This window comes from Cricetulus griseus, chromosome 2, assembly GCF_003668045.3.
Source record: "Cricetulus griseus strain 17A/GY chromosome 2, alternate assembly CriGri-PICRH-1.0, whole genome shotgun sequence".
NCBI lineage: Eukaryota > Metazoa > Chordata > Mammalia > Rodentia > Cricetidae > Cricetulus > Cricetulus griseus.
The window spans coordinates 213,268,777-213,840,554 of NC_048595.1; the positions used below are offsets into that span (position 1 = coordinate 213,268,777).

At 40.3% G+C, this 571,778-nt stretch overlaps 2 protein-coding genes across 6 annotated transcripts; both read right to left on the minus strand.

Moving 5' to 3' along the window:
- Positions 1-1,132: 1,132 nt before the first annotated feature.
- Mapre2 (microtubule associated protein RP/EB family member 2) lies at positions 1,133-89,437 on the minus strand. The gene is made up of 7 exons (XM_027400564.2): positions 89,190-89,437; positions 58,881-59,008; positions 38,881-39,026; positions 35,279-35,492; positions 15,206-15,345; positions 9,689-9,847; positions 1,133-3,087 (listed from the first exon to the last, which is right to left on the minus strand). Exons 1-7 carry the CDS (start codon positions 89,306-89,308, stop codon positions 3,013-3,015), a joined length of 981 nt encoding a protein of 326 aa, XP_027256365.1. The 5' UTR covers positions 89,309-89,437; the 3' UTR covers positions 1,133-3,012.
- Positions 89,438-207,527: 118,090 nt separating this feature from the next.
- On the minus strand, positions 207,528-460,044 carry Dtna (dystrobrevin alpha). 5 transcript variants are annotated; one of them, XM_035440254.1, is made up of 22 exons: positions 369,799-370,049; positions 329,046-329,113; positions 322,532-322,612; positions 299,631-299,844; positions 285,750-285,835; positions 278,927-279,081; positions 275,759-275,864; positions 273,426-273,592; positions 271,636-271,760; positions 266,649-266,732; positions 258,090-258,167; positions 257,468-257,560; positions 248,411-248,498; positions 247,826-247,923; positions 241,840-241,953; positions 235,410-235,506; positions 224,194-224,353; positions 221,059-221,148; positions 220,303-220,468; positions 216,315-216,447; positions 213,818-213,866; positions 208,517-211,406 (listed from the first exon to the last, which is right to left on the minus strand). In XM_035440254.1, exons 2-21 carry the CDS (start codon positions 329,110-329,112, stop codon positions 213,849-213,851), a joined length of 2,220 nt encoding a protein of 739 aa, XP_035296145.1. In that variant the 5' UTR covers position 329,113; positions 369,799-370,049; the 3' UTR covers positions 208,517-211,406; positions 213,818-213,848. The 5 variants fall into 5 exon arrangements, with proteins under 5 accessions (XP_027256356.1, XP_035296142.1, XP_035296145.1 ...); XM_027400555.2 differs by lacking the exons at positions 213,818-213,866; positions 257,468-257,560; positions 258,090-258,167; positions 369,799-370,049 and adding exons at positions 388,919-389,045; positions 459,832-460,044 and having other exon boundaries at positions 207,528-208,657; XM_035440252.1 differs by lacking the exons at positions 257,468-257,560; positions 258,090-258,167.
- Between the last annotated feature and the right edge of the window lie 111,734 nt (positions 460,045-571,778).

The window sequence follows — 571,778 nt, forward strand, 5'->3', positions numbered from 1 at the left end:
TTAAGGATAAGAGTGTAAGAATCTGTAAGCCCAGGCAGGTTTTAACATATATTTTTTTTATTAAATATGTAAAAAGATCAACGCAAGTCAAGTTATTCACATATTCAGAGACAAAAAGCTATCCTACCATGCGACAATAGGTGGGCAATGTAAAATGAATGTGATGCATCTGAATAAGACCTTTTCATCTATTATGTCATTACTTATCGATATTTATAATTAACAATACATATGTTTACATTCCTTTCAGTTTACATTTAATATATAACAAAAGCTTTATGGTGTACTATTTAGTAAAAGTAATCTGAATGCATATTAAACCTTAACGGAATAATGGAGACACTCACCAGGGAAGGGAGGGAATCGTGGTTCCCTTCTGGAGTTTCCTTCTCTCAGTTCAACAGTCCTGCTTTCCTACTTAGAATGAACATGAGCTTTCTCTTTGTCCCCTGCTTCGATCACTTCCAATCTAACAGCGGTGATGGAAGTGCTATAAGCAGACACCAGTGGGTGTGGGATGACCAAAAAATAAAAATAAAATAAAAATCAGACTTCCTGAGAGGGAGAAGCAGGGCACACATGCTGGGATGCTTCTTAACTCAGTGTGATGTCATGTGGCCGGGATGGGGCTTAGAAGAATGTGTGCCCTGAATGCCAAGAGGACAAATGTGTCCCACCATCCATCAGTGGTGGGTGCCCAGAGGCAGGGGTTCCAGCCTAGGAGTAACTTGGAAACAGCTGTGAAGGATTTCCCCCCAAGCATCCATGGCATCATCTGGGACACAACACTTGAGAAGATATTTAAGATGGGAATGGGAAGAGGAGGTACAGCTTTTCTCTAAATGGATGAATGGTCTGGCCTGAGCCACTGGGAAGGAGAATGGTCATACCAGCTGGGGAACACTCTTTTCAGGCTAAGACACATGGCCAGTAGGTCTCTAGCTAAGCTGTCCAGCAAAGTGGAGAGGAACAGAGTGCTTCCAGCGAGAGGCATTGGGGAGATTTATGCAAGAGGCCTGGGAGAAGACAAGATCCTGACTCCCTGGTACCCATTCACAGAAGTGTGGCCATGAATCACCCAGCCCTAGGTATTACTGAGATCTCCTGGGCAGGTAAATCAACCACTCAGGTATCCATGAGAAGCTGTTTATTGTACCTCTTTATAATAGATATAAAACAAACAAAAACAAAGTAAGTGAATAAAAAGGCTCAGAAGAGCAACAAACCAGTAAGCCTGATGCTGTGTATAGCACAGCCACTACCACAACCAGGCGTGGGAGGATGTCACTGCAAGGAGCAAGGCTTTCCAGCCTCAGAGAGATGAGCTACTGCTGTAGGGCTGAGTGAGCAGGAGAGAGAAGAAAGGGGAACCAAACACCATGGAACATCTGTCCGCTTCTGCACAGTGTGTTGTGATCATCTCAAAAATGCAAGCCATCTTCCCATAAAGACCTCAGTACATACAGCTGCTGTAAAGGGTTATTTCGGAAAGCCTTCTCTTGATGCAAAGCTTCAATGCTAGAATTTAAAAGTTAGGATCTCATCAATTAATAAAGAAATTTCAAAGCTTTATGATGCATAATTCAGAAATTTATTTTGAGATTTTTAAGTGGAAGTGGGGGGGGCACATTTGTTTCTTGTTTTTCTGCACTTGCTGGCCAAATGACCAGTGACAGTAAACCTAAAGTTAGGAAAACCAAATGAAAGGAGGGAGCTAGGAGGGACACCATCTGTCAAAAGGGGAAGACAGGCAACGGCCAGGAAAGACACTAAGAAAATGTGCAAATATTAGTTAAAGACAAGGAATGCTTTCAATTCATTAATGTTTCCTATGTTATAAATTGCCATGGTTTAGCAAATGTCAATGACAAGGAAGGCCCCTGTATTGCAGAGGTGGGGAGAGTCCTTACTCCATAGGGTACTGGGAGTCACTGGTGTTTCTGTGTAGAGCTACACTTCTTCCTTGAAGTCATGCTACCAGTCAAGTCTTCACTTCCAACCTTGCAGCCAGGCCAACCCAATGCAGAAGGCTGGCATGTTGGGTACATCCTCAAGTTACCCTTTAATATAGATCCCCTAATGTGAATTGTAGGGCTTGTGTTGAAGCCCTTACAAGGAAGAAGAGGGATGAGGCAGGAAGCCTTCTGAGACACCCCCTGCCTTTGCAACTGCAGACTGCCAATGACAACATCTTGCGGGGAATGGACCCCCACCAAAGAGGACCCTGAGAAAAGAAAATAACACGAGAGCCTGGGAAGTGGGGAGGGAGGGCAGGGCACACGGAGCAAAGGCAAAGCTGAGATGGTGTTGTCTGTGAATGAATGTCTGAAAACTAACAACTGTGGTTGTCTAATATGCTGCTCTATCAACACTGCTGGGCCCTGAAATCCTAGTTTTGAATCCATTTTTTTTCCCTTTAGTGTTGTGAGTAGAGGGAGAAACTGTGTTTTCCCATGACACAAGCTACTGTCATATGGCTTTCATATCAAGTATCTGTTTCCCTTTGTTCCAATTACTTATCTGACCAAATTTATGATAGGAGGTTAGACTCGCAAACATTAAAGCACCACAAATGCATGTGACATCTAGTGACACTGGGTTGAGAAATGCCAATATAAATACCATATACCAAATTACCATTGTTTCACACCAGGATAAAAAGGGGTGGTGGTGGTGGTGGTGGTGGTGATGGTGGTGGTGGTGGGGTGGGAAAAGAGTTGTTCTGGAAAGAAATGAGGAAGAGTAGAACCAATTTCAAGCAGCCAACTGGTGAAGTTGAAGGTATGTGACCCTATGACCTCGCAGGCAGGTGACCAGAATGGCCTTCTGCGAATGCATCTTGGCAAAGGAAATGGGACCAAGTGCAATGGCTGGCAGATGCGATTTCGCTGTGGATGGTAACGGCAGGTTGGGAACAGCTGGTTTCTACCGAGCTCCAGGCCACACATGTTCCAATTCTCCAGAAGAAAAGTCCCCACACACGATGGAAGTGTCAAGAGCTGCTGAGATGGTTCAGTACTCTTCTTGCTGCTGGGGCTGTTGGTCGTGGGCTTGCTCTTCTGCTTCTGGCTCTTCTGTTTGGCCCTCCTGTGGTGGAGGGGAGAAGTTTCAGCCAAACTGATTGACTTTCAGGTCCTGTGAGGTGTCAGGGCCTAATCACCACAACCACCAGGCTCTGGAGCACGCCAGGCTCAGGCACACAACACACAAATGTTCCTAACTTCTGGGTGTCAAGGCTAGATATCGGGACACCTTCACTTCCCCTTCACTTCCCCGTGCTACCCAAGGAGGGCCATTCTGCAAAGCACAACCATCAGGTGTTAGGGACCCATCTTCTCTTACCCGCTTTATAGGAGATCTTCACAGGACACAGTGTGTACTTTCCTACCCTCAGCAAGAGTTGATATGTCAGCACAGTGACTCAATGGCCTCATAATTGTGAAGGAGCCTAAAACAAGACCCCAGGCCTCTGCAGGGCCCATGATGCATTGCTCCTGACCTACTTCCTGTTCCCTCTGATGCTGCCATTCTTCATGCCTGGGAGTGTGTGCCTGAAGCAGATCCTTCCTGTCATCTAATGCCAATATGAGGTGGACTTACGACACCAGAGAAGCCACTTGTTAGTTCCCGAGGGGAAGGAGAAGGGTGACAGCCCATCTCATAGGCTGCCATAGGCAAAGAGGCCTACAAGAGCTGGTCTCGAACTCACAGAGATCCGCCTGCCTCTGCCTGCTGGATGTTTTTCATAGTCAATATTTTAAGTGTCAGCTGTGATTATAATTTCTTAGCGGGAGAACACTTTAGAATACAATTTCAGATGTGCATACAATTAATAGAAAGTTACCCTTTTTACAGCAGCCAAAAGTGCAAAGTGACATCAAATTGAAGACCCGAGGCTGATTCTAGCACTTGTCCTTTATTGTCTCTGGGTCAATGGCCACATAATTTGGTAAATGTCAGCTCTGACTATGCCCATGACCACACTGTTGTCACCTCCTAGAACCATCCCATCTTTAGAAGGTGAAGACAGATATCTTGCTCTCTCTTCTCTTTTTCTAACTCTCTCTCACACTCCAGGCCCCAGGGCTTTGCCATGGCTGCACATTTGGCAGCAGCCTGTGCCAGTCACTTTGTCTACTGCTTGACATGTATGGTAGTAACCCTCTCAGCTTAAGGAATTAGAGCTTTGGCTGACAGTGGCACTATCAGGACCAACTGGCAATGTTAATAGACACAGATCAGACAGCAGGTGCTGGCCTTGGTCAGAGCAGGTGGCTCTCTGCTCTAGGGGATATGTGGGAGGGTACAGGGTCCATTCCCCACATGAAAACATACTTCTAGAAGCTTCTTTCCCTACCCCTACTCCCATATTAATGCTCTTGTGGCTAAGCTTCCATCTCTCATTCTCCCTTCTCTGTGTATTCTACTGGGAAACTGCCCAGCTTCCACTGCAGCCAGGCTCTAGCATCTACCACACTGGGGATGTTGACTTACTCATTACCCTAAGTCTCCAGTCTGATGTGCTGCTGTTTTTCATACTGTAGCTAACCCTCAGCTGCACACTTTTCTAACATAATTGTTTCTGTGTGCGGTCTCAGACATGAGGCATGCTTTGCATTTTATAGACAATCTTTTCACCATTGGGAGTGAACTCTCGGATAACAGGACTGAAAGCAGGGAGCCTGGGCTCCAGTTAGCACAGAGCCAGGGACAAGCTGCAGGTCCTGATTCTTGGCCACGAGTCCAGGTCCTTCTCCTCAGATCCAGGTCAAGCAAGGAGGTGGCTCTGCGGCCTACAGCTGGAGAAGACAGTTCCCCACATGCACCAGGCAGAAGTGCCAGCCATGGGAAACCACTGGTGATGCTACATATCCATGGGGACTACCAATCTTCAGGACACGCTTATTGGGCAATGCTGGTATGAACAACAAACATGTCCATTTAGCTGCTTTGCTAATGCTTGGGCACAAGCTAACTCAGGATCCTCAAATGCTGCCATAGACTCCCTATAGGTGGCTAGGCAAAACCTATGCTGAACATGGGACTGATATCCTTGTGATTCACCAGGAGGGTACCAACGTTTCCATGGCAATCCATTGCACTTCTCTAAATGCTTAATTGTGAGTGATGTTACTATTGTCTACTTTTACTAGAACTATCAGAGTTAGACAGAGGGGCAGGTAGGGAGACAGTTTGGTTGATGGAAAATGAGGTCAAAGATCACCAGAAGCTGATGTCCCTGCTCCCTAAATGGGAGACACTTAGCCTTATCCCCCACTGTGTGCCAGCCACAGCTGGCTGCTCTTCTTTCTCCATCTTGGCTCTATAACTGCTGATGTCCTAGTCACAGTTCAGCCTCCAACACAAACACCATCTTCATAGTGACATCTGCTGGGTTCTCTAGGCTGTGTGTGCTCCACACAAGTTATTTATGTCTCTGTTATCACATATATCATGATCTGTCACATTTCCAAGTAGGCCTTGTCCCTGGCTGTCTCCCTCCTTAGGTCTGTGAGTTCTGAGGCAGTGGCTGCATTTATCTGTGGATACCTAGCGTTTCAAGTCCAGTGGAGGGCACAAATTCCTCAGTAACAGAAACAGACTGTTTCTAAAAAGTGCTGAGGAGAAAGAAAGTCTTTAGTTCATTTAAACAGTGGCTTCCATGACAGTTAGTACCTCAGGATATGAGCACCTGTTTTTCAGCTGGTATACTCTGCTGACAGGATCCACAGGCAGCAGGCAGCCAGTGATTAAGCTAAGACACCTGTGGCCCATGTTACATAGGAAGGGAAAACGTAATAAGAATGATAAAGAAGCACTGTATACCTGGCTGGCAATCTGTTCTGGAACCTTCTGGCAGGCTGCCACACTTCAAAACTGAATAACCTCCTGGCTCTAAGCTAGTTTTACATTTTCTAAGCATCATGTTCTGGGACTGCTTGACTCTCAGAGCCAGAGACCAGTCACTGGCAAAAGAAGACTTGAAGATCGCTCATAGGAAGAGATCACCCAGTATGGTGATTTGAAAGAAAATGGCCTCCAAAGGGAGGCACTGTTAGGAGGTATGGCCTTGTTGGAGGAAGTGTGTCACTGAGGGGGTAGGCTTTGAGGTCTCTTTTGTTCAAGCTTCCCTCAGTGTGACAGGCACTCAACTTCCTGTTGCCTGCAAGACTCTCAGCTTCAGTACCATGTCTGCCTGCACACCACCATTGTCCCCTTCATGATTGTAATGGATTGAACCTCTGAAACTGTAAGTGAGCCAACCACAATGAAATGTTTTCTTTATAGGAGCTGCCATGGTCAGGGTGTCTCTTCACAACAATTAAAAACCCTAAGACACACAGCAAATCCTCGCTCTGGGAAGTCAGGCCATGCTCACACCGTTTAGCCAAGAGCACTCCCAACAATCCAGCCTTTGATTCCTCAGCCCATCTTCCATCCACCTCTAGGAAAGCTAGGCAGCCACCTCAGGTAGTTATATACTCATGCTGAGAGACTCAAACAAAATAACAAATATTTCTTCCTGGATTCCATACACATCAGACCCACACAGGAGCACAGACCTACTCATCACCTAGGTGTGGGAATGGCCTGGAAACAGGATGTAGCATCAGGGCAAGCACAGTGGAACAAAAGGAAGATCTGGGGGTTGTGGGTGGTACTGTATAATGACCTGGAGCATGAATTTCCAAAGTGATGCCCTTCAAGGGTAGGTATCCACTTTCTTAGACCCATTCCTCTCTAGTGCTCTATGTGCTTCAGGGAGGCTGCCACAGAAGCCTGAGGAGACCCGTGCTCCTCAGAGAGGAAGAGAGGAAGGAGGATGCTTCAAGCCTCTGAGGTTTCTTGGATGACTCCTTGAGCCTCCAACAAGGAAACAGAACAGAGCCTCTGCACAGAGCGTTCTCTCTCTCTCTCTCTCTCTCTCTCTCTCTCTCTCTCTCTCTCTGTCTCTCTCTCTCTCTCCCTCTCTCTCTGTCTCTCTCTCTGTATGTATGTATACTTGTGCACAGCATATTATATACCCACCCAGCATGGTGCTTGTACATAATCTTTCCTTTTCTTGCTTGGTTTCCAGTCTTGTCACACTCTAAGCATGGAATCCTGGCATACTGTGGACCAAATGCCTTATTCCTTGTGGGAATCTCACTGTAGCCTGATGCCTCTTGGGAATTTTCCAGACAGAGGTGCAATGTGATATATCCTGAACTAGAAACACTAAGCCAGGGGCTGCATGCAAAGACACTGCTGCCACACACAGGGATGAAGTCTACTTCCCTTCAGGACAATGTCTGCTTCCTCTCACAGTCTTCCTGGCTTTGGGTTAGTTCAGTGGGTATGCTCATGTCTTGGTCTCTCTTAGCACATTTCTCTTCACTTGATGATAATCCAAGGCTAAGGTGCTGATCAGTGGTAGAGCATGTGCCTGGCACACACAAGACTGAGTTTAATACCCAGTACCAAACACCCCATGAAAAAGCAAACCCCTATCCACTCAAATAGAGATGGGAGAGCATGGGCTCAGGATTCAGATTCTAGTTGTTTACAAAGTATGGAAGCTGTTTGCTGACTTCATCTATAAAACAGGATAATATGTACTCAATAAGATTCTCAAGAGAACTAAAAGACCTAATAAAGTACTATACGCAAAGTGCAAAGGCCCCACTCCAGGTGTTTGCGGAAGGACCTAATAAACCCATTCAGCCTGACTCAGCAAAGGAGCTTTCAGCATGAGTGCTCTGTAACCACGTCCATAGTATAACAACTGTTCTGTGGTTCTAGTAGGTGGCAAGGGACACTAGTGTGTGTTGGGGACTGCAGTGGCAGAATAAAACTGAGTATGGACATCCAGGCAGGACCTCCTCACATCACACCTGGAGTTCTTGCCTTAGGCTCACCTGCCTGTCCTCAGCCAGGAAGTCAGTGGCCACACTCCAGCACTAGGTCTCCCTCCTGGGACCAGTTCTGGCTTTGAATAGGGTTTCCTTCCTGCTACGAGGGCACAGATGGGAAGATCGAAGCATGCATGCTGGCCTTGCTCCCGCTAGCACCCATGGCCCGAGATGGCAGCCCCATGCACTCAGCCTTCCAGGATTTGCAGTGCTCATCTAGCGTCATCTCACGCAGCTACTGTAATTGATGTGTGCCTGCCAGACCACATTATGTATGTCCTCAGTGGTCACAGGCACACTGCAAACCAGCCTCCATGCTGAGAGCCACTTTCTGTGACATCATCATGGCCTCAGGGACTTAACTAGGTGGAGTTCCAAGGCTTCAAAATCCACACTTTGAGCTACTGGTCAGAGAAAGAAGTTACAAAAAAAAAAAAAAAAATTGAGAGAAACGAAAGCCATGCTGGGGCGTTCCCAAACCTGGCACAGTTCCCTGTAGCCGGTGGAAGTTCCAGTGCTAGGATTTTACGCCATATGTGGAGGAAACATCTGCCTTTGGCTGGAACAAGACAACATGAGCTTTCTGGTGGCTCGCTATGGTCTATGGAAATGCTAACACATGTGACCCCACCCCCACCCCAGTTCCCTCAGAGCACCCACGGACCTCCAGGTCAGAGGGCCAAACACTTCAGCAGCTTTGGCCTAGGGTAAGGAGAAGCTCAAAGCCAGGCCCTGGCCTCTTGCCTCCCACAGCTGAGCTCTGTAGAAGGGGGAAACTCCAATCAGCCTCTGACTTCTCCTCGGGGGCCCAGCTTTGCCCTCTTGGCAGATACAGGCTGTGCTGACTCACTGAGGTTTCTGTAGTTTATCCCTCCTGTCAACTGTTTCGTCCGGAATGTCCTTCCCTAACCCCCAGCATCTATTCTCCCCTCTCCTCAATTCCTTTCTCTTTCCCCCTTTTCCCTCTTCCTTTCCCTTCTCTTCTCTTTTCTTTTTTTGAGACAGGGTCTCACTGTGTAACCCTGGCTGGCCTGGAACTTGCTGTATTGATAAGGCTTGCCTCAAACTCACGGAGATCCACTGGCCTCAGCCTCCCGAGTACTGGGATTAAAGGCATGTGTCACGATAACTGGCTTCCATGTTTGTTTGTTTGTTTGTTTTTAAACAGGTCTCATGCAGCCCAGGATAGCCCTGGATTCACTATGTATTCCTGACACTCCTGTCTCCATCTTTCAAATGCTAGGATGACAGGTGTGCTCCACATGCCCAGCACATCTTTTCATGGCCTTCACAAAGCCACATTCCTGGTCTTCCCCGGCACGCTTGCTCAGTGGCAGGTCATCCCTACAAAGAAGTATTTTCCATAAGGTCTGCCCCACAGTCTGGTCTGTCCTAGCAATGAGAAACAAAGTCAACCAGCTATGTAATCAAAATGGACAACAGTAATCAAAATGGAGCTCAAAGGGATGGGAAAAGTTGTTTTCTCACTTAACAGTTCTCAGAAAGCAGACCTTCACACAACCCTTTCCTGTCCATTTGCTCAAAGCTGAGAACCTCCTGGGGTCTGGCTGTCCCCACCTCTGCCTGACTCCTCCCACATTAACTTATGGCTGCACATCTCACAGGCATGGGAGAACAGAGATCGTGATGGCAAGCATACTTATTTCTCTTGGACCATCATGGACGCCAGCTAAGTTGTAACCTCATCAAGACCCCAGGGAAGTGTGTAAGATGCATGGGTGTGCTGCACTTTGAACAGGAGTTGTTTTAGACCCAGGGGCAGGTAGCACACTCACCTGTTCGTCTGAAGCATAGAGCACTTCCATTAGTCGCTGTATGAGGTCATCGTTTTCCTGCCCACGTTCTTGGCACAGCAGATCGATCTCTCTCAACTTCCCGAAGTAGAAATCCCTCTCTTTCTCCACACCTTCTAGGGCAAGTTTCAATGAATGTACCTGCAGAAGAGTGGGGTGGGGAAGAAAACCCCAAAACAGAATCAGAAATGTGACCTGCTATGTCTGTGCAAAACACACGGAGTGAGACACAGAAATGAACGGAAGCACACGTGTAAGGGAGAGGAAACAGCCCGGAGTCCAATCCCAGGGGCATGCTGGCCACTTCTCGCTACTGTATTTATTAGCCAGTCAGGGTGTCCCAGTCACTAGCACGGCTGTACCTGAACTTACACAGCCTTTCTTTTCTTGGCAACATGGACTGAACCACATCTTGTTGCTATGATCCAGGATGTCTGTGTCTCCCCCAATTCTTATAATGGGAACCCTACAATGTGATGGTATCAGGAAGCAGGGCCTTTAGGAGGTGAATGAGACTTGAGTACGAAAGGAGCCTAAGGGATCCTTCCACCTTCTCAACACCAGAAGACTACCAGGAATGGGTCTTGGCTAAACAACTGATCTGCTGACATTTTGATATGGTAACAAATAAAATCCTGTTGTTTACAAGCCACCAGCTTAACCTTTAGTTACAACATCCCAAACAGACTCAAAACACTCGTTCATAGTCTACTGGGAAGGGAGGTAAGAGAGTTGTGTTTTTTTAATGACTCTCTCTTCAGATCACTGATACTAAAAGCCACTCCTCAGACGTCGAGTCAGAGCAGACACATGCTGTCCTTTGAGAGAGCAGAACTTGGTGCACACAGAACATTGTGCAGGAGTGGAAGGCTGGCTGCGGCCATCTGCCTCCATTTGTCCAGTTCTGCTTTGTGTGTATCGCTGGAAGGGCAGGGTGTAGAGGAACTGCAGAAACCCCTCCCCCACCCCAGGTGGGTTTAGGGACCTTCTGGAAATGTGATGTTTCTAACTTTTAGGTCAGTGCAAGTCATGGGCTAGAGCTAACAACCAAGACAGGACCATAACACTGACATTCAGGGTGTTGTCAGTACTGAAAAGGAGGCCTGTTGACTTTTAATTCTTAGGATGCAACTCTCTGACATGTGTTAACAGTCACACACATGTCCAAACTATTCCCTGTTCCTGGTCCCGGAGAGCCTCCTCTTTTGTAATACTTTATTTATTTACATTTACATATGTAGAGCAAAGATTCTAATTGGTGGAGCATGACCCTGCACTGGGTTGTGTAACTGAATGTAAGGGGGACAGGGGTTACAAAAAATATTTGGCAACAGTAGAAGTTGGTGGTGTTTAACAATTAGAGATTAATTAGAAACCAAATGCTCAATGGACTTGAGGTGTTCCTGCAACAGCTCTCCTGTCATCTCGGGACTTCACTGTAGCTTTGCTTAGGAACAACCGACACTTTGCACCGTGCATACTGTCACACCACACACCGCCAACATATGCTGCCTGAGGCGTCTCAACTCAGATGGAGTGTTTCAAGTCTTGAATTGTAGTGCTTTCACTGCACACATTGTTCTTAAAGAAACATGATGGTCTAATTACAGAAAACAAACACCAACACTTTCCACTATTACTCCTTAGCAAGCAAGTAGCAAATTAGTTTGCTTGTATGGTACTGCAAGACAAAGAAACACCACTTCATTAGTAGGCAAATTTGTCTTCTCGCTCTCTGTGTCTCTCTATCTCTGTCTCTGTCTCTCTCTCTCCAGTCCTGTCTGGCCTGGAACCACCAAGATCTACCTACCTGCCTCTGCCTTCTCAGTGAGCCCCCGAGATTAAAGGTTTATGCCACTTTGCTGGTTCCAAAAAAACCCTATTTTTAAATAAAATTTCTTTATGACTTATAGCCAGCTCATTTGTTTTGTTTTTCCCTTTTATAGTCCTACAAAGCTGGTGTCACATGAAATTTCTGGAGTGAAAAGGGGTTGTGGGTGCAGAAGGCTGAAGAAACCCTGGCATAGCAAACATTGGGGAATGAATGAAGTTTGCTTTTAGATATATTAAAACAAAACAAAACAGTACATTACTTTTAGTATTACCTTTGAGGTGCAAAATCTCCTTTTTTTTTTTTTTAGTAAGTTGGGCCTTTGGTACATGATCCCTGGAATTACTGACATTCAAACACACACTGGTCCATGCAGCCATTCCTTTATCCCATCTGACAAACAGATCTATGCTGGGATGGGGCCCTTAGTGTTGATCTCACAGATGTTCCCATGGAAGCACCAGCAAATGTGTGTGGGTTCAGTTAGGTAACCTTGAACTTTTAGTCCTGTTAAGACTACACATCTGCAAAAACACAAGGTGACCAGCATGTACTTCAGATGGAGGAAAACTTCCCTGACTCTAGATCCCATCTCTGAACTCGGCCATTGACTCCCTCCCAGCCCTGCACTGCAGCAGCAGAGTCATCACAACCTGTGGCACCCCTAAACCAAGCGGGGGCATTACTTTAGCTCCTTTCCACAGATGCAACTCAAGGGAGGGTCTATTGTGACCCACAGCTTGGGGGGTCAGAGGGCATCATGTCACAGATGGCATAGCCGGGGGCATGGTTTATGGCACCAGGAGCCAGTAGCAGCTGCTTGTTACTCGGTGCTGGACAGGAAGTATTGATCCAGATGAGAAGTGGGATTAAGCTATACCCTTCACGGCCTACCACGTTCAGCACCCCAGTTTTTCCCAAGGGGCTGCAACTTCTAGTTTCCACAACCTCTCCTAAGAGCACTGTGGCTGGGAACCAAGTGTTATAACACATAGTTGGGGATGGGGATGGTATTTACATTCAAGTCACAGCAGACACAGTTAACCTACAAAATCCAGGATGAGCCTCTGGATAAGGGTCTACATAGCACAACGAGCCTTTTGTGGAAATATTCAGACTGATCTGGGTCAGTCTGGCATTCCTGATATGTTAGTGAAGAGGAATGGACCTGTCAAGAGGCAGGAGAATCGCTGTGAGCTCAAAACCAGTTTGGGCTATAAATCAAAAAAAAAAAAAAAAAAAAAAAAAAAAAAAAAAAAAAAAAAAAATCCTGGCAGTGGCTACTTTTAAATGATCAAAGATCAGTAGGGAAATACAATTCCATTTGAATGGTGCCACTAAGAGACAAACCACCAGCCCTAGCCTCATTCCTCACAGGTCATAGCAGACAACTAAGTGATGGAGGCTGAGAAAGTCAAGTTCAAAGGCCCCAGGGGGAAGTTTGTTGTCATAACTTCCCAGCAGTGACTACAGCCTATGGGTCCTCCCAGAGGCCCTGTGACAGCAGTGACTCCAATCCATTTCCTGCTGGCTAACCCACTGTCCTGAAAGAGTCTCTAACCATTTCATTTACACCTCTTCCTCCCTTTGCTTCTGACTCATTGCTACCACTGGAATTGTGTAGCACAGTGTACTTTTGTTGCATATCATGGAGACTGCCTGAACAGAGGGACAGGACCAAGTAAATGAAAAGTTTTTAAGTTTATGGCAGCTGTCACCTTCTCTTACAAACACAACTCATGCTTCTGCTTCTGTATTTCCATTTTGTTTCTTCTTGTCCGTGGGTTCTTAATTCCAATACTGGGACACTTGTGTGAGTACCCATTAGCCTCGGGTCTTGCTCCTGAAGGCTTCAAGGGTAGGCACTCAGGTCACCAGGGAAAGGAACTTGGGTGAGAGCTTGGTAAATGTTTGTCCAGTTTAGGTGGTGTCTCTTCCGTCCTCTGAAGGACAGACTGTAAGAGGTATGCCCCTCTCAATGTCAAGGTGTTGAGGACAAGAAGGGGAGCAAGGCCTCTCTCTGAAGTAGACTATTCCCCTATCCTGCCCCTTCTGTCCTCTCTTGAGTGGCATTAGGGATCACATAGGCATTTTGGCACTTGCCCTCTGCATGTGATTTGAGAGACAAAGGAAACCTAGAGCCAGCCACAAGGAGAGGAGGCCATCAAGGACTAGGGACAAATAAGGAACTGGAGTTTTCCATGTGGTCAGAATTTAGGCCACTGAGTTGGAAACTATGTTGGGGTAGAAGGAGAAGGTGACGGGGTGTGTTGGGGGCATCAGTAATGATAAAGAAAAATGTGAACTGCTTGGGGGAGTATGATGAACTCAGGCTCCATTTTCACCAGACCCACTCAGGCCTATGTGACATCTCAAGCTTGTGGCTTAGGCTCATTACTGCATTTTTTTTTTTTTTTTAAATCTGTGCAGAAGTCATTACTGCAAACCTTCTGGCCTCCAATGAAAGACCAGCAGGTAACTAGAACATTCCATGGTTACACAATCAGAGTCCTGAGAGGGCTTAAGATTTTACCTGAAGTGCTAATGTGGTCAACTCAAAGCCCCTCATTAAGCCTGTCTGACTTTGTACTGGATTCCTGAGTGAAAAAAAAAAAACAAAAACAAAACCCAAAAAATCAAAAAACAAACCAAAACCAAAACCAAAACCAAACCAAACCACTGTTTTCAGACTCTTGCCTTATCAAGCAGAAGATTAAGGACTAGGACAGGCTCAGCCAGTAGCTGGGCACAGCCTAAGGATCTGTAGTCATAGGATCCTTCAAAATGGCAGGGCCCTGGTACGGGAAGCAGGTGGCTTCTGCAGTGAGCATCACACTCTCCAGTGTCTTATTAATCTTAAGCTGTATTACTGTAGGCAAAATTAGGTATTATGACTTAGAAAACATTTTGGATCAAACCCGGGGCCTCTTGCATGCTAGACTGGTATTCTCCCACAAAGCTACACTCCACACCTATACTAAAGGTTTCATATTGGAAATGTCAGTTGATGTAGTTAGGTTTACTATTATTGTGATTATACAGCTGTTGTCTTTCAGGGCTCCTAGGCACCCCACTTCTGCCACTGTAGAGAGGGCTGGTTTTTTGTTTTGTTTTTTTGTTTTGTCCGTCTGTTTGTTTAATTTTAGTACTAACGTCTGATGTCAGTAGGCTTTGAGTGAGGGGACAGTGTCATCCATCTTGTTATCATTATGCCTCCAGGATTAAGCACAGTGTCTGTCACATAAAGTAGGCTAAACCACTAGCTGCTGAAAAGGAAGGAATGGCCAGGGAGCAGGCTGAACTCTGATATAGCTGTAACACTTTTTAGACTGGCCAGGAGTGGGCAGGCCAGGCCTGGAGTTCAGGATGGGTACCGTGGAATAGCAGGGACGGTGGCCTATATCTTGTGCCATCTTCTACATCTCACGCTTGGCGTCAAGCTCTGTGACTGACGCTGCTCCTCATCAGCTGCTGAGTTTCCCTTCTTGAAGGGCCCTCCTAGTTTCTCACTGGCTCTGTCTCACCTTCTCTCCCTTGCCCCAGGCCTGTGGGTGTGACCTCCTCACCACACACACACACACACACACACACACACACACACACACACACACACACACACGAGCGCGGGCGTCACTGTTCCCAGAGACAGGGTGGGGACAATGTGTTACCTGCTCGTTGAGCTGTATGACCTGTGTTTCCAAATCTTTGTCGGATCTGGATGCGGAGCCACTGGATGAAGCCCTTTTGGCAGATGAGGGACGAGAAGATGTGGATCCCGGCTTAGCTGCTGAGCTTGATTTGGCCGCACCTAGGAGCAAGCAGAGTACACTGTGAGTGCAGCCGACATTAACAGAGGTTTTCAGGTATATGGCAAACGCATGATATAAAATGAGCTCCTAAAAGCTACAAGCAATGTGCCAATCCCTCCTTGATACAGTCAGAACAAACCTGAGCCATACCACCAACCCCCTGTTTTCCACCAACAATGCACTGAACCTTTAAAGAGGAGGTTAACTCTTTCCCCTCCAGGCCTAAAATCACAGCTACAATGAACCTGAGTAAGAGGAAAGACTTTGGGGGCTGGGAGAAGGCTCAGTGAGTCAGTGCTTACTGTACAACAAGCCTGTGGAGTTCAGATCCTTAGAAGCCCTGTAAAGCCAGGTATGCTAGCCCAGGGATCCTACTGTGAGATGGGAGGTGGAGACAGGAGGATTTCTGGAGGCTCACTCAGTGACAAACATTGAAGGCACGCTCTTAGACAAGAGTGAACGTGAGGCCCAAAACAAGTTATACTCTGTCCTCTATCACATGCATGCATGTTCCCCGACACACATGAACATGTGTACACATATCACATAAATCATTAAAAATGAATGATAGGAAATCTTCTTCAGTCATCGTACATTATTACTGTACACGTGTTTCTAAGGGCAAAGACCCCATGACAGGTTCATACTTTAGAAGAAACACTGGTGTGAGGTATGTGCTTTCTTTTTTAGTACACTCTGCAGCTCCAGTGACAGAAGAACAGGAGCAGTGACATCTCCATAGCAGTGAGCACCCTGATGTCTGATCTTCTTTCCTTCCTTCCTTCCTTCCTTCCTTCCTTCCTTCCTTCCTTTCTTTCTTTCTTTCTTTCTCTCTTTCTCTTTCTTTCTTTCTTTTTTTTTTTTTTTGAGACAGGGTTTCTCTGTGTGGCTTTGGAGCCTATCCTGGCACTCGCTCTGGAGACCAGGCTGGCCTGGAACTCACAGAGATCCGGCTACCTCTGCCTCTCGAGTGCTGGGATTAAAGGTGTGCGCCACCAACGCCCGGGCCTGATCTTGGTTTCTAAATGTCATTCTTCAACAAAAGTGCTTCTCAAGAAGCTGCTGGTGCCAGGGATGGTGCAGAATTGGAATGATAAACTCAGGACAGTTTGGGGCAAGAAGCAAAGACACACTCAAGGCAAGTGGCCCAAGGATCAGCTTTGGGGAGCAGTCTGCCTAGCACTAAGAATAATGGCTGTAGCTTAGGAAATGCCTTGGGTACATGAAGTCTATCAGTCCATGATGAGGGGAGGGAGAGGAGGGGTGTACAGGGTATAGAAACTGAGCATCAGGGGATGCTGAGGAAATGCCAGAAGAAACACAGATCTGTAGTACCCCTAATGAAGAGGAAACCCCTAAACTGCTCCTTAATAGGTGCGGAGGCATTAGATGGGAGATTTGACATGTGAAGGCAGAAACCTTCATGGTGGGGAGTTGTGGGGTCAGCACAGTAACCACAGGATTACCGAGTTTCTAATCACAGCACACTGTTATTTCAGGTGAGCCCTCACGCACTTGGCACTCAACCCACAGTGGACTTACTGTCTAGGACACAACACAGACTCTTGGAAATGGCTTCTGGATCCAAAACAGAAGCAACGAGGTATACAGAGACGTTCATGTGTTACTGAGTAAGAACTGAGCCACTCCTGGGACCCACCCCTTTGCTTTTGTTTAGAACACAGAGTCAGACAGGCAACAGCTCTGGTTTCCTGTCTGTATGTGTCTCCCGTGTGTTCCCTCCACCCAATTAAAATTTCCACCACAATCTTTCATCCTCTCCCCCTCTAGAAGGTTCTTAGAGGGCAAGGAACAGTCTTATTCATGTCAGCAACCCCAGTGCCTTGTAAAATGTTAGGCTAAACACGTCTGGTAAAGGAACAACTTTAGATAAATAGATAAACAGGCAATTAAAACTGGGTTATGTGGTTTCCAACTTCAGTTTCCAGTTTGTCTGACAGAAGCAAGGGATTATAAAGACAGGCATGTAACAGCAGCTGCAGGTTTCAACCAATACCCTAATTACAATGTAGCCAACAGGAAGGCTGTAAAATTTATATGGTGTGTCTTCAGGTGCCTGGAGACATTGGTTACAGATGGGAGTCTTACTCACCTCTGAGAAATCTTGACAGTGTCCTGGCCTTTAAATAACATGCCCCTTTGTTACGGGTGTGTGGGGGAGAATCTTCTTTAAAAACACAGGGAAAAGGCAGAGACTTGAAATGGTTAGACTGCGAATGACTTAGTCTGTGTGGAAAGGTCAATCAGCAGGGCACAGAAACCTCGCCTGTGCACAGAGCCAACCAGGGGTGCTAGGGAGCTGTGGTTTGCTTGGAACTGGCAAACTGCTGTAAGAACCTTCCTCTCTGTTGATGCCCGCACAGGTTTCTTCTAGAACTTGATTTCTCAGTCCTACCACTCAGCTTCTTTAGCTATAAAGAGACTATGAAGGAGCAGGCAGGGAACACAATGACTTTCTCCAGACAGCTACCAGCCTAGGAGCAGGGAAGGCCACTTTTTCAACTATCAAGCCCTTTCGGTTTTTTTCTTTTAAACAAAACAAAACAAACAAACAAACAAACAAAAACAAACAAACCACAAGACTGACATTTTAATAGACAGGAAGTCTAATGGAAAGGGTACAAAGAGCAGAGCTTCTAATCTAAAAACCCACATTAAGGGTCCACACAGCCATGAACAGGGGCTGCTAAAGTGATAGAGATGCAGTCTCTCCCAGACTGACAGTCACCCAAGACTGCCCAGACATGGTGCCCTCTTGGCCTTCTTGGGAACAGGCTAGTGTTCTGGGATGCCATGCCTGCCAAGAGCGTATGTGGGAAGGTATTTCCACCATATGCAGCATTCTCCTTTCCCTTTTCGTCATCCCTGTTCCCTTTAGTAACTAGGACTTCCAGCCTTCAGGTCTCAGCTTGTGCTGTCACATCCCCTGGAGGCCACAGTGCCCTGAGCATTTCCTCAGAGGCTGTACCAGCTACACTGGCATGGTGACGCTAGATGCTTCTTGCACCGGACATAACTTCAGGATGCCGGAGCTGCATCTATTTTGTTTGCCACTGATAAGTGCAGCAAGGGCAGCAAACAGAGCAAGTGTAGGACCTGACCTGAACAAATTCTGCGCATTGTCAGACGTTGCTAAGCAGCCAGCAGAGGTGGTAAATTGGCGATGACACCCAGGGAAATTTGAGGCACTGATGCCAACGTCAAAGTCACTGGCTGCAAGGGCCAACATGAAAGAAACCATTTGGGTGTCAGCCTCCCAGCTTCCTATGTTTCCTTTCCAGGTCCCCTTTGTAAGTTATGATGTGGGGCTCCTTCCACGTGGAATCTGGCCAGTGCACTGATGGAGTGAGTGTAGTCAGCTGATGTCTGGATGCATTAAGAGCCAGGTGGTTGGTGCTGGGCTGTGCACATCTCTGCCACTGGCCTCTTTTCACAGGAAGAGAACCACAGACATGCCTTCCTAAAGAGTGCATATATACACTCATACCAGGCAGTTCTTCCTAAGTAGGTCACCAAAAGATGTGGCAGGTGACAGTAACTAAGCTCAGGTCACCAGATAGTCATGTCCTCATAGTCTAACATCAGTTCAACAATAAACGGACAAAGAAGAGGCAAAGGGTTCTAAGAGCTTGTCAACACAGAGCTACCACTAATTATGATTGCAGGATATTAGCAAATGCAATAGAAACAAATGAACTGTTACAGAGGAGCGTGGGCATGGTCAGCTGATCGGCAGGAGATGGAGGCTGGGGTGATATGCTTTAATGGCTCATGGGGGACAGGCCAGAGCTGGTGGCTTCACAGTCACACAGCCTTTCAGCAAAACTGTCTTTTCCTTTTGGAAACACATCCTTGCTGTGGACAGAGCTCAGCAGATCTCTCTGAGGGTCTGATTCTCCAAGCCCATGGTCTCACTCCTAAACTAACATTGCTTTCTTGGGTCCTGTAAAGGTCAGTTGGAACCCAGGAACCAGGTCTTTCATGCTGGCCTACATGAGCATCCCTCAGGGGTCCCTGAGATGGGAATGGAGGAAAACATAAGAATCAGACTTGGGTTGTCAGCTGTTTTGACACACAAACACACACACACACACAAACACACACACACAGAGAGAGAGAGGAAGGTGCTCTGCTAAAGTCTCTCTCTCTCTCTCTCTCTCTCTCTCTCTCTCTCTCACACACACACACACAGAGAGAGGAAGGTGCTCTGCTAAAGTCTCTCTCTCTCTCTCTCTCTCTCTCTCTCTCTCTCTCTCACACACACACCAGAGAGAGGAAGGTGTCTCTGCTAAAGTCTCTCTCTCTCTCTCTCTCTCTCTCTCTCTCTCTCTCTCACACACACACACACACACACACAGTGGTGGAAGCACAGCTCTCACACAGGGGAGACGGAGTGGAGCACACATTTGAAAAATGTAACAGGTCAAAAGTACTTTGCGTTTGATGTTTCCAGGATGGATCGCAAATCAGGTTCTGTGATTCTGATTAGGTTGTTTGGAGAGAAGCAGATAGATGGAAATCAATGACAAGTGAGGACGTTAGTTCCAAAGGAACAAGCAGGGAGAAAGTAAAGAACGAGGACATCTCATCATCTTCTCACATGTCAGACACCACGCTGAAAGCTCCTCCTCGCTGAAAGCTCCTCCTCGCTGAAAGCTCCTCCTCAGGAGGATGTGAAGGGAGCTCATTAAAACCTAAAGTGCTATGCTGTAACTGCAACCGTTGGCTTCCACATTCGCTGGCCGTCTTCTTTCTTTTCAGAGTATGTATAGTCAACTCTTCAAGCCTCGAGCATCCCTTGTCAGCTCAGAACAGTTTCTGTTTCTTTATCAGACAAGTCTTTTTTTCTTTTTTCTTTTCTTCTTCCTCGAAACAACTATACTCTAAAGTGTATCTAGCCTCTGGGGTCAGTTTTTTTCTTCTTCTCATTTACTGGGACCAACCATCTTAAATATGTTATCAAGAAAATATAGTTACCAATATCTGTAAAGTTAGTGTTGGTATAATACATTTATGTAAACTGCTAATTGTGACCCAGGTCATGTCTAGTGTCCAATCCTGACTTGTGAGATAAAAGTCCTCAATGGTTGCCTGCTTAGCAGCCCAAATGCTCAACTCCACCAATGACTCTGTTCTGTCTTCCCAGATCTCTGCTTCAAGGATGAGCATGGAAAACACTGGCATCATGGCTTTTAAAGGCAATGCAGTCACTCTGGCTACAATTCAGATATAGAGGGGTTTTTTTTTTTCCTTACAGCTATCAAACACTTCAGTTCCTTTCAAGCTGCATTTGATGATGTCCTGAGACCATAATTAGCAGTAGCCCTGTTTTATACGCAATTGTTCTGCCTTTAAGCTTTTCTCCTCCCTCTTAATTTTCCCTTTCAAAATAAAAAGGGGTTTCAGAAGAAGAGGAAAATGGACATAAACTCTGCCGAAGTCCCTGTAATTCTCAGAAATGTCCCCACTGGAGATGGACATGATTCACAATGGCTGTCTTTGAGCAGTCCCATCTTAATTAATGCTTTTAGGGTCTGAGGCATAACTATGACTTTAAGATATTTAACCGTGGTTGTAAAAAGGAGTGAGTGGTCTGAATCAGTGCCTCGCTGGAGTCAGGGCATCGCCGTGTCTAATGTCTGTAATTAGCAGCTTGCTTGAGGTGCATGGAAAACGCTGCATTTTGGAGCGAGACGGCTGAATAGGTTCAGAAGGGGGAAGCAAACGAAAGCAGTGTAGTCTCAGCCCATCCCGCCAGGAATCGACTCCAGAAACTTCTCATAATTTACTGAACTCCTTTTGTCAAAATCAGAAACAGAGGGGAGCTAACTACGCAACATCAGTACTCTTGACAAGGACCACGCGTGTGTTAACACAAGCGGATGGATAACCCCACCCCTCTTCTCTCCACACAAAGCTTCCTCACTTTGAGAGACTGGTCCTCTCCCGCCCCACCCCCACAGCCTGCATTCATTAAAACCCCACAGGACAACTGAAACTCAGGCAGACAACACACTACAAATGCACTGATTAGTCATTTCTGGATGAAGCCGACATCACTTCCTCATCCCCTTCACCTTGGCAAACACAATGTGTCTTTTAATCGTGATAATGCAATCAAACAAAAGTCCACCTCTGGTGGAAAGTAGCTGGGCTGGACTGATGAGGGGAGAAGCTAATGGGCACAGGAGCTTCCTCTGTGATTGACACCAGAGCTATCAACTGCAAGGAGACAGGCCACTGCTGTACCATACTGATTTACACAAATCTAAGCACTAAGGACTGTCTTTTCCTTCAAAAATGGTGCCATCCCTTCACTTTGTAGGCAGCCATTATTTTACTCTGACAGGGGGAAAATCATCATTTCAGTGGTGACCAGGGTTCAGTTCCAAGGGGGCTTTAACAGGGTTACAGGGACCCTGGCTCATAAGCCCATTGTCAGGCTGGCTTTTTATTTTGCAAGCAGCAACTTAGAGCCATTCTGGCTCCGTCCTTACCAGCAGGCTGTGGCAAAGCCTGGCTGCTGCTCCCTACAGCCGGACACCAGCCTATAATGGGGCAGCTCCTCTTGGAGCAGCTCACAGAGCATGAACCACACTGATCCTGAGGGAATGAAGACCTAGCATGGGCACTGGGCAGCCCACAGCTCATCTTGGGGTGACAGTGGGAGATGGCATTTACTAGCAGTCTTGTGGCCCCATGGGTTCTAAGAACCTTGGACCTGATGCTTGCTAAGTGGCATGACTGGCTGCCACCTTAGACAGGAAGACCAGTATACTTCCCAGAGTTGGGAGGAGGACTCGAGAAAAACCCAGAACACTTGGTCATGGAGAGAGCTGGCTCAGAGGTTAGGATAGGAGTGCTTGCTGCTCCTGCACAGGACCAGGCTCCCAGGGAAACTTTTTTTTTCTTTTTTTTCTTTTCAAGAAAGGGCTTCTCTGTGTAGCTCTGGCTGTCCCGGAACTCACTCTGTAGATCAGGGTAGTCTAGAAATCACAGTCACTCATCTCTGTTTCTCAGGTGCTGAGATTAAGTGTGTGTGCCATGACACCTGGCTTAAAACATAGGAAACTAACTCCAAAGGCTGGTCCACAGTGCCCACTCTGTTATTACTGCCATTTCTCAGCAAATGAGGCCTGACTTAACAAAGCATTCAAACATACTGGATTCCTATTCCAGACACGAGCAAACCAAAGCAGCAGTGTGGAAAAAGGAGGCTTATTTCTACCCAAATCTCCATAACTCACCCATGATATCAAGGCCTACGATGCCTCCTCTATTTGGTCTATAACTACACTGAAAATCAGGGTGCTACATTGCAAGCCTGTTATTAAATTACATCTATCTATCTATCTATCCATCCATCCATCCATCCATCCATCCATCCATCCACCCACCCACCTATCCACATAACAAATATTTATTGAACTCCTACCATGTAGCTGGCAACCTAAATAGATACTAGCATCAAATAGTGAACGAAACACAAAAGATGCATGTGTGGAGTTTATGTTCTATCCTGGAGCACAGCACTGAAGAGTAACACAATAAGATGGCAAGTAACAGAGCCGACATCACTGCTCTGGGAGAAAGAAGAGCAGGATGGATAAGGAAGCCCAGTTGCATGTGTGAGGAGGCTTAGACTTAGGTACAGGCCTTGGAACTGTGTGGCTAAGTGATTTTACATAGGCCCTTGGTCTTCTCCAGTTTCAACTCTTCTCTTAGACTTTCAGGATTTCCACAGGCCATGGGAGCTGAGTCTTCTCAGGACACCGATGGAAAGGGACTCTGTGCACCAGCAGGGCAGCAAAAGCCATCAGCCAGGTGCATGTGTGTGCATGTGTGTGCATGTGTGTGGGCATGCATGTGTGGGTGTGTGTGTGAGTGTGTTGGAAGGGGGAAGGAGTCACCTTGTATTCAAAGTTTCACTCCCATAAGGGTATGTGCTTAGTCTTACTTCATCTTGTTATGTCATGTTCAGTTGATACCACGGGAGGTCTTTACAGAAGAGATACAGAGGAATGATCCAGGCAAGAGGAGATGTTGGGGGTGGGGGCGCATGGGAAAAGTGGAGGGAAGGAAAACTGCTGTTGGGATGTAATATATGAGAGAAGAATTAAAAAAAAAAATAGCTTCACTCCTTACAGAGTTAGGCTAATGGCTCTTAGAACTTTCCATTTCCAGCATCCAGTATCCCTGCAGAGGACACAGAACAGACAGGAGTCACCCTGTGATCCTCAAGACTAACAAGAGGGTACGATTTAAACCAAGACGTGATGGAAGCAAGGAATGCGGCCATCTGGCCAGGTAGGGAGAGAACAGGCTGTGTGGGCTAATGTGTGGGCTCTGCCTCACCAGCTCAGGGGCTAGATCGGTTGCTGTGGTAGAGGATGCGCCAGGCAGAGAGAGATACAGAGACACACTGCAAGGGCAGGTGCCCAGCTCCTCCCAGGCTCCTGTCAGGATCTAGTCCTGGGCAGAGGGGCATGTCCTAATGCTGCCTTTCAAAAGTCGCCTTTCTGCTCTCAGAACAGACTATGAGGGCAGACCCACAAAGGGCCATGAGGAAGCCATTGCAGTCATTTCTCTGAGACCATGCACCACAGATTTTGTTTTGGGCAGTGTTTGAGATGCTGTAGTTTAAAAACCTTATTCTACACCATTTACCACAGTCACCAGACGCCCATTTTTATACAACCTATATTTTGTGTAATGAAAAAAAAAGAAAGGAACTGTTCTTAGATGGGTAGCATGTGCTATTGATTCCGGCGGGGGGGGGGGGGAGAGCTGAAGGGTAGCCAGGCAGAAGCAGAGCTGGGAGTCAGCCACTCCCAGTCACTGCTCTGGGGTCATTATACAACATGACAAACAGCTCTGCCCTGGGAGAACCTACCATAGAGGCTTGAGGCAGGCATCCTCATTGCTGAGGGTGTGGCTGCCATGAAGAGTAAGCACTGGCTGAGGATCCCTCAGGACTCCCCTTCCCCGGCTGGCCGGCCAGCCTGCACAAAGGCAGCCCCTGGGATGGATAGAGGGCTGAGCTCCTGGAGCATGCCCAAGTGGGAGCATTTACATACTGTCACTGCTGCCCTGCTCACTGTCCCTGCTGGAGACACTGTGTTTTATTTTTAGGTATCATGTGATTCTCCAGTATTTTCCAGGCTCTGTCTGAGTCACTTTGGTTTCAGAGAATTTCTCATAAGAGGAAAAAGAAAAAAAAAAAAACCCCACAAGAAAGTGCTTCATGTCTTGAAGTGGCTCAGGTTTTAAAAATCGTAACTTTTAAATAGCTGTTTCAACGTGGAATGCATATTTTGCAATAAACTGCTGACTTTTCATGCTTCTCACACCTTGGTAGAAGATGACTACTCCAGCTTTCAAACATATTACATGCCAAATCCAATCACCATCTTTGTTTAAACTTGTAGTTTTCAATTGCCCCCGGAGAAATAAAAACCGTGGGGATCCTTTTGCTCCAATAAATGGTCCCCACATCCCATCCCAACACTAATGGACAGCAATAGCCCCTTGCCTGTTTTCTACGGTACGGGGGAGGGGGGCTCGGGGAGTGGCTGATGAAGCCAGCAGACTGAGCCAGCCCATAGAGAATAAAGACACACAGGCGTTGCCATGACGACACCATCGTGGGTGCCACTGTACTTCTGGCATGCAGTACTCATTTAAGAAGGAAGCTTATGAAGTAAGATGGCTGTTTCTGGGGTACCCCATAGTTAGTTACTTTAGATGTGATACCCTTTAGTTTTAGTCTGAGTCCCTGTTGGCACGCAGCATCCATTTTTCTGATGATGGCAAGCCTGTTGTGTTCCAGTAACACAATCTTATCGGGACTTCCCAGAAAAGAGTCAGAGCTCAGGAAGTGAGATGAGGGGCAGAGCACACTTCAGCTACTCAGTCTCCTTTATTCACCGCATCTGGTTTCTGTACCAGGGTTTGCTGCTTCCACCAACCCACTTTCAAGCCAATCACGAGTGTGCATTAACAGTTGCCCACACTTCCTTTACCCTTCACTTCCCATAGCCCACTAATCATTGCACTGTGTTGACTATACTTCCCTGATGTATTGATAGCACACAGTGCAACCACCTTCTCGTGCTGCTATTTTCTCTTCTCCACAGTTAGCTAGTGTTGAGGTTGTAAGCTGTATGTAAGCATGTATATGCCCTCACAAGGCAGGGCAAATACTGTGTTAGTCTCCCAATGGCTTCCAACAGGCCACATTATTAATTAGGAGCTCTGTAAACCTCTGTGACAAACAGTCTTGAACATGACACCCATTCCAATGATCCCTGTCTGCTGGTTCTGACACATCGGTATCATTCTAGAACATGCAGGGGTAGTGACCCAGAGACTGGGTCTGGTGATGGGAAGGAGCTACCACCATGATGTCACTATATTTAGGACTCTTGCTAGCAGACACACTAGACAGACTTTCCTCCTGCTCATGAAGAAGTGGCCGCTGCAGATTAAGTATTTTGTTGGAAAGGCCCACATGGAGTGGTGCAAGTGACTTCCAACCAGAGTGGCCTACGGAAGGAAGCCAGAGAGACTTAGCTCTATTAATGCAAGAAACAATTACAAGTGGCTCATTCTCCAGGGAGCCTCTGATGAGATCCTAGCTCTGTGGATATTGGGTTGCTGTCTGCAGGTTCCATATCAGAGAATCCTGCTGAGCTGTGCGGCACTGTAAGACAACACAAATGATGTTCCAAGTGGCCAACTTTGTCATCCCCCCCCCTAAAAGCAGTAACAAGGGACCTGTTTACCTCTGCAGCTTTATGACTCAAAACATCTAAACAAAACAAACTGCATTTCACTGAACTGAACACATTTTCTTGGGACCTCAGCATTCTATTCTGTCTGGAATGTTCTCGGTCATGCCTCTCTCATCTGGCTAACCTCTCTTCATCCTTAAGTCTCAGCTGAGGTTTTCTTTTCCCAGGAAACCTTTGTAGAGGCTGCAAGGCCAGTTCAGATGGACTTTCTCAGAACATTCCCTGTGTATGCTGTCCTCATACTCCCAATGGCAGATTTCCTCACAAGACAGCAACTTTCTCCCAAAACATGGGTCTTGTTCAGATCACTGTTCACTCTCAGAATCCCTTACAATGCCTCAGCAATACCTCAAGACCACGTGAGTGAATATGATTCAAGAAGTCTGCCACAAAAAAAAAAAACAAAAAAACAAACAAAAAAAAACATAAGGGACCAAAGCAATAGGAACTGTTCATTGTTCTAGTATTTTCTGAGCTTCTATGTAGACACTCTGTTGTTTTCCCTGTTACAGTGAGGTACATGGCAGGCGACGGAAACAGCTGGACAGACAGTGAAATGTGCCTCATCTTCCCTCAGCTAAATGAATACTGCAATGACTCAAGTTCAACAGACAGATAAGCATCTCTGTGTCAGATAGTGGGAAACAAAACAAGGACTAAAAGGCAGAACTGGCTTGTAGTTCAGATTATTCCTTCAAAAGAGACTATATAAAGTGCTACAAACTGCTTTTTACAGATAGGAAGCTGGATCAGTGGGTAAAAGTGCTGGCTGTACAAGCCTGATGACCCTAATTCATGATAAGCCATGCAAGGAGCCAGGTACAGCGTGTGCATCTGTAATCCCAGTGTTCCTGCAGTAAGATGGACAACAAGAGAACTGCCTGGAAGCTCACGGGACAGGTAGCCTGGAATAGAGTGGCAGACACAGTAAGACCCTAACTCATACAAGGTGGTTAGTGAGAACCCCTAAAAGTTCTTCTCTCTTTGTAATGCTGTGGCACACATGTACACACACACACACACACACACACACACACACACACACACACACACCCTGATTTCACTTTGCCCCAAAAGACACTTAGAATAAAAACAGGCTCATAGGCGCACTGTGGTATCCTGCTTATGGAATTACAAGAGTAACTCCAAGAGTGACTGTGACATCATTTTCTTTTGAGAATTGAGGAGGTTTGCTGTCAAGCTGAAAAGCAAAATTTCACCTTGCAGTATACATATAGACCCAAGGGACAGCCCATGAAGAAGAATACATGCTTTAACAAATACAGGGAATGTCTATGTGAGAACAACCCATACTTGTTGTAAGAGGACCTGATTCTTTGGAAACAGCCAAGATGGCTGCAGGAGGGGCCACACCAACCCTCTTGGGCAGAACTGTATGCCAGTTTTATTTATGGGGCTTATTCTTTACTTCAATACCCCTCACATGACTTGTTCAGAGATGTATTTGAATGGGAAAAAATGGAAACCAGAGAAAAATACCCAGGAACAAGTGACTTAATATTTCCTGCATTTCTTAATATGGTAAAATAGAGTGCCTCTTCTCACACAGAATGACTGAAGTGAATTGGGGATGCTTTAGCCTTAAAAAAATGTGAGTGCCACTCCAACGGAGTGGAGCCCCAGGAGAATATAAAGCCCATGGCTATGTCTGTGAACCCAAGAGAGGAGGTCCAGTGAGGAGCAAGGGTTCTGGAATCAGGGTCATACCTCATGTCCCTCACTTTGCCTAAGCATTGATGGCAAGTTGCAACTCTGGTTCCAGTGTCCTAGATGGCACAATGAGGCTGATATTAACACCTGTCTGTTAGGGCTGATGATGAACTCAATGGAATGCTTAGACTAGAGGGTGATCCTGTGCAACTAACTGCACAGTACCCAAGGATGTGCATGTCCCTTCTGTGTTTTAAATACTTCCCTAAAGTTCAAGGAACAGTTCGATTTGTGGTAAGTTGAGATTTGAAGAGTTATAGGACAACAGTTATAGGACAACAGCTTCTGGTTTCCAGGCTTTCCAAAAGTCTAGTTTTAAAGTAAACTATGTACATGAATTTGGTTCAAGAAAGCCAGATAACTAAAAAAAACAAAAATTGAATGAATTTATATCATGTATCAAAAATGCCATCCCAGCAAGCAAACAAACTGACATAGGAAAGACTGTTACTGCTAGAGGCTCCTGTTTGACACTTCTGTGTTCTTCATGCTTCATATATCTGATCGTCTAAACTCACAGACGTGCTGAAAGTGGGGTCTGACAGAGTTTTACTCATATTTTGTGTGACCACTATAGGAAGGTGCCATGTTGTAAAACCGTGTTTCCATCCCCACACCCCCATATGTCTAAACTCACCCTCAGTGTGACAGACAGTCCTAAGAGCTCAGGCCTTTCAGGTGTGAAGTCAGGAGGGTGGAGGCCAAAGCAACGGAAGCAGTATTCTCAGAAAAAAGGCTCCGGTGGGTTTGCCTTGAGAACCACCACCTCATCTCAGGACACAGTGGGAGGTGTCATCTATGAAGAATGCTTGTGGGAAGCAAGTCCTATCAGACACCAACCCTCCTAGCCCTTTGCTTTTGGACTTGGCGGTCCTTCTGTTCGCAAGAACTACATTTCTGTTGTTTATAAGCTGAGTGTATGTTACTTAGCTATAGAAGCAAACACAAATAGTAGAAAAATGCAGCCCTTATTGGTTTTTAAGAAGAATCCTGATGCCTAGTGGTATGTCTTATTCATCTCTAATGTGACATATGTATAATGGAAATCACACTGGTAATACCCCCTTTCTAATACAGAGTAGGGAGTTCCCTCTAGGAATTTAATTAGCTGAGCCATTGGAGTGTTTCTTTCTATTTTCTCCAGCCTTTACAGAGCTAAGGAACAACCATGTGCAGCTTAGCAATGCAAGTGTCTTAATATGAGAAGGCCAATGGAACAGAATAGCAGCAAGGGGCGGGAGTTGAGGAAAACAAAAACACTGTTCTATACATAACGAGGACTGGTAACACCTATATGACAAGATGTTTAGGTTGCTTTCCTGACTTAGTCAGGTGACTAATTAAAATGTTCAGAAATGAAGAAATTGAATATGCTAAAATATAAAAACTAAACTTCTTAGTAACAGAGGAAAAAACAGGAAACTAATAATTATTTGGTAGATCTAAATCAAGAAAAGCCAATAGTTACACTAAATATAAATGGACTACTCACTCTAAAAGGCAGAGATTACCAAAATGAATCAAAAGGCAAGGCCCAATCATATCATGGTAAAAGACACACTTTACACATAAAGACACAGATAGGTGGGTATGTACCTTATTTAAAAGAAAGACACAGCATTCAAACCATAAATATAAGAAAGTAGTAGTGGCAATATTATCATTATCATCTTTAAGACCGAATAATTTCAAAAAATAAGTTCAGTCCATAGGATGATTTAATCATAGACACATATATATACTAGTAGAAGAGCCTTCAAAAACAGAAATCAAAGCCAGAAACAATTAAAGGGAGTAACAGACAATTTCACAATCAATGTAGAAAGACTAAAAATCATTTTGCAGAAATTATTTGAGATAGACAAGCCCCTCCTCTTAAATCACATATAATCTGAAGCACACTGTCAAAATTCGTGGCTTTACATATTTGCAAAAGCACTGTTCAAATGAAGAGCATACAATGAGTATACATTCTTTCCAAAGGCATGTGATACTTTAAACAAAAGGGACACTATAACTGTTGCAGTTCACTCCCTTCCTTCCTTCCTTGTTTTTTTTTTTTTTTTCCAAGACAGGGTTTTTCTGTGTAATAGCCCTGACTGTCCTGGAACTAGCTCTGTAGACCAGGCTGGCCTGGAACTCACAGAGATCTGCCTGTCTCTGCCTCCCAAGTGCTGAGATTAAGGGTGTGTGCCACCACTGCCCACTCACTACCTTTCTTAAGAAACAAAACTAACATAAAACACAATGAAGTAAAAGCAACTTTTCTTTCCCCAAAGGTGAGAAGTGGTGTCTATCTAGATTTTAGATGCTCAACCAATGCTCGTACATTGCTTAGCAAATAAATGGAGATAACACAGTCACATTTTAAGATTGCACCAACAGCCTGAAGTAACCAATCAGGAGTATTCAATGTTCAATACAGACTTTTTAAAATACTATTAGGATTTACTAAAATCTTCATCTATGGATTTAATGAGGATTATTTGGATACCTCGTTGTCAATGCCTAGGTACTTTCTGTTTTGGAATCACTTTTCTAGCATTTCTCCTAACCTGATTTTAAGGCTAAAACACATGTCTCTAAGGAAGAGAGAAAGCTCAATTCCCATAGCAACTCTAAATCTATCGTGCTATATTTATATTTGAGAGTCTGATTTAAATACATTAGCGTATGTGAATCTGCAATGTGTCTGAGTCGCTATGGAAACCATAATGTTGAATTTCCTTTTAAGTTTTGTAAGTCTTTACACATAAAGCCTACCTCCCAAGACAGCTATCAGACTGTAGGTAGGATCAGGGCAATTACACTTAGAAACATGTTTCTTGAGGATGTACATGCTTAACAGACAGCTGTCAATGAGACATGTGCATTTGAACACATGGCTGTGGGTGATAGGGCAAAATCAATTGAAAACACAGCTCCTCCAAACGTAGTCAGAATTGATATTACCTGGCAGCTACACACCCTGCATAAAACCTGTTTATGTTAATGTTGATTATAGTGAAGATACATTGCCCACTTATACAGATAGCAATCAACTTTATGCTTCGAGTCCTTAGGAGAAAAGTTTCCTAACTGCATTGAAATGGCAGAGAAATCTAGCATGCTCTCAGAAAGAATACACCAAATGTGTGGAGAGCATCTATTTTTATAAAGGAAACCATCTCTGGTGCGCAGCTACACACAGCACGGATGCTGTAAAAGCAGAATTTTCTTTCCTTGCTAGCATAGACAGTGTCCTCTCAATTACCATTACATGGCATTACATTCCACATCACTTCCTCCCACTGTAATGTGGTTCTCTGTCATACAAGATGCTTTGAAGCTGCCAGACATGCAAATTAAATCAGCCTAAGGCATATCTGTGGGAGAGATCCATCTACTGCAAAATTAACCAAGTATTCCAAAGTGCCAGCCCCCATCCTGTTTTTAACTATTCAAGGCATTACTTGTTTCCAAGGATACAGATAATTAAGAAGAGATCAAGGTTTCAATATGAAAAAGAATAGTGGCTGTAACATACTGATCTAGCTCCAGACAGGTCACTGCCCACTTCATCAAACACTTCGATTCATCCCCAGTCTTCAGCAAAAAAGTCAGACTTGTGGTCTTAGGCGAAGGACAACCTTCCTATGCTTTGAGATTACATACAGAGGTTATGGGTCAGTGTTCTGAAGAGAGAATTCTAAGTAAACCCAAGACCTACTACCTCACACTCACCCACACACGTGGAACTCATGCAACAGCTACATTTGAAGCACATATCCAGGCTACCCTGCTCTGGTAAACTTCCCAACTTAAGACTTGGAGCTCTCACTGCTGTTTGTGCTGTGTATCCTGTCCTACCGGGTCATGTGCCGGGAACTGATATCCTCATGTTCTACTACATGTCCATCGATGATGAAAAGGCACAGACTCTGGAAAAGCCCTAAAAACCTGGACTAAAGTGCATGAATTCTATAAACAGCCTTTCTAGCCCCTCTCCTGACTTTCCAGAAACATTTGAATTATTTTTTTGGCCACGGTCCCAATATCTGGATGCAGGACTTCAAGAAAGTCAGAGCCTTCTGCATTTCTAGGGGCCATTCTCCCATTGTGGTCTTTAAAAACTATATTCTGCATGTGATGTGTGTCTTGGGATAATCTTTCTCTAGTAAAATTTTACTGCCCCACAATGTCTAATATTCAGGACACATTTGATTAAAGGGGGGGTGATTAATTTGCCTCCTGAAAAATCCCATTCCTCTCTAAATAAGACCAGCAAAAGAAACACCATCAATGCATGGGAGCAATATCAGAAATCTCTTCCTTCTGGAGTATCAAAACAATCAAATTTATTAACTGTTGACTTTCATATATTTCCCTAGCTTTGTCACCTAAGAGGTTAAACTCTGGAAAACATAGGTTTCTCTTTCAGGCTTATGGCATTCTATCAAAACAGCAAAAGTTCCTCTGTGGCTTCTCACAGAAGCCACAGAGCCTAGTAGCCTAGTTCTGGGTGGAAAAGTAGAAGTGTTAACAGGTGTTAAAAGGGTTAAAAAATAAGATAAAGATGCATTATGACTGTGGGAGAAAAGTATTCTGAGGCATACTATTAGAATTTCAAAAAATGCAGTTGAGTTTCAAAGCCTATCTGTCCACCAGTAATAGCTACAAAAAGGACACCAAGAAGGGAAATAACAGCATGCCTTGGGTTTGAACCTGAGTCCTGTCACTTCACATGCCTCCCAAATCCCAGTCCTAGTATCGGCTCTACTCCGACTCTTAGACTGATCAAGGCTGCTGACAAAAGCAGGTGACCAGTTTGAACTACATCAAATTTTGCCTCCCAATCTTCTTGTGGCTTAATTTTCATCCAACCTCTGCCTTCGCTTCTGCTCCAGAACAATACATCTTCCCTTTCCCATTAACTCCCGGGGAGCCCTTGACCTCATCTTCTTCTTCAGGTTCAGGGTCATGGTCCTCTAATCTCTCCTCTTTCTCTGCCCCTTGGCTCCTCAGATTGTTCCCCAACCTTACAAATCTGATAATTTTGTGTTGTCCTTAAAGCACACAATTAGAGCACCATTTTTATCCCTCCTCAAGCTTCCCTCACCCTGACAACAACCAACTGCTTCTTTGTATCCTTGACAAAGTTCCCCACTTCCACACCCCACCTGGCCTTTCTCAATTGCTGCAACCCAGACTCCAGTGCCCAACTTCTCAGGGGACCCGTTCTCCAAAGGATTATTAATCATGCCCTGGGAGTCAGCTTTCTACATACTATTTTCAAGTTTCACTGTACATCATATTTCCACAATTAATATTCATGACCCTCTTTCTAGAAACGTCCTACTGTTTCTTCTGTGAGACACAGATGAGGGAATTCTTAGATAATGAGGACAAGGCAACATACTGCAGTTCTGTTTAAAAGAGAAGTGCTGGAGCTGAGGCCAAAAAAAATTAAGGTCACAGTACGACTGTAGAAGAAAGAAAAATATTCTAGGTCTGTGTGGTTTCATACACTACTAATGATTTGAGTTCTCCTGACTTTCTTGTCTGTACTCATCCTTTAAAAAGGCTTCTTCCCTTTACTTGTATCTAACTGTGCTCAGTGCTCTTCATCTACATGCTCATTCATTCCAACACTAAACTTGGACAGTCACTTGGTATCTTTTATCCAACTCATTCCTTAATGCAGTCCTTGCCTCATCCTTTCATGAATGATTTTCCAGTTGAGCAATCCAACAAACCCTTCCAGGCTTCACTTTAGTTGACTCCTTGCAAAGTCAGAAACTGTCAATCATTCCAGCTCATTCTTCTGCTTCCCTGAAATCCACTCTTTAGTTTCTTCCAATCTTTTGGCATCTTCTCTGCATTCCGGGAAAGTTTCTTCTCTTCTACTCACCCATAATTGTTAGGAATTCCTGAAGGCAGCCCCTCCTTAGCATTCTGTATTCACTTCCAGCTTCAAGATATGGAACACTCACAAATGTTTATTTATGTACTGCCCACACTTTTGAACAACACACACACACACACACACACACACACACACACACACACACACACACGTTATTTGGATAGTCTCTTGGATGTTGCAAAGAAATCTGAAACTCAGAATGTTAAGATAAATACAATTTCTTCTCAAATCCAGCTCTCTCAGCACTTCCTGAATGATAACCTCCATCCTTCCAAGTGTGGGAGACACAGCAAGAAGTCACACTTGGCAGCTGGCTTGCTCACTCCAGAATCCACCCACTACCAAAGCCCAGTCCCGTTACTTCCTGAATATCTCCTAGAGGTATGTACTATTTTTCTTCTACTATGTTATTCCACATGAAGAAGACCCCATCTACAAGACTGTTAAGTATACAAGCTGATCTTATTATCTTTAACAATTATTTTCATTTATTTATTTGGGTTTTCGAGATAGGGTTTCTCTGTGGCTTTGGAACCTGTCCTAGAAATTGCTCTGTAGACCAGGCTGGCCTCGAACTCACAGAGATCCACCTGCTTCTGCCTCCTGAGTGCTGGGATTAAAGGTGTGCACCACCACTGCTCAGCCAACTTTTTTTTTTTCAAACAAATATTTCAAAAATTTTTGAAGATGTCAGATTTCCAAGGGACAAAGATTGCCTGGGATATAGCTGAGAACTCAGATAGAAAAGCTGGAAAAGGTTTCTAAGTAGTGAGGAAAAGTATGATTGATTATAAAGCTACCTGTATTTAGTATTAATCATGTCTAATCCATACTAACTATATAGTAGAATGGGCAGAAATTAAAAAAAAAAATCCTTTGTATTGTAATAGGTCTGAACAATGGGCTCCACATTTGGGATGGAAAAAAGTTTCTGAGAGTTTCACTGTTAATGGTGTAGCACACAACTGGCGTTTATAATAATGTCCCCATTTCACCAGTGCATACCTTATCTGGCTGTTCTAGGTATGTATCCTCAATGATTTCCCTTTTTAGGACAAGAATGTATAATAAATGAAGGGTCCACCTTAACATACAAAAATGATCACTAGTTTCCTTTGAGTGCCTATGGAAAATGGCTCACACTTAGTGGCACAAGTCAGCTTGTATTATGGTCTTGCAGTAAAAATATTTTAATCAAAATCTAAGTAGACTACTAAAAGTTTTTTTAGAAAAAATTAGAGAGAAAAAGAAACCTATCTCCAGGGTATTATCTTAACAGCCAGGGACACAGCATGCGTGGCTTTGCCTTTCTGATATCTGAAATCAAAATCATTAGATTCATGACAAATGGGTCACAGAAAAATCAGTGTGAAAACAGACAATACTGAAAACCATTCAAAGGCATGAAAATACTGTCAGTTACAAGCACAGACTGGAGCACAGGAGAGTGGGAGCCATTCCCTGCATGGAGAGAGGACATACCTGCTGTGGGGGAGTTTGCATGGTGAGACTTCTTGGGCAGGTTGAAGATCTGTTCGCCAGGGTCAGGGGGAGGAATTGCATCTTGTCCTTGTCGTGCCTCGACAGGATCGTACTCCTTCCCATCATAATTAGCATCATAGAATTTCTTAAACCACTGAATAAAATCCAGGTTGTCTTGGAAACGCCCTTTCACCAGCTTCTCCACTGGAATTACCTGCAATGTCAGGTCACTACATGAGTCACAAATCTCAGGTTTCTTTAGAGTATTATGTAAATATGTCCTAAGAATTGCTTGCCTGCAATTCTTTTATGAACAAAATTTAAAATTTTTATTTATGTGCATGTGTGTTGCCGGCTTGTCTGTATGTGCACCATGAGTGTACAGTGCCTGCTGAGGCCAGAAGAGGGTGCTGGATCCCCTGTAACTGAAGTTACAGATGGCTGTAAGCCACCAGGTGTTGGGGATCCAAACTGAACCAGAGTCCTCTGTAGGAACAGCAGGTGCTTTTAACCACTGAGCTATCTCTTGGGCCCCATTCCCTACAGCTCTTGACCACTGACTGTTTCCCTACCTGTTTCCTCAGCACTATTCTAGAATTAACACAATTTTAACTATTTAAAGAACCGATTAAAAAACAAAAAACAAAACAGAGTGGATTGTCATGGAAAATGTTTTACTTCCTGAATAACTAAAAAAGGAATATCCTTAGCTGTCAAGATGGGGCCATCTGCTAGGTCTGGTGGTAGCATATGCCTGTAATTCCAGCCCCTGAGGGAACAAGGCAGGATTAGGAGTTTGAGAACAAACTGGGCTACACAGTGAGGCCTCATCCCAGAAAAGCCAACATACAAAACCAGAAAACAAAATAGGGGACTTCTCTCGTGTATAGGCTATTTATAGTTTAACAGTCTCCCCACAAAAATATACAGACCTGGGATGTCACTGCTGTTTCAAAAGTGAAATGCTTTCCTGTTTCTCTGTAAACCCTTCGCCCAGCTGTAGCGAGATAAACTATTATAAGGATTATAGCTACCACATGAACCAGGGGCAGGTCAGTGAAAATGAGTACTGAGTCAATGGGTCACCAGGAATGGAGCTCATTAAAATGCAGAGCAACAAGTATAGGTGCCACTAGGGTTATCGTGTCATTCCGGTGTTGGTTGCCTCCCTCCTTTGGAACATGCATGGGACTTCTTGGTACAAAGAACAACAATTAATGAAAAAAGAAGCCATGAATTTGAAAGAGAGCAAGGAGGGGTGAGTATAGGAGGGTATGGAGGGAAGAAAGGAAAGGGGAAAATGATATAATTATATTAGAAAGCCCTTAAGTATCAATCATAACTTGGAAGAAAAAAATAAGAGGAGCACCTTAGGCTACATGCTCAGCTAAGTCATCAGTGATACATTTCCAAAAATATTAAGTGCAGCTGCAATAGAAACCGATATAGGTGCAGAACAAAATAACGAGAAGTTTCTGGAAGGGGCATTTTCTTCAAGCTGCTTCTGGTCCTGGAGGCTCAGGTGCTGCCATGCCCCGCCTCTCACCTCCTTTGAACTCTTGCTGAATTCCTGCCCTGTTTGCACTTCGTTGACTTCACTAGATGTTTTATTACAAGCTGATGTCTTCTGAGTTTTACTGCTTGCTTTCTGAGAGATTGACAGACAACTGATAAGTGACTTGGAGCACAAGGTCCCTCATGAACAACTGAAGCAATGTGTCTACTGCCTATGTGTGAGAATTTTACATGGTTGTGGTACACGGCAGCTACAGGGCAGCTTTTACTTTTGTTGACTTAATTTTGCATTCCTGGTTACAGGGACATAAGCTTCAAGTGAGCCCTCTAACTAATTGGGCATGACAGACACGATGGGTACATGACACTGTGTCTCTCTAAGGATTTGGGTAATCACAACACTCAGGTGTTCCTTGGCTGATAGGCTGGTGAGGCCAAGGGCAGTCTCCTGCCATTACAAACTTGGTTTTCAACATTTTTAGCTCTGCCATTTTCTGTGTGTTCACTTATAGAAAGATGCATAGAGCTCTCTGATTTGATTCATTGCAAGTTCCAGCCAGAAACCTAGGGAAGGGTGTTTCTTCCTTTTAATGTACAAGCATGGGCTTAAAAGTGAAAGATAAAAGACTCCAATTCTGAAAAGTAAGGAGAGCCTGCACAACTGGGTGTACGGGGAAAGAGCTATCTGGAGATTAGCCACAGCAAAAGGAATAAAAGTGAAGATTTTACAGAGAAAAATATTATCTGTTTCTTTTTTATTTGAGAGGGGGTCTTGCATGTATTGTCCAGGATGTTCTCAAATTCCCAGGCTTGAGCAATCCTCCTGCCTCAGCCTTAGGAGTAGTTGGGACTAGCACCAACATGCCTGGCTAAGACCATATAATTTAAAATCAGCATTCCTAGAAGAGAGGAAGCCAGATTTTCTTTGCTTCTAATCTAGGGAAGCGATGATCTGTGCTGAATTACTACACTTTTCTTTAACCTTTATCTCTTATAACCTAGTCTCTATGTTTTTATCCTGTAGACCATTTATTCTTTTTATTAATACTATTTTTAAGAGTTGTTTCTCATCTGCTGCTCTGTCTTCTTTCCCCTTTGTTTGAAATTCACATCTTGTCATGCTTATTCATTCTAAGAGAAACATCTTAAGTAACGAACACAGATGAGTAAGCAAACATTTCAGTAGCAGTCAGCACACACTGAGAGAGACCAGCGGGTCTTAGTCCCTGAGTCCCTTATTGGGAGGAGAAAGGACAGGAGGACCAAGACTTCCATTTGTGTCACTCTAGGGCAAAACTATGCTTCAAAGGAGAAAAGCAACATTCATGGATGTTGGAATCTGAGGGATGCATTATGCTGGATACTTTTACAGGCACCTCCACATTACCAAGTTATAACCACGAGGAAGGAAGACCCTAGTTCTCTTTCACAGAGAGGCCAGTTTAGACACCTAGAAAACACATATCACTTGTGACAGTCGTGGAACTGAGACTCAAACCCAGGGTGGTTCCCCTTAACAAGCTTTTTTTTACAAACGGACAAAATACCCAAAGAACCCTGGAGGCCTCTGGTAAACACTAAAGCTTCCATTTTCAACATGGAGAAGCTAAAGAGCTAGGGCTGTAACATTCAGGATTCCTGCTAAGAGGTTTCGGTCTGATGCCTGTGGGGTTAAGAATTTCTTAAAACTAAAACCTCACAGTCTTGGGGCAGGGAGTGGGGGATCTCAGGGCTGCTGTTTATGTATGTACAGGCCTCTACATTATGAAATATCTAAGTATATCCTCATGGATATGTTCTCAGACTTTTTCATTTTTGGTTACTACTACAAGGGTGCTGGATAGATGGCTAAGATATCTGCAGTGCTCTTCCAGAGGACCGGAGGTCAATTCCCAGTGCTCACATTGGGTAGCTCTCAGTCACCTGTAACTCTGACTCCTGGGTAATCCCACACCATCGTACAGCCTTTGCAGATACTGCACTTGCAAGTACAAACCCACATACACATAATTTAAAACACAGTAAAATACTAAAAGCAATTTTGGAGAAAAGAGTGCATTTGACAGGGGTACTAACAAGCTTCTTACCTTATCAACATTCATCCGCTTAAATGATGCTTGCAGAAGTTTAAAATTGTGAATATACTCATGCTCCAACTTTGCTTGAAATTTTACCTTCTTCAAACTAATGCAGCCCGGAAAGAGCATGTCCATGAACTGGCAATAGGCTGCTCCTAAAAAAAGAGACAATGAGAGGCAGGCATGAGTCTCGCTGCATCCAGATGTGATGGAGGTCATGATTGCAGACACCAGGACACACAGCAGAGACTCCTATGTGTCCCTTTACCCATTGCACTTATACCTCCTCAACAGCAGGGGCTGGGGACCAGAGGGACAAGAGCACGCCTCAGCAGTACAGCACCTGTCAGAGCTACTGTGTATTCAGTTCTCAGGACCAACTTGTGGAATCCTCCACTGATGCCAAAGAAGCCATGGTAAGAATCTTGCTGTTGTCGGGTGGTGGTGTCCCATGTCTTTAATCCCAGCACTCGGGAGGCAGAGGCAGGCAGATCTCTGTGAGTTTGGGACCAGCCTGGTCTACAAGAGCTAGTTCCAGGACAGCCTCCAAAGCCACAGAGAAACCCTGTCTTGAAAAACTAATTAAAAAAAAAAAATCTTGCAGCTTCTCTCAGAGAAAAGGACACATCCTTGCTCTTCTATCTAGCTAGTGTCCTGCTCCCTGTCAACAAAAGTCAATTTAAGAAGAAAAAGAGCAGAACATGTAACCACGAGAGAGTTACACAGGTTCTCATGGGATATGTGGCCCAAAGACATATGCGCATGCTGTTTTACAGCCTTCTTGTGAAGTGACTGGGCTGGAAACTGTTATCACTAAGCCTTCTAATACCAGAAGCAGCTGAGTGCCAATCTCAGTTCAGCCCAAGAGCAACAGGCTTCCCTCATTATCATAAAGACGGAAGCCAGGGATCACCTGAAAAACTCGGTGCTCAGAGTCATACTGTTTATAACTAGGAAAAAAGTACCTGGCAATGTCCACTAGGACCCCCCCCCCCACCCGGGAACAAGAGAGATGGTCTTAGCAAAAAGGTTTTTAAATGGAAGGAAGAACTACTGAACTACTGAAACACGCTAATCTCAGCTAGAAAACCCCCAGCAAGACAGCATTCACTTGGCTCCTACCTGAACGGTAAAGACTAAGGGCACTTAACATGAGAAACTGTCACAGTTGAATCCTGTCTCAGAAGAGGAGCAACCGAGTGCCAAGAGCGGGACAAGTGGTGTGACACTTAAAAACCTTTCTTTCTTCGCTGTCTCCAGATAGCTTGCTCTGTTTCCACGACATGTATATTGGTAGTCTGTCTGAACCATGAAGGGCCTCCCTCATTTATCATCAAAGCTTCTGGGAGGCCTTGTCTTCCAAGTGGGAGACTCCCCTTTGGCTAGGACACTGCTGTGTCTTATGCCAAATCCTCTATTAAGAAGAGGAGACAAAATGCTGGGAATCTAAAGGCTGTGGAAACTGGAAATGCTGCACTAACTCATTCTTTGTAGGTATAGCAAAGAAAGATGAAACAGAGGCATCTGGCTTTCCCTTAGATGCCAACACTGTGAATTAAGTTTCTTTCTAAGCATATGGATTCTCTTAAAAACAAGACAAGGCATAGCAAACCCAAACCCAAAACACTGGGGAGGTAAGAGCAAACATCAGGGTTGTGTGTGTGTGTGTGGGGGGGGGGGGCACTCTATTATCCAGTCCTTTTACAAGTGTCACCAGATGGAGCAGACTCCTGCAACATAATCACACAGGCGGACGTGTGGAAGTGCCCCTGACCTGCTCTGCAAAGCTAGCCTAATGTTTCTGGAGTTTAGTATTAAATTTGCCTCTGAAGACCCAGATGTTCTATATTCTCATGAACTAACTATCCAAATAATCTGATTTTCAAATTTAAAAATAAGTAACCCTGGGGGGGAGGTCAGTACAGTGAGGAAAGTCAGAAAAAAAACATCGCTAATGTCTATCACCAAAGTGGTAGCTAACCTCTGCTTATTTTTACTAAAATGCAACAATACTTTTAAAATTCGATTATTTCTATTCTTATGTACACTTGTTTCTGTGGTGCTGGGAATCAAACTCGGGGCCTTTACAGGCTATGCAAGCAATCTACCACACCTCAGGTCCTTTGGGTCATTTCATATGCTCTCTTGATGTTTTGATGACATGGGTCATTTCATATGCTCTCTTGATGTTTTAATGACATTCTGGTATTTACATCATGCTTAGCAACTTCCCTCAACCAAGATCCCATAAATATTCATGCATAGTTTCTGTAAGTGCTTTTATGATCTCCAGTTTTACATTCAAATTCTGGATCCATGTGGGATTTATTTTGGTTTGTGATAGAAAGTATGGTTCTAATTTTAGTCATTCCAAATGTTAGTGGAAATCTGTCATTTTTGACTCCTCTCATTTGGGTACCTTCTTACCTAGGGAGAAGTGGTGGTGGTGATGCACACCCTTAATCCCAGAGGTAGAGATAGGTGGATCTCTGAGTTTAAGGTCAGTCTGGTCTACAGAGCAAGTTCCAGGATGGCCTGGTCTACACAAAGAAACCCTGCCTTGAAAAAGCAAAAGCCAACCAACCAACCAAACAACAACTTCCTTTCTCTCAAAAATTTAAAAAATGTAATATCGTTATATCATTCATTTACCTTTCTGGTGTAGTTTTGAATTTAAAAGGCACACAGGAAATAGCCTTTTAAAACCATTCATATGTAACTCACATATGAAGCCTTTTAAAGTGTGTGATTCAGGCAGTGGGTTTAGGTATATTCACAGGACTGTAAATCCAACAGCAGTTATCCGATTCCAGAAGACTTTTATCACCACACACAGACCTCATGTCCACTCTCTGCCTCTGCACTGGCAACTGTTACTCTTCTAACTTTCTGTCTATTTGCATTTTCCCAGATTTCACGGAAAGGGGATCACTGTTTTTGACCACTGAGACAAACCTTTCAAGGTCCTTTGAAACCCTAATCCTTTTCAAAGATAATATTTCATTCTATAAATCACCATATTTTATCAATCCATCCATCAGTCAGTGGGCATCTGGGCCATTTGGGGACTCTTGAGCAAAGAACATTTGTAAGTTCTCAAGTGACATATGTTTTCATTGGAGTAAGGTGGAGTCTCTGCTGAGTCATGTGGTGTCTCCCTGATACACATCTTGAATAATTGCCTGTCTGTTTTCCAAAGCAGGCACACCATCTTAGTTTCCACCAGCAGCAATGGACTTCAATGTCACACTTACTATTGTCTGTTATTTTGATCCTCGCTGTCCTAGTGGGTGCAATTGGTGCCTCATAGTGGGTTTAGGTGGACTTTACTAATCACTATTGGCACTGAATATCTTCCTAAAGTGCTCTTGGGCCAGTTGTATACGGTCTTTGGAGGAATCTTTGCAAATCCTTTACCTGTTTTTAAAATGAGCTATACTTCTATTGAGTTGTAGGAATTCTATGTTCTCAATATAGTTCCTTTAGCAGACACTTGATGTGCAAATACTCCCTACTCCCCTTGTTCTGTGGATTTTTCCTGACAGTATCACAAGAAGTACATGCTTTAAATTTTGAACTAACCCAATTTAACCTTAAATTGCATATGCTTTTGGTGTAATGGTTAAGAAAGGTGTTAAGGATCTACAACTACATGCCTACTCTAAGGTAGTAGAGATCCACACCTACACTGTCTAACCTAAGGTAATGGAGATTCATACCCACACTGTCTAACCCCCAAGCCTGTTACTGGCCACAATTGTTTAGTAGTAAGGAAATACTCTTACATTTTACTAGTAATTAAGTTCCATTGAATTTTATCAACTGCTTTTTTTCACAGAGACAAAAATCTTTCTCCTTAATTTGCTATGACCAATACTATCCATTGATTTTTCTAGTTCTGAATTCTTCACATTTCTGGAATAATTCCCACTTGCTGAGCCTTCCCTGCAGTCTAGCTTATATCACAAATACTCAGGAGCTGATGTGCATATTTACAAGTGAGCTGTCTGCAGTGTTGTTTACTACCTTCTTACCACGCTTCCTTATACTGGAAAGATAAGTTGAGAAGCATTTCACATTTTTGAAAAGCTAGAGACTGAAGCTAAAAATAAATGGTTAGGTTGGAATCATAACAGTAATTTAGTGCCTGTGTGGCCGAGCTTTTCACGCCTTCCTATGCATTTCAGAGCCATATGAGCATTGGAGCAGAAGGGTAACTACTCTGTAGGAACTGATGCAGAAGGAGCATGTCACCTGAGCACCTTCAGCTAGGACATGCTATGTGGATGTTTCAGCGTCATGACATATGTCAGCTTTTCTAGAGTAGGAGGAGATCCTGAGCTGACTTGGGGAGCTGTGCAGAAGTCATGTTGCCATCACAGCTGAGTGTGTGCACTTGGTCACTTTCAGGTCTTGGTTGCCTGCATCTTTTAAGGGGCATGGCAATAATACATCATGAAAGGATATCTTGAAGTCAGCTGAGGCCATTGAGAGCATCTCAGGGACAGGAACTGTACCATGGCATAACCCAAACAGGGCCATTTGATGGTAACCTTGTGCTCTGGGTCACACCTCATCTTGCCTTCTCACTGAGTGACTCCTGCAACAACCACCCTCCCTTGCCATGTAAGTTCTCCTCAGAAAATGTAAATATGAGCTCAAAGCTATCAAATGGGAGAGTGTTGCGTCCATGGAGAGGCTGACTGTAAGGTGCCTCCCTCAGAACCCATCAGCTCAATATGCTCCTGGAGTTAGGAAAGCCAAGAGTCTGGAAATCACTAGAAATAAAGGAAACTACCCTGCTTTTCCCATAATGCTAGGCTACATCCAAAGCTGAAGCCTTCAGAATGGGCTCAGCTGTTCCTATCAAATGTGACATAGGACTAACAGGTTTGGGGACAGGGATTCAAAAGGAACAGTTACAGGCACAAGATTTGGGAATTTATGATTGACTGTTCATCTGTGAGATGACAAGACACATGACAACCTCTTGGTCACCAGATCCTGTACTTCAAGAGCAGAACAAGAGACAGAGCAAATGGGCAATAGACAGAAATTTTCAGACAAGAGAAAATAGCATTTAACAACAAAGCTATGGACCATATTATACCAGGAATATAAGATATAATACCATGTTTATATAAAATCTGTTAGTGATTGCACATGGATTTTCATCATCTCACAGAACCTCATGACATGTTTATATGGTTATGCTAGCTTATCAACTTGGGGACAAGCCTTATCAGCCAATCAACAACAGAGCTAAATTTAAACTCTGACCTGAACTAGGAATTTTTTTGCCATTGTTCTAAGTTTTATCTGTCTATCTCTCTCTCTCTCTCTCTCTCTCTCTCTCTCTCTCTCTCTCTCTCTCTCTCTCTCTCTCTCCTCTCCCCCCTCTCTCTCTCTCTCTCTCTCTCTCTCCTCTCTCCCCTCTCTCTCTCTCTCTCTCTCTCTCTCTCTCTCTCTCTCTGTGTGTGTGTGTGTGTGTGTGTGTGTGTGTAGAGCTTCTTAGAGATATCACTTTCAAGCGAAACTCAAAGGTTCAAAGAATTCGGAAGTTTTTCTAAGTTAGGATTCTAAGAGGGAATACATAAGAACAAAAGGGCTTCTTTAAGACAAGGTCTTACTGTGGGGGCCAAGCTGGTATGGATACCGATCCTCCTGTCTCCACGTGCTGAGATTACAGGGCACACACCACAACATACAGCAGAGCCTCTCAAGCTGGTGTTGGGACATCAGTTATACCATCTGTGCTGGTTAGTTTTCTGTCAACTTGGCACAAACTGGAATTCTGAGAAGAGGGACCCCTGACTGAGAAAATGCCACATAAGATTGCTGTAGGTAAGACTGTGGAGGCATTTTCTTAATTGACAATTAATGTGAAAGGGCCCGGCCCACTTTGGGTGATACTACCCTTGCCAGTTGGTCCTGGGTGTCTAAGAAAGCAAACTGACCAAGCCATAGGGAGCAAACCAGTAAGCAGCATTCCTTCATGGTCTCTTCTTCCATCACTGTCTCTGGGTTCCCACTGGAGTTCCTGCTCTGGCTTCCCTCAATGATGGACTGTGACATGGAAATGTAAGTCAAATAAACTCTTCCCTCTCCAAGTTGCTTTTGAGCATGGTTTTTAATTACAGCAAAAGAAAGTAAACTAAAGCATCTGCTTACTACACAGCAGAAAATTACACTGGACATACTGCAAATTTACTTCAATGTTATAGACTCATAAGCGTAAGTATATACAGTGTGCATATATGATAAAATAAACAACTCATCTCTATATATTCCTATTGTTCTCATATCTCTTCTCCTCTTCCCCTCCCCTCTACTGCCGAAAACAAACAAACCTCACACCATATTTCCCGAAATGCAACATGATCTGTAGAGACGGCATCAAGCCATACTGGGTTCTGACACAAGCAGCTACCCAAATTGCCCATCTAACTCTCCCACAGGGCAGGGAACTGTTAGGCAGTGGTACCTAGTCACTGAGGGATTGAGCTACAGTTTTCCATTCACCTTACTGCTGATGAGGGGAAAGAATTGTAGCCTTCACTGAATGGACACACTGATGTGATCACATCTTACATTATAGGAATCAGAACAGGTAGAGGGATTATTAAAACAACACCACATTTTCTTAGGCTTCCATCCCTGAGGATGAAGGTAAGGGAGGAGGAGAAGTGGTGTGCTGGCCCTTGGCTCCGAAGCCTTCCCCATCCTGAATAGGTTGGGCCATGTCACCATCCACTTCTGAGCCAACAATAATCTCATCTGCCAAACGTCAGGGTTGGGTAAAGCGTTCAGCTCTAAAATTAGATGACTATCTAATTCTCAGGCTGTCATCAACTTCTCTTTTAAAGGAGACTTCAAGTTTCTGCTAATTAGAAGACAGTGACATTTCACCTTCACATGTCACAGACACTTGCCAACACTCTTGCTTCTGGCCTCCCCATCTTTTGCTGTAGTTTATGTCAGAGAGGTCCCTTGTGCACTGCTTGCTCCCAGGGTCACTGGCTCCTCTCATCTCTGGTGACTTCTTTTCACACACTCCTCTTTGAGCTCCTGACATTTTCATACTTAACAATATAACTATTTTCTTTTTCTGCCATCTCAACAGCCACATTATTGGCAATTAAAATAGTGTTCATAACAAAGCAAGACAGATTCTGAGACTGTTTGTATACTGTAATGGCAGAGGCCTGCTATCTTTTTGTGTTGGCCTGGTCACTCTTGAAACTGATGCTCTTACAGGATTGCATCTGCCATCAAAGACCAAACCTCCTATTGGAGGATGTATCCCTGTGGGAAATCAGGGCTCACTAAAGAGGAAAGTGACACTGCAAAATATAGGGTTCTATTTCCAGCAGGTCAGCAGAAACCTTTCCATATACACAAACCCAAGGTTTTCAGAGTTCAGTGGTGAAGCCAGGAAGACAGCTCAGTTGGTAAAGTGCCAATCACAAGACCCAGAGTTTGACTCCTGGAACCCATGTAAAAACCAGGTACTGTGGCATGAGATTGCAATCCCAGTGCTGGGGAGGCAGTGACAGGCAGATCCCTGGGTCTCACTGCCTAGCCAGCCTAGCTGAATTGGTGAGTTCCAGTACCAGTGAGAGACCCTAAGTCAAAAAGGAAAGTGGATAAAACTCACTGGCTACCCAGCCTCGCCAATCAGTGAGTTCCAGGTTCAATAAGAGATGCTGCCTCCAAAAACAGCATTAGGAACAAATACGGGAAGTCATTCAGTGCTGACCTCTGACCTGCACGGGCACATACACAGAAATGTGCATCCCTGTGTATGCTTGCACAGTTCCACACAAACACATACATACATGCCCACTCATTCTTCCCCAACACAACGAGACTCAAAGAACACCACTAACAGCTAGCCAGGCTAGGGAGAATCTGGTGACAAGTGACAACCAGTGGGAATTCTGAGTGGAGTAAAGTACTGCCTATGTTATGGAAGACGAACATATCCTCTTCCATTTCTATCTTCCAAATGGAAATTTCAGGGTAGCAGAAATCAAACTCGAAACAGTCCTTGTCTGAGATGTAGGATAAATATTTTTATTAAAAGGTAAACTATAGAGAAACACCTAGAGCATACAACAGCTGCAGACTTAGAGTGTGGACAAGGGCTACTGTTTAAGTGTTACTTGGAAAAAACAACTTTCACAGACACTCACTATTAAAACTGCAATGAAAGCTAGAGCGTTCATTCATGCCAGACACCCTAATCCTAGCCCTAGTGTTATTTGTCTACTTGTAGTGGCTTATCCAACTACCTACCATATTACCCCACAACTCCTGTGTTTAAACTTGTGTCTTAATGTTTTAGGGAAAAATACAGGGCTTCAACCTTGTCTAATGACACAGGAAGATGACAGTTGAAGGGACAAGGACAGGGTAGCAGAAGAGTAAGCCCATTGGTTTGAAACACTGGCACAATTTTTACCTGCTAAGGATTGAGCCAGTCCTAGGTACTTAGTTTCACACCATTCCCAACATGTGATTTCTGTTCAAGTCAACATGCTCATCAGATTTTACTTAACACATCCTGCCTCATGCAGACACACTTGGCTTCCACAGCCAAGTCCAGAAAGGGGAGTGGGGGTGGGGCTCAGTACAAAATGTCACTGGCTTCCACGGAGCTCGGTACTGAAAGTAGAAGCAGAGGTTTGAGTCTGAGACCTGAGCTAAAGTTAGAACCTAGCATTCTAGATAGAGGGGGAAGGGAGAGTTAAAACAAGTCTTTATCACACACAGACACACATAGACACACACAGACACACACACAACAACAACAACAACAACAACAACAAACAACAACAAAACAAGTTAGCGAGGTATATATGAAACCCATTGGGAAGAGATTCCATTTTCTCTCAGTGGGGTCATGAAGAAAGAAGGTTCTAGAAGGCTATGATATTGGGGGAATTGTTTTCCCACATGAAGTAGGAAGGGTTTCACACATGTGTTTCCAGTATTGCTTCTATACTTTCCCAGACAAGGTTTTGTTGTGCCTATTTGCTGATTTTTGTTTGTTTGCTTTTAGACTATAAGACAAACTGAAATGAATGACTTAGAGGGGAGAATCGAAAAGATCTGAGTGTCTATATCTAACGTTTGTGGTGACAGGTCACCTCTAAACAAATGCCTATCTCTATAGGTGGCACATGGAGACGCCCCTTAGCTTAATGGTGAATGAAAAACTAGTAAACTTCTGGGTGTGGTAGTGCATGTCTTTAATCCAAGCTCTGGGGGGGGGAGGGGCAGAGGCAGGCGGATCTCTGTGAGTTTGAGGCCAGCCTGATCTACACAATGAGTTCTAGGATAAAACATTCTTCCTAAAGAAAATGACCTCATTTAAAGGGCCCAGTAACCGAGTTTTGAAAGACCAGAAAAATACTGTAATACAGTATTATACAATTCATAAAAACAGAGAAATACAACAGAAAACCCAGCAAAACCACAAAGCCACTCCAAGTGTAAAATAAATATAGTGCCACAGACATACTAAGGGAATTGGGGCAAAAGTAAAGAGAAATCAGCCATCACCTCCCAGATGGGGTCAAGTGAAACTCTTAGCATGGCTTTTCAGCCCTCAAGGAACTTTGCTGATGGTGGTCAGGAAGCAGGAAGGAAGGGGGTATGTGGGAGTCCTCAGAGGACATTTTAGTGAAGCTTGGGATGAGTGAAGGGTATGTATGGATGAGTGTCAGTTACAGGCATGTAAGCAGGAGGCTTTAAACACCACAAAGAGTGTCAGCGTGCCTTAACGAGGAAGGCTGCAGGGGACCAAAACTGATTTCTGGCTTTTAGCATTCCCCGAGAAGGGTGCCTACAAGATGCTGTTCTAAAGCTCTGATTTTCAGAATGTGTCTATTTTTTGGAGCACATTAAATTGAGTTTAAGAATCCTATTTCCTCAGAGAATTTCTCCTGAAACTACTAGCATTATTCTAGGGACAGGGTGAAATCAGATGTGGTACTCCACGGAGAGGATTTATGCACATGCAAAATGGATGGCCTACAGTTCACTTCTGCAGAGCACAGCTTTGCAAGTGGCTCTTCTGGTGAAAGAAGTTCCTGTCCCCTGGACTAGATGCCTTGTCATCCCTCTTCAGGTGGAAACTCTTCTGCCCTTTGCTCTCAGGTCAGGGTTCCTCACTCTGGCCCTTCCTCTCACTCAAGCTCACCAGCGGTCACACACACTGATAGCGTCCTTAGCAGCTACTTTCTGGGGAAGGGTGTGCCTTCCACAATAGCTCCCCAAGAGGGGGGCTAAAGGCTGGAGATAGTTCAGCAGATACAGCTTGGCATGGAATGTCACCAGCAGCCACAGAGAACTCGGGAGGGAGCAGCTCCCACGAAGCATCCATGCACACTGCACTATGTAACAGAAAACTGTTGTATAATGAACAGATTTATTGACATTTCCCAGGTTTGTCCCAGGACACTTTGTTATCTAAGCACAATTCCAGTATTAGAGAGAGCTCAAGTTAATGTGAAGACTGCACAGTATTTACTTCAGGGATTTTAGTCAGCTGACCAAAGCAGAAATGACAGAAGAGTTCAAGAGGGGGTGGGGTTAGGAAGAGGCAGGGAATTACTTCTTTTTTTGTAATGGTGGGTTCTGACATATTTAAAGTTGACATATGTCCTTTCTCTAAAACTTGCATCATTTATTTTTCTAAAGTTCTTCCATGAATTGCCATAAAATGTCATCTAGAAGAGACAGAAGCAGAGGCCAACACCCTGACAGTGACTCAAGAGAAACTTCAGGAAATGATGCTGGGGTTAATGTCATATCTATATGCCTCTCATGGTCACAGCACATGGCCATAAAAACTTATGTGGGTTAAAACCCAAGGAAGAACCACACCCCTAAAAAGGAGGTGACAGAGAGAAGTCACGTGCTGTCTGCCACAACTACATAACAGTTTCAGGGTAGAAAGAAACTCTACCCTGAAGAGCGATGGTTGTTTTAAGCAATTCAATTATTCTGTTCCCAGCATGCCATTCTAAAAGGCCCGAACATTTAGCTGTGATTTCTGACATCTCTTTTCTTTTTCTTATGTCACACCTGAAAGACTATAAGTTAAAAATACAATTCAGAGACAATGAACTGAAGAAATGCATTCTGATGGGTAGTAGGGTATGGAACCATCTGACTTGATCATTACAATGTGCAGAAACTGGGAGTGGACTAGCACTTCCGATGTAACTAGGTCGCCCTGCTCATCGGTGCTGGAGGCTGTTGGACAGTATGAAAGGCCAGGCGCCTCGTGTTGGCCAGGGCCTTGCTCTCTGTTTGCTTTGTCTGTGGATGAGCTGACAACTAGGACTTGAGAGCTCTGGATAGAAATGTGACAAGAGAAGCAATGGGCCCTCGCTGGTATGATCTGTGTTGACTTTGCTGGGTCCTCAGACACCGGCCACACTGCAAGTACTCAGTCAACCCCTGCAGACTCCAGGGATAAGTAAGAGTGGAGAACTCAGAAATGGAACCTTTACTGAAAGCCACCACCTTCCTCTTCTCAGCTTGAGTCCTACCCATGTTAGCAACCTCATCAGAATGGAAGGATTCCAATTCCACTTTTTAATATCTACTGGCCAGTCACCAAATCTGCATGGCCACTTGGCCAAGGACCCAAACAAGGTGAAGATAAATCTTTCTTTTCCTTGAATATACACTGCTTGCTCCCTGAAGCACTACTGTGCACGTTGCCTCAAGTCCTAACACACTTCAGAGATCACTTAACCACACTCACTTCCCACCTCAAACTTTTTTTTTAATCCTAAAATGTCCCTTTTTAACATTAGACACAGATACTTCTCATTCTTCAAAGATTAGTCCAATGTCACCTTTCTGGAAGCTTTTTCTGTCCTCAGGGTAGGTAAAATTGGTAAAATTGGATGGTAAGAGGGTAATTCTCTTACCACACTGAATCACTGCACTGGCCAAGTGCCCCACGACAGATTGATGTGCAGGCTACCAAGTTATTGCCCCTGGATGACATGTGAACAGTCTTTAAGACTGACACTATCTTTTGGATCGTGACTGTCTCTGAATGACACTCGTGTTAAAGGCTCAGTCTCCATGGTGGGAAATGGGTCCTGTGGGAGGTCCTTGGGTCACCAGGGACATACCCCTGGTGGGATATGGGACCCTGGGCCTTTCCTTTTCCAGTTTTGCTTCTTGGCCAAGAGCTGAATGTATCTGCTAGAACACGTACTCTTCCATGGTATGTTATCTCCCCACAGGCCCACAGAAACGAGTCAACCAATCACACACTAGCATCATCAGAACTGTGAGCTAGAATAATCCTTCTTAAAAAATAATATGATTATTTTCATGTATTCTGTTACAGCGATGGGAGGTTGATTTACACAACTGGGAATGATGTCTGATTCACTGCTCTACTGTGCTAGCAATGGCTGGCATCTCTGCAATCCCTATATGGAAATGGCTTAGATCCTACAGCCTGGGTGGAGCTTACAAACACTTGGAAATGAAATGGTAAAATTGGATGGTAAGAGGGTAATTCTCTTACCACACTGAATCAACAGGTTCTTTTATACACAATTAAGAAAACATCAACTTTTCATGTTCATGAAGGGGCCAGAGGGTGTTGAGGGAGCCTCAGAATGGCCATTCAATACAGGTGTTCTGGACTCGATCAAACACAAGGAGATAGGCATGCACCAGTGAGTAAGTCCTTTGGTATAGATGTATGTGTATGCATGTGCATGTGTGCATGTATATATGTATGTGTGTACATGTGCACATGTATGTGCCTATGTGTGTGAATGCAGTGTGTAATATGTATGTGCATGTGTGTATGTGTGTGCATGTGTGGGACCAAGTTGGAAGAACTGGTGTCTCTGAGTTCTTACCCTCATATATAAAACAGGAACAAAAATCTCTTACTCTTTCTTGGTCCTTACATGGTGGCCATAGGAATGAAAAGAAATAGCTCCTCTACAAAATGCACTGAATGGTAAAGAGAAAGAGACAAGAGCTGCAGAATATGTCACAGTCCTGATGTCTGAAAGCCTGTGCTGTCAACCTGGTTAAAACAGGCAGAGCTCTAAAAATGAATGGGTTTGAGCTGGACTAGTTCCGACATGGAACATGACAATGAGGTTTAGATGCAAGTGACAGAATGAGATCTGTGGCCCCTGGCATGCACAGAACCGGTATGCACACATTCCTAAAGCACTCTGGGTCATCTGCTGGGAAGCATCTCCAGGCCTCAGGTCTTTTCCCAGAAAAACACACAGGTGCTTATGGCATAGTAAATGCTCTCATAAAAAGAGCATTCTTTCTCTCCAAATCTACATTCTTCCTATAAGTCTTCAGAGGTTTTAAACTGAGAGGAGGGAAGGAAAAGAAAAAAAATGAAAACATGAATTCAAAATAATGCTTTATAAGGAACATATTCATCATGTCACATAACTGAAGTCTTGAGAAAAAAAATGCAAAGTAACTTTCAGTATGTTGGAAGGACATTGTTTTCTATAGACCCTGGTGAATGATTTCAGAACAGGCAATGTCCTCATGTGCTTCAGAGGCAAGTAAACATTGTAAGCCAAGCTTGGTGGCTCACACAATTCCAGCATTTAGGAGGCAGAGATGGGAGGATTAAAAGCTCTCAACAAAGCTGGGCGTTGGTGGTGCATGCCTTTAATCCCAGCACTCGGGAGGCAGAGGCAGCTGGATCTCTGTGAGTTCGAGACCAGCCTGGTCTACAAGAGCTAGTTTCAGGACAGCCTCCAAAAGCTAGAGAAACCCTGTCTTGAAAAACCAAAAAAACCAAAAAAAAAAAAAAAAACAAAAAAGAAAAAAAAAAAACCTCTCAACAAAACTACACAAAAACAGCAACAACAACAAACCCCAAACAGACAAAAAAAAAAGTCAAAACCCAACCAAAAGACAAACAAAACAAGAAAAAAAAAAGTATTTGGGGCCATGGGTGGTGCTATAGGACCAATCCAAGGATTTGGAGATCACTAACTACTAACCACTAGATCACCAGGGACACACCTGGAAAGATGAGGCAGAGGACTGCAAGTTAAATAGGGAGACAGTCTCAAAACAAAACAAGTACAAGTAAGCATGTTACAAAGCAGAAAAGTCTAAGGGTGGCCATGATCATGATTACCATTAATATACTCAGCAAGTCTTAAAATCCACAGGTACCTGGCTCCACCAAGGCTTCCCACACCCCTTTAAGAAGCTGCCTAAGCCCTGGAGTCACAGCCCCAGGCCAAAAAGTGAACAGTGTTTATGCCAGGGCTCCAGTTAGCTCCAGAGCCCACACTGTTCTTTTGATGCGCATGCCCCTTTTATTGAGGCACACTCACAGTTAGTGGCTTAGGAACAAGCGGGGCCCTCCATGGACACAGGACAGTTGTGAATCTGCAAGACATTCCACCCAAATTGTGAACGTTATACACTGACCACAGGTGGCAATTTCCCCAGGTAACAGAAAATACTGAGATCAAAATACAGGGTACGGCTAAGGACATTGCTTTGTATAAATTCCTCAAGTTATTTTTGTGACCTTATTAAAAATTCACAATTTATTAGTTTAGGTTTCTAATGATGTGTCATCATTCTTACTTTATTCTGTTTAGCTATGTGATGTTATTAAGTTCAATGTGGATGTGTGTCCTTTGACTTTTCATGTTATAAATATATGCACCCCCCCACACACACACAGAGACAGCTTTCAATAAAACACACATACATCGTAGACCATCTATTTTCACCTAGCTGTTTGTTTTGAATTTGTCTTTATTTGCCGTGTTTATCGTCATGCTGAAGGGACTCCAGCAGAGGCTGAAAATGAGATACAGGCATAGATATCAAAGCTAACAATCATTTGACACTTGTCCTGTTTTCTGGGACTTCGATGTGAATTCTGTGGTTCCCTGAGATATCTCATACACGCACAGTGGCTTCAAACCTGTGTTCACACACTCCTGTATTTCACGAATCCAAGGACTGGGCATGATTAATGTGCATTCCTGAAGGCAGGGACACAGGCTACCCTTGTGTGGGGAGGCTGTCTACTGAAGAAACTCAGCACCCTACATGGGCTCCTACACACTGAAGGAGGACAGCCTTTCTGTCACTCAGGAGCAGCCTGCCACACCCAAAGAGAGTGGGTGTCTTTTCTGCTGACTCTTTGTCCTCACCTCCCTTGACTTAACATTCTCCTTTGTCCATTTCCATCTCCCTCCAGCCGCATTTACCACGGTGGTCTCATCTTTTGTAGGGCAGGAGTCGGCTATACAGAGCCCTTTTGAAGCCTTTAAGGACAAGGATCTTGCCCTATTTATCTCAGGGCTCAAAACATGTTTGCCGAATAAAGTCACACTTTTGGTGGGAGCAAGGAGATAGGTGAGGGTGTGGCAACTGATCCCAGGATCAAACGTGCAAGTTTGGAAAACAAATCAGAAATTTCAGGTAGCAGTTTGGTAAGTCAAGGTGAATAATACTCCATCCTGCACTGGCATCTGGCCTTACAAAGGCAGGTAAACACACAAAAATTCCAGGGCAAAACCCCAAACTAAACCAAATACCCACCCTCCAATCCCACCAATTTAGATTTATCTTCAATAATGATGTATAAAGAGAATAGAAATACACAAAATTATAAGGGAGGAAAACCCCTCTTATATTCATGTATTCTACATTCTCAACAAAAAAAAAGAAAGAAAGAAAAAGAAAAAGAAAAAAGAGCCATATTTAGTCAGTGAATCAGTGGAGACTTGAATATGTTATTTACTATAGTAATTCACCCTCTGCTGGACCACACCTAGACATGGCCCATTTCACTTGTTACCCCTCTCTTCTGCAATTAGTTGGTATGCTTGAAACCAAGTAAATGGATTTTGAAATTAGCTGGTCAAATAAAATTAGGGAGAAAAAATATCTAGCCTAGACAAAATCTCTACAAAATGCCTCTAAGCACAGATAATATTCCATTAGCACACAATGACCTAACCACAGTCCCATTCTGAACCGGCTTGCTGTCTTAGAGAAAACAATAAGCCTCTGATGTTATAAAGCTAAGCAACTCCTGGGCCTGCAGACACTGACGGAATATCCTTACTTGGTTTCAGTAAGAGAGTCAGAAAGATCAGCCCTACTAAATTTAGTCTCTGAGCTGATTTCATCACTAACCCGTCGTCTCTGCTGACACAAGAGAGAGAAGCACAGGGGACACAGTGCTAGGCTGGGACCAACCTATTTAACAAGCACAGATCTGTAGCCAAAAATGGTCACAAAGAACTTGCTACCTTGCACAGGAATAACTACCATCAGGGTATAGCCCAGAGGGCTCATCCTCCAAGTTCCAAGAATGCCTGATGGCCACACCTGTGAGAAGGCCAGTGCCATACTACAAACCGTATCCCCTTCTATCGGTTCATATATCCATATTTGTAAATGCAACTATGATTTCATCAGCCAAATTGAGAAGTTTTCCCAGAATAAGAAAACAACAACAACAAAACAAAAAGGAAAAGGTAGAAACTTGATCCAACACAAAGCTTGAACAAATCTGGAGAAACACATACTGAATTCGCATAAAAAACCCTGATTGTTTTTCTACCTTTAAAAAAAGTCAATCAAGAAAAATACTCAGAATTTTCAAAAATGCTTTCATCCACATGACATTTTACTTAAATACTCAGATGCTCAGGAAAATAACTGAGCCTTCCACCACCACAGTGCCAATATTGGGCTGATACTGGCAGTGGTCCCTGGCAGTGTGGAATGCCTGCTGGGATCTGCTGTCAGTGCTTGCTGTCCTGTGAGGCCCTTGAGAAGGAGATGGGAAAATGCACAGACTTTAGAAAAGGGCCAGCTGGGAAAAGGGGCTTTGCAGTTACACCCAGCCTAGGAGAGACGATCCCGGCACAGCAATGGAGGTGGTGGTGGTGGTGGTGGTGGTGGTGGTGGTGGTGGTGGTGGTGGTGGTGGTGGTATGTGTGTGTGTGTGTGTGTGTGTGTGTGTGTGTGTGTACATTAAATTTCAAAGGAGGCATAGGGCAGGGTCAAAGGTGAGGAAGAGAAGTAATCCTTTGCCTCCTGTCAAACTTCCTGTTCCTTTTTCTGCCTCCTTTGCACACAGCCCATTTCTTTTTTGTCACCTCAAATAAAGCACCTCTAATTGAGGAAGCTGCTTTAGTAACTTGTAGCACCATACTGATGTTTCCCCCTTTTCAGTACCTTGGAAAACATCTACTAAACAGGTTTGAGCTAGCACTCAAATAAAAACAGGCTATTTTCCCCCTGATGACACCCCCTTGAAAGCCTTATATATTTTACAATGCAAATGAATGAAAACAGAAAGATATTTCTGAGCTGAACCAGTGTAATGGGGCTCATGGTTCAACCTCCCATCCCACAGGGGAAATCGACATGACTAGATTTCTAAGCAGATTTGGATGGCCAGCAGTACAAAATGGAACAGCCCTCTGCTTTCCTGGAAACAGATTGCTTTTTGCAAGAAATAAATGCAATCCAAATATGCATACAGATCTGTGACCCAGATTTAATGTTCAAAGAAAGTGGTTATAAAGTTACATCTCTGACAAAAAATATCAAGAAATAGGAGCAAACAATTTTCATTATTTTGAAATATATTACAATGTATTTCCATGTAATTTACTTATTGTGGTGCTGGGAATTGAACCCAGAGTCTTGTACACATAAGACAAGTGCTCTACCACTGAGCTATGAACACTACTCTTACTTTAAAGAACATTTAAAAATGTTTATGGGGAAGAAAGAGATGTTAAATTAAGGCAAAAAATACAGAAGCAAACAACACCACAGTTGTATTTCCCCCTTTTTGCCAACTAAAGAAAAGCTAATGTTTATTTTTTCCACCTTGCTTTATATTTTTTTAAAAAACATTATTAAAACTTTACTGTAAAGAGCTTCCACATCAAACACACACACACACACACACACACACACACACACACTAGCCAGTCCAAAGTCTATACATCTCAATGAACTTCTGCAGTTAGAATTCCATACATTCTCATTGATGTTTGTTTTAACATTGGCTTTGAGAGAGATCTGTTAGCTGGAAATAAGAGAGTGACGTCATAGGGGAGAAAGGCAGAAGGGGAACTGCCTTCATAGGGGTGGGGTGTCAGGAAAATACACTCTGCAGAAACGTGTGCACATTTCTTCCCAAAGCACATTACTAAAATCAAATACCACACAATAAGCTACAAGGAACCAAAACAAATACACAAGATACATTATAGTATAGTATAATCTTGCAAGATGCCACTACGTTATACTCCACAAATCTGAGCATTTCTAAGCATGAAAGGACAAATCACTTAGGTCACCAGTATTTGGATTTTTTCTTGTCTGGGAGGCACTGTCCTACCTGATGTCAAAGTCTTCTAGCACGAGAATAGAGCAATGAATTCATAAATAAATACACAGAAAGACCACTTCTTCCTGCCAAATACCATTGCTGAAGACAAAATTAAACTAGGATGGAAGTGGTGCCAGACAGGTTTGGGAGGCCTACGTTTCACTGTTAGTGGTGTGAGGTTTCTCACATAAGCATTGAGAGCTGCAGAGTGAACCAGTGCCTGTCTTTCCACAGCAGGGACTCACACTTGCCTCCCAGTCAGAAATGTGTCTCAAAGCAGAAAGGAAACTTTATTACTGGGGACTTGGCGAATTCTGACCATAATGCATGAAATCATTTTACATATGACCCTCTGGAAAGAGGGTTCACAGTCCAATACCAACGAGTGGGCTAAAACTCAGAACTCCTCCACATCTAAATGCCTTCGCACAAACACATTTCAGTAATGCTCTATTTTCCTAACACCATGTTCACCTTGGGGCCACAGGCAGAGAAGACATCTCTTTGTCTATTAGTTTACAAGAAAACATTTACTTTGCAAAGGAGAATACATTATTTTAATTTAAGCAGCTTAAGACAGATTACTTTAACATACTCAGAGTTTATTTTTGAAATTGCATCTTTTTTAAAACAGGTTTAACCCAATATTCATTCCTACAGAACTCAGTATCAGGTACAGTGGAGCACTGGGCATTAGACAAACTACAGACCTCTTCTTAAGAATCCTGGTGAATGCTGGGATTGGGAGTCCGATGTTATACACAGCATGACAGGTGTTATCCTGGATAAGGGGTGGGGTTTGGGGGAAACTACAAGCCTGGGAAGTCTTCCCAGAGCTGACAGTAGGTGAGGCAGATTGAACTGTGAACAGGATGTTACTACATACACAAAGAGGAGGAAAACTACAGGGTGCCAAAGGGAAGGAGGCTGTAGAGAACCCAGAGTGTTTGTTCCGCTAAGGCTCCTGGGATCGGTGTACAATGGACCTGAGAACAGCAATATGAAGCCCTGATGATCCACTATGGGTTCTGTTGTTTGTTTGTTTATTTGTTCCTATAGACAAGTACTCTAAGCTCTAGCCCCAGCTGCTTTTTATTTTGGAACAAGGTCCCACTAGGTTACTCAGGCTGGCCTTGAACTGGTTGTGTGGTCCATGCAGGCCTTGTAGTTGTGATACCCTGTTTCAGCCTCCTGAGTAGCTGGGATTCTGGCCCTGCACCACCTTGCCAAGTTCTATTGTCATAGTGACAACAGGATGATGGAACGGAGGCTGGGAGCCAGCATTACAGAGAGGCGTGGCCGACAGCAAGCCAGAAGCTGCTCATATGCCCATCTGGATGGCTGTGCGCTCTCAGATGTTCTCAAACACCCGCCCCCATATGTTTTTCAGTTACAGCCAAGTTTCCCCTTTTAATTATGTAGCTATAATATATATATGTATATATATATATATATATATATATATATATATATATATATATATTTCATCTTACCCCAAATATGTCATGTGCAGTTCATAAAAATCACATTCAATTGCCAGTAAACACATTGGGTAAATACTAAAAAAAAGACAATCTCTTACCTGAACAGAGCTGTTCCACTTTTGTGTAGTTTAGAGACACGATGTCATTAACCCATGCAATGATGTCATGCCTGCTCATAGTCTCCTGGGTTATCGAGGTAGAATACACATTGACCGCCATTCCCCAACTAGGATAAAACAAATAAGTTTATTTACTCACAAGAAAAATTACCTTAGAAATAGAAAAGACAGGTAATCACGGAGGGCATTACTGGTGGAGCTTTGCCACAAAGTTCCTTCATGTGATCCTGACCCCACACGGGAGGTAAAAAGGCACAGGGAGGTGGTGAAAAGTCTGGCAACCATAAATGGTTTCTGAATGTGCCACAACCAACAATTAGTTCACAATCAGATGTGTAATAGATCTGCAGTGAGTGTGCCACAGCCAACAATTAGTTCATAATCAGATGTGTAATAAGATCTGCAATGAGTGTGCCACAGCCAACAATTAGTTCACAATCAGATGTGTACTGGATCCACAGCGTTCCTGGCAGCACTTGACCATGCTGTATCAGGAGTTGTCACTGCAGCCTTCACTCTGAACACATACGTGTGTATGTCCCATGTGTGTGTCCCACTGCATGCTGTGACACCTTGGAATGCCAACGAGCACTGCCTAAAACCCCCTGGCTCAGATTTTGTGTTTTGCTAAGTGCAGTTATTTTTGATGTACATACAAAACTTTCTACTCTTGCAGAAACATGCTGGCTTAATTATAGAAAACAAGGCTTTTAATATTTTCCTGCTTGTGAGTATCAAAACAATGCATTTCTGGGTTGTGTTGTGCTCCGACCAACAAGCACATTCATCTCTAGTATGCAAATTTGTTTTCATCTTTTTTTTTCTTTCTTTTCTTTTTTGAGACAGGATCTTACTATCTATCTCTGACTGGCCTGGAACTCACTATGTAGAGCAGGCTGGCCTTGAACCCTCAGTGAACTTCTGCCTCTGTTTGCCATTGCTAAGATCAGAGGTGTGAGCCATTGTGCCCAGCTTCGTGGTAAAATCACATGCATCCCAAAGGGCTGTCTTAAAGTTCTTTATGATTTACTGTCATAAATGTCTGATTCTTGTACCTACTTTACTTACCTACCTAGCTGAGCTCAGGTAAAAATTCCTCAGGTGAAAAGGGGTTTGGACTGGGAAGTTCCAACAGCCATGCTCTAGAGGGAGCAGCAGGCCAAACCCATTTGCTGCTCTTTCTCCCCTTCTGTACCAGTCTTATTTGGAACAGATTTCACGTAATTTTTTCCTGTGGTACCACTTCACATTTCTCCCATCTAGACTCTAAAGTTCTTCTGACTCTGAGACAGAATTATAACAGAATTTAGAGTCTCACTTTTGACCCTAAGTCTATATGGGACATTAAGTTATCAGGCTTACAACACTGTGCACCACTGCAATCTTGTTTCTTTTTCAAAAAGATTTATTCTGCAGTGTGGTGGTGGCACATGCCTTTAATCCCAGCACTCAGGAGGCGGAAGCAGGTGGTTCTCTGTGAGTTCAAGGCCAGCCTGGGCCACAGAGTGAGTTCTAGAACATCAAGGACTACACTGAGAAACTTTGTCTTGAAAAAACAAAAAAAGACTTTTTTTAATTGTGTGTGTAAGTGTATGTATACATGTGTGTGCATGTGTACATGTAGTGTTCATTGAGGGCAGAAAAGGCTGCTGGAGCAGGCATTACAGGTGGGTGTGAGTGGCTCAGTGGGGGTGCTGGAAACCAAACTAGATCCTCTGCAAAAGCAGCCAGTGCTCCTGACCACTGAGCATTCCCTCCAGCCTGCAATCTTGTAGTTTTTCACATTATATCATAGAACCGTTATTACAAGTCCTTGAAGTGCCAGTGGCTGCCCCTTCTAACAGCTGTGTACAAAGGATTCTTTGTAATGTTTAAAAACAGGTAAACACTTTGCAATTTTAACTTTGCATTCAATTTAATAGAGTGTTTATATACATATATGATAGACATATTAAATTTTATTTCAACAACAATCTAATATATACAAAAAAAGAAATGAAGCAGAATAACAAACCCGTTGTGTCTATGTGGTGGTTTGAAAGAAAATGGCCCCCAAGGGAGTGGCACTAATAGGAGGTGTGGCCTTGTTGAAGAAAGGGGGTCACTGTGGAGGCAGACTTTGAGATCTCATATATGCTCAAGCTACACTCAGTGAGAAAGTCACTTCCAGTTGCCTTTGGATCAAGACATAGAATTCCCCAGCACCATGTTTATCTGCATGCTGCCCTACTCACAGCCACCATGCTTCTGCCATGATGATAATGGCCTAAACCTTTGAAACTGTAAGCCAGCTCCAGTTAAATGTTTTCCTTTATAAGATTTGCCGCCATCATGGTGTCTCTTCACAGCAACAGAAACCTAACTAAGACCATCTACGTCATGGATTTAGTGACAATCAATTCTCCACCAAGCTCGCTTTACTTATAGTTCCATCAACTGCCTTGGCTAATCCCATTTCTGGCCCCACAGGCCATATTATTTTACAGTAAATGCCAAGCATTGAGTCATTTCAGTTAAAGATATTTCACTGTGTTTTGCAAAGATAGAGACAATAAAAACACTAAGTAACAAATACAGTAGTATTACACACTAAAATGGCTATTGTTTTTAATATGGAAGTGTTTTGATGGCTGGTCAATTTGTCTTAGTCTGAATATGAATTCACATACTGAGTAGACACTGTACTTCCTTGGTGGGCTTATTCCTTTCCTGTTAACTGTAGGCTTGTCTTCATTTCTAGTCTTCATATAGACTTGTAATTGCTATCAAAAGAAATATGGTCTTTGACAGAATTTCCAAATCTGGATGTGTCCACTCTGCCACAATGGTGTGTTTGATCCTGCTCTTGTCTTGTTTTCCTATACCCTATGATATGATCTACAGGCTATGTCTAATCTAGGAAGTGAGGTGAAAAATTCCTTCATGTAGTATCTTAAATTTCCCTAGAAATCAGAGACTGCCTGACTTGTTTTGTAGACATTGTGATATTTGCCCAGATCCAATAGTTGATTCATGACGCCTAAGTTATTGTCTGTTGGTCATTCTTATCATGTGCAGTGACCCCAGAAAGAGGAATCCCCTTCTGAGAGAGCCTGAGGTCAGATCACTGACACAACACAAAGCAAGTCCTGATTGTTTCTGTACTCTGTACTTACACGTTATGAGGCATCCTGAATATTCTCTGGCCAACATGATTTTTATTTTTACTTAGGAAGTATAGCCACGAAGTCACAGAGTCTTAGCAAACTTGATATACTTCAGTCCATTGTAGCTTATATCTTGACTTATAAAAGATGAGTATGCAAGTGCCTGTGCTTATTTGGGCTGGCTTTCAAGTTCTTTTGATAAAGTCCTTCCTTATTTTCTGTTGTGACAAAATGTTCCAGGCTCAACTGGTAACTTTCCTACCTCTGACCTAAAACGAGTCCTTTCTCTTAGGGCCCCAAACTCCTTTCTGAAACTGACAGTACTTGGTGATACAGAAGTAAATGTTTTTAAACATGACTAGATGGAATACCAATATTTAAAGTTTACAGGCTCTATACAGATGTTCTATATGTTTATTAAACAATTGTGCCAACCTGCTTCCTGCTTCAAAGTATTAAATGAAGTCTATAGACATGAAAACAGCATCTACACATCTCTAGATTCTCTCTCTCTGAAGACCTGAGAACAATCTGCCAGTATTGAATCCCGGATAATGTGACTGTGAATATAACTTTTTCCATACTTCTATTAAAAGTTCTTCTGGTTTTCAGTCAATAGCTTTCACCATTTTCTTTAATGACCACTTGAAACCATTTACTTTTATAATGTGAGCTCCTTTCACCACCTTTAATAAATTATATAAAACTTTAGTAAGGATAAATAATTCAAAATTTAAAGTATTTTGGACTGTTTGATGTGATTTTTATATACTGACATAACTTTTGGCAGTCAATGTACTTTCCTAATGATTTTTTCATGTGGTAATAAAAGGCCTTCACATTTCCGAACAATGGACAGATGCAAGGTGAAGTGTCAAGGCCCAGAACTAGAGATAAAAATTTTGCTCCATGTATTTAAAAACAAAACTAAACACAAAGCAGGGAAAGGTATAAACGGACCTGTGTTTGACAAGCATATCCCATTGAGTAAAAAATGTAGTTACATAAGGTGAAGAATACCAAGTACAGTGGGTAGATGAGATTTAAGGAAAAACTGGGAGAACAACAGAGTGGACAGCTGTAGCCCAGCCATGAAGCACTTCCCTCCAGATCTGAGGTGATAACATTCTCCCAAGGCCAGCTGTCCTTTCATAACCCAACCATTCATTCAGCCACAAGTAAGGCACTACCTGCTGTCAAAGAGCTCATGAAGACAAGGGGCAGACAATGAAAGCAGCACCGGGCTTGTGCTTTAGAAACCTCTGGTTAACTAATTGTCAGCCCACCCTCTAACTTCTACTGTGATCGGTCTCCAATCAACACCCCTGGAAATGCTGCATGATAGGCCCTCGTGGGACAACTAGGTAAAGTGATGGAACAAGAGGAAGGATAACCCAATGAAAGGGAGGGGCACTCTAGCATTTACTAAAAGAAAACATGGCTGACACATTCAATACATTTCAATAGGTATATCTGAATTAACAGCAATAGGGTCACTGTAAATGTCTATGAGCTATCTATGCTGACTGGAGCATTCTTATAATTTATGTTCATCCAAACTTCAGAAAGACACTACATAAAACTACCATATAAAGTATTAGGTTTTGCTATAGTATTTTCAAGCAAAATTTATTTCTGTTGCTTCTTCTACCCCCTCTTCTGCCCAACTCCCTGCCATCCCCGTTGTCCTTTTACCCACAGTGGCCTCCTCTCTGTTTTCATGTCATGTGTTCTGTTGCCATCTTCAATACTTCTATTGGCCCTCCTGATGGTCCTCTGTCTGGTTTCACGGCCTACACTCACACCCACATGTATACATAGGCATGTAAACACTGAAAGGTAGGGTCTACATAAGAGAGAACATTTGTCTGTGCTAGTCTGTTACAACCTTCTTAATAGAATGTATTCCAGATGTATCCATTTCCCTGAAAGTGTGTGTGTGTGTGTGTGTGTGTGTGTGTGTGTGTGTGTGTATTATATCACATTTTCATTATCCCATCATCTGATGACGGGCATCTAGGTTGCTTCCATTATCTTGTTTCTATGAGTAGAGCAGCAGTAAAAATGGATGAACACATGTCTCTGTGATAGGAGATTTTAATTCTTTGAGAAGCCTCCACACTAATCTCCATTTCATGCCAGTTTACACTCCAACCATTAGTAAACACTGCCCTCTACTCCATGCTAATGGTCCCTGTCCTCCATCTTCTGACTAGGGTGACATGGGATCTCTGAGTCTCTCTTTCAGCAAGACACCTCTGTGTTCACTTGACTTTGTGGTGTCTTTTGTTAGCTGCCCAGTCATAGGTGCCAGCTTTCTGATTTTAGGCCTGACAGCTTTGGCTTGGCATGCCCTCCTCCAAGGGGGATGTGCCCTTGTGAACTTTCAGCAAGTCCCAGTGTCTGTGCCCTTCCCCCATGTGTGTGATGTGTGCGTGCATGCCTCTCACTGTGTGTGTCTGCGTACATCTCTTGAGATGTGTGATTCTTTTTTTTTTTTTAACAGATCCACATGGAGTTTCTTGAAGGGGGGGTGGAAATGAGGGTGGATTGGCAGCCAACCCAAGAGAAGAGAGAAGAGCCAGTATGTGTGATTCTACTCCCATACTGATGTCATCTTTTCTCTCCCCAATCTCACTTTTTTCTACAGACACATTTTAATATATTGAATCTGAAACTATCCAGGTGACTAAAACAAACAAACAAAAAAATCTTCTCGTATTTTCTAAACATTAGCCTCAGATAAGAATTAAATAATCTATGCTTTGCACAGATACATTCTGAAATTCTAAGGTTTTATTATAAGTTTTTGCTTCTTAACCTACATGACAATTTAAATGCTGCTCCTGGGAGGAAAGCAGGGCAGGAGTCATCATCCTCCCTCACAAATGAGAATGTTACATGCCACCTGAAGGGTCACTGTATCAGATCACCAGGAGACACAAACTTTGGCCCAGTGTGCCTGGCTTTGGACTGTCATGAAACAAGTGAACATTCCAACTAAGATAGAATATAAGAATTCAAAATGTCAATGTCAATTGTGTGTGTGTGTGTGTGTGTGTGTGTGTGTGTGTGTGTGTGTGTGTGTGTGTGTTTGCTTGCCTGCAGGTATGTCTGTGAACCAGGTACATGCTTGATGCCCTCAAAGGTTAGGAGAGAACACTGAAGTCCCTGGAACTGGAGTTAGGAATGGTGTGAGCCACCATGTGGATGCTGGAACTGAACCTGAATTGCAAGAGCTACAGATGCCCTTAACTGCCTAGTCATCTCTTCAGCCCCAAGATAGCACTTTTTAAACTAATTTCTTAGATTTTTATCAAGATAAAAGTCAACCTATGAGAAGCAAGGTCATACTGAATGCCACGGAACAAAGAATGCCACACAGGGCTGGTGCTTGGCTTTGGACCTTCAGTGGGTCTTTTAGATGGAAATGTCAGTCAATTATCAGATGACTTAACAAGTGGCCCCTGGGACAGAATTAGGTTTCTTTGCCAGCCTTACACACAAAGGGTCAAAGTACTATGCCCACATTGTGACTTCAAGACCTAGTTAAACTCAATAGTATAGAAAGCAGATAAGGAAGTCTGGAGAGATGGCTTGATTAGTACAGTGCTTGCTGTGCAAACATGGGATCCTGAATTAGATCTCAAAACCCACATAAAAAGCCAGGTGCTATGGCCAACCTAATCCCAGCTGCCCTGAGGAGGTGGGGACAGGGAGATCCCTTGGCTACTGAAGAGGAGGGATTTATATGTTGCCTTTATGGATGTTCTTTTAAGAAGGTGGGAATTTCCTCTTCTAAAAACATGAAAGATCCTCCCCTCCAATAAAACCAACCAAACAACACCCCCTCCCCCAAATTGCTTCCTATTCACAGAAAGCAGTGTTTTAATTCTGGCCTCTCTATGGACAGGGACTGCAGAGAAAGGACAGTCCCAGCCAGAGGCCCAGTGCCCTGCTAATCCATTCAGTTTCCCTTGTATTTGACATTTGCTGGTGGGGCTGGGTGGAGAGGCACAGCAAACTTATGCTTTGCAGCAATTATTGAACCACATAAAATTAGTCACTGCATTTCTGCCTACTAAAACAAATGGAATTTTCTGTGAGTCGATGAGACAAACTAGCTTGAATTAAGCCTTGGCAAGTCCCAAACACTGAAAAAAAATCAAAATATGAATTCTACAATTTTACCAGTCATGAGCCCCCAAACCCAAGTACAAAATAATATGTAGGTTTGTCAAAGAATCAATTTGCAAGGTTTATGAATTATTTGGGGGCATTCTTCAAAATTAAACAAATATATAAAATGTCCGTGTCAGCACTGTATGCTAACTGAAATGGTTTCTTAGGTCTGTCATTCTGTCTCTCTGCCCTACCCAAACCCACCTGATGTGGGAGATCCTTCTCTATGCTGTGATATGTGTTGCTTTTATTGGTTGATAAATAAAGCTGTTTTGGCCTATGGCAGAGCAGAATATAGCTAGGTGGGAAATTCAAACAAAGATATGGAGAGAAAGAAGGCAGAGTCAGGGAGATACCATATATCTGCAGAAGGAATAAGATGCCAGAACATTATCGGTAAGCCAGGGCCACATGGTGATACACAGATTAGCAAAAATGGGTTAATTTAATTGTGAGAGCTAGTCAGTAATATGCCCGAGCCATTGGCCAAACAATTATAATTAATATTAAGCCTTTGAATGTTTATTTGGGAACTGGCAGGCAAGAGAGAAACCTCCATTTACACTAACCAAATGCACCACCACAGCCAAACTGCCCTGTTTTCTCCTTCACACTCACAGTCAACCTTATAGGGATGCCCCATTGTTTCACAGCTCCCACAAAGTGGGCTTCATGATAGATCAGATGTTCCAGGATCCTAACTCTGGTCTTGCTTTGTGGTTGTCCACATAAGAATGATTTAAGAAATTACTATAAGGCATGTGGAATTTACTTTCTCTTTTAACAACTAATGTTTGGGTTCACAGAAGAAGAGCCCTCAGTATGCAGTGGACTCTCATCTGCTGTTCTGTGAGGAGGCCCTATTTGGGTTACATTCTCCCCAAGTCCATGTTAAAGCTAAATCTTTAAAAGTCTTTAAGGGGGTTGGAAAGATGGTTCACTATTAAGAGTGCCGATCACTGTTGCAGTGGATTCATAACCCCCTCTAACTCCAGTTCCGGGGATCTGACACCCTCTTCTGGACTCCAAAGGCGCCTGTATGCACATGGTGCACATAAACTCACACAGGCATACACATAAACGCAGAAACAAACAAAATCCTTTTTAAAGGCACCAAGGGCTTCAGTTACCTTCTTAGGTCATTTCCTTAAGGGGGTCTACACTAAGTTGGAATCTCTGTGCCTCTGTGTCTGCCATAAAATGTTCAGAAATTTTAGCCAGCTGCACCATTATATTTCATTCCCATATTTTGTGCTGACAGTGTCTGTACCTGTGACTGTTTTTCTTCTCTCAAAACAATCTCTGTTTTCAGCAATTTTCTCATCACTGGGAGAAGTAATCCACCACACCAAGAGTCTAAGAAAAAAATACATTTTCTCCATTTTGCATAAATGAAACAAAGAACAGACTGGGAAAGATATATAAGGTAATGTTATTTTTCTTTCATGTGAGCAACATATATATTTGATTTTATGTATAGAATGATTTGCAAGGGCCTTATAAAGATCTGTAACAATTCAACTACAGCTTAAAAATAGCAGTTCTTCACTGAAGGCTAATTAGGGAGAGGAGGCACTGGAGCCTATTTGAAGTGTCCCATATGTGATGGGGAGAGAAGCACCTATGGTCCCTAAGCACACCTTTTCTCTCTCAACCACTGGACTCACAGCTGGCAACACTGGCAGATCCCACATCATAGGCTACGCTTTGGTTATCGCTTTTAGAATTGTCAAAGACAGAGCACTCCACAGATGAGGTAGGAGGAGAGGGGCTGAGTTTCAAATTTGCAACACAACTCTTTATTCAGAAAGATCTCTTTAGGATTATTCTAATAAAAGTAGCCCTTTTATGAACACTTCTGGCATCCACAAATATGTTTAAAAGAGACTTATCAAGTTGATACAATAATGACAATATGCTTATCAGTTATAGTTTGTAGAATAATGCTAAACATAAATATTTTAAATGGAAGAAAATGTATATCTATGCCCACAGATGAAGGTACTTAGTCACCTGGGTATGGTGGCACATGCCATTAAGCTCAGCACTTGGAAGCAGAGGTAGTGGATCTATTGAGTTCTAGGAAAACCTGGTCTACAATAGCATGTTTCAGACCAACCAGGCTACACAGTAAGACCTGTCTCAAAAACAAAAACCTTCAACAACAATAGCAGAGAGAGAGAGAGAGAGAGAGAGAGAGAGAGAGAGAGAGAGAGAGAGAGAGAGAGAGAGATGAGGTAAGGGAAGAAACCCCCAAAGATGAGTCCCACCTTATAGTCTATTACCTGAAGGTAATGGAAAGCCCTGTAACAGCACACACAGGTCCAGCACCCCCAAAACAAATCCTCCAGAAGATCTATCATGATGAACTTGAGTTTCCATAGGGAGCAAGGGTGTATATGTGTGCCCTGAACCAGAAATTCCCCTGCTTTTCATCTGTGTATAATGCATTCTCCAAATGAGGAGCTGTAGGAGGCGGGACTGAGGAGCTTCACCAAGAAAAGAATATCTCTAGATCATGCTCCATTCATCATTCATTCATTCATCACTTTCTCTTCATTCATTCATTCATTCATTCATTCATTCATTCATCTCTTTCTCTTCATTCATGACCCACACAGCAAGGGAAGAAGGATTTGTCCCCAGGACTAAGCAGAGGAGGTCCAGAAAGGGAGGTCATAAAAAGAAAAACCTTGACATGACATAGTCATTCCCAAGAAGGGTTCTAAAAACTGGGAAGTTTCATTAAAGATTCTGTATGCCTTCTGATATATGATGAGGGAGGAAATTAAAGACATCACACCATTTCCATGAAGTAAATACACAGCTTTGGGCAGATTCAAGTATTTTTTTTTCCTGGGTTTTATGGTCCTGTCATGGGATGGGATAGATGAGGCAAGTCAAACTCCTTGGGAAGAAGGAGGTGGCAGAGGTCTGAGCCCAGGGCTCCGGTCACACAAGGATTAAAGTGTCAGACACGATGCACAATACTAGACCACAGACACTGAAACACAACATTTCTCTCTCAAATTAGGCAACTGTGGTTCAAAACTAGCAAAGAAAGTCAGTGAAAGGGCTTCCACATAAAGGAGCATTGAGGACAAATGTTAAGAGGAAACTGAATTTCAGAAGAGGACTTGGTTGCCTGCCGTAAGCAAGGCTTTTCTGGCTGATGTGTTATCATCTACTGCTCGAGCATAAAGATCTGTTCAGCTTGGCCACTGTAACTAGCAACTCCTGCTAATAGGTGCCACTCCCTGGAGAGATAACTTAAGGGTGACTACCTCTTTGATAGTTACAACTTTTAACTTTTAACTTTTTAATGTGCGTGTGTGTGTGTGTGAGTGTGTGTGTGTGTGTGTGTGTGTGTGTGTGTGTGTGTGTGTGTGTGAGTGTGTTTATGAACATGTGTATGTACCCATAAGCACATGAAAGCCAGAGGACATCAGGCACCCTGCTCTACACTTTATTCCCTCGGCACAGATCTCTTATTGAACATGGATCAGCTGGCAGCCAGCAAGCTCCAGTGATTCTCCTGACTCCATCTCCTACAAAGCCTGGCTTTTTACATAGGTACTTGGGATTTGAACTCAGGTCTTTGTGCTTGTGAAGCAAGCACTTTTACCTGCTAAAACATCTCTCTAGCCCTGCCCTTTAAAACAGAGTATGACTAAAATGTATAGATTTCTGCAACTGTCTGAAAAATGAGGCCTCCTAACTTGCCTTGAATACACACTCTCTACCTTTAGGAGCTTGCTGCTACTTGAAGCTTTTATCAGGTGTCGCCTGTACATGTCCTCTGTTTAGTTACTGACCAAGAAGAATGAAACCTTCGGATGCCAGATACTGGTAAGACATTTTTGTTGTGTGGATTTTTAACTCTGAATTAAGTTGATATCTACAACACTGAAATGAATCAGAAACTTGACTCTTATCCAAGAAATAAGAAAATTTTAGAATTCTTTAAAAGCCTTTTGTCCAGGGATATGAATGGAAGCTGACTTCACATAGTGAGCAAGTAGCTAAGGTTTCTCACACAATACACTGTGCACACATTCATGCACACACCGCGGACACATGTCTCTTCATATGGTCAGAAATGCTGCAGAGTACATTTGCCTAAATATCCATCTGTTCCAAGCAGTGGGTGGCTTTGTCCATGTTCTGAAAATAATTCCAATAACCCAGGGCTTGTTCCCATGCCACAGGACTTGGCTGGTTTCCTCAGGGCACCAACTTTTGCCCAGCAGCCCCGCCTACCCCTCTTGGCTCCCTCTACATCCACATCTTCTCCTCCATATGCCTACTGTTTACTTTCCCAGCCCTGCTTGGCCTTGTTCCCTGTGGCTCTGACCTTTGCTCTCTCCCAGGATCCTAAGTAATTTTAAGTCAAGGCCCAAGCTGCCCCCACCCAGCATGGCCCCTGGTTAACCTTTCAGGACATGGGCACACTGGGTACCACTGGCTAGCCATGCTCAGCTGTTCAGTCACACTGCAGAAGAGGGTATGGCAATGCAGCGGGGCTCAGGTGCTGTAGCTTCTCCTGTGTCAGCATCTTCAGCTTGCATTCTCTAAAGCTTGTGAGAAACAAGTGATGGACGGACGGCAGCTCCCAGCTAATCCTTAAGGGACAACTGGGGCACAGGCTTAGGCAAAGTAGGGAAGATCTTTCCAGAGCTTGACACCATCACCTGCATTGCATGCTTCAGGTCCAAGTTCAATGTCAATTCTTCAGCAAGTCCTCGTTGCCCACCCGCTGAAGGGGCCTCTCCAGTTATTCTGACATCACCCTGTCCTCTGTTCTTGGACATTACACAATCTGTGATTAGCTCCCTTGTTTACTGTCTTCTCATCACCTCCTGCCTCTCGATACAAGCTCTATGATGGCAGGAACTTTACAGTGTATGTCTTATTTACTGCTGTATCTCCAGGGCATGCAAAAAATTTTAAGTCCATACTAAACAAATGAATGTTTGGAAGAGTTTTGTGGGGAAGGGAAAGCCACAGGATGCTCAAAATCATACCATGCAGGCAACTGTTCTGACATACCCGTGTTATGAGGCAGCTTGCAGGGAACAACTAAAGGACTTGGTCTTTTGGAAAAACAGAAAAGAAAAACGTGGGTAATATGCTTTCTTCATGCCAACTAGGAAATGTTCTGAAGGGTTCTGGCCTAGGCGCCAAAGGCACCAGCTTCTAGACCCATAGCCGATACCAGCTGGTTGGCTAACTTTGTCACCTTGGTGCCTCCACAAGAGACTTCCTTTTATTACATGGAGAAGCATGGGGACTGGATGAGATACTATACAAGAGTACTGGCAATTAATTACCCATGCCTACTGAAAGAGTAAATCATCAACATAGATTTTGTCTTCTTAACTACCAAGCAGCAGAGCTGGGATGTGGAGCAGGGGTGATGGCTGCTCTCAATACAAGCCAGTTCCCCATCCCTCCCCACCAGGAGGAGTCCAGGAGAGGGAGGGAAGACAAAGAACTGCGAGTGAAGAGACCGTTGTGGCCTCTAGAGAAGCTGTAATTGTATCACATCTTCAATTTGTACAGGGGATCAAAGCCAGGGCCTAGACTATGACAGTTCTACACCACTGAGCTATATCCCCAGCCTTTTACTTTTATTTGGGGTCTGGAGCTCAGCCACATTCCTCAGGACATCCTTGAACTCCTTCTGTAGCCCAGGCAGGCACTAAACCCAGTTTCTCATTCTGGACTAAAAACCCAATGGTTTTTAAACATATGTTTCCATGAAGAAAGGCCTGAACAGCAGAGCCAGGGGTGAGATTTCCTCAGTTTATTGCTGGGAACACTCTCTGGCGAGAGCACCTGGCAGCTGGAACACATAAGCCACGCTAGTATTTTAGGAACTGCCACATTTTACATTTCTAGTCACTATGTATTTTGGAGCCAAGGCTCTCAATTTACTTTTTGTGGTAGATTAGTAAAAATGGACATTACCGCTTATAATTTTTTCAAAGCGAATAAAAGACTTAAAATTGGTATCTTGACTATGTGTTTACAATAACATATCCTTAAAAAAATCTAGACTGGTTGGTGCCTATCCAAATGGCTTCACCTTCACTGTGGTAAAAATGACTTTTAAGCACATGGGAACATTTTGAAATGGAAATGAAAATGAAGTAGCAATAAAACTGAGACTATTAATGAGATGGTAAAGTGCAGGCTAACATTTAAAGAAATTCTGGCAAATTTAAGTCCAAATTGGGTAACAGACTCTCATCCCCTGAGTCCTTCCTGGGCTCATCCTCTCTTAATTGTTTCCAAAGTAGGCTGAATCAAAAAGGAAAACCTCAAACAAGGCATCAGAATACTATCAGCTTTTTAGCTCCACCCCAGAGTGAGAAAGCATCCCCTTGGCCTCCTGAGTTACCCTGTCATCTATGAAGTTTAGGATCGATAACTGTGCAATCAAGTTACCCCCCCCAAAAAAAAATCCCATAATGTTTTAAGTAAGGTTGCAATTTTTCGATAGGCTACATTCTAGCTGTCCTGGGCCACGTGTCACCAGCAAGCAGCAGGTTGAATATCCTTGCATGGTAATCTATATCAAACCCACAACCCCAGAGACCACGGTCCATATATATATATGAACAAAGAGATCTCTCCTGAACATGCCGACAAATGGACACTGTAGTCAATGAGGTAGCTGAGCTAAAGGAAGTGGTTTCAGTAGCTGTGTGGATGAGAACCCAAGCCAGGGGTGCTATTGCACTGCCTGCTCACCACAGCGTCCTTCCCCAAACACGGGACTTTGCTGTGAAGACACTGCAGTCAAGAAACAGACATGTAGGCCCACTGGTGCTCAGCTGAGTCCTCCCTACCCACTTTGAATTCAGTCTGGGACTCCGGCCCAGTGACGGTTCCGTCTACATTCAAGGTAGGTCTTCCCTCTTCAGATAAACTACTCTGGAAGCACCCCCACTGACTTACCCAGAGGTGTGGTTCCTTAGTAATTCTAACTCTAGCCAAGTTGACAATGAAGAGAAACCAACAGAATACTTTCCTGTTCCTTCTGCAGTTCAAACCAAAGGCCCTGTACATGCCAGACAAGGGCTCTACTACTAAGCTACATCTCAGCTAAGCTTCTTAGTATTCTTGTTTAGGACATCAAATACCATTTTGTATTTCAGAAAAGTTGTTTCTTTTAAGGCAAATGCATTTACCATTACTAGAATGAAGAGATTAACACTCTTTCTATACCAGAATTTTCTATAAACACCAATTCACCCACACCAGAGGCGAGGAGAGGGAGGAAGAAAGGGAGGGAGAGATTGGCAGTATTTCTTTGTTCTCCTCTCTTCAGTCTTGATATAGGTCAAAATTTACACACTCTTGCACAAGTAAAACACACATACACACACACACACACACACACACACACACACACACACACACACCTTGCAGTATTTCTTTGTTCTCCACTCTTGTTTTAGTTATAGATCAGAATTACAACATTCCCAGCAAGGGTGTACTAGCATTAACATTTTTAAAAGGAGGAGCTAAAATTGAGTACTTGGGTGGGTAGGAGCTAGGCACTTCAGACTGGGTCAGATACAAAAATAACAGACACATGGTAAGATCCTTGGCTTGGGGAAGAGTGGAAGCAGAGTGGCTTGAACAACAATAACAAAAAAATCTAACAGAGGCAGTATTTTAATGTGGATAATTCATGGTCTCTACTGAACTTAAAAGTGTCTCACTTGCAGCGCTATATCTGGTGTTTTTATAAGGGTACAGGGTTTCTAACTTAGGGCCTTACACAAGTGCTCTCACCCACTACACCTTCTCTACAGCCTCAAGACCTAGGATCCTTAAAGACAGACTAACAGCTGATTAACTACTGACTGGCCCATCTAAAGACAGCAGTGAGGATGAACTCAGGTTTAGAGCAAGGCTACATGTGCTGTTACTCAACTTTGGAGCCAACATGAACTGATGAAACACATCAGCCTGGAAGTATTCACATACTGTCCCCATGGCTAATTTCTATATTCCCAGGATTCATTTGGCTTATAAATCCTAAAACATGTTTTCAAAATTAGTTTTGAATTCAACCATTAACTAATAAACCTAACTATTTTGACTTCCAAATTTGATCCAAAGACCTGACGTCACAGAGGTTGCAGCAAGGTCTCAATGACTATATTATTTTTCACTATTCAGCCTTAGCTACTGTTATAGTTAATACAATATTAAGCACAATAAATACCCAATTAATTAAAACACCAATAGATTTACTCATGTGTTTATGTGTGCACATGTTCACTAAGAAGATTAAGTTATTAAATAGGTTCAAATAGTTAATCATTTAATAAAGCAAAGGAAAATGACTTTTTAAATGTCAAAGTGCTTTAAAAAAGATTTTAGTGTTAAAAATCTTGTACATTTTTGCACTGTAGAAAAAGCAGAAAATATAGAAAACGTAAGATTTAAAAGTTTTATATATCCATTATTCTGGGTGGGGATTAGCTTGGCATCTACTACACACAAGGTTGAAAGTTTCATTTCCAACATGAAAAAAAGAGCCATTATTTCCTCACTCAGTCTTAGTTTCTAATGTGCCTAAGTTTCTCTTCAGTAGCCAGGCAGGGTAGTGCAAGCCTGTCATCCCAGTACTTGGGAGGTAGAGTCAGGATTATCAGAAGTTCAAGGCCATCTTCGCTACACTGTCAGCTCAGAGTGAACCTGAACAACAGGAGACCTTGTCTCAAAAAAAACAAAAACAAAAAAACAAAAAAAACAAAAAAATTCTTTGTATGTATAGTAGAACATATGTATGCATTTTCACATATACAACACTTTAAAAAGGGTTCACACATATAATCAATGCATACATATAGCCCTCTACACATAACTACCTAATGAATGCATACATATAAGTCTTCTACACATAAGTAATCAATACATACATATAGCCTTCTGCTCACACAGAGTTGGAGAATGTGTCCCTTCTTCTACTCTCCCGTGTATCTGGACTCTCAAAACATGACCTTATTTGCAAATAAGATCTTTACAAATGAATCCATTAAGATGAAGATAGTGGATCAGAGTGGGCCTACTGACTGGTATTTTTAAGAAGTAGCCAAGAAAAATACAGAGATGAAGGAGGCAGGATAACTAGAGGTAGAGACTGGGACTTGAAACTATATACCACAGAACCCATGGGGCCACCAGAATGGGAAGGGACAGGAAAGACAAACCTGGAGCCTGAGGAGGCAGTATGGCTGCGATGGCTAGAGTACAGATCTTGCCTACCAGTGGAAGAAAATAAAGGTTAAAGTACCCAGCCTATAGCAGCCTGTTGTGGAAGCCCTCAGAACATGAGAAGACATGTGACACCCAGTCTGTCCCTGCTGCCACCTTGTGAAGTTATTTTAGATCTTCACAGGTCATTCTTATAGTATGCTCAAGTGTGCAGGTACATGAACCTACACTACGTAGTCAATAGACCCAATTCTGGAACTGTACATTAATATATTTAAAGAACTTCTCTGTTCATTTCCCATGTTGTTAATTATTTCAAGGCAACAGAAACGGTAGACAGTTAAATTGTCACTAGTTCATGAAAAAAGCCAGTGTTTTCTATCTGCAAGTCCAGCAGTGAGTTTCTGGGAGTGTGCTGTTTGTTAGAGTCTCAAAGTGAAAGAGAAATCATCACACCAGGCTACTTAACAGAAAGGAAGGAAGCTGGAGGCCATCCTAGTATTTCAATAAAAGCCTCTCCACACGTAGTAAACCAGGGGATCACAGGATGTCCTGTCTGATAGCACGAAGCTTCCTCTCATAGAATAGCCCCAATTAAAGCAAACGGATAGCTCAATTCTCCACTCACTGTTTAGTGACTGTGGCCAGCTCAGTCCCAACTAAAACAAAGAGAAAGACCTTCTGCACACTGGGGAGTGAGAGATTGCTGTCCTCAAGGAAAACTGCCGAAAATTAGCCTTAAAGGTTTGGAAGCAAAATGAAAAATGACTAAGAAAATAAGTTATAATCACAAAGTCGACTTAGCGCTTTGGCATCTGTGAAGTCATGGTGAACTTCGGTGGTACAGTAGCTTTGGACTTGGAGACAGATGTGGGCATGTAACTGGGTGTGAGCAGATCCTGGGGGCAAGCTTGCTCGCCCTCTCAAAACAGCACCTGCAGATAATCTCTCGGCTTTGTCTCCAGAGTCAACTAAAGAAGTTTCCCTCAGGGGCTTAGAGCTAAGTGAAGAGCCAAACAGGCAACAACAAAGCTGCCTATAGTTCGAACCACTCAAGAGCCTAATGCAGGAGAGTCCCAAGTTCAAGGCCAGTCCTGGCAACTTACTGAGCACTTGTCTCAAAAACTACAAATACCGAGCCTGAGTATTTACCCTAAAGACTCTAAGGCAACAACATCTTGGAGACAGCTGCTTATCAGGGAATCAGCAGCACGATTCACAGTGGCTAAATGATGGAACCAACCTGGGTGTCTGGCAACAAAAGATCAGATAAGGAAAATGTCTATACATACAACAGAATTATCTCCAGCCATAAAGAAGAATGAAGTTACATTGTTTGCAAGAAAATGGATGTAACAACAGATTTTCATATTAAGTGAATTAAGTCAGTCTTAGACAAAAATCCTGAGTACAGATGACATGAAAATAAAAGTCAAACTGTCTAGGGGGTAAAGGGAGACTACCAGGATGGGGAGGGTAGGAAGGGAAGGGCAGCAGCAAAGGGAGAGGCTATGTTTCAAGAACATTGTAAATGTGCATGGAAACAGCTCACAAAGCAAGCAATCTTTGTCAGATGAGAATGAAAACGGAGTAAGGGGTGGATGTCTGCCACCAAATTTTAAATGAGGGAGCATCAACTGTTTAGTTCTCCAGGAAAGATTTTGAAAACAGGCAAATGTGTCTAGTTGATTTAAAGGAAATAGAAATGGTTTCTACACACATTTTACTCTTAATCTTAATAGCAGAACCTTTGATCTAGCACAAGAGGACCCATAACACAAAGAAAAGATTGTCTACATAATTACAGTGTGCTCTACAGAAATAAAAGAGCACTTCATGTTTATCAAGACAGTAAAGAAAACCCAGCTCCCAAACTGAACACCTTCACATGACATTTCAAAAGTGGATTTGGTAGTTTTCTAAACTATCATAATTATTCTGATATAGTCCCATTGAATGAGCACAGCCTGAGCATCCCCAATCCTCAAATCTGAAATCCAAATGCTTCACAAGCAGACATCTTGGGGCACTGATAGATGTCAGAGAGTCTCAGACCAGGGATGCTCCTAGTAGTGCACTCTGGAGGCATCCCCAGGTCTGAACACATCGGAAACAGGAAACAGCTCTGGTTCCAGGCATTCTGCACGAGGTCATTTTAACCTGCACTATGAACATTACTGCAGATCTGAGGATGGGGCCAGAAAAAGCATCCTTTTCTCCTGAAGCATTTATGTGTAGCTTGAACAGATAAGATCCATACACATTAAAATCTAAGTTGAGACTACATTAAAGTGTTGAAAACATCCTTTTTTTGTTTTGTTTTGTTTTGAAGACAGGGTTTCTCTGTGTAGCCTTGGCTGTCTTAGAACTTCCTTTGTAGACCAGGCTGGCCTGGAACTCAGAGACCCAACTACCTCTGCCTCCTGAGTACTGCTCCTCTGTGACTCGGGGTGCTCTAACGTAAGAACAGTGCTTACACAGCTGGTGTGATAGCTCAGTTGGGGAAGCACTTGCTGTGCAAACCTGGCAACCTCAATTCAATCCCTCTTGTATTAATAATTTTTAATAATGGGCTAAAGAGTTGGACATGCCATTAAAGAATGTATTCAGTCAATATGCACATGGAAAGATTCTCAATTGCAATTTGCAATCTTTAGAAGACACTGCTATATGCCCATAAAGGATGTCCAAAATCTGAGAGCCATAGTACACATTTGTAAGGACTCTAATAAGAGCAGGAGATGGTACAACCACTCTGAGGAACTCTTTCAGGTTCTTCCAAGTTAAGCACTGGGGGCTGGGAGCTCAGTTGGTAAAGACAGCTTGCTGTACAAGAATGAGCACCAGTGTTTGCAACATCCACATGGAGAGTCAGGCATGGTGGTATGGAATGAAGAAGTGGAGACAGGTGGATCCCTGGGGCTCACTGGGGTCAGCCAGAAGAGCCTACTGGGTGAGTTTTAGGATAGTGACTCTGTCTTAGAAAACAAGTTTTGTAAAGTACCCAAAGAACACTTGGGGTTGTTCTCAGGCACACACTTTCTCCTTTACCACCCCATCCCTCGACACATACACAGTTAAACACAATCATTTCACTGCTAAGCATTTACCCCAGAGAAATGCAAGCATGTCCCCACCAAGATTTGCACATGAATATTCACAGATGCTTTATCTAACCACCCCAGACTGAAAATGCTAATGTTTAGCAACTGGTGAGTGGATAAACAAAACATGGTATGCCATATGATGGAATAGTACTCAGCAGTAAAGAGTAAGGTAGAGAACTATACCACAGTGGATACAGCCAATATGGATGGATCTCAAATGCATGACATTGAGTCAAAACAGCCAGATGCTGAGCAGTGCATTCCATCTGATATCATTTCATACCAATTGTTGTGACAGAAAGTGACTCAGTGGTTCCTGGGGCTGTGGGTAGAAAAAAAATGTGTGCTGTAAAAGGCACAAGAAATTTGGGGTCACTGATGGACGTGTTCAGGGCTGACCCTACCCAAATCCACTGAACTATACTCTTCAAATAGATTCAGTTTATTGTTTCTCAAGTCGATGAGGGTTTTTTTTTTTAAAGAACATCTGCTATGAGTCAGGCACTGTGCCAGGTATTTAGGACACGAAGATCACAGATAATAAAGGCAAGTAAAAAGTCACAGACACAAGCTAGGTGCTAGCATTCTATGCTGGACTGACTTTGCCCCAGGCAACAGTGTGTGTTCTTCATGTTCCTAGCTCATTCAGTCCACATAACAACCCTGTGGGGTTGGTGCTGTTATCTCTTCAGGTACAGCAGGAAAATGATGCTCAAGGGGCAGAAAGAATCTGTCCTGTCATACAGTTTGGGGTGAGGCTGAGACAGAGAATATGTCTTATGCCAGAGGCAAGCTTTGCCCACTGCAGTCCAAGAAGATCTCTGGTTGGGCATTCTGAACATCCCAGCAGCAGACCCCAATATGCGGTAGGAAGAAGGTGCCAGAACTAGATAGAAAATGCACAGGAACTGAGGAAGTAGGAGCAGTCAGTGCTGCTCGTGGGTCATCTTGAAGTCACTGCCATGGCAATGCTATGTGCCTTTTGGAAATCCCAGGGAGAGGGAATCAATTCCCCAAGTACTTGCAGATTTATCATGAGTTCCAGGCCCTAGTAAGGGATCTGGAGGAGGCCCACTTGGTCCCCACTGCCTGGGGTCACAGCCAGCCTAGGTTCACTCAGTGCTCATCATTTGCTACTGTAGAATTGCTGGAGGAGCAGATTTACCCTGCCCAGAGTGAAAGAAAGACAGCTAGAGGTGAGGAAAGCCTGACACACTCACCCCAGAAACCCTCATCCTTCTCCACACTCCGCACGCATCTGCCTCTGAGAACCCTGTCCTCCTGGGACCCCTGCTTCTGCTTCCTCCTTTTCTAGCACAGTCCTTCTTGTTACACGCCCCAAGGACTGTTTATTTCAAGGCTACAGACAGTGAAGTTATTGCACGCAAAGCTGTCCTTTGTTTCTTCTTAACTGGCAGTGTCCCTCGGGTGCTCTCAGGCTTCATCCATCCTGCTGGGTGAGGAGGCTGCCTGTGCAGGAAGGCGTGCTCAGTGTGGATGGCTGGCTGCCTGGCCAACATCACGGGATGTAGGGGTTACTTTAAGGGCAGATACTGATATTCTCTGTTTCTCTCTGTGTGTGTCTCTCTCTGTGTCTGTGTCTGTGTCTGTGTCTGTGTCTCTCTCTCTCTCTCTCTCTCTCTCTCTCTCTCTCTCTCTCTCTCTGTGTGTGTGTGTGTGTGTTTAACTGCCCTAAAGTGGAGGTTAGGTGTGTCAGAGATCAGAGGATGGTAGTCAGAGTGACTGAAAAATGGCAGTTACTTGTCTCTGTACAATATTAGAACCCCACACAGCACCTGACAAACAGCAGGTGCTCAATAAACAGGAAGAAAATGAATCCACAAAGAGGATTCTGAAAAATAATCCTCACTGAGGATTACTGCGCAGTTAGGCTAAGATTCACTGAGCATACTAAGCAGGCTGGACACCACCAAACCCAGTGCAGCATACACTGGAGAAAGCCAAACAGAGTGAGGACGATGGGTGGCTCCCTGAGTGCCAAACCTCAAGGCAGACGCTAGAAGAGCAATGCTCCTCTGTGACTCGGGGTGCTCTAATGTAAGAACAGTGCTTACACAGCTGGTGTATGGCTCAGTTGGGGAAGCACTTGCTGTGCAAACCTGGCAACTTAAGTTCAATCTCTGGAATCTGTGTAAAGGTGAAGGTGAGAACAGACTATAAAATTGTCCTCTGCCTTCCACAAGTGTGCATGTATACATACACACACACACACACACACACACACACACACACACACACACACACAAAATGAACACATAATTACAAATAAAATTTAAGCTGGGCAGTGATGGTGCATGCCTTTAATCCCAGCACTTGGGAGGCAGAGGTAGGCAGATCTCTGGATTCAAGGCCAGCCTGGTCTACATAGAGAATTCCAGGACAGCCAAGGCTTCACAGAGAAACCCTGTCTCAAAAAAATCCAAGTCAAACCAACCAACCAAACAACCAAACAAAAACAAAGTAATACTTGTATCTGGTCCTGAATGGAACATGCTTTTAACTCCAGTACTGAGGAAATAGGACAAGGAATTCAAGACCAGCCTTGGATATATGGCGAATTTCAGGCCAACCCCGGCTACATAAGACTCTGTTTCAAAATGGGGGGAGGGGAGAGGCAAAGAGACAGCTCAGTAGGTAAAGTGATTGCCACATAAGGATAAAAATCCAAGTTTGATCCCCAGCACCCACAAAAAGTAGGGTGTGGCCATGTGTGCCTATACTTTTAGTGCTGAGGACTCATGGAGACAGGAAGACCCCTGGGACTTGTTGGCCAGGTCTGGTTGCATCTAATGAGCCAATGCCAGTCATACCCAGAATAAAACAGACACATAGGTCATCTTGGGACATGTGGGAATCTCTCCATTTGGGGTCCCTCCACAGGACTTTCTCTTTGCTGCTGCCTAGGTTTCTGTCCTCTCTCTTTCAGTGAGGTGCTGGCATTATTTACCCTTGTATTCTAAGGGCCCCATGAGCAGATTGGCAATAGAAAGAAGTTTGTTTGCTAAAGGAAAAATTTGAGTTTAAATATTAACATAATGGCAACCATGTAAAATTTGATGATGACAACATAAAGTATTTCACTATTTCCAGGCTGAAAACATGTTTGAGCACCCTAGAATGACAAGACAAGGGACACGGCACTGGAGGAGCCCACTTCAGTAGTGCCACTTTATTGTGATTTGTGTGGCACCAAGTGAAAACTTTGCAGTCATCATGGCGGTCTCATAAGTAACAGGCACCACTATTCATATTCAGAGTGAACAGTGAACATAAGACAATCTTCCAGAGATGTCAATGCCTCTGCCATCTCTGACAAATTACCTCTCAGAGCATTGCCAGGGCAGGCTGGCACTAAACAAAGAACAAGGAATTAATGTCTTGAAAGTAAAGCAAAGCAAAATAAGTGTTAGAGCCGTTCAAGGCGCCTCTCAGGAGAGGCACTGTCACCTGGGCTCATGCAACAGGAAGCATCAACTGGAATCCTTAAGGTCAATTCTGTGCATAATCTTTTGTTTAAAGTTCTTGCTATGTTGCCCAGGCTGGCCTTTCTCAAGATCCTTAGTGCCAAGATTATAGGGAATACTTCCACACAAGGCACCTGTGCACAATTTAGATTTATTCCCACAAGTTCTAGCCCATAGAATGCTATAGATGCCAAAATGACTAAGAAACAATAGTGTTGGCACTGAAAATGCAGACTTTTGCCAATGTGCATGTGCACATATGTGCAACTACATGTCCATATTGTGCACATATGCATACAAATTATCTCCCTCCTTAAATACCTCGCCCGCATCCTTTTCTATTCCAAAGTCCTGACCCAAGTCAGATTTTTGTGTCATAGTCATTAACCTGATGGAACCAAGCTAAATTCAGACACACCACAAAGCCCAAATTTTTTTCAACATTTTTTAATTTGAATTAGAAACAGGATTGTTTTACATGACAATCCCAGTTCTCTTCTCCCACCTGTCCTCCCCTACCACTCCCTGCCCCAACTAAAACCTTATCTATCACATATCCTTTCTGCTCCCCCTGGATGGTGAGGCCTTCCATAGGGTGTCATCAGTGTCTATCGTATCCTTTGGGATAGGGCCTAGGCCCACCCCCGTGTGTCTTGGCTCAGGGAGTATTCCTCTAATATGGAATGGGCTCCCAAACTCCACACCTATGCTAGGGATAATTACTGAATTTCTACAGGAGGTCCCGTAGATTTCCAAGGTTTCCTCACAGAAACCCATGTTCCTGGGGTCTGGATCAGTCCTGTGCTGGTATTTCAGCTATCAGTCTGGGGAGCAAGAGTTCTGGGATGTTCAGGTCAGCTGTTTCTGTGTGTTTCACCAGCCTGGTCTGGATCCCTGTGCTCTTCATCGTCCTTCTCTGCATCTGGGTTCCAGCCTATAATCCACACTGCCAAAGAAGCTAATAAACAAGGAGGACCCTAAGAGAGACATACATGGTCCCCTGGAGAAGGGGAAAGGGTCAAGATCTGCTGAGAAAATTGGGAGCACGAGAAGAGGGGGAAGGAGCTAGAAGAATGAGAAGGGGAGAAGAGGAGGGATGCGAAGGACATGAGGGTGCAGAAAGGTTGAGTCAGGGGAAGAATAGAAGATAACAAGAATGGAGACACCATAATAGAGGGAGACATTTTAGGTTTACAGAGAAATCAGGCACTAGGGGAATGTCTGGAGATCTACAAAGATGATACCAGCTAACAATCTAAGCAACAGGAGAGGCTACCTTAAATGCCCTCCCCTGATAATGAGATTGATGACTAACGAATTTGACTAACTATTCTCTTAACTAGCTAAGCACTGAGGGACACTACTACTAAGAGCTGCCACCAACCCCTCCTCCTTCAGAAGGAAGGAAAGACTTTTAAAGGACATCTAACCTGGTTCAAGTGAGTAAAATCCTAATTAACATGGGGTGATTTGGTATGGAAAGTAAATACTGTATCTTTTTGATAGTTTATTAAGAAATTACTTTGCACAGGTCTATAAAAGTCTGCTCAGCCTTACTTTACTGATTGGTTTCATTAAAATAAACAGTCCATCTTTGGAGAGGCAATTAACAAAAAATTTGATTCATTAAGCAAAAGTTACATAACATTTACTTCTTCATTGCATGTGTTAATTGAGAGTTTCCACTTGGGAAGAATTCTCTCAAAACAGTAATAAATACCACGGGCCAAAGATACTAAGATAAATAGTCAGACCCTTAAGATGAGCTGGGAAGTAGGCTCAGAGAGCACAGGTGGGATATGCCTGCAGTGTCGTATGAGACAGGGATCTGAACGGTGCATACGATACTGGCTGAATAATATAATATAGCCAGTTCAGTATCAGTATTACATAATCACACAACTAGGAGAGTCTGAAACCACTGTCTTCTGTTTCTACGTTGACACAGGGGCTCACAGAGTGTAGGCCAGCCTTTAACTCTTGATCCCCCTGGTTCCAGCGCTGGGATGACATGCATGTGCCACCACATCTAATTTTTGAAAGTATTCTAACATAATCCATTATGGAAAATGTTACTCTTCAAAAATAAAAGGGTTGCAAATCTATTTGTCCTTGAAAGTGAAATCAACAAAATTTAAAACATGATTGGATGAGCCATGGTAAATTTTCAGGTCACTTTTGGAACTTCAGTCAAGATGATGACTCTGGGACTGTTTAAAGTACTTTCCTGGGCCACACCCTATTCTACTGCATCCCTCACACTGATGGACCAGGTACTCTGTTCTGAGCTTTTGAGGATTGAGACAGTACAAAGGCTCTACTAGCCCCTGCATCAGACTGTTAGCTAGGAAGATGACCCCAGTGCCTGTCCCTTTATGCAGTAGGCTGTGTCCATTGCTTCTCCACCAGGAGAGATGCCCTGAGCCTGGAAACGGCCATCTCCCTTGTCCTGATCTCTGCTGATTATGAGTCTTGACTTTTATCCTGGCAAATTGAGGCTATCTTTTCTTACTTCGAGTCACTGTGGGCTCAGGAAATACAAACCACAACTTCTGGCCGACTAAGCAAGATATTGACAGCAATGAAAATCTGTTACAGGATGTGCTGTTCTTAATCCTGACTTTGTTAGCACTCCAGATCCTAAAGAGGCATCCAGCACAGATGCTGGCCAGAGAAGACAATCAAATATTTATTGATTTTCCCCCTCCAAATGGAATATTTATATCCCTCCCAATAGTTGCCTCTCCTTGAATCTGAGAGATTACTCGTTTTGCTTCACATGGTCCCTAAGAACAGCAAATGCTGCATCCGGAAAGTGAACCTGAATCTAGAGGGTGGGCTCACACTGCTTCCATCCTGTACCACAAATGGACACCACAGAGCAGGCCAGCCTCTCCTGGAAGTCACAAGCATCCACACCTCTTTCATAGAGGCTCTGAGGAAGATCCCCAAAAGAAGTCTCAAAGTTGAGTACCTAGCACAGCATTAAGTAACCTTCTGGGTTTTATCAGCCCTAAGTCAAATACTAAAGACAAAACCAGTATTTGCAAAACTCTCCTTTGACATTAATGGACAGATAATGGAGATAGGCTAGACCTTCAGTGTGTGTAACTGCCGTTCTAGGAAGGTATCATCTGAAATCTACACACTGATAATAGCTTCTACTGATTGGAACACACTTCACAATCCAGGATATTTTTCTATGGTCCTAACCAACAGTTCACCTAAAAACAAAAAACAAAAAACAAAACAAAAACTAGCAAAAGCTGGGTGTTCTAGGTGAATATTTGGGGCTTATTACTTTGCTTTTGCTTTTCTTTATAGTTCATTTCCTCGGGCCAAGTAATTTTTTCTTAAAATATTCAGACACATGAGCGACTGAGATACATTCTGGAATACCCATTCTGAGAAAAGTCCTCTCTATATGCTCATTCTCAAAGCCCAGAATATGCAAACAAAGATGCAGTGGGCAGAAGGCCAGTTAATAAATCTCATTTCCGACCGGCATCTGTGTAGAACAGAGCTGTAGGGAGTAGCCTCTCCAGGGAGGTCCAGGCCACGACTCATTCGCTCTTTGAATTAAAGAGTGTCACCTCGGATGGCCCTCACCACATTTGTTTTTTAAGCAGCTCTTAAAATATATGGATTCCTAACTGCAGTGGGGGAAGCTGGGGCTGAGACACTGTCTCGTGCAGTGAGTGTAGAAATGTGTACAAACGGTTTTTACTGGGTCATTTTGATACTTGATTGCTTCAAGTGCAATTTCCAACACAGAGGGTTTTTTCAGGGAAGCTTGCTGTTCTAATTAAAGTGCACAGGGCTTTTGATAATGATTTGTTACCTATTTGACTTCAGAAAAAGTGAACCCTGCTGTAAAAGCGGACCGTGTTTATATGCATTGATGTTTGACTTAGGATGTCTGGGCCAGGACCACATCTCAGTTTTAGTGTGAACAACCTGGTTGGTACTCAGCCCAGGGGATGGCTAGCAGGTAAAGGTGCTAGCCTCCAAACCCAGTGACCTGAGTTTGATTCCCAGAAGCCACATGGTGGAAGGAGAGAACACATTCCAGCAAGTGTCACCTGTGGTATGTGCACCCACCTACCCTAAATAAATAACAGCATTAACTAAAAGGAAACAGAGTGACTGCTTGCACATTAGTAGTCCTTGAGGAATGCCATTGTCCTTTTTAGGTGTTCCTGCCTTCTCTTGACTGAAATGCCAGCAAGGTGAGGAATACTCCAGTCTAAGCTCCTGAAAATGTCCCTCTTTAGTAACAAAGCATTCTTCCTGTTTACATACCTGCATGTATGGTCAGCTGGGGATGGAACCCAGTGCCTTAGGCATTAACCTCACATCTCTTTAAGAGTAAAATTACAGGGACTAAGGAGATGGCTCAGAAGAGCACTGGCTGCTCTCACAGAGGACCTGGGTTCATTTCCTCAAACTTACATGGCAGCTCATAACTGTTTATAACTCCAGGAATATGATGCCTTCATCTAGCCTTGGAGGATACTATAGAACATGATGCATAGAGATATCACAAGCAAAATAGACATAAAATGAAAAACCAAAATTACAAAGACTAGGACTATATATCCTTCAATGTAAGAAGCAATGTCAGGAAATAGAGGCTGAGATAAAGGCTGCTAGAGTCTACCTAGGAATCAGTGAAACAGCCAGGAACAGAACTGCTTCTGGTGTTGCCAGGGCCCTAAGTACCTTCCGGCTCCCTCAGTGACTGCACAGAAAACTTCCAGGCATATCTCACAGTTGAAAGCTACCTCTAGCCTACAGCCAAGGTCAAACTTCCACTTGGTTAAATCTCTATTGTGGCTTTCAAATTGCCTTCCAAGTTTCCTCAGCAATCAGATGGCTACATTATTCCAGTCTGAGGATGCCAAAATAAGGATGGAATGCTTCCTGGATAGAAAAATGTGTCACATTTTTTCCCTTCTCTTAGGTCTCTCCAAAAAAGAAAAAAGAAAAGAAAAGAAAAGAAAAGAAAAGAAAAGAAAAGAAAAGGAAAATGCAGTAGTTATATTGTATTGCTCATTCACTTTGAAAGAAAGCAGACCAAGGGGACCATCCAGTGTGTCTGTTTCCAAGTGTGTCTTGCACATCAGACAGCATAAAGGAAACCATGAAGGCAGCTTTCTTCACTGAACCAATGGCCTCTCTCACTACAGCACCCAGAAATCCTATTCTATAAAATACAAACACAATGATGCTTCCAATGAAGCCACTTGTGTAGTCAGATCTCTACCCAAATTCAGGTTTTTCTTTTTTTAAATTTCATATCCTTTAAGGCTCCACCATACGATATCAAAAAAGCAAAGCATAAATTACTTAATAACTGGAGGAATAACACAAATACAATTTCATTTTAAAGCAATACTCGCCCCCCCATACACAAAAGGGGCCCCTTTGACCTTTCTGTCAAACAGGTTTTCATTACCACTTTGAGTTGGTTCACATGAGTAATAAAACCAAACTAGGCAACTTCCTCTGGCCCACGTGGTAAAATGTGTACTCCATCCTAGGAGCAGCAGCTACTGACATAGCAGGGATTAAATCACTTAGGAAATAAGGGCTTCAAATTTACTGCCTACAAGAACAGTTCAAATAAGCGAGCTTTCAAAGTGACTTGATTTTGTTCATTTTTACATTCTCATTTAGGCTCACCCAGAGGAGAAGGGTGAAAAAGAGATGGACTTTCAAACAGCAGAATCCCCAAAAGGCAAGCCTCAGAAGCTGGGGATCAACTATGGCTTGCCTGAAATCTGTAAGGCTGCCGTGCCAATTCTATTCATTGGAACCATAAGATTCGAGACTTGGTGATCTCACGGGTACAGCCAAAATTAATTTCAAGTATTTATGTAACTGTCAGAGATGTAACAGGGCAAGGGTTGCTTTCAACCCCCCTCCTTTTGAGTCAACAGTCTCGGCTCAGAAAGGAAGGAAGTGGGGTGCTTTGGAGTCTACTTTAGATGTGCACATAGAATCCGAACACAGAACATTCTGCCCACAATACAATTTGAGAATTCAGATGGCAGCTTACTTTTAAAAAAGAGTTATTTCCTGTTGCTCACTGTCTGGGAGGGTGCCTCTTACAGGTATGTGTGCTCTACTTTAAAGCAAAAGCATCTTTGGTGGTTATGAAGGTTACGTTTAAAAATAACCACCTCAGTACAAAAGAACTTCGGAGGAAATACAACCTAAGCTATCCATATCCCTGTACGTCTGGCCTTGAGCTGCCTAAGATCCAAGCTACGTTCTGCATCACATTGTTATCCTTATCAAACAATGCAAACAATTTTAATGAGCTTATCTATGGGAACATATTGCCAGATATGTTAATGCAAAAATGATGCTAACCACACAGGCAACTCATTAATCAAAAGGCTCACAATACAATGACCGACAGCATTCCCATCCTCAAATTAGACCTCAGCAAAATACAAGGAATCACCTTTCTATTGTAAATAAGAAGGATGGGCTCCTCCACCCATGCAGAGGCCATAAAACTCTTCAGAAAATGCGTAGCCGCGCCGGGTTTTGGTGGGTTTTTTGTTGTTGTTTTCTGGGTTTTTTTTTTAACCCCCAGGTCTGAAACAGTCCAGCCTCTTTCTAATCACCCTAGGCTTTCATGGAGAGATTTTGGTGAATGTCTGACACTGTGACCTCTGCTGTCAATCCTTGCACCAATCAGCGTGCAGAATTCTTACAAAGCTCCATCAATCTGGCGGTTTAACATCACACACTGCAGCTTCATCTAGAGGATTCCATCTTTTCCTGCATGCTCTCCAGGTTAAGCGCAAGCGCGCTCCTCACCATCCTCCCTTTTTCGCCATTCTCCCGTTTGTTTGCTCCTTTAGTGCCCGCCACCTAATGGTTCCTTTAAATGCTAAAAAGGAAGGAGGAGAGGAAGTGCAGAGCTTATGTCCCTTTGGGGATGCGGAAAGATGGCATGCGGGGAAGAGATGGAGAGAGACCTCTTCCAGGCAACAAACCTATTCACCCGCGGAAGCCTCTAGGCTCACCCCACCGACACAGGACCCTGCAACCAAGCAATCCTGGCCTCCGCGTTACGTAACGGGACGGACCGTCTACAGCCACCCGTGCCAGTACCTGTAGGACCGCTCCCCGCGCACAGTGTGCTTCCGGAAAGGAATGATGGCCCCGTTATCCTGGATGATGTCGTTGTTGTTCTCGCCATTTGGGGACAAGGTTTGGGTCGGCCCGGGCATTGGCGCTCTCCCGACAGAGGGAACACACGCGGAGGCTGGCTGGGGCGGAGGGCTGTGTTTCCCCGCTGCTCGCTGCTCACTCTGCAGCCGCGCTCTGCTCCTGCTCCGCGCCCGGCCCCGCCCTCCCAAAGCCACGCCCTCAAAGGCCACGCCCTCCTACGTCAGGGCGCCTGCAGCAGCGGCAGCGGCTGGTCACGTGCCCACTGTCGCCATAGCAACCTGCTAACTCGTCGTCTTTCCTAGGTTCACGCAGAGCAGCGCAGCGTGAGCACCCGGGGCTGCAGGCTGCAGAGCAAGGGGCTGGCCAGCATCTGGCAGGGACCCGCCCTGAGCCCGACCGAGAATCGTCTCTTCCTCTAGCAGCTTCCTCTCGGACCAAGCTGCCCTTGCAGCTGTGCACACAAAAGGATTCGTGCCCAGGCCTGAGGAGGCTCCAAGGCCCAGGACAGGAAACGTGGTCAGGTTGCAGGACAAACCCACAAAGACCTAGAGGCTGGCTTCTAAAAAAGGCGCGGGACTGGAAGGGTTAAGCTTTCCCGTGTCCCCTATTCTCCAAAGCAGCCGCCTCCTGCTTAAAAGAGGCAGGAAAATAAAACCTGTGAGGAAGCTGCATTTTCTTAGACCATACCGTGAGGACGACCGTTGCAAATTGAATGACCGTGCAAAATAATTCCCCAAGAGGGATTTAAAAAAAAATATTTATGTAACCACCATTTTACAGTATCACCATTAGCGAAGCCCCCCGCCTTTTTTTTCTTTTTATAAAAGCAGGCTCCTGTTAAGTCGAGGCTGGTCTTGAACTTATGATCACCTTGTTCAAATTTCCAAGTTTTGGAATTATATATGCCACAAAGCTCAGCTGTGGTCTAATTCTTTACCCCGCTGCCCTCTGATTCATATCACCGATTCTCTGTCCTTTATTAATGTGTGGGTTAAACAAGTGACCACCTCATTTAACATTTGGAAACTCAACTCTCAGGCTGTTTTAGCAGTGCAATTGTTGTTTGCAAATAATTTGCCTGTAAATCAGGAGCCATTATCCCCAATTTAAAAATGAGTAAGCTAGAAAAAGATTACACCTGAAGCAATAAAGCCAGACTTGCAAATGACACATTTTTACCAGTGTGACCACCCACTAGTGATCTGTGATGTTACAAACCTAGGTAAGAAGTATTTCAGGTCCATTACCAAAATATTACGAAAAGATGGCTGTGTACAGAATTGTAAGTACTATGCAAAGTCTGAGAATTCCATACTAGGCTTTAAACAGTCCCCACATAGGACCAGTGTTGTCTCTTCCAGAGAGAAGAGGGTCTGGATTCTCTACCCACTAGAAGGTCTTTGAACATCCATAGAGTGGAAGAAGAAAATTTGGGTGTGTAAAAGGCACCACATGAATGAGGATAAAGGGCAAAAGTTCTCAGTTACGGCTACATGGCCTATCATCTTCCCCATTTTGTGATACAGATATTAATAACAAAAATTCTGTCATTCCTGAAAATTCAACAGCATGTGTCCCCAGTTATAAGTTATTTCTGTGTCAAGCTTCTGGGATTGGAATCAAATGTTCCACAGCACAGATGGTAGTGATAATCTTAAGCAAGCCCCTCCCCATTTCCTTTCTATTTTATACTCTACTTTTGGCCAGTTATTTTAATAATTTTATTTTTCTGCTTATTCAGTTAGTTCCACAGGACTAAAACTGGTTCCTTCATCTGAATCCATTGTACAATAGTTATTTTTCTCATACAGTCAGGATCCAATTCTGACAGAGTACTTACTAAGGAATATTAAGAGATGTTTAAGTACAAGAGGCATACTGGGTTTCATTCACTTCCAGCAACTAGCTAAAGGGACCTGGGACTGGGACCGTTATAAGGCGATTCAATTCACACTTCCTCTCACTGTTTCTGTTACTTGCCCCACTTGTTAACGACTCTCTTCCTTTCATAAACGCTTTCCCTTTCCTGTAGTCAGTCTAAACTTTAAAGATACTGTCCACAGATCAAAAGCTCTGTTTTCCCCTCTCAAAGGAGGGTGGGGGGTGGGGGTGGGGGTTCTTTCATGGAGCTCACTTTGGCATGATCTCACATTTAAATATGCTAGACATAATTGGTACTATGGTGAGGATTAATTTGGTCAAAATTTGAACATACAGTTCATGACTTTAGATTCATTTCTACCAACAGTTTGCAGAGTAAAGACTCCTACCCATCCACCCTTGTCCAGTTGCTCAAGAAGGAGGGGACAAAGGCCAACAATTTAGTTGGTAGGCTGAAAAGGGAGGAATAGTGAGTCAAGCAGGAGAGGGACTCTCAAGCGCCTGTAAATCTTCCTGTATGACTGCTCTGAGCCATGCTACTATAAAGGGACCCAGAGAGCTCCTGAGAGCGGCCGTTACCCTCTGAGATGCAGGGGTAACAGGGGTAATAATTTGAAAACATTAAACAGATGCCGTTTCATTCCTCTCGCATAAATCAGGTTACCTGGCAGCTATTCTCCAGTTTAGCCTTGGGGGAAAGAGGAAGGCAAATTCTACTTTGGGGAGAGGATGATACAATATTGGGAAAACCAGAAAAGGTGGAAAGAGGCACAGAGAGCCCATCTTTTCCAGGCCCAATGGAATGTAGGAATGAAGGTTAAAACAAGTAAACAAAAGGCAACTGGTCTCCCAGTCTGTCTCCTAGAAGAGACATCAAATAGGCTGAAGGTACAGCCAAAATCTAGGGGACTTTGTTTTGTCTCATTTCACATTGAAAAGTCTTGGAAATGGCTATCCTTTTAAGAATGTCTCACTAATTCCATTCTCAAGGGAGGTGCAGCCTATCTGGGTGAAGACCTCCTTTCGTGACAAGGTCCAGCCCTGCACCACAGTGAAGAACTCTTTCTTTAACAAGCTATGGCCCCACCACAGTGAGGACCTCTTTCCTAACAAGGACTGGCCCATCACAGCTCCACTACTACTCTGATCAGTAGCTTGAAGAGAAGGAAAGTTGAGGAGTTTCTGTCTGCCCTCTAGAAAATAAGCAGGAGGTTGAGTGGTTGAGTGATTGATGCTTCTGGGAACTGAGATTATGGTAGTGGTGATGGCAAGGGTGTTATCACAGCAGATACAGAGGGACATTAACAGTTCACAGGAACTCAGAGAGAGAGAGAGAGAGAGAGAGAGAGAGAGAGAGAGAGAGAGAGAGAGAGAGCTGTGAGAAAAGGGACACAATGTCAGAGCTAAAGTCTGTAGGTGATGCCCGAGAGTTCAACATAGAACACCAACAGAATGCCTGTGGATGTCACCAGACCAGAACACCTCAGCAGGACTAGGCATTGCAAAGGCAGGGACTGGCATGGGACCAGGAGCCCCACCCCACCCACCTTCTGGCGTTCTACACATCCATTCAGTCCCCAGACAGCAGGCAAAGGGAAGCGGATCTTAGAAATTGACTATTTATCCAAGAGATGAAGCTCAAAGGTACCTAAACTGGAAGATACTGTAATACAGTGAACTGGCAAGCTTAAAACTTTCTGGTTCCCTAGTTCCCAGCAGGCTAAGGGAAGTCACACAGATGAAAGGAAGAAAGAAAATAACTAAAGTGTGTTGTATACCTGACTGCAGATTACGCTTTTGTTGTATACCCAGAGAGCTACCTAAAATTGTGTGTGGCTCCAGGTGCCCATAGGGGGGAAACACTCCTTTCACCAAGTGGTATATTAAAGTCTGGACCCAGGCAGCTGTGGGGGGCTTGGCTTGGTTTGGCCACTCACTGGTTTGTAATTTTGGCAACTTGTTTCATATCTTTAGGTTCTTGTTCCCTGATCTATAAATAATACTGCAATAATACTGGTTTTACAGTATTGCTACGGGGTTAAGTTATGTAACACACTGAAAGCACCTGATGTTGAGACAGGCCAAAACCTCAGGTTCTGACCTCAAGACACTTCCAGGGATGAGGATGATGAGCAGGTACAATGCAGTTACAGTATAAGGGCTAAGATCAGCACTGAATTCAAAGTGGGACTGGGAAAGGGGGGTGGCCTGAGCTCTCTGGGCATCGTCTACCATGATACCATGAGTGATGATAGTTAGTAACTTGGTTTTTGGTTTTGGGGTTTTTGTTTGTTTTGTTTTTCAAGACAGGTTTTCTCTGTGTAGCTTTGGAGTCTGTTCTGGAACTCGCTCTTTAGACCAGGCTGGCCTTGGACTCACAGAGATCTGCCTGCCTCTGACTCCAGAGTGCTGGGATTAAAGGCTTGTGCTACCAGAGCCCGCAGTAACCTGTTTTGATCACTTCCCATGCAACACTTCTCTTAGAGAAGGGCCCTCCACTGTGCTCCTTGAGCAGAGCCTGGCAGGCAGTAGGCACTAAATGAATATAATCGTTCATTTGTTCAATGGATGTTTTAGGGGAGGAACAATTTGTTAGCAATTGGATATCAGAGTTTCTTGCCCATCAGCTGAGATGCTTATCCTGGAGGCAGTGTTTTCATTAGAGAGAGGATGGAGTGGGGAGGAAGGATGGAGTAGAAAGGCTTTTTGACAGAGGCAGGAAGGGGTGTGCTCCCGGCAGGACACTACAGACTGCTCTGTATGGAGAGAAAGCAGAGAGCACAGTCGCAGGGGCCAACAGGAAGAGGGTCTTATGGCCATGCTGAAGAGCTTGGCTTCAATCTGAACTGATCTGCAAGTAGGAAGTATAGAAAGGGTAATGATGAAATGTGCATATCAACTTGTGATGATGATAGCAGTATGATGCTGTATTGAAGATTAAAACCAGCCCTCAAACCTAAAGTAAACAAAACCAAAACAATGGAGATTTAAACCAACAGATCAAAGGACTATAGAAGTAAGCACACATTTGCAAATTCAAAGAATCTAAAGTTAGGATTTGGTAGATAACTGGAAATGGGCCAGGTGATGGGAGGGAGTTGAGGGTAGGAGGTAGTGAAGGAAATGGAAACATCTCACATAGGTCCCAAGCTTGCAGCTTGGTGACCAAGTAGATAATAATATGATTTAGCAAGCTTAGGAATGCAGATTAAATTGCTCTTTTGGAAGACAGTTTCTCAAATGTATTTTAATCATAAGAGGAAAACCCTACAGGACATGCTATTAGCAGTCAGCCCGTGTGTCAGTCTTTCCAGATTTGTTGAATGTGTGTGGGTCTTGGTCTTATCAGCTGTGTTTGATGTGCATACACACTAATTTTTGGATAATTGTCTCCAAAGTGATTGCTGAAGCTGCAGCCACTCTCACTTGCACAGTAAGATAAGACCCTTTGGAATTCTTTAAAAGCTGAGTGATAAAAAGAGAGGGGTGCAAAGGGAAGGAGTTTGCCTAGGGCTGCATATCCTAGGAAAGTGCCTTGTACACTTCGCAGGGAGGGAGAGGTCTCTAGCGCCAAGTGTCACAGTAAGTTTGCATCAGATAAGAACCATTTGGTAATTGTTCTCAAGATATTTTTAAAGGGTAGTATTTCAGGCCAGACCCAAGAAAGGCATTGTTCAAGAAGGAGGAGAAGCTGCAATTCTTGCTGAAAACAAGAGTTTTCCAGTGAAACCAAGATACTAAAAGGAAAACATATTATGTACATAGACTCAGTGGCTAGCAGGGCCTCAATAAGCTTTTGCTTTAAAATACTCCCTGCAATCTTGGAAGGGAATAATGTAGCAATTATTGAGTATGCCTTATATGCCACACACAGCTGGACTGACTGATACCCCTCCCAAACTCTAATGCAGTCAGTGTCCACACACACACACACACACACACACACACACACACACACACACACACAAAAGCTAAAAAATTCAAGGTATTAAAATCTATGTTCAGCAAGCAGGGTTTCTCAGGCAGATCCAGGGGCCAGAGAGTCAGTGGCAGGAAAATAATAGTGGGGGAAGGGGGGTGATCCTCAGGTTTCATCAACCAGACCCACCCAAAGATGACTGAATAGGACACCAAAGTAGGAGTTCTCTTAGGACAAGGAACACCAACAATTGAATATTGGCAGAAACTGTTCTCTCTCTCCTCTTCTGCCCTCTCTCTGCATTGCCTTAGGTTTGAGAAATAACAACAACAACAACAAAATCCATAATCCCATGGATGAACCAGGACTGGAGATGAACCTGATTCCATCCGGGAAGCACCTTCTCGTCATCAAACCTTTTCTAGGCCCTCTGTGTTTATGGATGTTGACCTTCATCACTGCCAAAGGCACTTAGAGCTGTTGCACCACATCTGAGGGGAGCTTCTTGGCATCATTATAACCTCCAAATACTTGGCAGTCACCTCTGTTGCCCTAGGACAGGTCATTTCCCACATGCATGTGCTCCATTATATTTTCAAATGGGAAATGGAAGGTAATGTTTTCCAATGACTTAAAATATTCTACACACCCCACATTACATTCCGTGAGTAAGTGTATGGTCAGCTGGCTAGCGGCCCTGTCCCTAAAATCACATCAGTGATATAGAAGTGAATTTGGATTTGATTAGTGCTTCCTCTGGGCCTGATAAGAATTTTGTGATACATGCATGACTCCTGGCTTTAGAGAAAACAATTTATTTAATCAAAGTTGATAAGTGTTCTCTCACAGGTTCAGAAAGAACTACAGAACCAACCTACGTGAGTTTGTTCCTCCAGAAATGGCATTTTGTTTTGTTTTGAGAAAAGATTCTCACTAAATAGCTCTGGCTATCCTGGAACTTGCTATGTAGATTAGGCTGGCCTTGAACTCATAGAGATCTGCTTGCCTCTGCCTCACAAGTGCTGGAGTACTGGCCTTTTTAAAAGACCTAAACAAATTACTGACCTCTTTCTCAGAGCAAACTCATGTCCTCTGGAAGAGCAGCAGCACTCTTAACTGCAGAATAATCTCTCCAGCCCCTAGTACTGACTTTTGTGATCACTGGTGTCTGCATGTAGTTTATGAGCCAAGCTGATAGCTTAGTTAATTTATCCAGAAGGCAGGGTTTTGTAGGTCTCCTTCCAGTGTGCCAGTAAAACAGAAAGATTTGCATGATATTAAAATATAGATTATTACATCATATATAGTAAGAGTTCTGCATTTAGCCTTATCTAATTTATTTTTTCTTAATTTTTTAAAAGCTTAGGTTTAGTTTTCTTGGAATAACTTACAGGACATGATGTGGATGCAATTTTAAAACACTTGCAGAAACATTACGATTTTTGCAGTCAATCAATCAAATTGCAATGTCAGGTTCCAGTCCATTAAATAAAATGTGTTTTTGAACTATAGCATCTGGTTAAATCTCAGAGTGTTAAACACATTTTCCAGAGAAATACAGAGTAATAAACAGCGAAAAATTTATTATCACATGAATCCTGAAAACTAAGCAACTGTGCTTGCAAAAATCAAGGAAGGCCCACTGTGACAGCATTGTTTGTCTTGTATAGCCTTTCTTTTTTTGGTTTATTGAGACAGGGTTTCTCTGTGTAGCTTTGGAGCCTATACTGGCATTCACTCTGTAGAACAGGCTGGCCTCGAGCTCACAGAGATCTGCCTGCCTCTGCCTCCCAAGTGCTGGGATTAAAGGAGTGAGCCACCAATGCCCAGCTGGGTATAGCCTTTCTTTAGTGAGTATTTACTGAGCACTCACTATATGCTAGGGCTATCTTAGGCACTGGAGAAACAAATATACAGACAAAATCCCTTGCCCTCATGAACTTACACCTACGTATAAGAATGTGCATTTGGCGGGGTAAATACAGATGATAAACAGTGTGTCAGATGGTGGTAAATGTTACAGGAAAAAAAATTTAGCTGGGAGAAGGGTTACAGAAAAAGGATGGTGTAATTTTAAATGGGCTGGTCAGTGCAGGCATTGCTGTAATGATGATACTTATCCTGGGACTTAGAAGTGAGGGAGATAGCTGTGGAGCGTAGCAAGTGCAAAGGCCCTGTGGTGAGAGAATGACTTAAGGAACAAGGGGAGAATCAGGTGTGTTTGAAGCAGAAGGAGTGTGCCTGCATGTGTGTTGTTGCAGAGAGCAGGGAGGCAGCTGTTGTGAATGAGGTCAGAAAGATCACAGAGGCCAGAATCCGCAGAGCTTTGAAAATTGTAGAAGTCTTTCTCTTAAAGCCAATGTTAGACACCATTCATATGTAGTAGTGTTAGCAGCGTGGGCACACACGTGGAATGCTCTCTGATTACAGTAAGAACAGCACCTAATATTTCAGTGCTTTTTATGGGCCAAATGTTATGCTTTACAATATGTCAGCATTTCCATCCTCAAAGAAATGTCAAAGGAAGGGGCTATTTTAAGTCCTATTTGTCAAGGAGGTAACTTGGTAGATGACTTTGCAAGATCAACAGCCAGGATGTGGCAGAGCTGGGCATGATCGTGCCTGTCATATGTCAAAGAGTCATTCTTGGCTTGCTCAGCTCACCTTTCTCTGGGGTCTGGTTTACCTGAGAAGAGGAATGCAGAATCCAGGTTGGCGAGGGGGAGGGAGTGAGACTGCAGGAGGTAGGAGGAGAGAGTTTAGTGTCAAAGGAATGTTGGAAGCAAGGAATGTAAAGTGAGGCCCAGGCTAAGAGTTAGAGAGGCCTGATGTCAGAGGCTAGGCAGGAAACCAATGTTCATGGGAATGAGGGGTTGGGAGATATGAGGACAGAAATAAGTTATGACTGAGAGAAAAAGAGCCAGCGTGTAGGGGGAAGAAATACTAGGATTCTCAGTAACCTGTATCTATGATTGAGAGAGAGAAAAGAAGAATTTCCTACCCCAATTTATTGTGATTAACAGTTTTATTTCTGTGTAAGCCTCAACTAGCAGTATCTATTTCTTGTATGCCTTCTGGAAGGAGAGGAGACCACAGGCACTTTTTGGTATTCGTATTCAAAGCTAAAATCTGTTTTCATTTTTACTATCCCGAGATGTTGTAATTCACCCATCCAGCTCTAGACATGGCTATTTGAATGCTTTCACTAAAATGTGCCTGTGTCTGGATTTATGAAATTCCTTTATTTCTTCCTCCCATTTTATTTCCATGGTAAAATCAGAACATATCTTCATGAAGTGACTGGACAGGACATCTTAACAGTGGTAGAAGGCATGCAGGACTCACTCCAAGAGGAAGAGAGATGAAGAGGCTCTAAGTACCACTAACAAATCGATAGCCTTCCAGAAGATTCCAAGGCTTTCAAGAGAAGATTTCCTCAGGGGTTCTCAAATGTCAGCCAACCTATTGAGCTTTATTCGATGAATCTGATACTGTAAAGTTGAAACCAAGCAAAGAGACTCCTTAATACAACCACAAAGCCAGGAGAAGTTGGGAAACAGCTGCCCTATCAGGTACCAGTCTCCAGACTTTCAGAGCAACTCAGAGCCCAAGGGGTGAGACCAGAGATGCTAGAAGGGAGGGGCTCCATGAGCCTGGGGCTCCTCTGTCAAGCCTGCTGGGCACCACAGCAGAGCAGTGACTCTGGGATACCTTCCCTACAGTGTGTCAAGGGGACAAGAGGCCAGCAGCTGGAAGCCCAAGTAATGGGAGAGGAATCCCCCAGTTTCTGACCTCATTCAAATAAAATCTGTAAAAAGAAAATTAAAGCAGCTTACTTCATTATGGAAAAAAAAAAAGGAATGCAACTGGAAATTATGAAGTAAGACTAAATTTCTACCAGAAATGTTTTAATTAGTGTTCATAGCTTGTTTCAATTGAAATGGCTTTAATTAGATCTTAGAGTACTCAGGGTCTTCATGTTTTTAATCTATATTGACTCAGCATCTACAGAACATGAACATAAACTGTCAGCATTGATGTGGGGAGGTGTCTACTCACAGAGGGTAGCACACAAAAACAGTGAGCCACCTTCAAGAAGCTTCCATGTAGTTTCCATCTAAAGGAATCAGACCTAGCAATCTGAAGGAATGTCAGTCCTTTAACTAAAAAGGAGTTGTTTTCTTTTATTTTGTGTACACAAGTGTTTGGTCTGTATGTTATGTCTGTGTGTCATCTGCCTGAGTTAAAAGAGGGTGCCAGATTCCCTGGAACAGGAGTTTACAGATGATTGTGAGCTAACGTGTGGGTGCTAGGAACAGAACTCTGCACGAGCAACCAGTGCTCTTAACCACTGAGCCATCTCTCCAACCCAGAATCTCAGTCTTACTCAGTCTTAACCACTTATAGGGAGACATAGTGACTCATCAGTCAGCTGACAGATCCAGAATCAATTCTCAGGATTAACTGTTATTCAGACATCTTCCCAATGCCCTCCAAGCCTTATTCTAGCCTGTTGGGAGTCTTCCCATCAGTGTTCAAGGACATCACAGAATCATCACCAATGAAAAATGGGCCTGTGTGCAGTGAATATTGCTGTTCCACCTTCTGTGGAATCAATAGTTCTTCAAATCTGGTTGTAGCAGGCTTTCTGTTTGAGCTGCCAGTCCCTAAACCATGACATGGAGACTCATAATTAGATCCCAATGCTCAGCCTTAGTTTAAACTTGTTTCTGACTGGCTTTTAAAACTTAAATTAACTTGTTTCTTTTCATTTACATTTTGCCTCAGGGCTTTTTACCTTTCTTTCTGTATATCTATCTTACTTTCCTGGGGCTTTTCACCTTTCTCTCTGTATATCTTACTTTCCTGTTTCTTCCGTGTCTGGCTAGCTGGCAGCTGCCTGGCTGGCTGGCCCCAGGTGTCTCCCTTTCTTTCTCCCTCCTTCTTTTCTCCCTCCCCTCTCCTCCCCGCCCGTCCCCCTCCTCTCCTCTCTTCTCTCTTTCCCCTCTCTCTTTTTCTCTCTATCTCTGATTCTCTTCCAAGCCTAGATTCCCCCTCCTACTATTCTCTCTGCCCACTAGCCCTGCCTATCCCTCTACTACCTAGCTATTGGCCATTCAGCTTTTTAGTAGACCAATCAGGTACCTTACTTAGTGAGGTAAAGCAACAAACACATCATTACATGGCTAAACAAATGCAGCATAAACAAATGTAACAAATCTTTCCCTAGTTAAGTAATATTCAACAACATTTGGTGGTTTAGCAGAACTTGGCTATGACGGTTGGTTCAGTGACAGACCTATGGCCCAAGCTCTGTACAGAGTTGCAGAGTGTGTGTGTGTGTGTGTGTGTGTGTGTGTGTGTGTGTGTGTGTGTGTGTGTGTGTGTGTGTGTGTGTGTGTGTGTGTGTGTGTGGTGTTATTCCTTATTAATGAGAGCACTGTAGAATTACGGAAACAGTGTAAATGATATATCTCTCATATTTCTGATAGAAACAATAGCAAAGTAAAGAAAATTCATGGTTGGAGTTCAGATTTGCATTTGAATCTAGGTGCTGGAGCTTGTAAGTTACAGAACCCTGGCCAAACTATTTAACTTCTCTTAGCTTAATAAGACTTCTAATGGGGCAACACACTGACAAATAAGTTTAGGTTCTACTTTGTTCCCTGTGGTCATAATTATTTTTTTTTTTGGCCACTCATCCCTTTAAAAATTCGATTTATTTGTCATCTTCTTAAATCTGGAAGGACCTTATACAGTTTTGATCAACAGAGCTTTGTAGATACAATTTCAACCTACACTTGGCTTAGACCAAGACCTGGTGGCAGCTTTTGCTTTAGTATTTTATCAGTCATTTGTTCCACAAGAAGCTAGATTTGCTGGGGGCCACCATGCTATGTACAAAGCTCCTAAAGATGAGACTACATGAAGAAATAGAGGGAAGAAGGGGGAAAGACTTCACAGAGTACCAGGAATCCAAAGATGTGACTGAAGAAGCGCCTGTCACCAAGGCTAACTTACAGAGACACATGGATCAGAGACTCCTGCCTAGCTGTGACCTTCCTTAATATCTTATTTAAGAACCATGAGAAAAACAAAATGGTTATTTCAAGTTAGCAAGTTTTGAGGCATTCTCTTGCGAAGTACTACCCTCTTGGTTCTCGACTGTGGTACAACTAACTGATCAGCCACACTTCTACTGGGTTAAGAGAGAGCCAGCATTTTGTTGTTGCCCTAAATATTGATGTTGACTGGGCTTCTGGGAGGTAGTCATGGTTCCTCACATAGCTGTCGTCAAAGGATAACTGACTTCTGAAGTCAGCGAAGGTTTCCTCAGTCTTGTGACTAGTGACTGATGTCCTTTTGCTAGGCATTTAGCTGTAGCTATGTCTAGAACACCTAGAAAAGGCCTCTTTACAATGCGTGAACTCCCTCATAGCACAGCAACTGAAGTCCAAGTGATAAAGAACAGGCAGAGGGGAATTCCAGATATCACAGCAAAAATCATTTCCACAATAGCTGATCCAGGCAACCAGAAAGGTCCACCTGGATCTAAGAGGAAGGTCCTCGATACCCTCAGCAGGAGCATTGCATTCTTATACTGTAAGAAAAGCAGGGGTTGAAGGAGACTCTAGCCATCTTTGGAAAGAGCATTCTGCTATACCATACACACTCTGACTTTCCTTTGCACTTCCTATGTCCACAGCATAGGCCTTTCTTTTTTTTTATTTATCATTTTTAAATTTGAATTAGAAACAAGATTGACTTACATGACAACCCAGTTCCCTTCTCCGTCCCGTCCTCCCCTACCACTCCCCAACTAAAACCCTACCTATCACATACCCTTTCTTATGTTCTTCCCCTGACTCAACCTTTCTGCTCCCTCATGACCTCTGCATCCTTCTTCTTCTTCCCTTCTCATTCTTGTAGCTCCCTCCCCCCTCTTCCCATGCTCTCAATTTGCTCAGGGGATCTTGACCCTTTCCCCTTCTCCAGGGGACAATGTATGTCTCTCTTAGGGTCCTCCTTGTTTACTAGCTTCTCTCACAGTGTGGATTGTAGGCTGGTAATCCTTTACTCTAGCATAGGCCTTTCAAAGCAGAAATATGATGAAATAAGAAAAGAAATCAGCACTGGAGGACTGAGTTCTGAGTCTGATGTATAAGCTCAAACCAGACAGAATAACCCGCAGAAGAAAACCTTGTCGGCCTCAACAGTCTAACTTTCAAGTTTCCAAAGCTTGAAATCATTGACATACTTAGACCTGAAAGTTCCCAGCATGAGCCACATGGCTGGCTGGAGACTGCTCAGCGTGTCTGTCACCCAGGAAGAACCCTGCATTGTCTCTCCTCCTCTCCAGCCACACCTCATAGCTTTGGAATCTCAGATCAGAGAGAGACTTTCCTGCTTACATCTGGATGCCAAAGCCCTGTGAGGTTGCTGAGTCACCACAGCATGGGTCCAAGAGGGCCCAGGTTTAGGTGAAGTGCTGCAGGCAACACCAAGGTTTCTGGAGTGCTGCCAAATACTCCAGTGGCAGGGACCGGCAGATCAGCAGAAAACAGGCCTCCGTGGGCTGTCCACATTGTCCGAAGAAGGAAACCTGCCACAGCAGCAAGGGGAAATCAAGGCTCCATCTGGCTTTCCAGAGGCACCATGTAAAAAGCGTGGGCCCGGGCTATAGCATCTTTATTCCTAACCACTGTCTCCCACTTACTAAGACAGAGGAGAAGCAAGAGCTAGCTCAGCAACACAGCACGTAACAAGGATGCTTCTCTCCTTGGCCATTTCCACACCTTCGGAGCTGGACTCATAACCGGTGCTCAGTTTTGATCCTTTGGTCCTCATCTCCATCCCCCCATCCCCCATCCCCCACCCCCACCCCAGTCTCTCTGATTTGATCACTGTATCTCTTCCTTCATCTGACCTTGGGCATCCCTTCCTTCCCTCTCTCACAGTTCACAGGCTACTCCACATCCCCTCCTCCTGCAGCTCGTGAGTCCTGGAGAGTTTCTGCCTTTCTTCTTGATGAATCTACACATCACCTCTACATCCTTTCCCTTCTGTTTAAGAACTCTTCAGTGGTTGACCTTCTGTCACTTCAAGATAAACTTTCCTAGTCTTACCTTAGTACTTTTGGCTCTAAGCAACTTACCCCTGTTTCCCCAACTACGTAGGGTAAGAGTGACATTACATTTGGTGGCATTCGAATGGGAGCCCTGTATTTCCGGGTATCAGCACTGGCAAAGGCTCCTCTATTTGGATCTTTCATGAGTGTTTGGGTAGAATTGTTCTTCATTTCTCTATTGGGCCCTGTCTGCTGAGTACCATTTGGAAAGAACTTTAATTGCCTCATTAAGAAGCAAGGGAGAAGACAGCAAATTAGTCAAATGAATTACAATGATGTCTGTTCATCGTGGCACTTGCCATTGAGACAGAGGCAGAGGCAGAGGCAGAGGCAGAGGCAGAGGCAGAGGCAGAGGCAGAGGCAGAGGCAGAGGCAGAGGCAGAGGCAGAGGCAGGCTGATGTTTGTGAGTTTGAGGCCAGTCTGATCTATAGAGCAAGTTCCAGGACAGCCAGGGCTGTTACACAGAGAATTCCCGTCTCAACAAAACAAAACAAAACAATGATGTACAAGTAACAGTACAGCAGTTTTTCCTCCTGAGAGAGGAAGAGAGAGCCTTGACTGTTCAGCCACTGCAGCCTCATTTTTACAACTACTTTGTAACCAAATCACATCATTAAAGGCCAGCTTACCAGGTTTTTATCGGTCTAAAACAGCTTTAAAATTCATAGGGAACTACTGGTTGGGAGAAATAAGGACTCAAAACGTTGCTACTTCCCAATGATGGCCAGAACCCTTAAAGTTCCACCGAGGAGAGTACAAGTTAAACCAAACCAAACCAAACCAAACCAAACAACCAATTCCTTTGGCTGATCGCTTTGGACAGAACCAGCTGAATTGAGCAGCCTCACATTCCACATGCAAAGCCCTCAACTCCTGCTAAGCAAGCCACTGCAAAGCAGACTCCTCCCACACACATCACTTGAAAACCTTTCCTGAAGTTTGGACATGGTGCTGTGGAGCGCAGCCAACTGACTTCACAGTGGTTATGAAACAGCTGCGGCCCTGTGCTTATGTCATGTCCTGTACAAATACTCTGCAAAGGACACATTCCAGTTAAGAGAAGAAACACAGCTTTGCTAACAATACCAAGGTGAGAAGCTGAGTATGTCTAAAAGGATATACAAGCAATTTCCTAGTGTCCCCTAAGACTTACTGCTTTTCTTTTGATTTTTCCTTCTCTGCTTACAAGCAAAGGAACCATTTATTTCCATCCTTTACTCTTATACCACAGTCATTTACAACATAGAAAAAAAGACCTATCAGTGAATCAGTCCTAAGAATCAGTCACAGCCAAGAGTGGACGCACACCTCTGTAATCTCAGGGAAGCCCGGGAAGAGGGTTGTCATAAGTTCCATGACAGCCTGTGTTGCAGGGAGCCAGGGTACTGTCCCGAATCACAAGTCAAATCAATGAAAGCTATATGACTGAGTGCTAGACATTGCCACCAGCCTGAAGCACCAAAACTTTGTTATTTTGAAGATTTTGATCAAACATGACACTTTATCTGGGCACGGAAGTACTCTGCTGTAATCCTAGCTTTCCAAAGAGTGAGGCAGTGGAGATGTGATTCAACACCAGCCTGGGCTACATAATGAGACTCTGTCTCCAAAACAAGAATATATTAGATAACATAGTCTTTCCTATGGCCTACAGTGAATCTTTGGTATGATATGAATAAATATGATATGTCTTAGTATAATATGTAACAGGAGTAAGACATACTTGCAACAATGAACAAGTAAGACATATTAACAAGATGATTAATTGTACCAAGTAAGACACATCCTGTAAGAAGTATTACCTAACAAAATCACTGTCTGTCTTTTATATTTTTGTTGTGTGTGCGTGCACGTGTGTGTGTGTGTGTGTGTGTGTGTGTGTGTGTGTGTGTGTGTGTGGTGTGTACATCCCGGTATTCACTGTATATGTTGTAATTGTGTGTCTGATTTACTGTATGTGCACTATGTGAGTGCAGCACCCATGAAGGCTAGAGAGGGCATCAGATTTCATGGAAGTGAAGTTATAGGCAGTTGTCAGTGACCTGATGTGGGCTGTAGGAACTGAATTCCAGATGTGGGTTGTAGAAACTGAATTCCAGCCCTCTGCCAGAGTAGCAAATGTTCTTAATCCTCGAGGTTTCTCCCCAGGCCTGTGCTCTTTTTATTTACCTACATATATAACCCAGTAGCCTTCCCATCTTCTAGAACTTTGTCAGTTTCTGATTCCCATCCATGTTTCCAAAACTATGATGGATTTGCTCCTGTTTCTACTTGATGATTTTGTTGTTGCTTTTATGAGACAGGGTTTTGCTATGTAGGTGGTCTCGAACTCACAATCCTTGTGTCTTTATAAGGGGTGTACACCATAATACCTGGATTAATTATTTTCAGTAATTGCCTTAATTTTATTATGTACTGGCTATAACTACTAATGTGGTTCAATGTGGCATTTTCACACATGTACATGAAACCCAATAGAAGAGCCTCAGAAAATGGAAGCAAAACCATATTTAAACAGAACTTCTGAGGTTTTGTCTTTACTTTAGCCTAAGACGGTATCCTACTGTAGATCAGGTCAGTTTCAGACTTGTAGGGCTCGGCCTGCTGCTGTACCCGGAGCCACCACACTTGGCTAGATTGAAGCCAGTTTGACCAGGTTTTTGAGTTAGGGTTTCTATTGCTGTTAAGAGATACCATGATCATGGCAACACTTATAAAGAAAACATTTAATTGAGGGGGCTTGCTTACACTTTCAGAGGTTCAGTTCATTATCAGCATGGTAGGGAGCATGCACTATGCAGGCAGACATGGTGCTTGAGAAGTAACTAAGAGTCCTATATCTTGAAGGCAACAGGAAGTCAACTGAGGCACTTGGTAGTATCCTGAGCATAGGAAACCTTAAAGCCCATTCCCAAAGTGACACACTTCCTCCAACAAAGCCATACTCACTCCAACAAAGCCATACCTGCTAACAGAGTCACTCCCTGTGAATATTATGGGGGCCAATTACATTCAAACTTCCACAATAGGATACTTACATTTTGTTTGATATTTACCCCATGCTCTAAAATACAGACTTTAAAATAATCTGGTGTTTGGGCCTCTACACAATTAGATCTCACCCTAGCTTCTCCTCCTCTTTCAAGCCTGCATTCCAGGCTTTCCCAACCCCTTTGGATGACTTATGCCTAGACTATTTCTCCTTGTTACCTGCTACTTTACAAAGGCAGCCAGGGCTCAAATTCTATTCTCAAGGGCCATAATAAAATAAGCCCAGTTCCCTAACAGATAAAAACCTGGTGAAACAGCAATGAGGCAAATGATGCCATTCTTTGTACTAGTAAGGCCAGTTTTCCTGACCACAATTCTCTTCTTCCCCTTTATGACAATGTAATCTAAAATAATTTTTCTTAAATAGGTTTAAAATTTTTAAAAATACTTTTAACTTTTCATTACTTAATACACAATGAAAATATCAACTTCTGAGGTCATTCTTTTAAAAATCAGTGTCACTAAATCTAGGAAGTTCTATTTTATAATGTGGGGATCATGTTGCCCTAAGCAGGAACCCAAAGCGATTGGATAGTTTCTTTTCAAGACACCATTAGCAATGTCTGTGGCTCCTTGCTGGAAGTAATATCATTACACACTGTTGTAAGCACTCAATTTCTATTTTATGGAAACAAAGGGAAGCTTTTTTCTAGACCAAGTGTGGAAAAGGATGCTAACAGTCCAGTCTAGTTTATAAACCAAAGTAATGAATGTGACATGAGCCTGAGACATATCACTCCCCAGGAGCAAAACTAACAACAAAGACATCAGAATTCTATGAGAGCAATGCCAGCAAGTACAATCAGAGTCATAACAGAACAATAAGCCAGCACTCAAAGCAAGGGTTTAGAATCCAGTTGGCAGATAGGAAGTCCCAACGACCTAGAATCAAGTCTTTCTGGGAGGCATTCACAGGTGCTTTTTAACCTTTACTGTTTAAGTCCTCTCTAGAACAGTTGGCTCTTAACCTGATGGTCTGTGACTCTTGTGAAGTACTGTCTTAACATGGAGCCACAGCTAATGTCAGGACACAAACAAATGTGTGAATGTGCTCACTTGATATCTGAGGTTAGGGATGCTGACAGCCTGTGTCATCTACAGGACAAGTAGCAGGCAACCTGATGCTGAGCCCAAACAGACTCTACGTAAGTCAGAAAGCACATACCAAGTGCCCAATGTCTGCAGAGTAATTAGGATGCCTCATTTATTGTTACAGAGGATATTATGTTTGCAAAGTAAAAATAAAGCTTGTGAAGAGTTTTTTTTTTTTTTTTTAAATCAGACATCATGTTGAATCAGGAAGGACATAGTATAATAAAAACTGAATTTACAGGGGATGTGGAGACAAACAGGTCTGAACCTACTTGGGAGTATTATGTAACTAGTTACAACCTATGTTTTTAATATATAAAAGTTAAATTTGAAAATGGATTCCATACAGCAAACAGTGCTAGGCTGGGTAATGGTGGTTTGTGATGCTGCAAACTATGTCTCAGACATTAAAACTGCAGCCGTCAATGTGCATAGCAGCACACAAAATCACTCATGGTACAACAGGAAACAAAAGCAAAGTACTAGAATGTGCACAAGGTCTCACAACACAAGCTAAATGGAATGTGAATGAGGAATGCAATGGAAAGAAAAACAAAAAAAAATGGAGGAGACAAAGTAGTAGACACAGGGCAAGGCTGGCTCAAAAGACGTGATGCACAACAGCATCACACACAGGGCTGGACGGCTCTAGAGATGTAATGTATGACTGCAGCAGATGCAGGGACAGAGGCCATAGAGTAGTGATGTACAACAGGAGTCCAGGGTATAGGAGGTCATGCTAACTGAGTAGACTTTCATGGTTATTTTGACAAAAGAACAACAACCAATTCTAAGATGATGAATGTGTTATTAAAAAACATTACCATCATCATGTATGAGTCAGTATTTTCCTTGTATATATGTTTATGTATCACATTTATGCCTAGTGTCCCTAGAAGCAAGAAGAGGGTGTCAGAGCCTCTGGAACTGGAGTTACAGACAACTGTAAGCTGCCATGTGGGTGCTGGGAATAGACCCAGCTTTCGACCTCTGAGCCATCTCTTCAGCCCTCCATTTATATATCATTATTTTTAATGATGTGTTTATTTCATGTACATTGGTGTTCTGTTTGCGTGTATTTCTGGGTGAGGGTGTCAGATCCCCTGGGACTGGAATTACAGACAGTTGTGAGCTGTCATGTGGGTGTTGGGAATTGAACCTGAGTCCTTTGGAAGAGCAGCCAGTGCTTTTAACCACCGAACCATCTCTCTAGCCCTTCTATATTGTTTTACTGGTGAAAAATTTGAAAACAATAATAAAGCAGAAGGGGGAAATGTCCCATATGTAAGAGACACTGAGAAGACATGCAGGAACCAGTAGATTCTTTGTGACATTTAAATTAATGGTTATAGATGATACTATATATTTATTATAATATGTAAGTACATGTAAGCATTAGATACAAACTAAGGTGATGTAATATGACTTCATTTCTTGAGTAGTCTCAATAAAACAATAAGTTGTGCATCTTCTATTACAGCAAAGAAGAGCTAACATAAAACTGAAGTTTGGAGAGGAGGGAGAAGAGGAGACAGAGAGGAGACGGAGGGAGAGGAGAGGATTAGAGGATAGTATCTGCACCGCATTTTCTCTACTCTGCTCTAGTCCCAGACTAGAGGTCCTGTCTCTAAGTGTTAGCATCTAGCTGAGGACACTGTCTGCCTGTACATGCTGGAGATAATGAGGTGTGAGTTTGTCTCTGCTTGGGTTCTGATCTTGGTTCTGAATAGGACTTACCATTTAAATGACAAGTCTTGTGTGTGTGTGTGTGTGTGTGTGTGTGTGTGTGTGTGTGTGTGTGTTTCTTTCTCCACTGAGTCCAGTTTGTATTGCTTAGATGGTATTAATATTTTAATTTCATTTTTCAATTAAAACAAAGTTACATGAAATACCACATAGTATCTATAGCCAATATTTTGAATAACAAAATTGAAAAATTTAAGTGACAAGTCTTGAACAGCAAAGTCACTCACCCATTTGAAACTCTATTTCCATAATTAAAAGGCATTAAAGATTTCATATAAGAGACATAGGGTTAATGAAACAATGTCCAGCTGCTGACAGAATGCTAGTACACAGTAGGCATCAAATAAAATTTGTTCTCCCACACATAGGACTCTGGTATTCAGGCAGAAAGGAAGGTGAGCCCACGGTAGCTCCTGCTTCTCAGGTCTAGCTCTCTCCCTGACATATGCTTTTATACTGAGGGGATCCTTTTGTTACCATTCTTTTTACTGATGACAGGACTAGGCCAGACTTGTGTGGCCATCGTGGGGTGTCACTATTCAATATCCATATTCAAAATTACAGCCTATTTAAGCTTGTTTCTGTGGTTGGGGAGGGAGCTTGGTCAGCAAGTTTCTTACTGTAGATGTACAAGGACTTGCATTTGATTCCCAGAATCTCTAAATCCAGTGTGCTAGTATATGCTTAGGATTTCAGTTCTTGGAGACAGGCAGATCCCTGGGCACTGACTAGCTAGCTTAGCCTATTCAGATAGGCTGAGATAGTATCTCAAAAACAAGGAGAAGTCTCTTTCTCTCTCTCTTTCTCTCTCTCTCTCTCTCTCTCTCTCTCACTCACACACACACACACACACACACACACACACACACACACACACACAACTTCTATAGCTTCTGTCTAAAATGGGAGCCACTAGTCACATGTGGATCACACTGAATTAATCATCATATAATAAAGTCTAAAATGCAATTCCTGGATTTCAGAACTGCATTTGGCATCCTTAGTGGCCACACATGGCTAGTGGCTATCAAATGAGATAACACAGACTTAGAACATGTTCACAATCATGGTAGGCCAGCTTAGCTGCCCTACTTTGAATTTCTAGGGCTATCAGCAGGGAAAACAAATGTCATCCCGTTAGTGTTTATCATATTTGTTCCTTGCTTCATTTGATTTTTAGCAACTCTCAAACTAGGACAGTAAGATCAGAAAGTGAGGTCAAATAAAGGGAGACGGTTTGTGGATGGGGCTTTTACAGATGCAGCCACCCAGGCACCAGCTGGTGAGAATCATTGGTGTTCTTTCTGCTATTGCAGCTCACTTGGGAGGACAACCTGGATATAAGAGGCCAATGGATGTGATTTTTAGACCGTTCCTTACCTGGATCCTGGTTCTGCATGCAAAAGGAAATCTACAGAGACACATGTGACATTGAAAGTTTGCTGAGCAGCTGACATGTTTATTCTATATGCAACACGGCAGGTGCCTTTGGGGCTGTAAGTCTCCAGCACAGACAGATTTGTAAATGGAGGACATAGCACCAAACCACCCAGCAAACCATTAAGAAATTTGTTGCAAGCTGGGCAGTGATGTCGCACGCCTTTAATCCCAGCACTCAGTAGGTAGAGGCAGGCAGATCTCTGTGAATTTGAGACCAGCCTGGTCTACACAAAGAGGGTTCCAGGACAGCCAGAGACAGCGAAACCCTACTCAAAAAACAAACAAACAAACAAACAAACAGAAAAAAAAGAAAGAAAAAAGAAAATAAATTTGCTGTTGTTTTGTTTTGCAGTGCTAAGAGCTAAACTTGGGGCCTTGTTTACTCTGGGGAAGTATTCTATCACTAAGCTATATCACCAGCCCTTGTTTTTAATTTTTTGTGTGTCTCTGTGTATGCACATTGCACGTGTGTGTAGATACCTGAGAAAGCCAGAAAAGGCCATCAGATAGCCTGAGTTGGATTTACAGGCAGTTGTGAATCACTCACTCCATGTGAATGCTGGGAATCAAACTTGGGTCCTTGGTCAGAGCATCAAGTGTTCTTACTCTGAGCCACTTCTCAAGCCCCAGCCCTTGGGTAGGATGAGATGGGGCCCTGTGTAGCTAAGGCTGGAGTCACAGCCCTAATCTTCCTGCCTTGGCTTTGAGGGCTGGGGTTACAAACACCCATTAGCATGCCGGGCTTCAAAGACATGTGAGGGTAGTTTTCAATAACCTCTGTAGTCCACACAGGACCAGGTGGATTAGTTCCAATCCCCATTGTTAATCTCAATATAGTCCAAATGATTAGCAACTCTATAAACAGTTTGTGCTTACGAAGTTTTAAAGAAAAAATAACAAAGTATGAGGCTGCTTTAAATTACATGTATAATCAGAATCCACATCTCTTCAAGAGGGGCAATTAATTTATAAAGTTTGCATCTACTAGATGCTCGTATCTCACAGGGACTGCTGAGTCCAGCTGTCCAGAAGAACAGCTCCAACACTTGTGCTTCAGTTCACCATCTCTCTAGTCAGTGTCCTGTCACTCATCAAGCAGACATTTCAGTGTGTTTGAATTTCCCTTCCTTCTCCTTGTACCCACCTTCTCCCTGTACCAACCTTCTCCCCATATCCACTCTCTTCTCTTCAGCACATGGCCTTCCTCCGACTTCACAAAAGTTACTCAAGGCATTAGACAAGCCTGAGGTTTCCAGCTGCCCCAGGTAACAACTGTAACATCAGAAGGGCAGCCATCTCATTCATGGTTTCTTGCTCTTTGTAGAAACACCACACGTGCCCTCACTTAATACCTCTCGCTCTTGGAGACCCAGTCTATAACTCCCCCCCCCCAGGAGCTCACAGAGCTCTGCCTGCCTCTGCCTCCTGAGTGCTGGGATTAAAGGCATGTGCCACCAACACATAAAGTCTATAACTTTTTAAGCACTTCTTCTACTGACTTTCTGTTGCACTTGACTAGCCCAAATCTCTTCCATATTAAGAGCCCCTCACCTTCCTCATCTTTATAATCAAACATCTTAAGAGGTATTGTGGGATATTTTATCACACCGTGTGAAGATGTGTCACTGTTTTACCATGCCTGCTTAATGCACTTGATTGGTTTAATAAAAAGCTGAATGACCAATAGCTAGACAGGAGAGAATAGGAGGGGCTTCTGGGGAGACAGAGGAACTCAGGATGAATCTAGGTGCATGGGAGATGCCATGAAGACACTGAAGAAGCCAGACATACATTATGAAAGATAAGTGACAATCCACATGGCAAAATGTAGATTAATACAAATGGGTTAATTTAAGTTATAAGAGCTAGTGAGGGACAAGTCCAAGCTAAGACCAAGCTTCTATAAGTGATAATAAGTCTCCATGTCATTATTTGGGAGCTGGCAGTCCCAACAAGAAAGATTGATTACAACCTTTACCTACCCACAGTGGTTCTCAGCCTGGGGGTTGAATGACCCTGGGGGTTTCCCAAAACCATTGGAAAACACAAATATTTTATTATGATTCATAACAGTAGCAAAATTACAGTTACAAAACAGCAACAAAAATGATTTAATGGTTGGGGGTCAGCACAACATGAGGAACTGTATTAAAAGGTTGCAGCATAAAGAATGTTGAGAACCCCTGCTCTCTCTCTCTCTCTCTCTCTCTCTCTCTCTCTCTCTCTCTCATGAAAAATTTATTTCATACAATATATTCTGATCAGGCCTCCCCCTTCCCCAACTCCTAGAGCCTTTCTACCTCCCCATCCATCCAACTCAACACCCCCCCCTTCAGAAAGCAAATAGGCAAACAAAAACCAAACAAGCCCAGGATTTAAAAAGAAAGAGAAAAAAAACCAACTCAAGAAACACATACACACCCCATAAAAACACAAGATCTGAAGCTATGATATGCAGGCAAAAGGCCAGTAAGACAAAATATGCCCAGACAAAGAAATGTGAGACAAAAAGTCTACACAAATATCATTGAATTCATTCTGCATTGGTCATCTACTGCTGGGCATGGAGCCTATCCTTAAGTGTAGTTAATGCACTTAGTGAGATTCGATTGAAGAAACATATTTTTTTCCTTTGCAAGTGGGTATCCATAGGAGATAGCGTCTTGGTTAAGGATGGGAGCCTGTATCTACTTTTCTGTCTCAGTGCTGGAACCGAGTATGGCTTGAACTTGTGCAGGACCTGTGTGTCAGTCTGTGAGTTCATATTTGCATGTCCTTTTGTATCTGGAAGACACTTTCCTTGGTGTCATCCATGTCCTCTGGCTCTTACAATCTGTCTTCCTCCCCTTTCACATAATACCCCAAACGCTGTGCCCTCTGCATTTTGCTTTCTTACTCCCTCCTCACCTTCTTGCTTCTGGATTCCACTCTGATCATGGGATTGAAATCACACTTAAAATCTCTTTGTTGCTAAACCATCAAGTGCTTTTAGCCATCATTTTATTTAGCCCCAGTGCATCATGTGGACTTACCCACCATTTGCTCATTATTGCAAAGTTGTTTTTCCTTAGCTTTCATGATCCAAATTTGGCTCTGCTCTCTCTCTCTCTCTCTCTCTCTCTCTCTCTCTCTCTCTCTCTCTCTCTCCAATAAATCTTCACCAATCAGTCTTTCTTCTTGTCTTATTCTGTCTTTCTCTAAAACTTGCTGGCCAGTGAGATAGCTCAGCAACTAAACACACTTGTAACCAAGACTGATGACCGGAGTTTGATTGATCCTTGGAACCCAGGTGGTAGAAGAGATCTAATACCTACAAGTTGTTCTCTGATTTCCATGTGGGTGCCATGGCATGGCCCACACCACTAAAATACATAATATAATCCTTTCTAAATTAAAGAATATTCATCTGTTGACCATGCAAATGAATCCTTGACTTCTTCCTTGCATAACCCTATTTCACACCCATTTCCTTTGCTCCAGGCAGTCACCATAGCCAGAGGCTCATTAACTTTCACCTGGATTTCCGGGTCTATTCTTGTGTTGCTCCACAATCCAGTTTGCTACACAGCTGCCAGAGGGGCAGATCTGAGATAGAAATCGGGCTTCTTAACTTTTGTCCCTTCTCAGCTCTGTCCCTAGTCACGCCTTCCCACCACAGCCATGCTTCATGATTCTACTGTATCTTCACAGACCCTCTGAAGCTGCTGCTTTTTCTATCAATGTTCCCTTTCTCCAAATGCCCTCCCCTACACCTGGATACTCTTTTCTTTTTGGATTGAGGTTGTATGTCACTGAGTTTGGAAGCCTTATCTTCCCATTCAAGCTGGGTCTTAGTTGCCTCTGTCAGGGGCACCCATAGTGCCCTACACTTCTACTGGCATGCTCTGCAGCTGTTGATGGAACCGCCTGTTTCATAATCATCTCCTCCAAGGCTCCTCAAGGTCTGAGACCCTGACTTGCCCCAAAATGTCCTTCAGTCCCTGCACAGTGATTGAATACTAGAAAAAGGACTATTAACATTTAATATATATTTCTTCAAAGATTGGCCTGGAAGATTTTGAATATCTCGACATAAAGGAGACACTAGGCAAGAATACAAAGTACGTTCATACTCACCAGCTGGAGGGAGAAATGGTCACCATTTAATCACATTGTTTTTATTCAGTCATCCATCCTTCCAAAGTTATTTCATAAATCATTACAAAGTAAACCATAGAGAAGATGAATGATTCTTCAGTCCTGCTAAAGGGCTCACAAAACATGCAACCTAAACTAATGAAGAAAAGGAGATCAGGGAATTGTGGACAGAAACTTTCCTCTACTTAAGCAAAATTAACTAACCCCAAAACAAGAACGCAAAGCTCCACTCTGAGTTTCAGAGAGTTCTATGTCTGTCCTCTCAGCCCACCATTTATTTCTTGTGAGACTCACAAGGCAAACTCACTATCCAACAAAAGGGACCCTCTGAGGATGTAGTAGATGTAGAGGGAACAGGAGAGAAAATATTCCGGGTATTCATAACACATGCAGGACATGCGTTACTTCTAACTATCCTCTCAACGAAGTCAGGATGCATTTTGCCTCATTGTTGAAGATGGAGAGTGTGAGGCTTGGTAAAGGGGAACTATTTTCCACAGGCCTAGGCTTAAGTAGCAAATGTAAGAATGTGTCCCAACTTTCCCTTGTCTCCTAAAACTCATCTGCTTATTACTCTTCACATTTTAAAATAAAAGCAGGGTGATGGTGAAGCATGACTTTAATCCCAGCACTAAAGAGGCAGAGGCAGAGGCAGAGGCAGAGGCAGAGGCAGAGGCAGAGGCAGAGGCAGAGGCAGAGGCAGAGGCAGAGGCAGAGGCAGAGATCTCTCTGAGTTTGAGGACAGCTTGGTCTACAGAGATAGTTCCAGGACAGCCAGGGCTACACAGAAGAAACCCTGTCTTGAAACAAAAAACCAACCAACCAACAACAACAACAAAAACCCCCAAACAAACAAAACCAAAACAATTCAATAAGATAATTTGCTATTGTATAAGATGGGTAAAGCACGCGTTGGCTCTGTAGGCTTATTCTCCTTGTAGTTCGTATTAACTAATGGTACAAATCAGCAGGTGCTGATCCGCAGATGCTATGCAAGTCACTTAGCTCTCCTAAGCCAAGAATGCTGGTCTCCAAAACAAGCAAGTTAGATTGCCACTGAGATGTTTTTCTGCTCTATAAAACACAAAACACAAGAAGCACTTCGATTCTTAGGCAGTTATCAGTTGACGATGGCCATGATCATACCTATTACTGACTATGTCTACCTGTGTGTTCTTACTATGGATCTCACTGCCCATGTAGCTGACTCCAGAGGAGTCACAGAAAGTCCCCCTTCCAAAGAACTCTGCCTTACCCAATCCCACTCACCTTCTACAATACAAGCTAGCATGTTTCATATGCTTATAGGGCTTGAAAATCCCCCCCCAAGACAGAAGCTCTTTTTTTTGCTAATGATTGAAACTTTATAATATCTCATTTATATTACGCACGTGATAAATGTGCAATAAGGACACTGCTTACTCATATATAAATTTTAAATATGTCAAAATAGCATTACTAATACATTATTTACTCTTTCTGATAAAATTGCCTTTTTGATTTCACATTTTAAAAATTTGAAAATAATAAGCTCCCATTGTGTATGTTTGAAAACTATTCCTTATGGTAAAAATGTGATAAACTAGATTCAAAATTATAGAAATGGTCAGAGACTTGGGAATCCCAATACTAGAATTCTGTCCTTGGGAAATAGATCAGGCTGACAGATAAGACCCAACTAAGGAGCTCAAGATGTAGTCAAGGACTTTCTGATTGGGATTCTGGTAGCTCAGGAAATAGGGTCGAAAACTGACCAATGGGATATTATGAAATTGGAAAGCTTCTTCACCACAGAAGAACCCTTGATGGAGTGGAGACAGCTTACAGAGTGGGAGAAAATCTTCACCCGCTATACAGACTTTTCATTTTCATGTGTGCGTGTGTGCTTATGTGTGTATATGACTACATGTGCCTGCATGTATGTGATTGGAGGACACAGGTCAACATCAAGGACCTTCCTCTACTCCTCTCCACCTAATTTTTGAGGCAGTCTCTCAATGAACCTGAGCTCTTCACTGATTGGCTAGCCTGGTTGCCATTGAACCCTGGCATGATCGTCTCTGCCGACTAGTCCCAGGATGAGAGCTGTGTATCATCATGACAGCTTCTTTATGTGGATACTGGAGATCTGAACCCTGGTACTCATAGTATGAGCAAGTACTTTGCCTACTGAACCACCTTCCCAGACCATCAGCTGCTAGAACATACAAAGAACCAAAAACCTAAACAATAAGAAAGCAAATAACAGATCAATAATGAACTAACAAAATAAGAAGACAGTTGCTAAAAAGATAAAATACAAATAGCCAATAAACATGAAAAACATCTTCAACTTACTAGTTATCAGAGAAATGCAAATGTAAGTACATCCAGAGTCCATCTCACCCCAGTCAGAATGGTCACTAATAACACAGATAACAGATAATGCTGGTGTAATGTAGACAGTAGTGAACCCTTAGCACAGTGCTGGTTGGGTTGTAAACTAGTGCAGCTACTGTAGAAGCCAGAGGAATGCTTCTCAAAACTTAAGTCTGCCATTTGATGGAGCCGTTCTTACTCCTGGGCATTTACCTGAAGGATTCAAGAGCATGAAGCACAGATGTATTGCACTTTGGTGCTCACTGCAGCAGTATCCACAACAGCTAAGCCATGGAACCAAACCAGTTGTTCACCAAGATGTGGTTTGTATACACAGTGGAATTCTTTTAGCCATAAAGACAAAGTTGGGCCATACTACAACTTCCATGCTGAGATTTTTTTTTTCTTATTACTTTGTTTGTTTCTTTGGTTGGATTTTCGGGTTGGCTTTTAAATTGTTTTGGGGGAGGAGGTTACAAGGGCAGAGGGCAGAAGCAAGAGGATGGGGAAGTGAGTGAGATTGGGATGCATGATGTGAAATCCACAAAGAATCAATAAAAAGTAAAAAAAGACAAAACTGTACAGTTTGCCAGAAAATGGCTGTGAGGAAGTAATCATATTAAGCAAATGAGGTCTACATCACAGAAACAAACACCAGGTGTTCTTCCATGGGGACATCTTACATAGATGCATTTAATCATTTATGCATGTATGACATGAAAGCAGAAATGAAACTAAGGGAGCAAAATAGCAACAGGAGGGGCGGGAGAGAATGTGGGCTAGGAGAATATGCATGCATGTGCAGGTATGCCTGCATGTGGCGGTCATAGGTCAACCTTGGATATTGTTCCTCAGAAGCTATCTGTATTTGAGACAGAATCTCTCATTGGCTGGGAGCTTGCCACGTAGACAAGGCTGACTGGCTAATGAGTGTGAGGAATCCATCTGTTCCTGCCTCCCCATTGCTGAGATGACAAGTGTGCATCACTACACTTGGATTCTTTCTTTCTTTCTTTCTTTCTTTCTTTCTTTCTTTCTTTCTTTCTTTCTTTCTTTTCTTTTAACAGGTTGATGAGATTTTTTTATTTTAAAAACATTTATTTGATTTTATGAATGAATATTTTGCCTGCCTGTGTGTCTATGCACTAGATATGTCTTCGGTTAGCCTAGACACACCAGGCAGATTCATCCGAGGGGCAGAGACTCATTTCCACAAGGCTCCCTGTACCTTCCCAGGGGCCAGCTTCTGATGGGGGTTCTTCCTATGGGTACAGGAAGTTCAGGCAGCTTCTCTGTCCTTCCTCTTTCAGTTGCTGCCTTTGTATTCTCTCACCCTCCTCTGCTCTAAAGCCTGCTGGGCTCTGGGACACTCAGGGCCCAGATGTCTACTTGACTAGGATGAAAGAGAAAGGCTTGTTCATTCCCTGTGATAACCCTTAATCATCCCAAAGCAACACAAATGGCAATTCTATACACGCACATTTCCCCTGCTGTAAAATCAAGGGGACTTCCTAATAAGCAACCTGGGGGGAGGGGGGCTTTGGGTTTCTTTTCGAAAATGAACCTCTTAACAATGTGCATCGCCCCCACTGCATTTCTCACAGTGTGTGGGGGGGTGAAAGCAAATACATCACACTCACAGATTTGAGACTTGAATGAGCACCAGTGCCTGCTGGAGAGTAATTCACAGACTTGAGCCTATAACAAACACATGCTAGTAGCTTCTAGAGAACTATTTGAAGATGAGGTTCCTAATTTTCACATTCCAGAAGTTAAAACAACACATAAAACCCCACATACAACACCACACATAACCTTCTATATGTCTACATATTTTTTGATATTATGGAGGAAAACATTTTTGATGAAATCTAGGCAGAACCTGATGCTTGCCGAGACCAGTCTCCGCATGAACAATTATGGCACATAGCTTTGAAATCTCTCCGAATGGCTTTCCAAATATTGCCATCTGGTGGAATTTTAGTTAATTGTTCCTTTGTTCTAAGGAGCATTTGGAGGTGAACTTTGAAGGCATTGTCAGGCAGAGGTTTAGGGTACCAGTTGGAAACAGCTGAAGATCAAACTGACCCTGTCTCAAACAAACCAGAAACTGAAAACAAAAAGGGGTTTCTGGGGTTTTGCCATGATATGTGCATTTATCCCATGATCCTCTCCCTGCCTCCCTCCTCTCCCTCCCCTTTTCTTTCTTCCTCTTCCTCTTCCTCTCTTTCCTTTCCTCTTCCCATCTCTGCCTCCCTTCTTCACCCTGCCCTCCCCCTGACAGAAGTTCACCTTATATTCTTAAAACAATAATAAATACAATTATATGTATTTAAAAGTAACTAGAGGGGACTGGAGAAATGGCTCAGAGGTTAAGAGCACTGGCTGCTCTTCCAGAGGACCTGGATTCAATTCTCTGCGTCCACATGGCAGCCTAAGACTGTCTACAACTCCAGTTCTCTCTCCAATGTGTCTCTCTCCAATGACCACTAGTGAGGTCTCCCAAATTAAACTTTAATTGTCTTGACTGTGCTTCAGAGGACTTTCTGCTAGCCATGGATAGCTCTTAGTACACTTGGGAAGGAGACTGTCATTTGAAGAGCAGCACTTTGTAGAGTAGTTTATTCAAACACTGTCTTTAACCATGCAGTGTGATTTTAAAAATCAGTTGATCACTCAGGCAGTAGCATCAGTCACTTCCATTTAATTCACAAACACACCATCTACAATATAGATCATCTTGAAACCTTACTTTGAACATCCAGGCACTCTCCCTGGCTGTTGAAATGAACTGTTCCTCTGGGAAATGGGACCCTGGAAGAGGAAAAAAAAAAAGAGATAAAGTAATGTCATGAAAAAAGAATTTATAGAGAAAACATCCTCCCATTATGTAGAATCAACTGATTTTACTTTGAAAATTTGACATTTTAGTATAATGGTAGATTCAGAAAATAATTATTTTTATCTCCCAATCTCTCTAGCACTGTGTGAGGTGATAGAAGTCCTATGCCAACAGATAACCCAGAAGCGGGCCTCTACTAGGGTGTCATGTGGCAACATCAGTTAGAGCTTGGACTTGCTCAAACTTGGGCTAATTTACATTTTTTTTTTGGTGTGTGTGTGTGTGTGTGTGTGTGTGTGTGTGTGTGTGTGTTGAATCTAGTATCAATATAGCCTGAGCTAAAACTATTTCTGCTAATTTGGACAATATAAGTATTATAAACAATGCCAAACCAAACTTGAAAAGGTATACACAACAAACAGAAATTTATTTGCTTTCACTATTTCCTCCAAATTACTATCTGGCTAAACCATACAATTGGTAAGGGATAGACCCAGTTCTGGAGTCCCAGAGATGTGGTAGGTCCTGGCTTTGAGGTCCACCATAGGGGCAATTGGGGAGACTGCTAATGGTCCCACCAGACATTGCTAAAAGTGACCTGCCATGCACGTGTGCACAGTCTTACCTGCCTTTCCCATCCTCCCCAGCGCCAAGTGAGAGATGACCCCTCCCCACCTTCCACCTGGATTTTCTCCCTGAACATTCATCTGTTATGATTTTTGTCTATAACCAACTCAGATATGCTTTTGGTCCTTTTTTCTTTTTCCTTTTATTCTCCCTGAAACAGGGTTTCTCTGTGTAGCCCTGGCTGTCCTGGAACTCACTCTGGAGACCAGGCTGGCTTCAAACTCACAGAGATCCATCTGCCTCTGCCTCCTGAGTGCTGGGATTAAAGGCGGGAGCTCTGTTTTTGGTCTTCATCTAGAACCAATCCTGCACAAAAAGTAACACACCTGCAGCAAATCTAACACAATGAGCTTCATCCTGGACAAGGCTCTAAAGGTGCTACTGTTGATTTGTAAAGGGGGTAATGGGAAGTCATACAGTTTTTATGTAAGGGCAGTGAAAACCAAAAGATTAAAATGGTAAATGCTGAGTGACAGCTGATTGTTGACGTTACCCATGGCACGTCCCCAGTCTAGGGGTCTCCACAATCTGAGGACCCTTGAATGGCAAGATGATGCCACAGTGGAGACTGTCACTTCAGAATGCTTTCATGCGGGCGGCCATTTAAAATGTTGTATAAAATGACCTTGGGGCATACATGCCCAAGGTTATAAGAAGCACAATGGATTTTGTGCTAGACTTACGTCCCATCCATAAGAGAACTCATTATGTGTACATAAATATTCAAAAATATCAAAACAGTTGAAGCTTCATATCTGGTGCCAAGCATTTCAGTTAAGGGAAACTCACCAATAGTGTTCAAAGTTCAGATGAAAACTTACATTTTCTGGCTTATTTAAAATTCAGAGGATTTCACATTAATGATTTCAAGAACTGAATTCAGGTAAACTATGTATACAATTTTATATTGAACAAGTAAAATGAATGTCCTTATTTGTTTTAAAACAGAATTTACTTCTGTGGGGATATTTCATATGTTTCTCTAATTTAGTACTAGTTTAATAAACTAAAATTCAGATTAAAAACCCACTTCTCATCAATATTGATTCCCATTGTAAAGTCTTCCAATTTTTTAGAAATCTTAACTGAATTAGAATAAAATTTTCATTTGTCTTCTTTATTTAACTAGTCTCCAGTAGCTAAGTTATCAAACAAGAGGTTGGCTACCAAGTTGGGAGACAGGAGCACAAGTGTACCTACAAACCAGACAATTACCTTTTAGAAGATTCTGTCTCATCTATACACAAGTGACCTTTTTCTGTTTATTCAAAACAACCAGTTGCTAATTACCCAGCAGCTGTGACAGATCAGCTTGGAGAACAGTGAGATCATCTATGGAGCCCTGTATGTACTAGAAAGTACACAATTTTTATCTAATTTAATTTTATTAGATAAAGGCATCTTATTATAATGGGGGTATTGGGGCCATCAGTCAGATATGTAGCTAGCAGGGGGACTGCACCTTTACAGACCTCACCGTCTGTTCTCTCCAGTTCTTTGGGGCTGGAGAAAGGATTCTATGGCTAAGAGCACTGGCTGCTTTTGCAAAGGACCCACATTTAGTTCCAAGCACCCACAGGAAGTTCATAACTGACCATAACTCTAGGAGTTATGATCCAGTGCCCTCTTGTGGCCTCTGCAGCCACACAACACATACATACATGCAGGCAAAACACATATACACATACAATACAAATACATCTTTTTCAAAAGCCAGTCCTTCGATACATCTTAGAAACAGCAGGAGGATAAAAAAAGATATAACTGAAGAAGGAGAAAATCTTTGGGATCCAGGGCCTAACAAAGATTCTTAGTCTTGACATCGAAATTACAGTCTGTTAAACGAAAATGGATAAATTGGTCTTTATTAAAATTAAACTTTTGCCCATGTGAAGTAGATATAAATGCAAATTATGGACTAGGAGAGACATTTATCTACAGCTGAGGAAGAAATAATATCTGGGCCATCAAAACTCAACAGCAAGAACGAAACAATTGGAAATGGGCAAAAAATAAGAACAAACGCTTAACTGAAGGAGGAAGACAGAGAGCAAAATAAGCACAAGAAATGACACTCAGCCACTGGGCAGCAGAGGATTAAATGATAAGATGAAAGGATGAGAATAATAGGCTAGCTGAAATGAAAGCCAGCAATGATCCGACACAAGGGCAAGGAGTCAAACTGGATTGTTTGTATGACATTTGTGAGATTCAGCATGAAAAGGCCCAGATTTGGTAAGAGCAACTGGATGAACCTTCCAAGCATTTCCTTGGTGGAATAATTTAAAGTTTTCTCTGGTGTATTCCCACTTTCTTCCTACACTAACATTTCCAATTTTTTATTTTATTGTATGTATTTTGCCTATGTGTGTGTGTGTGTGTGTGTGTGTGTGTGTGTGTGTGTGTGTGTGATGAATATCTGGTTCCCATGAAGGTCAGAAAAAGGTGTTGGATTTCCTAGAACTGGAGTTACACAGAATAGTGAGCCAATATGAGGATGCTGAGAACATGGCTTAGGTCTTCTGTAAGAGCAACAAGTGCTCTTAACCTCAAAGTCATCTCTCCAGCCTCCTAAGCCATCTCTCCAGCCTTTCACCTGTCCAAGTTTTCATAGAAAGTTGAAACATTGATAGGAATGCATACAATGAAAACTGGAAGTGAGTTCTAAACCCCAGTTCCTGCATTTCAGTGAATCTACATTTTCTGAAGTTCACACTAAGTAAACATATTCAAGTCCTCGGAATTCCACATCTAGCTGCATAGGAACAGAATTTTATTCTTTGTTGGATTTTGTGGATGAGGCAGGTGGTCTATTTCTAAACTGGACTACAACATAACTGTCATTTTATCCTATCACACAGACTTTCAGTCTTCTGTCATATTGTGCATCGGGCAACTCTTCAGATACCAGCAGCAATTAGCCAGCTCCACCCTCTATGGCTCTTGTTTTTTAATTGAAAAAATTTTTGTTACGACAGATAGGTATTGTGACAGGCTCAAACAAAGCTCGAACAAATTCTCTACTTTCACAGACGTATACCCTCTAGAAGTTTCTAATCCTTTTTTTCAACAAACTCAGAATTCTAGTATCTAACATCCAAGGTATGCCAGCAGAATATCTGTTTTACTTAGGGAGATTTTTCCTTCCCCTGAGCCAAGTCTTTATGCCTGGCCATAAAACCTCAGTAACACAAGAGATATATCAAGACAGAAACATGGATGTAAAAGTATTTCCAATCATACAAGCCATTGCTTTGATCTGGACAATATAGCTTCTAGTCTACACAAGGTCAAATCATTATTGGCATCAGGCCTCCCCGGGTTTTTTCAGAAAGTGACAGGGCTGGGCCTGAGTGTGGGTTTCCATTCAGGGTTTGACTCAGCTGTCCCAGGTCTTCAGAATGAGTTGTAATCTGAATTGCAAACTCCCTACTGCACTGAGATACTGAATGGCTCCAGCTGTGGATCGTATTCTCTCCTGTGGGAGGTCTACAGCTTTCTAGGAACAGAGCATCCTACAAACATTAGCAGAAAGGCACATGCTATTAATCCTGAGACTGATCTTGCTTGATACCAACTTCTAGCCAGCACCACATCAATTAGTGGTCGTGGGCTTGGATTGTGGCCTCTCCAGGGGCAGCCTAGGGCCGCCAGGGGCTCACTGCCCGGAATCACAGGGCTCAGCATGCACCAGAGAAACCAAAAACCAGTGGGGGAGGGTATGTGCTGGCAATGGAGGTCAGGTTCCACGGGATCTTGGATATTCAGTCTGCTATGACTCATTCTCCTTAAGAAAGACAAATTACCAAATGATCCATGCTATGTATTTAAGGACTTTAAAAAAATTGCTCTATGATAAAGGGATTTGGGCTGTATATACTGAGGGTGGTAATGGTGGTATTAACTTCTCAGGGCTACATGATTTGGTTTCCACACACTGAGGACAATTCCAAACGACTGCTAGAAATTGCCTTCTTTTCCTTCAAGTGCGGCATAACTGTCTTCTCAGAGTCCTCATTGATCCATCTGTTGTTTCCCACGTGAACCAGGACAAAAATAAATTTTAAGATTGCCCTTTCTATTTTAGAATCTTTTTAAAGGAGTGATGCTGTGAAAAGTAAAGTTCTGTAAAAAAAGACAAGGCAAATTGCATCCATAAGACATGCTGCATGACTGCAACCCCGCAAAATGCTTTCTATAATTGCACCGTTGAAACCAAGCCTTTTGACTATTTTAATCATCTGTCATTGGAAACATAGTAGGTATAGAATAGGCCTTTGTTCTGTGTGTGATTGATGCCAGCATGTAGCAAAGCAGGAAAGCCTCCCTGAGAGCTTCAATTTCACTTTTGATGCCAGAGCCTAGAATACAGTGTTTGGCATGTGGTGGGAACTAAAGGCATGTTTTCCATGTGTCCCATCTTTATAGTCTGTTATTCTCCTGGCCCACTGAGGAGGCAGCATATTAAAGGTGTTACAAGGGTACCACTCCATGGACTGGATCAGGGTAATAGTTGTCAGGATGCTGGTGTTCAGGGCTTCCATGATCTCCCATAGTGCTTTGGGAAAATCTTTTAAATCTCTCATTTTTTTCTCACTATTTTCAACAAACTGCATGAAATGTGTCAGTAAGTGAAATGAACTGTGGAAATGTTGGCAAAGTCTCTGGACACAAGTTTCCTGTCTGAGCCCATGTGAAGAGCCCAGGACTGTTCTTGGTGCCTCTGCTGTGGGCATTTCTTATAGAGTAACCTGCTTCCAAATGTTGGTGAGTTACATCAGTAATGCAGTTCCTTGAGTAGAAGGTTATTTTCTTTTTTGAGGTGGGTCTTGATGTGTAGCCCATGTCGCCCTGGAAGTCACCAGGCTGCCAGATTGCCATCAAGCTTGTGATCCTCCTGCCTCTGTCTCCCGAATGTTGGGATTACAGGCAAGTACTACCACATCTGGCTACTTCCAGAATTTGCAAACTTTTTCATATAAAGCAATGAGTTCCCGATTCATAACTCATCTTCCCTCCTCCTGTGAATCCCCCCCCCCCCCCGCCTCCCTGCCAAGGGCTGCTTTTTGGTCAGGGTTTTCTCTCCTTTAGGATGTTCCTGTGGGAACACTCCTGGGCTCTCTGACTCACAGATCCTCTGCCTCAGTGTCCCCCACCCTTCCCCACAATTTTCTCTCTTAGATACTTATCCTCCAGCCATTTCCCGAACCCCCAGGACATTATGCTAAGGGATATGATTTTGTCTGTTAGGGGTGAAGTTTTTATCCCCACAGAGAGCACACACTCACATCCCACAGGACACGCCTGTACTGTGACCACCTCTTCTTAGCACTGTGTTAAGGAGTAGGGAGGGATGTAAGTATGAATACGGCATGACTTCTTACACTGTGATCTTCAGTGCTTTTTCCATTAGAGCTCCATAAAATAAAGGATTCAGTGGACTTTACTCTTCAAGGCACAGAGTGGTAGCAGTTGATGTGAATGCAACTGGGCAAATACTGGCTTTCAGATTCCTAACCACACACGTTTCCTGCAAATTCATTCTGATCCTGTTTGGCTTTTCCTTTCCTTATATTTCCTTTGTATGTCAAAGTTTAAAACTCAGATTTATATATGATAGCAGTAACAACACAAGTTTCTCAGCTTTAGAGTTTTTATGAGATTCCTTGTTTTTTAAAAAATGACTTGTTCAGCAGTCACTGAGCACATATGAATCAGCACCATTCACAAACAGGCTAGTGTGCACCAAATGCTGCATTAGCACACTGATCAGTTCTTTCTTTTCCAAACCCCAGGAGGGGTTTGCTTCTCTATGTCTTACAGATGCACGAACTGAGTCTGTGGCAGGGCTGGGACTCGAGCCCATGTTTGTCCACCTGGACCACTGGAGGTTTTGCTACCACCATGCACATAACAGGCACAGTGCTAGATGGAGATCCACACAATGCCTACAGACTTAAGGACTAGTTAGGTGACAAACATATAAATCAGTAGTCATAATCCAGGGCCATGAATGCACTGCTAAGGACAGGGGAGTAAGACACACCAAAGGGAAAGATGTATCACTGCTATTGTCTAGACTGGTGTGCAGAGAGTGAGTCATTTGTGTTTTTCACTCTGAAAGTGAGCATCTTGCTTTTCAATTTCAGCTGAGACAGTGTTTTTCAGACTTTGTGATTCACTTAGAAATCTTGTCGAAGGAATATATTAAAAAGATGCAGATTGTGACTCAGTAGGAATGGGTAGGTGTGGGAGGCTAGTATTCCCTCCCCCCTTTCAAATGCTTCCAGGTGACTCTGATGTTGCTGGTCTGAGGACTACCCTTTGAATTGCAAGCCACATGACCTTTCTCAAGACTTTTTCCAAAACCTGCTACTATGGCAACCTAACATACTCAGCCAGATGGCCCATTCACTCAGCCGATCCTGATTCCAATGCATTCATTCACAGTTGAGACCTTGCAATGGAAAAAAAAATATGCAAAGTCCATATTTGGGGCATCCATTTTCCTTTTCCTTTCACACAGGTAATCCTTCAGGATAATGGATTTGTTCATCATCTCAGATCCTTGGGGAAGGCCCTCTTCTGTCTCAGGTGATATGGACTCAATTAGTTACTCAATTACTCTGCAAATGCACCAAGATTGATTATAATAAACTTTTATGATTTCCCCTCCATTGACCAGAATAGATAGCTCTGGATCTCATATGAGAACCTCCAATGAAATAACTGTTATTTTTCCTGGAGGCCAGAGGCTGACATGGGTGTTGTCCTCAGTGTTTCCCTTTATTTATTTATTTAATCTTAAGACAAGGTTTATTACTGAACTCATTTATCTACCCTGTCTAGTCAATAAGCTCCAGGCCCTGTGCCCCAATCTATGGCTTCCCAGTGCTAGGCTTAAAGGCATGTGCTTTTTGTTGTTGTTTGTCTGGTTTTTGAGACAAGGTTTTACCGAGAAGCTCTACCTGTTTGGAACTCCCTCTGTAGACCAGGCTCGCCTCAAACTCACAGAGATCTGCCTGCCTCTGCCTCCTGAGTGCTGGGATTAAAGGTGTATTTCACCACCATCTGGCCCTGTTTTTCTGTTTGTTTTTTGTTTTTTGTTTTTTATGAGGGTGCAGAGGATCCAAACTCTGGTCTTAATGCTTGTGAGGCAAGCACTTGCTTCTGAGTCATTTCTTTTGTTTTTATTTGTGTGGACAATGGAGTCTCCACACCACCACACAAATATCCAGTTTGAGAGATGGGAGCATGGTTAGGTGACTTGCTGATCTGTCAGAAGCAAACAATGAAATAAAACCTTAAAACCTTTATGTTGTTGTTTCCAAACCAGTTGTACCAAGGTTGTCCACAGAGCTACATTGAGATGATATACGTGAACCATCACTCTTCCCCAGAGCCTGTGATTCTAAATGCCTTCTGAGATGGCCTGCTCTTTTGACCACATTCCTGAACAGCTCATGCCCCCTCTTGATGCACTGGGAATTTCAAATGAAAAGTGTCTATGAATTCCAGAATGTCAAGGGGCCCTTGTCTATGGTGGACTGTGACCTCACACTGTATTTTTCTCTTTAGCTTTACAATGCATCTTCCTGAGAGAAAAAAAATGAGGTCTTTGGAGGCCACTGCTGTAGTTCAGTATCTTCATGGGTTAACAGAACTTCTGAGAAACACTCTGAGATTTGTCTGATAGAAGAATTGGAATTGCACTAAAGATTCCCCAATTATGTGACTTTGGGCATGCCATTTAAACTCTGGGCCTTGTGTTTATAGTTTTCTATAAAGTGTGTCTACAGAAAGAATTGTTGCGCTGCTGTATATAAAAATTCCTTAGCAATCATAAATGGATACAGAAGTGGCAAAGACAATTTTATGATCATTATTAAGCAATTGACATGCTGGGTGATAACCCAGTTGGTTATCACAAACTTGCTAGACAAACTTGAAGACCTGAGGTCCATCTGCAGAATCCACATAAAAAGCTGCTTCGTGCCTGCAATCCCAGTGCTGAATAGAGACAGTCATATCCCTGAGGCTTGCTGCTGGCCAGCTGGCCTAGCCTCTAGGCCACCAAGCGGCCTTGTTTCAAACAAACAAACAAACAACCCCCCAAATCAACAACAATAAACATGGTAGATGTCTCCAGAGGAAGGCCAGCTGAGGTTGTCTTCTGGCCTCCATGTAAACTCACATTTTAAATGCACCTACATACTTGTTCTCTCTCTCTCTCTCTCTCTCTCTCTCTCTCTCTCTCTCTCTCTCTCTCTCTCTCCCTCCCTCCCCACTGGATAGAGTGTTGCAGAGTCAAAAGTAATAAAGAGAATCAACTCTAGGAAATCCCCATAACTAGAACAAACTAAGAGAATTCCTCTAAAACTGTTTCCTTTGGGGGGCATTGAACCCAGAATTTTCTGCATGCTAGGGGACCTCAGCTCTATTTCTGAGCCCAGGATATCTTGTCTTAAGAGATCTTAAGATATAGCTTGACAGAAGGGACCTTAATAAATCCCTGGAGCAGGACCCTTACTGGCTTTTCTCAAGGTGCATGGGAGCTAGGGAGTACCTAAGCTGGTTTATCAAATGCCCACAAAAATAAGATATGAACTAAAAATGCAAAAGTGTGGCAACTTCTAAGTGATGGTTGGTTTTCTATAGAAGAAAAAGAGGACACAGGAGATGATCCCTAAATTGTCTTCAACTCTCCAACACTTCCATTCTACTTAGCACGAACAATACAAGGCAGACAATGATTCAGAGAGCTCTGACCTTGAGATCCCCTGTTGAACACTCTGATCATCCAAGACAGGTCATCCAAGAAAGGTGCAACACAATCAGCTCTGATTGTGCCTAGCAGAAGCTGGAAAAGGTCCTGGGCAGTTGTCAGAGCACAGCAACTCTATGGACCTGGGAAGGGAAGGATGGCTTGGCATATGTCCCTGCTGAGCTCCACAGACATTAACTTCAGGTTTCTGGACCACAGAAGAGGCAATCATTTATCCTGCTAGTCATTTACTGATGTGGGACTTCTATACACCCAGGACAACTCAATGACAGCTTTCAAATGAAGAAACTTCCTTTTTAAAAGCTAAGGAAATGCTTCCTCAAGCTTGGTTTACTCCTGTGTTTAAACTTTCTTCTTGTCCTTGCATGCTTTGGAAACTTAGGCAGGTGACAGGTCAGGGTCTGGGGACTGAGAGGTCACAGGGGACCATGAGATGCAACCTCTCTGGCCTTCTCTGTATCTTGAGGGATGAAGGGAATTCAGCACAGTGCTAGACCTGCTCACTAGTTGTGATTTTACCTATCTTCCCTCATCTTCAGCAACATTATATAGATGGTGTCTTTATTTCTAGGCCCAGTTAACTGATGGAGGACTCAATGGTAACTATTCATGGGAAACCATTGCATGGGCAGGGATGTGTGATGGTTTCTAAGAAGATGTTTTTGCTTTATTGTTGATTTTTTAAAAACAGAGTTCACTGTGTAAATCATGCTGGCCTGGAACTTACTATGTAGCCCAGACTGGCTTGAAACCCACAGTATTCCTTAAGCCTCCCAAATAGCTGGGGTTACAGGTCTATGCCTCCACATCTGGCTATGAGTGGATGATTTTTAATATCAATGTATATGTTCTTCCAGAAATCACACTACTTTAGGGTTTTGAGGACCTGGAATGGCAGTCTATATACATTACATTATTGGATAGTTGAATTTACTGCTTCTGCTGCCTATTCCAATATAACTAAATAATTCAGTGCACCAGCAGACTATTAAAGCTACATGTTTTCCTATGCCTAGAAAATAAAATATGAATTCTTCAAAGGAAAGACTACATTATCACTATATTTTATCATAAAAATGAATTACTAACCACCTCATAGAACACAGAGATGTTTTGTGGACAAAGGACAGGCAAAGGCATGATGCTCCCATTTCCTCATGAGACTGGAACGAACCCACAAAGCTGCACTGAGCTGTCTGGAGCTGCACTTTATGCACAGAAGAAAAAGGACCAGCTCTCCCGACCATACACTCAAACTGTCATAGTACAGTGACTAAGAAAGCCAGAATGGTCTTGTGTCTGACTTAAGTTTTTAACCAAGGTCATTGTTTAGAGTTACATTTTAAGGGAAGGGAGCAAGTTAGGAGTGATTATTTTTGATCCTGGCACCTATTATCTTTAGGACATTTTAGTAGATCTTCCTTTGCCTTTTTGGCAATAATTTCTTTAATTTTCCTTATCTTCAGTATTTGCTGTTTTAATTTTTTAAAATCTCTAGTATACCTATGATCAATAAACATAATTTTTAGAGAAATTAAGGTACAGAGTTTCTCAAGCAAAGGCAGGAAAATTACTATCAAGGTAACAACAGTTTAGAGACAAAAACCAACATTGGTTTAAAAGAAACCTTAAATCTATGGTTTAAAAAGAAACCATTCACAAAGCTTTCAGATTCCAACAGTAAATTCCTAAACATATCCCCCCCCCCCCCCCGCAAAAAAAGTGTTCAATTAAGAATTTCTTTCCCTTGGGATGGGCACTTAACCCCATGGGAAAATATGACTCAGGTGAGCTCAGCTTGATGTTTCTGGGCAGAGAACACAAGCATTGTTCTACCCAAGCTGCTGGCTCACCTACATCTGATTGCCCAATATGGCACACTCAAAAGGTGTCAAGATGACTCTTCCAAACTCCACCCAAGGTCCTAGGCCTGAGCAACTTACCCTGAAGAGTGTCACCACATACACTGAAAAGACAAAGCTGGGGACACAAAGAAAACCTAACGCACTCTTTCCTGAAGTTGGTGAAGCCGGACTCAAACGTACAAGCTGGGAGCAGCTGGTGTCCATGGTGATAGACACGGATAGCAATAGACTCTGAGAAGGAAAAAAAATGGCCACAGATCCTCTAATATAATTACACTTGGTTTAGTCAGTGCAGTTGATTGTGAGTAAAGTTGCTAAGTAGTACCAGGAGGCCCGGGTTCCTTTCAAATAAGATAGACAATAGCTCCATCTAACAGATGGTTCTTGTTTGGGCCACAACTTGATTCTGAAGCCCTAACTGGCCCTTCAGTATTCAAAACAGGGGCTAAGGGCTGGTGCTCCCTGGCTCTTTCCAATTGTCTGTCGTCAGTCCACAGAGCACTCATTCTATAGCAAAAATCCAAGTTATGTAGTGATCTTTTGTTGCTTAGTGTTTTTTGTAAAGTTTATGCTCGTGTGATGGGTGCCTGTGTGAGTTTGTGTACCACATGTGTACAAGTGTCTGTAGAAGCATTGGATCTACTGGAACTGGAGTTACAGGTGGTTGTGAGCCTGGGAATCAATTGTGGGTCCTCTGTAAGAGTAGTAGCAAGTGCTCTTAACTGCTGGTCCATTTCTCCAGCCCCACTGGTTACAATATTTAATGTCTATTTAGAAGCATCAGTGTAAAAGTACTTTTGACAGCTTAGGATGAAGGAGAGGAATCCCCAGGGGTAGGCTCTTTAAATACAGGGATGGATGTCTTTTGTCACAGGTAAGAGGAAGAATATGGGGAAGAAAGTCACAGCCTGAGATTTTAAAGATATAAAGTGTATAGATTTTTTTCAAGACAGGGTTTCTCTGTGTATCCCTGGCTGTCCCGGAACTTGCTCTGTAGACCAGGCTGGCCTCGAACTCAGAGAACCACTTGCCTCTGCCTCCTGAGTGCTGGGATTAAAGGTGTGCACCACCACTGCCTGGCTTATGTGTAGGTTTTTTAAATAGGGGGGAAAGATGTATATATTATGATTCAAGAAGAAAACAGCCTTGTACCTGTCAGTCACTAACTATGTACCTTTTCCAGCCTCTAGATTCTAGAGTCTAGAAAGTGTTCTTTACCTTCTGTTGGGCCACCTTTATGTGGACATCTGTCCCCTAACACCTACCCAAACCTGCCAAGTGATAACATTCACATGAGCCTAAAATCTGATTCCTCAGAAGTACTGTGATTTAACAGTCGAGGATATTTTAGGTTGAAGGAATCTTGTCCTTCTACTTCGTAGACTTCGAGCTCTTGCCTGCCAACCCCCGTGAATGTGCCAGAGTGGTGGTGCTGTAGAGACTATCACAACCTTCAAATGATTCATGAAAGGCATTACAATACAGGGCCTCACTGTTGGGATGGGCAGGTCTGGATCAGTGTGGAGAGGCAATTGTTAGGGGGCTAGGAAGTGCTTCTCAGAGCCCAGTTCCACAAAGGTTATGTCTTTAATGAATCTCCTGGAGCCCTTACGGAAAGGCAGGCTCTCAGTTACTGTAGGAGGCCAATTCGGAAGCTGTTCTGAAGCCAGTGGTTTGCACAGCATTACTGTCAGTAATCCTAGATGGAGTACAGATCACTAGGGGATATGTTTTTACATTTTTTCTAGAAAGCTAGAAACAATGGCAGGTTTATATTTTATCTTTGGGCTTATTTAGGGTTAGAACTTGTGTGGTTAACTGTATTAATAGAGTCTACACTGTTCAGGAATATGTCATTCTTATAAGGTAAATATACATACAAGAAAATATAAAAACAAACTCTCTTTAGTGATTATCTGACCTAGGTTTAGTGGGTTTTGTTTGCTTAGAGGGAAAAATTAAACCACAAGGATTTAAGTAGACAAGTGGCCATTTAGATTGATGGAGTAAACTAGACATCCATCTGAAAATGCTTTTTTATTAACATTCAGCAAACGTAGGCTTTATGGAGGACACAGCCTTCATAAAACCCTCCCACTGTGGCAGGGCTGTACCAGAAAAGCCCCTGGGAATGTGTAAACAAACAGGTATGAGGCAATCCAATGAAACTTGATTGTGGACCCAAAATTTTGAGTTTTACCATATTTTCAAAGGTTTCTAAATACTTTTCTTTAGATGTCTTTCAATTATGAGAAACTATAAAGACTAATCTTATAAAATCAGATTGTGGGTCATTGTCTGTGGATCCCTGAATTACCTGAAGCTGTGAATTTAAGTTTACTTCAATCTGTATGCCAGGGCATAGAGTTGGCCAGCAGTAACTATGTAAGTTTTTTCTTTTTAGAAAATTGAATTTATGCTTAGAGAATTTCACACAATATATTTTTTATCATATTCATTCCCATCTCCCATCTCCCATCTCTTCCTAGAGTCCCCATTCCTTACCCTTTCAACTTCTTGTTATCCTTCTCTCTTAAACAAAACAAGACAAAGCAAAACAAACAACAGGCAAAAACCAGGAGGATGATGGTGGTGCATGCCTTTCTTTAATCCTAGCCAGGTGGATCTCTGTGACTTTGAGGCCGGCCTGGTCTAGAGAGTGAGTCCCAGGACGGCCAGGACAACATAGAGAAACCTAGTCTCAAACAAAACAAACAAAACTAACCCCCCCAACCCAAACAAACAAAAAACCAACCCTCCCCTAAAAACTCCCCAAACAAACAAAACCCCAAAGAAAAAACTAGGAAAGGAGAAAAGTGACTAAAAGCCCAGTGCCCCTTTTTTGTTGGCCAATTACTCCTGAGCATGAAGACTGCTCTGGATTATGGGTGATATAACCAGTGTCACTTGAAGAACACTGGTTTATTCCTCTCCTGGCAGTTATCATTTGCAAATAGCTTTTTAGCTTGGGCTTGGACTTTGTGCTGGGATTTTTGTCTGGCTTCAGCTTGTGCAGGTCTTGTGTGTGCTGTCAGCTTCTGTGAGTTCATATGTGTGTCTGGAAAATGCAGTTTCCTTTAGTAGTCCAGCACTTCTGGCTCTTACAATCTTTCCACCCCATCTTCTGCATAGATCCTTAAGCATTGCAGCCCCGAAACATCTTGCAGCTCCCCAAAAGATGGTCCAAATTTCACAAAGTAAGAATGGATCTATTCACATCATATCAGCCTTTGGAAAAACCTATAATCCTTTATTTACTTGGGGGTAATAAAATAAAATGAAACTCCTACTTTTAAATACATAGAAATACACTTGTTCTTATGTGTATATACTGGCTATGAATCCAGATCCTTGAATATACTAAGCAGTGTTTTACAACTAAGTTACATTCATGCTCTGTTTTAAGAAGATCAGTGGGCAGAGGAGAATAAAAGCAGGTTAACTATCAACCAATTCTGAACTGACTCCTTGATTAATGAATTCCTTAGGGAACTGACAGTTGGACATGCTCTTTGTCTATGAGGGTGAACTTTTGTGAAATGATTCTATGATCCATGAGTGATTCCAATGTTATATCAATTATTAGTTATGTTAAAGCACATTGTTAAAGAAGTGTGCAGGGCACATTAGCTGTCGCTTTATAGCATTTCAGAGTTAAAGGAGAATGTTGGCTCCTATATATCTGCATTATATATCTTGGAAATTAACGAAGCTGAATGTACTTAGGTGTTGTTTCCCAGTGACTCTACCTTGTGATAGTCTTGAGAGCCAGTGAGCAGCATTTCTAAGACAAAGAGCCCTGTGACTGCACTATAGGGTCTGCATCATAAAGGTCTTTAAGAGAAAACACAATCCAAGCAGTGTACACACAGGTGCTGTAACACAGGTTCAAGAGAAGTGCACTGTCTTCTACATGCCAAGCAATGCTGGTCCCCTGGAAGAGACTGAGAATGGGCAAAGAAAGCATTTGGCCAATGGTATAATGAGTGATAGTGACATAAGGGGCACAAGGATAGTAAGGAAATGAAAGTAATAGCAACAAAAGAGGGAAAATAAGTATGTTTTAATAAAATATCTGAGAGTTGTCCTTTGGGTTCTTATTTACAGACAAGCCCTTGCTCTAAAGCCTGGGCTTGTCTCAAAGTCCATGGCAATCTTTCTGCCTCAGCCTCTAGAGTGCTGGGATTACAGATGTGAGCCTGATTTATGTCTACTTTTTGCCATCTTTGAAAAATAGCATATAGTTTTTATTAAAGTTAGTATATAAAATAGTGGGTTTCAGGATGGCATTTTCTTACATACTTCTTTTTTTTTTTCATCCTCCTATCCCACCTCCCTTCTTCCCCTCCTGTAATGCCCTCTACACCTCCCAGAAAACCCTCTTGTCTTCATGTTCCATGTAGTCATTTATTTACACTGTTCCCTTCTCTTTCTCTCCCATGGTCACCTTTCTAGTTTCATGCCCCCCATATGTAAATGCATATAAAAATTAAAGTCTAAGATCTGTGTATGAGAGGAAAACGTGAAGCTTGTCTGTTTTGACTTTCTGAGTCTGATCTCTTTAAGTTAAATGCCTATGAGTTTGGGATGCATGCAGCTCGGCAGGGGAACACCTGCCTAGCACTTGAGTACAGGTGCTCAAGAGCAGTACACACATGTATGTACACACACACACACACACACACACACACACACACACACACACTGCACACAGTCAAAGGTTTGGTCAATAGCAAACAGAATTTCATATGAAATGTCAGGTACAGCTATTTCTTTTTAAACAACAACTTCCACCTCTCTCTCTTTTTCTTTTTCATTTTTTTGTTATTTATTTATTTATTTATTTTTTTGAGACAGGATTTCTCTGTGTAGCCCTGGTTGGCCTCAAACTCACAGAGGCCTCTGCCTCCAGAGTTCAGGGACTTAAGGCCTGCACCCGGTGCTCCTCCTCTCCATTTCTCATAACTGAGATAACCCAAACTGCTTCACAGTTTCCCAGGAGCCATTTAAGATATGCCTTCCACAAAGGAGAGGACAGGCTGTCTAGTTGGCTCCAGTTTCTCTGCTAACAGCAGCTAATATTATTCAAAGCAGGTAGACTGGAGAGCAGAAGAAGGAGAGGCTCTGGCAGGCAAACATCCTGATCAGATATTAAGATGTGTTTTCAAAGGAGTGGCATGTGTGCATGTCAATAACGACAAGCCATAATTACTTCCTATTCACAGGGCGGGCATTGGAGTGCAGCCTGCTGACTCACCCGGCTGCTCAAGGTTTATTTCTGCTGGGTTTCCCTGCTGCCTGCTACATATGCGTCATGGCCAGAATGACAGTTTCTCTCTATCTCCCCTAACAACAGTGCAAACACTAGACATGAACAGTGAATTTCCAAATATCCAGCAATAACCAGACCCCAGACAGGGAAGGGGGACATCTTCTTGTAGGGAGATGTCACAACCTACCAGGTCTCCAACCTGCCCTGCTGTGTGAGTCACTGGCACCCCAGTTTCAGTGTCCTCTCACCCACTCACGTAGTTGAAGTGGCATCTCGTAACACAACCATGTTGTGTTACCAAAGTGGTTCTCGACCTGCTATGCAGTGGAATTACCTGGGAGTTTTGTTCAATACCAATAATGCCGAGTGCTCACCCCTCCCCACCAACAATCTGACTTAAATGGTTTAGGATGGGATGTAATTTCTAGAAATTCCCAAATCTCCACAGGTGATTCCATGACTAAGCCAAGTTTGGAAATCAGTGGTCGCACAAAGGAAGCTTACCTAAAAACTACCCTGTTTCAGAGATTAACGGCACAGGACACTTTCCCAAGCGTTAGATTGGGAGGCAAAAGTGACAGCAAAACGAAGTGTTACCAAGAGGTAACTTCCCCTCCACCGCCACCACTTTGCCTGATGTCCAAGAGAAGCACCCTACGTTACCTTTCTGATCTGTTTCATCTTATCGTTCTGTTCCACCAAGTCGCACCCCCGCGGTCCTCTAAGATTAGAAGCAGGTCCTGCTCAGACCTCACTCAAGACTGGACTTCTCTTGTACCTAAGCTAGGGCAGTGCCTCCGCCTTGCACCGCGGCCGCAGGGCAGATACTTATGCTAATCAAGAAAGTTCTTGAATCTCCTTCACTCCTTCTGCGCAGGCACGCGCAGGTGTAGGCATTTACTTAACCCTTGATTTTTGCATTGACCCCTCTGTAGTGCTTTTGGCAGTCATCTTATTGCCTAGAGGGTCGGGATCACTTTATTTATTTTTCTTTTCAAGGAAAGGATTGGGCATGAGGAAGTAGTGCATATCCACTGGGGGTAAGAGGTGGAAAAAGGGACAGCAGGGTCGTTTGGTGCTGAGGTGAAGAAACAATTAATGCCAGGAATAGTAATTACTCAGCGCGCCACTGGCCCAACGAGGACTAGGGGACTGGAGGTTAAGACAAAGGCCCAATGGCCGCAGCTCCAATCCTCCGAGGCTACAGCTGCGCCTTTGACACTGGCTCGGCAAAGGGTGACCAGACCCTCTCGCTCTTTCTGGTTGCAAGTCCTCTTTGCCTAAGGCAACGAGGGTCTTTTTGAACCCACTCCGCTCTCTGGGTCTTTGTGGCATCACTTTTGGCTTCAGCGCAGCACTTGGAAGGTGGACTGGGGAATGCCCCTCCAAACCAGAGTGGTGGTCTCCGAGTAGCCCTCTCTCTCTTTGTGGATGCTCCCTGCTGAACCTCTCAGGCACAGACTAGCAACCCATTTTCCTGGCCATACACCCAGCTCCAAAGTCCGGGATCCAGCAGTGATCGGTCCCAGCCGTGCGACCCGTGTCCCCCGACAGGACGCACCAGGGACAGCAGCAGAGCTTGGGGATTCGGGGATACACTCCAGACTGTGGGCGCGCGCCGCACACTTATTGGTCTGCCCCAAAGTGCGTTTCTTCTAGGAACTCCGGGGGCTCTCAGCCCCTGCGTCCCAGTCCTCTAGCAGGAGGAATCGAGCTCCGAGGACGCACACCTACAAGCCCCCCTCTCCTAAGTGGCCCCAGCCTTCATTCTTCACTTTGTGTCTGCCAGCGTGGCAGCTCTGACTCCCTTCCTCTTCTCGGTATATACCGCTCTAGCCCCCCACCCCCCAAGAGAGGGGCCACCCCTAAGAACGCGACTGCGTGCACACCCCTCGCTGGGTAACTTCTTGATGGGCTTGGAGACCCCGGGATCCGCTTGCTCTGTGATCTGGAGACAGCAGACCCGGGCGGGGGTGGGGGAGGCGCGCCCAACGCCTGGCCTGGGAGGGACCGACCCAGGGCCAAAGGGTGTTGGGGTGCGCCAGGGCTGTACAGCTTTGAACGTACTTGACTCACCTGCTCCGGCGTTGTCCGCCTCCTTCCTCTGCTGACAGCTGGGGGCTTTGTTTTCTCCACCCCCTCAGCCGGCCACGCTCCGCCTCCACAGACTCACGTGACTCGCCGTCTGCCACCGTCAGAGTCCACTTGGGAGAGCCCCCCCCCTTCCGTGTCCCCCGGGCGCCGCCTCTTCTCCGGGTGCTGGGTGCAGGTGGAGACCCCAGCTGTGGAGAGGACCCGCAGGTTCGAGGTGATTCGCTGAGGAACTCTGGGTCAGACCCACTGAACTGGAGACAGAGGGAAAAGTGTGGGGGGTTGGGGGAGAAATGGAGAGAGGCGACGTCTGCAGCCGGGAGCAGGTGGGCGAAGCTTTCGGAAAGGATCCAAGAGCGATGTCCCACCCTGAAGGAAGAACCTGCGCCTGGGGTCTGCACGGCACCCCTAAACTATTTGCACTCATTCCTAGGGCCTGCTGGATAATGAGGGGCAAACTCGTTTTTTCATGAATATTAATTAAAAGAAGCACCTCTTAGCCGGGTGGCGCGATTAATGATTTAGTAACTGCACTGAGTTTCCAGATCTACCTTTCGATTCTGTTGATGTTTGGGTTCAAGCTGGAAAATGGGTTCGGGACTGGGAAAGCTCACTCCGGAAGATGATTGGTGTGGGCACTTGTCCATCTGGAACAGCAGCTGCTGCTCTTGGAAGTGGTCCCGACCCCTGCTGTTCACAATACTCCCCAGGGTCTGAATCGGAAACAAGTTGTGGGACTCCTTTCTTTAGTCACCAGAGATTCAGGGTCAGCCTCATCCTGAGACCACCCTTCCTTCCCTGCTAAGGGGAAGAATTCATCTTCCCCAGGGTTCGTTAAATGGAATTCTTGTAGAGGTTGACTTAGCACAGCACTCACCCAGTTTCTCGTGGAGAAGGTTCTGCTGGGGACCTTGTTAGAACCAATTCGGATGTGAGTAATCCAGCCTTGAGCTGAGATTCTGTGAGTCTCGTGAACTCCTGAGTGACGTCAGTTTGAGGATCACACTTTAAGATCAAGGCTTGGAGCACACTCTTTGACACTGGCTAGCCCTTGTTGCCTTTTGGCTGCCCGACTCTCAGGCTGTAAGATGGAACTGGTATTTATTATTTTCTATGTTGCTATGAGAAAAGGCCAGCAAATATAACTGAGGGAGGAGGGGCTCTATTTTCCATCCAGGCAGAGAAGGGATGGCTGCGGGAGTCTGAGGCAGCTGGTGAGAAAGGGAGAGCTAGGAATGCCGCTGGCCTGCCTTCTTTTAATTCATTCTGAAACCACAGCCTACCCAAGTAGGATGGTGCTACCCAAGTCTAGAGTGGGTCTTCCTACCTGGGTTAATCCAGTCTCACAAACCTGCTTCAAGATCTGTCTCGTAGGTGACTCTAGATCCCATCAACTTGATATTAACCACCATCCAGATCATTGTAGGTCCAGGGAGAACAAACCAGGACCCACGTAGCACCCGGCACAGCAGCATTAAGGAAGTGTGAGCTTCCTAACTTCTGGGGTAGTCAAAGCAGATGTGCAGCTTAGCAGGCTTGCAGAAGGAGTCTGGTGTAAAATGGTGTAGGAATCAGATAGTCACCACACAAACAATGGTCATTCCCACAGTACACCAGATGTGCAGATGTTTGTGCCATGAGTGAAGCTTGGCCACAGTGCAGAGCAAATCATCCTTGTTCAAAAAGTTAATTTTCTGCTTTAAATTGTGATGAAATGGTTCTCGGACATGAATTAAAAAATCATTTTGCTTTCTATTACAGATAATGCCCAGCTGCCTGTTGGATGGGTAATCTATTTTAATATTGGAGTGAGTAAATGGATTGTTAAGGAGCTGTACATTTTCCCTCCTCATTAAAAACCTTGACATTGAAGTGTAAATGGCTTTATTCATGAAGCTCTGATATTCTTAGCGGCCAGGATGAATGGGGATGTCATTCCTTGCTTGTCTCCCTCTCTCTGTGCCCCAAATATAGGTGTTTCTAAGATTAGTTCTTCCCCTCTCACAAATTCAATTCATGTTTTAGTTCAGTTTTGAAGTGTGTGGAGATTGTGTCTGAATCCACGCCTACATCCTTAACTTTTCCCCAAATCCCTGTCTACAGAGTGAGTTCCAGGACAGCCAGGAATATACAGAGAACCCTTGTCTCAGGAAAAAAAAAAAAAAAAGCCAAGAGGTGTGTGTGTGTTGGGGGTGGGTGGGTGGGTGGGTGGAGGCTAGTTGTAGCTTTAACACTCATGTCTTTAAGTTCTGTTATTCTGTGATTATAAAATAAGCTTTGGGGTGGTCCTAAGGTTTGAATCTGGGGCTTCTTAGGTATTAGGCAAGAACTCTGCTACTGTCCTACTTCTCAGAGCGTGCCTATAACTTTGATTTAAACCTATGCTGATATTACTATGTTGTTTGCTCGGGGAAGGGGTGGGGGAAGAGACAGCATCTCTTTGCATAGCCCCAGCTGTCCTAGAACTCACTAATGTAGACCAGGCTAGCCTCAAATTCACAGATCACAAATATATGCTATGCATTTCCACTGTATTTCTCAGCAGCCTTTGAGTGCTCTAAATTAAACTCCTTCCTCTCAAAAAAACTGACACCTCTGTGTTAAATCAAGATGGCTGCCTTTATTGGGCAACCCTCCACTAGTGATCTAGGGATCCGGCGAGGGTGTGGAACACAGTATGACTTATGTCAGCTACTTCCTGCTGTTCTTTGGTATTCCCTCTAGGCGTTGTCTTCAACAATGTCATCGACTCATATGTGAATGTGACTTACTGGTGTAAGAGCCACGTGAGCATCCCTGAGCTGTTGCCAAGAGGATGATCAGTGTGAACAGAACTAGGGAGGGTCTGTGTCCTGCAGGATAGGGCAGACTATGCTGCTGTAACAAAAACTATCAGAATCTCAGTGGTTGAATACACAGGTATTCAGGCTCCAGGAAAGCTGCCCTTGGTGATTGTCTTTCTTGCCTGCGTCATTCCTTTGACATCTCCCTGAGCACACAGCAGGAAAGGGAACAGGAGAGACTGTATACCAAACCTGAGTGCTTGCACTCACAAATGGCCCAAAATTTCTTAATTTCATTGCTTAAAGGAAGTTATGTTCATTTCAAACATTAAGGAACTAAGCACTCAAAGGGAACAGCAAAGTAGAAAGTTTGTGACTATGGATAACATCACCCACAGCATCCTGTTAGAGGAAGTTAGGGACAAAATAAAACTGAAAACCGTTTTTGTTATAGTGGGAGGTTAGCAGAAATTACCAGTTGAGTGATTGCAGTACTGTGTGGCATTGGGGGGGGATTAATGTTGTGATATTATAATATTAGCAAGAAAAACACTGGTCAGTCTACTACAGGCACACTGGTCATTCAGACTCATCTGTGATATAGTGTCTTGGTTGTTCCCCAGGTATCACATCTACCTAAAATGTGTAAAAACACAACAACATAAGACAACTTTCTAATTTTGATGACAGTTGTGGTCTTTTTATAACTTGGATAAATGTATGTATGTAAAGACTGAAGTCTTAAAACAAAAAAAATGGGGGAAGTCATTATAATAAAATTATCCCAGGTCATCCACATGATCATCTGAAGCATGCCTTTGACCAAGAATTTTCTGGTCATGTTCATGGGAGCATTGCACTATAGTTTTTCAAGTAAAAAATAAATTCACAAATGAGGAAAATTTGCTGATAATGTGAGAAAAACAAAATTGTTTTCAGAAAACTTTGGGGTTCTTCTAAAGAGCTAATATTATATCAGGTAAATCTGCCACCTATATCTTCGCATACTTCATATACTTATAAGATATAAACACTAATGCCTGCTGTAAAAGCTAGAATGCAATGCATATTTAAGATGATATATACTGCAGGGTACTGAGATACGGTTTTGATTTCAATCTTGTGTTGTCTCTGATCACATATGTCAGTGACTACACTTTATAAAATTATTCCCCAGTAAATGCCTTTGTAAAACATGATCATTCCCTAATATTCTGACAGCTTCTACTACACATTTCTACAAATGTAGAACACAGGACTTTCAAGGAAACACAGAGGAAAAGTCCAACACACAGGACTTTCAAGGAAACACAGAGTTTATTAAGTTGTGAATTTTTTGCTCAGTTCTATTTCTGTCTGACTGGTCCCTACTCCCTTGAGTGTTTGCTAAATTATAATATTGCCTTAGATATGATTTGTAACCTACAGAGCTATGCTGCTGAGAACAACTATAAATATATGGCTAATAGCACATAAGACTAAGATGAAAGTCCTCATCACCAAGCTTTGACAGTTTTTATTAAGACAGATAGTAAAAGTGCCATCAGATGACAGTGTGCTGGGATCACTGCGTAGTGTTGTCTACAGCATCTAGCTCCACCAACTCCAAAGCGGGTGTGGATTCCTAGGAGCAAATGTTTGTGAGTTGGCTAAAACATATCATGAAGTCCAGTTTAAATGTCTCCCCAGCTTCTATCTTTAATCATAGCCAATCCTGATGTCCCCATAAAGAAACAGAATGGAAGAGGAAATATGCTCATTACATAATGTGTTTATGAAACATAGGCTCTGTTTAAAGTATAAGAAGGATCAAAAGTCATTCTGTGACAGAATGTATTTATCATTTTATGACATGCTGGAAATAAAAATCACATATAAAGAAGTAAGGTGGGTGCATAATTTTTAATGCTGCTTACAGAAGATGCAGCCTCAGGAATTTCAGTTTTTCATGTTTAATTTTTCCCCCTGCCTTCCCCTCCTGCACTGTATTTTTTTTCTTTTTTGTTTTTTTTTTTTTCGAGACAGGGTTTCTCTGTGTAGCTTTGGAGCCTATCCTGGCACTCGCTCTGGAGACCAGGCTGGCCTCAAACTCACAGAGATCTGCCTACCTCTGCCTCTCGAGTGCTGGGATTAAAGGCGCCACACTGTATTTTTCCAGTTCTTGGATAGGCTTTGCATATGCCTCATATTAATAAGTTAGTGGCACTCCTGAAAGCTCTAGAACAACAAGAAGAAATAACACCCCCCTAAGTTATAGACAGCCAGAAATAATCAAACTCAGAGATGAAATAGAAATAAACAAACAAAAAATTAAAAAGAATAAATGAAATTAATGGTTCTTGGAGAAAATTAGTAAGATTGACAAATCCTTAGCCAAAATTAACTAAAAGACAAAGAGAGAAAATTCAAACTAATACAATTAGAAGTGAAAATCATGACATTACAATAGATACCAAGGAAATCCAGAAAATCATAAGGACACACTTTAAGAATCTGTACTCCACTAAACTAGAAAACCTAAAAGGTTAAATTTCTTGGGACATATGACCTACCAAAGTTAAATCAATGTAAGATAAGCAATTTAAGCAGACACATAACCCCTAGTGAAATAGAAGCAGGTTAAGTCTCCCAGCCAAAAAAAAAAAAAAAAAAAAAAAAAAAAAAAAAAAAAAAAGCCCAGGGCTAGAATTCTACCCAACCTTGAAAGAGGAATTAATAACAATATTCCTCAAATTATTTTATAACATAGAACTGAAGGAATATTTTCTAATTCTTTTTATGAGGCCTTGTTACCAAAACTGTACAAAATCTCAACAAATAAAATTATAGACGAATATCTATGAACATTGATGTAAAAATTCTCAATAAAATAAACGTAATCTACCAGATAAAAAGTCTGAATGACTGTTAATCCACATGATTATCTCATTAGATGCAGAAAAGGTTTTTGTGACAAAACCCAACATCCCTTTATGATAAAAATCCTGGAGAGAGTAGGGATACAAGGAATGTACCTCAACATAACATTGATTGTCACCTTAAAGGGAGAGAAATTCGAAGCATTTCCACTAAAATCAGGAATAAGAAAAGGATGTCCATTTTCTCCACACTTGTTCAGTATAGTACTTGAAGTCTTAGGGTGATAAGACAACTGAAGGAGATCAAAGGGATACAAATAGAAAAGGAAGAAGTCAAAGTGTCTTTATTTGCAGATGCTATGATTTTATGCATAAAAGACCCTAAAAAACCCACCAGAAAACCTCTACAGCTAATAAACACTTCCAGTAAAGCAGCAGGATACAAAGTTAATTCACAAAAATCAACAGCCTTCCTGTATGCAAATGACAGTGGACTGAGAAAGAAATCAGGGAAATGACACCTTTCACAATAGCCTCAAATAATTTAAAATATCTTGGGATAACTCCAACCAAGAAAGTGAAAGACTTGTATAGTAAAAACTCTTAGAAACCAATAAAAGAAATTAGAGAGATGGAAAGATCTCCCATGTTCATGGATAGGTAGGTTAAATAAGGTGAAACTGGCCATCCTACCAAAAGCAATGTGCAGATTCAACATAACCTCCACCAAAATTCCAACACAATACTCCACAGACATTGAAAGGACAGTTTTCAGCTTAAATGGAAACATACATACAAAAAACAAGGACACCTAAAAAAAAACCTTGAATAATAAAAGAACTGCTGGAGGTATCACCATCTCTGATCTCAAATTGTACTATAGAGTAATAAAAATAGCAGGCTATTGGCATAAGAACATACATGTTGATCAATAGAATCGAATTGAAGACTCAGACACAAGTCCAGACACCTATGGACACCTGATTTTTGACAAAGAATCCAAAAATTTAAATTGGAGAAAAGTCACCATCGTTAACAAATGATGCTGGTCAAACTGGATGACTGCATGTTGAAGATTATAGATAGATTCATATTCATCACCTTGCACAAAACAACTCCAATTGGATCAAGGACTTTAATATAAGACCAGATACCCTGAATCTGATAGAGGAGAAAGCTGGAAATAGGCTTTAACCCACTGACACAGGAAAAGACTTTCTGAACAGGACTCTGGTAGCACAGACACTAAAATCAGCAATTATTAAAAACGACCTCATGAAACTGAAAAGTCTCTGTATGGTGAAGGACACCATATTTCAGACAAATTGACAGCCTACAGCACAGGAAAATATGGTAGAGGGTTAATATCTAAAATATATAAAAAACTAAAAACATCTAATATAAGAAAACAAATAACCCAATTAAAAACAGGGTAGGAACCAAGCAGGGAGTTCTCAAAAGATCAACACAAATGGCCAAGAAAGACTTAAAGAAAGCTCCAGCAACCTTAGCCATCAGGGAAATACAAATAAAAACAACTTTGAGATTCCATGTTATACCTGTCAGAATGGCTAAGATCAAAAACAGAAATGATATCTCATGCTGGTGAAGATGTGGTGTAAGGGGAACACTCCTCCTTTGCTGGGGGAGTTCAAATTTGCAAACTTATTCAGCTACTGTGGATATCAGTGTGGCAGTTTTTCAGGAAGCTGAGAATATGTCTACCTCAAGATCCGGCTATACCCAAAGAACTCTACATTCTATTACAGAGACACTTGCTCATCTATGTTCATCACTGCTCTATTCATAATAGTTGGAAATTGGAAAATAGTCTAGATGTCCATCAACAGGTGAATGGATAATGAAAATGTGGTACATTTACACAATGAAATATTATTCAACTGTTGAGTTCGAGGCCAGCCTGGTCTCCAGAGCGAGTGCCAGGATAGGCTCCAAAGCTACACAGAGAAACCCTGTCTCACCCCCCCCCCACAAAAAAAGAAATACTATTCAACTGTTAAAAAATGAAATCATGAAATTCACAGGTAAATGGGTAGAGCTAGGGAATAAAATCATCCCGAGTGAGGTGACTTAGCCCCCCCCCCAAAAAAGACGAATATTGTATGCTTTCTTTTATATGTGGATGTTCGATTTTAAGCCTTGATATATATGTTAGTATCTGAACAATGACAGGTACCTAGTAAGGGACCAGGAGAGACTCTCCAAAGGAAGGGGACACAGAATCCATTGTTATGGACAGATAAAGGGGAAGCTAGGCTAGGAGAGTTCAATAGGGATAAGGATAGGAGAGAAGAGTTGTTGCATGATTCTAATTGGTCTTAATAATAAAAACCTGAAGCCAGATATCAGGGGTAAATGCTGAAAGATCAGAGAGATAAAGGAGCAAGCCACAGCTAACTCTTACCTTGCTAACTCCTCATCCAAAAAAAGAGAGCAAGCTTCTGTCTCCTCCTACCTTATAGTCCTCTTCCTGCCCAGCCACATCACTTCCTGTCTGTACAGGTCTCCAGACCTCTATGGTTAACTAGTGGTCAGCTCTGCCCACTGATTTTCAGGCAAGCTTTATTTGTTAGAGTACAAACAAGATATCACCACAAAGGATAAAAGAGGAAATATGGGGAGGGGCAACTAACACTAAAGGCATTTTGAAAAACCATATGGAAACCTACTACTATAAAAGCTTTCTAAAATATATACATATTTGAAAGTAATCTAAATGGATTCACCAAATAATAGGGGAGATGATGCTCCAACTAGACAGTTTATACTACCAAATAAAACCTCCAGTGCTGCATTTTGTTTAACTCTGTGAAGCTGTGTTTCTTTGCCTGTCTAGAACACCTGATTGGTTTAATAAAGAGCTGAATGGCCAATAGTTAGGCAGGAGAGGGTTAGGTGGTTCTGGCAGGCAAAGAGAATAAACCAGAGGAGAAATCTGGTGAGAGAAGATCAAGGAGTGAGAAAAAGAGAAGGAGAGGAGGATATCAGGGGTCAGCCACCCAGCTACACAGCAAGCCACAGAGTAAGAAGAAAGGCATATAGAATAGAGAAAGATAAAAGCTCAGAGGCAAAAGGTAGATGGGATAATTTAAGTTAAGAAAAGCTGTCTAGAAACAAGCCAAGCTAAGGCCAGTCATTCATAAGTAAGACTAAGTCTCCATGTATTTATTTGGGAGCTGGATAGTGGCCTCCCAGAGAACAAAGAGGGAAAAAAAAAACCAAAAAAAAAAAAAAAAAAAAAACCAACTGCAATCTGGAGGCCTGGATTTGAGGCTGGAGTCTAAAGTGGGAAGCAGTCTTCTAGGGTATGCTCTTAGTGATGAGACTGACGCTGCTTCCAAGTGTGTCAGAGCTGACTTTGATGGTAGGCATGAGTAGATCTTCTTGGCGAATGGCTTGAGGGAAAGAAATTCCTTTGACTCCCAAACTTTGCTGAGTAGAAATGTAAGAATGTTGACTATGTCAGGGAAGAAAGAGCTTGTCGTCCTCATCCATCTCCTCCAGCTAACTAGGTACCTAGCAGCAGGCAGGCTATTTGCAGGTAGATTTTTCAGGTTTCATAGAATCCCCATCCGAACCACTTACCTGGTACAGTTTTGTGATTAAATAATGGGAAATGCAGTTATTTAAAATTTTGACCTTTCAGGTGTGAGAGAAGGCTCAGCAGTTTAGCGCACTGGCTGCTCTTTCAGAGGAATTGAGTTCAATTCCCAACACCCACATGGCAGCTCACAGCTGTCTGTAGGTCTAGTTCCAGGGGATCTGGCACTCTCACACAGACATACATGCAGGCAAAACACATATGCACATAAAAATGAGTAAATCTTAAAAAATAAATGAAAATTTGGTATTTCTTATGTCATATATTGTTGCCTGTTGTCATTTACTATTTCACCAGTTGTGCTTTCCTTTCCTTGTTGTAATTTATTTCATGCAGGAGTGACTCTCTACTTGCGTGTAAGACCAGCAGGCACAAGGATTTCTGTAACTGTGCTCCCTTCTATATCTCTAGAGTGCAGAGCTCTGTCTGGGCATGACAGATGCCAAATAAGTACTTTGGAATAAACAGATGAATCCATAAAACAGGGACACAAAATATGCCTTGATTGGAATTATTTTCCTTCCTATGCTTTTTCAATACAAATCTTCTTTGCTACATTTTGTTATTTCTTTGTAACTTAACAGTTTCTTTATTTATTAAAGTGACCTTAGTATAAGTTTGCTATAAGACTAATTTTTCTATAGGCACATCTGACACACACACACACATACACACGCACACACCAATTTATATACTGTCAGCAAGTATTTTAGTTATCATTGTTCCTAAATGATTTTTTAGTTAGCATATAAAGACACGTTTTCATTGTGACATTTCCATCCATATCATTAGACTTCATTCTTATTTGCTCTTGGATTTGATGTTGGGATCTTTAGTCTGCTGAGACTCTGCTCTCAACCTGTTGGACCTAAAGCTACTTTCAAGTAGTGTCAGAGCCAAGTTAAGTGTAGGACACACAGTTGATGGACAGAAACTGCTCTCACCACCAAATTCAGCCATTAGATGTTCGAGAAGGTTGATAGTGTAGAATTCTTTCTTGCTGGTTCCCTTCCTTTCCCTGATAGTTCCTGCCCACCATGTCTGCTTTCATAATGCATGTATTTCATTATCCTCTCTTCTTCCTCCTTTTATACCTCTTCCTCCTCTCTCACTAACACCCATTAAAGTAGTAATTTTGTTGAAATGTTTTTATTTATCATTATTGTTGTGGATGTGTGGTTGTGGATGCATGGGTGTGGACGTGTGGCTGTGCCATGGTGCTCCTGTAGAAGTTAGAGACCAACTTTATGGAGATAGTTCTCTCCTTCCATTTTTACATGGCTGCAGAAATTGAACTCAGGTTGCCAGGAATGCATGGCAAGCAGTTTGTCAGCTGAGCCTCTTACCTACTTTTGATATAGTATTTTTATACAAACATGCTTTATTGTTTCAGCTAATGAACACATTAGAGACCACAGATGCAATACTGTGTCTCTCCTGCAACATAAAGGTAGGAAGATGAAGATCAATTCCCAAATACAATCCAGAATTCATAAATAACAGGTTTCTTTAGAATATGGCACATAAGTAATAAAAGAAGAAATGTAGCATATATGAGAATATTAGAACTGACAGCCTTGAAATAAGATTTGGAAGGCCACAACTGTTCCAGTGAAATGCTACTCACACTCCACTTAAATCACTGCTTAAATAGTACATTAAACCACGCCCTCAGATGAATTCTTGCCTTTTCTTTTTTTCTTTTCATGTTTCCTTTTCTTCAAAACATCTATACTATTCATTGCTTACGAGTGCACATGCAGTTACTTTTGTCTCTAATTAGGACTGGAAACAAATGACTAAAGAATGAACAAAATATGTTTCTGTTGAGATTCCCTGCAGTCTCATTTAGAACTGCTCTCCTTATTGTCCTTGTTAATTTTCTGTCTTCTTAGAGAGATTCTTGGGCAAACTGCAACACTAGTTTTTTATTTGAAGAGAGAAGGATGCTTGTAACAGCAATATGGAGGGGCCAGGCTCAGGGAGCATCACTACAACACAGACAATACAGAGGGGCCAGGCTCAGGAGCATCACTGCCACAGACATTCCTTCTGGGTGCAGATCTTCATGGTGTTATTTCTGATGCCAGAAGATTCATTCTGATGGCAACATGTTGTTCAATTATGATGAGCTCCAGCCTGCACAGGTGGGACCAAGTGCAGCATGCGTGACCCTGACCTCTAGAGATTTTAGATTATAGACACAGTGCCTACTTGGCTTTTCAAATCCCAAGAGAGGGCTGTGCATTTCAAGAATAGAGAGAAGTCATCAAAAATTCCAGACACAGTCAATACTGTGTGATAAATTATGTGATAACTCATAAAAACCATGCTAAATATTTATAGATGCAGAAAAATAATCACTGTACTATCTACAGGACATAAACAGGATTCAGAAGTTTTGAACTTTGTATTTCTGGCATGATACAATTTGAATAAACTAAATTCCTCTATATTCTATGATAGACAAATAATATCGAAGGAAGTATTTTTCAATATAATGCTCCTGGGTTGTCTGTCTTTTATGCTGTGCAGTTTTTAGCTGGAGTTTGAACATATATATATATATATATATATATATATATATATATATTGAGAGAGAGGAAAAAGATAAAGAACTTGGAGTTCACTTTGTAGTGAATCTGGTCAGTTTCAAGGGCTTCCTGAAGCTGTTGAGTTGTTTACTTCCTAAGCTTAAATAAGTCTTCCAGAAGGATGGACTATTTCACCCCCCTTTACAGCAGGTCAGAGCAGTGCTGGGTACTGTGTCCTTGTACATGCTGTCACAGTATCTGTGAGTTCATCCGTGCATCAGTTCTGTCATGTCTGGAAGATGCTGTTTCTTTGGAGTCATCCACCATCTCATGCTCTTAACAATCTTTCCATCTCTTCCAAATGGATTCTTGAGCCTGAGGGGAGGAGTTTGAGGAGAGTGGAGTGCTCCAGTCTCTCATTCTCTGCATACAGTCCAGTGTGGAACTCTTTGTTAATTGCCATGTACTGTAAGAAGAAGCATCTAAGAAGCTGTTTGCAATCGACACCTGCTGGAAAAGCACAGACACTTTTCTCTAATGGAGCATCACCGAGTGTATCAGTCACAGTCTGTGGCAAGGCCCTTGCTCAGGAGCAGTCAAACAACACAAAGTGGACTCCATCTTCTGTTCTTTTGTTCCTCCTCCTCCTCCTCCTTTTCCTCCTCCTCCTCCTCCTGCTCCTCCTCTTCCTCCTCTTCCTTCTTTTTTGGTGCACTTTATATATTTTGCTTTGGTCTTTTTTTTTGTCTTATTGATTTTCATTTTTAAAAAAAAACTTTTTTAAAAAAAGTTTGTTTTAATTTTCTTCATTGTTTTTCCTGTGGGTTGTGTGTGTGTGTGTGTGTGTGTGTGTGTGAGAGAGAGAGAGAGAGAGAGAGAGAGAGAGAGAGAGAGAGAGAGAGAAAGAGAGAGAGAGAATGAAATTGGATGGGTAGGCAGGTGGGGAGGAGAGGATCTGGGAGGAGTTGGGGGAGGGGAAACAATGTGATCAAAATATAGTATATAAAATTTTAAATAACTGAAAAAATTAAATATCACAACTTTCAAGCACCCTGGTTCCCTCTTAATCCTGTTAGTGGTTTCTCCCAGCAGCTACTCTCAGTTTCTCTCAGTGGTCCATATGTTTTTGTACACACTCTTCATTTGCTTACCAACAGTTACAACTCAGGTGAGGTGAAAGCACAGGACTGCCTGCTACTGTTAGAGTCAGCAGGGTGACAAGCTGAGGGAGGCAAGAAGGCAGTTCAGTGCATCATGACTCAGTAGCCACTTTGGGGTCAAACTTCTGGGAGTTTGACACCGAGTTGCTTATTTGAGGCTTGTTTAAACAGCACAATCTAGCGAAAGCTCTTCTTGTGTTGATTAACTCAGTCCTGAATGCACGGCAAAGCATACCTAAATCTCTTTGAGGAACAAAGTAGCTAAATACAGACTAGACATGGACGTGACAAATTGAAACTCTTTGTAAAGTACATGTGAGATCTTCCATAAAGATGAATGCCATAGATAGACTGCAAGAAACAAGTTTAGAAGAATGGGTCTGGAGTCCGGGTCAGTGAGGAAAGTCTTTGGCCACACAGATTGTGAATGGCCACCTGGCTAGAAAGCACATACCCTCCAGTTTTCAGGGCATTCCTCCCCTTGAAGGAACAACCCTGTGTGTTTAACATTCCAGATTCCCCTACTGAACATCTAGGAGCACAAACACCTCCATGCCCCCTACAGGGGACAACTTTGGTAAACTTGGTTGGGAGATACATTTTGAATGCCTGCTTGGAATACTAGATGGAAAGTCCCACTGCAGAGTGGAAGTGCAAGTGGCATGGGGCTAGGGGGTGTGGAGGCACAGGTGATAGTAGCAATGAATTGGGCCACCCAGAAATCAACTCTAACCTCTAGATTTCCAGTTATGCAAACTCCTTCTCTTTCTTCTCTATGCCTCGACAATGCCATACATATTGTTTTATTTTGGTCATAAATACTGCATTTAGATAGTACTTATTCTCTATTACTCTTTCTTGTCCCCTTCCCATTGACCCTGGACCCCTTTATCTTCCTAACAAGTTCCCCTTCTACTGTCATGTATTTTTCCTTTGGGTGTGTACCACCATGTTTAGTTTGAGTTGCCCGCATGAGCATAGGTGTTGAGCTACTCACTGGAGTAAATAACACTTGCCAGTGACTACAGCACATAGGAAAAAAATACCCCCTCCTCCTCCACTAGCCATTAAGTGTGCTTATGAAAACAATGCTTGTAATAGCCTAGAAGTAGTAGAATTTTTAATATCTATTTTCTTTTTCTGGGACTCTACAGTTTAGTATTACTTTGAATTTAAATAGTTTCAAACCAACCCTCCCTGTAATATCATTTCAAATTCTTCTAGACATGGATATGTAATAATGACAATATATGCTAAGAATAGATATTACCTAATATTAAAGACCTCTGTCATGATAGGCAGATTCTCCTGATACTCTGTGAGTTAGGCAGGATACTATGTTCCTTTTGTATTCAGGAGACTTGTCAAAGAGTAATTAGTGATGAGATTGGAATTCCAGTGGCCTAGAACAAAACTGTTGACAAATGAAGCTTTATAGTGTGAACTTATGGTCTGTGTCATTAGCAAAGACACATTAAAGCTTTGGACTCTTTGAACTTAGTTCAAGTTTATGATCATTTTTAATTCACGACAGCCTGTTTGACATGTTAAACAATCTTGTTTCTAATTCCAAGCCAGCTAAGTCTCTGAAGGGAGCACTCCATCATCCCGTGGAGCAGAAGACAAGGGGGCACCCCAGAATCCTATGGAGCAGAAGAAACAATTGGCTGATGCTTTGGGTCACATGAGAATGTCAGTGAGCTAAACAGATAGAATATGTTTGCTTTTTAAACATCTTACTGGCTTATGGCTGTAAAAGGGTATAACAGAATTTTTAAAAGTCTGGTTATTTTATTTTCTTTAGAAACTTATTTATGTAAATTAAATATAACTAGTCAGTAGGACTTACTACCTTAGACACAGGAAGACTCAAGCTGCAGTGCTGGCCATCTTCCTCATCTCTTAGATTTTTTTCCCATCTTGGCTCCAGCCTATTGGATGGTGCCACTGTATTCAGGGAAAGTCTCCTCTCATCCCCTCTCACATGACATTTGTCTCTGGAAATGCACTTGCAGACACACTCAGAAGTGTGTGTCATTAATACAATGTCATGTTAATCATTAGAGCTCATAGTCCCACTTCATGTTGTAGCTGTAGAGCAGAGAGTTGCAGAGCCCAACCAGGTTCATCTCAACATCTCTGTGAAGAGTAGGAAATGACTTCCCAGTGAATCAAACAATGCATGACTACCAGAGACCCAGGCACGACTTTGAGGGATATACACCATTGAGTACTGGAAATCCACGACAATTGTGGTTGATTGTTTCCCCATAAGACTGACAGTCATAGTGAATATAAGCACAGGTTTGCTGTATTCAAGACCTATAAAGGATGAGTCTTTTGGTTGTCTATAAAACCCAACCTTTCCATAAGTCTACTTACCATTGTTCTAATTTTTAAAAATTAATAATTGTATTACTACTGCAAATCTAAGCTCTAATTTTCCCTTGAGCTTAGCATTTAAACTTATAAATCTAATTGTTTAGTTTATATTTAGACTATTTAAAATTATTTTTAGGGCAATTGAAAATGTCCTATATCAGAAATTTTAAAGTAATTACCTTATTTGATAAAACAGCTCTTCACAGCACTTAAATTATTTTTATAATCTGTTGTGTTTATAAGTACTAAAAATATGTAAATACCTGTTTTCTCAAGGTTATGATATTATTTATGAACTTATAATTGTTTATGTATTTCCTCTTAAAATCACAAGCCTGAAAGAATTGCTCAATTGCACATTTAATATTGAGTCACGAGATTCAGCAAGCAGGCCTGTTAATCCCTTAATTATTACTCTCAGTCCCAATTATGATATATTTTCTAGCATGTACTATAAGAGGAGTATGTATTTAAAATTTCATAGTATTTCTCAAATCTGAATTTCTTTGAGTAAAGGAAAATGGGATTATATTAGTCACTTTTCTTATTCTGTGATAAAATACTTGACAATGGCAGTTTAAGTGAGCAAGAGTTTGTCTTGCCTCATAGTTCAAAAAGGTATGTGGTCTACCGGGACCTCAGATGGTTGCTGAGGTAAGCTCAGTTAGGAGGTGGAGAATAGGGAGTATGGATATAAAATCCCAAAGCCTGCCATCACTGGCTCATTTCTCACAGGAAGGATCCACTTTGTACAGGTTTCCCAGCCTTCCAAAAGACCCCACTGGGGATCAAGTCTTCACCCCCATGAGCCCATAGGTGACATGTCATATTGAAACCATAACAAGGAGAGATTTCTAACCAGGGTCGAGGCTGCCCCACTAAGACTCCATAGACAAGCTGTGTATTCAAGTCATTTATTTGAATCATAGGGTAGCACAGTTTGAAACACTGTTAGAGTGCCTGCAGCACTGTGAGTCTTCGGTAGTTTCAAACAGGGCTTCTTCTATGTACAAAAAAGAGTCTTACAGCCAACTCAAGTCCTAAAAATTCTTTTACTACAAAATCCATTTCTTCATAACTTTTTGACCAGTTGACAAAATCAATGATTTCTTTATTCCTAATTTCTTTTTATCCTCTAATTTATCCATTCTAAGTTTTTTTTAATCCAATAGGGTCCAAATCTTATGAATGCTTAAATGATAACTGATTAGATTCTGCACATCCCTCATGGCATTGCCCAGTTCTTTAGCAACCATGCTGAAGTTCTGTTAATTATGAGTAAGACAATCTGATTTATTTGCTCCCTAGTAGAAGGCCCTAAGACAGAGACTATGGAGTTTAAGTGGGAAATAAGAAGAGACAGGAGAAACCAGACAATAATTTCTTTATGAGGTCAGTATTTAGGATTGGAGATTAGAGCCAACGGGGGAAATTCTTGAATTTCCAGAATAGGACACATGTTTCAGTGTCATCCAAGGACTGAGGGTTATTTATGTAGAAGTTCCCGAATTCCCAGAACTTTCAACGTACTGCGAAGGGGAGCCAAGTAGACTCAGTGGTTAGGAGCAGAGGAAGAAAGGAGTTGTGCTGGTATGGTCACCAGCCTGTTGGCTGTAGGGGAACCTGTAGCCACACTTGATTCTTCATCATTATTCAAACTACTGTCTAGAGAAGTATCATTTTTCACAATAGGTAAAGAACTATCTATTGGTCCTGTGAGAGATTGTCTCCCATTGTTACTGGGAATGACCTGACCTTTCTCGATGTGGGGGCCTTCTTGAGTCCCCCCTCGGGGTTTCCTGACCTTAACGGGTTTCCTTGTATGTCCCTGGTCGATCTACATTCATTGGTCCAGTGTCTGCCCTTACCACATCTTCTACACAATCCAGAAGGCAGTGGCCTTCCGTATGAGGCATTGTTAGAATTCGTTTGTCTACAATTTCTCTTAGTATGTCCCATTTTACCACAGTTGAAACATCTAGGTTCCTGGTGCCTTCATGTTCTCTAGGGGAAGTCTCTTCTTACCCAAGGTTTTGGTTTATAATAGTAGTAACCTCTAGCCTCTAGCCTCTAGCCTCTTGGTACCTATGTTGACCTCTGTAAGGTGCTTCTCCTTGCCAAGCCCTTACATCCTCACCTCTAGAACTTTTAATTTCCTGTTGCCATTTTAAACCTTTGGAGATGGCTTCTCCTACCCAAGCTCCAGTATCTTGCACATTGTAGTCAATGTTGGCTGCATACAAACCCATTCTTCTAGCGGAGCTGATCTGATCTTTAAAGGCAAAAGTATTCTTTTGTATATTGGGTTTGTATTTTCATAAGCTATTGTATATATAATTGATTGTCTTATTTCTGGATCTGTTACCTGTAATTCTATTGCGCTAGTTAACTTTTGTAAGAAGTCCTGGAACTGTTCTGTAGGTCCCTGTTCTATTCTGGTATAAGCTTCTAGGCGTTCTCCTGGCTCACGGACCTTATCCCAGGCATTTAATGCTGCTTTCCTGCATTGAGACAGTATATCATCATCATATTTAGCCTGAACCTGTGGGTCAGCATAAATACCCTGACCAAGAAGCTTATCTAGGGGGGCTTTAAAACCTTTCTTTATGCTCTGACGCTCAAAGAGCTTTGCCTCTTCTCTCACCAATGACTTCCACTGGATTTGGCATGCATTCTCAAGTACAGCTGCTACCAATCGTTCCCAATCTGTGGGTGTCACCCTGTTAAAGGTTGCCCATGAATGTAATAGCTGTTTTACATATGGGCCATGGAGACCATATGAGACAACTGATTCTTTAATATTCTTAAGATCCTTCAGCTGTATAAGTTCCCATTCATAAGCCATCTGTCCATGAGGGTGTTTCTTAGAAGCTGGCTTTTCTACCATGGTAGCTGGGTACACTAATGGTGTACGAGTAACAACCTTAGAAGAATAGTCACGATATCTGGGTGGAGTAGGTGCCTGGGATTGGAGTGATTCTGCTTCTGAGGCATCCCAATGATCTTTAAGCCTAGTAATGATATCCTTTGGAAAAGTTTCAATCTCCTTAATCATAAAAGATTCCAAACATGTTAGTGAATCGGTAAATTGCTCTAACTGATCATTTACATGTTTTTCTAGGTCTTTAATACGATCATCCTTAGGCAGCATCTGGATGGCATGGAAACTGCCTTCTAGGTATTGGAGTCTAGATTTGAGGTCACGATTTGCTGATTTTGAGTCCTCAGCAATCGACTGTATGGACCTATGTAATCTGTTAGCCCTGTACTGTAAATTATCTTCCAAACATTCAAATCTAGACTCAAATTTGTGATCTGCTACCTTGGATGCTTCAATAATTGATTGAATGGCATTGTCCAATTCTTCAACCCTATCCTGTGTATCTTGCACCTTTGTATCTAATTTCTGGATAACATTGCCTATCTGAGTTTCTAGCTGGCTACAGATATTCTTTAGCTCATCACGGTCTTCTGACAGCCTAGCCTCTAAGGCCTCAGACATGGCATAAATATGCTGTATCTCATCTTGGGTAACAGACAGCTCTGTCTTTAGCATATTGGACACAGAGCCAAGCTTATCATCCAATTTCTGTTCCACTTGCTGCACAATTGTGGTCTGACCTAATCTGTTCTCCAAAACCTCATTGCGTAAAGCTGTTATTTCCTGTAAGCAGTTGGTGAGGTTATCTCTGTCCCTGTTCCTGAGCCCTCTGGCTAATAATATTATTTGTACCAGCAAGCTAATTGCCATTACGGCATATAGGCCGGTAATTGGCAAATTAGCATCCTCCTCAAACAGTGAATTCATGTAATAAGCAAAAATATTACCAGTTTTAGCAAATGATAAATATTCCGCCATAATTTTACCTGATTTCTACTCCAGATGCAGTAACTATCTTTGACCAGTGGGTGGCACAGGTGTTCAGTTAGTCCATGGCGTTTGGTAGTGGCGGGTGGCAGCTGTGGAGAGAGGTCACAAAAGCAGCTGCGCTTATCTTAGAGAGTATACGGCCTTGTGGCTGTAACCACTGAACGAGGCGTGGCTTTAAGGCCACTGCAGGACCCTACTGAAAGCCAAGACCAACTCCAACTCTCCAACTCGGTTCAAGGGCTGGAGGCCTCCGGGTGCAGGTAGGCAGCAGTCCAAGCTGGTCCCGAGCACATGGTGGTAAAACCGTAGGAGGTCTGTGTGAGTCTCCAAGATGGGAGCAGCTCAGCAGCAACCGGTCGGCTCGGAGCCGGGAACACCTATGGACAGAGGGATCTTTCCCCGCCTAGGCCGCAGGCCTGGTGGAACCCACAGCCTGTCCCAAATGGAGTGTAGGTTTCCAATATTCCGCTCCTGACAACCAGATTTAGTGGGAAATTACCAATACGGAGCCAAGTAGAAATATAAGGTATTTAATAGGGAAAAGCCTTACTTACAGAGCGTCCTAGCCAGCCGGCGTGGCAGCAATCTGTACCCAAGCCAAAAGGGGTGAAAACTGAAAGCGAAACTCAGCTAACTGAAACTCTTACTCTACGTCACCCTGACCATGCCCTTGTGGCTACAGGTTCCCCTACAGTTGGCTGTTGGCGTCTTTCAAAATGTCAATTGCACTAAACAACAAAGTGTTTTAGCGGGTTTTAATGACCATTACCTCCAAGTCTCTCAACAATGGAGATGTTGCTGTTTTCAATACATCATTCTCTCTCTGTTCCATGTCTCAACTTATTGCAGTGGACTGTCAGTAGCTAGGTGGACACCGAATGTCTAAGACTGTTAACCATGTCAGGCCTTGTTGCCATTGGCTGGGCATCATTTAGATCTAGGGTCTGAACTCAGGATCGTATCTGCTTCTTGGGGCTTGTTGTCTTACCAATCCCCCAATATCATCCTTAGGAGAAAGATGTGAAACGAATCTGGGAGATGAAACAAACATCAGGAGGAGAACTGGAGCTCACACAAAGATGCATTATGTGAGCTGTTACCACTGTGAGATGTTGGGAACTAGACACAGTAGGGTAGGGTCTCTCGGAGCTTATGTAACACACATACCTCATTGTTTTCTTCAGCCTCCAGGAGAGAGGGCTCTGGGTGTTCACTCACTAACTTCCTTCCACTTTGGTGGATAGGGAACATGCTAATTAGATGGCACTCTCAACTTGCAATGAAGTGGCTAGAAAAAAGCTCCCAGGGAGAGAAATTTAGGAAACCAAACACACACACACACACACACACACACACACACACACACACACACACACACACACAGAAATGTTTAGGGTGAAAGGGTATTAAAAATCATAGGCTTACCTTACTCCACTGTTCTGAAGGGTTTTACTTGAATTTTATAGTATGTGTTCAGATAAAGTGAGAATTTTTTTAAAATGGAATTTTAGTAAATTAGAATTTCCAAAATTATCAAAAGCCTTTAAAGAGAAGCATCTTCAAAATGTTGGATACCAACCATTGCTTTGCTAAGGAAAACATTTGTTCAGTTGATCTACTTAAGCTGTTATTTATTCTTACTTCTGCTAATAAGACTGCCAGAGGTAGATGTGATGGAGAATAAACATGCTTCTTGGCTCACTAGAGGAAGGGAAGACTATGAGTCATGCTTGTGTAGACATTTGCTTAGAGAGGCATTAGCACAGATGAGTGGAGCTGTGGTTTTTGTTTTTGTTTTTTGGGTTTTTTTAGAACAACTAAATAAACTAGCCCCAAGCCTGGGGCTCTTTGGTAGTACAAGACAGCTGATAGAAATACCTTAAAGGAGTAGATATGGTGGAGATTTATGGAGAAGTTACTGATGCTGAGAAACTGCTGGACGTAGATGAGTGAGATGGCCACATTACAACAGCCCACATAAAATATACTGTAAGAGGCTTGAGAGCTGAGTCAATGGGTAAAGGAGCAAAGCTTGCTCCCTAGGCTGACCATTAGAGTTCACTGACCAGAACCCATGTGGTGGATTCTGAAGCACAAGCCATGACAGTAAAGTGTATCTAACTTGTGTTATGTATAGGAAAGGGAAGAATCAGTTTTCTGATTTTTCATTCACTGGGTAGCTTATGCTCTTACACATGAAATATCTGGTTTCTGTTCACTGAAATAAATACTGTCATCTAGCATGTAATATATGAAAAGTATTGTGCTAGACTCCATGGAATATAAAGTCAAGTTGAGTGGCTATAGCTTATAGGCTCATTAGTGGCAATGTAAACCCTGTGAGCCACATGAGTGGCTAAGCCCCTCTCCTGAGAACCTCTAACTTCCAGGTTCCATGCACAGAACACTCTAGTCCTAACTGCTGTACCCTGTCCCACCCTACAGAGTAAAAAACCCAATCTTTGGACATGAAATCCCACCAATATCTACCTTTGGAAAGTTCTACCTTGAAAAGTTCCACCTGCCTCCCAAGAAACTCTATATAAGCTTTGTATCCTGTTCAGTTTGCTGCTGTTTCTCACCCTAGAGGCAGCCACCATCGTATTTTTGTTCCTCCCAATGAATCTCTTTTGTGAGGTTTGTTGTGCTGTGTGACTTTGTGGTACTCCTTGGCTCCCAGTTGCCAGCATGCCTTTCTATCTGAGCTGCCATGCTTACAGCCAAGACGGGGAAAATTCCAACTTAGTCATTCAAAGCACAAGCGACTCCTCAGTTGTCTATAGAGAAGTGTCATGTTGTATGACTTTACCTGGGGAGATAGGAATGAAGCTAGGGCCACCCAGCTAGGGCCCCGACCACAGACCCCAGAAATGATTCTATTCACATGACTTTAGTGATCCAGTGTGTTTATTGGGGTTACCCAAAAGAGTATGGGTGAAGGCTTACTTATGGGAGCATGTGTGATTCACAGGTAGCTGCATCCCCAGCATGAGTGGTAAGTCACGAAAGCTTCTTCCTTGGAGTTCCCTCAGGACCTCCAAGCAGCATGGCCAGCCATGATCCTATCTCGATAGCAATTACCCACTGCCTAGATAGCCTTGTGGGGATGTCTTGTGAGTCTTGAGTCTTGTTCGTTTTGTTGACTTGTGGAGTCTTTAGAAGCCTCTTTCCAGGAGAGAATGGCTAAGTGTGGAGGAAACAGCAGTGACACAACACACCACTTTGCAGGATAGCTAGGGACTCCCCCATAAAATCAGATCCTCTCCTAATGGGAATTCTCTTAGACAGTGTTTCCCATTAGGAGAGAAGGCTTTGCCTTCTCAGCTTCTCTGAATGGCTGCAGATGTGGGCTCAGTGGATGGTGATGCAGCACCCTGTGATACCCATGAATCCTAGTAGCACTGATTTAGCAAATGTAATCTGCCTGAAATGGTTGCCTCTCTGCTGGGTCCTTGGTTTCTGGGCAGCCAGTGTACATGAGCCATTAGATAGGATTACAGTCAACTATTGTGGCCCACTTGCTTGGTGGTAACTGAACAGACTTGCTTATTAGCCATTGTCTCAGTTTAATAAAATTATGGAGGAGCCAAGTCCTGCCCAGCTGTGTCACCACATGAAGCAGGTGGGCAGCGTGTCTGCAGGGCCTTCTTTGAGTTGTCATCATGGCTTCCCAGCCCTTCCCTGTTCTGGGAGTTTCCCTCTCTTTTACTATCCACAGGAATGCTCAGGATGCAGAAATCAAGTAAATCTTGCCAATTAGCTTTAAAAAAGTTAAAGTCAAACACAGCTAAAGTTAATTCTAAGGAAATGTCATTTTTGTCAGTTCCCTCTGACTATGAAGTTTAAAAAAGTCAGAGCCCAGGTTTTTTCCTTTTTTCTTTTAATACAAGGCTCCACCCGGCCACTTACATGCAAATGTATAATCTATTTGAACATATTCCCTACTATACCCCACTACTCTGGCTGCAGGTAGGAACATGGGAACAGACAGGGAAGGAGGAGTGTCCCATCTGGCCCTGGAGATGCCAGAGCTGGCACTGAGCAATAGTGGATATTAAACCAGAACACCAGATCATCAATCTAGCTGTATTTCCTATCTTCTAGTCTCAACCTGTCTACTGGAAGAGCTTTTTCAATGCATGGGTTATATAGATAGATTCAGGTGTGTGTGTGTGTGTGTGTGTGTGTGTGTGTGTGTGTGTGTGTGTGTGTGTGATTGCAATGTGGAAGCCAGAGGTGACATTGGATGGCTTCCCCATTGCTCTTTATATTGATTCACTGATTGGGCTTTAGCCTGTCTGGACAGTGAGCTTTGGGGATCCTCCAGTCCCCTCTTCCCTAGCATTAGGCCGTCAGAGACACCATGTCCAGGTTTTTATGTGAGTGCTGGAGATCTGAACTGAGATGAATATCATGATTTAGATTTGGGGATTTGGCCTTTGGGTTTTTAATAAATGGGTGAAAGGAGATAGATGCTTTGAGGAAGGAACAAGCATTGTGTTGGCAACAATAACACGTTTCAAGTGCAAATTAGAAATTAGTTCATTCTGCAGAAATGGGCACTGCTACTTCCTAATACTTCTCTGATGAGGATGATATTTACAAATCCTACCTTAAAAAGCATATAAGGAAATGTACTGGCATTTGGAAGGTGTCCTGGTTGGTTTGTCAATTAGACCCAACTAGTATTATCTTGGAAGAGGACCCTCAACTGAGAAATGCCTCCAACAGATTGGCCTGTAGGAATGAAGTCCCTGGGGGCATTTTCTTGATATTAATCAAGAAATGATTAATTGATTTGGGAGGGCCCAGTTTATTGTGGTTGGTGCCATCCCTGGGCAGGTTGTCCTGGATAGTATAAAAACACAGGCTGAGCAAACCATGGAGGCTTCCTGAGAGGCTTCCACTTCAGTTTCTGCCTCTAGGTTCCTGCTTTGAGTACCTGCGTTGGCTTTCCTCAGTGATGAGCTATGTTCAGGATCTGTGAACCAGATAAACCCTTTCCTCACCAGGGTGCTTTTGGGTCATGGTCTTTATCACAGCAATAGGAAAGTAACCAATACAGTCTAGGTCTGAATAATCTATATCTAACATTCTCCAAGTGACTGGTGCATGATGTCATGAAGTTACAGTCTACATTTGATGGACAAGTTAGACCAATGCATTTAGTTAAAGGGAAAGGGTGGACTTCATTGGTGGATTTCAGATTTCACATGGTGACCACCCTTTAAGAAACATCATTTTCTGAGTTTTAGCATAGTGCAGCACAAAGAATACTCAGAATTATCTAAAGAGATTGTTAAGTAGCCTTTCATTTTCCAACTACATATCTGTGGATCCACGTGGTCTTAACATATTTCAGCTGAAAAAACACAGGGTAGGAAGGGTGAGGACAGAAGCAGTTATTGGAATCCAGATGTCATCTACTAGGCCTTAAGGAGATTTGTAAAATTATAGGACAATTTTACTCTTCTCTCTGATTTTTAAAAATATAATTATCTTCAAAGTATTATATAATTAATGTATAGTGGGCTTACTTGTTTTATTTTAAAATAGATACTTAAGGTGTTTTTCTATTCAATATTTAGAATGATTAATATTGTCCACAGAAACTGTGTAAAGGTCCCTGGGACCATGACATTCTCCTTCTCCATGACATTCACATTCTCGTTGATAAAGCATGTCCACCAGCTGGTAGCACTGGATGGGTTTAGTATTTAATTCTGTGATTGGAGAATTCAGAGTACATACAAATTCATTTCTGAAACATAGAGACTGAACTTCTATAAATAATTCTAGTGATAGCCAAGAATCTTTAAAGAGACTCGGGAGCACTTAGTCCAGAGTCAAAGAGACTCATTAGTGTTCAGCAGAGGCCCGGCGGATCACAAACTTTCTACCGCTGCCATCATATCTTTTAATTTCAACTCAGTATACATATATATGTATTTAAGGGGCTTCAGACCAAAATTACTTCCCCTCTGTGGTAAAGACCTGGCAGTCCATTACATTTTACAGTGAACAGTAAAGGGATGCCACTAAATCTGAATGAGTTGGTGCTCAACCTTTGTCCTGCTTTAACTTAGTCTCTAAAAGATGGTTATACTTGCCATTCCAAAGTGTGTTCTGGACACGAAACCATGGCACACATCTAAAAGCTAAGAAGTGAAAAACTTTGCCCCAGCACCATCCCCCCAGAACTGACTGACTTATTTCCATATCACATGCTGAAGTAGTGGCAGCTGTCTGTAAGTTAAGGAAATTGCTAGAAGACAGGGGTGGGAGTGACGGGTGGGTGGTGGGAGTAGCATGCTGAGTCATTGGTGATAAGACTCTTCTAGATAGATCACTCTTTTATTTCCTGCATGGAAAGTCAGCTTCCAATGTGATAAAACATTGCTGTCAGTAGTAGATCCCTTAGACCAGCCACTGGGAGTTTATACCCTAAGCCTGTGGAATCAGACTCGGAATTTTAAAGACTTCCAGTTGGTGCATAAACATCACAGAACTTTGGCAAACACTGTTATGAAGGTATATATCATATTTTTTGTCACCTTCTTGTATTTTCTTTTGAGCATTATTTGGCTTTTACTTCATTGCATTTTAAAGAAACAGTCAGTCTTCTCAGACGTATTCCCTGGATTGTTAAAATGTTTGTTGTGGGAGCTGGAGAGCAGCAGAAGACCTGGCTTTGATTCCTAGCACCCACACGATGGTTCACAGCCACCATAATGTCAGTTCCAGGGGATCTAATGTCCCCCTTTGACCTCTGTGAGACCTAGTCATGCACACGGTGCACACACATGCATGCAGGTAGAACACTCACATGTAAAATGAATGAACCTACGGGAAGTTTAACATATCATAGCACTAAAAACACCAGACAGCTAAAGAAAGCCTGAGTTCAGGGCCATGGATCTTATACAGAGAGTCAATACAATATGTTTGTTTTTAAAGTAGTTTGTTTTACAGGTCCCTTTCTTTTTAAAGAAATACTTTTATTTTTGAGAATTTCATATAATGTGTTTTGATCATAGTCACCCTAACTCCTCCTAGATCCCCCTGCACCTTCTTACCCCTTTCTTATCCTTTCTTTTGTTTTTAAATAAGCCTTCAACTTGAATTTGTGCTGCCCATGTACTCCATGAGCTTCTTCTCAGGAAAGCCTTTTTCTATTGGAGACTCTTCCAGCTGGCCCTTTATCTGAGTAATGCCATACATTCATGCACACACACTCACGCATACATATACCTGCATACACCTCATGCATACACACATACACATGCATAAACCACACGCATATACACATAGACAAATGCATACACATACACACATATATAACTCATGAACATACACAGAAAAAGCCACATACTTACATATGCCTCTATACATATACATACATATGTGTAGACACACATGGATTCACATGTACACATGCATACACATATAGATGTTTTTAGTGGTGCTGGGCACCACATGCTAGGCAAGTGCTCAACCACAGAGCTACATTCCAAGCCCCAATAGACACATTTAAATGTTCTTTAAAACACCATATTTGTCTGCCAGACACCAGTGGTGGGCACTCCAGTTACTAATGCCCCTCAAAACTTTGAGATGTGGTGAAGCCACTTTCCTAAAGATATTGAGACCCATTATCCGAGCATCTTTGTTCTACTCCTCAGAAGGTAGAGTAGAACCTACTCTACTGTTTGTGTGGCTGCTGAGTGGTAGCCTGCTTTGGGTAAGTTGAGATCATTGGCAGACTTCTTGTAAGGGATGAAAGGTCTCTTTATAAAACCAGACTATGTTTTGCAACAGCTGGTTATTTTTACTTCAGAGCAGCTATCAGGCAAAGTGTAAGAGGACAGCACAATGCTGTCATGTGCAAAGTTCTTTTTCTCAGTAGAAGAGGGGATAAAAGAAAGACTTAAAAATTATATAGTGACCTGGTACCTATGTACTCATGGGGCTTAATGTCAACTGAATAAACAGTTAACTGTAGTTTATAAATATAAGACATAGATTAACATTTCTGTGTGCAAAGCATTATATTAATTAAAAATCCCAAGCTCACATTATGCACTTTCTGAATTTAGACGATTCCTCCCTTGTTTCTGGTCTGCTCCCATTTTAATGTAGCTCAATGAGAGACATTTAAGAGTATGTGCTCTCCATGCTCTTGACGAAGAGGCCTGTCAAATGTAAATGCATTCCATATTTCCAATAAATCCTATTAGCCAGTCCTAGAGGAGAAAAGCATGAATCATTTATTGGTGAGAAGTTTGAATTAATTCGCTGTCAATTTAAATCATAAAGATTGCTAAGAGTGCAGAGGGGTGAAAGGCACGCTACTAGTTAATAACAGCAGAAGAATAAGAACGGGTGTTGACTCAATGATTCAATTACTGTCCTTTGTCTTCAAGCCTTGATAGTCTGTCTTCTATGTGGTCCATTCTGTTGGTGAGGCTTTCCAGTGAGGTTTTCTTTTTTCTTTTTCCCTTTTCTTTTTCTTATTGAAGTTTTACTTCCAGCTTCATTTCAATTTGGTTTTCTTCAATATTTCTACCTCTTTACTGACTTAAAATTTCATATCCCATACTGTCTTTATTACTTCATCCAGCCATATATATATATATATATATATATATATATATATATATATGCAATATGTTATGCATCAATAGCACCAACCGCTTTTCGAGGTTCTGCAGTCATTTGAACAAAATTGTAGAGACATCCAGCACACTCCATTAAAAAAACAAACAACAACAACAAAAAGTAAAAAACAAAATCCCAGAAAACAGCACAGTTCTGTTACTCTTGTGGTACCTGGCACCATTTTTTTTTTTAATTAGCTTCTCAATCATCATCTGGAAGGAAACCATTCTGAGCACCATCATTAAAAACAGCTCTGATAAAGCCCGGTCACTACTATATATCATAAAGCAGGTCCACATATGAATGAGTACATGCCATGTTTGTCGTTTTGTGATTGGGTTACCTCGATCAGAATGGTTTCTTCGAGTTCCATTCATTTTCCTGCAAATTTCAAGATTCCATTGTTTTTTTTCTGCTGAGTAGTACTCCATTGTGTAAATGCACCACATTTTCTCTATCCATTCTTCAGCTGAGGGGCATCCAGGCTGCTTCCAGTTTCTGGCTGTTACAAATAATGCTGCTATGAACATGGTTGAACATATGTCCTTGCTATATGAATGTGCTTCTTTTGGGTATATGCCTAGGAGTGGAATTGCTGGATCTTGTGGTAGACTCATTCCCATTTTCTTGAGGAGTCGCCATACTGATTTCCACAGTGGCTGTACAAGTTGGCACTCCCACCAGCAGTGGAGGAGTGTTCCTCTTTCTCCACGTCCTCTCCAGCATAAACTGTCATTGGTATTTTTGATTTTAGCCATTCTGACAGGAGTAAGATGGTATCTCAGAGTTGTTTTGATTTGCATTTCCCTGATGGCTAAGGATGTTGAACACTTTCTTATGTGTCTTTCAGCCATTTAAGATTGCTCTATTGAGAATTGTCTATTTAGTTCTGTACCCCATTTTTTAATTGGATTGTTTGGTAACTTCTTGAGTTCTTTGTATATTTTGGAGGTCAGCCCTCTGTCAGATGTGGGGTTGGTGAATATCTTTTCCCAGTCTGTGGGCTGTCGTTTTGTCTTGCTGACTGTGTCCTTTGCCTTTCAGAAGCTTCTCAGTTTCAGGAGGTCCCATTTATTAATTGTTGATCTCAGTGTCTGTGCTACTGTGTTATGTTCAGGAAGTTGTCTCCTGCACTGATTAATTCAAGGGTATTTCCCACTTTATCTTCAAGTAGATTCAGTGTGGCTGGGTTTATGTTGAGGTCTTTGATCCATTTTGACTCAAGTTCTGTGCAGGGTGATAGGTTTGGGTTTATCTGTAGTCTTCTACATGTTTGCATCCAGTTATGCCAGCACCATTTGTTGAAGATGTTCTCTTTGTTCCAGCGTATATATTTGGATTGTTTGTCAAAAATCAGGTGTTTGTTGGTGTGTGGGTTAATATCAGGGTTTTCAACTCTATTCCATTGGTCTAGCTGTCTATTTTTGTGCCAAGACCAAGCTGTTTTCAGGACTATAGCTCTGTAATAGAGCTTAAAGTTAGGGATGGTGATGCCTCCAGAAGTTCCTCTATTGTACAGGGTTGTTTTGGCTATCCTGGGTCTTTTGTTTCTCCATATAAAGTTGAGAATTGTTCTTTCAAGGTCAGTGAAGAAATGTGTTGGGATTTTGATGGGGATTGCATTGAATCTGTAGATTGCTTTGGCAAGATTGCCATTTATACTATGTTGATCCTGCCTATCCAAGAGCATGGGAGATCTTTCCATTTTCTCGTATCTTCTTTAATTTCTTTCTTTAAAGACTCAAAATTCTTATGGTACAGGTCTTTCACTTTTTTGGTTAGTGTTACTCCAAGGTATTTTATGTTGTTTGTGTCAATTGTAAAGGGTGATGCTTCTCTGATTTCTTTCTCCACCAATGTGTCATCTGTATATAGTAGGGCTACAGATTTTTTTTTTTAGTTAATCTTGTATCCCGCCACTTTGCTGAAGGTGTTTATCAGCTGTAGGAGTTCCCTGGTTGAGTTTTTTGGGTCACTTATGTAGTTATCATATCATCTGCAAATAGTGAGAGTTTGGCTTCTTCCTTTCCGACTTGTATTCCCTTGATCTCCTTTTGTTGTCTTATTGCTCTAGCTAGAACTTCAAGGACAATATTGAAGAGGTATGGAGAGAGTAGACAGCCTTGTCTTGTTCCTGATTTTAGAGGAATTGCATTGAGTTTCTCTCCATTTAATTTGATGTTGGCTGTTGGCTTGCTGTATATTGCTTTTATTATATTGAGGTATGTTCCTGTTAACCCTGATTTCTCCAGGACCTTTATCATGAAGGGGTGTAGTTTATAGCTTCCAGTTTAGTGTTTTCATGGGATTACTGAGGATGCAAATGAGTTTGTCTCCATTTCCTGTGCCTTCTCTTGGGGTCTTTTCTTCTGTTTGTTTTGTCCTATTCCAGTGTTTTACTTTTTGTCCTATTTTATTTTATTATTATCCTTTAGATAATAATATTATCCAATGGTTCTCAATCTTCTTACTGTTGTGACCCCTTAATACAGTTCTTCATGTTGTGGTGATTCCCCAACCATAAAATTATTCTCATTGCTACTTCATAACTGTAATTTTGATACTGTTATGAATCATAATGGAAATACCTGTGTTTTCAGATGGTCTTAAATGATCCCTGTGAAAGGGCTGTTCAATCCCTAAGGGGTTATAATCCACAGCTTCAGAACTAATGCTTTAGAAGTCTTATTTCCTAATTAGAGACAGAAAGGGGGTGGACCCACTGCCAGAGATACTAGTAAGACCCTAAAAGAGACAAACTTTGTCCCCTGGAGAAGGGGAAAGGGTCACCATCCCCTGAGCAAATTGTGAACATGGGAAGAGGGGGGAGGAAGCTATGAGAGTGAGAAGGGAAGAAAAGGAAGGATGCAGAGGTCATGAGGAAGCAGAAATTATGAGTCAGGTGTAGATTAGAAGAAAGGACATATGACAGATAGGTTTTTAGTTGGAGGAATGGTAGAGGAGGAAGGGAGGGAGAAGGGAACTGGGACTGTGATGTAATTCAATCTTGTTTGTAATTCAAATATAAAAAAAAATTTAAAAAAAGAAAGGGGGAGGACCAGGAATTGAGGGATGATGATGAGGAACTGGATGAGTAGACAGACAAAAAACTATAATCAGGATATATTGTGTGAGAAAAAAATGTGTTCTCAATAAAATACAGAAAACAAAAAAAAGAGGACAAGTATAAATATTTTCATTTAACACTTGGTTTTGAGGGACTGGAGAGGCAGCTCAGCAGTTAAAAAGCTCCACTTTAACTGTGTTTAACCTGTTTTAAGAGAACAATGTAACCATCAGCTTTAAATGCTTTGGATTTCCCATGTAGTCAGCTGTTACAACCTAAGCTAATACACAACAGCAATCTTAAGTTCGGTATTCTCCCATGCCCAGAGTAATACATGTGTGTTATGATAATCATTTTCTGAAAACAGAAAATCGGCTGAAAGTAGACTTATAGAATGAATATCCACCATAAATAGTGGACACAACATATGAACATTTCTTTATAAACTATGATATTTGTAATACTGTGACATTCCATACATTTATTTATACCTTGTATAATATTGAAGTCAAGATATTGCAGAGAGTTCAAGGAATCCAAAGAGGTCATAAATAAACACCCAAATGAACTTAAGCAATACAGGAATAAACAGGGAATGAAGTCAAAGAATACCCAAACAAATGGCTGACTGAAGTAATGAAGACAGTGTGGGATATGAGATTTTAATTCAGTAAAGAGGTAGGAATACTAAATAAAACCCAAACTGAAATGAAGATGGAAGTGAAAAATTCTATAAGTCAAAACAAACAAACAAACAAACAAACAAACAGTGCAACACAAAAAACCCAAACCAAAACCAAAACCTCAGTGGCAAGCCTCCCTGGCAGAATCTGGGTCAGTTGTGCTCCATGATTTAATCCCTTGTTAAAACTCCACTAAAGATTTCTGTAGTTTCCTTCATCCCTTTCCCATGTGATGCTTTCTGTGCTGTCCAATGAATATAGACTCTCAGACACAGGCAGACACACAGACACACTCAGACACATAGACACACTCAGACACACAGACATACTCAGACACAGGCAGACACACTCAGACATACAGACATGGATATGTGTATATTCATAGGATGGCATTCAAGCAGGCACAGATTCAGACTCATGCAAGAAACCGACAGAGCACAACAGATGAGAATGGGGAGCAAAATGGAGAATTGAAATCTGGGCTGCGTCTAGATCAAGAGACACTAAGGGGGAACATACTAATTCATTTCCTTAATGCCACTTGACTCATTATTGGTGACTCTGAGTGTGAACTTGAGACTATTTTTTTTTCCTATTCTGGTATGTTAGTTTGTCCCAAAAAGAAAATAAAATTGAATAAACAATCCCCTAGGCATTTACTTTCAGTTGAAGAGACTAAGCATTCAGAGTTTCCATTATTAAATGGTATTGGGTCAGTTCAGAGTCCGAGTGTCCCTACTGTCCCACATGAATGGATGCTACTTGACTGTCTAAAATGCACAATGACAGTAAAAATAAAAGCATGAGATACTGTAGTTGTTTGGGTAGGTGATAGACGGAAATAAATGGGATCATTCTCTCTGGTCTCTTTGTAGGTATACGAGTTTTTTGGCATATGTGACAGAGCATTAAATCATCTTTATGGCAACTTTGAAGAGTTTGAGGTCCTAAGAGGAGGTGAGTTGACTGGGAAATCTTTGTCCAGCAAGTTGTCAACTCACAAGCTTTATAGAAATTCTCTTGGCTTGCTGACAGGTCTGTAACACTCTTTTCTAGACATCTGGGATTCTGTCAGGCACCTGAGTAGGCTCTGGAGACTTCATATTTTATTATAAATACTATTACACTCTAAAGACAGAGATGATTATCTCTGTCAAGATGACTGAGTAGGCAATAACTCTTGCTGAATAGGCATGCGGACAAAAGTTCAAATCCCTAGAACCCGCAGAAAAAAACTGAGCACAGTACAGGTAATCCTAGCCCTGGTGGGGAGGTCAGGAGCAGGCAAAGATGAGAGATCTGCTAGGTCTTGCTGGCTGCCAGACACACACACACACACACACACACACACACACACACACACACACACACACACACACACACACACAGTGTTGAATTTTATGAGGAAGAAGAAACAAAAAACTACATACATAGTTCATGACAAAAAAATTCAGAAAAACAACTGTTAAGTATGTGAAATTCTAAATAAGTTTCATTCCTTATTTATATATATTTTTTTCTTTGAACAAGATTTTTCTAGAATCACTAGTTGTGGATGCAAATGAACTCACACAGAGAATAATCTGATAACCGTCGTTGGTGTGATCTTACCTGTTTATATAAGACCACTCACTGGCTTCAGGTCAACCCATCGTCTTTTCCAACACACAGCATTCTTGAGGTTCATTGATCTAGTTAGAAACTACAACAATCCCAGACTCAGATATGCAAATTGTTGTTATCATAAGCATGTGTTTCAGCTAGCCACCGTCATCTGTATTTAAAAAAAGCTTTACCTATTTTTGCTTTTTGTGGGTATGTTTGCATGAGTGTGTGTGTGTATGTGCACTACCTGCATGCAGGGGAGCCCACATAGAGGAAGATGGCATGGGATCCCCTGGAACTGGATTTAAATAACTCTGAACTGGCATTATTAGACCCCCGGAAAACTCAGGTATCTGGGGTCCCAGGCCACGATTGCGGTCACCCCAATCACCAGGTGGATTCGAGAGCTTGCTGCAAACTGCTTGAGGCTTTATTGTAATTTAACGAGCTAACCCCATGTTAGCTCGGGTCTTTCATCCACCCGCCATGGTGGATGGCTAGCAAAGACAGCTTGAACCCGCTGCATACCGATCTTGTAGGGCAGCGTAAGGGGAGTGTCTAGGGGTACGCACAGGCTCACTATTGGTGTGCCTCCAGCCTTGGAGGGCTTGCCCTGTGTTGATTGGTCAACTGGTTGTTATGGCCCATAGACCCTCCCAGGATGGTTGCTATGTTTTGTGTCATTGCTGTGTGCTTGTCCATAAAGCACACCCAGGGTCTTAAAGCATAGCGCCACCAGCGAACTTCTGATTGGTTCCTTGTCACAAGGCAGGCACTTGACCTCTAAGTGACCAAGGCAAGTTTATGGCAAGCATGTGTTCGGTTGTTATGGCTGCCGAAAGGGGAGCTGGTCCCTTCAGCATATGGGTGATGGGAACTGAACCTGGGTCATTTACAAAAGCAGCAAGTGCTGTTAACCACCAGGCAATCTGTCTAGTCCCATTATTTTCTACATTGATGAATTTGCCTACTTTAAAAACTGTCATAGCCTGGCATGTCTCAGTCCCAAACCACAGAAGCCACGAGGTTCAGCCTGAGTGGGGGTTCGTGGACTTGGAAATTCCTAGCAATCCAATGGCGATAAAGACCAGACTCAGGCATCTTGCCATCTTTAGAGAGCTGTCAGTTCCATGCTGCAAAACTGGAGTCTCTCCTTTATTCCAGCATCTCTCTGGCTGCTTTCTAACTGTTCTTCGTTCTTCTTCGGTGATAGCAGAGACTATTCTCCCTAACCTCTCCCTCAGCCCTCTAGCAGGCCTATTCAAATGCTTAGTTCTGTAGAGATGCAAAACTAGGGGACATTTTCCACTGAGGCTATGCCATTCAACAGCAAATCAGCTAGAATCTGCAATACAATGCAGACCGAAGCTCCCATATACTGGAACATACTGGAACCTTTTGGACCCTGAGAAATTCTCTAATGGAATTGTTCTCAGCTCCCACATAAAACTTCATTCTTAATCCACAAATAAATAATTTTGTGTTTTCACCATCCTTATAGGTATGTGCTATAAGTAACACAAAAATCTGTTATCTGCTACAATGTCCCCAGATGAGCAACCAAGGTAAAGCTCTGTCGTGTTTTTTCTTTAACTGCCATATTATAGGTAAGTATCTGCCTTAGATTCATTTCTATTATTATGATAAAATATCCTGACCAAAATCTACTTATGGAATTTATTTTGACTCACAACTATGGTTTACAGCCCACGGTTGTGACAAAGTTAAGGCAGGAATTTGAGCCAGCTAGTCCCATCACAGCCACACTAAGGAACAGAGAGAAATGAATGCATGCATGTCCACTTGCTTGTGCTCAGCTTTGCTCTCTTCTACTGCACAGTTCGGAACACCCTATCTAGGTGTTAGACCCCCCGAAAACTCAAGTATCCGGGGTCCCAGGCCATGTTCTCGGTCACCCCAATCACCAGGTGGATTCGAGAGCTTGCTGCAAACTGCACGAGGCTTTATTGTAATTTAACGAGCTAACCCCATGTTAGCTCGGGTCTTTCATCCACCCGCCATGGCGGATGGCCAGAAAAGATGACTCCTAGGGTCTTCCGAAAGATCTTATAGGGCAGCGTAAGGGGAGTGTCTAGGGGTACGCACAGGCTCACTATTGGTGTGCCTCCAGCCTTGGAGGGCTTGCCCTGTGTTGATTGGTCAACTGGTTGTTATGGCCCATAGGCCCTCCCAGGGTGGTTGCTATGCTCTCTACGTCATTGCTGTGTGCTTGTCCATAAAGCACACCCAGGGTCGTAAAGCATAGCGCCACCAGCGAACTTCTGATTGGTTCCTTGTCACGAGACAGGCATCTGACCTCTAAGTGACCAAGGCAAGTTTATGGCAAGCACGTGTTCGGCTGTTATGGCTGCCGAAAGGGAAGCTGGTCCCTTCATAGGGAATTGTGTTGCCCATAGTGGGATGGTTCTTTTCACATAAATAAATTGATTCAGACAACCACCCTCAGACATAGCCACAGGCCAACCCCATGGAGACAATCCTTCCTTGAAAGTCTCTTCCCAGGGAATTCTAGGTTGTGTCAAGTTAACAATTAAAATTAATCATCACAGAGTCCTTTTTTGAAGACCTGACCAAGGGAAGTGTTGGAGTACTGTCTACTCTAAACTCAAGAAGGTTGTACTGTGTCTTAGGTAGAAAGCTTGTGTCTTAGACAAGCTTTGTTAAAGTGTGAGTCACTGCTATTGGCTTTGAGCTCCATGCTATTAAATTGTCAATATATATTAAGTGAGGTGTTTAAATAGAAATGCACACAAAACTGGACAGTGATTGACCACTTTGTGGAAATGCAATTGGAAGCTCCTGGGATCTGAGTCCCGAATTTTCCCTAGGAAAAATGGCCCTATATTGGCTAAGTCAGTGTTCATGGTGATTTTACAGAACATACATATCATGAATAACAGGAAACTTTTTAAAAAGATTTATTTATTTATTTATTTATTTATTATGTATACAGTGTTCTGTCTGCATGTATGCTTCCACACCAGAAGATGGTACCAGGTCTCATTATAGACAGTTGTGAGCCACCATGTGGTTGCTGGGAATTGAACTCAGGACCTCTGGAAGAGCAGCTAGAACTCTTAACCTCTGAGATATCTCCCCTCTCCCTGAGATCCACTCCTCCTCCATTTCCCTCCAGAAAAGAGCAAGCCTCCCGGGGATAGCAACAGAATACAGCATAACAAGTTACAGTAAGACTAGGCACAAACCCTCATATCAAGAGTGGAGGAAAAGTATCCCAAGAGCAGACAAAAGAGTCAGAGCTCTTCCCACCCCACTACCACTATTAGAAGTGCCACAAAATACCAGGCTACACAACCATAACATATCTGCAGAGGCCCTAGATTAGACCCATGCTGGCTCTGTGATTGCTGCTTTAGTCTCTGTGAGTCCCTGTGAACGTTGCTTAGGTTATCCTGTGGGCTGTGTTTTCCTTGTGCCCTCCCACAATCCTTCCCCATCTTCTTCAGGGTTCCCCAAACTTCTCTTAATGTTTGGCTGTGGGTCTCTGCATCAGCTCCCTTCAGTTGCTGTATGAAGCTTCTCTGATGATGATTGGCTAGGTTCCAACCTCTTCTTCTTATGTCTGTTTTTTCTTTTTCTTTTTTTTCTTTATGTGGGTGCTGAGGATTTGAATTCAGGTCCTCCTGTATGAGTAGCAAGTGCTCTTACCTATTGAACCATCTCCTTATCCCTTACTGCAAGTATTTAAAATTTGGCTATAAAACATAATAGGTCACTACAACTTAAATGTTATACAGAAAAGAGCCATTTATCTATTGCTAAACCATTTCAGACTTCGTCAGTGATGGTTTGAGAATATTTGCCATATGGAAAAGATTTGAGGTGAATTTCTCACTTAGCATCTTTACTAACCGGCTTTTCTAAAGTGGTCTTTAGTATCCTTGAACACTTTTTAAAAGTCAATATTTCTCTCCCAGAGAAGGTTGTGACAAACTGTCAACTGACAAGCCTTAAAGTTAAGGAACACAGCAGAGTTTGATGTTACAAGCGAAGATATTTTTGAGGGCTTGGGCATTTCTATAAATACTCTCATGAATGGTCATTCTTGGATGTGTGTGTTTCAACTCAAGTCAATTTTACATTGGTCTTTTGATTGTGGTGTGGGAGGTATAAGTGGTTTCAGATGTGTTGGGAATTCTTTTTTCTTCTTCACTGGCTTTTGTTAAAACACTGCCTATAGAACATACATTTGCAGCCAGGCTCTTTTCTGTTCTAAGACAGTTTACAATTGCCAAAATGCCTTAAAATTTTTTCCACACCCAGTTTTATTGTTTGAAAGCAATTTGGGGTTATTGAGAGTAATGCCCTTGAGTGGTGTAGATATATGTTACATATTAAATTAGTCATTTTCTCTGACCTACAGAAAGGGAATATGTTGCTGGGAAAACACAGAAACCAATATATAAAATATAAAGTCCAACTGTGCTTCTATCAGAGCTGTTAAAGAGCTGTGTATTAAGAATTGTTTTTGAAAGTTTATTGTCAGCTGAATGAGTACCTGTGTTAAAGACTGGCCTTGTAAATTCCTAGAATACACAGGTGTTGGCTTTCCTAAGAAATGCATTTATATCAGAAAGTCCCCTTGACACTGCTGTGGTTCCAAGTCTAAACTGAATCATATATCATTATAAATAGGCATTTAGGATAATATTTCTTGAAGTCATTTGATTAATAATTTGAACTGAAATCCTGTCTAATTTTTATTTGCTATTTGACGTAGAGGGAGATTACCTACATTGTTGGTTGAAAGCAGTGAGTTGCTTAGTTTTATGGAGTAAATGGAATGTAAGGTCAGTAAAAGAAATGAAACTATTTTTAAAAGGTTCTAGGAGGGGAGAGGAGATAAACTACCTAGTTATAAATTTGGCATTATAGTTGTGAATTAAGTGGCTGGACTGCAGAGGGAAACCCTGTCTTTAAAAAATGAAAACAAAAAACAAAAAAGCCCAAAGGTAAATAACAATAGCAAAACCCATAAAATCATAGCAGAGAAAATATTTTAAATGTAAAAATGTGATTTTTATAAAGAATTTTTATTTCTTTTAATATGCATCAAACATTTCCAAAAGTTGAAATTAACAAAACAGGAAAACTTGTGGTAAGAATTGGAGGTAAGTAGAAACATATATTTGCCTTGGACCAAAAGTACTAGAAAATGAGTATCAGGAATATTCAACAAGATTTACCTGGAATGACTTTTAGCCCTAATATTCACATATATGACAGGCTGTCATTGAAAAATTCATGTTGAAACAATTCTCAGAAATGTTCAAACATTCTAGTGGATGTGTCAAACTGTGGACTTCACTCAGGATAAGCTATGTTTCTATAAAGGACTCACAGCCAAAGCAAGTGCTCGCAGATTGTACTGGAACATGTTTGAAGTCATTGTCTATTGTATAAAATGTGAACAGTTAAAACAAAACAGAACAAAACCCAGTGACACTTTACTGCCTGCAGCACTGCAGCAAGCTTCATACCTAATTACCAAGTATAGATCTATTCCGGTAGCAGCATACTTAGTGATCCTTAGCTTAGAAGACCCTGGCTATGGTAAACATCAAAGTATTATGAGTTCTCAGGAATTTGCTGTTAGCAGTAGGAAGTGACACCACAAGACCTTCTTTAATTGCACATGACATACAGATGTTATTAGGTGGAGCTGTTCACCCAGCAGCACTATTGATTATGTTTCTAAGATAAGTGTTCTTGATGGAATTTTGAAATCAATACATCTTTTAGCATTAGGGCTTTAAATCCTTTTTTTTTTTTTTAAGTGGAGGTGATGATGACTCATCTGGGAGTATAATTTGATAAATAATAGATTAGAACTTTGGCCAGATTTCATTGCTATCAGTCAGGATTTCCTGCAAGCTTGGGTTGGGTACCATTTCTAGAGATGTAGAATTAGGACTTGTATGTCACTAAATGAACATTCTAGTAATGATTCTTTTCTTTGTCAGGAAAGACTATGTTTTGAGGTTTGTAAGGCTGTGGTAGGATGATAGTAGTGACATCAGCAAAGGGGAATGGGGGGTGTGGAAAGTGGCAGGGTTTGTTTTTCTCCAGGGGATAAACGAGAAATTAACAACAATAAAGACCATGGCAGGTGCTGGAGAGATGGCTCAGTGGCTAAAGTTACCGTCTGCACCTCCAAAGGACCCAGCTTCTCTATTCCTGGCATCTACACAGTGGCTGTCAACTGTCTTCTTCTGAACTTCACAGGTACCACATCCATACATACACGCTGGGAAAATACTAATACGCATAAATCTTTTTTATTTTTATTTTTTTATTTTAATTACAAACAAGATTGAATTACATGACAATCTCAGTTCCCTTCTCCCTCCCTTCCTCCCCTACTACCCCCCAACTAAAACCCTACCTATCACACATCCTTTCTTCTAATCTACTCCTGACTTAACCTTTCTGCTCCCTCATGACCTCTGCACATAAATCTTTTTAAAAAAGGATATGGCAATTGGGCATGGTGGCTCATCTTTAATCCTAGCACTTGTGAGATTTAGACTGGAAATAGGTGAACTTGAGATTATCTTAGGCTACACAGTAAGTTGCAGGCCAACCTGGACTGCAGAGTGAGACCCAATTTTTTTTTTAATCTCCAAACCAAAGCAAAACAGAACTCAATGTAAAAACATGAAAGTCTCCCAAAACGCTAAAAATGTTCTAAATATGATTTAAATTTTTGTCATAAGGGGAAACCAGAATAGGAAGAATGAAATGAGGCTAGGAATGGGAGGGCAGAGTAAAGGAGGGAAACATAGGGATAACTAACACTTAAGGCCTTCTGAAAACCTATGGAAACCTACCACTCTAGAAGTTCCCCAAAACATATAAAAGAATTGAAATGGAATTACCATGTGGTAGGGGAGGAAAATACCTCACCCTGGGAGAGATGGAGGAAGGAGGATTCTTTAGGCCTATCAACTGCCAGGCTCAACCCTCCTGGAAAAAACGGTGAACTCCAGGTTCAGTGACTACCCTGTCTCAACAGAATATGGCAGACAGTGATAGAACAGGACAGCTGATGTCTTCCTCTGGTTTCTGCATGTGTGCCTGCCCATGCATGTATGCAGAGCACACACACACACACACACACACACACCACGAGTTCTTGTGCTGGGGATGGAGTTCTGTCTCCTCCCTCCTTCCTGTTACTCTTTTCTCTGTTTCTCCCTTTTGCTCTTTCCTTCTTCTCAGCTTTCTTAGCTGTAACTGGCAGATGAAAACCACACATCTCATTTAGGGTGTACTAGTTGAGATTTTCTCGTGCTCATTCACTGGGGTGTGACCACCACAATTACAAGCTAATTCATACACCATCACTTCACACAGCTGTGTGTCCCAGTGAACACTGTAGTCCACCTCACAGCAAGGTTCTGTCATGTACAGTCTCACCAATGTGTGTATCAGTCACAGAGCTTGTTCACTGGACACAACCGAAGCTTTGCTCTCTTGACTGGCATCTCACTCCTCTTTCTTCTCCCTCTGCCCCCAGACTCCCAGATCTGGCAACTGGCTTCTGCCCCATGTTTCTGTGAACTCCACTATTTTACACTCGATGTATAGTGACGTCATGAGATGCTTCTCTTTCCTTGCTGGTTTACTTAATTTTGCATAATGTCCTTGTGTTACAAATGACATTTTCTTTTTAAAGGCCAAGTAAAATTAATCCTCTCTTTCTATCTGCCTGTGTCCTACCCAAATGTCTTTTTCTTCCTGGTCCTCTGTTGCTATGGGAAGCTGGAGAACACACCTTTCTTGGAGAATTCCTTATAACCCACAACTCAGGTTTGGGATGGACTCAAATTTAGCAGTGGGACGTTCACAGAGACTGTTTTATTTCTCAACTAATCAAAGAGGCAAAAGGAGTTGCCTTGTCCAGATATTTCATGCATTGATTTGTTTTTATGATTCTCATTTTGGTAAATTTTTGAGGAAGCCACATATTCTGAGGTGAACCAGAATTTGAATTTCTGTTTAGTTTAATGAGTTTCTGGAGCTCTTTTCTCTATTATTTTTATTTTTATTTTGTTAATTACAGATTGTTGGTCTTTGTCTCCTCTCCCCCCCCCATCTCTTTCTTTCTTTCTTTCTTTCTTTCTTTCTTTCTTTCTTTCTTTCTTTTCTTTTTTTTTTTTTAAGACCAGATTTCACTGTGTAGCTTTGGGTATCCTGGAACTTACTCTAGACCAGACTGGCCTTGAACTCACAAAAGTCTGCCTACCGAGTACTGGCATTAAAGGCATGTATCACTATGTTGCTGTGCTTTTTAAAGTAACTTTTTGACACAAACAACAGATTAGATTATCAGAAAGACTGAATCTTTTGGACTAGTGAAAATAATTAAAGGAAAGGAATTGCATGCTGTAGTTTTGTGTTAGCAACAGTATGTTATATACAGTTTTGATATTTGTTCAGCCCTAAACTACCTTTACAATTATATAATTGTATTTACAGTATTAATTTGTAAGGTTTAGAGTGAGTGTTCTTATTAATTTTCACTTCATAGACAAGTGCTCTGTGGCTAGCCTCAGGAGGCCTTTGATCCCAGGAAGAGGAGAATCCTAAAAAATGCTTTCACAAAATAGGGATCACTTACTTGTTAGATCTGGAGACTTTAAATGCATAGCTTATGGCTGAATGAGAATGAGGGCATGACCGCACCAAGGTATGACTGAGGAGAAAGTTTTTATTATAAATGTGAGGGAGAGTACAGCCAGAGGCATCTGGAAGAGTCCGGAGAGGGAAAGTAGTGGACTAGATGTGACCAGCAGACTGAACCCGCCAAGAGAGGAGAGAGAGACGGGAGAGTGAGAGAAGACGAGAAGAGAGCAAGGAAGAGAAGAGAGGGAAAGTGGACCAAAAGAGGGGCAAGGGAAGGAAGAAAGGCCTGCCTAAAAGGCAGGGTTATACAGGAAAGAGAAGCAGGGGGGAAGGGAAGAGAAGCCCTTGGCAGGAGGGTTTTAAGGTGGGGGCGGGGTGAGAAGTGCTGAGAGATCCAGGGATACTGAGTGAGTCTGGAGGCCAAGTGGATGCTTTGGTATGCTAATAGGCACCGCAGTTAGCCAGGGCTTCTCTGGAACTTGACAATTACTTTATGTGTGTGATGGGTATTTTGTCTGCTAGAAATTGAACTCAGATCTTAGCTGGGGAACCATCTCTCTAGCCCCTGCAGACGGGTTCTTACCTGGCTCTGTGACTGAGGATTTTCCCCTTTCTCTCCTCCATCTCTGTCCTCTGTCATCTCAATCCATCCCCCCTTATGTCTTTCCTCATTCCATTCAAGAAATCCTAAACAGCACCCTAATACCCTTTTGGTCCTGACGTTTTCTGGAGGGCGGATGGCCAAGGCAATGGGATTATATGGAGAATGTCTTTAAGAAGTTTGCTGAGCATGAGACTATGGAGATTAACTCCACACCCGACACACACCACTTTCTTCCTTTCCACTCTCCTCCCCTTCCCTCTCCCATCTCCTCCGCTTTGTGGAATTTGTTTAGCTGGAACTACTTCTGACTTATTTAATCAATATTTACAAATGCTTTAATCCACTTGCCTGGAAATTTTCCTTCTCTAAATGCCAACCTGGCCCTGGGACTCTCACAGTAAACTCCAGAAGGCAGGACTGCAGCTTTAGGTGTATTGTTCTCAGTTTAGTACTGGTTGGTTCCTTAGCTACCCCAATTGGCAGTATAATTGGGGACAAAATTTACACTATTGTACACATGCTAGGTTTAAGGCATTATGAAAGGTATTGGGAATGGGTTGAAAAGGAAAATAGGCAATAAAAATCCTCTTCAGAAGTTTGCAACATAGTAAAAGTATTACAGGACCAAAAACTATGTGGCAGCTCATGGTTCCACTTCTCTTATAGCCTGGCAGGTAGAGGGTGGAGTACTGCCAGGCCCAGGGGATGTAGCAGTGAGTAGCAGTGCCTTGAGTCTCCCAGGTGTTGGGAATGTGCTTGAATGACATTCTCTGTGATGTAGATTTGGAGCTGGAAAAGGTTTTAAGGAAAAATACAATCTTCTTATTTCATACTTTCTCTTGTCAAATGTCTTACATTGTTTTCCATTTGGAAGTGATTTCAGCTTTATAGAAATGTTGTGGGAACAAAGCACACAAGGTGCTCGTGTCTACTTTATAAACATCACCTGATAGTGACACATAGCTGACTGTTGCTTCATCCACCTGTGTCTTTTGATTCCCTCTGTCTCTGTTTCTCTCTCCATGCACATAAATAATATTTCAAGCAATTTTAGACTTCAGTTTCCTCCATCATACTACTATACCCCTAATGATTTTAGTGGGCACTTCTTGTTTTGTTTTGAGACAGGATCTTGTAGCTCAGGCTAGCCTGGGACTTATTATCTAGCCCGTCAGTGTGTCTCTATAAGGGCATTCATTTGTGGAAGGTGAGTGTAGTGCCACATGACTGTAATCCTGGCATTGGAGAGACAGAGGCAGGACTGTCTGGCTACATAACAAATATTTTTATAAAATCCCAGTGCAATTAATATTAACACAATATGATAGAATTGAGCATCTGTTATTCCAACTTTGTCAGTTGACTCAAAATGTCCTCTAGAGTCCTGCCCCTCATGCACAGGAGAGTGTGAGATTGCATATGACATTTGACCATCCTATCTCTCTAGCTTTCTTTTTCCGGCCCATTTGAACAACCATTCTTTGTCTTCTACCATGGGGCATCAACATTTGTGAAGAATACAAAATGCCCCCTGTTGTAAAAGCTGTGTGCTTCTCATATTAGGGTCAACTGAAGCTTCTTCAGGGTCAGAATGAGATACATATGTTAGGCTGGAAGGTGAAAAGAATCAATGCCACTTTCTTAAAGTCTTGTTACTTTTGTTTACCTGGTCACAGCAGGATCCAATTTCTCCTCCCCCTTTCTCTTCTTTCTCCTACTATTCATCCCCCTCCTCCTCCTCCTCTTATTCTCATCTCCTCCTCTTCATTCATTGTGAAACTAACGAGTTTCCAAATTGAGAAGTCACCCCCAAATTGTGCAAATGTCCTATTTCTCTTCAGAAATTTCTATGGGATTTAGCCCTCACTGCTAATTCCCTCAAACCAGTCTTCATAATGACTGTGAAAAATGGCGATGAATACCTGTGAATCCTTTGCTCATTTCCCAGCCATCTTCAGTTCTAAGTGAAAATCCTCCCCTCTCATGACTCCTCTTCATTATTGACATGGACTCAAGGTATCTTACTTCCCCAATATTGCAGTTGGTCACTATGTCTAATTGTTTGGGGACATTTTCACCTCTGAGCTAACAATGAACTTTTTTGTTTCCGGGTTAGCCATGGAATGAGCTATTTGTGTGAGGATTCTGCTGCTTGTGTGGATGGTGCTAGAGACCAATGCCTCAGTATTAAAGTGTACACATTGCTATTTGTCTGGCTCTGGAGAAAGAAACATGAATGAATTCATATAAATATAGATCCAGACGAGCACAACGCACTCATGCATATTCATTCCCAACACATTTGCATGAATATATATGAGCACCTATGATTTCTAGTTAAGTTTTGGATCATGTGTTTTCACACTGCTTGCCATCATCCCCCTACAGACATGATTGTTCTCAGCACCTCTAGTTTGAACTTGGCTCTCAGAATCTCTGTCTGCTCTGTGCACAAGCTGGCAATATATCTGAAACAGCTTTGAAATTGCTTCTTCCCATCCTAAACAAACCCAATGTACTAAAGGGTTTGCCACTGCTCCCTTCCTCCTCCCTAGATGCTGCCCACATCTGAAGATATCTAATAGACACTGTGTCACACGTGACGTGGATTGGTTCCCTCATCCCTTTCTCCTGTGTGGCTATATTCTTCATTTTGCATGCCTTCAGTTTCAGTTTTTCCTCTTTCCCACACATTTTGACTTAATTTGATTTGTATATGTGTGAGCATTAACATCTCTCTGAAGCAAACATGACATGAAAGGGCTGGGAGGTGGCTCAGTGCTAAGAGTGATTGTTGTGCATGCATAAGGACCTGAGTTCAAATCCTCAGTACCCAGATAAAAAGCAGGCCATGGCCACTCAGACCTGTAACCCTAGTACTGTGAGTGCAGAGACAGCTGGCCCCCAGCTCAGCTCCAAATTCCATGAGAGAATCTAGGTCGGGAGTGATAGAAGAGGGCACCCAGTGTCTTTCCTGACCCCTGCATGCATGAATGGCACACATCTGCACAGACACCTTCATATAAACTATACCCATACCCAACCCATGCAATGCACACAGAATTGTTTTAAATCACAGTGATAATTATACTTACAGAAATATTGTTCTCTTTTATTATACTCACAAAAATGTACATCCTTCCTTTCCTGTTTCTTATCCTGCTAACCACTGCCTCTTACTTTGTGTGTGTGTGTGTGTGTGTGTGTGTCTGAATTTCTTCTGTCAGGCAGAATAAGCTGGTAAAATAATGCTTCCTCCCTGTCCCCATCTCCCCCTGTTTTACAGAGAGGGTCCAAACTGTATGTAGATACATATATAAGGATGCATATATGTTTGCTTTACCCCAAGATAACATATATCAGAAGCCCTACATACCAGTTCATAAATTCAATCTTTATTCTTTTTCGTAGTTCCATCATAGTCAATTGTGTGTATGTAACAGACCAGGCTGGCCTCAAACTCAAAAGAGATCTGTCTTCCAAGTGCAGGATTATGGGTGTGCACTACCAGGCCTGCCTGTGTTTTTGCGTCTTATGCCAGTCTTTGTTCTTTGTAAGTCTTCAAGCAACAAGTGTTTCATTTGTCGTTTCTTTTGGATCATCTTTATTTACTTTTACTTTTGAATAATAATCTTGCTAGATACAAGACTCTAGCTCAACAGTTTATTTTCAGCACTTTGGGTATTCCATCCCAGTGACTCTGTTTGTTGAGAAATAAGCTGTTAATTCTATTGATTTCCTATGTAAGGGCAAGTTATTTTTTTCTTTATGCTTTAATTTTTTTTCTGTTTTGTCTTTGTATTTCAGGGCCAGTGTGTTGAAGGTTGGTTCTTCTTGTTTTACGTTATCTGGAGTGTTTGCCTTGCTTATTTATTTATTTTATGGTTTTATTAACATATTTCACTTTTATTTTTCAGGTTGTGTTAGTGTTCTATTGCTGTGCAGAGGCACTGTGACCATGGCAACACTTATAAAGGGAAGCATTTAACTGTGGGCTGACTTAATGATTTCAGAGGTTTAGTCTATTTTCATGTCAGAGACCATGGTGGCACGCAGGCAGACATGGTGCTGAAGAGGTAGTAGCTGAGAGTTCTACATCCAGGTCCACAGGCACCAGGCTTGAGGTTTTGAAACCCCAAAGCCCACCCCAGGGACACTCTTCCTCCAACAAGACCACACCTCCTAATCTCTTTCCCTAATGGCTAAGCTTTCAAATATACGAGTCTATGGTGGCCTTTCTTATCCAAACCACCACAGATTGCTTTTTCTTTTCTTAAATTTTCACTTGAATTTCATCTCAGGTAGCCTGTGTCTGTCCCATTTCTGACATATTTTGTCTCTTTTCCTCCTTCCTCATTTCTGTTCATAGTCTTTGTGACTCTAGAGCTTATCCATATTTGTAAATGTTTATGTGACTTCATTCAGTTTGGAGTGTTGAATCACAGTTTCTACAGCTTTGTGGGGCTCATTTGGGGATCAGGATTTTAGCTGCTATTTTTATTCCTATTTACTTTATGGTCAGTGTGATGCCTATTTTGATGACTCTCTGTTCTGACAGCTCTGTGATCTCCCAGGGTGGCACTTTATGGATGTGTGGATATGTCAGGAAGCCAATGGTTTGTGTAGTTTGATTCTCTATTTTGTATTTTATTTAACTTAGTAGAGGCTTTTAATTTTCCTTTTACTTCTTTCTTCTCCATCACTCCCATGCTTCCAAAAGTTATCTTTGATTCTGCAACAGTTCTCTATTGACACCTATGTTCTCTGTACCCACTCCCCAGCAATGCTCTTTAGAGATGGCAGCATCTGTGTCTAACACCCATTACCACTTGCCTTCATCTAGTACTAGAAATCACCCAAGTTCTTATAGGATCCAGGTTTTGGGTGCGTTCTCTTTCTAGGGATGATTCTAACAGTGTCACATCTAAGTTCTGGGCATCCCTTTGATATTTTCCTGGAACTCTATCAGGCCCTTTCCCTCTCCTTTATACACAGCCTTTCTTTCAGTGGTGTGTGGGTGTTGGGAGCTCAGCTGGAACTCCATTAATTACTCCACTCACAGCTAATCTTAGTGTCATGATATTTTCAGTCATAATACTGTTGAGCGTGTAGATTATGTGTGGTTTTATTTGCTTGGTCTTGTGATGCCCCCCCCCCCACAGGATTTAAGATGGCAAATTTTAAATCAATCTGTTACCATTAGTGAGTTCTCCAGGTTTTATCACATTGAAGTCAAGATGCTTCTCATTATTTATGCAATAAGAAAGCATTTGGTCATAGTCTAGGAGGTATGTTCTTTCTTATGAATTAAGGACTTAAGGAATTCTTATGAATTAAGAGGTGTGTACTTTCTTATGAATTAAGGACTTATGGAATTCTTATGAATTAAGAGGTATGTTCTTTCTTATGAATTAAGGACTTAAGGAATTCTTATGAATTAAGAGGTATGTTCTTTCTTATGAAATTAAGGGCTTAAGCAATTCTTATGAATTAAGAGGTGTGTTCTTTCTTATGAATTAAGGATAGTTGATAAGGTTTAGCATGTCTTTAAAAGATTGTTCTTTGTGCTCTAGGGATGTATTAGAGGTGGTAAGTGTGGAAACAGTCAAACTTCCATAGCAGTCTGAATAAGATGAGAGTAGAGACAGTAGATAGAGAGTAGTATGCAGAGGACTCTAAAGTCCTGGTGGGTGGGGAAATTATATTCAGGAAAAGCCTGAATCCCTGAATCACCATGTGAAGGAGAGCTGCTTGCCAACCAAGAACATTCTCATTCAGTTGTCCTATGGTCAAGAAACACTGTCACCAAATGAAATTTGGTGTTTGTTACATAGCTAACTCTCTTAACATACTTGGACACATTAAATGCCTCACGTAATATCCCTAGTTAAGTTAATGGTAGAGTGATGGCTAGAGTTCAGAGCATCCTCTTTGAGAAGTAAGTTGATGAGTCTCCATCACACAGGGAGGTTGGGATCTGTCGCAGATGATGATGCATTTTGTAGGGAACTCCACGAGACAGTTGCATCAAATGTTCATTAAAAAGCTAATTTCGGGGCTGGAGAGATGGCTCAGAGGTTAAGAGCACCGACTGCTTTTCCAGAGGTCCTGAGTTCAATTCCCAGCAACCACATGGTGGCTCACAACCATCCATTATGAGATCTGGTGCCCTTTTCTGGTGTGCAGATATACAAGGAAGCAGAATGCTGTATACATAATAAATAAGTAAAATCTTAAAAAAAAAAAGCTAATGGCTTCCTTCTTCCCTCCCACCCTCCTCCCTCCCTCCCTCCCTTCCTTTTTTGTGGCAATAAGAGATGACTCAGTGGTTGAGTACAGTTGCTCTTACAGAGGACCAGAGTTTGGCTCACAGCACCTACGTCAGGTGGCTCACAATCACTTGTAACTCTAGTTCCAAGGGATATGATGTCCCCCTCTGGCCATTATGAGTACATGAACAGATATGCACAGATGAAATTATTTAAAACAAAACTATAAATAAGTAAAAATAAGACACCTATCATGGATTTCTTAAAAATCTGCAGTTTTATGAAAAATAATGTCTTTTACCAGGAAATCATGACTTTGTGGTTGAAAACTTACATGCATGTCTAACAGTAAGATATCAACACAGCGCAGAACATTTGACAGCAGACGGTCCTCTCTGCCACTCTCACATGGCAACCAGCAGATTGTCTAGGAGATGTCTAAATACCACTTCCAGCCCTTGTGTTTGTAATCCCAGCACTCAGGAGGCTGAGACAAAGGCCTTGCTGTGAGTTCAAAGGCCGCCTGGGCTATATAGTGAATTCTAAGATAACCTGGACTACAGAGTGAGATCCTGTCATAGAAAGAAAGAAATAAGAAATAAGAAGGGATCATTTCAATCATTCTGTTGAAAAGTTTAGATTTGTTTTTAGGAGATGATTATCCTATTCACTGATAAACCCCAAGGGATTGTTATTACTTAAAAATAATAAAATAATTTCATGTGTGTGGGTGCTTCATCTGCATTCATGTCTGTGTACTATGTGCATGCCTGGTACCTTTGAGGTCAGAAGAGGGCACTGGATTCTCTGGACTTGGAGTTACAGATGGTTGTGAGCTGCTACATAAGTCCTGGGAATCATACACGGGTCCTGTAGAGGAGCAGCCAGGGATCTTAGCCATTGAGCTATCTCCTCTGAGAGATTATTATTAATGGACTTTTGGTACTTAGCATTTTACTCAGTACTCTTTCTAATATTTTCTTTTAAAATAATTACCCACCAGTAGATAAAATCATGCTAACACTTCTACAAATTGGCTCATCACTTTTAAAAAAGAAAATGCTGAGGGCTGATAAGATGGTGGCTGCCTCTGGCACCTGGGGGACCTCAGAGCAGCTTTAAGGAGCCTGAGAGACCCATATAGGCTCTGTGGGAAGATTTGGTGGAAGAGGAGTCTGTAGAGCATGCAGTGTCTCTGGAACAACTGAAAAAGGCAGGTCATATGGGAAGATGCTTTTAAAAATGGATTCACGCAACTGGAAGGAAAATGAAGGACATGGCATTACTGAATAGGGCAGGCCCTCAGCATGGAGCTACTAATGCTTGCCCGAGGCACAGCACTGCCAGCAGGCTGCAAGCACAACGCTCATGCATGGTGAGCCTTTAGGGCAGCCGTTAACAAGGGCAGGGAGGGATATGTGTGTGCCTGGATGCATTCCTGGCTGCTGCTCGACTAGCTGGGAAGAAGGGAGTAGAGGGCTGTGGTACTGCTCACAGGCTACAAGCACAATGGTTGTGCCCAGTAAGCCTTGGGCAGCTGGCACCAATGGAAGGGAGGTGTGGTGTGGCCTGGAGCTTGCTCAGATCCTGCCCCTGGATGCCCTGCCTAGCCACAAGATCATCCTCACTCTGGGCAACAGCAGGATATCCGTGACAGTCTTGGTGATGATCCAGTATTTATGGTGCTTCAGAAACCAGAGACCTTGAAGCAGACCAATGACTCATTGCAATGAGTATTTGCTTGTAAATCTGTTTGGGAAAAAAATGACTGGGTGACACATTGCAGTTTGCATTGCCATTTTGACAAACAAATATGTGATGGAAAGGGGGGAAAGACAGAGGAGCAGAGCGGTGCAGGCTTGGTGGAGAGAAGAGGAACTAGAGATTCTACAGTGGACAGGCATGGGAGAAGGCTGCAGAGGATGAGGGAATATGTTGTTGCCAAGTAAGGCTGGCAGGGTGGTGTGCAGCAGCCTGAAGCATACAAGGCTCTGCCCCTGCCCAGCCACACAATTGCCCTGGCTCTGAGCAATGATAGGGTGTCTGAGATGGAGAACGGTTCATTTTCTGGCTTGGGCCTCCTAGAAAGACCTCTATGTTTCTGTGTTGCAAAGGCTGTGGCCCCAGGGGTGCCCGTGGTATCTGTTGCAAGTCCATGGTGCTGCTGGAAGCCACGTTGGTGTCCATGGTCTGTTTTACCTCCAGAGGTCAAATGGATGTCTGTAGCCTGGGCTGCTGCCTGAGGTCATGTTTATATCTATGCTCCATGCTGCTTGACCAACATCTAAGACCATGTTGATGTCTGTGATCTGTGTGGCTACCTGAGGCCATGTCAATGTTCGTGGTCTGTGCTACTGCTGGAGGCCAGGTGGACATCCTTGGTCTGTGCTACTGTTGGAGGTCATGCTGATGTCTGTGGTCCATGCTGCTACTGTGGGCCATTTACTGTCATGGCTTGTGCTGCCACCGAGGGCCATGATAGTGACCATGGTCCATGCTACGCCTCAGGGCTTTGTTGATGTCTATGATCTGTGCTGCTGCTGGAGACCATATTGACGTCAGTGGACTGTACTGTCACCAGAGGTCACGTGAAAGTCCATGCTGCCACTGAATATAAAGAGCAAGAAAGCTTCTTTTACAGTGGTGTTGGTGACTGCAGACTCACAGTTGAGAGTGGGAGACTTAGAAGGCTTCTGTGACATCCCCTCACCCCACCCCCACCCAAACAAAAAAAGAAACATTCTAGACAGGAAGTCATTGAAGAGAAATCTTAAAAATTGTGATAGCGATGCTGAAGTGAAACTCTTCACAGCTGATGACTTCCGGCAGGGGTGTCAGTTTGACCACATGCTAGTGAATAAACAGGCAACACAATTTGGACTTGGCGTCTATATGTATTTTTCTCTCTTCCTCTTCTTCCTCCTCCTCCTTTTCTTCTCCTCCTCCTTTCCTCCTTCTCCTCCTTCTCCTTCTCCTCCTTCATTTTTGAGGGAGGTCACAAGGGTGGGGTGAACCTGGGAGGACTCTTGCATTATATGAAATTCCCAAGTAATCAATAAAAAATATGTTGGAAAATTCTCTCCCTCTTTTCTCTCTCTCTTCATTTCTGCAATCTGGATCTCTGTTGTCCGAGGTAGCTCTACGACCTCAGCAAACAAGCCAGACATTTTCCGAATAACTGGCAAAACCTCCCAGTGAGTTTGCCACGGTACATTTGATGACTTGGGAAGGACTCCACAGCACAGAGGGTGGGTGAGTACATGGATACAATGGAGAAACAAACACTGTCCTGGGGCATTTTGTTGGTAAGGAATACTTTTTCCCTATCATATATGGACACAGGCTGGTGGTTTTTCCTGGAGTCCTCATTCCTCTGGGGACTGAAAGCTTTTCTGAGCATAATCCTCTGCCTTATTGTGCAAGGTACCTTTCCACTGTGTTCAGGTGATTGTGTGTGTGTTAGCAGTTATGCATCGCTCTATGAAAGTTGGGGAAATAGCTGCATAGTATGCTGGGTCCTGGTGCAACTAGACCTGGGGTCAGGAGTGAAAACATGGGGTTAAAATGGAGTTAGGGGACAAGCTAAGTCAGAGGTAACACATGAAAGTTTAGATTCAAAATCCCAAGAAAAGTTCTAATAAAGCTACGACAGTATAATATAGTAAGATAAATCAGCTGGGCATATGGGGCATGCTCATAATTCTATTACTCCAGAGACAGAGGCAGACAAATTTTGAGTCCCAGGCTAATGTGGGCATCACAGTAAGTTCATGCCTCAAAAAATGAAAGCACAAAACCAAACAAGCATTACAAACAAAAACAAAACCCAACCAATCGCATAAATATATCTACAGTCACTCCTTAGTTCCTAGGTTCCTAACTGCTAACAACCTTGACGATGGGGCACCAGCAGAATCCTTGTTCTAACACTTGTTCTTGGGTTCCAGTTTCTGATACAGAGTCCTAAGACTTAAGGATTTGTCTAATGATAGGGATGTCCAACACATACAGTCCCAAATCCTGGAATTTTTTGTTGACAGGAACATCTTTGGCTTTAATGAACAGATTCTTGGTGCATGCCTTTGGAATCTTAGGATCTGTCTGGTTGCCAGGAAACCAACTGTGTGATTAGAAAGGTGGAATTTTTAGCTTCTTCTTCCAACCTAGAGGAGGGTGAGGGGCGAAGATTGAACTGATTGCCAATGATGGGCAATACAGTCTATCATGTCTTTATAATTTAAGCCTCTATAAGATCCAAGAAGGTCAAGTTTTCATGAACTGATGGTGGATAGACACATTGATTCCTAGAGGGTGATGACTATAAACAGTATGGGAGGGGGTGATTTTCTCCCAAATGCCTTACTTGAAGACATTTGGGTATTCGTTTATATCATTTGCTGTATATCCTTGATAATAACAGGGAATTCTGAGGAGGAGAATGGCAATCCCTGATGTATAAGCCACTGATCAGAAACACAGATAGGTGACAAAATCACTGCTTATGATTGGCACCTGAATTGGAGGCTGTCTTCTCAGACTGGGCTCACAACTTTTGGGTCTGAATCCATCTCTGGGCATGAGATTACATGATAGGACACATAACTGATTGGTGGATAGGGAAAAAGCCACATACATCTTGGTGACCAGATGTGAAATATTCTTATGTCTAGTGATGGATACTGTGAACACAGAAAAGGAGGCAGGTTTTATGTTTTAAATCTGAGACATGAAGACCCAAAGTGTGAATCAAAACAACTGTGTGGTGCAACTTCTCAGATGGAAGACAGTGGCATAAACAGAATAGGACTAGGACTTGAGTCACTGTTGAAGACCAAGGCCACAGCTCTAGGCCACAGCTCCCAAGAGTTCTTAACTCCCCTTTAACTGTTCTCCTCTTTGTCCTCTCTCTCTCTCTCTCTCTCTCTCTCTCTCTCGCTCTCTCTCTCTATCTCTCTCTCTCTCTCTCTCTCTCTCTCTCTCTGTTCCCCAATGGGGACATTTTTTCTGGATTCCATATTCCATGACACATGGCAGAAAGCACTTACTCTGCTGCAAACTGAACCCAGATTTGCTCTGATATTTTCATTCTTTCTTTCTCTGGGCTGTGTGATGAGCCCAGACATCGGAAAAGCAAAGCTGGGATTGTGGACTTGCGCATCCAGCTGGTAGCTGAACCGAAAGTCAAATTGTGATCAAAGGGATGCTTTCCACAGTAGATGAAGCTCTAGGAAACCAGCAGAAGCAGCAGTGTGTGCCAGACAGACTACAAAGGGCTAAGTCAGGTAGCAGGAGAGGTTTTGAAGCCTGGATGCTGCTTTGCTGGGGGCTGTATCTAGGGACAGAAATGTAATCAAAAGAGCATGGTTCTTAATCTGCTTAACTGCCTTTCTCAAGGCAACAGCAAAGGAGGTTTTCTTTTGTTTGATTTTACCAAAGGGGACCCCTCCCCACTTCACTGGCTTCTCCATATTTTTTGCATGAAAGAAAGCCCAGTTCTTGGTAGAGTGCTGCAGAGCTTGTGCACAGGTGAACTTCTAAGGTTTGTAGTGACAGATTGGGTTGCTGGGCTAAAGCAGGGTGGACCCAAGTGAGGAAAGGAGAGACTTCTAATGGGAATTTCCAAGTGAAAAAAGAAAGATAATAATTTTGCTTTCTTCAATTTTTTTTTCTTTAAATCTGATATCCTCCCTCTTCCTTGGTTTCGAAAACTACAATTAAGTTTACTTAAAAAGTTGGGTGGCTGTGAAGAACAGCTGTCATTTATGTGCGGCTCTGATTTCATTCTGTGGCATTGCCACTGTTAAAAATTAAAGAAGGTATGAGATCAGCAAGAACAACTTGTGAAAAGACATGTCATGTCTTTCTGAGGCAGGATAGAAAGGAGAAAAGTAAGGGGGCACTGGAATGGAAAGGGAGCCCCCCACTCTGGAATCTGGCTGGATCCTAAAGAATCCTAGCACGATCAACACTTTCTGTGAAGGTTGCCAGCAAAGAGACAGTCTTCCTTTTAAATGTTGCACAGCAATGAGCCATGCTTCAGGTCTAAGCCCATGTAACATCAAGCATGGCTTTTCTTTCAGATGATGTCTGTGATTTCTGAGGCTCTCATAGATAAGCTGTAACCCTAACAGTAAACAGCAGGTCTAACACCCTGTGCAACCCTTGTGACTCTTGGTGGTGCGTTATCAGTTTGGAATTCTATTCACGGGCATCAGAAACCACCCTAGACTCATTTGCCAGAGAAGACAATTTTTTAAAAACACTTTGAGATGTAACTTCGGAGGCCCCCAGAATCATCCATGTGGCTGCTGTGATGACACATGTGTGAATCTCTCTTGAGAAGTATTATGTCTGTATTTGGATATTGTGATGGTTATGCTGTTAATCTGACAAAAATCTAGAATCACCTGGTAGAAAGCCTCTGAGCAAGACACATGTGTTCCAATATTCTAATCAACTTGGTTGATGTGAGCAGTTTGCTCACTGTGGGTGGAGCCATTCCCTGACTGGGTCCTGGACTGGTGAGGAGGAACTGAGCAGTGAGCTTGTGTTCATTGCTCTGTCTTCTGACTGTAGATTTGATGTGAGCATCTGCTTCAATCTCCTACTGCCTTTCCTTCCCTGCCATGTTGAACTGTGCCTTGGATTATGAACTAAAATCAATCTTTTCTTCTTTATTTTCATTAGACTATTTTATCACAGCAGCAGGAAGAAGGACAGAGATCTGTACAATCATTTTCCTAAGCACCTCTCTCTTTTCATGTCTGTACCTAAAATTCCCCCCCCTCTCTCTTTCTGTGTATGAGCACTCATGTGTGATCCTAGCACCTGTGTATGTACAGATATACATGCATGTGTGCAAGCAGCTGGGGATGCCTGAGGTTCATGCCAGGAGTCTTCTTCAGTTGCTTTTCCACTTTATTCACTGAGTAGGGTCTCTCAAGTGAATGAAGAACTAGCCAGGATGGGTCATCTCCTAGCAGGCTTGCCCCGGGAATGGCTGTCTTTGCTTTCAGGGCAGTCTGGGATTGTAGGTGAGCTGCCTCCCCCATCTGGCATTTACACGGTTTGTGGGATCTGAACTCTGGTTCTCATGCTTATGCTGCAAGCACTTTAACCCCTGGGCCATTTCTCCAGCTCCTTAAAATGTCTCCCTAAGGAACTCGAACTCTGCTTTGTGAAAATTTTCTGAACATTCTTGCTCAGATCTCAGAGCACAGCTCTCATCTCATGCTATGTTGTTTGGGTTTGGCCTTTTTTTTTTTTTTTTTTTTTTTTTTTTTTGCTCAGAAAATACTAAGTGGAGAAATACACTTAGAATGTTGCTTAACTGTTGTGTTAGTTGATTTGTTGGTGTTGTTTCTTGATAAAATAACAAATAAAAAGCTTATTAAATGAGGAAATGGCTTTTGGCTCAGCTTGTGCATTCAGCCCCTCACATTAGGAAGTCACAGCGGCAGGGATGTGACCACATCCAGTCTGCAGTGGACGCGAAGCCACCAATACAGAAGCTCAGTTTCATGTCTCCTTTTCATCATTCACCCCGAGTTCCCAGCCTGTGTGGATTTCCCCACCGCTGGCAAAACTCTCTAGAAACGCCCATAGACGTGTCTCCTGGGTGGTTCTCATGTAGAATGCAGTTTCTTTTTGGTCCAGGGTAATGCAGCTGCAAAGTTTTCTAAACGTGTGTGAATGAGTCAGTGTGTCACTGATGCTGAAAGCAGTGATGGAATGAGCTATCTGGCCATCAAGACTGATCATCACAAATGTGAGCAGAAGCATCTGGCTGCTGTTGGAGCTTCTGGTCCACGGTTCATCGTGCTCATGTAGAAACTCACTTACCTCCACTCTACCACGCAGAGTTCTGTTCCACCTTGCTCATCCCAGGTAGAGTGTATAGGCAGAGTGCAGTTCTCATATTACCAACTTCTATTTTCTGCCCCCTCCCGTGAACTTCATATTACAAACTTCTGATGGGGAATAAGCTCCTTACCAAGCAAGCCTCTTATTTGAAGTTGAAGATGTACTGAATTGAATTTTACTCATACAGAATGCTGTTTCTTTTTAATTCATTATAGTGAGGTTTCAAAAAATTCTTTGCATTTGTGAATTGAATTCTCCTGTCACAAATGTTGAAGCAGTGGTTGAGCAATTATCTCCCTTTCAGAGAGAAATTTCAGTGGAAATGGATCTACAGGCAAGGGGAAAAACATGTTCCATTGAAACCAACCATGCTACCTGCCACATTCACTTTTACTGGTGACCCTTTTCAATATGTACAAGAAACGGGCTGTAGTATAAGTTCCTCTGTTCTGATTGTTGGCTGTTATTTGATCAAGTTTACTAAGGATGATATCAGGGCTGAAAGCATAAGCAATAGAGGAAAATTGTTATTCTTAAAGTAAGTAAGTAGATCAATAAGTTAAAAGATTCATGGGTGGGTAGATGAATGAATGAATGAATGAATGAATGAATGAATGAATGGAAACATAGTGGTAATGACTTCTTTGGATAATTCTCACAGTGACCCAGCCATGATGTTGTGACTGAAGAGTTATAGTTTCTTAGAAAATGGCTCATTATACTTGAAGAATAAATGGTTTCTTTCTTAAGCCTCAACAAGACAACACAGTATCATCTTGTGACCCACAGGTGGCTTGTGAACACTGTCTTATTTGTATTTCCATCTCATCTGGCATGTTCCACTCAAATCACAGTAAGGATAACAGACATCAAATCAAATTCTTATTATTATTTGCGTGGCCACCATTAAGTCATCTAATTTTCTCACTCAAGATATAAATTTTCAGATATAAAGCACAAATGACAATCTCTTGTCAGGACAGTTTTGAAGACGAAGGCTGACAACAGCTCTATTGTGAACTGTAGAGCTGAGAAGCAGAAAGAATAACAGACACTGATGACGTCCCTTCCTTTTCTCTCCTGCCTCCCTCCCCCCTCCCTGAGGCAGGTCTCACCTGTAGTCCTGGCTGGCCTGGAACTCAATATGTAAAGCATGGTGGCCTAGGACTCACAGAGATCTACCAATCTCTGCCTCCTGAGTGCTATGACTAAAGGCATGAGTTATCATTCGTGGTTCATCATTTTCTTTATATATTACAATGTCATTGTGGCTTTGTTTGAGTGTGATGTTCACTAGTATTTTTTTTTAAAGATTTATTTTCACTATTTTTAAAGTGTCTGTGTGTGTGTGTGTGTGTGTGTGTGTGTGTGTGTGTGTGTGTGTGTGTATTTGTATGTGTGTCGACATGTGACTGCAGGTGTTAGATCTCTGAGCTGCCTAGAATGGATGCAGGAAATCAAAACTCTGGTACTCTGCAAGAGCATCATGTGCCCATAACCTCTGAGCTGTCTCTCCAGCAAGTTTTTATTATTACAAATATTAAGTGATAGAAACAGTGATATGGTGGATCCTCCCACATCAATCATTAATTAAGAAAATGCTCCACTGGCATGCCCATGGAACAATCTGTTGGAGACAATTCGTCAATTGGCATTACCTCTTCCCGCACGTCAAGTTGTCAGCCATGATTAGCCACCACACTGACATAGAGGACTACCCGTCATCTGATATGAGAGATTCACTGTCTATGCTGAGCTTCTCATGTGTGTACATGCTAGGGATCCTCAGGGTTACTCATCTGCCTAACTGTGGGCTGCCCATAGTTTCCATCTAGTGAATCCAATTATTGATACTACTGAGTAGCATGGAGCCAAAATAATAAACACCAATTAAAAAACTGAAACCTTCATTGAGTTAAGGAAGTGGAAGAATCCTCGGCTCCCTCTAACAGACACAGTAGAGAGACTACAATGAAGCTACTGCTGCTTGCCCCAGCAGAAACCACCAAGCACATACCTCATCAAACTACCCTGGGCTAGGTCTACAAAGTCCAAGTTTCATATAGCATGACTTTTGTTGTCAGTAAAGAAACCCTCTGCTTCACCAGACCTGGAGGAAAGTGGTGGCTGGTTTTCAAACCAGAGGTGACACTAGCATCATGTGTATAATGGTTTGGGTTTGAAAAGGAGGCTCAGCCCAGAGTCACAGGGATCTGGCTCAGAAACACTGGGACCATTGTCTTCAGAGGCAACAAAAGGGTTTGTTGAAAAAAAACCAAGCTTTAATATGAAGCCAAAAATCTGTGCTTGTCATCTTGTGTTTGTTTGGCGTTCAAGTGTGGTAGTCATTTTCTGTACTTGGTGTTGTTTACATTTGGAGGAAGGCTCCCAGCCATGAAATAGAGGACAGCTTTTAATATCTCACTCCTAGAAAAACAAAAAGAAGAAGAAACCTGAAACCAAAACAACACCACCTCTAAAGTTTCTACTTGTGTGTCCCGTGACTTCTTGTCTGAATCTTTGGGCCTGGGGAGACAGTGTAAAATGGTAGCATTGAGGACTCTGTGACACAAGAGCCTGCTAACTCTTGCAGTTCATTCATAAACAGACACACATTTGGATTTGCCTGGAGGAAGGAGACAACATTCCTTTGCTATGGAATCAGATTTTCCTGCGCTCTCAAGTTTTTAGTTGTGTGGGCATTTCTTGTAAAACCGTGTGTGTGTGTGTGTGTGTGTGTGTGTGTGTGTGTGTGTGTGTGTGTGTACATGTATGTGTGTGTGTGTTCTGACATTATAGAATTTGTCTCCATCTTGGTAGTAGCTATATGGGCCTTGGGGAGAGGAACTGCTGCAGTCACATCATCATTACTCTAAGAGCTTGATGAGTAAGAGATGATGATGGCAGTAAACCTGAGAGTGGGCATGGCTTGTTACAGAACAAAGCAGACTCACTGAGATACTCAACTTGTGAGAGGGAAGCCCTCAGCAGTGGTGGCACAAGACTTTAATCCCAGCACTCAGCAGCCAGAAGCAGGTGGATCTGTGAGTTAGTGGCCAGTCTGGTCTATAGAGGGAGTTCCAGGCAGCCAAGGCACACAAAGAAACTCTGTCTCAAAAAATGGAGCCTAGGGGGCTGGAGAGATGGCTCAGAGGTAATGAGAATTGGCTGCTCTTCCAGAGGTCCTGAGTTCAATTCCCAGCAACCACATGGTGGCTCACAATCATCTGTAATGAGATCTTGTGCCCTCTTCTGGTGTACAGCAAATATGCAGGTAGAGCACTGTCTACATAAATAAATAAATAAATCTTACAAAGGGAAACAAACAAACAACAAACAAAAAAATGGAGCCTGAACTGGCCATGTCCTGCAACCAGGTAAGACTTCTAGTGGAGGGACTGGGGCACCAACCCAGCCACATAACCTTCAGGGGAGGAGGGGAGGGAGAGGGACCTGGGATTGACATGTAAAATAATTTTCTTTCTAATAAAAAAAAAGCACTTGATGACACCTTCAACCCAGAGGAATTAGTTTTCTCAACATATCCTTGTTGACGCTAAGCATCATGACTGGGCATGCTTTTCTTTGGAGTTATATCTTCTTCTTCTTCTTCTTCTTCTTCTTCTTCTTCTTCTTCTTCTTCTTCTTCTTCTTCTTCTTCTTCTTCTTTTGTTTTTTTGAGATAGGGTTTCTCTGTGGCTTTGGAGGCTGTCTTGGAACTAGCTCTTGTACACCAGGCTGGTCTCAAACTCACAGAGATCTATCTTCCTCTGCCTCTCGAGTGCTGGGATCAAAGGCATGCACCATCACCACCTGACACTTTTCTAAAGGTTTTTTATAAATGGACATTTAGCAAATGTTGAATATGAATATCTAAGGTACAAATTTATGAGAACTTCCTGATTCAAATTTCTTGCTTATTCTCCAGTGAGAATGTACAGTAACCAGTTTCAAAGTCTGCCTTGCATGCCTCTCAACAAGGGTTCCCTGGACAAGAATGAAGCAGACTGCCATCTCTGGGTCTGGCAGACTGGCATCACCTATGCATGCTGTCAACATTCCTTCGGAAACAGATGTTCCTACAGAGGAATGGTTATAACATCCTCTCTTACATTTGTTCAGCAAATGTTAATTGTGGAAGGTATGAGATTTAAGTTGGGGCTGGGAACAAGTTGTTGGGATATGCTCTTTTGAGAGGGAATAAAATAATTATTCTAGAACATTTTTTTCTTTTTCTAGTATTTCTCACTTTAAAAATTAGGTTTTCCCAGGGAGAAATTGCTTACATCCTCCCAAACACAGACGTGTCTATGTCAACATGAGGGTGAATAACTTGTAAATATTAGCAGCATTTTCTTTTCTTTTAAGCATTTATTTATGTGCTTATTTGTTTATGTGTGTGTATGCACAAGTGTATGTACATGATGATGCAAGTGTGAAGGTTAGAGGGAGGAACTGAGGCTTGGTAGCATGACTTGAGTCATGGGTAAACACTGCCCTTACCCATGGAGACATCTCACAGGTCCAGCCAGAAGTATTATCTAACATCTAAATATAAACTTTACTCCTTGTGATTATTTTTTTTTATGCAAACAGCAAGAGGTTTTATTGCAGTTGTTTAACGAGCTAACCCCATGTTAGCTTGGGCCTTTCAGCCATCCACCATAGCGGATGGCAGGGAAAGACACCGAGAAGCCACAGGATAGAGATCTTATAGGGCAGCATAAGGGGAGTGTCTAGGGATATGCACAGGCTCAAGATTGGTGTGCCTCCAGCCTTGGAGGGCTTGCCCTGTGTTGATTGGTCAACTGGCTGTTATGGCCCATAGGCCCTCCCAGGGTGATTCCATGATTGGAATCTCCAAAAAGAAAATGGGGGAATGAAGGGACCAGCTCCCCATTTCGGCAGCTGTAACAGCCTAACACATGCTTGCCTGACCTTGCCTTGGTCACTAGGAGGTCAGATGCCTGCCTCGTGGCAAGGAACCACTCCTTGTGATTTTAAAATTGTTTTTTTCAACCAAAAAAAAATGTGGACTAGTAACACAAAATCCCAAAGGGGGCAATTCCACTGTTGATTTACTTAAAATAAGGGCTCATAACAGCACCAGCCTTTAACCACTGTGATGAATGTGGCTATATGTGTAACAGGAAGATAATATGACTGACATGAGAGCAGCAGAGATTTTCAGCCTCTCTCTCTCTCTCTCTCTCTCTCTCTCTCTCTCTCTCTCTCTCTTCTCTCTTTCTCTCTCTCTCTCTGTGTGTGTATGTGTATGTGTCTATTAGTCTACTATATGGAACATAAACAGAGTAAAAATGAGACTGGTTTGTACTTGCTCAAATCTTCTGACAAAATAAGTCTAGATTAGCAATTGTTACTGTGCTGATGTCATTTTTAGATGAGTTTTCACCCATGCGTCATCAGTGGTGAACACTCAAAGGGGAACCATAGCCAACTCTGATGCCCCTCCCCTGGGGAGTCTTGGTGATGTCTTATGTACTCTGTGTTGTGTTCTAGTTTTCTCAACTGCCACAATTTATTTGTTTTCAGTTCTGGCATCCTGTAATCTCATGCACATATTACCATACTGTATTAGGTATTCCAGATGTGTGGAGATGGTTTCTTCACTGCTTCATGGTGTATATGAGTCTTTACACTGATTACTCTTCTTTGATTCAACCAATGGAGGGAATCTCTACAGGGCCCATTACATGTTCCCACTCAGAGCCTGGTGTGGCTTGAGTTTGAAATGGCCCCCACAGGTTTGTCTTCTGAATGCTGGTGGAGGCCATGGGACGTTAGGCGGTGGGAACTAGCTGAAAGAAGTGGGTTACTGGTGTCAGATGTTGGCATGTTTCTGCCCTTTTCCTTTTTCTCTCTCTCTCCCTCTCTCTCTCTCTCCCTCCTAGGTTGAGGTGATGTTGACTCTTCCACCCTGCATTCCTGCCTCCATGACTTGAGCTGCTTCTCTACACCTCCCCAACACTATGGACTAAACTCTGTGAAACTATGAGCCATAGTAGATCTCCCCTCTCTTAAGTTATGTGTGCTATTTTGTCACAGAAATGAGAAAGATAACTAACATAACTCAAACTCTTATGTTTCTTTCCAGATTGTTCTGTTGTCCAAAAGGGACAAACTGAACAAAGCAAGACAACGGTTGAAACAATGATAGAAACGAGACTGGATCCTGACCCCCTCTGTCTGAATGCATGTCTAAAGTACTTGCTTCCACTCTTGATGTACTGAACAATGTCTTCCTTTCAAAGGTAAAAAGAACACTAGTTAATAATCTCAGCAACATTTCTGAGGGGGCTCAGAAACATGTTGATTTTCATGGACAGTCTCTGGATTTTTTTTTTTTTTAAAAAACCAACAATATTAGTTATCCCCAGATTTGGTTTAACTTTAACATGTTCTTTATCATCTAGACTTCTGAATAGCTCTAACCCATGGCTATTTCACTCCAGAAAAAACCAAGGAAATCCACAGGATGACAGAGTACAGTCCTGTGAAAAAAGAAAAAAGAAAGATTAACTCATGGTAAACATTATCCTTAAAATGTTCTACTCTAGTCTTATATGCTTGAAATTTTAAATTATATTAACTAATTTATGTGCATTTTATTTATGTGCATGACTCTCTCTCTCTCTCTCTCTCTCTCTCTCTCTCTCTCTCTCTCTCCCTCTGTGTGTGTGTGTGTTTACTGGGACTCCGTATATACAGAGGTCATAGGACAAATTTTCTTTTCCTCCACCACGTGGGCCCTGGTGAGCAAGCTCAGGTCATGAAGCTTTGGTGGCAAACACTTTTACCCACTGAACCATCTAATGACCCTGATTGTACTTGCTTTATTGTACAGAATTCAGTGGAGACCTTTTCTTTGCCTCAATGTTGAAACATCCTTGCCTTGTTTTTGGGCAGACCAATCATTCTGCTAGGTTGAGAACTAAGGAGTTTCTCAGGACTTGGGGTCTTCAGTACTAAAACAGGTCAGACTCAAGCTATGCAACTGCATTCTGATAAAAGATGCTGGCTTGGCATCAGAAAATAAATCAGTGTCTTTCCCTCACAGGACAGGGAAGATGTCTACTGAATTTCAGAGATGGAGTCACCTGGGCAGCCTTCCACTTCTAGTGTGCACAGTCTGAACAGGGTCATCCATTGGAAACACAGCCATGAAGAATCCTGGCTGTGACTGCTGTTTGGAAGGAGAAGCCCAAGGATCACTGCACCCATTTCATTTCCCTCTGGACTTAGCACTCAGTGCCTGTGTCAGGAATTAGGTTTAGTGTTCCTACATGAGGAACAGACCCTGCTCTCATATGACTAGAAAGTGAACAGGCACTATTAACAACTCTGTCTTCTCTAGGCCATGCTTGTTTACCAGATTTTTTTGCTTTTGTTTTTTTCTTTTGTTTGTTTTTTTTTTTTTTTTTTTTTTTTTTTTTTGTTTTTTTGAGACTGGATTTCTCTGTGTAATAGCCTTGGCTGTCCTGGAACTCACTTTTCAGACCAGGCTGGCTTCAAACTAATAGAGATCTACCTGCCTCTGTCTTCCAAGTGCTTGGATCAAAGGAGTACACCACCACTTCCTGGCTTGTTTAACAGATTTGAAATAGAGAAATGTTTAATTTCTAGTCATTGATATGAAAGAAAAGGAGAGGAAGAACTGATTGCGCTGGGCTTCTGACATGTTCAGGTGTTTTGCTATGTGCTTTACATGTTCGGTTCCTTTAATTTGTTCTCACAGCAGACAATAGGTGCCATTAAGCAGAAGCATATTACCATAAATGACAAAACCATATTTAAGATTGTATTTATATATGTGCAGGGGGCAAGAGAGCTTTGAAATTTTATCCACTCTTTCTCTGAGAAGAGTGGAGGTAAATGGTACCCTGAAAGTAAGGAAAGAAGAGTTCCTGTTCCAAAGCTAACATCTCCACGCCCCCTCACTGGACCCATGGGGGAGCTAAGATCTCCACACCCCCTCACTGGACCTGTGGGAGAGCTAACACCTCCAAGCCCCTTCATTGGACCTTCAGGGGAGCATTTTCTGCTTTGACCTGGTTGTTTTAAGCTGATCCCAGTGTATAAATGTTCAGAGTTGTCTTTGTGGATCGATATATTCCCAAATGGGAAGGAAAACATGGAGGTGGCGTGGTGGAGGTGGGGGATAGTCTACCCTGTGGATTTATTATGTAGCACTACATTTTCTCTAAGGCCCTCAGCAAGAAAATAGCACAAATAGTCACCCGTTGATCAATGTTTCACTGGACATGTGGGAGATCGGAAAGCCTCTCAAGAGTGAAGACGCTGCTGGAAGCCACCATGTGAATTCATCAGCAGGGCTGTGCCATTGTTCTTCTGCCGCACCTATCAGCTGCCCTCAAGGCACTTGTTCCACTTATTTTGAAGTACTTATCATTTGGCTCCTGGTTTTTAAAAAGATCTTTATTTTATGTGAGTGTGTGTGCCTGAGTGAGTTTATGTGCACCATGTGAGTGGGTGCTTGAGGAGGCCAGAGGAGGACATTGGGTGGTTTGAGCCACAGTTTGGGTCTGTAAGAACAGTAGCACTCTTTGCCACTGACTGTCGCTGAGTCTCGGGCTCCTGACCACCCTCCTCACCCCGCCCTCCAAGATTTTCTGACCATTTCTTTTTGATCTCCCATGCCACCTGCAGGAAACACTCCTAAGATTCATAGCTCCATCACACTTCACTCTGGGATCCCAAGTCTAGCTTGTCTACATACTACTCTTCTACCTCGTGTATGTTTAATCTGCATTACAAATATGATGTCCAGAATCAAGCTACTGAAGATCCATGTCCAGAGGCTATTCCTCCTAGTTTCCTTAACTTCAGAAATGAAATAATTTTCTCCCAGTTACTTAAGCTCTCAACATATGGGGAGGCTAATTTAGGAATTCCAGACCCTTTACGTCTAGGCTCTTGGTCTTATCAATAAAAAAAAAAAAAATGTATGAAGGACACAGCAGGTCAGCAAGCAAAGTTTCTTTCTATATCCCCAAAGAAGTCCCATGAACTCCATGCAGATAAACACCATGGAAACTGCATTAAAAGCTGTTATAGCCAGGAAGGAGGTGGTGGTGTACACCTTTAATCCCAGCACTCAGGAGCCAGAGGCAGGCAGGTCTCTGTGAGTTTGAGGCCAGCCTGGTCTATAGAGTGAGTTCCAGGACAGCCAGGGCTGTTACACAGAGAAACCTTGTCTCGAAAAACAAAACAAAACAAAACAAAGCACCCCCCAAAATTCAAGACCTGTTACAACTGAACCATGGAAAGACAATATAAAGAGAAATTCTTGGAAGTAACAAAAGAAAAGATACTATTAATTAGAAAGGTTCACAGCTGATTACTCATCCAAACCTATAGAGGCCAAAAGCCAGTAGATGCCTATCCACCAAGAATTCTCTATCTGGCAACTTTTTTTTTTTTTTCAGAAATGAGGATCTTAATAAATTTCCAGATAAACAAAAGCCTGGGGTTTACTTGTTCTACCATGTATCCTAAAGGGGACCATCAAGTTGGAATGCAAGGATATTAAAGAGTAGTTTGAAGTTGTATGAAGGAACAAAGCCTTCAGTAAAGGACAAACACATCCTAGCACAGGAAGCTATACCTGGTCTTTTCATTGGGCTGCTGGCATGGAACTTCAAAAACTTGGAATTTCTTGTGTGGTAGGAATGTTTTGTTAACGCTAGTGAGACAACTCATTGTGGATCATCACATGCCTTCAGTATGGTCACCATGTGATCACATAAAGGAAACTCTGGGCAAGGCCAACCTCCAGAGGATGAGACTGACTTAACCACTTATGCTTTTGTCATGTAAACCTCTCCCCACATCTCTGGACACAAAGGTTCTGGCAGGCTCCTTGATGGCAAATGAATGCTTTTGTTACGACAGTGACATGGTCATATTTCCCAAGCAGTATACACAATTACCCTGTGTCTGTCCCAACTTGCCCTTCATGACTCTTCATTTAGCTGCTTCTGATCTGTAGTCTTTATAATAAAGCTATAACTGGTTTTCATAAAGACTTTTCAATGGATTCTGTGAATTGTTGTATTGAATTACCTAAGCTGAGGGGACATGGGAACTCCCTAATTCACAGTTGGTTAGAAGGAAGTATGGATAGTCCTACAGTCTTATGTTTGTTAGATTAGTAGCCCATCAAGCATCCTGCTCTAACTCTGAGTAGTTAATGTCCAAATTCAACCCCAAAATAGCCCCATGAAACAGATAGTTTGAAGGGCTAGCTTAGAATCCTAGGACCTGCGTGGAGCTACATGCACAGAAAGTAACTGGTTTCTTTGATTTAGCATCTCCTTATCATCTCCTAACAGCTTCCTCTTTATGGTCAAATATATTCTGGAGTACATTCTAGAACTAGAGGTGGCAAGCTTATCAAGCTTGAACTGGTTTTAGGTTCATGTTCAGTACACCAAATATTGACTTTTGAGTGAATGTTTAAGGAAAATCTCCTGTTTGTCATTTCATGCCAATCACTGGAACGAAAGGTGTTTGCTAAGAAACAATTCCATGAAAAGCAGCCACAGATTCCCCTGGGGTTCTAGACCATAAAGCTGGTCTGATTGGCTCCACCCTTATGTTTTGAAGGTGTGCCTGCTTCTAAGCTAGAGTAGCTACAAGAGAGTGCCAGGAAAACAGGATGTCAAAGAAGTCATTTTCTTAGTGACATTTATGTTTCAATGGCCAGACAGCCACCCCTTGCAGCATTACCTCTGGAGTGGTGCTACACGCAGGCACTGGGAAGTGAAGGAGCCAACCATAGACATTGTTTAGCAACTTGGGCAACTGTTACAGCGGATGGAGAGATGCAGAGTGTGTGTGACCTGCATTATATCCCATGCTTTGCTCTGTCCAAGACTAAACCAGTTGGAAAGGGAAGGAGAAAATTGTTATGTAACTTGACCCATAAATGTCTGACATTTTTAATGTTTTCTTTAAAGTGAGCACACACATAATTTTCAGTGCGCTATGGCTTAACAGTACAATCAAAAAAGAACTGCTTACTCACTCTTTAAAGACAATTTCTGATATCAGACATGTTCTCTACAGGTGCAGGGGGATGCAGGAAGGGTTGTGAGCAAATTGAAGCCTGTCCAGCTCAAGGACTTCTTATCTATCTGCCCAGCTACTCTAAACATCTATACAGGGAGCCTGGGCTAAACACAGTAGCCTAATCAACAAATTAGGAATATCATCCACTGCTAGGTATAAAGCAAAGGTTAACCAGACTACAGCCCACAACTCCAGAGGAGCTAGGTAACAAGGAGGACCCTAAGAGAAAGGAATGGGCATCCTTGTAAGGGGAAATAGATGACATCTCCTGGGTAAACTGGAGGGAGGGGGACAGCAGAGGGGAGGAGATGGGGGATGAGAACATGAGGGAATGGGGTGGTCAATGGGGAGGAACAGAGTGGGAGAGCAACTGATGAGATATTTTGATAGAGGAAGCCATTATGGGGTTAGGGAAAAACCTGGTGCTAGGGAATTTCCCAGGAATCCACAAGGATGACCCCAGCTAAGACTCCTAGCAATAGTGGAAAGGGTGCTTGAACTGACTGACCCTCCCATATAATCAGATAGGTGAATACCCTAACTGTCGTAATAGAGCCTTCATCCAACAACTGATGGAAGCAGATGCAGAGATCCACAGCCAAGCACCAGGCTGAGTTTCAGAATTTCAGTCGAAGAGAGGAAGGAGGGATTATATGAGCAAGGGAGTGTGTGGTGGTGGTGGTTGGGGGGGGGGGTCAAGACCATGATGGGGAAATCTATAGAAAGAGCTGAACCAAGCTCATGGGAACTTATGAGCTCTAGACTGACAGTTGTGGAGCCTGCATGGTGCCGAGCTGGGCCTCCTGCATGTGGGCAACAGTTATTTAACTTGGTCTATTTGAGGGGGCAGAACCTGGCAGTGGGACCAAGATCTGTCTATGGTGCATGAGTTAGCTTTTTGGAGCTCACTCCCTAATGATGGCACACCTTGCTCAGGCTTGATGCAGTGGGGGGGGGGGGGCTTCGTCCTGCCTCAATTTAATGTGCTAGGCTTTGTTGACTCCCCATGAGAGGCCTTACCATTTTGGAAGGGTGAATGAAGAATGGGTTGCAGGGAGCAGGGAGCAGGAGGAGGGATGGGAGGGGGAAATAGAATATCATCCATAACTCTACAGCTTAGACTTTGACTTTTGACTCTTTTTTTTTTTTTGTATTTTTCTTAATGGGAATAGGGGAACTAATTTGCTTTAGTTGTTCAACCTTCCACCATGTGGCAGGAACTGACCTGTCTGCCTTCTTTAAGAAGATTCCGTGTTGCTATAAGAAAGGTCCATTAAAACCAAGGGATAAAGAAAATCACAAGGTAATAGTGTTTTAAAAAACATTTTTAATGAAGAAATAATTCCATTCCAAAATATAGACGCACAATTAAATAGTTTAATCACTTCAAAATATAACATGTCCCCAGGAGGTTCTAACACACACACACACACACACACACACACACACACACACACACACACAAAACAATACTTGACAGCAATATCAACAAAACAAAACAACATATTATAGTAGTTTTGTTACAATACCAATGAATATTGTGAACTCTTTAGTGTTTCTGAATTGGTTATTTCAAATGGGGTCAAATTACAGTAGTCACAATTTAAATGTCTTATGTTAATTAGCTTCAATATGCAATGAATGTTTCTGTGTTTTTTTTCTCCTTTTTTTGGTTCAAAGTAAAAATGCCCCATCTTCTGACGACACAGTGGAGTTATTTGCTTGTGGCTCCTTGTGTGGAATCGAAACAAAGTGAGCATAGCAACCAAAGGTTGCCATATTTACAAGATCTATCTACACTTAACAGCCAAGAACTAATAATGGTGGACAAAGATGGTCAAAATAAAAGCAGACACCAGTGCTAAATTATATTGCAATAGTTTGGCTCATGCATATAAGAAAATACATAGTATATATCACACAAAGGCCACAATCTTAATGCAATTCAGTTCACATTACTACTTACAAATGAACCTTCCCTGCCTTATTATAGATCATCCGATATTCCACCTTCATAATCTCCAACACGTCTCCCTCTGACCAACCAAACTTACCCCAACTTCCATCCCGACAAACCACAACCAATTCCTGAATCCTATACAGTAGATTTCACCCACCTCCTGACCACAGTGCTGTGGGGGAGCTTGGAGGTGTTAGACCAGTGCTCATTCATAGGCCACCAGCTCTGATGGACATGGGTGTGCAATTCTTTGTGGGATAAGACAGAACAACCCCTGCGAGACACAGTTGAGTAGAATGGACAGGACAGACGAAACCTGCTGGGTTTGCATTTAGAACAGGCCCCAAAAGTAAACTTGGAAGGCCAAGGAAAGGAATCCACCGACAATCACAAAACCCCAGAACAACACACGCCATTTTGTCTCGTTTACAGGACAGGGGTGCTTGAATCTGGTCTCAGTGCTGACGCGGAGCTAAGAGAAAGAAAAGGTGGCTGGTTAGTGAGAAATTGCTCTCTGGGAGTGGTTTTCAGAGAGATCCTGTAATGGCTTTGTACAATGGGGTCGATACCATGGGATGGAGCTGCTTGGTGGTGGGAAGCTGTGACAAGAGGGAAGGTTTTCAGTAGAATGGTTCCAACCTTAGACACACATTTGATGTAGAAAACCAGAGAGACAACATGGGTCAGCTCAGTCCAGCCAGTGGCTGAGGGCCACCGGTGGGGTCTACGTTCTGATGTCCTATGTGGCTCTGATTCGAGCTGACAGAAATGCAGGTATCTGGCATGTAGTGGTTTTCAGTACTGAGTATGAGGCACCAGTGGCCACCTGCACCATCAAGAGAGGTGTGGTTTCACAGAGGATGGGCAGGGGAAGAGAGATGAACATTAAGACACGCCAACAAAACCCGCAATAAAATCCACCTGTGCAAAGAAATCAGAGAACTGTGCAGTTGTGGAACTTTGGTGCTAGCCTGTGCTCAGGGAATCTTGTGAAGCGGGTTTTCTCGAGAGAAATAGACTAAGAACACGCAGGGACAGCTCGGGGTCCTCTACCGATGCCAGCCAAGCCCTCAGCTATCCTCAAGGCAATGCTTTTGTTTAAAGGGCAGCCAAGGAGAAGGTTTCTGACCAAACGCAGAGGCAAGAACATCCAATAGCTCTCTGCAGACAGTGGGGTCAAAGAGTGAGTTCTTAGCCTCTCAAAACTGTCTAGGTGTGTGGGGTGGGAGAAGGCTTTTGCCAGCCCAGTGAGCAAATTAAATCTGAGGTCCACTTAGAACATTTCTCATTTATTCTGAACATTTTCCTCTTCCTTCAAGACAGGGTCTCATGCAGCCCAGGCTAGTCTCAAACTCACTGCAGCTGAGGATGGCCTCGAACTCCTGATCTTCTGGCCTCCATCTCCTGAGTGCTAGAAGCAGAGGCATGTGTCACCATGCCAGGTCTACAAGCTCTGGAAGCTTGAACCCACGGCTGTGTGTATGCTAGGCAAGCACTCAACCAACTGAGTTACAACTTAGCCTGGATAAGGCCTTTTCCAGTCCCTGCTTCACAACTGTACTCTAGAACCACGATTTTCATCTTATAGCTTACATCAGAACTACTAGGAGGGCTGATTAAAACATGGATTACTAGGCCAGGCCCAAGAGTTTTGGATTCAGTGGGTCTGTGTTGGAGCCTAGGAAACTGCATGGCTATGACTTTTGGGTGGCACAAACACTGCTGGTCTAAGGGACACAGTCTGAGAACCGTTGTTCTGCAATGATGTTCCCTTCTGTCTTTTAGAAGAAAAACCCAGGAATTCCAGAGAGGCTGCTAGTTTAAGATGGCCACCAGGTGTCTGGCTTTTTCTTTTCCTTATACATTAGATCTTGAAATAACCTATTACTTTTCCATTTTCCCCAGAATCACTAAGGGAGGCCCTTTTGAGATCTCTCTAACGAGGGGCCTCATGAAGGACCATCCACAGGCTTTATCGTCTTGTCTTTGACAGTTCTTTCACACACCAGCTTCAAACTGGGTGTGAGACACCAGTACCACACGGAAGAGCCTGTCTCCTTTCACATGACCACACAACGCTGCATGCAGAACAACAGGTGGCCAGGTAAGGCAATCAACATTCAGAAAGAAAAGTGAGGGAGCGAAGGTCTGCAAGCGCACTGTAAGCCCATACATTTAAAGCTGAAGGCTTCGGAACTACCCGATGAGAGAACTTGTCAATGAGCAGTGCTGGGTAAGACATGCTTCCTAAGGATACAATGTGGAGAGCAAGACCTGGAGGAGTGCAGATAACTGTAGTCCATTGGGGGATCTTATGGCACCTGTGGTTTATAAACAGCTTTCGTAACGAGGATTCCAAAACATAGTTCACAGTTTTTAAGAAGATCTGTGCTGATTTTAAAAACTAGATTCTATATCATTTGAATGTTGTCTTTCTCTCTCTCTCTTTGAATATGATATCTATTTGGAAAAAGTATTTACATTAAATTCTATGGCTGACTCATTAGAGTACCTTGAAGGAAAACAACCAAAAGTTGGAAATAAGCCTCCAAGAACCCATTATTCTGGGTGGTAGGTTTAGGTAATTTCTCAGAGGGACTTGGAGACATGGGCAGGCCAAGGACTCTGCTTGTCTTCTGGGTTCTGAGTGTGGACACTCGGAAACCAAATCCTATTGCAGATTGCTGTTTTCCCCCTTCAATTGCTGTGGGGGAAAATGTTTAGTATATAATAAAACTGTCTTTACTAAAATCTCAAAGAATCCAGAAATGCAACTTCTAGCTACAAACAGATTGATATTGTCATTGTAAACTGAACGGGTTCAACATTGTGTGCAAAGGTTTAAAGCGCTCGTTAATACTACTGTCCTGTGTAACAGCATCGGACTCTCCACCTGTGGATGTTTGCTTTGAACCTGGGATGGGCCATGTTACAGGAGATGGAGTTGATAAATTGTCTAGGAACAGAAGTCTCGTCCCCCCACCCCCTTCTAAAACACACACCTATGAACTACAAATCTTAGAACAGAAAGCTAGCTGCACTACAGGCATCAGAACACATCTTTAGGGGAGGGGTTGTTGGAGCTGCTGGATGTGGTGGCTCCTCTCTCCGAGCGAGGGTGAGGCTGCTGCCACGCTGCTGTCTTCCTCCTCTTTGTAGGTGCAGCTCTCTCCATCACCGGATGTCATGTAACTTTCATCATTTGTCTGACTATAGCTTGCCTGGGAATAAGGAGTGTGTAATTTTTTTTAAACAGGTGGAAATTGTTTCTAAATCAGGGCTAAGCAGTTTAGAGTCCCTCCCCCTGCCCCCCCTCAGCCCCCCTCCCACTCATTGTATTCCCTTCCTATGAAAATCAGGAACCAATGCCTTGGACACTGTGTGTCTTCTGGAAGAGATGTTGTAGAGTTCTCATTGAGCATCCTTCTTAAGGGATCCCTGGGGTTCCCCTGAGGCTCATGAACAGTTAAAGGCAGGCACACAATGGCTTACAAACAGGCCCATAGCCTGATTACAGGAAATCTTCCTGCTTCTTAGTTTCCGTGTTCTGCCCTTATTCATGAAGGACTCTACATGGGTAGTTGGCTGACTGATGCCAAGCCAATGAAGTTGGTTCAGGACCCTTTCATATGAGAGGCATGTACTTTGGGATAATTCTGGTATTGTAATATAGTCAGAAGGTCCAAACAAAAACATACTAATTATACAGATAGTTCTAAAATCGCAATTGTATTGATCTCATTAGGAACATCATAGGAGGGTAAAAGGAGTTATAAGGTGAAACAACGTTGTTATTTTTTTTTTTTTGTAGTATTCTGAAAGATTTTAAAAGCACTTTGCATCACTGGCTGATTTAGCAGCAGGCTGGCTTGTGTTTAGGCTCCTGCAGAATGCCATCTAATCAGTAAATGACAGAGGTCACACCTGTTTCATTTCTTACTACCAAATTTCCAAGAAAGTAAAAAGTGAAAAAAAATAAGCTTTTAGGTACAAAATGAACATGATGCAATTTTTATGTGTGTTTATAGCAAGGCCATTTTATCTTAAAAAATGAATGATTTTCTAAGAAGAAGCCTCTGATGTTTAAATAATACACAGAACAAAATGATTAAATTGTTGGAGCTAAGAGAAAGAAAATGCTATTAAGGAAAAGCCTTTTCCTTTGGGACTAGATTTGCTATAAACGGAGTGAGTATTTTCAGAAACAGCTCCTGGGAATATTTTTCACTGTAGTCATCGTGAATTAGGAGAGGGTGTAGTGTTCCATTTTTAAATGCAAGGGACAGGCAAGTAGAGCACTCTTGTAAGATCCTGTCTAACAGCTCAGAAGGTCTGCCTTATTGGTGCAGTCTTATTCACTTGTTGTGAACCTGGAGGTGGAGCTAGGATGCTTGTAGAGTTTGACCTAGTGTGTATTCATTACTACTTGAAACGTTGCTAAAGAAATAAGTTCATTCCTAAAATTAGCAACTAGGGTTGGCAGAGTGAATTATCAGCTACACTGTAGACTCATGAGATTGCACGGTTGGGAAGGATTATGTAACTACGCTAGACACAAATCCATTGGTCAGGCCAGCCTGATTGCTGTGGGAAGTGCATGAACTTAGGCTTTGATGAGGGACCATCAAATAGCCATTAGCTAGAGCTAGAGAAGCCATTTAGACTTATGGGACAGTGGACTCCACTGTTATTGCAGGTATCTGAGTCGTGGCCTGTTTATAAAAGCTGAAATAACAAGGTCATTCTGAGTCCCATGGCTTCACTACACTTCTGTGAGAACTGTAGCAGCTCCCCAGTACTGCATGGGTTCTGGAGCATGTGGAGGTATGCACACATGTGCCTGTCCACAACAAATTATGGTGTGTCAAGCTCTTTATATATCCTACATAACCACCTCCTCTGTGTGAGGTAGGTAAATTACCATGATGTACAGAGGAAACTCATAAAGGCTTAATAGTTTGTCCAAATTATGGTAAGTTTCAGTGACATTTGTATTTCAAAATGTTTCTAATAAAATGCATAACTCAAGACTTAGATAATGAAACCCAAGTGATTTTAACAGTCTGGCACCAGTATTTCAATGATAAAGAAAAAAGTGACTTGAGAATTTGGCCCATTATTAGGCAAATCTTTAGAGTGGGATGAAATAACCGAAAGGACAACTTGAGTTAACTTGTATCTCACTGAACTTCTCAGTGGATTTGAATTAGTCACCCTCAAAACACAAGGCTGCCGGAATTTTTTTCCCATTTTGATTGTGTTGTCTCTTGCTACAGGGCACACATTTGTTCTTTGGGGACTAAAGAGCTGACATCCAGGCATGCTGAAGTAGTTTGTTTTTTTTCCTTCTCTGATGTCACTGCTGATGTGGCCACGGAGGGTCTGGTGCACCTCAGGTGCCATGGAAGTTTCTGGGACAACTGCCCTAATCAACAAGTAAAAAGTCTACTCCAGGGGTGTCTGGGAGATTTCCACAGGATTATAATGAACTCTGTGGTGGGAGTTACCACTCTGATAGCAGCAGGGAAGGCGAATACTACATCACACAGAGAGTGATTGTGAGCTTAGGTTTAGAGTCATCACAGCTCAGCCTACAGTGTCCATGCTTCCTCCCAAACAACAGGATACTTACTTGAGAGGAGAGTGAGAAAAGGATATTGCATTCAGCCTTGCAAGCTGACCTGTGGGTGACAAAGGACACAAACAAGAAAGGTGACATGTCAAGTCAGTGAGGCAGTCAAGCTGGTGAATTATTTGGCTGGAAGCCATGCACAGAGACACACAGAGAGGGAGAGAGTCCGGAGGTCGACAGATGCATTCCATCCATCCTGTCACCTTCTGCTTACACAGCCTTTGAAGAAAACCACTCCACCAGATTCCAGGACACGAATTTGAGTGAGAGCACATGGGCCCCTCCCCTGCTCTTTTCCTTGAGATCCTCAAGCACAGAGTGGCAAGAAGAGAGAGAGAGAAACCAGAGATTTACTGGGCATGGCAAAACTCCAGTTAATCTTGTCATTGATAGAACCCCCCCTTTACTTTGCTCATGTAACATTAACTAATACTTCATTAAGAATCTAATATTGGGGGACCAGAGAGATGGCTCAGTGGTTAAGAACACTGACTATGTTTCCAGAGGACCAGGGTTCAATTCCCAGCACTCACATGGAGCTTACAATTGTCAACACCAGTTCCAGAGAGTCCAGAATCCTCACACAAACATATATACAGGCAAAACACCAATGCACATAATAACATAAATAAATAGTAACAAACAAAAACAAAAAAGAATCTAACATTTGTTATAGACTGGAGAAAAGTCATCTAAAAAAATCTAGAATTATGGTTAAAGTAAACCCCAGAAACTGAAGATAAGCTTGAAGAACAGGACCTGGCAGGCATCTCCAATAGCCCAAATGGGATGTTGATGAGCTAGCCTCATCTTTCTCTTCCATGTGCAGATAGACCTACATGAGATGCATATAGGAAATCACACCGTAGGCTTCCCAGAGACTCCCAGCTGGGGCTTCATAGGAGGCTAGTTTCTTTCTATGGATGAGCCACAAAAGTCACAAAGAATGAGCATTCAGCACGGCTTTGTAATCAGGTGACTGTGTAGCACAGGGGCATGGCTCTACACATTATTATTATTATTACTATTACTATTATTATTATTGTTTTCTCACTGTCTTTGAAAGGCAGCTTCTAGGCTGAAAAGGCAAAAGCACTTGTCAAGCAACACTTTGTTCAGGTGAACTTGGGCATTGGTTTCTCTGCTGCCACAGTCCTCTTGGGAACATTTCAAGGCTCGTTCTATCATAACACAGAAGTCAGACCCAGTTGGCTCTCACCAATTCTCTGTCATTCACTGACAGAGTAAGAGAGGGCCACTGGTGACCCAAGACTGTGGAGAAAGCTTGTATAGCCACAAGACAAAAAGTCTAATAGGAAAACAATAACCAGCTGGGGCTGAGACCAGCTGGTTTCTATCAGAAAAACATCCCCCGAGTCCCCAGAGCCCAACCACACACCTGTGGAGAAGCAGGCAGTGGAGTACCCCTGAGGGGCAAATTCATTACTTTTGGCAAGAGTAAGCAATTATATTATTGTTAGTTGTATGAGCTATGTTCTGAGAATTCTCAGATGGGCTAGTATACTTCAGCCTCTTTCAGTGTCTACCTATCTGCTCCTTGCTGAACAGGGGCTTACAGGTCCCTCATTGTTCCTCAGGAAGTTTTGTCACCTTCTGACTTAGGTTTGATGTGATGCAGGCGATGAGGAAGTCAGAGACAATTCAGGGGAGGAAGTGGATTGGTGTTTATTCATTTTTCTTGTGCCATGTGTTCTTTATATAATTATCACTATTTTTCATCTCTTTATTTGATATGTGAGCTTCAATTTTTACATATGTTCGCTTGTGTGGTGTGTGTGTATGCAAGTACACATGTATGCATGTTTGTGGGTGTATGTGTTGGTGCAAGCATATGGGAGCCCAAGGTTGATGTTGGGAGTCTTCCTCTATTGCTCTCCACCTTATTCACTGAGGTCTAACTGAACCCAACACTCGACGATTCGACTATCGTGGCTAGCCTGCTTGCTCCAGGGAGCTCTTGCTTCTGAATTGCTGGTGTTTTAGGCTGGGCCGCCATGCCTACCAGATTCTGAGAACCCAAACTCTAGTCTTCACACTTGCTCGACCAGTGAGTGCCTTATCCCTGAATCATTTCCCTAGGTCCCTCCATTTTAACTTAGGAGAAAAGACCTCTAACAACCCTGAGGTATTTGTGTTGGTTGTCACCATGATTCCGCCAACGTCACAAAGGCCTGTTTCATGTTCCAGATCAGAATTTGGAAGAATCGACAGCTACACGAAGCATTTTAAAACATTGCTGTATGGGATGAATGGACTGAGGAATACCACCAGAATATTCCGGTAAAGTAGGGAAGAGGAAAGAAGTCCTGTGTTTTCAAGGAATGGGAAGGCACCAGTGTGGAGGGCTGTGTGTGTGTGTGTGTGTGTGTGTGTGTGTGTGTGTGTGTGTGTGTGAGTGTGCATGTGTATGTGAGTGTGTGTGTATGTATGTATGTGTGTGTGTGGGGGGGGGCACAGGTGCTGCTGTCTCAGGTACCTGGTAGGCTTCATCCTGCAGCTTCTGCTTCAGGTATTCCTCCATCTGCAGCTCATTCTCCAGCTGCCGCACAGACTCATTCTCGTAGTTCTCATCCTCGTGTTGCACATAAGGGTCCCCGTCTTCTGGGACGCTGAGGAAAAAGTGAGAGGTGTTTGGGAGTAGTCGTAACAGCACAGGGTGGGTGCAATTCCTGTGCTGTGTTTCACTTTTTTCCTTCATGTGTTTTCTGAGTCCCCCAGTTCACTTTCATGTCTTCCTTTGACTCAAAGAAAAACAAAACAAAACAACAAGAAAGAAAGACGGAAGAAAGATAGAAAGAAAAGCCTGAAGTTTGAAGAAATATTTATTAAAATGTTTTCATTTTAATCAAAACTAGTGGGAAAGTCATTGGCCATTTATGTTTTCATAGGGCATACAGAAAAGACAGCACTTAAAATGTTCTGCAACCGTAAACAAGGCAAATTTGTCTTTAGAGGTAATGTATAGTTTTACAGCATGAGATTTCCATTTTCCTTTCTGAAAGGCGAGTGGGCCCTCTAGTGTAATAAAGCTTAAGGAAATGTGCACATGGTTTAATGCTTCTTGTGCTGTATCACATACATACTTAAACATACACACACACACACACACACACACACACACACACACACACACACACACGTTCACACACAAACATACACAGGCACAATAAATCTTATAATTTCAGTGACTTGATACTAGGATATATACCTATAGCTCTTGACATTACAAAAGTCTACTAGCACCGAATCTGAAGAATCCATTTGCATTGTTCAAATTCATTATAAGCAAATAAGAATGACATCATTTAGTAATGGGGAGTTTTTCCTACTTATTTCTCCCATGTGTAAAGGACTCACAGGGCTGAACACAGGTTCACTACCTAAACCAAATCACATTCTTGGGATTAAAACAGCACATTTTAAAAATTTTATTTATTTTTTTGTTGGTTTGCTTGCTTTATTTTTTTAGGCAGTGTTGACAGTAAAACACCTTCCAAAATGAAAAGATGGGTTAAAGAAAGGTTTTGGGGATGGACATTAAATGTCATTTATCATGTTTATCTTATTTATGGGGCATATTATTTTTGGAGGCTTAGGGCCAACCTACAAGAGTCTGGAGGACATGTATGAAGTCTGTATCTTCAACGAGCAGATCATTTGCTGGAAGCTGGTTGTGGTTCCCGGCAACCAGGGAGAGTGGTTGGAAGCGAGGAGGCCTTTCACAGTCTTGAGTTTTAGGGCTGGGGTAAAGGTGTGTCACAGAGCTACTACAAAATGCATAGTAATAAAATATATGTTTATTAGAAAAATATGTCAGTTCACCACTTGGGATACCATATTATGCAATTCTAGATGTTATAGGAAAGGACAAGACAACAAACTAAAAATAGAACCAGTCACACACTGTCATTTTAAATGATGCTGTAGCTATTTTGTTCTGCTCTTACAGGACGCTGCTTCACAGCTGGCTTTCAAAACAGGTCTTTATGACTCTGTTACTTCTGGCCTTTAACACATTACTTAGAATTAGAGCCAGAACACCAGAAGGACTTCTAGTTAGTTTCATCATTGGGCCTGTAAAACAGCCAGTTTATTTTGTAGACTAGTTTGAAGTACTGTGCACATGGAGCACATCCTTCTGTTGTGATTTTAGTGCTTCCAGCCATGCTCACATTTATCAGCACTCTGGCCCCTAGCACCCCACTTCCTTCTCTTCCTTCTTACTTTGTTCCTTCCTGTACTGGGCTCTTCAGTTAGGTCCCTCATTTGTCCTTATAGTTCAGCCTTGGTTTCCTTTTTTGATGGGGGGGGGGAGGGGAGCGCATGTCACAGCCAGCAAATCTGGAATGTCACTGCTGCTGCTGGCTTTAGTCGAATAATACAAACCTAGTCAGGTAAGGAGATGGATGAGAGGAGCCAGTTCTTTCTGAGGGTGTTTGGTTAGGAATCAAACATTCTTAAACACTGTTGGGAATGTTAATTCCTAGTCTTTAGTGTAAGCAGTCTTTACTTGTTTTCCTATGAATGAACACAATTGTAGGGAATTGGCTATTTGGCCCTCTGAAGGACAGCCCTTCTCTTATTGGCTGTCTTGAGTGGGAAGCTAGCAGCCAAGCAGCATCATTGGCAAGTGGCCAGATTGCAATTCTGGAAGTCTGGCTGTTTTGAACTCTGCACTGTTACTCTGAAGGAACACAACTCCGGCAGCCAAAGATTGCTGCAACCATGGGGACTGTGAGAGCCACAGTTCCTGTCTTAAGAGTCCTTCCTCCAGTCATACATACTCTAGGCAACTCCCGTTGGCTTTGGAGGACTCCATTCTCTGAACTCTGTAACACTAAACAACTGCCCAACTGACATTGGTTGCTCAGGATGGGAAAGGGACAACCTGTCCCATGACTCAGCAAAAAGTCAGCCAGCACTTGGTACCATTTGAGGCTTGTGACTGGCTCATAAGTAAGGGTTGAGAGACATATATACCTGTGCGTGTGTGTGTGTGTGTGTGTGTGTGTGTGTGTGTGTGTGTGTGTGTGTGTGTCTCCTGTCAGAGTCATCTGGAAGATCTCTCCCTTGGTCATTATCCAAATGCTTCCCCTGAATGGTCTTTTGCCTACTTACGGTCCTGGTATAGGTAGGATGGGCTGTGTTGGTTGCATTAGAGCCCAACCCCATAATGGTAGCAATAATAAAGAGGTGGCTGAAGAGTTGGAGGAAGCCATTGGGAGCTAAGGCTCTTGATTCATTGTTTAAAACTCTAGGCTGTAACACCAGGAGGCACAAAAAGAGCTCCAGAGAAGGATCAAGGGCAGAACGTGAGTAAGGGTAGAACAAATGGTGGAAGCATCAAGAGGACAACATACAGTAGAGAAGCTGAGAGTATGGAAGATGAGAATCTGTGAAGAACTGATGGCAGGTACCAACACTATGAGGACTATAGATCGAAAGAACTGTCACAGGTCAAATATCTGAGGGGTCTGACTTCAGGCTCAGTGTCACTGTAGCCCCTGAACACTGATACTTAAACCCAGACTATAAACCTCCAAATTTGAAAGTGTGGTGCCTTTAGTTCTCAAGGGTTAGAACCATGAGCTTTGGAATTTGTCATCTGAGCCCTGAGCCTCTGGAACTCAGGGCCACCAGTGCTTAGGGAGCTGCCCCTTGCCCATCTATGACTTTTATTCATTTAGAGGAAAATAATCCCCAGTTGTTTGTGATGACAAACTCTGCAAATGGTTTCTGACAGACTTAGCTCTATACTTATTTAATGAGTCAATCAAACTGGGTTCCTTTATAAAGAGATTCTTTGTGTTTAATGACTTCTATCCAATGCCATTCTAGCACCAGGATTGTCCCCTAAGTAACAAATCCAAGAGACAAGATGACTTATCTTCTGAAGTGGCATATGTGGCCTGGGAGAATGCTTTCTCTCTTATTTACTACAAGTGACTTGCGACTTAGGGTTTTGTTTCCAATTTTGCCGTGATACAGATGTGATATGCATTCATACGGCGACCATACTTTGAGTTTTGAATTAGTATCTCCACCAAACTACACTGTCTTGGGATTTGGCGTCACCAGTAAGTTGCAGCCCTCTGTCAGTCACATGGGTCAGAAGGCTAATGCTTGATTGACACCATATAGTGTGCTATCAGCATTGCTAGGTCACAACACACTATGGCTTAGTTGTATTAGATGTGTTTTTGACTTACAGGAAGTTTACTAGAGTATGGCTGCATCAGAGGAGCCAGGCTTTCTTTAAGCACTCATTGTTTTAGGTTGCTGAGTACTCTGGAAGTTGTTTTGCTCGCAGTAACAAACCTAAATGCAGCACTCTTCTGCCTCTTCTGGTGGAATGAGGTACTGCACCCTTTCTGTGTCCATTTTTTTTTTTTTTTTAAACGTTCTAGAGGTCCCCTACAAATTGTTCCCAAAGGAGAAAATGCTTCCAAGAACAAGATACTCACATGTCACCGTGCCTGGTACTTGTAGCTCCACCATGAATGTACCCGGGTTTTCGGGCGTGGATTTGGGCTAGAAAAGCTTTTTCAGAGGTTGGTGATGGAACCAGACCTTCAAACTGAGTTCTTGCAAATTCGGAATCCACAGTGCTTTCTGTTTCGCTCGCCACCTCTAGTGGGCAAAGGAAGACACAGAGAAGCTTATGACCTAGAAATAAAGGTGAAGGCTCCCCAGGAAGCTAGGGCCTAGAAACAATTCCCCGGCTTCCACATGCAGCAACATCAGTGCATCAGACATCAGCCAGTTGTTGTTGTTTTGTTTTGTTTTGTTTTTTTTTCCTAAAGTGAGGGTTGATACTGAAATGAATTAACCATAAAGTAGTTTGGTATTCAGCGTTTTCTTTCTTTATTCAGGGTTGGAGAAGTGACTCTGTGGTTAAGAACGCTTTCTGCTGTTGTAGAAAGTTCCAGTCCAAGCACCGATGCTGGGAAACTCACAACCATCTACAACCCAAGCTCCAGGGGATCAGAAGGTCTTGTCATAGACATAGACAAAGCATAGACAAAGCATGTGCACAGGCACACTTATCCACACACACACACATGTGCAGACACATACATGCACACACAGAAGTAAAAACATTCCTTTAAAATGTTAAAACCTCCTTTTGTATTTGACAATGATCAGGTCTCCAAAGAGGGACCCCAAGCATAAAGATCTTCTTACAGCAAACCCACAAGTCACAGGACCCCAAAACACACCTGAATTCAGCTCTTTCACAAGAGAGGACATGGTGTTAGTGATGGAATCTGCGGCTACCAGCAAGTCATTCCTTAAATTCCTTCTTGAACCTTCAATGAAGAAGCAACAATTTAAAAGTGTTACAGCCTTTCCTTCACAACCAGTTTTATGTTGCTTGTCTATCAACTCCTCTGAAAACCTATAGCAAGACCAGGAGCTTTGGTTCCTTTCCTGAATGGAAAAACAAAACCACACTGGCACTGAGCTAAAAAGAGGCAGAGAACGACAAGGCTTATCGATTTCATTATTCCAACTGGGGGTTTTGAAAGCGAAAGGGTCGGCATTGGTAAGGCAAGGTGACCGGGTTCAAGCCTCAGCATTCCCCGTGAATCAGAAGGTGTACACACTCTACTGAGGACAACCCACATTGCAGGAGAGTCTAGTTTTCCAGCAGCTGTTGTGGTCTCAGCCTTTACCTGGTGGCTGAGCACACTGGAGCCTGCTCTCTGGCAGCAAAGGCTCTGCCCCCTACTGGTGCTTCCAGAGATCTCCATTCCAGGACGGATAGGGACATCATGTTCTGAACGCACCCAGAGTGTGGAAAAGGGGTGAGGATTTTTGCTTCTGCTCTTAAGATACTGGGCAGATGAATACCTGGTACCTTTAACGTGGACTTACACTGCTAGGTAGTCCATGGTACAAAAGATTGTTCTTACATATCAGGTACACAAAGGGTTAAATGGGTATTTGTAGGGTGGCACGGGAGTGGGTAAGGTGGAGATGGTTTGGAAGAAAGGGTTCAAGATTCCAAATATGCCACTTACAAAAGAAGTTAAATAATTAATTGCATGAGTGTTTCATGGAATTGGGGCTGCCTGTTGTTGACATACCATTGTCATTTCTCACAAAGTCACGTCAAATGAATAAAACAATACATATATTTAAATTAGAAAATCAAAGAGACTAAGCAAAAACATTAACCATAATATAAAGCACCACAGATTTGGCACACTATAGGTTCTTTAAAATCTGGTTCAGATGAAGGACACTTTCCCTTCTAAAGATTTAAAAAAAAAAACATGTTTTATGAATTACATAGGTAGCTCTTGGGTAATATTCATGCTTGGAAGAGCCTTGATTTGTAGCCTCCGTTTTCTACCACAGAAGAAAACAGTCTGTTAGCTTTGCTTGTTAAAATGTGTTAATATTTTATTCCCATACATGATGGATGAGAGGGTTTGTTTCCACACATGGTTGCTATCCTTAGACATGGCTGATGTCAAAAAACATTTTTAAAATACTGCTAGTCAAATGATGATTCCGATTAAAATATATATTTCTTTGAATACTAGTGAGATTGTGCATCTTTCCTTTGTTGGTAATTTGTATTTCTGTCTGCCGATTCCTTTCATCTGTTTTTGTTTGGGAGGAAAGCCTCCATATTTTTATGTGTAGCTGGTTATAAAATTTGATTGGCACACACACCAGAGATGGTTCATTGGAATCTATTATTTGATTCCTGTCTTTGTTTATGTTTTTCTTTGATTTAAAATAGCGAGTCATAGCCAGGCGGTGGTGGCACAGGCCTTTAATCCCAGCGCTCGGGAGGCAGAGGCAGGTGGATCTCTGTGAGTTCGAGACCAGCCTGGTCTACAAGAGCTAGTTCCAGGACAGCCTCCAAAGCCACAGAGAAACCCTGTCTCGAAAAACCAAAAAAAAAAAAAAAAAAAAAAAAAGCCAGTCAAACCATTTTCTTCCTTATGTCATCAGATGACTGCAGGATATTTATAATACATTTCTAATTTAAAGAAAAGGCAAAAAGCAGAGCCAGGTGCAACACACAGTCTAATTTATGTGAAGAAAGAAGAGTTTATAAACTATAAACACACATGAACACTGGTATTTACACAAAAATATTGGAACAAGCCTATGTATTCATGGTGGTCACTTCTAGTAGTGATGGCCTGATTGGAAAGGCTTACAGGAGGGGTATTCCTTAATATCGACAAACTTTTAAAATGATAGAAAGAGGAAGGAACAATCACTTGGTTTGGGGTGCCTATGATGGTTAGTGTTGCTTTTCAATGAGACAAAACCTAGAGTCACCCCATAAATGGACCTGTGAAGTATTGTCTAGATTAAATTAGCCTCCTAGAATGTTTGTGAGGGATTATCTTGGTTTTTTTAAATTTATGTGGAAAACCCATCTTAAGAGTGTTTGGGGACATTGCCCAGAATATGGCTCCTAGGATGTAACGTGGAGAGACTGACATAACACCAGCACACGTCAGATCATTGCCTGCTTTCTGACTGTGGCCAGGGTATGACCAGATGCTTCAAGCTTCTGATGCCTTGACTGCCCCACCTGGACCTGTGAGATAAAATAAATGCATTGTCTCATCTGCTGTTTTTGTCAAATTTTTATCTATCAGTGGAAAAAGGAAGGGAGACAGGGATCCTCTATGGAGAAGGCTGGTCATCAGTCCCACTCTTTTCTACTGAGCATACAGCCTTAGCCCTGTAGCTCTGATTACAGAAACCTGGATGCAACTCTCTAGAGCATCTCAATGTGAAATCTGGAAAATGATGACTTGTTCTCCCTCACCTCAAATTTGGGATTATTAATCCTTGTCTTGACTTTGATGATGACATGAAATAAGAGTAGCAGGATGGATTAAAGTTATAACGTCTTCATGAAACATTATAAAGAAGTTCTTGTGCCTTGAGACTCCAAGATTTACTAAAAAGTGGGGCAGGGCAACAGAAGATAAAAGAAGACCAAATGGTAAAGCAAGGGAGAGCACCAAGAGACTTTCTACAATGCATAGGCCAGGCTCTGATACAAGGTATAGGAACCCTAGCACAGATGTCCAACCCATCATCTGTAGGACACATGCGGCTCAGATGACCTTGAACACAGCCCAACACCAAACTACAAACTCACTGAAACATTATGAGGTTTTCTTTGTAATTTGACTCTATAGTTTTTCAAGTGTAAGTTTTGTAGATAACAAATGTGGCAGCCCAAAGTTGGACACTCCTGTGAGTGTCCACACGTGGTGGTTGGGATGACTCTCAATTGCCTACTGCTCAATGGATCTTGGTGAACTGTTAGGCAGGCGCAAAAAGAACATGGGAAAGGAGAGAGTACTTACTTTGTGCAAATGCCTCTTGCACATCTCCCCCTACCCCAGTGAGGGAATCCTGAGGGGTGTGCGCTGGTGTGGAGCAGGCAGATGCTGACCGGATGGGCATGGGGATTGGCCTGCTGATGGTGTGGCTGGGGGAGGAGCGAGGGGAGCCCGCCCCCTGGGTCTGCAGAAACAAGACACTTCATTAGTTTGCTGTCACAAGAAAAGCCCATATGCCTTCTCTAAAGTCTCAGGCCCCATGTTATAAATAGTGACAACATCATTCCAAAACAGGAGCAAATCTTAGGAAACCAAGGAGACTCCCCTAAACCTAGTTGCAAATATATACTAATTTAGGGAGTTGCCATACATAATCTGAAGTCTGTGTTCATATTGATTGTTCTACAATATGATATCTTTGTCCTTTCCACAAAGCTGTTGTTAAACAGATACTTGCAATGTGTGTATATTTCTCTGGGAAGCATGTCCTACAGAGAATAATAGACACAAAAGAGAAAGTTTTCAGTACAGATATGGTAAATTTATTCCCTAATTTCCAACCTGCTTTGGTCTCATTTTTAGGCACAACTCAGAACATGTCTTAGAATATTTCATACTGTCTAAAATAACTGCACTGAGATGTACATTGCTTAATCTCTATTTACAATAATCCTGACATTGTGAAATTACTTTGCAAATCAATGATATGAATGGGGAAGAAGGAAAAGAAATCTTGGTGTCTTTTTATTCTTTCCTTCATTGATTGATTTTATCTGATATCACACACACACACACACACACACACACACACACACACACACACATATATGTTAAATGTTCAACCCCAGGTGAATATATCTATTCAAGTGTCTATCATTTCTTCATGATGAAAACATTCAAAATGCTTTCTTCTGGCTTTTTAAAAATAACTTTTTGTTTTTTGAAATTGTAATATAATTATATTATTTGCCCCCTTCTCCATTCTCCAAATCTTTTTATGTACCCCACCCCCTTACTCTTCTCAAATTTATGGCCTATTTTGAAATCATCAGTACACTGTTGTTATCTGTAGTCATGCCACTATGCAGTAGCATTCCAGAGCATCTCTTGTGTAATTGCATCTTAGTACCCACCCTTCAACATTTCCCTATCATTTTCTTTGCTCTGCTCTTCCCAGCTTCTGATAAGTACTGTTCTACTTTCCATTTCTTAGCATTGGCTTTTATTTTTCACATATGAGTAAGCTTATGTGGGACTTGTCTTTTTGCACGAGACCTATTTTATCTAACATATGATCTTCAGTTCTACCTATGTTGTTGCAATGACAGGATTTTTGTAGGCTGAATCATATTCCGCTACAACACACACACACACACACACACACACACACACACAGACACACACATGGGCACACACACGGGCACACACATGGGCACACACAGAGACATACATAGACATACAAACACACACATAGACACACACACATAGACTCACACACAGACATACACATAGACACACACACACAGACACATACAGACACACACACACACACACACACACACACACACACACACACACCCTGAATTTTTTTTATACATTCATGAATTGATGGTCACTTTTGATTCTTTGATTATTGTGAACAGAACTGTGATAAGCATGTGAGGTAGATACCTCTTCCATACATCAATTTTATTTCCTTTGGTATTGCTGAATCACAGAGCAGTTCTAACCTACTATTTTCTACAATGGCTGTACTAACTTAATTCCTACCAGCAGTTTCTTCTCTCTGTGTCCTAGCCCACACCTGTCAGTTTTTGTCTCTCTTATAATAATCTTTCTTACTAGAAGAAGGTGCTAGCTCATTGAGGTTTCGATTTGCAAGAGTTGTGGTCTCTAATTTTTGGTGACTGCTTTCTGAGGGCAACACCCTTTCTTTAGACCTTTGAGAAAGCTGTAGTTTAGCAGAAGAGTGAGATTAGCAGGATTTAAAAAGGAGTAAAACAAGGAAAGAGTAGAAAACAACTAGAATACTTATTTCTGCATTGAGATCTTTGGTATGAGACTTTGAATTTGAAAGCTTTGTTTTTACAATGAGGCCCTTGAAAACAGACTCCTTGTTTCAATAATTAGTAGAAAAGGAAGAAAGCCAAACATGCATGTACAACATGCAGGGAGACCCTGGAGTACACACACAGTGGACCATGCAGTCTTAGCAGTCCCTCCCAGTCTGCTGACTTTAGCCAGCCACAGTGAGAACTCTTTCTACAGAAAAACCCAGAGAGTAATTGCCTACCTGTTCACACTCTTACTCCTGCAGCATGAGAGCACTGCTCTGGAATATTCTACTTAGATATATGTTTTGGCTTTGGCTGCTGGCAATTAGACACCCCCACCACCACACATTCGCGCTCACACATACACACACCATTCCTGTAAAATACCATGCTGTTAGCTCTCCAGGGCTCAGCAGCATACATAACTGTCAAATCTTTAAAGTGAAAAAACCCAGAAACAAAAACAAGGCAAACCAGAGCATCGCACGGAACTCGTGTGCTGCCCCACGGGGGCTGTGGATTCCTCTTACACTTGTAACAGTACCTGTTTGCATGGTCTGTCCAGGCTCAGGGAGGAGGACTTGGGTGTTGATGCTTTTGCCTGCTTTCCTCAGCCTGCTCAAAGAGGGGCCTGGGTTTTCCAGAAAACAGCAGCTCAGCCCCATTTCTTTAAAACCTTCTGCATCTGAGCTAACCCTGCATTTCGCTCTCATGAAACGACGAATAGTTTCTCTGTGGAGCTGAGCGTTCTTCTGCCCAAAGGGTTTTAAAAACAGCCCGTGGGTCTCTCCCCATGACCCATAAAGTGGTTATCATCACTCTAGGTGTGCAATTGTGGATCCCAGGGCTCTGAAAGTGAAAATGATTGCCCTGGGGAGGTAGAGAATAGTACCTGAGCCTGTGTGGCTGAGCCCAGGGACTCTGAGTCCTCTGGGCTGCAGAACTGGTGGAGTGTCAGTCAGAGAATAGACATTGGTTAGGTGCCTTGGGGGTGCCTAGTGCACCCTGTCCAAGGTGGAGCTTAGGAAGCACTCCTCGACTGTTCTTATCTGTCTTCATTACCAAAGACTTCAGCCACAGGAGGGATTGGTGACAGGGGATGGGGAGTAAAGTAGGACAGAGGGTGGTAGAAATAGGCTCCACTTGGCTGTCCAGCATGGATCACCGGTTCAACCGTGGGAAGCCAGATCTTCTTCGTTAGAAAGTTCACACCAATAAAATGACTCCAATTTTTTCTTTTTCCTTTTGCACTTTACAGGCTATTTTATCACACATTGTTCTATTTCATTTTCCTAATACAGTAAAAAAAAAAGATAATACTATATCTGAATAGTAGTTTGGAATCTATAAAGCACTTTAACCCCAGAGACTAACTCTCTTACAAGTCAATGAGGTGCGATTATTCTCATCTAGTAGGTAAATACACCGAGGATTAGAAAGGATGGCTGACACATTTACACCAAGCAGAGGTAAGTCTGGGCCTTTCCCATAGCATCCCAGGACCTTTTCAGGATGTGACCAGCATCACATACTTCCAGCTGTTTTATTAAATTTTGGAAATTTTAGCAACTAAAGGCTGAGAAGCTTCCACTACGGCCACAGCATGGTGTCCCAGGCCTCACAGCAGGGCAGGTAACATATTTTCCTTGTTGGTTTGTGAAGAGGTGTGGGTGCCCAGTGTGGCAGGAGGGCTTTTGAGCTATCAGTCAGGTCTATAAGTTCTTGTACGTAAGTCAGAAATCTAAACAGGTCTAACAGACACACATTTCACTATTGATGTAGTTACATCATGTTACTCTTCAAAAGCCTGAAAAAAATTCAGAATTCTGCAACATGGTTGTACCAGGTGCTTTCAGCTATGGTGATATAGTCACATTGCAGTATTTGACACCCAGTAGTGCCACCCAGTTCTGCTTACATATGCTGTGTCAGAGTCCTGTTGGCTGTGCCATACTCTTTAGCATAGAGTCCTCATGGGGCTCTTACCTCTGGTGACATTTGTAGGGAGGTGTGTACTTTGGCTTCATCTCCCCGAGTGAGAGCCTGCCTGCTATAGTACACTGGGCTCTCTTAGGCATTTGTGTGCCTGAAGCATTGCCAACCCATATATTCCTGCTTAACACCCATTCGTCAAGTAACTTTTCCATCCCCTTTCTGTTTCTTGTTCCCCAAACTCCCAGCAGTGGATCTGTGTTAGAGGAAAATAACTGGCTGTGATTATTGTAAAGAGAAAAGTTGCTGACTGAATCTAAATTACACCAATGTATGAATGGCTAACAGCCATCCTGCCCAATCATATTCAAGTGAATATTTAATTGTTGCAATTTCAAGTAGTCTGATTATATAAATAATTTTGGTGGGAGATTCAGTGGTTGCCAAAAAGATTTAACTCCATCTTTTCTGCAACTTGCACTTCCCATCTTTTACCAAGAGTTCTTTGAGTAGGATGCTGGTTGCCTGGTAACCATGCCCCCATCTATCTATGATAGGACACTGCCCAGTTTGATACTTAGAACCTACTATAGGAAACGACTTCTCTGGTGTTCCTTATGTCCCACTCTTAAAGGGCAATGGGACAGATCACTGAGTTTCATTTTCACAGGTTCTCTGTAGCCTGCTCATCCAGCATGGCTGTTTGCTATGAACTTTAGAGTAAGTTTCAGCAAATTCTCTGAGAAAACTCTTCCCTGGAAATTACTCGATGATTAATGGTGGAAAGACCTAAGAAACAGTGGTCCATGCAGATCAATATATGGATCCAACATTCCCAAGGAGGGTTGATTTATGGATGAAGGAAAACATATATCACAGTTGGCAATTTAAAATAGCTCTCTTCCTAGAGAATAAATGAAAAATTAATTTCTACATGCATCTTCTGACTTTGCCCCACCCGCTTCACATCAATTTTTTAAAAGCCTGGTAAGATCCATAAATTTTCCATTTCTTACAGGAAGTATTTTAGTTTCTACTCAGCTCTAGAGACAAAGGCTACTTCAAAGAACTGCTGAGCAAACTGACCCTGAAGAAGTGCAGAGTGTTTGCTTCCCATCCTTTTACTACAACCAGCACAGCCTGCCTCCAAGGTCTAGCTGAGGGTACTACCTGGCCTTGCATCTTACAGCCTGGTCCCAACAAATTGTGCCCCACATCCTGGGAAAATGAGGAAGTACAAAGTCACCAACTGTTATCATCATCATCATTATCATCTTCATCATCAAAATTTTGACTACTGGGCTTTTTAAAGGACTGCAGTATACAAAACCTAACAGGCAACTGAGGACATGGTGGATTTCAAATGGTCAGGAATAGGCGTTGTTTGAATCAGGTTTTTATAGGGAAGATATCTGAGCAGGAAAGGTGATGGTATGAAGAGGAGAGAAAAATGTCTGACTTTTGGAGAAGCGTGAGTGAGACTTGGGACTCATGAAGAGCATCAGAGACATGGCAGACACACCACAGGTGCTGAAGCTAGTTCCAGGCTTCATATGAGGAGTAGAGGAAAATAAGGAAGCTGAGGGGAGGAGCTAGTCTTAGGAGCCTTCAGTGTAGATGGTGTCTTGAGTGAGAAGGTCAGTGTCCACCAGTTATGAATAAAGGTACCCTTTCTCCCAACTTCTGTAGAATCAATCAACCACAACTTCAAAAGTAAGATTATAAATGTACGTGTGTGTGTGTGTGTGTGTGTGTGTGTGTGTTATAGTCTGGTAAAGCACACTGTATATTTTTGAATACTAGGTACTAGTTTCTATATGTAGACATCATCTCAAGGTAAATTCTCCTCCCTCCCTTTCTATGGAGGACTTATCAACTCTGTAGGAAGTTCACCAATAGAAAAAGGAAGGCTGATAATGGAAGGTGAAACCAAGGTTGGAAAGTTGGCTCCTTGGGGCCTGCTCATAGTCCATATTGCATTTGAATGGGAGCAAGACATGGCATTTTGAATGATGCCAGACTCTGCCACAAACCAAATAGGAACCAATTTGATTCCAAAGTTTAAAATGTAGTAGTTTTCAGATTAAGTCTTGTTGTGAATCCAAAGAAAGAAAGATTACTGAAAACAAACACAAACCTGATTTGTGAGTATTAATTACTCTATACTAATTAACTCTTTTATGGAATAAATATGTTAAAGGCACTGACATACTCAGCCATTCAGTCTACTATCTATTAAAAACGTACTCAGGAGCTGGGCGTTGGTGACACACGCCTTTAATCCAAGCACTCAGGAGGCAGAGGCGGGCAGATCTCTGTGAGTTAGAGGCCAGCCTGGTTTCCAGAGTGAGTGCCAGGATAGGCTCCAAAGCTATACAGAGAAACCCTGTCTCAAAAAACCAAAAAAAAAAAAAAAATGTACCCAGGAATGTGTTCTTATTGGGATGTTTCTGTAACTTCTGAAGCATAAGGGTTGTTTTCTACTGTTAAAGGTAATTACAAGAGAGCTAAGCAAATTGAAAGTCATGTTCAGACTTCTTCCACAGACTGAGACTCTGTTAGTAAACTCCTAGGAAAAAAAATAAGTGAATAGGTATGTGTATTCAAAAATTTGAAAAGTTTATATATGACTGTTTAACTATGCCTACAGATACTTGCTCTTATATTTGATATTCAGATAGCATTTTCACAGAATGTTTTCACACCCACTGTCTTTTAAAATATCCACAGTAATCTTGTGAGGTACACACTATCAGAATGTTTGAAATGGTCAGGAAGTTAGTTTACTTTCCCAGCATCTTTATCAGTGTGAGCTAGAGCAGGGGCCTCTGTAGTTCAGGCCAATCTGCTGTAATCTTTCTAAATTAGTGAGACTTTATTATGCAAACTCAAAGTTAACATACTCGGTTTTAGACATATACATAATAGCTGGGACTGGGAATATACCAGAAACTCTAGGCCATATTGTTACTGCCACTACAGGCATCTGTTTTCACTCTTAAGATACTTTTTGTGAGTGTTCATTTTATAGCTCCTTCAATAAATCTTAAGAGTACACAAGGAAGAAAGAGGGTAGGATAACTTTGATTCCAGTTTTGTAAAAAACACAATTTATTGCTTGTGATACCATAATCATATTATATTACAGGCACTATTTTTTAAAATTCATGTTCTCTCCTCAAGGGGGATAGTTTCATGCATTGCCTATAACAAGAAACAGTATATGTGAGGAAGATAAATACCAGCATAATAAAATACTACATTGAACCACACACATTTATGATAAAGCAGAGGTTATTAAATCAAGCATGATTTGTTGTATGGGGCATTTGAGTTTGATTTTTTTATAAAGAGAATGTTCCCGAAGGGGAAAGACTCATAAAACAGAATTTAGAAGTAGATGCCGATCTAAAACCTCTAAATTCTCTCCTTAGATCATGTTATAACACAAGAACTCAATTTGGAAGGCATTTGCTCATTTTCTTACTGATCCAACTCAGTGGGGCTGGATTTCATGGGGTTCTGTCTTTAGTTTTGACTAAAGGTCAGTATAAGCCAGGGCCACTTGCACTCTATGACTACATTTTTCTATTGTATTGTTTAATACTTTTCTCTAAAGCTCTTAACGAATGCTTGCTTTAATGCTTAACAAAGTAGATATTCCGAATTTCTGAGAAGTGGTATGTCTATGCTGATAAAACCCCGGATGACGATTTCCCTCTTCTGTTGCTAATGGTTCAGAAGAGCTCCCTGTCCCATTCTCTCTCCCTCACATTCTTCTATTTCCATGTCATGGAGCTGCCGTTCATATGCTGTGGTGTAAGTGACCTTGACCTCAGGTCAGTGTAAGGAGAAGCCTGAGTAGAAACAAAGCAGGTGGGAATGACACAGTGTGTTACCCACATTTGGGTGGTACTGAAGGATGACCTCGATCAGTGCAGCAGTCCCCACAGCTGTCAAAGACCCTTCAAAGTGCAGAGGCTGGGAGGGGCTTCACAGGTGTCAAGGATCTACCTAAAGGGCGCTCCCACAGCCTGGCTCTATGCAGGCAGCAATAGAAGGCTTTCAGAATATACTGCTTGGAAAAAGGAGGGAAAGGGTCCTTGGGGGAAATGAATTTTAAAGCAAGACAGTTGTCCTTTCTGGCCAATGGGAGGAGAAGTTAAACTAGAGCAGTATTTTCTGTTTCCATGAACATGCAGGGAAAAGCCTGTTTGCAAAGAGAGCTACCAAGGACTGGGCATTTGCTCTGCCATGATCTAAGTCAGTGGCCACACCCCAGGGATGCAGGGATGGACAATGATACAGGCTACAAATACAGTGCATCTTTAACACAAGGGAGTCATCCCTGGTGAAAATTTGGCGTCAGCTCAATAAAGTAATTTTTTCATAATATACAAAATAATGCCGCACGTTGCCTTTATTATTTGAATTACAGATTTGTTTAACATGGTTCTTCTCTTTTCTTATTCTTTTACAGACGTTGGGAATGAAGAGTTAAAAAGTTTCCAGTGTTTTGCAAACATTCTTTGTTATACACAAACACACAGAATGAATAATAGAAAAGAGCATACAGAAGAATTAACAGATCTGTTGAGATTGGACAGGTTGAAGTTCTAATTAACCATGGATAAAATGTTAAATCTTTAAATAATGTGAGTAACTGGGACACACCATCAGACGCTTTGGTACATGCACAGGTATTCAAGCTGCTTTTCTTTTGTTCTAGCTTAGTGGGATTTCTCTCAGCATCCTGTTCCTTCTGAACCTGACCACAAGGTCACACATAGGGCTTCAGGGTATGACATGTCAGACAGTCAAGATGCCTCTATCTCCAGAGGGAAAAAATGTGTGGAATGACCTTATGAAACCACAGAGCAGAAAGGTCCTTGGTAAGAGTGGAAGGGAAGGAAGTTACCTATTTTTCATAGAATCTTGTTAACAAGCAGCTTTGGAGGAAACTAAAGACACGTGAGGTGGACAGTCGGCTCCCAAGCCTCATCTTATACAATTGAACACATCTTTGAGCACAGGGCAGAGGGCATGGTCTTGTAGTTATGCGACAGAAAGGGATTTATTACCTGATTCTTACAAAAGAGTTTCTACACCCTTTTGGAGAAATGGAAGCTGAACTGAATGTTCACAGTGTGGAGGTTTGCTCTTGTGGCCTGCGGCTTGTGAGACAACAGAGACCTTGGTGTAGCTCTAATGACTGATCTTCTATTACTAGAAGATAACCCCAGAGAGCATAACATGGAATTGAAACTTAACACCCTTGGGGATCTAAAACTTTCCCAACAAATCACAAGTTGTTCTCCCTTCTAAACATGAAACAGGTCTTCATTTGTTGCCGACATCAGTGACAGTTACAACAGAATGCTGAATTTTATCATCTCAATTCAAGCACTACATTGAAATGGAAGCAAATTAGTATGATTTTTTTTTTCTTTCCAAACTGAAGCACGAACATACATTAGAGGCCAAAGCAATGAGAACGCCAGCAGGACGGCAGCCCTCCACTGTTAGTTAAGACCTGCAGTAGGGGACATAACTTACTCCCTGCTTCAATTCTTCTTCCTACAGAAAGATTGAATCGATAACAATTAGATTACCCAAGGTTCCAACCAGAGCATGTACATAGTGAAGGAAGGCAAGAGACTGGAGGCATCAACATGGCTTGAACGCTTCTCCTGGCCTCTGCCACCCCTGTGACTTTAGTTCCAAGCCTATTTAGGTATTTGAGACAACAGACCCATTCCTTTCCCCTGTGTATGTGATCTGTCTGTCTATCCCAGTACTTGTATATCTTGGTACAAAGTCGGTGTTCAGTTGGGTGGGGTTGATTCATGATGGCTGCTGGCCAGTAGACTCCTATCTCATCACTACAGTGGAAGAAGTGTAGGAATTCCAGCAGAGATTTGTCAGAATTTCCTGCCATTCAGGGAAGGGCAAGATTGGTTCAGAACTTTTCACCCGATGTATTTTCAAAGGGAAACAGAAAAGAGATTTTCTGTTGCATCAAATGAGATAATAGGCTAGAAACAAGTTACTAATGATCCAGTCTTATCAAAGACAGAACCAATATCAACCAACCAAACCCCCGGCTCTACACTTCATATGTCTAGCAACTGGAAGTAAATTTTGTTGAGTAATGATAAAGCATTTCCCAAATGGATTATTAAAGAAGGTTCTGATGGCCAAAAATGTTGGCTAAGTTATAAAACGGAGCAAAGAAAACAAACGAAAGAAATGCTACAAGTGCAGTGTCTGGGACAGAAAGCTTCACAGAATTGTTTTTAAAAAGCATTTGAACAAAGAAAGAGAAAGGGGGAGAAAAAGGAGTAAGAAAGGAAAGAGAAGGAGAAAGAAAGAAAGAAAGGACAACAGAGAAACCACAAATGTTGGTTGGGGGAAGGGTGGGAATGCATGGGCTGAAAACCAAACTGTGAAATTCCTGTCTCACAGTGAATGCACAGGGCCATTCATTCCCTCTGTGGCTCTCCAGTCAGAAGTCCCAGTTGCTGCCTTTGGCACATGGCAGTTCCTGTTTATATTGGTTCCCACTGTTTCCCTTAGGCCAGATGACCATGGAGCATGGACACTGCTATTGGCCTGAGTGTCCATATGTCCATCTGTTGTTAACTTGGAAAGCAATTTAGCATAAACTGCTGACAGAAGTGCGATCTTATTAAAGGAGATTGCTACTTCCAATGAAATAGCAGCCTACTTCATCCTACTGGACTTCTATCATTTGGTACTTTTCCCTCAGAAGAGAGAGGAAATATCCCACTTACAGTTTGCACTTGAGACCCACAGAAGTCATATGACTTGTTGGAGCCACAGAAATGCAGTAAAATATTTACTATTACTGTCAAGACATGTTAGTCACGATTTCTTAATTTTACGAATTAGACATTAGCCTGTGTTCAAGCCAGTCAGAATTGCCAAAACTGACAGAAAGCATTTATAAACAAATCCAGTTTTATAATATTAAAGGACATAAGAGACTGAAAATAAACAAAGAATTTGCCCTATGGTCCATAGCAGCCTAGTTCCAGAAAGTGCATGAGAATGAGAGCTATTATTGATCTACTGCTGCTGTTTCACATGCTTAAGAAATGGTTCCATATCTGATTTCACAACATTTGGGAAGGAAATTGCATACAGTGATTGGAAAAGCCATTGAAAGTTATGTGCAAACAATTTTGAAACACCATAATAGTAGGTCAGAAACATTGATGTGAAATGCCTTACCTTCAGTAGCTTCATGAGACCTTCCAACTGGACCATCAGCTCTCTCCGGCTCTCCTGGAGAGCAGACATCCTCTGTTCTAGCTCGTCCTTGCGCTGTCTAAGAAATAAGCCACCATCATCAGAAAAACATTCAAGTAGAGCTAATTCTATTTTCTGGTTTTGTGGTTGTGTAGTGGAATGTCTCTAAGGGGGTATGCCTAGTCTTTGATATTGTTACCATGTAGATAACTGTCTTCAAGTGGGGAAATGATTGTAATGTGAGGGGGACTGTTATTTGGGAAAAGTCACACAAAATTCAAGGATAGAAATCTTTCTTGGCATTGCCACATTTTGTTTGTTATCTGGCTAGCTTTGTTCTGAACGATTGGCTTCAGAAATCAAACACAAACCTAATTGTCACTGAAAAGGGCCAGCCCACACATCTTCAAAATGCAAAACAATTACTACAAATTCATATAAAATTTACTATGACCTATGGAAATCTGATGTAGAGATGCAGTTTAAATTCTGTTCTAGCATGTGTGAGATTGGTACTCCTCTGAGCTGAAACTGTAATGACCATAACTGGTTATAACCATTTTGAAGTGTTTGGTGAAGTCAGGATAACATGCTCCCACATACTTGTTCTATAACTGAAAATGATGAATAGAGCTTGTGTTTTACTGAACTTCTATTAAATTATCAGCAGAGTGGAAACTAATGTGCAGTCTATCATTTATGTTGACATTAAAAGTATGACAAAGTCTTCAAAAGGGGGAAAGAAATGAAACAGCAGGAAAAGTAGTGTTAGCTAGGCCTAGGGGTGCAGGCCTGTAATCCAGCTCCCTGGGAGATAGAGCCAAGAGGATCACAAACTCAAGGCTTGCCTGGGCTACAGAATAGGTCCAAGGCTAGCCTGCAGAAGGTAGCAAGACCTTATCTTCTTCTTCTTCTTCTTCTTCTTCTTCTTCTTCTTCTTCTTCTTCTTCTTCTTCTTCTTCTTCTTCTTCTTCTTCTTCTTCTCCCTCTCCTTCTTCTTCTTCTTCTTCTTCTTCTTCTTCTTCTTCTTCTTCTTCTTCTTCTTCTTCTTCTTCTTCTTCTTCTTCTTTATTATTTTACATCCTGACAATAGTTTCCCCTCCCTCCTCTCTTCCCAATCCCCCCAACCCTCCTCTGATATTCCCCACAGTCTACTCTTTCTCTGTTTCTTTCCAGAAGAGGGTGGGACTTCCATGGAAATCAACCAAACATGGCATATCAAGTTGCAATAAGACTAGGCACCTCCCCTCATAGTAAGGCTAGATGAGGCAATCCAGTCTGAGGAAAAGGGTCCCACAAGTAGGCAATAAGAGTCAGAGACAGCTCTTGCTCTGTCTGTTAGGAGTCCCACAAGAAGACCAAGTTACACAACTGTAACATATATGCCTAGGTCATTCCCATGCAGGCTCCCTGGTTGTTGGTTCAGTCTCTGTGAACCCCTATGAACCAAGGTTAGTTGATTCTCTGGGGTTTCTTGAGATGTCCTTGACGACCCCCCCCTAATTCCTACAATTCTCCCCCCTCTTCTGCAGGATTCCCTGAGCTCCACCAAATAGCAAACTCAAGGTTTTATGCTCAGTTCTCAGGACTACAAAAATGAAATCAAATGTGGGACTGGAGAGCTGTGTCAGTGCTTAAAATCACTCGTTGCTCTTCCAGAGGAGCTGGGTTTGATTCCCAGCACCACGTGGTGGCTTAAAACCACATGTAACTCTAGTTCCAGGGGATCAAATGCCTTCTTTTGACCTCTGTGGGCCCTGTAAGCATGTAGTATACAAACATACATGCAGACAAACACCCATGTATGCCAAATAAAATAAAACTAAAGTTAGCAAATATAAAAACACAAAATAAATGAAGCAACAACATATTCCTTCAGATTTGTGACACATATGCATGTTTTCCAACCAGATACCACATTCATTATTTTGTGATAATTTGTGAGCAAATTAATATATATTTTCCTTGTTTCCACAGGGATCTTTTGCTTGCTTTGAAATATCAAAGCTTATATTTTTAAAAAAATGACTGGATTCCTTAGCAACATGCATTGATGTATGAACACATATGTCTTAATGGCATAGACACTGTATTAGCTAGACTTACAGCAGGGTCTGTGTGGGGGGGAACTGACAGTATAATAGATATCTCAGTGAGTTAAGCTGTGACTTATTCAGCTGAAAGATATTTACTTGGAGGGGGACAGGTTAGGGACATAAATGAAACACTCAAATATGCTTTTGTATGGGAATTGTTTAAAAAGACTTAAAAACAAGCTTATAAATATCTTAGCCTTTGCTGCACATATACAAGAACACATATGTACATGTTTTTTTTCCTTTTTCAACTTTTATTTTAAGTGTAGAGTGTCTTGCCTGCATGTGTGTCTGGGAGCCATGGGTATGCCTGGTGCTCCAGAAGCCAGAGGAGGCCTTCCGAGCCCCTGGAACTAAGTTACAGATGTTTGTGAGCCGTGACATGGATGCTGGGGATTGAACATGAGTCCTCTAGATGAGAAGCCAGATATCTTAACTGCTAAGCAATCTCTCCACCTCCCCCCCCCCAGACTGTTTCCTTAAACAATTCTTCCTTTAACTTCCTTTTCTGAAGAAAAGGAAACATCACATGTTATATAGGTCTATGACAGCTTATTTTGCTTGCTGCCTCCTTGGCAGAAGCTTTGTAATTTTGTATGTTTCATCTCATCCCAAAGTATCCTTCAATGACAAACATTTAGACTGTTTTTCTATGACCTTATCTGCACACAGTATTCTCTTAATATTTACAATAGGACTTCGCACAATATTCCTGATTTACACTCAGTTTTCACCTCATGATTTCTTTGTAATTTTTGGCCACAGGAATCCATTGAGGTCAGTGAAAAATCCTACTATTGTAGGTAAAAAATACTGAGAGACATTTAAATCCTTAGAAAGAATGAACTGCTATTAACTTACCATTAGCCAACATAGATCAGTCTTATTGTACATTCATAATATAATAGCAATCTTAAAAACACGACACTCAATTCTATTAAAGTCATTTAATGATGCCTTTGTTCACTCTTCTCTCCAAGTGTTTAGAGCAACAGTTGCCAATGACACCTAATTACCAATGCATGTTACAGCCTCCACATTCAAGGTGGTCAAGCAACATATTAAATAAAAGACTAAATAATGATTTTGATTTCCTTCTGCTAAGTGTATGAATTTCTAAATAAATGACTTTTATTCTGAAATTCTGTGAGATTATTTTTAATTTAGTGTCTATGTGTTGGAATCTACTTCCTTTTAAGATAGATTTAGGACAATAACATTTTAATATGAATTATATAGGAGTTGTATCCACAGTACTTTCTGAATTTGAGGATTGGGTCATGGTTATAAAAGAAAATGTTTTCTTAGGAAGTACATGCATATATACTTAGTGGTCTAGGGTCATGATATCTGCCACATTTATTAACTTTATTGAATCTTAGTTTTCTTATCTATGAAAGGAGTATAAGAGAGCCTTTCTTCCAGGCTTGTTATTGCATTCAGTGGTACAGCATATATGGAGGTTGGCACATAGGAAGTCCTAATTATAATCCCATCAGGTCTGCTAATGTGGCTTTTGGTTTCCTTGTGGCTTAAGGAAAAAGGGAAACATAATCATTTAGAAAGGACATAGTGAGTTTAATACTAAAAATAAAACTGAGTATTTGTTAAAGCAAGTTCATGATTGACACAGTAAGACTTGCATGGATGCTGTTCATTCCTAGGAAGTACGGCCAAAGTAACTTTGTAAGAGGCCGCTGTCTTAGAACCCCTTGAAAGTCTGAAATAACAAAAGATGAAAGCACAGAATTCCCAGGCTATTTATTTATTTATTTATTTAAATCTAGGTGTCAGTATATCAGTGCAATCTCCAAATTCTGGAGATGCTTAGCACAGAGCAAGAAGGGGTAACTGACATATGTGGTATGTGACACAGATATCTAGAGAAATAGCCTTCTAGAAAGGACAATTCTTCCTTCAGCATAGAGAAATATATAGAACATAGAGGCAGACTATAAGCCAGTTGGGCACCAGCTGAAGGGAAGTGCCACTGGCAAAGAAGTTACTGGTGATTCTAATTCCTTAGGAAGTAAGGTTTTGTGCTCAGCCGAGGTCATGGGACACCCACATTTGGGGCACAGGAGGGTGGTTAGAATTGTGACTGTTCTGTGATGGCTCCATGAGGATGGGGAAATACCAACTGGAAAAACATCTCAGTGATCCAGGCTCATCCCACCATCTTTCTAGGCTGTCCTCCACATGAAACAGAACACTTTGAGAAGCAAAAGCTCCACAGGAGAACCATCAAAATTGCTTATGAAAATTCCTCTCCCAAATCTCTCCTATAGAGAACAGGGTGAAGAGATAGAAGTGGTAATTCAGACAGACCAGGTCCTACCCTGATCCTGGCAGACCAATAACCATTCCATTTCCCCATGACTGTCAACAGTCATTTGCTTTTAAAATATATTTGATGAAGATGATTAAAAAACACCATTATCTTTCTCTTCTACTCATTTTTCATCTCTTCTAAGAAATAATGTAGTAGAGCATGTAAGAATTTGTAGTAGTCAGAATAGAATGGAATCAGAATAAAAGCCACATAGGTATCTGGAAGAATTTCTATTTCTATTAATTAAGTCATTATGCTGTTAATAACTAAATTGTTAATTGAGTAATTAACTATTGATTAAATTATTCAAAAGTATAAGGAAATCACTCTACATGAAGCAGCATGTGTAAATTTTGCCAATTTCCTTTCAAGTGAGGCCTTGATAGATTTGCTCTAGTCATAGGCCTGGGAGAAGCAGGGCCTGCAACCTGAGCAAGGGCTCCTCTGGTGTTCATGAGTCTGAAGAGCCGAGATTGGATGGAATCCTGAGCAGCATCAAAGGTGGCATGCAACTGGGACTTTATAACAAGGGCAGGAGAAACCTATTGAATTTAGTTTCTGTTTGGAGGAAGAAAAGAGATTTCATTTTGATGAGTTTCTTTGAGGAGGCACCTGTACTCACTGCAGAAACTGTAGCTCACAGGGTGATAGGTACACATGGAGTAAACTCAGCATATGAACTGAAGGATAAGAACATGTAATTCTCTGTAGCTAAAGCTTCCTTCTGAAAGACCAATATGGTCTTCCTTGAGGGAATTCACTTCTCTGCTATTTGCTCCATAAATACACCTGAGAACTTGTCATATCCAAGGCATGATGCCAAGTCAGTTTCATGAGAGGAACCTATAATAACACCTACATTTTGCAGCATAGAAGTAGTGGCAACAGCTGCAGCCCTCATCCAAGGCAGACTACTTTAGCTTTCTGCCTGAGAAGGCAGTGACACCCAAGAGAGTAGTCATGACCTTCCACAGTCCCTCCAACTCAAGTATCCTAAATTGGCAGATTAGATTAGATTAGGTTTTCCCATCCAAGGAACAACAGAGGCATGACATATCTGTTTTAGAAGACCCCAGCCCTCCCATGTTCTGTATAAAAGTTCTACCAGTGAGATAATTACCACCTAGGCTAGTCTTGAACTTGAGTCTAGGCCTTCCCATCTCAGCATCTATGTTGGCTCAGATTCCAGGCATGTACCACAAAGCAATGGTTCTTTTGAAGACATGATTTAGAGAAAAGCAGACTCTGCTTTGTGGGCTATATATCAATCCTTCAATTTAGAAACCTGTGATATTTATTTAGCTGCTTATGTGTTTGGTTTTAATGTACACACATTTTGATAGTACAAATGACTAAAAACAGCCAAGTGAAACTTTTTTTCCCCCAGTGAAGGTATTTTGCTTTTGATCTAAGGAACACTTTGTCCTTTTCTCTGTGTCTAGCAAAAAAAAAAAAAAAAGTATAACTTCTCAAAATTGTTCAGATCTTAGTGATCAATTATGTTTTATTGAAAAGAAAGATCATCAGCAGCTATGTTGGTTCAGGGCTGTGTGCCAGCCAGCTGCTGCCAGGTGGTACAAAAGAGTTCAAACACTGGGGCTGGGGCCATGGCTCAGTGCATAAAGACTTGTCACACAAGCATGAGAGCCAGATGTCATATTCTCAGCTCTTACATGAATGTCAGGTGGGCATGGTGGCCCACTGGTAATCTCAATACTCTTCAGAAAGAGTCAGAGGATCCTGGGAGCAAGCTGGCTGGGCACAGTAGCCTCATTGGTGAGCTCTGGTCGAGTGAGGAACACTTCTTCCATATATAAGGCAGGACATGATGGAAAGAGATTGCCAGTAGCTAACCTCAAAACCCAACGAGTGCACCCATACACATATGTACAGGTATGCATGCATACAGACGCTCCCACAAGACACATAACAAAACCAGATCTTTAACATATGTTCCCTGGGAAAATTTGGGTCCTTCTCTTACCTGAGGAGCCGCAGTTCTGCCAGCAAGGTTGGGTTCTGCTGAGCCTTCTCTGGTGTGGGCTGAGAAGCTTGCTCATGTTCTAGCCGAAGTCTCTGGATCTCTTGTAAGATTTCTCTTGGGGAGAGGAGGAAGGGAAGAATTAGTGTCAGTACTTCCCTGGATGTCGACATGTGAACACACCAGGTCAGCAGAACGGAGAGAAGTAGGGTTGTCCTGTGGTTAAGAATAGAGCTGACTTTCCTCTGCCAGGGGATGTCCTGCTCCAGTGTAGTTTGGGTAGGTTAGGGGAAGGCTCGCCCTATCCTTAGCACAACCAAACAATGCAGACTGTGCAGTGTGCCTCCAAGAGTTATCACTAAGGCCTGTCTTCTCTCCGGTAAGTAATGCGGTGTTGTGGTAACACGTCCAACATTGGTGAGTGCAAAGTTTGGTATCTCATATCATTTATGATCACACTCTGACACCACAAAATACCCATGAATAGCACATGAGAGGTACTGGAGAGAGAAGAAAGTATAAATGCTGCTCATTTGACAAAAATACACATCTTTATTCTTTTACCAAGAAGAAATTTTCTTGCTGAAATTATCAGGGAAATCCCAAAGTCATATTTTAAAAAAAAGTCTTTTTGCTTTATATATTTAGCTTTAACCATGAATCACAAAGAAGGCAGCCTTACAAGGAAAGGCTTTTAAACAGATTCATTGTAATTGATCCTGTGACATAAAGAGCTATTGGTGGAACATCTGTCAGGCAATGAAATATCTCAGCTTATTATTGATGCTAGAATGCCCTGCACTTGGTGGGCATTAGGCGGCCATCAGTGACGCAAAACTGTGCACAGCAAATTAAATGTAAGTAGATTTGAAGAAATTAAGTAGGATTATTAGTCATATACTCTTAGGGGACATGGAAGAGTCAGGTTTGTACTTAACAAAAGGCCCAATGGTCAGTAAGACATCACAAAACACTTAGAAATGAGAACAAACCTGCTGAGCAGGTTAGGGGTGGGGTGGCAGTCCATGTTTCAAGATTTTAAATTGACAAACAATCGTTCATGCTTATGGAGTAACATATTAACATGATACATACATACAACGAGTAATGATTAAATTAGGCAATCGAGCATCTTTTTTTTGGGGGGAGTATCAGACTTCTCTAAGTCAGGTGATGGGTACCAACATATAGACAGTACAGGTCAAGCTGGAGCGTTCTGTAACACATAAGGGTGGTTGTAGTTTTGCATGATTATTTGAGAATCAGGAGTCCAGTCCACCTTTCCTGGGAATAGTGACAAGTTTGGATCCTAACCCTTCCTTGTCTTCTCCCTTATATTCTGGTAGAAATATCTATTTAAAGGAATATTTCATGGAAACTTATCTTCCTTATAAAAGAGAAGAGGGAGCCACCATGGTTATAGAAAGGGTAGTTCTATGTGCTGTTAGCCCTTTTCTCCTTCTTCTGCCACTCAGGGCTCCTTGGGTGCCAGATATCTAAGCCTGAAAATGAGTGAATTTCCACAGTGCAAAAGCAGAACCAAGATGGGCTTAAAAGAGGTGAAATTAGGATGGATGAGTTGTTCCTCAGGGATGGGACAGGGAATTCTAGGAATCATTCATGCCCAAGGGCAGGGGGGAGCTCTCCTCTCCTCTTCTCCCTCCCCTCCCCTCCCATCCTCTCCTCTCCCCTCCGCTCCCCTGCCCTCTCCTCCTCTCTTCTCCCTCCCCCTCTCTATTTTTCTCTCAGGTCTACAAGCATGTGTTTTAGGGGTTCACTATACAAAAACGCCTAGAAACAAGCAGTAAAATGGTGTCAAGGCACAGCCAGGGCTGTGAAAACATTTACAGCACTTCCTGCTGATTGTAGAACAGGACAAGACCCAGACGAAGGCAGATTAAATGGGGAAGCAGAGCATTGGTTACAAACCTAAGTGCTCTGGAGAGGTGAAAAGGCAGATGAGTGGAGCAGCCTAGATGAATTGTTTATGGGTTAGTGGGCAGGTGGATGAGTGCATCGTTTCCCCCTCTGTCTGTAAAGGGTACAGGAGGAGCCTGAAGTGTGTGGATCTCAGGCCAGGTTTGACCTTTTCTCCTTATGCTGCACAGGCACCGTTCTTGACCCTGACATTCTTTTCCTCATTCCCAGTCCCAACCACCTCTTTGTATCAGGCAAGTAAGAGGAAGAAGAAGTGAGTAGAAGAAAAGAGGTCCGTTAGAGAGCCTAGATGTGTTCAGATTGTTACTGGGGAATCAGGAGTGGTAATGGAAAGTACAGAGGAGGGCAGAACCCCTCAGGTGGAGCTCTTAAAAACAATTCCACTATAGTTATTCTTTCGTCTAATCATCTTCTGCATGGGTTATTTTAATGCTATTTCTGGCATCATCTATTCACCATTGGACTTTTCACTTCTCCCCAGCATCTACTCAACCCTGTGAAAATGCACTCTGCATATTAGTCAGTTACTCCGTCAGAAACATGTAGACATCTTATCAATGTCTGACTGACGCTCTTCATTGCTACAGTGTAAATTTCATTTTTGTGCCTTGGGGTCATCTTGGATACTGATACTTCTATTTTTCCCTTCATCTGAGTTCTTTGGATTTATTCTGGCAAGTATTCCTCAAAGATTATTTGTATTTTTACCTGCAATTCTTTTGTCTTTCATGGTCATATTTCTCTATCTTGACATGTCCAACTAACACATCACCTCTAAAAAGCATTTACACCCCCCAACCTGGACCATGGTGATAATGTAAAGTAGGTCACAGTAGGGAAAAGAGGGAGACAGGATGTTTTATGTAGGGGACGCTGTAGCCAAGCCTGCTTCTGACACCAGATAATGTGGGAAATTGCCAATACAGAGCCAGGTAAAAATACAAGGGAATTTAATAGGGAAAAGCCTTACTTACAGAGCAACCTAGCCAGCTGGTGGGGCAGCAGTCCATACAGCAAGCAGAAGATGAAAGCGAAAGCAGGCCACCATGTACTTACTCTTTTAAACTTTCCCACTGACCACGTGTAGCCAACCCTTAAGCAGGCGTGGTTACAGCATCCCCTACAATATTTTTAATATTAATTTGTTTGACAGATGATATAATAAGATATAAATACACAAGTCCACAATGCTCTGTCCTTAACATCTCAAAGCAACTGTTAGTTTTCTTGATTTTGTCACCTGGAAACTTGGTTGGATGCTATTAATCATGACTTTAGACCTCTCTTTCAGATGAGTGGATTCTTCCTGGTTAGCAGCTACAGTGTGCCCTAGAAGAGGGCTGGAGAAGGGATGCATGTGTGGTGATGTCTGTTGGGAACTCTGAATGAATGAAAGGATTGCATAGCAAAATTCTTCCCTGAAGAGTGGCTTCAACTTGCCTATTGTTCAGTTAGCCACAGGTCCTGCAGTCTTGGATATCCCACCTTCCTTGTCTTCTTAGCTCCTTCTTATGAATGGCTCATTCACTGATATATTGACATTTATTAATTCCAGACTAGCTTATTTGGAGTAACCTTTCATAGCACATATTATAAGTTTACTTTGTTACTGAACATAAAATAAACTCTTTTGAGTTCCAGTTTTAATATTTGCTCTGTTTTTCTAAAGGAACTTGTCAAGAACTTAAAAAATGGGGTACTTTTTCTTTCTTTCTACTCACTTTCTGATGTTCAAATTGATGGAAAGATTCCAGACAACATAGAACATGGCCCCTCTGTCTTCTGCTTCCCATCCCTGTCAGCACCCACACACCCAGTGGAGACCTCTGGGTTCACATGGATCTTTTGCACTGTTGGCTTCAAACTCTCAGCTGACTGGCTTGCTCACAAGCTTTCTTCATGGCCTCTGGTCCCACTCAACCCCCTCACTTCTTTCCCTTCATCTACTATTCTCCTGTATTTTCTCTGCATGGGTTTTAGGTGTCTTTGTTCATTTTAAGGGAACCCACTCATCAACGCTTGCTATGATTCCACCCAGTTATCTTCACATACCATCTGGAAAAAGTGCTATGTAACCCAGGCAGCAATTCATGAACTGGTAACTATCCTGAGCAAATTCTGACCTCTGTAGCTACCTTTTCCATTTGTCTAATACTTCATAGTGCCTCTTTTTTCTCCCTCTTTGACTCTTGCTTCCTATCACACTGTAAATTAGAGGAATCCTGTAATGAATATCTGCTTGGTGGGTGGGGCCAGTAGAGAGGAGTACTTTCAAAGACCATGAAGTCATGATGTCATAGCTAGTATAGTACCTCCACTCTGATTTGTGGTTTCCTGATGATGATAGCCAGGTCCTGGGACAATTCAGTCAAAAGAGTGTTTATCACAAAACACATAAAATTGTGCTAAGCCTCTTAATTCTTACTTGTAGCATCTTAAAGGATGTTTTGATCATTTATCCAAACATGTTAGGCTAAATTCTACAGACATGAAATAATGACCAATTACCCCCTTTACCACTACCACATCAAATACGACATTAGCATTAAGAATGGGATGAAATATTAAGACATTTTATATTGTTCCAAGAAATCTAGAATGGACAAATTGTTCCCATAAAGAGCTTGCTTAGAACTGAGTATGAGCTTTGCCTTGCCTACTTGTTATTTTCTCATTTTAACACCTTATTCAGCAACTACAATGTTAGGGACACTCCTGAACCCATGCAGGTTTTTGCTATGACCTCTGTTCTTAGAGAACTTCCATTTCATTCAGGGAAGGTAGGGTTAGAATAAGTAGAGGCATAAGGAGGATTATTTCAGACATTGAGGAAACACACACACACACACACACACACACACACACACACACACACACACACACACACAGAGGAAATAGTCTTAAGGGGTAATGCCCCTGATAATGATGCAGGGCTATTATGCAGAGCTCCATAGAAAAGCTTCCTAGGCTAAAGGCGGGGCTACTAGGAAGTAAAAGAAGCCACAGGAGGCTGGAGTGTGATAGTCATGGGCACTATCACTGAAAAGTCATGAAGGACTCTAGGGAGCTGGCACCTTGCAGGCCATGATGACCTGAGAGGGTTTTAATCAAAATGTCACAGAGCATCCAGAAGGTTTTGTCATGGGAAAAGTATGATATGATTTATGTTTCAAAAGTGACAGGTTGGTTGGTAGCTGGTGGTAGAGATGAAGTGGGTAGCTTTGGGGGAGATGCTGCAGAGACAGAATCAGTGGGGTTAATCTGTGTTAGTGGAGATGAGACCTGTTGATATAGAGATATTTGGATTGAACAATGGGATGAAGTGATGCTGCCCTGAGTGTTTCCTTAGCCTTATAGGAGGACTTCTTAGTGAGATTCCTACTCATCCCTGAGCAACAGAGACCCATTCCACCTTGTACCCAGGATGATCCTCCTGAACTGCAGCTTGTTAAGAAAACTAGAAAAAGGGAAATGAGAGCTGTCCAGAATTGTCCAACATTAATCATGTTGATAGTTCTGAAATATACACCCACAGACACACATACATGCACACAAACACTCCCCCACATACATATACTCATACACACACACACACACACACACACACACACGTACACATACACACACATGCACTCAAATACCCTATCACAGAAGGCACACACACACACACACACACACACACACACACACACACACACACCACAGGCACACCATCCACACACACACACACATGCACGTACACATACACACACATGCACTCCAATACCCTATCACAGAAGGCACACACACACACACACACACACACACACACACACACACACACACCACAGGCACACCATCCACACACACACATGCACGTACACATACACTCACATGCACTCAAACATACACACCCACAAAAGGCACACTATATGTACACACTCACACACACACAGAGACACCACTTTTATTATGAAGCTCCATTTCCCATCTTCACAGACTTGCAGTATCCTCCCTTAAATAAGCATGTAAGGAAATTCCAAAAACTTAAAGTACCATCCCCAAGCCCTACCTGTTCTTGTTTTCTAGCTCTGCAATCAGCTGCCTTTGTTGCTTATTTGCATCGATGGTGAAGGAGATGTCAGGAGCACTCCTCTGCTGAGTTGGCTGCTGCAAAACATGGAGTTGACACTATTAGGAAAGTGAGTTCACATGTGAGATGCGAGTCACTGGATATGAAGACAAGGAAGAAGAAATTATTCCGTGGGGTGGGATGCGGGGCAAGAACAGAAAATTAAATTGCTATTCATTCTAAGAACAAACTGTTCTACAGATCTCCAATATACCTACCTACACAACGGGAAACAAAACCCTGCTTCAGGTTCTCAGATATGACAATGAGATTGGGTAAAGGGGAGGCATGTGGGACATTTGAGTATATCACACTACTGTAGAGGCTTTCTTCCTTAGTCTATCATATTTTTAAAATTGACAATGCATTGCCAAGACATCATAATTATAGCAACAAAGACAAGAACAACAAAAAAGTACCAATTCCCTCACTAATTAGCACTGGGCATAATGATAGCAGTGGACTAGGGCATTTGCAATTCAAAGATGCTGGGGGCCAACAGGGGTTTCCTTTCATTCTACTTACAGATGAGGAGGACTCTGCTGCCAGGCGTGCAGCATACCTGGCGATCAGCCTGTGTTCTTCATCAAGCCGGTTTGAACTCTCAAGCATACTACAGAGAACAAAGCAAAAAGGAGACTGTTAGGCCACTGAGAGAGACTGATGTCTTTCTATCGCAGCTAGGGGCTTCAGCCATTTCAATGCCAAATATTTTCAAGCTCTCAAATATCTCTTAGAGTAATGATCTTCAATTTGGGTTCATGCGATGTGATCCAATGTGTGTTTGGGAAGGTCAATAACAAGTCCTTTGCCCAGTCAGGTCAGTTATCTTATTAAGAAGGCTCCAATGAGAAGTGACAGGAGTTTTCTGGTGATTCAGATCCAAGAATACTTTCTCTCTAATTTAATTTTATTGCTCTTAATATTTTTATTTCATTTACAAATAACTTATGTCAAAAGTGACAAAATTGGAAATACGAAAGCATGCAGGAAGGATAAAGACCTAGCTGTATTGTTGTTGATCCAATGGCTCCTGCCTGCTGGCACTCATATCCTTATGTAATCGCCCCCCTTTTCTGTGGTCTGCTACTTGCTGACTTCCATTTGATGAACAGGATATGGCAGACAAATGGAATGTCACTTCTAACATACAGTTTTAAAAGACTGTGACTTCCATCTTGGGTGACCTATTTCTTAAAATCTCTTGTGATACTTGTCCTGAGGGGTTCTGGATTTCATGTAGTAATCTGCCAGTGTGATGAGGACCCAAACCAACTAGGAACCATGTGAATGGATTCCTACCAGTTGAGGCTGTTGTTGGTCCCAGAGCAAGAGAGGAGAGATGGGCTATCTCCCCACAAACATCCTTGAGTCAAGAGTATCTTGCTAAGCTAAGCCCAGATTCCTTCATGAAACTATGAGATGATGCTTGTTGCATTAATTTGTTAACCTCTAGGGTAATATGCTACATTGCAAGAGATGGCTTACATGGTTGTTAACTATAATGCTACTTCTGAGACAACCCATGCTTTCTATTTGTTTCCAAAGACATAAGATTAAGTGGTGCCTCCCAGTGGCATTAATAGAAAGTATTTAGTGGCTCCTATCATGTCATACATAGAAGCCACTCACACTAGACTAAGACTATCTGAGTCCCTGAAACCAAGTACAAGCACAAGTAGTAAAAGCCTCTCATATTTCAGAAAACTTCATCTTCTGAAACCCTTCACTTGAGACTACATTTGGGTGATGCTGAGGAAAGTTGAATGAGACATCCCACTAACACTAATCTCATTAATGGGTAGCTCTTGGCTTGTTTTTCTCCATTAGTATGATGTGGATGAGGTCAGAATCAAGTTTATAAAATGCTTCTCATTCCCAATCATATTTATATCATTATCCACTGGCCCTTACACTTTGTTGTTAAAATAAAAATAATAATAAGGGGCAGAGAGATTTGGTACCCTCTTTTGGCCTCTGGAAACAGGCGCACAACAGTGAACAAACATACATGGATACAAAACACTCATATACATACATAAATAAAAATTAAATGATAATGATATTTGTGATTGCTCATGAAAACACACCCTCTTATGCCAGTATTGTTAAGAGTTTTCCATTGTGAAGACTCACATCCATAAAGGAATATACAGTTGTCCTATATGTACGCTTGCGTATAAAAGTAGCATGCAACATGGTCTATTAAATGTTGTTTTCAGCTGAGAAGATGAGTGGATCTCTTAATTTTTACCAAGCTTGGCCCTGTTTAGCTGAATTTGTCATTGCAAAAGTTTTGCTCAGGCATCTGGACTATCTTCTATGCCACTTAATGTATGTTCTTATCTATATCCCTTACACCTGTCAAACCTACCAGTTTTATTCTTGAACTGTTCCATTCTAGACTTAGACATTTTCTGTGGACTATAGTAAGTAAACATTCCTGAGTCCCCCTACTTTACCAACCCGTCTCCATCCACAGAGAGGAGGGATGTTCTTTCTGACTGTCCATCTGAGGTAATAAATGCAATAAGTATCCAGTCAGCACACTGTCTGGAACACATCATGTGATCAAAAAATGTTAGCTTTACCTCTAGTTAACTTTATGAATCACATTAACAATTCTTGTCTCTTAAGCAATCTCAGCCACTATGTGAACCATCCAGAGCTGGGAGTCTCAGACTTTCAAGTCTAAACATGCCACTCAGAGATGTGAAGCTGGTGGGACTGGCTGAGGTTTGGGGGTGTAATCTGAGGGTCTGCATGATACTTCAGAAGATAGTACTTCTGGTTTCAGAAGATCGCTGAGCAGAACAATCTAGAAGATCTGACAATTTAAACCAAACATCTGCATACAAGAAATAAGGACTGTATCTAAACCATATAAATTATTCCATTTTGTGAGGGTTTGACTGATACCTAGATATCAGTCAATTTGATATTTTACAGACATTTTCCTGAGACAAGAAAATTCTAGAGTGCAGAATTCATATGATGTATAATATCAATCCCAAAGTTGACAGGACATAAGTTTTAACAGAATAAGCCAGAATTATTTATGGAAGCTGATGCTTGAATGTAGATGTGTATCTTGATAAAGTAGTGTCTGCGGTATGTAGAGCTTAAGATGGCCACTGTTTTAATTACAACTTCAAGAGAAAGGAAAAGTTACACCATCTTTGCTTAAAGAGATGCCTGACCTGCTAAGAGACCATTTAGTTTGATTTTAACATGCCTATCATTTCCAGCTGGTGTGTTGGAGATAACTGCCTAATTCATAGTGTGTGCAGGCTAAAGTACCCAGTGTTGTGAGCTTAAAACTGAGACCATCCATTTCAGTGCTTGAAAGTGACTTTGTCATGAACACGTGTGAGTGCTTTGATAAATATATAATAAAAAACCTTGATAAAGAACTTCATGGTAAAAGTAGTTTTTATTATGAATGACCTGCAAGCAAATAAAGTATGAAGGTTATATTAAAAATCCTCCTGGCAATGCAGGCCGTAAAGATATGAGATTCTGTCTCATAAGTGATAACTCATATCCCAGGCCTTTCTTCATCCAACATGGAGTAAATGAGCACTGGTGTGATACATCACTCGGTTTTGCATCCAAATGATTTATGAGTCTACATGAGCTTTTTAGGATGTTCAAATTACACCCTGGTGAATGGGACACTCCTCTGATAAATTCCATTATTTCAAGACCTCAGTTATATGCAATTGAAAATAAATGACCAATAACCTGTAGATCATTTAAATAAAACCCACCCAGCTTTTTCTCGACTATTCATTTGAAGACTACAAAATGATGATGCACCAAAAGGGGAAACGTTGCTCTGCTGGCTGCATTTTGAAAGCTCTTTGATTTCTATATTAAGGGCAGGGACATTGTCCTTTACAAGGGATTTCAGATGGCATTTCTGGGTGACACCTAGTCAGGGCTTACTAAATTGAGCTTTTGCAAAGATTTCTGAGAACTCAGGTCTGTTCCATTTCCTTGATGCTTTTGGAGGTGGGTGGGCCTGATTTGATATCCAGGGTGGGGCAGTCAGTGAAAAATGACATAATTCGTAGAAGAAACACTTCCACATTCTCTCTGAATAGGCTTTGTTTGAATAAAGGCACTACAGATAGATTTTAAGGTTATCAAGTCTGATGTTTTACTCCTCTATTAAAATGAAAGCAGCTGACGGGAGACTCACCCCAGAAGTACTATAACTCTGGGAGGCCCATCCAAGAAGTTGTTATAACTTCTAAGAAGAAGATTTAAAATGTGGTGTGTGTGTGTGTGTGTGTGTGTGTGTGTGTGTGTGTGTGTGTGTGTGTGAGAGAGAGAGAGAGAGAGAGAGAGAGAGAGAGAGAGAGAGGTGCTCACATGCATGCCACAGATCTTAAGACAGTCTGTGATTGTGGAAGTCAGTTTGCTCCTTCCACCATGTGATCTCCTGAGATTAAACCCAGGTCATCAAGTTTGGTGGCAAGCACTTTTACCTGCTGAACAGCCTGGAATTTTTTTTAAATGAGATTATATCCTATATTTTATGGGTAGATGAGAACAACATGTTATGGATAGATAGTACTGTCTAAGGAATTGGAAGATAGTGAGCATAAGTAAGTTAAGGTGGAAAAGAATGAAGTGATTCTAGGGCCTGGCAGTGTTTTCATGTGACTAAGAAATGGGGAAAGAAAGAGCTAAGTTTTGAAGTTTATTACCTTGATCTAGCAGTTTGCAAGGAAAAGGCAGGAACTCATGGAATAATATTATTAGATTACAACAATGGAAACTTGTACAGTGGCTTCTCCTAAGTCTGTTTTCAAATACCCTATTGAGACCTTAACTTTACAACCTGATAAGTTATAACAAATGTTATACAGTCAATCAACTTTTAGCCTACACATTAAAAATACAGACACATAGGCTAAGTGGAGTCTGGGTTGGAGTATGTTATGGAGTGAATTGAATCTTCTTTCAGATTTATTTGTTATAGCCTCAATACCCCACTAACTTTAGACTATGACTATCTTTACCAAGGCCTTTAAAACAGTATTTAAAGTTACATGAAATCATAAGACATAGGTGCTAATTCAATATGACTGGTGCCCATCAAGAAGAGGTTCCTAAAATATAAAATACTATGGTGATTTTTATTGTATTTATTTTATTGTTTATTTTTCTTGAGACAAGGTCTCATGTAGCCCAGGCTGGCCTCAAACTCACTGATTGACTAGGTATCGTCATGAACCTCTGATCCATCTGCTTCCACTTCCAGGAGTGTTAGATTACAAGCCTGTGCCCCTATGTCTAGTTTATATAGTGCTGGAGATCAAACCTGGGGATGCGTGCAAGCCAGGTAAGTACTCAATCAACTAAGCTACATCCCTAGTTCTAAGGGACAATTTAAAATCAGTTGTATTCCAAATGCATTTATCAATAAATCTACGTGTAATATAATATATAGTTTCTTGTACTCAAGAACAAGAACAGATCAGTTTTAACTTTGTTGTAGATCAGGAGTCGAATCCAGAGACAGCAACTGATTGTGACAGCAAATTCCAGTTGGCCTTTAGCTATTCCCCTTTCTTCCCTAGCAGAGTTTTAAGCAGCATACTAGACCATCTGAAAAATATATATATAGAATGCGATTGTGGTTAGAAGCAGAAGTTCTGGATTTGTTTTCAGTCTTTTGTTCTGCCTGTCACAGATACTTTCCACAACTACTGGGGTGTCCAGGTAGGTGGTAAGCTTTACAGAGGGCAGACAGCACAAGGTCTCAGTGTGTTTCCATGTGAGACAGTGTCCTCCCTCCATGGAAAATGCCCTTACAAACCACAAAACATCTAGGAAGGCATGGTGTGAGCTAGTGGCCCAAAGAAAAATCTATCTACAATCATGCATTTTCATTGAGTTGCCATTTACTTGTTTGGTTTGTTTCTTTAACTTGGAAGCATAATATTTACAATGAGCCAGTTTTCCACTGTTTACATATTTACCACAGTGCATCTCACATCTCAGTAAGGGTAGAAAGAGAATGGTTTCTGAGTCAGAAAACCTGTGTGGTGCAAGCCCTCACCACCATTCAATCTCGGATCATTCCTTACATCTTGCATTAAGCCCACATTTTCTTTCTTTCTTTGTATTTATTCTTTGTGTCTTTGACATCATGCATCTCATTCATTTCCATGTCCCTTCATACCCACCCTCTTCCCTTGCAACCCCCACCCCCTATAAAATAAAATAAAATTTAAGAGAAAAAGGAAAAAAAAGACAGAAGGAAAACATCAATCTTGTCATGGAAGCTGTAGTGTGACACAGTGATATATATATATATATATATAATATATATATATATATATATACATATATATCAGCAAAATGGAAACAATACTTCTAAAGAAGCAAGCTAAAGAGTTTAGTATGGCAAACAGAGCTGTAATTTTTGTAACTTTTTACAAATTTAAGACTTATTGCTATTCTGGTTGATTTGTCCATAAACAGACCATAGAGAAAATTCTTGCCTATTTAAATCTTAAAATTAAAATGAAATAAAATAAAAATAAAACCATGGTACTAATTCATAAAGGATAGTAGCTACTATGCTTATTGATAATACACTTAAAATATTTGCTGAAAGGAAATAAAAATAGCGTAATAGAAAGTAGATTTGGTAAGTGGACACATGGAGGCTGTCAGCTAGATGGAGATGCTATCCATGGAAGCTGTCTGGAGGACATACGTTGACAAGGGTTTTGTAATAAGTGATGTAGCATAGTGGTTATGGATGGGGTGGACAATGTTTAAAATCTCTGTTCCCTGTTTAGCTAGCAGCTATATGATGGGGGAGGTGGGTAAACTCCCTAAAATGATATTTAATAATGAGGATGAGTTTATTTACTCTATGGGCTTTCTCTCAGGATTAGAAGAACTCATGTACCTAAAGCTTTTTAACAGGGATGTTAACATGAGGCAAGTGATAGTTACCTGTTATTATGCACCATTATCGCTTACCATAACCAATGGTAAAGGGTTTTGGCTACACTGGAGAGATCATTGTCTCGCCTTTATTATCATGACAGGTGTTAGCAGCTCATGATTCTAACTTCTGACTAAACACAAAGGAAAGTAAGGAAAATATGAGAAATCTGAAGATGTTGGAACTTCATAAGGACACAAACTATAAGTAACATGTTTTCCCACAGAGTCAGCCTTGCCCATCAGGCTTAAGGCCTGCTTTGTATCACTGTGAAAGCCTCTCCTGGCTTTTACCAAGCAGATGTAAGGTGTCTTTGCTGGACAGTTTTATGGTCTAAAATGAAAATGGAGTCAATACGATTAATCACTTGAGTAGGGAAAATGATGGGAAGTGACAAACTCTGAGCTTTTCTCTTTGGGGACTTCTTTGTTGCAACCTTCATCAAGAAAAGGTCAAGGAATGAGGTGGAAATGGTTGGGACATGTGTAGAATTATTCAGGCAGGGACAGGGTGAAATAAACTGTTGCTGTCTTCTCATTGGCTCCATACTGACTGCATTAGAGATGACTAATACGATTTTTTAAAAAGTAATTCAGTATTAAGCTTCAGTTTTTCAGTCACTGTTTAACATTGGGATACAACATTTGTTGTAAATAAGGTTAAAGTAACACATAGCTTCGAGAGGATGTTAAGAGAAAGCAGACACTGATGAATTTAGAAGCTCAGGAAATTTGAGCAAGGTGGAAAGTGACGTTTTGTCTCTTCAGGGAGTAGAACACAGGATGAGATTAAACCAGTGTGGCAGCTGTGTATATATTAAAAATACAAATTAACATGCTCATTATCTATACTTATTGAGACAAATAATGTTCACTAGTCCATCAGTTATAAGACTCTCTCATGTCCCAATCTTGCAAAAAACACTCTAAGGACTCAGAAACAGCAATAGGAATGAAGTTTGCAAACAATCACGGGAGGAGAATGTTCTAGAAACAGAGTCCCACAACAGAGTGGTGAGAGCTATAGCATAGATGTGTGTCTGTTGTGTGATTGAGAGATGCTATGGGGATTACTTTTAAAAATTACTTAAAATTTTGACCATATCATACAATGTGTTGTGGTCACATTCACTCTTCAATGTCTATTCTTACTCTCCCCCACTCCTAATGACTCCCTCCTTTCCATCTTGTTCCTCTCATAAGATGGCTAATTTTGACTATCAAACTGACTGCATTAGGAAATGCCCAGGGGAGTGGAGATGGACAGATATACCTGTTAAAGTATTTCCAGAAACAACTAAATTCTAGACACTTTGAAACAATGAAAAGATGAACTAATCCTTTGATGGATTCATCAGATGTCATTGTTGGGAAGTGATGAAAGGCAGGAGTTGGTGCCCCGTTGAAGGGGATAAGCCAGTAAGAGAAGGTCTACAGGAGCTTTACCTTACCCCAACTCCTTCCTGTAGTCCCTTTTATCTACATACTATAAGCCATGAAGCAACTCTTGACTACATGTTCCCGCAACCATGCTATTTTGTCTCACAATGGGTCCAGAGACACGGTGCCAAGTGAGCATGGACTACATTCTCTGAAACCGTGAGCTAAAATAAATTACTGTTTTGGATAAGTATTTGGTAACAGTGGTAAGGTGAGCCACTAAAACACTTTCCTTGCAGTAAAGAAAAGGCAAAGGACCCGCTGTACTGGATGTGTAAGCCACATTAGTGGGAACTAAAACCAAAGCTTCTCTTAATAATTATAATATCACAAACCCCACAGGTCCTCAATTCAGAGACAATTGGAGTTTTTAGGATGTTTGTAAAGAATTTGTTGGCTAAATATGTTTGTGTAACAGTAGTCCAAACCAAATTGGAACATACATACAGTCTGCTTTTACTTCAATTCAAATTTCAAATGAATATTTGTTATTAAAGTGAATAACTTTAATCAATCTCCCATGTCACAATTAAAAGAGTGAAAAGCTTTGCAAATGATTTTCTCTTAATACTAGAACCGTGCAAATACTTGATCTATCTAAAATAAACTTTACATTTTCTATGATTTGAAAGCAGGTTTCATTAGGATGGCTACTCTGATATATTTGTCAGTGAGAAAACTGTCAAAAGACAATTTCTCCCATGCTATCATTGTTAAATGATTTCTGTTTTATGATCACATAACTTTTCTGAAGATTTGCTTTTATCAGAAATGAATAAAACACTATTTATCAGATCAGCTTCACATCCTTGAAGTAATCCTCCATGTTGTACTAATATGACACTTGAAACAGAACCTTCTGTGGACCTCTGACTCCTGCAAGATGGTGCTACTAGATGGTATTACTAAATGATAATAGTTATTATCAACGCCATTCACACCAGTTTTCACTTTAGCCAAGACAAAGCAAAGATGAGAACTCTGTGATACAGTGGTGGGACATATCTAGAACACCACCACAAAAGACTTGGTTAATTGAACCAGGTGAAAAGTTCCTGATTCACCCTTGACTTGCAGCTCCCTAAATAGTTAAGACTTCTTGTCAGTAACCCAGGCTGTTCCCATCTGTAAGGACAGGCTAGCAGTCAAGCCTATCCATGATGCACTAACCATGATGGGTTGTTCCGGAGCATGTTGACATACAACCCAATGAGAACATGTTCATCAGCTAGCCTGTCTGCCACGTTCAGGCTGTACTGTATCCTAAAACAGGGCAGGGGGAAAGAGGAATTAAGAGAGGTGGACAGAAATAAGCAGACACAGTAGGTGTGAGTTTGTGGTAGGAAAGGCACTCAGAAAACAAAGCCAGTAAAGGGAGACTATATGTGACGTTCTATGAAAAGCCCAAGCAAAACCCAGGCAAGGAATCCATAACTTCATTCCACTAACTTTCAAAACATCGAGTAACTTTTTAGAAAACAGATTTGCATTCTTTGAAGACCAAGGAACTTTTCTGCATGGAAAACACGTTGAAACACGTCACAACAAAGATTAAATATCGTCTGGGAAATTGGGTTAGTCATGTAAAATTAAGATAAAAGAAAAGGGTAAGTGGAGTCAGAAATAACACTAGTGTGTCTACTTGGAGTGATGACTCGGTGCTGTTAGTGAGTTATAAGACAGCTGCTAGTCTAGGTCAAAGGCCTTTCACACGCAAACCATTTACAACAAAAGAAATGCCATCTTTAGTTGTGTTAATTCAGGATCCCAGCACACTCTGGCTTGAACTTACCCTTTGCCCTTCAGAAAGGCTGGAGCAGCCCTAGCCAGCATTTTGTTCTGTTCTACTTCACTGTCCTTGGGAGGAGAGCTAGTTAATAAGATGGGAAAGCCAAGAAGAGGGTAAACACAGCGACACATTGAGACTAGAAACCGGCATCAGAAACTTCCTAGTCTAGATCCACATTCTGTGTGGACACGTGGCTTAGGATTTTGAAATGCTCAAGATGTCTCCAGATTTCCATAGAGTTTAATTAAAAGAAGAAACCTATTTGAGAGCCACAATAGCTACCTCAGGCTTGGCCTCTGCTATTTAACAAGGAACACTTGTATTGCATATGGCTAGACATCATGAGAATCCATCTAACATTTATTCCGGGGTATGAGGGAAACAGCCCAGTACATCATAAAATCCTGCCAGTGTTTAGATGCCTCTTAAGAGATTTGCTTCCAGGCTGCAGAGATAGCTCAGCTGTTAAAAGTATGTCCAGCTCCTTCGTAGGACTCAGGTTTGGTTCCCAATACTCACACCAGGTGGCTCACAGCCACCTGTGACTCTAGCTCTGGGGGATCTGACTCCTCTGGCTTCTGTGGGCACCAGCACATATGTGGAGATGTTCACACATGGGACACACCCATCCATATAATTAAAAATAAAATAAATCTTAGAAAAATGCTTGCTTTTCGGTTTCCCTAAATTCTTCAGTCATTTTTCCAATGCAGATGTGAGCATTACAGAAAGATGGCTACCATAACAGATGTGTTTCAGTGTTCTCAATGACCTGGCCTTGGCCATGAAGCTATAAAGAAAAGTTTCAGATAAAAAGAAATACAGTTTGGAGCAATTTTAGTAATGCTGATGGTCATTAATGAATATCTAATGGACAGATTAATTTTTGACATCTTACATTTATTTTTTTGTTTAGTAATTTAAATGGCAGTTTTAAGGTTTCAGTGTGGTTTTTATTAAAGGCCAACCATTGTATTGTAGCCTATATGTCAGTGCACTTAAAACTAAGTCCCCACATTTGTGGAAAATACGAAATTAAACATCTGTGTTTACAAGATTCATTTTTATTTTGTGGGTATGGTATTTTGCCTGCATGTATGTCTATGCACCACATTCATGCATTGGCCTCAAGGCCAGAAGAGGGTGTGAGATCTCCAGGGGCTGGACTTACAGGTGGTTGTGAGCCACCATATGGATGCTTGGAACCAAACTTCAGTCCTGTAAGAACAGCAAATGCTCTTAACTACTGATCCATCTCTCTATTCACCTGATTATTCAGATAAAACATTTAACAGCTGGAATCTAAACTATGAGAGACCACAAATTTCCAGGAAGTTCTAAGCCACATATATATCATGTTTGTATACCACATATACATTATAGGCATATATCACATACCAGGTATTACAAAATAATTTAAACCATGTAAAATGTACAGATTTTAAGGTTGTATCACAATGTACCACACTCTTTCAGACTAAAATCCTAAAACCATAGAAATTTGTTTGTGGTCATGTGAGAGGACCAACAGGCAGCATTGAAACTCATGGAACATGGCTGGGCAGTTGGCAAAGCCATGCCTGAATGAGACTTGGAGAGGCAAAGCCCTGAGGACCTCATGCTGTTATTGAGCATAGCTCTGATTGTTGTCTTTGAGCTCACTGCATCCCTCATAATCTGTGGGTTGTATGAAAACTCTCAGGGGTTTCCAGCCCCTCACTGGGCAGTGTCACTGGTACTTAAGTAATAGTGATTTTTCTTCCAAGCATTGCTGCTGGAGATTAATGATTCAACCACCATCCTTAGAAAGAATTTTGACATGTAGTTGATTGTAAAATTAGGTGAAGATGTTTTTGTTAATGGCTTTGAGGTAGAAAATCTTGGGGAACAATTTAAGGTTTAGAAAGGCATACTTTTTAGTAGTTGAGTCAGGAACTCATTGAAGTCAGGGAACAAAACAATGGCAGCCTAGCTATTGCTGGCTGACATACCTTTCTTGCTAGGGTGGGTTGGTGATCAAAGGTGATGATTAACTCCTTATGCCAATTTCTGTCTTCAGCTTCATGATATAAAAAAATATGGTTTGAGGGTTTGAAGTAGAAATACAAATAGAGCTGACTGATAATTTTTCATATACAAAAGTTTAGATTTGTGATTCTTTTAAGATGTTTTATAAGATTACCATTTCAGATAAATAATAAAATAATTTATCCTTTCTTTGTAACTACAAAAAGTAGCCTGCCAGTAAAAGGACTGGCTGAGAAAATTTGTTTATGCTGCTTTTGTTAATGATGTAAAGATGTGTTACATTGTTTTACTGCATTAGTTTAATTATGTAAAGATGTGTTGCATTTGTTTTCACCTTGCCTGCCTAAGGCACCTGATTGGTCTAATGAAAAGCTGAATGACCAATAGCTAGGCAGTGGAGGGATAGGCAGGGCTGGCAGGCAGGGAGAATAAGTAGTAGAGAAGAAAAGAGAATGAGGGAGAAAGAGTGGGAGACACCCTGGGACAGTCAGCCAGACATGGAGCAAGCTGGGAATAGGACATACAGAATGAAAGAAAGGTAAAAAGCCCTGAAGTAAAACATAGATGAAGAGAAACAGGTTAAGTTATAAGAGCTGGCAAGAAATGAGTCTAAGCTAAGGCTGAGCATTCGTAACTAGTAAGTCTCTGTGTCATAACTGGGGAGCTGCATGGTGGCCCAAAAGAAAGCCTGTCACAAATTAGCATAGCCACATTTCACATACTTATTTTGCATACTTGTAATATTTAAAGTCTACTCTTCCAGCAACTTTGAAATATTGAATACATTATTATTAATGATTGCCACAGTACCCACAACAGATCACTATGACTTTAAAACTGATACATGAGATACTGTTCTAGAGGACCTGATTTCCCTATGGTCTTAATGATGTTTCCCAGGATATTGATTTTTATCCCCTAGGCTCTAAGGAGCATCCCACCATGGTCAATAACTACCTTAACCCATGTAGTTGGTGTTTACTGTAATGTTCCATAATTCCACACACAGCTTTCTAAACTTTGTCCCTGAAGGAAGTCAACACACATTGCTTATCCAAAAATCACAGTTTTCTTCCTTCTTCTCAGTGTTTCCTCAACCATTTTCTCTAGCTGAGGGCAGATGCATCTGTTACAGATTTCAGATGTCCACAAACCATTCACTACACTGTGAGAAATATCAGCCACTCCTCCTCCACACAAGAGTTCCTTGTCCTCTAATATCTTCTTGCTCTTTGGATATCAGAAATTATAGCAATAACTCCTTAAACCAAGTACTATTAGCCTTATTAAATTATTCAGGTATCTCTTCTGATGTTGAATGCAAGATTTAAAACAAATATTCAGTAGAGACAACTAATGGGTTTTGGGGGATCAAACACTTTCAAAATCTTTCATATATAGTTAAAATTCTACTGTTAGTTTTGAAGGTTGACAACTTATGTCATGATTTTTACTCTAATGAAAGAATTCGTGGGATGTCTTAAGGTGAAATTCTACATGAATGCTCACTAGATTTTTCTGAAACCTGGAATTTTTGTTTTAAACTAACTCTGCATAGGTTAGAATATCTTATTAGACTCTGACCAAGGAAATTTGTTTTTCTCTTATTGAATATAATATCAAAGGATTGTATTTAATCTTAGGGAATGTAAAATATTCCATATCACAGTGGTTAAAAGGGAAACAATATTTTACTCGTTGTAGATTTAAAAAGCACAAATCTAGTTTCTATGAATTCTTAAATAACTGACAGACTGTGAAGAATTCTTGGGAAGTCGGCTCCTTCTTCAAGAGATTTTCAACAGTAAAAAGTGGCTTTTCACTAATTTATTCAATAGTGATAAGTTCATTAAACTGACACACTCAATAATAAGAGTCCTCTCATTACTTTAGTGAAGGGAAAGTTTCTTGAAACATTCTATTTTACTTTCTTACATTTCTACAGCTCAGATTGAAATATAAAACTCTGATATATGCAAATCAAAATTATGCATAAAAATAGGTTAGTGTCCCAGCAGGAAGATTTAGTTATCCATGGGGATGGACAGAAAGCTCAGTAGTTAAGAGTTTTTACTGCTCATGCAGACCACCTGGAGTTAGTTCCCAATACCCACCTAGTAGCTCAGAATAGATTGTAACTACAATTTCCAGGCATCTTATTTTTGCCTCCATGGGCAGCAAGCATGTGATGCATATAAACTCACACAGGCATACACACATACACATGACTAAAATAAACAAATCTTTAAAAAAGAAAATTAACTATCCATCAATTCAGGCTGGCATAAATACTAAGCCATCTAAAGACGCATCATATAAGACTTGAAGAGTTCTGAGGTCAATTTTGCTTGGTTACATTTGTTATATTGTTCCCTAATATCACCCCAAGTTGTGTCAATTGTATGTTTGTCAAGAGAGTTCATAGAAAAGTCTTCTGTGTACAGAACATGTGCAAACAGAACTAAAGATTCCCAGTGAGAAAGGAAAGGTCAAGAAAGTGAGATGACCTTAGTACGTGCTGACATATTTATATGGATATTAGAACTTTGTTTGAAGACTGTAAGTTCTAACTTCTTAATTATGCGTTGACATGTTCATATGTAAATCAGAGCTTTGTTTGAAGACTATTAATTTTAGCTTATAAATGAATTGAAATAAAGATTGCCTATGGAGTATGGCCATTTTATTTATAGAATTTCATGCAACATACACAGGAATAGTGAAGATACTGAGAAAATCGTCAAGGCAGTGCCAGGCACTGATTGATAAATTTGCCTGTTTTTGTTGCCATAGGTTTATGAGTTCCATTCTTAGTCAACATCAGCCATGGGAAAACCTTTCAGAAGCAAAAGCTGAATCCAGTATAATTCTGTTAACTACTTTGGATGGCCAAATCACAAATGCCTATAACATAATTTGATTTTTTTAAGTCAGGTTAAAAGCTGGGCCATTAAATAATCTTTGGGTGAGCAGAAGTGTTTGATGTAAAAAACAGAAACAAAGAATTAGTCCTTTTTTGGATGGAAAACATAAGTCAGGAAAACAAATGACTAACAAGTCAGGCGAGGAAAATGTCACATAAGGCTGTCCCTCTGGGAAGAATCAGGATTTGGGAGCTAGTTGGGGTGTAACATAGTGGGTGCCTCCGTAGGTGCCCTTCTCACAGATACTACAGGGCTTTATGCAGTGGCAGTAATAAAAAATGGAAAATGGAAAAAGTATGTTAGATTGTATTCAGAAGCAATATAAGCAATTTTCTAATATTTAAAGAAGGGTAAGATCTGGCTAGGTGCTATATATAATAGTCAAGGTGGTTATTAAATATATACAATATTTTTGTGAATATTGCCCCTTTAAAAGTTATAACCATGAAAATTCTTATGAAATCCTTAAACCATGCTCTCAATATTAAAAATAAAAGAAACTAGCCATTCATACTTTTAAGTGGCATTGTGGTTAGGGAAGAGGATGGGCCATAATTAAAGCAGCTTATTTAACATGGGAAAGAGGTAGATGACTTTTGTTTACACACTAAACAAGGAATGGGGCATATCCTTAAGATTTTACAAGAAAGGTATGATGCCAAAAGAGAAAGTGGATCTTATGGGGCACTATGCCATGAATGAAATGAATTGGTCTATGAATTTGTTGTTTTACCCACTTCTGACTCAATTGCTAACTAGCGTTGAGTATAGATTTGTTCAAACAATACACAGATGTTATGCCTGAAGACTTCCCAGGACTGTGGGTGGGTGCCTTTAAGAATTCCATCTTCCTTTTAGCTAATGGAAAAGTGAGTTGAGTATCTAGTTGGAAAAGAGTATAAGAACCGGGGAGATGGCAGATGGTGGTGCGTTCAGAGCTCCAATCTGCACGAGGCAGGTCACTAGAATGGCAAAGGACTTCAAAGGCACATCTAGTGCCTTCTGAAGATCAAAGCAGCAGGCTTGTAAAGGACTGGAGGGGGTGATGCCAGGAAGGGCTCTGCCGTGAGGACCTTGCTTTAGTGATTTCAGCTTGCTCACAGTCTGCTTCATCATCCTCTGATCACCAAGATTCCTAAGTACCAACTGTCAGCACTGTCTCCATAAAATATCTGTGCAAGTTTTCCTAAAACTGTCTGGCTCTATTAAGGGGCCATTGGGACGTGATGGAAGTGGGGACTAGGTTCTAGATCATGTTTCATTAGTCTGCCTCTAGTTATAGAAGGAAAAGGACCTTTAATTATGCCTTTAATTGGCATGATGTAGTTGCATCCACCTTAGTGTGTATTGTGGTAAAGAAAGCAGAAGCCAGTCAATACCAGCATCATCAAGTGAGAGAGACAGCATCAGCAACAAGAAACCAGCTCCCAAATCACTTCTTCAGAGCCGTTCAGATTATTTTCCTTTTACATAAAAATGGCCCTGGCTCAGTGGACAGAAAAGTTTTAAAGCTTGTTAAATCCTTGGCTCTTTAGCTTCACTAAGGTCTGGCCAGAGGCCCTTGTTCTTGCCTCATTCATTTAGTGATTACCCATTCCTCAAGGATCCTTAATTCGAGAGTCTTAGAAATTATCTTCTAGGGTCTTGCAAATGATACAGAGCCCAGCTTGGTACTTTTTGTTTACATGCACCTCACACTAACACAAAGCCTTCCCTTGAAGACCCACCACCTCCACTGAAAGACTAAAGATTTTCAAACTGGGGTAGAAACTCAGCTTTCTAACAACCATTTAACAGCTGCTATCATTAAAGACTTGAAATGGGGGTACCAAGAATCCCCAAGGTTAAGCTGATTTGTATACAGCTTTCTGGGTAGATGCCGAGCAGTGGGGCTGCACTTAAGTCAAGTGACCTGAGTTGCAGACAATGAAACCTCCCACGGACAGAGTGAGGCCCACTCACAGAGGATGGGTGATCAGTATACACAGCTTTATTGAGCAACACCCTAAAAACAAAAACTGAAGTCCAATCTCTGCAGTGGCAAGAACCACAAGTTTTATACAAATTTGTGGTTCATAGGGAACAAGAAAAAGGGACTGAAAATAGAAATGGAAGCAATCAAATTTTAGATTAATAGAGGAGGCAGAAAAGCTCAAAGTATTCTAGGACTATTTTAGGGTACAGGAAGTCATGTTATCCATCTAGACGCATCCACCATAAGCGCCGTCCGAGCTGAAATGATATAAAATGACCTTCAGTAAGGATGGGGTCTGCCTTGGTGTGAGGTTGCAGAATGCAGAGCTTCCTAAAACACACAGCATCTTTCTAAGCATCACACTAGATAGATACACAGGTCTCCTACTGACCATACAATTTTTTTTCCTTTCGGAACGATGGCTTTATGTGCTGATGGTTATAAAAAAGGATGGTCACAAGAAGTTACTAAATGACAGAATCTCATTATTTTGCTGTGCACATTCTGTGGTATAAATGTCTCACAGTTAGTATTTAGGACAGATTTAATTTATATATTACAAACACCGTGGAAACATATTCTCTTTGTTCTGCTTATTATAAGGAAAGGGAACTTTTTCATCTCAGGTTCCAGCTGATGGGCATATATAGAGATGCATGGGAAAAATTAGAAGTGGGATTGGTAAGTCTTTCTCACTTAAACCTTCTCTAGAATGTGCCAGAACATTGTGGAGTGAAGTTGGCACCTACTCATCCCCTCAGGGAGAAGGGGAGGGGTTGTTCTGCAAGGCACATGGGGACTTGTGCTTAATCTCTTGGTCATTTTCCTTACCTTTTTTCTTGCTTTCCTGTGAGAGTATCCATGTAATTACTACATAACTCCCTAGCGTAGATCTGTGATATTTCACCAAATGAACCAGAGCACTTCTTGAGCCTGTGTGTCCTAACACTAACGCTCAGAGGAATGTATAGGTCTCCTGGTCCTTGAACACATGGAGTGGATTTTGTGCCAAACAATGAGCCACATAACCACATCTTTGGAAAGTTCTTGATATTATCCATGTGGGTATTTGTATGGAAACGGTATTTTAGGTTTGGTCCTCAGCCCTGGCCTCAGAGACTCCAGAGGTTATCCAGAGAGTGTTCATTTACACCTGGAGCCTTAAATCATGAGTCATTTTAGACACTTTATAATAATACACCCACATATATGTATATGTACATATATGTGGGTGTATTATTATATGTATACACCATATATATGGGTGTATTATTATATATATTATACATATTATATTTATTACATATATTTTATATATATGTAATATATATATATATATATATATATATATATATATATATATGTAATAAAATTGAAGAATACCCCACATTCTTACTGTGGGGAAGGCTATTATGCAGGATCTCAGAAGTTTCATAAACCCTCAAGAGCCAACCCAGCCCTCTATGTATGTTCATGTGAGGGAAATTGAGAAAAAATGATATGGGTATTTCCAAACTCTTTTCCAATAATGATAATAATGTTCTGCATTTGTTGCACAGTAGAGTATTTTTCTCACCACAGTATCAAGCTTATTCAGAAAGGGATGGGTATTTAGTGACAGGATTGGGAACTTACCTCCTAGTGATGAAAGGACTTCCTGAGGAGGGAACTGAGTGGGAGAAGAGTGTGTCATTCATGCTGGTTACAGGTCTTGGAGGCCTGAAACAAAACACGATGCGTATGAAAAAGTTAAGGCAAAGTAACAAGTTCAAAGTTCCTACCATCCATGGAGGGAAAGGATGAGAATCAGAGTTGTCTGTAGTCCCAGATCCATAGGAAAGCTTATATATGCCAACCGAGTTATTTTAATGGTATAAAGTTGCAATTCCTTGAGCACACAGAGACATAAACACTAGGGAGGATCATGGGTAACAGGGGAATATTTTTCCATGAGCTATGAGCCTCGGTGCCTTCTTGAGTCATGTTTCTGAGCAGTTCTAGGATTCTGAAGGTTCTGTGTGCTCCTCATGATATGGTCCTCTATAATATGCTGCCCTGAAAGGACACACGCCAAAGCAAAATCACATCTGGTTTCATTTGTCCTCTATCTGAATGCAGATGCAATGAAGCAGAATCAAGACTCCTGTTTGTGGTACTTGGCAGACCCAGGTGAAAGGTTATGTGGTGTCAATCATGCTATAAGCTTCATTGGACTCTTAACAGTCCTGAGGGAAAACAGTGACCAGTGTTCCTCAGAACTGCCCATGGGCCTGTACACCACATGCATTGGGTCTGCCTTCCTCTGTTTTATCTCCATTTCATCTCATCATTGTCTTTATCGTATAAAAACACAGAATCCAAGTCCCTTATCTCATCTCCTAAACATTTTTGTCTTATTTTAGGTTAAATGTAAGATACTGAACACTAATTTAGAGCTCAGAAGATGAAGGATGTACTAAGGCATCATTCATAGTAAGAGGAAACTTATTCATTTTCCTATTGAGATGGGGTCTCATGTAGCCCAGGCTAGCCTCACACTCATTATGCTGCTGAAGTGATCTTGAACTTCTGATTCTCCTGCCTTGACCTCCTGAATGCTGGGATCAAGTGCATGTGCCCCGTTGCTGGGTTTATGTGGTGCTGGGAATCCAACTCAGGGTTTTGTGTATGCTAGGCAAGCACTCTACCCACTGAGTTATATTTCAAGCACCAAGAAGAAATGCTAGTTTTACTCTAATTCTACATTTGCAGTTGACAGTACAGAATATTTTGGAGATGAGACATTAGTTTCAGAGAGCTGATTAACAGCTAATGTAAATGGTTTACATTAATCCAAGTTAGTTGTTAATTTTTGCCTTTAACAGCAAAACGTGGACTCATTTATCCTGTTTGGTGTTAGGCACTGCAGGCCTTAAAATATCAGTGTTGGCTGTGAAAATTCACTGAAAGTTGTTCCTGGTAGCTGAAGCTGGACCACATTTCAAGATTTTGTCTGGCATGTCACTTCTTGGATGAGGTCAGAACAACAGATTCACGACCTCATTCACTCTGGATTTATCAACCAGGGTTCAGGAAACAATCTGAGAACTTCAGGTTATTTACCTAGGAAGCATCTTTGTGGTGGGGAGCAACATGAGGGTAGTTAAAAATAATTGTGCTTTAATGTGAATAACTTAATTTTATAAGGGGGTGATCAGTGTATCCAAATGTCCTCGTAATTAGGAAGGTAGGCACATTAGATTTACTATTTATTTATTTATTTATTTATTTATTTTGGTTTTTCTAGACAGAGTTTCTCTGTGTAGCTTTGGAGCCTATCCTGGCACTCGCTCTGGAGACCAGGCTGGCGCCTGCCTCTGCCTCCTGAGTGCTGGGATTAAAGGCGTGTGCCACCAATGCCCAGCTGGCACATTAGATTTTAAAACAGCAATTGGGATGAAATTCGTTCATTATAACTTACAAAAAGTTAAAATTGACCCCACATTTCTTGTTTTCTTTTCATAAAAGAAAAAAAGCTTTCCAATTTTGCTCTATGTCTAGGAGATGGAAAACAAATGAATTGAGAATGCTTTTTTAATTAACTAAGCCAGTTGTTTTTTAATTGAACCTGGTCACCGAAAAACTAAAATTGGGGTTTCTTAGCAAATTGCTTCATGTTTAAGGGTCACCAATCAATTGAACCAGGAGCAGCAAATAGCAGCTTTGAGAGAGACTGAAGTCCCTACCTTCCTCCATCACCAAATGGCCAAGTCTGCTTCCTCAGCATAAGCACCCCCTGGGAGATGTTAATGTGTTAATTCTTACTAAAATGAAGCAGCCCCACATGAACAACGAGTCTCAGAGGCATCGCACAGAGACTTTTCTGCATAGATCTTAGCAGAGAACGTATAAACACCTAACACTGACTTGGCATCCTCCTCCTAAGTGTAAAGGGCTCAGAGCCCAACTAGTTTTAAGCTAGCCTTATACAGCTCACTTGTTTTCCATCTCATAACTACTTATCATTACGATTGTCAATTTGTGTAAGTATGTGTGTGGGGTGTTCATCACTTACCAAGTATCACTTTTGGCAGCAGGGAAGTGAAACAGAATAGAAAATGTTAATCATGGCAACATTTACAAGCAATAGGATAGTTAAGCGCACATGCCACCACCTGTTCATTTCCATTGAAGAACTAATTCATGACTGGCAGTGTCATTTTGCTACACGTGCATAAAATCCCCTGGCTCTTGAAGGCAATAGCATTTTCTTTGTCATGTGATTCATTTCTATTTGCAAAGTTAGTAGCACCCCAACCTGATTTGTTGTTGTTATGTTGCTATTCTTGTTGTTGTTGTTGTTGTTGTTGTTGTTTTTTTTTTTTTGAGATGGGATCTCCCTGTATATCTTAGGCTGGCCTTGAATTCACAGAGATCTACCTACCTCTGCCTCCTGAGTGCTGAGACTGAAAGTCTGTGACACCACACCGGGCTGTTTAAAAGTTCTAGTGATTCAGTCTCTCCTTATCTAAGCTTCTTGCAAAATGCTTATTTAGTTACACAGTCTTACTACCATCATGTTTGACATTTTCCATAGTTAAGAGCTGAGAGGATTTTCTAATTAATTTATTATGTATAATTAAGCACAAGCCATGTGTTTTTATCTCAGTTTTTACTTATGGAACTTAGAACGACTATTCTCTGCTCACAGCTGGATACACTTTTCAGACATTACCATCAGGCTTTAACACTAACACAGCAAGATGCGCTTGAAGAGGACAGTATTACATTCTAAACACACGGGCCTCCTACCACAGTCATGTTCCATATCACATGAAGACATCTTCTCACAAATATTCAATTTATGTGTTAGTCATTTGCAGATTAATATGCTTTTCATACTAACAAGCAACAAATGCTTTATTTTGAGTTTGCGCTGTATTTCTCAGTGCCCCAGCCTTTAGGACACTCAGCCCATGACACAACATGTCCATTGATGCTCCCGGCCCCCACCCACTGACTCTGCCTGTGAGTTTATTGTGTGCATAGGTGGTACACTGGGATATTTACATACTGGCAGATGTATATGAACATACATCCACACAATAAAAAGATGTGGCTTGTAATTAATGAAACAATTCATAAATTATTTCAGGATGGTCTTTGGTAGAGAATAAAAATAAAAAAAATTCATACTATTTATGTTTTTGTACTATGGCCCTAGTACTCTGTTTGAGATCTTTCTGCTTTTTAAAAAGATATTTTATTAATAAGTTTATTTTATGTGTGTGAGTGTTTGTCTAGATGTGTATAAGTATACCACATGCATGCCTGGTGCCTGGGGAGGCCAGAAGTGGGAATTGGGTCCCTTGAAATGGGAATTAGTTACAGATAGTTGTGAGCTGCTGGGTGGGTTCTGGGAGCCAAACTTGGTCTTCTGCAGTAGCAGTCAGTATTAGTAACTTCTGAGTCTTCTCTCTAGCCCCAGATATTTTTGTTTTAAGTCATATTTGGGAATAAGATATTAAAAGCATTAAGTGTGCAGGGAGGTATTAGTGTTTGGTATTTATTAAAGTATTCATTCTCTTATTTTCATTATATAATCCTCTATAAAAGGCTTGTGATGAGAGAACTTGCTACTAAATGTCATATATTTTATAAAGCACATTAAAATATGTATTCACATAGACACATACACATACATATTCAAATGTACACTCATGCACACACACATTCACATTTGTAAACACATATACACACATGCATACATATAAACACACACATATACACATACACACGCATAACACATGTATACACACACACACACACACACACACACACACACACACACACACACACACAAACATACACACAATCCCAAGTGCTGACAGTACAAGACCCTGGGCTGGGTAAGTATAGTGTGGCTCACTTTTCTGTGAGCAGCACCCTTACTCTGCAATACTTCAGTGCTCTCAGCATCAGGCCCTTGCCATTCACTCTCTGCCTCCATGACCAGCAGCTTGGAAGTGGGAGAAGTCAGTGGAAAGTGAGTCTCTGCAGAGTTCACACAGCACAGACTCATTCTACCTTGTGCTCCTTCATGAACAACTCAGATGTTTTGTCTCCAAGGGCAAGAGCAGACTTTAACTCAAAGCTCCTGGGCAAGTCATCACTATAAGCAGTTACTCCCTTGGGACACTCCTCTTGTTTGTATATTCCTGCTTTATTTATTGGACCATAATTTTAAAAAAGTATAAAGTAAGTTAGCCACAGTCTACAGGGTAGGCTTTATATTGGTTTTGTGGTTGTTTGGCCTATGCCAGCATTGTATTGCTTTTATACTTAAAATATTAGAACTTACGTGTGTGTGTGTGTGTGTGTGTGTGTGTGTGTGTGTGTGTGTGTGTGTGATGAAAACAAAAAGGGTGAAGGGCACCAGCAAGAAGGGGAACAAAGTGCAATGATATATATGTGATAAGTTTAAAATGAAACTCGTTTCTTTGTATGCTAACCAAAATAAAAGGAATAGAAGAATAAATAAAACTTGGTCCCTGACAAAGGATGTGCAGTTGTCTTGGTATGAATTTCCAGACATGTGTGAATAAAGGAGGACACATTTTAGTTTGGGGTCAGAGATACTCACACGATATGAGCCAAGTTGAGTGGCTTTTCAGGCTGATCAGGGAACATGGGATGCAAAGGTTCACGGCTTGAAGCACAGCTCAGGGACTTGCTTAATGCATTCGTTAGCTTCTTAGCAGGTGATTTCTAGAAAGAGAATAATAACAACTTTTATCTTACCCTTTATCAGATGAATTCAACATTTTTACTAATAGTTGCATATTCATTCACTCATTTCTTGATCGATTCATTTATTGAAGAACTCTGTTTGGAACACCTGCCCTCTAAGTCAGGAAGTTTGTTAGAGGAAACAAATGCAAGCTGGAACAAGCCATCAGGCTATCCACCCCTGCTCAAAGTCCCTGCAAGGTGCTATGCTGAAGGGAAGAAGTCCTTCTGTGGGAAAGCACATGTTGAGGTTTATGAGACGATCTTAGGGGATGGGAAGCTAATCCCTCATGGGAGGGATAACAACTGTAAAGGGAGGAAGGAGAGGAGAACTCATTCTAGAGAGGACAGTTTGAGGCCGCCAAGTTCCTGTTGAGTAGATAGATGTTAGTTCATGTCTCCTCAGGAACAAACACAATGTGTGTGTATATAGAAATATTTGGCGAGTTACCCTTTACATAAAGCCAACATGGTACATTTAAATATTATTTATACTACTTTGCATTCTTGTGATTGAACCATTTTAATCAGTTCAATTGGCTTGGCTAGTGGTAGAGTCAACAGCAACCAATCCAGGCACAAAACAGTAGATGTCGGAGAAATGGTGAGAACTGAACTTTGAGTTTAATTGAGGTAGTTCAGAAAACAGAGAGCCATGTAAAACAGTAAGCACACAGTGTTTACTCCACAGAGCAAGTGCCACAGCCTCCTGCCTCATGGGCACTCACAGGCCACGTTAGCACCAAGTTAACCACTCACAGTATGAAAAGATGATTTTAAGACCACAAATTTCCCTCTCCATTCCTTTGAAAAAAATATCTGAAACTGTACCAGTTTTTTGACCTCATATTACCATATTCCTGTCTAGTCATTCACTTGAAAGAAATTAGGGAATCTCAGTATTTTTTTTTATCAATTTGCACAGAAATAAAACAAAGTGAAAATTAGTAAGACACATCTTTTACAGTAAAATAAGTGATCTAGAGCTGCCTGACTTTCAGTTCATTAGATCAGCATTGACCTGTCTATATCCTGAGAAGAAGCATAGTTTGGTTCTTCTAGTATTTTAAGTCTGAGAAAGCCATACATGGCTCAGGTACAAACAGTTAGAGATCCCAGTAGGATGTGATATGGTAGGGAAGGGGGAAGGAATGTTGGAACAGAAGATAAGTTTGCCTTAATTCCATCATCATCTGTTCTGGTTAGCTTTTTTGTTTATCAACTTGACACAAGTCAGGGTCATCAGGCAAGAGGGAACCACAGCCAAGAACATGCCTCCATCAGATCATCCTATTGTCCAGTGTGTGGGGCATTTTCTTGATTAACAATTTATGTGGGAGGGTCCAGCCCTCTGTGGAGAATGTTGTCCTGTGGAGGTGGACCTGGGTGCTATAAGAAAGCATGTTGAGTAATCCATATAAGCAAGACAATAAACAAGGTTCCTCCATGGCCTTTGCTTCAGTTCCCGCCTCTAGGTTCCTACTGAAGTTCTTTCCCTGACTTCCCTCAGTGATGATTTGTGACCTGGGAGTTTCTTCCAGGAGTGGCCTTTTGTATTGGTCTCCATCACAGCAACAGAGAAACTTAACCAATGTACCGTAACATTCATGCATCCAGTTTCAAACACTGCTAGACCTCACTTACCCATGATGTATACTCTTTCATTTGGTGCTGGTTGCTATGGGAACCTCCTGCATGGCCCCTCCAGAAACAGTCCTGGCAAAGCTGGTAGTTGTGACATTGTTGGCATCGGTAGCGAAATCCCATCATGCTCTCACTATGACAGTAGGAACACTCAACTGGATGGAAGACTAGGAAGGAAGTAAATGAGGAAAACACTAGGAAAAGCGTGAACTAAACTAAAGAAAAACACAACTTACAAGGAATTCTATTTTTCAGCTGTGTACTGTGGTGATTTCAGACCATGGTCCATTTTGATCCAGTTAATTCCTGGAACTATACTTTTCAAGCATGTGTGTGGGAGGGGAGTAGGTATGAAATAGGATGAAGAATAAGTGTCCTCTGGCAACACAAATCTCTGTAATGCCTTTTGTTCTTCTGACCCCTATTTCTTAAGTCATATGAATGTAAATTATCCAGACTGACTAGTCTTTTCCACACACCATCTCCCAGAGACCAGCAGAGGTCATGAAGACACAGAAGCACAATGGATGAATACAGTTAAGTATTCAGCAGGCAAGGGGCAAATGTTAATGAAATAGAAAATGGAGGAAAAAAGAAAAAGAAATGAAATAGGGGAATAATAAAACTAGATGAGAGATTTGAGTTCCTTAAAAAAATGGAGTAGCTAATGGGCTTACTTAATGAGTGATATTGCCTTTATCTAACATACATACACTTTTCTGGGGGCAGAAGGCTAGGTCCCCAAAAGATAAATTATTTGAACACAGTTCTGACTTAGACTGTTTGAGAGACACCTCACTTATCTTGCCAGGAAATTCGAACTGCCAAGATGGCCATGTCAGATCTTGGAGATCTGAAACTAATATATAATCAGATCCAAATTGTCCTGTTACCATGAATTAAAGATACCAAAACAGCAGCTGCAGCAACAGTTGCAACAATAACAATAATTCCTGTTTGTTTTTAAAGTTATCTGATTAGCTGGGTAAGAAATGTATTATAGATGAAAGTAAACAAGATATGAAGTAAAGTGTGAGAAAAGACCCATGATGCATTCCAGATATGCTGCTGTCTAAGGGACAGCCCCTCTCCTGGCACCCAGGAAAGCTAAGGACTGAGTTAAGCCTGGGTAGAACTGCCTTGGACAGATCCTAAGAAGCAGATCTTCTGCGATAGGAAACACACAGATGTCAGAGCTGAAACTATAGCATTGGGATTGGTCCATGATGCCTTCTGGGATACTGATCAGAGCTCTGAACCCATCCTGTGTCACAGTAGGCACTTACGGGCTCTTGGCTCTTGCATCCATATGATTCTTAGTAATTAAAGAGGAACTAATAAACTCATTCATTAAATTTTGTCCAAAACCAAAATAGAATAAACTTATAACCCTGAGAGACAACAAAGTCAGATGATAAATATTCCAAATGAGAATTTAAAACAAAGCCAACTTTATCCCTAAAGCTTATTAAAGCAACACATAGACATGGGATATATTATTTTTTATTCAATTTGACAATAAAACTACAAACATTAGATAGAGGTTTTAGTCTGATCTATGTGTAAATTTCTTTAAACCTGCCCTAGGTTGTATTTTATATTTAAACTTGAGTATGTCAATGACAAACAGTTCTTATATTAGAAATTTTTGCTAATTTTGAAAAGAAACATGCAGCGAAGTTTACATTACTCTTGTCTTTAACAATATATACTTTATGGACATGTATAACCTTGAACACGTGCCTTAAGGTGAGCAAGTTGCTACCATTTATTGCTTTCATTTATTTCCTTGCCATTTCTTTCACCTATTCCTGGCTGATCTCTTAAGAAAAAATGGTCAGTGTCATAGATACCAACATGGGAAATTTACATCTAAGACACATCTTAGAAAATGTTTTTTGTTTAAATTTTTTAAATGTTTTATTTTCTTTATTTTTATATTGTGTGCATGTATGTCTGAGTGAGGGTGTCAGGTTGCATGGAACTGAGGTTACAGACAGCTGCAAGCTGTCGTGTGGGTGCTGGGAGTTGAACTCAAGTCCTCTGGAAGAGCAGGTTTTACCCCTGAACCATCTCTCCAGTTCCCCAAAAATGTCCTTTATTGGGATCTTTGTATTGAACACAGATAGCTTGTAATTATCTGTTGCAATGCAATTGAGGTTTATTTATTTATTTATTGTAACATATAACATTTGGTAGGCCAGGAGGTAGGTTGGTTAAGTGATCCACTAAACAAATTTCCCTAAAACTACACGAACTTCATAACTATGAACTTGGTGGGTCCACGTTGACCAATTTAAGTACCATCTTTTGGCTCAGCAGTAACTACTCACCATTTTCTACATTCGCCAGTCGATGCAGAAGAGGCAGCCAGACCAGGCACTGTGGAGGAGGGTCTGACATGAGCGTATCCAAGAAGCCATTTAATGTGACCTTTTTCTGCATCAGAAGAAAAACCACAAAAGTGTAGGTCAGAGAATAATCTGAACTCTTGGGCTAGCCACATGTCACTTGACAAAGAAACAAAGCATCCAATTAACTCCTTATCTAGGGAGACACAGAACTTGCCAAAGGGCACGGTTGCACTTGTTTACAACCAAGGACATCCACTGCTTTTTGTGCCTAATTGTCATGAGACCATATCATCTGCACGAGTCTAGTCAGGGGACAATCAGAGGAGTCTGTGCCTCTGTCTCAGAGATGAAGGGTGTTGTGAAAACAAGGAAAGGCAAAGAGCTGGAATCTACACTAACTCAGAAGTCCTCATGACACAGACTGTATGTTGTTCCCTTCGGGTTGGGCTGTTTGTGAATGATGCATTTCCTCTATTGCTTACACACTGAATATTTAATTGCTAATGTGAACAGTTCCACTGGAATTCTGAAATAGCAGGAATTGTGTGGTCAAATGTTAAAATTATTTTATTTGAAAATTTGAACCAGGATATCAAGGTGGATAGGACCATAATAGTTTTGGTAACAGTCCCAAAGAGGTGTAGTGTTTTTAAGGCCCATATTGTGGGATAAACCTTGCATCTCACTAATAACAGATTCTGGATTGATGTTTTTCTGTCAACTTTGTGGCTTCACATGAATCTACTGATGTTTTAATTATTGTCTGTGGTCCCACAGCCCCCTCAGTCAGTGCACTGCTGGCCACTCTGGCCAAGGCCTGGAGGGGCCTCTGGTCTCTAGGCCCTGGCTCTGCTGTTGCTGCTATATGTAGGTTTAAATTAAGTCTCTATTATTCTAGTTATCAATAAAACTCAGAAGTCAAAGGCTGGGGTGAAAACTTGCTAGCTCAGAGAGGCTTAGTAGCAACTAGTTGACCTTACTTATTTGCTGGAGATATCTCTCTTCCCTTGTCCTAGAACCCAGAGGAAGCCCAAACTCTCCTCCCCTCCCTTTCCTTCCAGTGTGTCTTCTTTCTCCAAATTGCTGGCTTCTTTATGGCCAATTCTGTCTGTCAGTCACTGGCATTGCCCCCTATTGGACAGTCTCAGGAGTGCCATATAAAATATCCCACATCACTGGATCATTGGTCAGGAGACAAGATTTTTAAAAGATTTCAGAATTTATATGTCTAAAAGATAATTTTCCTTAAAAGCTATTACTCTGCATTGTATGGACTTTTCCCCCAGTGAAATATTTCAAACACACTTGGAATTTCAGTCATTTATTTATTTATTTCTTATGTGTATGGGTGCTTTGACTATGTGTATGTCTGTGTGCATACATATGAGTGCCTGGTGCCCATTGAGGCTAGAAGAGGGAGCCAGATCTCCTGGGACCACAGTTGCAGACAGTTGGAAGCCTCCATGTGGGTGTTGGGAATTGTGCTGGGAATTGAACACAGATCCTCTGCAAGAGTAGTCAGTGCTCTTAACCACTAAGCCATCTCTCTAGTCATCTCCTCCTTGCTCCTGTATTTTAGCCTTTTAAATTGTGGATATAAAAACATTAAATTAAAAATAAAGTGTTTGTGTATGTGCCACTTCCTAAAATTTTCAGATGACCTTATCCACTTTGGTTACTTAATCATATTGGCTAAATTATAATTGATCCTGAATTTTCCAAGAGATTGCTGTAACTTGGATGTGTATAAATTTCTCATCATTAATGCTCAGCATAATTTGAAAGGAGCTTTTAGCATGAGAATATTTTATTTAATAGTTTTTAAACATACAAGTCATTTTATGTTTGAAGGTCAGGTGTAGAAAGACAAACACTATGTGTTTTCACTCCTGTAGAAGCTAAAATGCTCATCCCAGAGAGTAAAAGAGGCTGGAAGGGGAGGAACAGAAGGAGAGGGAGGAAGAGGGATGGAGAAACAATGGACAATGGGTACCAGAATGCAGCTAGGAGAAATACCAAATCCAAATTGAAGTCACTGAGAGAAAAACTGTACTAACTCAGGGCAGAGCGGAGGTGGAGGAATGTTCAGGAGCAGCTAAGCCCTGAATGTAGGAGCTGGGACTGTGATGATGACATCAGGGCTTCCTTTGCCTAGATAGCACAGGAGCAGAGTTAGTATCTAATGCAGCCTGCAGTGCATGTCTTTACTCATCAGGAGGTTAGTTAGATTTCTACAGATGTATGATAGGAGTGACACTTGATGCAGTTTCAACTTTGCAGATGGCCAAGTAAATGCAGAATGAGGATGTCACTATCTGGGTGTACAGTGTGGTTTTCCAGTAGCTGCTGTGCACAATTATTTTCCCTTAAACTTCATTTAATGTTTTAATTAAACAGACCACTTAAGAAAGCATACCTGGTTAGTTTAAACTATATGGCTGTAAATGAACATTTTCTGCATGAATTTAGAAATTACTGCTATATTTTATTGGGGAATGAATGTATGGTCTTTCCAAAGAGGTATAAGCTGGAGATGTGGTAAACTAAGCACCTTCCCTAGCAACAAGGTCAGCTGAAAGCATCACTACGACATATTGTGAAAGATTTAGGCACCAGTGTGCACCATGTATTGGACCATCCTGACAGTCATGTGGCATGTGAGGACATCATTTATTGGACCACCCCAACAGCCATGTGGCATGTGAGGAAACTCCTCTCCTTTGATGAATGTTGGTAAAACTTAGTGTGGGGCCAGACATTCCTCATTTGGGACTGAGTGACAATTCAGTTCTTTTGATAATATAGTGATATTAATGATAAGGATACTGAGGATATATTATATATATATATAATATATATATATATATATATATATTGCTGCAAAGACTAAATTAGGCAGTAGACATCATTAGCATGATGTGTGCCTTTTGGTCAATGAGCACTAGTAATTATTACTATTCATGTATAAGTTATAATTACATGTATCAGTTATATGTAAATATATGTTAGTTGCTGGATCACAAGCCATTTGTCACAGGTTGGAAAAATACACCCCAGGCTTCTGTCATGAAGAATTTGGGCACCTGAGCCAGAAGTCACACACAGAAGAGAACAACGGTGTTAGGAAGGTTTCCTTAACAATGTTACCTGTTGGGAGAAACAGGATCTGGCTGACTGTTCTGTGTAACCAAACGAAGGACCTTCAAAAACCGCTGTGGGAAGTTTGAGAACTTCCCGAAGGAACTGGTCATATCTCCCATAAACCATCACTCCACTGGAGTCAGAGATCATTGAGAAAATATCTGATGGAAAGAAAGGGTGAAGGTATTTACCACATAAGCATGCTAAAGCTCTATCTCAACATCTCTTGTATTAATAATGCAGAGCAAGTATATTATTGATGAAAACATAACATGAAACCTGATTTTTCTGCCGAAATAGTCTCAGCATGATATCCATATCCAGTGTTTTCTTCTTGTTGTTCTTTCAAGACAGGGACTTGCTAAATGTCTGGTGTCTTTTTGAAGGTGAGTTGTAATTTGGGTAATATTAGCATATTTTGATAAGACAGAGAACATGATTTTGTCTTGAGGTTAGTTATCAACTCACATATAATGCTGCAAAGGTAAATTTTGTATATATGATACATACTGCTGTGGTTTGCAAGTGAAATGTTCCCCCACAGGCTCATGAGTTTGAACACCTGGCCCCTATCTGCCATGGGTGGTGCTGTGAAGGCTGTGGAACCCTCAGGAAGTGGAGCCTTGCTGGAGGAAGTCTGTCAGTGGCTGTGGACTTTGAGGTTCTATTGTCTGGTGCCACTTGCTGTTCTTTCCTTGCTACTGGACTGCTGATGCAGTAACAGGCTTGTCTCTTGCTCCTGCTACCGTGTGTTCTCTCCCACAACAAAGGGATCCCTCGGGAACTGTGAACTGAAATAAACCCGTCTCCCCTTAAGTTGTTTCAGTCAGGACATTTTATCATGGCAACAGAAAAGTAAGACAAAATTGCCAACATCTTAGGAAACAGAATGAAATTGTCACTGTAGCGGAACTGGGGGAGGTCCATGTATCATTTATCTAATTAGCAATTTATCCATTTGTGTCATTATTAAACATTTAGGGTTTGATTCATTGTCTTTGAAAAAATAAAGGGCACAATAGAGATAAGGATAAAAAGAAAGAAGCTAAAACGTAGTAACTTCCCAAAGAGGCAGAAAATTTTATAGACCACACTGTCCAACAGGGTGGAGGGCATGTGACTTATCAGGAAAGGTCTTTGTGTGGTGAAGAGGAGCCTGGCCTCACAGACGATCTATGAGGTAAAATCAGGCTTTCAGATTATTCCCCAGAGTACCTCTGCCTTCACTGAGCTGTGACCTCCCTTCTGCCATGATGTGAACTTAATGAACACTAACAGCTGAATTCCCAAGGTGCTTCCTAATCCTTTCCACCCCTCCCCCCAATTATCAGAATGAAAGGACTTGTCATCAGTTTATCTAATGCTAATTAAACAGCATTCAGCCAGTGTAGCTGCTGGGACAAGCTACAGTAAGTTCAATGTGCTACCTCTGTTCATTTTGAATGTAGCCAAGGCTATCACAAGCCATGGCTGTAACATTTACACTGTAATTCTATGTCACATATTGCAAGGTTTTACTAGGCTATGGTTTTAGGATGTGAATCAACTCTCATCATGTGAAATCTTCCCAATAAAAATGACGTTTCACAATTGACATTAATGGTGATATTGTAGACATTCTGAGGCTAATGTCCAAAATATATAAGGAGCTCAAATAACTCAATAGTATGAAAAAAAAAACCTTACTGAAAATGAGCCAAGGAGTCAAATAGATATTTCCTGCAAGAAGGCATACAAATTTGTTAGAGGGTTATTAAAATGCTCAGTGTCAATGATCATCTAGTAAATGCAGATGAAAGCCATGGCCAGCTACATCTCTAGTAAAAATGAGAAAAAAAAAAGTACAAAAGAGAAGCAGTGTGGGAGAGAACTTGGGGAAAGGGAATAGTTGTAAACTGTTGTGGAAATAAAAATTTCAGCCATTTTGGAGGTAAATAACACAATTAGAAAACATAGAATCATGACATGATCCAGCAATTCTATGCCTGGGCTTGCATCTAAAGGTGAGTAGTTTGTGGATGAAATATCTGTGCTTCCAAGTTTATGATGACATCCCAAACAGTGAAGATGTATGGTAACATAAGTGTCCTTCAACAAATAAATGGATAAGTAAGAGTAGCCCATCCGCAGTGGAATGTTGCTCAGCCATAGAAGGAGGAAATCTTACCACCTTCAACAATATTGATGAGCTCCGGGGGTATGCTGTTGAGTGAAATGAGCCCACACACAGTGATGAATATTACATGTTTAGACTCAAACAGAAAATAGACATGTTGATTTCAGAACTAGAGTATAGAATGGTTACTACTAGCACCTAGAGTACTTAAAAGACAGGCAGGGATGTCAACATGTTGTCAATGAATATGTAGTTATAGCTAAGAAACAGTTCAAGAGAGAGCCTTCACAGAAGGGTGACAAGGTCATGAAATATGTGTTAGTACAGTTGATGAATGTGTATGTTCTTGTCACAAAATACTGTATAAAATGGTGCATATATTAATCAGATAGATGTAACCATTTCACAGATAGATTAAACCATTTAATTTATATTAATTAAAAAAGAAATTCAATTTAAACCAAAGTGCTGTCTTCATCATCTCTGCAATGTTGCTTGCTTGCTGAGTTTTATCTCAGGCTCTAGTCAAACTGTTCAAGAATAAATAAATCAAAAAGAAGCTGCCAACAGGACAATATGTTGATTAATTCTGTATGTAAATGCTGAAACATTCCAATGAGCAGGGAGACAAGAAAACTTGGGAAAATCAGACTGGCTTTTCCATGGAAGCTGCCATCTTGCTTGCTTTGAGGAAGGTGGATGGTCCTAACAGGGTCACCCTGTGTCTCTTGAGGCTCTGAGTACCTTTTCAAATCACTAAGTGAAAGAATTCAGGCAAAGTTTCTATTCTGGTTTGAATGTGAACTAACTCCTTCCCTCTTGCTAATTTTTGAATATTCGGCATGTAGCTGTTGGTATTGCTTTGGTAGGTCATGGAACCTCTGGGGTGGGAGGCATTGTCTGCAGGTATAGCTTGTCAGGGCTGGACCTTAAAGGATAGCCCACCTCTGGTTCTACTGCTGACTTCTCCTGCCTCCTTATCTGACACATTATTAACAAGGCACCTCACACTCTCATTGTTATGGACAGAAGCCTGTCCTGCCACTAAGCCTTCCTCAATAGTAGACTGTTTTCTCTGAACTGTGAACCCAAGTAAATCATTTCCCCTTAAGTGTTCGGGCACACTATGAAGTATTTGGGCACAGTGAAAGGTAATGGATTTAATCTCTAACTAGAACAAAAAGCAGGAATATCCATAATGACCTTCGACATACTTGACACTAAAATGAGAGAGAATGAACTTCATTTGTGTCAAGGGAGGTCATCTTAAAGCCCAAGTAAGTGTGGACCACAGGGATTATCTGAAAGTGGCTATGGATGGCTTACTCAAGTCTTTAAAAAGAAATGAAGGAACTCCTGATGTTGATGTGAAAATAATACATGCTTATATCTTAGTTTTGGGCTTGATAAGTATGCATATATAATAAAAAGGATTATTCTCAGGATTCACCCAGTTAATAGATGTAAAGTATCCATAATAATACTTTACTTGTGGGACACCGTGTATATATTCTAGATATTTTCATTATTAATTTCATTATGTATTTTATTCTGTTGCTGACATCATTCATTCATATGAAATCCACAGTGGGAGTTTTCCTTGTGGCTCCAGATCATATTATAACCCCGTTTGTGTTTCCTACAGCAACATAACATGAATTTGCCATCATTGGTTCATTCAGCTACAGTCAACCTGATACATACTAAATGGGTAGCATTTTGCTAATCAGCGAATATACAGGAAACCATGATGCAGTTCTTGCCCTCCAGGAGGCTTGGAAGATTGAGAAAAGCTTGAAGTTAACATCCTGGTGTGAATACTGGGAGAGCAGGGTGGATGCCATGCAGAGGAGGAGCCGGTCAGGTAAAGTGTAAAGGCCACTGAGCAGTCAGCACAAAGGAGAGAATTGGTTTAAGGAAATGTGGTCAGGACAAAAGGGACTGCAAGCACAAGGCTCACAAGGAATCCGAATAGTCAGGGAGTGGGGTACAGACACCAGGGTACTGTGGATGGTGATAGCAGATAAAACACATTGAAACTTCTGCTATGGAATTCAAATTGGGGCTGGATGGTATCAAGGGGTGTGATGAGGGATTTAAAGCAAGCCAGTAAGTTACGGGCACAACCCTGGAGGTAGTTATAGAGGTAAACCAACCCATTTAGAGAGAGAAATTTGATAAAGACAAGGTGTTTGCTAAAGCGTGGGTCTTCTGAACTAAAGAAAAAGAAAGTGCTCAACAAGTATAGATAAAATAAGACATCCCAGGCTTATGGTCTTGGACTTGGAATTCCTTTAGATCTGGATTATTGGGGTTGAAGAGTTGCCTGGGTTGGTGCAGTGTTTGGCTTGCAAGCATAAGACCTTTGTTTGCACCCTAGAACTATGGAAAATTCTGGGTGTGGTGGTGCATGGTTGTAATTTCAGCACCAGAAGGGCAGAAACAGAAGGACCCTTGGAACTCACTTGCAAGTTTAATTGGTGAGCAACAGTCCAAAGAGAAACCCTGTCGCAAAGATGGACAAAATTCCTCCATATGGCTACTATGGTGTCTTCTATCACACATATGCCCAAGCACACATGCACACAGATGGGAGTATGCATATATCACATCCATACTTGTATGGGGACACACATGAACACACTTAAGAAAAATCAACCAACAATATTGTCTAAGAGACAAGTGTTCCCAACACATTAAAGCAGCTAATTACAAGACGAGAACAATTAAACCAAAAAGGAGGTCACTCTATGCTTATGGTGCTCTGCCATATGCCCACAGAAAGTACCCTTCTTTCTATAGGTTGTCTCAATCGTGCCACCAGGAGTAATGTGGTGAACACCACACTTATTGGGTGGTGGTGGCCCTAAGTAGTTATAAAATGGAATTAGTATCCTCTTTATTGCATTTTAAAGCATTTAACCACCTTTGCTTAATTTTTTCTGTTGTAAAATGTGCTCCTGTTGTTAGTTAATTGCCTATCAACCATGCATTTGATGTATATTTTAATATTTTACTTTGTGTGTATGTATGCGTGTATGCCTTGTGTGTGTGTGTGTGTGTGTGTGTGTGTGTGTGTGTGTGTGTGTGTGTGTGTGAAGATGAGGAAAAATCCTAGGGCTGGTTCTCCCTGTCTACTTTGTGTAATCCTATGATTTAATTTAGGTCGCCAGGCCTGTGTGAAGTCACCTCTCACCGCTGTCATCTTGCCAACCTTCTGTTTAAATCTGATCCTGCCTTAGAGGAAGAGTGGCTCTTCCCAGCCCAGGATCTGAAGATGAATGATAAGGTTGCCACAGTTTTCTTTTACCAGTAACTGCTTTAGTGACTGTTCTGAGATGAACAATAAGACTGGACAGAGAGAGAGAGAGAGAGAGAGAGAGAGAGAGAGAGAGAGAGAGAGAGAGAGAGAGAGAGAGAGAGAGAGAAAGGACATCTGACACAAGGAGAGCTGAAGCAGAAGAGCCTGGGTCCTCCAGGACAAGGACTCACTGGCTTCAGGAAAGGCTCAGAGGGTCTTCATGTTTAGAAGATTGCCTTTCATTATTTTGGCTCAAATTTATTCTAATATAGAACTAGAGAAATGGCTCAGTGGTTAAGAACACACTAGTTGCTCTTCCAAAGGTTCTGAGTTCAATTCTCAGCAACCACATGGTGACTCACAACCATCTGTGATGCCCTCTTCTGACTTGCAGGACACTGTATACATAATAAAATAAATCTTAAAATACTAGGACTTGTGTCTATGAATACCACATTGAATGAGTATTTGAAGATGCTTTCAAAGATTTTAAGTTTTTGAAACATTTCTCTAATGTCCTTGGCATAAATGGCTGATTGTGACATGAAGGCAGCAGCCAAGCTCTTCTGGGTTTTCCCTCTTGTTTCTTTCATTTTGTTAAATTTTCTTTTCTTAGCCTAATCTTGAAGAAAGTGCCTCCTAGATAATTCTGAAGCTACTTAGAGAGTGACGAGAAAGCCACCGGTTCCTGGAACTTCTAATTTATTGTCTCCCAGTTTAACAGTGAAGTAGATAGTTTTCAAGTTCTTTATCTCCTAGGCTAACCAAAGAGAAACAGACTGGCCCAGGTTCTGGGTGGGTGTCTCTGAATTCTGGCTGTATTGGCCAGTCCACAAAAGAAATCACAGATGTGAAGGAAACAGATGCCACCTCAGTTTTGCCATCCTGTCACTAATCTGGTTAGCCAGTGAGAAAATGTTCATCCAGTATGTATGGCTTGACTCCAAAGGATTAAAGAAGTGAAATTATGTCCACAGTGTAACTTAGCAAATCAATGTCATTGCTGGACTCACAACTTGGATTATCAATGCCAATTGTCATGGCCTTTCTAACACAGCATTACATGCCATACTCACAATATTTAGGGTAAAAGACACGATGAAATCACAATATCAACAACATTTTAAATTAGTGAAAATTGAGCACTTTAGTATCAGAAAGATTCTACTAAGAGATAGGCAGTTATAAATCATGATAACTTGAAAGTAGAGGGGAATGCTCATTTCATTAAAATTTACCTAATGTGGAAATATTTTTATTATAAAATTTAAAGGACAAAGAAGACTGCATTTGAAATGGCTCTACAGAATGAAGGGGAGGCAGAGATAGACAGGGGACTTGGCAAGACTAAGAGAGAGGATGTAAGGCACACAGCAGAAACAAGCAAGGAGGTGGGAGTGGGGATAACTTACATCTTAACTTGTCCATGATCTTCCCTCCACACAATGTGGCCAAAGCCATTTTGACAGCAAATACTGAGATTTTACCATGGCCTTCCCTGTTTAATGATAGCAGAAAAAAAGATGATGTTATTTAGGGTATGTCCAATAAAGAATGTTGACATTTTCTACTCTGTAGAAATTGTAGGATACATGACTGCATGCATTATTCATTTTAGAAAAGGTTGTGAATACAATTCAACACATATTGCTGATAAACTGTCTGTTTGATGCTTTTGTTTTTCAAGAGACATCAGAGTCTCCTAGTTTTTTCATTGTATATGTCACTTGCTTAAAGTATAGACTGGTAGCCAGAGAAATATGCTCTAGATAACTGTGGGTTTAAATAGAAGATCATGCTTTTTTTCTTTGGGTTTCATGAAATAATTTTATGCATGATTTCAGTTTCTATAATTTATTCAAACAGACTTCAGAAACTTCATATTGTATTTCCTTAGAGAATTATTAAATTTAAGTTAGGCTGAGTATGTGGGCTTTTTTTCCAAGTTCAACTTTTATTTTTATTATTTATGGCATTTTATTTTATTTTTTATTGAAATTATTCTTCTCTTATACAATTCATCCCAACCACAGTTTCCCCTCCCTACACTCTCCCTAGTTTCCCCTTACCTCCCCTGCCATTACCCGGCAGAAAAGAGTAGGTCTCCAAGAGACAACTTTTAAGAACACATTTTTGTCAACTACTATTTTCTAAACAAATTGTATATATATATATATATATATATATATATATATATATATATATATACAGCTAGTATTTTAAGAGAAAGTAAGAGCTGGTCTGGAGAGATGCCTCATTGAAGTGCTTGCTATGGAAGCATGAGAACCTGAGCTTGGATCCCCAACACCTACATAAAGGCTCGATATGGTGGCACATACTTGTAATGTCACCATCTAAGAAGCAGAGCCAGACAGATCATTGGCCAGCCTAGTCAAATCAATGAGCTCGAGGATCAGTGAGAGAACTTGTCTAAAAAAATGGATAGATATGCCTTCTGAACACACGTGCAGGATTTCTCAATAAAATACTTGGAAACAGAATCCAGGAACATATCCAAACGATTTTCCACCATGATCAAGTTGGCTTCATCCCAGAGATTCAGGGATGGTTTAGCATACATAAATCGATAAATGTAATCCACCACATACATAAACTGAAAGACAAAAATACCTCATCTAATTAAATGCAGAAAAGGCCTTTGACAAAAATCCAACACTCCTTTATAAAAGAAGTTCTGGAGACATTAGGGTTACAAGGGAGATACCCCAACATAACAAAGGCAATGCATAGTAAGTCCACAGGCAACATCAACCAAAATAGAAAGAGAAATGGGAAACATTTCCTCTAAAATCATGAACAAGATAAGGGTGCCCACTCTCTCCATACTTGTTCAGTATAGTATTTGAAGTCTTAGCTAGAGCAATAAGACATCTGTAAAAGGCCAAGAGTACAAATAGGAAAGGAAGGAGAAAATATTCTTACTTGCAGATGATATGGTTTTATATTTAAGACCCTAAAGACTCCAGCAGGAAACTTCGATAGTTGATAAATACTTTTAGGAAACTATCAGTTCATGAAATCAACACAGGAAATCAGTAGCCTTCTTACATACAAATGACAAACATACTGAGAAACAAACCATGGAAACAATACCTATTACAAACAAAACAAAACAAAACAAAAAATAGCTTCAAAAATATTTTGGAATAACTCTAATTAAAGGTGTGATAGACTTGTTCAATAAAAACTTTAAGGTATTAAAGAAAGAAATTGAAGAAGACCCCAGGATATGGAAAGATCTCCTATGCTCATGGATCAGTAGGATTAATATCTTGAAAATGCCTATCCTATCAAAAGCAAACTAAAGATTCAGTGCAATCCCCATCAAAATTACAACTAAATTCTTCACAGTTGAAAACAACCTTCAGCTTCATATGGAAACTCAAAAGACAAACAAAAAAACAAAACCCAGGATAGTTAAAGCAATCCTGAATAATAAAAGACCTGCTGGAAGTTTTACCATCCCATATTTCACATTACACTACAGAGCTATAGTAAAAAATTCAGTATGGTGTTGCATAAAAACAGACATATTGATCAATGGAACAGAACAGAAGACCTGAGCACAACTGCATAGCTGTAAACACTTGAAGTCAAAATTATACACTGGAGAAAAGATTCCATCTTCAACAAATGGTGCTGGTCAAAGTGGATGTCTGTATGTAGAAGAATACAAATTGATCCTCATTTATCACTTTGAATAAAATCTCAACTCCATATAGATCAAGGTTTTTAGGATAAGGCCAAATTCCCTGAAACTTAAAGAAAAGAGAATATGTAATTCATTTGATCTACATTGTCACAAGAAAGGCCTCTCTGACCAGGCCCCCAAAGCATAGACACAAAGACTAACATTAGTAAATGGGACCTCGTGAAGGTAAAAAGCTTTTGCATAGCAAAGGACACCATCATTCAAGCAAAGCAGAATGGGACAAAAACTGTATACATCTGACAGAAGGCTTGTTTTTGAATATACAAAGAACTAAAAAATACCAAAAACCAAAACCAAAACCTAAAACCAAAACCTGAACATTTACACAATGGAATACTACTCAGCAGAAAAAACAATGGAATCTTGAAATTTGCAGGAAAACAGATGGAACTGGAAGAAACCATTCTGGGCGAGGTGACCCAATCACAAAAAGACAAACATGATATGTACTCACTCATATGTGGATTTTAGACATAGAGTAAGAGATTACCATCCTACAACCCACACTGCCAGAGAAACTAGTAAACAAGGAGGATCCTAAAAGAGACAAACTTTGTCCCCTGGAGAAGGGAAAAGGGTCACCATCCCCTGAGCAAATTGAGAACACAGGAAGAGGGGGGAGGGAGCTATGAGAATGAGAAGGGAAGAAAAGGAAGAATGCAGAGGTCATGAGGGAGCAGAAAGGTTGAGTCAGGTGTAGATTAGAAGAAAGGATATGTGATAGGTAGGGTTTTAGTTGGAGGGGTGGTAGGGGAGGAAGGGAGGGAGAAGGGAACTGGGATTGTCATGTAAATCAATCTTGTTTGTAATTCAAACAAAAAAAAAAGTCAAAAAAAGAAATCCCCCCAAATCAACAAAAATATTATGTTGGAAAAAAAGTATTCCATCTTCCCAGATGAGCCTAACTCTTGTCAAACTGACAACTAACCAGCACACTGCTTTTGCAGAGGTCTGAAGGCTGATTCCCATCACCCATATCTTTGACTCACAGGCACCTATAGCTTGAGTTTCGGGGATCCCACACCTGTGGCCTCTGTGGGTACCTGCACACATATACTTCCTGATATACAAATAATTAAAAGTAATAAAATTAAATATTTTAAAAATCATCTATAAAAAAGCTGAACATCAAGAAAGCAATTCAACTTTTAAAAAATGGGTTACAGTACTAAATAGAGTTCTCATTTCTCAAAATATGAAACACAAATGGCTAACACTTGAAAGTTTTCAACATCCATAGCCACCAGAGAAATGAAAATTAAAACTCTTTTGAGATTTCATCTTACACTAATCAGAATGGCCAAGACTAATAAAACAGATGTTGGCGCATACTGTCAAGGATGTGGGGAAAGGGGAACACTTATTCACTGCTAGGAGTGAAAACTGGTACAACCCATAGAAATCTGCATGGAAGTTCCTCAAAAAGCTGAAAATATATCTACCAGAAAATTCAGCTATACCACCCTTGGGCATATACCCAAAGAACTCTACATCACTACAGAGATACTTGCTTATTCATGTTCATTGCTGCTCTATTCATAAAAGCCAGAAATTGCAAACAGCCTAGATGTCCATCAACTGATGAATGGATACTGAAAATGTGCTCACATTTACACAATGGACTATTATTAAAGTGTTAAGAAAAAAGAAATTATGAAATTTGCTAGTGAATGGATAGAGCTAGAAACACTCATCCTGAGTGAGACAAATATTACATGTTTTTCTTGCATATAAATGTTAGCTTTTAAGCTTTCAATATGTGTGACACAATTTGAATAACACAGAGGCTAGGTACCTTGGAAGGGACCAGGGAGGAAGAGATCTCCCAGGGAAGGGAACATAGAATATAGTGTTATTGAGACATAAAGGGGAAACTAGACTAGTAGGACTAAATGGAGTAGGAGTGACAGAGCAGGGTAAAGGAGAGAATATGGGGAGGGACAATTAACACTAAAAAACCACATGAAAGCCTAGCACTTTGGAAAATCCCTAAATATATACATATATGAAAGGAAGTTAAATGGAGTCACCATATAATGGGATAAGCAATGCCCAAACTAGACATCATATGTTATGAAATAAATCCTCCAATATCAGGAATGAGTAACATCTTGTTGAGCTGTTCGCCTAGGGAGTCCCACAGACCCTGCTCAACACCACAGGCTACTGTCAATGCTGTTGGTTACCTTCAACAACATGACATTAAGGCCCTGTTGCTGAAGATACCACTTACACATGTCATTGAGCTTATGCCCAACTAGAAGCATCACCCTACTGACTAGTGATTATGGTACAGGAATTTACTCTTCATACTGTGGAAGAAGGGAAGTATTCATCATTGTCACACAACTAGGAACTCTATGACCTGCAACAGCATCTGCCTGCAAGATATACTGGTACAATAGTTGCACAAATGTGTTGGGGTGACCAGTCAGTTTTTGGATTGGAGTCAAGGTCCACTCCATAAGATGAAACCCATTTCTGTCACTTCTAAAGTGACCAAAACCCCGAGACTAGATACATTGTTCCCCTAGGGAAAAAACTACTACTATTATTCTGCTAAAGGAACACAACAATAAAATGAGTCTTAATGACATAGTGCTGTACCTATTTATCAGTGTGCCACTCAGCCCTCTTACAGTAGATGGTAATTGACAGAGACCCACAACTGGGCAAAGGGCAGAAAGTGAGAGACTTTGGAGCACTCAGCTCTGAATGGGATCTCTTGTCAAATCCCCCCTGAAGCATCAGGGGTCTATGTGGAAGTAGAGGTAGAAAGATTGTAAGAGCCAAAGGTGGTGGATGACTCCAAAGAAAAAGTGTCACCCAGACACAATAGTACTGATGCACTTATGAACTCACATAGACTGTGACAGCATGCAAAAGACCTGCCCAATTTCAAACCAGACAAATCCCAGCACAGAGAAGTGGAAGTAAGCACCAAGTTCTACTCCTAAGAAGCTATTTGCAATTGCTACTGGCTAAGAAAGGACAATGATGTTTTTCCAATGGAGTGCCCCTGAGTATATTATTTACACTCCAGGGTAAGCTGTGTGACCAGGATTAGTTGGTCAGCACCAAACAGACTCCATGGTTTTGTGTGATTTTTGTTTTGTTTTGGCATTTCTGCTTTTTATTTTTTTTTGAGGGAGAAAGAACAAGAAGGGAAATAGGGAGGATCAGGAGGAATTGAGGGAGGGGAAATGTGATCAACATACATTGTATGAAACACATTTTTAAAAAGTATGTATGTATTTTAAAATACATTTTAAAAAATGTATGAAATACATTTTCAAATAAGTGGACAGTGTAAGAGGAAGGCTCTTATTAACAACCTCTGACTTACACACACACACACACACACACACACACACACTCACATACACACACACATACACACATATACACACACAAACACACAGATACACATACACACACTCACATACACACATATACACACACTCACATACACACATATACACACACTCACACACATACACACATATACACACACTCACACACATACACACATATACACACACTCACACACATACACACATATACACACACTCACACACATACACACATATACACACACTCACACACATACACACATATACACACACTCACACACATACACACATATACACATACACACACTCACATACACACATATACACACACAAACACAAACACACATATATACACACATACACACAGATACACATAAATACACACAGATATTCACACAATACACATATACATATATACATACACACCCTTGCATGAACATGTACACATGGCTCTGACATATATAGAAATAGGAGTTTTGTTTGGACAGTTCCATTTCTTCCAAAACTAATAGAGATGCTGCCAAATCATTGACTTAGGGAATATAATGAACAAGTCATTCTCAAAATACATAAGGAGTATATAGAGTGCAATGTTTCACTGAAACTATATACCATTTGGAATAAATGGTCAATTGTCACATCTCAAGAATCATAAAAATAATACATTAGATATTCACGGCTATGAGGACAGAACAGAGCAGGCTGTCTTGAGAGCACTGCATGCATCCTGGCATGCATCCCGGCATGCGTCGTTGTTTGCATCCTGGCTTGCATGATGGAATATGACTTCAGGAATAGTAATTAGAGAGATGATCACACTGGCTTTTTTTTTTTTTTGTGTGTGTGAATTCAAGCTCTGAGAGCAATTGATTCCTCACTAGTATGAAAGGCACAGAAAAATGCCCTAAAAAGAATTCACAATTAGTGTGCCAATTCTTTTTTTTTTTTTTTTTTTTTTTTTTTTTTTTTTTTTGAGACAGGGTTTCTCTGTGGCTTTGGAGCCTGTCCTGGAACTAGCTCTTGTAGACCAGGCTGGTCTTGAACTCACAGAGATCCACCTGCCTCTGCCTTCCAAGTGCGGGGATTAAAGGCTTGCGCCAACGCCAGGCCTAGTGTGCCAATTCTTATTAAATGATAATTTCATTTTAAAAACAAATCAGGGAGATTGCCCTTGTTGTAATGTTTTCCCTTTCAATATGCAGAGGCCATGCATACAGTCCATAATGTGTATTTGCTCACTTTTCTCCACTATTGTCTTTGGGTGCAATGGAAAATATTCTGGTTTTATGTCAGTTATCCCAGACTTCTGTCCTTTTCAAGCTGTTCCTTTGTGTTACAGTTTGATGTCAAAATAGTATATCAAATTGTTCTCTTAGTACTTAATATCCAACAAGATATTTCTAAGAGTTGAGTTGGCTAAATCTGAGAAAAATTATCGAAGGTACAATCTGAAATTGCTTCATTAAATCCATGTTTTCTTAAACTTTTTCTTTCCTTGATATTTTGTTGTTACTCTGAGGAATCATGAAAGTTTTCCTAAACAATGGGAAGAGGAGGGTGAGTAATACTCTTTGTCTAAAACATATATGGATATCTGTGGACTCTATATTAAAACCAGGAATTATGTTAAAGTTGACTTCATTATAATAAAAAATAAGCAAGTGTTTTCCTCTGGGCTGGGCTTTCCAAGACTCCACCTAGAGACAAGCTGGCTGGCTTCAGCTAGGGTGTTATTTTTAGGGGAAGCTCCTGGCAAGGAACATCTGATTTTGAGAAGAAAGAAAACAACACAGATCTTGATAGATCTACACTGCCAGCCTGTGCTTAGTACAGAGCGTTTGCGCTCTCTGCCTTGCCAAGGGAGTTTCCTGTCTGAAGTTACAGAATCTGGCGCCAAATTTCACTCCCTGAAGTGAGCTCTGGATTCTGAGGAAAGCTTTCTTGAACAGGCAGAAAACATCAGCCTTCATTTAGAAGTTCTGAAAACAGGGAGGTTTCATTCACACATTTTATACATGGCATCTCATATGTTTTTGGGCCACTATTTGTCCCCAGCTATTATAGCACACATAGGAAGCTCTTTGCATGCTAGCTATACTAGTGAATGCATAAATAAAACAGCAATCTTCTGATTGATGGTATTAGACGTGTTTGGCTTTATGCTCCTTAATGCCTTAAAGTGGAAGTGATGATCTCTCTCTCTCATTCTCTCTCTTTCATATATTTTGAGGCTAATGAAAGTATTAATGTATGAACGAACACAAGCCCTCTGATTGACCCTGACACCTCTCTGGACTTCCTATAAATTTAAACGACAGGGAAATCCTTTTCCTGGTCTCCAGCAAGGTGCATTTACCCGAAGTTCTGCAGCTGGAGTGGAATTCTATCTCCTCCCATTCAAAGTGCAAGTCTGACAAAAGATGAGGGGGAGTAAGAACATTCAGTCTATTTATTACTATAAATATTCCTTGGGAATTGACTTTATTGTACCTCAAATAAAAGATTTTCCATGATAACAAGGCAGTGGCAGTCACTAGAGCAGAACACTGTATGGCTAATTTGAACTTAGGACTTAGAAAAAAAAACCCACTATTCACAACTACTAGTAATAGTCACAGTAATAGCAGAAGAAACAAGAGATGTTGGGTGTACACCCCCCTCTGTGCTTCCTTTGCTGTCACATGTCCTTGCAGTCTCACCAGTGAACAATACATTTTGCAGGCACATAGAGGATTGACTGTGCACTTCATAGTATACACCAGAATCTTTAAAATTCAAAAGGCAGAGAATGGTTTTGGCAGAATTTCAGGGTAATTTTACATCCAAGCAACTGACGGTGCCCTGGTCCTTTTCCAAAAGTGCCCAGGGCTCAGCACTGGGCTTGACTGCTCAGTAGGCTCTGCAAGGTATGACATGTGACACAGAGCAGTGTCTGGCAGGATTCAGCATTCACTGCATAAGGCCATCATATGATGGGCAGTCTTTCATACTAGTCACAAAACAGACTATGCTATAATGTGCAACAGTTCAGATGTTTCTTTCCCATATGCTCTGCCAGTATAATTGGAAAGGTTACATGTATGAGTGTTATCCTAATATTCTGAAACACACAGACTAAGTCTGGGAGGGGAAAAACCACATAGATTTTCCCATTTAAAATATGAGACAGAAATGTAAAGTCAGATTAATTGGAATCAATTCCTAGAAGAAAAAGATCATTACTTTTCATTTATACCATCTACCATAATGCTACATCGCCTGAAATTACTTAGTCTCTGAGTGTCTCAGTGACATCCCCCCCCCCCCCGGAACATTATGATATCAGTGCTAAATCAGTACCTTTGTTGGCTTGTAGTGAATGCTGGGTGGTTCTCACCTATTACTACAACTGCCACACTGTTCTCCTCAGCTGTTACGTTTGCTTGGGAAATGCTCCCTACAGGTTCATGGGTTCGAATATTTGATTGCCAGCTGGTGGTGCTGTTTAGGTATAGAAGGCAGTGGCTGGTTGGAGGAAGGGAAGACAGGCCTTGAGGATTATGGTCAGCCTTACTGTGGAGCTCTCCCTGCCGCCTGGTGAGCACCATCTATCCACCTGTGCCGCAAACTCCTGCAGTTGCTGACAGTGCAACCCCATCCACCATGATGGATGCTGTCTCCTCAAATTGTGAGTCAAGATAAACCTGCCCTTCTCCAAGGTTGTTTCTGTCATGTGCTTTGTCACCAAATGAGAAAAGCAGCCCATATGTCATCATCGAAGAGTCTGTATTAAAAATGCAGCCTGTTGTTTGCAAACTGGGAATGCCACTTCTGGAAATATTGGTCACTGCCATACTGGTGCTTTTGAGTGGCCAGATATGTATGGGAATGAGGTTGGCTAAAAAAGGAAAAACAAAAAGCAAAAACCAGGCCACTGCCATATAACGAACTGTAAGGAAACATCTTAAGGGAAAGATAGGACTGGACTGAAAGCTCAGAATATTATGATTGAGTTGCTGTTAGTATTTTTCAGGCAAAGTAGGAAGAAAATAAGAGAATCACATTGGCCCAATAAGAAAAAAAACACACAATTGTCCATATCAATAGCCAGTAACACACGGTACATAGGGTGTGACTCAACGCTCATAGCATTTGCTAGTTTCTGGAGGGGATATGGCAATTGGACACTAAATCTACAAAAAAAAAAAAAAAAAAAAAAAAAAGGAAGAAAGGAGACGGCACGACCTGAGAGAGGCCAGCCTTTGGTTTTTGCTCAACTCATTGTCATGTTGTGTATGGTCCCAGGGGCTATTGATGAGAAGAAGAATGGGTTACAGATCCACTGGTAGCATCTTGTGGGAGATGGCCAAATAAGTGTTTAAACACGCTCCCTGAGGGAGTAGGAGAATTGTGCGCAATGAGCAGAAGGACCAGAGAATGATGATTGACTTGACCGCGCTGCACAGAGCCAATGACCCTCCACCAAGGCTGGATAGCTTCGAAACCTAAGAATTATCTTCATCTTACAACTTAACGCCATGTTATTTCTCTTTTGCTTTACTATATCCTAGTATAAAAATATAATAGCAGCAGCAAATCTCCCTTAAGCTCTTCAAAGGGGTTTCCTCAACTGGGATATGAACAAAAGGTGACTGTGATAGCTGGTTGGCATTTGACAGTGAATTCGGAAGGAGAACGTGACAGATGATGGCTCCTGACAGCAGAGAGCAGGTGACAGGCCACCTCCTGAGGGTTTGTAGAAAGAAGAAAGAAGAGGAAGCGCCTGGTTCAAGCTTTGACTCCGTCTTAATGTGTCCTCTTCCCTCCCAGCCCGTTTCTATCTTTTGACACCTCTTTTCCCATTCTTTCCAGGACTGTCCATACTTTTCTATATATACTCTAAGAAAGTAAGATGGTGGCCGTGGGACAGATCTGTTCAGGAATTTCCCAGGGAAATAGCCATTTTGAGATGGAAAGTCAAGAAGAATAGAATTTCTTTAGATTCAAGGGCTTGTCTCTTCAGTGACAGAGTGGCAAGTGTGGGACTAAGCCAATGAGTCCTGACAGCAAGATGTCCTCCATAGGTACCAGTGTCTTTTTGGCTATAGAGCTGGTTGTTGTCTGTGGGAAGTACACTGCATGTGAACTCATATCCAGATATTTGGGCCGTGGGGGAAATGCTATTCTAGGGGACCTATGGTGGTAGGAAGGTAAATGTAGTTTCCTAGGATACAGCCAATTGAAGAGGGCTTTAGTGAGAATTTCAGAGTCCAAATGGCCGAGTCTGGTGAATTTTAAGGCCCTGCCAAAAGAATGAGCACAGTTCTCTGAATGCAAATTCTCATTGAACATGCTTGTAATTGTTCTTCTGTCTTTCCTTCCCTGTTTTAAAAAAATGTGACCTCTTTAGAGTGTAGGGTCTCAAGGTACCTTTGAATTTTCTTATTTGATTTTCCAATTTAAAAATGTGTTCATTTAAAATGGGAGACAACTCCTGAGAGATGTCAGCAAGTATAGAACAGCAGCAGCACTTCTTTGTTTTACTAGCATCAGACTCATTCTATCTGTCAAAATAGAATACGTTGCTTTAAACACAGGCTCTGTAGTGGGTGGCAGGAAGTGACATCAGGTCTCCATATTGGAGCTCATTTGGGTAAGCATAAGTTTACTATTATAAGAAATAGAAATGAACACTTATTTCATTCTTTAGTTTCTCTTCTTATACTCACTTAAGATACATTTGTAGTGAGCAGAACTTCCTGATGGCTTGCATTTCTTGCTGAAATTCCAAAAACTATCAGATGGAAAAGCCTAGGCGCCAGTAAAACATCCCACATAGATGTTCTATTTCAGGGGAGTGAAAGCACGAATGCTTCCAGAATAGAGTGCCAGTTGCATATGTTTACAAATCTCCTTCAGTGGGGATTAATCAAATATCCAAGGGCTTCTGATCTATAGGAAGAGCTAGTGATAAGCACGTTTCTCTGCAGTTCTGTGAGTGACTTCTTACCAAAGGATAGCAGTCAACTTAGAATCCATCTGGCCTCGAAATAATACTGCAATAGTATCAGTAGCTATTTAGGGAACACACAGCTTTGCTTTGTAAAATAATCTAACTGGTGTTTCTAAACAAATGGGAAACTTCTAACCCTAATGGGTTGAATGCCATATATTTCATAAGACAATCCCTTCATTACTACTAATCTGGTAATCTGGTCCTGTTTCTGTATTTATTGATTAGGGAACAAATTATGTTTTAACATTGATTCTCTGTGCATTTCCAGAAATATTTTAGAACTTAGGAGGAAATGATATTTCTTTTAAAAATACTTATATCTGTGAGCCTTTTGTCTGCATTTATGTATGTGCACCATGTGTGTGCCTGGTGCCCATGGGGGGTGTTGGATGTCTTGGAACTGCAGTTATAAAGTGGGTTCTGGGAACTGAATCTGAGTTCTCTGCAAAAGTGGCAAGTTCTCTTAACCACTAAGATATCTCTCCAGTCCCATATTTATTTTAGTATTTTCTGTCAACACATTTGGTTGTGATTTAGATTCCACCCTCACACCCCCAGTTCATATACTAAAGACTTGGTTGGCAGACTGTGACACTCTTAGGAAATGATAGAACCTTTACAAGTAGAACCAAGTGAAACTTAAGTCATGGAGTGTGAGCCCTTAAAAGGAACATGGGACCTCCCGTGCCTTCTCCTTGCTTCCCAGACATCACAAGTTAACAGACATCTTCTGGTACACTGCCTTACCCATAGGCCCCAAGGCAATGGTGCCAAGTGAACATGGACCAAAGCCATGGAAACTGTGAGCCAAAATTACCTCCTCTGGAAATTACTTATCTCACGTATTTGACTCAGCAATAGGATGCTGGATAGCACACATTTAAAACAAATGGGTCCCACTCAGCCTTTAGTGACACATTTGGACTCCAGTGTGTTCTTGTTAAGCGGTCAGAATGGGAATTGTGTTACAGAAATTCCATGATCCAATTCCATTTTATCATCTGCCATGTGGAACCACAGCTCTCTTTCAGTGTCCCTTCTCAGATTCCCACAGTGGTCAGACCAGAGCAGATCATCTGGTTCTAAAATATGCACAAGGAAAAAAATCTGTCTCTTTGGAAAAAGTTGATCTTAAAAACAGTTATTTTCAACTCACAAATTTCTCACAATGTAGTCATCATGGAGACGATAATATGTGCTGATCAAACTGGGCAGGAACAGTTCTAGGTTCCAAAGTGACAGCTGGTGATTTTGGTGAGTAGGAAAATGCCAATAGCATGACTGGAACATCTCCATTGCCATAGTACATGTCCACTTGGACAGGGACTAAGCAAAGTATGATTGTGTAAAGGTCAGTGCTGCACTTTCCCTTTTTAATATTCAAAACATGGCAAAAGCTAAGCTAGGTAGAGATGTTGTGTCAACACTAGGGCCTCGGATAAAAGCCCCTTTGAAATCCCAGGCTGATCAGGTAATTCCTGAAGTTTTCACATGCCATTTGGCTGTCATGTACATCTTAGAAAGAGAAACACTAGCAGAATACCCAAGTCTTCATGGATATGTTACTGAGAACTGGCTAAGTGACAATCTCTTTGTGCTTCAGGCTCTTCATCTGTGAAATGAGATTTGTGTGGATACTCTTCAAGATGTCAGCCAGCTCTGAGGCTCTCTGGCTCTATTAGGGGAAGTTATGAGATAATGAGGCTACAGTTCAGCTGTGGTGCATGACAGGGCACACTGTTTCATTGTGTCATACATCTGACTTGTCCACGTGACACCAGTCATTGTTACTTTTCTAGGCTTAGCCAAGAACCTCTTCAGCTTCTTTCCTGTTGGCTAGGTGTTGTTATGATACTTCAGAAACCACAGTCTATGTTAAATTGCAAAGAATCACGTTAGAGATATCCTCACTCTCTGCGCCTTACCAAATCACACTGTGTGCAAGCCATCATACCACATTCTGGAGCAACCACACAAACTGTAACTCATGACATTATGGGGTAAATCAAGGTTTTCTCATAAGGTATAGCTGTCCTCTCACAACCATGTGTTTGTTTACTCTCTAATCCCTATGGCTTTTAAAGTTTTACTTATGAATGTAAAATCTGATGAAGAAAAACTATAATATCATTTGGGAAAATGACGAAGAAAGGCACAAAAGAAAATAGAACTCAAACACAGAGAGAGCAATTGACAGTCACAGGGGGCTCACGGGTCAAAGGCTGCGAGCAGGAAGTTCAGCAGGAGACTGATGGACTGCTCCACATGAATTTGGTGGGTGGTTGGCATCCGTTTGTTGAGCTGGTAAAAAATGGTAGAGAGCACAGCCTCCAGGCGGGCCACATTGAGTTCTATGTTTGGGTCCAGGTTGTTCAAAGCGTTTTCCCGCAATGCTTCGATGACGTTCCAGATGTCCACCAGGTGCACTACGATAGAACCAGAGTGAACATGTCAGCTCAAAGCACATGGGAGGCGGCGGCTGCTTTACACTATCCTGGGTTGTCTGGGTTCTAACATATGCTCAGCTGCTGTGAAGGTGCATATGAGTGACGTCTACCTCCAGGACTTGAAGACCATGCACTTAGCAACAATGACTTACTGAACACCAAGTGCATTTCTTGGTAATACTTTCTCATTGTGACAAAATCTCCAACAAAAGCAACTTTGAGAAGAAAGGGTATGGTCCACAATGGTGAAGCCATGGTAGCTGGCCACATTGCATCCACAATTAGGAAGCATGGAAAGACCAGTGTTGCTGTTCAGTTCAATCACTCCATTTTATTCAGTCCAGGACCCCATCCTATAGAATGATGCTGCCCATACAACAGCATGGCCTTCCATCTCAATTAACCAAGCCTGCAAGCTCCTTCATATGTGCGTCTACAGGTGTATATCCTAGGTGAGGCTGGACCTTGTCAAGTTAGCAATTACTGTTATCATCTTCTTTGTTAACCTACCTTTGCAACATGGCCATTATTCCAATGTTACAGGCAGGAAAATTGAGGGACAGGGGAGTTAACAGTCAATGAAAGAATAGTCACTAGCAAAATTGGTAGTCAAATTCAAGTCTATCAGACTTAAAAAAAAAACCTCCCCACTGAACACAGTGACTGCTTGAAATGAGAAAACAAGAACTCTAAGTGCCCAAAGAGATCAGAATTTTAAGTATTTAAAATGAATTATTTCCATACATATATATTTACACACACACACACACACACACACACACACACACACACACACACACACTGAAATAAGAGGTGAGTCAGGAAGTAAAGCAGAGATGGACAAGGCACATAACAGCACAAATAAGTCAGATTACTTAACCAACCTGGTCAAAAATTATGTTCTTGGTTACTTTCTCCTGAAATATTCAGGAAGTATTTTCTCTTTGAACTGAAGTATGACTACACCATCCCAGTAGCCCTCACCACTACCAGTGTTCATGTGTGCCCCTAGAATCCATTCTTCGAAATCAGACAACTCTGCTTTTCTTGCTCTCTATTACAAATTTATTGAATTCTAGATAACTAGAATTCCATTTGTTCACCTGGATTCTTCTACTTAGCATTAGTATTTAGGAGCCATCTTTATTGGGCATGTACTGACAATTCACTCCTTTTTGTTGCTGAGTAATGCTATCCTACATGGAAACATCACAGTTTGGTTCCTGACTCATCTGTTGATGGGTATTTGAGTTGATCCAGGTTGTGGATATTACAAATAAAGTCATTATGAGTAATTATGTTCAAGCCTTTGGATTGTCATGTGCTTCTATTTTATTGGTAAATACTTATAAATGAAGAGGCTAGACTGGATGGAGACAAATGTTTGTGTGTGTATGTGTGTGTGTGTGTGTGTGTGTGTGTGTGTGTGTGTGTGTGTACGCGTGCAGAATTTGATAGCCAGTATCTTTCCTGCATTATTTTGTATCTTATTATTTTTAAAAGATTAATTTGCTTTTATTTCATGGGTATGAGTGTTTTCCCTACATATATGCATGTACCACATGCATGCAAATGCCCACGAAGGCCGGAAGAGGGAGTTGAATCCCCAGGAACTGGAGATTTAGATGGCTGTGAGCTGCCATGTTTGTGTTGGAAACCCAATCCTGGTCTTCACCTCTGTGCTCTTCGCCTCTGAGTCATCTCTCCAGACCACTTTTATCTAAGTTTATTTAGCATTGCAAGGCACTCCCAGAGAAGTAGCATTTATCAATGAAGTATTTGGGGGGGTGGTGGTGGCAGTGTTGACTTTCATTCTTGAGTGTTAACATTTGTGATTCCTGTCATTATTTGTTCACTCTGTGAGCCTGCTCCTCAGAATGTGTCTGCACAATGTAAGGGCAACAGGAGTTAGACTGGACTGACTTCAGTTTTTAATTGCCATATGACATGCCCTTTCATAATTTCTCATTTATGTGACATCCAAACATGTCTTAAAAGGGCTTCTGTTTGTTTAAATTCGGCCTCTGAATTTCTCATTTATGTCTCACTCACCATACCTCAGCATCAACACCACATCTTCAAGGATGTCTTTCTGGCTTCATATCCAGTTTTTGTACCCCAGGCATGTGCCTCTTTTGAACATGGCTGTCTGCTTCTGTACTGTAAGGAAGTCTGTGTGTGCTGTGATAAATGTTCACCTCTCTAGCACCCATTACAGTCACTTAAAATCATGGGAGAATAATCACACATCTGATGACTAAGTGAGAAAATGCCAAAGTAACTCACCAATGGAGCAATGGTTTCTAAGGACATTTGAATTGAAAAAGACAACATGGTTTGAATCACCATACTTCAGTACAGTCAATTTTCAGAGTGTTGCTAATATCTTCATCCATTAAAAGAGTCAATCCCTGGGAAATACTTGGCATGCCACAGGAAATAATGACTTACTCTTATGGGCAAATAAAACATGCAGAGGTCATATTGAAGTCATTTAATGTAAAAGTGCTTAGTGTTTGTGTTTTCCCACACCCAAGGCCTCGAAACGCTGAAAAGCAAAGCAGTGATTCTAGCCAATTGTAAGGACAGATAATTACAAATGATCCAAGCAAAACTGGGTTTCTATTAGGAGTAAGGTACTGTGAGGCTCGAAGGTGTAAGGCAAAAAATGTGGTTCCTGTTTCACATGAGGCCCTACTCCTGTTAAGGACACAGTGTCACTCTGTCATACAGGTAGTAAAACTAATAGCATATAGAAAGACGCAGAGCACTAGGTAAAGAATAGAATCACAACAGCTGTGCTGGAGCCAGGAGGACAAGGTCACAATGGGGACACATTGTAGCTATAAGCAGGATCTGATGTTTGTGCCAAGTATGGACACATCAAAGCTATGAGCAGGATTTATGTTTGTGCCAAGTATGAAGACACAGGTTTGTAAGGAGAGCTATATGATGAGGTCCAGCTTGAAAATTTATTTCTGAATCCAATGGAAGAAAGATATGGCAACAGGTAGGCAAGAAGCAGGAACAGCTAAACCTGTTGCTAGAGACCAAATAAATGACACAGGGCATAGTGATGTGCAGAAATACTTATCACTGTCCCGGAACTCACTGTGTAGACCAGGCTGGCCCTAAACCCAAATATCAACCCACCTCAAGGACTGCAGGAATCGAAGGCTCTTGATACTATGCCCAGCCTAATCCAGTCCATTTTACTGTATGTGTGCCTATGACACTATGATTAGCCATTTCTTCTTAGTGTTTATCTCCTCACAATGCTTCTGTAGTTTTCTGGTTATTGCTGTTAATTTTATGTTTTAAGCTTTTTGGGGGTTTTCAAGACAGAGTTTCTGTGTAGCATTGGAGCCTTTCCTGGAACTTGCTCTGTATACCAGGCTGGCCTTGAACTAACAGAGATCCCTCCTGAGTGCTGGGATTAAAGGCGTGTGCCACAACCTCCAGGCTGCTTTTTATTTTCAATGTTTATAGGTGTTTTGCCTACATGTATGTCTATGTACCAGACATGTGCCTGGTACCCAGAAGAGGGCATTGGATCCTTCTAGACTGAAAGTATAGTCAGTTGTGAGCAGCCATGTGGGTGCTGGGAATTGAACCCAGGTCTGTTGGAAAAGCAGCCAGTGCTGTTAACTGCTCCAAACTAACTACTGAAAAAGAAGTATTGTCAGTTTTTTTCCATTGTAGGAGCACTAAGAAATGTTAAGTTGGGATTCAGTGGGAAATCATCAGGGAGTCTGTTTCAGGCCTAACTGTTGTCATCTCAATTCCAGAAAAATGAGTTAGGATATGCAATCATGACAGTGGACCACTAGATGGCACTGTGCACATTTTACTGAATACCTATCAAGCATTAAGGACTCTTGAGAGCACTTGATACTTGGCTAAATCAAGAGTAAGTTGGGCTTCCTCATCTATGCAACTAGATGTGCTTTATGTTGCTATTCTTGGCAAGGCAGCATTCTGAATAACAGCCCCCCACATTAACCATATCAAGAATGAAAAAATAAAAACATGTTCTTATACTTCATATAATAATGTTATTAGTATTGATTTCAGGGATGAGTTTTCAATACCAAAGAGTTTGAACTTATAAATCAATGTACACAGACAAAGGTCCACTGGTTTTCTATACACCCAGCGACTACAGGTAGAAACTTTGGGTTGGGGATGAAAGAAATAGAGGAAATGATTGCTATGTTTGTATGCTGTTTGCTGATGTCACATACACTTTTTTCTTTAAAACAGAACACAGAGTGTGAGTCTATTAGGCCAACTTAAATCCAGGTATCTGTTGGGAAATTACCAAGGATAGACACAAGGAAGGAAGGGAGGGAGGGAGGAAGGAGGGAAGAATGCAGTAGTTATCAGGGATAAATAACTAAGCATCCTCTGATGTATTCTGAGAGATTTTGGCTTTGCTGCATCAAGTGGGGTACTGGCCAGCAATAGTAACATTGCTAAGGAACTATTTGATGACCTTATAATTTATTATAATGTGTGTAAGCCCAATTACGTCCAACTGGAGATGCCTAATGTCATAAACACCAGAGGGAGAAATGATAAGAATATAAACAACTTGGGGAGTAGTGTATGTCATGATGTAGTTCCAGCCTTTACTCAGAGAAACAAAAGCTATTTCATAACAACATCTCCAGGCAAATATATTCACATCAAAGAATACAAAGCACTGCCTGAAGTCTGTCTTTTTTGGTCCTTTGGTGTGAAGAGAGTCTGGTATGTCCTAAAACAGGAGAACTGTTGTAAGAATTTGATTGGTATCAACTCATGGGGTTTAGGAATTATTTATATAATTATGTGCATATTATTTTAGAGAGCTCTGAAGTTAAACATCTATAAGCAGGACATCACTGCATTAATTTTTTTTAATTTGGAAAAAAGGAAATTGGAGGTAGACTGAGAATGTATATATAATTTGTCAATGTATACATTCTACAAGCATATGGTGTGTGTACACACCAATAAACATGCCCCTCCAACACTTATCCATGCCTCCAAAAGCTGCACAGAGAAACCCTGTCTTGAAAAACAAAACAAAACCAGACAAACAGAAAAGATCTCTCTCTCTCTCTCTCTCTCTCTCTCTCTCTCTCTCTCTCTCTCTCTGTGTCTCTCTCTCTCTGTCTCTCTCTCTCTGTCTCTCTCTGTCTCTGTGTCTCTGTCTCTCTCTCTCTCTCTCTCTCTCTCTCACACACACACACACACACACACACACACACACACACACACTGTAGGAAATGTCTTTTCCCCATGAAAATTCTCAAATGAAATATTTCATTCAGTATTCTAAGGGACAAGGAGTTTTACAGGCCTCATAGAAGTGGGGTGTGAGGCGGCCTCAAGAGTTGAGTCCCTAGTCATGTGGGTGTGTCAGGAACCAATGAAGCCCCTCCCCCTTCAGCTCAGGCCACTACCAGAGTGTCTTTCTTAGCTATCCTGTCAGAGGCTCAAAACTTCCTTATTAGGCCTTGTTCTGTAATGATGTTCTGTTTTATAGAACCATAATGTGCAAAATAGATTTCTTAAATATGGTAAGAAAAGGAGAGAGGGAAGGAAGGAAGGATGGAGACACACACACACACACACACACACACACACACACACACAGAGAGAGAGAGAAGGCAAACATATACTGAAGATATAATAATGATGTGTTTTCTCTTTTTTGTTTTAAAATATATAATTGTACACAATGTATATGATTACCTCATACACAACTGTGCTGGATATGGTTTTATATCAATAAGCTAAACTCATCTGTGCAGAGAAAGCCTCAATTGAGAAAATGACTCCATAAGATTGGGCTAGGCAAGTCTGTAGGACATTTTATTAATAAGTGATTAATGTGGAGAGGTCCACTGTAGAGGGGCCACCTCTGGGGTTGTGGTCCTGGGTTCAATAAGAAAGCAGGCTCAGCAAGCCAGGAATCAAAATTCCTCTATGGCCTCAGCTTCTGCCTCCAGGTTCCTGCTCTAACTTCCTTGATGATGAACTGTGTTGTGGAAGTGTGAACAAAATAAACTCTTTTCTCCTTATCTTGATTTTGCTTTTGGTGTTTCATCACAGCAATAGGAAACCAAACTAATACAAAAACACAGTGATTTGATGTTTGTTGTAATCAAAACTCTATGCAGAAGTCTATTTTCTCCTATAGGAAAAGTGGGTGTAGGTAGCAGACTGCACCTTCATTTTATAAGAGAAACAAAGATATATACCTCTGTCAGCTCTGAGGAGCAATAAAAATTTTCATAGGAAAATGGTGAACTATAAAGCACTATATATATTTTAGGCAGCGCTCTCATTTTTGAGAGAAAACAGAGAAGCACTAAAATTTACTATCATTCTCAGGTAGAATTACAAAACTCTGGTTTCCCTCAAATTCTTGCAATTCTTTCTTCATGTGTAAGTTTTCTTCTATGACTTCATTTTGGTTTTGCTTTCAACGGGTAAAAAATGTGTCGTATGAGACTTGTCGCCATGATTACTAGGTAAGTTCAACTTGAGGTCACATACTTATCCGGGGACAGTAAGAGGGAGCAGTAGGCAAAGGCACTTGCTGCTACGATAGATTAACTGAGTTCAATTCCGGAACCCACATGGTGTAAGGAGAGAAACAACTCCATGAAGTTGTCCTCTAACTTCCATAAGTATGTGGAAGGATGTGCAATGCCCCCAATAAATAAACAAACACATATTTCAAAACATTTCTCTTGAGATTTACGGGTTCAACTCATTCATGAGAAGACAGGATATTGTAATGCGTTATTACTAACCATATATCTATTGCACATTGTGGCTGTAGCATATGGAGAAAGGTTGCCATATGCTTATATTTACAGAGTTAGAAAAGGAAATGAGATTCCATAATAATTTGAAAGAAATAAAATCCAATGGTTAATTCTTTAGGGATCTGGAATGCGCCATGGTTGGTGTTATCTGTGATTGACATGAAATCATAACCACAGAGGTGGTAACTCCCATGGGGAGGATGACAGTCAGACTCACCTGAAGGTTGGCACAAAACCCTGAGTTATAATAAGTCCACAAGTCCATATGCATAATGAAAGAAATGGGACTGCTTATACAGGCTTGCTCTACATACAGGCTGCCATCATTGAGTGGAAACTTGGGACTACCTGGAGGAGGAGGAGGAGGAGGAGGAGGAGGAGGAGGAGGAGGTAAACCTCACAGTGACTCCTAAAGCGCAGTGGGAAAGCACAGCTGGAGAGGTCATGTCCCAGGATCACCCAGAGATGAAAAACACACAACATGGAGGGAAGAGGATGGCTCAGATTCTGTCCTGACATGACGCAGCTAGAGACTTCTGATCTGGCACTGAAAGCAAGGCCTGTAACTGAGAAATCTCTTACATTCCTTATTATAATAAACGGACGATTCTTTTTAAAAATGGATGCATATTTATTTGTACTTTTTATTAAGAATTTGCATTTTATACATATTAACACCTTTTTCTTTTCTAACGGTCATGTCAAATAACTTCCACAGTTGCAGCCAAAGAACTGGTGGTGTAAACCAGAGCTGTTCTTCAGAGCAGTGGATAGGGTTCAAACTATGGTAAATCTTTGCACGGCCTTGGTGTGGTAAGGGCATTATTACATTCAAACATCACTCCAGGTGATTGTGATGGACAACACAGTTCCAGAATGAAGGGGATGGGGCATGACTTAAGGAAGGAGTTAGAAATGAGAGAACCTGACTTAATGCTCACTTGATCCAGAGGAACTTATTTTTAAAATGTCCGTAAAGTCTTGGAAGCATTGTGGTCAAGAAAGGCATGTGTGAATTAGCCAGTTATTGAGATTTTTTTCCAAATCTTTTATTTCTATGTCTTACTAAGACTCCTTCACAAAATAATGTTCACAAACCCAGTGGGAGGGAAGAACTGGTTAAGTGGGATGCCTTGGCAGAGTCCACAGAGGTATTTTCTGTGATCACACTGCAGATACTGGGCACCACTCACATTGACAAGCATTTAGTTTGTAAAGAAAATGTTTAGATTTGCTTTTGATTAGTGGTCTCGAGGTAAGCCCTTATAAGACGTGAAAACAAATAACTCCTAAGAAGCATACCAGTTTTATTCTACCCCTTCTGTGTTCTAAGAAAACAATTTTATCACCAAGATAGTTTTTTTTTTTCTTAGAGTCCTCTGAGAGAAACATCACATCTCACAGAGATAATGCCTCAGCTTCATTTTAATTTCCTGGATAAGGAGTTATAATAAAGCGTCACGAAAAAGGCCTGCCATGCATTTTCATGTAAAATCAAATTGAGCATCCTGCCAATCCTCAAAGTCCTTGCCAGAACATATACTGCCTATCAGGAAAAAAAATAGTCAGTGCTTCTTAAATTATGTTTATAGACTGACATCATTATTAAAATGAGATAATAATTATTGGCTCAGTAACCGTCACACTATAAATTTAACTAAATTCAATCCATCAAGCACTTCTTATGCCTATCATTTTAAAGTATTGTACCAAGAATTGTAAAAGTAAGAGAATGTAAATGGAAAAAGAACAGTATCTAACTTCTCCCAGTTTTAGCTTGTACAGAATATGTTTAATAATTTTAGAAGCAAGAAAGCCTAACACATCTCTCCTGTGGCTGGTCACTTTGTATAGGGCTTTTGGATAATTATGTATATTTTTCTTTTATGTGGCTTTAACATTCTGTATATTGTAATATCCCAGGTTGGGTTTTTACTGCCTTTTTGGAAGCAAGCCTCCCATTCACATCTAATTTCTTTCCCTTTCTATTCATCCCAAGAAACAGTGTGCAGCTCAGTTATGGCCAGGCCATTCTCCATTGTCCACTGAACAATACCCAAGAGACTTACATTGAGAACATGTGCTTGAACTCTGGCTTACTGATTGTTGGTCTTGCCTCTCAGTACTCTTCAGCTTCTTCAAAGTATCCTATATTTCAGGTACACTGGACTTCTGACAATTCCAGAATATGCCCGATATTTTTATATATGCCTTCACTGAGTCTGTTCCTTCCATAAAATGTAGCCTTTGATCCATTAACCTTCAAGGTAGTTCACACGTGCCATACCCCTGGGAAGCCCATTCTGATATCTTCAGACAACTATGTATTCTTTTTTTGTAGTTCCCAGAAACTTTCACACATCTGTTAGACCATTTATAGAATTCTGAATTTTCCAGTTTTCCAGACATTAGTACACAGATTTTTGTTGTCTCTTCAAATTGGTTTATGATTGGAGTTTGGAGTAGGGGGATTTATGAGCCACATGTTCTCTGTGTGTGTGGTTACATATATTGTGGGAAGGGGACATCTTATGGATTGCATCAGATCTCAAGAAGATACCTGGGAAGAAAGTTTATGGACCAGAGAACCAAATGATAACCACCTTGATGGCACTATGTCTTGTTTATGTTCATAATCTTTATAATACCTTGTTCAAACAAGATGCTCAATAACGCATAGTGAATTGAGTAGATTAGAGCACCTACAGCAAATCAAGTACCATATAAAATTCCTTGAAGCTTTTTATGTACCTTGGTAGTCTACCAAACCTTGTGTCTTTTGTTGAAATTGGTTTTATATTTACTTTCTATTCCCTATGCACTATGGCATGAGATGGCCAGAATCCTAGATGCTAGAAGTCATATACAGAAAGAAAGTGTAGCCACAGCTCTGGCACCCGTGAGGAATTGTCTTCTGCTTTTCCTTTATAGCCTTTAATCTTTTTGACTCTGTTAGAAGTGCCCATGGTCATCATGAACACTAGATACAGGACAGGGCACACTGGAAATCACAAGTGAATAGAATCTAGAAATTGAAGTCTTAGTTTTTCTGCTCTGAAATTATATCCTTTAAATATATCATTGTCTGTGCAGTGAGAGTCAATAATAAAACAAGCAGTATTCCCGTTATTTACTCAGAAATTAGCTATGGTCTAGCTTCCAAGTGCATATGGCATTGCTTGGGTAATGACACTAGCACTGGAATGAAGAGGCCTCTAGTTGGTTAATAAGCAGTATAAGGATTTATAGTTATCTTGGTGAGGTCATAGATATAGCCACATACTATAAAGACTATAAAAGGTATCTTTTATTTATTATTTACTACTACTACTACTATTACTACTATTATTGGTTTTTCAAGACAGGGTTTCTCTGTGGCTTTGGAGGCTGTCTTGGAACTAGCTCTTGTAGACCAGGCTGGTCTTGAACTCACAGACCAGCCTGGCCTCTGCCTCCCGAGTGCTGGGATTAAAGGCATGCACCACCAACACCCAGCTAAAAGGTATCTTTTATTAGAAAAGAAATCTTCAAAAACCATGAGATTAAGGATTTGGCTTAAGAGTTCTTGTCTTCCAGGTGCAAGGCCTGGGTTTGAAAGAAGTATGGAATAAGTTCTAGTGACACACAGCTGAGTAGGATGACTATAGTTAGCTGAAGTACTGTCGAGTTAAAAACTGCTAAAGGAGTACAATTTAAATGTTCTCATCAGAAATACATCTTATGTCTGTGTGATAGTTAATTTGACTGGATTAAGAAACATCTAGAGTATTAATAAGATGCACTTGTGAGTGTATCTTTGAGGAATTTCCAGAGAGGATCAACTAAGGAAGGAAGACCCACCCAGTATGTGAGCAGAATAAATGAAAATACAGAACAAGAAGGGCAACTGAGCACATAGTTTACCCGTCTCGACCTTCTGGTCTGCTGAGATGTGGGCAGGCAGTATCTTATGCTTCTACTGCCATGGAGCTGTCCGATGCAATGGAATAATCCTATTGTACAGTACAAAGACTTGCCACTCGAATTGATTTAATGAAATGCTGATTGGTCAGTAACCAGGCAGGAAGTATAGGCAGGATGACCAAACTAAGGATGATGGGAAGGAGAAGGGCAGAGTCAGGAGTCGCCAGCCAGATGCAGAGGGAGCAGGAGACGAATGTGCTGTGTTCATAAAGATATTAAGCCATGCAGCAAAGTATAGATAGAAATAAGGGTTAATTTAAGGGTAAGAGTTAGCTAGTATCAAGTCTGAGCTATCACCGAGCATTTATAAGTAATATTAAGCTTCTGTGTTGGTTATTTGGTAACTGGCAGGCAGGAGAGAAACGTCCGCCTATGGCCCACCACTGTATGCTCTCCACTATGATATGACTGTATGCTCTCAAATCATGAGCCAAAAATGAACCTTCTCCTCAAGTTATTTATTTATTTATTTATTTATTTATTTTGATTTTTCGAGACAGGGTTTCTCTGTGGCTTTGGAGGCTGTCCTGGAACTAGCTCTTGTAGACTAGGCTGGTCTCGAACTCACAGAGATCCACCTGCCTCTGCCTCCGGAGTGTTGGGATTAAAGGTGTGCGCCATCAATGTCCAGCTTCCTCAAGTTATTTTTATGTCCCATACTTGGTCACAACAATAAGGAGCTAATATAGTGTATGAAGGAATTTATGTGTTAATTAATCTTTGATAATCCCACAAAGCAAACATGTAGTATAATGTTACACTGTGCTCTACAAATGCATATTATTTGTCAATTCACAATAAAATAAAAAGCATTAGCAATGGGAAATAGTGATGAGCTGTGAAAGTCAAACAAGTACTAGGTGGTGTTTCAGACCTAGCTGTTGAACTTTTCAAAGTTCTCTTCCTGGAGACATTGACAATTGAGGGCTCTGGAGCAATGGCTTTGCATTTAAGAGTCTCTACTGCTCTTTCAGAGAACCTGAGTTCAACTCCTAGCCCTTATTTCAGGCAGTTCACACTGTAGCTCCACCTCTAAGGTGAGCTGATGCCTCTGGCCTTCTCAGGCATTGCATTCATGTGCACCTACCCACATACAGACATGCAAACATACGCATAAGCAAAGAAATCAAACCTACCATTTCATTCAGGACTGATAGGACTGATATCAGTTTATGCAGTGAAGTTTTTAGAAAGTAGATTGAGGTTCATAAAATCCAGATCTGTACTAAGTAGAACAGACCATTAGGTTATTTCCCTTGAATAACCATGGGGTTATTGTCTTCCTACATTTTGACACTAGGGAAGGTAACTATTGAAGCTATCCTAAAGTACCAGGCTCATCTCACATTGCAGTTTTCAGTCACACTGTCCAGTTGTGAAAGCAGATTATTATTTCAACAACTAGCAGTGTGAATGTCAGTCATATTAAGTGTTCTTGAAGATGCAAGAATGTTGTTTTTGGAAAGGGAGACCTTCAGGGGGAAGGAAACTAATAACTTTCTTTGGACACTGCACGTTTTCAGCTTGCTAGCTCTGTTGAGCATTTTGAAGCTTTTCAAGTAAATTGTGCTGAGTAGAGATTTGGGAAAGGCCTGAAAATATAACTGGAAAAACATATACAAATTAATAAGTAAATTAAAAGCCAAAGAGAATGCTGGGTAAGTTACCAAGCAGCTATCTCTTAAATGCTAGCAATGTGCCATCCATACCAGGTTCTTATGATCACCTGCAAGTTCCTTAAGGTGAATCTTTGAATATGAATCACACTCATGTCCTTCAGGGTACCAAGGGAAATGTCCTATACAGAAATGTCACTCAATGGACATGTTACAAACCTACCTGTTGGTGAGTATGGATTCAGTGTTTGCTCCGTGTTGCATACCACAGGGGACACAAGCAATGAGACGAAGTCCGTTCTTACCTGTTTGGTATAGATTACTTACTTCTATCTAAAATAATTCTCTTTCCTAGACTTTGTAATGGGAGGTTTTATTTTTTTCTGTTTTATTATTGCTCTATGCACAGAACATCATGCTTAGGCATGGTAGTCTGATAGACATGTTTCCTGAATGAATTTAGTAACAGCCTAAGGGACATTTTCCTAGTACATACAATACTAAACAGGTACTTGACTTTTGGGTGCCTTACTTTACATACTACAGTGGAACATGTTTGGTGTCCACAACTTGGGACAAAATGTCTTAGACAACATTTCTATGGCATTTAAAAATTAATGGGAGCTGGTAAAATGACACAGCAGGTAACAGTCACTTGCCATTAAGACAGACAGCCAGAGTTTAGACTCCAGGACCCATAAGGTGGAAGGAGAGAACCGATTCCCATTAGTAGTCCTTTGACTTCCACATGTGTGCTGTGGAATGCATGTGTGAGCATGCATGCACTCTCATGCATGCACCTGAATACACACACACAGACACAAATAAAAAAAAAGCCACGTGAATGAAGGAGCTAGAGAGATAGATCAGTGGTTAAAAGCACTTGCTGTTCTTGTACAGGATCCAGGTTCAGTTCTCCAGCAACCACATGGTGCCTCACAATTCCCTGTAACTCCTGTTTCTGGTGATCTGATGCCCTCTTCTGGCCTCTGCAGACATCAGGCACACACATGGTGTATACATACACATGCAGACAAACACTTATGCATATAAAATAAAAATAATAAATCTTTAAAAATTTAATTAAATTATTGTTAAATTGATGGCCATTACATTTTCTTTGGCATGTGCAAAAGTTCTGGGCATGGGTGGTTATGTTTGAGCAACTTTGTGAATGTATTTAATGGAAGTCATATACACTGAAGATGGCATAAGTGATAACCTTTATGTTACATATTTTAAAACAATTTTAAGAAAGCCATGGGATGTATTTAAGTCTATGTTAAAGTAAGTATGAGGTGGAGATAATTAATATCATACTTCACTGAACCTTCACCAACAAAAAAATGCAATAGTATACTCAAAGACATTAGCTATTAATTTTAAGGTAATAAAGTAGCTTATTTTATAGGTATTTACACTTTTGTGGTTTACTGTATCCATATTTTCTATAGTAATGTGTACATCAATTTGGAATACACTTAAGATTCAATCATATTCTAACATTTCTCTAATCATGGAAAAGGAACTGCTATAGAACTTTCACCCCATAAAACTCGGAAATACACAGGGCTTTCTCTGTAAGGGTTTTGTGTCGAACTCCTTCCTTCATGGCTTCACATAACTACTGCTGCTTTCTTACAAACAAATAGATAGATGAAAGTCACATGTTTGGAAACCCTTGTCACAAGGAAATTCAAATTGATTGCTTATGATGTTTTAAGAAGAAAAAAATTGAGGTTCCAAGCACTGAGCTAAGCTTAGAACAAATATTTTTATTCAGATTTTATTTCTATGTTTTAATTATGTATATATGTATGTGTCTATATGTGGATTTGTGCATGCAAGTGCTGTGATATTGGAAATCCGAAAAGGGTGTTGGGTCACCTGGAGCTGGAGTTAGAGGAGGTTATGAACCATTCAGTGTGGGTGCTGGGGTCAGATTCTGGGTTCTCTGAAAGCAAAGTACACACTCATAACCACCTGAGCCATCTCTTAGCTCCAACAAATCCTTTTCACTTTTGAAACACAGTATTAATGACTAATGAGCAGGGTATCTGTGATATTTTATTCACTTAAATTAATAGGTATGAAACCATGCATGTTATTGCCAGCATTTACTTGATGGTAGGATCCCTTCCCATGACTCAAAAGGTTCATCTATCTGAATAAGTATCTGTAAATACATATGTGCCAGGAGCTGCTGATTCATTGATATATGAAACACATACTAATCTCTGTCCTTGAGAAGCTCACATCTGAGCTGGGGAGACATAAACAACAACAAAGTAAATTATAGACCACAGAGTATATTAGAATGTGATAAGTATTTTAGGGAGAAAAGAAAAAAGTACCAGGGGGATAAGTTTAATTTTCATTTAAATGCCCTGCAGAAAATTTGTTCCAAATATTTATTCTTTCTGTTATCAGAGTTCAGTGTCTTATGGCCTTTCTTGCTAGCCTACCAACAGTTAGGAATTAAGCATGCTTTCCCCTTTATCTTCAAGACAGCAGTGGCATGTCCAACCTTTGAAATCTTTGGCTTTCCTGGGGCATTATTACTCAGGGGATCAGAGATAATGGGGGCCATTTCAGGCTGCAATCCAGGTAATCTTAAAACTCAAAGCAACTGCACTTACATCCACATTTAAATTGTCTGGATGTTACATAGCTTTACTTTGCCTGAAGAAACTCTGCTTTTAAATGGCTTACATAGTCAGGTCAGTACTAGCCAGATCATCCCTCTACTTTAAGGTCAATTGTACAATAACATAATGTAGAAGCAGTAGTAAATTCTCTCCCACTTACAGTCCTGGAGATCCCGTCTGGCGTTATCCAGTGGATGGGAAAGTTTGAGGGTCATTTTACACTGTGAAGTACTTTTGATCAGATGTGTAGAGTCAGCTCAGAAAGGTGATGAGAACTTAGGTGTGTAGATCCACAGCTGGTCAGATGTTATGATATTTACATTTTGAGGTGGGAGAAGAATTTAAAGATGATTCCCAAATTCATGACCAGGGGAAATGACCTCCCACTGCTCTATCACCAACTTCTAAGTCTTTTGTTTTTCTCTATTTTTACACGTGACCATATAGATTGGAAGGGAGAATCCACTCACTGAAATTTTGTGAAAGGGAAATATGCAAACGGGAGGATTTCTGAATTTTCTACTTTTCACCCACACTTTTTGCTGGTGTCAAGCTTGCTGAGCAGTAAATGTTTAGTCCCTATTTGTTGAATGCATATTTAATTGTTCCTTAACAACAATATGCATTAAGGAAACCTCAGTGGAGAACACACAGGGCGACACTGGGATTAAATTTCCATTAGAACAACTGGTAGCTTCATGGGAGAGACCGCTTGCATCCCGGACCTGAGAATCTCTGCTTTCTTTTGTGTGCTTTTGGGTTCTACGCATGTTCTTTGTGGGAGGAGACTTCCCAGGCATCCCTTCACCATTCTGTTGACTGATTTAGGGTTTGTGGCAGAAATTTCCAGAAAGGAAACTACGAAATCTCAAGGGGAAGGGCATTAAATCTTGCCCTGGCACTTGTTAAATACAGTTGGGGAAGTTTAATACACTAGGAATGCATCATCTTCCCTCAACTACAAGTACATTAAAGATGACATGCCTCACTGCACGGTATCCAGGCACCGCCCAGGAGCAGACAAGAGGCAAGGGAGCCAATATCCACAGTATCCCACCTTAGAAAGAAGAACATAGGTCCAGGCTTAATCCACAGACTACTGGGGTGAGACCCTTAGCAAACGGGTCAACATTCTTTACAACAACAACAAAAAAATCACCAAGAAAACAAACAATCCATTTCCTTTATCAAATAAAAATAAACAAATAAATAAACAAACAAATAGAAGCAACTACATTGAAATCCACATCTAAACTGCCAGAACACTAAAGTCATAGCTACATTCTGTCAGAGGCTTGATCTGATGGAGAAGCCACTTCCACATAGGTGCAGGGTTCTCAGAGAGTTTTTCCCTTCCCCACACGCATCTTAAATGGGTGTCATTAATAAGTTTGTCTATGCTCCGCTGCTTCCCTAACAAGAAAATTTTGAGAACATCATATTTTTACACAATACACTTTTCTTTATTCTAAATAAGTGCCTAAAACATTGAACACCAATACTAAAAATACTCACAGAAAACATTTGAAACAACACAAAGGCAATTATGCTCCATGTTAGGCATCTGTCCATTATGTGTTTAATTGTGGGGCTTCCTGCCTCTCCTCCTGGGAGACCATGGGAAGCCCCTGCTTTCCTTCTTTTCTCATCTTTTAACTTAATTTATTTTAACATTCAAGGCTATGATTTGGAAAAAAGAAAATCTATGTTCTTGGGCATTGTGGTAGAGAGACTCCTAAGATTGCTGGCCCATTGGTGTCACTTGTCTTCTCTCAGGTCTTCAATGGAACCTATATCATGATACTCTGCTGAGAGGAGTTTTACAGGTAGACTTTGGGTAACCTTACAATCTGAAGATCATCTGGTTAGTCCTGGCAGAAATGACTAACTTGCCCTTTTGAATACAAAGGCTGTTTGGTAACAGAAGAGGAATTTCGAGATGAGCTCCAGCATAATTATCTGGCGTCCACAAGGGTCAAATAGCAAGGAATCAAGAAATCTCTAAGAACTGAAAACAGTTCTCAGCTGGCACCCAGCAAGAAAACAGGGACATCAGTCCCACAACCACAAGGACGAGAATTGCGCCAACAAGCCAATGCACTTGGAAGAGGACTTCAAGTCCTGATGCAAGCTGCAGATTTCAGCCCAGTGTGATGCTAAGAACTGAGTGTGTAGCAACAAAACTGATCCAGAGAGCCACAATTGCACACACTGAACTATGAGGTAAGGAGACCAGATATACTAGTGCACTCCTTTGAAGAAAGGAGTCAGTACTAACAACTAAACACATCTTTGAATTTCTCTTACTGTGTAATGCTAGTCACTTGGCTAGTGAAATAATGAATCTACTTCGTATCTACTCATCTAAGAAACTTTATTAGGAACTACTTGGAATGTGATATTCTCAGACTAATTCTGCTGTAACAGAGAGACAGATCTATAGTGATGCCTACACATCCCCCCAAAAGTTTCCAGACCTTAATGTAAACAGAAGCATGTGTTCCAACAGACTCTTTCTGAATGGAGGGTATTTTCAAAAGGCATTTCACTAGGTAAGAAAAGATAATTTGAGAAACTATGAAAGACCAGATGCAACTATAGACACTTTCACCTCTTTTCCTTTAAAAGAAAAGTTTAATTGTTGCTACTGACAGAAAACAAAATAAAGCTGAGGCTGGTAGGATGGGGGATGGGCCACTCCTGCTGTGGGAGGCAGTGTTTTGTTCCCTTTATTACACAGGAGTGACCCCATGGTTCTGAATTGTTTCTAATGTTGCCTTTTCATTGATCATGAACTTGGGGCTATGTTTCATTGACTCCGAAGTAATTTTTGAAGGGGAAAAATGTGCTGACATTGCAGGGTACCTGGATCATTAAGCTTGCCATTGCTGACCAAAGAAACACTGGTCTAGAAGGAAGCATTTATTTGCTTAAAATAAAGATGGAGAGGTTGTCACCTCACAGAGCTTAGCAATGGTTTATAGGCTGTTTAGTTTTTGTAGACACTTAAATAATCTAGAAACTAAAGAAAATATTGTGAATGGCAGAGTGTGTAAGAAATCTTATTTTCTACACTCTGTCCCCTTCTTTCCAGGACATAAAATAGCCAGCTTGATGTCTCTTATGTTTTAGAGACATCCATTCTCTAATTCTATTAGGGAGTGTGTTATTATATCACAGAGAGGGAAGTAAGTTATAGCTGAATACAAGGATGAGCAATTAGCAGAAGTATTGATGTGGAAAATAATTCCCATGGAGAAATGCTGAAAGTCTTCTGCCCATAAAAGATGAGATGGGTTTCTTACAGCTATTCTTTTATCAGAAAGATTGGTAAATGTGTTAATGGGTGAAGAAAACTATGAAGAAAAGGGTTTCTTTAAGTCTGAGGGATGCCAAGCTACTTTATAGTCTAGAAAGAGTGAAGGATGTTACACAGCCATATACAAGACAGAATGTCTACAACATTTTTTAATTGATGAAATCAAACACTTAATGAGTAAGTTGAAATTTTCTTCCAATGAGGATCAAATTCTTTTTGGGGAAACAATTTTTTAAAAGGGGATACATATTATTGTTCTTTGTTAGCAAATTTATTACAAATACCTATCTTTCAAAACTGTTCTTTGTTCCTGGTTTATACAAAAAGAGGCACTAGCTTGTCTTTAAGTTCTTTTATCCAGTACTGGGAGCTTTATTCTCAACATCCATCAGGACTTGTACCAGGAAATGGACTTGGCGTCATTAATGGGAATCTGTGCTCCATGTGGGTAGGATGGATAATTAACTAATCTGTGGTCTTTGATTTCAGTAAATAAAAATAATCCATACACTACTGCTGTATTTGGGTAATTTTCCCTCTATGGGATAATTTCATAAGAGCCAATTTTATATGCTTTTCTTCTATGTTACAGGTTTTAAATTTAGTTTGGCTAATATGCTGAATAAATTTTACCTCTAAAGAAGTTCTGTATCTAAAAATGAACAACCTGCCTGTTCTTGGTTACAATCCATTGATTTCTGTGAAATAAATGCCATAACAAGCTGTCCTATGCTTGACCTAGTTATTTATGTCTATCTTCCTGCCTCCAACAACACATGGAAACTTAATCTCCAATGTGACAGTAGTAGGAGTTGGGACCTTCAGGAAAGTAATTAAGTTCTTAAACTGGAGCCTCATAGTGGGGACTAAGGCCCTTATGAAAGAGGCTGTACAGTGTGACACTGCCCCCTCAGTCATAGGAGGGCTCCTGGGAGGGAAGAGGCCATCTACGAAAGAAATTGGGCCCACAGTAGACACTAAGTGGAAGGGTGCCTTCATCTTGGACTTCCGAACCACTGTAGCTAGGCAAATAAATACATTTCTATTGTTTACAAACTATCTAGATTATGGCATTTTTTGTAATAGCATCTCAGGTAGGCCAAGATGCCTCAGTAACTCTATTAGCAGGTGCTAGGCAACTGCTACTGGGACAATCATTTCTTTGCCACTTGCACTGACTTTAAGCAAGCATGGAGTTGCTTTGTGTTACAGATCAGACCTGCTCTTATCTCCTTTTTGGGTCCTTGCTGCAAGTAGTGAACCTCTGATTTTTCACTTAGGTCCTGGAAATGATCAAAATCTTTGTGCTCTGCAGAGGCAAACCAACTACATTCTGATTTTTATCTTATGCCCTTTGTTGTAGAGTAAAACTCCATTACAAGGCACCGTAATTCACTGTGTCAGCTTTTATTGTAGACTAGAATTACCTTGCTCTAATGCAAGGATGTAAATTCAGTGTCCACGAATGTTATGCTACCAAAATGATCACCCTTTTTGGATAATTTTCTAGAAGATTTCGATATTGATTAAGACAAGCCAAGATCAATTGTGTTAACATTTCACAAGCAACTCTGAATATCACACTGCTTCATTTGTTGTTAGGAAAGAAAATAGAGCAAAGAGGCGGCTCTGGATTTGATCCTGTGATCAATGTAGAAAGCATTAAAAAAGCTTAATTTTAGTGCAACATTCCAGTCATGAGTGCTTTGTGCTTTTCTTTTCTGAGCTTTAACTTTAACTAGTTATTTTAGACTGTGTTTTTTTTCTTATCCTAAAATACATAAAACCTATCAGGTACAGGTACTTTTTTTTTTTTTTTAATCAGGCACCATTGTAAAGCACATAATGGTTTTCTGCTTGCTTAATATCTACTGAGTCTCTTATATCCAGTCCAGGTTTTTCTTCAAGAAAGTCTCTTCCTCACATTAGAGCACTGTCTGGTCAGGACTCCCAAGTGTCATGTCAATATTCCTGATGTGGGCTTATGCACCTCCAACAATCCAATTACCCATTCAGACTCTGAGAAACTTTAAGTTTGCATTGCATGGCCAGTCACACCGTCTCTGCTTCCTGACCCAGGGCCAGATACATAGCAGGAACTTATAGATGCTTATTAAGTTAAGAGGAAATTGAACAGACGATGCCAGGGGGACACTAGACAGGATTGGGGTTCCCAGGTTTCCCTTAAATGGACTATTGCCCCCTCTGCTTCATACAAATTTCCAAGTAGGCCTGTGTGCGTGGGGCCCAATTTTGGGTGGAGAATAAGGGTGAGACTTAAAAAAGAACAGGAAGAGGAAAAAAGAAATTTGCAAGAAGGAGAATAGGCTTTTTCAGAGTAGGAGGAATGGGGTATGATACACAGGATGCCACAGCACCAGCCAAGGATCACGCAGTGTGTGCATGTTGCAGTGTTGCCTGTAGGGTGGCCAGCTACTATTACTATCCCTTCTTGCCTCCTCCATTCCTTTCTCTATCTTCTCTCCTGTTTATTTTCTCATTCTTCCCAACCATCTTGTGGTCTTTCTGGAAGTCCCCACCTTTACTGATAGAAGCCTAAGAATAGCTTGACAAACGTTTAAGGGGGTTGATGCAATTCTCATCCCATTCTCCCCACTCCTCCCGAGTCTGAAAGGCCATGGAGTGGAAATAAGTCGTAAGAATGCAGGAGAGGTTCCTCACTTTGGGGATTCCTCATTTGTTCTATTTTGGATAGCATGGCAGGGGTGGGGTGGGTAGCGTGGAGGTAGGGGCAGGGGAGCCTTTTCCTTCCCACTAACTCCAGCACAGGGAAGGCTTTTACTGGCTCATTCATCCTGAAAATACAAATATAGCTATGTCTTTTTAAAATAAGGGTTAATTACTTAATTATTGAAAACAGGGTCTTCTTTAGTCTAGGAGAGCCTCAAATTCGCTATGTAGCCAACACTGGCCTTGGACTTCTGGTCCTTCTGCTCATGTACCACCTGACTAAGGTGGTGAAAGGGACTTCATGCATGCTAAGCAAGAACTACACACATACACACATGTTAGTTAGTTTTCTTCTTTTTTCTTTTGTGTGTATGTGTGTGTTTTCTCCTCCTTCATCCTATCCCAAATCTTGGCCTATTACATCCTGGCTGGGGAAATGATTTAAGCACCTCAAGGGATTGATTCACCTTGCCATCTTTGTAGTCATGATCCAGAAGTGTGGGGCTGCCCCAGGCTCTGGGAAATACCCGTGGAGACTCTGGCAGACTAGACCTGGGGAAGTGGCTAACTCTGCATTCACTAAGAGTCTAATTACCATGTTAGCTATTCCAGAACTATATGTACACTCTGGGTAGAATGTTAGAGCTTACATAAAAAAATGAAACAAAACCTATTCTTTACTAATTAGAAAATGAGAAGCTATTAATTTTGAATGGGAGTCAATTCTTTAAAAAGAACAGAATAAACTGACACAAATGAACCATGAAGTAGTATTTTTTTTGCCAGAGAAAACAGTTGTGACAGCATGAAGGGGTGTGCCCACCCACAGGGAGCACTGAACTGTTCATAGGGTTGGTGCTCAGCTTGCTGGGTGTAGTTTACAATCCGCAGCAAACAGAAGTGGGTCCTGTGGTTTTTAAAGCTATGTATCTTCTGCAACTCTTGCCCACAAATGTAATCAACACATTGATTATTTTGGTTGATTTTATAGTTTCAGAAAGGAGCGCTAATGTATTTTAGATGTTTCTAAACCCTGATAGTAATAAATAGACATATAGAGAGGATTTTATGTGTGATCATTTATGAAGTACCTGGATATCATTTAAAATGCCTTGGGTAGTAAAGACAGAAAACACTCGAAGCAGAGCGTAGAAATCTTTCTCTCTTTCTTTCTAGATTGACTTATCTATCCTCTACCTGCATATCTATCATCTATCTATCTATCTGACCTATCATATATACATATGCACATATCTGCGTCTATCATCTCTATATACATATATATATATACATGTGTATCTATATCTATCTATTATCATCTCTCTATATATTTATATATATAGAGAAAGAGAGGTAGATAAATGCAAATATACATATAGATATAGATCTCAAGAGGCTCCTCCATTCTAAGACTTTGGTAATTAAGACTAAATCAGACCTCAGAGTTGCTTAGCAACAGTTTCTTTACCATTCATGACCTCTTTATTCTCGTGTAAACATATGTTTATCAATCTTTGTAGGAAAACCTGGTTTTAGTAAACCAAGTAACAAGCATAAATGTTAGTACTCATGTAGGTAATTAGCACAAACAAGTGGCACACTTACAATTGCATTTCTTCTGCACAAATCTCAGCTTGCATGCTGTTCTGTAGGTGGAGAGTCGGATGCGATCCAGATCTTGAGCCCCTAGTATGGGAAAAAGGATATACATATGGTATGCCATTTGTATAGATAGGAGCTTGTAACGTTTGTAAATAAAACACCTGCAGATATAATCCATATGCTTATTGGTACTTTTGTTGAAATATAAATATTAGTTTAAGACTCAGAAAGGTCTATCCAATATTCAAGTTCCCAGGGAAGAGAGCTCTGGTGTTCAACAGGACTGCCAACCATGATCATGGACCAAGGAAAATCACCTCTCCCTGCTGTGTCTCCCACTTCCTAGAACAATATACTCAAGCTGTAACTTGAGTAACAGCAAGATGAGATCAGAAATGATCACTGAATAAATGAGCTTTTAAATTCATCATTGTTGTCATTAGAACACAGCTGCTAGTGACAACACATTGGATATTGAGTATTTTCTCTGTGAGACCTTCAACCAAGTGCTTTAGGAAACCTCAGCTTTCCCACTAACAAGGGCAGAATAATGATACAGTGGCTATTTCTCATGATTTCTGTAAGGGCAAATGAAGGAGCACTTCTAATGTTCTAGTGGAAGAATTCTCTATTTGTATTAATGTATATCTTGAGACCTCAGAAGGAGACTCCTTTCCAAAACCAACTTATGCTCTTATTATATGGCCTCCAGGTCCACCCTGGCTTTGGAGGAACATGTCCCAACATTCTTACTGCTGTCCTTATTCTACTCTTCCATTCAGGAAATCATCATGACTCTTGATGACAAGATACCAGTTCTGAAAACCTTGCTCAGAGTCCAAGTCTCACCACTGTTTTATCATCTTACCCTCCCAGTAATATTTCCTACCAGCCCATCTAGAGCCCTACTGGGCTTGGGATGGCCCCTCATAGCCCACTAAGTTTCTTTGTCCCTCTTACCCACCCCAAATGGGCCAATTGCTAGGCCATCTCCCAAATAAGCAAGACTCTAAACAGATGTCTGCTTTTAAGCATTTTGTTTTTCACAACTGAAACAAAAGCACAAAGCTATATTTGGACATGTCTTGGAGTTTTTTCTTCATGAATGGTGCCCACATATAACTGCTATACAAATGCTTGAGAATGGAACAGCAGGTATATGGACTCTTTTGGAAGCATGGGGACTAGCTCATGAATTTTTTTTCTCAAAGAATCAGGATGGCTTTGTATGGTACCCACCACTGATGGAGTTCCACTCTTCCTTGACTATTTAGAGTCACTTGACCTATTGTTGTCTACTATTCAGTTACTGGATTGTTAAGGTCAATCACTAACCGCTCATTCTTAAAATTGTATTGCTTGACAAACAGGCTTCTTGATACCATGGTGATATCTACTCAGTACAGGATTTCCAATAAAAATATTCTTAGGAAATGGACATTCAACCAATGGTCACGTAGGATTATTTACAAGAAAAGGAAAATCAGAATTTAGTAAAATTATGTATTTTTCTGCCTTTAATAATTAATTATATAACTTATTTGTGTGAACTTCAGCAAGGTTTTACTTTTCATCTCTAGATGGTCAAGTATGAGATGGGGGTGGGGGGATGGGGAGTGGGGGGAGATGAACTTGACTTAGGAATAGTTGTGTAGTCCTGAGCTCTGTTCTAGGTAGATAGTGAACAATGAAAGCAAATGTTTTCTTAAAATGCTTCTTGTACTAGTTCTGAACAGCAATGGACAACAGAAATTATTGCCTTACATTTGAGTTTTCCTCTATCTCCTGTCACTTCAGCCCCCCCTTAGTCCAGTTGTCACATGTGGAACTGCAGAAATGTTTCTACTTGATAATTGACAATTCATTTCTCAATATTGGGTGGCCGCTGTCATTATCATAAGCATTGTAATTATAGACAAGAGTCTTTGTCACTGTGAACTTTAATGTTTAGCTTTAGCTTGACAGATGTTAGTTTGAAGATGTTCAGCTTTGGTCATGCCAGGCATTCACAGTGTTCATCATACAGTGCTGCACACAAAGGGCATGCATACATGGAGTTGCCACTATTGTTATATAGACATGGTCTTGAGGTCCATAAGCATTGTAGTCACTCTGTCCTGTGGATATCTAGTATTTCCTTAAAATGAGATGAACAAAAGTTAAATGTCATAGTGACTGCCTTCCAATTATTGAACACATAAAGAACAATGATGTCATCTTGGATGGGAACAACTATGAACACAGTAAATATTTTAATAGGTGGTTCATTCTTAGTAAACTTTCAGTTAATTCAAGGCTGGTTAAAAAAATCTTATGTGTTTTTTTCCTTTTTATTAATTATATTTTTCATTTACTTTTACATACAGACCCTTCTTCCTCTCCTCCAATCCCCACCAACCTCTTCCCTGCCACCCCCTCATCTATGCCTTCTCTCTTTCTGTTCAGAAAGGAGCAGGCCTCCCATGGATGTCAACAAAGCATGGCATATCAAGTTGAGATAGGACTAAGCTCCTCCCTTTGCATTGAGGCTGGGTGAGGCAACCCAGCATGAGGAACAGGTTTCCAAAGCCAGCCCAAGTGTTAGGGACAGGCCCTGATCCCACTGCTAGGAATCCCACAAGAAGACTAAGCTACACAACTGTCACACATATTCAGAGGGCCTAGGTCTGTCCCATACAGGGTCCCTAGTTATTGGTCTGTGAGCTCCTATGAGTCACAGTTGTTTCTGTGGGTTCCCTTGTAATGACCTTGAGCCCCTCTGGCTCCTACAATCTATCCTCCCTCTCTTCAACAGGATTCCTGGAGCTCAGCCCAGTACTTGGTTATGGATCTCTGCATATATAAAAATTTGTTTCTCTTTTCTAGCTTTGCAGGATAAAATTTTGTATTTATTTAGATTGTTCTTTATTTTAATTTCCTGTTCTAATTAACCTGTATATCTTTTTAAAAGATTTATCATTTTCTGCAGGCATGTCAAAAATCCTTCTCAGGTTAAAGTATTTGGTCAATCTGATAGGGCCTTGTAGGAAACAAGCTACCTAGGATGGCAATGGCAGAGTATTAAGACACACCTGTGTGCTGAATTTGCCTTTGTACTGCATGAAATTTTACTGGTGTCTAGCTTGGCTTAGCAGTAAAGAGTCTCCATATCTGTAAATTATGCTTTCAAAGAAAAAAATTAGGAGGTGTATTTTATTTGAATATGTTCTTCAAGAACAATACATTAAAGCTGGTCATGATTGTATCTACCTGTCATCTTATCACTAATGAGGCTTAAGTGGGAGGAACTTGTTTAAGGCTATACTGGACAACAGAGCCTGTATCAAAACAAACAAACAAACAAACAAATAAACAAACAAACAAGAGCAGAGATGGAGACGTAGACTCAATTGGGAGAGTACTTTCGTAGCATGCACAAGCCTTGGCTTTGATACCTATTGCCGCCACCCCCCCCCCCACATTGGAGTTCAACTCTCTGGAGTTGGTTGCAGGAAGAACGTTAGAAGGTCAAGGTCATTCTGAGCTACACAGAAATTTTGAGGTCAGCCTGGGGTGGCCTACAAAAGACCCTGTATCAAAATGGCAACAACAAACAAACAAAACAGAGCAATGAGTTAAATACCAGTTTGTACACCAAGATCGGGATCTAACACATAATGATGTTCCTTAATTTCAGCAAGACCTTAGACAGGGTCTGAGAATTGTAACCTTTGTACTTCTGTGCCTGTCTCCCATGCAGAGGTCCCAGGGCATTTTTGCAAATGTACATTTCTACAGGATGTGGTAAAGAAGGAGACAAAGATGATGTGTGGGGACATGGAATCATCTATGGCTTTCTTCTTGTCACTATTATGTAGGCCTAACTGATGCTGAAGAACAAGATAAAGGGACTTAGCGGTCTTTAAATGGTTCCTATCTGTGTACATTCTTCTTGATTGATGATGTAAAGACTCAGCTAAAGGGCTTTTGATAAACAAGCAACGAAACCTAGCTTTGCAGATACAATCGCATGCTGCTTCACACAGACAATGGGGATGGTGCTAATGGAACCATGTTGGATTTGGAGAACAGACACTGTGGCATGCTGCATAAAGGTTTTATTTTTAAACCTCTGAAGAATATATTTAGCTTTCTCTGACTTAATACATTATCAACTTAATTTAATTTTACTTGTGTGGGCTTTTGTTGAATGCCTATGAGTGTTCTCTATGTCTTTGTCCAAGGCATTGATTAAAACCAATGACCCAAACAGAGTCACAAATGGAGTCCTTGTGTTCCTGGAGGTCAACCTTCCTCCAAGGTTGACTGAACCTTTAGTTGCTGCTCTATATGATCATGACACTACCTGTAAGTCTACTTTAATGTGGCCCAGTTCACATTTGGACAACATATGCACAGCCAAAGAGCCTTTGTTAATACTTGATCGAAATTAAGGTTAATATTTATGTAATGGCATTTTTCTGATCTATAGTTCTGAAAGACCACCGACCCACGTTTGGGAGGTAAGTGTTGTGCGGATCCGCTGTTTTGTCTTGTCTGGTCTCGTCTTGCCTGTCTGTCTGAATCCGTCTTGTGAGTTGCGCTTGCGTTTGTAGTATACAGCTGTGTACATTTGTATTTGGCGGCTCCGAGGTTTTCTTTTTTATAGAAAATATTAATAATCATTTTATGTCTGGCAAGACATTTGCCATGATGGAGTTTGCCTAGATGGTAAGACAAGCTTTCGTCACCAAATGCATTGCTCTTTTCCCCTTGTATTTTAATTATGCAAATTGATATTTTCCTTTAAAGACTTTTTTTTTTTTTTTTTTTTTTTTTTTGAGACAGGGTTTCTCTGTGACTTTGGAGGCTGTGCTGGAACTAGCTCTTGTAGACCAGGCTGGTCTCAAACTCACAGAGATCCACTTGCCTCTGCCTCCTGAGTGCTGGGATTAAAGGTGTGCGCCACCACTGCATGGCTAAAGATTTTGTTTTGAATTAAAAATAATTCAGTGTATTTGTGGTACATGCTATACTGTTATGATCCATGTAGAAAGATTTACTCTAGCTAACTAACATTCCACAATTTATTTATTTATTGGTGGGGATAATATAAAATATCTATTCCTTCTGAAAATTTGAAAGATGCAATACATCATTAACGACAGTATAGTAGTTTATTAAAATTTATTCCTCTGGTCTAACCAAGATCTTGGAAGACTGTAGCCAGAGGCATGCCTACAAAAAAGCCACAATTTCAGGGAGACCAGTCATTTCAGAAATAAAGACTTGTGTCAATCACAGCAGGGGATCGTGGCAAGTCTCAGTTGAAGCTCTCACAGACACTTAAGAATCTGCAAGTGCAAGCTAGGCGTGGTGGTGCAAGCCTAGAGGCAGGGGCCTGTTGATCTCTGTGAGTTTGAGGCCAGCCTGGTTTACAGAGTGAGTCCCGGAACAGCCTAAGCTACATAGAGAAACATTGTCTCAAAAAACAAACAAACAAACAAACAAACAAACAAACAAACAAACAAAGGTTCTGTAAGTGCAAAGGCCAGCAGATGTCTGGGACTTCCCACATCAATTTTTACTCTTTCCTCTATCAATTATAACCCCACACAAGTGCCAGCAGATGACTGGAAAATGATCCCACCTCTCATTATTAGGGAACTTTTGTTTTTACTACCCAACCTCCATTCCTGCCAACCATATCCCATTTTCAGTATAAATTTCTTTTCCTTCCCAGGGGACAGAGCTTACAAGTCACTCCTGAGCACTCTGAACAACTAAAACTCACAGAAGAAGAGAACCAAAATGTTTTCTCTATAACATTTAAGTTGAGAAGGATGTTTTTCCTCTCTCTCTCTCTTTTTTTTAATGGACAATCAAACTGGTCTATAAGGGAGACACCATGAGTACCAACTACACAGCAATCATACATGTTCACAGACTAATCACCAGAAAATACCATCAGTGCTTGTGGCCCCCTAAGTGTGTCATTCACAACTGCTTTTATCTTTTGTTAGCCTTTGCTTTTTTTTTTTTAATGGTTTTTGGGACAGACTGCCTTCCAAAAGATGTCCAAATGACAGCTTACAGTGTTTCCTTACAGTCCAGTTTGGTCAGCCTCCCCATTTCGTATTTGAATGTATTATATCATTTTCCAGTGAAGACATTCAGAAATGTGTTTCTCTGGTTTTATTCTATGGCAGCCATTTGATAGTACAGGCAGGTGGGTGCAGACTTTGGATATTAGTGGACTGTATTGAAGTCAAGTATGTCTGCCTATGTGTAAATACACAGACCCAGAGACTTTTTTTTTAGCTTATGAAAGAGTGTAGAAGAAAACTATAATAAATCAGCAACTGATTTAATTCTCACCTAATGAGAGGCTGACATGGCCAAGTGCATAGTTTATGCAAGGTTCTGATTTTTCTGGAGAAGCCCAGATGCGCTAAGCACTACATGGTTATTTCTGGCTTTTCCATGAATATTCATTCAATGAACACAGAAGGGAGTTCCTTAAAAGTTCCATACTCACTCATCTCTGCAAACAGCTGTCTTCTCTCTGCCATGGTATTTCCTCTTTTCCCACTATCTTCAATCATTCTGTGAACGAAATTGTGACAACATGTGTTAGTCTTCCACTAAGCAGGCAAACAGCCATTTCTATGGAAGTACATTAAAGGTGCTTGTGTCACTGACAAAAATCATTTATTGAACTTGTTTATTTGAAAGTACAGTGTTCTGGGAAGATGGCTCAGTAGAAAAGTCTCTTGCCCTGTAGATAGTAAGACCAGGATTTGGATCCTCAGAACCTAAGTGAAGACAGGACAGGCCTGGATGCTGCTTCTATTCCCATTACTTGGGAAATGGAGACAGGGGACTTCCTGAAGCAAGACACTTGATCTCAACTTAAGGCCTCCACACAGATCACTTAACACATATAAACCACACAAAGGAATATCCTTTATACTTTTATACATTTATAAATGAAATATATCATTCATTTAGACTATCATACATATTTCCTATATGTTATATAGTTGTTGAAAGGGATATAAATGTTTTTATTTCCTAACATGTGGGGAATCACGGAGTTGGCCTGGTCTAGCCCCCTTGAGAGGCATGTGTCATAGGCTTTTCAGGTTAGAGTCTGTGGCTCCTGAGGCACTCAATGTTTGCCTTTCAGTTCCTGAGAAACCTAGGCACTCCCTCAGGCAGTAAAGTAACCAGCATTCCTGTTTATCTCTGCATTTCCTAGAAGTCAGCAAAACATACAGAAGTTTGGTTGGACAATCAGTCTTAGACACTAACTTTGTGTACCCTGTATGGCTTGTAAGCATCATTATACCCTGGCAACTACAATTGTATTCTTCCTGGCAACCACCATTATATTCTGTTTCTGATAAGGGTATAAGAAGTCTGGTTGCTTGCGATAAACTTGTCTCAGCTTCAGGCTTTCAGTGACCCCTCTGACTCAGCCTGGTTGACATAACCAGGCTTGGTACTTTAGTGCTGGTGTTTATATTAACATAAAGGTTACTAAGTAGCATATGACCCAAATACTATAACCGAATACAACCTACAACCGTTGTGGTGGTTTGAATGACAATGGCCCCATAGGCACATATATTTGAATACTTGATCTCTAGTTAGGGGAATTTAGGGGTAGGTGTAGCCTTGTTGGAGGAGGTGTGTTGTGTCACTGGGTGTGTGAGGGGGCAAGGGGGTGAGTTTTGAAGTTTCAAAAGCCCACAGCATTCCTGGTTAGTATTCTCTTTCTCTGCCTCCTACTTGTGGATCACATGTAAGCTCTCAGCTATTGCTCTGGTGTCAAGTCTGCCTACCTGCTGCCATGCTTCCTGCCTCACAAGTTTTGATTCTCACTCAATAGAACTTTGAACCCAAATAAATGTTTTCTTTTATAAGTTTCCTTGGTCGTGGTGTCTTACCACAACTATAGAAAAGCAACTAAAACAGCCACCTATTTAATGGTAGGTGCCTTACTTCATATCACATACCTCTTACAATTCTGAGAATACCTATTTAGATTAGAGACCAAATTTCTTGGCTCCCATGCAGCAGATGAGGACTCAGGGATTTTGTAAATGAAGGCTGTGGAACCCCAGAGCTCCAGGCTCTCTCTTGCTGCTTGTCACAACCTCAGTTTAGAAGTAGGTGATTTTCTATTGTTAATTCTTAAGTGTAACTTACAAAACCTTCCTGCACATAATTATTTGAGCAAGTGGTTGGGTTTTTCTTTCTTCAACCATACCATTATCTCCAATAGACCATTTTTAAAAATGCTATTAAAATACAAACAACTAAAACAGAGAATAAATAATTGGACCTCAGGAAGAATGTAATGAGAGAGTTAATAGAAGTACTGTTTAGTAACAGGGATAGCTTTATGATAAATACCGAGAGTTGATGAGTTGAGTTTGATTTTTATTATAAAAAAACTTTAGAAACATGAACTCACGTCTTACATGTGTGGTCAGTCTCAGGGCTAAGTCCAGCTGTGACTTACTCTGAAATGAACCCCAACTCTACAATGGCCTCGATTCTGAGCCTTTATAGTGCACAGAGCCTTCCTCTTGATGATGTCTCTGCTCCCCAGAGCTTTGTCCGGGACCATCTATCCCCCGGGGGTATACTGAGCCCTGGGTGAAACAGCTGCTGAATCACAGCTCCTCCTTGCAGCCTGCTAACTCCGGAGTGAAAGTGGTCCAGGAGCAGGTGATCTTGAGAAGAAGCTTTCCTCTCTGACTCACTTCCCATCTCTTTCACTGCAGAGGAAGTGAGGAGATAACACCTGACATCCACAAAGTCATCCGGATAGTGCCTCCCGTTTTTAATTTCAAGGGCTCAGAAATAGACGGGAAGCAGTGGGTGAGACAGGGAACAGAGCCAGTGGTGCAGTCCTGCATCTGTCTATGTGCTGGGGCAGGATGGAAAGGACGTTTAGAATAAACATGAAGGAATGCAGGCTGTGACTGACTGAGCATATCTGTGAGGTTAGGAGTGGCAACTGAGGTCATCGCTCTGCATGGACCACTCACTTGCACTGAAACGTCTCATTTCTAAGTTAACTGCATTTCAGAAGGTAGTTGAGGATAGAAACCTCATCCATTTAAGATTCTTCACAGGTGGCAGTGTTTATTGAAGAAATGAATGAATAAGGAATGTAAAAATCTAGAAAGAGGCAAGAAAAACAATAGCTATGCTTTCTTTACATAAATCAAATTATACTTCACAATTTGATATAAAAATGAAATTCAAACTGTACTCATTTCAGAGGTTCATTATGTGAAAAATGAGAAAATAAATTTATTTATGTTTATCGAAATCCACGACTATAAATTTTTTTAATCAAAATCATGTCTCATGAAGTAGAAGTTGAAAAAGTTGCAAATTCCATGAGTGTCAACTTCTGGTTTGTTCATCACCACTTTTGTTGTTATTGTTATTTATTAATTCATGAATAAAAGAACCATAAGATACATAATAATTATTAATTTTTACTTTGGAGTAAAGCATATATCTTATGAGGTAAAACTCATTGGCATTAAGTCTTAGGAGTCATAGAAAATACAGTATCAGATAAAAAGGAAAACGATGTGCTTCTCATTATCTCCAGAGATCATGGGAAGCATCAAGCTAAATTAAACTGATAATCTTCACTTTCTTCACTCATTACAGCCAAGGAAGGAATGGGCATGCTAGCTAGCTTCCATCTCAAACTGATTCAGTGGATGGTGTGTGAGACTCTCTCTCTCTCTAGTAATGTCTTCCTTGATCATTCTCCACATTATCCTTTGAGACAGGCTCCCACGTGCAACCTGGAGCTGGCCTGTGAGTCCAGAATGGTGGCCAGTGAGCCTGGGGATTCCTGTGTCTGCCTTTCCAGTGCTGGTGACAAAGGTGCCACCACCACGCCCACCTGTTTTACACCAGTACAGGGGATCTCAAGCCTTCATGTAGCAAGCACTTCATGTACAGGTTGAGCCATCTCCCCAGTCCCTCAACAGGGACAGCTCTTGAAGTGTGTTCAAGAATCAGACAGATGGGTATCAACATTGTGGGCTCTGTGGCTTGCAGTCTAACTTATCAGTGGAACTGGCATTTTAATGCTCTACCACATTTTGTCACCTTAGAAACAGAACAGCAAGGGCCTTGATACACTGAATATTTCTATATGTGTGCAGTTTTGCTTGGAAAGCAGTGGGACTTGGGAAAGATCTCTAGTTTTCATGAATTTTAGTAAAACAACAGTAGTCCAAAGTCATATTGTGGAGGTGAAGGGACAGTATTATTGTTTGTCACAAGGTGTGGCTCACTTACACATCTCATTTGTTCAACTTACGTCTTTCCTTGTAGATGGGGCAGTCGAAAACTTAAGCTCTTGTGTAAGTGTTGCTAGTATGGCAGGAAAGAACAGTAACAAATGAATGATGAGCTCCTGCTTTCTCCCGATTAAAGTTCAGCTCCCAGGACTATACAGAGTACCTGCTGTCTTCACTCACTAACCCTCAGCCGTTCATTTAGGAAATACTTATAAAGTGGGAACTCCAACATGCATCTTGCTCTGCTTCCTGACTGCATACAGTGTGAGCAGCCATCTCATGCTCCTATCATCACGTCTTCCAACCACAACAGGTGACTTCTGCAAACCATGAGTCCCAGTAAAATCCTCCTTCCTTAAAAATATTTGAAAAGGATCTGTAAGTTGTCACACACTTCATAGTCTCATAAGATCCGACGATTAAAAAGACATGACTTTTTGGAGCACTGCACTTTCTAAGAACTCAGCTTAGAAATGGAAAACATTGTTTTTTCTAGTATTTATGGCTTTGTGTAATGTATACTACATGAAAGCATGAACTGCTAGAAGTAGTAGCTTCTTTATGAGATCTGAGAATGACATCAAAGAAAGGGTGATTCTGGCATAGGAGGATAAAGAACAAACAGTATTTTTTTTTTTTTTGACATGGAAAAATACAAGAAAAGTAACTACAGTTGGAAGGAATCATGGGAAGCACATAGATTTCCAGAGGGTATTGCCCACTGGGAAACTGGGAATTAGCCAGCATCTCTGTGTGCAAGTGTTAGTGGAGACGTGGAGAAACGAAGCAGCATCAAATCTGGAAAGTCTCATGTCTAGACCACATAGGTGCCTTCTTCCTACAGGAGGGAGCCAGTGTTTAAGCAGAGAGTTCACACACAGAGATTTAGATTTTGGCAAGATAATGCTATCAGGTTAAGTGGCAGAAAGACTGATGGGCAGGAGATTAGGTGTGGGAGCCTCTGGTTACAAGAAGTGTAACAGGGGTCTTTGAACAAGACTGGTATGCACATAGTTATCCAATGGAGGCTTCACCTTGATGCCTGTGCTGGACAGTGTTACGTCAATTTGACACAAGCTAGAGTTATCTGAAGGGAAGGAACCTCAGTTAAAAAAATGTCCCCATAAGATATGGAAATGAGGCATTTTCTTGATTAGCGATTGATGGGAGAGGGCCTAGCCCATTGTGGGTGGTGCCATTCTTGGGCTCGTGGTCCTGGGTTTTAGAAGAAAGCAGGTCAAACAAGCCATGGGGAGCAGGTCAGTAAGCAGCATCCCTCCATAGCCTCTGTATCAGCTCCTGCCTCCAGGTTCCTGTCCTGCTTGAGTTCCTGTTCTGACTTCCTTTGGTGATGAACTCTGATGTGGAAGTATAATAAACCCTTTCCTCTCCAACTTGCTTTTTGATCATAGTGTTTCACTGCAGCATAGAAAGTCTAACTAAGACAGTGCCCATCAACAGAAGAACAGATAAGGAAAATGTGCCATATATAAATGATGGAGTGTTCATCATCCATAAGGAAGATTATGTTAGGTCATTTGCAGGAGAATGGATGAACTGGAGACACTTATATTAAGCAAAAGAAGCTCAACTTAGAAGGACAAATACTGTGTGTTTTCTCTCAGATGTGGAATGTAGACTTTTGTTGTTAAAGACATGAAAATAGGAAGGGAATAATGGAAGTTTGTAGGAGGGACAAGATTGGGCACTAGAGGGTTAAATGGTGTCAAAGGATATTATATATAGGTATGGTGTGTCAAAATGAAACTAATCTATGCTAATTATTTTTTTTTAACGATAAGGAAACTACAATGTGTTAAGAAGGGCCCCAACTGTCTGTATCTGTGGGGAGCTTTGAAATGAAGCATTAAACAGCTTGGGGCCCAGTAAGAAAGGAAGAATAAATCTGTAGAGGCTATATAAGAAGAAGGACTGCAAAACACTGTTTTCTAGGCAAGACACAGCCTGTGTATATTTGGTCTCACAGAAATTCTGGATGCCTGAACTCGCTGGGCCTGCAGAAGACTCTGCCTGCTAACAGCCTATCATAGAGGGGCTCAAGGGGCCATACATATCCCTTCTCATCTATTGACAACTGATGGATCCTCTGGGAGGGGAAAGACAGCCATCATCTTTAGGTGTGCACCAGCAAGCCAACCATGTACCAATGGCCAGTTCCAAACCCATGGTCACACAGATGGCCCTGGCTAAAATCAATGGGTCACAAAACAAAAAGACAGGAATGAGGCTCGGGGCCTTACAGAAAGAAGGGGATGGCAGGAGTGGGAGGGACTCGAGAGGGGAGTGGGTGAGAGTAAACAGAATGTGTTCTATACATGTATAAAACTATCAAAGAGCAAAGTTCACTGAAAAAAGTACAAAAATTATACATGTGGATACAGAGTTTTAGAAGAAATATGAATTATATTTTAGAAGGGTGGGAATAAGTTCATACTGAAATGCCACACTCTCAAACTATTTCTGGAGTGGCATCACTTTAATGCAACACCGTCCACAATAAATGTTTAATTTATTACACATAATATATAAGAAGTTTGAAAGGACCATCTTAGACTGATGGTGTCTTACACTTGCATAACTTACTTAAAAATCACAACTTTGAGAAGAAGTCGAGGAACATTATGGTTCCTGGGTTATAACCAAACAGCTTGGGACTCAAGCAGGTAAAGTTAAACAGTTCAGTTTTCTTTCAGGGCATATCATCAACTCCATTTATATTTTGTTTTTAATTTTAAAATTCCTAGACTTGCATGGGTCCAATTGCCAGTAACAATATTCTTGTTTCTGCATGATGCAGATTAAGGTTTCCTGAAACGGGTAAGCTGAAACGAATGTAATAAGACTGGGTGACTTAACGGAAAAGAGCCTCAGACCTCTCAAGTACTGGGAAATGCCTTGGTATGTCATTTCTTAATGACTACCTCCTGTTTGAAAGTATTGTTATACTGGAAATAACTGTGGAGAGTAAAACAGTCCCGGGCATCCAGGTTTATGTAACCCCAGACATATGTAAACATGCCAGATCACACACGAATTCACATTCACAATTGAAAGCTGCATGAGCCTGCAGTGTTTGAAGAACTGTCTGGCTCGCCTCTGCTTTTGCTCCACTTTAGCAAGTGCTTGCAGACTGTGTGTTTAATATGGCGAAACCCAACCAACAGTTTATTTTCTTTCCTTTTGCTCCAGGTGGTGAAAAAATGCTGGGGTCAGCCATCCTTCCTTACTGCAATCCAGGAGTTAATAACAGAGTAAACCATCACTCATTCTCTTCTTCTTTCACTGGTTTATTGGTGTCATATGAACACCTGTTGCTACTTTTGTTATGAAGGAAGACTTCTCATATGACCTTTGTAGATTTGCATTCTAGTTATAACCTTTGCCAATATAAAAAAGTATTCAGAAATTTTTCTTTTTTAAATTTTTCATTTGAATTAGAAAGATTATTTTACATGTCAATCTCAGTGCCCCTCCCTCTCCTCATCCCCAGGAATTTTTCTTTAGTCCAAGTGTAATTGTGTTTGTTTTTCCTCCCCAGGCCTTTATCTAAATGAACCTGTGGCAGTAGTAAAATCCTGTAGTTAATATAAATGTTTGTTTGTTGTATCATCTATCTATCTATCTATCTATCTATCTATCTATCTATCTATCTATCATCTACCTATCTACCATCGATTATTTTCTATTATCCATCCATCAAATATCTATTTGTTTGCAATCTGTTATCTATTTTCTATCATCTATTCTTATATCTCTTATCTATTCATCTATAATTTATCCATCTACCTACCTACCTACCTACCCATCTACTTACCTGTGTACTTATCTTCTTAGGAGGGAGCAGATATACTCCTTTAGTGTAATGGCCAGCCAGGTGGGTTCCTAGCAATTTGTTCTATAAAGTATCCAATGTAGTACTTCTCAACTCAACTGCCCATCAGCCAAGTCCAGAGACCTTATCCAGAATACCAATCCTTTGTCTATGGAATGAGGTCATGAGGAACACTTGAGCCTTTCAGATATACCCTAGAAAGTTAGGATATGCAGCAAGAGTTTGAAACAGACATTTAGAAACTTCACTTGCTTAAAAGTATCTATGCCTCACTTGGGCTTGTAAGATACTAAAAAACAAAACAAAACCCACATGCCTCTGTTCTTATTCTGTTTGTAGTTAGCTGAAAACACAGAGTAAGCCACTACCCTTAAGCTCTACTTGAATCACCTTGAATTTCAAGAAAAGCCAGGGCTCATAAAGTATGGGCTCATATGCAGAGCCCATACCCCCATATGAAGGCAACTGGTTGTGAGAGCAAGGATGTACCTCAGCCAATAATGGATTAACAGTTCATTGGGCCACTTTGTGAGACAGACAAGGACTGAGACAATGAGGGGCGGGACCATGCTTTGACCAAGTTCCATAGCTGTGATTGTGTTTTACTTTTTATTTATTTTTAGCTTTCTTTTCATTTATTCTGTGTGTCTTTCACATCACACATCTTGATCCCACTTATTTTCCCATCCCTTCATATCTGCCCTCTGCTCTTGCAACCCCCCACCCAATAAAATTTAGGAGAAAAAAGAAGAAAAAAAGGAAAATCTCATCATGGAAGCTGTAGTGTGACACAGTGAGTTATGGAGTTAGGCAGTAAACACACACACACACACACACACACACACACACACACACACACACATATATATATATATGGTTTTTGGAGACAGGGTTTCTCTGTGGCTTTGGAGGCTGTCCTGCTACTAGTTCTTGTAGACCAGGCTGGTCTCGAACTCACAGAGATCCACCTGCTTCTACCTAAGCCTGGCGGTGGTGGTGCATGCCTTTTGTCCATATTTTCACTTGCAAGTGCTCATCTCAAAGAGTCATTAGTCTTGCTTGAGGTCACTGATTTCTGTTACAATATCAATACTGAACTCTCACTGGGACTCCTTTTGGATATCCTGCTGTTGCCTTGTGCCATGGAGATCCAGCAGCTTTGGGTCTGCAGGACTGGCCTCCTTCAGGTGCTCCAGCAGATTATAGATTAGGTGGATGTTGGGGTGGGCCAATTTATAACCCTGTTTCTAGGACTGGGTAGTTGCAGGGTTAGTCAGCCTGCCTGCTCTCGGTTGTCATCACCACCAGGGTGAGCTCTCCAGCACTGCCAGGGTTAGTGCACCCTTTGAAGTGATGGGCAAGGGGCAGGGCCAGTTCTCCTGCTTTCAGGCCCTCAGGGTCAGCTCATATTGTTTTTTTTTTTTTCTTTTGGTTAACACCTAAACCTCATTTCAGTCCCCTGAAAATATAGACTTGGAGTCACTTGAGCCTGTTATAAGTTCCTTTTCCCAAAGTAGTATCCTGCATAAATCTCTGTCTGATTTTCACTATTACTAGTCTGTTTAATTGGCCAGTTGGGGACAGTGATTGAGCGTATCCTGCTGGGACTACTGGAAGCTGAGCTTTGACCTTAAAAACCCTGGTAACAGGCTGAACTAGAAATACGATGCTAGTTGAATTTAAGTATGAACTTACTTGTATACTAGAGTGGCATTCTTAGGTTACTTTGCAATCTATTTTTGCACTTCTGAAGAATTTGTGAAATGTACCTTGAGCCAATGGAGAAGATAATTAATTCCTCTGGGGGATGTAACTATGCATAAACATATACATATATTGATACAGGCACCTAAAGAGGCAGTCTTTACAAACTAGGAAATGCCATTTAAAAGCAAGAACCGCAGTTTTATTCTAGAAAGAACTACTCTCCATCTTTCTTTTGATTCAGGAAGGAACCTTCAGTACTCAGGGCGCACAAGATGTTTCAGGAGAGCTTTTATTTGGTTTCATTTAGTTGTATTTGGCAAGAGAGGATACTGGTTCCCTTTACTGGTACAGGCTGCAGAGTGGGGCTGGTACAAATTGGCATAGATCAAATGGAAGCTTTTGGAAGAATAAAAAAAAACTCAGACTTCTCCTTGTGAAATTCAGTTTCCAGAATGTTTCTGAAGGACCCAAGAGCTCTGGGTAAGGTTAATCTGGAAAGAAAATTTAAGGCTCCCAAGGGGGGGTGACTATAAGGAAGAAGTCCTGTGACCTGCTGTTGCAGGTCTGGCATTGGAACACCAGAGCCTTTTCAGATGACTGTGCCTTGGACAACGATTGCAGTCTGTGTCTATGTTTTTAATGAATGAAGACATCATAGGAATTGACCTATTTTGTCCTGATGCATGAACCTAATGATGGGCATTTCCTTGTCTTTCTTGTGGGACTGCTAACTACTTTGAAATATTTATGTATCTATTTAATTGCCAGGGCCATGGTGTATAGCTCAGGCTGACCTCAAGGTTGCTATTCTCACACCTTTGTCTTCTGAGGACTGGGATTACAGACCTGGGCCAACAGACCCTGCACTCTGCTTTCACCTTTAAAGAAAAGTTCAGTACAGGGAATTGGACCTAGTGGTTTTCAGATGGTAGGGGACAACCTTCAAGCTATGTCAACAGCATGGATTGTTCATTCTTTACCCTCCGTGCAGGAACTAGGAATGATGACCTTCAAATTACTTGCTGCTTTCTCAACTTAGTATTCAATGTCCCTACTCTTAAACACACTTCTAATCACTTTTCCTAAATATCTAATAAATAAAAATAAATGAATAAATGAATAAATAAATAAATAAAATAAATAAATAAATGAAAAAAATTTTCATTAGTCTAGCAATAAGCCAATTTCAAATTTTGCAATTGAATTTTTGAACTCCATTTATCTCACCATAATGGGAACATATTACATTTATTCATAATCTAGAAGTAAAATATTCTGAAAAGCTTTAAGAACTATAATTCTATTTTTTCAAGTGACTAAGCTAAATTTAGTTTTCTGGCACAGTGGCTGCAACAGAGCCAATGAATTTAGCTGAAGATGTTACACAATCTTGTCTCAAATTTCTCTTAAGACTTGGTCTTAATGAAATGATAAAAGAAACAGACTCTCACCCCATTAAAATCTTCACACCCATAGACAAATGAAACAGGTCCTTTTACGGACTGCTTTGGGGTGAGAAAGTCAGGATTTGATGAGGATTAAGGGAACTTTTTATTTCATGTGAGTACCAACTAGCAATGAAAGGGAACAGCCAACTCTACTGAGCCTATGACAAAGCACGTGCCTACAGGAATATGGAATTGGGTTGCTAGGGTGGTCCAACACTCATGCAAAGAGTACCAAGGGGCTTCTCCTGTCGTAGGAATCAGAGTGCTGGGGTATAAGGCCAATAGTCATATGTCAGATAGAGTAAGTACCTGGAAGAACCAAAATGATTTGTGTTATCAACACGACTCCTGAGACTTATAGGATTTGTTCTTTTGTTTAGAAAATACTAGGAAGGGTAGGGAAAAAACCAGGTTTTCCCTTGATCAACTCTAATATTCTGAAGAAGATATAAACAAAAACCCAGGGCTGCTCAGGACTAATTGTTATCTGGACTTCTGGGAGAAGGATTCCTGCAGGAGACTGAGTAAAAAGTGAATGAAATAAGAGTAGGGCAGAGATGTGTTTGCACATGCATCCCAGGGAAGCCTGTGGTCTTTACATGTTTTGTTCTTTTGTTGTTTGAGACAGAGGCTCTTGTAGCCCAGACTGGCCTTAATCTCCCTAGACAGCTGAAGAAGACCTTCAGTTTTGATCATCTCTCTCCAACTCCTAAAGATGCCAGGTATGCATCACTGTCTGATCTGTGTGCGACAGGGTATTCAAACAGGGCTTTATGTGCACTCAGCAAGCACTGTACTGACCGAGACAGGTTCCCAGTCTCTACTCTGGTCTTTTATTATGGTGAAGGTGTACTGCATGTGAGCCACAGCAAAGGGAGAAGGCAGGAAAGTATGTGTTTCTTGCAACAGGATGCTAAAGTCAGACTTGTACTGGAGAAGAATTAACAACAATAGTGCAATAGTCGTTGTTCTATTACTTAAATCAGTTGTCACTTCACCAAAACAGCTAACCAAACAATGGTAGATAGTGGTGGCAGCAAACTCAGCTCATGTAAGTCTGATGGTGTTATTAGTCCTATTTTACCAATGTGAAACTATGACTTCAGCAATATTCCTATTGGGCAATTTATAGTTTCAAACTATGTGTCAGACTACAGACACATCAAGCTTCTTAAGATTCAAAATGGAACTGTATGAAAAAAAAAAAGGCTCAGGCCTCTGTGTTTCCCAAACCTGGAGGTGCAGGGGCATTGCCTGCAGTACACACAAGCTAAAGTTGTGATTTTTAAGTAAGTTATGCAAGTGTAAGACACCATCAGTCTAAGATGGTTTCTTCCATTTCTCTGTCTTAATCTCCCTTTCTAAGCTAATCTTTCTATCCTTTCTGCTTGTTCTTTTATTTAATTCTTCACATATATACACATATATTTATCTTTTATTCCTTTTTCCCTCTTCCTTATTCACACCTTCTTGTGTGTGTGTGTGCCTGTGTGCCTGTGTGCCTGTGTGTGTGTGTGTGTGTGTGTGTGTGTGTGTGTGTGTGTGTGTGTGTGTATTGGGGAATGTAAGCCAAATCTTCCCCAAACTTGACAGTTTTCATCTTGAGAAGCATCAGGCAAGCAGAGAGAAAAGAGAAGTAATAAGAGAGACAAGACAGAGTGGTGGCACCTATGAATCTTACAGTTCCATGCAGAAGGCTGCTGGCAATTTTCAGAGCACAGAACTCTCTGCTTTCCCATGGAGACCCTGGATACACAAAGAGGAAGGGAGTAGTTCCTTGTTTGGAGGTAATGTTGTAGAAGTTGAAAGCTCTCAAATAGCTGTATTTTGTATTGTCATTGGCTGTATCTTAAAATCTCATTATGGTAAATGTACGCCATTCTCTCTCAAGTACAAGTTTCCCTGGGAAAATGAAGAAGTTCTCCATATAACTCATTTAGCTGCTTTCTCCTTCATTCCTGGCCCAGACACGTGCAAGGAACAGATGGTGATTTTGAGTGGCTGGAAGAAGGAGGAGAGAATGTTCTTGTGTGCTTTCTAGGGAGGGCAGTGTGGACAGTGCTCCTCGGAGGCTTGAGACAGAGCTAGGTGTGAGGTGAGAGTAATGGGGAGAACGGAAGATGAGGCATCAGACAGGTGGGGTATCAGTTAGCCCATCACAGTATAGTGACAGATCCAGAGCCAATACCAAAAGAAGGACCCAGGCTTCCATCTAGGGATAAGAAGAGTCATACCTATAGTAGATGTGCCTACTGATCTATTTTTTAAATCCCCTTCCTCGTTGCATGTTAATATAGTAACATGTTTCTAAAAGTCTACTTGGGTCAGAACAATTATTTTTAAAGTGTCAGTTTTACAAATCTTAGAGCAGAAGGAGTTATTTTTTAGAATTGTATTTTGTTTATTTAATATTCAGTGGGTGTACATGCGCACGAGAGAGAGGGAGGGAGGAAGGGGGAGGGGAAGGAGGAGAGGGAAAGGAAAAAAAGTTGGCGGTACATACTATATTATGCCTGTAGAAGTCAGGGAACAGCTTTTGGGAGCCTGTTCTCTTCTACCATGTGGGCCCCAGGCTTGGCAAGCATCTTTATCTACCACATGCGCCATCTCATTTGAGACAGTCTCACTATGTAGCTTTGCCTGCCCTGGAACTCACTGTGTAGTCCAAGCTGGCCTGGAACGCAGAGATCCACTTGCGTCTCCATTCTGAGCACTGGGACGAAAGGCATACACCAGCACACTTGGCTCCTATTTTGTTTCTTAATAAACACACATTTAGGATGACAGGGAATGGCTCAGCATGTATGGTTCTTGCCAGGCAAACATGGCAACCTCAATTTCATCCCCAGAACTCATTTAAAGGTGGAAGAAGAGGGCTGACTCCACTAAGCTATTCTCTGACCTACACACACACACACACACATACACACACACACACACACACACACAGAGAGAGAGAGAGAGAGAGAGAGAGAGAGAGAGAGAGAGAGAGAGACAGAGAGACACAGAGAGAGAGACAGAGAGACAGAGAGACAGACATACACACGGCACAGACAGGCAGACAGAGACAGAGAGACACACATTTAAACCATTAAAAACATTTAAATTTAGGACACAAGCAAATATACATTTAACAGTTCTTTGTTTGTTTTGCTTTGAGACAGTCTTACTCTTTAGCTCAGGGTCATCTGGGACTCATGGCAATCCCCGTCCCTCAGATTTTGACATGCTGGAGTTACAGGGCTGAGATACAATGCTGGGTTTAACAAATTTTCAGTCTATTTTACTTCATCAACAAAATATTTAATAGTTTAATGCAGCTAAATATCATACTAATTAATATTATACTATTCTTTTGCCTATTTAAATTCTTTTCCTGATGAATATCCAAGGCTGATATGACATGAAACAACTTAGAAGACAGTACAGGCAATGGACCATTGGTGATTGCAACCCAGTGAAGCGATGGCTAGACAGGGAGGGTTAATGAATTTAGATGCCAGCATTAAATGGGTCACCCAGAGCAGAAACAGGCTGAGGGCATGTGCAGCCAAGAGTCATGCACAGACCTACAGCAGTAAACAGAGCCATTTTGTGCACCATGGTCCTTTCTTCTAGATGAGGGTTGACGGTCCTGAAAGGAGTGAAGAAGGGAAGAGGAGAAACAGAAGCAGCCCTTATTTTCCCTCTGGGTCTGTTCTTTGAGTTATAAGGCTCTTAGTTCTAGCCCTTCCACTGAGGACAATTCATTCTGAAATTGAGTGGGGGGGGGGTGGGACTTCAAAAAGTCTGTTCACTGAGAAAGCCACGGCTCTTAGTTGGTGGCTGCCAAGAATCTGAGAGCAGCAGAATAGCTGCTGGGAAAATGGCCTTCTCTTCAGTCTGGATTGTCCAGGCCCCAGAGTCATCCTGGTGAAACAGAGACATGAATGGCCTGGGTTCTGTAGCAGGAAGGGCTCTCGGGTTTCTGGATATAGTGTAATAATAATGACCAGCGTTTAAATGCCTCCTTTGTATGACGAGGCTCAAAACTAATTGTTTAACATAATGCTCTATATGTTTCTTAACTGAACTGTGAGACAGCTCATGTTTCATCCCCATACTTTATGATTAATTGAAAAATTGAAATGATGTGCCTTTGTGTCTGTGTGTATATGCACATGTGAGGGCAGGTGCCCAAGGAGGTCAGAAGACAGAGTCAGAATTTCAGCTGGAGCTGGAGTTCCAGGGACCTGACATAGCTGCTGAAAATGCAGCTCCAATGCTCTTAACTGCTGAGTCACATCTCCAGCCATCACCATGCTCAACAGCTGAGAAGATGAAGGCCGATGCAGTGGATGGAACAGAGTCCCCAGTCCCCAAAGCACTCACATCTTCATCTCCCCATTTTTAAATGGCAGAAAGGACTTAGCAGATTTAATTATTTTGAAGAATTTAAGGGCCAGCAATATGGCTCAGCTGGTAAAGGTGCTTGCCATCAAGCCTTCTGATCTGAGTTCTAATCCCGGGTCCCACATTGCGGAAAACAAAACAAAACAAAAAACAAACAACAACAACAACAACAACAACAACAACAAAAACAACTCCCATAACTTGTCCTTTGATCACGAATGTGTCTGGCCATAAGCTCATATGCTCATGTGCATGTGGGCACATGTGCACATGTGCTTGCACACACATAGACATATACACGTTAAAATAAAGGTAATATAAATTTAAAGACTTTGACATAGGGACATTATCTCTTAACTAATTACCAGGCCAAGCATAATTATGACAGCCCACAAAAATCAAGAAGTCTTTACAGATTGGAAACAGGAACTTCATACCCAAGAATACAGGTGGTTTTATGATATCCCTGCTGACACTCTGGTTTTCCATGCTGTGACTCATTTCTGATTGCTGGACCTACAAAATTATAATATAGTACATATGCACTGAGTGAAGTCACTGAAGTTTCGAGAAGCTAAGAAACATACACAGGCTTATACTGCTGGGACCACAGAGTCTGGTGTGCACCTAGAGCCTCTCCAGAGGCAGCACAGGAAGCAGGCCACCCTGCTGGGCCACCTCCCTATTTATCCCCAGACTCTGAGATGCTATATGCCAAATCCTATCCATCATGATCTTATTAAATTCTCAGGTCACATGGTACCAGCATCTCTAATTTGCAAATGGGGAAAGGAAGGTATACAGATGTTAAAGTACTAAAATTTGAACTTAGAACAGTCTAAATGACCTCTAGACTAACATTTTGATCCCTCCGTCCTATTACCTCATATGATTGACTGGTGTTTATTGACTATAGTATATGCTAAAGCTAGTGTAAAACAAACTCAAAGTTGACTATTCTTGAATATGTCTAGACAGGTTAATCAAATGTCACTATACCAACTATGCTCCATGTATAGTTCACTCCAGAGTGTCATGATCACAGTCATCATTACAATCTTAGGTACTTTTTACTAAAATCAGCCAGGGTATATATCATCTGATACCATTTCTTAACTTAATAGGTTTGATTGCTTCTTCTGGAGCCAAACTGGAGAGGCGATGAACTGGGAACATGAGTTCTTTTTACTCCAAATACCATGCTCTAATATAGCAATAGTTTTGCAGAGTTTTTCTAGTGACAGAACAAAAGAAAGTCATAAATGACTTTCAGATGCATTGGTTGGATTATCAGGCAGGAAGATTTCAGCAAAGTGGGGAAATTTCTGCTATAGGTTTCGCAAGCTATCTGAGGATTTTCTGTTCTTTGGGCTGTTGGGAGCTAGTGATCTGTTAATACATGGTCCCCAAGGTTTCACATGATAGTAACAAGGGTGTTAGGTGGCAGATGTGGTAGCAGCTTCCTATGAAGGGGACTAAAGATTAGCACATGACAATTTGGTTCTGGATCAGCAGCATTTTGCAACCTTCCATAAGCAAAGTTCTGATCAATCAGATAGCCTGGTAGAAGCTTTAGCACAGGCATGGCCATTTCCTGTGAACCTCAGTTCACAAGATATCACAATAAAAATATTGACGCATCAATATTTTACATATCAGACTACCTGGGTGGGAGGATAAACATTCTAAAGCCTAAGAGTAATTATCTAACTGAGGTATGTGTAAAGAAGATCATGACCACGGGACTTTATGATCCACAAAACCAGAACTATGGTGAACTGCATTATCCCAACTTATATAGCAAATCTTTTCACGTGGTTTGTTTTTGTTGCCATGCTCTAAAGGAAAAAATAATATGTAATACATTTATGCAGAAATGGACCAACACAGAGAACCAGAAAACAAATTTTTGAATTACACTCTTCCTTGAACTTAGAGCTTATAAATGGACCACAGACAAATACACACAGATACACAGGCACAGTTACACACACACACACACACACACACACACACACACACAGATACACATAGATATGCACACAGCTAAACATGCACAGATACACACAGATATGCATAAGACATACCCAGATACACAAGACACAGATACACCAGCTATACACACACACACACACACACACACTAGATACAAACAAACAGACCTAGACACACACACACACACACACACGCACGCACGCACGCACGCACGCACGCACGCACGCACGCACGCACGCACACACACACACACACACACACACACAAACACGGTTGCTCTAATTCATAGTGACTATGCTTTAAGCTTTAATTATAGGAATATATCTGGACAAAATATCTATTTGTAAACAACCATTCCTAAAAGCATCCTGGATATACTTTTGAGAGTTCAAAAAAATCACACTTCCTCAGAGAGGAGTGATAATATGAACAAAGGAGTCAAGACCATGATGGGGAAACCCACAGCCTCATCTGACCCAAGCCAGTGAGAGATCACTGACTCTTGTCTGACAAATGGGGAACCCCCATAAGACTGAACTACAGTCCCTTAATATAGGTGACAATGGTGTGACTGGGACAATATATGAGGCCACTGGCAGTGACTCTAAGATCTAACTCTAATGCAGGACTTAGTGGAGCCCATTCTATATGGAGAGATACCTTGCTCAGCTTAGACACAGGGGTGTGCAGGTGGAGAGGTGCCTTGGTCCTACCTCAACGAGGTGATGGGACAGACTTAGTAGACTTCCTAGGGGAGGCCTGACCCTCTCTGAGTGTGGAGGAGCACAGATCATGTCCCGCCAGAAGAGGGAGTGGCCCAAGTTGATGACTGCTTGAAGAAAGCTACAGAGGCAAGGCTTCAAGTGTTTACTAAGAAAAACAGTTGGCTGCCCAAACTCACACCAGATGAGGTCATCACACTAGCAGACCATGCCCAAGAGGGGATAGGACACTAGATATATAATAGGAATACCTTTAAAATTATTGGGTGATACTTTTCCACCCTCCGGTTTTTTACTTTAAGAGGGTTTTGCTGTTAAACATTAAAAAGAGATCCTGCTTGACTCTTCTCCCTGTTGTGTCTGATGGTCTCCAGGTTCCAGGGAGACTGGGATGGGCAGGGGAACAGAACACTCTATAATCTCTGACCTCGGTCCAGGGGGCCACTAGAAACCCCAACATCTGAGGAGCAGATGGTGTGTGTGTGTGTGTGTGTGTGTGTGTGTGTGTGTGTGTGTGTGTGTGTGTGTGTAAGTGGGAGGAGCAGGAGAAGGGGAGGGAGACAAGATGTCCTGAGCAAATTGGGAGCATGGGGGGAGGGGAGAGGGAGTTAGGAGAAAGAGAAGGGGAGAAGAGGAGGGGAGAGGAGGACATGAGTGAGCATGAAGATTGAGTCAGGGAAGAATAGAGAAGAGCAAGCCAAGAGATGCTATAATAGAGGGAGCCATTATAGGTTTAAAGAGAAATCTGGCACTAAGGAAATGTTCAGAGATCTATAAGGATGACACAAACTAACAATCTAAGCAATAGTGGAGAGGCTACCTTAATGTCCTTCCCTGATAATGAGATTGATGACTACCTTATCTGCCATCCTAGAGCCTTCATCCAGTAGCTGATGGAAGCAGAAGCAGACACCCACAGCTAAACACTGAACTGAACTCTGGAATCCAGTTGCAGAGAGGGAGGAGTGATGAGCAAAGGGGTCAAGACCAGGCTAGAGAAACCCATAGAAACAGGTGACCTGAACAAGGAGGAGCTTGTGTGGGTGTCAGTTAAGAGGGCTGGGCAGTCTTTGGGGCCTTCGGTAGTGGAACAGTATTTATCCCTAGTGTATGAATGGACTTTGGGAGCCCATTCTACATTGATGGATACTCTCTCAACCTATAACATGGGGGCCTAGACCCTGCCCCAAATGGTGTGACAGACTTTGATGATCTCCCATAGAAGTCCTCACCCTCCCTGAGGAGCAGAAGCAGGATGGGATGGGGGGGTTGGTGGGAGGCATGGGAGGATGGGAGGGAGAGTAAACTGGAATTGATATATAAAATGATATTGTTCCTAATTTAAATAAAAAAGAAAAATGGTAAAAAAGAAAAAATGACACTTGCACACATACATTCTCTGGGAGTCTGAATGCTGAAGTTCTGGATTCTCTCTTTGCTTCAGAATTGTGAATTCAGGGGAACAAGTGTCCCTGAACCTGGTGAGAACACAACACTGGCCAGCATGAGGCTGTGTCCCAGACTGAACCAGCAATTTTGTTTTTTAACAAAGCCTTTTCCCTAAGGGTTCTTACTCAAGCCATTTCCCGGAGGTGCTGGGCACACAGACAAGTGACCACCACTCCATTGTTATTCAATGCATGGATGAATTTAATTGCACCTAGTGACTTCAAAGCCTGAATGAGTCTAACCTAATGCTTTGAAATAATTAGGATGGGGTGAAAGGACTACTAAATCTGTGTTTAAAGACTCCAAAAGGCCAGGGAAAGGGACTCTGAGACTTGAGGAGGTTCCTGTATGTGAAATACAGTATCTTTTGAGCTTAGCTCATTATCTAGAAAGTAGTTTCAGAGCTGCCCCTTTCCAGCTGTGACCTTTATGTTACATTAGTAGACTTGCTACATGCATTGAGACTCATGTCTTATATGGGCACATAATATCAGGCCATTCCAGTAACTCTCAGAATCTGTACATGTTTTGGGAACAAACAAGTCCCTCCAAGAAGCTTCTTTGAAACCCATTACTGTTAGTCATGGCTCTATACCTTTCTTTCCTTTCCTTTCCTTTCCTTTCCTTTCCTTTCCTTTCCTTTCCTTTCCTTTCCTTTCCTTTCCTTTCCTTTCCTTTCCTTTCTTTTCTCTTCTTTTCCAAGACAAGTCCTGGCTGTCTTGGAACTCCCCTTGTAGACCAGGCTGGCCTGAACTCACTGAGACCTGCCTGCCTCTGCCTCCTGAGTGCTTGGATTAAAGGTGTGTGCCACCACTTTCTTGACATTGCCTCTTCCCTACTAAGGTCAAAGAAACTCCAAGGTCTAGAGGCAAAGGCAAAGCTGTCTGGGGAGTGGGAAGGCCAACATCAGGACCTGAGCTCACGGCTCCTGGGTAGAGATGGCTTTTCCTCCTCAGATTTAGAGCTATATTCCATGGAGCCAGTCCCTTTTATGAACACCTTCTAGAACTTAAGGAGGAAATGGATATGGGGTTTCAGGAACAGGGGTGCGGAGATACTCCTAGAGTTGGCAAGTGATCACCACCCACATCAGGGTCCCCAGACAACTTTTCAAGCAAGAAAGCCACTGCTCTTGGGTGGTATTTGATGAAAAATATTACAGAATTGTGCTGTTATTTTCCAAGGCCTATGCACACTGGCTTCAAAAGACACAATCTAATGAGACCTTTGGCTTATGTTAATATTTGTGAAAGGAAGACTATTTGTAATAATGCAGAGAAGAATGAGAACACAGAGAAAATGGATAGTCATTTAAAACATGTCACTGAGTCTAAGAAATAGATTTAATATGAAACACACATATATGTATGTTATGTGTGGTGTTTTCTTGTTTGAAAATCTCAAACTAATTATATATTTTTCTTATGTATACATTATAAATTAAAATATAATTACATCCTTTTCCTCTTTCTAGTCCCTCCCAGGTTCTGTCCATCTAACTCTTTCTATGCCTCCCCTCATTCTCAACTTGACAGTCTTCTTTAATTTACTATTGCTACATTTATATGTATGTATAAGTATGCATAAATACACAAATACATCCTGCTGTGTCTGTTTGTTCTTTGAAACCATATACACACAAACAGCATTTTCTTCATGCAACTTTTGGGGATTATTTGTAACATGATCTTGGAAATGTTCTCAAGGCAGGTAGTATTCTCAGCTGACCCTTTGTGCTCTGTCAAATTCTCAGAAGCAAGTTTATTCTAGGGCCCTTAATAACACCCAGAAGTCTAGGTGTAAAGAGTCTGAAAACAGGAGATCAGCATCTCTCACTTTTTCTTCTAACAGACGAGGGTCATCAGACAGCTGAGGATGTCCCCACACTAGGATGGCAGGGAAAAGGAGAGTGGCAAGGGTCCAGACATAGTAACAGGAAAAGAATGAAGAAAGGAATCCAGAGGACACTGACTGTAGCTCAACTTAGGAAAGGGTCTGGACTAGCCTGCTGCACTTGGTGAGTTGTATCTTCTGAACTGCAAAAATCCCATGTGGACATCTTTGCTCTTAGAAGAGTAGCCATGTTGTGTGATTCCATTTCTGACTTCTTGGGGATTCTCCTCTCTGGCTACTGCGTTGTAAGTGCCCTTCTTTGTTAAGATACACCACTTCTGTTATTGCAGCTTGTATTACATGATCTAATCTAGCTGCTCTGCCTGTTGTGTCTAAACAGCCTCTGTGGTCAATTAACATGCTTCTCAGAGAACAGCAAGTAAAAGCAGGACAGACAGCCTACTGCCTTTAATTTAAAGTCTTAGATCCTTAACATGGCTTTGTGGTCCTGAGCCACCTGCCTTTTAGGTTTATTATTAGGCAGGGTCTCTGTTCACAAACTGTACTGTGGTCACATCTGCCTCAGGCCCCTCCCTTCTGCTGGTTCATTTGCCTGGAATATTCAGCCCAGATTCCAGTTCAAATTAGCATCTCAGCTCCTGGACAGAATTTCCTAATTATCTGCTATTCTCTTGCTAACCACTTCCACACGCCCACAATGGTTCTATTGTGTCTTCCAAAAGTACTATCATAACGGCCACACAAATGGACTCCCTATCTTTTATTTCCTATTTCTCAGAGGACTGTCAGTTTCACAGTATTGCAAACACCTGGTAAGGATGCCAGTGAGAGCACTGTGGTAACCTCAGGCTGCCAGAGTGGCTGGCATGTCATAGAGAAAGGTAAGAAGTACCATGAAGAGATTTCTGTGTGTGGCAGTTAGTGAGAACAGTAATCGAGGGATATTAATCTGGGGGTGAGTCCAGATGCAGAGACTCAAACCTTAGGAAGAGGGGAGCCATGGGAACTCAGGTGGGAACTGGAAAGGTCCCCATCTCTAAGCAGCTCCTGACTGGAGGCACTCGGTATAAGAGAGAAGAAAACTGCACAAGGAAATCAGGTTGCCAAATTAGGACTTAAAAAGATGAGAGGACTTCTCATGTCTGGTCTTATAGACTCTCTTAAAAGAAATAATTAAGATTTCACTTAAATAAATGAGGTTTCATCATCACTTTACAAAATAATTTTTGTGGACATGTAACATTTAAAAATTTAAACGATGTTGCTTGTGGGTGTGAACCTACGTAATAGCCATCACACAAACAATGGGATTCTGTTTCTTTAACACATGTTGTGTAGCCCTTTCCTTAGTGAGAGGTTTTTTTTTGTTTGTTTTTGTTTTTGTTTTTCTAACATCAGGCTGTTTAAGCCAAAGTAGTTCATTTTGGGTAACTGTGAAGAAACCCAAAGAGGCCAAATGTCCAGAGAATACTGATAAATCCACTACAATGTTGCTTAGAAATGAACAACTCTTTGCTTTCCAGTTTAGATTCTGAATTTTGAATCAAAGTACTTTTCTGTAACTCATAGAAAGTAAGGAACATGGACTGGCAGTATCTTTGTTTAAGTGCATATAATATTTTTAATTAAAATGATAATTACACAGTACATGTTATGAAGCAAATAAAGCTATATTAAAAGATGATTTTTTTTTCATTTTTTAAAATGGAGAACTTTAACCAGCATATAAAGTGTTAGATCACACACTATGAAGATACACCCTGATTCCTGCCTGTGGCCTCCTACCCAGTCTCTTTTCCCTAGTTAGGTCCCACGTGTCTGTTCTTGTGGTATCTTAAGCTTTTTTGACAAAATTAGTGGTATCTATACAGCAAAGCAGGAAGATAAAATTGCGTGAGGAACACAATGGAGTTCTCCCTCAGACTTTGTCATTTCTGCAACTAAACAGATAATTTTACTTCTTATTTATTGATTTGTTTTTGAGACAAGGTCTTGCAATGTAGCCCAGGCTATGGCCTTGACCTCACTATTGTAACCCAGGCTTGCCACAAACTGTCAGCAACCCTTCTTCCTCTGCTTCCTAGTTACAAGTGTGCATTGCCACGTGCAGTTAACTCCTTAACTTTTCAAAAGTCACTACTGAATTTCCTATCATTATTTTCAAACTGAATTCAAATGACTTGCATTGATTCACACTGTTTAGGGCAAAAATGTACTAAGAATATGTTCTGATAGTTTATAATTTCATTCAATTATGAATGCATGATTTTGAAAAATGTATCTCAAGGCATGAAAATATTCTCTGAAACTCCAAAATACCGACTGGTTTTCTCTGTCCACTCCAGTGGTTTATAGGACCTGAAATTCAATTCTGTCTGTACAATTCATTGCCTGAGCTTCCCCTTACCTGCAATTCCATATTAAGCTCATGATCCTAATGTTACAGGAAATCATTAAGTTCCCCAGTGGATGACAATTACAATAATATCAATGGAAAAGACAAATTATAAAGTATTTTATTGGACGGACTTATTCATATTAATTAAGACTCATGTATAATTCATTAGAATCTAAATCTCCGGGCAATGGAAATGAACACAATCAGTGGTGCATGTCCATGTCCACATTGTGTAGGCATGCATTAGGGAGAGTAGGTGGTTTTTTTTTTTTTTTTTTGATTTTGTTTTTTTTTCCAGTGTAAGCCATCCAGGAGACAGAACCACAGACCACAGTACCCACGCCCATGTGATTGTGAGAACACTCTGTGTGCAGGATGTTGGGCTGCCGTCTCCCACCCCTTGTCACATGTCTTTTGGGAGTCTTTGCTATCAAATCTGTTCTAGAGATGATTACTTATTTTCTCATTGACTTCACTTTTTAAATGAGAAGTAAATTCCAAAGGGATTAAAGCCTCAGGGAATTACGTCTTTGTGGTTGGGTGAGGTGAGGATTCTGCCCGAGAGAAAATGAAGTGCTCAAGAGGAAGACATTGTATTGATCTTGTGTATGTACCATCTGAAATGTGAGGTCCAGGGGAGCTGCCTCTTTTGCCTGTCGGGTGGAATGACAGTGGTTGCCACATGAAACAAGGCAAAGAAGTAAAGCAATGCATTTCCAAGAATCACACCAGTTAGAAAGAATGATAATTATCATGGAAGGACATTGGGCTGGGACTGTTGTCCTGGGATTGCACAAGGACCCAACTTCTACCCTCAGCACAATAAATAAATAGAAGATAGATAGATAAAAATAACAACAAACATCTCAAGCTGTCTAATGCCTTTATAGTTTTCTTGGTGTAGGATGTTCATGTTTCCCTTCCCTCCAACCCATCAAGCAGCCAAGGACACAAGACTGAGCAAATATATTTTAAATTCTAAGCATGATCCAAATATCGAATAGCATGCATGTGAAGTAAAATTACTCATTGTTTATCTGAAGTTGAAACTTAGGGAGGACCTGGTGTTACAGTTCTGAAATACTAACTACTGGAGGCTGAGGCAGGAGGATAGCAAGGTTAAACCCTGCTTAGGCAACTTAGCAAGCCCTTGTCTTAAAATAAAAAAATACAAAGAGGACCAAGGCCAGAGCTCAGGCAGGGTGTTTGACACCCTAAGCAAAGTCCTGGATACAGTCTTCAACACACACACACACACACACACACACACACACACACACACACACACACACACAGGACAGGACATTATGTATTTAACAGCACATTAGACTTGGAAAATATTTGTTGTGATTTCATTGTTTGGGATAAAATAAAAATCTTTTCTTCAGCATGCTAGCCATTATGCTTGCAACATATATACATATGTATGTATATACACATATACACACATATATATATATATATATGATATCATATACATATAATACATATAATTTTATTTTTTATTTTTCCCCCTGGATGAAATCCTCAGCCAGAGTAAGAAAGAGTTATTCTGGTCAGGGAAGGCAGGAAGACCCAGGCAGCTGTTAGTGTGTTTAGTATTAACCCAGTGTTCTCATTTTAGCTAAGAAAGGGAGCATCCTTCGCCAGGGAGGGTTTCCATAGGTGCACATTCTATTCTGAGTTAGTTCACAAATTTCAGCACTGCACTAAGCACTTCTTCCTATTCAGAAAATGCTGTAACATCAGACTTAGATTCACAAGTAACTCAAAAACACCTGTTATGGAAAAATGGTAGGGAAAATTCCCAACTATGTCAAATGAATTCTGGCCATCATGGGTTTTCTGGATTTCCTTGAAAACCTAAAGGTCAAAGTTTATACTAACCAGACACTGTTGCTTTTTAGAAAGTGTTTAGGATTCTGATAAACCTAAGAAAAATAAGGAGGAGGCTAATGTCCTTGTAAGAACTGAAAACATATACAACAAGAAGTGAATAATGAAATTGTTTCTGCTGATTGTTTCCAAATCTAACAGAACTGACAAGGTTCTAACAGCATCTGAAGGGTGTTCAGAATTCCTCATCTGCTCAGAAACTTATTTCTATAAAGCTACAACTTGAAAGAGAGGAAAAATCCCCTGTAACTAATAGCTGTCCATTTGTCGGATCACCTGTTCATCATTAATGCAGCAAAGAGTTAAATATGTTGGCCAGACTCAAGATGACACATTGGTGACACACAGTGGTAAACAAGACAGAAATAGTTTCTGCCCTTAGGGATCTTAACAGTCACAATAGAGAAGACAGACATTAAAAATGATTACAAAAATAATTCCTTGTAATTGCCGTATTACTCAGGGAAGTGCAGTTACTACAGACACTAATTATTCAATAAGAATTGTTACAATCTCATCATCATCATCACCACTGTTATATTTACCAACATATTTACCAACACTGCCATCATCATCTCGATTATTATGTACTATATATCAGGCACTATGGAAAGTTTTGTGAATCCGTTTTTTAGTAATAAGTTAGCAACAAAATTTAGCAATTTTAGCTGAATTAGTTAATCTTGGAAAATGGCAAACCCAAGTATTTTGAAATATGGGGGCCTTCCTTCTCTGTGGGTATAACTCCCTCTCTCTTCCAAAGAGACCCCTGGAAGAGCCTCTGTGTACTAATGTCTTGACACACTGGAAAGTACAAATGTTGGGAACAAGTACAGGAGAGAGCAATGTTGCTCCAATGGGTATAATTAAGAATGTTTGGATCCCTAATTAGTGAGTGAGGCCAAGTGAATGGAAGTAGAGAAGACAGCTTGGTGAGATAATAAAGTAGGCTGTGATTCCCCCAGTCTTCTCATCCTTGCTGACCTCCAACCTTCAGTGATGTTGCTGTTACACCAACATGAGTAGAGGTTTTGGTGAATACTGGCAGGAGGCAGGCCTTCCACTTGGAGTCTGATGCAGTGGAAGAAGAGACCTCAACACACACAGACATCAGGGCCAGAAGAACAACAGGCATATAGGGTATAGCAATCCTGAGAGCACACAAGGATTGTGGGAATAGGTACTTGTGGGCAATTCCAGATGACAGAAGCATTATCCAGATGCAGATACATGGATCTAAGCCAGTTCTAGTGTCAAAATGATATTTGAGCCCCAATCCAACACTAAGGCTTATAATATTCTTCTTTGCTGTGCTTCATCAGGTTTTGTCACAAAGGCACCGGGAGGGTTAAGAGATGGATCAACTTAAGAGCAAATAATATTCCTGCAGAGAAACCACATATCCCTGTTTACAACTACATGTCTCTCCAGCCCTCCCTGGACTCCATGTATACTGCACTCAAGTGCACAAACCCAAACACAGACACATAAGTACACACAATTAAAACTAAGAAGACCTTTAAAAAAGAAGACATTTAAAAAACAAGACATTTAAAAAACCGTTCTTTAAGAAAGAAGGCACAGGAGCTATAAAGTAACACTTTTCTCTTTTATTGTTTTATTTCCTGGTTCTGAAGGACTTGGTTCCGGCCTGGAAAGAGAACAGGATGTCATCATCCTCACATGAGAGCCCCACACAACTGTGTTCTGCTTCTACACTGACAGTCCAAGGCACTTTTGGACTGTCCCAATGTATGGAATTTTACTTCTTTTCAATAAATACATGGTACTAAATATATATATATATATATATATATATATATATATATATATATATTCAAGGCTCTGCCAGCGCTCTGACTACAAATTTCTCATCCAGCAGTTGTTCCACGGGAATTATCTACAAAATGCAGCTTTGGCAAGAGCAGCCACTCAGCAGGGCACAAGTGCAGACCTTGCATTTGGTGTGCTGTGGACAGACTTCAAGAGCAATGCGTGCGTCCTGTGAGTTCTGGAAAGAAAACTGGGGACATAATGTCCTGGCAAAAGCAAATGCTACTATTTATTTTTGGAATTACCCCTTGGAACTGTGAAGAGGTGAGGATTTTGCTTTTTATTTTCATTCAGAACCAAGGACAGGAAACAAAAAGGTTAAGGAAACACAAACCTTGAAATCTTGAGGTTCCAATAAGTGGATCTGGTGTGTCTTGGAGTCCTAATCACTAGGTACAGTTAACTCTCAGCAGGTATAAATAACCCAAGGCTTCTTTCAGGTTGTCTGCTGTGGCTGGGGAACTGCCAGACCTACAAAGACTATTGTTTTTGGTTGCCATTTATGCCTTTCTCACTTTGACCATCCCATTTTCCCCATTTCCTTTGTACTCTAACTTAGGCTGTGTTTCCCTTTATAGTTTTCAGAGTACCTAGTGTGCCCTCCAGAATATTCTTTAAAGACCAAGCATGGATTGTGTTCAGTCTCTTTAAAAACATTAAAAAATAAAACCAAAACTGTGTCAGAGTGTGACACTCATCACCCACCTGTGTGTGTGTGTGTATTTGTGTGTGTATGTGTGTATTTGTGTGTGTGTATGTGTGTGTGAGTGTGTGTGTATGTATGTGTGTATGTGTGTGTGTATGTGTGTGTGTGTACATATTCATGTATGTATATATATATATATATTAAAGGATAATCTCGGATGTTGTTCCTCAGTTGCTGCTCAACTTTGTTCTTAGAGACAAGAGACAGGGTCTCTCATTGACCCAAAACTTACCAAGTAGGCTAGGCTAGCTGGCCAGGGAGCTCCAGAGATTTGCCTTTGTCTGCCTCCCCTGTGCTAGGATTACAAACCCTAGTACCACACTCAGGTTTTGTTTATACACCCTGTGTGTTGTGGGGGTAACACTCAGGTCCTCATGCTTTCATGGCAACAACTTTATGGAGTTATCTCAGAGCCTTTGATTTTAATGGATGGTTAGCAGTAATGTTTTACCTAAGGGGTAATACTTGACATTTGTTTTGTTAACTGTCCTCAAAGCATTGTTCCCCAGGGACAAAGAGGCAATCTGTCACCCAGGGATTTAATTTGGAAGGGATTAAAACTGGTGTATGCTTTCTTTATATTTCTGACTCATGAAACAGAGAACCACTCTGTATTCACATATAGTGACTATAGAAAGTTAAGAAAGGTGAATGTTTTTAGAAAGTGTTTGGCCAGTGAGTCAGACACACTTTGTTTAAATCTCTCTATTGTGTACTGCTGTCAGCTTCCTGCAAGTAAGTTGAATTTTCTTGACTTTCATTTATAAACATCCATAAGGGCTGAGTAAGATGGCCATGCACCATGTTTGTTGTTGTACATGTTAGTTTTTGTCACTTGACATCGGCCATACTCTCCTTCCAGTGTTCCCATGTGGCAGCTATGCATGGACTTCATTTCCCTTCAGACAGAAAGGTAGACAAACAAGCCAGGCCTTGGGGGCAGAATGCCCTGACCTGGCCATGCTAAGTGCCCAGGGCAAGGCACATAACCCAAGTCAGGCTTTGCCATTTACTTGCTGGGGTCTTTGGTAATTAAGAAAAAGCCTCTACAGCAGTGTACAGATGGTAGTATGATGGGGGCTGTAATGGCATGATTCACTGTTAGTTGGAAAGCTCTTCTCTGGGAGTTAGAGAAAGACATAGAATCTGCTTTTGCTGTTTGAGTAGTAGTCACTGAATAAGGTCCAGGTGGGAACAAGCAGAGCCTAGAATAGAGAGTAGGGATGGTTTGGGAATGTCCTGGGATCTCTGGATATAAACAAGGCTGAAGTCACCTGTATGCAGGCCCCTCTTATTGATATAAGCTAATTTCCTCCTTTAACATGACTGGAGTGAGATGATGATGGCACCACCACTACCATCACCATCACCACCACTAACACCACCACACCACCACCAGCACCAGCACCAGCACCATCACCCATCACTACCACGACCATCATACACGAAAGCAAACCCACCGCTCCCCACAAGGTAGACAGGTACACTAAACCCTTAGCTACACCCCAGCCCTTAGAGTGGTGTTTCTGCAAACTGCATTAGGAAAAGCATGCTGAATTCTTCCCCTTATCCTTTATTTCTTGTCACAAATCGAGGCCTTAGTTTTTCTTCTACTACACATAGTAACTTGTTTGTATCACTTTAAAAATGAATTTAATTTGTTCTTTGACATATTTTCACATGTAAAATGCATTCTAATTACCCCAGCACTCCATCCATGTCAATCGCCCCTCTTTCCCATGAATTCCTTTCCCACACTCATGTCTTTTTCCTTTGTTTTGAGACTCACTCATGTATAAGACCACAGATTTGGAACTGCCAATTGGAGCTCAGGGGGCACAGCTAAAGGCAATGACTCCTCTTCTGCCAGAATCTTCAGTAGCTGATAGTTCATCAGGGAGAGGTAGGGTCCCAAGAGTCCCTATCCCATCTGTGACTGATTGATGACAATGTCAGTCTTGTGCAGTCCTAGGACAGGTACCCACAGAATTGTGATGCAATGGGCATGTCATGCTAAGAAGAACTTTTGCTTGGATTCCTTACTATTTAGAAAAGTTCCAAGCCAGACATGGTGACCCACAACTTTAATCCCAACACTGAGAGGCAGAGTCAGGCAGATCTGTATGAGTTCTAGGCCAGCCTGGTTTACATACTGAGTTCCAGGCCAGCTAAGGCTACATAGGGGGACCCTGTCTCAAACAAAGAAACAAAGAAGGAAACAAACAACAACATTGCAAAAACTATTGAAAAGAAGATAAAAGCCACACTGTTTCTGAAGGATTCTGGCCTTGCTTGTCCTCACGGATGTGTCACACTGAATGTTCAGTTTCAAATTCTGACTTTTAAACTAACTTCATATTCAAAGCATTGCAAATGTATCTACCAGGGTCCACGTATGAATAAAATACAGGAAAGTAAACAGAAAAACTAATCGGTGCTGTGGATATCTTGCATCGTCAACTCAGTTGGATTCAAAACTGCCTGTGCATTTTAAGGTGGAATGGTGGCGCCAAGTATGGTGATATGCAGGCGGACACGGTGCTGGAGAAGGAGCTAAGAAATCATACATCTTGATGCAAAGGCAACAGGAAGTGAACTGAGACACTGGGTGGTATCTTGAGCATATATGAGACCTCAAAGTCCACCCCCACAGAGACACACTTCCTTCTCTAACAAGGCAACACCTCCCATTACTGCCGCTTCCCTTTGGGGTTCATTTTCTTTCAAACCTCCACACCTGGTTTCTGGACATCTCAAAACAGGAGAAATCGGGCTGGGCATGTACCTTCTTCATTTTCTCTTTCCTGACTGAAGACAAAACTTGCCCAGTTGTCTCAAGCTCCAGGAGCATGACTGCCTCATCACCATGGACTGCATCCTGCCAGGTCTCTTATCACAGCATTAGGAGACATGGCTGATGCAGCTCTGCTCATACCAGGTATTCTGTCACAGCAGGGAAAGCAAACACCACAACCCACGGTAAGTCACTTCTAACATCTTGCTCAGTATCCTTCTTCCTCTTCCTGCCTCTCTTCTCCTGGAACATTGTTGCATGCCACATACTATGTTATAAAAAGAATATTGTCTTTCAAGAAACTTTTATAAATAAGTTTCTTTGAATAATTTTTTATCATATGGATGAAAACAATTTATTTAACCATGTTTCCATTGTTGGGTATTCAGTTTTTCTTAAAATTTCAGTATTTTAAATAAAACTGTCACCAAGGTCATTGTTTATGGATTTGGGGTAAAAATATTTCCTTCTTAGAAATTCCTAGAAGTAGAATTATTGGGTCAGGGGTCATAAACATTTTAAACAAATTAAATATATTATAACACTCGTCTCCAGGAACTTTGTAGTAAATCTCATTATTGTAAACTACTTAGTAAACTCTCCATTTAGTGGCTACACAGTATTTATTATACATGGAGTGACTTTATTTATACATTTCTCTATTATGAGACATTTCCTTTTACCATTTTTCTCATTATAAGTGATGCTATCAAAAGATTGTTTGTACATAAGTCTTTGTGGCCATTTCAGATTATTTCTTCAGGAGAGTCCAAAACCAATTTTTTAAATTAAAGACCAAAATTATTTCAAGTCACTGCTATACATAGATATGACACACTTCCTTGAAACACTGCACTCCTTTCTGCTCCAACCAGTAAGCTGTAAGAGTGGCTCCCAGCCTCACTACCATGGTATATTAGCATCATTAATAGGTATCTAAAACCAGTCAATAGTAACATATCTATTTGATAGGTGTCGGCTGGGAGCTCATTTTTAATTTTTTGATTAAAGTGAAGTTTAGTAGTCTACAGGATTTTATCTGAATCAATGTTCTCTCAAATTATAGTCTAACTTAAATCTTTTTCATTATTTTATATATTTATATTTTATGTGCATTGGTGTTTTTTTCTGCATGCATGTCTATGTGAGGGTGTAAGATCCTCTGGAACTTGAGTTAAAGACAGTTGTGAACTGCCATGTAGTTGCTGGGAATTGAACCCAGGACCTCTGGAAGAGCATCCAGTGCTCTTAACTGCCGAGCCATCTCTCCAGCCCCAGTCTAACTTAACTGTAACGATATAAAATACTCAATAGCTGGTAAGGTAGGTTTCCTCTTTGTTTTGGTCTTCCTCTCTTGCTCGAGACTGCTCTAATCAAAGGGTTACATCAAAAGACAATGTTTAATCCAAAGCATTGTTTTAATAGGATGTTAAATACTCAAGGTGATATGTGTCAAAATTTAAAATTGTATCTACAATTTAAAGAAAAGCATAAGAAAAAAACTGAAGTGCAGCCACATTGGTTGAAGAACTTCTGAATTTAGCTAAATTGGAACAACTTGTTACAGACAGTCATGTGCTCTGTTTTTGTTTTTGTTTTTTTTCTCCTGCCAGGATTTTAATAATTGGTTTTCATGGAGAATTAGTGGAGGTAAGAGTATTTGTGAACTCTCTGGGAGGCAAAAAAAATAATAAAATAAAAAAGACATCTAAGCTCAAGGGCAACGTTGGCTAAAGGAGGAGTGTAAAGAATTCACATGGTGTGTGATAGAAAGGTAATATGTACATCTAGGAAGACAATAAGCATTATTTCAAAGGCAAAAGAAGATTTCACGGGGTCTGCATATTACATGTATGTGGGCAAGAGAGAGGTTTGGGGTCATAAAAGGTCTTTTTATTAATTTACTGTAAGTTTAACACATCTGCCCTCGTCTCCCAGTTTTGCCCATTTGAATTTAAGTTCACCCTCCAGAATTTCCCATTCTTCCAATATTATTGTCCCATACCAGGAACTGTTAGTGATGACTATTATTTTCTATTCCAAAATAAGCAAACTTTCCAGCAAATGTGTATCAGAACGATTACTTGGAAGGTCCCAGATCATCAATGATTAGGCAGTTGACACTTTTAAAATACTTGTATGTACATAGAGTAGCTTGGAAATATCTTTGAAAAGAAGACATAACTTGAATAATATTTTGAAAAAATAAAAGAGCTGCTTATTGGTAACTCGTGTGTGTGTGTGTGTGTGTGTGTGTGTGTGTGTGTGTGTGTGTGTGTGTGTTTTATAAATGCATATCTGGCCTTGTGCGTGGTATGCATTTGATGGCACATGTGTGTGCATGTGAGGTTAGAGGTGCCTTCCACTCTTAGTTTGAGAGGGCCTCTCACTAGCCTGCAAATGCATGAAGGAAGCCCGCTTACCTGGCTAGCAAACCCAAAGTTCTGCCTGTCTCCATCTCCCATCTCACCAGAACTAAGATTCCAAGCATGCCATCTTTTGGCTTTTATATAGATTCTAGTAATTGAATTCAGGATCTTAAGTATGCAAGACAAGTGCTTTAACAGTTGATAGTCATTGCCCTACCTAGTAATCACAAGTTCTACAGGTAAATAGCTAGGTGAGAAGGTACTGAGTGATTACTCCATCAGCAAATTAGAAACTACACTTTGTTAGCTAAAGTGGTGAAATCATGGATGGAGCTTGCTTTCCTTTATATTTTATGCTTCTTTTTGAAACAGGGTCTCACTGCATAGCTCTAGCTGGGTTGGAACTCACTCTGTAGACCAGGCTGGCCTTGAACTCACAGATAATCTGCCTGCTGCTGCTTCCTGAGTGTTGGGATTAAAGGAGTGTGCCTCCATACCTGGCTGTTTCCTTCACTTTTAAAAAGGAAATAGCTAAAAATAATTGGTAATGCCAAGAGAGGAGAGGGAGAATTAATCTTCCCCAGGGTGAGTCCCCTGATTGCTTATCCAGCACCAACTGGCCAGCAAGAGGAACATTTACACACAAGCAACACTGAATGGATTCAGGTTATATTTATATGAGTATTTGAATTTAAGTATATGTGACAAAATGATTAAAAAAAGGAAGCCATGTTTTGGGGGTATTGGAAATGGGAACAAGAGGGAGGAAAGAAAGAGAGGAGGGGATGTCATAATTCTACTTTAACAGCAAATGAACAAATAAATTTTAAAAAAGGAAGTGGTGGTGATATCTTCTTTCCAGGATTTTAGGAGATTTGGCTATAATGCAATGAAAATACTTTATGAACTGTGAATCACCACATAAATGTTAGCTGTTACTGTTGCTAAAAGTCTGTTACATCTCTAGACTATAAAGTAATAAAATATTTGCATAGGGAGCTGGAGTGGTGGCTCCGTTGGTAAAGTCTTGTCTTGCAAGCATGAGGGCTTGAGTTCAATACCAAGAACCATGAAAACAACCTGTACATGGTTGTGCCTGCGTCCTATTCAAGATCTGGGGAGAAGGCAGGCAGATCCCTGGGTTCAACAGCCTGCCTTTGCTTAATCAACTCAGGTTTCAATGAGAAGCCTTATCTCAAACTCAACCCAACCAAACTCAACCCAACCTAACTTAACCAAACCCAACCCAATCAAACCAAACCCCTATACCCCTAGGGAGTCCTTCCCCAGTAATCAGGGTGAGAGGACAGGTGGTTCTTCTAATCTCTCTTCCATGTCATCTTCCTGAGGCAGTTGGCTAGCACACTTATTGGGTGACATCATTAGTCAACACATTGCATTCTCAAGCCATGCATAAAGGCAGAGGAGTCATAGACAGGTGTCAAAGCAACTGTTGGGTGCTCAGATTTAGCCTTCTCCTCACTCTCTATTCCACAATCTGTGTACCTCTAGACCCTCTCTGCCAACTCCTGCTCTCCCAAGCCACAGTGTCCTCAAATCTCCCCTGCCTCCATATGTGGCTTATTCATCACTCACAGCCCACAGTAGCAGCACCCTCCCTGGAAACACAGTACAACAGAGGCGTTGTTCTTGTGTTGCCTTGTGTCTGTATGTTTCCCTGTCTTTAATTCTGCATCTGTCAGCATGCACATTTCAGTTACATTTCAAGATAGGTGTCCATGGAATTCCTCTAGTAAAGAGGCTGAGAATCTACCCACACCCAGAAATCCACAGGAGCAGGAGAGAGCAGAGTCCAAGTTTGTACTTGGGGTAGATTGAGTTCTGCCTGGAATCATTTAATTGACCTGATGGCTACTACCTAGCCATTCAAGACTAGGCTTTGGCCAGCCTCTGGCCTGATATTCCAACTTCTCAATTGCTCCCTTAGGTTACAAAAAATGTCAGAGCATTTAGTTCCTAGCAAGATGACAATGAACAAAGTGATGTATTATTCAAATCCCAAGCATGGGAGGGATTGCATTTTCTCTCATTACTCCATGAGCAATAGCTGTTTCCTGCTGGAAGGTCAGAATCCTGCAGGTGTCTTTACAGATTATTTCAATGAAGCACATTCTTCGAGGTAGAGGCTTAACTATGCCAGTCAAACTGATTGACAGAATTTCAATAGAAAGGAGTTCCTTTAACTTGTAGGGGGAATATTCCTATGAAGCAAAAATTAACCACTATTTGTAAAAATAAAAAAAAGATTTTAATGATAGAAAAAATTTCATAAAGACCTCATCTCATTTACATGACATCCACACATGTGAGCTGTGCCACACAGTTGAAGGATGCAGATGATGTAGTAGTACTTCCTTCTAATAGAATGGATATGGCTATTCTTGTTAGAAAAGTTTATATATTTGTAAGACATGCTTGACTTCCTTGGCCATATGATCTTGCTCAAATGCCATATGCAGTAACTGACAATTTTTAAGGGGCTTAAAAAGCCAAGTCAGATATTTCTTATTTGATTTATTGTAAAGACAGACAACTGACAAAAACTCTTCTCAGATCTGCACTTTACAAAGTCTGCTAAACTCCCAACTATTCTTGTCTTTGTTTTGGATGGTGACATTGACTTGGTGATTCATTTTTGGCCCCCTCTCCAGTATGGTCACCTTCTGGTCTACTGTCTACACTGCTGCCATTTGAAACTCACCAAATGCACCCAGCTTCAGAGCATTTGGGGTAAATTAGTTTAAACTTGATAGAAGAGCAGGAAGGCAGAGACTCAGCATGATTGACAGAGCCGGCCGTGCTCTGACATCCCAGGCCTGCAATCACTGGTACTCATCTCATTAAGAAACTGATACCATGTTTACTTCCTAGTGTGGCATATGATGAATGTCTGATGCCAACTCGTCAGTGTATGGTTATTGTGGCCATGATGGTGATGATGGTGGTGCTGGTGCTGGTGCTGGTGACAACTGTTTAAGTTGCAGCTACTTGAACAAAAATAATTGACAAGTTTCTTTTATTTACTGCTTTTTATAAAGACCTCATCATAAGTTTCTTCTCTTTCTGTATCCATTCCCCTTCTCTTCCTCCTTCCCCTTTCTTCTCCTCTCTTACCCTCCCCTTGTTACTTTCCTTCTTCCTCCACCACTGTCTCCCTTCTTCTTTTTTTGGCTGTTGTTCATTTTGTTTTGTTTTCTTGAGACAAATCTTGCTAAGTAGTCCAGGTCAGGCTAAAGCTTGGTCTCTTTGCTTCATCTCATTAAGTACCAGGGTTGCAGTCATGCAGCACCGCATTCACACACCACCCATTCTCTTTCATGTATGTTATGAATGCTATTTCTGCATTGTCATTTGTCTTTTTATTTTCCTTAAAACATTTCCCAGAAGTAATACCGTCTTATACCATCATTCTTCTAACATTTCTGTCTTTGCGGACAGGCTCTTCTATCCCAAGATCTATCTCTTCTCTTTACTTTCAGGGATCCTCACTGAATACCAGGATGGATAATCCATGTAGCATTGCCTCTCATGTGTGACACAGGCAGAGAGGAAAGAAACTGTTTTGGAGTATAATCTTTCCTCAAATAATCCAGAACCAAGAGTTTCAGACATAAAATAGTTTAATGATAAAAATTTTCAATGTAAAAATTACTAAGAGTGTATAGATGGTAAACATATCACAGCATTTATACTAGAGTTGACAATTGTAATGTGCATGAAATTATCATGCAAAAGAAACCAGTTGAATGCTCCTTATACACTATAACAAGTGACATTTTCCTAGAACTGAGTTTATTCCTTCCTTATCAGATACAATTCCTGATAAGCTTATTCATTTTTACGAAAGCCTCTAGTGTTTATCTAACAAAGCCAGCATCATCTTATAATACTGTCTTTTAAGAACACAACAAAGCACACCTATTATTAGTGATTTATAAATTCCATTAATGGAATTAATTAAATTTGGAAGTTCATTTCTGAGAATCGCATAATGCACTAGAGATTTCTATTTTCTTAATATAAAATACTGCCTTTTTTGAGATATCGAGACATATTTTCTAAGTGTATTGCACTCTCTAAATTAGTCAGTATATTACCAATGTCATCCTCAATAGCATTATGATCATGATGTCACTATTTAATGTGTCAATCAGAAAGTTTGAGAACCATTTAAAAAAAGTTAAAAGTCCAAATCTTTCATATAAAATTACAGTGGTCAATAAAAAAACACATTTTAATGAAATAATGTTAAAAAATCCCTAACTGAGGTGCAAGAGCAGATATTAATTCTTCATTCATTGGCTTAATCTTCAACTATTTTAAGAATACTGTCTCGGGGTTCAGAATATATCTTTATCTTTCCAAAAGATTCTATGAGTCTCTCTGATTCACCACCATGGCTCTGCTGAATATATATCCTTCATATATATTCAAAGGTCTTAGATAATAAGCTATGTGAGCATCTATAAAGTATCAGAAATTAGAGACAAAATGTCAAAAACATTGCCAATCATTCACATGCAGGATGCCCAAGTTAGACCCAGGGTGGTGAAAATACATCCGTAAAGCAGTTTGACAATATTTCTGGCTGTGGTGAGTGCTCCAAGAAGTGATTCTGAGTCTTAAGAATGTATGTGCCAAAGTGGCTCTATAGAGAAAGCTTCTTTTTAAACAGAGCCTTAAGTTTTATGTGTGTGTGTGTGTGTGTGTGTGTGTGTGTGTGTGTGTGTGTGTGTGTAGGCACAGGTGCCATGACAAGGATAGAACCTGGAAGACAACTTTGTGGTGTTGATTATGCCCTTCAAACTCAAGTTGCCAGACTTATGTGGCAAGTGCCTTTACCCACTTGGCCACCTAAAAGAAGCTTCTGTCTTCTGACCTCTTTATGACAATGGCTACAGAGATGGATACTCACATGTAGTCTAGTGTCAGATGACATAATAACTTGACATTTGGATAGAGACTGTTTACTGAGCACATTTCTTGCTAGATCTTAGCTTATATCAGGGCTAAGAACATTAGCTGGTACACACACACACATACATTAATAGAATGAACTTTATATTGAGCCAAGTGGTGGTGCAGCACACCTTTAATCCCAGCATTTGGAAGGCAGATGCAGTGGATCCCTGGGTTTTATGTAAGTTTGATTTACACAGACAGCATTTCAGGATAACCAGGGCTACACAGAGAAATCGGTCTCAAAAAAAAAAAAAAAAAAAAAAAAAAACAAAAGAAATAAAAAAGATGCGCTGTATAGCATACATATTTTAAACTTGGAATATTTAGGTGAGAGTGCTTTTTAGTAATTCGACCTTGTCTGTACAATTTGGTGCTTTTCTTTTCTTTTTTTTTTTAATACAGTATGGTTGGTTGTTGTCAGCTTGACACAAACCTAAACACATTTAGGAAGAGGGAATCTTAATTGAAAAAAATGCCTCCATATTATTGATCTGTAGACAAGTCTGTAGAACAATTTTTTGATTAATGATTGATGTGATATGGCCCCACTCACTGTGGGTGGTACCAACCCTTGTCCTGGGGTGCACTACCATGGTTTCTGTTTCAGTTCCTGCCTCCAGGTCTTGCCTTGAGTTTCTGCCCTGACTCCCATTCATGCTGGGCTACAACTGTTCACTGAAATAAACCGTGTTCTTAAAAAGTTGCTTTTACCATGATGCTTTAGCACAACAACAGAAATCTCAATGAAGACATACACCGAGTATCTTCAGCAGTAATGAGAATAAGCAGTGTAGAGCATTGAAACTTTGTCTTCTGTCATCTGAGTCACATCCTCTCCCTGTCTCTCTTTGTCTTCCCTTTCCTTTTTCTGCATATTTTTATTTTTTTCTTTCAATAAAGTCAGACCATTCTTTATCCCTTCACAGAGCATTCGTTTTTTAAACCTAAGATACTGCCTGCCAGCTTTGAGAAGTTCCCATTTTAAAATCCTTTATGAGTATGATTTGCCACTGATTTGGGAAATTCCTCATCGTCTAGTAGTAACAACCTATGGCTGTGAAAATATTTCATGTCTTGAGGGACATGCGGAAAGGTTCTTCAGTATTATAAACAACAAAGGCAAAAAAAAAGAGGACTTGAGAGGAGCACTAATCTTTTGCAAATGTGAGTTGTGATTAGAATGCTTTTGATATTCGTTATCGTGGGAAACAGCCCTCTTATTTCAAAAGCATGCGCAAGTGTGTTCAGAATAGTGATTGTAACTCCAGGTGAAATTTGGGAGCTAGTTTAGAACATTAAAACTGTAAACCAGGGAAACAACAGTAAAAGCAGAGCATAAATGACTCTAACAAAATCCAAGTTTCTCTTTTTTGAAGAAAGCATCATACATGGCTCAATAATATATTGGAATAATATATTGGTTTTTGTCTTAAATGCCAATCAGTGACAAGAAAGTATTTTTCAAAGATTATCCTTAGTCCATGGTGAATAATCTATATAGTAACAGTAAGCTTTGCAATTATTTAGTTGGATCTTGTCTTTGCAAGCTTCCAAGACAACTTTGAACAAATGAGAGAAGTTGCATGGTTTGCCCTTGCCTAAAAGTTAAAAGAAATCCTACTCTTTTGAAGAAATGAAACATAAAAACGTCAGTAAAATCTGTGAACAAGGAACCAGAATAAGTTATCAATAAAGACATTTTCTCTTGTTCCCGGGCTTTCTCAGAGCATCTCAAAGCACCCTCTGCGCCCCCCTCCCTCCACTGCCAGGGTGACATGTGACCAAGTCAGTAGGAGGCTTCTATGTTCACCCTGGAATTCGATGGCTCACCAAACCACATTGCATTGTTTACATTCAGTTCTTGCAGTTCCTCTCTAAGCAAGAGTTCATTTTGCACTCACCCATATTGTATTTACTTCTGTTTTTAATTCCTCTAGTACACACACAGTTGCGATATGTGAATGAAAAGAATTCCGATAAATTGACACACATGGTAAAAACTGTAGATGAAATGGAACTCTGATACTGGATGGGGCTGGAAGTCAGTATGACACAAAAGGGAAGAAAAGCATGTACACAGTGAATTCGCTGAGCAACCTGCTGGAGAATTGGTCTTCCTGCTTCATTTAGCAGGAGACAAGAAGCCGTGGGCCAACGCCTTTGAGGAAAACAGCATTTGCAAAGGACAAAACAAGGAAACACTTCACTCAGTTGCACATTGATCCAAAGGCATTAATGACTGCTCTTTCTGCTTCCTTTCTACATTTCTTACACACACACACACACACACACACACACACACACACACACACACAGCTGCACAACTTTAAAAGTTCGCAACGCATTAGAACATGAAAATTTCTGCTTAAAAACAGGTGAAATCAGAGGTGGAGAACTTAGGAAAGGGACAGCAGAAATTTTTCCTGTGCCCATGTGGGGATGGGGGTGGGGTGGGAGTGAAGCCAACAATGGAATTCCAACCAGCAAGTTATGCTACTGCCTCAGAGGTAAGAGAGCTCAGATCTGTAGCTCCGATTGTACCTTACCTGGTTTTTGTAGTTTAATGCACCAACATGCCCTTAATTCTTCAGCGAAAGTGCTACATCTGCTGAACGCTACGATACCGGACCTTACACACTTCCACAGAAGAAACTCCAAAGTAACCTTTAACTTCAATAAAAAGCTGTGTTCATTCTTCCCCTTGTGCTCAACACAGCAATCTAATACACCTCATCATGTGGTCTGTTGCCATGGCAGCAATGAATCCAGCTGCTGAGATACAAAAGACTGACAAAAAGTTGCTTTTTCCCCCTCCACCCACCCCGACAGAGTCAGATTCTTTTCCCCCTGTATGACAAGTCTAATTTGAATATTTTTCTCTTGCTGACTCAACTCCATGAGCAAGGAAAAAGAGAGCTGGAAATGAATAGCAGGTATAAAAATACAAGGCTTCCCAAAGCATTTAAATGAATGAAATAACTATATTCATTTTAAAAATTGCTACTGAAGTCTCCAAATCCTAACCCTTACCCCTTACTTCAGCCTACTAGATATTTTTAAACAGTAGTTAGCAAAACAGTAAGGAATATTTCCACAGCCCCTTTCAAAACATTTAAAAATAAATCCATTTATTCAGTAAACGGGCTGAAAATATACACCAGTACACAGAGGGCTAGTTTCAAAGCATATTTTTTCCTAATGTAAAGTTTGATACCAGCTAAATGTTGAAGGAAAATCTTTTGTTTCCTTTCTGTCGGTTTCTATTTCAACCTATGTATGGTGACACAGCTTGTGGGCCAGAATGAACCAAAAGAAGCCTAGGTGCTCTAGATTATTAGTGAGGCCTTTGAGTTGGGACAACAGCAATTCTAAGCACTCCTGCTGATGCCCAAACCACTGTCTATGAGGGCACAGTGAGGGGGTTACCTTCAATGGACACCTTTTCCTTTAAGGGAAGCTGATGGAGTCCCCCAAAGCCAGAGTCAGTGCTGCCCCTGCAACCTCTGCTATCCCCAATAGAAGCTCTGTCCTCCGGGCTGTGACTTTGTCCCACTGGCTTTTTCTTGATGCTTTACAGCTTTATTTAATCTCTCAATGTCACTTGTATTTGTTTATATTTGTTCAATGTATTATCTGTGTCTTCTCATTGGATGTGGGCTTTCTGAAGAAAAGGAACCTTGAATTGCTCATCTTTCTCCATGCCTACCAGCCATCAAAATATATGGTGGTGCAAGGCAGGGAGCGTGGTGAGTCTGTTTTACTTCTCAGTGCCTTGAAGGAAATAGATCTCCAAGACTGTGTACCCAGCACTTCTGCTGTAGGTCATCAAGGGCTTTGTAGGTTTGTCCTTAACAGTCCCCTTTAGAGGCTGGGGGAGGATGCTAAGGGCAGCTATTGGGTCCAGCAGATGTGGTCTAGAAATCTGACAAATCACACACATATGCACAGATAGAGACAGGCAGGCAGGCAGGCAGGCAGGCATGCACACACATGCACAGGAAAAACACACACACACACACACACACACACACACACACACACACACACACACACACAGAGAGAGAGATCTTTATATTGTATTCTTTCAAAAATGGCAGTATTAGGCTGGCGATATGGCTTAGTGGCTGAAGGAGCTTGCCAATAATTTTATCATCCTTGCTTGTTTCAACCCCTTTGAAGTCACATGATGCAGGGAGAGAACAGATTCTTGCAAGTTGTCCTCTGATCTGCACACATCACTTTGGTGCATGTGTCTCCCATCCCATACAATAAACAAATAAATGCTAAAAATAATTGTTGTGGCCATGCCATTCCTTGGTGACAGTTTTACAAATTAAGTGGAACATAAGAGCTATTCACCTTAAAAGCTTTCAGAACAGAAACTATACACGTCTGCGTTTTAAACAAGTTCATTTTGATCTGGAACAAGTGCTGTGAGATGCTCACCAACAAGACTCTTGGCTACATTTCTTTACCATCATCAAACTCAGGAAATTATTGGGTGACAAATGGGAAATCAGCAGCAATAGGTAAGAAAGTCACAGAAGGCAAATAACAACAACAAAAACAAACCCTCATCTTCTCATCACAGGAAAGCATCTAGAAAGAATAAAGTGTTATGGCTTCTAAGATTGCTCTATCATTAAAAAGAGAACAAAGAGAAGAAAAGCCCCACAACATATCATTTGGGATTATCAAAATAGAATTGGCTCTGTTACAGCCATGAACAATCCCCTCATGTGGTGACTCATGAAGATACAATGTTATGGAATGTGTCTGAGAGAACATACAAGGAGGCAAGGGCCGCCACACTGGATACCAGCACAGGCTGATCCTCTTCAGAGTCACGGCTGGAGGAGAGGCTAATAGAACTACACCCTGAATAATTCATAACGTTTCCCATGCTTTATGGCCCACAAGAGGCCCTTTCAGTGCCTGTGTCTATTTCTTCAAGAGTCTTTACCTGGTGCTTTCTTCTACAGATGGCTTGTGGGTGTCTCATTGTTCTTCATTTCCCAAAGCTAAAGGCTTATCATTTACTTAGTCCCTAAGCACCGCACCCTGAGCATTCAATCAGCTGCTCATTCTTCACCAAATGTGAAAGCATCTTGCTCGGTTCGCCTTCTTTAAACATTAGGGAACACAATGCCGTCAATGAATTTGGCTTACAAGCTTTGTTTAAAATCTCTTCTCATGCATGTTAAGATTAATTTACTTCTCCATGTGAACCAAACCTGTAAGATAAGTTATCTATGCAGGTGTGCCTCAATGAATTGTTCATGAAGAATCCAATCACTCGGGCAGAAACCATGTTAGGTGACGTGGGTGATGATCAGGAAAGGGCCCCCTTGAAGTCTTCTTGTACAGCTCTGGTTCCATAGAGGTGGGAGGAAGCCTAGGAGGTCACATGCTTTACTGCTCTTCTGTGGAGGGAAGGGTTTCAATTTCTCATGCACCCAAGGTAAAAACCCTGCCTCTGGAAGTCACATGTTTGAACTAAGCTGTGCAGCCACAAAAACACTGGCTGTCCCAGCTACTGAAACTAAAACAAGATGAAGCAGTTTGAGTCCCTGAAAATACAATTTTTTTTCCAGGTCACATTCTAAAACTGCCCTTTCCTTTTGAATGTCACAAAGTCCTTTATTGTTAGGGTACTGGTTTATACTAAGTGAGAAAACTTGTTAACTATAATGCAAGAAGATTTTGATCTGCCGAACAGTTTTTGCAAGCACATACTTTCTCAGGCCACACTGAGCAGCTAATCTAAAGTATTCTTCGGGATATTAAGATCTGTTATTCATGACATTTTTGAATGAAAGACTGGGGGCTATTACTGGCTGTCTCAATTTATATGAATAGTACTTCGTGTGTTTTAAAAATATACTATTTTCTTTTGAGTTGTATTAATAGGTTTATAAAGAAAAAGTTTTTTTTTTCCAGCTTATGGGCACATCATATGAAGATCTATTCTTAAGAAGACCATGCATGAACTTGATGGCCTTGAATCCTATTGAAAACCCTGTGTGAGTTCTGAACCAATTCATTGTAGTTATTTATGGGAACTGACCGGCAAACTTCTGATTCTATAGTTACTTCTGGGTTCATCCAGAAGTGGAAACAACACACCCAGCCTTTAAACTTAATCATGAAAAGTTGTATTTCTCATCCATTTTCTCGCTGTGGATAGCAGGATGTGCTGCTGAGTAGTTGAAAAAAAAAAAGCCAAAAGAAATATTGTGGAATCACATTAAGAACACTCATAATTCAGTTGTTAGGTATAAGTAACATTGTCACTATCTGTTTTTCATACGCATGTGGGTGGTTCCTTAAGTGTTAACTGGGATAGTCTCTTCTGGATCACAAATAAGGAATTCTTTGAAAGTGATTGCATTTGGTTGTTTGTTCATTTTCAGACAGGGCCAATCCACATCAATACCTCAAGAGCCATTGCATTAGTTACTTTTCTCGTTGCTCTAACCATATACCTGACACGAAACAGCTTCAGGGAACAAAGGCTGATTCAACCTCCTGAATCCCTCAGTGTCCATCATGGATCCCCAGAGATCTGGCATTCCTGTCCTCTTCAGCACTGGGATTGCAAACATGGGCCACCATTAGCACACCTTTTTGTTGCTGTTTTGCTTTCCTCAGTGTGGTTCTAGGAATCAAACTCAAGTCTTCATGCCTTGTGGCAAGTACTTTGCTGACCCAGCTATTTGAAGCCTCATTCTTAGAAGAATTCCTTTTCATATTCTGAATGCACAGTGTTGCAGATCATTGCTTCATAGTTGCCTCTATATGGCTTATGCTGAATAAGAGGCTCTCCTCTAATTCAATGAATATTAATTAAATGCATCCTGAAAGTCCTTTCTGTACTAGATACAAAGAAATACTAATGGTGCTAAGATCTAGATATGGAAGTAAGAATACAGATAAGGAAAACACAGTTTTAGATATTGTGGTAGTTTGAATATAATTGGTCCTCATAATCTCATAGGGAGAGGCACTATTAGGAGGTGTAGCTTTGTTGGAGTGGGTATGACCTCGTGTGTCACTATGGGGGTGGGCTTTGAGGTTTCCTATGCTCAGGATACCACCCAGAGTCTCCAAGCCAAGATAGAGCCAGCATCGTGTCCTCCTGCGTGCTGTCATGCTTCTCATCATGATGATAATGGACTGACCCGCTGAAACTGTAAGCGAGCCTCCCTCAATGAAATGTTTTCTTGTAAGAGTTACCATAGTCATGGTGTCTGTTCATGGCAACAGAAATCCCAACTAAGACAGATATCAATGTACGAGATATAGTCCATAGATTAGAGAATGGGTAGACAATTAAATTTGCTCAAACGAGGCAGAATGTTTAGACAGGAAACTACATACATAGTGTCCCACCAGGCTTGGAAAACATTTGTTATTGTGGTCTTAGGTGTGTTCCCCATATTATTTTACTTGTGTCTGGCGACTTGGCATGCAGCAGCACAGAGCCCACTGTGCCCCTGAGGAGGAGGCTGCTCATCTCTTACATCATCACTGGTTACCAAGAGTGTGTGGAGGGATGACAGAAGCCACTAAGCTTCTTCTTTCCATAACTATGCTATTAAATGCAAGTCACTTATTGGTCATTAGTCAGGGGAGTGGACTCTATTTGTCTATCAAGAACTATATGTATCTGTAGTTGACATCGACTGGAGGAGACCGGAAAGTTAATGCAAGGTTGTGAGTTCAGCAAAAATGAATGGTTGATGATAAAACCAAGCTAAAAATAAGATTTCAGAAAATGAGGCAAGTTAGAAAAAAAGGAGGTGAATATTATAGGATCATAAATCATTACAAAAAACAGAGATTAACCAAAACAGTAGATTAAACAAATCAATATGGTGGTTTATAGGAAAGTAGAAAAAAAAAGACCCAAGCCAAGCATCTATGGTTAAGAATACACATAGAAAAATTACCCAAGGAGACTAGAAAAGAGCACTAAAAGAAATGTCCACTAAGGAGAAAATTGTGTAAATTGAAGCTACTGACAAACTGCAAAGTGAAAATTTGCTTAATACACTTAGATGAATTCTATTATTAGAATGCATGCAAAGGCCCCTTTCCTCTGAGTTAAACACTTCATATAATTTGACCCACACTATGAATATGGGGCACTTTAAACCCTTCTGAGTATCCATGGCAACCATCAGAAGCCATGGTCATCTGATAGTGCGAGGCCGGTTCATGATGCTGAAGGGCTATCTGGGGTCAATTGGGAGACACGACGCCTGCTCCATATGTCGTCCTGGCCAACTCCTCACAAAGCCAATGCATTCTTTTTCTGAGCCACCCAGTGACAAGTGCAATGGGGAAACCAGAGAAGGTAGAGTGGTGAATGAACAAAGGTAGAGTGGTGAATGAACAATAAACAGGAAGGGAACTGGAGTAGGAGCCTGTCAGGGAGGGACTTCAGCTTCTGAAAGGATACCAATGAGTAAACAATTCCCAACAGGTGTTCGCCATTTCTTATTGAAGCCAACACAATCTACTTCAGCTAGGCTGGATATACAAAAGGACATCCTGGTGTAACATTAGAACCCTGGCTTAGAAACATGCAGGTGGCAAGACACTAATGTATGGTGGCATGAAAAGGTTTTCATGGGATACTGGTCAGTTGTTTTTTCCATACATATCACAGAATTCCACACCTTAGTGAAGGCAGACAGAGACATCCTCTGTATTACATTCTGTGTTCGGCTTGCCCACCTGTATTTTCTTGCTCACAATGATAATATCCAAAAGTTTGAACACACTACTGTTTGCCTTGTTGGCTTCAAACTTTATGATATCCCCTTTGTGTGTGAATTGCATATGAGTAGTATTTGAATATGTGTGTATATATGTGCACATAATTTTGGAGGTATATCTGTGTGTATTGGGATGCATATGTATCCAGAGGCCAGAGGACAACTTCAGATGTTCCTCATGTGCTGTCCATTGTTGATTTTTGAGGCAGGATCTCTTACCAGCACAGAATTCACCAAGCAAAAAGTCAATTCAGTACCCTGACAAGAAGGTAACTAAACTGGATGAAGCAGTCTCTGACCTGGAGGAGAAAATAAAACACATGCAAGGAAGGAAGACTAAGCAAGGACACTGATGCCAAAAAAAAGAAAAAACAAAAAATAAAAAGAAGAAAGAAATATCAATTCTACAAATGGAAGAATCAGACATCAAAGCACCATGGAATAATCCATAGATGACACCAAGCAGAAGAATGAATTTTAGAATAAATGAGACATGAATGCAGAATGGGGGCTACTGGTGGGGGAGGAAGGAGGACAGCATAGAGGGGCAATGGACAGTGGAAGGGAATAGGGCAGGGAGAGCCACAAGTAAGAGTATGAAAATTTCACAATGAAACTCATTACCTTGCAGGCTAAGCTAAAAAGAAAAAATGAAAAAATACAAACACATATAGTTATAATGAGAAAGAAACATATCAGCCAGCCATGGTAACATGCCTGTTATCCTGGCATTTGATGATGAGTCAGCCATTCAGCCATGGTACACATTCCTGTTATCCTGGCATTTGATGATGAGGCTGTTGATAAATGAATTCTATAAGGTTGAGGCTAACTGGGAGTATAGAATGAGACTCTTTCCTGAGAAAAGTGTATAAATAAATACATGCATTTGTATTGTGGATGTTGGTTATGTGCTCAATATGCATTCTCTGTTTTTCTTTGCTGGCAGAACGCTAAGATTTTTCTTCACTGTCTTCCAGTATAGATCTCAGGGAAGCATCTGTGTCAATCACCGGTATCCCCTTGTCAGTGTCATGCCAATGGAATGTGAAGAAAAACTCCTGGAGGAGGTATAGTGAGATGAATGTGTGATGGGATGTTTCACTTGTGTGTCTACTTGACTGGGATGCTCGGGACACAGATATTTGATTAAATATTCTGAGTAGAGGTTGAGGATATTTATTAATGAGATAAACACTTGAATTAAGTCAAATGATTTTTTTTTGCCAATGTTGACTTTTCTCATCTATTTCCTTGAGAACCTAAACAGAATAAAAGGCAGAGCAAAAGCACCTAGACTTCTCTGCTGAATTGCTTGCTTGTGAGCAGGGGCATCCATCTCCACCTCCTTTGAACATAGATGGAACCACACTACATGCTCTCCTGATTTCTTAGGCTCTTAGGTTACAAATTCAGAGATTTCTTTGTTTCCATGATTGTGTGAGCCATTCTTATGAACACATCTTTCTTTATGTGTGTGTTTATAAGACTGTACAAATGTGTATATTAGTTCTGTGTCTTGGAGAACTTTGGAAAGCATACAAGTCATGTCCAGGGCTAGAGAGATAGCTCAGTGGTTAGGAGTGTTTGCTGCTCTTGCAGAAGATCCATGTTTGGTTCCTAGTGCCCATGACACATGACTCATAACTGCCTGTAATACCAGCTCAGGGAATCTGACATCATCTTCTGGTTCATGGGCACCCACTTGTGCCCTTGTGTGTCTGTAGAAGCGAGGGAGTGCACAGGAGTGCATGCACACACCCACACACACATGAATAAAATAAATCTTTACAATAATTCTTATCTATGAGAAAACTCGGAACTCAATAAGAATAGTTTTTAAGGACAAGGAAGGGTTATAGTGAGGGTGTGAAGACAGAGACATGCAGAGGTCAGAAAGCCATGTGAATATGTAGGCATCGACATGAGTGATGCAGGCCTGAAGGAGACCCAGGCGTGTCAGAACCCTGGAAGAACCAGAAAGAGTCTTGCATGAAGCTTTCAGAGGGGGGGTAACATAGCTAGCACCTTGAATTCAGACTCCTGACTGTAGTAAAATAAATTTTTGTTGATTAAACTCACCAAATGTGTAGCAGTTTGCTTCAGAAAACTCAAAGGAGGCTTACGGGAAACATTACTTCACAGGAAGAAATGAAAATGTTGACACTTCGGGAGAATGGTGAATAACTATGAACTACTGGGGTGAGAACAATAGAAGCCTATAAGGACACAAAGCCCAGCTAGTCACCACGTAGGTACTAGAAGGTGGATGCTAGACCAAGTGATACAGGTCAAGGGCACTATGACTCAAGAAGCAAAGTCATTCTCTGGAAATACTGCTTTTGCCTTCTCTTCACCTGCTGTCAACGCAGCTGGAGTGGGGTGGCCTTTTATTATGGTTTCGGCAAGTGATGTCTAAAGTGAGTTTTCTGCCTTCCTGATTTGTGATGATAGACACTTCCTGGGTTCTTTGCTCATGCAGCAGGCAATAAGCAGTGGGGTAAACACCTGTGACAGGAAGAAACAACTTGCCACCCTTTGAGTACTCAGATGGTTTTGTATCCCATCCATGCCGTGCAGTTTCTGCTACCTGGGAGCACAGGGTCTCCACATGCATGTATCAAACCTCTCGTGCAAGATTGGCCTTTTGTTTTGTCTTATGTATTACAGATAGGATCTCAATGCAGACTAGGCCACTGGTTCTCCTCCCCGTAGCTCCCACGCTGACATGTCATTGTTTAGATTCTTAATTCTTGCCTTGAAACCTCATTTTCCTCAAGGTTATCTTATGAAAAGGGCATTACATGTCTTTCTCTTTTAAAGAACTCTTTGTCTTTGCTTCTAACCCCACGGTCTCTTCCCTAGCTCAGGTTTGTAAACCAGTCATTCACTCCAGGAGTGGAAAAATGGGGCCACAAACCATCTTGTCAGTATGCTGAGACAGTACATATGTTAATAGGGACATCTTGAGGACAAAGAGTTTTAGGTCCTACAGTTGAAGGAAAGGACATGGTGACCTGGTAGAAGCCCAGTTTGTGTCCTTCTTGCTTTCAGATTCAGTGCCCTTCTTGTTGATTTCTTGGCCTTAAGTAAGGCATTTAACCTTCTGAGCACCCAATTGAGCATCCTGAGATCAGTGCAGGATAACACACTTAATACACTGGGGCTGAGGATTAGATGAGTAACCTAGGGAGGGTGCCTGCTGCTTCTGTGTCCCCCACACAGTAACTGATACTCTTAATATTTTTGAGCCAATTTTCTCAATCCTGGCACTGTCAATGATCTGGACACTTGAAGGCATTGTTGGATATTTATCAGCACTCCAGCCTATGCCCTCTAAATGCTTGTAGCTTTTCTGCCCCTAAGTCCAACAATAAAACATCAACAGCTATTGCCTAATGTTCCCTGAGGTGGGATTGCATGCAGTTTATATCCCCTGGCCAGAGAATAGTGAGAAAGCCTCTGAGTACTTCTCTCTCTCTCTCTCTCTCTCTCTCTCTCTCTCTCTCTCTCTCTCTCTCTCTCTCCTCTCTGTATCAGAGTTCACACAAATAATTTTGTTTTGAATAGGCAACACTGTCAATAATCAAATTTGGAACATTCTTTCCAGGGGACAGGAGGGAGATTCACAGGACTCATGAAGTAAACAAAATCTACAGGCCAGGGGAAGTTCTTAAACTTTTAAGTCTGGCAAAGCCCCTCTCTTAGACGATAGCTGCAGTAATAATTGCTAGTGGGAGGAGATTCTTGGATTGGCCAAGACACCTGCAAGTTGTGCGAGAGTGCCAGAGATGCAGCTTTCACCCACTGTTGCTTATGCTCGGGTAGGTTTTGGGAGGCTCTTACTATTTGGTTACATATGATCCTTTAAGCCATACCTTACTCATTCTCCTAGAAACAATGCCAGTAAACTCACTAGCTCACTAACACTGGAGAGAAATCCTATCTTTGTCATGTTGTCTGTGACCTACTTGGGTGAAGAAATGCTTGTTCGTATCTGCACAGGGAAATTCACACAGTGAGGAACAGTTTCTTATTTAAAGAAAAATAATATTCTCTCCAAGAATGGAAGGGCTGGCCCTGGCTGTTCTTCCAATCTCCCTGTGTCTGTATTGGGGAAGTGAAACCGCTAAAGATCATAGGAGTGGAGTCTGAGGGTTGAATTATATCCCAATGTTAACATTTCTTCAATATCTTATTTTTGCCCTTGAAGATGAATGGTCATTTTGATTCCAGCTCAATAGTATATGTGTTACTGTTTACATAAAAATATAACATTCTCAATCTTTAAGATGTTAAACATCTGAAGAAGAGTTGATATTCCCTCCTGGGAAAGCCACCATCTCCATGTATTAAATATCACAGATTGAAAATAATGGTCATGACTTCCTCCTGCCCACAATCACTCTTAGGTGTGTATGGCTGCTTCCAGGCTGTCACCTTATCTACTCACATTTTCCTTGTTTTCACATTGCTTTCTAATACAAGGCATTTAGACTGGGTAGAATAGCATCACATTGCTACTGTGGCTATTCTTAAAATCTTCCAGATCAGAGAAGGACTTTATTAATGTAAATATTCTCGTTTTTATGATTTGATGAGCTATTTCTGAGGAAACTACTCCTCCACCTGCTGTTACAAACACCTGGCATGCTGAGTGTAGACATAAGGCTGAGGTCACCTAGCTGAAAAGAATGTCAGTCCACTGATACTCTTTGGACCTGACACCCCTCCACCGGTTACCTAACCACCATATATTGCTGCAGATAGTATACATTAAGCATGACCTCTGGGTATGGATACAAAAGGGATTCTGCATATTTTCATGATACGGCAATCATGAACTGTCTAGAATGAGCTTAGAAGCATCAAAATCCAAGGGCTTTCATACCCTTCGGGATCCCTACATGCTTGCAGGTTATAGCCATACACGCTGTAGCCTTAGAGCTAGAGGATGTAGAAGCCCTGTCTACACCAGGAAAGAATTCTTATTCAGACCTGAGTTATAAGAAGATGTAAGCTCTCATTTATTACTTATTGTGGTATCTTTTTCAGGCACCACAAGAAAAGATGGGACTCTAGGAGTGAATGGGAAAGCTTTTATATTAGAGTGTTTTAAACATCATACTTAATGTCTGAAAACTTTTCCTGAGAAAGATTTCTTGGGAAAGGAAAGAACAAAGTACACTGTGAATGTGACCCTGGTTGAAGGAGTGTGCACTGTGTCTTACATGTGGTGGTACCACTAACACAAAGAAAGTCCATGAATTAAATGTGGTTAAATGTGTTGCAAGATGAAACACAGCCTAGTTAACTGAGTTTATGAGAATTCTGTTGCTTTGTCTGGTCAAGAAGAATGTGACCTTATTTTGACTACGTTGATACTGTTTTTCTCCAAATGGACTCTTCATGGATTTTACTACCCTCAGAAGAATTTCAGCTTCAGAACAGAAGCCATGAGACCCAGGGGTTGCACACATACAAAGAAGAAATCGAATAATCACAAAATGTTTTCATAGAAAAAAGACAGCCATCCTACTCATTTATGCAAATTCACTGACAAAGATTCTACAACTATTTATCTGAGTCATCTGTAAGCAAACAGTCAAATCTGTAGCCTGTTGTCAGAAAATTGCTAGAAATCTCTAGAACTGAGAATTGTACTACAGAATTCTTTATTCTCTTGAGACAATCTGAAATTTAGAACACACTTATGCATTAATTTAAGACTTACTTGTTTTTGTTTGTGTGCATGAGCTTTTTGCCTACATGTATTTCTGTGCAGCGCATGTGTGCCTGGTGTCTATTGAGGCCAGAAGAGGGCCAAAACTGGAGTTACAGCTTGTGAGCTGCCATGCTGCTCCTGGGAATTGAACCTGTGTCCTCTGCAAGAACAGCCAATGCTCTTAAATACTGATCCAATGCTACAGCTCTATATACTCCTTTAAGAAGTGTTGATGTTATCATTAAATCTAGGGTAAGTTTTATTTTCCATCTTTATAAATCTTCCACAATTATCCATAAATATTTACTTTACAAAGTTTCTTCAGATGAAACAGAGAAGATAGAAATTCTTAATGTTGAAGACTCAAGGGGTTATTCCAGGGATGTTAGTCCAAGTTTCTATCCATCTACAGCTTATGACAATGCCACTTAGAGACAGCAGTAAAGGAGCCTCTTAACATTTTTGTTAAACCGACATGATGCTAACTTTATCATCAACTTCAAAGTATGTGTACTTGCTAATAAGAAAGTATTTGTAAGCTTATAAATATCATAGTCCTAGGAAATATATAAAAGTGTCTACCATGCTTATTCTTCTTATAGGACTCAATGGGAAAGCTGATTTAGAGTGAGAGTTTTCTATAGAAGAAAGATAGCATCTTTATCAGAAATCTGACCTTGGTAAGTTCCTGGAACCTTAGTTATTAGATCAGAACAGAAAGCAAAGAAAAGCAAACAAAACAAAAAATGAAAAAAAAAACAAATCAGCAATTAATCAGAGGATCATTATGAAGATCAAAAGTTATGAGGTTCATGGAGCATCTGCTTTGGTCTTGGCAGATGGCTGCAGTCCTCTCTGGGAAGTCTCCTTCACAAGATGGAGCTCTCTTCTTCCCTTGCAAGGGTTACATAAAGCATTATCATCAACTACTTTGGGAACACACAAGCCCATCCCCAATAAGTGACTTCCTCACTTTGTCAATTAATTAGAAAGCAAAATCACATTGAGCTTGGCACAGGAGTGTCACAGAGATTGGAAAGAGCTGGCATTTATCTTTTATGAAAAACTAAGAAGGAAGACAGACAATATGAGAAATTAGAATATGATTCTGTGAATGACTAGAAGAAGGTTGCTTTTCTTTCTTTTGCTTACACTAGGCTCAGATCTGATAATGATGACCCCAGAGGATTGTAAATCATACATAAGACTGTCCAACTTTGGCCAAAGGGGATTTGTCAATAGTCTCTGTGAAAGAGTAGCAGCCACAGCTCTGAAAAATCTTGATGCTGCAAGTCACTGAAGAGTGCATTCAGGCAAAAGGATGTTTTGAGAGAAGTGTGAATGGAAGTAGAATCTGGACAGAAAAAGCTGTGTGTGTAAGAGTGAAGGCTTGAAGAACACAGCTTAGAAAAGATGAAGATGTTCTTGTCCTAGCAATGAAATGATCAGCTGTTAGGGAGCAAAGGCCATGAGTTCCACAAAAACCTACTGTGCCCACATAATGGAGTCCTAAAGAACACAGGACACAGATATTGTTCTCTGGTTGATGGAGCAGCTGAGGTTGTCCATAAGGCAGAAGTCAGCAGTCAGCAACAGTGACTGGACCATGTCATCTACTGTTTGTTAGCTCTAATTATGTGCCAGGAGTGATGTTCTGTTGTTTCATGGATAATGATTTCCTAGCTTCTGAAAATGAAATAAATATATCTCTTTAGGCATAAAGTTCAATAACTTGGCCAAAATTTCACATTTTTAAATGGCATAAAAGTAGCAATGATATTTTTGAAATATTAACTTAAGGGTAAAGCACTGAAGAATAGCAATGATGAGACCTGAATGTAAATTAGAAAGCTGGTTTTGGTATTTTTAAAAGGAAAAAAGAGAAGAGACACTGAAAAGGGAATTTGTGCTTAATGTACAAAAGTTAAGAAACAGGCATGTGCTCTTGATATTGGTGTACTGTAAAATGACATCATTTAAAAATCATAAACGCATTGCTTTTGGGGTTTAAAACTATCTGTGGGTTATGTCACATAAGAGGAAGTAGAATATAAGAAGTGCACAGGCTTAGAAGTCAGAATGTCTGGGTTTGAATGTTCATATCCAACTCATTGAACATCTTTCTGAGCCCCAGTATTCTCAAATTTAGCAAAAGAGAAAAGAATACCTATAACATAAAGTAATTAAACATGAAGTTGAATATGTGACATGAATTGTCCAGGACTACTCAGTCTTCATCAATCATCAGGTATTTATACAGAAACTACATATAGTGTTCCACATACCATGCTAGTTTACAGGGTTAGAGAGATAGAGAAAAGGTAAAGGACAGGCCAACTACCTACCAAAAGATCACAGTTTTGGGTTCAACATCACTACACTACAGACTATATCATTGTTAGAACATTTCCCTGAACCTTTTGTGTAAACAGTGATTGAAAATCTCCATTGAAATTTGTTCTTCAGTCTAAGAACCAGCACCTTTATTCTCTCTACTCCTCTCTTCCAGTGACTTCACGACCATCTTTTTGGCCCAAGCGATCTTTGATAATGGGTGTTTTCCATCACTCCCAAGCACTTTATGAAGTTGGTAATAATATTTTTGTAGCCTTCTCTCATGTGTGAGTACTGATCATTACAAAGCCAAATGTCTACTCCATTGCTTAAGTTGTGTCTTCCTAGCCAATTTTTTAGACTTACATATTATATGATAATTACATAATAATATATATCATATGTTATAGAATAACATATCATATTTTAGTGAACATGTTTTCTTTCCCAGCTGAGTTTTTAAAATGGCTGTATAAGTCTCCTTTATATATTCTGGAGATAAATTAGCTGTATAAAGTCTCATTTATATATTCTGGAGACAAATGCTTGTGATTAGAATTTTGAGTATTGTACCAAATTAAAGAAAAGATTTGTTTTGGGAATATCAGGCACTTACTACCTTTTAAGCCACAAAAACCTGCTCAGCCCTGTTCTTTTCAGCTTCAGGAGCATGAAAGGGCCCAAGCACTTCTGTTCTGCCCATGATGACATTGTCTGAAAGGATTCTAAATTAGAGAGTTCAGAGTCAACATTAGCATTGGTTGAGCAGATGAAAAATATTGGTAGAAAGGACAGTATGTCCTTTTGAGAATAACCACAGTACATTAAAATGGAGAGATGAGCAGTTGTGATAGCCTCTAAGATAAGACAGAAAAAGAAAATTTCTATATAAATAAATGGGAAGAAAATGAGAACAGCGAGGCCCTTATATTTAAGAAAACAAAGTGAGGCACTGAAATGATCAAGCCAGCAGATGCTTTAATATCACAAGAGCCCATAAGAGGGGCTGGGATCATGGGGACATGGCAAATGGTTTACCTTTTAAGCAAGACAGACACTGGCTTCCTGACCAATTTGATTTTCAACATATTCAGTATTTATTATAAAAAATGGGAAGTGTTCAGATCATAAAATTTCTTAAGGCCGCAAACAATCACTGTTAAGGAGAGAAGTCAGATTCAACTTGTAGATGAAAAACCTATGAATAAGCATAAAACTATAGTTCTGGATGAGGCTGTGTCCCACAGTGATGTTCTTGTGTCGAATATAATGACACTTGTAATATTTGAACATTAAATAAATAAAAATCATATTTAGAGTATACTTAAAGAATTTTAAACAATCTTTACATTAGTTTGGAATGGAAGATGGGAAAGAAGACAACATTTCTTTTTAATAGTAAGAAATTCATTCAATATCATATAACTTAGAATATTGTTTTAAATATATTAAGTTTTTTTTTTTCATTGTCCCTACTCCCCATTCTTCAAGACAAGATAAAACACAGCTTAGGAAAGGTCTCTGTAAAGGATATAAATCATATAATCAATTTGCAAGACAGAATAATAAGAACACAAACAACACAATTCAAAAGTGGGCCAGAGATCCCAATGGCCACCTCATGGAAGACACCCTACAGATGGCACGTGGGCTCATGCCCAGGTGGCGCATATCATCTGCCATTAGAGAGCTGTTAATTAAAACCAAAGCTACACAACACCCATTGCAATGACCAAGATCCAAAACACTGACAACAACAAATGCTCTCGAGAGAAGGACGCATCAGGGTATGTGTTGATTGCTGGTAAGAATGCAAAGTGGTACACAGCCTCTTACTATGCTAAACATATGCTTCTTCAGTCCAGTCATCTTGCTCCTTGTTATTTATCCAAATGAAATGAAATGTCATGATCACACAAAAAACCTGTACATAGATGTTTATATTAGCTTTATTTGCAATTGTGACTAGATGCAAACAATGTTGTATATCCAATAAGTGAAGCATTGTTTAGACTATAACAGAAACAAGTCGTCAGGACATGAAAATATAGGAGATTTAAATGCCCATCACTGAGTGATGTGGTGTAACCTGAAAAGGCCATGTACCTTTTCACATGACAATTCAGAAAATGCAAAACTCTGGGTCTACAAAAAATACCAGTGGCTCTAGCATAGAGGGAAGATTTTTTTAGGACAGTAAAAGTAAGAGACTCAGCATTGAGGGAAACATGTCATGTGTTTCTGCCAAAATTTATAATGTTCACTAATGCACAAAATTATGTGTGGTGGTGAGTCAATGTAGATCAATTGATTGTAATAAATACCTTACCATGGTGGCAGCTATTGATAGCCGAGGAGGCCATGCATGTGTGGCAACGGGCAGGATGCAAGAAAAGCCTGTTCCCTCTTCTCAGTTTTTCTGGAAACCACAAATTGCTCTAAAATAACAATTATTTTCCTTTAAAAAGGAACGATTCATAACCACAGGATACAGTGTGTGATTCTGTTGATGAATACCCAAGACAGCCAGTGGTAATGCAACTAGGATTTGGTTTCTGCTGAGAGAACAGACTGCAAGAGGCTGTGAGTTGCTCTTCTGGGGATATCAGTGACCTTCTATTTCTTGATTTGATTGATAACAAGCACCTTGTGAATACTGATAAAGGCTTATGCTTTTGGTGTCATTTTTGTGTCTGTAATCGATTTCAATGTCTTAATATAAAGCCTGCATAAGTTAAGAAAAAAACCCAATTTAATTTCTTGGAATCATTTGTTTTCTCGAGGTTGTGGGAGAATCAAGTTATCTCCCTGAAATTTTCTTGTAATAATTTATAAGAAATTAATAAAACTGGATAGATCACTTAGAATTTAGCTAAGAAAAGAAAAATTTAGCATTTTAAACAGAATTTAATCTAAGGAAATGGTTACACAAAGGATGGAAGAATTGAGAAACCAAGCTGGTGTCTTAGTTACTTTTCTATTGCTGTAGGAGGCATCATGAATAAGGCAATGTATAAGAGAACATGGGCTTCATGGTCATCATGGTGGGAAGTGTAACAGCAGGCAAGTGGGAATGTTGCTGGAGCAACAGCTGAGAGCTTGCATGTTGAGATAACAACCAAGTGGCCAAGAGAGCAACAGGGATCATGTGGATTTTTGAAACCTCCAGGCCTGCCTCAAGTGACAATGACACACCTCCTCCAACAAGGCCACACTTCCTAATCCTTCCCAACCAGATCTATCAACTAGGAGCCAAACATTCAAATACAAGTGTTTATGGGGGACATTCTCATTCAAACCACCACAGCAGAGGATTGTGAAGCAACCGTCAAGTATTTAAGTAGTAGTAAGAAACTACAGGTACTGACATTTATAGTTCTTAAGGACAAAGGTGGTGTCACTGGATGGCAGGATTAAAAGTCACTTGGGTAAGCTGAAGGCAAAGGCTGGAATATAATATAGCCTAACTGAGCTCAGTCCCTAATGTAGCTAGAGTTTTTGCAAAACCAGTAATGGACCTGAAGATAAAGATGGGCACAGACAGACACAACTGCAAAATAAAGAGCTTAGAAACACATTTCTCATTTTCATTTCTAGAGTGATGGCTACATTAGTCAAATTATTTACTAAGCTTTTTGAAATGTACTCAGTTTAGCTCTTGGGAATTTCAGCAAACAAATCTCTTGAAAATAAAGGAAATCATTCCTTTAGTTCTACATTCAATCTCAGTAAAGAAAATTTATACACACTTAAGATTATGAGAGAATCTCTTGTCTTCATTTTGAAGTTAATCAAAGTCATAAAGGGTATCTCAGTGTTCTGAAAGTAGTCATTTTACCATTCATGTGATTTTGATCTTTCATTTCATTTACTTAAAGTGGATGATGAATCTAAATCTGAATTTTAATTAAAGTTGTTTTCAAACATGTAATAATGTCACTTTGACTTACATTGTATTTTCACTGGTTTAAAATGATTAAAGAGTTTTCCCTTGCATAGTTTCTAATATAGAAGGAAGCATGGGCACCTGTAGGCTTAGACTTGTGCAATGATAGGTGTACTGCCAGTTTGCATTGCTTAGTTAAGAACTGAACATGACCGTATTCTGATAGTCTTGGCATGGCCATTCTATGTAATAAAATCAGTAATAAAACAATACTATTTTGAAAGGTACTCTTAGGATGAAGTGGGAATTCTCAACATGACCACCACTCAACTTCTTCTTTTTTCTCTATTCTGCTAAAGAGTAACAATGGCATATTTCAGGAAAATTCTATATAATTGGCAATCCTAGTCTTTTGTGCACATGCACACATTTATCTGTCATTGTACATCACAATGTAAGATTTAGTGTACCTGACCGTTATTGTTTCTTACTTCTAATTTAGACAATATAAACTCCCCACAGGAAGCTTTGGGAATTACCTATTGACATGCTAGTAAGCCAGCATCACCACCATCAACCTTCCTTTCAGTTTATGCCATTAGGACCTGGTTATCTGCTACCTCATTCAGACTTAATACTCTGATATTAAATATATTTCCATTTGTATAAATATTAGGTAAATTTTAGAATAGAATAAAGTATTGTGGATTTTCCCCCAATATAAACCACCTCTCACATAACTTCAGTTCAGACAGATTCTGTTAATAGAAAGTAAGCAAAAGTAAAGAAATGAAGTCTTTATTTGGGAACTTATTGAAAGTACAAAGCTGAATAAAAGGCATTGATACTATTTAACCCCATTTTTATGCAAAGAAGAAAAGCACATTTTGAGAGATTAGATTAATGTCCATCTTGAAATTTTTGTCTTAAGCACTCACCTAAAACTCAATGAAGAAACAGCATGGACTTCCCAGAACCATCTATTTTGTTTTCTTTAAAATAGCAGTTGATTGTGTCATTTGAAGACTTCTCAAGAGCTCCCAGGTGCTTGTGAATCCTATGTATCTGTAATGAAAAAACACACCTGCATTGAGCCATTTACACTAACATATTTAGTTCAGAAACAGAGGCCTGAGTTGGAAGTTCTAGAATGTATGGCTTCTTCCAAACCCTCCTATACCATTAACAACTTGGAATACCCTACTCAGAAACTCAGCTTTCATTAAGCAAGACAAATGGACTTTTATTCCAGAAGTTCTTTGACAGATGAGGATGGCCAGGCCTGGAGGCATGAAGTCACCATGCAGGATGAAGCAGCTGGTTAGCAACGACCAAGAGTTCTTAATATAGCCCTTTATTTTCAGTTGATTAAGAATGAGAAATGAGAGAACATGGTTCTTCTGTTTTTCTGAATAGGCAATTTTCTAGAATATTGCACCATCATAATTTCTACTAAAGCCAAGGAAATTACTGCGGAGGTCAGATGCCTCAGAACAACATGTTCTCTGAGAGCGTAAACTCGAGCAGTTTTAAATAGCTATCCCACAGGAGCTGACGATAGCAACGGGAGCCTAAAGTTATTTAATAATCCATATGGTGATTGTGATATGGAATAATCACATATAAATAGTAAATAGTTTGCATTTCTTAAAAGTGAAGGTTTTTTCAAAGACTGCTTGCTGAGAGAATTTACAGACTAGAACTAAGAAAGACGGGCACCCACCTGGTGTCTAAGGCGCCCTGACCCTTACTCTGAAAGTGCCCAAGGTATATTACCACACATCTCCATTAATATCTTCCCAACATTCTTCCCCACTTTATCTCCTGTATTGCTCTCTTGGCTGTTGTTGTTATTCCAGGTGCCAGATGATTGGAGCAGCAGAATCCCAAAGCTCTGCAATCCATGTATTGCGAAAAAGTGAGGGAGTGAGGATAAGGACAGAGGGTGTCTAATGAGAGTGGAGATGGAAAGGGGAGGGGAGAGAGGACCCCAGAGGATGCTGGGTGCCCTCTGCCCCCAGCTCCAACCTTGCCCTTTTCTCTTCAACTTTCTTTAGCTTGGGCTGTCTAAAAGGACCACCATAGTGATTTGAGTTTTCAAGCCTGGCTTCAGATACCTTTTGATTTTGGATCCACATTGAAAACTGTCTAACCACAACCCTTCTTGCCTCTAATCTGAACTCAGGTTCACTTATTATTTCTTGAGATTTATTAGTAGAAGATAACTGCTCACTGTGCAATTAATCCTGTGTCCATTAGAGTCCACCATCCCCACCCTGTTACATTCTAGGTACACACCATCTAGCATTATTTGAATTAAATGTGTTATTGCAATTGAACAACTTTGCTATTTTTTGTTCTCTTAAAGTACATGCCATAATTATGTTTTTGAGAATTGGTACTCTCATAGACTAATAATTTCCATGTATTTCAAAATTAGTTACAAAATTAAAGTATCATCATCAATCTCATTAATATTGCTCCAAACCAGAGGATGAGGAAATAAATGGGTACTTACAACACAGCATTGTATTTTCTATATAATCATGCATTTTATAAATACACACTTATAAGTAACTTTACACATAGCTTTAGCTGACAACATAGGATCACTGGTGACTTCTTCTTTCCCTCTCAGTCTTAGAATTATTACCTTTCCTGTTCGTTTGTTTTCTATTTTTGTCCTGGTCACCTCTGACTACAGCAGATTCAGGAGGCGACCAGGCAGCATTCACATAGAGTCACTGTGTTGAAGTATCTCACAGGTGACTTACCTTGATAAGATTCATGGTTTTAATAAAAATTCTACCATGGATGATATACTGACAGAAAGATGGCTTTAGTGTCTTCTATTTTTCTTCCTTCAAGAAGTAGCTCTGCTTCAGCTTGCATCTCAGGGACAGTGATTAAATATCAGTGTCTAATACATCTCTACGATTACTGACTTCTGTTCCTTGTGGCACACCCAGCATGTGCAGAACTGAATGCAGTCAATTATTTTTACTCTTGAACCTGAGAGTGGCTGCCTCCCAAATTGCTGTGAATTAAAGTCATCAATCCTATTCTCCTGAATGCTGCAGCCTACAGGACATTGAAAACCAACATTCCCACATGAACAGTAGGTGGAAATAGAAAATGATAACTTTCTCTCTTTTTATTTTTATTTAAATTATAGGTCAGCTAACCTAAATTCTAGGTTGCCTAACTCAGAAACTCAGAATTTCTAATGTGAGTAAAGTTAAAATTTAGTGTTAGGACATCAAATAAAAATACCAGCTCTTAGGCTGGAGAGATGGTTATGAAGTTGAGAGCACTTACTGGTCATGGAGAGGTCCTGAGTTTGGTTCCCAGCACCCATATCGGGCATCTCATGACCACCTGTAACTCAAATTCCAGGGGAACCTGTACCCTCTTCTGACCTTCACAGGCACCTGCACACATGTAGTGTATATACATGAACTTAGGCACACATACACATATACATGAAATAAAATAAATACTATCTCTTTTACTTAGTTCCCTGGGAAATTTCTAGCCAGGGTTCAGGTTGGAATTAGAAGTCAATATATTATCACAGCCTGACACAACAGAAACATGCATTTTGTTGACTTTTTATGCTCTGTCTTAGGCACTTGGTATTGAAGAAAGGTGAAGGAGGCAAGTTTTTTGTTATTAAGGTAATTACCTCAAATTTGAGCATGTGTAATTTGAATGGGCCATTTAAAAGAAAGGAAAGAGATATGGTATTAATCCAATCAGGAATTTCATTGTCCTTTGCAGTGGTGAATTTGGCAAATGACATGAATTTATTACACAAAATTGGAACAAGTGTCCCCCTCCTACCTTACTAGGACATAGACAAACATGAGATGGAGACATGTTACTCATGGCTATGCCCTCATGAGCCATCTCCCTAAAATCATACTCTTTATCTCTGAATGTTTTCCTGTGTAGCATGCCCTTTGTCTGATGCATTATTTATTTGCTGTCTCTTCACAGTAAAGATAAGACCAACAAAGGCAGGAAAGTTGTACAATATAACACCTCTGATGCACACAACAATGGCTCATGTACAGTAAGCTTGTAGAAACAGTGGCTACATGAACAAACAAAACAGTGTGTGGAGATATAGCTGAAGTTATCACCAACTTTAAATCCAAGGGGAGATAATTTTATCATAAAGATTTGCAGGCCCAATCAATATAGAGTTATAAATGATAATTTCTATTTCTATTTATCTTCAATATAAATCAAACTAGAGAAAACCATCATTAAATAATACAGATGTTGTAAAGGAGAAAGTCCTCTATTATTTTCATTTAAAAAATTTCCTTCTTTTTTTATAAATACTGTGTTAATCTTCTCTTCCTTATCTCTATAGCTTGCACCAATAACTTCATCACAATCTGATGAAGTCACAATGGGAAATAAATAGGAGCTCAAATCAGCATTTATCTACTTTCCTTGTAATGTAGGGATAGATGGCCTAAAAACTGAAGTTATTAGGGCATACTCTCCCTTCTGTAAGTTACACTTAGGAGACTGGAATTCATAAGGCCAGCTTTTTAGAGTACAGATGTGAAGATGGAAAGCATTAGCAGATCATAGGATAAGAGGTAACAATAGCTACAGGCTTGCAGAAGGGCACTCAGGTGAGATGCAGACATGGATGGCCACACTGCAATCCTATACATATTCTACTTGGTGACTCCTGGTATTTGGAACTATTGGTCAGCATAGGTTGCAGAAGTTATTAAGGAAGATTGGCTAGGGATGATGATAGACATTGGAAAAGCAACAGCTACTTAACTGAATAATTTCCAACTGACTGAATAGGCCTTATTTTTAAAAGTGACCTTGGGCTGCTGTGTTTACAGACTGCATGGTACACCCGCAGGCAAAAGCTGAACTTGGGAGTCCTGTTAATGCTCTTCTGCAAACAAACCATCAGAAAAGATTATTTCAACAATGAAGACAGGAAGAAGAAAAACCGAGGTCTGAAAGGTCCTTGAGTCCTCTTCTGATGTTCAGACTCAGAAAACTGTGTTTTGTTTTAGTCGCTACCACTTTTAACTTGGCTTCAGTTTTCTTAATTAGAGTGTCATCCTAATCTGATGCTTTTCAACCAAGGGTCAAGCTTTTTTCATTCACAGGGACATTTCATCATATCTGGTGGCATTTTTCATTTGTGGGGCTAAGGGATACAAATAGTACATGACAGGTAGAGGTTAGAGTTCTACCGGGCACCTTCAATGCACAGCAAAGTCCCCTTGATTCAGTCCAAAGTTACAGTGACTAGGCTGAGGAATGCTGGTCTAGACAATTCAATTTTCTCTCTGTCTGACCACGATTTTGCAACTTCACCACAGATCTTTCTCAGATCTGTGAGTTTGCACTAAGGCAAGTCTGATTCCCTGTCTGAAATTTCCTCAAAATCCACATTCTACACCAAGGTCCTTCCTGTAGCTCCAGGCTCTCTCCATATACCACCTTTATGCTCCAGTACATGTTGTTGCTCACATCTCCTTGAATTCCTGAATCGGATAACATTGTTATTAGGACACATTGCCTTAGACTTGTTCCTTCCTTCCTTCGATTCATCCATCCTTCCTCCCTTTTCCTTCCTCCTTCCCTCCTTTCCTCCCTCCCTCCCTCACTCCCTCCCTCCCTCCCTCCCTCCCTCCTTCCCTCTGAAACAGGGTCTCACAATGTTGCCTTACCTGGAACTTGCTATGTAGACTAGGTTGACCTCAAACTCACAGAGATTCATGTGCATCTACTTCCCTATGGTTATAATTAAATCTGTGCATTTCTTCTGTTTCTGTTTTTAATTGAAAATAGATTCTTCACTTGTACGATACCACCAGAGTTTTCCCTCCTTCCACTCCTTCTAGCTCCCTCTACTTCACTCCCCATCCCTTTCCTTTTAAGGAAAGAGCAGGTCTCCAAGAGATGATAGCAAGACTGGACAAGGCAAAAGCCCTCAAATGGAAGTCGGACCAGGCAACCCAGCAGGAGGAAAAGAGACTTAAGAACAGACAAAGAGTCAAAGATAAGCCTGCTCTTACTGTTAGGAGTCTCACAAGAATATCAAGCTAACAGCCACACGCAGGGGACCTGGTGCAGACTCCTGCAGGCCCCAATGCTTGTCATTTCAGTCTCTGTGAGCCCTGATTAGTTGATTTGGTGAGCCATGTTCTCCTGGTGTCCTCCATCCCCTCACACTCTGTGAGGGTGACCCTAGTGGGGAGTCCTAGAAATGGAGGATATGGAGGCTGAGTGGCCTTCCTTTGTAGCCAGACAAGGCTTTCAGGGGAGGCTCCACCATTTCTTACCCACCATAAGAATATGTGAAGCTTTAGGGAAAAGACTGTCTTGACAATTTCTTCTTCATCATCACCAGCACAAAATCTAAACCAACATCCTTCTTTCCCTTTTTGTTGCATTTTGAGACAGGGTCTTCCTGTGACTCCCTGATTGGCCTGGTACTTACTGTGTGGTTCAGGATGTCCTCAAAATCATGACAATTCTGTTGCCCCCAGTCTCTCAAGAACAGGGATTATAGGTGTGAATGACCATGCCCAGCTTAGCACATCTTCTTTAATGATGAATTACGATCATCAGTAAATATTTGAGCCAGTGACTGATGGTGGAAGAATTAGTGGACATGAAGCCCATGATATTCTTCCCTGGCTCCTTCTCAGAGCTGTGGTATTTATTAAAATCATTTCACCTGGTTTCTAATTATTGATTTAAAAATATCCAGCTGGGAGTAGCAGTGTTATGGTTTTGGATTCATAACCCTTGGTTTAAAGTTAATGTCATGCCAAACACAAGGATATTATGCTAGAATCAGGTAGAGGATTCTAGCAAATAGACCTTTGTGGATGCTTGAAAACTGAAGGCAACATTGGCACTTAGGAACATGTGGGTATCCTCTCTGTCTCAAGTACTTGTTTTGTTGCCTCAAAGCTCAGCTTGTGAGCCTGAAAGGTCTTGGCTGTTGACAAATACTTCGTATTATTGGCAGAGGCCTTTGACTTTAAGCTCTTAGGAGAAGGGCTGTGGCCGTAATAATTTATATATACTGTGGCCATTGTGGAAGGGCAACTCACAGGGCAGGTGGACCTCACTGTGGGGATTCTACTTGTTAAATAAAGCATTACAGGAACTGAACATGGCTGCTTGAATGCTGATGTGGCTCCAGCTCATTTCTGTGACATTTTAATGTCCTGGACAGATAAACAGGGACCATAACTGAATCTCAGAGGCAGGAACATTTTACATCTGTGACTTGTTTCTATCAAAACATCTTATGACAGCAGAAGCACAGGTGGAATTCATCCTTGAAAAAAAATCTAGATACCTTTACAAGGAAAGCAGAACCACTGGTGTGCCTTACTATTCATTTCCTCCCCCATACAAACTTCCTATAAGATACAGGACATCAAGAAGGTAATGGAACAGTATAGGACAGTAGCATAGATTTCTTTTTGTTATTGCTATTTTATCAATGAGGCTAAAAAATCATGCTTCGTTGCTTCAGGTTCAGTAAGATAAAACAGAAAGCAACATTTGGTCAAGGTATCTGTGGTCAAGAATGGGCATGTATGTAGTCAATGCAGTCGATTTTATAAATAAGAAAGCCAGAGGTCTGCTGACATGCTGGAACTCTGAAAAACCATGATGACTTGCCTGTCCACATCCATTCAGCTAGTTATTCTGCTAACTGCCTTAAAGGTGCTGAGGAGGGAGAAGTAGATTGAAAAGGTGTTTGCAGCTGTCTCCTGGACCATTCCATCTCCTATGTGTTTCTGTTGCCTCTTGCTGTAAGGTTAAGCAGTGGCTTACCCGGGTACCTGCATTAGAAGGGACATCACCCTTATGGGATACATTCCCTATTCCATTCCTGGACAACTTCTGCAGAGGTGGTCAGCTGCTAAGAACTCACCTCAGTGTTCAGATGGGTCTGCATTTATAAAAATGAAAAATTAAAAACATTATCCTACAATTAATTGAAAAATTGAATTTTTAAAAAAATGGAACACAAGGTGACAGACAACATATGGAGTTAGGTTTTTAAAAACCACAGCAAATTTTCTTTATAGAAAGATGGAAATATGATGAGGTTTGAAAATGATAACAGGTTTACACCCAGGGACATGCCTATGAAGAGTTTGTATGTTTACTTCCACTTTCCCACATGTTTGGCATATACATATATGGATATGTATAGGTATGTATATCCACATACATGCAGAACACATATTTATATCACATTATGGGATTACAATGCACATTTTTTGTGTCTCTTATTTGCTAGTGCTCTACATACATTTAACACAAATATTTCCTCTTTGTGCTATGAGATTATGTAACATGTGTGCTTCTTTATTTTATCCTTGTACTTTATACATGCATTCATGCAGAAGCAGAATACATTTCTGTTCCATTTGAAAGCAGAGTAGGAGGTCCTCATTTTTTACCATGACAATAGTGCTTTTTGTAATAGAAAACTCTGGATTTCAAAATTTATGTATCCCCAAACACCAAAACATGAGAAAAAATAGGGGACATTTTCTCCAAAAACAACATTGTTAAAGACACCAATTACCTCATTTCATAATTTTTAAAGCAGACTTACTTCTATCTATTTATTTGTATGTGTCTGGTGAGTTGTGTGTAGGTATGGTATGGGAGGAGTCCATGTACCTACTTGAGAGTGTGGAGGCCAGAAGAAAGCATCCTCCTCCATCACTCCCTGCTTGCCCTTCTGGGGCTCATGTTTTATTGGGTAGCATGGAAGCCAGCAAGCACCAATGAACCTTCTTTATTTGAGGGGAAGCCCTGCTTATCACATAGGTGCTGGGATCTGAACTCTGGTCCACAGGATTGCACAACAAGTAATCGTAACTGATGAGTCGTCTCTCCAGCCTCTTGTTATGTGATTTTGTGTAAGTCTCTTGTTATGTGTTTTTATGGAAAACATGAGTATAAAGTTAGTGAAAGTCTTATTTGCTTATATAATCATCAGATTTATGTATCTTAAAATTTCTTAAGATTAAAAGTCTTTTATGAAATACAGTGTGAAACTGGAGCTGTGTGCCAGCAAAGGCTTCCCATAGTGATGAACTCATTATGCCTTGAAACCCCTATGCTGAAATTAATTCCAGGCAAAGAAGGAAGATTAACACACTTTATGTGGATTAGGAGAAAAAATGATACAACTTCAGCTTTTTGTCTCCTGCCACTCAGTACCACTCAAATTGATCCAAAAGAAAATTAACTTGGATTTTAAACATTAAGTACCAGTGTGTCAAAGATTAGTCTAATTAATTTTTTAGAAGACATTTTTAATTAGCTACATGCCAGCACAATACAGATTCTATTGAAATCTCCTGGTAAAATATGACCTTCAAATTTTGCTCAGAGTTTATGTCTGTTCATTTAACAGAGAAGTCCACAGCATACTTCTAAGAGATTAGTGGTACAATTTGACCTAATATAACAGTGTTTTGATTTTACCATTGGGTAACTATTAAAACAATTAGAAACCAAGGAAGGAAGGGGAAAAGACCTTCATAAAACTGGTAATAGATGTGCAAATTGAAATTTAAAATAAAATTATTTCATAAACATTTTATCAGTTACAGTAGTGGAACTAAAGGAGGACAGAAAGAGAAGAGAGAAAATGCTCATTTGTGGACTGGGATACTTCCTGGAAGTACTCTGAATTAAGATTGTGCTGAGCACATGGTATTCCCCAGAGCATCGAACATTTCTCTTCATTATCTGCATAGAACTCAACAACAAAGCCCCTCCTCATAAAAATAACATGGGTGCACAAATAGAACAGTTATTTGGTGCAATTTTTGTGGCTTGAAAACCAGATTCTCATGTTGTTGCTTGTAATGTATATCTGGATTCATCTGGGTAGATAATTTCTTAGACTAGGAACTGCTTTTTTAATGGAAGTCACAGGATGAAAGAACATTAATTCTTGAAGTCTGCTCAGTCCCTGGCCTTCAGGGGTATCTTTCTGGCTGGACTGGTGGCCTTGTATGTGCCACATGCCTTAGTTTCTCACCTGGTGGAAAATAGGGTCTGAGCTATCCTTTTTGTGTGATTCTGAGGAAATTACCCCTTTTAAAGAATGAAGAGAAAATCCCACCCCCTATTTATGTCATCACACTGCTTTGCTACTTTGGGATTAATGATTATAATACCAAGCGTTCTCAAACACTTTGTTCTGAAGACCTAAAAGAGTTTTGCAAAATGGTTGCTACAGCTATCAACATAATATATTCTACATTAAAATTTATAAATAAAAATATTTACCTAGACATTCATTTATGAAACAGTCATAATTATATACATATAATACAATCTGTAATATATGTATATTACGTACATAATACAATATGTAATACATATATACAATTATATACATATAATACAGTATGCATATGTAATAATATATAATATTGTAATAAGAAAAATATTTTTAAAACAAAAATTTAGTGAGAGGTATGAAACAGTTATATATAGTTGGCAACCTCCTAAATGCTTGTTGTTGGAAGCTGCAGGATGTTTCTTATGTTGAGAAGTATGAAGAAGCTTGACTTGTCAAATGTCTCCCATAGGCCCATGATTTAGGGAGATACTGGAGACTTTAGAAGGAACAACCTGGCTGGCAGAAGTGGATCTCTGAGAGTGGGCCTACTGACTCCCTGCTTCCTGACTGTGGAGGTAAGGTAACTAGCAGGCTTCAAACTCCTGCAACCAGGTTCTCCCTGCTATGGTGGAATAATCCCGATATCTATAAGCCACGATAAGCCCTTTAACCTTTAAACGGCTTTGATTGGGTGTTTGATCACAGCAACAAGGAAAGTAACTCAAACAAAGCATTTTCGCAGCATCTCAGGAAGCTTGTTTGTTTTATGAGCAAGTTTTGTTCTTTGACAGTTTCACACATGAGTATATCACACTCTGACTACTACCTCCATCTCCCTCCAACCCCTGTTAGACCTTCTCTCTTCCATACAAATCTCTTTCTCTTATTCATGACTTCCTCTGAGCTTAATTAAGTCTGTCTGTGTGACCGTGGGTTGAGGACTATCCATTGATTTTGATATAACATTCATAGAAACTCAACAACAGATTGTTTCTTGAGTTAGTTATAGTATGAAATCTAAAAGCAGTTAAAGCACTCTGAGTGACTCATTCATTACATGAAAATCTATAGTGGGTGACATAGTTTTTATAGATTTTTAGTACGTGTATGATTATATAAGATCATGCATTTGTCATTTGGAAAATATTGGTTCTCTCAGTACTACACATATTACAAATGCTGACACAGTTCATTTTCAACAATAAAAAATTATTGTTGTTAACATCATCATCCCTTTCATCAGAAAAAGTATTTCCAAAATGAGTTGGGAAACTGTCAAGCTTATAGCAGCAGATTTAAGCCTCCTCAAAAAACTTCTAATATCTACTGAAGGTTTGAATTTTATCATTGTCAGAAAATTTTCATTTAATTATTCCCCTGAAGTACTGGGCTTATTTCAATAGTTTCCAATGAAGTATTTGTCAGATACCATATTTGAATAATCATTTTTATTTAATTTTTACAAATTATAATTTCACATGTCAATCATTTTTGAATGATCAGAGTTAGTCAGCCAGTTGGTCTTTCAAGTAAACATGTTTTTCTGTGTAAGAAATGTCTGGCACAATTTGTGCCACAACAATTATGCTTGAAGACAATGATGATACTTCAATATATAACAAAGTGTTTCATGCACACTTTGCATTTCCTCACAATTATCAAAAGATATGTATTAAGGTTGCAATATTCAACAAGACGTTTTTTCTGTTGTTTGCTTTTTCCCTGTCTATATTCCATGAAGTAAATAATATAGCAACTACCAGTAGAGATTGTGACACCTTAATTTGTAATATGATTCCAAGACTTTTACTTACTCATGCTTTTATGTCATCAAGACAATGTCTACATAATACAAAAGGAAAATACTAGATTAGGTTATTATTAAAATAGTTCTAATGTCAACCAACCCTGGATGACTCTTGGAGACTTCAATTAGAGGAGCATTGCTTTAGAAGGAAGGGACATATGTGGGTGACTGAATGGCGTACTGCTCTGAGGTGGGACAGAGGTACTCTCTGGTGACTCATCTCTCATTGACTTAATCTCGTTCATTTTTGGACAAGTGACTTATCAGCCCAATCCCAAGTTTTCCACTACCACACCTCTAAACCAGGCCTTCTTTTCATTGAATTTTCAGTTTCCCAAGATTAAAAGTTATCACACAATATTGTTAGCTGTGATCACTAATATTTATACTATCACAAGTTGTGATGAAGATACATTGATGTGATTGTTAGCTGTATTATCAGATTACTAGGCATAGAGATTAACGCTACTTGTTAGGATTTGTTTATCTGACCCAGACCCAAATTTATGTTTGACATTTCCTCTGTGAGTACCAGAAGCGTGAAGACACCTTTTCCCTCGACTGTGCTGAATACACATTTGACACTTTGGCTCTTGTTCATCGAGTTTACAAGTCCATGTGTAGTCAGTCATGAGAGTCATTTCTTACAAGTTAAAGCTAGTAATGACACATGAGATACTGAATTTGATGCCTCTCTTAGTCTTATAGCTCTCTGTCATACCAGGTTTAGGAAGCAGGAATTATCTGGGGTGGGGGTGACTCTACAATCAGATAGGTAGATCACAGTGAGCCCCAGCCCCTTCTTTTATCTAAGGTCAAGAACAAACTCTTCAGAAACTTCTCCCCCAAAATGTTGCCACCAGGAAAAGCAGATTCCACAAGCACGTGCTGAGCTGGAATGCAGGGCTAGCAGTACCTCATACCAGCTGGGAGGTACATGCAGAGTTCTAGGTAAGCAAATGAATTCAGCGCCAATGATCAACTTACCCACCAAGTAGAACAGTAGCTATCTGTTAACTTGATCCCTGTTTTAAGTATTTAACGGTATCTTAGCACTTACTAATTAATGGAGAGAATCTTAGATCCTTTGTTATGAAGTTGCATTTCAGCAAACATTTTTTTTAGTGTAGTAGAAATGAGATAAATTTCTCAGGTCTTAAAATCAAATTGAATTTAAAATAGTTCAGTAATACAGTAATAAAGGGGTCCTGATAGCTTTGTTTCATGGGATACTCTTGTTATCTTAGGTCTCTGTCTGAAGAATTATATGCCTGTAGCTCAAATGTCAACATTCAAGGATGATTCTTATTGTACATTCATTTCTTTGATGTTTTGTCCTCCTTGACACTTTAGGGTAATTTAATGATCCAAGAATACTTGGTTAACCTTTCATTTTGAAAATAGTTTTTGAATTGAGCATATGTTAACAGAAGCAACAAGAGAATGTGGATTTTGTTACAAGGTCATCTTTTCAGATGCAGTAGGTGGCCATTATTGGCATTCTGTCAAATTGTTACCATGGGCAGCCTGACTCCACATGCATGCCATAGCACAAACCTGCTATCTCTTTTCCTCTCCCTCTCCAGATCTTTCTCATAAATAAAAAATTAAGTTAAAATGAAAAATAACACTGGACACTAAAATACTAACAGACATCAGCACCATTTATTGGGCTAATTCAGAGACTCCAGGCTTCTAAGCCAAAGAACAGTGCAGTACTACCTGCACTAAGGACAACCCCCATGAATTGCCAATAGACCCCAGCTCTAGGTCTCAGCATGAAGAAGCATGCCCCACAGCCCATTTAATACTAGCCACTTCGTAAAGAAGCCAAAGGTGCTATTTAGATGCCAAGAATTGGCTTTCTTTGTCCTGTTCTTAGAAAAGACCGAAGTGAGCTCCGTCAAAGTGGCTTGGTGAAGCTCACTAAACTTTCCAGGTCTGATTTAGACTTGGGTACTAGAGAAACGTTTGGTTGTGTTGATTAAGACCACCTCACACACTGAGCTAGGCATCAGTCCAAAGAAGCTTCATAAAAGTCAAGCCTAGCCTGATTTGGCTATTTAGATCAGTGAGAAGAAATAATTTACAGACTTGCTCGACTGTGCTGTTTTGAATAGCACGTGTCCCTGCTACTCAATCATAGTCCTGATTCTGTTTAGTGTCCTGAGGTCCCTGATGCCTTCCTATGCCTGTCCAGCTTCCATCCCATGCTGCAAGCCCCAAGCTTTCTAGCTTTAGTTTGGTTCTAGAACCACCTCATTCAGTTTCTTCATCTTCTGCAACATGTACCTTGAGGACATGGGACTCCTGAAGGAGAAAAGAAGCCAGTTTGGGGCTCCATGCTCATCTACATCCTATCCTTAATTTTTTCATTCATTTAAAAATTGACTCTTGCTTTTAATTATCATGAGTGCCGCCAAAAGACAAATAACCGGGTAGAGGTGTCATTCTTGGTGGAAAGTGGTTTGTGTGTATATTCATTGTATCAAAAAAGAAAGAGAGAAAGAAAGAAGGAAAGAAAAAAGTAGCAGAGTACATGGTTTCTGCAATAGCTGAAAGGAAGGAGGGAATTCCATAGGACACTCATTCAGATCTGTGCACTGCCTCCACTCTGTCACAAACAAATAGCATCACTGTCTCTATTGGACTCAAAGACTACTCGATAGTCTCTTGGGAGACTTCTGGTAAACAGTTCATCAGTCTACTACAGTCATGTTTCCCCTTCCAAACAGAGTGGTATGTGAAAGTTACTACATCCGTTTGAGGCATGGGAATATTTAAAAAAACATTGACTGGCTCACACATCAAAGACTTGTCACATTTTTTTTCTTATTAAAATGCCATGAACAGCATAATATAAATATTTACATAAAGTAAATACTTTTACATAAGTAAAATACTTTTGCCACTCTCATGGCAATCAATTTTGGGTCCTTTCAATTTTGACATTGAAAGGAAATTTACTGACTTACATTATTTTACTTTTTTCAAGTTTTTCCAAGTAAAAAACATTTAAAAAATTATTTATTTTTACATCCCAGCCACAGTTTCCCCTCCTTCCTCTCTTCCCAGTCTTTCCCTGACATCTTCCATTCCACTTTTCCTCCATTTCTGTTCAGGAGAGGGCAGGTCTCTCATGGATATCAACAAAAGATGGCCTATCAAGTTGCTGCAAGACTAAGCACCTCCCCATATATTAAGGGTGGGCATGATGATCCAGTGTGAGCAGTAGGGTTCCAAAAGCTAGTAAAAGAGTCAGAGACTAAGTGAAAAATTTAAAGACAGGTGTGCCTGGGATTTCTTAGATGATCTAGAACTTGTGGTCCTCCTGAATTAGCCTTCTACATTCTAGGATGACAGTTGTATACCACTGTGACTATTTAAATCTAAATTAGTGACAAGTATTTCTTAGTAATAAAAAAGTGCTCATACCTGGAAAATGCAGCTAAGACAAGCTTACAGTGTTTGTACAATGCTGTCTTTAAATAGATGATTTCAGTGATTGGGATTAAAATAATATGAAGTAAAGCCATGCAAATATGGAAGGATTACGTAGGATATACTTGGCTTCATTCCACCACATTTTAAGATAACTGTGTAATAGTACTTCTTAAAAATAGATTTTTAACAACTAGTAGACTTTTGCTTACTTTGTTTTAGATTTACAACCAAGAAAGGTAATACACATAAAATCCTTTGTATACTCCAAGATTTTACAGATTGTGAACAAAACTCCCTTGGAGGAAACAAACAGAAACCACCCAGTTGAAGGCCTTGCCACCTGTAAGACTGGAGAGCGCTGACAGGACTTGTATGACTCCAGTGGAAGAGCAGAAAGTCAGTGCATTGGTCCCTGAGCTGGATATTCAGGCTTAGGGTTTGTGAGGACTGGCAGCTTATCTCCAGCTTTTTAGCACCCACTGCTGTTTTCAAGAGAAGAGGAAGCATAATACAACTCTTAGGCCTTTTTCAATGAGAAAAGCTCACCTCTTTTGTAGTGCGATTCCTAGTAAGGTAATGTGCAGAATATAAATACCCAAACTGCCCCATCATTGCTGGCTTAATCAAGATGAATAACTTCAACAAATAGCAGCTGTCAATCTGTGCTTGGTGCATAACATTTGGTAACACTAACAGAAATAAAATCATGACTGAAACGTCATGAAATAAAAGAAACAAGAAAAGGCATCCGAATGAAAGGAACTTAAAAACTGCAAGCATTTTCTTAATGACAGAAGCCTATGATAGGCAAATTATTTCCAAGAACAAGTCAGATATTCAATTCTGCAGCAAGAAGAGTTGACAAATATAACTCACATGTATTTATGCTGGTCGGGTCACAGGGAACAGCCTGGGAGGATCCTTGGAACTGGAATCTGTGGCAGGCAGTAGCCTCTTGTGAAAGTGTATTCTCTCTGAATAAACTTGTTCTGAGTCTAGTGAATCTTGATTCCCATGCCATATTAGACTCAGTATCTCTTTTAGAGAAGTTTAAGGATATGGAAGGGAAAGGCATGGTTAAGATGGGATATAGGTAGATTAACATATTTTTTAGTGAACTAACTTTAACAACTGTTAGCTATCGATAACTTAAATTGTTAGATTATTGCATGTTGACTGTTTAGGGTCTTCTTTCTGTTTATGATGTTTTGCACACAAATATAAAACTATCTTGTATATACATTTTGTATATCGATACAACTTAGGATATTTTATCTTATTGCACTTTACAGTTCTATCTCCAGTCAAGACATTTCAGTTCTATCTCTGTTATTGAGAATTATATATATACATATATATGTACATAGTTACATGTTTTGAAGTCATTGTCCTGGTTAAATTGTTTTGGGAAGCTTCAGCCATGGTACAAGTATGTTTATAGACTTTTACCACCCACTTATCTATGAGGTTAGTCAGACATAGATATTTGATCTTCAAACACTTCATAGACCTGCAGAATATAGCACTTAAATGTTTTAATATTAGTACTCCGTTGACATGAGACACAATTGATCCTGACAGTACCGAACTTTCCTGAAAAAAATGTTGGGCACTGATGACACTCCTTCTGGAGTTTGTTCTCTCCTCAGCTAATGGCCTCTTGGGCAAAGAACTGCCCCCACCTCGACACCTGACTTTGAACATGCTGTCCTACTGTGCTTTCAGGAGATAAACTTAGAAGACTGCTGAACCTTGCCAAGCCAGGGTAAGACAGCCTTTCTACCTCCATGCTTCTGTGTTGGTCAGCCAGATACTCTAAGCCTTAGCCAAAGCTGGTTGCCCCTACACTGCAGTGAGACTTTGGGAGACTGTCCAGGTGGCCTGATGTATCTGTTTTCTCTGCACCTTTTGGAAGTTGCTTGCCTGCACTTCCTGCCTACCCTAGTATTGTTATCTTCCTTCTCAGGTCTTTGATGAGGTTGAAGATTAGACTGTCACAATTATTGTTCTCTCTTCCTAGATAGAAATATTAGATACAAGACTTAAATTTTCCATCTCAGGATAACTCTATAGTAATCTCTGTTATGTCTTTACCCTAGGACTGGATATGTAGTTCTTGCCATTTGCTCTAGTTGCATCACTGGTGATAGGTCTTAGGTACCTTTGTTCTTACTTTTCCTTCTCCTAGAGCATACTTGATATTTGCTGTCATTGTATATAGTCTCATATCAAGCCTAAGTCTTTTTCTTTAGACTAAAAGGGGACTTGTAGTGAGATATATACTCCCTCCATACCTGTAGCACTCATGGGTGAGGATGTGATGGAGGACAGGACTACATCTGGGGTGGCAGAACCGATCGCTCTCTTTTGCTGCTGGTTGGGTCACAGGGAACAGCCTGGGAGGATCCTTGGAGCTGCAATCTGTGGCAGCCACCCGCTTCTTGTGTAAGTGTATTTTCTCTGAATAAACATCATTTAACCTGCACTGAGTCTAGTGAATCTTGATTCCCACGTGATACTTGTAAGTGTAAACACATACATATGTGTGTACATGAAGAGCCACCTAATTTGTTCATTCAAAGGATGAAAAGTAAAAGTTGATGTGTTTATTCTCATAAAGACAAATGAAACTATTGATTTCTTTGTATAGATGAGTACTGATTATTTTTGTCAAGATCCCCTGTTATGGCATGGTTGTAAAATTCTCTTATCACTCAAAAGTTTGCCTATGTGTGGATGGACACTGGAATTTGGAGAGTAGGCTAAGCTGGCTTGTCATCAAGTCTCTCCTGCCTCCACCTCCACAGTGTAGTGATTACTAGCACTTATCTTTGGTATCTCCTGTATACATCCAGTTCTTTGGCTAAAATACATACTTGGAAAGCACAGATGGCAGAAAAATTAATTTACTACTACTTAGGAATGCATCATTAATTTGAACAGTGAACTTCGTATCTTTGTAGAAAAATATCTGTCTATACAATTTTGAAATCTATAAAATTTCTGACTACGAAGTAGAAATATATGAATACCTTGACAGAAAAATGAACAAAATATTCATTCTGCCTGTCTAAGAGTCTTCCTTTACCAGTAATACCTTTAAAGACATTTTTTTTTCTTACTAAAAATCTACTAAGTTATCTGTGCCTTTAACTACAGTGGCTGGAGTAGAGGCTGTACAATTTCAGGCTGGGGATGGAATGATTTTTGTTAAACCTGGATGACATTCATCTTCCCCCTGCACCAAAGTGAAAGTGGATTATGCTACATTGACAATAAGTTCCAAAGTCTGTATGCAGATCCAGAACATGGTGCTATTTGAAGTTGCCTTTCAAGGCCCACTTTGTTTCAGCTAGTGTGAAAGGTTCTTTGGGGGGAATACCCTGGAGAGTTGAGAAAAGATGGCATAGAGACCCAGAGCATGAACATCAATCTGTTGTTTCTTTTCTTTAAATGTGTTTGCTCATCCTTAACAGTGATTTTTCAGAGTAATCTGGAGTTTTCATATGAATAGTGAATGCACTGTACCTAGTGTACAAGTGTCACTCAATAGCTGGTATTTGCTCTAAGAATAGCAATTGGGTAAGAGGTAGGCAGTAAATAAATTGAAATGAAGGATGGGAATAACCCAAAGCGCCATTCAAAGTGGAAAAAAAAACAAAAAACGCTTTCTAAAGTGAAAAATACTTTCCCTTTGACCAAGGCTCTGTCATACCAGCTATTTGAGAATATCAGTGAGCCCACTAGGAGACTTGGTGTCAATTACAGATGAGAAAATTGAAGAAGGGGACCAGGTACTTTATGGAGAAAACCAACCTATAAATAAACCCACTGTGAACTCCTCACCCTCCCAGCACTTCCTCTTGAAGAATACTCTGAATGCTGGTTTTAGCACAATGTCTGTGATGGGCAAGAGAGAGTATCCCTCAAATAGTTCATTTGATGTCTAGCAAGCTCAGCAGCTGGGCTCCCTTGGGTGCAGAGCAGTGGCCAAAGCAGAACAACATATCTGAAGACATAGACTACCGCTTTTCATTCCAAAACTGCCTGATGTTTCAGATTGGATTCCTCTGTGACATTAAAACATCCTCACTGTTAAGTGGCTTTTCCTTGTCCTTTTATTCATACAGATCAGTACACACTGGGGAGGATTAAGCCTCCAGTATCCTAGTCACTGTGGAGACAATTAGGATTCAACTCTAAAACTTACTATGGTTTATAGAACCTACCAGAAGCAAGAGGAGCATGTCTAGGAAGTGCAGAAACAACCATTAAATTACTGGCCATAAATTCAGGCAGACAACTGTAAAACTGAGCAGGCAAAGAAGAGGGAAAGACAGAGGAAGAGGGACAGAGGTGGGTGGGACAGAGTGGAGGGAGGGAGGGAGAGTCTTGCTGTCAGCTATCAATTTTTAAAAGTCTACTTCACATTTTCTTCTTAGGCTTGCCCTGATTACAATGAAATGTTAAAATCATGAGTAAACACAGGACAGAGCTATAGCAGAGAGGATGCTGGTACCACATCCTTGGACTTCTCATTCTGTGGACCAACCTAAGCTTTCTTCTTTTCTGCATCACCAAGTCTCAGGTATTTTGTTATTTTATATTTTCCATGTTATTTATTACACTTTTCAGCTAATCCTGTTATCTTGTAAGAAATACTGACTTTAAGAGAAATTGTATTAGATTCAGACTTAATGACTTTGAACAAGTGATTGAATTGTTTTGTTTGGCCAACAGGGGTCATTAAGAATGGCCTAACTTAGGTTACTCTCTTGCAGTTGCAGAAGCTACATTTAGTATTTGAATACTTGCTAAGCACGTAGAGCTCCTGGATTTGGGTATGAACAGGAACCATGCAGAAAACAGGTGGGACAGGCATTCAGTCTCCAGAACAGAGGACATCTAGGATCAGACCTCTGCAAGAACTTAGCTGCAAGGCATTGTACAAATGGTGATAGCTGCACATTGTACAAATGGCATGCTGCACATTAAGGAGAGGTGGATATGCAGATGAGCTTATGCCAGGTGAGGCATCGGTCTATTCATATAGACCGCAGATAAGATGGAACGAATCTGAATAGGTGAAGAGAAGGCGCTGATGATCTCAGAAGTGACTGCAAGACAAAGCTCTGGCACCTCGGGTCTCCCTGTCTTTTGTCTCCTTTCTATTGCTCTGGAGTCTCTGCCAGTTCATCAATAAATAGCATTTCCTCCTTATAGTACACATGCTTTTTCTTCTGGTGGTGATCTCTCTGCTTTTGTCCTTCTCCAGTGCCTCTCTCTGGCCAAGCCTGATTCACCTTCATGTGTCAACGATAACATCACTATTCCAAGAAGACAGCCTGATGTGCTATATCTCTCCTCTCTGTGTTGTTCACTCATCCTGAAGTCTTCTTTGCGTCATATTTCAGACACCTAAATATTATCATTCTTCCTGGATGGTGGGAAATCTTTGAATTCAGAGACCTTGCCTAGCTGTTGCCGCATCCCCACTATCTATCCCAGGGCTGGGGATTGAGTGAAACAGACTGGAAGAGTATTAGGCACTAACCTGACCAAAGTATATGCCACATTACTTAATAAGAAAAGTGTGGCTTTAAAACACAGGCTGGCACACAGTATATGGAAATTAAATTATAAACTAAAGGGTAATGATTAAGTTGGAAGCAGAAACAGACACTCACAGCTAAACACTGAGATCAACTCCTGGAATTCAGTTGCAGAGAGGGAGGAGTGAGGAGCAAAGGGATCAAGACAATGCTGGGGAAACCCACAGAAACAGCTGACCTGAACAAGCGGGAGCTCATGGACCCATGACTGATAGCTAGGAAACCAGCATAGTACCAACCTAGACCCCCTGATCACGGGTGTCAGGTAAGAGGCCTGCGCATTCTATGGGGCCTCTGGTAGTGGATCAGTATTTATCCCTAGTGTACGAAGGGACTTTGTGAGTCTATTCCACATAGAGGGATCCCCTCTCAGCCTAAACACATGGGGGAGGGTCTAGGCCCTACTCCATCCACATGATAAGACAGACTTTGAAGATCCCCCATGGAAGACCTCACCCTCCCTAGGGGTCGGAAAGGGGATGGGATAGGGAGTTGGTGGGGAACAGGGGAGGAGGAGAGGGAGAGGGAACTAGGATTGACATGTAAAACAAGCTTGTTTCTAATTTAAATAAAAAATCTGAGGAAAAAAAGAATAATGACTAAAAGCAGTTATTGTGTGCTTATCATGCCAAACACTTGCTGAATTCTTTCAAAGTTCCAACTCATTTGATCCCCTGAGTAGCCCTATTACAAAATATACTAATAAGGAAATGAGACCATAAATGCAATTATGAGACATAAATGACATTTCATCATTGTACAAAGCACAGTGTCTACACCTGACACACTGCTTTGACTTGTGTTTTCCAAAGCTCATCAGATACATCTGAATGCAATGACTTCAAAACTGGGCATTCTGCAAACAGGCATGTAGTCCATGAAGTTCAGATTGTTGGGAAGAGATGATGGCACACATATCTTCTGCAAGATGGAAAGGGTGTGTCTTTGCTCCATGAAAGGATGTTGTAACAGTATCAAGAGAAGATTGAAAATAAAAATAATTAAACACTCAAATGGCTCAGGATTATTAGTGCTATAATAAATTACTAGTGTCCATTAGGATTTAGAGGTCAATTCTTATCTTACGGTAAAAAACAAAGTGTTGTTTTTTGACAGCACATCTTCTGTAGCTACTTTACTAGAAAGACACTGTTTCAGCAGAACCAAGGATTTGACTCTACACCCTCATTTTCTGTTCTTAAGTGACATGAGAACGGATACACATTAACACTTAGTTTCAGCAGCATTGCCATTGTGGCATGGGATGGTGTCTTGAAGACCAGGAAAGGCTCATTCCATTCTAGAAAAATGAACAGCAAAGCCAGAGGCTAAGAAACCGAATTTTCGTTCTATTTTGAGGTAGAGATATTGGTTACAAGTCCAAAGATGACTAAGAGTGTCTAAAAGGGACACGATCTAATTACCATCGTTGCTATAAAAAGACCATGTTCCAAGGGGAAAACAGGCTCCGGGCAGGTGTGGGAAGGCCACATTAGGGAAGTACACTCTTGCTCTTGAGGCTCCTTTCTCGAGCAAATCCCCATAGCCGGCTTCACCCTCACTGTGGAAGGCACACCCGACACTTTGGCTGTTTTAAAAGGTCCTTCTTTAGCCTTTGGAAGTAAGTCTGGATGCTTGTGAGCTGAAGATACAAGTATCTCTTCACTAAGACTCATTTCGGGAAGTAGCTATTTGATCTTCAGGGCCAGGTGGCTGAAAGCAGCATGACACAGGTCTCTGCAGTGACATCATAAAGGCAGCAACCATTTGACTCTGGGCTCCTTCTGCATACATGATCTTATCTGATAGTCATGGGCCTTTTTTGTTTTCCTTTTTAAAAGTTTTAGTTCTATTTTTAATTGTGCATATGTATGTATGGGGTGCTTGCAGAGGCCAGGACAGGGTGCCAGGCCAGATCACTTAGAGCTGGAATTACAAGTTGTTGTGAGCTGTTCAAAATGGGGTCTGGGACTAATATACCTGGGTCCATTGGGAGAGCAGAAACCACCCACTGAGCCATTTCTCCAGCTCCAAGGGCTCTTTGTATAGCACAGTGACAAGTGCCCAGTTGGGGTTTAAGTAAAATATGTGGATACTAACCCAGTATGATAACTGACTCCTTGGAATTTGTCTTCAGACTAATGCCATGTTTGTACCTCACCCTACTTCCACATACAAACTGAAGTCAGTACAAGAAGTGAATTTAAGATTTCCTTCATATCCTGTGTGTTGGATTAAAGGTAGCAAATATTGAAATGACTAGAGAGAACTGGAAGAAAAATCCGAATTGTAAAGATTTGTGAACAAGAATTTAAATCAGAATGCAAATAAAAATTAATCTGGGATATTCATGAAAGGGAAAAAGAGGGGCGTCCCAATAGTCAAAAATTGAAAGGTAAGATTTAAGTATAGCTATTTGTAAGAAATAATAAAATACATTTTATACAAATCTTTATTTCTGCAATATTTTTTCTCTATAGTGCATCAGGCAATGAAAGAATTTTTTCTTCACTCTTTTGTAGTTAAAATAGTGCATTTGAGGTGAAAATTATTCACATAAACTATTTAAAATTGGAACAACATTTAACACATGTAAATGTCTTTGGCAGAGAGTCCCGGAAATCAGGCTCTATCTTTAGTAGAATGAAGGAAGGAACATGCCGGAAGCATTTCTTTGGCCACAGCTTTAACATGCCTCTAGGAAACCTGCCAGCTCTTCGCAGCATGTGGACCCATGAGAAGCAGCTACACTTATCTCTGAGCTCATGATATCTTTTACCCAAACCAGCAACACTCTTAGAGCTAATAAGAAGATAGGAAATAACACAATATTGTCTGCTTTCTGGATGGTAAATACAAACAGATAAACCTGAGAGTGAAGATGGACAGGAAGAGGGGCCAGAGCAGAATGGACACAGGAGCTTATCAGGAAAACCCAAACATAGCCTGACATAAGAACTGAGCCTGAAAGAGAGGGGCACTGGCTTCAAAAGTGATTTTAGACATGGAACAAAGGATTGCCAGTCTACAATCCACACTACCAGAGAAGCTAGTAAACAAGGAGGGCCCTGACAGAGACATACAGGGTCCCCACTGAGAAGGGGAAAAGGACAAGATCTCCTGAGCTAATTGGGAGCATGGGGGAGGGGAGAGGGAGTTAGGAGAATGAGAAGGGGAGAGGAGGACATGAGGGAGCAGGAAGGTTGAGTCAGAGGAAGAATAGAGGAGAGCAAGATAAGAGATACCATAATAGAAGGAGCCATTATAGGTTTAAAGAGAAATCTGGCACAAGGGAAATGTCCAGAGATCTATAAGGATACCAACTAACAATCTAAATAATAGTGGAGAGGCTACCTTAAATGCTCTTCCCCGATAATGAGATTGATGACTACCTTATATGCCATCCTAGAGCCTTCATCCAGTAGCTGATGGAAGCAGAAGCAGACAGCCACAGCTAAACACTGAGCTGAATTCTGGAATCCAGTTGCAGAGAGGGAGGAGAGATGAGCAAAGGGGTCAAGACTAGGCTGGAGAAACCCACAGATACAGGTGACCTGAACAAGGGGAAGCTCATGGATCCCAGACTGATAGCTAGCATAGGACTGTTCCAGACCCCCTGAACATAGGTGTCAGTGAGGAGGCCTTGGCAATCTATGGGGCCTCCAGTAGTGGAACAGTATTTATCCCTAGTGTACTAATGGAATTTGCTAGCCCATTCCACATAGAGGGATCCTCTGTCAGCCTAGACACAAAGGGGAGGGTCTAGGCCCTGCTCCACATGGTATGACAGACTTTGAAGATCTCCCATTAAGTCCTCACCCACCCTGGGGAGCAGAAAGAGTATGGGATAGGGGGTTGTTTGAGGCAGGGGAGGAGGGGAGGAAGATGGAACTGGGATTGACACGTAAAACAAGCTTGTTTTTAATTTAAATAATAAAATATAAAAATGAATGATTTTAACAATGGTACAATCTAAGGATCACTTCCTAAACTTAGAGCAAAGAAATAAGCAGAATCAACAATATCATGTTAGCAAGATATAAAGATGATCTTAAATTTGTTTTGATAAATATATTTTTACATATTTTAAAAAAGTGTGTGTCTCTGTGTGTCTGTGCAGACAAATACAGGTGTCCAGAGAGGGCAGAATAGGCAGCGGTGAGCCACCAAAGTAGGTGCTGGTGACAAAAATGGTTCCTTTGCAAGGACAGTTACTTTCTCGTAAATGCTGTGACATCTCTCCATTCTCAAAAAGTACACTATTAAAGATAAAATTTTAAAAAATAAAAGTGTTTTAAAGGCAGTTCTGAAGATATATTTGCCTCCAGAGTGCTTCACTATAATTATGAATTTGCAAAATTTGCTTTAATTATTATTTATTTTTAATATTTTAGACAAGTTCTCACATAGTCCAGGGTGACTTTGAACTTACTATGTATTTGGCATGATGCTGAACTCTTGATCTTTGAGCCTCCACCTTCCAAGTGCTGGGCTTACAGGTATATTATGTCCAGGCCTAATTCATTTGTTTTTAGCAAAGAAAAATGAAAACAGAGCAAGAATGTAGCTCCAATGGGAATGCCCGTTGCTTACCCAGTAGTTGCACTGATCTGGAATGGGGTGTGCTTCCCAAAGGATCTGGAGGAAGCAGCACTCAGTGTCCTGACAGGTCCACTCTTGGAAGGAGACCAGTTAGTGGAATGAGGTCTTACTGCTGCATGAATATGCAATATGCACCTCTACTCCACTCATGGAGTCTACACAACCCATTTCAAATCCCTGCCTACCTGGCTGTCACTTTGCTGTACTCAAATTTTTCCCTCCACACTGCACTAGTCACCTCAAGTGGATATTAGTTTCTCCACTTTTACTCTTTTCTCAGTTCAACCCATTCTTCACACAAAGCTGCTGCCAGAGAAAAAATACAACCCCACTGCTCTTCACCTCCTTTTGCTTTTGATCGGATTCCCACTTATACCTTTAGAAAAGACCGAAAGTCCTTGCCAGCTCTGCTAATTTGTTCCCATCATTGGCACTCATACTCCCTGTGCCCTGTGACACAGGCTCACCTGAGTTCCTGAGGCGTGTCAAACTAAGCCCAACACATCCTTTGCTTTGTTGTTTTCTCTCCCTGGAAACTTGTTCATCATACATTCCTTCTCTTGCTAACTCTCATCTTCTTTCAGGATTTATGGTCAGAAAGACTTTTCCCTCACTCCAAGCTAACTTAAATTCCCTTACTATTTCATTCATGAAATTCACCCCTACCTTCAGATGCATGCATTCATGTAGGTTTGTAACTCAGTAATATAGCTGAGTAGGCACCAACCAACTGTTCTCAGAGACAGAAAGGCCCAGCTCAGGCTCTCATGTGACTCACATTAGTCTCCATGTGTAATGATCCATTTATCCACATGTCTATTTAGGGTGTGAGCTCTATAAGACTTAAGTGCAAAGTTAGAATTGGATAAAAATTTTAAGTGCAGTAGTGACCGAGGTAATTGTAGAAACCAGTCCCAAACATGTTGGTGCCCCCCTTTAGAGATATGTGAATTAACAGGGTTACAAGGACCATTGGTTCTCTTCATCATTTGATAAATTTCAAGGCAATGGAAAGTGGACACAGGAGATAGCAGCCATCACTACACCTGGCCCTCTGGTTTCCTTGCATGCTCACTGTAATTTCTTCTCTTGATTTTGGGCTAGAATCAAAGGACTCTAAACTCCTAGAAGATGCCAAAATCCTAAAAGGAAAGGAACCTCACTGCTATTATTGCATGGAGAAGTGCATCCTGCTGGTCAGGGATAACTAGGGTGTGGGAAGAGACGCACCATGATAACTGCAATCTATCATGCATGTGGATTAGCTACAGTTAGAATTTAAGAACAGAAGGCAAAGAAGCACAGTGTCATCCATTTTGTATTCTATTTCTGAAAAAGGGACCAATTACAGATCCTCTTACAGTCACATTTGGTCTATAAAAGTCAAATGTCCTTTATTCCTAGCAGAATTCTATGAAGCTTCCAATCATAAAATTTGTTAACTGCAAGTGGAGATTTGTAGAGAACAAAAGGCAGTGTGAATGCATGGTCCAGTCCATGCATTAAATTTGTTTTTAACAAATGATAAACTGGTGTTATAATGTTTTAAAAATAGAAGCAATTTAAAATATGCCACTAAATCTGGACATCAAAAACTTTTGGAAAGTCAGGTTGTATAAAGTTTAAAACTGCTATTAATAATCCTCTAGTCAATGTATGTCATCTGCCTAATACCTAGGAGTATTAGGGGCATTATATAATTCACACTAGAATAAAATAAAGCCTTTTCCCTAACAATGTATAAAATATGACATAATTTCTTATTATTTATATGAATTGCATCCTCCTAATTTTAAAAATATAAAATTTAAATGGCTCATCTATAAACAAGTTTATTGGTAATTCTAGAAGCCATAATTTAAGTGTATTACAGACCTAACTAATTTAAGTAACATGCAATTTTCAGTGTGAAAATTTTCATCATCTAATAGAGAATTTTATATCATTATTTGGGTCTTTATGAAGTGCCCACTACAATCTTTTAACATACAGATTTAAAGGTTACTGAGAAAGCTGGAAGTAGAATCAGACATGAGCTAAAATTCTCAACTATGCTACTGTGATATCACTTGTTTACAGTCCTAGAACTTTGTAGATCTGATGAAGACACTGAATTCAAGGACAGCCTGTGCTACATAGTGAGGTCTTTTTTGAAAATGACAGAAAACAGAAACAAAACTCCAAATCAACAAGAACCAAAACCTCAACCCATGAAGAATTACCAGATAAGTAAGTTCATGTATTACCTACTGAGAGCAACTAAAACAACCAGACCATATGCTGCTTTTAAAAGCAAAAATAAGAAGCAGTGACATCTTTATCTAGCTTCTTTAGATCCCTTTCTGAGCCTAATAGAATAGGTGATTGGAATTTTCCTAGAAATAATAATGAACAAATTAGATACAATTATTCACAAAATGGCCACAGGAATGGGAAATAAAATGATGTAATTCAAGTTTTGAAGTCAATACAGATGAGGAAGCATCTGGAATACTTTTGCTTTCCAACTCTTAGAGTTTTCCCCCCATTAAAACCTTCCAGAAAATACTGGGAAATGGAACAGATCCCCCCTTTTATTGTCTGTAACATCTTCTGGATATTGCTTGCTCAGATCCAGTTTCCTGTGTTGCAGTAACTCTACCCTTCTACATATCTAGTACAGACACAATATTTGATACCTACTGAGGTTTATCATATTCTACATCTGGAGATACATACGAGTAGGTTTTAGCATGAATCAGCATATATAGAATTGAGAGAGTCCACTGTATTATTGAATTAAATATCTTTATAACAAAGCCTAAATCTTCATATTCCCCAAGTCAACAGTAATTCTCAATTACTTGCTTACATTCCAGGGTAGGGTTAATAGCACTTTCCAGACTTTGCTAATACCATATATTGGTTCAAAGAGCAGTCATGAGCACTACTGTAGTGGCTGTACCCAGGTCACCATAGTATCCGATAGTGAGGATAAGAAACACCTCTAAAATCAAACCATTTGTTTAACTAAGAACTCCACCCAGTATAAAAGTATGTCAACATCTTCCAGAATCAGAATCTATAAGCTATAGATCAGCTTTATAAAAATTCTTCTTAATGTAACAATGTGTATATTATGTTAAAAATTTATGGAAGAAATAAGCTTGAGAAATTTGGGCAAGGAGAGTGTTTGCTTCCAGTGTCAAAGTGATAAAAATTAATGAGCTTGGATTATGACCTCAGCAATGTGTGCTAAGAACTCCTAAAGGGCAACAATGAGAAGAACAAATGTGGCACTTTGAAAACAGTCAAATATATAGTATATGTTACAGTATGCTCTTGGGTACAAGGGACACTAGAAGGCATGTGAGGAACTGTTTAGAGTATTATGTCTTTTTATATTTACTGAAATAAAGAGCTCATTGTGCAAAGGTCTATGCCTTCTGGCAAGCCCCAGGAACACTGGAAACCCTAGTGCCAGATACATTTTATGTCCATATTAGGCTGAAGACAAAAAGACCGGGTGAAATGGAATGAAAATCATGATGTCCTCTTCTGGTTCTGAAACGAGGCACTAAATTGTGTGTTTCTGGACTATTCCTGGTGGTTACAAATACACATCTACAGTGACTAAACATATCTGAACTCAAAAATAAATTCAGAGATGCCTAAGTGACTAGAAAAATCCTTGTGAGTTATTTGGTTTTTGAAGATGTTGCAAAATCTGTCATCCCAGACAGCCTTTTGAACTGATGATCATATTTCATCTACAGTCTTTAGAAGTCATTTTAAGGTTTCATTTTGTGTGTGTGTGTGTGTGTGTGTGTGTGTGTGTGTGTGTGTGTGTGTGTGTGTATGGCTAAGTGCATATGTACCCAGGTGTTACTCTCAGAGGCTTGAGGTGTCAAATCCCCCTAAAGTTGAAATTACAGAGCTGCCTCAGTGGGTAAGGGGAACCAAACCAAACTTGGATACTCTACCAGTGCAGTAAACACTCTGACCCCCGGGTCCATATCTCCAGCACTCCAAAGTTATTTTATTAGTTGTGGTTTATTCTCTAAATACTTCAGATACTAAAGTTATAAATTGTTATAAATAATTGGCACTCATAAAAGATCCTTTTCATAATGATGACCCTCCATGCTCCACTTGGCTTTGTGGGCATTTTAGCCCTATCTTTTATTTCTTTACAGTTTCCATCTCTGTGTAAGTTTCACCCAAACTTACTAGGAATTCCACTGCAGAGTGAGTAGGACAATTAGATATGGGCTAGGATCTCACAAAGAGAGCCTGAAATGACTTACTCAGATGGAATTTGGCTTATTTGTGGATTTAACATATCTGTTTTTCCTCTGTTCTATTATCCTCCATAATCAGGTTGGCCATGTGAGAGGCAGACAGTTAGGGGAAAACATTTGAAAGCACACCTAAGAAGCAGGCACCAGCTGTTGAGTGGAGAAATGGCATGCTGGCTATTTGGATTTGGGGAAAAACAGCTGATTTTAAATAAAGTTTATTTTTATTACTTTTAAATTATGTGTATAGCTGTGTGTGGCTATGTGCACATGAGTGCAGGTGCCCACAGAGTTCAGAAGAGGGTGTTGGCACTCCTAGAGTGTCAGTTACAGGTGATAATAAGCTTCCTGTCATGGTGCTGGTAACTAAGTTCTGATCCTCTACAAGCAGGGCAAATGCTCTTAACCACTGAGCCAACGCTCCAGCCCCACAAGCTGATTTTTTGTTTTTACAGGAAGAGAATATTTAATAATGTTTTTGGATTTAACAAATTATGTAATTAAAGAGACTTCAGAGGAACTGCTGGGATTTATATAATAACAATTATATTCCGATTTCATATTGGCAATTAGCTTTAAACAGTGGAGCAAAGAAAGAAGTCAAGTTTCTTATTTTATAATAGTTTAGTTCACTTGTGGTGTTGGGGACTGGATTCTCTAGGGCCTTGTGCAAGTTAGGCTACTACAGAGCTACATGTTCAGCCTTAATCCTATTTCTTTTTAATCATATAATGTAAATTCTGTTTAAGCACAAAAATGAGATACAATTCAGATGCTTTGGCCTGTAGCCTAGACAATGAAATTGTGGAAATGGTGATTTTGGTGCCAACATTTCAGTTTAATATATTTTCGAAGTTCTTTTCTTAAAGACATGACATTTGTGGGATTGAAGATAAATAAGAACCAAATTAAGCAGACATAGCCGAGCTGTCTTTCACCATATCATATTTGAATCCAGGAACTGGGGAGAATCTGTTGTCAGTCAAGAGCTATCTTTGATAGAGTACCATCATACAGTAAGAACATAGGAATATAAGCACATATATTTTAATGAGTTCTAACATTAAAAATTAAAACTGGAAGCATGCATTCTTGGGTACATGGTTTATCAACTTAGGCAAAAGCGTGAGTACTGACCCCAGTGACTGCAGCAGAGATGCCCTGAGGCACTGGGATCATGATAAACTTTGATCTCTGTATTGAAGTTCACATTCCCTTTGCTCACTAAAGACTGGCCATGTCCCCAGATTAAAAGAATGTTACCAGAAATAGTCACCAATCATGGCTCCAGCTGAGCCTAATACCCAGCGATGTTTTGAAACAGCCTGTGCTGAGCTATGGCACACTACTTAAGGCATGGGTTCCAGGTTAGTGATGACAAGTTTGGAACAGGGTGGTGCTGTGATGTTACTTGGAGGGTTGTATTTCTGTGGATAAAGTGACTTAATAATGCAGGCAAGAAATAAGATTCCCCAGGAAAGCCTGCCAGAAGCTAAGGGGAAGCTGTGTTCTTGTCAGGAGACCGAGTTCCCCCCACTGCAGCAGTAAGCCTGTAGACTCAAATGACATTCAAGCAGTGGTCAGTGAAAAGGTGTGGTAAGTGAAGGCCGTTGGCACATGGCCTAAGAGTTAAGTTTTTTTTCATTCATTTATTTAGCTCATAAATAAAGTCATGCACAATTATGATACACAATACAGTATGTTCACAATGGCATGGCTAAATGAAACCAATTAACATGTTATATCACACATATTTATCATTTTTGTTTTGAGAACACTTAAAGTATACTATCTTACAGCTTTTAAAATATAGCATATTGTTATCAACCATATTTATCATGCTCTCAGTAGACCTCAAGACTTCAGAGAGCCCATGAGTTAAGTTTTATTCCCAGAATCTTCGCAGAGGTGGAATGAAGGAACTAATTCCACCAAGTTGTCCTCTGACCTCCACACATAAGCTGTAGCATCCCCAGTCCAATATGTAATAAATGATAATGACAGATGATAAATAAAATAGATATTTTTATAACAGAGCTCTAAATAGTAATGAAATGCTTGACTTCAAATTGGGAGCCTCTCTCTTGGCCTGTAGAATCCCAACATAGAGGACAGGAGTCACTTGAGTGGAGGAGACTCTCAGCTTTGATTTGGGCAACTTCTAAGGTCCCTCCATCAGTTCCGAGTGTATTCATTCTTGCCATCCTGGCACTACATTTGATTCTGCTGCAGATGCACCAGCAGGTTCCCAGAGTGCTTCAGTGGCCTCTAACAAGGTACAGCAACATCGATGTACTGTTTGAGAAGCAGCGACTAACAGGAGTTCTGGAGACGGCATGACTCCTATACAGTACCAACCCCAGGTGGGATATTAATACTTATTTTGATGGGTGAAAGTTTGACAGAACTTTGTTCAATTTGACCCTTTGGCAGGGATTATTTTTTAATTCTCAGCATTGTGATGATAACTATGACACTCTGTGACATAATTTGCTAAATTACCTAATACACAACACTTGCCCTTTTATTCTGCCTCTTCTTTCTACTATTCCACTCCAAATTAAAGTTACAAATCAAATTATTTATGCTAAAACAAAGAACCAGAAAGAGAATTTCCCAGCCCTATTAAAAGGTTCTTGGCTCCCTGGGCTACAGTGTTCAGATGCAATGACATCTGATAGGAGGGAGTGGTTTTGACCACAGGGATGACAGACTTCTTCCAGGAGAGTCTCCTGCTGTAAGTGGGTAGATTGGACAGGCAAACTATTCATAGGCTGTTCTCAGAGATGACCAAGGCTGATGATTTCTGGGTCACATGCATGAAGGATTACCATGTGAAAGGGTGGAGAGCTATTTAGCCAGGTTTCAGAGAGCATTGGCAAAGGCAAAAAATAATAAGTGGAAGAATTTTCTATCATTTGAAGTTGCTCTGTTAGGATCTGTGGTGAGCTCACAGCATTGGAGAAGGCACTTTTCAGAATTTAATTATATTAAAGATTTTATTTGATCAACTAGTGGGCACAGACAGTGTTTAGTAAATAGTATTAAATATAACACAATGAATCATTATGGTTATTTTCAGACACAGGCTTTGCTGGATCTTTAAAATCATCTGCACTGTTACTCTGAGCTTGCACTCTGTGTACTGTGAGTTCTATACATTTTCTACATGTACGTTGATCTTCAGGTTGATTTTTTACTAATCATAATAGTCAGTGCATTTTACTATCTAAGTTATTTGGTTATTGGTGAAACCTTTACCTTCAGCCAACACATACATGATTTGACATGGCTAATAAAATTTCAGTTTTCTTCTTTAAAAAAAATTAAAAGACAAACTAAGCAACAGCAACAACAAAAACAGATTACCCTCTTAAAACAGATTCATCCTATCTATATGATGAATTTCATTTTAAGAAGTCAACAGAAAAACAGAAACAAAGGAGAAAACAAAACAGAAACTGTAAAAAACCCAAACCACCACCAAACCCCTACTAAAGCAGAAAAAATCCCTCTGCTTCAATATTTGATACAAAAATAGAGAGTAGTCCTTTCTAGGATAAGGTGAGGTCAAAGACTGGTAGGATTTTCTTCTCTGGGAGATGACAGGCAGGTGGGCAAGGCATGGTATCTAATAAGCAAGTTCATAAAGTTGGCCAGAGCATCATAGGGTGGGAATCTTCATCCAGTCTGTGACCAGTTTGGAGCAGTATTTGATACATGTTTACAGGAAGAAGAATGAGTATCTGTACCAGTAGTGAAATTTCTCCTTGATGACACTGGATCTTACAGGCAAGATGATAGTCCCCAATAGAGCAGGCAGAGAGGGGAAGTACGACAGAGACCAGCTGCTAGATAGGATACCAGTACAGGACAAGGCCAGAAGGACAATTGATGCATTAATACAACAATGTATATAATAGTTGATGCACATTAAGGTGAAAAACGTGAATCTATCTATAGACATATTTCTGCTTGAGACTGCCTAGAAGAAAGGGATTAAGCTGGGGAGTCATCCAGACAGGCAGCCAGCCAAAGAACCATGCAGCTGTTACTGGTAGAAGGAATAGAACAGTCTTCAAGATACAAAGAGGAGCAAGCTGCTGATCACACAGTGCTGGTAATACAGTAATAGAAAGGAGATCATTATCTCTGATTGCCCAACTGCAGGTTAACACAAACTTCTGAAAGCTTGATCTCGGTAAAGATTTGCACTGAAGGCTTTTAATGGAAATAAAAAAAAACAATTATGGTACTTCAATACACAGGATTATGCAGAAAGAGATCTGTACTACTATCCTAATACCACTTCATAAATCCCAGAGAAATATGACAACTAATAAAGAGTGGACATGATCGATTACATTGTGAACATCTATGGAATTGGCATGATGAGTTTCCTTACTTTGTACAAGTAACATATACTAGTTATATAAACAAATAGGACCCAGGGAGATAGCTGAATAGATCAGAGAACACTTGGTGGGAAAGCATGTGGACTTGAGTTTGAATACATAGTACCCAGTATCAAAAGCTGGGTATGGCCTCACACCTTTGCAATGCCAATACAAAGGGTGTGGGGGGAGGGGCAGGCAGATACAGGAGGATCCTTGGAGCTTGCTGGCTGCCAGCCTACCCCAGGTTTGAAAGAACCAGTGTCAATGAAATAATGTGAAGAGTGGTACAGAATAGCATCAATCTTTTCTCTGGCCTCAGCCTTACTGCACCATTGCCAAGTAAGGGGAGAGTCTTGAGCATCAAGAAACTTGGGTTCTCTGAGGAATCTACTGAAATATGCCCCTCTCCAACATTGTCACTTTACCTTGGTATTCCCCAAGACCATAGTTTTTATTTCTGCTCGTTCTTTGGACCATTTGTGTGTGTCATGAAAGCTGGGATGAGGTGAGTGGCTCTCAGTCTGGGGTGCTGTTGTCTCTCTTCAGGGGCATTTGGGCAATGTTAGAGGGCAGTTATGATCATCAGACTGAGTACTGGTCAGGCTACCGAGATCTGTGGTAGAGGACAGGGATGACACAGACATGGAATCACTCCCCACATTGAACTATTATGTTCTGGCAAACTGTGGGCCAGACTCTATCCCCAGTTCCTAGGAAGATACCTGGTAAACAGTAGGTGAACAGTAAAGATTATTCAAAATATGATCAGTACAGAATTAATTACTCAAGACAAGAATCAAGAGGGATATACTTCTTGACTCATGAAGGCCATGAGACCTTGCTTTTCTATACTATAATTAAGCAGGTAGAAATGTTTAGGTGATTAATGAAGGTGTTATACAAAATCATGAATTTATAAATATATGAACTAAGACATCCTCTGAGGATTAAACTACATATCTATATACACAGGATAAGGTGGGGACAGGCCATGCCAAGTCCCCTTAAAGATGAAAGAAGGTGCCTAGATGGTAACACTTGAATGGCAGCACAAGGTGTCAACTACAAACATAGGCTTGGAGTCTTACTGCCCAGATTCCAATCCCAGTGCCGCCATTTTTCCAGGAAGACAGATTAGCTAGTCATTGTCTTCTCATCTATAACACAAGACTAAGTAAAATACTTGCCACAGGGTGGCTCTAAGGAGTAAATGAAAATATATTTAAACAATTTAGCACGTGCAATGCCTGGAACATAGGGAACACTCAGTAAAAAGCAGCTACTATTTACAAACTGAGTGTGTAACCTCACCTAGGCTATTAGCTGACTGAAAGGAATTAAGTGTTAATTAGGACTGCAGGGGAGACAGCAACAGAGGTACTGAAAAGCAAGTCAGAGAGGAAATTAATACTGACTGCTTCCCTGCCATATGCCAGGCATTTTATTAAGTGTTCCATATCCATTATCTCATTTAATTCCTCAGGATCCTCTTCAGCTGAAGGGGACTAAGTGAGTAGCTAATCGAAGGACAGCCAGCCTTTGAGGGTGGGCTGAGATGCTGAGGCCTGCCTGACAATGGCATGCTCACTCCAGGGGTTTAAGGGGGAGATACTGGATCCAAAAAGTGACTGTGACCAACTCACATTAAAAGTCTCTGATGTCAAAAGCCATTTATGCTGTAGAAATACAAGCTTAGTGTTATGCTCTGGACATTTGAGTCATCCAATGAACTGCTCCTACGCTGATGTAACCTTACTAAACAATTCTCAGATTTTGCTTTCTTCTCCCCATCTGCCAACAGGAGACAGCTGACTGTGCACCACACACAATTGTCCTAGGATTGCTTTCATTAGCCATTATGTTGGCTCTGTGGCTTCAGAAGTTTTTTTTTATTTTAATGAATTCATTAATTTTACACACCAACCACAGCCTCCTCTCCTTCCTCCCTTCATCCTTCTCCCTCCCCCTGTCTCCCTTCAATCCACTACTCCTCTATATTTGCTTAGAAAGGGGCAGACCTCCCATGGACAACAACAAAATATGGTATATCAAGCTACTGTAAGACCAACCACCTCCTGGTATTCAGGCCAAGCAAAGAAATCCAGCATTCAGAATAGGTTCCCAAGAGCCAGCCAAAAGAATCAGGGAAAGCCCTGCTCCCATTGCCAGGAGTCCCACATATAGACCAAGCTACACAAATGTCACATATATCAGAGGGTCTATTTCTGTCCTATGCAGTCTCCCTGATTGTTGGTTCAGACTCTGTGATTTCCCATGAGCCAGACTAGCCATTTTTGTGGGTTTTCCTCCAATGTCCACTCTTGACTTCTACAATTCCTTCTCCTGCTCCTCAGCAGGACTACCAGAGTTAGGTGCAATGTATGGCCTTGGGTCTCTGAACCTGCCTCCATCAGTCACTGACTGGATGAAGGTTAGGTTAGGCACCAATCTGGAACACAGGGGATGACCAGTTTAGCTTATGCATCCATTGCTGCTAGGATTCTTGGCTTGGGCCATCCTTGTAGACTTGCATCAGGTTTCTAAGTGACTCTGTAAAGACCTCCTTTCCAGTCACCTCTCTCAGCACTTCTCCCCTCCACCCACCCGCCCATTGGATCAGAAGCCTTTTTTTTCCTTAATGAACTTAAATAATTCCATTTCATTCCTGAAGAACAGCACCCATGGCCATTACAGCAGACAGAGCAAGCTCTGAGTAGAGACCACAGTCAGCAGAGTGTGGCTGGGCGGGGCTGCTCTGAGAGCTAGGATTTGGGGCTGTTTATATCTTCAGTCTAGTGCTATCTGAGAGTCAAGTGCAATGCCGTCTTCAGTAAATATTTTTGTCTTGTTTACACATTGCCGCACTTTGAATGTGGCTTGTTGGCCTTCCTGAACCAACAGTATTGACACACATATGAACTCACCGAGACAGTGGCAACATTCAAAGGGCCTGCATATGTCTAAGCTGGATGGGACCCCTGTGTTGAGTGAGGAAGTGGACACACGTCCCCATCCCTAACCCAGAAGCTATCTCCAATTGACATCTACTTACAAAGGAAGAATTGTTTTTCTCTCATGGAGTCTCCCTGGGTATACAAACCACACTGAAGAGCAGGTCTGATGCCCCGTAGTAGATGGTCAACACAAAACAAACTCAGTGGTAGTTTTGGAGTTTTTTTTGTCTCACAATGCTTTCAATGCTTTGTCATTTGTTTTTTCTTTCCCTTACAGATCTTTTGCTTATATATTATGACTTCCAGTTTTGTTTTAGTGGGTTTTGTGTGTGCATGTGTGGGTATCAATGTCTGCATGTGCTTTACTTTTGGCTCCCCCCAACCCCGTTGGTTTTATCTGTTTCTTGTTTCTTTGTTTTTATTTTATCTTTTTTTTTGTATGCCTGTTTGTATTCCAGTGAGTGAGAAAGAGACAGAAAAGGTGTGGATTTGGATGGGTGGGGAAGTAGGAAGGACTTGGGGGGAGTTTGGGGAGGGGAAACTATTCAGAAGGTATTGTATCAAAGAAATCCATTCTTGATAAGTAAAAATAATATGGTTTGACACCATTGAAACTCTTGTTGAAGATTATCATTGTGGCAGTATTGGGAATTGGGCCTTTAAGAAGTGGCATTGCCATTCTATCAAAAGATGAATAGATAGCTCATAAACACAGTGGAATTTTATTCTTCTGTAAAGAAAAATGAAATTTTAGGAAAATGGATGAATCTGGAAAACATTTGGGTAACATTTGAGGTTACCCCAAATCAGAAAGACAAAACAACAACAACAATAAAACCCATCACCACCACCAAAACAAAATGAAACCAAACCAAACCACAAGTTCTGTATGTAGCAGAGATATATGAATATGAATGTTTGAGAGAATGTGTGTGTGTGTGTGTGTGTGTGTGTGTGTGTGTGTGTGTGTGTGTGTGTGTGTGCAAACGTTGGTAGAGCCTAAAACCTAGAAAGAAGAGCAAGGCAGGATGAAAACAGGTGATGAGAAAGGATGGGATAGACAAAGGACACATGGGACGTGAAAGAGGAAGATACTCACCAGGGTGTGAGTCGAGGGGGAAACAGTGGCTAGCAGAGGGCTGGAAGACATGATGGGGGACGGAGAATCTGCTAAGACACACATGCTTTGAAAACTGCAGAATGATATATAACAGCATGCAAACTAATTTTAAAAATTTTAAAAAAAGGATTAATACTTCTCTCCAGGGAGGTGGTTAATTCTTGTCTGGGACTGAGGGACTAAATGAGGTTCCCCCGCCTTTGTGTTTTGTTTCTTTCACACTTATCCTTTTATTTTCTTATCACAGTATCACAAGGCAAGTAGCCCTCACCAGAGGCTGAAGAGACATCTCTGCCACACTCTTGGTCTTATCAGTCACCAGACTTTCTTAATGATAGCTCTTCTGTTACAGCAATGGGAAATGGACCATCATCCATGTGTGGGAAATTTGCCTCCATTGGGGTTCTTCCTTTTACTTAGTTGCCTCCCCCCAAATGTTCCCCTGCACTGGCAGCTAAATCCACTGTAATAATAGATCTAATAAGAGCTGCTAGAGGAGCAACGAACTGAACTTAATTAAATCCTGTTTGCTAGAAGTAAACAGAAGAATATGCCACTAATAGCAACAATCACAGGCTGTGAGAGAAATCCTGCTTCAGGCGCCTGTACCCAATTTCTTTACTCTTGGTCTAATATTTGTACACAATTCCACATATTTCCTTTTTGTAGAAAAATTTAAGTGGAAAATATCAGAAACTAAGTAAGCAGAATGCTGTATAAGCAATGTGTCATTTATGTATTTTAGAAGTTCAGCCCTGTCTTGGGTTAATCAATTACTTGGTACCAACTCATTTTATTACTTTCTTTAGGCACCTGTTAGTTGGGCTGGATAACTCTTTTTATTAAGTAGCCATCAGTAATCAAATTCTCTGCTGGCATTTCAAAACAACCAGCAGACAAATTTCTTAATTTGTTTAAATTAGCACCAACTCAGTGGTTGCTCTCACGGCAAAGTCACGATTTGGATTCTGTAACTCAGTGACTTCAAGGCCGTGGGTGGGGAGGAGATATTTTAAAATAAAACATCACAAGATAAATTTGGAATGAGGTTCTCTATGCAGAAGGTATAAAGCTAATTGTTTTTCTAGTTCTAATTCTGTCACAATTTTTTTTGGGAGGGTTGGTGGTAGGTATGTGTTTAAAATATATTCAATACTGAAAGTCCAAAACTTAATACGATATAGTTTTTATTTTAAATGTCAATTCTAACTGTATATATGTTCATTAAATTGTACAGACTTTGGGTATGGTAATTTTGGTGTGTGTTGATTTTATTTATTTGCAGTCTTTATAATAAATGCTATTAAAGAATAAAAAGTCCTGATTATTTAAAAATAGTTTGATGCAGAAGCATTTCTTGTCATGATGCATAAGACTTTTTTATACTATTAATGATTTCAATACCATTTTCACAGTAATATTGGCCTGGTAGCAACATTTGCCACCATATGACCAAGAGCAATCTTGACTGAAATGTGTGCCATCTCTGTGAGGACTGGGGGAATTGGCACAATATGTGATAGTCATTTTAAAATATGATTTTTAAAGCCTGTGTTTGTTTCACTCAATTTCCTTGGTGTAGTAGTACATTTTTTTTGTTATTTCTGAATCTCAACATCAGATATACGTCTTTTTAATATTTGTATGCAATACAGGAAAGCTTGATAAAGCACTTGCTGTGCATCCATGTCTAAGACGTCTCATGTGTAAATGATGATGAGCTGCTCATAAATACTGAGGATTCATGCGAAGAGGGTAACCTGGGCTGGGACTTCTTCGACAACACTGTTTTTATTTAAGAAGCCTAAACTAAAATGAAGAAGGCAAACTAAAATGACTCAAGCTTCACACTTTTTCTTTCTGAAAAATGAATGAAGTGAACTGTCACATGAAGTGGAACAAATGGCAGCATATGTTGCCAATGACACAAATGGATATTTTTAAAGCAAAAATAGAATTTTGGAATGATTACATCTGCTACTGAGAATACAAGGCCTGCCTCCAAAATAAAAAGACATTTCTAATAAGATTGCTAATGATACTAACAAAATCGTGAGTTTGTTATTGTGAGGTAACAAATGTAAAGTGAAAGAATCCAACTGACACATGATGAAATAAACCACATACGGCTAAAAAAAAGCCTATACAGTATCTGAGTAGATATTAGATATTAAATGAATAATAAAAATGCCTGAAGTGGTTTAAGATTCCATAATACAGCTTGCCTTTGAGAACCAACCCCATATCGAATGTAAGTAAGGCATTGTAGGGCAGGTACCATATGGACTTTCAGTAGAATGGCTTTGAGACCCAGAATCTCGATACTGTGTGTGTATGCAAAGGAAATGAAGAAGCATTCTGAACAGATGTGTCTACTCCAACATTCACTGCAGCTTTATTCATCATAGCTAAGAGATGGACTCAACCTGAATTTAGGTCAATGGATGAATGGGTAGGGACACACACACACACACACACACACACACACACACACACACACACACACACACACACACACACACACACACACACAATAGAATACTATTCAGTCATAAAAGGGAAATTCTGCCATTTAGGATACCATGGCTGAACCTAAAATTGTCAATTAAATTTCAGATACACCAAAGAATATGCACAGCAATCTGAAAAATCTATGCCAACACTTTCATATTTCCCAGCTACACATTTAGAGAAGACCGAATTTCCCTAAGTATCAACTGAGGCAACACATGTGTGTCTTCAAAGATTTCTGCATGCTATGCGGCCTCTCCATTCCTGCCTGCTTTTCTCTTTCTCAATTTACCACTTTTCCATTTTATCAAAATGATTACAATTTGTATAAGGTGCTAGATTCATGTCCTTTCCTTGATATCTAAGATATTTATATCCATTTTGATTTTACAATTGAATTTAACTTTAGTTAGCAATACTATCAACTTTTTGAATTTCTTTTATGTTTTTTTAGGCTTACCTTTATCTCTGGCATTGCAAAGCCATAATTTCTGTGTGAGTTATTTTAAATATATCGTTTTAAAATGATTTCAGATTTTAGTGGGAATTTGTGGGCTGGGTGAAGGATTTCTTTTTAGCATTGTATTCTTAATTTCAGGTAACTAGCTTGCAGTGGTCTGTGTAACTCAGCATATTTGTGAAGGACTGGGTTAATCTAGGTTTTAGCATAGTTGTCCTTGTCACAGGCTGGAGAGACAAACTGACTTCAAACTATAGATACTCCCCATCTGTCCCTGGAAGCACAGTTCATGTATGTGCAGGCTCTGCTATGAGTGAGACTTCCTGGCTTCAAACATCATTTTTTGCCATTTACTAATGTATGGAAGTGTCCTATCACATCTATAGACATACCAACCACTAACAGCAAGTTATTGTCATTAAGGAAAATCTCATTTTGCTGATCAAAATGAAAATAAACCATCTGTCCTAAAAAGTGAGTTTGGAAGCAATGGGAGACCTTCAGTGAACTGAATTTCAGACTCTACACAGAAGCGTTGGCAGCAATGGCTGAAACTTCCAGATGAGGCTTTTTACCTTCAGCACTAGTAGAATGAACTAAATTAGGGCAAGCTGCAGTTAGCATATTTCAGAGGCAAAACTCACCACTGAGCTCTGAATGATTTTTGAGACAACTGAGTAATCCTGCAGATAGAAAGATTCTCCCCAACAGGGGACAAGAGCTCAAGCTGTGTTCTGGCATTTTCTGCATAGGACTATTCCAAAATAACACTGGGGAACTGTTAAATAAGGCATTGTGCCCAGAGTCATGTAGAAGCCTACAACAAAGCATACCAGCGTAGTCTGCAGCAATCAGGGTTAGAAAGAGCTGAGATGTGATGGGAAACACTCTGGATGCTTTCTAAATGATCCTCCCCTCAAATCCCCATTAAGAGAGGAATGTAAGCGTCATGGACCAGTTTAAATAAAAAACCCGAAACACCATGTCTCAGATATACAAGCCACTTATGTATGTGTCAATACACACTAAGAAAAGGCATATAGCCACATGAGCAGAGAAAATATACTTCCTTGAGAAACTTACCAAATCCCAATTTCTTCAATAAAAGGGATATTAGGCTTGAAATGCTTTGAGATATACAATATGGTTTTTATTAAGTAGATAAATTTCATGAGGATGGTGGAAGTAGCTGTCAAAGAAACATTTAATCTGAGAAGTAGAGAGTGAATGGATCCCATCAAAATGATTAAAATTAACACAAGATAATGGCTATAGAACATGAATTTCAAGCTAGAATGAATCAAATATTGAAATGAAAATGTGAGATTAGCAGGAGTAGTGATGATTAAATACTAGGATGAACCAGTTATTCCTGTGTGTGTGTGTGTGTGTGTGTGTGTGTGTGTGTGTGTGTGTGTGTGTGTGTGTGTGCGCAGCAGAAGAGACAGTCCTGTCTATGAGCACAGTGATGAATGAGTTCATGCTTAGGGGTGAGAAAGTATGCTCTGAGGAGACCTGTCATCTGTGTTGCTGTCAACACTCTTAGTGACCTGCTTCTAAAGCAGATTGCCTATTTTGTTTCCCCTATTGTCCTCTGTGGGGATATCTTGCTTGTACAAATAACGCCTGTCTGAAGGTCTGAGAATGGAGCTTGCTACCAGTTAACCATAGAGGTCTGGAGGTCTATACAGAGGGGCAGAAAAAGGAAGTCAGATGTCTGGACAGAGAGAGGATATAAACTGTCAGAAACAGGAACTTGCTCTCGTGTCTGCTGAGATGCTAAGGAAGTAAGGTTTGGCTGTGGCTTGCTCCTTCTTCTCTCTGCTCACTCAGCATTTTCCTCTGTATCTGAATCTGGGCTTTTATTATTTAGACCAATTAAGAACACCATTTACAGTCTCCCCTTGTCATTAAGCACACAGGATCCTGGTGTGTTAAATCAGGCAGATTACTTTCAACCTGGAACTTCTTCACATACATATCACAATGATATGACTCTATTGAATCTCAGTTTCCCCATTTGAAAGATACTGGGGACAATAATTATACCTCTTCACCAAGTCATTCTGATACAAAATAAACCAGTAGCAAAAATAACTCTTCCCATGAGTCAGGCACTTCTCATGAGCTGCATTAAGTCTTTAGCCCCCACAGCAGCCTGAACTGTAATTATCCTTGTCTATGGACACACAAAGGGTTTAAGTAGCTGACCCATCAGTGGTCACAGCTAGTCAGGAGAGGATTTGTAATTTTAGAAATTCAGTAGTTGGACACACAATGTCTCAGGATGTGATCAGACTGTGGGGTGTCAGAATGAAGTCACAGGGACACTGGAAGTTGCAAAGGTGGTACTAAACATTACCCAGTAGCTTCTCAGCTCTTCAGCATGAAGGTGGGTGACAGTGATCTGCAGACACACAGGAGAGGTAAAAAGTTGACACCCTGTTCTCAAGAAGAGGTTTTTATCCAAGCAGAGTAGAGAAAAGTCTGAAATTCATCTCTTGAAAGCAAGAGAAGAAAATAATTCAGAGAAAGAAAAATGTCAATAAATGGGGAAATCTAGGCTATTTCTTGATAAGTTTTCTGGGAGTTTAGTTTTAACTAAAATGTAAGGAGAAATGAATTCTTCTTTGAAAATTAAAATTAAAATAAAAGAGCCTGTCCAGCATGGTAGAAGGCTGTTTTATTGATTAGATATTTATAATGTGCCATTCACAGGGCAATTAAACATTTGGTGTAATAAAATATGTGAAAATTTGCTATTATAAAGGGAGAAGTTGGGTAAAATTATTTAAATAAAACAGAATGATATTTAGGTATCATACATTTTAAATAATAGATGTATACAAACACAATACTATTACCATAGGTATTACTAGCTTGAAAATACATTTACCAAGTGTAACAAATAGGAAAAAATGTAACTCTGCAGAGCTTGGAAGAAGTCAGTACAGCAATAGCATTTCACACAGCTGTCTCTTTGCATTAGAAATATCACTGAAGAAATTGGAAGCTTTGTAGTTACAAAAAATGAAATTCTTAGCCAGTAATATAGAATTCTGAAATGCTGGGAGGTTACCGAAGTTTTCTGATAATTCTGTCTTTTCAAAGACATCAAACAAACTTTATCTGGATCAATAATAAATAAAATCTCAAAGAACAAAATGCACTTTGGGCATTGTCTAAGAATAATAAAACCAGCTTTTGTCCATAGCTGGATTGCTAACCTGATGGTAGGTTTTGCTCACAAGCTCTGTCATGTATGTCAAAAAAAGTACTATGACAAAAGGAATGGAGGACACTACCATGTCAGGTGAACATAAAATTATTTGAAATAATTTCAATAGAATTTATGTAGCATGGAGCTTTTTTTTACATCTTTTAAATTACTTTTATTAAAAATAAGATTAGTTTTAAATGCTATTTAGCAGGAAGTAAACTCATTGGAGAATTTTATTATTTTCATTTTTATGTGTTGCTAAGACTCAACCAAGGGCCTTGGGCATTAGGAAGAAATGATCTCACTTATCATCAGCTCTCCTAAAAGGTTAAAATACCCTCCTTCCAATCCAGACAAATGGCTTAAACGAGCACCTCACTGTAAATCACCAAGTGTAGGAACCTGAATTTGTATTTTTTACAAGTTAGGATACAGTCAGATGGAACATGCAACAATCACTGATAATAACATATAAACTGAATAATATATTTGAAGAGAAATCTGAGAGGCCGAGTCCTACCTACACACAGTTACGGTGGCCCACAGCATCAGCCTGAGGAGACTGAAGAGGAAGGGGAATGTGAGGCTCCAGAAAAGCTAAAAGAGCAGGAGCACTGAGAATCAGGGTCAGGGCAGAGGGCTGATCATAACCCCACTTGCCAATTTTCCAAGGACCCTTTGTACACTTAGTTTCTTTTAAAAATATTTATTATTATTATTATTATTATTATTATTATTATTATTTTAAATAATAACAAGCTTTCTTCACATCCCAGCTTCCTCTACCTCCCCTCCCCCCCCCCCCCCCCATCATCCAAGCCCCCACCCACTCCCCCCTCTGCTCCCCAGGAAGGGTGAGGCCCTGCATAGGGGATCTCTAAAGTCTGTCATATCATCTCAGGCAGGGTCTAGGCCCTCCCCATGTGTCCCTCCATGTGGAATGGACTCCCAAAGTCAATTTGTGTGCCAGGGATAAATACTGATCTACTATTTGAGGCTCCATAGATTGCCGAGGCCTCCTCACTGACACCCATGTTCAGGAGGTCTGGATCAGTCCCATGCTGACCTCTCAGCCATCAGCCTGGGGTCCCTGAGCTCCCTTTGTTCAGGTCAGCTGTTTCTGTGGGTTTTACCAGCCCAGTCTTGACCCCATTGTTCATCACTCCTCTCTTTCTGCAACTGGGTTCCAGGAGTTCAGTTCAGTGTTTAGCTGTGGTTGTCTGCCTCTTCTTCCATCAACCACTGGATGAAGGCTCAAGGATGGCATATAAGGTAGTCATCAATCTCATTGTCGAGGAAGGGTATTTAAGGTAGCCTCTCCACTATTGCTTAGATTGCCAGTTGGTGACATCCTTGTAGATTTCTGGAAATCTCTCTAGTGCCAGATTTCTCTTTAAACCTATAATGGCTCCCTCTGTTATGATATCTCTTGTTTTGCTCTCCTCTATTCTTCCCCTGACTCAACCTTCCTGCTCCCCCATGTCCTCCTCTCCCCTCCTCTTCTACTCCTCTCTTTCTCCCATCTCCCTCTCCTATACTCCCATGCTCCCAATTTGCTCAGTAGATCCGGTAACATTTCCCTCCTCCAGGATATCATGAATGTCTCTTTTAAGGTCCTCCCTGTTTCCCAGACTCTCTGGCATTGAGATTGTAGGCTTGCAATCCCTTGCTCCAAGTCTAAAATCCATTTAAGAGTGACTTTATACCATGTTTGTCTTTTTGGGACTGGGTTACCTCACTCAGGATGGTTTCTTCTAGTGCCATCCATTTGCCTGCAAATTTCAAGATTCCATTGTTTTTTTCCCACTGAGTAGTATTCCATTGTGTAAATGTACCACATTTTCTCTATCCATTGAGGGGCATCTAGGTTGCTTCCAGGTTCTGCTATTACAAATAAAGCTTCTATGAACATAGTTGAACAGATGTCCTTATTGTATGAATGTGCATCTTTTGGGTATATGCCTAGGAGTGGAATTGCTGGATCTTGTGGTAGACTGATTCCCATTTTCCCGAGGAATCTACTGATTTCCAAAGTGGCTGCACAAGCTGGGACTCCCACCAGCAGTGGAGGAGTGTTCCCTTTTCTCCACATCCTTTCCAGCATAAATTGTCATTTGTGTTTTTGATTTTTAGCCATTCTGATCTACAGATTCAATGCAATCCCCACCAAAATACCGATACAATTCTTCGCAGACCTTGAAAGGACAATTCTCAACTTTATATGGAAAAACAAAAAGACCCAGAATAGCCAAAACAGCCCTGTACAATAAAGGACATTCTGGAGGCATCATCATCCCTGACTGGAAGCTATACTGTAGAACTAAAGTTATGAAGACAGGTTGGTATTGTCACAAAAAACAGGCAGGTAGACCAACGGAATTGAATTGAAGAACCTTATATCAACCCACACACCTATGAACACCTGATCTATGACAAAAAATCTAAAACTATAAAATCGAAAAAAGAAAGCATCTTCAACAAATGGTGCTGGTATAACTGGACACTGGCATGTAGAAGACTGCAGACAGATTCACATCTATCACCATGTACACTTAGTTTCTAAGACCTATTCATACTGATACACTTACTCTCGGGATGGGAAGAGGAGACTGTAAAGATGCCATGGAAACTGAAGGCTCTGAAGAAAGTTGGCTAGAGAGATTCTGGGGGAAGGTGGGAATAATTTACTGTCTTGGAATAAAGGGAAAATTAGACATTTCATCCTGTCATGGAAAAAGGATGTAAACCTTATATAGGTGAACCTTGGAATGAATGATTGCTTCTCAATTGCCAGACTTCTACACAGATACCCTTGGTCTCAGGGATAGGTTTTTTGTTGTTGTTGTTGTTGTTGTTTTGTTTGTGTTTGCTTGTTTTTGACCAATAAAGTATGGCAGAAAGTTTAAATCTATTTTATCACTGGTTTTGATGTGTTTGATGTGGTAGATACAAACCAATACATCAATAGTTTGATGAGCTGGTAGGATTTTTGACTGCCAGTCTCCTCTCTGTCTATAGACTTTGCCTAGTTAAGATTTTTGGTGATTTTCTTTCCTTCCATTAAGGAGGATTTTGTTTGTGTTATCCTTCTTTTTTGGTTCCAATAGTAACTAGTGCATGCATTTTGAATCAGTGGGTGTACTGATCATATGATTCAGATGAAGTCAGCCCACCCTCAGGGCAACTCTTTTAATTAAACATTATTAGCATGCCCATAATCATCCAGCTATCAGCCACTGATAATGTTTTCATATTAATTGTAAGATGTTTTACATAAATATGTAATATTTACATATGAGTTCCCATCATCTCTTTCATGTACAACACTCAACTGTGTACCTGGGTAGAGGTAGAAAAGGGAGTTCAGTAGAGCAGAACTCAAAGGTTTGAAAATCCAACCCCACTGAAACTCCTTACCACTGAGATCAATTACTTTGTCCTGGGAGGATTTGGACTGACCTCCCTTGGTCTTGCCTCCAGGTTTGGTGGCAGGAGCCATTACCTGCTGTTTCATCTAAACAGGTCTGAGATAAATCCTTTCTAGACATATATCTTTCTTTTCGTGGACACATTTGCACTTCAGGGTCTCTCATGTTTTAATGCTAACCTATTTTTTAGAATATACTCTCCTGTGTGACAGAGCAAGCTAATTACATTATTTCTTCTAAGTCTCACAAGATTCTACAGAACATATCTACAAGCACTGGGGTGGAATACACACTCAATGGTTGTCAGCCCACAGCCAAAGTTATTAGAACATTGCATATCTGTCTAATGCTTTACAGGTGCCATAATGTTTACAAAATCTTTTTAAAAACAATCCCTCAAAAAAGCAATAGCTTTCATACTAACATTTCTAGTTGCTTTCATGTGTCATAAGGCTGTTTGACAAACATTATGGGAATTTCCTGTTCTTATTACATCAGATTCCCTATCTTGATTCTCAAGGGGGTGTCCCATCCATCCTGCATTAGTGAATCTGATCTGCTCTTCCAGCAACTTTCAAGGAGAACCTGATGTTGATTGACAAAGGCCCTCTTGGCCACTGGATAACATTTCCACATTAATGTTATAAACCAATAAGTAATATCTGCATATGAATTTATATCATGTCCCTCATGAACAACGCCCGACTGTGTGCATTGCACCTCTTGAGAGTGCTTAACTCTGATGAACTCTATCTTCTACATAAAGGAAGAGGAAGAGGTGGAAGAGGAGCTTCCAGAGGAAGAGGAGAAGGAAGAAGAGAAGGAAGGGAGAAAGAGTAGAAAGGAGAAAAAGAAGAGAGGAGGGGAAGATGAAGAGGGTAAGGAGGAAAAACAGGAGGAGGAGGAGGAGGAGGAGGAGGAGGAGGAGGAGGAGGAGGAGGAGGAGGAGAGGAGGGAGGAGGAGGAGGGGGGGGGGGCGGAGAAGCTGCAGCAGCAGGAGGACAGCATGATCCGCTTTTTCCTCCTCTCTCCTCCTCCTCCTCCTCCTCCTCCTCCTCCTCCTAATCTTTTTCCTCCTCTTCCATCACTGACACCACCACCTTCTCCTCCTCTTCTCTTTTTCTTCAAAAAGGCTATATCCTCCCCGGCACATCTCTTGTCTATCTTCTCCAGTCAATAGCAGTTTGTCTCCTGAGCAAACTCTCAGTATGTTCTGACCTTTATTGTTCTTTGGTATGCAGTTGTATATTTTACAGTATTTTGTCTGTTCATTGTTTCTATTTTATGCAAGACCCTGTCCATCTGAGAAAGCTCTTTAAAGGGTAAAATCGCACCACATGTTCTCTCTGTTGTCCTCTACACACCTAATTCTCCATGTAGTATTTCACCAAGTAAAGGACATCCTTGACTGGAATTAAGCCCCTAGTTTACTCTGCAGCACTTTCAGCCTGGATACTGTATATTCAGCCATCAAAGCATTTATCACAGGTGTTTTGAAGTGTATTGTGTGAGGTCTGTGTGACTCATAGTCCTATCCAGTTCAGCTTTTTATCTTGCAAAGTACCCAAGATAGCACTATTTATAAAAAGAACTCAACAATACTGGCTAATTAAGTTTCTATTAAGTTTTAACTTTTACTTAGCATTCTGTATACCTTCTTTTTGAGGAACAGAGATTGCCACAGTTAAAGATGATTTTGTAGGAAAATAAACTGCATTGACATTTGGCACATGCAAGAGGGAAAGAATGGTTTGATGCATTTCTAGTTCATTATTTGAAAAGAGTGTTGCATTCTAAATTTAAACAGTCAGTTGTCAAACCTTCAGTGAATAGAACAGTTGCTGCTTTAAACCCAATGACAGATGTTAAATATAGGTACTTTAAATATAAATGTTAATCTATCAGTGTGTTTTGTTGCTCTCAGACTAAGATTTTGCTTCATTGTTAATGCCATTACGGATTAGTGTAACTATCAAAAGAAAGATGAAAACTATTTTCCACTGCAACACTGAAGATAGTTTCAGGATTGAGCCAACTAGCAACTGGTTACCTTTTTCTGTTTGTCTTTCTGCTTTGATTTATTCTTACAGCATTTGGTTCCTTATAGGACAGAATTTTTATGGGAAGATTATTCACTAAGCCTTTGAGTAATTTTAATTAAAATTCAGTTTGAATCCACCCCTTATGCTTAGGAAAAGCATCTGCCATGTTTCCCCCACTTAAGAACTCGAGCTGAAAATATGAGCATTTTTCCTGTTATAAAAGTGCTGCGTCTGTGTGAAGTTAAAATAGCTTCTGAGGACAATTTTCAACACATTTTGAAGAATTATGGCTTTAAAAATGCAACTTTCAGAAAACAACACTGATGTCTTCTTCTGGGACCTGACACTACTTCTTTCTCTGTGACATAATGGGTTCTCTTTCAGAGTGCAAAGTTAATCCCTTGAACCTTTATGGACTTTGGGCTCTTCTGTGTGACCCACAGCAAAGCCATAGTATTATACCTACCACATAACAAGAGCCTAGAAGAATTTCGGAAAGAATGAATGAACTGACAAAGAATTGGATATTATGAAATAAAATCTTTGCCTTTGTCATCTTATTTCTTCTCATTATATTATCTGCAGGTACTAGTCCTAGCCTAGGTAGAATGTTCTCCCAATATAACAATGCTTTGACCTCCCGAGACTAACTGTCAGAAATAGAGTAGTAGAAGATCCAGAACGATGAAGTGTTTTGTGCAAATAATAAAAGATGCCTTTTTTCAATGTATTTTTATTCTTTGGAAAGTCATTTGCATCTTCAGGAAATTCTTTAAAAATATAATTCTACTTTCTGTCATGAATAGAGCTCCCTTTAGGCACATTATGATGGCTATTGCAGACACTAATTAGCCCAAATGAAAGTGTTCCCCAGGTCCATCAGTCACTCTGGTCTTGCTTGAGGCAAAGATCCTGTTTCTGAGTCAGATCTTCTTTCTGGCTGTCTCAGTGAAGCCCACTGCACTGTTTTCAGTTCTAACCCTGCATTGGGATGGTGCAGGTCTGACACAACTCATATGCTTCATGTGACTGACTAGTGGACCCGGAATTTGGTCTTGCAGTGGTCCTGGCACAAGCCCCAGCACACAACCACATTCACTGTCCTGTGGCACTTATTAGAAAAAGATATCTCACAGTTTCTGGTTTCGTAGAATACAATATGTCCAATAATACACACAAAACTAGTGATTTTTTTTATCAAATCAATGTAGATTACTGAAAATAATTCAAAATACTGTTATTGTGGCACAGGGGACAAAGCTAGAAACTTGAACATAATTGGCAAGAGCTCTACCACTATTTTACATCCCTCAAGGTACTCTTTTCATGATAAAATATATTAGTTACAAACATGAATTAGATACACATGTAGTTCTGATTTCTTCCCCCATCTTACTAAGTATAATGGAGCAATAAAAGTGCATGCATGTATAGTATTTCAACATTTTGATTTATTTACATTGTGACATGGTTAAAATAAAATAATTTTCATAGATCACCTTACATACTTGAATTTTTTATAGGAACATTTAAGATCTCAGAAACTATCAAGTATATATCATTATTAATTACAGTAACTGTTCAGTTTCATTTTTGTTGTTGTAGCCTGATGAACATAGCCTTTGGGGAGAAAGGGTCCCAATGTACAGTTCATCACTGCAGAGAAATCAAGGCTAGGACTCAAATAAACTAATCACATCACGTGTCAGTGAAGAGCAGAGAGAACAAATGCATACAAGGCTAGTAGTGGGTTAGCTTTCTTTGTTCTCAGACAGTTGGGGACCCAAGCACAGAGAATCATGCCTCTCACTTTAGGCTGAGTCTTCCCATATGAACCAACCCAATTAACAGACTCTCTCACAAGCACGCCTCCAGACTCACCCGATCTAGACAACTCTTCATTGAGATTCTTCTCTGCCTGGGTGGCTCTGCATGGTGTCAAGTGGACAACTGAAACTGACCATCACAGTATCCATGCTCTTCAAAAGGACTCCATGACTCATTGGCTCTAACAGAAAATTTCTATCCTTCACCCAAACCACTGCCTCCTGACCCATTCCATGTCAGTACATGGCTACCACCATCGTATTTGAAATTCTACATATAGGAAAGGTTGAGCAGTATTTTGTCTCTCTGTGGCTTATTTCACTTTGCATAATTCCCAAAGTCATCCATATTGCCATTGAAGAGTATTCCACTATCAATATTTAGTATTACTCACACACATACACCCACTGCATTTTTATTATTAATTCATCTATTGATAGACATGTGGGTTGATTCCCTATCGCAGCTACTGTGGACAGTGCTATAATGAACAGGGGACCATACTGATTGTCACTCCCTTCTCTTTTTATACTCTTAATCTGTTTAAATCGCTTGCTTTTTGGGCACTCTATTATTTGTGTTAATCTCTTACTATGCTTAATTTAATGTTTTCTTTATTTTTAGTTAGCATACACAGTAACAGGGTTGCTTTTGCTTTTTTGTACATATTTAGTTTTGGGTTTTGGTGGATCCCTCTCCTATCTCTCTAAAGGTACTACCAGTCACTGTTTGTGATCTCTTGAGAATACAGTACTGGTTCTCACATACTTTAGATCTTCCTAAAACTATTTTTGTTGATCTATATATTATATATTATGTATAATACAATAATTTTTCATTATATATATTTTTTCCATACAATGATTTTTGAGGTAATTTTGTTTTCAACATTGTGTGATCATTTCTTCAAGTGCTCTATCAATGCATATGCAGTAAGATTTGAAAATATGAGTAAGAAACCAAAACTTTAAAAAGGATATTTTCATGAAATAGCCTCCAGTATAACTCAGTCACCTCAAGGGATTTCAGTCAGGAAGCTCAAACTACAGTCCAGATACAGCAGCAATGTGCTTCTTGGTCTGTAACAAGCTAGTTACAGGGTGACTACATCCATGTTTCCTAGACTCCCACCTCCCCCCTCCCGCCTTCCTTATGTTCTGAGACATTATGAATTCCTATTTTCTGAGTCTTCAAATTATTGCTTTCCACAAGAAATTTTGGAGATAGGCAACTCAGTAACTTCTAGAACTTCTAGACCATTTTGTTAACAATGCTATTTTTACGAAATTATCTTTAGTGTGGGTTCGATTTGGCCACTTCCCATTTTCTTGTTTGTAGCATCAAGATGCTGGAGGAGTAGCCTGATGTAGAGACTGTCCCTCCTTCACTCTTACCCTCATGCATTCACAACTCACCAACATGCATTCTAGCTCATTTCCCCACCACTACACAGAACCTACTTCTAATGGGCTCTCCTCTGAAAGAGAAGTCCAAGAAGAATCCAGTGTCCTTTCTGTTTGCTTCTTGTTATGCTACTCAGAGCTGCTTCTTCCTAAATGGATCTGTCTCTGACTTCTGTAACACAATTCCCCCTTGATTTCTCTTCCTGTCTCCGGGTAATTGTTCCCAGTATCACTTGATAATGCAATTCTCTTTTCTTAACCAAAATGACTACTATTCTCTGGCAATCTTCCTCTGTTGTCTTTCATCTCTGGGTACATGTATGTTGAGATAATACATCTCTTATGACATTAGTTACTTACACACAAGCAACTTTTAAGTGAATCTCTGCACCAGATATTTCAGGCCTACACTCCCAGGTGCCTATTGAACACATTTTTACATAAACACCCCACCCAAACCTTTTGCTCAAAACAATCACTTCAATAAAATTGTTATTGTTGCTATTATTATTATTATTATATACATTTACATATGTTTGTGTGTATTTTGGCATATATTTGTGGAGGTAAGCGGACAACATTGTGAAGTTGGTCCTCTCCCTCCACCTACATGTGGCTGCAGGGACTGAACTCAGGACTCCATGCTTGTGTGTAGCAGGTGCTTTTACTCACTGAGCCATCTTGCTGGCCTTCAAAATATGATTCTTCCTCTGTGCAAACCTTCTCCACAATTCCTGTCACCATGAATGATGCCATTCTGCTAAAAGAGCACCAACTCCCCAAAACTGTGCATATCTTTTTTTGCTCACGATTTCTCACAAAATTTCTAACCAATGTCAATTCTATTCACAAAATGTTTCTTGTTTTACCTCACTGTCATCATCACTGACTTTCTTTTAGACTATTTTTTCTTATATTCTATGGTACCTTGCCTCTGCCATTCTTCCTGCCTAGAGGATCTGTGTCTTGTAGTTCATTACCTGCTCACAATTCTTGAATGGTTTATTATTGTTCCAGTACAAATTCTAACCTCCTTAACATAGTCTCAGAATCTACTTCTGGTGCCATTCCGTGTCTGTCCAGCCTTAATGCACCAGTCATTAAAACACATTGGATCCTCTAGCAAATCAAAACCATTTGCAGTTAGCCAAAGATGTCATACTCCATTTCTTCTTCACTGTATCTCAAACTGCTTGTAACTGGATCTAGAATAGAGTTCTGTGTTCACACTATAAATCCCACTTACAGTCTGCTTGTTAAACTTGTGGCCTTAAAAAAACAAACATAACAAAAACCTTCAGATCATTCTTTTCTTTCTCTCTATGAATCTTCTGCCTTCCTTTGTGGGGTTCTGTTGTGTCTGTTATGTGAAATTATGATAAACATCCTTTGTGTAGTTCTTACCCATGCTCTGTGAGCTTCCTAAGGGGAGAGAATGAATATTCACATAGTATACAGCCATTGGCCTGTAGCTGCTGGCCAAAGTAATGATGAATGAACGAAAAAGCAACTGAATGCCATAGTTTTCCTCACTAGGAAAAATAACTCATTTGCTTAATACTTTCATAAAAGTTGCAAATGCTGTATCAAGATTGCACACAGCTATTTTCCTCTGCTTCAACATGATACCCCTTTGAACTTTTCTCTTCATATGCAGCATAAAGTCACTGAAAACACCTCAAAATCCCACTTCTTAAGGTTTGTCATAAGCTTTCAAAAGTGTCATGAATGAAAGCAACAGTAACAAGTGGTCCAGACATGAGAGGAGTGTACTGTCTGTCAGCTACAGGATTATGGCCAAACTCCTGCAACCCTACAAATCACTGTTCCCTACTCAATGTATAGAGAATTATCAGACACCATGTTTGAATAAAATGATGATTAAAAGTCTCTGCTGACTTAAAATGCTTTTCAAACTCTTAAGGCATCTCAGAATCCCCTCAGTTTCACTCACGGTGCTGACAACAAACCTTCTTCAGCAGCATGAAATCTACAAAATAACAGAGCTGAGTCTTGCCAGTCAGTCTTGCCAGTCTTGCCACTCCCAAAAAGTGCTCGTGGGAGTTTCCCAAAGATCTCAAGATGCAACCAATAGAACCAGAGTGGACATCTTGCTCTGCTGCTTTTGGACAAAGTTGAGCTCTCTAAATGGTAATTTTCCTTTCTGAGAAATTAACCTATTTTATTATTTTATACTTGTTGTCTGCTGTCAACTTTAGTATTTGCAGACTTTGGACAAAGATGGGATGGATCCAGCATGTTATTAGAAAATCATATTACAAAAGAGATGAAGGGTGTATGCAAATGAATTATATAATGTGTATGTAGTTTTTAACTATATACTATTTACTATATAAAACAAGTTTTAACTAGTTTTGAAAGCAACGAGTATAACATAAAAGATGACCATAAATTATTACACATAGAAAACTCTCCCAGGTATGATTAATTGTAATGGGTATTGTTTCTTCAACTAAATATTTGGTAATTGTAAGGCAAGAAGAAGATGAACTGGTAGGGAAACATTTGCAGGTAAGCTGAGGATCAATGAGAGTGTAATAGTGTTTGCTGTTCAATGAAAACACTGCAGAATTAGGACAGTAGCTATCCTGATAAAAAACGAGAAGGGAAAGAGTAATCAAGTTCTAGGCACAAAGGTGTTTCGCTGGTGCTTTTCATTTCTGAGGTTTAAAGAACTACAGAGTGTATGCTTCAAGTCTCTGGTACCACTTCTCTGAAGTTGGACACCCTTGAGCCCTTCAAAAGTCTGCAATTGTTCTGAGAATTTTCTTTCCTGAAATAACGATGCAGATTGTGAAGAAAGAAATGAACTTCTATGGATCAGGATTTGCTAGGCTCCGTACTTAAGCCTAGAGGTTTGAAACTTTGGAGAACAGAATTTCATCATTCTACCTACTCAGTTTTCATCCCAGGCAAATGAACTGATGAATGAAAGGCTTGGAAGAAGAAGAAGATGAGAAAGTATGTTTTTGAAGTGTTCACCTTTTCAAGGTAAAAGTTTATAAGTCAAGACCAAGAGCTACTGAACTCCAAGGGAAGAAACTTCAGATTTATCTCAGAGAATTCATGTTTTCTATGAAGATGAGTATTTCCTTCTAGCTTTCCTTAATGCTACGTCTACACAGTGTGATGAACTGAATAATTTTGTTGTTGTTATTGTTGTATGATGACATCAGCATTTCCTTAAATTGTCAGACATTTTTAAGGGACATTATTGTTCGATGGGCACTCTGCTGAACTCAATTATTTAATAGGGCCCATATTCTCTTACCTGACACTTGGAGATTTTCACTGTGTTGGTATGCCAATACAACAGACCAGAAGAAGAGGTTAGGGATGTTAAGTCAGCATCACAGTTTATAAAAAGTATATTTGATCTAAGAAAGAGTATGCCACTCTTTAATTGCATAAGTGGCCATCTAGTCTTTTACTGAATATAATTATTATATTTTTAGCCATTTAATTTCCTTTTATTTTAAAAATGTTTTGTGTGTGGCTTTATATTCTTATGCAGTTTTGTGTATTCATGTGTGTATACATGTATGCATGTATAATTATTCATGAAGTCTCCCATCCCCATGGATCTAGTAAGCATATCTCAAAACCAACTGCTTATGCCAGTGGTGTGAGATACAAGTGACCACACTTTAAAACAATGCTCTTTATAGTCATCTTGAAAGTGAAGATGTTCCTACTTACCCCTTTTGTCTTCATTTGTTATTTCTGAGAACTAAAACATTAATGAAATATCCTAGAAAGAGTTCTGGAGTGTCCATCTCAGGAGACCTAGTCTTTAGACTTCAATTTAGACAGATTTACTCTGGAAGTAATTTAATCTCTCCATCTTCCTTCTCTTAGCTATCAGAAGCATTCTCGATGGAAAAGGCAGCAGCTTTTAGGTGACAGTTGATCTGACTCATCCCAGTTCTGATGAATAGAACCTTGTAGGCATACTCTCCCTTGCTTAAAGATTCTCTGCACATACTTGGTTAATAGCCCATTGTTTTGAGAATAGGAAACACTGATGACATAAATGCATGGCTATTAGGCATGACCTTCCTGGCTTAGCCACTCCATATATAGTCCTGTGATGAAAACTCCAACTAAGTTGGAGCTTCTCAAAATAAAATTCAGTAAAATGAAACATAACCCGACTGATAATAATGTCTGGTCAAAATCAGATGGAGGAGAATGTGAAAGGACTTTTCCAGGTTCTTCCGAAGGAGCTGCTTGCAGACTGCCTAACATTTGTCTCTGTTCTCATTTGTTCACTCTTTTTTTTTTTTTTTGCAGGTTTTTTTTATTGTTCCTGATAGTACAAAATTTCAATTCAAATTTCAAACTGGAATATTTGCTAAAATTTGGGCAATTTGTTTTTATATAAAATACTTTTTATGTACCACAATATCTGTGTACAATGGATATGTGCAATGAAAAAATTAAGAAGACTAAAAGCAAAAAGATTCATCTTGTGTAAAGTTATGATAATTAAACAAACAGTTATTATCTGGTTGGTGAGTTGGGCACTGACCAATTATCTCTGAGTTAAAAATCACAAGCAAATGGAGAAGGAGGAAATTCTGGCCACATGAAATGAGTGTCATGAATTAGAAAACAAAAGGACTTGACTAGGGTCTTGTTTGAAACAATATTTGAAGGCAATAATTATATAACCAATCTTTTGGTTACTAACAATTTGGTGTTGAGTTTATCTCCTTGGTTTAGTCAACTTAGCATGTGCAATTAGAACTGAGGTTGTTAAGAGGAAAGTGCACCTGATGTATTAAATGAATAGTTTTCCTCACACAGTAGGAAATCGGGAGATAAGCCTCTTTCCTGTACAAACTCCTACTAGCTACATAGTGTAGCTCTCTGAAGTTTGAGGCCAGCCTGATCTACAGCGGCATTTTAGGACAGCCAAGCTTAGGCAAAGAAGGAAACTATTGAAAACGGAAAGCTGGTGAAGAGGTAATTGAATGAGGGGGCCATGTTCCAGGCCCAGGAAGCAGCAGAACTTGGCAGCTTCAGCCACATGGTTTTGGCTTTAAAGTCAAGGATAGAAAAAAAGGGTTATGGAATCTCCCTCCACAACTGAGAAAAGCTACTGAGTTCCTGTGTGTGGTTGAGATTTCCATGCATGAAGGCCTAGAAAGGCCATTGTGTGAAGCTGTGAAGGTGAAGCCTGGAATGCCTCAGAGACCCCAAAATGTTGGATGTTAGAGCCTCGGGATACCTGCTGAGAAAAACTGCTAACAGGAGTGGAACCAGCCCAAGAAAAAGAAGTGTGCTTCAGTCAACAAAGATGAAAGGGGTTGGAGATCTGAAGAACACTTTGACAACAGACATGAAGAAGATGCAGAGTTTGGAGTTTGCCCTATTGGTTTTTGGTCTTGCTTTGGTACAGTATTTCCTCACTATTCTCCCTTTCCTTCCATTTAGAATGATAATATATATCCCAAGACACTCAATATGTGGAAGTATGTGATCTGGTTTTTTATTTTATTTTGACTTTACAGGGAATTCCAGTTAAGAGACTGCATGTGTCTCAGAAGAAACTTTTGACTTTGGACTTTTACAGGGTTGAGACTGTTGTAGACTGTGGGGTCTTTTTAAGTCAGACTTAATGAATTTCTGAACTATGCTATGACTACAAGTCTTTGGGGGCCAGGGAACAGCCTATTTCTTTGTAAACTTGGGCACATGTACCCATTTCTAATTCACCTACATGCCAACAGAGTAACTTAACTGTGTAAAATATGGATGCCATGGGTCAGTCCTTTTTTTAAAACAAAGTTTTAAAATTGGTACAAGATTCATCATAAGAGTGCAGTGTTAGAGAAGTTTCACCAGGGATTGGCTAGGACTTCTAGGATTCCGTTTATTGATGCTACAGCAACTTAAAATTCAAATCAGAATGATTTGGAGTTGCAGCCATATCAGCTCTAGCATGACTGCAATCTTGAATTTTACCTCCATCAGAGCCTTCTGGAAGAAGCTCTCTCCTTGATTATCAGAATTACTTCTCTTGTTTTTTCTTTTGATTGATCTCTACCTTTTGGCATTCTAAATGACTAGTTCTGGATAATATATAGAGAAAGAAAGTACAAAAACATCTAAGGAAACATAGAACTTTGTGAAATACTGCCACCAAATGATAATGTCCCAAGAGAAAAGTGTTCCCTTCAGAACAACGCCCTGGTGTTACAGGAGCTGATTATAGTAGAAAACATTTCATTTGTCTCTCCTGGTAAGTATTCCTAGCCTGTGGAAGGGCTTAAACTAGGAGAAAACAATGATGTGGCCATTTTTTTTTTTTTTATAGAATACACACTTGAATATTGGCTGGATAGTATTCAGCTATGCCAAACAGATTTCTACACAATCAAAATCACAAAAGCTATAGGATCATTCCTTAGTGGCCAGCTTCAAATTCTATCTACCTAGACCTTATGCATTAACTTAAATTTTAATATTTATGAGCAAACCATTGCAGTATATTTTTTCTTCCCTTTGTTCTGTTCTTGATTTCTTTAAAACCCTTGCTCAGAACAATGAATTCATGTACTTTTGGTTTTGTATAATATTTATTTCAAATTATCTTTGCTGTATACCCCATTTGGTTTTCAATCCAAGGGAATTTGCAATCAATATGAATTATAAGAATGCCAACAATACATTGGTCTGAGGGGCTGTTGGAGAAGGCGTGTATCTTCTTTGAATTTTGGAGAAAAATGCTTGCAGAAGCATATGCCTTAACGGATCATAAGGATTCCTTAATGAAGCAAAGTGAAAAAACACAGGAGTCCAAAGGACTTTTATGCATTGGGGACATTTTGAGTTCTGGCTCCAGTCCCCACCCATGAGCTGATATTCTTGCATTGCTTATTTTCAGGGAAGAATTTGGATTTCAGAAGTATTTTGATAGCAAACCCTTTGGGACAATGGAGGAGGCTTTCCTTGATAACTACATATTTATCTCTTCAAATTCATTGCCATTCACTCTAGCCTCACATGTCACCCTATAGGAGCACCAAAGTGCTGGTGACTCTGTACACCATGCCAGTGCTGGTGACTCTGTACACCATGCAGTTTCTTTGCTGACATAAGAAATTCCATCCTGAACATTCTTGCCATCTTCCTTTGTCTAGGGAACATTTATTCATGTGCTGTGATCCAACACTAGCATTATTTTCTTCAGGACATCTTCTCTGGGAACTGTAATCCTATTGACCCTTACTGCATCAGCTCCATGTGTCACATCATTTTGCTAGACAGTGCCCTCCTGCAGAGCACTCCACAGATTCAAGATTGAAATACAATCTAACTCCAAGTTTCAGTAAAGCCCTGGTCTACCAGTCAGACGATCAGTCATGTGATTGTGGCATGCTGCCAATTGTTCTTCTGTTGCTGGGAGATAACAACAGAACACAGAGAACTACATGTGATTTTATTTTGAAAATGCATGCTTTCTTACAAGCCTGGAGATAAAATCAACTTTATAACAAGGATATGAATATTTTATAGCAAAGTGCATATCTCTAGTAGATTTTTAAAGAATTGGTTTAAAAAAAAAGATGAGAGCCCCACAGTGGCTCAAACTTACAGTTGCAAATGTTTTGTAAGTTGCAATGTTTTGCCCCATAGCAGAATTTCAGAATTTCAAAAATGGTCCCTTTACAAAAATTCATGCTTTCTTATATCACTGTATTATATGCATATTAGCCTTACATAGAAAACAAGTTTTTGTTTAAATACTTTAAATAAATCACACACAATAGTGGCCAACTCACTCATTTATGAATGAATGACTCTGAGCCATCACCAGAATTTACCCACACAATAAATCTTGTTCATCTATGAATAATTTAATTCTTCTCTGCTGCAGCCTTGGAAGGAAATGCTGCCATATACTGAACCCACTCAAAATATAGAAACTATCCAGTCAAGGCCAGCTGTGCCTGTTGCTGCTGTTTGCTTTGAGCAGAGTTGTATTTAATATGTATATTCTTGGACTTGTAAAAGCATTTGTGTGTGTGTATGTCTCTCTCTCTGTCTCTCTGTCTCTCTCTGTCTCTCTCTGTCTGTCTGTCTCTCTCTCTCTCTCTCTCTGTCTCTCTCTCTCTCTGTGTGTGTGTGTGTGTGTTCATGAGCAGAGTGGATGGCATGTTAGGAAATGCATTGACTTCTCTTTTAGTAAATGCATACCTAGCTAAGGCAGGCAGTAGCATCTGCATTTTCTTCATCCCTTGTTGTCCGATTACCAGTAATGGTTTGGCAGAAAGCCTGAGACAGTCCTCCCCCAAAGCTGCAACACTGACTGGTGAGGGCATTTGAAGAAAAATTTTATTTTAATTTACTCCTATCTCATCAAATTAGAAAATACAACCTGTTTATAAAATTTTCACACACTGTGCCACTTAGGTCTGTATAGTTAGTTAGTGTTTAAAACAGGATGGAGACTCTCACTGCAAACACAGAAGTGGGTTCCATTATTATTACTAAGTCTCTCAGGATTACGTCCAAAAACACATGCATACTTCAAGTATTTTATTACATTGATTAATTTGTGTGTGTGTGTGAGAGAGGGAGAGCGAGAGAGAGAGTATGTGTGTGTGAGAGAGAGAGAGGGAGAGGAAGAGAGAGAGAGAGAGAGAGAGAGAGAGAGAGAGAGAGAGAGAGACTCAGTACACATGTCGCAGTCAGTGGACAGCCTGCATGAGATGTCCTTTCCTTCCATTATGTGGTTCCTAGGAATTGAACTTAAGTCACTTGCGAGTGCCTTTACTCACTGTGTTAGTGGCCCAGCTTACATATTTTTACAAGTTTGCAAAAGCAAAAGAATGCCAACAAAAAATCTGTGTTCTGTGATTTAATTTCTTCCTGTTTTCAAAGTATTATTGATATAAAATTCCTTTGGTTTTTCTTGTTGCAGTTATATAGCAGACTCCAGTTAATCTTCCCCAGTTGTTTTTTTTTTAATGCAATTTCAGTAACTATATGTGAATGACCTTCATGAAATTCTGCCTACAGTGAGAAATGCTACCAGTAATTCTCATAAAGCACACTCTGAGAGAATGAGTTATGTCTAAGACAAAAGCAAGCTTTTCTGCAAGCTGTATTGTGTCTTCGAGGCCACTGGGGTATCATATAGAAACTGAAGTGATAATTTGCCCCTATGCAATGAAAAATATAATAAAACTTGCACACCAGGACGCCCTGCCTCATTGTGTTAAACGATTCCCCCATATCATCTTAGAGGAGAGATTGTAATACTGTAACTCTAAGTACCTGAGACTGATCTATGTTCCAGTGTTTAGCAAATGGTTATACAGGATATTTTCCAACCTTATAAACGTTTAAGATGCTACATAGTTTCAAAACATGGACTATAACTGGCTTCGTAACTTTGTAAATAGGTGGAATGCAGTTGAAGACGTCCTTAAAGCTGATTTGGAGGGCCCCCCCAGTGCTCCAAAGAAAGATGCAGAGCCTCTGCAGTGAACACTTATGCTTTATGAATTTTACTATAACCCCAAGATAAAATATAAACAAAACTTAATCACAAAAAATGTGTGTGATATGTATTTATTCTACCAGGACGAGGAGATAACTCAGTAGAAAAAATGCTGACATACAAGCATGAGGACTTGAGTTGAATTCCCCACAGCCCTCAGGTAGAAACTGGTGGATAGACCACTTATCACAGCACTGAGGAGGCAGCAGATGGGTGGCCCTTGGGAATTCACCTGTCAGCTAGTATAGTCTACTAGCTGAGTTCCAATTCAGTGAGAGAACTACTTGCAAAATAAGTGAATAAATAGATGAATAATGTGGGGGAATGACACTTGGCATTTGCCCTCTACATGAATACACAGACAGACACACCCCCAGGCATGTACACTTGCACATAAATATTTACCTGCACACCATGAACACAGGTACACATAAAATTGTGCTTCCCATAATTTTGACCAAATGATTCCTCTTTCTACAATGTAAAATGAAAATAAATCTCCCAAATTATTTTGAACTATTTATCTCCTAGTTAAAATGGGGAGAGGGATTAAAATTGCTAATGGATGAAAAGCAGAATAAACCTATCCGAATGGACACCCATGCCCTGTGACACCTGCCTACCTTGATATCTACATGTGATTCACATTATCTAGGACACTGTTTGGATAGAGTTACTCTCTGGAAGCAGAGTAAATGGCTGTTTTACATAGTCAACATCAACATAAAGCCCATTCTACTAAGGAAAGTGGGTATTTTTGTTTTATTTATTTATTTCCATTCTCTACTCTCAGGAAAATTCCCTTGGCTGCTAAATTTAGCAAAGATGTTTATTAAACTCAATACTTCTTTTGAAATTGTTAATATTTCTAATTTTGAAGAAAGTGAAGGGGAAAAGTCAAGAGACAGAAGCTGAAGTTGAGGAAGGCTTTTCTCTTCAAAATGTCTTAACTTAGAAATCAAAAATTAGTTAATGGTTTAATAATGTATGGCATGTTGTAAAAGGAGTAACAATTTTAGAATTTCAAACAAGATGGGTCAAAAAGGCAAACCATGTTTGATTCCTGAGTGATTTTCTTATTTGTAGTATAACAGAAATAATATGCCCAAATAATATTATTATCAGATGGTGTGTCAATTTTAAAACAATGCTTTTTATCAAGAGAATGAAAATGAATTATCAAATAGTGAAAAGATTTACTCAAGTCCTTTAAAATCTTTAGCTTTGTGTTCACGAGCTAGAATGCTATCATATTGGAAATCATTTTAAAATGCATTTATTTATAAATTGTATGTGTGCGCATTTGTGTCTGTGTGTAGTTCGTGTAGGTGATTTTAGTGTTCAGAGAGGTGAGAGGTGTTGAATCCTATGTCTCTGGAATTATAGAAAGTTATGAAGTCCTGAATGTGGGTTCTGGGAACAGAGCTGGGTCTTATGCCCTTGCCCACTAAGCCATCTGTCTACCCCCAGTAGAAATTCTTAATACAACTTAACAGTTACACTTGAAGTAGAATTTACCAAAATGATGTGAAACATTCCTTCTGTGTGTCTATTTCTCTGATCTCTCAAACTCTTATGTCAGAAAACAGTGGACATAAGCAGGCTGATCCTGTCCATGATGGATATTCAAGAAGTCTTATTGTTAGTGTTGGTCAGAATTCCTAAGAGAGAGATAAAATCTATAGCATTTTGCTTGATTTGGAATCCTGAAACACCCCACGAAGCATTTCCTAGAATTACTGCTACTAAGGACATAAACTCTATTTGTTGACTTAAATTACAATTCCAAGGATCTCGGCAAACTGACTTAAAATGTATAAACCTTTAAATGTGCCATTGCACTTAGATTTCCTGGATTTGACTCATTAGTTCTCATAGGTAAATGATAAGCACATATAGAGGCTGAGTGATATGAGTGTTATTCAAAACCATACACTTCTAAAGTACAGTGTGTTACTGTGTTTCTCTGTCTGTAAGCCTCGACCCTTACTCCACTTATTAGTAAAGGTAGGGGGTGGAGATTAAGTGTGCATTCGATTATGTTTTATCAATTTCTTTCTATGAATGAGCATTTGTACAGATGGGAAAGTGAAAATTTCATAGTTGTTCCCATATTCTTTACGATTTCCTTAATAGAAGCTTCTTTGAATCCCCCAAATTATTTATGGCCAGGAGTACATAATGATTGGTAGGAGGACAGCTCAAATCCTGGCTTTGCATGAGAGCACTGCAAAAATGGCAAGAATTCAGAGAGCTAAAAATATGTAAGTGGAGATGAGTCAGAAGATGTGAACAGGACAAAAGATGTCAGCATCACATCACGGGTGGCATGCTTACATATTCCCAGTGTGAAGTACTCACAGGCATGGAATACTTTGTCTAATCTCTGCAGATTTGGGGATGCCTAATCACCAGTGACTTTGGAAATTTACTGGAGCTCTCCATAAATATTTCAGTCCTTTCTCTTTTCAGACATGGTAGTATAATTCTGTTTCCTATCCTCCTGAAGATAGGTGTGGCTATGTGGTTTATCTTGACCAAGGAAGTGTGAGAATGGGAAGAGATGAAGTCTGCGATGTGAAGAAAGCCTTCAGCCACATATGACAACCAATGGTTCACATGAGATGAATTCCTTGCTTTCTGTATCACAGTGAGATTGGAACTTATTTTCTCAGGAAACTTTACTGTCTATACTTTAACTTAAACATATATAGTAAGAAAACAACATAAGTATCTTGCCTACAAAATACTTTGTAATACTGGGTTTATTTTAGAAGAGAATTTTAAAAGACACTTGTTTTTATGTATATGATTAGTTTGCCTGAATGTATGTATGTGTACCACACATGTGCAGTGTCTACAGAAGCCAGAAAGGGAATGCCATGCAGATTCTGGGATTTGAACCCTGGTTCTATCCAAGAGCAGTAAGTGCTCTTAATAGATGAGCTGTCTATCCCTCCAATTGGAGTTTTAAAACAGAATCATTACATCTTCTTGAGGTTTTTCACAGATGATGGTTCTGTGAGTGAGTATGTTTTTTTATAAATTTGTAGCAAGGAACAATCTAAATTTAGAAGTTCACTTACATTAGAAGATCAATTTCATGCAAAAATATTTTTCACAAACCAGTGAGGTATCTATATTCCTGAATTGTGACTATTTTGGTGAATTTGCTGTTTTCAGTGTCGACAGATTTTGAACTGGAAAGTCATATAGAAATGAACAGAAAAAAGCTAATGAGATTTTAAAACTGACTAATAAAAACAAATTTCTTGTTCTTTGAACATGTAGATATTTACAAATATTTTATAACTCTGCATGACTGGTCATTTTTACATTGGACTTATTTTGTAAAATTGAAAAGCCCAGCTTTACTTATGCAAACAAACATTGCTATTTGATATTAATGGTACATGAGAAAATTGAACATTCTCTTGATGTTAATGCCTAATGAAATTATCTGTTAGACATGCTATCCTTATATTGTTTTTTTGTTTTAGTTTTGAAACATGATCTTATTACATAGCTCAGGCTAGCTTGGGACTCATTCTATGACCCAAACTAGCCTTGAACTCATGATCCTGCCTTGGTCTCCTGGATGCTGGGAATGCAAGAGTGAGCCATCCTGTCCAGAAGTGGCCGTTTTTAAGAGTCAAAGTAATACCAAGCTAACTTAAGACTTTGTGAGGAAAATGCTAATTTCTACAAAAGGAAAAATGAGTTTTATTAAACAGTGTGAGGTCAACTAAAGTGAAGAATATAAATGAAAGAACATTTATAGAGATGATAACTAAGGCTATTGTCCAGTGGAAGACGTAAGTAAAAAATCCTGTTGCCTAGAACAGATTAGTGAAAGACAGGAGCCGGACCCTTATTTCCATTGCTTGGAAGCCAACATCTGATTATTGCTGGATAGGAATTCTTCTTTTCCCCTGAAGATGACACAGGAAGAATGCCATGACACATTCACATTTTCTTAAGGGATTCTGGGATTCACATCTCAAATACTGGATTTAAACATTTCATGAGAGCCAGATGTTTGTTTAAAGATAAATTTTGGTTCCATCTGTATTGAAGCTCTCCTCTTTGTGGAGGAAGGAGTGCACTATGTGAAAATAAATTGAGGCAAATTTCTTCATTTCCTCAAATTCAAGATTTGGCATATCGAGGGCACGCAATAAATGGATGAAAACCTTGCAAATAGTCTGAAGAGTCAAAATTGATTAAACAGCTTTACCAAAAATCAACTTTCTTTGGTCCCCACTATTATTATTTAATTCTTCATTAACAGGAGACTTTCTCTACTTAGTCTATGCTGATAGTAACATAATGTCAATACCACACTTCAAGGTCTTCAATTTTAATAAAAAAATCAAGCAACTTTATAATTTAGGTGGCTGAAGCCACAGTACATAAGCTATCTTATACTGCCCTCTCATGCTACACTGTGATCTGCAAATACAGTTGATATCCAGACAGCATGCAAGGTGGTTTATTGTAATTTAGTTTTTCACTGATATTTTTCCTGGTGTTCTACTGAGTGCTCTTGATGAGGTGTGTGTGTGTGTGTGTGTGTGTGTGTGTGTGTGTGTGTGTGTGTGTGTGTGTGTTCATGTGTGTGCATGTGGATGTTGAGACCAGAAGTCAGTCTTGAGTGTCATTCCACAGGTGCCATTTGTCCTTCCTTCCTTCCTTCCTTCCTTCCTTCCTTCCTTCCTTCCTTCCTTCCTTCCTTCCTTTCTTCCTTCCCTCCATCCCTCCCTTCCTTTATTTATTTTGTGACAAGGGCTCTCACTAGCTTCCACATAGGCTAGGATGTCTTGCCATCAAGGCCCAAGGATTTACTTGTCTTTGGCGTTCCAGAACTGGAATTCCACATTTATGTCTCCACATCTGGGGATAAAACAGTGTAAGCCTCCTGCTTTCAAGGTAAAGATTTTATCATCTGAGTTCCCTCTTCAGCCTGAACACAAGTGGTTGAACCTATTACTACTTCCTGCATGGTGTGCCAGTCTTTTGACTACAAACCTCTGCATGTGCAGCCACTCCCTTCACTTTGCTGTTAACACGTTAGTCTTGTTATCAGTTGGCCTCATTCAGCAGGGAAATGACCATTAGCCCCACTTCGACAAGACAAGCAAACCTTTTCTGATTCTACTTGGCATTTATCACCATCAATGATCACTATGCTGAGATCAAAACATATAGAATGACTAAGAGTAAGTGAACGAAAGAAAAAAGAAATTACCTAGAAAAAACATCACTGGGAACAGTCATTATTCATTCCTTCAACCTGTAGCTAGTGGTTTGTTTGTTTTGTTTTGTGTGTGTGTTGGTTACTCAAAGTGTAGAAATCAGTAAGGCACAGCCATGTTGTTAGGGACAGTTGGAACTGCAGGTGAACCCTGAACATAAGGCAAACACATTGAGCCTGACATCTGAGGTGAAAGTTGAGGAGCAGCAAGCATTCTGGGAAAAGAAAAATGATTCTATGGACTCTCACAGACTGTGCTAGTATATGGAAGATGCCAGAGATTACAGTTGTGTTTGAGTAAAGTGTTGTTGGTGACCAGAAAAGAATTGGGGAGATGGTAAAGGAATGGTTTGACACTTTGTGACAGACCTTGCAGGATGTGCTAGAGATGGAATATTCTTATTCTGAAGGCTGCTGGAGTTCTTTAATCACTAGCAGCTGCGGTTCTTAGAAAAAAAGGTATATGTGTCCAATATGAGAGATGTACACTGGGTGGTGGTAGTGTGGGCCCAGAGGCCAAGGAATAACTGTAAGAATAAAAAAGCAACCCAGTGAGATGATAAAGACTGAAATCAGAGCAACTGCAGAGGAGCACAGTGGGCAGAGAGGGTTAACTTACAATAATCTAAAATGATGTGTTGATACTGAATACAGGCAGAGAGAAGGCAGGAAGAGTCAATTTTTGTGAACAGCTGAAGTGGCTGGAGTGGGTGGATTAGAGATTAAAGAGATTATCTAGGAAAGTGGCCAGGGACAAGTGAAAGAATTGCTGAGTATTGTAGACAACTCATATGTAGCTGGAGAACCAGGAGCCCTCCCTCAGCAAGCATATGCTATTCTCTCCAAGAAGTCTTAAACAAATCAGAACATAGATAAAAAATAAAAGACAAATAAATCATAAAAACTTCCTGAAATCATCAATGGCAACAGCAGACTGTGCAATGTATTGTCTCAGATGAAGATGTGTTTTTAAGGAATGATGACCATTAGTTCAGTAGAGTGAACGGCTATCTCTTGTAATGGTCACGACATAGATACTTGAACTCAGGGTTCTAGCCAAATAAATAGAAGTATCAGAAATACAAAAACAGGATAGAGTCAATCACAAAGTGATAATTTAGCAAAGGAAGACTTAGAAACCAGTGGACTGGTGAGATGGCTCAGTGGATATAATCACTTGTCGTGCAAGCTTGGCAACCTGAGTTTGATTCCTGAAACCCACATAAAGAGGGAAGGGGAGAACAGACTCCACAAAAGTGTCATCTTACCTCCACAGAAGTGCCATAGCATGTGACCACCTCATCACACACAGAGATACATATTAAAAATAATAGATAAAAATTAAAAAAATAGAAGTTGGAGAGGTAAGTTAAAATTTATAGCACAGAGTTTTTTCCCTTGGCATCTGACTACATGTGCAAACAAGCCTGTAGACCACAGTTCCTTCTGATGGCTTGACATAATTCATCAAAACGTCAAAGTCTTCAGCCAAGTGCATGCTGGGATCTGGAATGACTATATCTTCCACTGGGACAGAGTGAACCTACAATGAACCTCTGCTCAGATAGACGGCAAGTGGGCTTCTGTCAAAGAGAGAACTCAAGGCACCAGGGGTACTTTGTCTAAGTATTTCCAGTCTGCCACCTGCTTCCTTCTCTGCAGGAAATCACCATCCTAATTAGATCTTGGAATGCCCTTACAGTGATTTTTTAAAATCGTCCATTCACTTATTTAATTTTAAGTAGAAGTAGCATAGCCCTAACTACTTGAACTCGAAATGAGCCTCCTAACTTTGATTATAGGTTGGTGCCACCATGCCAGGTTCAATGAGTGATTCTCAAGATACATTTTCAACTTAAAGCAAAATTATATGAGGTATTAAGAAGACAAGACACCATAAGTGAAGATGAGATGGACAGTAATAACAGAAACATATCCAGTAACACATGAGCTATAATTAGCAGACACATACCAAAACACAACAACCTTAACCATGTTCAAAGGAACAAAATCCCAGCTTTCAACCTCATCTTTGGATTAGAAACTTTACCAGTGATGCAACAGTGGGAGACCCATATTTGCATTTGTCAAATACTTTCAGCATTTGTCAATACTGTCAGAATTAGCCACATTGTGAAAAATTCTTATATGTTAGAAATTTGAGCTTTGAATTTTTCTTGTTTTACACACTGAAAATCAAAATCAGATATTAAATACATCAAACATTAAATAGTGGTATAACTGAACCAGATTATAAATGACAGATTTTCTTTCACATGTTTGTGTGTGTCCTGTGTTCTGCTTCATTCTTACTGTCAGTCATTCTGGACACAGCCACTCAAACAATATTACCCATCACCTGATGTGACTAGGAAAAAATTGCTAAGGTACTGTCTGCTGTTAAGAAATGGAGAATTACTTGCAATTTGTGTAATCTAGTGGACTAATTCTAAGTATCACTAAACATTAGTTGACATTTAAGGAACTGCCTAAACTCCTTGAAGGATAGGTACTTCTAACAAAATGCACATTTCCAATCCATAGAGGAAGACTTTCCAACACTTGGCTCAGATTCCTCCTTGCAGACAGGTCTTGGGCACTTAGCCTCATTATTCATAGGAACCTTAAAGGAGAGGGAAACTAGGAGGTGACAGTGGGCACACAAGGCTAGACAGACTAGTCCTGGGCTTTGCTGATTTCACATTTTGTTTGTCCTTGTCCCAGTACTCAGTAGTCATAAGTTTTATTCTGTCCTTACAATGCCTACCTTTTGGCTTAGAAGAGCGACATACTACTTTACTTCTTATTATCAAAGCTGTGTGAAGGAGTCACATTGAACCATTCACTGCTTGCATCAACTTTCGTCAACTTCATTTCAGTCTGGTCTATTTGGCAGGGCAAAATCAGGCCAGTTGTACTGAACCACTGTTCAGCCCCTCATTCTGTCAGGAAAGCGTCAGCGAGCTTATTTTCCCCATATAAAGAAGACTCTCCAATTCACACCATGTACTCTGTGACTATTATGGACAATATTTATTCAGATGGAATGCTGTGTGAGTCTGGAAAAGCTGTCGCTAAGAGGAGAGGGAGAGGTCTCTTGACCAAACAAGAAACAAGACCTATACATGGGCAAAGAGTGAGGAATTGAAATTTTTCCTTCTCCTTGTGATGAAACATTTGGATAGCCAAAACACAAATCTGCAATTGCAAATTTAACAACTGTTTCCCTCCCTCCCTGCCTCCCACTTCTCTGGAGTTCTTTCTAATCAGAGCTCCTTCATTCACTTAGCAGATACAGGCTCATTTGGAGGAGACGAACTGCATAGAATCAAAGAAGTAATGCCCCAAACAACTGCTATTAATACATTGTTTTATTTGATAGAGGCTGCTTGCTTTTTCTCTGCCGCATTTATAAAGATACTTTCTAATAATCTACATTTGAAAACAGTGCCATGCCAGGGAAGCTGTGCTCCATCTCAGTGTCTTCCCACCATAGCTCCTAACTCTATAACCTTGGGTGCTTAAGGGTTAACGGGAAAGAACAAGGATACAGGCTTCACTGAAGTTAGAACTCTGAAATGCAAACTTGAAAACAGCAGCACCCAAGTACTGGGTTTCCTTCTGCCACTAGCAATACCCAAGGCCACTTACTTCCAGAAAGGAAAGCGGCTCCATCCAGACACAACGAAATCTCCACGGTCTTCCATTCATACCACCCACAAAAGCAAAAGTCAATATCCACCTTCCCAGAGATGCACCTTCAAGTACCGATGTTCTGACTTACCCGGATCAGGCACAGCATCCGCTCTTCAACCCTTTTAGTGCCAGTTCACCCAGTGCACACAGTGATTGTTAGCGCGCCCATGGGAAGAACAGATTTTAGCCAAATTGCTAATTAGCTCTGAGACCATAACCAACTCTGAAATTCTAGGGAGAGACGGGAGTTTAAAAACCCGGCTTCCAGATTCTGGCGTCTACGGTGTCTATCTTTAACTTGAAAAAGATTTGGTTTCACATTCCACTGAAGTCCCACTGGCAGATGCCTTTGGTAAACTCACCAATGGCAAGCTTTCAAAGGTCTCCCTCCGCCCTTCCCTCCCAGGGAGCTTCCGCCCACTTCTTCTATAGCTGATTTACTCAGCTGTCCTTTTACCTGTGTCCTCGTGAGTAAAAGAAACCGCTTTCATTGAAGGCTATTCCAGAAACCTTTGCAAGCTGAAGATCAGCTGAGGACTCGCTGGCTCCCCCTACCATCACCCCCGCCCTCCTCACGACCAGAAACCAACTGACTTCCAAACTTGGCTGCCTGGAAAAGAATGTCCTCTGATTGGCATTCCTGGAGGCAGAGAGCCAGGCAGCCAGAGCTTGGCAAACAGCTTCCTAGGGATACACAAAGCAAACAAGGAACTTTCCTGGGCTTTAATTTCAGTTTGAGGAAAATCCAGTCACTATGCTGAGACATATTTCTGTTGAGGCTCAACGTTTTTTTTTTTTTTTTTTTTTTTTTTTTTTTTCTCTCCACTTATCATTTTACCCAAAATGACTAGGAAAAGAGCAAGATAGCACTCACTAGAGAAAGAAAAGAGTCACAAAAACGACTTCACGGTGTCCTGAGGACAACTTGCTAACTGGTGGGTTTCCTAAGAAACAAAATAAATGCTTATAAGAATTGGGAGGAACTGACTTCAGTCGGCTTTTGTTCTTTACTCCTAGCTGCAGGAGGAGAACAGGGAAGAAACACTTCTTTTTCCCAGAATGCCTTCTGTTTTTAGGATTGTCTTTTAAAAATTTAGCAGACTGGGAAAGAAAGAAAGAATGTGTGTGTGTGTGTGTGTGTGTGAGTGTGTGTGTGTGTGTGTGTGTGTGAAGTCTTAAACTAAGTGTCTGATTTTGCTTTCTAGTACTATGATAAACACTATGGCCCACACCGATCTGGTGAGGAAACGGTTGATTTGGCTCACTTGACCTGATCTGAGTCTGTTTTGAGGGCAGTCAAGGCAGGAACTCAAGCAGAAACCTGGAGGCAGAGGCCATGGAGGAGTGCTGCTTACTGGATTGTTCCCCATGGCTTGCTCTCCCTCTTTCTTATTCAACCCAATGCCAACTGCACTAGGATGGCACTGCCCACAAGAGTTAGGTCCTTCTACATCAACCCTTGATCAAGAAAATCCCCACATATTTGCCTCCAAGCCAATCTAAGAGGGAAAATTTCCCAATTGACATTTCTTCTTCTGTGACGACTCTACCGTGTACCAAGTTGATAAAACAAACACACAAACAAACAAAACACCCAAATAAACAAACTTGTCAGACCACTGGGTGCACAGAAAAGGGAGAAGATGTATAACTAATCAAACAGAGCCTGTTAAGGATTAGGAATGGGTAAGTGTCTTGAACAACAACACAAAAAGCCTGTGCTTAGCATTCATTGGTTGGTCCCTGGGATCCAAATGTATGTTACTGAAAACAGGCTTCTGTATGTTCAGAGTAGTGTATGCACTCCATGTAACATGATGGGCCATCCAGCCTCTTCAAAGGCTGGGTGAAAGCACAATAACTGGTGGTTCGATGCACCACAGGATGCAACACTGCCAACTCCCGGCAACTGTCAGCTGGCTGGGCTCTTGGTGGTGGTGTGGCTGCAGCTGCTCCTTGGGACTCACTGGGACATTTCAAAACATATGCCATGGCCCCAGAGGACAGCTTTCTAACTTCATTGACTTTAAATCTTTTTGTTTTCTTCTACATCTAGTACAAGATTGCTTTAAGAAATCACAAGGGAAGATCTGCTTGACTGCTTCCTACAATATGAATTTATTTCACCCTTATTTTGATGCCTATATATGTTGGTGGCCTGCCAACTTCTTGCTCTTTCATTTAACTCCATTCCTAGATGCCTAAATAAAAATAGGTACAGGACAAAAGGGATAAGGAAACATACTTTATTCGGTAGCCTCAAAGTTAGCTAGAGAAAGTACAGGCAAAACGGGAGCATTTCCAATTGGCCATCTTGCTTCCATAGTTGAAAATATACACTATCACACAGCAGGCTTTGGTTTCAAGAACCATTCCTTGTGTGTCCAAGGTGTACTAACATTTATAAAATTCATAAACCAGTTCACACATAAATAGAAGGAAATAACTTCCTGGCACAGAGAGCAGCCATCTCTGTCCCAATCTTTCGACTTTCACACAGTACGGCATGAATTAAGAACAGTGTGCAGGGTTTGTAGGCAGCCCTGGCTCATGGCCAGCACAATGCTGGATCCTCTGTGTCTTTAGATGCACACTACTGCAAAACTGATGCCTAGGAGATACCTGTTTAAATGGAAACACTGCCTGTGATGCTTGTATGTTAGCCTGTGGGAAAATGGTTATATGTCGGTTCTCCTTTTTAGACAAAATTATTTGTATTTTTCTTTATCTTTTAAAAAAAGATTTTAAAATTTATTTTAATTTTATGTGTGTTGCGGTTTTTCTACATGCATGTGGGTGTGGTATGTTCATGTGTCTTCAGAGGCCATAACTTATTGGGTCCCCTGGAACTGAAGTTGAAAATGGTTATATTCTGCCATGTGATTGCTGAGAACTGAATCTGGGCCTTTAAGAGTAGTGAGTTCTTTTAATCTCTGAGCAACTCTTCAGCTCCCACATTTCTTCTAGTAATTCTAGGATGAGCAACCCTCTTTGAGCAATGAACTGGGATTATATGAACTGTGTGCATTGTGTAGCATCTTGCATGAGCCCCCAGTCATTATATAAGTGTGTGCATGTAAATTTCTTCAGATACTAACCAGACATATTTATTAAGGTTTCTTGTGGATGTAAGACAAATAAAGAGAGAAGGGGGTGTTGTTTCTAATTGAATTCCTACTGTCTGAGCAATGGTCCTTAATCTAAGTCTAATGGTCCTTAATCAAATGAATTATGATAAGAGTTAGCTGAAATGCCTAACTTTATCCAAACTTACAATTTGATCTCCATATATCCTAGAAGTCCCAGACACAATCATCAGAGTCTGTCTTAATTCAGCCCCAAGCTTAAGTGAACACAATGAAATGATTTTTCTTTTTCCCCATGAACCTTCACTAAGCAATTGATAAGATTTATAATGGCAAGAACTAGGTCTTTATCATGAGCAAATGTTGCTTGCTCTTTTGTAAGCTCCAACAGGAGACTTAGGATTGATTGGAAAAATAGCTTCCAGGGCTCACTTCCAAAGAACACTGGCACATAGCTGGCAAATCAGATACTCTGGACCAATCACGAACAACCAGTTAATCTTTGCTGCATTCTCTAGAGTAGAATGTAGCCGTGGAGTTTTGAGGGGGAAGTACCACTCAGGGTTCCCTTTTAGTGGAGGATGATGGCTCGAGCTCAGGTTCACTGATCTGTGATGGGTCTGTGTATATCTAAATCTAGGTCATTACAAAGCAAATGGAGGGGGCTGAAGAGATGGCTCAGCAGTTCCAGAGGTCCCAAGTTCAATTCCCGGCAATGATATGGTGACTTACAACCATCTCTAATGAGATCTGGTGTCCTCTTCTGGCCTACAGGCATACATACAAGCAGAACACTGTATACTTAGTAAATAAATAAATCTTAAAAAAGAAAGACAAATGGACATGGCCAATTTCTGCTTCCCCTCTGCCTTAAGAGATGAATGGAGGTGGTATTTAGAGACAATGTCTTTGCAGTTGATTTCCTTTTGAAAAAGACTGGCTCTTCATATGTATCCCTGGCTGGCCTGGGACTTGCTATGTTGACCAGGCTGGCATCAAGTTCTTAGAGATCTGCCTGCTTCTGTCTCACAAGTGTCACCACACCTGGCTGTAGTTGCTTTAATTTTTTTGTATCTGAGTTATTTATCATGTTAACATGAATTCACATTTATTTATATGACCACATAATTTGTTCCTAGAAAAAAATAAAACTGTAAGTTGATAGAAAATTCATCACATTTTGTTATGCAACTCAAAACATTTAGCATTTTTAAAGGCACATAATATTAATACAAGAATAAATTTTTCTCTTCAAAGAAAAGGAAATAATTATCAATAGCAGTTATTAGGAAAGCAAAGAGGTAGACACCAGAAAAACTATGTATAACTAATATTAGAAAACAGGAGCCCTAGTCAGAATGGGTTCAGAGTATATTCCTATTAAGCACAAGTCAACTGATATTATGCCTTGCAATGTGGGGTATACACCCCAAGGAAGTGGAATAATGAATGAACAAAGATACCTACATGCCCATCATTGCCTCTGGCTCACAATAAGTCAATATGTGGAAAACAGCTGAAGTGTGAATCAGCAGAGGAATCAACAAAGACATCCTAGTATACATACTTGCATGTAGTAGTCTGTAACCAAGAGAGGAGAGCCTATCAAAAGTGGTCTTGTGAATATAGAGGACTGTATGCTAAGAAAATAATCCAAGAAGAAAAGCACGGTAAATCTTACCTAAATAAGAAATCTAAGTAAACAAGCAACAAAACTAACCATAGAATACAAAATGGTGGTCACAGGGCTAGAAAGGGAGTAGGTTAGGGATCTGAAGAAGTAGTTCAAAAGGCAAGTGTTTTATAGTATGAATATGTAAAGGATCTAGCATAGAGCATAAGATCTGTAGTTAATAATATTGTTTAATAAGCTGGTGATTTATCAGCTACATTAAATGACAGTGTCCTCATTTGTTTGACTGTAGTAACCATGTCTCTACATATCCATAGATCAAGAATATACAACAAAATTTAAGCTAGACAACAAAAATGAAAAGAGCAGTGTACTGTATAATAGATAGACAACATCAGTTAAGATTGGGTGAAGTAGATACCCTTTCAGATGCCAGTCATGTGAAAATAATTACAATCATGAAATGGCAACAGGTACAAATATATTCATATGTTTTCTAGAGACTAAAGAGTTGGCCCAGTTGTTAAGAACAAGTATTGTCCTTCCAGAGGACATGAGTTCTGTTCCAAGTTCTCATGTTGAACAGCTCACAACCATCTTCAGAGGATTTTACGCCCTCTTCTGGTCTCTGTGTGTGCTGTACTCACATGCACACACATACAGATGGACTTACACACACATGCACATACATGTATACATACACATGCATAAACAAAAACAAAAATAAAATCTTTATAATACGCTTCATTTAACTGGGTTATTGTTGTACTTGAGCACAGAATAGAGCTGTAATTTTCCTTTGAGGGACCAATGTCAACCCTAGCTGAAGTATGGCCATCATATTCACCTCTTGATGAAACTGGAAGATCTGACCTCATCCTGGCCATAGAGGGACTTTTGTTTTTAGTTGCCATGTATTGGAACTCTGACAGCATGTACCATATCTGATGCCTCTTACAACCTGAGCATGAAAGTTTGTTCTAGTGCACAGTTAAAAGATGTAGTAGCACCATCATTCTAAGCCTGCATGCTTTTTGAAATACCCAGTCCATATTTATACCCAAACTGAATAACTGGTTCTAACTAAAGTATTTAAAGACATATCCAGGGTAGAAATGGAACAATTACGTTTCCTGTGATGAAATAAAATGAGTTGGTAGGCAGACCGGATATATTGTCAGCAGATCCAGTTGCTCATTTGGGAGCAGGTTGTACCAGATGAATACATGCTGCCAGCATGCTTCAGACTTGTTGCTTGCTTAGCTGTGGAGCCATTTGTTCAGAGGCTCCATTCAAGAGCCAACATTTACAGCAGATGCTCAAGGGTGAGACCAGTTTGTGGAAAATTTGATTGCCTGAAAGTATTTTCAAGTCTCTTCTCTACATTATTAGTTTACAGAATTCATATTTTTGAAATACAGTAGGAACATTATGGTTGACAACAATTAATTGAACATTTCAAAAAGCTAGTAGCTAGGATTGTGGATGTTTCCAGTGTGAAGAAATGACAAATGGGTGTTGACATGAGACCTAAATTAAATATTTTGTAACATGTACATGTACACTCTCTTCATCACAAATACCACATAGTAACTAGGCTTTCAGATGTTTAAACAGCTTCAACCTTAGCCATTTCAGGGCATTTTTTCACTGACTTGATCCATTTAATCGGCTTTCTATTTTCTTCTCTATTCTGTCTCCTTCTCCATCTCTTCCCTTCAACAAGATAAAGCTTGTGACAGCACACTTTGGTATAACACTAATTTTTTATTCCCCTACTTAAAGTGTTGGGAACTCAAGGAATTTTTGCTCATTATTCCATTTCTGGGAAATTGTACTTACTTTTAAAGCAAATTATAACTCACATCCTCTGTTCTTTTGTTCTGAAACTAAACAGCTTCAAGTTGAATGTTGCAACTCCTGTCCCCATTTTCTAGTAACTTCCCTTTTATTCATTTTCTTTTGTCATATCTCTTCTGTTGAACATGTTATTTCTGTGAACATATTTTTAATTTCTAAGAATTTTGTCTCTAAGTTTTCCTTTCCCACTACACTGTGTTTAGTTTTAATGGACACATTTTGCATATATATATATATATAGTTTTCATATATATATATATATATATATATATATATATATGGGTTTATATATATAAATATTAGGCTTTTTGTGTGCTTGTGGCAAAATCTGTTATGTCACCTTTTTGTTAATTAATTTATCTATTTTGTTCTCCTTATGTTAGCACACTTCTCCAATCCCAGTGCTCCTTAGCTTCTGCTTAAGCCACACACTATGATGGGCAGGATGATGTCACAAAATGAGTGGGTAGTGCTGTGCTATTTCACTAAGGTGCCCCTGAGAGTGACTAATTTCAACTCCTTTAGGTAGCCAGGTGTTCCACACAAGTGCCCTCCACGTGGTAGTCTTGGGATGCTCTGGATGTACACCAGACTACTGGACCATTAGGACATGAGCAGATTAAGATGTCCTGAAGAAGATGGGGATCTGGTACCTACTCAGGGTTCAGATTCCCCACTGCCTTCCCAGAGTTTAGGATCTCATATGTGCTGCGGTTCCTTCTAGTAGGGCTGAGTCTGTGACTTTCTCTTTGAGTTAATGTGGACAACATTTCCTTACTCTATGTTTTCTACATGGGGTTAGGGGCATAGATGTCAGCCTACATGGGTTTGAGGAAGGTATTGAGGCATACACCTGTCATTTCCGAGTTTCCACCACTCTTGTTTTGAGTCCTTGAAGCCTCCCCCAGCTTCCACTATCCTTTTGCCTTCAATCATTGTGTCTTCCTAGGATTCTCTATGGAGTCTTGACTTGCTTCTTGGTGGCATTTCCACTGCAGGCATCTATGTGTCCACATTGATAGCTAAATCAAGTATCTTTCATCCATTTCTTTCTCATTAAAAGATGTAAACAGTTCTGAGTTTTGTATTTTTCCCTTTTAGTTATCTCATTGAACTCATAGAAAGTTAATGTAAGAGCTGATTAGGGAGGGACAAGGTGGAATTCAGTGTCCGATCACCGTTTTAGGTGCAATTCTCATCCATTGCTCTTCAGTATGGTCTCAACAAAGGAACTTATGATAAACTGATGTTCAAATGTTGCTCTACAATGATTCCAACAAATACAACCAGCAGGTAGTGTGTGTGTGTGAATGAGGGTGGCAGTATAATATTTCACATTTCTTCATAATCACATTCAATGCTAACATCAAAGCTAAATACTACAAGGTATATAATTATCTGTATAGACATGTTGAAGCATTACATTCAATTAAAGAAATCATTTTATTCTGAAGTTACTTGTGGTCTTGTGTTAACACTTTCAGCGTATCTCTGTGGCATTAAATCTACAAGTTAATATAATTATGAATAATTCTTCCATTTGTAAATTCTACGTATCTTAAAAGATAAGATATATTTTTTGTGTCCCTGAAGTTCTGTCCAAATTATTGAATAGACCACAACAAATTCAAGATAAGGAAAATTATCTTAAAGTGGTTAGGGAAGTTCCCTTTGTGCTTCTTTTTTACTGAAAGGCAATAAAAAAATCCCATGATGAAGTAATTTTCTTTGTCCGTTGTCATGACGTTTGGCATACTGACCACATTGCATGTCTGGGATTTGACATAAGTTTTGTTAATCTGGTCACATCAAATTTCCAGGAGAAATATTGTGCTCTACTTGGTCAACAGTGTCCCACCAATATTAAAGCTTTTGGAAGGGATTATATATATTTTATATAGCTATAAAAACTGTGACAAAGGATCAGGGGATATCTTTAGCATGCTTTACTTTCTATATTTGCTGTCTATGAATCTTATCTAGTCACCTTCAAAATATTGTATTTCCATCAATACTGCCCTGAGACCCAGCTTGGGCAGTGTGGGAAGCTGGTAGGGAGCACTTTGCTCTTGTCTCATACTTTATGCAGTATGTTACTTGCACTGGTGTGCCTTGTCTTTCCTTACAAACTGAGATTATATAGCATGGTACTGCATTGGTATGTATTTCGCTTCCTCACAAGCTGATATAGAAGAGCCAGGTTTCTCTTTCATACTCTCTTCTGAGGATGTAGGACTTAGGACTTCCTGCTCATCAGGTACTGAATGCTTTTAGGTTTCTTCCAAGGTTGATCTGGCCATTGTATACACGGCCGGAAGTCTTTGGGATGGTGGCTCACTGCTATGTGAATGCTAAGGGCATGAATCATCCTAGGAACAGTGGGCAGGCAACTGGGAGAGAGGAGAGATGCCTTCTTTCTCTGAGCTGCCACACTAAGAGAATTTCAACTTGAACTTGTCCTGTAAAAATCATTATCAAGGCCATTTGTTAGAGTAGGATAAATAATATGACTTAATGGACTGAGAGTCTGATTTGTAACTTTTAAATATTTAGACATTTTGTGTATGTATGTTTCTAGTTTTTACTTCTGCTCTAGATCCTGGGAATGTTAGAAGAAGGCCGGACTACCACAGCTCCCACATGGGCCTTGCAAATGTATCTGCCCCAGGAAGCAAACCTCACAATTATATTTTTAAGACATCAGAGAACTAAAGATCAAAGAAAAATGAAAACATTTATAGTGTTAATCCCTTTTTAGGGAAGAATTCTATAGTTCTTGGCGTTCCTGAGGAGATTCATTACAGGGATAGGAAAGGAGAAACTGAACTGCTTGAATGGTAAAACTTTAATGGTGGAAGGTGTATGTGTGTGTGTTTTTGTGTGTGTATGTGTATGTGTGTATGTGTGTCTTAGAATCCTAGGTACCACAGTCACAGATGGAATTTGTATCTGCCCCTCCACTCTTTCCCATAGTCCTCCACCACATGTCTGAGGTGAAGGATATAGGCTAGTGTAATCGACAGGCCGCCATTAAATGCATGATTGCAGCTCTCCAAAGGTATAGTGAGTTGTCCCTAGGCCTTGACAGAGAAGAAGAGAGATCTCTTGTGTTTCAAATAGTTTGGCATCTAGGATTTAAGACTGAAGACTTCTCTGGAGTACTGCCAATCTTTCTGGCTAAAAGGAAAGTCCTTTTTCCCTGCTCTAGCAACAAATCTGAAACTATTGGTGAACAAATCCACCTGCAGCTGAGGCAAAGCTCGGATCCAAGTGTATTGCAAGTCAGTTTGGCTCAGTCCCACCCCCATATTAGAAGCCTGGGAGAGAAAGAGGTAAGCCTTTCTCTAGGGGTAAATTCTAATTACTACTGTGTTTCTACCACAAAGACTGATAGACAATCAAATAAGACACAAAGAGGTACAATAATGTGCTTCTTAAACAGACAATTAATAACAGAAGACAATCAAAACAAGTGGTGGAGTTATTGGACACATATCTGTATCTTAAATATTTATTTATTTTACATCCCAACCATGCTTTTCCCCCTTCCCTTCTCCCAGTCAATCCCCCCCACTTCCCCTGTCCCCACATCCATTACTCCTCTGTTTTTATTCAGAAAAGGGCAGACCTCCTATGGATATCAACAAAATGGCCTATTATGTTGCAATAAGACTAAGCACATCCCCTTTTATAAAGGCTAGAAAGGGCAATCAAGTGTGAGGAATAGGATCTTAAAAGCCAGTAAGAGAGTCAGAGACAACCTCTGCTCCCACTGTTAGGAGTCCCACAAGAAGACAAAGTTACAACTGTCACACATATGCAGATTGCCTTGATCTGTCTCATGCAGGCTCCCTGGCTGTTGATTCAGTCTCTGTGAGCCCTATAAACCTAGGGTAATTGATTCTGTGGGTTGTCTTGTGATGTCGTTGACCCCTCTGGCTCCTACAATCATTCCACCTTCTCTACAGCAGGATTCCCCAAGTTTGGCCTTATGTTTGGGTGTGGGTCTCTGCATCTGTTTCCATCAGTTGCTGGATGAAGTCTTTCTGCTGACAGCTGAACTAGGGACCAATCCAAGCATATCCCACAGGCAGGACAGACTGTCAGTCAAAGATTATGTGGCTGGGTTGCTAGGTTCACAACCAAAATTGTAAGAATCTATTTTTTAAAGATAGTAAGTACATTTAAAAAGACTCAGTGGGGATTCTGGAGAGGTGGCTCACCAGTTAAAAATACATTACTGCTCTTGTAGAGGACCCAAGTTCAGTTCAATGCACCAATGCACAATGCACCAATGCACAATGCACCTATGTCTGGTAGCTCACAACTGCCTCTAACTCCAGTTACAGAGGCCTCTGATGTCTTTGACATCTGTGAGTAGAACATTGAGAATGATTCCTGATATTTCATCTATGACATTGGATGCATTAAGACAATGCACTAGTATTTACCAAGAATGGGAGATGAAAGTCTACTAACACATAATTCTATGGTAAGCAAAGTATTTCTAATATGAAGATAAGAGTTGTGAGTTCATTTCCAAGAGACAAATGCTATGAAAGGAGGACAAGCGGAGTTTTTGAGTGAAATAATTCTTCAATCTATCTGAAAGCATAAAAAGCATGAGAAGAATAGACAAATGCATAAGTATTTGGGTAAATATGAAAACCCTCCTATTAAGGGGCAGGGAGATGGCTTGGTGGTTGAACTGCTTGCAATATAATCATGATGACTTGAGTTTAGATCCTCAGAGCACACATTTAAGTCTAGGATGGTTGTGTGTATCTGTATCCCACCGAGGAGTTGGAACACGTAGGTCCTCAGAGTTTACTAGCTAGCCAATCGAGCTTAAATGGCAACCTTGAAATTCAGTGAAAGACCTTGTCTAAAAAATAGGCCAAGAGTGACAGAAGAAGACATCCATCAGTGATCTCTTGTCACCACATGGTTTTATATATAGGGGCATGTGTACGTGAATATACACACATACACATAAACACATAACACACACAAACATTTATGTATTTTGAAAATTATCATCTACTTGCTGCCTTATGATCTTCTACCTTTGATTTTATCTACATGTAAAAAATAATGGACAGAAGAGAAAAATTAACATTTTTGTTCTTTTCTGATACATAAAATAAACACAAAAACCCTGCAAAGGGCAGAAATGAAATAGAATTATCCACTTTTATAGTTTAGACTATTATTTTAATAATATGACTTAAAGATAGTGAGTGACCAAGATGTATACTGTCTCATCTCAAGGAACAAAATTCTCGCTCTAATGAAGGACAGCAAAAACAAGACAAAACAAACAAAACCAGGAGAGACAAAATGGGAGACTAAAGTATGCAATTGAATAAGGCAGAGAAATAGGGACATATGGACAGAAAACAGATACTGTAAGTAGCAAACAATACCAAGACAAATCTACTGGTGGCAAATACTTTATAAAATGCAAAAGGGCTCAAAATTCTACTATCAATATGAAAAAATCCTAAATTAAATTATTTTCTGTTTATGAGAAATATGCTTTATTCTTGGAACAGATTTCTTTATGGTCAGTGACAAGACCAGAGTGAGGAGAATGTCCTGTTAAGTTTGGGTAGTGTCTCCCTGAGGACTTGCCTTGGTTGTCAGCTGTTGACTTGAGTACCTACTAGAATGTTCAGGGTTTCCTACAGACCATTTTTGCCAAAAGAAGACAGAAATGTGAGGTAGTTCTGTGCCCACAACTTGTGCCATGGACACCACACTGAAGGCACAGGCTTGGCTTCAGCTTGCTTTGTCACAGTGCTGGGGCTGGAGGCCCTGTGCTCAGACTTACAGACATTGCCCAAGCACAGGGCTCTGAGATTCCCCTTGAATGTGCAGAAATAGAAAGGTGATAGCACTGTGCTCTCCCTGTAAGCAGATCTCTATAATGGAGGAAGAAGAGCCTGTGTGAAGAAAATATTAACATTTCTGATCTGTCCCATCACTTTAAGGAAGTTTATGAAGCTCAGGAGAGCTATTTACTGGAGGTCAGACTTGAAAAAATGTTATTTAAATGCTGATACTGCAGACAGTTAATCAAAATCTGAATAGGCTTCATTTCTTATTGATGTTAACATAGACTTATAAAGGAAAATCAGGACGAGAAAGGTAAGCATGCAGGGAGGCATGGTGGGGGAATGGCATTCAAGAAGGATACATACATCAGAACCTGTCTTCCCCCAGTGGCTCACACCAAACTACCAATTTATATCAGACTGTAAAACGCAGCTATGGATATTATTTAAGAAAAGGTTGGATACCAAATCCAGTCTTTAAGAAAATGAAAACAGATTTGCTCATGGAAGTGAAGATGTAAAGAAAGATGGAGTCATATATGGAGGAAGTTGTATTTGAAAAGGGGTGTGCTTGAGTAAGATCACAATAAGGGTTTGTTGAGTATGAGATGAATGATGGTCACTGGATACCACAAAAGAGTCAGAAATCAGAGACCATTTAGGTGAGAGTCTGAAGAACTATGTACGGCACCAATCCGATGTTTCTTACAACACAAAAACAACAACAAAACAAAGACAGATGGGTGATGTCAGCTGAGAAAATGGAAGTGTTTAACCATCTATTGACACTCTTGAAAGCAAAGATGAAAAGAGATGTTTAAAATCTTGACAAAGCTGAAAGATGAAGTTCTGCCAAAAAAATGAAAAGGACACTCACCAGAAATTAACCACACAGGGCAGACAGAGTTTAGATTAGAGAGGAGTGATGTTTTACAGCAGACAGACATAGCCCTCCCCGCCCTCCCCCTTGCTCCCCCCCACCCAGAAGCTGGATGCCTATAGAAAGGAATTATTTCCTTCTTCTTGTACGCTTTCAGCAGTAAAAACGTGACTGTGATTCAGTTAGTCAGACGATTGTAGCATGAAGAAAAGCAAGATTTCTTTAATGAGCAATATAACCATACACATTTGCTGGGATCTGTTCTTCTCTTCTAGGGTCCTTCACTCCCCCCTGATAGTTTAAGACTATAGAGAGCATGTTATATTGTTGTATTGATCTTTTGTGAATACAAAAGATTTATAATACTAAATACTAAAAATTTATAATAGTAAATTTGTCCCTTTGAAAGTATGCATGGGGGAAACTTTAAATTAGAGAAAGAAAAACACAGGCCATAGAGAGAAAGGGAAGGGATTCAGGGACAAAAACAAAGTAAGGGCAATACAGTGGGAGAAGGGCCAGATGAACCCTGAGCAGAAGCACAGATCTGGCATGGCTGTGATGTCTCGTGCTCCTCAAGGGTTTGTGTGTTGGAGACTTGGTCATTTGCTTGGTACCGCTGGAAGTGTGGGCCTTAGGTGAAGTTAAACTTGGAGTTCTTCATGTTTTGGGGGATATTATCTTTTGAAGGGATTAAGGCAGTGCTTGTGGGATCCTGGGTTCTCTCTCTAGATAGAGAAAATAAAGGGGAATGCGTTTAATAGCCGAGCACTTCTCTGGCTTTGCATTTGGAGATGACATTATCTCTCTTTTCCATACAAGTTCTTACCACTGTGAACCATCCACTATGACGTTCTCACCAGAGTCCAGTTTATACTATTGGACCTGTAGAAATTCAAGCTAAGTAATCTTCTTTTCTTTTCTTTTCTTTTCTTTTCTTTCTTTCTTTCTTTCTTTTTTTTTTTGAGACAGGGTTTCTCTGTGTAGCTTTGGAGCCTATCCTGGGACTCGCTCTAGAGAGAAGGCTGGCCTTGAAAAACAGAGATCCACCTGCCTCTGCCTCCCAAGTGCTGGGATTAAAGGCGTGAGTCACCAATGCCCGGCCCTATTTTCTTTTTAAAGGCATCCTGGCCAGATATTTTAAAATAATAGAAGGAAGTAGACTAACACAAATAGAAAAAATAAATTTCATCTAAACCCTGACTATCTTTTTAAAATAAAAACATACTACCTAGAACCAAAGCCCAGTAGAAATATAAATATCCATTCTGTTTGTCATTGTCAGAGAGCCTTAACAAATGATATTATACAAATGCACGCATGCACACGCATGAACACAACACAACACACACACACACACACACACACACACACACACACACTGAACAGGCTTTGAAATTATAATACATTAAATTTTTGCTGTTGTAAAATGTTACGCTGACAATAAACTTTGAAGTCCCAGGTTTTATTTTCCCTGGCCTTGTTTTTATAAAATCACCCTCATCTAATGTGAGCTTGAGCCTCACACTGACATTGCCTCATTTTCTAGTCCATTGTATATGGGCAATTCTTATTTTATAGAGAAAATAGATATTTTTAATGAAATCTCAAAGCATATTCTCTGCAGAGAGCTACTTTCACATTAAGTGAGCTGTCTAATTACAACATGTAGAAAAACAACACTTAATTACATTTTTCAAAACTAAACATGAAACATTGAGAACCTGATGGTGACATTATCATCAAGGCAATGATAAAGGTCTCATGCAGAAGCCTCTAACTCTCTTGGGTGAAAGGCTTTTTAAATTCTAATTAGTCACATATATGTAATTTGTGAATAGAAACACTAAAAGAATAGACAAATAGACTAAATTCATTTTCCAATTTAATGTGATGTCAAAATAGGAGTTAGGCAGACTGAAGAAAAAGACTTTAATGTTGTATGATTTGATGTCAACATGAAGGCTATTTTTATCTACTGACCTGTTGGTATTAATCTTAGGTTATAGGGTCTAATATACCTGACTTATAAATATGCCACAGAAAGGCATAATCAGATTGTGTACACACTACAGTTTAAATTTGCATAAACTTTAAATTCCTGCTTTTCAGAGTCTGCCATCAAATATTTCAAAACCAATAACTAGTAAAAGTCACCTTAAGGATCCTGCCTAAACATTATAATTTAAATTTAAAGAAGTGCTATAGAAATTATTCATCTTAAATGAGATCTTTAATTTTACCTGATGTTCAAAACTTAACTTGTCAAGGTGAAGAATGAAAACTGTGTGGTTTGTAAAATGAAGGCACTTGCTATAACTTCAGTCCACAATGATGCAAAAATTATTCAAAATTTACTAATGACTGTGGTTAATTAAAATCATATCTAAACATATCTCTCCTCAATAAAAAACAGTCAATGTGAATAAACCTATACATACATGATCACCATTGTTACTAATTCAAAAATGTTCAGAAGGAATTACAAATGACATAAAAATAAAAAGGAGCAAAATTGTCCAGCTTTTCTTTACATGGAGTTGAAAAACCAAATTTGTGGTTTATCGACACTTAGAAGAGTGTTTTCAGAGTGTTTTGAAAGATAAAATAATAGCCATTAGATTATTTCATATATTAAGGAAACTGGATAATGGTACTGTAAATATAATAATCAATAGCAGCTTCAAAGTACAATATGAATATAAAGCATGTGAATATAAAGCATCCTTGTGTGGTTAACACATCCCATGTGAAAGGGTACCATATTTATGCTGTATATTTATATATATTTCAAAATATATTTATCCATTTTTATTCATGTTTTTAAGTGTTTACTTGCATGTGTGCATGTGCACCACATGTTTGCAGTACCCACAAAGGCCAGAAGAATATGTGTCAGTTTCCTTTGAACTGGAGTTACAGATGGTTATGAGCTATGCAGGATCTGTGGGAGAGCAGCATTTTCTTATAACCCCTGAGCCATATCTCTATGTCTCATGCTATATATTCTTGAACATTGCATTATACTGGCATCTGTGAAATGGCTGGAAAGCATTAATTTATGTAAAAGGTCAGAGTGGGAATCAAAGTTGTGAAATTATGTTCTCACACGGGGGTTGTGACGTGATATCTTGTGATGAGCAAAGATGTTAAGAATGTAAGACTTCATCCTACACAGGAACTCTAAAGATCTTGAAGTATGTGAGTAAGTCTCTGTGGCTCAAAGGTTGGAGGTCCTTGTATAGAACTGTTTAAGTACTATATCTCTGAAACATATATATTGGGCATAACGAAAGGGAGATTGTACAAGCTCCTTGACACAATTTAGGGCTACAGTGGGATGAATCTACCCAATGTGAGTTGAACATATTGTTAAATGGAAATACAGGTGCTGTCTTGCAGTAGAGTCACTGTGACCTTCCATCTCAGTCCTGTGCCTGTCTGGGAGCTATGACTCATAGCTCCTGTATCTTCAAGAAGGTATCACTTCATACCACAAATTAGTAGCTCACACAAAGACCACAAATCTAAAAATAGTTTTTCTTGAGTGTCTTGGGACTCACAAGCTGTCAAGTTACAACTTGAAAGATTTACACTGATACCAGCTTAACTTGTTTATTTTCACCATCCAGGAGGAGACATTTTTGAAAAGTCTCTTAGATTTTTTTTTTTTTTGCCATGCTCATGCATCCACAATTGAATTAGAAAACTTCTTAAATTTATTTTGTCAAAGACCAATCATCTAAAATCCATCCTGGATACTACTTAACCTGTTTAACCTAAAGCTCCACTTGTTTTTGATCTGATTTCTTTTTTTAATTAGTAATAATTAAATTTATTATTTTATTTAACATCCCAACCTGACTGCAGGCAGTTTCTCCTCCCTTCTCACCTCCCATTTCTTCCTCCCATGTCTGCCCCCAGCCCCCACCAATTCACTCCTTCTCTGTTTCAGTTCAGAAAGTGGGAGGCCTCCCATGGGTATCAACAAAGCATGTCAAATTGATGTAGGACTAAGCCCCTTCCCTTGTATTAAGAGTGAGCCTGGCAACCCAGTCTGAGGAATAGGTTCCTGAAAGCTAGACTAAGCACTAGGGTCAGGTCCTGCTACCACCACTAATAGTTCCACAAATAGAGAAAGCTGCACAACTGGCACACATATGTAGATGGCCTAGGTTGGTCCCATGCAGGCTCCCTAGCTGTTGGTCCATAGTCTGTGGGCTTCTATGAGCCTAGGTTAGTTGTTTCTTTGGGTTCCCTTATGATGAACTTGAACCCTGTAGGTTGTACAATCTTTCCTCTATCTCTTCAACAGGATTCCACAAGCTCTACCCAGTGCTTGGCTGTGGGCTTCTTCATCTATTTTCATCAGTCACTGGATGAAGGCTTTCTGATGACAATTGGGGTAGTCACCAATCTGATCACAGAAGGTCAGTTCAGACTACCTATCCACTATTGCTAAGAATCTTAGCTGAGGTCATTTTTGTAGATTTGTGGGAGTTTCTCTTGTACCAGGTTTCTACCTAACCCCCAAAATGCACCCCCCTGATCTCTTTAATTTTTGGCATGTTCACATATTCACAGTTGAATTTCTAACTTCTGAAATTGATTTGGTCAAAGATTTTTTTTTTTTTTTGAGATAGGGTTTCTCTGTGTAACAAGTCTGACTGTCCCGGAACTCACTTTGTAGACAAGGCTGGCCTTGAACTCACAGAGATCTTCCTGTTTCTTTCTCCCAAGTGCTGGCATTAAAGGTGTGTGCCACTACTGCCTGGATCTACTTAACCTGTTTAACCTGAAGCTCCATTTGTTTTTTATCTGATTTCTTTTCTTTCATTCCTTTATTTTTATTTTTATTTTTTTAATATTACGTGGCTCTGTGGAGCATTTGATTGATCTGGTCTTTAAAAGATTATTTCACTCTTGGTTTCTATGCCATCCTTCTCTGATAGTTTCCCTCCTGTTTGTTTTTGTTTTTGTTTTTGTTTTCTTCCTGAAATTGTCACCTAAGATCTTCAGAGAGTTTGGAAGAAATTGGTTTCTGGAGACTGCTTTGTCTTCTGGTTCTTACACATCTTCTTTGATAAATGTACCCATTCTTCCATCCAGCTCTTCTTCTGATGCTGATTACTGTTGCACCTGCCCACAGAACATTTTCATGAGCTATTCCACTTCTGATCTCACTGCTATAGTTTGCTCTGCTTGGCATTGTTCAGTGATCCATAAAGGTAACTAACTTGTTGTCTCTTTCCCTCCTTACATGTGCTCTATACCAGACATGGCACTTTCTTTTCAGAACTTGGGAATTGAATCTTGCTCACCAGTAATGTCTCCATCAATAACCCCTGAATATATCCTATTTGGAAAAAACAAAGATCATTTACAAGTAATATAATATTGAATTAAGATCTCTCATGATGAAATCCTGTATTAAGATGGGCACTGAATTCAAGGGCACTTTCTCTTCCAAGAAACAGAAAAGGAAAAAACAGAGCAAGACAGAGGGGTTTCAGGAAGATGGAGTGAGATACTGGAGGTGCTTTGCCCCTGACCAAGAAATGCCCAGGAACATCAGAATATAGAAGAGGCAGGGAAGGATTCCACCTTCCTGGGGTTAGGTCTTCAACTTCTAGCTTTTGGGTTAAGAATGCATACATTTCTGTTGTTTCAAACCACTGAGTTGGTGGTGATTTATGGTGTAGACCCAGAAACCCACATAGTGCCCATTCTTAGTTTACCCATGCTCCAAGGTCTGCCTTTTATACTTAAGTTGGTTTTTGTTTTCTTTACATTTTTAATTTAAATTAGAAACAAGATTGTTTTACATGTCAATCCTAGTTCCCTCTCCCTCTACTCCTCCCCTGACCCCACTAACACCCTACCCATACCCTTTCTGCTCCCCAGGGAGGGTGAATCCTTCCATAGGGGTCTTCTTGAAAGCATAGTTTCCCTTTAGACTTCTATTTCTTAAATACAGGATTGTGAATTTCTTCTTTCTCCATGGTGGTACCTAACATTTGGCATATGATTGTTGTAAAACAATTAATTTTTGTTAATATATTTGTTTGTGTTAAATGTTACATAGTTAGCACAAATGTACATATAGTAAAACTCAATATTTCAAGTCATTTAAATTATTTTAGGAAGTTATTTTATTATTTGAGCTGGCAAGATGGCTCAGCTGGCAAACATGCTTGCCTCCATACCTGACACTCTAAGTTCAATTCCCCAGGGCTCACATGGTGAAAAGAGAGAACAAACTCCTACTCATACACAGAGAGAAATAAATATATAGATGTAATAAAAATTGTCTTGTTAGACATCCAACCTATTCCTAATTTAAAATTCCTACTTCTATATTAAAACCACAGATACTTTGCTAAGTCACTCGGTAGGGAAAGGCAACAAAGGGACTCAAGATCTGTTACTATAAAGAACAGAGAATGTTAATTCATTTCCTTAAGGCAGGCTCCCTAAATATACTGTTCATAATTGCATGTGTTTTGTTTAGGACACAAAAAGCTCTGCCAGGAAAATCTCATGTCTTTATCTTAGATCTACAGCTGGCAGCTACCACACGCTCACACACCCACGTGCATGCCCTCTCATTAACCCTGTTTGAGGAGGGTCAGTGCATCTCTGACACATCCCAACAGCAACAGAAGGAGACCCAGATACACTTAACAGTATTAGTTATTTGCATATAAAATGGTCAAATGGTCTAATTAAAAGGCTTGCTGTGTATTTGAACAAATGTGTATAAAGCAGCTTAAAAGGCATAATCCTCTTCAATCTGAAATTTTATTGAAAGACAGATGGATGGAGATAATAAGCATAATTTCTAGCTAAAAATACATGCATGCTTTATTTCTCTACAATAAAATGTGTTCTGTACTTAATATTCTCCTAGCGGAGTTTTCCTCTTAACAATAATAAATAAGAATTTGACTTTGCCAGCTGAAGCTGAACTTTTCAAATATCTTTCAAAAATATGGAAATTTTGGTCAAAGGAAACAAACTTTCAGATCCAAGATGATTGCATACTGGAGACATAATTATGTTGTACTGAGCAGGCATAATATATTCTTACTTAAAATTGGCTAAAAGAATAGATTTTTAACTGTTAACACACACACACACACACACACACACACACACACACACACTCATACAAAGTACATATGTGAAGTGATAGAAGTGGCAATTAGCTTGATTATGAAAATAATTTTACAATACATCTCTCTCTCTCTCTATATAAATATATATATAATATAATATATATATATATATATATATACACCTTGGCATTATAGTATTTTTATGAATTATAGATGATAAAGCTGGAAAAACAAAACAAGCAACAGCTATAGTATTGATATGGCCAAGGAACAAAGTGGAGCTCACAATAAGGGAGGCAAACATTTTTAATGCCTATATAGAAGAAGGTCTTTGTGAGACCAATAGAAAACCAAGGATTTTCACAAACTACAAAGTCCATGAAGAAGTCTATTCATTCCAGGGCTTTCATAACAATGGAGCAAATACTAATTGTTTCAAAATAAGAAAAATGTATTTTACCATAGTTTAGGAAGTCTCAATTGAGGTGTCAGCAGGAAAATCCCTTTGGGGATGTTGGGAGGGAGCCTGCCCATGCCTCTCTGGCAAAAGTTGTTAGTACCAACTATCTTTGGTATTGCTTAGCTTGTGGCAACCTAGGCCCAATTGATACTTCCATCTCACATGGTTCTGACCCTGTGTGTCTCTGTGTGGTTTTTGATTAACAAGGCATACAATGGATTTATGGTCCTTTCCAACCCAACATGACCTCATTTTAACTATGACATTGGCAAAAACCCTATTTCTAAATAAGGTTAATTTTTTGTGGATATGGCTTGGGGTCATGGTACTCAATTTAGTGCAGCAGGAAAAAGGTCTCTTCACTCATCACAAAGTTACTAACTTCCACAATCATTTTCAAAGTCAAAGAAAAGTCTAATAAAGAAAGAAATGAGGAAGGTACCATGTCTGCTTATGAAATATACACATCACTGGCTTCTGTTTGGTTAAGAGGTTTTAAGAACACAATGCAGTGAGGCACACCAGTTTCTTAATAGTTTGCTTTAATTCTTATATACAAAACACAAGGAGCTCTTTTTTATATTACTATGTACAGTTTTCTGATGTGGAATGTCCTTCTGTGTTTGCTTATCTTATTGATGTTGAATAAAGCACTATTTCACAAATGAGGCAGCAAGTTAGGTGGGAGTAGGAGTCGAGGAGGATTCTGGGAAATGTAGTAAAAAGAAGCTTTGTGATACTGGCAGGAAGTGACATAACAGTCAGACTCATATATAAGCAGGGACAAATAGAAAGTCGTCCCTTTTCTCTTGCTCTTCCTCCTGCTCTCTGCTCTGGAGACACCATGTTAGCCCAGGAAGACAAGACGCCTTCCACTAGCATCCTCCATAAGATAAGTCTTATGAATATGTTTGTAATTAAGACTGAGCTAGCAGATGAGAAATCCTAGTCTTTCACCAAGCAACATTTGTACCTAATATAAGTCTCTGTGTGTTACTGGGACCTTAACTTGGCCTCAGGCAGAACTTGGGCAGGGTGAAGGAAAGCGCCCACATGGAGGCAGGGCTTGGGTGGCTGTGGCGGAAAGATTTATTGTTACACTTTTCTTTATCAAAATATGGGGGGGGGGGCTTTAAGAAAAATCTCAGTGGAGTATACAAACATTAGGAAACTGTGGACATTGTTATTCTTTTATGAACTTAAAGATGTATGTACATGTGATTTTAAAAAGAGGCTTTTAGCTTTTGGATCATTGTAACAGATTTAATTTATCTTAGGAAAATATTATTGAATGAATGAATACCATTCAACAAGGAAGGAAGAGGGAAGAATTACTGTTTCCCAACTTGTTTTTCAGAAAATATAATACAATGTAAACATTGGCTATGATATATGGGGAAAGAGAAAATGACTTTTAAAAAACTACAATTTTAAATACAAATGAGGATCATTTGAAGAGTGAAAAATTTAAAAGGCAATCATTTAACTCTGTTTAATTGAATAGCAGCAACATAGTATTTTCAATGTCTCCCTGCACAAATGTAAGTAGATAAACATAGCTTAAAAAGTTGAAGTTCTTAAATCCATACTAATCATAACATTCAACAAAATAAAAGAAAGACTATGGCCGGATGTTGCTCTTAGTATCATAAACTTTTCATAAACTTTTCCTCTAACATAGTAAGCATCTTTAACAAAATCGCAATACTTTATCTAGCCCCTATGAGGTAAAACAAGAATGGTTTGTTTTCTAAACAGTTAAATCATTAGCTTGTGAAGAGATCGAAGCAAATTTGGTTTTAAATAGCACTGTAAGAATCCTTCACCCCTTTAGACTTTAACGTGATGCTGGAAAGCAGTAAAATACAGTGTATAATTTAGAAAAGAAAACAAGGTCCTTTACCAGGCTGCCATCCCTCTGGAGTATAATCTTGTATCTAACATGTGCTTTAAAGCACATGGAAATGCATGCTGAGAGGGCTGTGGTTTTGGTAATGAGGACTTCCAAAAAGTTCCTAAGGAAATCTGATGACAGTGTCTCAAATTTCATCTCAATATGTTTTCATTCAGATGTTAGAAAAGCAGAATTTTTTTAAGGGAAATCTATTTTATCTTTTTAGCTATGCACAAATCTGAAATTTCCATGATTATGTTAACTGGAATATGCTTACAAAGTTATTTTTACATACTGAGTAAAGGAAATATATTATTTTCTTTCTAGTAGCACCTTCTTATTCATTATCTGTTGACATATTTTACAACTTTCAAATTCGTTATAGGTTATAATTAGTATACAATTCAGATAGGTAGACAATGATAATATAGTATTTAACATGCTCCATTAAATTATTGTCTTTGTGATTTACATGAATATTTAATGACAAATATCACCAAGAAATTTTATTCATTCCTACTGATTAACCATTCCTACTGAGCAACCATTAAAAAATGAATTTATATGTTATATTTTTGGAGAATCAAGATTTATCTATAGAGACATTCAAAAAGTGTGGCAAATGTGTGTGTGTTCATTTCTGTCATTCATAATACTTGTTTCAATTTCTTCCAAAGGAATTACAAGCAATAAATATTTCCCTGGCCATAGAATTTACCATCACATTGTTATAGTTTTTTAATAATTTTTGTTTTGGATGTTGTATCTGTTACATTTAGCCTATAGACCACATATACCCTAGAAGAGCTGTGGCCCATACAAAATCTTAAACTTAATTATAATACTGTGAGATTTTACATTTTTTGTAAGTCAGTTATGTGCTTTTCAAGAATGAGTTTAGTAGATGATAGCATTGTGTCCTGATATCACAAGGTTGGCCATACCTACTAGAACTCTCCAGCCATGATCTTAACATGGTCCTACAGTTATCATACATAATTGTTTGCTTTCCAGTGGCTTGTCATTTCCTAAAAGAGACACATCCAAAATAAAACAAAATCAGCATTCAGTATACATAATAGGGTTATTTTATAGGGAGAGTTCATATAAAGCTCCAGTGCAGGAAAAGAAAAAAGAGTTAGATAGTGGGAGGATTTTCAAGGGTGTATTTCAGAGACTTTCTATACATATTTTGTGGTATGATGTTTGTAATGACAGAAAACATGGAACATTAATCTTAGTTTATCAGGAGAGATATAAATGGTGGTGAGGAAGAGGAAAAAGACCATCTCTGAGAGGAAGCATCCTCACCAAAGACCTCAGCAAAGCAGTGATCCTTTGTTCTGATTCAGGTAGACTTGTAGTGAGAAAGGGAAGAGGAAAATTTTAATTTCTGTTTCAGAGTATTTAGACAACATCATACTAGCAGGTCACCATTACAGAAGCCTGGATACAATTGTGAATATTTCATTTAGGGGGATGGGCACATCTTTCCTCTGAATGGCCACTGGATCTCTTTGTAGTGTTAGATGTGACAGTTAGTTTGTGTCTTTTATCTAAATAATGAAAACACAGTACTTCTAAACATACCCTAAGTTTACTTTTCAGATTTCAGTTAAAAACAAAAATACTAAAAAGACTATATATTTAACTGTCAACTTGTTTCTGGAACCCTTTGAATATCTACCTCACTCCTGCCTTATCAATAGAACCTGGCTCTGCTACTTACCGTGCTGACTTTGAAATGGAAGAAAACAATTCAAAGATTATGAACTAGGAGCTTTAAATAACTTTGAAACAATTATTTTGTTTCATTCTAGTATTATTTCTAATTACTTTTAAAATAACATTTCCTAATTATTTTCCTTTTCACTGTTGCTTTCCAAGAGTAAACTAGGGGAATCGGGCACGTACCTCTACTGGTGAAAGACTTGCCATATTCCAATATTAAAAAGGTGGCTGTGATTGTTTATGTCCTGAGAACTGTGCAGCAGTCTGTTCTGGTCATAGCCATCAGAGATCTCCAACAAGAGTCTTAGTCAGGCCACTCTCAGCATGACCTTCTTATTCCCTGAGTCTGGTACATCAGTCTTCCGTTCCTCAGTAATGACGCACATACTCAGTTTCAAGACAAATGTACTTTTCTATTCCATCTACATCTCTAAGATATGTGCATGGTTTGACCCTTGACTTTATTTAGGTCTCTGCTCAAATACCACCTAATAACAAAGACATCTTTCTGATCACCCTCCATATAAACTTGTCTCTTTTCTCTCTTCAGCTGACCTCAGTCACCTCCCCTTACATCTTACATCTATGGTCATTGTGTGGTATCTTGTTCATTCACTTTTTGTGCATTTGCTATTTTTTACTGCCAATATACATGTGAACTTTTTAAAAGCAAGAACTCTGTCTTATTCCTGGTTGTGTGCTCTGTCTAGGGTAGTGCATGTCACCTAACTAACACTTTGTAAATACTAGTTTAATTTACTAAATAATTAAAAACTGAAACAAGAAACTGTATGTATGATGCATAGGGACCTATAACTGAGGACTTTTGTACTTACTTGTGAACTGATTGGTTTTAACATATTGTTACAAGTGCAAGTGTTGGTAAAAAAAAAAAAAGAGAAAATGTAGGAGTTAAAGCTTGGATCAAGGAAGTAGGTCACTGGATGTGCCTTTTAGAGGCATCATAGCAATTGCAAACAAATTAGAATGCATTCCATGATCTTAGAAAAACAAGTATAAAACAAACCCCAAGTCAGTAAATGGAAAGAGATAATTAACAACCAGTGTAGTGACTAATGACATGTAAACAAAAAGAATAATACATAGAATCAATGAAGCTCAGAGTTCCTACAACAGATAATGGACATAATTAAGTCATTAACCAATGTAACAAAAAAGAGTAGATCCAAAATAATAAAGTTAGAGATGAAAAAGGAGACATGAAATTCAGAAGATCATTAGGACAAACTTGGGCAACCTGTATTCCAATAAATTAGAAAAAGATACAAATGAATGTTTAGATTCATGTGATCCACAAAAATTAATTCAAGAGCATATAAAGAACTTAAGCAGATCTATGACAAGTAGAAAAACCATAGCAGTGATAGTCTCCCAGCTAAAAAATGTTGAGCCCTGTATGGATTCATTGTTGATTTCCCTGAGACCTTGAAAATATCTAATACTATTAGATATTTTTTAAATTACTATCTACTACTACTACTACTACTACTACTACTACTACTAATAATAATAATAATAATAATAATAAAATAGCTAATACTATTAGATATTTTTTAAATTACTCCTAAAATAGAAATGGGAAGAAATCTTTCAAGCTCAAATTTCATAAAGGAAGTATTACCCTAATACCCAGAATAAATAAAGATTCAACAACAAAAACAGAAGTGTTAAAATTATAGGCCATTATCTCTAATGAACATAGATACAAAGATTCTCAGTTAAATGCATGTGAAGATAATTCAACTACACATAAAAAAAATACTATTCCTAATCACCAAGTGAGTTTCATTCCATGGACGCAAAATAATAAATGTAACGTATCACATCAATAGACTCAAAGGCAGAAATCACACGTTCATCTCAATAGATGAAAAAAGCCTTTGGACAAAATCAAGCATTCCTTCATAATGAAAGTTCAGAGGCAACTAGAAACAAGAAAAATTTGTCTTAAAGAAACAAAGTTTTTTGTGACTATTCATTACCCAAAACTGTACTAAGTTGGAGAACTCAGAGTATATCCACTAAAAAGGGGCACAAGAGTGCCCAATTTTTCCATTATTATTCAATACTGTACTCGTAGCCTTCTCTAGGAAAACTGGACAAGAAGAGAAATAAAAGAGACACAATTAGAAGCAAGAGTGAAATTATATGTATTTGCCAACAACATAATTCTGTGTGTAAGATTGCCTAACATATTCCACCAGGAAACTCTTGGAAGTATTAAACACTTGCTGAAAAGCACAGGACACAGAATCAATGGGAAAGCAATAAAAAAATACCATTCAAAATAGCCTCAATACAACTAAAACACAAACCTAGGAATAAAAGGAACAAATGAGGTGAAAGACATCTACAATAAAAAAATCTCAGAACTCTGAAGAAAGAGATTATAGAGACCTTCCATGCTAATGGACTGTCAGAATTAATAATAGGAAGATGGCTGTATCACCAAACAGGAGCTATAGACACAATACAGTCTAGTCACATTCTTCACAAAAATAATTTAAAAACCCAACCTAATCTAAACTCCTTCATGTGTAAGCATAAAGGACCTGTAAGATGAGTACAAAAACAATGTGGTTGTTATCACAAATAGCACACTCTCTCTCTCTCTCTCTCTCTCTCTCTCTCTCTCTGTGTGTGTGTGTGTGTCTCTGTCTCTCTCTGTCTCTGTCTCTCTCTGTCTCTCTCTCTGTGTCTCTGTCTCTCTCTCTCTCTCTCTCTCTCTCTCTCTCTCTCTCTCTCACACACACACACCCTTAAGAGAATTTCTGGGTGGGTAGTCACCCAGTTTGGTTGCTTTGGTTGGCATATTGCCCCTGGCATATATTAAAATCCATGTTCACAGAACTAAAGCAGGATAATCACTAGTCCTTAGTTCAACAATCCATTCTCACCTTTGCTACCTAAGCTCAGTACTACTTTTTGTAAGTAATCTTTCACATGTTGAAGTTGTCTGAATGTATCTTCAAATGAATAACACAAGAGTGTTTTCTTCTGTGACTAACAAAAATGGAAAGCAATTCTCTCATGGGAAACATAGCCCAGTGCACTTTAAACATAATAATAACATCCTTTGTAAATGTATCTAACATAAGTCAGTCTGTCATTTCCATTGAGTCTTATGCTTATACTTCAGTACTCAAAGTAATCCTGGCCTTAGAAGACTTCTCCAGAAGTCAGACAGTGGCACAATCTTGTAATTCTTTGTCTGGTTGCAGCTCAGAGCAAAATCTGCAGCAAGATCACTTTTTTGTTCTGCATGGCTTTTTTTTCTGTTGGGTTTGGAGGAATTGGAGAGGGAGTAAAGACAAGAAGAAGTCAGGTTGACTGAGGCTCCCTGGCATGAAGAATCATAAACATAATCATACAAATCTACAAATAAGTCAAACTTATAGTCCTTTGCACAGCTAAAACTTGGAATGATGAGGCAGGAGGACCACAAGTTCAAAGCCACAGTGAGCTAAAGAGTGAGACTCTACCTGAATAGGATAAATCAAAGCATACCATCATAATCTAAAAATACATTGTGTGTGTGTGTGTGTGTGTGTGTGTGTGTGTGTGTGTGTGTGTCTGTGTGTGTGTGTGTGTGGTTGTGTGTGTGTGTGTGTGTGTGTGTGTGTGTGTGTGTGTGTGTGTGTGTGTGTGTGTGTGTGTGTGTGTGTGTGTGTGTGGCGGGGGAGGAGTTTGGGAATGGGGTAATACTAGGCCCAGGGAAGAACTTACCTCCAAAAAAGAACTCAGCCAATGGAAGCACATAGAAATGTGAATAGGAATAAAACTCTCTGTTTTGTAACAAATGGACATACCAGCCATTCTTGTTGTTTGTCCAGCTGATGCCCAACTTCTTTAGAACCAAAAGTAAATCTGCCTAATTTTTGCTACTCTGAGTCTCTAGTACTGTTATTATGAACTAAGGATAATTTTTCTCACTATAAAACACACACAAACACACACACACACACACACACACACACACACACACACACACACACACGAGAGAGAGAGAGAGAGAGAGAGAGAGAGAGAGAGAGAGAGAGAGGTGGAGGCAAGGATTAAATTTTAAATGGCAAAATAATAGTTTCTCTAAAAAATTCTTATGAAAAGAATCACCAGTCTTGGCCTGGGGATATAGTTCAGTTGGAAGAATGCTTATCTAGCATGCACAAAGCCCTGGATTTAGTCACCAGTACCACATAAAATGGATATAGTGGCACATACCTAGAATCCCAGTATACAAAAGATGAAGGCAGGATGATCAGGAGTTCAAGACTGTCTTACCTTACACATTAAGTTTGAGACAAGCTCACTACATAAGATCTAAAACAAAATAAAATCTAAAAACAAGATAATTTTTTTGAAAATTGTCACAATTTGTCATCGGTCCATAGTACATACTAATTTATGTTACAACTATGGTCTGTACACAATCTTAAGCAACATCATAGTAACAGATTTATAATAAAAAATTGGAACAAAATGATAATATGTAATTACTGGGCAGATTCCCCTCTCCCATGGTGCTTTCTTAGTGACACACATTCTACCTACCAAAAGTCTCTTCAGCTTTTTTAGAAGGTTTGGTTGATGACTTCGGGTTTGTAACACAATGTGAGAGGCATTGATTACTCAATTGGTATTGAGCCCTTAGAGGGAAATTAAACTGATGTTGCATCTCTGTACACTCACAGAGTTAGACAAGCTCTAAGCGTGCATCCTGCATCCATGGTGATTGAAATGAATCCCCCAGTGACTTCTCTCACCAATTGCCAAGGCCTTATTAACACAGAGTTAGAAAACACCCAGTGAACAGGAATGCCCACTGATGTGTGAGCCAGGCAAGAGGGATTCTTGTCAGTAGAATATATATATTAGTACAGACTTGTTCACAGAAGTGTTTCAGAAGATAAAAATGGTTGGCAGACAGTCCTTGATTTGGATAATGCAGGTGATTTAAGAAACTAGTTGCAGCATAATGCAAGGAAAGTGTTATCAGGATGAAGAATGCATGCTGTTTCAGGATTGGGATAATTGGGCAAACCTCATCTACTGTAACCAGAGCCTTGGATTCTCAGTCACTTAGGATAAACTAAAATTCATGCTTTGCTTAGACAGAGGCCAGAAGGAAGTAGTTTGATGGCATGAGGAGATGTATACTCCTACTGGTAAAGGGAGGGAAATCTGTGTTTTTCTTATTATGGCATAGTAAAGCCATTTCAGGAAAGAGTTTGGTCATCTTTTATAGTCTGTGAACACTTTACAGGAAAGTCACATTTTATGGAGTTTTCAGGCAGCTTGTACTACAGAGCTAGGCTTTCTATCTACCTTAATTAACAGTCTCAGAATAAATGCAGGCACACTGTTCTTTGAGAGAGCTGTGCACACTTGGGGGTCTGGTGGCATGCTGAGAGAGTGCTGACATCAGAGGAAACTGACTCCAAGGACTATTTACCTTATGCAATAACCTACAAGAAAACAAAACACATTTTCTTTACTGTAGAATAGTGATAATAAATAATAATAGTGGACTGCACAGTGAATTGAGCAACCTGTCCTGTTGCCATACATAGTAATATCTTTAAACTTTAAACTTTACATCACCAAATGCAATTAATGAGTTGGGCAGAAGTTTGAAGTGAATGTAGGGAGAGCGCTGGCATTTAAACTTGTATATATGACACCTTGATATATATGCTGCTAAACAACGAATAAGAGCATATTGTTGACCATTCCAGTTTTACATGTTACTGTGAGAATAAATTTCTATCATTTGTTTATTGTTATGCATTTTATATTTTAATCAATTAACATTTCTTTCTTGTTAATTACTTCGGTACTTGGTTGAGCTCATCATATAATAGAAAATATGTAGCAAAAATTTTGCTATCCTACCAATAACCATTTTCTTCCAATCACAGTTGATTTTCACACTCACTTGTAGGGAATGCTGCTATACAACAATGGATATCCCGATTATACCTGTCACTATTTAACAAAACTAAATTTTCCTGAAGTTGCTGGTATGGATTGGGGTAATGTGGTCATGTTCAATGTGCTTGAACTCCACGTGAAAGCTTTTTAAGCAGTGGGCAATCACTGTCTTGTTTTATCTGGTGCAAATCTCCAGAGGTCCTCTCAAGTCCAAGAACTCTTTCTTCCCAGAAGAGTCTGAGTAATTATCACCACCAGTAAAGCATTAATACTGTGGCCAAATACATAGCAGAGAATACTCCATCATTTACTGGATTTTCAAGTGTTGTGGAAATGGCTGTCTTGAAAAGATAGTTTTCTAGATGAGATACAATTGTCAATGTTGTTGTATATCAGACAATCTAATTAAATACACTCTGACTTAAAATACTGATAATACTAAGTGTGAACTTTACTTTCTGTTAAAGGATTGCAATTATATGTAAAGATCCATTGAAATAGTATTCCTTGACTTTCATTTTAGTTGTTTTATGACAGAAGACAAGTTACTGCATGATAATTTTTACTTCTTCAAGCATCATGTTGTCTCCTGTGTGAAGGGATGGGGCTCTTTGAAGCAGAATCCTCTTACTACTGAATGATACTATAAACATCAGCTAAAACAAGACTTTCTACCATCACAAAAGTATCCTATTAAATCATTGACTGAGAACAGTACATATAGACATGGGAATAGGACAAATTTTGAATTTTTGAATTTAAACAGGCTGTAGTTTAGGATGACTTCCAAGAAAAATTGTACTCTTGCTCCACGTCTGCAGTCCCTTGTATCTGTCCATGATGTCAGTGGGGATGTGTGCCACATTGTCAGTAGCTGGCAAATACTAATGCAGGAAGGAAATCGTTTTCACTTGGCACAGACACTATTTTCTATATTTACACGTATGATGAGCCTTTTAAGTGAATCTGTCACTTGCATACCATCACTCTGCAGCAAGCCACCTCTTAGAGTTAACAGCTGGTAGTGTAGTCTCATGTCAAAGGAGCCCCTTTCTTCTACACTCTCCCATCTGATTGCCTGGTGAACGCTAATTGTTCTCATTTTTATGGGTTTCCAGATGTCTACTGGTTCTACTACAAGATTGAAGAGCTCATTCAGTAAAGAAAATATTAAATTCTGAGTATTCCTTTGTACATATGCAACTAACACACACATACATAGTTTTTGTGCTACATTTCTATCTTGTGGGACTTTTAAATCTCATTATCAGTTATCAATGCCTTCTAAATACAGTGCATCGGGAGGATGCTTGACTTAATACAAGCCTATTCAGGGCTTGCTGTGTTCAAGACTGTGTCCAGGAAGCTTCCATATCCTTTATTTCACTATGCAGGTAGCTACATCACTTGGCAATGCACCATTTTCTTTGCTCATCTTGGGGATGATTTTCCACACTGTTTAACAAAGACAAAAGCTGTAACAAGTGTGGGTGTGGTTAATGGGTGAGGTAGGCAGAGTACCAGTGGACCGCTTTTCTCCACAGGAGCAAATGCTGTGTGCTCACAGCCCTATGGGAGCTTTTTAGCTGCCTTTGGAAATTAATGCTCTGCATTTGATTACTGTCTGCTAAAGACACAAATTTCTCAGAAATCCCTTTGTTATCTATTTGATTTTCGGGGAAAAATGATAAATTATCTGTGTGCTGGTTTATGGTTCTGCATTTCTTGAAATTCTGGAGCTATATGTGAGAATTTGAAGGATCCAAGGGGATATGTTTCAAAAATTTAACAGCGGGTTAAATCCTGGATTCAATACTTTGTAACCTGAATTTGTAGGAAACATTCTGGGTTTCAAATTTTTAAAAAGGATTTATTTTTACTGTATGTGTATGTGACTGATTGCATTCATGGAAGCAAACCCTCGTGTCCTCCTATTGGTCACAGAAGCCAGAAAAGGGAGTCACATACCATGGACCTGGAGTTACAGCTAGTTGTGAGCCACCATGTGGGTGCTGGGAACTGAGCCTGAGTCCTTTGAAAGCACGGCCAGTGCTCTTAACTGCTGAGCCAGATCTCTAGATCCTGCAATTGTTTTCTGCATAAAACGAGTATGCTGATAGCATTTTCAGGTATTTAAGTGAGATAATATATTCAAACTGCTTACAGGATAAGCAACCAGATGTGACCCGTGTAATTAGCAACTGACTGGAAGTTTGGTTAAGTTGTACGTAAGTGGTCAATAGGTCATTTTACCATTATAACTAAAGCCAAGCATTTAAATGGATTCTTTATAAAACTTCATCAAGTAAAGGTAATCTTTACGAACAGAGAGGGTTTGTGGAGACTAAAATAATATGAGCTGCTTCATAACTTTAGGTCACTAGCTTGATGAAATCTCATGTTGTCTTTTTATTTTATCCTACCTGGATGTCCCAACCCCTCTGTGTGTGCTACTTGTTCATTAGTCACTCAGGAGACATGCTGGTTGTCAGATAAACCGCCATGATATTGCAATGCTTGTGATCAGTTAACCCTCAGTATACTTAATATTTCACAGCACACGGGACATGATGTTGACATTTGGAGTATGTTAAGGATATTCCATAAATTGCTGAGATGGCAATGCTCTAGGGAAGACAGTTCTATGGGACAAGACATCCCTGGTATGCACAAACATTGCAGACAGCAAGGGTAATGGCCACAGTATACAAAAGCTTAGTTAAGATGGAGAAAGCATTACATGTTATCACAGGTATAAAAGTAGAGAAAAAAAGGTACTGTGTGAAGTTTCAGTTATCTAATGGGATATTTGAACACATCTCATGAGGGTAAGGGTCATTAAAAATGTGTCCACAATCACTTCATTATCCCACAAACCCAATCTAACAGACACTAACATTATTTACTTTAAAGTCAATGTAACAAAACACCTAGATGAATAACTCTAAAAAGGATATGCTCATAGTGCCAATCATGTCAGGTCACCATAGAGGAGAAGATTGGAAGATAGAATGTGCAACTTCATGATGGCCACAGAGAAAGTGGCATGCAGGATGGGACCAAGGTAAGAAAGAGTACACAAGAAAGATACCACTCCAATAGTATACTTTCTCCAAATTGGCCCCCCCTCTCTCTCTCTCTCTCTCTCTCTCTCTCTCTCTTTCTCTCTCTCTCTCTCTCTTCAACACCTCCCAATAAAACTATCACACTCCAAAGCCATCAGGGACTAAATCATTCATTGCCAGGGACCCTGTGATCTAATGGCCCCTGGGAACACCAGCACAGACACAGCCAGAGGTATTGGCATGACTTGATCTAATCAAGTTGACCATTGTGATAATCAGACAGATTAAAATTTAGCCAGATTAGTGCTGGTGGAAAGACTTGTTAGGCCTCCTTATACATGACACAGACCAGGAAGTTCAAGACGTAGAAAGGCAACTGAATTACTGGTTGTGATACTGCATAACATTTTAGTCTCACTTTAATGGTGTAGTAAGTATAAAAATTGAAGAAATTGAACCTGAAAGAAACCTTTCAGGAGGAACTATGCATATGCTAAAAAACCATTATGTGGAAATGCAATGAGTTTATTCATATGGCTCAAGTCCTAAAAATATGGAGGAATATGTAGAAATTATAGAAAGCTATACTACATATAGAAAACAAAAAGTTAACTCGATGTACACTGGGTAATAAAACATGAGGTTTTTTTTGTAGAAAAATAATGAATTCTCCATCATCTGAGATTGTCAAAGTAAGGTGAAAAGGATACTTGGTGTCTATTCTAGGTGGGGTTAAAAATGTAATGATTTTTAGGCATTTCTTAAATCTGAGAATCTATGCCCAGGGAATTTACTGTTATAATATGCACATCTAGTATAGCTGGATAAGGCATATATACATGATGGTTACAAAATGGAAATTCATTCAAAAGAAAATATAAAGAAATACAAGGAAAGAAAATACTGAGGTAGCAAATGTCTTCTTTGCTCTCTGCTTTTAACATTAATTTGGTGGTTTTTTATTGAATTATATTTAAATGTATGTGATATATGAATTATGACAAACATAAATGTAATAATGTTCTGAGGCATAGAGAGTACAATCTTATGATAGAGTTCCTCAAAAAGAATACAAAACACACTGACACCACTGCACAGATTTTGAGCATCAGGTGGATTTCCTGGTATTTTAGCCATTTTCCTTCTACTGCTTGGAACAATATTTCCTCAGAGACTCCCTTATAAAAGTTACATTTTCGAGGATCTCTGTGAGTTCGAGACCAGCCTGGTCTACAAGAGCTAGTTCCAGGAGAGCCTCCAAAGCCACAGAGAAACCTGTCTCGAAACCCCCCCCCCCAAAAAAAAGTTACATTTTCATAAGGGAGATGTGCATTGCCTACCTGATTTTTTTAACAGTTACATAAGTTATGTTTTAAACATAGATGTGACTTTGAATATTCATCAGACAGTATGAGTAGATTATATGATCCTGTACCAATGGATGACACTATGAAGAGGGAACACATAGAGAACATCTTAAAATAGATTCTAAGATCATTTCTGTAAAATTTTCTGAAACTCCAAGTGGCCATAACAAGGTAGATAGGTTGATGGAGAAGGTGGTGCTGCAGTGTATCACTAACTAATATTGTCAGGGATCATGTTTGTGAATAGTCCAAGGTCAGCTGTTGCAGTTTGACTTTCGGCTCTGGCTCATTGTAGAGCCACCCTGGGATTTTTTTTTTATCACTAAGTCATAGAAAGAAGAGAAAAAAACAAGGGAACATATGCTTTTTTCAATGACAAATGATTAGTTTAAAAGGTGAACAAATGCCTTAATTAAGTTCTGAAGTGTTGATGAAAATAAATGTTAATTGTTTTTAAGCAGTTAGTGAGCTTGCTCCCATTTGGCCATTTTTAAGTATGTGTGTTTATGCCTGTACATGTGTTCATTTGAGTGTGCACTTGTGTATGCATGTATGTGAGTATGTATGTGCACAGGCTTGTGGAGGCCAGAGGTCAAAGTCAGGTCTTATTTGATTGGTTTCCACCTTACTTCAAACAGGATCTCTCTCTGAATACAGAGATTGACAATATGGCTAGACTAGGTAGCCAGCCAGTCCTAGGGACTCTCCTGTCTCTGTGTCACCAGTGCTGGGATTACAGGTGTGTGCTGATGTGCACTGCTCTTATATAAGCCGTGGGAACCAAACTCAGGTCCTCATGGTTGTAAGACAAGCACTTTACAGATTGATCCATCTCTCCAGCATCTATCTACACTTTTAAAAATTGTATAAGCATGTGACCCCCCAAGTGTGATGATAATTATCTAAGTACCCTCCCATCAACATCAATTCCTAACTTTGCATTTGTGAGTGGATGAGGAGAGCTGTCATAACCTCTGAACACTTTCAGCAGCTCTAAGCATAAGTGGCATGAATGATCCTTACAAGGAATCATGGATTCCACCCCTGCATCTGGGTTTGTGTTAAGCTGAAATCCTTTGTCTGAGTACACTGGACTTCGTCAGAAATGAGTAATTATGTGGGCATAATGAACAGACTAAACTTAAGAACTGTTCAGTTTAGAAAGAAGGAAATGATACATGGGAGTGAATTTGTCATCACAGAACAGACCCAGGCCTGACTAATTTCCCTGACTTTCACGAGCTTCCATTGGGGGAATGATAGTAACAACATAACCATAGGAGCAATTGAAATCCCACTGCTCAGCTACATCATGTGGGGTCTCAGTGGTAAATAAGTATGAGAAAAGTGACTTTTCAGAATTCTGGATTTCTCCTACCAGAAGACACTTTCTAAAATATAAAGCAAAAATAATGAACAAAAATTCCTGGATGGCAGCAGTTTCCTACATTTCTAGAGAGTTCTCTTTCCACCCACCATCCCCAGCCTCACGGGGAACTGTCCACAGCTAGACTCAGGAAGGCCCACAGATTTCATTCTCCTCCCATGAGACTACCATCTTCCATCTCCCCCCTCTGACTTCTTCCCATTCTCCAAGTGGCAGCATTCTAGGATGAACTTACTCCCAAGAGAGAAGCAATAATTAGGATTATTTATATTCTGTTCTGAATCTACTGCCAGGATTTCTGATCATTTTTATTTCAGTTACCATCAGAAGTCACTACTCCTAAATCATAGCATACAATCGTCTACCTTCCTTCATCCATCTTTAAAAAACTTCATACATAGTTTGAGTTTTGCTGTGGATGTAGCTTAGGGTGTAGAGGGCCAGCCTAGCATACCAGAGGTCCTAGGTTCAATTATCAGACTTCCTGACATCAGGTTGTGGATGCACACAGGTTTGGACACTGCAGGATCAGTGTTATTCACACTCATCCTGACCTCTGCTGGTCTGACACTCAGCTTGGACAATTAGGATTTGTCTCAAAGCAACAAAACAAAGGTTAGATTACATTTTAATGTATTTCCTAAATGTTCCTATTACCTGTACTGATCATACTTATTCCTGTTGAAAGACTATCTCTCCACCCTGGCCACAGAAAAATACTCAGTGTACTCCTGATTGTGTCTTCCAGGCCATTTTTATGCTTAAAGAAAAAAAAGCAAGTAATGAGAACAAAGGAATGAATGAATGACCTAACTAGGTAATTAACTAACTCAACATATTTTGGGGAGCATATGTCACAAGTTATGAAATCTACCATTTTTCCTAGCTTATTTGCCTATTAATCACTTTCTTCTTTTGATCAAGTCTTCAGCTTGACTCAACTTAAAATTGGACTACGGACCTGAAGTGGGGGATACTCTTCTCCTGATGTACTATTATGAGTGGTATTTAACATCACTTCTTTTCTATGATCAATGTTCACTTTCACATATGCAAGCTATTCAATGTTACTTTCTCTTGTCCAACTCTTCTACCTTCTCCTCACTCCTCCTCTTCAAGCCCAGGGCTTTGATTTTATTCCATTGAAATTACTCCAACAACAGGGAAAGGAGATCCTTATTGTGCCACCAAGAACTCTGACATTTCCACTACATTTGAAGCTACATGTTTGGCTTTGTCGTTCACTATAGTGGAAAAGTTGTAAGTAATACTGTTTGAAGTCACAGATAGCCATGGATCCATCTCTTCTTGCCTCAGGGATTTTGTTTTGCAATTATCTCCCTGGCCCTTAATTTTCTCCTTCCTAGTGGACCATTCCTATCAGTTTATAAACAATTATACGGTATTTACACACACACACACACACACACACACACACACACACACACACACACACACACACACACACCACACATACCCATTAAACATTGTGCTCCTTCAGCTCCTGTCAACCTTTTATGTTTTTTGCTTATATTAGAACTTCAAATATGTCATCTGCATTCCTTACACACTTTCCCTTTAACTCAGTCTAATCATTTTTCTATATTGATACTATTAGAATACTGTCAATAATCACAAACTAGATTATAGTTTATTAATTTAAGCTTAGGGAAGAATGGGCCTGGTATCTCACATGTTTAGTCTTAACACTCAGGAGGCAGATATATGCACACACCACTCACCCTATTAGGAGGAATGACGTTCTCAGCATAACAGCATCCTGAGAGCAGTATGACCATACAGCTTTGGGTATCCTGTAGGTTCTGGTTCGGGCCTTTTGTTACATTACTTGAAAAGGACATTGCTAACATAGAATGCCTCTATTTTTCTTAATTAGCAACTCAGTGAACTGCCAATGCTTTCATAGTTTATAGAATTTTTAGTGGTCATTGAAGAAGTTTTTTTTAAAAAAATTATTCTTTCTAAGCTTAAATTGAAGAAACTGTAATCCAATTTAAAATCTCCCCAGGGTGGAAAAGCAAAACTCTATAATTAAAGACAAACCAATAAGTTTTTAAAAGTCATCAACTGAATTGAAAAACAAAACCTATTTTAGGAAAAATTTTTGGATATATGAATTTTAATTAATTGATTGTAAGAGAGCATTCAAAATAACCTTGCACAGATTTATAATTGGCTTACATTTGAATAGTCCCTCAGTATCCTACTTGAAGATGTAATTAACTCACTATCATTTTTCTCTGTTTTTCTTTCACATTAGTAGCATTTATGTGGCCACACAGAATTCAAACACAGAACTCATATTTCCTCAGAGCAAAGCTTGGCCAAACACTTGAGGCTGATATGATGGAATAGGAAAGAAGAGCACCATTTTTCTTTAAATACTGTGTAGGTCTTCTCTTTAAATACCTGTGTGCCCTTTCCTGGTTCCATTCTTTCTTGTGACATCAAAAATAATAAGAACCTAAAGACATAAACATAACCTGCTCAGTTCATATATAGTTACTTGTATGTATATGATTTCAGGACTGACCACTTGGTATTGTATAGCCCTTCTCTGGGGAACACCCAGTTTTACCTGTTTGTTATTTGGGAAGGTTTGTTCACATCATTAACAGAATGAATACAGAACACTAGAAAAAATTACTGGAATGTACTATGTTCACCTAAGACAGTATTTGAAAGTCATATTTATACTTATTTATAAAAAAGCCCGAGAAAGTAAATGGAGTATTTAAGTGAATAATTTAGGAGCATCATAATCATGAAGAATGACTTGGCAGGTATCTCTCTGTGGGGAGCCTACACCCATTCTTGGGTAAATCTTACTTTCTTATCTCTTTTTCTCCTAACTTAAGTTTATATTAAAATGCTTAAGTTTATATTAAAATATCTTTAGTAAAACTCCCAACTTTGCTTTTTTGTAAAAATAAATAAAATTTATGGTCTGATATCTGAAAAAGTGTTTTTGAGAAAATACCTTAAAGGAAATATGCAAAAATAAACCTTTTTGTCTCTGGAATTGGGAGAACGTTGTTTCTTCCTTACATGCTCAATGCTGTTTGTGTGGCTTCCAGTTTTCCAGTATTGAGCAATGACTGTTTCACAATCTCAGTGAGCTCTCTACACAGAATCTCTTGTGTCTCCATTAGGGGAGAGGGTACCTGCCGGGAAATTCCAACCACAGCTAATGATGCATATATTGAGAATCTCCTAGCTCACGTGTTCTCAATCACCTATTTCTAATTTCTTATATTTTGAATTTTAAAAACGAATAAATACATTTAAAAAATCTCCTGAGTTATCTAAACTTTATGTGACAAAGTCATGAATACATATGAATTAAATTTCTATCTACCTAAACAATACATGTCAGTGGAAGAAATAATTAAGAATAACTCTTAGGACTCTCATAGGGAAAAGATACAGTGCAGCTTTACATTGATATTTGTTTAAAACTGGAATCCACTGCTGGCTCTTTAGAGGTTGCAGTCTGCCATAGCCTACAGCTTTCTCTAGGCTCGGCATACGGAACTCCCTCCCTCCACAACAAGGCTTCCTGCTCTCTACTTACCCATATCTGGAGACTGTCCCTGGGTCTGGAGAACTCACCTTACTTAAAATTGTCTCTAAAACCAGATGATTGACCCTTGGTACAGATCCTTACTAAGAAAACTTGCTCTAGGAACTCTGCTATAGGACCCTATTGCCACTAACTAACACAGTCTTAGGACAGAAGCATGCCACTTAATGAAAATTAGGGTTTGTCCCCAGGCTCCCGAATCCTATATATTTCTTTTACTCTAGAAAAGAGATGAGCTGATTCACTGAAGTCTGTCTCCCTTCCATTCATGCTCATGGATCATGTACTAAGCTTTCTGGTAAAGGACCTCCACATAAAACCAATATAAATGCTACAGACTACTTAGAGGCTATTCTCTACGTCCTTTGCATGAATGGTGGCTATTTCTCCAAGTCTCTCCAAAATAGCTCTCAGATTTGTCATTACACTATTGTTTTTCCTTTCATAAATAAATTTATTTTTCTTACCATATATATGTATATGCATGTGCATATGTGTATGTGAGTGTGTATTCATGTGTGGTGTGTATGCTTGTGAGCATATGGACTTCCAATGGTGTTTATGTGGTGGTCAGAGCAAAACCTTTCTAACCTCTGTAACAGTGGGTTTAGCTGATCATGCTTTGTGAGATTCCGAGGCTGCATCTTTGTGAGACAGGACTGTAAAATGGAATAAGTAGAGTTCATCTGAATGAGTAAAGGCACAGGTCTGAAGATGGCTCAAATAATCTTTACTGCTTCAGAGACCATTTTATTGTGTTTATAAATACAACCAATGAATATGTGCTTGAATGATGATTTTAATGTCTTTATTTTCTTAAGTTTATTTTGGACTCCTAAAACAAAAACCAACACATTTCTTTCAATTCCAAATAAATATCTCCCGTGTTAGTATTCTTTTATTTAGACAATTCAATTTCCTATTATAATAAAGCATGGCTATCATCTAATTTCTGATTCTATTCAATGGTGTATTAGAAAATACATGACCCATTTATTAAATGGAATAAAAAGAAACCCATACACCAAACTATCCATTTCTGTGTTATGCCAGTAATATACTTACCACTTGTGAAAATGTGGTCAAATATAACAATGATAAAATGTTTTCTTTTGTTAAACAATTAATGCAATGGGAGGGAAAGAAGAGCAAAGCAGATACACATCAGCATTTAGGTTCCAGCACAGAAATCATATAACCAAGCTCGTTGCTTTAAATAAGGCCAAGTAGCATGGGCAGATGAAAATAATGCAGGGACAATAAACATGACTTTTAATTGGCAATTGTGGAGTCAAACCTTTTTTATGAACAGCTTGCTCTGGTCAGCTACTCCTGTCTAAATTCACATGATTATTGGAGTATAAGCAAGTTATTTTTCCTTAGCATTTCTGAAATGCTAGTTTTAAAACAAAATTCTTCCATCACGGACATGCCACCATTAATATGAATGGCTGGCATACTTCATGCAATGTTCTACCTGTCTTACTCTTGGTTATTCACAAATCAAGTAAAGTTATCTACAGAGAGGAAGTTTATAACTCTGGAAATGGTGTGATCATAGTAAAACAACACATGTGCATCATGGGAAGTATCCTTTAACACAAAAGAGAAAGAAACCTATGCAATTTCCTTTCAGCAGTATATAAGAATCCAAAGACTATATAAAAGATAAATGATTGCTTTTAAGCAAATCTCATATCCCCCATAAAAAGTTATATTCTTTCTCAGATATTTTACTGAGTTTATTTACATTATGAAAATTTGGGCATCTGAAATATAATTAATGAAAGAAAGAAGGAGAGAGCAGGGAGAGGGAGGAAGGAAGAAAGGGACAAAGAAAGGAAGGAATGACAAAGGGAGGAAGGAAGGAAGGAAGGAAGGAAGGAAGGAAGGAAGGAAGGAAGGAAGGAAGGAAGGAAAGGAAGAAAGAAACAGCATTCAGGAAATGTAATTTCAGATGTCAGCACATAGTTGAGATCAAATAAGAGGGCCCATGGGGAGTGAAGGGAAAGTGCACGAAAGCTTTTCTGTGCAGTCCAGGATGGACTCAAACTCCATGTGTAGCCAAGGATGATCTTGAACTGCTGATCTGTCTGCTTCTACCTTTCAAGTGTTGATAAAACAGGAGTATACTATTGATCCTGGTTTGTGTACTGGGGCTTGAACCTAGGGCTTTGTGCATGCTAGGTAAGCATTCTAGCAACTGAATTACATTCCCTGGCCCTCTTTACGCTGTTTCATAGAAATTAGTGTGAATAAGTTCAACTCTGAATGTTGTTAAAATATTGTAGTATTGAAAGCAACCAGGGAATGCTGAGAGTGGGAGAAAATAGTCATTTCCAAGGGAAGAGAACACCAACTGTTGTCCACTACCACATGGTCAGCCCTGAAAATACACATTCAAGTAACTTCTATAGACTGAACAGACTATATATGTTTGTTTGTGAATATGTATAGAGGAATATACACATACATGTAGACATCACATCAATTATCTAAGAGGCTGTGAATTTGAAAACAAGCAAAGAGAAGTATATGAGAGGGTTTGGAGGGAGGAAAGGGAAGGGGAAAATGATGTAAGTATATTATAATCTCAAAAAATAAAAGAAACAGTAAAAAGACTATAGCATTGAATAACAGGGTTTAATAGTAATTATTAAAATAGTATATATAGAAACATCAGTGGTCTAAGACCAAATAAATATAAAGTGATCAATTCATATTTATTGGTAGTATTAATTTTGCAATAGCATTTGACATATTGCCAGGGTTGTCAGGAAACTCTTAGGTTCAATGAATCCTCCTGTTTCAGATTTTCAAGCAGTTGGAACTCAGATGTACCCCTTATTCAGCTCAAATTGGTTAATGGATTAGATGATAAGAAACTAGAGCTGGAGAGATAGCTCAGCACTCTAGAGTGCTGGTTGTTTTTATGGAGGTTCAGAGTTCAATTCTTCGTACTCATACTGGGCAACCCACAAATACAGGTCTATGCTGTTTAACAAAACTATGCTTCTCCAAATGGAAAAGAAACACAAATAAGGAGATACAAAAAGAAAATGAGATGATTTTTGTCCTAAAGAAAACAAATTTGGCTTCTAAATACCAAATATTTGTAGGAGGTTCCCGGTCACCAACTCAGACCTGCTAAAACATATCAGTATTCTGTGTTCTACTAAGCCATAAGAAAGGAGCTGCAGTTCCTTCAGAAATTTGGAAGCAACTATTCTATATACATATCCTGGATCCCATTTCTCTGAATTGCTGTGGATTTGTATATAGACCACATGACCACACAAGATTCCTTAGAAATTGATCCTTTATCCAAATAAATCACTACAAGTTTTAATGAGTCCTTGAGTGTTACAGTGGAATAGATGCTGACCCTATGGTTGTAGGCTTTAGTTCACATCAATGTTGTCACTGACTTCTAGGTCCCTAAGGAAGTTAATAGGTTATCAGTGTTTGAATTCTATCATAAGCAGGTGGGAGAATATAGAACATCTCGTACGAATGTCAGGAGAATTAAATTTTATGTTTCATTTATATGTTTAGCCTAATGCCTAGGTTATGGTAAATTCCATACATAGTTGCTGGTATATTTGGATACTATTTACATGTAACAGAACTGAAATCTATGTAGTTTAAGACCTAAGTTTACATCTCTGTTAGTACATTGTTTGTAAATATTTTTTGGATAAGGAAGATCCTACCATGTGAAGGCCAAGCTTTTATAGACATTTAAAAGTTTTCACTTAAGAAAAGTAAAATACATGACATTATGAAAGAAAAATAACTGATGAGAAAGAAAATATAAATGGAAAACAAAGACATGAAAAGATGTTCAATGTCATGAGTCAATGGAATCTGCCATCATGATCATTGCTATTCACAATTTGATTGACAAGATACACAAATGCATCCGTAATGTGCATTGATGGTGCGGCATTAGGAACACAGCACACTCAGCTCTCCACATGGTTCCCTTAGGAAAAATTACTTTACTGGAAAGGTCAGTTGTTTCCGTGAAATTCCACTACCAGTAATCAATTAAAACAGCAATGAACTCAATGATACATGTACGAGGAAGACAAATCCACATTGCCTTTGTTTAAATAATTGGGATAAAGTAATATAGCATTTAATAGGAGTGTGCTTTTATATATTATAAACATCTATTTACTGATTATTTTGCAACTAATACGTGTATAAATTTCTGAGTAATTGAGAATAAAATGGCACCAGTGCCATCATAAACTTAGTAGCAATGAGAAATGTATCTGTGCTCTGTTTTCTTTGTAAGTAGTAGATCAAAAAGACAGATTATTAGCTGGCTCGCTTGAATTTGTTTTGTTGTGGACTGTTCTTTTTCCCCTTTATAGTGCTTCACACAAGTAAAGGTCAAAAGACATGCCATTTCGCCTTTCTTTTAATAAATAAATATTTTTATATTCTGATGCCCAGAGGAAAATAACAATAGGCCATGTCCTTCCCTAATTAGGAGCACAGTAACACAAGTGAAATAAACCTTCAACTCATAAGCACAAAACTATACCAAAGAAAAACATCATTTTTGAAGAAGATTTTTCTTTTTACTAGTAGAAAAGTTCTTAAGAAACATGGGCCCTCCTTAAGCACATAGTTCACAGAGTTTAATATTAGCCTTTCACATGAATTTTTTTTCTAGTTTATGGGCCATTCATATGAGTAAAATGCTACTTACAATTATCTATATAATCCAAGGATAAAGTACTTTGCCATAAAAATTTTAATGCACATTCAGGGATATACGTCATGGGATTTAAGGACAGGATACATGTTCTTTTTTTTTTTGTAGAAAAATTTAAAATTGCCTCCTCCATTCTGGAAAATCATACTGTTGATCATAGTGCTTCTTAGTCTGTGTGTTCTTAGGGTAAGACATCTGTTTTCACTGCTGTCACTGTTGTGACATCTGGACCCTTAATTTTTAAATACATATAATTTACCTTAATGTATTACTTTAATGTTTTGCCTATATAAATATATTGATATGATATTGTGCTTGAACTGTGTGTAAACAGGCTGAGTTACATATGAATTTTAATTTATGAGAATAGAGCATAGCAATGAATTTTCAAAAATATAGGGGTTCTTATCCTGCTTGCTAAAAGTGTTTGTTCTTTGGTATTTTCATGCATAAATACAGTGCATTTAGTTTATATTCATCCCTCACTCCTCTCCTTCTAACTAATTCTGACACCCCCACAACCCCTCTCAATTTCTCCTATTCTCCTCCTCTTCATTTTATTGAACCACTGGGTCCAATTAGTGTTGCCTACATTTCATGAATCTATGGTACCATCTAATGGGGAATAGGTAACCTACATACTGCTGAAGAAAACTGACTTTCCCTCTTTCTGTAGCAATATTCAATAGTTCCTTGGGTACATTTGACTTCATAAACCCCTTCCCCCTCCATGTTGGACTGTTGGCTTGAGTTTGGGTTTGGTAGGTGTAAGAATCCCAGAGTTTCTAAACAATTGCTTGCCAGTCTCTGCAGAAGAAAAGAATGAGTAACTGGAAAGTGCAAGCAAACTCAGTCCCCAGTGCAACCTTTGCATTCGACACACCAAGAAACAGAAACACACAGTATGCTTGCTTGTGGCTGAACCTTGTTCAAACTTAAAACCAGTGGCAACTCTGAGGAGTATTTTCAGAACCCCACCCCCCGTAGTTGCAGAAGAGGATCAGGATAAGTGAAAGGGAGAAATCACGTAGGTATTGGATGAGCAACTGGCTCAGAAGTTACAGGTCCTATGGTAATTGATTTGGTGACTAGGGATATTTCATATTCTGTCTTTAAATCTTATAGCTAAGAGTAAGATAGGTACAAAGTTCGAGAATACAAAGGAATAGGGACAAATGGGGAAGCAAATTCTAGAAAAGTAGCTCATTGGACAAATTATTTTACATAATAGATGCAACTGTCATCTTTTCCCATTCCCCTGTCAGTGATGGGTAAATAGCAAAATGTATTTTGGCAACTGATGCATACTTTAGATCACGGTAAAGACCAACTTGTCCACAAGACATTCATTGCTTATAAATGCTCAATAATTGAAGGAAGGGCTTAATCATAGGAAATGGCTGAAGTTAAATTTTTGGAAAATGTCTTGGAAACACAGACTTTGTAAGTGGGAAGAACCATGATGTCTCTGGGATTGTCACAGCTTTCACCAGCATCAATGATGTTATCTGGAAGGCTCTTAGACACGAGAGAGACGAGGTTGGCAGGGATGGGCAGAAGGAAAGGAGCAAACCTACTGTTGCCCCACTGGTTAATATTCTAACAGCATTTGAAACACTAGTGTATTTTTCCACAATGTGTCTGTGTGGATTTATTTAATGCTATGTTAAGTCTCTTCTCCCACCTTTAAAAGGGATCTTGGAATAGAACTTAGATCTTTAGGCTTGTATTACAAGTGTCTTTACCATGAGCCATCTGGCCCTAGCTGGCTCTGCATTGATTCTATAATGATGGTAAAGAAAATGCTGAACTCATGTGGCCTCTTTGCTTTGTGTTTCTTTACCTATGATATAAATTGAGTGTTGTACTTAACTTTAAAACATCTCTCCAGATGAAATACAAAACCATATTTTTAAAAACGCCAGTCTATTTTGGAAGTCCCTTCTACTCCTGCTTTGTGCTTTGGAAATTAAGGTTCAAATTCATTGACTTCATAGGAAACTAAAAAGCAAACAAGTCCTTATTCTTTAAAAACATCCTTTCCTTGGGTGAAACTGGATAATATTGTGTTAGAAGCAAGGAAGAATCAGAAAGATAATGGTCATGTGTTTCTCTCATATGTATCATCTACATTAAAATGCATAGTACTTAAACAAACAAATATAGGAGGATAGTTGTGACATAGGAGATAAAATTAGCATGTTTTGCAAAGAGGAGGTGAATACCATACAAGAACCCAAGAGCATCACACTGAAAATGGAATTCTCATCTCCTCTATTTGTGTTGCTCCTATATCTGATCATTTTTATTCAGTTTCCTACCAAACTTTTAATTACATTCCCAGTCACACAAGAAGAAAACTCAAAATCAGTTTTATTCTCCCCAACCCCTTTCCTCTCTAAACCTAAGACCACCAAACCATGCCCTTGTGGTAGGTATATCTGTTTCAGAATCACCATACTTCCCCTAAAAGGATGCAAAGTTGCTCCATTTTTTTCTCTCTATCTCCACTTTCTTTCCATTCTATACACTGTCACCACACCTTTCTTCTTAGCCATCAGAGAAATGAAAATCACAGTTCTGAATTTTGGTGGCTTACATCCTAGCAAGGAGGTAGGCCTGTGAGGTGATTTCAGCTGTGTGATCCTTGCTAATGATCGCTGAGATGCACATGGATCTATGGAATTAGGGAAGGAGCAGTAACAGAGGGTGGGGCACAGTTATAAAAAGAAAGCCTTCCTATTCCAGGTGTTGATTGCTAACAAACAGAACAACATACAAAATCAGCCCAACTTCAGTTGCTTCCTATGTCAAAATGCAGCTTTGCAATCAGTCAATCTTCTCCATAAAGTGAGCTGACCTGAGCCCGGCCTATACTTTATAATTCTGCAATGTATCCTAAGCACCAAAACTTGTTCACTCTCTCTCTCTTTCTCTCTTCCTCTCTCTCTGTCTCTGTCTCTGTCTCTGTCTCTGTCTCTGTCTCTCTCTCTCTCTCTCTCTCTCTCTCTCTCTCTCTCTCTCTCTCTCTCTCACACACACACACACACACAATTACACAATTTCTCTGCTCACTTACTTCCGTAGGCCTAGATTGTCTCCCTTTAATCAGTTCCCAAGGGACAGCTTCATGCCTACCATATATCAAGTTTCCTCCCTCATCCACTTGGTCATTGCATGTAACATTATTCTGTGAGTTCTTCTTTGGAGGGGTCTATGTCTGAATGCATCTTCCTCTCCCTTCTCCACTGTACCAGGTCTCCTTTACTGAACATCCCTTAGAGAGGATTTCACAACTATAGTTACCTAAGAAGTATAGGAAGTATCAGCAAGTGTTGTCTAAATTAAGTTGAATTAAGTGGTTGGGGAAGCATTTTCATTCTTCACTTTCTTTGGCATTTTTTTTGAAAGTTCCCTAGACAGACAACTTAACCTTTTGGCTCAAGATTTTCAAGTTTTTTTTTCCCTCAAGACTGGGGTAGTGGAGTTTTAATAGCAAGAGGGAAAGTGTCAATTTGGCTACATAAAAGAACATTTGAAATCTATTAATTTCTTTTATTTAGGAAATTTTCAGATTTTAAAAAATATGTATATGTGAGACTGTGTGTACATGTGTGTTTTGTGTATATGTTCATGTTTGTACATTCAAGTGTATGCATACATTCGGAGTCCATAGGTTGATGTCAGGTGCCTTTAATCACTCCACCACTTAGGTTTGAGACAGGGTCACTCACTGCACCTACAGCCCATTGATTCACTAAAATCTAGCTAGCCAGGAAGCCTCCAGGGTCTCCCGTCTCTGCCTCTCAACCTCTGAACTTACACAATTGCACTGACACAGCCAGGTTTTATGTGGATTCTGGGGATCCAATGCAGGTCCTCATGGTTGTCTGGCAAATATTTCACAGTTTTAAATGCTTGCCTGGTAAGCAGACTAATGAACCAATTTAAGATAAGAACAATAATAAAATAAACAAACAAACAAAACAATAAAAACCAACTCCTGCCCCACCAAACACAACAACAAACCGAACAGATGCTAAGGAAGGTGTTCAACCCCCCCTTTACTATCTTTTCAGCCTTAATAATCAGATCTTTTGTATCTGCATATTATGTTTGATGAACTTAAATAGAATAAAAGGAACAAAGAAATAGTAAGCTTCTAACTTGTGTAATGGATGTGGAAATAGTAGATAAAAATAAAAATAACCAGGCATGGGCATATGGAAGATACCCACAGCCTACCTAGTGCTTAACTGGTCCTGTCCTTTGCTAGCCCTGGGAGAGCTGTCCCTGCACTCAGGAGAGCTGGTCCCACCCTTACCAATGGCCTGAGTGAGGGGAACTGGTTCCATCTCTCTCCTGAGGGGGCAGCCCCAGTGTTGGACTGGACTAACCAACTTAGCTACCATCCAGGAACACATCCAGGGCTTTGAGTTGGTCCACCCCAACATCTACCCTATCTATGACCTGCTAGAGCACGTGAAGGGACTGGTCTTATGGAACCATAGCCATAGGATGGCCATGACTCTGGGGCAATAGAAGGACATCTAAAAGAAGTTGAGGATCCAATATTGATTTTTTGTTTGTTTGAGACAGGGTTTCTCTGTATTGATTTTGAGCCTGTCCTGGAACTCATTCTGTAGACTAGGCTGGCCTCTAACTCACAGAGATCCACCTTCCTCTGCCTCCTGAGTGCTGGGATTAAAGATGTGCCACCAACGCTGGCCAGTATTGATGTTTTACCAAAGCCAAAGGCCTTGAACTGGTGCAATGACTCATTGCAATGAACATTTCCAAGTAAAGCTATTGGGACAAAAGGGTATACTTGTGACACAAGGCAGCTTCTGATGTCACTAAGAGGAATGAAGAGGTGATGGAAGTGAGAGATGGGGAGGCAGAGGAGCAAAGTGACTTCTTTTGGGGGAGTTAGTTAATATTTTATTTTCTTTTATAGGGGGATGCCGAAAGTGTGAAGGGCAGATCCAGCAGGATTAGGGAAAGAGTGAGATTGGAGTACATAATGTGAAATTCCAAGAGAATCATAAATATTATTTAAAAATTAAAACAAAGTACTCTTCATTATCCTTCACTTCTAATATACAGTGATTTAAGCTTTCAGTTCTTTTGTTTCTTCTCCTGTTTAACTTTATTTTTGTACACGAAATAGAGCCCAGGGTTTTGCAGATAGAAAGCAAGAACTCTATACCAGTGCACATTGAAGTTTCAAAGAAAAAATTAGCTTTTCTCACTGCAACCAGATGCCAAGAGAGCAGAGGTCTGCTGCTCCGGGAAAGCTGGGGGAACAATGTCTGCCTTTAAGTCGTGCCTCAGGCTGGGGGACAGTGACTCAAATCCAACTCTGACCTCACTGCCTCTGCTCTTCGCACTGGGGTAAGAGCAGGAAACCTCAAACAAAGCATCATGATTACACTAAGAAAGACATTTCCAGCACAACTGTATTTCCTTTTCTCTGTTTTCATAGATTTGCATGTGCTTATTTCTTTATATTTCTAAATATATAAATGGAAATTGCTCAGTCTGTATACTATTCGGCTGTAACTGTTTTCAAGGTTGACCATTTGGTATTGGGTAGCCAATTGGTGTGCTTCAGAGGACTATTTCTCTTCCTCTCAGCATTCGGTTGTCTGTTGGTCTTTGTGTAGGGCTGAGGCCTTGTGAGCTTCCAGCCTTCCATGTTAGCATGTCTATTAGTGTCTCCTTTCTCAGCTCTTGTTGTGGTAGTCATGTGGATAGGCCTCTCTTGGTGTAGAGACTAACACCCTTAGGAGACACCATCTACTGCCAATGCATGCTTCTTCACTTTGAATACAGAGTTGTCTAACCTGTGTGACTGTCTTATCAGTATGTCTCCACTCATCGACATTTCAGAAAAACAAAACAAAACAATGTGATTCTATCTCTGGATTCATTCTTCAAAATTGTTCAATTGGACTCTCTTTTTTTTTTTTTTGGTTTTTCGAGACAGTTTTTTTGGTTTTTTTTGGTTTCTCTGTGTAGCTTTGGAGCCTATCCTGGCACTTGCTCTGGAGACCAGGCTGGCCTCGAACTCATGCCCCCGGGAGTGCTGGGATTAAAGGAGTGAGCCACCAACGCCTGGCTCAATTGGACTCTTTAAATGATCTTTTGATTATGCCCTGAGGGTTGGGTGATGAGGGAGAGGAAGAAGGCCAGGATTCTAGAGCTATCAAGAGGAAGTTTTTCTGGATATCCTTTCAATAACAATTTAGAACAACTTTCATTTCATTGTATGACTGTCAACTCTACCTCTCAAAGGAACAAAAAGGTTAAACATATAACACAACTTGGACCTGGAATCTGACTCCAGTGTTTAGTGTGATATGACACAGGTTGGCCCCTCAGTAAAATCAGAATAAAATGTTATTTTCTTTAAAAGGTATTACAGTAGTTAAATGGTATAAATGCATAAATAATATATACTTAGAATATATTTTGATACTTAATAAGTGCCTGGCAAGTTATTTGTTCTGTTTAGCAGTAATATAAACTTAATTTTGCTTTTCCACATGTAATAATATGGCAGAGAGGAGAAATGAGGTTTGGGTGGGGCTGAGAGAGGGTAACAGAAGAGCAGGGGAAATGTTATTGGGAAGAGGCCAGAAGTGACATTGTAGACATATTTTTCTCATGATGGGCATGCTGCTTCTTGATTTGATTTTTCTATTGGGTAAAAGAGTGACACCTGGGACAAAGTACACCTGGGACAAACATTAGAAAAATCTAGAATGGTAAGCAGAGAGGAGATATGGAACAGTAAAGGACCATTTAAAGATGGAACGTAGTTATGAAAGTATCAACATTCACTAAAGCCTCCAGATAGTTTACGTTAGCCTGATGATATAGAGCTCTTCCCATACTCATTATGAAGGTCAGAACTAATGGGTCTCTGTAGAAGTTGCTCTACCCTGGGCAAGAAGGATTGACCAATAAACCAACTTGCTCTCTAGCAGTAAGAAGTGGGAGAGCAAGGTACCACTGCCACCATTATGTTCTTGTATTCCTTTGATCATCATTGTGATAAAACACTTGACAAAAGCAACTTAAGGAAATAATGTCTTAATTATAGTTTACAATGCTAGAGGATGCAGCCAATCATGGCAGTGAAGGCATGATGGCAGGATCATGTGGCAGCTGATCACATGCACCCATAGCCTGGAAGCAGGGAGCAATGAATGCTGGTAATTAGCTTACTTTTTCAGTTTTACTTAGATGAGGACCCAAGCCCATGGCATGGTTCTACATAAATTTAGAGTGGGTCTTCCCACCAAATCTAGCAACTCTTCATAAACATGCTCAGTGGTTTATCTCCTGGATGACCCTAGATCCTGTTCACTCGACAGTATTACCCATTGTAGCTTCCAAGGATGAAGTAATGAAGTAGTCTAGCATGGTCTACACAGTTCTTGTCTCTACGGGCAAGATTTGAGTGATGAGTACATGTCATCCTATCATTCAGGAAAGCCACCCCAACCAATTCCTTTGTAAGTACATAGGTTTTTTTAAATTGTTTTTGAGCCATGGTCTCATGTTGCCCAGGTGGGTCTCCAACTTCTGCTGGAGCTGAATATGACCTTACACTCCTGATTGTCCCCGCTCTGCTTCCCAAGTGCTGAGATTATACACACAGAGCAAGAAGCCTGATATGACCATGTTTCTTAATAACTCCCAAAGCTTTGGTTGAGAAATTGAAATATTTTCTGACATACTCCCTTTCACTTATTTAAATTCTCCCGACTGTAGTCAGAGTTGAGATGGAATCAAAAAAGAAAAGAAAAGCATGGACTTTACTGTATCTCACTGGTGACTTACAAAGGTTTTATTTGTGTGAAAGTTGGCACTATTAGTACCAAGGCCAAGAAAAGACATGTAAAAGATGTAATTATGAAGAGTTGGGGGTTTTGTTCATACCATCCTGTAGGGAGCATGTTTTTCTATGATGAAATTGCCTCTATCATTTCCCAATCCACAGTGGTTTCCCTTCTACTGAGTAAATGATGTGTTATGGACACCATTGATTGTACAACAGAATTTGTCACACACACCCTTTGTACTGGATACTGGAGCACTCAGGCCAACATTTTATATTCTTTTTAAACAATAATACAAAACTTTTAGACATGGTCCTTTCTCTGCTGTCTCTAACTCACTTTTCTATCACTGTATTCTCCATTCCTTGGCATTCTCACATTAGATGTTGCCAAGTCTAGTCACATTCTGTAATGCTACTTACTGAATGAATGATTGGGTGCTTCTAACATTAAAGAGGTTATACAACAGCAACATAGGGCACAACTATCACCACACCACCCAGAAATCTTTTCTTAATTGATTAATATTTTTATTCCCTAATATTTGACAATCATGTAAGAAGTACTTAGTAGACTGTGAATATGGAGTATTATATGTTAACAAATATACAATTCTTTTCTTTTTTCTCTTTTTTCCACATTGAATTCTAAACACTGCAAACCAAGAATTCTACAAATAGGTAGGCTATCAATGTGTATTCTACCAAGTTAAAGTCCGTGTTATTCAGATAGTTTAGGTCTTTTCCTCATGGTATCATGACAGCTGCTGCAGTTCCACTAATTCTGCTGATCAAAGGAGAATGGGAGCTGAGGCTGAGCTAATGAGGAGGTCCTTACTTCCTGTGTCATTTCACCAACTCTCCTCATAAGGCCCACTGTAAAGACAACCAAGAGAATTTACTGGGGATGGCTGGACAAACAGCAGAGTTGAGATTAGAAATTAGATGGGAACACATTCATGATGTCACTTATCATTCATGAAAAATGGGCACTTCTAACCAGTCATTTCAGTCTGAATTATAGTCTCCATTTTCTAACAATTCAAGGTGTGGGGAGGCTCATTTTTAAAGACAGAAGCACTTACACATCAGTATTATGAAGCACAGATGTCAGAAGACAACCTTGGATACTGAACTTCTTTTTCTTCCATCTTGCCTGAAACAGGATCTCTTGTTCATACCTGCACCTTCCAGACCAACTTCCCATAAGCTGCAGGGGATTTTTTAAATCTCCACCTCTCATTTTGCAAAAGTGGCACTACAACTATAGACATAAGCTACCACAGCCAAGCAGTAGGTTTGGGGACCCGAACTTGGGTCTCGCCACTGAGCCATGTCTTCAGACTGTGAACATCTTCCAGTGATCCAAAGTACAAATCTGTATGCAATTAACCTTAGTCAAATCAGAAAGGATGTTGAATGTGTTTGGGCCACTGCAGGTAAAGATGTTAGGAGACTATGACCAGGAGTTTTGATTTCATTACAATTGCTGTGTTTTGTTTTGTGGCCAGTCACTGTGATACAAAAAAACCAAGACTATAAAGATGTGACTACAAGCCATAGTGGCAATTCTCAAAATTTTAAAACATAGTTTTGATGGGAAAAAATCTCCAAACCATAAAGTGAGTGCTCCTCTTTAGTACAAGGGTCTGTGGATTCCAGCAGACTTGGTAGAATTTCCCTGAGCTGTCACATGTCTATTAGAAGACCTCATACAATGTGTCACTTCTAGAGCATATTCAGGTTCCCAATGCTTAATCTCACAGCAACTCTGTATTATAATAAGAAGAGCTTTGAAGACTGAAGCATGAACTCTCATTTCATAACATGGGAAATAACAAAATTAAACTAAATAATAAATGAACTGCAGTGGCAGGTACATTAATATTCTTGTATACTTCAAAGAGAAAAATATCACTCATGTTGCAACTGTCTTCTAAAAGTTGGGAAAATAAATCTATGTTCTAGGAGGAATACCAGAGAGTTCCTAAGATAGGGAACTTCCTTGAACTTGATAGAGGCTCAAGCAGAGATTGCAATGTCACTTGAAGGCAGAGTTAGTTTTACTTCTCATGTCATTGCCATTTGAATAAGCATTTAATGGCAGAAACTGAGTGTTCCAAACACAGTCTAGCAGATGATTTTCTTCTGACCTTGGATGAAGAGCTTGGCTAAAGGACTGCCTTTCCAGACATTTACTTTTGTTCTCCAACATAGCAGTAACCTTAAGAAACAGTAGATAACATATACAAGTAAGGGGTCTGGAAGGTTTAACTAGCAACAATGTATCTTCACCAGTATTGCATCTTATTTTGGAACTGGAAATAACAAATTAATTCAGCCATTTAAATGACTTTGCTTTTATGTGGGAAGCTCGGGGCCTTGAAGAAAAACGAAATGAAACACTGCCTTGTTTTGCTGAGGTGTCTGTCTTTATCTAGAAAGTCTAGCATTAAAATGTCATTCTTTGTCAATTTGTCCTAGCTTCTGGGTAACCATGGGAAATATCCTTTTGTCTGGGACTAAAGGCTGACAATTCTCTTTAGTTTAGGGTGGGGGTTGACTTGAGATGGGACAGTCTGATTCTCTGGATTGTCATATGGCTGTACTCTTTCATCAATCAAGTATTAGTGGACTCTAACTACACTATCTCCACCAATCACACATAGCCATGCTTTCATACGGCTATGGTCTTAGAGTTTTGAGGAAGACCTTCAGAGAGTTACAGAAAGGACATATTGCAGAAAGAAGGAAATACAAAATGACAAGGACATGCACAGGCAACAGCAAGGCTGCGGAAAACATGAAATACTTTGAGCATCTGCCTGAGCCTTTATTGTCTGTTTCCTGTTAGTGGAGCCAAGAGATCAGCCCAGAGCTAGAAATTCATTCCTGTGCCTCTCACAGATGAAAATTGAGAGCACTTGTGAAATGAGAAGTTCTGACATTAAATCACAAAAGTAAACCAAAGAAAAGAAACGGCTTCCACAGAAGCAGCTTGTCTCCCTCTTTTCTTTTTTTAAACAAGTATTGCGTGTGTGTGTGTGTGTGTGTGTGTGTGTGTGTGTGTGTGTGTGTGTGTGCTAGTGTGATTTCACATTTAGAGACTGAGATTAGGAGTCTTTCTCTTTCTGCATTTTGTTTCTTGAGGCATGGTCTCTCAATTCAACACAGAAATAAAGGATCCAGCTTGTTCTGGGCACCCTGTCTCTCCCTCTAGAGTACTAAAATTACAAGTGGTTCTCTGTGTCCTCCAGGAGTTCGTCTGGGTGCTGGGGATTTTAAACTCTAGTTCTTATGCTTGCACTTTGCCATCTGAGCCATCTCTCCAGCCAGTCCTTAATTGCTCAGTGACAAAATACCCAATGTGATCACAAACTATTATATTTTAGAAAGTGGATAAGAAATAAAAATTGTGTTGTCTTAAATAAGTAGCAGGGTCAAAGTCTTACTGTGGAAGTCTTCAGATATTAATTTCATAGGATTGACTTCATTCTATGAAGTATAGTTCTACTAAACTATAATTTTACACATTTCTATTATTAGAATTAATATTTTTATTTGTTTTTTTGCATTCCAATCCCAGTTCCCCCTCCCTCCACTCCCCCTGATCTGCCCACTCCCCCCACCTCCCATCTGTTCCTCAGAGAGGGTAAGGCCTCCTCTACGAAGTCTTAAGTCTGTCCCATCATCTCCTTGAGGCAGGACCAAGGCACCTCCCCAACTCCACACCCCTGTTAGACTGGGCAAGGTATCCCTTGATATAGAATGGGCTCCACTAAGTCAGTTTGTGCATTAGAGTTAGATCTTGGGCCCACTGCCAGTAGCCTCATATAATGTTCCTTTCACACCATTGTCACCTATATTAAGGGAGTATAGTTTGGACTTATTCAGGTTCCCCATTTGTCAGACCTGAGTCAGTGATCTCTCACTAGCTTGGGTCAACTGCTGTTTCTGTGGGTTTCCCCATCATGTTCTTGATATTTTTTAACTCCAACAGAAGTATTTAATAGGTTGAAATAATTAATTTCATTAAGAATAGCTAATGTTTATGGAAATTCATGCCAGGCACTTTTTTCACTATTTCTCCATTCAGTGTATTTCTGATCCTCACTCATCTGATATTGGTACTATTAATATTCAAATTTCCAAGATACAAATTTTAAATCAGTGAGCCTGAAGCCCAATACAGGCAGCACACTTATAAAAAGTCACAACTACTTTTCTTTGTGTCCTATTTTATTTTTATAAAACAAGGTGTTATGGAATTATGGTTATCTTTCAGGAATCAAACAGCAGATGCCCAAGTAAATAATTAAATGTTTGATTTTACATTAAGTGGAATGTGGCCACACTGTTTTGTCACTGTGCTGTCCACTCCTGTCTAATAGTGAACATTTAGTGAAAGGCCATGGATCAGAGTTTCAAAGGAGTGCTGAGTTCAAGGATACATCTGTCCTTACTGTGACCCTAAGGGACAAAAAAGAAAGATAATTGGACAGTCATCAGAGGACATGAAACTCAGCCTTATCTTAGGATGTAGAAATGATAGTATCTTTCTGGTGGGCATGATGACCTCATGCTAATTTTTTAGTTTCATTTCTGTTGCTGTGATAAAATATCCCCCACAAAAGCAGCTTTAGCAGAAAAATGGATTGTTTAGCTTACAATTCTAGTTTACAGTTTATCATTGCAGGGAAGTCAAGGCAGGAACCTGAGACAGCTGGTCATATCCACCATCAAGAGCCAAGAGCAGAGACAAAATGTATGCATGCATGCCTACTGCTCATCTCAGCTTCTCTGTAGTTCAGGATCCTAATCAGGTAGTATGGTGCCACTCCTAGTGAGTTGGGTTTTCTCACATAAATTAATGTAATCAAGACAACACATCCCAGAAACACCTGATCTAGAAACCAGCCTGATCTAGAAAATCCCTCATCGAGATCCTCTAGAGTATGACTTTAGAGTATGAAAACTAACCCCACAGTTAATTTTAAGTCCTTGTAGGATATCTTGGCTAGCCAACACTTTTCCTTTCTGCCTGCCTCATGATGAAATAGAATTCCACAGACAGTATTGCAGTCTTCACTCTCTGGTTCCTTGTAGGTGGGTAAGTTGGTTGAGGAACTACTCATGTGTAGTTCTCCCACTCTGTGCTGGAGGAGTGGCTTTATTGAAATAGTGGAACTGTCTATTCAAAGGACTCTGATTGTGGAATATGACCCTTTAACAAGAGATCTGAAGGACAGTGAGGAGTCTTTGGTATCACAAAGATTTTTCAAACTTTGCAAAGGAATTAAACATTACACAGAGCAAGTTATGGGTAGCATTTGGAATCCTTTAAGGTGAGATGATGACCTGAGCTTCAGGAGGAAGCTGAGGAGCCACCAGAGGGTGAGAGGTGACACAGAGCCATCCGAGGGTGGGAGGTGGACACAAACTGAGGAAACGCAGAGACTGACAGGACAGGATGGAGGATGAGAGAGCAGGCAGAGTGGTGGAGGAAGGAAGAGCAGCTGAGACATACATCTTCTCTGGGTACACAGTATGCTTTCCCACATTTTGAGGTGCTAGAAGGAAAGTGTGGGAATTTTATGAGTGCCTAAAGCCCTTTTCCCCATGGCCATTCTCAGATCTCACTGTTCTTGGGGTAACTGTGCGTACTACCGAGTGTACAGTGAGTAATTCCCTCTGAGCACCCAGGAGAACAGTTGCTTCCCTATGCTGCCACCGAATCTGATTTCTTTCAGAAATGTGTCATGTTGGGTTTCTTTTATTTAATTGTCTATCTTCTTATGACCTCAAGGCAGAATTAAAGAGCTAGTGGGTTTCAGATATTGACTTTTCATCCCATCCACATGGTAGCTCATCTTGTATGTACAGCTCCATTGTGCCTCAAGCTCACTTGTCTTTGAGTGCCAAGCTCTCTGCACAAGTAATTGTTTACTATTCTATCATACTTCCTAGAATATTTTTCTTCCTGATTCCTTGAAATGTTTAAACTTTTAAAAGAAATCCTTTTGTAGCCAAAGTTTTTAAAACTGATTTTGTTTTTCCTGCAAGCTCTTGACAACAGAAAGACAATAACTTTGCATACTACTGCACGAGCCACCAGAGAGTATTTTGCTCTTCCCAAACCAGTAGCAGATGTCAATTCTAATAGCACAATGGCCACATCTTATCTGAAACACAGCATTTATCTGAAATGCACCCATCCAACTTTCAAAATAGTTTTGACTGGTTCTTAAGACTTGAATATTTCATTAGCAGCCTCCTGTCCCAAATCGGCAATCTGTGCTTCTTAATTGTAAACAACAATTTGGGTGTTTTGTTTTTAACATGTCAAAATAAGAGCTTAAGGGATGGAGAGATGTCTTAGCCATTAGAAATTCTCGCTGCTGTTGCAGAGGACCTTGGTTTAGTTCCTAGCATTCACATGGTAACAACAGTAACTCCAGTTCGAGAGAATCAAATACTTGTTCTGGCCCCTTCAGGCATCGTTACACATGTGGTGCACATGAATTCATGTACACACACACACACACACACACACACACACACACACACACACACACACACACAAATAAATAAATAAACAAATATTTAAAAAAGAAAGTTAACATGATAAATTATGGATGAGCTTACAGTCTGAATCAATTTCCCTAGTTTCCATAACTGTTACATGAGATTTCCAGGCCTGCCTTAACTATTCATGGATTATCTGATGGCTCTGGGGACTAATGTATAATATGTGTGCAGATAGAAAGGTATATTAATGTGCAGAATTATTATCAACTACCCATGAGGTCTGAGAGGATGGCTCAGTCAGTAAAGTGCTTGATGTGCAAACAAGAGGACATGAGATCCTATTTCCAGCACCTACAAGAAAAGCATGTCCCTGTACCCCAGGACTCAGAGTTGAGACTGGAGGGTCTGTGGGGCTCACCCTCCAGCCAGTGTGACTGAATTAGTGGGCTCCAGACTCAGCAAGATGAACTGTCTCAAAAAATAAGGAGAACATGAGAAGAAGGTGCCACATTGGACTCTACATACATTTAAGCCTGCAAACACTTGCACACACTTATGAATGCACATACCACATAAACACATACACACAATATCTATGAATTTTGTGTAGGGTCCAGTAGCAATTATTCTATCAACTTTACATGGACAAAATATTTATATATTAAGGTGATTTATGTTATTTTTTAAATCACTTGTTCTGTTTTTCAAATATTCACCTTTCACAAATGGAACATGACACAGATGATATTGAAGTAGAGTCTCAATGTGTAAATGTGTTTTCCTATTCTGCAGCATGTATCTTATCTCCACAGTGTCACCTCCAGGAAAAAAGAAATGAGAGTTAGTTCTCTGTTTATTAAAATGAGAAAATTAAAAGGAGAAAAATGTTTCAGGAACTTATTCTAATAATCCATATGATAATTTTAATAATCCAAATAATAATTCTAATAATTTGTTTTCAAATAATGAATATTTGAAACAAATACTTTCATTGCCAGCCACAATTCTCCAACATATTTGGTCTTTAAAAAGTTTAGGGCTCCTTACAAGTTTGTGAGATTCTAGGGTAGAAAGACTCAGGATCACCCCCTTTAGTGGGGAGTGATTTACTCTAGAAGGTCTCCACTGAGTTACTCTGTAAGAGTTCCTGGAGAGATGAGTTCTCCAGCATCCTTTATGTGAGTGTTTTAATTAAGGCTGAGTGCACCCTTTCTGACTCTTATTTTATAAACTCAGCCTTTCTGTTCAGGTATTTGTCTCCTGTAAATGAAAGACACAATGCTAAATATGCATGTGCCCAGAAAGAACATGCGTGCTCTGTTGCCTGCCCCTGCTGGGTCCATCTGCTCTGTTGGCAGGAAGCCCATGGCCAACCTGGCCCGTTTCACTGCTACAGAGCTGCCAGCTTCCCAAGGGTCTGTGAGTACATACAGTGTGTAGAGAGCTAGATTTCTATTCCATGCCCTCCACTAACCTTCATATGGGTCTATTTACACTTGGTCACACATGTTGGTGCTCATGTGTCATAAGACAAATACTTCTTTGGGTAGGTCAAAAGGGGGCAGGCAGTGCTAGCATCCCAGGCATCAGGGAATGTGGAACATATGCAAGGCTCCCTGTTCTGCATAAAGAAACCTGTTCCACTATCCAAAGATTCTGTAGATATCTGGGACAGATAGAAGGATATTTGGAGTGTTTCCCTGTCTGTGAGGGCACTGAGGAACCACATAGAATGTCTTCTCTCTAGCTTCCATTTTTTAGATAAAAATTAAATATTTTAATATTAGTTTATTTTCCCAGATATATAAATACATATGTGAACAACGTCTACCTTTCAATTGGTATTTTCATATCAACTAAATATAAATAATACTTCTAAATTGATAGGCTAGTGCATCTTTCATATGTAGTTAGTGTACCACTGACCTATACGTCAACCACATTTGATGCCTTCAGCATTATTGAATTTTGTCATTTTACTTTATTCATTGTTTGTGTGATTTAGTTTTTTTTTGTCAACTGTACTCAACATTTTTCTTACTGATTTTAGTCTTTTGATTTGTTTTAGCTACACACCATTGCTTATTTTTAGTGATAGCTCTAGATATTAAATTTTTAGCCTAAATCTGAAAGCATAAAAGGATAGGGTGAGTGTAGGGGAAATGCTGACCACACCCTCTTAGGCATGGTCAGAGTGATGGAGCAAGGTTTTAAATATCAGAGAGACATGTCTCTTTTCCCTCTCCTGCCTGACTGAACTGACAAGCAAGCATCCGGTATAAACCTGGTCACTGGCTCCGTTGCATGAGTACTTTCTTAAACTATATGTGATCAGTCTAGTTCTGACTCCACATTGAGTTTGGCTTTAGATGAGACACTGATGAAGTTTAAAATAGAGGAACTATAGCAAAGGATGTTAAGGAATCACTGTTGTAGGGATAGCCCTGCTCTTTATAAACACTAAGCATAATAGTACACAGTAAACAAGATCCTAAATAAGATGACTGACAGACAGTAAGATATGCAGAGACTTCATAGAAGTCTGGGGGCACAAATTGACAGCATTGTTGCAGGAAAGTCCAGATGATCTTGACCTCTGTGGCAATACTCATTTTCACATGAATCTGATGAGCACTCATATGTACAGACCAAAGATAGACAAGTTAACAAGAAGCATATAAAACCTTCCCTTCTTGCTGCTTTCCTAGTTGAGGGAGAGAGACCACAAACACTGAATGAAAGCATGCCACAAATCAGGTCATAAGACAGACTATGAAGAACAGTTAAGACTCTGGCCAGGTAGGCTAACAGCAGACCACCTCTCCTTTTTTTCCTCTCCAAATCCATCACTCCAGTCTCATCTCCAACTCTCTTCATTCTCTGCCCGAATTCCCAGGGGACTAAGCAGTTACTTTTGGAACACCCCACTTCTCTCCCTCTTGTAGACCCTTCAACAACTCCTACCTCATCCCCATTCTTAAGTGTGGGCTTCAAATACCTAGAAATACATTTTATTTGGAAACCCCAGTGACCACACCTAACAGGATCTCAGAAGAATTCACTTCCAAGGAAGACACAGCTATCACACCCCTCTTAAGAACCAGAGAAGGCAACGGAAACCAAGGAGCAAAATACCCAACATAAACAAGATAAGATGCTAGCACTTAGAATTACACTCATCCCAAACACAGATGCCTAGATGTCAGAATAAAAAATATTATTAAAAGCCAGGACAATATATCTTCACTATAGCACAGAAAACCTAGTATAGTAAGCTCTGAGAATTGCAATATAGCTGAAACACAAGACAAAGACCTTAAAATAGTCTTTATAAATACGATAGAGGTCCTAGAAGAGTAAATGAAGGAATCTCTTAAAGAAATCTATGAAAACACAAAGAAATTGTGGAAAGAAATGAATAAAACAGTGCAAGATCTGAAAGTAGAAATAGAATCAATGAAGAAAACCAAACAGAGGGACATCTGTAAATATAAAAACAAAACAGCATACCAACTTAAACAGGAACCACAAAGGCAAGATTCACCAACATAATACAAGGGATGGAAGAGAGGATCTCTGGTATTGAAGAAACAATATAAGAAATGGACACCTGGCTCAAAGAAAATGTTAAATCTAAAAAAAATCCTGGCACAAAACATGCAGGAAATCTGTGACATTATGAAAAGACCAACCTATGAATAATAAGAAAAGAGGATACAAAAGAAACCCAGGTCAAAGACAGAAAATATTTTGAACAGAATCATAGAAGAAAATTTCCCTAACCTAAAGAAGAAGGCACCTGTAAAGGTATATGAAGCATACAGAACATCAAATAAAATGGAGCAGAAATGAAACCCCCTCAGCACATAATAATCAAAACACTAAATATACAGAACAAAGAAAGAATATTACAAGCTGGAAGGGATAACGGTCAAGTAACATATAAAGGCAGACCTATTAGAATTACACCTGATTTCTCAAAGGAAACTCTAAAAGCCAGAAGGGGTTGGACAAATTTCCTACAGACTCTAAGAGAACACAGATGTCATATAACTATACCCAGCAAAATGTTCAGTCATAATAGATGGAAAAATAAGACATTTCATGATGAATATAATTTAAGCAGTATCTATCTACAAATCCATCCTCACAGAAGGTACTTGCAGGAAAACTCCAACTTAAAAAGGGTAACAACACCCAAGAAAACACAAGAAATAATCTCAGACCTGCAAATCAAAAGAGGGAAAATGCACACACACACACACACACACACACACACACACACACACACACACACACACACACACATGCCACCACCACAACCACCAATTCCACAGGCAACAAAAACCACCACTACAACCACCACAAAAATATTACAGGACTCAAAAATCTTCTCTTTGAAAAAACAAATCTTCTCTTTGATATTTCCCAACTTCAATGGTTTCAATTCCTCATAAAAATCCACAGACTAACAGAATGGATTAAAAAACAGGATCAATACTTCTGCTCCATCCAAGAAACACACAGTAACATCAGAGATAGCTATCACCTTGGGGTAAAGCATGGGAAAAGATATTCTAAGCCAATAGACATAAGAAGAAAGCCAGTGTAGCCACTTTGATATCTAACAAAATAGACTTCAATCCAATACTAATCAAAGGAGATAGGGAAGGACATTACATACTCATGAAGTGAAAATTCCACCAACGTGATATTTCAATTCTTAACATCTATGCTCCAAACACAAGAGCATCCAAGTCCATGAAAGAAACACTAATATAGCTTTAATTATATATGGACTCTCACACACTGATAGTGGGAGACATCAGTACCCCACTCTCATCAATAGACAAATCATCTAGACAAAATTAAACATGGAAACTGGGGAGCTAACTGATAATACAAATCAAATGGATGGAAAAACAGAAAGCTTAAACTCATGGAAACCAACCGACTACTGAATGAAAAATGGGTCAAGACAAAAATAAAGATATTCAAGACTTTCTAGGATTGAATGAAAATTAATATACAACATACCCAAACTTATGAGACACAATCAAGGGGGTTCAAAGACGCTGGTTCATAGCACTAAGAGTCTACATTTAAAACAAAACTGGAGAGATTTCATACTAGTAATGAAATTATGAAAGTACAAACAAAACCCCAAATAAAATTACAAAGAATATGAAATAATGAATTGGTTCTTTGAGAAAATTAATAAGATTGAGAAACTCTTATGTAAATTAACTAAAACACTGATAGAGAATATCAAAATTTTAAAAATTATAGATGAAAAGGGGGACATAATACCAGAAACTGAGGAAATTCAGAGAATCATGAGGACATACTTTAAAAACCTATACTCCACCAAGTTGGAAAAATCTAAACAAAATGTACAACTTTCTCAAGACGTACTACTTACCAAAGTTAAATCAAGATCAGATAAGCAATTTAAACAGACCTATAACCCTAGTGAAACCGAAGTAGTAATTAAAGGTCTCCCAACCAAAAAGCCCAAGGACAGATGGTGTTAGTGCAGAATTCTGCTGGACTTTCAAAGGAGAGTTAATGCCAATACTCCTTAAATTATTGGACAAAATAGAATATTGCCTGGTTTGTTTAGGTTTGCTCATAACCAAACCTAAAGACCTAATAAAGAAAGAGAATTACAGACCAATTTACTGTAAGAACATGGAAACAAAGGTTCTTATTAAAATACTAGAAGCCAAATCTAAGAGCACATCAAAAAGATCATCACCACAATCAAGTAGTCTCCATCAGAGAGATGCAGGGATGTTTTACAATATATAAAATGGTAAATGTAATCTACCACATAAACAGACTGAAAAACAAAAACCACATGATTGTATTTTAGATGCAGAAAAGGTCTTTAACAACTCTAACTCTCCATAATGTAAGTCCTGTAGATGTTAAGGGCAAATCTCAGTATAATAAAGGCAGGTTACAGCAAGCCCATACTCACATCAACATAAATGGAGAGAAGCTCAAAGCAATTCCATTAAAATCAGCAACAAGACAGGGTTGTCCGTTCTCTCCACACCTATTCAATACAGTACTTGAAGTTTTAGATAGAGCAATAAGACAACTGAGGGGGAACAAGAGTAAAACAATTGGAAAGGATAAATTCAAAGTATCTTCATTTGTAGATTATTTGATTGCATTCATAAGAGACCCTAAAGATTCCACTGACAAACTCCAATAGCTGATAAATATGTTCAACGAAATAGCTGGATAAAAAAATAACTCACAAAAATCAGTAGCCCTCCTATATACAAATGACACATAGACTAAGAAAGAAATCCAGGGAAGAAAATACCTTTTACAATAGCCTCAAATAATGTAAAATATCTTGGGTTGACTTTAACAAAAAAATTGTAAGGCTTGCATGATAAAACTTCAAGATATTGGTACAAAAACTGAAACATTGACCAATGAAATTGAATTGAAGATCCAGATATAAATACACTAATTTTATGGACAACTGACTTTTGATCAATAAGCCATAAATACTCACTGAAAAAATGACAACACTTCAACATATGGTGCTGGGCAAACTGGATTTCTGCATATAAAAGAGTGCAAATAGATTCATACTTACCGCCCTACACAAAACTCAACTCTAAATGGGTGAAAAACTTCAACACAAAAAACAGACACATTGAATGTGATAGAAAAAAGTGGGGAATATCTTTGCACTCATTGCTATAGGAAAAGACCTTCTGAACAGAGCACCATTAGCAGAGACACTAAGATCAACAATTAATCAATGGAGCTGCGTGAAACAGAAAAGCTTCTGCATGGCAAATGACACCATACTAGACATAAAATGGGAAAAATTTTACCATCTACAAATTCAATAGTGGGGTAATATCAAAAATATATAAAGTACTCAAAAAACTAGATCTCAATAAAACAAATAACCCAGTTTAAATAAGGGATACAAATATAAACAAAGAATTCTCAAAGAGGAAACTCAAATGGCTGAGAAACACTTTCAAAATGTTCTATGTCATTAATCATCATGGAAATAAAAATCAAAACTGCTTTGAGATTTCATCTTACATCAGTCAGAATGGCCAAAATAAGTAAAACAAATGACAGCTTATGCTGACAAGCATTGGAGTGGGAGTGCAAACTTGCAGGTGGGAGTGCAAACTTGCACAGCCACTTGGGAAATCAGTATGGTGGTTCCTCAGGAAGATGAGAATTGATCTACCTCAAGATCCAGCTATATCACTACTGTTGGTCATATATTCAAAGGATGTTCCATCCTACTACAGACACACTTTCTCAACCATGCTTATTGCTGCTTTATTCATAATAAGCATAAATTGGAAACAACCTAGACATTTCTCAACAAAAATGAATAAAGAAATTGTGAATGGATGAAAGCCCTGAGCTAATGAGGTTAGCTTGTTAAACAACTGCAATAAAAGACTCTCTGCTTTTGCATTGAAAAAAAAAGAAATTGTGGTACATATATACAATAGGATATTACTCAGTCATTTAAAAAATTAAATTGTGAAGTTTTCAGGTGAATGATGGAACTCTAAAAAATAATCCTGAGTGAGGTAACTCAAACCCATAAAACAAATATGGTATATATTTGCTTATATGTGGATATCAGCTGATATGTCAATGGTAACCATGATACAATCTGAAGAACATCAGAGGTTATGTATGGAGCAGGAGACAAGGGGGTACAACTAGATCTTCCTAGTAAAGGCATGTAAAAGAGATAGTTATGGATGGATGAGTAGTTACTGGAATGGCAGGATCAAGTGAGGAGGAGGAGAAAAGAGGGAGATGAGGGAGGGAATATTGGAAGAGACATCTAAAATTAAGGACCATTTGAAGTGCAGTATTGAAACCTAATATGGAAGAAGCTTCATATATATATATATATAATATATATATATATATATATGTGTGTGTGTGTGTGTGTGTGTGTGTGTGTGTGTGTGTGTGTGTGTGTGTGTGTGTGTGTGTGTGATTTAAATAAAATTGCCAAAAAAATTTGGAGAGAAGGAGTACCAACAGGACATCTTGTGTCATTAAATGAAGCTTTCAGTACTAGTAATTGTTTGTATCTAATTGAGTTGTTATCCACAGGGTCCCATGGGATTCCCTAAACAAACCAGGCTGTTACCAAGACTATAGGTTGCCATCTATAAAGTGATGGTATTGCCCTAATGCTGAGGACAACACCTACACAATTCATCAAACATGGAAAAGTCAAGTTGGTGCCTAAATAGAGCCTTCACCCTTATGTGCTAGCATCTTTTGTACAAGAAAGAACTCTGCAAGCCACTGGAGGAGAAATCTACATAGCATCTCACTCACAAACTCTTTGATCTACAGTGGTATCCTGCATGCAACATATGCTGATACAATAGTGTCACAAAGCTTGTGTGAGTAGCCAACAAATATCTTATTTGAGTTAAGACTCACTCCATGAGATAATGGATACTGGAAACTGTTTAGGTGAACAAGAAACTGAGACTAGATATTCCAGGGACCTAGGGGAAAACCAAATAGTATTGTCCTGCTAAAAGAATCTAGCAATAAAATGTCTCCTAATAGCTATACTCCTAGATCAATACTTGCTCAACCATCACCAGAGAAACTTCCTCCTGCAGCAGATGGGAACAAATATAGTGACCCACATCCAAACAATATGCAGAAAGCGAGAAACCTTGGGATATTTAGCCCCAAACAGTATTACTCCATCAAATCTTTCCCATCAGGAGTCAGAAAACACTCTGGAAAAGGAGCTAGAAAGAGTTTAAGAGCCAGAGTAATAGAGGACATTAAGGATACATGGCTTTATTATCAGAATCAATACACATTTGAACTCAGCAAGACTGGGACAGTATGAACAGGGTCTGCACCTGATGTGGTCCTAGAGTGGAAGGAGAAGTAGACATATGACCCCATCCTTAACCCAGAAGAGATTTGCAGTTGATAACCTCTTGCAAATGAAAATGTAGTTCCCTCCAAGGTAATATTACCAGGAAAACAAACTATACTTAAGGACAGGCTGAAAAGCCCAGAAGTGTATAGCCAACAAAAACAAATTCAATGCCATCTTTGGATTTTCTCTGTCTCATAATGAGCCAGAGCATTTAAGATTTTTCATCTTATTTTTATTTTATTTACATATTTAAAAATATTTTACCTTATTTTATTCTAAATATCCTTTGCATACATATTATGGCTTCCAGTTTGGTGTTTTACATGGGATTCCTGAGTGTGCAAACAAGTAGGTCTTTGTGTCTATCTGGTTTTTGTCCTTTTCTTGGGCTCCTTTCCTTCTGATTTTGTTGTTGTTGTGTTTGGTTTTGGTCCTATTCCAGTGTGTTAGTTTCTGTTTTATTTCATTTATTAGAAGCCTGCTTGTTTTCTATTGAGCAACAGAAAGGGGTGGGTCTGGATGGAAGGAGAGGTGGGGAGGAACTGAGAGGAGTAGAGGGAGGAGAAACTATAATCAGAGTATATTACTTGAGCAAAAAAATCTAAGATTTTTTTATAAGAATATAAGAAAAAGTTAAGCAGGAACAAGAGAGAGAGAAAGAGAGGGGGATACCAATGAATCAGGAATAGAAAGAACGGCAGGGTATCAGTTAGAAAGGTTATATTACAGATGATTTGAGAACAGAGGTCTGTGTGAGGTGAAACTAGGAGCCATGGGAAGGCTCAGATAGAAGAATGACCGTATTGGGAGAAATAGAAAGTGCAAAGGTCCTGAGGTGATCAAATTCTTAGTTTATTAAAGAATAGAAATGAATTTGAATACAAACAGGCAAAGAATATGATATGAAAATGGAGACAGAGGGAGAATTAAACAAGGTTCTCTAGGACTCACCAGCCATGTTGTTAAAGGCGTAGATTTGTTACACAGTGTGATGGTAGATGATGAAAGGGCTTTAGGGATGGGTGGCATTATCTCTGGTTGTCATTTTCGTGTGCTTATTTTTGATAACCATGGGAGATGACAGGAAAACCAAATGAAGATAAGTGACACTAGTGACTTGTACTGAATGAGTCTTAAGAGTTTGAGAGAATTCATTTGATTGAGGACACATTTGACAGAATCTACTGCTGCATTATGGGGTTTTGGGAGAAATGCAAGAGAAGAATAGTACTTAGTATTAGACATCAGCAATTGATTGGTTTTCAAGACATAGAGATATGGAGAAAGACAAGAGGAAAGAATACATACAAGAGAAGTGAGTCATCAAAATTCCACTTAAAATACTGATTAGGCATCTGGAAAGAAAAACATACAGCTCAGCCATCTGTCAACCAGGAAATGCAATAAAAAACACAAAGAGCACATCTGTCTGATAGTGAATGACCAGTATGGGACTACTCTTCTATAACACACACACACACACACACACACACACACCACTCACGCCTCCATCTTTGGCTTCTGAAATATTTCTCAGACAAATGTTGATTAATAGAATGGGCCATCACAATGCAGGGCATCTATCAAAATATGCTCTCCTCCACAAAAGAACAAAATGTGTGGTCCAGTGCTAAGCTCCTCCTGTGGTCTAGTCTCATCTAAGAATATGTAAAAACCACAATGGAAATGATCCATTCCATTTTGACTTTCAGGATCTTTTAGGAGTAAGTTGCAGAACAGACAATTTTAATGTGTTTTCTGGGTAACTATGTGCTTGAGACCACTGTCTATGGACACAGCTTTCTAAGCCAAGATATGAAATGTTTGCCAATACTGTCTGTCAAAGAAAGATAGAGTGAACATTGTGTATGTCTTTTATATCACATAGGCATACAAAGCTTAGGTCCTAAATAGAACACAACAATCTTATCAAAAAGAGAGTTGCTTTTTCAGATTGTGCTTTTGAAGCCATGAGTGATAGAGATGCTATCATGTCTCAAAGAACAGCAGAGCCACTAGTTTCTACTGGAGCTATGGCTACAGTCACCCAAAATCACATCTGTTATTTAGTTTTAGGCACTATGGCAGTTCACACAGTATAAGGCAGGGAGCAGGTAAACTGTGGCTTAGATAAGGGTCTACCTCCAACAGATCATGAGTCATCAAAAGACTAGTCATTACTTTTTTCAGTTTTAAAAACATTTTATTAGAGAGAGAGAGAGAGAGAGAGAGAGAGAGAGAGAGAGAGAGAGAGAGAGAGCATGAAGAGCATATATGAAGAGAAGAGCAAGCAGGCATATATTGGACAAGGAACAACTTGCAATAGTAGTTTCTCTCCTCTGACCATATGGATCCTGGGGATTGAACTCAAGCCATCAGAATTTGCAGCAAGAATCTCAACCTGCTGAACTATCTTGCTGATCTTTATTTCTTTTGAGTGTAACATTTTCATTCATATATTGCTGATGGTCAAAAAGTCCCAATTTCCCATATTATTGTTTCAATAATAAAGTTTGTCAGTGAGGAGACAACTTTGCATTTAACTGTCCCCCACTTTGCCTATGAGATTTTGCTGTGGTAAATGTCCATTCAAAGTCTACAATTAAATGTTTGGTACTCAGGTGGTGCTATTGAGGGGGACTGGAGACTTCAGGGGATGTCTTTTTGTCACAGGTAGCAGAGTCTGGATGAAGACTGTAGGATTCCAGTCTATCCCTCTTTTTCTGCTTGCTGTTCAATTAGTCAGGACTTCCTTACAGTGCTTCCATTATGATGTGACACCTTTCCATGGACCCGAAGCAGTGGTGCCAATTATGTCAGAGTTGGGGTCTGTGAATTAAAACAAGCCTTTTATCATCATAGATGATTTTCTTACATATTTTGTTGTAAAGATGAAATGATGACACCAAATGTAATGGGCAGAAACATTTCTCTTCATTAAAAAGGATGCTGGAAGCCTTAGCCATCCAAAAGTATGCTATGGGAAAAGGGGCTACCACGAGCTCAGATGCCAAACAGTAGAGCATTCACTGGGATCTCATCTAAATTTGGATCTCAAATGTATCCACTCCATGCATAAGAAAATGGAGGTTTAGATGTGTAGAAAACATTCTCTGGTGCCACATTTGTAATCAGAATCATCCTATTGCAGAGTCAGACTCAACATGCAAGGAAGTCCAAAGTTTTTACATGAATGATAAGGGCTTTTTTCTTCCAATATTTTATGATTTCTGATTCTCACTTAAAATAATATAAATTGAATTTTCAGAGAGTTTTCCACAACTGGCTACCATCAAATTCTTGCACATATGTCAGCTGCAAGTGTGAAAGCTATCAGTATGCTATCTCCTCTTCCAGGTCTTGGGGTCTAGACACCTTATGGAACTTTATCCTCGTCATCTCAACTGCAGCCACCTGCCTGTCTGTAGTCAGAGTCTCCTTCTTTTATATCATCTGTCAAGTATTTGCCCACTTTTTCATCTTCTTCAGTTCTGCCAGCCTATGTGTTTGTTTATTTGGATCTTTGATTTATCTCAGGCGAGTGTTATAGCAGCTTGTACTTGTTCTCCTTTGCTCTCTCTGGTGTCCTTCTAGCATTTTCCCCTTTGTGATCAACTGAATTACAATTTAGTCTGCAAATCTGGAAATGTCTATATCCCTCCTCAGTGACCCCCCCAGAATTCTATGAGCTTTTCTGTGTTTATGGTGCAGCAACTTCCCATATGCAAATGTCCATTTGATGTTTTTCATGTCAAATGGAAGATAATTTTAATATAGAGAATTAAACCTTCAAAAGACTAAATCTTAACTGAAACCTCATACCTTATACTAAAGATGAGCTCTAAATGGATCATGAAACTAATTGGAGAATATTGAAACTTTTAGAATGCTAATAGAAAATCTTCAAGATGTAGGGATTGGTAAATGTTCTTAAAATTGACACCCCCTAGAGCAGTCTATTAAAGACAGATTGTTCTTTGCAAACTGGTCCTTATCATGATGAAAACCATGAAGGTCAGTTGAGTAGAAAAGACAAGACAAAGGCCAAGAAAAATGATGTATGTAAACAAATTCCATATATAGATACATAATGGATTCTCAAAATGTAGCAGTGATAAGGAAATTAATAAGATTAGAAAATGGGCAAAATACATGAAAACATACTTCACAAATGGGAATTTACAGAATACAATATGCACATGAAAATATGATCTGCATCATTATACAATAAAGAGTTTCAAAGTAAAGCCACCATGGGACAGCCAAGCGCATCTACGAGACTACCTAAAGCAAAAATGATGGTAACACCCAATGTTGGAGAATATGCACTGGGACTTTAATTACATACACACACACACACACACACACACACACACACACACACACACACACACACACACACACACAGAGAGAGAGAGAGAGAGAGAGAGAGAGAGAGAAACAGTTTCTTACAAATCCAACACCCATCAATTGCACTCTTAAGATTTTATCCTGGAAAATGAAAACTCACTTTTGCACAACAAAAGAAACATGAACATTATGGTTGAAATCAGAAATATCCCTCATAGGCTCGTGCATTAAACACTCAGTGCCCAGTTTGTGGTCTTGCTTTGAAGGTTGTGGAGTCTTAGGGGGTGGGGCCTGGATGATTGACATGGGTCCCTGGGGTAGGTTTTGAAAGGTAATACCTGTCCCTGCTTTTAACCTGTACTTCCTGCTTCCTGCTCCCCATGTATGAGGAGGCCCACTACACACTCTTGCTGCTGTGGACTGAGGTTCTGTTGCTGTCCCTTCCTCAGGATGATGTGCTGAAATGTCTCTGAAACCATGCGCCAAATAAGTCTATCCTCTCATAAGCTATTTTCTGCAAGGCATTTGGTCATAGAAACAATGAAGAATTGCATTAAGCATTCACAAGACTTCACTTATGGTAACTCAAAGCTGAGAAGAGCCAAGACTTCCCTCCACAAGTTAAATAAGATATAGTTCCTCCACATCATGTAACATCACTCAGCAATATAAAGAAAGCACAGTATATACCTGGAACAACTCAGATATATCATAAGGAAATTATGCTCAAATGCAAATATCTCAAAGTGTTTTACATATAGTAGTTAATCCATATAACACTTTAAATTGGCAAAATCATAGACAGAATTGTAGCGTTTGTCAAATCTCATGAGCAGAGAGGAATAGAGAAGGAAAGCAAGGTGCAATGGCGGTGAAAGGGCAGTCCGGTGATCTGTGTGGTGATAGAATGCTCTTTCTCTTAATGTTAGAGTACTTATAGGAATGGACATGTGATAAAAGTATACATATAAAAGCACATATAAGTCAACCCAAGAAGCTCAATGTTGTGGCAGAGACTACTGATGCTGGTTCCCTGGCTGTAATTTTGTACTAGTTTTACAAAGACGTAACTCCTGAAATCCTAGTGGGAATTGCAGAGAATTGATGTGATGTCTTATAAACTACACATAAATCTAGCACAAAATTCTCAAAGAATTGACAACAAATGAGAGAAAGCGCTACATATGTGTAAGCTTGAAAGATAATAGGAATATTATAAAGATGCATGTCAGTTTTCACATGAGAAAATTCGGTATCTATAGAGTAGTAGCAGCTGTGTTGATGTCTTTATTTTTTGGTTGCTATCCTAACCTCTAGTGGCTGAGCCATCTCTCTCTCCATGTTGATGTCTCTCATGGTGTATGGAGATAGTTAAGATTATGCTAGTTCCAACCTCAGACACAGTCACACAAAGAGGATCTGGGGAGCTGAAATCTCTTGTTCACTTCTCATATGTGGGTGGGATGTCTGTACAAGGGTTTTCATGTATGTGCAGGTGTGAGTTCACACATGTGTGTGAAGCTTGGAATCTGATGGCAGTGCCTCTCTTGATAACTCCATTTTGTTTACTGAGGCAAGTCACCTCAATAATCCCAGAGCTTGTTGACTTCATTGATCTAGCAGTACAGCTTGCCCTGGGGATCCCCATCTCTTCCTCTTTGAGCACTGGATTTATAGGTGGGCTGCTTACCCACCAGACTTTTATGTGGTGCTGGGTATCTGTACTCTGGCCTTCATGCTTAAGTAGTAAATGCTTCACCTACTGGTCATCGTTCTAGCCCCAGATATTTCTTTATAATTACATCTTCTAAGTCAAAACCAAGATCCCTTGTGAGAGAAGTGTGATGTCTTCTTCACTTGCTGAGTGTGGCCTAGACTTCATGTCATTGCTGATAAATGGATGCTCCCACCTTCTCCCAGTCTGATAATGGGTTCCACAGGCGGGTGGGATGTCACCTTGCAACCAACTGATATATTTTCTAATGAGAACTTAGAATAAATCATTCCTCTGTCAGCCCAGCATCTGGCAAAGCCAGGGTAGCATTCCAAGCATGGCTAAGAAAAATGATACTATCAATAAAATACTACTTTGACATCTGGGGTCTGCTGCATTTTTTCCCACATTATCACTATATAAAGACTAAAGCTGCCTGGTGCTTTGTCTGTTCAGCTATGTCTGTCTTACAGATTTGGACCAATCTTCACCAGTAGTTTCAGAAGCTGAGGACATGGAGTTTGGTAGAAACAAACAACATCAATGCATGCTTTGGCACTATTATGACATAGGAATTCATTTCTGGAAAATAAAATGAGTTCTAAAAACTTTATTTGTGAAAACACAAGGCTATTTGAAAGTATGACATTTACACGTACAGTTCATCTTAAGCAGTCACTAAAGTTTCCTATTATAAGTGAAGCTTGTCCACAGTTGTCATGGTCATTACACTGGTGGTCACTTTCAGGTGACATGTTATTCCACTATGATGCGTTGCAGAATTTCTTTTCAAAACAGTAGAGGATTACATGGTCTCTCTTTTTTTTTTTACAATTATGCAAAATCTGACAAACCATGACTGGCCAGGTGCAAACATTGGGTATTTAAACATTAGTAGGCATCTTTTTTAATGTTGGCAAGGATTGTTTTAAATTGGATATGCTCCCTTTTCTCTCCCAGCACTTCTGTGTGTGTATATACATAATGGGATTGTGAATATAAGTATCTGTGTTATCATTAAGGTCAGAAGACAGCTTTTTTGAATGGGTTATCTCCTTCTTGATTTGGAGCTAGTGTATCTAATTTCTGTCATTATGTTACTTACTCCATGATAGCTACTCTGTGAGCTTCCAAGAGCATTCTCCTGTAGGAGTCCTAGGATGACTAGTGGGTGCTATTAGTTCTACCAATCCAGAAACAGGCTGTTAAGGTTGTTGAAGAGAGACATCTCCCCAGCTCCTGGATTCGGTTTGGAAAGATGACCATTTCATATGTTGGTTCCCAAAGTTTTCCACTCTTAGCTGATAGTAGACTCTCAAAAGTACATGTGAACAGTAACATGAATATTACTGTGGGGTTAGCATTACTCTCCCTGACTTGGAATATCTTAAAACATTGGTTCTAGGACAACATGTTTTAGTTACATCATTTGCCTGCTACAGTCAGCACTAGTAACTGAGCTTTTGTGTATGCCTAGGGAGTTAGGGGCTTCAACGGGCAGACATTTGCTCACAGAAGCAAAATCTCTTTGATTCTCTCTCCTATAAGAGTAGTATATAAAAAATCAGAAAGGTATTTCCCAGAAAACCAACTAGGGAAAAACAGTGAGTCAGAAGTATGATTTATTAGTGTTTTCTTGGCATTTGGAGATATATTTGCACACTTAGAAATAACCCCATTTCTCACAATGTAAGGAGTGAAGGAAGAGATTTAGAAGATGCACTCTGCTTTCTCATCAAAATAATTGAGATTGATGGCTGTGGAAATTATAGTTCCTGGACATCTAATATTTGTCTTTCCTGTAACTCAGCTCTTAAACCTACAGCAAAGTATCCTGGATGCCTAGCAATGGGCTGGTGGTAGTTAGGAAGTGAAGAAATCCAGGATAATATTCAACAGCATCATTCAAGTTAGTGTTATGTTTCAGGAACAAAACTCAGGATGGGTAAATAGACACTCATGAAATGGGAACTGTATGAACCACAGAAATCCCTTAAAATAACAAGAGCTATGCCTTAGTTGGGTTCAGTGATTCAAGTCAATTATTGAAATTGACACAGACATGTCTTTAGGGTTTGGAAACACCCAGAAAATTGGTGCATAGACACACAACTATTATATTTATATTTGCCTCTTATTCTTTCTTCATAGTTATAGCTAGTTATTTTAATGGATCTCCACTATAATTTTTATTAATTCATTAACATTAGTTAACCAACACTTTGATTTGAAATTTTAAGACAGAATTTCATGTAGCCTTTTCTTAAAACCCACTAAGTATTCAAGGCTAACCTTCAACTACTCATTCTTCAGTCTTCAGGTCCAGAGTCCTATGATTGTAGATGTACACGCTGTGCCTAAATTGAATTTAAAATAGTGAAGAGTGGAACTTGATTATGCATATATCTCTCTTCATATTGAGTGCTTGGTGTTATTCTCCACACTTGTGATTGGAAAGCAACTTGCCCATATGAGCAGCAGTTTGAATATTATTTTTTTATTTCCTCAGTTGGAGGCCTCCATACTTTCACTAACCAGGTTATCCTAAGTGTCTTTCTTCTTCCACTAATAATGTAGTCACAGAGACTAGGATTTCAGCTCTGTCACAGTGTAGCTTGCCACACTGACAAAGTTTCAAAGCTTCTCTTCTTCCATTTTCTCACCTGGAAATCAGAGCAACTACTGCCCCAAAGGGCTTCTGGGAAGGATTAAATGTGCTATTAACACAGGTAACACAGGCAAAATGTTTAGGACAGTCCTAGACACATATAAAGTTTTCAATGTGTAGTCATTATTTGTATTTAACTGATTTATATTATTCTAGTTCCAGGTTCATGGACATGCCTTCTGTAAGGAGCTGGCTTTCCCACGTTTAGTTTACTGTTCTATAGAATAAGAACACCTCACTCATGCTGGTCTTGCCAGCCACCACCATTCTAACTGCACAATCAATTGACATCTTTTGTGGCCCAGTCTTCATGAATTTGATGATTATGATGGTGCCCTTGAGAGCAAGCCTTGAATAAGCTTGGGTTTTCATGACTTCAATGAAAACACCAATCTGCATTCTTACCTCAGAATTTCCACAGCTGGTCTTGTGGCTGTTACACTGAATCAAATGCTCATTTGAATCATCCAGACTGTTTAAGTGCACAGCAGGGGGCTAAGATCTACACAGACCTGGACTACTTACCATCATTCCTGTTATCCCTCAAGAACCAAGGTCAAAAAAAGAAATTCTGATCAACAGATGGGAGTAAGATGAGGCTTACATGCTTTTACTCTTAGTTTAAAATTTATTGTTTGAGAACACCATACACATACACATTGTATTTTTATTTCTTTCATCTCCTGTTCTCTTTTCCAACTCTACCTGGCCAACCTTGTCATACCCTCTTCCCAACTCCAGGCCTTCTTAATTATTTTCTATAGCCCACTGAGTCCAATTATTCCTGCCTACACACACAAGGGGGTGAGTCCACCAGCTGGAGCATGGGCAACCCATGATAGACACATTTCCAAAGAACACTGATTCTCCCTCTTCTCAATGTTATCACTGCCAAATACTCCTCAGGTAGGGGGTAGTATTAAGGTTTGGTAAAGTTTTTAAGAGGCAGAGCTTAGTAGGAGATCATTGCTGGACTACCTCAGCTGGAATTCCTTTCTCCCGAATGTCCTTCTGGCTCTGTGATGTCATCCATCAAAAGCTTCTGGCCAGAGGCAGCAGAACTTGGCAGCATGCCATTGTACTTCAAGAAATGTAAGTCAAATAATAAGTATTTTCCTTACAAAGTTACTCAACTCCAGGGATTATACACTTTTTTTTTTTTTTTTTTTTTTTTACAAGAACAGAAAATGAACTAAATACAGGGATGGAGAGGACAGATAAACTGATAAGAGAAACAAGGACAATTGGCTTAGATAATCATCTGCTTGCATATGGGCAAAAGTAAATAGAGATAAATAGGGAGGAAGCATTGATGTCCATCACCTTTTCAACCTTAGTCTGCAGCTATAGTTTCCACACCTCTCATGTGAAATACAGGACTATTTTTCCCCTTTATGCTTCAGTTTGAACTTGGGTTGTTTCATTATTTGTTTTTGGAAATGACATCTCTCTGTGTATCCAAGGCTGGATCTGGACACTTCATCCTCTATCTCTGTCTCCAGATGCTGGTAGTACAGATAGTCACTACCATACCCACCTTTGGGTTGCTTTTTAAAAACCATTTCATGGAAGAATAGTGATGAGATACTCTTTCCTTTGGTCTCCCTTTAATCACCTCTGTTGTTCACAAGGGCTCAGCTACATGAACGAAGAGCAAAGTTGAGATCTGTTGTCTAAGCTTAATAGTAATATTAGAAAAATTTTGCTTTCCAGCTTCCATGGAAATGTATGAAGGAAAAACAACATAACCAAACAAAACAAGCACAAGCAAGCCAGTGAAAACACAAAAATAAGGATGTAAGTACTACACTAACACCGAAAAATAGTCCTATTCTATTAAATGTTCTTCTATTTTGAAAATGTAGTTCACAGCTAGATAAAATCCTCAAAATCATTTTTACCACATACTAACACTAAAAGCATAAGCATTAGAGAATATTATTTTATCTACATTATAGTGGTAAATATTACTTTGTCATTGTTTTGCTTAAAGGGAAGAGGTAGAACTTATTGGTATATCAGAAAGAAAAAAATATTGTTTATAAGAGTCAACACTGTATTGGATAATCTGGTCTTTATCAATAGAAGACAGTGTGATGGGCTGGGACATGCTTTGTAGGTAAAGTGCTTGCCATGCAAGCTTGAGGACCTCTATTCAAGTCTCGGAGCCCTTGTAAAAGAACAGGACTGGTATTGTGCACTTATAGTCACAGCATTAGGGAGGCAGAGGCAAGAGGATGTCTGGGGTTCACTGGCCAGCCTTTGTAGCCTATTTGTTTGACTTCAGAGCAGTGTGAAATCCTGCTTCCCAAAACAAGTTAGATGGCTCTTGAGGAGTGGCACTCAAGGTTGTCCTCTGTTACACTGGCATGTGTATACATATCCAGGTGCACCCACCAACATATTACTTTCCACACAAATGTATACACAAACACACTAGTAGGAAAGAATCTAAAATGCAACTGGTAATAGTAGATAGTGAAAGAATAAGATAGTAATATTTTTATCATCCAAAAACATGTATCATGTTCAATGAAAGGCAGAGAAGTTGGTCACAAGCTATTTCTTTGGCTTACTCATTCACAAGAACTCTTTAAAAGGGTATGTGAAATAAATAACGTCATGAGATACTCAGGTAAACAAATGGAGAATCATATCAAGTGAGGCCATCCAGGCCCCATTCTCTCTCATCTGAGGCTCTTTGCTCTGAATCTTCAGATATGAGTATATACCCTCAGATAACTAAGGAAAGAAGGAAAATAAAAATGAACCATTGCTTGGGGAGAGAGATGTGTGGGGAATAGAGTGAGCTATAGTACCCTAGTATAACTGATCTGGTGGGAAACTGGGAGACGTAGCAAAATGAGTGACTCTGATTAGGGATGGGAAGGGAAATAAATACAAAAGGAGAAAGGAGGGTAAAATAGCAATGATATCTGAAAAGTCATTAGGAATCAAGCTACTAATGATATACCTTTAAATTCCTAAAATAAATGTCAGTTTGTATATTAATATACATATATATAGTTTAAATAAAATTTTCTCATCTGGAATGACAATGATCCTTCCAAGAGCCAAAGATAATCTAACAAAGCCTCTAACACCAGGCATGAGAAGCCCTCTTTTGAATTGTTGGTCAGGGTTATCCAAGAAACTTCCAAAACATTACATCTATTGTTATTGGGTGGTTACTCCCCAGAGTTGGAAGGTAAGTCTTGAAAATAACACACACTTCAGTTACAGAGACCAGAGACCCCAAACTGGTACTGACCTGAATGCTGCCTCCTGTGGACTAGCTTTCATGGTACCAGAAGGCATCATGCAAACTTCCAAAGGAGGGAGGTAACTATAAACAACATCAGCAACCAGCATGACACAATAATTCTAAGGATGCATTAGTGGCACGCTTAACTTGGTGGTAACCAACAGCTCCCTAATTGGACTTAAGATCTCTCAACAAGAAGGAAATCATACCTAGTATAAGAAAGCTAGCCAACTATCAAGGTTAGTAAAGTTGTGATATTGAAAATTTAGTAAACAAGCACTTTACGAAACCAGTATGATTCCTAACTACATTCTTAATATTTGTCCTTACACTCACAGATAAGTGTAGTCTTCACTTCTCATCAAGGAAATTTTTTCTTTATAACAGATCCTTCAACAAACCACAACCAATATAAATGCAAAGTTATGGAACCCAGTCCTAGTGTATACATCTACAAAACAATTCCCATACCTAATGCTCGGGGAACATTGCAAAGAGGGGACAGAAATATTGTAAGAGTCAGATGACCAAGGAGTTTCCTGTGAGACTCTGTCTACCAGTAATGTCAGAAGCTGCATCCATAATATCTCACCAATATGACCTCCTAAACATAACCCAAACAAGGACTATGCCAATAGACATACTAACCTGGACAGAGGGAAAACCCATTAGGCCTCAACCTCAAACAAAGAACTATACAGAACTAAGAAATGTTGACAGGAAGAAATATTCTTCCCCAGGGCAGACCACACCAATTGGATATCCTGTACCAAATGGTCAGCCCAGAAAACATACATACAAGTAGCATTATACAGATTGAGCAGGTTATATTAATATATTTGGAAATATAGGCCATGAATTTGAAAGAGATCAAGGACAGGCATTGGAGGGTTAGGAGGGAGGAAAGTGATGTCATTGTGTTATAATCTTAAAAACCCAAAGAAATACTTTCATAAAAGGTAATATTAATGCTTAACTGTAAATGATTTGTAGAAAGTAAAAAATTCAGCCTACAATTGTACTTCTTTAATTAGAAAGCTAAAATATTAGTGATGGGAGTCGTTAGGTACCAAGCAAATACATATCTGTTATATTTTCTAGATTTAGTTATTTATTAATTGACAGCATTAAGTTACATAACAGGTCCTAAAATAAAATAAAATTGAACAACATCTATTGATAGAAGTGCCTGACTGCTCCTCAATTTGCATGCATCTCTATTTTGTGGCTTTCATTAGATGTTTTAAACATTTTAACCTTTGACTTCTTTTGTCTTTCCCCATTGTAGGTCTTGGAACTGCTCCCCAGTTATTAAAGCTCTACTCAGAATTGTACTTTCTCTTTCTTTAGGACAGTCTTGTAGCCAAGATTGCCTTCAATCTCATATACCCCAGGGAAAAGTGCTTGTGTGTGGTAGACAGAGAATCCCCTGTGGTGGAGCTGATATGGTGCTGACAGTGATGAGTTCAGTCATCTGCATATGTATCTGTCATTAATTATAAACCATGACAAGGCCTACTAAAAAGCATCTTCTTTATATGATGCAAAGATGACACCATCCTTACCTCCAAAGACCTTCAAGACCATTGCCAGCTGTAACACCCATAGACATAGAAGCTATGGGGAACAAAAAAGCATAGGTCATTATTTCTGGTGTCAACTGCAAAAATCAGACATGGAATAGATTTGATCTTAGAATAGGAAATAATTGTGCAAATAATTCATATATATTTAATAAGAGAGATGGTTTTGGAGTGATAATATTTTAAATTTCTTCACTATAGTTTCTTAAGAACACATTAATCATTAAAGCATATAATGTTAAATTCAATGGATAAAATTTCTCCAAATCTAATGAGTGGAGAGCATAATTGTAGCACAGTCTGCAATGGTTTGAAGAGTTACTTCTAGCACAGTAGCCTGGTAAGTTAGCAGACATGAAAGCTGCCTAGAGGGCTATTTACAAAGCAGTCACTAGGCTCTCTGAGGGGATAATCCCTTAGAATTTGCATTCTCAGAATTCCTCCTTTGCATTGCTGCCTCTCTCAGAACAGATTTTGAGACTCTTTGTTCTAATACCTGGAGAACTCCAGGGCTAGCTACAATGTCACTTATATTGTCTCTGGAAGAATTTCACAAGATCATTTTTTTGTGATCTTGTTGCTGTCAATGGTCCCTGGTCAGCCTACTGGGTTCTAGAAGAAAATTCTTTGTCTCATATTTTATATTTAATCCAACAAGTCAATAACTTGTACTGTCTGTCTATCTATCTATCTATCTATCTATCTATCTATCTATCTATCTATCTATCTATCATGTATCATCTATATAACATCTATATCTACATATTTTCAATGTGTAATTTTATATCAAAGGAAATGAATAAGGATGCTTATGGATAGGTAGTCCTCAGAGTTTGAACATTGATTTTTTTGTAAATTTTATTTAAATTAGAAATAATCTTATTTACATATCAATCCTAGTTCCCTATCCCTCCCATCTTCCCATGCCCCCCACCCACTCCTCCCCCATCCCATCACACATTCACTCCCCAGGGAGGATGAGGCCTTCCATAGGGATCATCAAAGTTTGTCAAGTCATTTGTGGCAGGGCCTAGGCCCTAAAACTTGTATCTAGGCTAAGAGAGTATCCCTCAATGGGGAATGGGAATCCAAAGTCCATTTGTGCACTAGGGATAAATACTGGTTCTACTGACAGAGGCCCTATAGATTGTCCAGGCCTCCTAGCTGACACCCATGTTCAGGAGGTCTGGTTCAGTCATATGTTGGTTTCCCAGCTGCCACACTGGGGTCCCTGAGCTCCCACTTGTTCAGGCCAGCTGTTTCTGTCAATTTCTCCCGACTGGTCTTGATCCCTTTGCTCATCACTCCTCCCTCTCTGCAGCTGGATTCCAGGAGTTTGGCTCAGTGCTTAGCTGTGGATCTCTGCTTCTACTTCCATCAGCTATTGGATAAAGGCTCTAGGATGGCATTTAAGGTAGTCATCATTCTCATTATAGGGGAAGGGCATTTAAGGCAGCCTCTCCACTATTGCTTAGATTTTTAGGTGGGGTCATCCTTGTGGATCTCTGGACATTTTCCTAGTGCCAGATTTCTCTTTAAACCTATAATGGCTCCCTCTGTTATCTATTTTCTTGTTCTCCTTCTCTGTTCTTCCCCCAACTGTACCGTCCTTATCCCTCATGTCCCCCCTTTCTCCTACCTCCCTCCACCCTGCCTCCATGCTTCCAATTTGTTCAGGAGTTCTTGTCCCTATCTCCTTCTCCGAGGGATCATGTATGTCTCTCTTAGGGTCCTCCTTGTTTTCTAGCTTCTCCGGGCTTGTGGATTGTATGCCATTAATCCTTTGCTCTATGTCTAAGATCCATGTATGAGTGAATATATACCTTTGTCTTTCTGTGACTGGGTTACCTCACTCAGGATGGTTTTTTTTACATCCATTTGCTTGCAAATCACTACTTAATTTTTTTTCTAACTCAAAATCACCTCATCCCCCAACCCAGGTGGATGATGTTTCAAGAAATGGAGAACACCAAATAAAACACAATAAAACCCAGGACAGCATGCTTCCAGGATGTTGGGGGGGGGGAAGCATCCATGGGAGTAGAGATCTGACTGTGGCACAAACCGAACAAGACTCTTGTCTGGTACCACATGTGTAGCCATCTATTACATCAGGCACAAGACACTAACATATTGTGGGACTATGACAACAGATCTAACAATCATGCCTCAGAGACATGGAGGGATAAAAAAGAAAAAAACAGCATAAGATTGAAAAACTTTAAAAATTGAAATTGATGACTTAAAATTTGTAGGCAAATGTACCTAACTAGAAAAAACATCCTGAGTGAGGTAACCAAAACAGAAAGACAAATATAGTATCTACTCACTCATAAGTAGATACCAGACATAAAGCAAAAGATACCCAGCCTACAATCTACAACCCCAGAGAAGCTAGAACCCTCTTCCAGAAACAGATGGAAGTAGATGCAGAAATCCACAATTAACCAATGGGTCAAGCTTGTGGAGTACAGTCGAAGTGAGGGAGGATCCATAATATGAACAAAGGAGTCAAGACCATGATGGGGAAACCCACAGAATCAGCTGACCCGAGCTAGTGAGGGATCACTGACTCAGGTCTGACAAATGGGGAACCTGCATAAGACCGAACTAGACTCCCTTAATATAGGTGACAATGGTGTGCCTGGGGCAATATATGAGGCCACCGGCAGTGGGTCCAAGATCCAAAATTAATGCACAAGCTGACTTAGTGGAGCCCATTCTATAGGGAGAGCTACCTTGTCTAGCCTAGACATAGGGGTGTGGGGGTGGGGAGGTGCCTTGATCCTGCCTCAGGGAGATGATGGGACAGACACAGTAGACTTCCTAGGGAAGGCCTTACCCTCTCTGAAGAGCAGATGGGAGTTAAGTGGGCACTGGGGAAGCAGGAGGAGAGGGATGAGAGGAGGGAGGGGGAATGGGATTGGAATGTAAAAAATAAATAAAAAATTTTAAGAAATTGATGGCTGAATACCTTCATAATTTGAGAAAAGACATAAAACTCATGACTTAAGAAACAGACTCAGAATATCACACCCCAAGTAAGGAAATATTTTCCATGGCACATCAGAATGAAGTCTATGAAAAAGGAAGCCAAAAGCAAACAAAAACAAAAATTATGGGGGATAGATCCACCATCAAAAACCTTTCAGGTCCAAGGAGATACATAACACTTTTTAATTGTTGTAGAATGAGAATTATTTACATAAGTACAAATGAGATATAATGCAAATGCATGTAAGTTTTCTATACTTCATCCAAATTTAAAAATCATAACAATAGGCATATATGAATGCTTATGCTTGACTGAATTCCTGAGCCCATGGAATTGCATGTAACACATTGAGGGTGGGTCCTTCCATCTCAGGTAGCCTAATATAGATAATCCTTCTCAGATCTATATAGGTTGTTTCTTCTGTGATTCTAGATCCTGTCAATTTGGCCATCAATAAACAGCACATAAGTATCAAAATGATTGATTTTAAATGATTTAAAGTCTGCTAGAATTCTCACTCTTGCATTGTAATCTCTATAAATATGATGTAGTTAATCACTAAAATGGTTATAAAAATCTGCATTTTCAACACTGTACACAAAAATGAAATTCTAAAAGTGTCCTAATAACCAGTAGAATGATGAGAAAATACAAAAAAAGAACAAACAGGCACTAAAGCCCTAAGCAGATCGGTAGATATTTATAGTAAATATGAATGGCACAATAAACAAGCCAAAAGAATAGATAAACAAAAGTAAAAAATATGACCCAACCATATTTTTCCACTTTTTAGTTTTAAAACAATCTTTTCTCATTTACATACCAATCTTAGTTCCCACTTCCTTCTTTCTTCTTGCTCTTCCCACCTTCCCTCCACCTTACTCACACTCACTCCTTAGAGAGGATAAGGCTTCCCATGACCAAATAACATTTATAAAATCAAAATGAATATAAGTTAAAGGAGAAATAACTATTAGTATTGCACATTTTCATCAGTAAGACAACAGAAATCTAACAGAGATTAGACACAATCAAACAACATGATTTAATGTGTCAATAGTTGGAGCCCCTAAAACAGTCCAATCCATAATTTTTTTTGCAAACACGGACCATACACCAAAATGTGTCACATGTTCAAACATAAAATAGGCCTCAACTGAGTTATTGGCGTCTTATGGCTTCTGGGATAGAGAATGCCAGTTTTCTTTAATGGTGTGATTCCTGATTACTGATTAACACTCCAGGGCAAGCCTCATACTTGGGTGTCAAGAATTAATAAAAAATTATAATGTATAAGCTTCAACAAAGTTAGAAGAATGGAAATCATACAAAGAGAGTTCTCTGACCATCATGGATAAAATGAGAAACCAAACCAGAACAGTATCAGTAAATCTCTAAGCACCAGAAATGCATTGACACTTGTATGCAACACACAAGTCAAAGAGGAAATAACAAGAAATTTACAGCACTAAATGCATGCAACTGAGAAGAAAAAAAATCTAAAGCTAATAACTAGTGCTTTTCTCACCAGAATTATAAAACACAAGCAATATAAACTCAAATAAAGAAAAATGGAACAAATGTTATAAAAGTGAAAATCAGTGAAACAAAAACACACTGAAAAAGAGCAAAGCAAAGTAAATGACAGTATGTTCTTTTACAACATAAATAAAATTGGAATGACCTCTTAAAATGCTAAAAGAAGAGAGAAAACACAAATTACCCACATTTGGAATTGGCACAAAGGGCATCAGTGTTGATTTAAAAAGAAATTCTGAATTATTCTACACAAATGCACTTGATAAATTCCATAAAGTGGACAAATTCCTCAGCAATTTAAATTTCCACAGTTAACACAGCATGAAGGACACTAGAAGTACACTGTGAATAATATTGTTTTTTGAACATCTTACTCCATCCATACCACAGAGCCTTAACTCTGAGCATTTCAGAATGTGACAGTGCCTAGAGATAGGTCCTCTGAAAAGTTGCTTTGGTTAAAATCTAATTGTTATGGAAGTTCTTAATGCAGTGTGATGAATGCCCACGTGAGAATAGGAGACTTTACAAGGGCTTGCTCCTGTGTGAGGGAAGGATATTGTGAGGAGACAGTGAGGAAAAACCAGTCATCTGCTAACCAAAGTGAGAGACCTTAAGACCAACCAAATAAAATATGCCAACATCTTGATCTTGGAGTGTTAGCCTCCTGAAATTTGAAGATATTTCTCTTTCTTTTCTTCTCTTTTCTTTTCCTCTCCTTCCCTCACTCTTCCTCCCTCCCCTTCCTGCCTGCTTGCTCCTCCTCTCCCTCCCTCCCTTCCTCCCTCCCTCCCTCCTCCCTCCCTCCCTCCTCCTCCCTCCCTCCCTCCCTCTATGCCTCTCTCTTCCTTCCTTCCTTCCTTCCTTCCTTCCTTCCTTCCTTCCTTCCTTCCTTTCTTTCTTTCTTTCTTTCTTTCTATCTTCAAGACAGGTTTTCTTTGTGTAGCTCTGGCTGTCCTGGAACTCACTCTGTAGTAGAACAAGCTAGCCTTGGACTCAGAGATCACACTGTATCTGTCCCCAAAGTTCTGGGACTAAAGATGTATGTCACCACCACTGGCATGAAGATTTTTATGGTAATTATACCATTCAGTCTATAGAAGTTTCCTATGACAGCCCCAGAATAATGAAGTAGGTTTCATTTTCTCACTGTTGCCATAAAAAACCTGAGAAGAAGCAACTTGGCTCACCATTTGAGGCTGTAGTTCATCATATCTGGAAGTCATTATGTCAGGAGCTCAAGGCAGCTGGCCACATTATATACACAGTCAGAAATCATATATGAATGCTTGTGCTTGGCTGACTTCCTGAGCCCATGGAATTGCATGTCACACATTGAGGGTGGGTCCTTCCATCTCAGATAGCCTAATCTAGATAATCCTTCTCAGATCTGTATAGGTTGTTTCTTCTGTGATTCTAGATCCTGTCAAGTTGGCCATCAATAAGCAGCACATAAGTATCAAAATGATTGATTTTAAATAATTTAAGGTCTGCTAGAATACCCACTCTTGCTCAATTGGCTCCAATGAAGAATTACACTCTTTTTTAAAAAAGTGAATAGCATTTATAAATATTTTCTTTCATAAAATATCAAAGAAGAAAGAGCATCCCAACTCATTTATGAAGCTATTGTTCTCTTGACACTGATAGTAATGACAGCACCACAAAGAGAATAATGCAGGCTGATCCTGGTCATGAATATGATGGGAATAAAAGAATGTAGAGATTTTTTTTTAAAATAATAAGTCTTATTGCATCTTGTTTGCTGTGCTTGGTTCATATCCCTGGGAGGTCTGTTCTTTTCTGAAGAGAAATATAGGAGGAATGGATCTGGAGCAGAGTGGAAGTCATGGTGGGGGACTTGGAGAAAAGCGAGGCAGAGGGGCTGGGAGGAGTGGAGGGAGGGAAACTGTGGTCAGGATGCGTTGTGTGAAAAACGAATAAAAAGAAAAAAATGGAAAAGAAATAAGCCAGTGAGGAAAAACTGAAAACAAAGAAGTGGAATGGACTGTTCACATAAATAGAAACACTTGATTAATAAATAGGACTGTCTATTGCTGGTTTTTAGTTACCATGGCTTTTTATTTATTTTTGAGAATTCTATGCATGTATACAGTTCAATATGAAACAAACCCCAGTTTCCCACTCCATGTTCTCTCTGACATGTCAGCTTCAGAACTTCATGACTTTTTTTTTCCATAACCCACAAAGTTCAGCTACTGTTCACCACACATATACAGAGATGTGGCCATCCACTGAAGCATGGGAAACCTATCAATGGTCACACGTTTAAAGAGAATAATTCTCCAACTTTCAGCAATTATCCATTGACATTGTCTCCTTAGGAATATGTGACCTGGGGATTGTCAGATATTCTTTTGGCAATACAGGCAAATAATTCTGAAATTTGGCAGAAAACAAGAGCTCTAGAGTACCTGAAGAAACTTGAGAAGGTGGGAAGAATCCATCTAAATGATTTCAAGACATGAAAACATAGTCAATACAATCAGACATTAAGGAAATGCCAATGAAAACCACAATAAGACATCACTATGTACTTAACATAATGGCAAAAATAGACACAACAACTCTTGGTGAGGATTCAAGATCAGTCCCTTATGTATTATTGTTAAAATTATAAATTCGTCTTGGAAGAGTTTTACAGTTTCAAATGAAAGAATACAAGCGATGCCTGGTATTTTTATCCCCTGAAATAACACCTACATTCAGACAAAAGATGTATTCAGATAGTCACAGTAGTTTTGATTGTAGTAGCCAAAAACTGAGGAAAAAGTCGATATTTTTGGTAGTTGAATGCCTAAACAGTGTCACCATGCATGCCACAAAATACTACTTATCCATAAAAGTTAGAAAGCTTTTGAGACATACTCAATCTACACAAATCTTTAGAGAAATGTATTTAGTGTAGAAGCAAACCCTAAGTTCCATATGGTATAATTCTGTTTATATTGATTTCCCAAAATGGCAAAATTGTAGATATGGCAAATAAATTATTCACTTCACAGAATGAAGAAAGGGAGATAATTGGAGCAAAGTTGTTATGGTCATGAAGGCACAACAGGAGTTAACAGCATGGTGGTGAAATCTGTTTGTCATTATATCAATGTCAGAATTCTTCTGCAATATAGTGTTATAGTTTTGCAAGTTGATGCAAGATGTTGAAAGATCGGGGAGATAGGCAATGGGGCAATGGGTTCTTTTTGTATTATTCCTTGCAACTATAATTGCTGGATTACCTTAATACTAAAAGCTTACTCTAAAATGTGAGTTGGTTACATTCTAACTATCCAAGTTATAGCTGTCAATAGAGTATAGTCACAGAATGAAGAGGGATTCTACATGCATTTCTTTTAATAACTAATACATGGTAGCACAACAATTTTGTCCGTATTGGTGAACTGGCTAGATACACACATGTTGTTTTGATTTCAATATAATGTTGTTATACTTAAAGAAGTTCAGTAGACCCAGGTTTTGCATTCTGTGCAGGCTTTGTATTGTTTTTATCCTGCAATGGCTATCAAATAGGTTATTTGATGCATTCATTCAAAATTAAGCATTTACCATTATTCCCTGACTAAAAGCAATCCATACTGGAAAACAACAGTGGCATGCATTTCACAATTGGTTTACCTTTTACTTCTTTCTGAAGGTTTTATGTAAGAAATACTCTAGTAACTAATGGTTCTCAGCCTTCCTAATGCTGCAAACTTCTAATACCTCATGCTGTAGTGAATTCCAAAAATAAAATTATTTCATTGTTACTTCATAACTGTGGGTTTGCTGTTATGAATTGTAATGTAAATATCTGCTATGCAAGACATCTGATATGGCACACCCCAAGGAGTCATGACTTACAGTTTGGGAAACGCTAGTGTCTACTTGTTGAGTTCTAAAACATAGATACTAATATGTCTAACTTTACATTAAATAATAAATAACATTAGATGAAGGAAATTCACTAATTTTATAGGTACCTGTTAGATGTATCCATTTAAGTTTTATTTTGTTTTAACAAGGATATGATAAAATTGTGTTTTTCTTCTGTTTTATTGGGGTGGGGGGGGCTAGATATAGTCACACGACTTCTTGACCAATAAAATCCAGGAACTGTTCATACTGCTTTCCGGTGGAAGACTTTACCAACTTGTAGTATTTAAACATGGTCTGTGTGTGCCATGATAAAAATAACAACATTCAGGGATTTAAACAATTGTATACTTGAATGAGGAAGATGGAGAATGGAATCTCTCATTGACTATGATGGAGTATAAATATTAGAAAAAATAAGTCTTTGTCATTTTTAACTACTGAGATTTTGTGGTTATTGCCACAGCATAATTGCGCTAATTTTTTATATCTGATACACAAAAGCCTACAATAGGACACTGCATTATAGCATTAAACTGTATATTCCATTTAATGTATTATTCATCAGTGTTATCTATAGCTTTGTTTACTCTAAGACATACATACTAAATACAAGTCTAAGGAAAAATCAAGCTGTTTATATTTTTACTTACAGTGAATAAGTTACTTAGGTAAATTATTATAAATAAATGATAGCCTAATTACCCTATGATACCAGGCTCTGAATGAGCTGAACACACAAAGAGATAATGGAACAAAAGCTTCAAAGGGATGCACAAGTCACTGAAAATATGACTACCACTTTCAGCATTTCTAAGAACTTCAAAGAAGAGACACAAACACTGCACATGTTCACTATACATGAACTCAAGCTTGATGTATGTCATGTGAGTTGTTCACCAACATTCACTAACATTTATCATCAAATGCTAAGCAAAGACCTTTGATTGCATCACCATGCTTAGCCAATATCATTTCTCTTTGTTAATGATATGTTCCACAGATTGCGTTAACGTTATTTGGTGAATATTTAAAATTGCTTAATTTCCTCTACTTTTTAGCCATAGCAATTACATTGATTTATGTCAAAAGATCTCAGTGTAAAAGTTAACAAGGTCATTTTCATTGTATTAAGATAATTTAATGGAGGCTTCCTGTTGCACTCTATAGGCTCTTTGCAGTCTTTAGTCTAGCCAAATATTGTGGAAAATGGTCGAGTGAAGTAAAGGGTGAAGTCTGAGTTTATCCCTAGTCATAGAAGCTCTGTCTATTATAGATATTTCCCAAATAATTTAAAATGCTAAATGAAAACATTGTGTTTCCAATATTCAAGTGACCATGTTTTAAATATAAACACACACATCATATAAAATAGGAAAATTTTTACAATCTGGCTATCATCCCTTCTTATCTATCTATCTATCTATCTATCTATCTATCTATCTATCTATCTATATATATATGTGTGTGTGTGTGTGTGTGTGTGTGTGTGTGTGTGTGTGTGTGTGTGAATTGTTTTATACATATTTAACTTGTTAAATATGGGGTAAAATGTGTTGATACAAAAAGCATTGTTTTCTTTCCATCAAATTTTACTAATGGAAATAATTGAAGGGAAAAATTAGAAGGCATCATGTCTCCCCACACTGTTGGAAATGAACACTGGAACCTCAATACTCAAATGTGAAGGTCATGTCTAACACTTTGACTGTGATCATGACTTTTGTTCTTAATCTTCAACTTTGCCTTTTTTAAATAAAGATAGAGAATTACAATAAATGCAGACATTATATTGCTATTGTGAAGTGAACATTAATTAATTTATACAGATCCCATAGGAAAATTCATCTCATGGAAATGTTTAATAAATGTCAGTATTATGTTTTCTTTAACGCAAACATATATTCTCTGTCTCTCTGTCTTCCTCTCTCATCTTTAGGCTGCCCTTGGCCATTTCAACAAGTCTTATGAACTAAGTGATGAATCAATTAAAATTCTATTTGACACATTTTGTGACCTTAACTACAACCAAAAAAGAAAACCATCCTTTAGTTTGAGGGGACTTGTTTCTGCATGGAAAGGAAATTACTGTTGTTGATTACACCTGCATAGCTTTTTGAGAATGGGGTAATAACCATGTGCTTTGAAGGGTAATAGGAGTTCTGCCACCCCCACCATGTCCATAGGGGAGAATGGGGAAAGGACAAACAATATCCAAAGGGAGACTCATCTCTCTGACTCAGAAAATGATTCTGAAAGTTCCTCTGCAAGCATCACGGAAGAAAACTGAACTTGATAAACACTTGGCACACCGCTCCTCTACAAACACTTTTGTCTTTCATTTATTTCTGGGTCCTATTTTGACTTCTAAGACCTATCCAGGAATCCTTTAACACACACTGTCACTCAGTAAACATTTCAACTTGAAGACAATAATTCATTTCACAAGATTGTTTTTCTAATGATTTTGTTAATGCTGCTTCTTTGATCCTCAACATCAACCTGCTCCTCTCAGGGTTCAGTGTTCACTCCTTGTTCCCTACTCAGCACCAGGCACAGAGGGTGCTCTGCTCCCAGGCAGGAGTAGTTCCAAATCATCCCAAACTGGAGGGGTGGGGCAGTGACTAGGAAGTCAGGTCAGAAACCAACATGAGATAAAAGCAGCAAGAGAATGGCTCTCTAAAATAAGTATCAGAAGCCAGAAAACTGGAACATTTTTTGACTCTGTTAAGAAAAGACATAGATAGCATCAGGGGACTTATTCCCCAAAACAAGCAGCATGTTAGATTAGGATTTTGAAAATCTTAATATGTGACAGGATTTTTGAAAAATAAATCTTATTTTATTTATATTTAATTTTATTTATTGCATTCTTTTCCCCCTCTTTTTACCCTACAACTCAATTGTGCATCTGCTATGGCCTTTAATTTAGTGGCTTATGGGATTCCAAGTATGGGGACAAGTAAGTGGATCTCTCCATCTATATCTGTTTCTTGTGCCTTTTCTTGGGTGCTTTTCCTTCTGTTTCTTTGCTTTGTTCCATCTGATTTATTAGTTTTTGTTTTATCTTATTTTATTATTATCCATTAGAAGCCCATTTGTTTTCTAATGAGAGACATAAAGGGGATAGATCTGGATGGGAAGGGAGGTGGGAGACACTGGGAGGAGCAGAGGGAAGGGAAACCATAATCAAGATATATTATGTGAGGAAAAAATGTTTTCAATAAAACAAAAGAGTTTTAAAGGAAGAAGAAAAATTTTGAAAAAAAAAAGAAAATTCAAGTTCAAAATCCCATTTGTTTCTGATGGCATGCAATGCCCTGGCCACGAAGTTGCATGCCAATGTTCACAAATAAACTTTTAGATAGAATCCAGGGGTGTACAGGAACAGGAGTGATAACCACCAGAAAGCTGGGCTATGTCTTGTGACTACAGATCTTCTTTTCATAGTCACATAATTCAGTTGGATTTTAGGATCCTCTACTTCTGCTTTTGAAAGCATGAGTTTAAAAATATGCAAACTGAATTTAATTCAAGTGAAAGGCAAGAATGAAAGGCAACCCATGAATGTCAAAATAAGTTGGAACCTTGTTATATGAAGAAGCAATTACATTTACTTTAAAAATAACAGATGAAGATGTAAGAGAGACATCTGTCCCCAAAAGTGCATCTTATAAAAACTCTGTGATAAGCTCAAATGAGGAGTAAATCTCTAGAAACGTGAAGCTGGAGTTGAGTCCATTAAGACCTTTCTTTTCATCATGGTGCATTTCAAATAAGTGGATGTGCTTAAAAGTAAGTTGACTTAGAACTAATGAGAAAACTTGGTTTCAGATTTCATGTCTACATAATTGTGTAGACAGTACAGACAACTGACTAAAAGACTGGACATACACACATGCCCTCCACATACACCCTCTCTTTTTATCAGTGGCACTTGAAAGAGAATTGTATAACCCTTTTACTTGGCTGCCCAAGACCCTGTCAGACTGATTGCATTAAAGATAATGGAACTCATTAAAAATTTTGCAGGATGAAAATGGTATTCTGAAGAAAATCATGAACAAGAAAATCAAGTATAGAAAATCTATTCTTTAAACAAATAGACTGATATCCCAGTAGGCTTACCCTTAATTGTAAACAAATACAAAGCTTGAGCCACTTACATGATGGTAGTTATGTTGATAAATCTTAACTACTGAATTTTAACATTGCTGTTACATGCTGCATTGATCAATAATAATTCTACGAAACTTGGTGAACTGTGTCAAAAGCAAACTATCCAATGGATATTTGCTGTAATCATAACATTAAACTTGTAAAAAGAATTAGTTGTTCTGACTGTACACAATGAGGGGTTCATCGTCAGGAAGTTTTCTGTCACTGATCATCCCCTGAAGGCTAAAAGGGGCTCTGATACCTAGCAACGATGCAACCCTGGGGAAGCTATTTTGCTGGATGTCCTTTGTGGGGAAAAAAAAAAAAAAGTGGATGTTATAATACAGCCTACCTCTTATGCTAGTCGAAAAAATAAGAAAAGTAATAGATTAAACAACACCAAATTGTTTAAGATGTGGAGACATTGAAATAAGCAAAGCAATAATAATAATAATAGGCACATATACTTCAACAATATAGGTATTTATGTCAAAACAACACAAAATCACCGTAAACACTAGTAGTGATGAAAGGTAAAAGGAAGCCTTTAATTCAAACTCCAACTAAAAAGCTGTTTTGGAGCAAGAATAAACCACTGGGGCTACTCTCTATTCCTAGTATACATTCCATATCTGGCCTCAAGTTTCACCCTTATCTTCCCAAAGCCACCATGTCCCAGGGCTGAACAAGTGCAAAATTATAAGGTCAAGCCCTAATGATACCGTGTCCCAGCATGCCTTTGCCAGCCTCCTCTGCTTGGCTTTGGACAGTTGACAGAGTCCTCTTCCCACCTCCCACTTTGGGTACCAGAATGAACCTCCCAGCTGCCCCCTGTCCAGCCCAGAACTCTAAAGTGGGCAACAGGCTAGGATGGCTGGAGGTAGGCAGGCAGCCCCGCAGTCCCCACTGCCCACTCGCGCTTAGCGCTCCGCGCGGCCCCGCGCCGCACTGCAAAGCCCGCCCCACACCGCCGCGGGAGAGACCGGCTTGCGGGTTTCCCGGTCAACCCCGGCCTCCCCCACTCCTCTCCAGACTTCCCCAATCTCAGTGCCATCCCCCGCGGGGGCTGGCCACGCCGCCTCCCCGCATCACAGCCCACGACATCGACCCCGAGGGCAGATCCCGACGGAACACCTCATCCCACGGCGAGGGCGCGGGGAGCCGTGGGCAGCCCTGGCTTCGGGTGGGCTGCAACGCTGGGATCCATCTGCCACGCGCATCCCGCCGCAGCCGCCGCCGCCCCGCGGGCCCAAGGCGCCGCCCCGCCGCCCTGGGAGGCGCCTGCTGCAGTCCCGGTACCCCGCACACGCCGGGCGCGGGCGCACAGGTGGGAACCCCGCGAGTGGGAGCCAGGGTGCAGCCCTTCCCCGCCGCCAAGGCTCCACACTTTGCCCGCCTCTGCCCTTGCTAGTGCGCCCGGGTCCCTGCGCAGAGGCGGCCGTGCGTCCTGGCGCCTCCGGGGCTCCGCGGCTTCGGGTAAGGGACAGCGCCACAGCCTAGTAGTCCCTGAGCCCATTCCTAGCCTCTCACCCCGACCCTCGGAACCCCTGAGCTTTCCCCCACCCCAAGCCGTCAAGGAAGCCGATGCCGTGCACACACACCTTGCAATGGACGGGCGCCTGGGTCACCCACTCGCCAAACTCTTAGAAGGTGTCCATCGTCTGCAGGGAGGTGTGGGCCCGGACTGGGAGCCGCTTGCTGATTATTTAGTAATGTTGGAAGTGCCGGGTCCGCTGCCAGAGTTGTGGGTCATGTGGGCACAGCGGAGGCTGGCTGCTGCCTGTACCAGGGTTTCCTGAGGATCCTGAAGCTATGATCTCATCCTCCTCATCCGCCTCCCCCGCCCCTCTCCACGGACGCGCACACAGCACACACACACACACACACACACACACACACACACACACACACACACACACACACACACACACACACACACACACACACACACACACACACACACACACACACACACACTCGCGTGCACACACCCGCGTGCACACACTCACACTCTGTGGCACTAGCCTCCTCTCTAGACCCAAATATTTCTCCCGGGAAAGAAGTGTTTATATTCTTCATTGAAAAAAAGAGAAAATCCTTCCAGATGAAGATTTTTCTCCTTCAAGGCTTGATTTTTGTGCTTTGTTTATTTCCTACAGTTTTCTACCCTCACGTGCAGGGGTTTGAAACAGCGTCTGTATTAAAATTTAAAAAATAATCATCCTTTTATATTGACCCAGATTTTGATACAAACCCAAGAACTCAAACAATGCAATTCCCATTTTAAATAGAGGCAAGGACAAGCCAGGCTTGAACATGGAATTGCAAGTATATCTTACAGTGAGGAGGTTTTCTATCCCAAGCTGCAAAGATTTCCCAAGCATTACCTCATTTATTTACAGAGCATCTTTGCAGAGGAGGTGGCTGAAAAGGCAACTAATATTAACATTTAAGAGACAGGGAGGTATAGATAAGATAACATAACCAATGCAAGCACACACAAGTCACTATCTCACCACAAATATTAATTACATACCCACCTTACTCATCATAATCAATTCCTAGAAGATAGGTCACTGAAAACAGGGAAAGTATTACTTTGTTTTTTATCAACTGAAATTGGGAGTTCATTTTACTGTATGTATGTTTGCATATAATCTTCTTTGTGTATTTGCATATATCTCATTTTACAGTTTTATATAATTTGATTTCTTTTGTATGTATACTTTCATACTTATTTGCATTTTAAAATTACCTAGATAGCAATTTCAAGCAATTTTAGTCAATGTGTTTGGGGTAGTCACCAATTTCAGAATTGTATTTCATTCAAACCCTTTTAATGCCTGGCATATATGGAGAGCTGTGTTACGTTTTGAAGTAGTTGAAGGCTTTAAGTGCATGGGAACTATTCTCCACAGCCTACATTGAAATGTATATGCTGATTGACTAGAGATGACAGGCTTCATTATTTAGGGGTTTATGATTCATCACAAAATAGCACAAAATGCAATTTCTCTTTTCACTTGGTGATATCTGCTTCCTGTTCAAATCCTGTCACTGTCCTGTGTCCCATGTTTGTCAGTTAAGACCTGGCTTCTAAATAGCCAAAAGAGCATGTTTTACCCGATAATTTTTCAGATATGCACAATGTTCACACAATCACCAGGCTCTATAGTTGTAAAAGCTCTCAGGAAAAGCACATTTGGTTATTTCTATTCAGTCGCAGATACAAAAATTTAACAGCAAGCCGCACTTCAGATAATCCAAAGAGAAGGAAAATGGCTAGGCAGAGACTGGCTTTGGGATGGTCGTAGGAGAGACATCCGTGTAAAGATGGGAAACAGGGTTACAGAGTTACAGGAAGGTAGGGTGAAACAGTCTTCCCCAGGGACCAGCATATGAATTGGTTATGCATCACCCAATAGTTCCATCACCCAATGTTTATCTCTGTAAACAGAAACAAGAGGTTCCTAGCATATTTCTGAAGACTGACATTGGCCTTCTATATTGTAAAAATCACTGTCTGCTGTAGGCAGAGTTTTCTGTGCAACCTGTCAGCTCTGTCCTGCCAGCTGGTTCCCAAATAACCACACAGAGACTTATTATTAATTATAAATGCTTGACCAATAGCTTAGGCTTGTTACTAACTAGTTCTTACAACTTTAATTAATCCATGTTTCTTATCTATGTTTTACCACATGGCAGTACCTTTTTTTTTCAGCATGACAAGTTCATCTCTTGCTTCCTGTGCATCTGGCTGGCGATCCTGCCCTTTTTTGCATTCTTTTTGTCTGCAAGTCCTTCCTAACCTCTACCTGCCAAGCTATTGACCTTTTAGCCCTTCATTAAACTAATGAAAGCAACAAATATTCACAGTGTACAAAAAGATTGGTCCACGGCAGTCTGCACTCTTCCAACAGATGTTCTGATTTCTTTCTGACTCAGAGAATGTTCAGCAACCTTCAGCTTTTCTCTTGTTTGTTAAGATACCTCATTATGGAATTTATCAGACCTAAGGCATCACATTTTGACCCCTCACTGGATTATGTGAATAATGCCACAAGCACTCATAACTGTGGAGCACATCTGTGGATATTGTGTATTAAGCAGCAAAGGTATTCCCCATTTCCTTATGTGTCATTTTCAAGATGCATATTATATAAAGTTAATGTATATCTGCCTGAGAAACTCTGTCATGAGGTCAGGTCCAGTTAGCTGTTAGGCAGTCAGTTCCAAGGCAGTAGAGCGTCCCTTTGTTATTCTTGATGTCATTTCCAAGACCCCAATATGTGAAACTGAAATGCATGAGCCACATATATGCTATGCTTTCATTCCTGTACATTACAGGTGTATAGCCAACTTTTTCCTTTACAGGACACATTATAGGACTTCTCTTTGTCATATTCAAATCAGCAATCTCACTATTCTTGTAGTTTGGAGCCATTGTAAAGTAAAACATGCATTATTTGAAGATGAAACAGAACTCAAGAGGGCTACCAAGTGATTGGCAACTGTGTATACACTTGTGGTGTATACACACAGGATTGATAGGGCAGGTATTTCACATTCCATGAAGGACAGAGTTAGATGGTGCAATGTTTTGTTAAGTCACTTTGCATGGGATGCAACTTAAACCTTGTGAACTGTCGGTTCTGGAATTATACAGTCATAACTGACTTCAGGTGACTGAAAACATATAAAGGGAAATCTCGGGTAAAAGGACAGTGCTCCATTACCCACCTAGGCTCTTCTCTCTTAGATAATGATGTTTTTTCCCTGGGCAGTGCCTCACAGCTCGGTTGTTGTTGTTGTCTTGTAGCCTGCTCAGTCATGGTCTCTCTTCCATTGGTCTTTCCATCTAACACCTTCAGGAGCCTCCTGGGACTGAGTTATGTTCGTTTAGGAGGAAAATGTAACTTATATACCGGTGTATGTAGTTATATCTTTTTGTTTCCTTGTGTTATAATAAAAACAATCTTGCCATTTTAAGTAGCAATAGTTCTACCTTATAAAAGCAATTTATTAAATACATAGTATGGAGGCCCGCATCTCTCAATGGCATTATGCCAGCGTTCTCTTCTTCCAGGGAGCATTCATTTTCTCAATGGACCATAAACAAAACACAAATGTTGTAGATGAAACTTAATGCACTATCACAATGAGGATTTAAGAGAAAAAGCTTGTTGCTGAATACCATTCTTCAGAAAGTGCTTGGAAAGTACCTACTTTGCTGCTAAAACAATTATTTCACTATTTTTAGTTGCTTCTGGATTGAATTACATAAGTGAATGACTAAGAATATAAAATATCTCAATATATGTATATATATATATATATATATATATATATATATATATATATATCCTCAATATATTCCTGGATAAATCAGGAATATCAGTGGAAAATGCATTTTATCAATGTAATGAAGTTATCCAGTTTGTTAAAAATAAAGAAAAGACCCCCCACATTTACTGCAAATTAACTTAATTCATGTATTCTAGGGAAATGTCAAATGTTTTGGTGATTATTTATAAATAAAACCTAATCACTTTAGTAACATTAAAAAAATAGCTACAAAATAAAAACTCAGTCAAAATAATTGTATATGTGAAGGTGGTTTGTCTTATTTTTTCCATTGAAGTGATTGATTATGGATAGGAAACAGGTGGAGATTTAAGACAGTGTCTCAGGTAGTCCATACTGGCCTTGAACTTGCTATGTATTCAAGGATGCTGCCTCAAACTCATAACTCTCCACTTCTTGAATGCTTGGGTTACAGGTGCTACCCTGCCCAGTCAAGTTATTCTTTAAATACCATGTAAACAAACCCACAATTCTTCAGATTGCTAGCAGCTATATCAAATAGGGCATCAGACAACTTATTTTATGCTGAGAAGCCCTATGTTTCTATGGGAAACTACTGAATGAAAGGGATACAAGATATGAGGGGGAAAATGCACCATTGACACTGGGCAGCAGATGTGGGGACCATTGAATAATGTATAAAAACCTACTTTTGGGGTTGGCCCATGGTGAGGAGTCATTGACCAACACAAAGGAAACTCAGTGGTGTTTTATCGACTTTTTGTTTGTTTCATATTGTTTTGGACATTATTTTTGGCTTATTGATCTTTTTCCTGTATATTGTGATTTCCATTTTTGTGCTTTTTGTGATTTGTGTGTGTGTTTCTTGGATTGTTTGTTTTCTTTTGTGGTGTGTGTGCATGAGAAAGAGAAAGAGGAGGGCATGGAGTTGGGTAGGGAAGTGGGGAGGATCTGGAAGGAGTTAGGGAAGGGAAAAGCATGATTATAGAATATATTGTATAAAAACATTTTTCAATAAAAAGTCATGAAATTGGATGACACAGCTATGTATGTTAAAAGTATCATTGAACTAGGAAATAGATTAAATATCTTAAACGAGGGACTATTTCTTCATGTTATATGTATTTCAATTCAATAGAAACAATATTGTAAGTTCTCTGGCTGTATTTGGGTCTCAAAGGGTGTGAGGAAAAATTTAGGATTAAACATAGTTTATAGTTTGTAATAAAGTAAATAAAATGTACTTGAAAAGTGACTGTTTAAGGAATGTATTCAGTATGTGAATAAGATAAACCTATCCCAGATAGTTACTACTCATCCAAAGAGCATTCTCTGGTCAATATTACTCATCCTCTAGAAAGACTTGTGATTGGGCACTGTCTAAAAGCCTGTGATAATCATGTAGCCATTTTATGCCTGCTAGACATCAAGACTGTCCCATTTTTACCCACCCCACCACTTAAACATTGTACAGAATATGTAGTTCCATTAATGCAAGGTGTCTGATTTGCTCATAAGTGACAACAGTTAAGTTTTGACATGATCTTGCACAAAGCAGGAGAGAGTAATTTTTCTATTAATTATTAATCTCCTGAATGTTTTCATTTTAAAAATATATTCCTATAGCAGTATTAATGATATACATTATATATATAATTTAAGTTGACATAATTTCTCATTTTATATTTATGCATACCTACACTTGAGTACATCTTACTATTTTTCTTAGTAGCCCCTGTGATTAAAATATATGTTAAAATGTTATTTAACAAACTATAATACTACCTTATACTGGCTCACCCTGAAATTCTCTGTGTTGAAACCAAATATTCAGTTTTACCTGAATGGTGATTCCTAAAAGATTAAAGAAACTTCCCAGGCTGCTGTGGGCAACGTAGTGGACTGTGCCTCCATCCTTGCTGTCAAGGACAAAATCACTTAACTTTTTTGTTCCCTTTATTTATGAAGACCAATTTCTGTTACAAGACCAAGTGTTGTTAGTTTTGATTTTTGTTTTTTCAAATATATTAAATGTACTACTCCATAGTCTTTTCTCTGTATATTAAACCATTTAATACATTTAACTAATTTCTTTCAAGGTTTTTTTCAATTTTCAGTTTGTCTATGATGTGTAGATAAAGATTATTTTTCATATTTTTCCTTCTGTGGTCTTACTAAGAAAATAAAATTTATATATTGTATGTTTCAACAAATCTTGGAAACATCAAGTGTGGTGCATGAATGCTTATCTGTCTTATCTGCTTAATTCTATCCTTTAAACTAATTACTTGCATGTTAAACCATTCATTTTTGTCCTGAAGAACCATAACAATCTGTTGCTATTTATCATTTATTAAGATCATCTCACTTAAGTTCCCATTCGACTTGAAGAACTTTTTCCTGCTCATCTAATGTTCACAATTTACTATTGTTTAAGTTCATATCTATGTATTTACCTATTTGACAGTCTTGTTTAAACTCAAGAAATAGGAACAATGTATATACATAGAATGAAGAGATAGCACCTTGTGCTACATTATCTTCCTTGATCTGAAATTCAGATTTCTCCATGATATTCTCAAGAAACTACAATGTACCACAATTAAGGAGGAAAAATCACAGGATCCCAGAAAATATACATATATGTTTGAGATCGAACATAGTAGGACTGAGAGTGTTCATCAGTTGTAGAGTGTTTGTCTGACTTGTGTAAGGCCTGAGTTTGCACCCTCAGCATCATATATAAAAACTCAAGATAAAACCTGGGAAAACAGGTTCCCCTGAGCCTCATATGTAATTTACAGAATCATTTAATTTGGGAGATGGGAAGGGCTTAAATATTATTATTCCAAAATAAAGAAAAATTGTATACATGCCTGCAAAAATCAAATGATTGCAAATCCTTGGATATTGTAACAGATCATGATGCCATATCTATACTATTAGTTTCAACTTTTAGGTTTTATTTGTGTGTGTGCTGATGTGTTCATTTGTGTGTGCATGTAGATTCAGAGAACAATCTAAGCTGAGATTCTTCAGGAGCTGTCAAGCTTGCTTCTAAAAATTTTTTCTTTAACATTGATACATGCATATAATGTGCATTGATCAAGTTCCTCCCTGCAACCCTCCCCTTCAATTCTTCCCATATCCTCTCTATCACTCTTTCCTCCCAACTTAATGCGATTCCCCTGTCTTTCTCCCTGTCTCTCTGACTCGGTATTTATGTATCTCTCTCTCTCTTCCTCACTCTCAGTACTCATTGAGTCCAATTAGTGCTACCTACATATCCTGAAGCATGGGAAAAATGACCCCTCCTTTCTTTTAGATATGGTCTTACTATGTAACCCTGGCTGCCCTCTAACTTGCTATGTAGAGCATGCTACTCTCAAATTCATAGAGATCAACCTGCCTCTGCTTCTCTAGCACTGAGATTAAAGGCATGTGCCAACATACTAAGCTTCAGTTGGATATTTGCAATACTCTCTTTAGATTGGAACTTGCCGAGCTGACCAGCCAGTCTCAGAGATCTGCTTCTCTTTGCTTCCTTAGTGTCAGGACTATGAGTGTACACCACCATGCTTGGCTTTATTATGTGAGTTCAAAACCTCCTCGTGTGTGTGTGTGTGTGTGTGTGTGTGTGTGTGTGTGTGTGTGTGTGTGTGTGTGTGAAAGAGAGAGAGACAGAAGAGAGAGAGAGAGAGAGAGAGAGAGAGAGAGAGAGAGAGAGAGGAGAGAGAGAGGGAGAGGGAGAGGGAGAGAGAGAGGAACTTCACTAACTGAACAATCTCCCATCATTTATCATATTTTTTGAGTCCTTGAATCCTATATTTCTTGTACAGGAGCTCGGAAAATTCTCCAGTTTTCTCTATAGTAAATCAGACGGGTTTGATCAGTTCTGTTGTCTAGTGTTAGAGTATACATTTATTTACACAGGAAAGCTTTTCTTTTGATAATAAACTTGGTTCCGTTTTTAGATTTTACCACTGATTTGCTCTGTTAACTGAGCTAGGTCATAGGATATTTTCTACTATTGCCTCTCTTTTAAAATAGTGATCACTGAAACCAAAGAACACTTTAAGTATCTTGATAAAAAGCTTCCTACATAAAAAGGAGCTAAGCTCTGTCAAATCAGAAGACCTGGATTACAGTGTTTCAGCAATGCACAGACATAAGAGACATTATTAAATGAAGTAAGCCTTAGAATAAATTAAAAACACAACCAGCAATACATACAAATGACTAGTACCTTATTTTTCTAGTGTGATGCCTAGCTTGAAATCTTATCTTAGCATTTTATGTATATTTTTAATGCAATGTTTTGTTTCAACTTAGAATGTAATTCAACTCTGGCTTCTCATCATTTGGGCTTGCGTTTTCTGATAGGCACATGTATTTTCTCTCCTGTATTTTCTCTCTTGTTTATGCTTCAAATCAAGTTTCCAAAACCAAATTCATGTTTCTCTGTTCCCTATGCACTCTCCATTTGAACTAATGGAAATGTAATTCCCTCCCCCAACAGAAAATCAGAGTGGTCCTGGCCTCTTTCTATTAGTCCTGTATGTCAGCAAGGTTCACTGGGGCCCTTTGTTCTCAAAGCTTTTTACTTTGAATCCCACTGACATCACCATGCTTGAGCTATCATTAGCTCACACCTATTCTAGAAAACATCCCCTCTATTGATTCTTGTTCTCCTATAATCACTCACCTTTATTTCTTTCCCTAATGGTTAACACCAAGTCATTCCTTTAAAAACCATTACAGTTTTAAAACCTTGCATGAACTTCCCTTATCTGTACAATACAACACAGATTCTTGTGCCTCATATTCAAGCATCCTTAGCATTTGGCTTCCAATAGCCAAATTGTGAAGTTACACCTCATAGTAATTTCAGCACAAATCCTTTCCTGTTAGCTTCTGACTCTGTCTACCAAATGTGCATGCTCTTGTGTCACTTGCCATTTTTCTAGCCTCTTACAGAGTATGTCCTCTGTTGTCCCAGTGGAGATGATAAACTTAGAAGAAACTAAACACTGAAGCATTAGTTAATTTAGCTTAAGGTCATATGGTTTCTATTATTTTAGTATTGTAGAAATGAAAACTTAAAAACAAAACAGAAAACTCAGCAAATTACAGTTATTTACTAATATCTGAGGGGACACCATTGCTGAAAATAACTTATTTTGAAAGTTGTGGTTCATTACCCATCTAACAAATTAGTTAATTTCATATTAAATTAAAGTTTTTAAAGATTCTACCAACTAAATAAATGTGACTCATTTGCTATTTCAAGGAAATTAAAATGATGCCAGATTTCCAACATGTTCACTAAAATTGATGGTGATATAACTCTGAACAAACTGTTTATTGAAAGGTTTTTCTTGGTCTCAAGCAAGTGTTGATTTTTGTGCCTCAATAGTGTCATGGTTAAAGTCCAAGCAAATGTAGGACTTTGAGTGGTATTTTACAACCTATAAAACTTTATTAGTCTGTAGATATGTGCTAAAATTAAATAATTATACAAAATAGGTCTATTAATAACTAGGAAGAACAACACCGTCTACAGTATTTAGTGAGGAAAAGAGGATTATTCTTCTATAATGAAGAAAATGGAATCTGGCATACATAAGCATTCTTCACCTTACAATAACCTAAGCTTAATGATATTTTTCCTCTTGCAATATTTTACTAGCAATGTTGAATTATTTCTTTTCTTTTCATTAGAAAGAAAATCATTTTACACGTCAATCCCAGGTCCCTCTTCCTCCTCTCCTCCCCTGCCCCCACCCCAGCTAACTCCCTACCTATCCCATACACTATCTGCTTCCCAGGGAGGGTGAGGCCTTCCACAGGGGATCTTCAAAGTCTGTCATATTCTTTGAGATGGGACCTAGGCCAACCCCCTTGTGTCTAGGCTCAGGGAGTATCCCTCCCTGTGGGATGGGCTTCCAAAGTCCATTCCTATGCAAGGGATAAGTACTGATCCACTACAAGGGGCCCCATAGATTTCCAAGGTCTCCTCACTGACACCCACATTCAGGGGGTCTGGATCAGTCCCATGCTGGTTTTCCAGCTATCAGTCTGGGGACTAAGAGCTCTCCCTTGTTCAGGTCAGCTGTTTCTGTGGGTTTCATCAGCCTGGTATAGACTCTTTTGCTCATCTGTCCTCCTTCTCTGCAACTGGATTCCAGTTTAGTTCAAGGTTTAGCTGTGGGTGTGTGCTTCTACTTCCACCAGCTGCTGGATGATGGCTATATGATGCCATATGAATTAGTCATCAATCTCATTATAAGAAGAGGGCATTTAAGGTAGCCTCTCCTCTGTTGCTTAGATTGTTAGTTGGTGTCATCTTTGTAGCTCTCCAGACATTTCCTTAGTGCCTGATTTCTCTTTAAACCTATAATGTCTCCCTCTATTATATTATCTCATATCTTGCTCTCTAGAAGAACAGATGTTGAATTATTATATAAGGATTCATCTGTAAGCATCATGATTTTGTCTGACTTGAGTTTGAAGAGTATGACTTTCAGACAACTGGTATACCATGGATGGAATTTGTAGGTATTTTTAATATAAACTTGCTAGAATTTATAGACACAATGTCATCACCTGGCAATGTATAATAAAATGGTATGCAAAATTACAGAGAAAAATAAACAGCAGTGACATAAAGATACTTGAAGGAAAATGTTCATCCCAGTGAATGTCAGCATGGCAGGTCATTTGCCACCTCCTCAGTGCTGTAATGTCATTATTACACCCCAGAATTTAGAATCAGGGAGACGGATGGCAGGGGCAATGGAAATCAGGTACATACACATTTGTCATGTTTATTGACTGTGCAAAGTTTTGAATCAATGGAACTTATTTTAAAATGGCTAAGATTTCACAGGCTGTCAAACAGGACCCAGTGGAAACATTTCTAGGAAAATAAAAGTTTGCATATTTATGATGTTAATCTTAATTATCAACTTGACTGAATGCAAAAGCAACAAAGAGACAAGCCTCTGGGTGTGTCTATCAGGGCATTTCCTGAATGATTAACCAAGGGAGTGGTTGGGAACTTTCCAGTGATGGCCTAGATAGAAATAGCTCTGAGGCAAAAACAGTGATTCCTGTTTGCTATGATGGTTGATTTCGGTTGTCAGCTTGCCATATCTGGGAATAGGGAGCCTCAACTAAAGACCAGCCTTCATCAGTTTGGACTATGGGCATGTCTTTGGGCAGTTCTTAATTGCTAATTGATCTAGGCAGTCTCATCCCACTATGGGTGGTGCCATCCCTAGGAAGGTAGGCCTTATCTATAAGAAAGGTACCTGAATGTGAGACTGAGAGCAAAGCAGTAAGCAGCATTCCTCTATGGTTTCTGCTTTAATTTCTTACCCTGTTGGAATTTCTGTCTTACTTGAGTTCTGGCCCTAACTTTCTTTAATTATAGATTATGACCTTAAAGTGTAAGCTAAATAAACACTTTCCTTCCCAGTTTACTTTTGATTGAAATGATTTATCAGAGCAACAGAAGTAGCTAAGGCATCGTCTTCACTTCTTGCTGCTAAGTGTGTCTATTCTATTGGTGTTGTTCTGGATGGCATCCTTCACTGGCATCAAAACCCAGCTTCTTAGGCTTTCCAATGAGGATTGAAGGTGGGGACACTCCAGGGAGTCAACAGGCATTCAGTTGGACTGAATTAGAACCAAAGAGTAATCCAGCCTCCTGGACTTCGTACCCTCGGCAGAAACAGGGTTCCCAACTTCTCCAGAGTGCTGATAGACAGTTTGAACTATCATGCAATCCAATTTAATAAATCTCTTTCTCACAGGAGACTCATTCTATAGATTCTGTTCTCTTAGAGAACCAAATACAACACCCAAGTGCATAGCACGTGCTGATGATTCTCAGGCAGAAGTTGGCCAGCAAGCAATAAGTTAGTGGTTCATCCCAAGTCTGTATTTTCCGCATAGAATCTAGTCATTTTGTTTAGTGAGTTGCAACACTGTTCATTCAGTTGGTGATGAATTTGTTATAAGGAGATTCAGTTATATCTGGTTTCACGGTTGAGAGCACTGTTTTCAGTTTGGACCTAGAATTATAAAACTGAGGATTAATTATACCAATGCCAAACTGTTAAAAGGATATTCACAATAACTTTATTTAAAATGGCTCAAAATTTGTTACAACCCCTAAATCCAAAATCCTAAGAATAAATCAATAGTGATATATATATTATATATATATATATATATATATATATATATATATGTGTGTGTGTGTGTGTGTGTGTGTGTGTGTGTGTGTGTGTGCGTGGGTGTGGGTGTGTGTGCGTGTGTGTACATGAATATGTAATTAGTGTCTTTTTTGGATCCATAGAATTGAGGTTGTAATTTACTAGTGAATGGAAGAAGAAAATGCAGTACATATATACAGTGCAATGGCATCCATTTAATAAAACATGAAGTTATTCTGTCACTTGTGGTGTGGATGAGCCTTGAGGATACCATAATATAAGTCAAACATTGAAAAACAAATAACACATGATATCACATGTGAAATATAAGTATCTGGGACTCATAGAAATAGTTATAGAATCATGTTTACCAGAGGCTTAACGAGGGGGAAATGGGAAAAGGGAAGATTTAGCTAACGGTCCAATTTCAGCTGAACAGAAAGAGTAAGAATAAGAATCCCATCAGAGATTAGTAACTATAAACTATTAAACATACTGCATTGTCAGTTTTATATATTTTTTAGGCAGGGTCTTACTGTATAGCCATGGTAGCTAGCCTAGAACTAACTACATATACCAAGCTAGCCTCAGACTTACTGAGATCTCCCATTGTCTGCTTCCTGAGAGTTCTGGGGCTAAAGGAATGTGTTACCACTCACCAAAAATATTGGTAAGAGAGGTGATAGATTAACTAGAAGGATTCAGTTCTTCTGCAATGTGAACATATAGCAAACCTTCATACTTTACTCCATAAATTCATATCATTTTAAAAATTGAGTTTGTAGAAAGATTTTAGTGGAGATTTTGATATTGGAGGCTGAGTATGGACTGGTGTGCAACTGAGTATTCATAGAAGCTCTATTACTTCTATGAGAGGTTCCTGTGTATCTCTAGAAATGAGAGAGGGAATACATAAGGTACCATTATGTATTACACCTGTCCACCAACATTTGTAACAAAGTCTCCTCTCCAATAGAACCTCTCCTTAGCTGATAGAAACATTCTTCCAACTCCACATCAGCTTCTGCTAAGCTTTCTGTCTTTGAAAAGACAAGTCATGGTGACACAGACACACAAGCATTGGGCACAGCTCAGGTCCATATACCTAAGACTAATAACTTCAATAGGATGTGAAATTTCCTTGAAGGATCCTGGAAATTTCCTACACAACCATGCCAGTGAAGATTAGATAATTTGTATTGGTTTGTGTCTACTAAAGAAACAGAACAAATACTAATAACTTGCTGGTGTAAGTGGGTAGCAGGACCAATGGTTTCCTCTATGAGGTATACTGAATGTTTAAACAAGAAATGAGATGAATACAGGCACCAATAAACATGCCAAAGTGGATCAAGGAAAAAATCCTACATGAAGAACTACAGGCATCTAAGTACTGAGAACAGGAGGAATAGTCTTGTCCAGGAAAGAGCACACCAACTAGCTATCTGATATCAAATTCCTGGAAACATACATAGAAGTAAAATTATACAGGTGAGAAACTATATTTAGGAATATGTATATATATATATATGTATATATACATATATATATGCATGTAACAAAAATTAATGAAAAAAGGAGATCATGAATTTGAAAGAGAGCAAGGAGAAGAATATGGGAGGGTTTGGAGGAAGGAGATGGAATTGAAGGCAGAAATGCTGTAATTATATAATAATCTCAAAAATAATAAAAGTCAAAAAAGAAAGAAAAAGGAAAGGAAAAGAGAAAAAGGCACCAGTTATTCAGTCTTGCCCAGGAAAGAGAAGCAGAGGAAACACTTGGTAATAGTTGAGGCCAGCAAGGCACTGATATCAAAACCCATTCAGGGTTTATGACCACTAGACTCTGCATTTGAATGCTCTAGGAATTTTATTCATATTTACTTCAAACTGAAAAAAATCAGTAGCAAATAAGCAAACTGTGTACATGCATGTAATGAAATAATTATTCCTTAATAGATGGGAAAAAGCTAGTAAGATGAGAAGACATGAGTAACTTGTTTGTTAGTTTTTTTGATTAACTACATTTTTATTTATTGTTTGAAAATTTCATACTTACACATAATTGTTTTGATCAATTCCATCTCCAACTTCTTACCCTCTATTCCTTCCTTATTCTTCACTACTTTCCCCTCCCAATTTCATGTGAAATATATATATATATAATATATATTATATATATAATATATATGTGTGTGTGTGTGTGTGTGTGTGTGTGTGTGTGTGTGTGTGTGTGTGTATGTGTGTAAAACATTATATATATAATATTTTTTAGTTTTCGAAATTATAATTACAGTATCCCCATTTCCTTTCTTCCCTCCAACTACTCTCATACACCATCAGCTCTTTGCTCTCCCTCAAAAATTGAACCCACTGAGTTCACTCAGTGCTGTCTATATATGCATGGGTGTAACCAAGTTATTAGCAGGCCTTAGTTACTGAGATCTCCCTCCTCTGTAGATAGGATGTCTGTGTTCTCACCACCTTTTCTCTGTTTACATAACACATGCATACATGCATACATACATACATACATACATACATACATACATACGTACACACATACACATATTCATAGATTCTTCTTTTATAAGTTCACCAGTCATATTTGTTTGAAGGCCCATCCTAGTGACTGTTTTTTATAGGCCTCTTCTCCAAAGACAAGTGCATTCTGGGGTGCTAGAATTTAAGACATCAACATGCAAATTTGAGGTGTGATAATGATTTGCAAAGGCAGTATAATTTCTTAACCCCAGACCATGTAGATGCTAACTTCAATGAAAAAAAGAGACTTTTTAGATACAAATAAGGACTTGAATTGGGATCCTGTGGGTTAATCATTAGACTGAGAAAACCTAGAGTACTAATAGGAGGCAGTTCTGTATGATTCAGGTATGAAGAATGGATTGATCATTAGGTCAATTTAGAGTAGGATAATATTTGGGGAGTTAGTGAGAGATAGGGAGTGTTGTAAAGTTCAAGGAAACATCCCTTGGGCAATGTCTTAGGAGACTACATCTTACTCTGGCTTCTTCCTGTGTGCCTTTTCCCTTCTTTTTGCATGCCAGAAGGTAAATATAACTCCTCCACAAACCAATCTCACCATCAGGATGCTTTACTCAAGTGGATTGAATCCTCCCAAACTAAACCACACTAAATCTTTCTTTCCTTGATTTTCTGTGTTTTCTTGCAGTCATTTAGAGGTAACCCACAGAGTAACATTAATCTGGGTTATCCAGAATGGCACAATTATTGTTCTGTTCTTTTAAGGGGAAGGAAAGCAGAGGCGTGAGTGGGATGGGATGCATGTCACAAAATGTTGACACAGCCTCTATAAAATTGAAAGACAAGGAAAACTTCCCAACCTTAAATATGTAAAAGGAAACTCACCCTGTTGACCTACCAGGAAATTCTGGACAAGATTATATTTATAACAAGTTTTTGTTAATTTAGAGTTATTTGCTATAGAAAGAATAAGAAACCAATACACATATCACCAGTAGAAGCACTTACAGGTAGCTGCTTGCACTTGGATTATATAAAAGCCTAAAATAATACTTATCTCTACAAATAATGTATTGTCTATAGTTGTCTATCTTGTGTTATCCTGTCTTATTTGCTTATTGGGCAGAAATGACTCAGTTGGGTAGAGAGCCAGGCTTCTATCAACATGTCTGCAGCAGAGATTCTGAGGAGAGACAAAGATTGTAAGAAACACTCTCAATTAATCATGAAAGCTATACAATATTGGATTAATAACTTAACATGTCTCATATTTTTCTCATTATTGTTTTAGATCAAATGTCTAGTAGTAAACGTAGTTTTAATATGCCACTGCTTGTATGTGCCAGCATTCAAGCTCCCTCCTCATTGCTGAAAACTGCACCAGATTTTACAGTGAAAAAAGTGTCCTAGTTTATCAAGCAGAAACTTAAGGATTGATCCAAGAGCAATCACATTATGAAGTGCTCATAAAAACATCATGGCTCTCAATGACTTTTCTCCTGATAATCCTACAAAGTAGACCAGTGCAGGCCTTGGATCCCAACCTTTGCCCATTTCTAGTGCTTAAAGATAATTTTCCTCCTGATGCAATGGGTTGTTTACAAATAGGAACTACATATTTGTGGGGCTTTATTTTTTACTTGATCATTCTTTTAGCACCCACATTTGAAGACTGAAACCTGATGGTCTCATAAGAAAGGAAGATACACCACAGTTAGTAGATTGAGTGTTTGTGTTTGTTCTTAGTATTTCTCCCTCTATGAAATATACTTGCTTCTTCTACTCTATTTGCCTTAGAGTTTGTGCAGTACTCTGAGTTTATCTCTGCCATAGTGCTTATCACCTGAATGTTCACATTTCTTCCCACTTAGTCTGCATAGTACAAGGAATCCAGAAGGTAGAAAAG

Bases quoted from the DNA above. Each gene is read 5' to 3' on its own strand.
- Mapre2 (XM_027400564.2), bottom strand. From the start codon at position 89,308: ATGCCCGGGCCGACCCAAACCTTGTCCCCAAATGGCGAGAACAACAAC. The intron at 15,346-35,278 runs GTATGTCCTCTC...GCTTGCTCCTAG, and splicing joins TGCAAACTCCCCCACAGCAG to GTGCGGCCAAATCAAGCTCA. The intron at 3,088-9,688 runs GTGAGTGTGCTA...CCTCCACCACAG, and splicing joins TCTATGCTTCAGACGAACAG to GAGGGCCAAACAGAAGAGCC.
- Dtna (XM_035440254.1), bottom strand. From the start codon at position 329,112: ATGATTGAAGATAGTGGGAAAAGAGGAAATACCATGGCAGAGAGAAGA. The intron at 266,733-271,635 runs GTGAGTATCTCT...GTTTTGTTTCAG, and splicing joins CTCAACTTGGCTCATATCGT to GCCTCCAAGACCTGTAACCA. The intron at 248,499-257,467 runs GTTAGTGCATCA...TGTTCTCTGTAG, and splicing joins CTCCGGAACAACCCATCATG to TATGCTTGAGAGTTCAAACC.